Here is a 576716-nt window from a genome sequence, read left to right on the forward strand (position 1 = left end):
GCGGCTGGCCTGTGGGGCGGTTTTTGTTTTTGTTTTTGAGACGGAGTCTCACTCTGTCTTCCAGGCTGGAGCGCCAGTGGCGCGATCTCGGCTCACTGCAACCTCCGCCTCCCGGGTTCAAGCGATTCTCCTGCCTCAGCCTCCCAAGTGGCTGGGATTACAGGCGCCCGCCACTGCGCCCAGCTAATTTTTGTATTTTTTTAGTAGAGACGAGGTTTCACCATGTTGGCCAGGCTGGTCTCGAGCTCGTGACCTCAGGTGATCCGCCCGCCTCTGCCTCCCAAAATGCTTGGATTACAGGCGTGAGCCACCGCGCTCGGCCGCGGTTTTTTTTAAGTTTCCACAAGTGTGGAAACAGAAGGTGACTGTATTATTAAAAAAATTCTTGGATGACAGAAGATCCAACTCAAACAGGCTTAAGGGAAAAAAGTACTTTGGCTCGCGGTGGCTCACGCGTGTAATCCCAGCACTTTGGGAGGCCGAGGTAGGCGGATCACTTGAGGGCAGGAGTTCGAGACTAGCCTGGGTAACATGGTGAAACCCCGTCTCTACTAAAAATACAAAAATTAGTCGGGCGTAGTAGTGGGCACCTGTAGTCCCAGCTACTCAGGAGGCTAAAGCAGGAGAATCTCTTGAACCCACCAGGCGGAGGTTGCAGTGAGCTCAGATCGCACCATTGCACTCCAGCCTGGGTGACAGAACGAGACACTGTCTCAAAAAAACAAACAAACAAAAAAAACCAACCAAACAAACAAAAAAGGCAAGAAAGTAATAGTTGGTTGCCAGAAAACGTATACTGTTTTTATCCTCAAGAAAGGTAGTAAATGGCCTCTGTTGATATTGTAAAATTTTCATTTTGTGAATAATTAGAATGAGTTATCCCAAAAAGAGGATTAATCCCTCATTTTAGCAGAGCTAGTCATTCGACAAATACTTATTGGGTGTCTATTATGTGCCAGGCACTTTTGTAGGTACTTTAGATACACCAGTGAACAAAATAAAGATCCCTATCCTGTGTCGATGGGGAGTAGGGAGCAGACTATAGACATAATAAAGAAATATACTCAACCAGCATGTTAGGTTATTCCTGCTCTGGAAAATATAACAATTAGGGCCGGGTAGGGGAATTGTGAGTGTGGGATTGAAATGGGACAGATTGTAGTATTAAATAGCAGTATTTAAACAACTGTTCAGTTACAATGAGCACTAAAGGGAAGAATAAACGTAGGTTATCCTAATATATTAAATAATCAAGGTGTTGTTTCACTTAACAACCTAGAGGGGAAGTTTTTCACTGGCACTCTGACAGGCTTGTAACAAAAATAGTTTTGAATAACTTTGTAACATCCTTCAAATCACATCACAGTGGGAGCTGTCTATAGTACTTGTTCATAGGACCTTTCCACTAACCTGTTCTCTCCTATCCCCTAATAATCTCATGACTAAAGTGAGTTAAGATTGCAAGACAGTAATTCCTGTAATCCCAGCACTTTAGGAGGCTGAGGTGGGAGGATCACTTGAGTCCAGGAGTTCAAGACCATCCTGGGCAACATAGCAAGACTTCGTCTCTACAAAAAAAATTAACAATTAGCTGGGCATGGTGGTATACGCCTATAGTTCCAGCTACTCAGGAGGCTGAGGCAGGAAGATCACTTAAGCCCCAGAGTTCAAGGTTAGAGTGAGCTATGATCACACCACAGGAGTCAGCCTGGGTGACAGAGTGGGACCTTGTCTCTTAAAAAAAAAAAAGATAAGAGTGACAGTATGTATAATAGAAAGAACTAAAAAACTCAGTAGTGATATAAACAGTCTGTGCAGTCAAGGGGCTCATAGGGTAAGTAGGAACAAGTTAACAGAATTAGAATTAGGCAGAGACAAACTAGGGTGGTTGGTAACCATGATGGCAATTCAATGTGATAAGTGCTCTGAGAAAGGAATGCACAGGATGTTACAGCAGCACAAAGCAGGGGGTACAGCTGTCTCTACTCATGGGGGATTGGTTCTAGGACCTTCTATGGATACCAAAATTCATGGATGCTCAAGTCCCTTATATAAAATGGTATAATATTTGCATATAACGTATACACATCCTCTCATATACGCAAAATCATCTCTAAATTACTTATAACACCTAATATGATGTCTACGCATCACTTCATTCACGTGGATTCAATGGCATGCAGCAAATTCAAGTTTGCTTTTTTCCTGAATTTGAGGTTGGTTGAATTCATAGATGCAGTACCCAGGGATATGGAGGGCCAACTATATTTAACTCTACTCAAGGGTCCCCAGAGGAGGCTATCCGTTGAAAATACAGGGCTGGGGCTTGAAGTCAAAGTGGCCAGTTAACAGGGCCAGAAAGTAGGAAGGACATTCAAGAGCACTGTAGGCAAAAAAATAGATAAAAAATAAAATAAATAAATAAACCTGAGCTAGTGATGACACGGCAATTAGGGAAATGTAAGCAATTGGTATGACCTTAGTGCAAGTTAGGAACACGGCAATGATGAGAAGGTGAACGGAAGGCAGAGGCCGGGTTGTAATCATAAACTTTGCTAAGGAATTTGGACTTTACTGTGAAGGCTCTAAAGAAGAATTTTTTTTTTCTGATTACAAACGTAATACATGATTATGAAATGGAACTTGGAAAACAGAAGAATATAAGAAATCATACTACATACAATTCATACATTTTAAAAAGTTTTTTCATTAAAAAAATTCGCCATTCATACTATAAATTAGAATTTATATCCAACTATTTTCACCTAACCTATAAGCCTTCCCATATTTAATTAGTAGTCTCCGAAAACATAACTTAATCATTTGTCCACATTATAATTTCTTATCTGGTCCCGTATTATTGGACATACAGGTTGTTTCCATTTTTCCACTATAATCAGTAATACTGGCACTTCTGTGCACAAAACTTTTTCCACATTTCAGATAATTTCCTTCTCTGATATTATTTTTAAGCCGCTTTATTCATACTGCTATTGTTTCAATCTGTATGTTTGCCTTCAATATGTTTCTCTTATCCCACTTACCCTCATATTTTAAAAAAGTTCTTTATTAATTCAAAAGACAAAACTTTTCATCAATGAGATTGAATATTCTTATGTTCGTTAGCTGTTTCTATTTCTTTCGTGAATTAGTCATGTATCTTGCCTTTTATCCATTTGTATAAGCCCTTTATTTTTCCTCAGTTTTCTTGCCTTCTAATTTTATAACTTTTAGGACACGAAAGCACTTTAAATTTTTATAAATTCAAATGATCAATATTTAATTTTTTTCCATATTTTAGGATGATTCTGATCATGAGATCTGGTCAATATTCTTGTTTGTTTTATTTAATGTTTTAATCAACTTGGAATTTATTTAGGAATATGGTATAATGCAAGGATCTTAAAATTAATTAATTTTTTTATATAGCTAACTATTGTCCTGGCCCATTATTTCCCTATTACTTTATGACATCACCTCAATTTATTAAAAATTTTTAACATAATAGTATTTGTTTCCAGTGCACAGTTTTGCATTCATCTGTCCTTTCATCAGTACCATAATACTCTAATGATCCTAATTGTATAATATTTTGTAATCCAGGGGTTTTGCTTTGTCGTCCAGGTCTGGGCTCACTGCAACCTCTGCCTCCCAGTTTCAGGCAATTGTCTTGGCTCAGCTTTTCGAGTAGCTGGGACTACAGGAGCGCACCATCACAGCAGGCTAATTTTTGTATTTTTGTAGAGACAGGGTTTTGCCATGTTGGCCAGGCTGACCTTGAACTCCTGACCTCAGGTGATCCACCCACGTTGGCATCCCAAAATGCTGGGATTACTGGCGTGAGCCCGGCCTATTTCTAATGAATTTTATAATAATTTGTATGATTATTCCACTTTCCCCTAAACCTTATGTTTAATAAAAAACTAATGCTGGTTATCATAACAAACACAAGTAATGTAATACAAGAGTAAACAAAATATATAATGTTAGAGTCCTTCGGCCCACCCCGATCTTTCTTTCCAGACTTAGCCACTATAGCCCAGATATTTCTTCTTGCATATATATTCTGAATTCTTCCAAATTTCTTTACTTTTCCAGTGATGGAAAGGGAGGAAGCACCCTCCTTTTCAATCCCCATGAATGCAATCTGTTCCCTTAACCTGTATAACTCCAGAAATTCTAGTCCCCTCTCTCAATATTTCTAAGTACCGAGGAGTGTTCTCTTTTCCACGAGGTCGTCATCACTCTTGTTGCCACCTCTTGTTCCAGACTGCTCTAGTGTTCTCTATCAACCACCTCAACTCATAACCACTTCTCTAGGCCACAGCCCCAGATCCTTCTGCTTTGACCCGAAACACAGACATAGTGCCTCCCTTTATCCCCCAGTCACAGCTAAGACATGGCTGGCATGTTTAACAGACTTTTAAAAGGATTGGCCGGGCGCGGTGGCTTACCCCTGTAATCCTAGTGCTTTGGGAGGCTGAGGCGGGTGGATCCCCTGAGGTCTGGGTTCGAGACCAGCCTGACCAACATGGAGAAAACCCATCTCTACTAAAAATCCAAAATTAGCCGGGAGTGGTGGCGCATGCCTGTAATTCCAGCTACTCGGGAGGCTGAGGCAGGGGAATTGCTTGAACCCAGGAGGCAGAGGTTGCAGTGAGCCGAGATCGCACCATTGCACTCCAGCCTGGGCAACAAGGGTGAAACTCCATCTCAAAAAAATAAATAAGTAAAAGGATTTAGCCTGAGAAGATACAGACAGAAAACTTTTAACTTGATATGAGATAAACTTGCTCCTCTGGTCCCCCAATAGAGTTCCCTACTGGCTATCTCTTGCCTTAAGCCTTACCCCAGCCCTTTAATGACACTTCCAAGCGCCTTCTTATCCCTTCCACATGAGGGTCACTTCTTGCTGGTTCTCTTTTCTCTAGTACAGGGCCCAATTCGATCAGCCAAGGAAATAAAAATTGCCCTTGAACATCTCTTAAATAGCCTAAAATATATAGTATGTATGTTTTTGTAATTCTGTAAAAGTATTTTTTTATTCCTCTAATTCTTATTTACTTATTTGATAGTGATGAGCTCTCACTATGCTGTCCAGGCTGGTCTCGAACTCCTGACCTCAAGCAGTCCTTCCACCTCAGCCTCCCAAAGTGCTGGGATTACAGGCGTAAGCCACTGTGCCTGGCCTTCTAATTCTTTATCATTAAAGTTTCTCTTCAGGCTTTAGTTGTTCACTTTCTTCCTCAAGGAAACCATCTTGCCTGGTCACTTTATCGACAAATTTCACTTTTTTTTTTTTTTTTTTTTTTGGTGAATAGTTGGGAAACCTTAAAATCATTCAGATGTTCTTTTCAGGACTCCTGGCACTCTGCCTTGGGTAGGTACACACTGCCCTAGTAATGTGTGCTATTTAAATGATTGCTTCTCTTTCTTTTTTAAGCCAATAGTTGAATTCTTTTAAATTAAATGCCTGTGATGTGACTACCAGATAATCTTTGCAGAAGACAACCTTTACACTAGCAGACAGAGTGATCAACATTTCAGTCTGAAAGCACCTTGACTCGGGCTTCTCCAAGAAGAGTAGGAAAATAGACACTGCCAAACTGTCCTTCAAAAATGTGCTCAAGGAGGAGAGCTGGTGTAACAGGAACAGAGTGAGTGGTGAGGAGAATAATCGGGGATGATGTAGTCCCTAGCAAGAATACGATGTAAATCATGACAAGGATTTGGGCTTTTACTCTGAAATGAAAGGGGAGTAGTTACATGGTGGGGTTTTGTTTTGTTTTGTTTTTTGAGACAGGGTCTTGCTCTGTCACCTGGGCTGGAGTGCAGTGGTGCGATCTCGGCTAACTGCAACCTCTGCCTCCTGGGTTCAAGCAATTCTCCTGTCTCAGCCTCCAGAATAGCTAGGATTACAGGCGTGTGCCACCATGGCTGGCCATTTTGTATTTTTAATAGAGATTGGATTCTACCATGTTGGCCAGGCTGGTCTTGAACTCCTGACCTCAAGTGATCCACCGGCCCAGCTCCCAAAGTTCTGGGATTATAGGTATGAGCCACCGCACCCAGCCTACATGGTGGGTTTTAAGCAAAGGAGTGACATGATCTGACTTACGTGTTAGCAGGAACACTCACACTGCTGTGTGGTGAATAGACTGGCTGGGGGTGGGGAAAATCTACCGTGTGGAGTAGCAGAGGAGATGATGAGTATCATTCAAGTCTTGAGACAAACTGCAGTAGCAAGAGCCAACCAGAAGATGGAAGAGGGATCCTGGGTGCTTCCATATGGAGTTGATCTATCTGAGGGTGCAGAGGCCAACTCTAAGATGCTGTGGTGCATCTCCCCAATTCAGAATGGAAAATGTTGATTGCAAAGGAGCCTCAGTTGAATCTCTCTCTCTGGGAATTGCCCTTGGCTGAAGGTGGCTGCCTCACCCAAGGGTACAGCTCCCTCCTAAGAGACAACCTGCATCCAATGACTAGTTAAGGAACGGTGTAAAGATGTGGGTAACTCTGAAGAGCCATCCCGTGGCCTCTGTTGCAACTGCATCACAGTCCAACTTCTCCCTCCGCCCAGTTCTGCTTTCCTCACTCCCTTACCGGCATTCCCAAGAGCAGTCCCCAGTAAACCTGTACACAACCCGTGTTTCAGAGTATGTTTCCATGGGAACCTGACCTAAGACAGCGATTCTGTAAAATGACATAAAAGATGATGTCATTTCTCTACCTAAAACCCTGCCAATGGCTCCCCAGTTCTCTCACAGGGAAACCAGAGTCCTTACAGTGGCCTGCAGGCCGTTGTCATCTGTAGGCCATTGTCACCAGCAGGCCGTTGTCATCTGCAGACCTGAACCCCTCTAACCTCATCCTCTATTCCCCTCCTTCTCATTCAGTTCGCTCCAGAACCATCCTGGCCTCCTTTCCATCCCTTGAATAGGACAGGTACACTCTTTCCTCGGGATCTTTGCACTTTGTTTCTTCGCTCTTCTTCCAGATATTTTCATAGCTTACTCCTTCTTCTTCTTCAAGGCAACTAAAATGTTGCCTTTTCCATGAGGCCTTCCCTGTCTCTTATATTAAAAAACCCTGCTCCACCACTCCCAATCTCTATTACTCTATTCTGTATCACTTATCACTCTTTTTTTGTTGTTGTTTTGTTTTGAGACAGTCTCACTCTGTTGCCCAGGCTGGAGTGCAGTGGTGTGATTTCAGCTCACTGCAACCTCCACTTCCCGGGTTCAAGTGATTCTCCTGCCTCAGCCTCCTGAGTAGTTGGGATTACAGGTGCATACTACCACACCCAGCTAATTTTTGTATTTTTAGTAGAGGTGAGGTTTCACCATGTTGGTCAGGCTGGTCTCAAACTCCTGACCTTGTGATCCACCTGCCTCGGCCTCCCAAAGTGCTGGGATTACAGGCGTGAGCCACTGCGACCTGCCGTGTGTCACTTATCACTCTTAAACATACTGTTCAATTTACTTATTTATTTTGTTTGTGGTTTATTGTCTTACTGTCTACACAGGGCAGAAACTTTCCCTCCCATTTCGTTCCCTGATGTATCCCAGAACCTGGAGAAGTCACTGGCATTTTGTAGGTGCTCCATAAATATTTACTGAACGAACAGTGAATGAATGAGTGAATGAATGAATTTGGGAATCTTTAGCAAGTTGATTGCAGTAGAACTCACAAGGTGAGATTACCCAGGCATAGTCTGTAGAGCGATGATGAAGGGAGACACCAACATTTAGGTGTGAGCAGAGGAAGAGAAAATTATAAAGGACATTGACAAGAACCCAGACTATAGGAGGAAAACAGGAGGATGTGTCACCCAAGACAAGATGTAAGATGGCAGAGGGAGGGCAGACAACAGCGTACAACCTGACCAACATGGTGAAACACTGTCTCTAAAAAAAACAAAAACAAAGATTAGCCAGGCGTGGTGGCGCATGCCTGTTGACAACATATGAAGCAAGATCAAGGCAGAAATGTGTCTGCTGATTTGAGAGAGGGCAGGTAACTAGCAGTTTCAAGGAATAGGTAGGGCAGAAGGGAGAGTACTGTGAGTTGAGGAGTGAATGAGAATAATGAAGTGGAAATGGTGTGTGCATTACTATTTTGAGAAGTTTGGTCATGAAGATCAGAACGAGAAAGAATGGGAGCTGGGAAGAGGGCTCCAATTGAAGAAGTGTGTGTCTGCATTTAGATGGGAGAGATAAGCCTGACTTGAGTATTTTAAATGATGTATGGAAACAGCCAGTAACAACCATATAATTTGTAATCCAAATCAGGGTTTTGAGAGAAAAAGGGGGCAGGACAAATGCTAAAATGGATAAATGTCAAGACAACAGGAACTATCTGCAAACCAGACCATATGGTCTCCTTGTCCATGCCTCAAGTTTTCCATGCAAGTCATTTATCCTTACACTTAGCGGGCTATTTTTTTTCTGACGGTAGGTGGCAGTAAAGAGCTTGCCTCTTTTTGCCTCTTTGGTTTGGTTTTGTTTTTGAGAAAAATTTAATTAGAGATTTTGGATGGCAACTAAGATTGGTAAAGGTTAGCTCCACGGGCTTAAACTCAACATAGGAGATTTCAACTTAGATTTTACTTTGGGAAAATTCATATACGTTTTTATGAAAAAGAATATCTCTTGGTTCTCAAAGAAAAAATAATTTTTGGGTAATTATAAAATATGTTGCATTTTCACACTGAGCCATTTTATCTTTAAAACGATGAACTTCTGTCTTCTTCCTAATACAGAATAATTTCCATTAGTTTTATCACTTCTTTTTTTTTGAGACAGAGTATCGCTCTGTTGCCCAGCCTAGAGTGCAATGGCACAATCTCAGCTCACTGCAACCTCTGCCTCCTAGGTTCAAGAGATTCTCCTGCCTCAGCCTCCCTAGTGGAATTACAGGCACCTGCCACCACGCTTGGCTAATTTTTGTTGTTTTTTTTTTTTAATAGAGATGGGGTTTCACCACGTTGGCCAGGCTGGTCTCGAACTCCTGACCTCAAATGATCTGCCCACCTCGGCCTCCCAAAGTGCTCGGATTACAGGTGTGAGCCACTGTGCCTGGACTATCACTTCAGTTTTAACACATGCATTGCTATATGCACACATTTCTTATTTGTGTATATAAATTTTCAGTCAAGTCTAGCTTCAATAGACTTTGGGGGACCTTGCTATTGAAGATTATAAACATTTTAAAAAACTATAGGCCAGGCGCCATGGCTCACGCCTGTAATCCCAGCACTTTAGGAGGCTGAGGCAGGCGAATCACTTGAGGTCAGGAGTTCGAGACCAGCCTGGCCAACATGGTGAAATGCCATCTCTAAAAAAGTAACAAAAATTAGCCTGGCATGGTGGCGCACACCTGTAATCCCAGCTACTCAGGAGGCTGAGGCAGGAGACTCACTTGAACCTTGGGAGGCAGAGGTTGCAGTGAACCGAGATCACATCACTACACTCCAGCCTGCTGGGCAACAGAGTGGGACTCTATCTCAAAAACAAAACAAAACAAACAAACAAAAACCTATGACACATAACAGCAACTTTCTTTTATCAAAGATAGGACTAGAGATGTCCAAAGATAAGAAGTTTAAGAGTTCGGAATGGTAAAGTGAATGAGCACACCTTATTTAGGGAATCTTGGCAGAATCTAATGTCATAAAATTTGAAATTCAGAAATCTTTGTCAGAGAAAAGACAGAATCAAAATATTATCTGCAGATCCAGCAAACGAATTTGAGTTCAAAACTCAGATTTGCATTTATTAGCTGTGTGGCCTTGAGCATGGCAAGCGCTTTACCTCTAGGTCTCAGATTCCTAATCTGTGAAATGAGACTCACAGGATATACTTCAGTGGATTGTTTTGAATATTAAATGAGAAAACATATTGGTAAAATTTATACATGTTATTTTCATTCTTTTCCCTAAACATGAATATGAAGACATCCAGATTAAAATGTGGCGTATGCAACCTCAACCTTTGGAAAATATATCCCAAATGATTAAGGAAAAATATTAATTTTAAGAATTGCTTTAAAACAACAAAACCAAAAAAGCCTTGGACATACCTTAATTCAGAATTCTTCAACTTTCTGTCTCAGAGCCAATATTCTAGGCGCTGCTTGACACAGACAGCAGTTTTCCTACAAGGGAATTTGGGGACAAGAGGAGGTTCTTTGCATGGTTAGATAAGTGCTAGAATTCAGATTCCTTCTCCTGAGAGTCCTCTGCCTTTTTCATTTAATGAACTCGGTTACTTTCTTTATTTCCTCTTTCTATCCTCATTAGCATAAAGCAAACGCTAAAAGCAATCCACAATATCAATCATATCAAATATCATGGAATGTGGCCTCAGTCCTGGAAGAGGTCTACTCCATATAGGTGACTTGGTACATTACAGTAGATTATAGTAGCTGAAAAGTATCCTTTGGCCAGCTTTTGTCAAAACTAGAGTCACTAATGAGATCACAAATGAGAAGCATTCATTGTCTCTATAAGACTTCCTAAAATGCCCTTATTATTAAGGGAAGTCCTGGATTTCTGCCAGGATCACAGACTAATTTGTTCATTAGCTGGTTGATTCCTTGGTTCTTGTACATTTCAATGACTAAAGTTTGAGTGAGTTTGAGAAATATAAAGAGAGGAGTATGGGGAGGAGAGCTGGCGGGAGGTGGGTGCTGGAAATGATTAAGACCACTGGAAGGGAAAAAAATGGGGTATGATATCACCATGGAAACGAAGTTTACCTATTACAAGAATTTGTCCAAGTTGGATAGCATTCATTCATTCATTCTTTCAACAAACATTTACTCCGTGTCGATGCATGCCTGGAACCATCAAGGTTACAAATGAGAACAAAATCAGCTTGGTTCTTGTCTTCACGGAGCTTTCATTCTAGTGGGGGAAGGTACACAAAGAACAAACACAAGTAGGTTTCCCTCTGAAAAGAATAACTGGCAGGTTTGCAGGCATTACCACCTAATTTCTTTTTAAAAAGAAACCTAAAGACTTCTTTGGGTGTCCAAAGATCTAAAATTTTACAAGTTCAGAATGGCAAAGTGAAAGAGGACACATTATTCAGGCAATCTTGGCAGTATCTAATGTCATAACATTTAAAAATCAGAAATCTTTGTAAGAGGAAAATCAGAACCAAATTACTCTCTGTAGGTCCAGCAGACAAATTTGAGTTCAAAACCCAGATTTGCATTTTTATAATTATTTACTTTAGTAAATTACTTACAATTTACTAAAATTATAAATAATTATAGTAAAACAAAAAAATTAACAATGAGCTAGCCTCCCAGTGTTGCTCAGGAGACCTCACTGCTAAATAAGTAATCACTGCTATTCCTTCCTCTCCAGCAGGCTCCATCAACTTGTTCTACATTCAGAGACTGCTCTTGGGCCTTCCCATACGTGGCTCACATTTGAAACTCCTGCCCCTGCTGCCTTAATGCATCTGACTGGCAGCCACACAGCCCCTCCATGTGGCTCAGTTTCAGTGGGTAGAGAGGGAAATGCCAATTTGTTTGCATTGTGCCCCAGGGGCTGATTACAGTAAAGGCTGTCACACAGAGCTCTTGCACACCTAACAGGAGACTTGATGACAATGAAACCAAGAATGACCAGTGACTGTGTGTAAAATGAATTAAGGTGAGGTGTATTGAAAGCAAAGAGGTCAATTCAAAGGAGCAGAAATAATCCAGCCAGTAATCAAGGAAGAAAGCAGCCATGTCACGGGGAAGAAAAACCTCTTGGGACACTCAGTATATTCAACACGATGAAGTAATTCGCCCTGTGACATGGACAAAAGGAGCTTTCCAGACTGGAATGGGCAGTAGGATTCCATAAAGTGAATCATGTTTAAAAGAGACACTCTTAAAAAATGAAATAGGTGGCCATAATCCCAGCACCTTGGGAGGCTGAGGAAGGTGGATCACGAGGTCAGGAGTTCGAGACCAGCCTGGCCAACATAGTGAATCCCCGTCTCTACTAAAAATACAAAAACTTAGCCGGGCGTGGTGGTGGGCGCCTGTAATCCCAGCTACTCAGGAGGCTGAGGCAGGAGAATCACTTGAACCAGGGAGGCAGAGGTTGCAGTGAGCTGAGATCGCGCCATTACACTCTAGCCTGGGCAACAGTGGGAGACTCCGTCTTAAAAGAAAAATAAATAAATAAACAAATAAATAGTTGTTCTAATGAGTAAAATTTAAAAATCCTAAGTAAAATTTGGTCTCTTTCTTGTTAGTCCTTAATTGTCTTCAATCACCCGAGTCCTACTTTGAGGATATACTAAATCCCTTTCAAGGACAGATTCTAGACTTTTCCACTTTGGCTCATCTGAAAGCTTTCTAAAAGGATTGGTCCTTAATGTTTCTTTTCACAACTTAATAGCGTGATTTGAGTTTATGCACACAGAAACAGATTTATTCGTATCCTCCTCTCCTCTGATTTTTAAATCTTGTTCCCCTTGTTCATTCTGTATGTTGAGATGTGATCTTGCTTTTAGGAGATCAAAGAAAAAGAAAAACAAGTTTCTCTCACATGTTTGTCTTCTCTTTAACAATCCACATTGTTTTTATATTGGCCCAAGATACACCATTAAAATTTCTGCAAAGCTTTTAGACTTTGCAGAGATGTTTTAGACTGTGTGCAGAGAAGTCTTGTGCCAAATTGCAGAGCCTGTTTTTTTTTTGTTGTTGTTGTTGTTGTTGTTTTTTGTTTTTTTTTTGTTTTTTGAGACGGAGTCTTGCTCTGTTGCCCAGGCTGGAGTGCAGTGGTGTGATCTTGGCTCACTGCAAGCTCCACCTCCCGGGTTCACACCATTCTCCTGCCTCAGCCTCCCAAGTAGCTAGGACTATAGGGGCGCACCACCACGCCTGGCTAATTTTTTGTATTTTTAGTAGAGACGGGATTTCACCGTGTTAGCCAGGATGGTCTCGACCTCCTGACCTCGTGATCCACCCACCTCAGCCTCCCAAAGTGCTGGGATTACAGGCGTGAGCCACCGTGCCCGGCCCAGAGCCTATTTTATGAGAAATTAATTTCAAATGCTAGCAGAGAGGACAGCATTATGTTTTCAAAATGATGCTACATTAATTCAGCAAGAAAAGCTTGGAGCCATTCTGAGTCAGAGGACAGGATATTTTAATCTTAAAAGATAAAAGGGCAATTCCAAATAGCTGATTATGCATAGGGTTCATTATTCATATTGATATAAGTATTATGGGGCATTTCCTCTGTGATGACAGGGCTAGATTCTACTCATACACACTAATAAATAGTTTTTCCTCCTGGTTTATACACAACAAGGTGAATGTCTCTTTCCCCTGATGAACTAGTGTTTGGAAACAAAAACTATAATTATCTTCAGTGGAGATGGTAATTGGATACCCCAGAGAATTAGTCTGAGCTTTATAAGGTACTCAGCAGTGAAAATGGGGTTTTGCAAAAAGCCAGAAGGCTTGCTTTGGAATCCTAACTCTGTCACTTACTAAAATTTTGACTTTAGATAAGCTATCTAATTTCCCTGAGCCTTAGCTTCCTTGTCTGCAGAATGTGAAAAATAATGACTACCCCATAGGATAAAAAAAAAAAAAAATTAAATCTAACGCCATATGTGAAAGTACTCAGCATTAGTCAGTCCTTAGAAAATGTTAGTCTCAGCCTGGCATGGTGGCTCACGCCTGTAATCCCAGCACTTTGGGAGGCTGAGGCAGACAGATCACGAGTCAGGAGTTTGAGACCAACCTGGCCAACATGGTGAAACCCCGTCTCTACTAAAAATACAAAAAAATTCGCCAGGCGTGGTGGCACTCGCCTGTAATCCCAGCTACTCAGGAGGCTGAGGCAGGAGAATTGCTTGAACTTGGGAGGCGGAGGTTGCAGTGAGCCGAGATCACGCCATTGCACTCTAGCCTCGGTGACAGAGCAAGACTCCATCTCGAGAAAATGTTAGTCTCCCCTTTCCTCTGTGAGCAGGAGGAAGGAAGAACATAAAGAGGGTTATTAGCTACTGCTGTGTCACAAACCACATGAAAACTCAGGGCCAACACTCAGCACTGATTTTTTTTTTTTTGAGACAGAGTCTCACTGTGCTGCCCAGGTTGGAGCGTGGAGTTCGGTGGTATGATCATAGCTCACTGCACACTTGAACTTCTGGATTTAAGTGATGCTCCCCCTTCAGCCTCCTGATTAGCTAAGACTACGGGCACGCCACCATGCCAGCCTAGTGTTTTTGTTTGTTTGTTTTAGAGACGCGGTTTCCTATGTTGCCCAGGCTGGTCTGGAACTCCTGGCCTCAAACAATCCTCCTACTTCGGCCTCACAAAGCACTGGGATTATAGGTGTGGTGCACCTCCAGCAGGAGGTATCTGGACCCATTCACCATCATGAAAATGGCACAGGAAAGACCCTCCTCCATGATTCAATCATCTCCCACCGGGCCCTTCCCACACCACGTGGGAATTATGGGAGCTACAAGGTGAGATTTGGGTGGGGACGTAGAGCCAAACCATATCATTGACCTGCTGGCACCATCAAATATTTCTGCATGATGAAATTTCAGCTCACTTTTAAGTATCTATGCCTACAATCATCATGGGACTCTTTCTTTCTTTTTTTTTTTTTTTGAGACGGAGTCTTTCTCTGTCCCCCAGTCTGGAGTGCAGTGGTGCAATCTCGGCTCACTGCAAGCTCCACCTCCCGGGTTTACGCCATTCTCCTGCCTCAGCCTTCTGAGTAGCTGGGATTACAGGCGCCCGCCACCACGCCCGGCTAATTTTTTGTATTTTTAGTAGAGACGGGGTTTCACCGTGTTAGCCAGGATGGTCTCGATCTCCTGACCTCGTGATCCGCCTGCCTCGGCCTCCCAAAGTGCTGGGATTACAGGCTTGAGCCACCGCGCCCGGCCGGACTCCTTCTAACTATACATTGTACATCACATACAACACCTGCATCATTCTCTGCCACACATATCTGCTGAGATTTGCATTATGGCTGAATTAGCAGAAATTTACATGCCAACAGGGCATCGATATTTTTCATCTGCTGTTTTCTACATGTAGGACAAGACTTATATTACAGGTCCTACACTTTCCTAGAAACCAGAAACATCGGTATTATGTTGACTATTTACAGTAACAGCAACAACATTTATAGGTTGTGTCCTACCATGAGGACAAATATCTTTTTGAGGGGCAACAATAATTACAAATCTATTGCCAGCTGTTCCATACACTGGCACCAGCCTGGTGCAATAAACGGAGGAGGCTTTTCAGTTGACAAAGCCACCGTCACACCATTCTTTACCTTCCACTTCATCTTATCTTTCATTATCATGGACCTAGTAGCCATCTACCCTCTATTTCTTCCCGAGACAGGATCCAACAACCTGTCAGGAGTTTCATCAGATTCTGGCAAAATTCCATTCCATCCCTACTACACAATCAAAGACATTTTGGGTCTAATTCTCCTTCTACTATTACTACTTATATTAGTTCTTTTTCACCTGACCTACTAGGAGACCCAGGTAATGACACTGTGGCAAACCCCCTCAACACACCACCCCACATTAAACCAGAATGAGACTTTTTATTTGCCTATGCAATTCTATGCTCTATTCCCAATAAACTAGGAGGGGTACTAGCCCTAGTTTTCTCTATTGTTATCCCAGCTATTGCTCCAATATCTAAACAGCAAAGCATAATATTCTGGCCATCAAGCAAATACCTATTCTCAGCATCATGCACTCTACCCATGTAACAGACCTGCATATGTACCCCGGAATCTAAAAAGTTGAAATTATAAAAAGTAAAAACATATACATACATATATGTATACATGTACCTACACCTGTGCAAAAAATATGTAGTATTGGCTGGGCATGGTGGTTTGCGCCTGTCTGTAATTCCAGCACTCCAGGAGGCTGAGGCAGGCGGATCACTTGAGGTCAGGACTTCAAGACTGGACTGGCCAACATGGCGAAACCCTGTCTCCACAAAAAATACAAAAATTTGTGGGGCATGGTGGTGGGAGCTTGTAGTCCCAGCCACTCGGGAGGCTGAGGCAGGAGAATCACTTAACCCGGGAGGTGGAAGTTGCAGTGAGCCAAGATCGTGCCACTGCACTCCAGCCTGGGCAACGGAGTGAGACTCTGTCAAAAAAAAAAAAAAAAAAAAATATATATATATATATATATATATATTATATATATAGTATTATTTTGTTTTTAAAATTCACCCGAATAGCATGCTTTATATATATTGTTCTACATACTTGGTCTTCTTGCTCAACATTATATTTTTGATACTTGTCCTGTTTGGTATATGTAGACCTAATGGGTTCCTTTTAACTACCGTCTAATGTGAGATTGCACCATTGGATGAATGGGCCACAGTTGATTTTTGCATTTTCCTACTGATGAACATGTATATAATATCTTTTATCCTCTAGGCTCAATTTAAGTGCTTTACGAATTCTCATTCATGTGTCTTTATAGCAGGTAGTAGTTTTGCCCTCCTTATTTTACAGATGAGGAAACTGAGACACAGAGAAGCTAAGTTACCCACTCAAGATCACACAGCTAGTACGCTGGTAAGTGACCTAGACAGGTCACACACCTGTCACATCAGAATCTGTGTCCTAAACCTGGGCTTGCTGCCTCTTTGAGGTATTTCCATTGTTCACTATAACAGTCCTGTTTATTCTCATGTCCACCGCCATGTGTACACGAAAGTTTCTTTCCAGTTATCCCTAGAAACAGGATTGCTGGGTTCACATACTATCTTTCATCATGGCGAGTTTTTTCTGTTTTGCTTTGTTTTTTTGAGATGGAGTCTGGCACTGTTACCCAGGCTGGAGTGCAGTGGCACAATCTCAGCTCACTGCAACCTCCGCCTCCCTGGTTCAAGCGATTCTCTTGCGTCAGCCTCCCGAGTAGCTGGGACTACAGGCGTGTGCCACCACGCCCAGCTAATTTTTTGTATTTTTAGTAGAGACGGGGTTCCACCATGTTGGCCAGGCTGGTCTCGAACTCCTGACTTCGGGCGATCTGCCCGCCTCGGCCTCCCAAAGTGCTAGGATTACAGGCGTGAGCCGCGGCGCCCGGGCTGCATACTTATTTGTATGTCCACCGCCATGTGCACATGAAGGTTTCTTTCCAGTTATACCTAGAAGCAGGATTGCTGGGTTCACATACTATCTTTCATCATGGTGAGTTTTTGCAGTGTGAACTAGAGTGGGGAATAAAGTGTCATAGGAACAATTCTGCGGCTTTGAAGGAATTCAGAGCAGTTAAATAGTTACTTCGATGTTTTATCCAGCTTTTAACTTTAGGCTCTTTTCTGTCGTAGTAATCATCTGAGATGAGGTTAATAGAATATGAAACTACTTTGAGAGAAGACAGAAGACAGAATGGCCACGTCACATAAGTAACTCTTCTGAATGGTTCATCTCAGTGTACTTCATTTATTTATTTTTTTTTGTTTTGTTTTTTGAGACGGAGTCTCACTCTGTTGCCCAGGCAGGAGTGCAGTGGTGCAATTTCGGCTCACTGCAACCTCCACTTCCTGGGTTCAAGTGCGTCTCCTGCCTCAGCCTCCTGAGTAACTGAATTACAGATGTGGGCCACCAGGCCTGGGGCTAATTTTTGTATTTGTAGTGGAGACAGGGGTTTCACCATGTTAGCCAGGCTGGTCTTGAAATCCTGACCTCAAGTGATCTGCCCCCCTTAGCCTCCCACACTGCTAGGATTATGGGCGTGAACTGTCGTGCCTGGGCACAAATGTACTTTAATACAGCTGCATGTTGCGGTGTCATCTATTCTAGAATTGAACATTTTCTCTGTATAATTTCAGCCCATTTATCTAACTCATTAGTCTGCTAAAGCACTGAGCATCATGAAAAGTGAAAAGCAGATTCTGTATGATGGCCTAACTCAACAATTCCAAACACATTTTTGCATTATTACAAGCTTTTGGTTTTATAAACTTGCAGTATATTTGATGTAGGTCTTTATATGTTTGTGTAAGTCAGCTATAAATGCTGAGATACACTTAATATCTTACCATCATGTCATTCTCTTTCAGATATAAACTATAGCAACCTCACTTGGAAAAGGATAAACACACTTGTTGTTGTAGTAATCGAGGCCACTCATTAAATTTTAAAAAGTTACATTATAGATGAGATATCCCCAATGCCTTACCCATCAAATGGAAATAGAATTGAAGGGCTTTTGGTTAATTCTTCCTGAAGACCTTTTTGCTTTGGCTTAGTCTAAAATAGCAAAAACATAAACTAAAACACACCCCTCAGAATTGGTAAGATCCATGCTGCTCTTTCCCCATCATTGGTCCATTTCTGGAGGTTCTTCAGGGACACACGAAAGAAAGAACCTGTTTGTGTGTCTGGTTTAAAGGAATCCTGCCTACATGGCCTTGCGTTTGAAGGCTGGTTCTCAGCTCACCGGCTGAGCAGTTCTAATCATATCTCTGTGAGCCGTTGTTTCCTCACTGTAAAATGGGGATAGCACCCACCTCATTGATTAACTCGTTCATGTATATTGATTCAACATCTACTGAGTACCTCAAGTCCCTATTCTTAAGTTGTTCACAGCCCAGCAGGGGAAATAGATACATTTAATGATATGGAAGAAATCTTAATTTTTAGCAGGTTGCAAGAGGCAGTTTTGTTGGATAAATGCTTTGATATTCCCTTTCTGAAGCTAGGGCTCCATTACTTGTTAAGTAATTGGTTCATTGTGCTGAAAGAAGCCAACTTGCTGCCCTGTGTGAATTACGAAAAGGAACGCATGTGTTCCTGGGAGGCGGGGAGGGAGGGCAGAAGGGATCTGGCCCTGCAGTGGGGTGGGGTGGAAGAGCACCCTCAGTTGGTGGGGGCAGACATGTCCAAGGGAACTTATAAAACTGTGGGTGATATAAAACCCTCTTCCATCACCCCTGTAAAGTCTCCAGCAAAATCTACATTGGCCACTAGCGCTTTAGGTGTAAATAAGATTCTGGAGAATTCAAAGGCAGCCAGACATCATAATCATACATTATGCAAAAGTGTTTTCCAAACTGCAGGTCAGGATTTTTCGGTGCATGTGAAAGCAATTTGGTGCGCCATGCCCCAGCATAGAAAACTTCAGGGCACCTTGCACATAGTAGAGGTAATGATGCTTTCTGAAACTTTTGTATGTAGGTCCTCAGTTGTGGAATAAAATGTTTTTCTTTTTGCGGGTCATGGTCAAAAAGAGAGAATCTCAGTATTACACTGTGCTGATTACAATAGTAATTTTTTTTTTTTTCAGACAGAACCTGTCTCCTGTCGCCCAGGCTGGAGTGCAGTGGTGCTATCTCAGCTCACTACAACCTCTGACTCCTGGGTTCAAGCGATTCTCCTGCCTCAGCATCCCGAGTAGCTGGGACTACAGGCACCTGACACCGTGCCCAGCTAATTTTTGTATTTTTAGTAGAGATGGGGTTTCACCATGTTGGCCAGGCTGGTCTCGAACTCCTGACCTCAGGTGATCTGCCCACCTCGGCCTCCCAAAGTGCTGGGATTACAGGCGTGAGCCACCCCATCCAACCTACAACAGTAATCTCGATGGCTCACTCTGCTCTCACAGGTCCCTAGAATCCTTATAAAAGGGGTCTTGGTTCAACAGCTCCCTGGGTTGAAGACTAGCTTCTACTTCCTGTTTTCTCCATTCTCTGTTTTGAAGTCCTTTGGATCTTCCTTTTGCATCCTTGCAGAGCGTCTTTGGGCTCCTATCTTGGCCCAGCCCGCCTTGCTCAGAGGGTTGCCTTTGATCAGACCAGAACTCCACTCCACTTCTGCCAGCTCGAACTCCCACGTGGGAGGCAGGAAATAGCACTCTCTTGTTCTTGCATGTATCAAGTCCTTTGCCTGCTCTCTGCTCCTACGCTCTTTGGCCTGGCTAATTCCTACTTATTTTTCAGGTCTTAGCAGAAATGGAACATTTACAATGAAGCTAATGAAGCTTAAGCTTCAGGGTCTGTGCCAAACCCTGACACCCAATTTTGTAATCTGATATTCATTTTCTTAGGGTTGGATTTCATGAGGCCTCATGAAACCTGAATCCACTTCTGGATCTCAGTTTAGAAAACCTCACCTCCTAACTCTTTGCAGTGTGGATGCTGATCTCCTATACATGCCCTTGGGTCCCCTACACCCACTGCCAGGACAGCCCTGACCACACTCCCCCACAGGCTTGCCAGTCTTCACCCCGAAACTCACATAAAGGAATTATGCCTGTCCTTGCTGGTGAGTGCCAAGGTGCCCTCATAGTAGACAATAAATAAAAATGCGGTAAACGTCTGAACTTCATAAGTTGATTTGGGGAAACAATGCTTTTTATGCTTCCCAAAGTATTCCATAAAACTGCTGACAGGGGCCGGGCGTGGCGGCTCACGCCTGTAAACCCAGCATTTTGGGAGGCCGAGGCAGGCGGATCACTTGAGGTCAGAAGTTCAAGACCAGCCTGGCCAACATGGCGAAACCCCATCTCTACTAAAAATACAAAAATTAGCTGGGTGTGGTGGTGCACGCCTGTAATCCCAGGTACTCGGGAAGCTGAGGCAGGAGAATTGCTTGAACTCCAGAGGTGGAGGTTGCAGTGAGCCGAGATCATGCCACTGCACTCCAGCCTGGGCAACAGAGCAAGACCCTGTCTCAAAACAAAACAAAACAAAACACCAAACCAAAACAAAAAATCCTGTTGATAAGAGTGAAGAGGAATGAGGATTACCCAAGAAGAAAGTTCCAGAACACTGACTTCCCCTGCCCTGGCCTGTGTTTGCGGAGTGCTGCTGTTCCTGATTGTGCTCCATTTCTGAGAGGTTAAAGGAATTTGTGTCAATTCCACCAAGTAAAGATAGCTTAATTGTCTGCCCCACCACCTAAGGATCTCTCCGGAACAGGCATTTTTATTAGAAAATCAGAAACAGGCCAGGCGCGGTGGCTCATGCCTATAATCCCAGCACTTTGGGAGGCCAAGGCAGGTGGATCACTTTTGGTAAGGAGTTCAAGACCAGTCTGGCCAACATGGTGAAACCCCATCTCCACTAAAAATACAAAAATTAGCTGGGGGTGGTGGTGCGTGCCTGTAATCCCAGATACTCGGGATGCTGAGGCAGGAGAATCGCTTGAACTCGGGAGGTGGAGGTTGCAGTGAGCCAAGATTGCACCACTGCACTCCAGCCTGGGCGACAGAGTGAGACTCCATCTCAAAAAACAAACAAACAAACAAACAAACACCAGAAACAAAAGACATAGCATCTCCTAAAACTTAAGAGCTGTCAAATTTGTCAATTTTTCTTTTGCTTAGAGTTCATGATATTACATGATTTGTCTTTTCCTTTCCTTTTCTTACTGAAGCCTTCAGTTAAAGCAGTCCGACTCTGATCTAGCCCTGACCCAGTTACTCTTGCTCAGGTGCAGCCCTGGGAGCGCTGGGGTCCCCTTTCTGTTCTTTTTCCCCTCGTGGATTATTCTTCCTAAAAACAGATGACAGTGGTTGAGAACACAGGCTCTGAATCAGGCTTTCTGAGTTCAAATCACAGTTTCCTCCATTTACGGATTGTGTGACTGGGAACTTGAGCAAGTGAGTTGATTCGCTAGCAAATCAAGTCAACGTCCGGAATGTTGCAAGCCTGCAGATATTACCTTGGTAGCTTGAAAGTGGCTTTGGTTGGGAGTATTTACTGATTAGCTTGAAATTGACTTTGATTGGCAGTATTTACTAATTGTGTGATGAGGAACTTGAGCAAGTGACTTGTTTGGCTAGGGAATCAAACCAACATCAGGAATGTTGCAAGCCTGCTGATGTTACATTTGTAGCTTGAAATTGGCTTTGATTGGAAGCATTTACACCATGGAAATCGGCAAATGCTGCAAATCAGTGCCTGCCCCTTTCCCCCACCTGGGCATTACTATTTACCAGCACATCAAGCTCAGTTTCCTCATCTATGAAATGGGAGCAATAATAGTACCTACCTTGTGGAGAATTTTGTGACAATTCATTGTGCATGGTAAATACTTCGTGCTTGTGAGCTGCTCTTAGTATTTCTCTCATTTTACAAGGTCCAGTGCCTTTTTGTTTCACGTGCCCCATTCTGACACAGCTTCAAACACAGGACCAGCCAGATTTAGCACATGCCTTGGCAATAAACTTATTTTTTGAGAGGTAGTCTCGCTCTGTTGCCCAGGCTGGAGTGCAGTGGCACAATCTCAGCTCACCGCAACCTCCGCCTCCCAGGTTCAAGTGATTCTCCTGCCTCAGCCTCCCAAGTAGCTTGGATTACAGGCACCTGCCACGAAGCCCAGCTAATTTTTGTATTTTTAGTGGAGATGGGGTTTCACCATGTTGGCCAGGCTGGTCTCAAACTCCTGACCTCAGGTGATCTGCCCACCTCGGCCTTCCAAAGTACTGGGATTACAGGCATGAGCCAGTAATAAACTTTAAAAATAATTACTTGGCTAGATTACTTAGTCTTCAAACAACCAGCTCATAACTGATAGGAAATGTGTGGTCTTATGTTGTTTATAAGGCAGACACTGGTGACACATATGTTATAAATTTAGAATTCTTCTAAATCTAGCAGTAATCTAGATTACTTGTGTTATATATATTTCATTTGGCTGGGTGTTAGAAAGAATTTCTTCTTTGAGATTTCTATTATTTTTTCTCCCAAGTAAGGCAAAGACTGTAAGGATAGTTTATTATAGCATTTGGTGGTTCAGTAAACAAACATGCTCTAAAAAATCTAAATAGCTGTGTTGAAGTAAAACATATGTCCCAAATTCACATGAATTATATGCAAGTTAACACTTTGGTGAGCAAATAAACTCTTGGTAATATAATGCTGTCATCTGAGTGCTAAAAATATAATATATATTATAAATATCTGACTCAATCTGATCATGAATGAATTAATTACATATGTGTATTTAAAGATACTGTCAAAGCTTAAGCTCAATATTCTCTTAAATGAGTTTATTTACTCTCAATAGGTTTGGGGGCCTTTATTTACTGAAAAAATAGATTCACGATTATTGGAATATGTGTATTTTTTTGAATTTTTATTTTTGAGACAAGGTCTTTGAATTAATCACTTATGTGTATTTAAATATAATGGCAAAGCTTAAGCTCAATATTCTCTTAAATGAGTTCATTTACTCTCAATAGGTTTGGGGGCCTTTATTTACTAATAAAATAGATTCATGATTATTGGAATATGTGTATTTTTTTGAATTTTTATTTTTTTGAGACAAGGTCTTGCTCTAGTGCCCAGGCTGGAGTGTAGTGGCCCAATCATGGCTCACTGCAGCCTCAGACTCCTGGGCTCAAGTGATCCTCCCACCTCAGCCTCCCAAGTAGCTGGGACTATAAGCACATGCCATCATGCCTGGTTATTTTTTCCTTTTCTGAGACGGTGTCTAACTCAGTCGCCGGGGCTGGAGTGCAGTGGCACAATCTCAGCTCACTGCAACTTTCACCTCCTGGGTTCAAGTGAGTCTCCTGCCTCAGCCTCCCAACTAGCTGGGATTACAGGTGGGTGCCACCATGCCTGGCTGATTTTTGTGTTTTTAGTAGAGATGGGGTTTCACCCTGTTGGCCAGGCTGGTCTTGAACTCCAGACCTCAAGTGATCCACCCACCTCCACCTCCCAAACTGCTGGGGTTATAGGTGTGAGCCACCGAGCCGGGCCTGTGGCTATTAAAAAAAAAATTTTTTTTTTTTGTGAAGATGGTGTCTCCTTTTGTTGCCCAGGCTGTTCTTGAACTCTTGGGCTCAAGTGATCCTCCTGTCTTGGCTTCCCAAAGTGCTGGAGTTACAGGTATGAGCCACTGCACCTGGTCAGAATATGCATGTCTTTTTTTTTTGAGACGGAGTATCGCTCTATCACCCAGGCTGGAGTGCAGTGGCGCGATCTCGGCTCACTGCAAGCTCCGCCTCCCAGGTTCACGCCATTCTCCTGCCTCAGCCTCTCCGAGTAGCTGGGACTACAGGCGCCCGCCACCACGCCCGGCTAATTTTTTTGTATTTTTAGTAGAGACGGGGTTTCACCGTGGTCTCGATCTCCTGACCTCGTGATCCGCCCGCCTCGGCCTCCCAAAGTGCAGAATATGCATGTCTTAATCTAACTTTTTCAGCATTTAAATGACAGGAAGTGAAATTATTATTAATGCACAATTGATCACAAAACCATCACAGGTTCTGCAGCCAGGATGAGTTTATATGAGAAATCTTCATCCAAGATGCTTAGAAGTTTATCTCTTCAAAGGATTGCCCTCTTCAGAAACAAGTAATAGCCTGCTTTGATGATGTTTACAAAATAGCACATGTCGACATTTAAGAAGACAATGGTTTTCAAAGGAACTGGAAACTCCTTTCCTGGATGGAGAAGGTGGAACTCTATGGCCACTGAGACTCCTTCTCCCTCAAGATGCTCTGATGTCAACAAGTACCTTCTTTGCCTCTGGGAATTCTCTCCCTTGGAGTAGTAAACCTATTCCAGGCCTTTCTCTATCACTGGAATTGCGTCTGGTCTCAGCAACAAGTTTCAGGAAAATTAACATACATAGGTCCCCATTCTTTCTCAGGCAGAGGGACATCCCCAGAGGATGCAGGACTACTATCATGAGAGTGGACTGGTGGCATTTTTTTTTTTTTTGAGACAGAGTCTTATTCTGTTGCCCAGGCTGGAGTCCCGTGGCACCATCTTGGCTCATTGCAACCTCCGCTTCCCAGGTTTAAATGATTCTCCTTCCTCAGCCTCCCAAGTAGCTGGGATTACAGGCACACGCCACAACACCCGGCTAATTTTTGTATTTTTGTATTTTAGATGGGGTTTCACCACATTGGCCAAGCTGGTCTCAAACTCCTGACCTCAGGTAATCTGCCCACCTCGGCCTCCCAAAGTGCTAGGATTACAGGCGTGAGCCACCGTGCCTGGCCGAACTGGTGGCTCTATAAGAAGAGCTTCTCCCACTCTTCCCCGCTCCCGATCCTTCGGCATGCCAGAGTTGGGCTTCCAGAGTCTCGTGTGGTCAGTAACCTTGTTACTCATCCAACTTGTGCTCAAGCAACCTTGGCCCCACTGGAAAGGTTTGTCTTCACCACTGCTGATGAGGTCAATCTAGGTGGGAGGCAGTGGCCGTCACCCTGGCTAAGCATCTGCAATGTCCTTCTGACCACAGCCCACCACCTCGCCTGCTCATGAGGCTTCTGCCCTGGACCTCCCAGGCCTGAGCTCTCCTGCCCATTGTGTGTTCTGGTTTGCAGGATTAGGCTTCTGCTATGGTCTCTGCTACGATTTGCATATTTGTCTCCTTAAGAACTCATGTTGAAACTTGATCCCCAGTGTGGGACTATTGAGAGGTGGGGCCTTGTCAAGGTGATTAGGTCATGAGGGTGCTACCCTTGAGAATAGATTAATCCATTAATCAATTAATTAATAATTAATAAATTAATGGATTAATGGGTTATGAGAGTGGGACTGGTGGCTTTATAAGAAGAGAAGAGATACCTGAGCTAACACACTCAGCCACTCGCCATGTGATGCCCTGAGCTGTCTCAGGACTCTGGAGAGAGTCCCCACCAGCAAGAAGGCCCTCACCAGATGCAGCCCCTCAACCTTGGACTTCCCAGCTTCTGGAACAGTAAGAAATAAATATAATTTCTTATAAGTAACCTAGTTCCAGATATTCTGTTATAAGCAACAGAAAATGTACTAAAACCACTATTAATAAAACAGCCTCTACTGCAAATTCTTTTCTGGAAAGTGCTAGTTCTCCAGACTCAATATAGGAACCCAGATTTTGCTCTAGCCAGCAGGCCCGTCATGGGGCTGGGGCCTGGCCCTGTGAGCCTTCCCAGTGGCTTTGTCCCAGCTACCCGAATGTGTGTTTTCATGCTCTCCCATCTCCATGTCTTCTGTCCCCAGGATGACTGCCAACCTGCCAGGATTCTCCAGCATCACCCACCAAAGTGCCCTCAAACTCCTCTGTCATCCTCCCCAGCTGCTCACTGTTTTCATTTGAACCCTGAGTATCAACTATTTTCCCACCTCCTCCAAGCAGGGAGCATAGCAAAGTGGCTAAGAACCTGTGCCCTGGCACTGGACAGCCTGGTTCCAGCTTCACCTGTTATGACTTATGTGACTTTGGCAAGTCACTTGATCTCTCACGCCTCACTTTGCCATCCTTAAAAATGGGTTTAATCCTAGTGCTCACAGGTTTGTCATGAGCATATATAAAGTGATATTTGCAAAGTACGTAGAAGACGAATTGGCACCTGGTAAGCTCTATATAAGGATCTGATCATTGTGTTAGTTTGCTAGGGCTGCCATAACAAAGTACTGTAGACAGGGTGGTTTAAACAACAGAAATGGATTTCCTTACAGTTCTGGAGGCTGGAGGTCTGGGATCAAGGTGCCCACAGGGTTGGTTCCTTTTGAGGTCTCTCTCTCCTTGGCTTGTAGACGGCTGTCGTCTCTTCGTGTCCTCAAATGGTCTTCCCTGTGTGTGTGTCTGTGTCCTCATCTCCTCTTCTTATGAGGATGGCAGTCATATTGGATTAAAGTCCACCCTAATGACCTCATTTTTACTTTATTATCCCTTTAAACGCCCTATTTTCAAACACAGTAGCCTCCCTTTATCTGTGGGGATACATTCCAAGACCCCCAGTGGATGCCTGAAACCATTGATAGTACCAAACCATATATAATGTGTGCATATATATGTATATATGTGTGTATAATACATATATACATGTATATATACATATATATCTACTATGGTTTTTTCTATACATGCATAGCTATGATAAGAGATTAACAACAGTAGCTAATAATAAAATAGAACAATTTTAACAATATGCCAGCATCACTACTCTTGTGCTTCGGGGCCCTTATGAAGTAAAATAAGAATTATCTGGACACAAGCATTGTAATACCACAACAGTCAATCTGATAACCAAGACGGCTCCTAAATGACTAACAGCATGGGGTATCTACAGAGTGGCTATGCTGGATTAAGGGATGATTCACATCCTGGTGGGACCGAGTGGGACGGCATGAGATTTAATCATACTACTCAGAATGGAATGCAATTTAAAATGTATGAATTGTTTATTTCTGGAACTTTCCATTTAATATTTTTGGACTGCAGTTGACCATGGGTAATGGAAACTATAGAATGTGAAACTGCAGACAGGGGGGAACTACTATATGGTTATATTATGAGGTATTTACTTCAACATATGAATTTGGAAAGGAGGCACAATTCAGCCCAAAACAATAACTAAATGAATAATTTGTGCCTGGACACTGCCAAGCTCCTGCAGCCTTTGTTATAGACTGAATGTTTGTGTCTCCCTGAAACTCATCTCTTGAAACCCTACCCCCTAAAATTCGATGGGGCCTTTGGGAGTGATTAGGATTAGATGAGGTCAGGAAGGCAGCATTAGTGCCCTTGTAAGAGTCCCGAGGCGGTTTGCTCCCCTCTGCTCTGGGCCGCATGAGAACATAGTGAGAGGAGGGCCAGCCACAGCCCAGGAGAGGCCTCACGAGAAGCTATGCTGGCGCCCTCATCTCAGACTTCCAGCTGCCAGAACTGGGAGAAATACATTTCTGCTGTGCATAAGCTACTCAGTTGGCCAGGCGCAGTGGCTCATGCCTGTAATCACAGCACTTTGGGAGGCCGAGGCGGGAGGATCAGAAGGTCAGGAGTCTGAGACCAGCCTGACCAACGTGGCGAAACCCCGTCTCTACTAAAAATACAAAAATTAGCCGGGCATGGTGGCTTGCACCTGTAATTCCAGCTACTTGGGAGGCTGAGGCAGGCGATCGCTTGAACCTGGGAGGCAGAGGTTGTAGTGAGCCAAGATCACGCCACTGCACTCCATCCTGGGTGACAGAGTGAGACTCCATCTCAAAAAAAAAAAAATCTACTCAGTCTTTGGCATTTGTTTTTTATAGCAGTGTATACTGGCTAAGGCCATGCCCTTTTGACTATTTCTGGCTGGCCTCATGATGGCTGTCTAGAGTGATTTCTCCCCAGCGTTAGCCTGGGACAGCAGCTGGACATCTTTCACCAGCCCCACCAGAGTGACAGCAGCCGGCTCTCCCCCTTTCCCTTCTAGGTCCCTGCATGACCTGGCCTTGTAGAGGAGGGGCCCAGCCTTAGGTATCTTGGTCCAGTGCTTACTTATTCAAAATTGGCAGAGGTGAAAACCGGAATATAGCAGAGAAATCAGCTCACCACAAAAAGACAGCACTACTTGTTAGTATAGTTGAGGCTTGAACAACACAGGCTTAAACTGTGTGGGTCCACTTATATGTGGATTTTCCTCCACCTCTGCCACCCCGGAGACAGCAAAGCCAACTCCTCCTCTTCCTCCTCCTCCTCAGCCTACTCAACTTGAAGATGAAGATGAGGATGAAGACTTTTATGATGATCCACTTTCACTTAATGAATAGTAAATATATTTTATCTTCTTTATGACCTTCCTTCCTTCCTTCCTTCCTTCTTTCCTTCCTTCCTTCCCTTCTCTTTTCCTTTCCTTTCCTTTCCCTTCCCTTCCTTTCCTTTTGTCTCTTTCTTTCCTTCCTTCCTTTCTTTTCCTTCCTTCCTTCCTCCCTTCCTCTCTCTCTCTCTCCCTCTCTTTCTCCTTTCTCTCTCTCTCCCTTTCTTTTCTTTCCTTCTTTCTTCCTTTCCTCTGTCACCCAGACTGGAGTGTAGTGGCACAACCTAGTTCACTGCAGCCCCCAACTCCTGAGCTCAAGCTATCCTCCCATCTCAGCCTCCCAAAGTCCTAGGATTACAGGCATGAGCCACCATGCCTGGCTCTCTTTCTTACAGTTTTCTCAATAAAATTTATTTTCTCTGGCTTATTTTATTGTAAGAATACAGTATATGATATACATGTCATAAAAAAATATGTATTAATTGACTGTTTATATTCTTGGTGAGACTTCTGGTCAACACTAGGCTATCAGTAGTTAAGTTTTTGGAGAGTCAAAAGTTGTATGTGGCCGGGCACGGTGGCTCACACCTGTAATCCCAGGACTGGGAGGCCGAGGCAGGCGGATCACCTGAGGTCCGGAATTCGAGACCAGCCTGACCAACATGGCAAAACTCTGTCTCTACTAAAAATACAAAAATTAGCTGGGCATGGTGGCGTGTGCCTGTAATCCCAGCTACTCGGGAGGCTGAGACAGGAGAATTGCTTGAACCCAGAAGGCGGAGGTTGCAGTGAGCCGAGATCGAGCCACTGCACTCCAGCCTGGATGACAGAGCAAGACTCCGTCTTGAAAAGAAAAAAAAAGTTACAAGTGAATTTTTGACTGCTGGGAGGAGGGAAAGGGGTTGGTGCTCCTAATCCCTGCATTGTTCAAGGGTCATTGTGGTTAGAAACAAAGTCAAGTCCCAACCACCAGAGAGATATTTAATGGTTAATACTGGGTTAATACTGTGGCCCCTTCCTAGACCCTGAATGTTTTACCAAATAAGTACTTCGATCTCCAAAATGACTTTTACCCAGGCTGGAGTGCAGTAGCGTGTTCTTGGCTCACTGCAACCTCTGCCTCCTGGTTCAAGCGATTCTTCTGCCTCAGCCTCCCAAGTAGCTTGGATTATAGGTGCGCACCACCATGTCCAGCTAATTTTTGTATTTTTAGTAGAGACGGGGTTTCGCCATGTTGGCCAGGCTGGTCTTGAACTCCTGACCTCCTCCTGCCTCAACTTCCCAAAGAGCTGGGATTACAGGTGTGCGTCATCGTGCCCCGTCCTTCGAATGGCTTATCATCACCTCTTAAAATAGCAATTTTGAAGTTTGAGAGCTTTCATTACAGCCTTGACCTCCCCTTCTGGTGCTGATTATGGGAAAGTCTTCCCGGCATATCATGAGTTATTTTCTTCATAATTCAGTTCCTGGAGTGAGGGGGTCTTAGCTTGTAGTCCTGTATAAAAAGACTGTGATGTTGATGTGTTATGAAACTGGAGTGTGATGGGCACCCAGTTACTAGCTGGTAAGTGTTACTGTCTCTCCTTCCCTCCATGCATCTTCGGTAAATGACCAAGTCTTATCTGAAATTCTGAGTCTTTGTGTGGTCTCGTTCCCACAATAATTATGGACAGGGTAAATACAGTTAATGCCTATTTACTGAGCATGTGTTATGTCCCAGGCATGTGTTAAATACATATGTTATTTCACGAATCATCAAGAGCTGCCTGTGAAATAGGTGTTATTATCCTCATTTTACTAGATGAAGAAATGAGAGCTTTGGACAGTGGCAAAGCCAGTAGGCGTCAGAGCCAGGATTTCAACCCAAGCATCTCTGATTCCAAAGCCCAGGCTCTTTGCCATTATGATTTTTGGTTTTTGGCCTCCTAAATACCTCCTGGTTCAATTTTTACTTATCTGTCAAGCAAGGTGTCTTCTTTCCTCTTGGGTTTTCTTCTTCCTATGTAATTTTTTTTGTTTTGTTTTTTTGAGACAGAGTCTCACTCTGTATCTTAGGCTGGAGTGCAGTGGAAAGATCTCGGCTCGCTGCAACCTCCGCCTCCGAGGTTCAAGTGATTCTCCTGCCTCAGCCTCCCAAGTAGCTGGAACTACAGACGCGCACCACCATGCACAGCTAATTTTTGTACTCTTAGTAGAGACAGGGTTTCACCGTGTTGTCCAGGCTGGTCTCGAACTCCAGACCTCAGGTGATCTGCCCGCCTCGGCCTCCCAAAGTGCTGGGACTACAGGTGTGAGCCACTGCGCCCGGCCATAATTTTTAACTAAAGGAAGCTGTGCCAGTGTGGATCTGCACTTCCAAATGTTACACACCAGTAAGGGCTAAGAGGAAACAACTAATTATTTCATCAGGAGAAAGGTATTAGAAAAGCAGCATCAAAGGCCAGGCACAGTGGTTCATGTCTATAATCTTAGCACTTTGGGAGGCCAAGGCAGGAGGATCGCTTGAGCCCAGGAGTTTGAGACCAGCCTGGGCAACATCGCGAGACCTCGTCTCTACAAAAAATAGAAAACTTAGGCATGGTGGCGTGTGCCTGTAGTCCCAGCTATTCGGGAAGCTGAGGTGGGAGGATTGCCTGAGACCAGGAGGTATAGGCTGCAGTGAGCCACGATCATGCCACTGCATTGCAGCCTGGGTGACACAGCGAGACCCCATCTCAAAAACACAAAACAAAGCAAAAAGAAATAAATAAAGAAGAGTGGCATCAGCTGCATAGCACTGGATTTATCGAAACCAATGAATTCCTTTATTTTGCCCCAGGGATTGGTTTATATGTAAAATCAAATTGAATGAAGTCTAATTTAACTGAAAAAGAAAAGATGAAATAAAATGTACTAAATAATGAGAATTTTACCAAATGATTTGGAAAGAACAGCCAGAGAATGAACACTTGTACGCACACCTGGCCATGGTAATCATAGGTCTCTTTTCTCACGGAAACACTTCAGATACTCCCTACTCCTAATAACAGGCCTTATGTGTGAACTAAACGGACCATGTTACCTTCGTGTTTCGTGGGACAATGTTTCTTTCCTCTTCAAGCTATTCTTTCACTTCTTAGCAGCAGTGGCCCTCCCCTGGCCTTAATTACTGCAATTAAACCAGTACACAGCTACACCGTGTGAAGCTGCATTTATAGAATGCAGGTGCTTTTTGATTTTTAAATGGCAAGAAAGTATAACAATACTGTGAAGTCAATAGTGTGCACACTCCAGCCTGGGACACAGAGCAAGACCCTGTCTCAAAAAAAAAAAAAAAAAGTGTGCTTTCATGGTTTACTAGTAGCTCCTTTTTTTTTTTCTTTTCTTGAGACAGAGTCTCACTCTGTTGCCCAGGCTGCAGTGCACACCGTGAGTAATTAATAATTTTTATTAGCGAGTGTGTTTTGCGGGTATTGACCATTAGTGTTCTTCTGGTTGAAGGACAATGATGATTTTTCATGTCATTAGTCATTGTTATAGTCCATGTGGGAATAATGGCATATTTTATATTTTTATTAAGTGTCCTTTTGGTTATAGGGTTTGTAGGTTTCTCTTTGAAACCTTCTCCTATTTATGGGGACCTAGAGCTAATTATTAGTGGTGCTGTAGGTTGTGGTATTGTATTGGTTTTTGGTGGGGCTTTTGTGGGGTTGACGGTCTTTTTGATTTACTTGGGTGGCATGATGGTTGTTTTTGGCTATACCACGGCGATGGCTGCTGAGAAATATCCTGAAACATGCGGGTCAAATATTGACATCTGAGGGGCTTTACTATTATGACTATTAATGGGGTTGCTGTCGGTTTGGTGAATAGTTGAGCATGATGGGGTGGGGGTCATGATTGATTTTAACAGCGTAGAGAGTTGGATGATTTTTGAGGGGGAGGGGGAGGGGTTGTTGCATGAGGATCCTTTGAGTGTGGCTGCCTTATATAGTTATGGGTGTTGAATAGTGGTAGTTGCTGGTTGATCATTATTTGTTAGTATTTACGTTGCGATTGAAATTACTCGGGGTAATAGATTAGATAATTAGGAGTAGGGTTAAAATGGATGGGTTAAAAAAAGAGAGAAAGTAGAGTTTAATTAGGCCTTTTTGAGTAGATATGGTAATGGCGGCTGAAATTTGGGTTTGTGAAATGGTCTTTGGTATAGACTGTTCTAGTCAAATTAGGTCTAGTAGTAGTGAAGCCAGATTTTGGCTTGTGGATAGGTTTGAGTTGGGGGTTGTATGGTGAATTGTGACTGAATAAAATCCTAGTATATTGGAGAAGTTGAATGTCTGTAGTGGGTATTTTCGTTTGAGGTTATTAGTTATGAGATTAAGCTCCATTGCTAGTAAGAAGCCTAAGGCGGTCACACCTAGGGCTGTGAGCTTCAGGTGGAGTGGTATGGTTGTTTGGGGGGATGACTCAGGAATAATACTGCCGGTGATGAGGAATCTGGCGAAGATGCTGCTGATTGTTAGGTGTTTAATTGGGTTAATTAGGAAGGGGTTATTTTCATTAATAATAACCAGAGTCATGAAGCAAGACTACCCTATTAGAGCGAAGAAAATAATACGGGTACTGTAGACAGCTGTCAAGGAGGTGGCAATAAGCATACTAGAAAGGGCTCAGGCATTGGTGTATGATGTGTTTGCGGGTTCAGTGATGAGGTCTTTGGAATAAAAGCCTGTGAGGAAAGGCACACCTGTAAGTGTGAGACTGCCGATAAAAAGGAAGGAGGAAGTGAGGGGTAGAGTCTTGAATAGCCCTCCTATTTTTCAGATGTCTTGTTCATCACTGAGGTTACGGATGAGGGACCCTGAACATATAAATAATATAGGTTTGAAAAAGGCATGGGTGCAGATGTGAAGGAATGCTAGATGCGGCTGATTAATGCCAACTGTGACTATTATAAGGCCTAACTGGCTTGAGGTGGAGAATGCTATGATTTTTTTTTTATATCATTTTGTGTTACAGCACAGATGGCTGTGAATAATGTAGTAACAGCCCCCAGACATAATGTAAAGGTTTGGATTGATAGGTTATTTTCTATTAAAGGGTAGAAGCAGATGAGCAGGAATACTCCTGCTACAACTACAGTGCTGGAGTGGAGCAGGGCTGAGACTGGGGCTGGGCCTTCTATGGCGGATGGGAGTCAGGGATGGAGGCCGAATTGAGCTGACTTTCCTGCTGCTGCTAAGAGAAGGCTAATTAATGGAAGGGAGTCGGGGGTAGGGTCTAGAATAAATGTTTATTGAAATTCTTGTGTTGGAGGACAGGAGGAATCATGCTATAGCTGAAATAAAGCCAATATTGCCGATGCAGTTGTACAGAACTGTTTGGCTGCTGTATTAGCATCTGCTCAGCCGTACCATCAGCCGATTGCTAAGAAAGACATTGTTCCTACGCCTTCTCATCCAATAAAGAGCTGAAAGAGGTTGTTGGCGGTAACCAGAATTAATATGGTGATGAGGAAAATAAGTAAGTATTTGAACAATTGATTAATGTTAGGATCTGAGTTTATATATCATATTGAGAATTCTATAATAGATCAGGTAATGAATAGTGAGTGTTACTGGGATAAATACCGTGGAGAATTAGTCTAGCTTGAAGCTTAGTGAGAGTTTGAGAGTTTGGATTGTCATTCAGTGTCAGTTTGAGATAATGACTTCTTGGTCTGTGCATATCAACATCGTTGTAGGAATGAGGCTAATAATGAAGGCGCATGCGATAGATGTTTTTACGTAATTTGGGTGTGAAACTTTTTTGCGGGGGTTGGCTAAGGTAATGGTAATCGGTAAGATTAAGGGGATTAGGGATGTTATAGCAGTGGAAGAATACATGTTTGTTGCTTTTATTTGGAGTTGCACCAATGTTTTTGGCTCCTAAGACCAACAGATGACTCTAATCCTTTAAAAGTTGAGAAAGCCATGTTGTTAAGCATGGGGGCACGAGTTAGCAGTTCTTGCATACTTTCTCAATAGGTAAGAAGTTGCAGGCTTCTATTATTAGATCTGCAATCTGATGTTTTGGTTAAACTATAGCTACAGCATGCAAACCCCATAATAATTTTAGGGTTTAAAGATAATAGGAAGATAGACGCAAGATGTATAAGTATTAATGTGTTCTCTCATGTAAAGGAAGGTTTAGTACTGTTAATATACTATGCAAGTGTCCCTCGTTGTGTTGTGATTAGCATATTTAGGGAGTAAAGGGCTGTAATTAGTATATTAAGTCCTATAAGCATAATAGTGATATTAGATCAGGAGAATGAGGCCATAGTCACAAAGAGTTCTACTAGATTAATGGTACAGGGTAAGGCAAGGTTAGTAAGATTTGCTAGAAGTCATCAAGAGGCTATTAGCAGAAGCAGTGTTTGAAGGCGTTCGGTAAGTAATAGGGTTCACCTATGGGCCCGCTTGTAGTTTGAATTTGCTAGGCAGAATAGTAAGGCTGAAGTGAGTCCATGAGCAATTATAAGGGTGACTGCACCTGGTAAGCTTCAAGGGGTCTGAATGAGGATAGCCATGATAACAAGTGCTATGTGGCTTACAGAGGAGTAGGCAATACGTGATTTTAGATCAGTTTGTCATAGACAAATAGAGCTTGTCATAACTATCCCTCACAGGGACAGTATGAGGAAAGGGTATGCTATATGTTCTGTTAGGGGACTGAGGAGAAGAGTAAGTCGTATTATACTGTAGCCACCTAGCTTTAGGAGTCCTGCTCCAGGTACTATTGAGCCCGTGATAGGGGCTTCTACGTGGGCTTTGGGGAGTCATAGGTGAAATCTGTATAGAGGTATTTTTACTATAAAAGCTATGATACGTGCTAGTCATGTAGGATTGTTGGATCAGGAGGTTAGTGACTCTTGGGTAGTAAGTATTATTACTAGCATGTTTAGTGAACCTGAGGTATTTTGAGTATAAACAAGTGTTAACAAGTAGAGGAAGGGATCCTACTAGTGTGTAAAATAGAAGTATGAGCTTGCATTGAGGCGTTCTGGTTGGTTGCCTCCGTGGGTGATGATAATTAGGGTAGGAACTAGTGTGGCTTCAAAGGGGATATAAAATATAATTAGTTCTGTGGCTGTGAATGCTCTGATTAAAAAAGTCAGTAGGGAAATCAATATAGAAATATAGGGCTTTTTTCATGGGGGCGATTCATTGGACAGGTGATATTGGCTTCTAGCAAAAACTGTAAGAGGCAGTAGACAGGCTATTAAGATTAGAAGGGGTGACATCAGCGGGTCAGAAGAGAAAATTAATGAGAGGTTGGATGGGCTATCGTTGAACTGGTTAAAAAATAGTAGGCTGACGAGGCTGATGAGTAGGCTGTGAATAACCATGTTGATTCAGATTATAGAATTTTTAGAGAATCATGTCATTGGTAACAGTATAATTGTTGGAATAATAATTTTTAGCATTGAAGTAAATTTAGATTTCGTACATAATCCAGGCCATATGTGTTGGAGATTGAAACTAGTAAGGCAAAGCCCACTGCGGCTTCACAGGGAGCAAATACTAGGAGAATGATGGGGATTATGGGTGCTAGAGTGAAATGTATGCTTAAAGCTATAAGAGTGTTTATGATAACTATTGATAGTATTATGCCTTCTAGGCATAACAGGGATGATAGTAGGTGGGATCGATAGACTAATATCCCTAGCAGTGATATGGTGTATGCTGATAAGGGCATTTGGTAAACATGGTCTATCATAATCTAATGAGTAAAAATCATTTATTTTGACTTAAACTATTTACCAATTCATCTCAGTCTAATCCTTTTTGGGCTCACTCATAAGTCAAACCTAGGATTAAAATGGTAATTAGTATAAGGGCTGTGCTGATTATTAGTGTCAGGTTGGTTGTTTGAAGGGCTCATGGCAGGGGTAGTAGTAGAGTGATCTCTGAGTCGAAAAGGAGGAATGTGATGGCTACAAGAAGAATTTTATGGAAAAGAGGAGGCAGGCGGAGGCTATTGGGTCAAATCTGCATTCACGGGGGCTGGATTTTTCTATATAAGTATTACGCTGTGGGAGCAATGCGATTGTTATTAGTAATAGGGCCAGTAAGGTGTTGGTTACTAGGGCTAGTGTCGGGTTGATTACTCTTTTTTGGATATTATTGAAACTCATTGATTGGAAATCAATGGTACCGTTTATACTAAAAGAGTAGGATCCTCATCAGTAGACAGAGATGTATAAGAATAGTCATACTACATCTACGAAGTGTCAATATCACACGGTGGCTTCAAAGTCAAAGTGGTGGCTGGATGTAAAGTGGAATTTTAATTGGCGGAGGAGGCAGATAGTGAGAAATGTTGATCCAATGATAACGTGACGTCCGCGAAAGCCTGTGGCTGTAAAGAACGTTGAGCCGTAGATTGCATCAGAGAGAGTAAAGAGATTGTGCAGTGAGCACAATCTCAGCTCACTGCAACCTCCGCCTCCCGGGTTCAAGCAATTCTCCTGCCTCAGCCTCCCAAGTAGGTGGGATTACAAGCACACACCACCATGCTGGCTAATTTTTGTATTTTTCTTAGAGATAGGGTTTTGCCATATTGGCCAGGCTGGTCTGGAACTCCTGACCTCAAGTGATCTGCCTGCCTTGGCCTCCCAAAGTGCTGGGATTACAGGTGTGAGCCACTGTGCCTGGCCCTGCATTTTTTCTTTAAATGAGGTATGGAGGAGATGAGAGCCTTTTGGTTCTTTTTTTTTTTTTTTTTTTTTTTTTTGAGGCTTTTTTGAGTTTCACTCTTGTTGCCCAGGCTGGAGTGCAATGGCGTGATCTTGGCTCACCGCAACCTCCGCCTTCCGGATTCAAGCGATTCTTGTGCCTCAGCCTCCTGAGTAGTTGGGATTACAGGCATGTGCCACCACGCCCAGGTAATTTTGTATTTTTAGTAGAGACAGGGATTCTCCATGTTGGCCAGGCTGGTCTCGAATTCCCAACCTCAGGTGATCCACCTGCCTCTGCCTCCCGAAGTGCTGGTATTACAGGCGTGAGCCACTGTGCCTGGCTGAGAATTTTGGTTCTTAAATGCCTCAGTCTGACAACAGGCAGGGTAGTGGTGTTGTCAGGTGGACTGATTCAAATTCAAATTCAGTCACTTAGTAGTCGTCTAACATCCGGCAAGTTACTTAATTTGAATTCAGCTTCTTTTCTTTTCTCTGTTTCTCTTTGAGACAGCATCTTTCTCTGCTGCCCAGGCTAGAGTGCAGTGGCACGATCTCAGCTCACTGCAGCTTTGACCTCCCGATCCCATGTGATCCTACTGCCTCAGCCTCCTGAGAAGCTGTAACTACAGACATGCATTACCATGCCTGGCTAATTTTTAAATTTCTTGTAGAGATGGGGGTCTTGCTGTGTTGACCAGGCTGGTCTTGAACTTCTGAGCTCCAGCAATCTGCCAACCTCAGCCTCCTAAAGCGCTGAGATTACAGGTGTGAGACACTGCACCCAGCCTAAACTCAGCTTCCTCATATTTATATGAGGAACCTACATCTACCAAATGGGGATAAAGAATATCACAATGCAATTTGTAAGAATTTAAAAAGTTAACTCCTGGCTGGGCACAGTGGCTTACGCCTGTAATCCTAGCACTTTGGGAGGCCGAAACAGGCAGATCACCTGAGGTCAGGAGTTCGAGACCGGCCTGGCCAACATGGTGAAACCCCATCTTTACTAAAAATACAAAAATTAGCTGGACATGGTGGTGTGTGCCTGTAATCCCAGCTACTTGGGAGGCTGAGGCAGGAGAATCGCTTGAACCCGGAGGGTGGAGGTTGCAACAAGCCGAGATTGTGCCGCTGCACTCCAGCCTGGGTGACAGAGCAAGACTCTGTCTCAAAAAAAAAAAAAAGTTAACTCCTTTGCTCAAGACCTGGCACATATTCGCACTCAGCAAATATTGGTTCCCCCGCCCCCTTTCCTTGGTTACTATTTCAGTCTTCTAAGGGTTCATTCACACCCCTAAGGAGAAGCACTTAATGTCAAGAAAGGACTAGTAGTAACTTTCATGCATTTATTCAGATAATACCTTCTGATTGCTATCATGTGCCAGATGATATGTTAGGTGCTGGGAATGAGTAAAACCACATAAACCAAATGGTATCCAAGACAGGTCTCAATCAATTTAGAAAGTTTACTGTGCTAGGGTTAAGGACACACCCATGACACAGCCTCAGGAGCTCCTGATGACATATGCCCAAGGTGGTCGGGGCACAGCTTGATTTTATATATTTTAGGGAGACACGAGATACCAATCAATATATGTCAGATGTACATTGGTTCAGTCCGGAAAGGCGAGACAACTCAAAGTGGGGATGGGCCTTCCAGGTCCTAGGTAGATAAGAGACAAACTGTTGCATGCTTTTGAGTTTCTACACTTGATCTTAGCCAAAAGGCCGAGAAGCGATGCATGCTTTTGAGTTTCTGATTAGCCTTCACTGAATAAACAGTTTGCAGCAGGGGTCTCTAAGCCCTAGTCTGAGGACCAGTATGGGTCTATGGCCTGTTAGGAAGCAGGAAGTAAGCAGCCAGTGAGCATTACCGCCTGAGCTCCACCTCCTGCCAGATCTGTGGTGGCATTAGATTCTCATAGGAGGGTGAACCCTATTGTGAACGGTGCACGGGAGGGATCTAGGTTGCTCCTTATGAGAAGCTAACTAATGCCTGATGATCCAAGGTGGAACAGTTTCATCTGAAACCATCCCCCCCGCCCCACATCCGTGGAAAAACTGTCTTCCACAAAACCAACCCCTGGTGCCAAAAAGGTTGGGTCTGCGGATTTACAGGAATAGTCGCTTATGCCTTAGTCTGGCTTAGTGAAACAAAAGGGCAGAGCAAGCAAATCAGATGTGCATTTGTCTCACATGAGCAGAGGGATGCCTTTGACTTCTGCCTGTCCTTTGTCTGCAAGGAATTTCCTTGTGGGCAAATTGTGTGGGAGTGCAGGGCTTGCCGGGGTGGTGGTGGGGGGGGGTAGGGGGTGTATGTAGCTATCTTATTTAGGAATACAGTGGGAGGCAGGTTCGCCTGAGGCAGTTCCCAGCTTGACCCTTCCCTCTGGCTTAGTGATTTCGGGGAGATTTCTTTTCCTTTCACATCTAGAACCCTGGCCCTCAGAGGGTTTATGGCATGGTGGGGGAGACAGATCTTCCTTGAGTCATCACTTACACAAATGTAAAACTGCAAACATGACAAGGTCCTCAAAGGAGAGCCTCACAGTGAATAAGAACCTAGAGATAGATTTGACCTCGTCAGAGACGTCAGAGAAGGCTTGAATCTTCAGTGATGCTTGAGTCAAGATCTACCAAATAAGTCCATCTGGCAAAGAGAGAAGGGAAGAGTGTGCCGGGCAGAGGAAGCTGCAGGTGCAAAGGCCCTGTGGCAGCAGGGAGCGTGGCTAGTAGGTGGGCTTGAATCATGACCAGCGTGGATGGAGCACAGGGTTTTCAGGAGGAGTGAGGTGTGAAAGTGATGCTGGAGAGTAAGCAGGAGTCAGGGCAGGCAGGGCCTTGGAGGCCACCCTGGGTCACTAGGGAATCTTTGAAGTAAGTGGCCACAATACCAGCATGCGGTTAATGATTGTATGTGGGTTTGAACATTTACAAGTTAGTAAATTATGTATAGCTGAAACTGAATCAAGTTGTGAGGGTTTTCCTAGAAACCAGATGGAATGCAGGATGGTACTAGTGTGTCCCTGTTTTGTCCACACATTAACAAAAGCATTAAAACTGGGCAGACGCCCAGCTCATCCTCCACCTCTGATGCTCTGGGCCTACATCCTGGGGACGGTGGAGCAGTGTGCCACCCAGGAGATGTGGCTGGAAGCTGAGGGGTAGAGGGCATCCTCTTATCTTTCATAAAAACAGCCCATGGCAGCGCACGGTGGCTCTCACCTGTAATCCCAGTGCTTGGGAGGCAGAGGTGGGAGGACTGCTTGAGCGCAGGAGTTCAAGACTAACCCAGGCAACAGAGTGAGACCCTGTCTCTACAAAAAAATTAAAAAAAATTAGCCTGGCATGGTGGCATGCACCTGTAGTCCCAGCTACTCAAGAGGCTGAGGCTGGAGGATCGCTTGAGCCCAGGAGCTTGAGGCTGCAGTAAGCTGTGATGGCGTCACTGCACTCTGGCCTGCACAACAGTGAGATTCCATCTCAAGAAAAAAACAAAAAGCAAAAAAACCTGCCCATGATCTGGTGTCTTACCCCCTGAAGAGCTGAGGAGATGTAAGTGTGAATAATTCTGTCTAATGGATTGCTATCATCCATGTTCTTCTCAGTGTTACAGAACAGGGGTCCCAATCCAGACCCCAAGAGAGGGTTCTTGGATCTCACGCAAGAGAGAATTCAGGGCGAGTCCGCAGTGCAAAGTGAAAGCAAGTTTATTAAGAAAGTAAAGGAATAAGAGAATGGCCACTCCATAGACAGAGCAGCCCTGAGGGCTGCTGGTTGCCCATTTTTATGGTTATTTCTTGAGTATATGCTAAACAAGGGGTGGATTATTCATGCCTCCCCTTTTTAGACCATATAGGGTGACTTCCTGATGTTGCCACCGCATTTGTAAACTGTCATGGCGCTGATGGCAGTGTAGCACTGAGGACAACCAGAGAGGTCACTCTTGTGGCCGTCTTGCCTTTGCTAGGATTTAGCCAGCTTCTTTACTGAGACCTGTTTTATCAGCAAGGTCTTTACGACCTGTATTTTGTGCTGACCTCCTATCTCATCAGACCTCCTATCTCATTAGAATGCCTTAACCATCAGGGAATGCAGCCCAGTAGGTTTCAGCCTCATTTTACCCAGCCCCTATTCAAGATGGAGTTGCTTTGGTTCACACACCTCTGACATCAGATCAATGTTGCTTGTTATTACTCTTATTATTTTCATCTCAAATCTGAAGAATCACCAGAACAAACTTCCTTCTGCCCTTTGGTTTGCTCCCTCCCCTGGCTCCCAGCAGCAGGGGGTGCTGCTGGCAATTCGCAGATTTGTAGTTGAGTTCCACGGGAGCTGGAGCTCAGGATCAGAGGCCAGCCCTTCTGACTCACGTCGTGGGGTCCCCAGTGTGAAGCTGCTCTGTGACCGCCCTGGAACTCAACATGTCAGAGCTGCCACAGGGAGATGGCAGAGGCTGCTTGGTAGCTGAGAACAAGGGAGACGCCCTGGGAGATGCTCAGAAACGATCCGTGGTTCAGAAGCAGGGCCAGAGCCCCCAGGGATGTGGGCAGAGTGGAAGGAGCAAGGCGTGGCTATCGGTATTCTGGCCCCAGTGTATTAATACCTACGGGCTGGGTGACCTGGGCATCTGAGCTTGCATTCACAGGTGTCATAGAAGAGCCCCTGGGGCCTGTGCTGAGGCTCCCTCCCCAACGGTGGTGTCTGATGATAGGGTTTTGCAGCAGGCCATCTCCTCCATCCATTCCTGATGGTCAGAAGGCAGGAGAGCCTGAGAGGACATCTCTGCCATCAAGTGGGAACTCCCAGTGGGATTCCTCACTGTCTTCCCAAAAGACACAAATTCCACAGCATTTGAGCATCTTGTTCACAGGGCCCTACCTGCGTGGTGCTGACGGCCTATTCTCCATCCAGATAGCTGAGGATCGTAGTTTGTATTTTAAAACGACGTCAAGCATGCTCTTAAAATGCCCCACTAGCGATGTTAGTTATCATTAATGTAATGTTAATGATATCTAAAGAGGAGTAAAAATTTGAGCAAAGTGCCAAAAAAAAGTAGGATTCTTGATTGCTAGTCACAAAGCCCAACTTTTTATTGAAGTATAACATACACACAGAAAAGTGCCCAAATCAAAAGTGTACAGCTCCAAGAATGTTCACAAATGGAATGCACCCAGGTAACCGGCAACCAGATCAAGAAACAGAACACCCCAGAAGCACCACCTCATGCCCCCCTTCTGGTTACTGTCTTCTTAGGACCGATCTCTACTTGCAACTGCATGGATGAGTTTTGCTGGGTTTTAAACTTTATATAAATGGAATCCTATGGTGCGTTTTTGCTTTCTCTCGTTCAACGCTAGGGTTGGTGAATACACTCCAAGTTGGGGGTGGGGTTGCAGCTCATTCCCATTGCAGTCTGGGATTCCATCGTGTGAATATACCCTAATGTGCTTATCCAGCCAACACAGGCATTTGGGTGCTTTCCTGTTCGGGGTTATTATGAAGAGTGTTTTTGTGAAGATTTAGAGCGTGTCTCTGGATGAACACATGTACACATTTCTGTTGGGTATACACCTAGGGGTGGAATTGTTAGGTCATATACATTTACATCCAACTCAGGCTATTTCATGAAAGAATAAAGAATGTACTGGATGGAGTTTGCTGGCTCAAAGAATTGACAGAAAACTAGAAGGGAGGTCTGTAGGAAGATAGGTGGAGGCGGAGACAGCTCAGCGAGTCCAAGGAGTAGAGCAGAAATGACATTCCCAGGACCCTGCCATCCCTGGACATTGCTACCAGTGGACACACCATCCCTGCAGCCTGCCAGCCCTACCTACCTGCCTTGCTGTATGACTACCAACCACGGACCACGGTGGCTTCCTTGAAATGAGTCTCAGCATCCCTTCATTTCCGTGTCACATTCTCCAGGCTCATAGCCCCAAGCAAGGGTCCAGGTAATCCACCCCAGGTCAATGACCACTTCCCAACTGGTATGGGGCTGGAAGCGGGGTATGCCTGAGAGACAGGGAATACCTCCCTTCTTCAGCTTCCACGGTGGGTACTGCATACCACTAAGTTTATATCTGAGGCATATGTCCCTGCTATAGGAAGGGAGGGGAGATGCTGGACAGTTAAGCTGAAAAACAAAAACGGGGGCTGTCCCCACAGCTGCACTCCACAATGCAAGCAGGCCTATTCCATTCATCTTCCACTGACAGAGTGGGGGAGCTCAGTGACATGTCTGTGGATCTCACAGCTCATGTGCAGAAATCTGCACCTAAGAAGAGGGAACTAGGCCAGGCGCGGTGGCTCACGCCTGTAATCTCAGCACTTTGGGAGGCCAAGGTGGGCGGATCACTTGAGGTCTGGGGTTCGAGACCAGCGTGGCCAACATGGCGAAACTCCGTCTCTACTAAAAATACAAAAATTAGCCGGGTGTGGTGGCGGGCGCCTGCAATCCCAGCTCCTCGTGAGGCTGAGGCACAAGAATCGCTTGAATCCGGGAGGCGGAGGTTGCAGTGAGCCAAGATTGCGCTATTGCACTCCAGCCTGGACGACAGAGAGAGACTCTGTCTCAAAAACAAAAACAAAAAAAGAAGAGGCAGCTGGATTCAGGATCACTCTAGGAAGGGTGACCCATCCCCAAATGCCATAGGTCTGGAAGAGGTGCAGTAAAAGGACAGAAAAGCATCTCACAGGGGAAGGTAAGGAAGAGAGGAGGAAAAGGAAAAGTAGAGAGAACAAAAGGGAGGCTGAATCTGGAGGGACGGGATGTGTAAAAACAACAGGGAGAAGGTTTGGTGGAAGAGGAAAGCAGCATTTATTTGACCTGATTTTGATGCTCTCTGTACTGCCCCACTTTCTCAGCTTCTCTGATGTGCCTTTATGACTTGTGCTTTGCTTCATCGGGTTAATGATGTTGATGTGAACCACAGAATAAAGAGATCCTGGTCATAACTGCACTATCAAAGGATCTGAGGTCTTCGCGTCACATCCAGCATACAATTCTGCTCTAGTTTGAGCATCTTAACAACACGGGTATTATTAGTGAGCTGATCATGAAACTAAGAATGAGTTTTAACAAAAGAAGCAAGGAACAAAAATGTCCTAAATCCATTTACGTGGGCAGCAAGTCATTAATTGATCTGGAAATTATATTTGCCTCTTTGCAGGCAATTTTATGCATCCAACGGAACCATGGTCTCTTTGAAGTCATCCATTCTTTCCTATATTATACCATGGCATTTAGTACATTTATTTGTTTTAAATGATAATCAGAGCTTTCATCTATGTAGCATCTCTGTTTCCTCCCAGACAGAAAGGCAGGATAATTACCATTAAACCCAATTTGCAGGTTAGAACATTTCAGGCACAAATGGCCTGTTCTCTATCACATAGCAAGTCTCTGTCAGAACTAGGGAGAGAGGCAGTTCCCAAATAAACAGAATAGAACAAACTTACACAAAGAGCTCTGCTCCCACTGTGTATTCTCCTCTTTCATCGGGGTCATATGAGTTGGGTTTAGGTAGGGCCTTCAGGTTGATCTTAGACAATCCAAGAGCTAATTCATCGATGTCTAGCCTTTCCTTGGGGCATCCATGAATCACCTTCCTTAAACTGCCAGAATACGGCTTCCTCCTGGAGAATGTGGGAAGTGAAGTGTGCCACAGGTTGCTGCAACAAAGTTGTGGACCATGGGTTGGTGCAACAAAGGTGTTTGCTTCACGGTGTGCAGTTAAGATAGTCTGTGGGTCTCCCTACCTGCAAACAGGTAGACCTGGAAGGTAGCACTGTTCAGGGGGCTAAGGGAACGCTGGGGCCGGGCTGCCTGCCCTCAAATCCCAGTTTTTCTGCTTACCATGTGTAACCTTGGGCAAACTACATAAACTCTTTGTGCCTCAGTTTCCCCTCACTCTAAAACAGACATATGGCTGGGTGCACTGGCTCACACCTGTAATCCCAGTGCTTTGGGAGGCCAAGGTGGGCAGATCACTTGAGGCCAGGAGTTGGAGACCAGCCTGGCCGACACGGTGAAACCCCATCTCTACTAAAAATACAAAAAATTAGCTGGGTTTGGTGGCGGGTGCCTATGATCCCAGCTACTCAGGGGGCTGAGGCAGGAGAATCGCTGGAACCCAGGAGGTGGAGGTCGCAGTGAGCTGAGGTCACGCCATTGCATTCCAGCCTCCGTCTCAAAACAACAGCAACAACAACAACAACAACAACAACAACAACAAGAAAACCATTCCAGTCCTGTGGGTTGTTGTCTTTTTACTAGGATGATGGAAATGCAGGAAATACAGAACCTCTGCAGCTGCTTTCTCCAGGAAAGGAGATGAAAACGTTATGTTTCAGTTGGTCAAAATGCTCTAATTTGATACTGAATATTGCAAATAAGGGATATTTAGGCATAGTTTTCTTTAAATAAATTATCCACTGAAATGTATTAATATGATATAAATTTGGAAATTGATGTTTGAAAATTTTAAACTCTTAAGTCCAGACTTATTTTTACATGGCACATTTGTTATTTGGCTATGAAAATTTTGATTTTCTTTGCCAATAATGAAAATAACATGAAAATGAAAAGGAAAAAAATGCAATTGAATGCCACGAAGAAAACAGATGAAAACATAAGACAAGCCCCGGCCACCGCTGGCTGGGGAGGGATGGGTGTTGGTCTCACTCCCTAAGGCTTAGAGCATGCATGGTCTCTACAGGGGACTTTGAAGGTCAGAAAAGGAGGCGTTTTCATCACACACGGAGTTAGAGAATGGTACAAAAGAACTTCTTCTCACGAAAGGGGTTTTCTGACGCAGGCACTGGAATGATGAGAGGGTCTTCCCGCACGTGAGCTTCACAGTAGGCCAGGAGGTCTGCAGCTGCCTGGGAGACCTGTGAGGGCACAGAGCACAGGCGCTCGGTTAAAGGCCTGTCCGCAGAGGCAGTCCAGGGAAGAGGTGTCCACGTACAGCAGGGACAAGCCCTAGGGTAGGCTGTATTGTGTGCACAGCCTATGACAAGGTCATGCCCAGGCTGGAGGGAGGGTTTGTGCAAACCTAGGAGACTGATTCGAAGCGTGTCTCCAAGAAGGGGAGGCTGCCCTCACATGGTAGGTCAGCATGGAGACAGGACTGAGGGCCGGCAGGAGGCCCAGACAGCCTTGTTATATTCTCGAGTAGGTGAGGAGTAGAGGTTCCAGGACAGTGGTCTCACAATGCCTTTGCTAAATCGTTTCTGGAAGAATAAAGCAGAAGGCAGCCCCTGGCCAAGCCAGTGTGATCATATTTATTATCATTATTAGTTGTTTTATTGCAATCCACTCTTGTGACCAACACAGAGAGACACTTCATCCTCCTCAACAGAACTTGTATTTAGCTATGTTTTATAAGCACACGTCTTATTTTTATTTACTTTTCATTTTTAGTTATTTTTTTTGAGGCAGAGTCTCGCTCTGTTGCCCAGGCTAGAGTGTGGTGGCATGATCTCCGCTCACTGCAACCTCCATCTCCCGGGTTCAAGTGATTCTCCTGCCTCAGTCTCCCAAGTAGCTGAGATTACAGGCATCCACCATGCCCAGCTAATTTTTGTATTTTTAGTAGAGATGGGGTTTCAGTATGTTGGCCAGGCTGGTCTCAAACTCCTGACCTCAGGTGATCTGCCCACCTCGGCTTCCCATAGTGCTGGGATTACAGGCATGAGCCACCATGCCCGGCCAGCACACGTGTTTTAACTTGGGGTGGCCACTCCCCTGCGGAGAGAGGTGCTCCTGACCAGAAAGTTCTTTCCCTTCCATTTCTTTCCAGGCTTATCTGAAGCCTGCTGGCGCATGGCAGTTGTGCATCAAACTGTCCCCAAGCTCAAGCCCAGAGGAAGAGCAAGCTAGGAGAGGGCGGGGTGCGGACAAGCATTTGCTAAGAGGGAGAGGCAGTTACTAGCTTATTTTGTTCATGGTCTGTGTCATGCGCTTGGCAAATAAATGGCCTGTGCATTAACTCATCCTGCCAATTAGGCTGTTCTGCCTGCGAGTGTTTATTAGAGGATTACCGGCAGGGGTAAATACATAGCAGTCAAATGAAATCCTTTTAGTACATTCAATGTCTAAATCTTCCCCAGAATGATAAAAATGTTCCACAGATGAAGGAAAAAAATGTTCAGAAGCCTCCAGCTACACAGGCCATACACATTCCCTTCTGGGTTTTAAAAATTGGCTCATCTTTCAACATTTTACAGAGATTCTTCTGATTTTCGGTCCAGACCTAACCGCTTTAGCAATGGCTAGAAATAATTCCAGAAGAGATATACAATGAATCAACTAAACACATCACTCAAATAAATCAACTTGAAGTTTAGCAGATGAGTCAATCTAAATCCTGACAAAGCCTACATCTGTTAAGAATGTGGCGTGGAGAAATGAGTTCCCGTGAACATCAGGACTCAGGTAAGTAGCTCAACCTTTCTGAGCTTCACTTCCCTCATTTGTAAAATTCAGGAGTGTTGGAGAGCTCTAAGGTCCCAATTTACCCTAAAACGTCTATGATTCTACCTTTAATAGCATGGTCGGTATTTAAGATCCTAAAAACGTGTATGTTGAGTTGAATAGGAGTGTTTGAAGTTTGCAGTGGTTTACAGGACGCCCATATAGGAATTTCCCAGACGGGTGAGGCCCAGGGGCAAACTGAGCCTGTCGGGGGCCTCTGAAGCCATCACAAGGAGCTAGAGCACAGGCTTAGGGAAACGGACTCTGAGGCCCACAGGGCTGCGATGGACACACAAGAGAATGGAATCACATGGTGAGTGCTGCAACTCAAAGCCGTTGGGCTTGGGAGATTGAGCCCTCCCTTGCTGCCACCTTCTAAGGAAAGCCAAGTGCCCTCCCCAACTGCTGGAGTCATGACCTCCTTAGTTTCCACTCCTGGCTTCTCACCATGCCCAGAGATGCAGAAGCTGCTGAGGTCTGGGGTCTCCCTCATGGCCACCATGTTAGGACAGCCACTAAATTCATCCAGTGGCCCCTCTGGCAACCCCTGGGCAGTGGTCTTCACTGCTGCCTGGGCAGCGCACACAAGGGCTGCAGTGTTGGAACAACCACATTCCTCCTCTAGGAGCCACTGTCCTCTGGGTTTGCTGTCTAGGCCCCTGACTCCAGTGAGCTCTTCTGGGAGTTCTGTTTAAGAATGGCTCGGCTGGACGCAGTGGCTCACACCTGTAATCCCGGCACTTTGGGAGGCCAAGGCGGGTGGATCGCCTGAGGTCAGGAGTTCAAGACCAGCCTGGCGAACATGGTGAAACCCCATCTCTACAAAAAATACAAAAAATTAGCTGGGCATGGTGGCGGGTGCCTGTAATCCCAGCTACTCAGGAGGCTGAGGCAGGAGAATCACTTGAACCCAGGAGTTGGAAGTTGCAATGAGCTGAGATTGTACCACTGCACTCCAGTCTGGGCAACAAGAGTGAAACTCCATCTCAAAAAAAAAAAAAAAAAAGAATGTCTCGTCTGACTATCATGCCCTCTCCAGTTTTCTAGTTTTCACTTTTCCCATCTACTTCATTTTTTTTGGACATGCTCCAGTTTCATCTGAATTCTCTACAATCCTCGTTATGTCATTCAGGAAGGAAGTATTCACTATCTACCCTTTAGCTAATTCAGAGGATGCAAGGGAAAGAACGAGGCAAGAGTTTTGCCCTCTAGAGGATCTCACTGTGATCTCAAACATGATGAAGTCACTATAGTAATCCATGTGTGATGAAATGTCACAAAAGAACACCTGCACGCCACTGTGGATCCATGATGAGAGGCCGGGAGACGGGGCATCTGACAACCTGTCCAGTCCCACACAATAGTGGACACCTTGGTGAATCTGCCCCCTTTCTTCAGAGGGCAATCACTGGACTTCTGGGCCCAGAAACACGATTTCCTGGCACACTCAGAATAGATCATCTCTTGTGGCTGACCCATATTAAACAAGCTCAGGAGGCAGCTGGATAAAACCATAATACAAATAGAAGCTAACATTTACATTTACTGAGTGCTTCTCAGGTGCCAGTACTGTGCTACATGCATCAGATGTACTATGTCATTTAATTCTTCTGATAAGTACGATTCTAGCCTGGGCAACATAACAAGACTCTACCACAAAATGAAAAAATTAGCCAGGCATGATGGTGCACACCTGCAGTCCCAGCTACTTGGGAGGCTGAGGCAGGGACATCGCTTGAGTCCGGGAGTTCAAGGCTGCAGTGAGCTGTGATTGCATCACTGCACACCAGCCTGGGTGGCAGAGCAAGACCCTGTCTCTAAAAAAAAAAAAAAAAAAAAAAAAGTACAATTCTTCATTTATAATTGACAAATAAAAATGGAATACATTTATGGTGTACAACATGATGTTTTGATACCTGTATACATTATAGAATGGCTAAATCAAGGTAACTGACACATCCATTACCTCACATAATTTTTTTTTTGTGGTTAAAAACATAAAATTTACTCTTTTAGCAATTTTCTTTTTTCTTTTGAGATGGAGTCTCACTCTGTCATCCAGACTGTAGTGCAGTAGGGCGATCTCAGCTCACTGTAACCTCCGCCTCCTGGGTTCAAACAGTTTTCCTGCCTCAGCCTTCTAGTAGCTGAGATTACAGGCTCCTGCCACCATGCCTGGCTAATTTTTAAATTTTTGGTAGAGATGGGGTTTCACCATGTTGGCCAGGCTGATCTCGAACTCCTGAACTCAGGTGATCTGCCCGCCTTGGCCTCTCAAAGTGCTGGGATTAGAGGCATGAGCCACTGAGTCTGCCAAACAATTTTCAAGTATACATAAGTACTATTCTTAAAGCCACTTTATAGATGAGGAAACTGAGGCACAAAGGTTAAGAAGGTCACTCATCTATTAAGAGAGGAAACCAGGGCCGGGCACGGTGGCTCACAACTGTAATCCCAGCACTTTGGGAGGCCGAGGCAGGCAGATCACAAGATCAGGAGCTCAGGAGCATCCTGGCCAACATGGTGAAACCCTGTCTCTACTAAAAATACAAAATATAGCTGGGCGTGGTGGCCCATGCCTGTAATCCCAGCTACTCGGGAGGCTGAGGCAGGAGAATCGCTTGAACCAGGGAGTCAGAGGTTGCAGTGAGCCGAGATCTCACCACTGCACTCCAGCCTGGAGACAGAGTGAGACTCTGTCTCGAAAAAGAAAAAAAAAGAGACAGCCAGAGTTTGAAGCTAAGCTATACTGTACTACAGCCGTCCCCAACCTTTTTGGCACCAGGGAGTGGTTTCGTGGAAGACAGTTTCTCCACGAACTGGGGGTGGGGGGATGGTTTCAGGATGATTCAAGTGCATTCGATTTATTGTACACTTTATTTCTGTTACTATTACATTGTAATACATAATGAAATAATTATATACAATTCACCATAATGCAGAATCAATGGGAGGCCTGAGCTTGTTTTTCTGCAACTAGATGGTCCCATTTGGAGGTGATAGGAGACAGTGACAGATAATCAGACACAGGATTCTCATAAGGAGCTTGCAACCTAGATCCCTCACACGTGCAGTTCACAATTGGGTTTGTGCTCCTCTAAGAATCTAATGCCGCTGCTGATCTGACGGGAGGCAGAGCTCAAGCAGTAATGCAAGCAATGGGGAGCACCTGTAAATGCAGATGAAGCTTCGCTTGCTCACCCAGTGCTCACCTCCTGCTACGCGGCCCGGTTCCTCACAGGCCACAGACTGGTACTGGTCCATGGCCCGGGGGTTGGGGACCTCTTTTATACTACACAGAATCTACACTCAACACAGAATCTATAATCTACACTGTATACAGAATCTATACTCAGCCACTATACTACAGCAGCTGCTTTGTTCATTGACAATGAGACCCGTAATTCTCAAGTGGCCTGGAACTTTCTCACCTGCCCAGCAAGTGCACAAGAGGAGAGATCCTTGTGGATCAACTACCTGGCAGCTCACGGGACCAGAAGAAGGAGAGTCTCCCACCTAGAGTGTCTTAGGTCATTTAATTTAACCTAGAGACAGGAGGTGTCCTCAGCTGGGACTCACCCCCTTTCCCCCAGCCCTGAGAAGTGCGGGATGGACACGGCCACTGTGGTCTCCAAGACACCCTTCCTCTAGGCTGTGACCTGCCAATCCCCTTCTGTCTACACATACGATCCAGCTAGTCAGAAGTTGGCTGGCTAAACTGTCACGACAGCTTTTCTCCCCTTGATCAGTTTACCTGTCCAGGTGTTTATCAACATCCATCATGGGCCAGTTCGATTCTTTTCATTCTCTGGGAACAACCTCAAGGGGGCGCCTCACTGGGGAAGCTGCACTGTCAACCAGTACATCCTGTACATCATGGCCAAGCATTAAAGGAGTGGGCTCAAAAAATGTTGGGGCTGTGGGGGACAGCTCAGTCGGGGAGAGGTCAGGTTGGGCCCACGTTCCACTCCATAGCAGAGTAACTTCTTCCCTTACAGCCCAGAGTCTGCAACACCCTAACAATTATGCTATTAATGGTCTGGCCTTGCCAGGTCTAAGCAGGTCTCATCTAGGAATTTTTCTCTCACCTCCCAAAGGTGATACTGTACTTGATGCCACAATTTTTCTTGCAAGAAAACGAGTTGTTCTTAGATTGCCTCCTTTTGTTGCTTTAAGATCACAGTTGCATTTGCTGAGTTATAACTACACCCCTCTGGCTTGCTGAGTCCTGTCTGTGCACCCATATAATAGGAATGCACACACAATGAAGCTAGTATTAGCGCCGAGCAAGAAGTGCTCAGTTTAAGCCCGAATATGTGGATCTGGGTTGGTTCCATGCAACGTTAATTTCCTAAGTGCACTCAGAATTACTGAAATGTAACACTGTGAAGAATGACCCACTTACACACAGCTGCATCTAATAGAGCATAAGTCATCTTACAGCAAAATAGTCAAGGGAGTTTTCCACCTTCGTCACCCCCTCTTTTCACATACTGTCCAGAGTCCTATATAACCTGTATAACCAAAGTATCTTGGGTAACCTCTGAAGTTTATTGTTAATGTGATCTGAAAAGATAAATATAGGTAATGACTGTCTTAATGAGCCTGACATATGAAAGGTGGTGTCCCAACACATAGCTCGGTATCCAGGTATTAATTAACCTAAGCCTGCTCCTTTCGCTGAGAGGGAGAGTTTTCTTAATCAGCCCTAGATTGACGTTTATGGTTGGAGGTTTCCTTCAACACGTACCAAATAGGGGTTGCAGACACCGCCAGATCCCATTAAACATCTGCCATCTTTGGAACATAAAGTAGACAATTTGCTTTCAAAGAGAAAATCTTATTCTGGTAGAAAATTAAAAATTCCTTTACTGTGTATCCTTTCTCATCAAGCCTGAATTCGGCTTTCCCTCAAGTTCGCTGTGATGAAATGCCTGGAGCATCTCTGCGCCTCTCCGTCTTAGTATTGAACTGTTAGAGTTACAAGACAACAGATGTTGAAAAGAATCGGTAGCTTGGGAACAACTGCGGAATTTTACCATCACATTTCAGAGTAAAAGAGGTGATTAAAGCAGCCCAAGTTAGCACATAATCCTGTTAGTTGCACTATAATTACAAGCTTCAATTATGGGAGAAAATGCCGCAATTACTACAGTCACATTCCATGACAAGACAGATGACATAATTATTATTCTGGCTGTGACACCCGCTGCATTTATCCTTTGCATCTGAAGTAGACAGACCCACACCTATTTCTAAGCAATCCTGGTCTATTTAACAGTACTACTGGGAATCAAAAGCATCTTGGTTGGCTTTGCCTGTTTCTCCTTCTACTCCAAGAAAACAAAGCAGGATTACAGTTAATGGCACAGCCAGGTTGCAGCCAGCATGGTGTAATGCTATATTTTACAAGGTCTATAATGGTATATTTTTACAAGGTGGAATTTGGTGCACACTCTACTAGAAGATATCATATACTGCTTATCCTCAGCGGGATCCTGGGGACATTACAGGTATATACCTCACCTCTAAATTCTCAGCAAGCACTGCAGGGTGAACTCTTGTGCTTTTTTTTTTTTTTTTTCTCCTAACATTGGGAAGTATTTGAGACCCACACACCAGTTCCTAAGGGCAATCTCTAGATACTTTCATATTATGGCTTTCAGTGGATCCCAGTAACTATTCTGTACTATTCCTGGTCAATGTGGGCAATTTTTACTTGTTGGTGGATGGCCTGTATGGGGAGGGGCTTCCACCCAGTGGGTGGGTCCTAGGCCACAGGCAACATCAAGCTGAGAGTGGGTTAGGTTATACCTGAAGGTGGAAACCAGAGAGAGGAGGGTAGGCGATATGTGTGAATAAAAGAATAATTCAACGGAGTCCGTCTCTGAATCCTTAAGTCAAATGTCCGTAGCAGTGGACTAGCCACTGTTAACTACTTCCAGGATAGGCTTTTTGTCCACATCAAAAGTTGATTGCACATTGGGAGCTAAATCTAAGATGCTTGAAAGACAGTTGTAGTATCACCAAATTAACTTAAGTAAGAGTAAGAGCTGTTCTGACAACTCTTCAGCATAGGAATATCAAAGCCCTCACTTGTTTAGAATATGATTGATCTAGATCCACCCTGGACCTTGACTTAACCAAGCCCCTTTCAACAGGTCAGTGTTTGTCCCATCTGACTATCTCTCAGTTTTGATATTTCCCAAATTTCCAAAAAGAAATCCATAATTCCATCATTTTGCAAGTTTGCCATGCTGGATAAGATGGACACTCCAGGCACTCAGCTTTGACTCCTATAAACGAGAATGGCAACACCTGCTGGTTTGTGGCTAAATGGATGCCATCATGTATTGCTGTGGTTTGAAAGTGCTGTCTCCCAAAAGTATGTTCTGGAAACAATGTGACCATGTTAGGAGGTGAGGCCTGATGAGAAGTTATTAGGTGATGAGGGCTCTGTTCTCATGAATGGATTAATGCTATTATCATGGGAATGGGCTCCTTATAAAAGGATGGGTTTGGCCCCTTTTTTCTCTCTCTGCCTCTCTCCTTGCCCTTCCACCATCTGCCGTGGGGTGACACGGCAAGTAGCCCCTCACCAGAGGTAGCTCCTTCCCCACCCCCAGAACTATGAGTTAATAAATTTCTGTGCATCATAAATTACCCAGTCTGTGGTACTCTGTTATAGCAGTACAAGCCAACTGAAACATAAGCACACGGAGTTATTAATCCATTATTCATTTGGCTACTTTCTAGTAGGACAGAGAAGATATTTGAGAAACAGACACGAGGAAGTTTCTCAGAAATTATTAGGGTATTAGATGCCCACAATGGCCCTGACCAGATCATCCCCATGAATAGAAGAGATCCTTTTCTTTTCTAAGTGCAACTTTCATTTTCTTCTTCTACTACTCATGTTCTACTCTTTCATTTAATCCAAAGAGTTTTCCCCTTTTATCTGATCCCAGTTCTAGAATTGCTCATCCTAATAACGTTTCCTCAATATGGCCAGATTTTTGGATTTTAGCCATTCTAATAGGTGTGTAGCGGTATCTTATTAATTTGTAATCTCTAATGACATATGATGTTGAACATGTTCTCATATGCTTATTTTCCATTTGTATGTCATCTTTGGTGACATGTCTGATCAGAAATGTTGCCTTTTTTTTTTCTTTTGAGACGGAGTCTCGCTCTGTCACCAGGATGGAGTACAGTGGCACGATCTTGGCTCACTGCAAGCTCCGCCTCATAGGTTCGCGCCATTCTCCTGCCTCAGCCTCCCGAGTAGCTGGGACTACAGGCGTCTGCCACCACATCCGGCTAATTTTTTGTATTTTTAGTACAGACGGGGTTTCACCGTGTTAGCCAGCATGGTCTTGATCTCTTAACCTCGTGATCCACCCGCCTCGGCCTCCCAAAGTGCTGGGATTACAGGTGTGAGCCACTGCGCCTGGCCATTTTGCCCATTTTTTAATGTGGTTGGTTGTTTTCTCATTGTTGTGTTTTAAGGGTTCTTTCTCTCTTGCTCTCTTGTGCTCTCTCTCTCTGTATTATATATTTTATATATACAATATAGAATTATATATATACAATATAAAATATATATTATATATATATATTTTTTATTTTTTCTAGACGAGTCTTGCTCTGGGGTTCAAGCAGTCTCCCACCTCAGCCTCCTGAGTAGCTAGGACTACAGGCACCCGCCACCATACCTGGCTAATTTTTGTATTTTTAGTAGAGATGGGGTTTCACCATATTGGCCAGGCTGGTTTCGAACTCCTGACCTCAGGTGATCTGCCCGGCTCATCCTCCCAACATGCTGGAATTACAGGCGAGAGCCACTGCACTTGGCCCTTTATATATTTTGGATACAAGTCTTTTATCAGGTATGTGTTTGGCAGGTATTTTCTCCCAGCATGTGGCTTGTGTTCATTCCCTTAACAGTGCTTTTCACTGAAGTCTTAAATTTTACTGTAGTCTAGCTTGGCTACTTTTTCTTTCATGGATTGTGCTTTTGCTGTTGTATCTAAAAACTCATTGCCAAACCCAAGGTCACTTAGATTTCCTATGTTATCTTCTAGAAGTTCTGTAGTGTTCTCTTTTATATTTATGTCTATAATTTATTTTGAGTTAATTTTTATTAAATGTAAAAGGCCTGAGTCTAGATCCATCTTCTGCATGTGGATGTTCAGTTGTTCTTATGGTATTTGTTGAAAAGACTATCTTTGCTTCATGGTGTTGGCTTTGGACCTTTGTCAAAGATCAGCTGGCTATATTTACATGGGTCTATTTTGGGGCTCTCTATTCTGTTCCACTGACCTACATGTCTACTCTTTCACCAATACCACATTGTCTTAATTACTGTAGTTTTATAGTAAGTCTTTCAGTCAGGTAGTGTCCGTTCTCCAACTTTGTTCTTCTTCAGTATTTTATAGGCTATTCTGGGTCTTTTGGCTTTCCATATAAACTTTAAAATCATTTTGTCAATATCCACAAGATAAAATCTGCTGGGATTTTGGGGGTGGAGCGCAGTGGCTCATGCCTGTAATCTCAGCACTTTGGGAGGTCGAGGCAGGTGGAACACTGGAGGTCAGTTCAAAACCAGCCTGGCCAATATGGTGAAACCCCATCTCTACTAAAAATACAAAAATTAGCTGCTGGGCATGGTGGGCCTGTAATCCCAACTACTCAGGAGGCTGAGGCAGGAGAGTTGCTTGAACCTGGGAGGCGGAGGTTGCAGAGAGCCAAGATGGCACCACTGCACACTCCAGCCTGGGCAACAGAGCAAGACTCTGTCTCAAAAAAAAAAAAAATGAAGAAAATTTGCTGGGATTTTGATTGGGATCACATTGACTCTATAGATCAAGTTGGGAAAAACTGCTATTTTAACTATATTGAGTCTTCTTACCCATAAACATGGACTATCTTTCCACTTATTTAGATGTTTGATTTTTTTTCCTCAGTGTTTTATATAGTTTTCCTCATACAGATCTTATGCATATTGAATATATCTGGTATATTTTTGCCCATCTTTTTACATTCAACCTGAGTCACTTTATTTTAGGTCTATGTCTAATGCAAAATATATTCTTTTTAAAGGTTAAATCTGATAATCTAAATTAGTTTTCCCACTTAACACTTACTATTAAGATAGATATATTTGGTTTTGTTTCTGCTGTCTTACTTTGTTTTCTGAAACTTTTACGTTCTCTTTTGTTTTCTAGTTTATGTTCCATGGTCTTTATTTCTTGTCCTCCAGTAATTAAGAAGTGTAGGCTGGGCACGATGGCTCACACCTGTAATCCCAGCACTTTGGGAGGCCGAGGTGGGCGGATCACTTGAGGTCAGGAGTTTGAGACCAGCCTGGCCAACATAGTGAAACCCCATCTCTACTAAAATTACAAAAATTAGCCAGGCATAGTGGTGCACACCTGTAGTCCCAGCTACTTGGGATTGCTTGAATCACGGAGGCAGAGGTTGCAGTGAGCAGAAATCGCCCCACTGCATTCCAGCCTGGGTGACAGAGTGAAACTCTGTCTCAAAAAAAAAAAAAAGAAAAAAAGCTTGTTTTATCTTTATAGTCTTAATATGTTTATAATGTTAATCAATTTCAGAAATGAAGTTATATTGATTGATTCACATCTATGAAATATGAGGAAATTGGCTATACTGGGCAGTTATCATGCATGTTTTCCCCCAGCAACTGAACCCCTTCTCTGGTTGGAGGAATTATCTACTTTATGAGTCCTCGTGTGGGGAAACAATTATTTCTCTTAATAGATCTGAAAACGTTAAATATTCACCTTCCCAGAATCTCTTGCAACTTGGCATATGTGACTTTGTTTCTGTCTATCTGACACACATGTGCCAGACTTTGATGAATGATCTGAGGGGAAAGACATTAGGAGCTTTTGTTCTGGTGGCAGTGGCCCTGGCTAGAAGGTTGAGTTCCTGGCTCAGAGTGACAGTGGTACAAACTGTAGCATGTAGTGCTGGGTGGTGATTGCAGCAGTTCCCTCCTGAGACCGTTCTGCAGTGTGGTTTTGAGTGCTGTTCCCAGAAGATGAATCTTAAGCCCGCTTCTCTAGACTTTCCAGCAATTTTATAAGCTATTCAAAATCCCTTTAATAAGTTCCTTTTATAATCAACCTAGATGCTTATCAACAGTGGACTGGATAAGAAAATGTAGTATATATATACACCATGAAATATGATGCAGCTATAAAAATGAATGAAATTGTGTCCTTTGCAGCAATATGAATACAGCTGGTGGCCATTATCCTAATTGAATTAATGCGAGAACAGAAAACCAAATACCACATGTTCTCATTTATAATAGGGAGCTAAACATTGAGTACACATGGTCACAAAGATGGGAACAAGAGATACCAGGAATGAGGGACACACTACTTGAGGGGTGATGGGGGGAGGAAGGTAAGGGCTGAAAAACTACCTATTGGGTACTATGCTGACTACCTGGGGGATGAAATCACTGGTACACCAAACCCTACTGACATCCAATTTACCCACATAACAAACTTGCACATGTACCCCTCGAACCTAAAATTAAAGTTGAAACTAACCAACTAACTAAATTCCTTTTGTATTTACTCAGCCAGGGTAAGCTTCTGTTATTTGTAATAAAGACCCTTGGACTGACAGGTTGCCATATTTGTACTCTCCTCTCTTCTCCCTCCCCTATTTTAATGTAAGTATTTTCTAGGATTGTCATAGTCTACTACTGACAAATATTTATTTTTACATCATATAGATTTCTGAGAAGAATGATAAAAATTACATTTTTAAAGAGTGGTCATCATAGTTATTATTATTTTTTTTAGACAGAGTCTCACTCTGTTGCCCAGGCTGGAGTGCAGTGGCACAATCTCAGCTCACTGCAACCCCTGCTTCCTGGGTTCAAGTGATTCTCCTGCCTCAGCCCCCCGAGTAGCTGGGACCACAGGCATGCGCCACCACGTCCGGCTTATTTTTAGTAAAGAGTATTTTTAGTAGAGATAGGGTTTCACCATGTTGGCCAGGATGGTCTTGATCTCTTGACCTGTGATCCGCCCACCTTGGCCTCCCAAAGTGCTGGGATTACAGGCGTGAGCCACCGCACCCAGCCAGTTATTCTTAATTCTAAGTTTACATTGATTGAATAACCCTGCAACTTCTTTCCTACTAAGAGGTGACAGTGTGCTGGCAGTCCTCACAGCCCTCGCTCGCTCTCGGCGCCTCCTCTGCCTGGGCTCCCACTTTGGCGGCACTTGAGGAGCCCTTCAGCCTGCTGCTGTACTGTGGGAGCCCCTTTCTGGGCTGGCCAAGGCTAGAGCCGGCTCCCTCAGCTTGCGGGGAGGTGTGGAGGGAGAGGCGCGGGTGGGAACCGGCGCTGTGCACCGTGCTTGCGGGCCAGCGTGAGTTCCGGGTGGGCATGGGCTCAGCGGGCCCCACACTCAGAGCTGCCGGCCGGCCCTGCCGGACCTGGGCAGTGAGGGGCTTAGCACCTGGGCCAGTGGCTGCGGAGGGTGTGCTGGGTCCCCCAGCAGTGCCAGCCCACCGGCTCTGTGCTCAATTTCTTCCTGAGCCTTAGCTGCCTTCTGGTGGGACAGGGCTTCAGACCTGCAGCCTGCCATGCCTGCCCCCCCCGCCACCTGTGGGCTCCTGTGCAGCCCAAGCCTCCCCTGAGGAGTGCCACCCCCTGCTCCACGGTGCCCAGTCCCATCGACCACCCAAGGGCTGAGGAGTGCGGGTGCATGGCATGGGACTGGCAGGCAGCTCCACCTGCAGCCCCCGTGCGGGATCCATTGGGTGAAGCCAGCTGGGCTCCTGAGTCTAGTGGAGACGTGGAGAACCTTTATGTCTAGCTAAGGGATTGTAAATACACCAATCGGCACTCTGTAGCTAGCTCAAGGTTTGTAAACACACCAATCAGCACCCTGTGTCTAGCTCAGGGTTTGTGAATGCACCAATTGACACTCTGTATCTAGCTACTCTGGTGGGGACTTGGAGAACCTTTGTGTCCACACTCTGAATCTAGCTAATCTGGTGGGGATGTGGAGAACCTTTGTGTCTAGCTCAGGGATTGTAAACGCACCAATCAGCGCCCTGTCAAAACAGACCACTCGGCTTTACCAATCAGCAGGATGTGGGTGGGGCCAGATAAGAGAATAAAAGCAGGCTGCCTGAGCCAGCAGTGGCAACCCCCTGGGGGTCCCCTTCCACACTGTGGAAGCTTTGTTCCTTCGCTCTTTGCAATAAATCTTGCTGCTGCTCACTCTTTGGGTCCACACTGCCTTTATGAGCTGTAACACTCACCGCGAAGGTCTGCAGCTTCACTCCTGAAGCCAACGAGACCACAAACCCACCAGGAGGAATGAACAACTCGAGACGCGCTGCCTTAAGAGCTTAACACTCACTGCGAAGGTCTGCAGCTTCACTCCTGAGCCAGTGAGACCACGAACCCACCAGAAGGAAGAAACTGCGAACACATCCGAACATCAGAAGTAACAAACTCCAGACATGCCGCCTTTAAGAAACTGTAACACTCACTGCAAGCGTCCACGGCTTCATTCTTGAAGTCAGTGAGACCAAAAACCCACCAATTCCGGACACACTACCATGCCATCCCCGTGTGGAAGTTATTTCAATTCAGTCAGCTGGCTGGATCCCATGTTACAGACATGTATGTGCAGAGTCCAGAGGAGGCAGGAGACCACTCGGGCCATGGTGCTGGCAATAATCCTGAACAGGAAGGTCATCTCTGAGCAAGTCAGAGGCTAAAGAAACAGTGTGGCAATTGGCCCAGTGCAGTGGCATGCTTGTAATCCTAGCACTTTGGGAGGCCGAGGTGGGCGGATCACCTGAGGTCAGGAGTTCGAAACCAGCCTGGCCAACATGGTGAAACCCCGTCTCTACTAAAAATACAAAAAATTAGCTGGGCGTGGTGGTGCACGCCTGTAGTCCCAGCTACTCGGGAGGCTGAGGCAGGAGAATCGCTTGAACCAGGGAGGCGGAGGTTGCAGTGAGCCGAGATCGTGCCACTGCACCCCAGCCTGGGCTTGTGACAGAGTGAGACTCTGTTTCAAAAAACAAACAACAACAACAAAACACAATGTGGCAGTGACTAGAAGAACCCCAAAGGTCCTGGGAATAAAGAACAACCACAACGGGCTGGTGCAAGCTCCTCGTCAGGCTCCCAAGGTGAGAGAATTGCTTCAGCTCAGGAGTTTGAGACCAGTCTGGCAAACATAGCGAGACCCCCATCTCTACTAAATTTTTTTTTTTTAATTAGCTGGACATGATGGTATGTGCCTACTTAGGTTTGCTTAGGTTTGACAGCCTCTCACGGTGGAACTTTTGAAATACGAGGCAGTAGACTGCCCAGTCGTTCTTATGGAGCTCGACATCGGCCTCACAGGTGACCTAGTGTTCTTTATGGGGCAGCTACTGATGTTTGTGCATTCCATGAGCTGACACAGAGGGACAGGGGCCCCTTTTACCATTTGGTACCTTCAGTCAGTGGAGTAAGAAAGTTGTCTGATACCCAAATCTGAAGGCTGTTAAGAATGAGAATTGAGAATCTGACTCTATCACACTGATAAAGAATTGAGCAGAATTCTAGGACTGAATATTGACCCAGAAACTATAACTTGGCAGAGAGCATCTGGATCCCAGCGATAGATTTTGAAGGCAGATCACCTTTGGAGAGTGGTGACTCGCACTGATGTCTCCATGGTGAGTGAAATCGTGAGTGTTCTGTCTTTCAACAGTGCTCTAAACAGGGGTCCCCAACCCCCTGCTAGGGACCAGTACCAGTCCACGGCCTGTTAGGAAACGGGTTGCACAGCAGGAGGTGAGCGGCAAGTGAGCGAGCAAGCATTACTGCCTGAGCTCCGCCTCCTGTCAGATCAGCGGAGGCCTTAGATTCCCAAAGGAGCGTGAACCCTATTGTCAACTGTGCACGCAAGGAATCTAGCTTGCATGCTTCTTATGAGAATCTAATGCCTGATGATCTGTCACTGTCTCCCAACACCTGTCCTGTCTAGTTGCAGGAAAACAAGCTTAGGGCTTCCACTGATTCTACATTATGGTGAGTATGTAATAATAATAGCAATAAAGTGCATAATAAATGTAATGCTTGAATCATCCCCAAACCGTCCCCCACCGCCTGTGGAAAAACTGTCTCCCATGAAACCAGTTCCTAGTGCCAAAAAGGTTGGGGACTGCTGCTCTAAAAGATAGGAGAGACTGAGGAAAATGGCGGTGCTATCTAATGAGAACGGGGATGCTACCAGTGCTGAAGATGTGGGCATGAGTGGTGCCTTGACAAGTGCTATGAAGGATGCATCAGGCCCAATCTCATACAGACTCAGAGGGAATGCTAATATTCATCTGATGGACATGAAGCCCTCTAGCACAGCAGGTCCAACAGCACAAACACTTGTTGGTTCTGAATGCTCTATAGCGATGGAAGCTGGATTTGGAGACAACTTTGTCTTGAAAGCATTTTTTAAAAAAATTATTATTATTATTATTGAAATAAAGTCTTGCTCCGTTGCTCTGGCTGGAGTGCAGTGGTGAGATCATAACTCAAAGCAGCCTCTATCTTCTGGGCTCAAGTGATCCTCCTGCCTCAACCTCCTGAGCAGACACATACCACCATGTCCAGCTAATTAAAAAAAAAAAATTTAGTAGAGATGCGGTCTCACTATGTTTCCCAGACTGGTCTCAAACTCCTGAGCTCAAGCAATTCTCCCACCTTGGCCTCCCAAAGTGCCAGGATTACAGATGTGAGCCACTGCACCCAGCATAAAAAAATGTTTAATTATAGGACTATATGTTTATACAAATATGTGTACATATATACACATATGTGTATTTCTATAAAACACACGACATAAAATGCATCATCTTAACTATTTTTAAGTATACAGTTCAGTAGTATTAAGTATTTTCACATTCTTGTGCAACTATCAGTACCATCCCTCTCCAGAACTTGCAAAACTGAAACTGCTTCCATTAAACAACCCTCCATTCTCTCCTTCCCCCAGCCCCTGGAGACCACCATTCTCCTGTCTGTTTCTATGAATTTGACTACTCTAGGTACCTCATATAGGTGGAATACAATATTTTGTCTTTTTGTGCCTGGCTTATTTCTCTTAGCATAGTGTCCTCAAGGTTCATTCATGTTGTCCCACATGTCTGAGTTTCCTTCCTGTTTAAGGCTGAATAATACTCTGTTTTAAGTATACACTACATTTTGTTTATCCATTTATCTGTTGATAGACATTTAGGTAGCTTCTATGCCTTGGCTATTTTGAATAAGCTGCTATTAATATGGATATACAGATCTCTCTTCAAGACCCTACTTCCAATTCTTTTGAGTCTATTCATAGGTGATACATGGATTGTCTCACCTGATCCCATTTCTGTAATATTGATTTGGGCCCTGTGGAATCCTGATAAGTAAGCAACAATGAGGAAGGGGTCCCAAGTTGGGGAGAACAATTGTTCTGAGAGATGGCTAACCACAAACAGCCCCTTGCACAACATCCTGTTCCCTCACTCTGCACGTAGCCCCAGCAGCAGGACTGTAACTGCACAAACCCCCTCCAGCATGACCCTATAAAGCTTCCTTCCAGCCTCTGCCTTTTTGAAGACAGTCCCTTTTCTGCTGTGCTGCCCATTGCTTCCTTGCAACATACTTTCCTTCTAATAAATCTGCTTTTTTTTTTATTTTCTTAAACCTATGACTGCCTTGGCAGATTCCTTTAGCACTCATGATCCCGGCCCTAGTCATCACACCTGCAACAGGCCCTGCATCAAAACAGGTGACTGAGCTGTTCCAAGTACATCAAGCCCATCCTTCAGTGCCTTCAATGCCTCCTATGACTCAGATTGTGTGTGGATCCAGCCATGTGCAAGACCCTCAGCCCCTGCTCGGGAGGACCTTTTGACTGAGCAGGCATTTTCTCAGAAGCTTTCTTATGGTCTTAATGTATATCATCATGTGTAAATTAACATAATTATGCACATCTGTATCTCCTTTAGTGAAATTCAATGGAATAAAATGAAATAAGTTTGCTAATGAAAAGCAGCACATATTTGCATTACATTTAAACTTCTGCATAATTGAGAATATATCTATGTTGCCATGGACATAAATGGCCACTTGGTTGGGTAGAGAATTCATTGTAGATGCTGTTTCTCCTTGGGCTGACATCTTCAGAACTGTGGGGAAGTGTTGCCCAGACTGATATTTTCCTCCTTTGTGGATGAGGCACTGAAGTGTAATGATAGCACCCAAGGTTCTGGGTTTGTATCCTTCCTTCATCAAATGATAACTCTGGACCTCTTTTCTTTTCTTTTTCTTTCTTTTCTGTTTTCTTCTCTTTTCTTTTTTTTCTTTTCTCTTTTTTGAGATGGAGTCTTGCTGTGTTGTCCAGGCTGGAGTGCAGTGGCATGATCCCGGCTCACTGAAACCTTCTCCTCCTAGGTTCAAGCAATTCTCCTGCCTCAGCCTTCCAAGTAGCTGGGACTACAAGTGCTTGCCACCATGCCCGGCTAATTTTTGTATTTTTAGTAGAGATGGAGTTTCACCATGTTGGCCAGGCTGGTCTTAAACTTCTGACCTCAAGTGATCCTCCTGCCTTGGCTTCCCAAAGTGCTGGGACAACAGGTGTGAGCCACTGCACCTGGCCTGGGCCTGTTTTCTTGTCTGTGAAATGGGGTACTCACAGCACCAACATCTCAGGGCTGGTGTGAAAATTCAAGCACCTAACACATATTAAGAATGTACCCAGGCTGGGTGTGGTGGCTCACGCCTGTAATCCTAGCACTCTGGGAGGCCAAGGCGGGTAGATTGTTTGAGCTCAGGAGTTAGAGAACAGCCTGGGAAACATGGCAAAACCTAGTCCCAGCTACTTGGGAGGCTGAAGCGGGAGGACTGCTTGAGCCAGGGAGGCGGAGGCTGCAGTGAGCCAAGATCATGACACTGCACTCCAGCCTGGGTGACAGAGCGAGACCCTGTCTCAAAAAAAAAAAAAAAAAAAAAAAAAAGAATGTAATCAAAGTTAGGGGTATATGTCCTAAGTGACTGCTGCTTCTGCCTATATTCTCTCTTTTTTTTTTTTTTTTTTTAGATGCTCTTGTTGCCCAGGCTGGAGTGCAATGGCACGATCTTGGCTCACTAGATTCCTCATGACCTCCTTCCTTGTTTACTGAAGCAGTGTTTGAACACCTCCCAGGTTCAAGCGATTCTCCCACCTCAGCCTCCCAAGTAGCTGGGATTAAAGGCACCCGCCACTATGCCCAGCTAATTTTTGTATTTTTAGTAGAGACAGGGTTTCACCATGTTGGCCAGGCTGGTCTCGAACTCCTGACCTCAGGTGATCCGCCCGCCTCAGCCTCCCAAAGTGCTGGGATTATGGGTGTGAGCCACCGTGCCTGGCCTCTTCTGCCTATATTCTTAATAGGCTGTTTATTATTAGTATTGTTTTTGTTTTGCTTTTTGCTATTAACTTATTTGTTGATGGGGAGGTCACTCTTTCCTTCTGAGATTAAGACCCTCAGCAGTATTTGTGTCTCAGTGTCGATCATTTCTCTCACACTCTTTTCTGGAATATGGCAAGCAGTTCGGACCTGCAGATTCAGGTCTTCCTTTATTTAATGAAGCCGTTTTATGTTATATCCTTAAGAGTATTTTCTATTCCATTTATTCTCTCTGCCAGGAATATTCGCATACAAATGTGAGAATGCCCTTGTCAGTCTGGATTTCTATCAGCTTCTAATTGCTTCGGTCTGACACTCCATCTGTTTCTTTTGTTTCCTGTGCACCTTTCTGAAGCCTGTCTCCAGGTCATCACTGCGGTTTTCCACAGCACGTGTGACACTGTCTGCTCTTTCCAGTGGTGCTCCCACCTCCCTCCAATTCTTTCCTTAGCTTTTCCACCTCCCTTTCCAACTCATTAGTTTCATCTCTTCTGTTTGTTTTTTGAGACGGAGTTTCACTCTGTCACTTAGGCTGGAGTGCAATGGTGCGATCTTGGCCCACTGCAACCTCTGTCTCCCAGGTTCAAGCGATTCTCCTGCCTCACCTTCCCGAGTAGCTGGGATTACAGGTGCCCGCCATCATGCCCAGCTAATTTTTGTATTTTTAGTAGAGATGGGGTTTCACTATGTTGGTCAGGCTGGTCTCGAACTCCTGACCTCAGGTGATCCGCCCCCCTCGGCCTCCCAAAGTGCTGGGATTACAGGCATGAGCACCGTACCCGGTCTAAATAAATTTTTAAAAGACAGGGTCTCACTCTGTCACCCAGGCTCGAGTACAGTGGCACAATCTCGGCTCTCTGCAACCTCAACCTCCCAGGTTTAGGTGATCCTCCCACATCAGCCTCTAGCTAGGTACATGCCACCACACCCAGCTAATTTTATATATATATATATGTGTGTGTGTGTGTGTGTGTATATATATGAATGTATATATATATGTGTATATATGTGTATATATGTATGTATATATGTGTGTGTATATATGTATGTATATATGTGTATATATGTGTGTGTGTATATATATGAATGTATATATATATGTGTATATATGTATGTATATATGTGTGTATATATGTATGTATATATATGTGTATATATATGTGTGTGTGTGTATATATATATATACTTTTTTTTTTTTTTTTTAAAGAGATAGGGTTTTGCCATGTTGCCTAGGCTGGTTTCGAGCTCCTGTGCTCAGGCAAACCTCCTGTCTTGGCCTCCCAAAGTGCTGGAATTACAGGTGTGAGTCACTGTGCTGGCCTTAAAATATTCTACAATACTACAATAGAAAATTGGGTAAAGGGTAGGAATAGCCAATTAGCAAAAGAAGAATTTAACATACAAAATTAGTTTAACCCCAGTAACAGTCGATGAAATATATATTAAAATAACGAGGCATCAGCAATCAAGAGATGGTATGACATAAAGGTTGAGAGCGAAGGCTCTGGAGACACACTCCCTGGTTTCCCATCCCTGGGCTCTCACCACTTTTCAGCTGCTGAATTTTAGGCAAGTTAATGAATCTTTATAGACCTCAGTTTCCTCTTTTATATAATGGAGTACCCACTTCATTGGACTGCTATGAGAATTGAATGAATTTAATGTGACTTGTTCAGAACAACACATATTAAGCACTCAGTAAATGTTGGCTACTATTATTATTATCTGTTAAATTGATATGGCATAATGAGTGGTGTTTTGGGGGAGAATGTGGGAAAACAGACATACATTACTGATAAAAATATAAATTGGTATCCCTTTCTATAGGGAGATTTGATATTGACTCAAACACTGTCTTGTGTATACAGTCACGTGTTGCTTAATGACGGGGATATGTTCTGAGAAATGCCTTGTTAGATGATTTCATCAGTGTAGGAACATCACAGAGTGTACTTCCACAAACCTAGATGGTCTATCCTATTACACAATAGGGTATAGCCTATAGATTACAGGGTATAGCCTATTGCTCCTAGGCTACAAACTTTTTAAATGTTAATTAATTAATTATTTTGAGACAGGGTCTCACTCTCTCATCCAGGCTGGAGTGCAGTGGCATGATCAGGGCTCACTGCAGCCTTAACTCCTGGGCTCAAGCGATCCTCCTGCCTCAGCCTCCCAAGTAGCTGGGACTACAGGCGTGCACCACATCCAGCTTACTTTCTTGAATTTTTAGTAGAGACAGGGTCTCACTATGTTGCCCAGCCTGGTTTCAAACTCCTGAGCTCAAGTGATCCTCCTGCCTTGGCCTCCCAAAGTGCTAGGATTACAGGAATGTGACTGTACTGAATACTGTAGGCAACTGTCACACAATGATAAGTATCTGTGTATCTAAACATCTAAACATAGAAAAGGTATGGTAAAAATACAGTACTAGATATCTTTTTTTTTTTTTTTGAGATGGAGTCTCACTCTGTTGCCCAGGCTGGAGTGCAGTGGCACCATCTCGGCTCACTGTAACCTCTGCCTCCCGGGTTCATGCGATTCTCTTGCCTCAGTCTCCCCCCAGGTAGCTGGGGTTACAGGTGCTTGCCACCGCGCCTGGCTAGTTTTTGTATTCTTAGTAGAGGTGGGGTTTCACCATCTTGGCCAGGCTGGTCTCGAACTCCTGACCTCAGGTGATCCACCCGCCTTGGCCTCCCAAAGTGCTGGGATTACAGGCATGAGCCACCGTGCTTTTTTTTTTTTTTTGAGACAGAGTCTAGCTCTGTCGCCCAGGCTGGAGTGCAGTGGTATGTTCTCAGCTCACTGCAACCTCTGCCTCCTGGGTTCAAGCAATTCTCATGCCTCAGCCCCCTGAGAAGCTGGGACTACAGGTGCGCCACCATGCCCAGCTAATTTTTGTATGTTTAGTAGAGACAGGGTTTCACCATGTTGCCCAGGCTGGTCTTGAACTCCTGACCTCAAGTGATCTGCCCACCTCGGCCTCCCAAAGTGCTGGGATTACAGGTGTGAGCCACTGTGCCAGGTCAAAAAATATACAGTACTAGAATCTTATGGGACCACTGTCATATATGCAGTCTGTCGACTAAAACGTTTTTTATGTAGTGCCTGACAGTATATATTTCTTTTTTGGCCAAGAAATTTTCAGTCCCTAGGAATTTATCTTAAATAAATAATCAGACATGAAAATTTTATCTACCAGTGTGCTTGCTGCAGTGCTTCCTTAAAAATAGGACACATGACACATGCACACGTATGTTAATTGTGGCACTATTCACAATAGCAAAGACTTGGAACCAACCCAAATGTCCATCAATGATAGACTGGATTAAGAAAATGTGGCACATATACACCATGGAATACTATGCAGCCATAAAAAGGATGAGTTCATGTCCTTTGTAGGGACATGGATAAAGCTGGAAACCATCATTCTCAGCAAACGATCGCAAGGACAGAAAACCAAATACCTCATGTTCTCATTCATAGGTGGGAATTGAACAACGAGAATGCTTGGACACAGGATGGGGAACATCACACACCGGGGCCTGTCGTGGGGTGGGGGGAGGGGGAAGGGATAGCATTAGGAGATATACCTAATGTAAATGACAAGTTAATGGGTGCAGCACACCAAATATGGCACATGTATACATACGTAACAGACCTGCACGTTGTGCACATGTACCCTAGAACTTAAAGTACGATGAAAAAAAAAAATGGGACTCATGGCCGGGCACGGTGGCTCACATCTGTAATCCCAAGACTTTGGGAGGCCGAGGCGGGCAGATCACGAGGTCAGGAGATTGAGACCATCCTGGGTAACACAGTGAAACCCCGTCTCTACTAAAAATACAAAAAAATGAGCTGGGCATGGTGGCATGAGCCCATAATCCCAGCTACTCGGGAGGCCGAGGCAGGAGAATCACTTGAACCCAGGAGGCGGAGGTTGCAGTGAGCCGAGATTGTGCCACTGCACTCCAGCCTGGGTGACAAAGTGAGACTCCATCTCAAAAAAAAAAAAAAAGGAAAAATAAAAAAAGACTCACAATTGGAAATAACTGAAATGTCTAAGGATAGGAGACCGGTTAAATAAGTTATTGTACATCGGGGGAAAATAGATATTAAAAATGACATTTTAGGAGAATATTTCCTGGCCTTGTTATATGATCACAATATACTGTTCAGTGATAAATCAGGTTACAAAAAAGCAATAAATGTACATTATGGCCCCAGTTTTATAATAAATGTAAAACAAATATAGATGGAAAAACATCAAAAGGTAGTGGTTATAGATCATTCCAATTATCCTCTTTATACTTGTCAGCATTTTTCAAAAATTTTAAAAATAAACAAGTACCTAATCTCAGCACTTTGAGAGGCCAAGATGGGAAGATAACTTGAGGTCAGGAGTTCAAGGCTAGCCTGGACATGGTGAAACCCCGTCTCTACTAGAAATACAAAAATTGGCTGGGCATGGTGGCACAGAATTGTAATTCTAGCTACTCAGGAGGCTGAGACAGGAGAATCGCTTGAACCCTGGAGGCAGAGACTGCAGTGAGCTGGGGTCGAACCACTGCACTCCAGCCTGGGCAACAGAGAGCGACTCCATCTCAAAACACAGCAACAACAACAACAAAAAAGTACCATTTTAATGAAGAGTAGTAGTATTATTTTCAAAACAAGCATAAAAGGCCCCTGAAAAGGATACGACTTTTTCACATTCTCACTTCAGCCAATCAGATGTTCTGCTTCTTTGTTGGAAGCACTTTAAGTAAGCTCCATGCTTAGATATACGTTCGACTCACTCTCATTTATTTACGGTTTGAAAGAAATTATCAATGGAATAAGGAAAGTATATACAAGAAATATCTCGAAGACTTGTAAATTCAACTTTCGTGTTCTTGCATTTCCTATTTTTTTGATTATTTGTTCCCCTTTCTTTTAAGCACCAAATTATACCCTTTTAAAAAATAGCTCTTTCTCTTTTTCTGTTTTCTCCAAATTTTTCTTAGTTTTTATGAAGGAAGATTGTTAATAACTGCCAGTATCCGTCACAACACAATCCTTTCTTTCTTTTCTTTTTTGAGATGGAGTCTCACGCTGTTGCCCAGGCTGGAGTGCAGTGGCGTGATCTCAGCTCACTGCAACCTCCACCTCCTGGGTTCAAGTGATTCTCCTGCCTCAGCCTCCCGAGTAGCTGGGATTACAAGTGCACACCACCACACCCGGCTAATTTTTATATTTTTAGTAGAGATGGGATTTCACCACCTTGGCCAGGCTGGTCTCGAACTCCTGACCTCAAGTGATCCACCCACCTCAGACTCCCAAAGTGGTGGAATTATAGGCGCGATCCACTGTGCCTCGCCACGATCTCCTTTCTTTGATGTCAGTATCTTTCTGCACTATCTCACTGTAGATACAGAGGGTCCCAGATGTATGATAGTCTGGCTGAGTGATTTTTTCTAATTTACAGTGGCAGAAAGCAATACGCATTCAGTACGCTCCTCCACTTACCATGGGGTCACATCCACATAAACCCATCGTAAGTTGAAAATATCATTAAGTTGAACTTTCAATTTATAATAGGTTTATTGAGAGGTAGCCCCATTGTAAGTCAAGGACCATCTGTAGCCAGTTCTCCTGCATTTCTTGGGCTTCAACTTTTAGTGCATCCATCACCTGAAATTCCTCTCTTCCTGCACTCATGTTTCCAGTAGTCTATAGAACGCAGGCCCAACAATATATTGATCTGTCTACACTCAGCAAATAAAGCCTGTGCTCACAAAATTAATCTCAGCCTAAGGGCAGCCCTTGTAGGAATTGTGAGCACACCCACCCCACGGATGTTGAAATTATCTCCCAGGGCAAATGAGACTGGGCAGAATGTTCCTTGGCCAGTTTTCCCTGTCCATTCTATCAGTTGCTTCTAGTCCCTGGCTAGGAGTTGGGCTTGCTCAAGGATGTCTGTCCACACCCCAGAGCCTCTCGAGTCACAGACATAGGATTGACCCAATGTCAGCAATTTCCCTTTCCTCTGGGGCAGGAGAATCAGGGCACCCTGAGGGATGGCACGTGGAAGGCAGCGTGGAAGCCGCCTGAGAGCCTGTGTCCTGGCTCTGCCTGGGAGCACTGCACTTCACCCTTGGGAGAACGCCTTCTCAGTGGCTGAACTCTGCATTGTGGCTATGCAGGCTGGCTTCAGGCACTGTTTTCTCCAGTGAGGCCTCTTACACTCTGCTCAGCTCAGACCTGCCATAACCGCTTGTCAGATTTTCTCTATTTCGTGACCAATGTCATATGTGTACTTTTTTTTTTTTGAGACGGAGTCTCACTCTGTTGCTAGGCTGGAGTGCAGTGGCGTGATCTGGGCTCACTGAAACCTCTGCCTCCTCAATTCAAGCAATTCCCCTTCCTCAGCCTCCCAAGTAGCTGGGACTACAGGCGCACGCCACCATGCTGGGCTAATTTTTTTTTTTTTGTATTTTAGTAGAGAGGGGTTTCACCATGTTGGCCAGGCTGATCTCGGTCTCCTGACCTCAAGATCTGCCGGCCTTGGCTTCCCAAAGTGTTGGGATTACTGGTGTGAGCCACCACACCAGACCATATACGTACTTTTCTAACAGAGTTTTAGATTGTTGAACTTCTGATGGGTGAGAAATGAATAAGGCTATGATGGTATTCTTTCCCTTAGAACCCATATCGTTTCCAAAATTCATCTTTCATGTGCTCTTTCTTTCTTTTTTAGAAACCTGGGTATTATTTTCCAAGCTTTGTGCTTTTTGTGAGGCTATACGGCTTCTATGGTGAATCCTCCTCATGCCTGCGACAACCTGGAGGACATTACTTGTTTTTAGCTGCTGATAAGAGTTTGCAAAGAACACACATCTTTGTTGGGAAATGCTTTGATATGCCTCTAGGCAAGATGGAGAAGAGTCACATGGAGTGGGGGTGGTAATTTGGGAGAAGGGCCAAGTAGCAGGGGATTCTCGATAAACATTAAATGAATAGAGGTAGGAAGGAGGTCTCTGAAACACACTGTGTGTGGGTTTAAGGTCTTGCTGTGGGCTTTGTGGTGTAATGCCTCAATCTATATCCCCTACTAAAAAAAAAGTCTATATTTGCACTTGTGCTTTTGTGCAAATGGGGACAAACAGAACTTCAAGACAATAATCAATATTTCAGCTACGTTTTTCCTCCATGAATCGTGCAAAGCTCTCTGAATTGGCGCTATTACTCTTTCTTACTTCTGCAACCCCAGAACTGCTTAATGCAGTTATATTTTCCTTTCTCTTCCCAGTGACAGATCTCCCCTTATTTTCCCGGGCGGCAAATGCCTTCTTTTCCTTCCTTCCTTCCTCCTTAGAAACTCTCCTGAGCACAATAAGCTACAGAGCCCGGTGGTGGGCCCTATGATTGGCTACATACCATGCCATCCCGGGGGCTCTCTTTTGGTTTCCTGCTGGTACCTGCCCTCGCCTGGGATGTCCTCTCTGGGTTCCCATCTGCCGTGCTCTCACTTGGGAGCTAGCTCTGTGGGCCTGGAAGTTGCCATGATTCCTCCCATAGACCCTCCAGCTGGTTCCCTTGCAGCCTGCCCCCTCATCGTGTGCACATTCACCTGCTCGGCATTCTCAACATGCAGTCAGTATGGGCCTGGCCTTTTCTTCTTCCTTGGAAAATCCATCTCAGTGTTTTCTTTTTTTTTTTTTTAGACGGGGTCTTGCTCTGTCGCCCAGGATGGAGTGCACTGGCGCAATCTTGGCTCACTGCAACCTCTGCCTCCTGGGTTCGAGCGATTCTCCTGCCTCAGCCTCCCAAGTAGCTGGGGCTACAGGCACGTGCCACCATGCCCGGCTAAGTTTTGTATTTTTAGTAGAGATGGGGTTTCACTGTGTTGGTCAGGCTGGTCTCAAACTCCTGAACTCGTGATCCGCCTGCCTCGGCCTCCCAAAGTGCTGGGATTACAGGCGTGAGCCACCGTGCCCGGCCCATCTCAGTGTTGTCATCTGGCCCTGGTGTTTCTGACATGGTGTGTGTGAGTTCAGTGGATTCTAGAAACTGCTCCTCTCCTCCTTCCCCAGGGCTGCCCTCTGTCATTTCCTGTCCAGGCTCCCTCTTTCCTTCCTCCTCTCTGGCAGTAAACTCATACCCATCCCAGAAAGGCCACTGCCTTTCCCTGGTGACTTCCTCTTTCTTTCCTCCTCAAGGTCCTTGACGAGGTCATCTGGAGTGTCCTTGACAGCTCCCCTTTCTTTCCATATTCTTATAGTCTGGCTGATACCAAGATGCACCTTTTTTTTTTTTTTTGTCAAGTCTTGCATCACACAGATTTTTATGCAAAGCCACACTGTGCCCTGAAACCAGAGATGTCTAGGGCTGAAAACCATGTGTGAGCTTCACACTCATTAGGGTGACTATTATTAAAAAAACAGACATCACTAGATCATCAGGGAAATACAAATTAAAGCTACAGCAAGATATCACATCAAACCTGTTAGGATGGCAATTATCAAAAATACACAAGATAACAAGTGTTGCTGAGTTTGGAGAAGAGGGAACCCTGGTATGCCATTGGTGGAAATTAAATTAGTACGGCCATTTTGGAAAACAGTGTGGATGCTTTTCAAAAATTAAAAATAGAACTATCACATGATCCAGCAATCCCACTACTAGGTATATAACCCGAGGAGATGAAATCAGTATGTCAAAGAAAGATCTGTGCTTCTGTGTTCATTGCAGTATTAGTCAAAATAGCCAAGTTATGGAATCAACCTAAGTATCTATCAATGAATGAATGGATAAAGCAAATGTGGTATGTTTACACAATGGAATACTACTGAGCCCTAAAAAAGAAGGAAATCTTGTTACTTGAGAAAATATGGGTAACCCTGAAGGATATTATATTAAATGAAAGAAGCCATGCACAGGACAAATACTGCAGGATCTCACTTATATGTGGAGTGTAAAAAAGTCAAACTTGGCCGGGCGCGGTAGCTCATGCCTGTAATCCCAGCACTTTGGGAGGCCGAGGCAGGCAGATCACAAGGTCAGGAGATCGGGACCATCCTGGCTAACACGGTGAAACCCCGTCTCTACTAAAAATACAAAAAATTAGCTGGACGTGGTGGCGGGCGCCTGTAGTCCCAGCTACTCAAGAGGCTGAGGCAGGAGAATGGTGTGAACCTGGGAGGCAGAGCTTGCAGTGAGCTGAGATCACACCACTGCACTCCAGCCTGGGCGACAAAGTGAGGCTCTGTCTCAAAAAAAAAAAAAAGTCAAACTTATAGAAATAGAGAGTAAAACGGTGGCTGCCTGAGGCTGTGGAGTGGTGAGATTAGAGAGATGTTGGCAAAAGGACACAAAGTTTCAGGGCTGGCTGTGGTGGCTTAGGCCTGTAATACCAGCACTTTGGGAGGCCGAGGCAGGCGGATCACCTGAGACCAGGAGTTTGAGACCAGCCTGGCCAACATGGCGAAACACCATCTCTACTAATAATACAAAAATTAGCTGGACGTAGTGGTGTACACTTGTAATCTCAGCTACTCAGGAGGCTGAGGCAGGAGAATTGCTTGAATCCGGGAGGAAGGGGTTGCAGTGAGATCGCGCCATTGCACTCCAGCCTGGGTGACAGAGCAAGACTCTATCACCAAAAAAAAAAAAAAAAAATTCAATTAGAAAAAATAAAGAGGTTTATTTCATATCATGGTGACTACAATTAATAACAATGTATTGTATACTTGAAAATTGCTAAGAGAATAGGTTTTAAGTGTCCTCACCACAAAAAACTAAGTATGTGAGAGAATACATACGTTAAATGGCTTGACTTAGCCATTCGACAATGTATGCCTATGTCAAAACTTCATGTTGTACACCATAAATATACACCATCCCCCCTTGGTACTGTCATCGTGATAGTGAGTGACTTTAATTTTTACTTGTCAATTAAAGTAAATACGTTAATTAAAAAACAACCAGAAAACAAGTGCTGGTCATGATGTGGAGAAACGGGAATTCCAGTGCACCGCTGGTGACGATGTGAAGTGATGAAGCCTCTGTGTAAGCAGTGTGACAGTTCCTCCAAAGGTTGAACATAAGGCTGGGCATGGTGGCTCATGCCTGTAATCCCAGCACTTAGGGAGGCTGAGGCAGGCATATTACCTGAGGTCAGGAGTTCGAGACCAGCCTGACCAACATATAGTAAAACCCTGTCTCTAATAAAAACAAAAATTAGCTGGGTGCAGTGGTGCATGCCTGTAATCCCAGCTACTTGGGAAGCTGAGGCAGGAGAACCACTTGAACTCAGGAGGCAGAGGTTGCAGTGAGATGAGATCATGCCACTGCACTCCAGCCTGGGCGACAGAGTGAGACTTCGTCTCTCAAAAAAAAAAAAAAAAAAGTAAAAAGGTTGAACATAGAATTACCATATGATCCAGCAATTCCACTTGTGGGTACCCAAAAGAACCAAAGTAAAGACTCCAACAGATACTTGCACACCCATGCTCATAACAGCATTATTTACAATAGTCCAAAGGTGGAGATAACCCAAGTGTCCATCAATGGATGAATGGATAAACAAAATGTGGTCTATCCATGCAATGGAATACAACTCAGCCCTGAAAAGGAATGATGTTCTGATACAGGCTACAACATAGATGGATCTTGAGGACAATAAGTTAAGTGAAATAAGACAGGAACAAAAGGACAAATACTGTATGATCCCACTTATATGAGACATCTAGTGTAGTCAAATTCATAGAGGAAAAAAGTAGAATGGTGGTCACCAGGGATGGGCAGGGCGAATGGGGAGTTGGCACTGAACGCGTACAGAGTTTCTGTGTGGGAAGATGGGAAAGTTCTGGAGATGGATGGTGGTGATGGTTGCACAATATTGTGAATGTACCTAATACTGCTGAATTGAATTGTATTTTTAAAAATGGTTAAAATGATAAATTGTATGTTATATATATTTTACACACAACTAAAAAAATTAATGTTCAAGGTTGTCCAAGCAAGAAAAAAACAAAAACCACCCATGTGTGCTCACGCATCTTTGGCACAGATGCAGTTCCTAGGTTCAGCTCTCTCCTCAGGCGGCCATGGCATTCTCTTTCAATGACAACATTCTGTTTCCACCAACTCTGTTTCTGAACCAAATCTGACACAGCTGTCACTGGCCTACTCCCTGGAATTACCACAGGATCTGAATTAGCCTCCGTCAGGCCCTCTGAGGAATCTGCTCACGCTTCCATTGCAGTCAGCACAGCAACATGGCGGCCTATCCCGTTTTTTTTTTTTTTTTTTTTGAGATGGGGTCTTGCTCTGTTGCCCAGGCTGAAGTGCAGTGGCACAATCTTGGTTCACTGCAACCTCCACCCCCTGGGTTTAAATGATTCTTCTGCCTCAGCCTCCCGAGTACCTGGGATTACGGGCACACGCCACCAGACCCAGCTAATTTTTGTATTTTTTAGTAGAGATGGGTTTTCACCACGTTGGCTAGGTTAGTCTCGACCTCCTGACCTCCGGTGATTCGCCTACCTCGGCCTTCCAAAGTGCTGGGATTACAGGCGTAAGCCACCACGTCTGGGCTGCCTATCCCTTTGATTGAATACCACCTGAGTAACTGATATGGTTTGGATCTGTGTCCCTGCCCAAATCTCACGTTGAATTGTAATCCCCAGTGTTGAAGGTGGGGCCTGGTGGGAAGTCAATGGACATGGGGGTGGTTTCTCATGAAGGGTTTAAAACCATCCCCCTTGGTACTGTCGTCGTAATAGTGAGTGAATTCTCAAGAGATCTGGTTGTTTAAAAGTGTGTAGCACCTTGGGAGGCCGAGGCAGGTGGATCACGAGGTCAGGAGATTGAGACCATCCTGGCTAACACAGTGAAACCCCATCTCTACTAAAAATACAAAAAATTAGCCAGATGTGGTGGTGGGCGCCTATAGTCCCAGCTACTCGGGAGGCTGAGGCAGGAGAATGGCATGAACCCAGGAGGCAGAGCTTGCAGTGAGCCAAGATCGGGCCACTGCACTGCAGCCTGGGCAATACAACAAGACTCCATCGCAAAAAAAAAAAAAAAAAAAAAAGTGTGTAGCGCCTCCCCCTTCTCTCTCTTTCTCCTGCTATGTAACATGTGCCTGCTCACCCTTCACCTTCTGCCATGATTGTCAGTTTCCTGAGGCCTCCCCACCCTCAGCCCTGAGAAGCCAAGCAGATGCCAGCATCATGCTTGCTGGACCACCTGTGGAACCATGGCCAATTAAACCTCTTTATAAATTACCCAGTCTCAGGGATTTCTTTACAGCAACGTGAGAATGAACTCATACAGTAACTCATTTATCTTTGACTCTCCTCCTTCTTTTAGTGACAGTGTGTGTGCCTAAGTGACTCTTGAAGAAGCCTTCATTCATGAGGACACCCGGTCCTCACAGGGGCTCTTGGGGCGGTGTTTGTGGCAGGTGAAGATGCTATTGCAGAATTTATCTTCCTTGCCAGAAGAGAACGCCCGGGCAAAGCCGAACTGCCTTATAGCCCAAACTGGGGCCCACTGTCTTTTCAGGCCTCTGGCCATGGGGCTTGACAGTTGGATTCTAACCTCTCTCTCCCTAGTGCCTCCCATGTTTACTCTCCATGTTCTGTTGATTTTCTTGGTGTGTTTGCCTCCCTGATCCCATCTTTGCTGTCTGCTCCACACTGTACCCGATTTCTGCCCCTCCTTGCCTTTCTTGACTACTCAGAGCTTCGACTACCTTCCACCTCTGACAACTCCATCTATTGCTGACAGGTTGGTTCACCTCAAACACCTGTCACCTCATGGCTCCGGCTTCTGCACCTGTGTGCATGGCGCCCTCCTCCCACAGCTCTCTTCCCCTCACAACCTGCAGCTCCTCCAGCTGCCCAGCTGCTCCACATGAGCCGTGATTAGCTCACACTGGCCTTTCCTCCACCACTACCAGCTCAGAGCCAGCCACAGCTCACAACTCTGAGAAGTCTTCCCTGAGCCATATGGAGGAGACCATCGCCTTCACATTTCTCTCCCAGGACCCTTCAAGTGTAGATTAGGTGCTCAGCAACGCCTTTCACTGCAGTCCTCATCCTTTTCCTGTCTGCACTTCTGGAGCACGGGATGCCTGCAGCTTTCATTTGAAACCCCTTTCTATGCTATTGGGACCCGCTGTGTCTTAGAATTGTTTTCTGGGTGCTAACCTTGCTCCCTCCTCTAGCCTAGAGACCAAGGACTGACATGTAATTTGCAGTTGGTATCGATATGTATGAGATGTAGATGCTCTAGTAACACGGGTCCGGTGATACTGACTTACATCATGCTGGATTCCTTCCTTGCTTCATATACCCTCATGTAACTTTCTGTGCATATTTTCTGCCTCCTTGGAGAGGTTGTACTCCCAGAGCTCCAGGGGAAAACAGTAACTGTCCACACAGGCGAGTACTGGTGCTATCCAGCCATATACTAGCATGAGAGGAGGGGTCAGGGAGGCTCTGTCCATAGAAGGCTTCAGGAGTCACCCGTTGCCACGGATTCTGTGTTTTTTGAATCCCAGATGCCCAGGTGAGACCCCTGATTTGTGTTCCCCAAGACTACAGACACATGGAGCTTCCTGGCATCAGGTTCCAGACACCAAAGTTGGGGTTCCTTTCAACTCTATTACAGTTAACGAGCACCACACTCACGGATTCGTTCAGAGCCACAGGCTTTGCCTGGCCTCCTGCTCACCTCTGACTGGCATCTGGAGACGAGGTGGCTTTACCTTGCTGCAGTCCTCCCAGCGTGGAGAGACCGCACTCATCAGTGAAATGAATACAATGGGAGATGTCTGGAGCCTTTCTTCATTTTCCCCAAAGGAATATTTGACAAACCCAGGCATGGTTCAGAGCTCCACCCTCAACAATAAACCTGTCAAAATATCCGATGCTGTTGAACCTCAAAGGCACTGTATCACAGCAGAAAAGTGATTGATCTCATTGCTAAACTCTCTTGCTTATTGGCATGACAACGGAGCTAAATAGAGCTGAGATGAATTATGAATCTATTTTTGGAGACTCCTTATGGAATTCATGCACACTGTGTATTTTGCATCCTTTGAATCCTTGGGCACACTTAGAACTGTGAAGCAAACACTGATTTGTAAATGTTACAGCTGCCAAGGTTGGCTGGATGCTCTGCTGGGTGACGTGTTAACTCTCACAAGGCTGCTTTGGAAGCAGGAGGAATGTTTTGAGCTGAGCTTCGGGCGGAGGATGGGGCTGGCGCATGCATGCTTACCTTGACCCTGTCCATACAGGCTTCCATCTTCAGCTGCTCCACAGCTTTCCTGGCTTGGGAGATGCTAGTGGTGCTGTTATTAGACATGCCCTCTTTCATTCTACTGCCCCTAGAAGTGACCAAAGTAAAAGGGTTAGAAGAGCTGCTTTTCCAAGTGTAGGGGAACCCCACCTCCCACCACCTACAGCTTCTCTGTCCAAGCCAGGGAGCATCTGGGTGCATGGACAGCATTTGGTAGAAAACCCTCCTGGGATAAGAGAAAGGAATGCCTCATTCGAGTAAGAGGAGCAAGACATGATGCTTTTGTTTGGAAAAACTTTCTCAGTCCCTGGGACAGTGAGAAGAGAGCAGAAGGTTCCAGAATGACTTCTCCATCACCCCCACCGCTGCCACTACCATCACCACCACGACCATAAGTAATGCTTGGACATTTGTGTAGTGCTTTGTGAGTCATCACTTTCACACACGTTTGCTCATTTATTCCTCTAGCAGCCCATACAGTTGGTGGGACAATATTAATTTCTATTTTGCAAAGGAAGAAAGTGCAAAAATCAGAGAAATTAAACCAATAGCCAAAGTCCTACAGCCAACATTTGTGGATCCAGAACTCAAACTCAAAGCTTTGAAGCCCAGCTGAGTGTCTCAAATGGCCTCTCCTAACAATCTATGGCTAAAAACACACATTTCTAATGAATAAAATTGCTTTATTAATTTTAATTTGTTGTCCTTCCAAAAAGTTTACAGACTTTGTGTTGGGAGTTTGTTTTCAACAGTAAACACACACACACACACACACTCTCTCTCTCTCCCCCCATCCCAAGCATAGATTTGTTTTCTAGAGGGAGGCAGAAGAAATTCTCCCTAACCCAACACACATTGATGCCCTGTGACTAAGACCACTGTAGTGCTACCTGTTTCACAGAAAGCATGTGCTACACACATCACAGTTGCCTCGTCTAATGAGAATCTGCTTCAAAGGAAGCCTAACAACTAAAGCCTGAGAGCTAGGGACAGGTCACTGTGAGCAGAAACACAAGAGACACTGGCTCCCAAAGGTACAGATGAGGTGGGAAGGAGCCCTGGCCACCATCTTTTATTCGTCTGCTTTTGTTTATATTTTATTTCAGTTTTAGGTTTTTTCCCACCTCACAATTGTTGGACTTTATCGTATTAATTTACTTGAGTATGTAAAGCATCGACCATACTTTCAAAGTTAAAATGATGCAAATTGATATTCACACAGGTGTCACTTTCACTGCCCATTCCAATCCTTTTCTCCCCTCCCACCTACCTCCTATGAGCAACCAATCACACTGGACTCCGGTCTATTCTTTCCTATGCTTCTTTTTTCTCCTTCCTTTCTTCCTTCCTTCCTCTCTGCCTTCCTTCCTTCTCATCACGTTGGACTCCAGTTTATTCTTTCCTATGCTTCTTTTTTCTTCTTCCTTTCCTTTCCTTTCCCCTTCCCCTACTCCTTCCTTCCTTCCTTCCTTCCTTCCTTCCTTCCTTCCTCTTTTTTGAGATAGGGTCTCACTCTGTCATCCAAGCTGTAATGCAGTGGCGCAATCACAGCTCACTGCAGCCTCGAACTCCTGGGCTCAAGCGATTCTCCTGCCTCAGCCTCCTGAGTAGCTGAGACTACAGGTGTGTGCTGCCATGCCTGGCTAATTAAAAACATTTTTTTTGTAGAGACTGGGCCTCACTATGTTTCCCAGGCTGGTCCTGTGTTTATTTTCATAGAAAGTAAGCAGTTACATATATATTTTCTTATTTCTCCTTTCTTACACAAAAAGATAACATGTGTGTGCTTTTGAACTTTGTTTTTATATTTAACAACACATTTTAGAAAGCACCACATATTAGTTCATTGATATGCAAAAAAGATCATACTCATTCTTTATTATAACTACATAGTACAGTACTCCATTGTGGGGATATACTGTATATTTTTCAATCCATATATTTATGGGCATTTACATATTCTCATATTATTGTGGGTATGTCTTCAAGGTACATTTCTGGAATTACTGGGTCAAAGGTAAATGCATATTTACTTCTGTGATATATTGCCAAATTCTGTAAGGTAACATTTTGATAATTTTTGCATCAAGATCCTTAAGTAATTTTGGAATTCAGTACTATTCTTAAGTAATAAATTAAGTCATTTAATGCTACCTTCATCTGGTTTAAATATCAATGCTATACTTGCTTCATACAAAACATTTAGAACTTTTAAGAAATTTTCTATTTGGCCAGTAGGTTAGTGTGCGGGACCCACTCTGTCTGTGGGTTTTATCACATATGAACTAATTCTCTGGCTCAGATAAGGCATAATGGCAACTGCATTTCTCCAAAGGCAATTTTTGAAAAGTAAAATATTCTTATTAGAAGACAGATCAGCCAAGCAAATCAGAGTTTAATAGATGTGTGTCCTTATCTTGGTTTGGAACTTTAACTCAACAACAAGGGAAGGAGAATCACGAGAAGTTGGGAGCTTTGAAATCCGTGGAACGTCCCCCCATCCCCCACTCTGCAGCACCGTGCACGCGCTCCTGCACATGTATAGGTGTGTCCTTGGGTGTGTCTGTGTGTGCCCACGTGCCTGCCGGTGCAGGCCTTGTGCCAGTCTGTGTGTGCGTGGCCATCTCTCCATGGGTGTGTGTGCTGATGTGTGTCTGCGTTGCTGTGTGTCTACACAAAATGAGGGAGGAGACACAGTCTAGTTCCCAACCCCTCCCAGCTGATGCAATGAAAAAAGGACCCTGATATGATTTGGATGTTTGTTCCCTCCAAATCTCACGATGAAATGTGATTCCCAATGTTGGAGGTGGGTCCTGGTGGGAGGTACTGGATCATAGGGCCAGATCCCTCAGCAAGGGCTTAGCGCCACCCTTTGGCGATGAGTGAAAGTCACTCTGAGTTCATACAAGACCTGGTTGTTTAAAAGTGTGTGTTGCCTTCCTGCTGTCTCTCTTGCCCCCACTCTTGCTATGTGATAGCCTGGCTCCCCCTTCACCTTCTGCATGAGTGGAAGCTTCCTGAGGCCTCACCAGGAACAGATGCTGGCTGCCATGCTTCCTGTACCACCTGCAGGACCATAAGCCAATTAAACCTCTTTCCTTTAGAAATTACCCAGTGTCAAGTATTCCTTTATAGCAACACAAAACAGCCTACTACAGACCCTACAGCGACTGCCTTCAAATCTTGATCCTGCTCTCCCCATTCTAGACTCCATCCCTCTCTCCCCTGGTCTTTGACTTGGGCATTTAGGAGTTGGGGGAGGTTCAGGCGACAAGGAGGTAGAGAGTCTGGGATCAGTAGGGGTGAAGCCAAGAGGACACGGAGCAGGGTAAAGGGAGGAGGGGAGGGCTCTGCACTGTGTATGAGGGAGTGTGTGGGTGAGCAGGAGTGTGTGAGTGGGGTGGTGAGTGAGCGTGTGTGTGAGTGTGTGGGGTTGTGTGACAGTATGTGTGAGGGTGTGGGTGAGTGTGTGTATGAGGGTGTGGGATGGGGTGTGATGACAGTGTGAGCATGTGTGAGGGTGTGGGTTGGGGTGTGTGTGTGTGAGGGTGAGGGGTGGGGTGGAGTGTGTGTGTGAGGGTGGGTGAGCGTGTGTGACGGTATAGGGTGGGGGGTGAGTGTGAGCATGTGTGATAGTGTGTGGGTGAGGGAGTGGGGGTGTGTGAATGTGCAGTGGGTGTGTATGTGTGGGTGTGTCAGGGTGTGGGTTGCGGTTGTGTGGGAGGGTGTGGGGTGGCGGTGTGAGTGTGGGAGGGCGTGGGGTGGGGAGTGTGAATGTTGGGTGGATGTGTGTGTAGTGTGGGTGTGTGTGGGGGTGTGTGTCAGGGTGTGGGGTGGGGGTGAGCGTGAGTGTGGGAGGGTGTGGGGAGGGGTGTGTGAATGTGGGGTGGATGTGTGAGAGTGTGGGTGTGTGTGGGGGTGTCAGGGTGTGGGGTGGGGGTGAGCGTGAGTGTGGGGTGGCGGTGAGAGTGTGGGAGAGTGTGGGGTGGCGGTGAGCGTGTGGGAAGGTGTGGGGTGGGGGAGTGAGTGTGGGAGAGTATGGGGTGGGGGTGACAGTGTGGGAGAGTGTTGGGTGTGGGGTGTGTGTGAGGGTGAGGGTGTGTGTGAGGGTGAGGGTGTGTGTGAGGGTGTGTGTGTGAGGGTGAGGGTGTGTGTGTGTGTGTGAGGGTGTGTGTGAGGGTGTGTGTGTGAGGGTGAGGGTGTGTGTGAGGGTGTGTGTGAGGGTGTGTGTGAGGGTGTGTGTGTGAGGGTGAGGGTGTGTGTGTGAGGGTGAGGGTGTGTGTGTGTGTGTGAGGGTGAGGGTGTGTGTGAGGGTGTGTGTGTGAGGGTGAGGGTGTGTGTGAGGGTGTGTGTGTGAGGGTGAGGGTGTGTGTGTGAGGGTGAGGGTGTGTGTGTGAGGGTGAGGGTGTGTGTGTGAGGGTGAGGGTGTGTGTGTGAGGGTGTGTGTGAGGGTGAGGGTGTGTGTGTGAGGGTGAGGGTGTGTGTGTGAGGGTGAGGGTGTGTGTGAGGGTGAGGGTGTGTGTGAGGGTGAGGGTGTGTGTGAGGGTGTGTGTGAGGGTGTGTGTGTGAGGGTGAGGGTGTGTGTGAGGGTGTGTGTGTGAGGGTGAGGGTGTGTGTGTGAGGGTGAGGGTGTGTGTGAGGGTGAGGGTGTGTGTGAGGGCGAGGGTGTGTGTGTGAGGGTGAGGGTGTGTGTGTGAGAGTGAGGGTGTGTGTGTGAGGGTGAGGGTGTGTGTGTGAGGGTGAGGGTGTGTGTGAGGGTGAGGGTGTGTGTGAGGGTGAGGGTGTGTGTGAGGGTGAGGGTGTGTGTGAGGGTGTGTGTATGAGGGTGAGGGTGTGTGTGTGAGGGTGAGGGTGTGTGTGTGAGGGTGTGTGAGGGTGTGTGTGTGAGGGTGAGGGTGTGTGTGAGGGTGTGTGTGTGAGGGTGTGTGTGTGAGGGTGTGTGTGTGAGGGTGAGGGTGTGTGTGAGGGTGAGGGTGTGTGTGTGAGGGTGAGGGTGTGTGAGGGTGAGGGTGTGTGTGAATACAGGCATGTCTGAAAGCATGTGGGGTGAATGTGTGTGTGAGTGTATGGAGTGTGAGTGTGGGGTATGTGTGTTTATGTCTGGAGTGAGTGTGAGTGTGTGGGTATAAGTGTGTGTGAGAGTCCTTGATGACGTGTGTGCACGTGTGCACAGGTGGGGCATGTGGCGGGAGGGGACAGCTAACGTTACCGGCGGAAGCAGCAGAGCCGACCCTCGGCCCCGTCAGGCCCCTGCACCTGCCCCCCACTCTCTCCCTCCCAGGCCCTGTTTAGACGGCACTGATCCCCCGGCCCTTCCTCATTCTTCCGCTGTTCAACAAGAAGGGCTCGTTTTCCACACGCCCAAACCTCCGCAGAGGAGAGTTCCGGCTGGAGGCTTCCTGTGGGAAGGTCCCGCCAGCGCGCTGTACTTTCCTTGTGTCCAGGAGATAAAATAAGCGGGTGGGTGACCCTCTGGGGGTTCCATCCCTCCATGGCCTCCCTCTCAGGCCCTCCATGTGTGTCCGCCCTCCAGCCCATGTCTGCCACCCACAGCCCAGGCCCCTGGACCTGGCCCCTAGCGGGGGCTGTGCTCTCGGACCCCAGCCTCTCCCTGGGCCCCTTCTCTGCTGCTTCCTCCTCCCCTGGCTCCATACTTAGCCTCAAGAGCATGACCCAAGGCTGCCACCACTGTCTCCCAAGAGCCGTCTGCTTCTCTGGCCCTTTCCTCTGTCCCTAAAACCTGCTTCGGTATGGACCCAACTCCTCCCCTCTCCACACTCACTGAGCGGCTGCTCAGTGCTGCTGGAGAGACCCCCGCACTAAACTCTGCCCATCAGACATCCACAATCCAGCCTTTGCGAGGCCCTCAGAGCTACCTGGCAATAGGACCCCTTGCCCCAAATCATCTCCCCCTCCCTTCATCCTCCTCTTCCAGTCTTCATCACTTCCTCATCACCTCTGACCTCTCCTCCTCAGCACAGGACCTCAGCCCCTCTGTCTACACAGAATGGCCATTAGGGCAGAACCCTCCTTAATGTTCCTCACCCCACCTTCTCCACTCCACCCCCAAATCCATCCTCGCCTCCACTCAGGGCAGCAGCTCTTCCTCCACAGCAGAGCCTGTAGGACGCCACCCACAGCTGCCCCTGACTCGCTGCCCTGCCGGCAGGGCCCTCCTTCCTCTCCAGAGGCTGACAACGGCAGACTCACTTTCTCGCCTCCTTTGCTGTAAGGCCAGAGCACGCATGTCAGGAACATGGCTGTGCTTTGGTCAAGGATAGGCTGAGGTAAACATCCAGAATGACTCAGCAAGTTTAGAGCGCAGGCGTATAACTCCACTTGTTATCACAGCCATATAGCCATAACATGGGAAGGCTCGTCATTTGGCTCTAAGCCACTATTGTTTGTAAAAGGTATTATTGCCCTGCTGACACTGTACAGGCACACTGGCGCCCAGAGAAAGACCAAAGCTGTACATTTTGCAGGCGGACGGGGGGAGCCAGCGCACAGCACGGTTCAGCTTGTAACCAGAGAGAGAAAGAATTAAGCTGCTGACCCTGAAGGCAGGGGAGAGTCGGCCATGCAGCTATGTGTGGGAGCTGGCTGCTGAGAGGAGCCACAGAGCCAGAGCAGACAGCTGAGTCAAGGTGGACAGTGTGAGAGCTGGTGTGAGTCCGCTGCTGCTGAGAGACCTGCTGAATAAAACTACATTTCACCTGCTCATGGCCCCGCGAGTGTTCCTTCAGCTATCTGTGCCATCTGCCCACTCCCCTCGAACCTCAGCATGGGCTGGAACCTGACCCCAAGCAGGGCATTTGGTATAGTCGTGAACCTGACAATGTGACCTTGTCCTCCTCAATGGGACACTAGGGGAAATCTGCAGGGACTCATAGGGAGGGCTTTCCTCCCCGATGGAGGGACAAGGGAAGAAAGCTCTGTCTTTGGTCACCTTGATTGAGTTGTGTTTGCAGCTGCTAGAGCCATAAAACCGCTGGGGAATCAACCAAGGACAGGGTCAGGAGGCTAGTGGAGAAAATGACCTGGATCCTTGAGCTGGGTGGGTCCTTGGAGGTCTATTGCTGATCCTGGAAATGAGATGTACTCCTCATGGCTCAGGCCATATTTGTTGGGTCATCTATCACTTGCAGCTGAAGGCATCTTCTCAGCCAAGGCTAACACTTCACAGGTGGGTAGACCGCTCCCCTCCCCGAGGGATCCGCCCTACACTCACCCCTCCGTCCTGTAATGTCCACGTCTCTGGCACTCTTCCTCCTTAGAATATGCAAATATATTTATGCAATTTGCGCCTGACCATCTTAAAACAAGCAACAACATCAAGTCTTCCCTCCCTGCAATCTTCTGCATTCTTGCTTAAGAAGGTGGAGAGGCTGGGCGTGGTGGCTCATGCCTGTAATTCCAGCACTTTGGGAGGCCGAGGAGGGCGGATCACCTGAGGTTAGGAGTTCGAGACCAGCCTGACCAATATGGTGAAACCCCTTCTCTACTAAAAATACAAAAATTAGCCAGGCGTGGTGGTGTGTGCCTGTAGTCCCAGCTACTTGGGAGGCCGAGTCAGGAGTATTGCTTGAACCTGGAAGGCAGAGGTTGCAGTGAGCCAAGATTGTGCCACTGCACTCCAGCCTGGGTGACAGAGTGAGACTCCATCTCAAAAAAGAAGAAGGTGGAGAGGTAACCACAGATTCCCATGAGAGGCCCCTCAGTAACTAAAGGAAGAGATTCTAATGGAAGGATGAAAAGCCCTCTTTTGGGAGCACTGGATAAACAGGCCTGCTCCACGGTCTCTGCTCTGCTGCCCTCGGCTCACCCTGATTCTGTTTCTAGGACAGTCACTCTTGTTGCCCTCAGTGATCCTTAACCGATTTCATGCGTGCGTGTTTGTGTTTTCTCTCTCCAAGGGGCTGCTCTGGCTTCTCCCAGCACTGTGGCCCTGCACACCTGGACGTCCGTATTTTACAATCTCCCAGGCTGATTCTGGCCCGTACCAAAGGCAGAGCACCACTGCTGGCTGTGAGCCGCTTCTACTTCGTGATTCCTTAGTGTCCACCAAATTACCTTGCATGGGACACATAGGGTGTCTCATATACCTTAGGGGCTGTCTCAACTAGTCCTTTTTGAATTTTAACGTGCATATGAATCACCTGAGGATTTTAAAATGCAGATTTTGATCGAGTGGCTCTGGGGTAGGGGCTGAGATCCTGCGCTTCTAACAAGCTTCGTGAGGCTGCTGGTCCACGGACCACACTTTGAGTAGCAAGGCTCTGAATCACCGACTGTTGGTATTGCAGGGGAACATGGAAGTCCAGTTCCAATCCTCTTATTTTTCAGATAAGGAAATATATTCAAGGAGGTTAGATAACATAATTTCCCAGAGCTCCTCAGCAGGACAGGAAGGAAGCACTGCTCTGCCACTGCTCCCGGCTCATTATCCATCGTGGCCTAGTGGCACTTAGGATTTCATCCCCCACACTTGGTCTGTCCTGCTCTCCTGGAACAGACTCATCCCCTGGGTGATCCTAACCTTGCTTAACCTGGGAATGAGATGGCGGGAAGAAGCCCCTTCCCTGAGGTAGGTAAGAAACTCAGGAAACCCCTGGTAGGGGAGAAGGAAATGGCTTTTGCCAATGGTGCTCAAGACAGCCACATGCTTTGAAGACAGAGCCCGATGAGAAGGCTTCGGAGGCCCTGCTTCCCCTGCCTGGCCAGGTACCCTTTAGGCTCCACCTGAATAACGCCCCTGCCTTTCTGAGACTGTCTGGATGCTGTACTTCCATGGGGACTCAGGTATGTCTCCCTGCACAGACATTCATGTGCCTGCACATCCCACCTGGACCCAAGAAGAAGAATCAAGTAGGGACAGAGAGGAGCTGCAACAAATCTCCACACGCACACTGGCTACCGGCGACACTGACTGGGCTCTCGGCTTTCCAGAAGATGAGGCAAGGGGGAAAAGGGACCATTTGCTTAGGGGTGGCCCCTGGGGCCACGTGCTCACACAGCTCTTTCTTCCTAGGTACACAGGAATGTGCTTATGCACACAGGTTGCACCAGGGGTTTCTTGAGATGCAGCAGGGAACCCGTTGTAGGGGTCTCTGGGACCCCCAGCAGGGAAATAAACGAAAATCTTGAGTTCCTTCAAGGGAAATTCCAAACTAGCACCAAGTTAGCCCTGAGAAGTAAATAAGTGACTTGATAAGCAAGAAGGTAATAGCAGCTTAAAACATGCTGCTATATATAAAGACACATGCACACGTATGTTTATTGCGGCACTATTCACAATAGCAAAGACTTGGAACCAACCCAAATGTCCAACAGCGATAGACTGGATTAACAAAATGGCACATATACACCATGGAATACTACGCAGCCATAAAAAATGATGAGTTCATGTCCTTTGGAGGAACATGGATGAAACTGGAAACTATCATTCTCAGCAAACTATCGCAAGGACAAAAAACCAAACACCTCATGTTCTCACTCATAGGTGGGAATTGAACAATGAGAACACATGGACACAGGAAGGGGAACATTACACTCCGGGGACTGTTGTGGGGTAGGGGGAGGGGGGAGGGATAGCATTAGGAGATATACCTAACGCTAAATGAGTTAATGGGTGCAGCACACCAACATGGTACATATATATATGTAACAAACCTGCACATTGTGCACATGTACCCTAAAACTTAAAGTATAATAATAAAAAAAATAAAGAATTTTGCAAAACCTAAAAAAAAAAAATAGCCAAGGAAGCTAGAATTATGAGATGTTTGGTTTCCCTATAGAAACTAAAGATAACATCTTAGCATATGTCTCTGAGTTGTTTTTCAGAAAACCCGGCCCCCCACGGAATGAATCTGCTGGCACAGAGACCTCGGATGAGGGGGAACTGAGGACTCAACTCTGACGGCCGCTTTTGGTTCTAAATTTCTTCCTGGGCCAGGTGCAGTGACTCACACTTGTAATCCCAGCACTTTGGGAGGCCGAGGCAGGTGGATCACTTGAGATCAGGAGTTTGAGGCCAGCCTGGCCAACATGATGAAACCCCGTCTCTACTAAAAATACAAAAAAAAATTAGCCAGGCGTGGTGGCACGCGCCTGTAATCCCAGCTACTCAGGAAGCTGAGGCAGGAGAATCACTTGAACCCTGGAGGCACAGGTTGCAGTGAGCCAAGATCATGCCACTGCACTCCAGCCTGGGTGACAGAATGAGACTCTTATCTCTAAATAAATAAATTAAATAATTTATTCCTGAGGGTCCTGGAGGTAGTCCTGCCCACAAGCCAGAGCTAACATTCTTTTTTGCTGACCCCAACATTTTAAACAAAACTTCTTTTCCTTAACTGATTGCAAACAGAAGATCTTTAAATCTATCCACGACCTGTAAGCCCTGGCTTCAAGATACCCGCCCTTTTCGGTCAAAACCACTGTGCAACCGCCATGTGTCGATTTTACAATCTTACCTGTAACTTCTTTCGTGAAATGTACCCCCGACTTTAAAAACCCTTACCTGCAAGCTACTGGCCAGGATTTGAGCAGGAGCTGCCGGGTCCTCCTTGCTTGGTGCCCAGCAATTAAACACTCTCTCTTTCACTGCAAAACCTCGTGTGGATATCTGGTCTTACCACGCTGGGCAAGCAGACTCCGGTTTGCTCTGTAACTTTTTTTTTTTTTGAGATGGAGTCTTGCTCTTTTACCCAGGCTGGGAGTGCAGTGGCACAATCTCTGCTCACTGCAACCTCCACCTCCAGGGTTCAAGCGATTCTCCTGCCTCAGCCTCCTGAGTAGTTGGGTTTACAGGTGCGTACCAGCACGCCCGGCTAATTTTTGTATTTTTAGTAGAGATGGGGTTTCACCATGTTGGCCAGGCTGGTCTCGAACTCCTGACCTCAGGTGATCCACCAGTCTTGGCCTCCCAAAGTGCTGGAATTACAGGCATGAGCCCCTGCATCCGACCATGCTCTGTAATATTCTGATGGGCTGCATCTTGCAGCACACAACTCAGTAAATGCAAAATTGAGGCTGGGAGACCAATGCAAGGCGGTTCCATCCCCAGTGCTTCTGATCTGACTTGACTCAGGGCACAGTATTTAGAATTTCTGGAAGACAAATGTCATTGTGCCTTTGCAGCCATCCTCCCTAACTACGACTCCTGTCCATGAGCAGTTGATAAGTATCTGTAGGCAGAATACTGCATCCAGCCTTCCCGGACAATGCCCAAAAGACAGCTGTGTCCGGAATTGGTGGGTTCTTGGTCTCACCGACTTCAAGAATGAAGCCGCGGACCCTCGCCGTGAGTGTTACAGTTCTTAATTCTTAAAGGCGGCGTGTCCGGAGTTTGTTACTTCTGATGTTGGATGTGTTCTGCGTTTCTTCCTTCTGATGGGTTCATGGTCTCGCTGGCTCAGGAGTGAAGCTGCAGACCTTCACGGTGAGTGTTACAGCTCTTAAGGTGGCGCGTCTGGAGTTGGTCGTTCCTCCCCGTGGGTTTGTGGTCTCCCTGGCTCAGGAGTGAAGCTGCAGACCTTCACGGTGAGTGTTACAGCTCTTAAGGTGGCGCGTCTGGAGTTGTTCGTTCCTCCCGGTGGGTTTGTGGTCTCCCTAGCTCAGGAGTGAAGCTGCAGACCTTCACGGTGAGTGTTACAGCTCTTAAGGCGGCGCCTCTGGAGTTGTTCCTTCCTCGCCATGGGTTTGTGGTCTCGCTGGCCTCAGGAGTGAAGCTGCAGACCTCCGCAGCGACTGTTACAGCTCATAAAGGCAGTGCGGACCCAAAGAGTGAGCAACAGCAGAATTTATTGCAAAGAGCAAAAGAACAAAGCTTCCACAGTATCAATGGAGACCCAAGCGCGTTGCCACTGCTGGCGTGGGCAGCCTGCTTTTATTCTCTTATCTGGCCCCACCCACATCCTGCTGATTGGTCCATTTTACAGAGAGCCGATTGGTCTGTTTTACAGAGAGCTGATTGGTCTGTTTTGACAGGGTGCTGATTGGTGCGTTCACAATCCCTGAGCTAGACACAAAAGTTCTCCACGTCCCCACTAGATTAGCTAGATACAGAGTGTCCACACAAAGATTCTCCAAGTCCCCACCAGAGTAGCTAGAGACAGAGTGTTAATTGGTGCATTCACAAACCCTGAGCTAGACACAGGGTGCTGATTGGTGTGTTTACAAACCTTGAGCTAGCTACAGAGTGCCAGTTGGTGTATTTACAATCCCTTAGCTAGACATAAAGGTTCTCCAAGTCCCCACCAGGCTCAGGAGCCCAGCTGGCTTCACCCAGTGGATCCCATACCAGGACTGCAGGTGGAGCTGCCTGCCAGTCCCATGCCATGTGCCCACACTCCTCAGCCCTTGGGTGGTTGATGGGACCGGGCGCCGTGGAGCAGGGGGGCTGCGATCGTCTGGGAGGCTTGGGTGGTGCAGGAGCCCATGGTGGTGGGGAGGCTCAGGCATGGTGGGCTGCAGGTCCCGAGCCCTGCCCTGGGGGGAGGCAGCTAAGGCCTGGTGAGAAGTCAAGCACAGCAGCTGCTGGCCCAGGTGCTAAGCCCCTCACTACCCGGGGTTTGCCGGTCGGCCGCTCCGAGTGCGGGGCCACTGAGCCCACGCCCACCTGGAACTCACGCTGGCCTGCAAGCACCACGTGCAGCCCCGGTTCCCGCCCCCGCCTCTCCCTCCACACCTCCCCGCAAGCTGAGGAAGCCAGCTCCGGCCTTGGCCAGCCCAGGAAGGGGCTCCCAAAGTGCAGCGGCAGGCTGAAGGGCTCCTCGAGTGCCACCAAAGTGGGAGCCCAGGCAGAGGAGGCGCCGAGAGCAAGCGAGGGCTGTGAGGGCTGCCAGCACACTGTCACCTATCGCAGCTATCCCTGAGCCTGAAGGGACCCAGCAGCTTAAACTGAGGGTGGGGAGGAAGTGAGTGGTCGACCTCCTTTCATCCTTGCTGAACAAGGAAGCTCACCGTAATAGCATCTCTTTTCCCACAGGGAAGCACACAGCACGGTTCCCCAGCCAAGGCCCAGCAGCCCTTGGGGATGGCTCAGTTCTTCTCCCCTGCTCCCCCAACAGGGGCACATCCACTCACATAGGGGATAACAGGAGGTGGCAAAAGGTTTCTAAGGGCCCCGTGTCTGCCATGGAGGGTGGGAGAAGGGGACAGGACAGTGATGATCGCTAGAAGAAAATGATGCTGTGAGGACCTGGCCACCATCAAGGATCCTGAGAACTGAGTCTCACCCTGGCCCACACACATGCTCCTGGCAAAGACATCTGCTGTCCCCCTGGCCCTGTGCAGGGTAAGTCACTCTCCTTACCTGCTGAGAGGCAGCCGTGTGACAAGCCTGGGCAAGGGACAGAGGCTGGCGGCAGCAGCAGCGGTTAGTCGTCAGATGAGAGGCGAATTCAGAGCTGCTGCTTTGAGGTCACCTGAAAGCACAACCAGAGACGTGTCTAGAGGTGTGGGGACTCCCTGGCATTGCTTCCAGCATCCCCATCCACCCTGTCCAATGGTTCCCCTCTCCTCAAGCTCAGCAGCCTTCCCCAAAAGCCTGGGGACTCCATATCAGACCTTGGAGAGATGGGGAGCTCGAGGCAGACAGAGAACCCTCAGATCTGACCCAGAGCAGACTGGAAGCACAACTTCAGGGCCACAGGCCACCCTGGGCCTCACCAGACTGCTCCCCTGGCCCCCGCAAACCTTCATGCCCAGTCGCTCTGCCCTCCAACACAAGCAGGCCCAGCTCCAGCCAAACCTATGCCAAATGGAAACAGGTCACGTGTTTTCTTCTTATAAAAATATACACCTGGGGCCAGGCACGGTGGCTCATGCCTGTAATCCCAGCACTTTGGGAGGCCGAGGCGGGCGGATCACGAGGTCAGGAGATCAAGACCATCTTGGCTAAATGGGTGAAACCCCATCTCCACTAAAAAATAAAAAAATTAGCCAGGCGTGATGGTGGGCGCCTGTAGTCCCAGCTATTGGGAGGCTGAGGCAGGAGAATGGTGTGAACCCGGGAGGTGGAGCTTGCAGTGAGCCAAGATCGCGCCACTGCACTCCAGCCTGGGCGACAGAGAGACTCCGTCTCAAAGAAAAAAAAAAAAAAGATATATATATATATATATATATACACACACACACACACACACACACACCTGGCCGGGCACAGGGGCTCATGCCTGTAATCCCAGCATTTTGGGAGGCCGAGGTGGGCATATCAATTGAGGTGGGGAGTTCGAGACCAGCCTGACAAACATGGAGAAACCCCGTCTCTACTAAAAATACAAAATTAGCCAGGTGTGGTGGCACATGCCTGTAATCCCAGCTAGTTGGGAAGCTGAGGCGGGAGAATCATTTGAACCCGGGAGGCAGAGGTTGCGGTGAGCCAAGATCACGCCATTGCACTCCAGCCTGGGCAACAAGAGCAAAAAACAAACAAAACAAAACAAAAAACCACCTATTATCAAAAAATGTGCAGATAAAGAAAATTACAACAAAGAAAATAAAGACCAGTGATAATGCCTTTTCCCAGAGATAACTATGGTTAGCCTGTTGATGTATAATATACTTACATGCATAACAAATTTGATTTCAACCAAAGGACATTTAGCACAGAAGAGATCAGACAACTAGAAAGCTTTCTTTTTTTATATTTATTTTTTGAGATAGGGTTTCGCTTTGTTGCCCAGGCTGGAGTGCAGTGGCACAATCACAGCTCACTGTAGCCTTGAACTGGGCTCAAACGAGCCTGCCACCTGAGCCTCCTGTGTAGCTGGGACTACAGGCCTCCACTACCATGCCTGGCTAATTTTTACTTTTTTTTTTTTTTATTTTGTAGAAACGGAGTTTCACTATGTTGCCCAGGCTGATCTTGAACTCCTAGGCTCAAGGGATCCTCCCACCTACGGCCTCCCAAAGTGCTGGGATTACAGCCATGAGCCACTGTGCCTGGCCTTTGAAAGGCTTCTTACAGCCCATTCAAGACTCATAGCCCTGTTGGCCTCCCCTTTGCAGCCATCCTCCCTAACTGTGACTTCTCCAGGACAGTCTCTCCAGGATGGCTGACTCTGGGGTAATGAGTTCATTCCCCAAGGGTTTTCCGAATGCTCTGCCCTACAGCATCCATCTCCGAGGGATCCTAACGAACTGGAGCAAAGCTAAAGGCCCGACAAGAATAAGCTGACGGACCTGTTTGCTCCCCTGGCTAAAATGGAATCCAAATTCATTCTGGCCTCAACTTCAGGGGAGATGGTTTGAAGTTGTGCTTGGTGCATTTTTCTCAGCCTGTGCTATGGTCTGAATGTTTATGTCCACCCGCACCCAGTTCCTATATTGAAATCCAAAGCCCCAAGGTGATGCTGTTAAGAGGTGGGACCTCTGAGAGGTGGTTAAGTCACGAGGCTGGAGCTCTTATGAATGGGACTCATGATCCTTTAAAGAGCTCTGATAGAGATCCAGGAATGCTTTATGTTTTAGTTTTTTTTTTTTTAATTTGTTTGCTTTGTGTGTGTGTGTGTGTGTTGTGTGTGTATTTTTTTTTCAGATGGAGTCTCACTCTGTTGCCCAGGCTGGAGTGCAATGGTGCGATCTCAGCTCACTGCGAACTCCGCCTCCTAGATTCAAGTGATTCTCCTGCCTCAGCCTCCCAAGTAGGTGGGATAACAGGTGCCCACCACCACACCTGGCTAATTTTTTTTCTATTTTTGTAGAGACAGAGTTTCACCATGTTGGCCAGGCTAATCTTGAACTCCTGACCTAAGGTGATCCACTCACCCCGCAAAGTGCTGGGATTACAGGTGTGAACCCCTGCACCCGGACTTGGTTTTGTATTTTAATATAACAGTGCTTCTTATACTTTTCCACCACATTCTGGGGAAAACAGAACCACTGAGGCAACTGGCTTCCCTGACTCTGGCTACCTAAGGCCCCACCCAGAGGGCTGAGGTGCTAGATCAAGGCAGAGCACCTGTAGGCTGCACCCCACACTCCCCAGCCCACTATGGGGAAGCTGTTCTCTACCATCGGCTCCCCAAATTTGGTTGGGATCAAAATCCTCTGGGAATGTAAGGAGACTAAGGCCCTGCTCTACCCGCCTCCATGACCTTAGAGTTCTGTCTTAGCTCTCTTGGAGATTCTGATAAAACCACTGCTCTATAGGCAACCAGAGCTTCTCAGACTTTGCTGTACATCTGAACCACTGGGGGGACTTTCAAGGATCCTGATTCCAGCTGGGTGCAGTGACTCATGTCTGTAATCCCAGTGCTTTGGGAGTCTGCGGCAGGAGGATTGTTTGAGCCCAGGAGTTCAAGACCAGCCTGGGCAGCACCGTAAGACCCCATCTCTACAAAAAATTTAAAAATTATCTGGTGTGGTGGCACACGCCTGTGATCCCAGCTATTCAGGAGGCTGAGGCAGGAGCCTGGAATTTTGAGGTTGCAGTGAGCTATAATCATGCTACTGCACTCCAGCCTGGGCAACAGAGACGCTTTCTCAAAAAAACCCAAAAATATAAAATTAAAAAAATAAAGATCTTGATGCCCAAGTCAAACCCCAGGCCCTTTAAGCCACAATCTCTGGGGGGAGGACTGAGGCATCAGTGGATGTTGAAGCTTCCCAGGTGATTTTTTTTTTTTTTTTTTTTTTTTGAGACAGGCTCATTCTGTTGCCCAGGCTGGAGTGCAGTGGTGTGATCTCGGCTCACTGCAACCTCCGACTCCCAGGTTCAAGTGACTCTCCTGCCTCAGCCTCCCAAGTACCTGGGATTACAGGTGCATGCCACCATGCCTAGCTTAATTTTTGTATTTTTAGTAGAGATGGGATTTCACCATGTTGGTCAGGCTGGTCTTGAACCCCTGACCTCAAGTGATCTGCCTGCCTTGGCCTCCCAAAGTGCTGGGATTACAGGCGTGAGCCACCGCACCCAGCCTTCCCAGGTGACTTTAATGTGCAACCGCATTTGAGACACAATGCTCGAGTCTGCATCTAGCTGGAGCGTCCCATACTTGGTGTGTATGTCGTGAAACCCAGATCTCAGGCTCTCACTCAGCAGGACTGGCTGGGGCCTCAGGGAGGCTGCATGCTGCTACTCACAGCCTGGTGGGAGACATCAGCTTCGGTATCCCCGGGAACTCATTAGCAATGCAGAATCTCAGGTCCTACCCAAACGTACGAAGTCAAATCTGCAGGGTTTTGTTGTTGTTGTTGTTGTTTGTTTTTTGTTTTTTTTGAGACAGAGTCTCGCTCTGTTGCCCAGGCTGGAGTGCAGTGATGCGATCTTGGCTCACTGCAACCGCAGCCTCCCGGGACCAAGTGATTCTCCTGCCTCAGCCTCCCGAGTAGCTGGGATTACAGGCGTGAGCCAACATGCCTGGCTAATTTTTGTATTTTTAGTAGAGACGGGGTTTCACCATGTTGGCCAGGCTGATAACAAACTCTGAACTCAAGTGATCCACCTGCCTGGGCCTCCCAAAGTGCTGGGATTACATGTGTGAGGCATTGCGCCCAGCCGAATCTGCGTTTTAACCCAGGTGATTCAGGTTTACGTTAGAGTTTGAAAAGTTCTGAGCTAGACCAGCAGGGCCCAGTCCTGCCTTATGCAGGGTCCAAGATGAAGAGCCTGGCTGAAGACACATGAGTCAGTCGCAACAGTGGTGGACAGCAGAGTTGCTGTTCTCCTGACCCTGAATGTTATTCACAGCCCCACCAGCTTTTTAGATTACTCTTTTAGATGACTTACTAAGTGTAGAAGCTCTTTGAGAGGCCACACATCAGAAAAAACACTATCAATTTCTCCTTGTCCTCCTGGCATTTGCATAGCATCTTCCATCCAATGCTTGAAACGTATTTCAGATGTCAACCCACCAGCCTACCCCAGGAAGTGGTTTTAGACACCTTACCTGTATCATTGCTATTTCTCAAAATAGCACAGGTTGTTGGAGCTGATGGGAATTTAGCTCTTGACTGGATTCCTTTATCTGGTTGCAGAAGAAAGCTTTTTTTTTTTTTCAGACAGGCAGAGTCTCACTCTGTCGCCCAGGCTGGAGTGCAATGGCACGATCTTGGCATACCACAACCTTCACCTCCTGGGTTCAAGAAATTGTCCTGCCTCAGTCACTCAAGTAGCTGGGATTACAGGCATGTGCCACCATGCCCAGCTAATTTTTATATTTTTAGTAGATATGGAGATTCAACATGTTGGCCAGGCTGGTCTTGAACCCCTGACTTCAAGTGAGCTGCCCACCTTGGCCTCCCAAAGTGTTGGGATTACAGGCGTGGGCCATGGCGCCTGGCTTGTGTGCGTGTGTGTGTGTGTGTGTGTGTAAGAGGGTCTTGCTCTGTCACCCAGGCCGGAGTGCAGTGGTGCAATCATAGCTCACTGCCGCCTTAATCTCCTGGGCTCAAGTGATCCTCCACCCTCAGCGTGTGGAGTAGTTAGGACTACACCCAGCTAATTTTTAAACTTTTTGTAGAGACAGGATCTCACTGTATTGCCCGGGCTGGTTTTGAACTCCTGGCTCAAAGGATCCTCCCACCTTGGCATCCCAAAGCACTGGGATCACAGGCATGAGCCACCACTCCTGGCTGAAAGCTACTTTTTAATAGCACTAAATTTTACCATGATGTTTTCAAAAGCTTTTCTTCCCTCTCAAAAGAAGAAAATATATTCATCTTTGAACAAATGGCTGTGTTTCATTGTGAGGTAGTGGGAAGGCCCACTGGCTGGCCATGAGCTAACTGGGAGCCCCTCAAGGTCAGAGGCCTTGTTTTTTTTAGCTTCTGTGCCCCCATTGCCAAGATAGGGCGGGCACGCTGTAGCCCGTCCATATAAACGTGACTCTCGTATGCATGAAAGAATAAACTGAGGCTTCGACAGTGACTTTAATTCCCCATGGCTACTGCTGTTTCAGTTCTTAAATGGAGCTAAATTAGCTCTAGGTGGTGAAGGATAATGACCCAGAGTCATGCAGATGTACTGATGGCTCCAACAACTTCCTTACTTTGACAAATAGTGATGATACAGGGAAGGTGTCTAAAACCCCTTGTTAGGGTATGGGGTAGGTTGGTGGGCTGACGTCTGAAATACATTCCAAGCAATGGATGAAAGACGGGGCTACTAGAATTAATTAAATCATCTAAAAGAGGAGCCCCCTAGTGGTGCTTGGCTTTGAGGCACAGGCGTGAGGTCTCTGCTCTCACAGACCTTACTGTCTGGTGAGGGGTGCAATGGACTGCTGGAATCACCATGCTGATTGATGAATATTCTTATGAGGGAGGGCCCGGCTCTCAGTGTATAACCAAAGAACTTGACCTGGACTGTAGCATCTACGTTGCTTTCTATGATAGATTCTGAAGCCGTAAGATGGAATGAGACTTGCCCGCCCTCAAAGAGCTCAGGTGCTGAGGGGAAGATGTATAAATAAGCAATGATCATATTGTCATGGGTGTACGTGGGCTGGCTGTCCACAGAATCCGTGCTCCCCTTCCTCTCACAGGAATGTCATGGTGGCAGGGCAGGTGGCCCCTGGATAGATATTCCCCAGGGTCACTTGCAGCTACGTGTGGCTTTGTGACTCACGTCTTGCCAATGGAGATGCGGATGATGAATGAGTGGAAATGATGGGTGCCGCTTCTAGGCCTGGGCTTTCAAATATCATTTGGGGACCTCTGAGCTCTTTCCCATCACACGTGGATGTGTCCGCAGCTTAAGTTCAACAAGGGCAGGCGAGGACAGTGGCCTGAGTGGTGCCTCCAGGTGTGGTCCCTGGACCGGAGGCATCACTGTCCCCTGGGAGCCTGTCAGAAATGCAAATGCTTGGGCCCACTCAGACCTACTGAATAGAAGCTCTGGGGCCAGGCGCGGTGGCACATGCCTGGAATCCTGGCACTTTGGGAGGCCGAGGCGGGTGGATCACCTGAGGTCAGGAGTTTGAGACCAGCCTGGCCAACATAGTGAAATGCTGTCTCTACTAAAAATACAAAAATTAGCCAGGCATGGTGGTGGGTGCCTATAATCCCAGCTACTCAAGAGGCTGAGGCAGGAGAATCACGAACCCACGAGGCGGAGGTTGCAGTGAGCTGAGACCGCGCCATTGCACTCTAGCCTGGTCGACAGAGCGAGACTCTGTCTCAACAACAACAACAAAAAAGAAGCTCTGGGCGTGGGCAGGGACTTAACAAGGCCTCCAGGTGGTTCTGATGCTCAAGAGAATCTGAGAAACACAGTCCTGGGGGATGAGAGAGAAACAAAATGGAAAGAGCCCATGTCCCCAAATTTCCCCTGGAGTTCAGCGGCCGCGTTAGCCTCGCTTCTTACTTCTGGGCTTGTATGAGAAAGTGAAATACATTTCCACACTCTTTAAGTCAGTATGCTTCTGGGTCTCTTTGTCACAGCAGCTTTGCACCTTGCTAACCGATACAGTATTTCAACAGAAGTTAGTATACCGGACGGCTGCCTTGAAAATGCTTTTAAACCTGAGACAAAAGTACCCATTTAAGAGCTTCTATTTGGGAAACTCAATACAACGAGGTGCTCAGGTCTAACAAGGATTCCATCTAGTGAAACTGTGTTTATTTCTAGGGTCTAACATTTTACCCTAAAATTCTGTTAGATACTAGGCCCACAAGATAGCACTGCTTTTGCACCAACGTTCAGGCTGGGTTCTCCTAACATTCAGCATGAACATTGATAAGATTTCCCCCTTTCAGCTGTAAGATAAATTGGCTTTGAATTGTCACAAGAATTTCACTGAGTTGACATCTTGGCATTCCCCCAAGAATGGAGGTCACGTTCGCTTCCACACAGGGATCTAAAAGGGAAGGGAGGGCCGGGCATGGTGGCTCACGCCTGTAATCCCAGCACTTTGAGAGGTGGGCAAATCACTTGAAGTCAGGAGTTCCAGATCAGCCTGGCCAACATAGTGAAACCCTGTCTCTACTAAAAATACAAAAATTAGCCAGGTGTGGTGGCAGGTGCCTGTAGTCCCAGCTACTCGGGAGGCTGAGGCAGGAGAATCGCTTGAGTCCGGAGAATCACTTGAATCCGGGAGTTGGAGATTGTAGTGAGCAGAGATCGTGCCACTTGCACTCCAGCCTGGGCAACAGAGTGAGACTCTGTTTCAATAATAATAATAATAATAAAAGGCAGGGGAAGTCCTAACTCACCTGGACGTCGTAATCGCTGTGGCAGCAAAGGGCACAGCCTTTCTATCTGTACACATGGATGTGTAAGGTGGCATTTTAGCACCACATGACCAATCCTGCTGTTTCTCAGTCATCCTAGGCTGGAGCTGAATGTACTGACCCCTGAAGGGAGTGCAGGGAATGAGGTGCCCTCCCACCCAGACACCCAGGGATCTATGTCTGCAGTAGGAACACGGTCCCCCTCGCAGGGGCATGACTCTTCCCCACTCCGACTTCAACCACGTTGCAAATTAAATACTGTGATAGGCAAGGCAAGTTTGATTCATTTTACAGTATGGGCCTCAATTACTCAATTTACATCTTGAGTGCCTGATAGCATCTGGCTGATCTAATAACACCTAATCACATAGATGCTAAACAAGTCCAGGGATTCGAAGCTTTGGGCACGGCATGGGTTGTAATGGACTTGAGAGACAACCACAGTTTCTTAGGAAGAGCACGCAGGGTCTGAACAACGCTGGGGCCTGCTGGTCACCTGTCACCTTATCTGGTCCTTATTAAGGTCAAGAAAATTAGAGAAGGTTGGCAGACCAGCGGTTATACTTAAGGACATTTGACAAATTAGTGCAGAATAAACAACAAAAAGAGAAACTAGATCCACCTTCCATGGGACCCTTCACGCTAACCACTCCCTCACCTAGCTGGCCACCCAGACACTCCCTGACCATTGCTTCGGCCTTGCAGGTAGAAACCAAAACTCTTAATCAACAGAACAAGATGTTAGAAGTCTACTCGTGGCCTGAGGCTTTTACATCAGCCCTCACTGACTGCAATGTTAATTCTTTCTGACTGCTGGGTTATTCAAGTTACTCAAACTGGACCACGATGTTGACCGGCATGTATGGAGGAACACAAACCCGTGTCCGGTGTATTTGTACAGTCTATAAACCTTACAGTCTAGAATGAATTCATTTTCATTCGAGTCTTATCACAGCTCTACTAAAGTGGGCAGATCACCACACAGGGGATGAAAAGGTAGTTGAGCGATGGCGTGGCTGGGCCATATCTCAGCTTCCTAGAGCTGCAGGAACAAATTACTAAAAACCGTGTGGTTCTAAGCAAAAAAAATTTATTCTCTCACAGCTCCGGAGGCTGGAAGTCCAAAATCAAGGTGTTGGCAGGGTCACGCTCCCTCTGAAGGCTCTAGGGGAAAATCCTTCTTCCTCATCTTTTCCTATCATCTGGTGACCTCTGATAACACTCAGCGTTCATACCTTGATTTGTAGACATCACTCCAATCTCTGCCCCCATCTTCACATAACCCACTTCTCTTGTGTCTCACTGTGTCATCTTCGTTCCTTATAAAGACACCAGCCATTGGTCTTAGGTACCATTATAATCCAGTATGACCTCAATTTAATCATATCTGCAAAGACCCACCTTCCAAATAAAGTCATATTCTGAAGTTCTGGGTATATATGAATTCTGGGGGTAAACTCTGAACTCAGTATAGTCAGGAACCCAGAAATGTGGCTACAAGTCTGTGCTCACTACTACAAAGAATCAGATTTTGTTGTTGTTGTTCCATAATACCTACAAGAAATGCCTCTCTGAGAATTGTATGGCGTTTCATGGCTATGGGAGAGGAATATATCTCAGGGTGATAGGAGCATGAACTGAGAAGCAGAATTTATAACCTATACTCACCTCAATTTTTTCATTTGTAAAATGAGAAAATTGAGATCCAGCCAGCTAAGTCATTTGTCCAAAGCCATTAAATAGCTAATAAGTAGCAAAAATAAGGTAAGAACCCCATATCATTCATTCATTCATTCAACACATACTATGTCAGGCATCTTACTGAAGAAATGAGGAAGTGGGTGGAGGTGGAATATGATTCCTGCCTTTTTTTTTTTTTTTAATGGAGTCTCACTGTGTTGCCCAGGCTGGAGTGCAGTGGCACGATCCCGGCTCACTACAACCTCCGCCTCCCAGGTTCAAGCGATTCTCTTGCCTTAGCCTCCCAAGTAGCTGGGATTACAGGCATGCGCCACCACGCCCAGCTAATATTTGTATTTTTAGTCGAGATGGCTAGGCTGGTCTCGAATTCCTGACCTCAGGTGGTCTGCCCACCTTGGCCTCCCAAAGTGCTGAGATTACAGGTGTGAGCCACCGTGCCTGGCCCATGATTCCTGCCTTCTATTTATGTGGAGACAAAACTAACAGCAGCAAACTCAACGATCAAATCAAGGTGCTACCACAGAGGTCAGTAAAGGGTAGAGAGGCCAAGAAGGAGATGATCGATTCAGGTAAGGAGAAGGTTAGGAAGGGCTTTATACTTAATTTGAGCCTGGGAAGATGAATGGGACCCATTAGGCACTGTGATCAGAGAGGGGGAGTTCCAGGCAGAAGTCCCACGCAAGTGTGGTGTTGCAGCATGGGTAAAGATGGAGCAACTGAGAACCAGCCTGGCACTTTCAGGAAACCCTGGGTGGTCCCTTATTCCTGGAGCCCAGGAGGTCAGGGAGCAGACCAGGAAGGGCCTTGAGTGCCACAGTAAGAGTGTGGGACTGGTATCATGTAGGCAGGTGTCATCAAATGAAGGGTTATTTAACAGAGAAGTAAAAAGATTGCTGTTACATTTTATTTTTTTGATTGAGAGTTGGGGGTCTCACTGTGTTGCCCAGGCTGGTCTTGAACTCTTGGGCTTAAGTGATCCTCCGGCCTCAGCCTCCCAAGTAGCTGGGATTATAGGTGTACCACCATGCTCTGCTGTTACATTCTAGAAAGATCACTTCAACCTAGTGTGGAGAATGGATCAGAGGTGAACAAGATAAACAAGCAGACTGAGGTGGGCAGATCATGAAGTCAGGAGTTCGAGACCAGCCTGGCCTGAACATAGTGAAACCCTGTCTCTACTTAAAAATACAAAAAATTAGCCAGGCATGGTGGCATGCACCTGTAACCCCAGCTACTCGGGAGGCTGAGGAAGGAGAATCGCTTGAATTTGGGAGGCAGAGGTTGCAGTGAGCTGAGATCATGCCACTGAACTTCAGCCTGGGTGACAGAGCGAGACTCTGTCTAAAAAAAAAAAAAAAATCAAGCAGACCAATGAGGAAACCACGTGAGTCTAGATACCAGCTCTGGAAGGGAAATGGGGTGGAGAGCCAGGTGGTGAGGGTGGAAGAGACAGGGGATGTGGTTAGGATCTGGATGTTGGGGCGGAGGGAAAGGAAGGCATACCTGGGCTGACCACCAGGGACATGGTGCTGTGCTGTTCAGCACACTTAGGAAAAGAGCAAGTGGAATGGGGTGCAGAGTTCACATAGGGCCAGGCTGAACTTAGGAGGCCTTTGGGAAACTAAGAAGCGCATGGCCAGCAGACAGGAGGACTGAGGACTGATAGAGATGGAATTCACAGGGAGTTTGGGCTGAAGACGGAGCTGAGCAACTCATGACTTGCAGGGGCAGCGGAAGTCCTGGCTGTGGGAGGCTCATGGGCAAGGGGGAGCATGGGTCAGAAGGCTGGGCCACGTGCAAAATCTTGGCCCAAAGCAGCATGAGGAGGAGAGCAGAGGAAGGAAGCCCCATGCTCACTTCTCCAGTAGCTTCCTCTCTCCCTCCCTCCCTCCCTTCCTTCCCTCTCTCTCTCTCCTTCCTTCCCTCTCTCTCTCTCCTTCCTTCCTTTCTTTTCTCTTTCCTTCTTTTTTTGAGACGGAGTCTCACTCCATCACCCAGGCTGGAGTGCAGTGGCAAGATCTCGGCTCATTGCAACCTCCACCTTCTGGATTGATGCAATTCTCCTGCCTCAGCCTCCCAAGTAGCTGGGATTACAGGCACGTACCACCATGCCTAGCTAATTTATTTTATTTTTTTGTATTTTTAGTAGAAATGGGGTTTCACCATGTTGGCCAAGCTAGTCTTGAACTCCTGACCTCAAATGATCCCCCCCGCCTCAGCCTCCCACAGTGCTGGGATGACAGGCATGAGCCACCGTGCCCAGCCCTGAAGGTTTCTTTCTATGTTCTTCAATCTGCACTTTTCAGATTTGGGGAAGTAAAAGATTACTTAATGCCAATAAAACTAATAAATTATTCTTTCCAGACCAAATATTAAAATGGTGCTAAATGGAGAAGTGACAGATGAGCTATGGTGTCACCACCGACATCAGATTTCGCAGCACGGATGACAGTGTGTTGTTCAATGAGGTTGCTGGCCATCGCCACTGGGTGCAACGTGGGACCTACTCTCGGGAGGCAGCCGCCTACAGCGGAAACCACGCAGACAAGTGGTTCTGTGAATTATCTGAAGCAAATGCATTGTACTTCACAGACTCTGTAGTAGAAAACCACCAGCGTGAATTTAGTGGGTCACGTGCTTTGATCAGGGAGAATGAGTTCGCGGGCAGTTCATCCATCCACGCCTCCCAGCCTGACTCTCTTTCATGCCATCCCATCAGCATGGTTTTTCAGTCATCTTGCTAGGGTTAGGGTGCAGCCTCCAACTTCAGAGCAGAGCCACAAGGCAGCTGTCATGAGGCCAGCCTCCCTGCCTCTCTCCTGGAGGGTTTCTCCTGCCCAGCACAGGACCCCAGCCTCCTCCCCTCACTTTGGTCCATTCTGATGTGGGACTTCGAGGCTGTCCAAGAAAGATGAGGTGACTCCATCCTCTGGGACCAGCTGAAGGAAATGCTGTTTCTTTCTTTTTCTTTTTTTTTTTTTGAGACGGAATCTCGCTCTGTCACCCAGGCTGCAGTGCAGTGGCACGATCTTGGCTCACTGCAACCTCTGCCTCCCGGGCTCAGGCGATTCTCCTGCCTCAGCCTCCTGAGTTGCTGGGACCACAGGCGCATGACACCATGCCCAGCTAATTTTTGTATTTTTACTAGAAACAGGGTTTGACCATGTTGGCCAGGATGGTCTCGAACTCCTGACCTCATGATCCACCCACCTCGGCCTCCCAAAGTGCTGGGATTACAGGTGTGAGCCACCGTGCCTGGCCAGGAAATGCTGTTTCTAAAGGCTGCTGCCAGCTGCTGCCAACTATGTTTTATCGCTTACCATTTCCTTTTTAAAAAATACCAAATTCACATTGAAATGCTTGAATTAAAAAAGTATTGAGGTTAAATTCACTTACAATAAAATTAATCATTTTAAAATGAACAACTCAGTGACATTTAGTACATTCACAATGTTGTGCAACCACCAACACTATTTAGTTCCAAAGCACTTCCACACCTTCAGAATAAAACCTCATTCCATTAAGCAGTTCTCTCTACTTCCCGCTCCTCCCAGATCCTAGCAACCAACACTCTCTACTTTCTGTCTCTACAGATTTACCCATTCTGGACATTTCACATAAATAAAATCACAAAATATGCAGTCTTTTGTGACTGGATTCTTCCTTTGTTTTCTTTTTTACTTAGTTTTTTATTTATTTATTTATTTTGAGACAGAGTCTCACTCTCTCGCCCAGGCTGAAGTGCAGTGGTGCGATCTTGGCTCGCTGCAACCTCCGCCTCCCAGGTTCAAGTAATTCTCCTGCCTCAGCCTCCTGAGTAGCTGGGATTACAGGTGCCCGCCATCATGCCCAGCTAATTTTTGTATTTTTAGTAGAGACGGGGTTTTGCCATGTTGACCAGGCTGATCTCGAACTCCTGACCTGAGGTGATCCACCCACCTCGGCCTCCTAAAGTGCTGGGATTACAGGTATGAGCCACTGTGTCTGGCCCCTCCATTTTTTTGTTGTTGTTGTTGTTAAATAGAGACAGGGGTCTCACATTGCTGTCTAGGCTTGTCTCAAACACCCGGCTCCAAGCGATCTTCTTACCTTGGCCTCTCCCAAAGTGCTGGGATTATAGGCATGAGCCACCGCACCTGGCCAGCTTTTTTCACTTAGCGTAATGTTTTCAGGATTCACGTATGTTGTAGCATGTATCAGCATTGTCATTCCCTTTTATGGCTGAAGAGTATTCCGTGATGCAGGTGCATCACATTTAGTTTATCCGCCCATCTGCTGATAGACATTTGGGCTGTTTCCATCTTTTGGCTATGGTGAATAGTGCCGCCACGAACATGTATTTGAGTTCCTATTTTGAACCATTTTACATTCTCATCAGCAATAGGTCCAATTTCTTCACATCCTTGGCAACATATGTTATTTTCCACTTTTTGGGTTATAGCCATCCTCGTGGGTGTGAAGCGGTACCCTCTCTTGGTTGTGATTTGCATTTGCCTAATGACTAATGATGTGGAGCATCTTTTCATATGCTTGTTGGCATCATTTACTTTAAAAAAAAGTCTTAACATTAAATGTTTTGAATTTTATAACAATTCAAGTTTTCAGAAAGGTTGCAAGTATAATATAAAGAAAAGTTTCCTGGCTGGGCGCAGTGGTTCACACCTGTAATCCTAGCACTTTGAGAGGCCAAGGCAGGCAGATCACTTGAGCTCAGGAGTTAGAGACTAGCCTGGACAACATGGTGAAACCCCATCTCTACAAAAAAATTAGCCGGGTGTGGTGGCACACACTTGTAGTCCCAGCTACTCAGGAGGCTGAGGCATGAGAATTGCTTGAACCCAGGAGGCGGAGGCTACAGTGAGCCGAGATCACGTCATTGCACTCCAGCCTGAATGACAGGGCGAGACCTTGTCTCAAAAAACAAAAAGTTTCTTGAACCACTTGAATGGGAGATGTCAACCTAACTCCCTGTCAGCTCTGAATACTTTTTATTTCCTACACAGAAAGACATTCTCTTACGTAACCATGATACAGCCATCAAAGTCAGGAAACTATTATTGATACGTTACCGTCATCTAATCCTCTAACCCTATTCAGGTTTCATCAAATGTACCAGTAATGCCCTGCATAGTAGCAGAATTCAGCTGAGAATCACACGCCACATGTAGTTCTTATGTCTCTTTAGCCCCCTTCAGCCCTTCCTTGACTTTGATGACCCACAGCACCTTCCAAGATGGCGGCTGTTATTTTGTAGAACACCGCTCAATTTGGGCTTCTTTTCTGTCTCCTCATTAGATGCAGGTATTATCCTTTGCCAGGAACATCACAGAAGACAAACTGCATTCTTCTCATTGCATCCTATCCAGTAGCCCAAGATGTCACCTTGTCTCATTAATGATGTTTGTTGTCATCACGTGATTAAGGTGGTGTCTGCCAAGTTTCTTCACTGTAGAGTTACTTTTTATTTTTGTAATGAATAGCAATTTGTGGAAAGATACCTTGAAACTGTCTAAACTTGTTCCTTATCAAACTTTCAATATATTCAATTATTGGCTGCTATTAGGAGGCACTCAGGGTTTTCTGTTTTATTCAGTAGGCTACAATTCATTACTATCAGTATTTATTTTGATGTATAAATTGTCCTGGATTTGGCCAGTGGGAGCCCCTTCAAGCTGGTTCCTGTGTCTTTCTGGAATGTCTTTATCATTTTTGATTAATTTCTGACTTTCCTACTGTTGCCTATTCAAGGTGCTAGAATAAGGCTCCTGTTTCAAATTCCTACCAAACTGCTGATTTCCTCTTTCTCTCACCCTGGCCATGTCTCTGTCAAGATAAAAAAAGCACTGCAAGAGGCTGGGCGTGGTGGCTCACGCCTGTAATCCCAATGCTTTGGGAGGCTGAGGAGGGCAGATCGCCTGAGGTCAGGAGTTCAAGACCAGCCTGGCTAACATGGCAAAAACCCATCTCTACTAAAAAAAAAATACAAAAATTAGCCAGGCATGGTGGCCCATGCCTGTAGTCCCAACTATTCAGGAGCCTGAGGCAGAAGAATCACTTGAACCTGGGAGATGGAGGTTGCAGTGAGCTGAAATAGCACCACTGCACTCCAGCCCGGGCGACAGAGCAAGACTTCGTCTCAAAAAAAAAAAAAAAAAAGCACTGCAAGACAGGTAAAATGTAGTTACCCACAGGGCAGAGATTCTCTGTCTCTCTCTCTTTTTTTTTGTTTCTTGAAACAGGGTTTCACTCTGTCACCCAGGCTAGAGTGAAGAGGAACAATCATGGCTCACTGTAGCCTCGACTTCCTGGGCTTAAGTGACCCTCCCACCTCAGCCTCCTGAGTAGCTGGGACTACAGGTGTGTGCCACCATGCTGGACTAATTTTTATTATTTTTTATTTTTTTTGTAGGACAGGGTCTTGCTATGTTGCCCTGGGAGGTCTGAAACTCCTGGGCTTAAGCAGTCCTCCCGCTTGACCTACCAATGTGCTGGGATTATAGGTGTGAGCCATTGCGTCCTCCCTGGACAGAGATTCTTGAATATGTAGTGCCCAGCACCAGCAGGAAGTCAGTGAGTAGATTTGTTCATTGGTTGGATGTATATCTGTGACTTAGGGTCCATAAAGATCTTTTGAAGAACTGGGCACTAATCCCAACTTCACATTAGACAATGTTGCCAAGCAGGTGGGTTTTTTTTTTTAGCATATTTGAGAAGGGGGAAAGAGCCCACTAACTTTCTGGGCAAATTTGGGCAAATTACCAACCATTCTGGGTCTCAGTTTCAACTGTTAACAGGGTTGCCTGAGCATTGCCAGTATATATGAAGAGGTGATAAAAAGATGAAGTATTGGCCAGGTGTGGCGGCTCTTGCCTATAATCCCAGTCTTTGGGAGGTTGGGATGGGAGGATCGCTTGAGTCCAGGAGTTCAAGAGCAGCCTAGGCAACACAGTATGACCTCATCTCTACAAAAAATAAATACAGTTAGCCAGGTATGGTGGCGCATGCTTGCAGTCCCAGATACTCAGGAGGCTGAGGCATGAGAATCGCTTGAGCCCGGGAGGTTGAGGTTACAGTGAGCTGAGATTGTGCCACTGCACTCCAGCCTGGGCAACAGAGTGAGACTTTGTCTCAAAAAAAAAAAAAAAGAGGGAGAAAGAAAAAGAAAACAATGAAGTATTTACAAATATAAGGGTTGGCTCCTCATTGGTTATCAGATGGAAGACAGCCCCTCTTTAGCCCAGGACAACGTCGAAGATTGACTAGACATTCAGACTCACAAGACGATGACAGAACGTGCTCCGATCTATTCAGAAGGACAGGGACAGAGGCCCTGGCTTGCCAGCAGAACAATGCCAGGCTGCCTTGCGTGAGGAGTCCTGGAGAAGTTCTCACAGCAGAGTATGCAACATCCAGGAGTTATCTTAGCCCCATGTGATGGTCATGGTGCAAGCAGACGGGGCCTTCACAGGGAGGTGCGGGGTCTGCGTGGGAAGACACCCACCACAGGGCAGTATCTCGGGGATGTGCCTTTCACAAGCGTCACTGTCTTGGTTCACCTGGGCTGCTATAACAAAATACCATAAATTGGGTAGATTTTTATGAGATAGGGTCTCACTGTCACCCAGGCTGGAGTGCAGTGGCACAATCATGACTCATTGCATCCTTGACCTCCCAGGCTCAAGTGATCCTCCTGCCCCAGCCTCCCAAATATCTGGAACTACAGGTGCACGCCACTACGCCTCGCTAATTTTTGTATTTTTAGTAAAGATGGGGTTTTGCTATGTTACCCAGGCCGGTCTTGAACCCCTGGGCTCAAGTGATCCACCCACCTTGGCCTCCCAAAGTGCTGGGATCACAGGCATGAGCCATCATGCCCGTCCTGGGTAGCTTTTAAACCACAAAAATTTATTCTCATAGTTCCCTGAGCTTAGAAATTCAGGCTTAGGGTGCCAGCATGGTCAGGTTGTGACGAGAGCCCTTTTCTGGGCAGCAGACTGTTCACCTCCCACTGTGTCCTCACATGAGGGAAGGGGCAAACAAGCTCCTCAGGCTTCTTTTATAAGGGCACAAGCCCCATTCATGAGGGCTCTGCCCCATGATCTAATCACCTCCTAAATCCCCAGTACTACTGCATTGGGGATTAGATTTCAACACAGAATTTTTTTTTGGAGCGGGGCGGGGGGAGGGGGGGGGTGGTCACGAACATTCAGACCATAGCAGTCACCAAAATCCTGAGAAGTTCAAAGCATGGTGTCTACATCAGATATTTAAATTCCATTCCTGGCTACTCCCAGTCCATATGTAATTCACCAGTCAGGGGCCATTTTTACCATAAGCAATGTTGCCTGGCAATGTAGTTGACATACAGCATCTTAACTGGTTTACAGGGTGAGGCAGGCAGAATAATGGCTTCCCAAAGTTATCTGTGTCTTCCTCCCCAGAACCTGTGAACATGATAATGGGGGTTTTAGGTTGCAGATGCAATTAATTAAGGTTGCTAACTAGCTGCCCTTAAGACAGGCAGGTTATCATGGATTATCCTAGTGGACCCTATGCAATCACAAGGGGCCTTGTAAGTGAAAGAGGGAGGCAGGAGAGTCGGTGTCAGAGAAGGCTTATTTGGTGACCATGAAGCTGCTGTACCTGGCCTTCCATAGCTGCCTCCTGCTGGCCCTGCTCAGCTTACAGTGAACTGCTCCTGAGTATCGTGCTTCACCCACAGGCATGCACGCTAGCAGTGCTACCTCTTTCCTGTGGGATAAACACAGCAGCTGAACCTGGATGTGGCAATGGGCTGGAAGCAGCCTCACCCTGCTCAACTACTTGGATGTGGGAGTGAGGCGGGATAAGGTCACTGAGCCCATGCAGGGGCAGAGGAACCTCTCGATGTGCTTTAGTTCTGGAGACCTCTTTGCTGCCCACAATTTCAGTGGCAGTCATGGATTAGGAGGAGTGAGCTCCAGGAGTTCTGCTGCCATTCTCCAGGAGCTAGATTCCTGGCCTGCACCTCTGTGGACCAGGAGAACGAGAGAACGCATAGACCAAACAGGGGAGGATGAGCACAATTGAAGGGTGGGGATATGGTCTCCTCTGTGTGACCATTATCATGGATTATCCTGGTGGAGCCACTGTTATCACAAGGGACCCTGTAAGTGAAAGGGGGAGCAGGAGAGTCAGTGTCAGAGTCAGAGAGAGATCTGAGGATGCTACACTGCTGGCTTTGAAGGTGGAAGGGGGCCACAAGCGAAGGGCAGTGTGCAGCCTCTAGAAGCTGGAAAAGGCAAGAAAAAGGATTCTCTGTCATGCTGTTCAATGTTGGGATGCCCATCTAGTGCAACCGAAGTGTGGGGACACGATCTCCTCTATGTGACTGTCATCTCCCTCTGCTCCCTCGTGGGCACCATCGTGGTGCCTTCAAGAAGGCCTTTTACAGAAGGAGGCTGCTGCTCCACGTCATCGCTCTGGCGATTGGAATCCTCTAGTCCAATGTGCTCTCCTAGCTCATTCCTGGGGCTTTTGATTTCAACCCTCTGGAAGATGATTATGTCTCCAAGCCTGCAGTGGCATTTGGGGGCTTTTATTTTTTATTTTTCAGAGATCTTGAAGATGTTTCTCAAACAGGAAAATGAACATCACATAGACATAGTAGCCATTATGCCTCTGAGAGGCTTCCTTCCAAGAAGCACCAGGAGGAGGGGGGTGATGGAGAAGCTGCAGAATGGGGACCTGGACCACATGACCCCTCAGCACTGCAACAGTGAACTGGATGGCAAGCGGTCCATGATAGACGGGAAGGTCGTGGTGGGCTCACTCTCTGTGCTGGTCCTGCAGGCTCCCCAGAGTGCCTGCTGGAGCTGAAAGGTGTCCACTACTTTATCAGCACTCTGGCCTGGGTGATCACCCCCAGCAGCAGCCTCCACAATGTCCTCGGCAGCCTGGCCATTGGCGCCTCCTTCACCATGTGTGTGGTCCAAGGTCTCAGCACCTGGTGGCCGTCTTCCATGAGGAGTTCCCACATGACTTTGTCATCCTGCTTAGCGCTGGGAGGACCATTCAGCACTGTCTTCTTCAACCCCCTTCCGCCTGCTGCTATGTGGGTCTGGCCTTTGGCATCCTGGCCAGCAGCCACTTCTCTGCCAGCTGGATTTTTGTGCTGGTTGGAGGAATGTTCTTGAATACTGCTGTGGCTGATATGTTCCCTGAGACGAATGAGGTCTGCCAAGAGGATGGAAGGAAGGGCAGCAACTCCATCCCCTTTGTCATTCAGAACCTGGGCCTGTTGGCCAGATTCACCGTCATGCTGGTCCTCATGGTGTATTCAGGACAGATCCAGATTGGGTAGGGCCCTGCCAGGAGCCTGTGGGATGGGAAGTCGGGCCCTGGGCCGCCTGATCCCTGGCCTGAGGACTTGCCATCCACGAAGCACCATGGAAGAGGTTGTTCCATTACAAACTTATGCAGACTGTATTCCTGCCTTCAGATGTCAGCGGTGTTTAAAATGCTCTATCCTAGGAAGAAGCGTCCCTGGTAACCAGTCTCCAGGTAGTACCTCTCACCCTCTCTTCACCTCCTTTTCTATCTGTGACTCTGGAACCTGAATGCAGCTTGCAAGACAAGCCTAACTTTTTCTCTGATTACCCTGGCTTCTTTCCCTTGGAACCAGTGCTGAAAGATTTGTGTGTGTGTGCGTGTGTGTGTGTGTGTGTGTTTTGAGATGGAGATTTGCTCTGTCACCCAGGCCGGAGTGCAGTGGCACAATGACAGCTCACTGAAACCTCCACCTTCCAGGTTCAAGCGATTCTCCTGCCTCAGCCTCCCCAGTAGCTGGGATTACAGGCACCCAACAACCACACCTGGCTAATTTTTGTATTTTTTTTTTTTTTAGTAGAGACGTATTTTCACCATGTTGGCCAGGCTGGTCTCGAACTCCTGACCTCAGGTGATCCATTTGTCTCAGCCTCCCAAAGTGCTGCCATTACAGGCGTGAGCCACTGTGCCCTGCCCAGTGCCGAAAGATTTTGAATCCTTTACCTGACAATGCAAAAATACAGCCAGTGGTTTTAACTTGGTTAGAAATATCAAGAGATGAATCCATAGTTTGGGGCCCATGACATTGGCTGGGCATCCTGGACCTCCAGCTGGCCAGTTTTGAAACAGGTTCACCTCTTCTTACAGAGAAGATGCAGGAATCCCTCCCATTTTTTCAAAGTCTGCTCAGTTGCCTATTACTTCTCTCAGAGAGAAGCGGAAGTGAGAACAGATGACAGGGTGAGAGGGGAGGCAGGGATCATCCGGAGTGGGAGAGGAAGTGGGATGGATGCTCTGGGTCTTGTCATGATGCTCATCTGTTCCTAGCGGAATGCCGGGTATTGATTTGGGGGCAGCACCTGGTATTTCCTGGCTGTCCAGGTGAGCTAATGTGGACGTAATGTAGCTTCCTGGATGTCCTCTTTCAGGTCAACACTGACAGAATGGAGGGTCAGAGAGTCTACAAGGAAACAGTATGTTTTGCTGTGATTCCCACTTCCCTTCCCCACTCCTATCTTCAAAGAGACTTGCAGGCCGGGTGCAGTGGCTCACGCCTGTAATCCCAGCACTTTGGGAGGCTGAGGTGGGCGGATCACCTGAGGCCAGGAGTTCAAGACCAGCCTGACCAACACAGTGAAACCGCATCTCTGCTAAAAATACAAAAACTAGCCAGGTGTGTTGGCGTGCACCTGTAGTTCCAGCTATTTGGGAGGCTGAGGCATGAGAATCGCTTGAATCTGTGAGGTGGAGGTTGCAGTGAGCTGAGATCGTGCCACCGCACTCTACCCTGGGCAACAGAGTGAGACTCTGCCTCTATCTAAAAAAAAAGAAAGAAAAGACTTGGGAGCTGCCTCCCTAAAAGCACATTCTGAGCATATTTCAGACGTCTCTGTTAGAAGGGAGACTGCACAAACCATCCTCCCCTAGTGGAGATATCTGCACAGTGGCAAGCTGACTGTAGAATTGGAATGCAGTTTATGCTCTGCTTAAACAAGGGTAATCAGAAATGGAATCAGTGCAAGCAAAATTTAGGATTTGCTACTTCCATAAAAAAAGCATGAATAACAGGGGTCTCTGAAATGTAAGGTCACAAACTTAGTTTGGGGCACTGCAGATGTTTGCAGAATGGCAGCCCTAATGATAATGCTACAGATGGGCTTTCAACCACCTGTCTAGTTACCGCTTCCTCCCTCACACACACAAAAAAAGTGGAATCCTACGTCGAATTGAGTATGAATTGCTCTGATTCTGCTCAGAAAATGGACGGATATACTTGTCTGTAAAACCGTGGGCCAGCCTCAGGCACGCTGGAGCTCTTGCCTCAGAACTCTGGCTTCAAGGAAAGCTAATCTGCAGGGCTCACTGGGTGAATCGATTTATTATATCACATGGATAATGTGAGATCCTTTAGCCAATTTGGGGAGCCAGACTCTCCAGAAGCCTTTCTCAGTGGTGCCCGCAGTTGCAGCCCAGGGGCTGTGTTCACAAACTGATTCGTGTGCATGATTCACAAGAGTACTGCTTCATTGCCATTGCCTACATTTTTAATCTTTTTCTTTTTTTTTTTTTTTTTTGAGACAGAGGCAGTTTTTGCTCTTGTTGCCTAGGCTAGAGTGCAATTGCATGATCTTGGCTCACTGCAACCTCCGCCTCCTGGGTTCAAGCAATTCTCCTGCCTCAGCCTCCTGAGTAGCTGAGATTACAGGCACGTGCCACCCCACCTGGCTAATTTTTTGTATTTTTAGTAGAGATGGGGTTTCACCATGTTGGCCAGGCTGGTCTCGAACTCCTGAGTCCAAGTGATCCTCCCACCTTGGCTTCCCAAAGTGTTGGGATTACAGGCGTGAGCCACTGCACGCCACCAATGAGTTTTTAATCTTCTTAGACAGAAAAACTGTCCACTCTTAGTCATTAAAAGCAGCATCAGCTGGGTGTGGTGAGTCACACCTGTAATCCCAGCACTTTGGGAGGCTGAGGTGGGAGGATCACTTGGGCTCAGGAGTTCAAGACCACCCTGGGCAACATTGCAAACGCTGTCTCTAAAAAAAAAAAAAAAAAAATACAAAAATTAATTAGCTGGGTGTGGTGGTGTGGGCCTGTAGTCCCAGCTACTTGCAGGGCTGAGGTGGGAGGATCACTTGAGCCCGGGAGGTGGAGGCGGCAGTGAGCCAAGATTGCGCCACTGCACTCGGGTCTGGGTGACAGAGCAAGACTGTCTCAGGGAAAAAAACAAAAAAGCATCAGTTTTGTTTTCCCTTCTTGGGAGACATCCCTCAAACCAGGGATATTCTTGAAATGAGCATGAGCAAGGAAACTGCTGGTGATATTATAAGTTTCTCTCCTTATCTTGCCTGTTGACTTCAATAGATTTGAGAATAGGCTGAAGAGGGAGGAAAACTTCAGTGATTGAGATTCTAGATGAAACATCAGGACTGACTCCTGATAGGATTATGGTCCAGGTTAACCAAAAACCAATTCCTTGAATGTTGGAATCTAACTTTTTATATTATCCTTATTATTGTTATAAAAACAACTCTTCATCTTTTCTGTTTTATTTTTCTCAAACTGCTTTCAGGAGCTACCAGAAAATAACTCAAAGTTTATGACTCTGGAAGATTTTGCTTTCCCTAACTCATACTGATGTATTAAATGTATAATTTTAGCATTCCCTATAGATCTTGTTATACCTTAAAAATAATAGCCTTTGTTTTGGAGAAGAATACTAAGTTAGAGTTAGCAGGTTTCTTGTTTAGGAGAGGAGCTCAAAAATATAACCTTTAACAAATTGAAAAGTAAAATATGAAATAATAGGGTGCTTTCTCTTTTGTGCACAGCTATATTAAGAAATTTCCTTTCATAGACAGCTACCTCAAAGGGAAATCCTTTTAAAACTTTTGTTGGAGGTTGGGCGTGGTGGCTCAAGCCTGTAATCCCAGCACTTTGGGAGGCTGAGGTGGGTGGATCACCTGAGGTCGGGAGTTCGAGACCAGCCTGACCAACATGGAGAAACCCTGTCTCTACTAAAAATATAAAAAATTAGCCGGGCGTGGTGGTGCACGTCTGTAATCCCAGCTACGGGGGTGGCTGAGGCAGGAGAATTGCTTGAACCCGGTAGGTGGAGGTTGCGGTGAGCTGAGATCATGCCATTGCACTCCAGCCTGGGCGACAAGAGTGAAACTCTGTTTCAAAAAACAAAATAAAACAACACAAAACTCTTTGGGTGCAGAGGTCAGTCCTAGTCGGAACTTAGTGGGGCTGGAGACAGTCATATCATCTGCTGATTATAAGTTGCCATTAGCAACAGCTTTGCCTCGTGAGTTGGACTTCTGGGTGCTGAATGTGCTGTTTTTTTGTTTTTTTTTTTTTGAGAAGGAGTCTCGCTCCGTTGCCCAGGCTGGAGTGCAGTGGCGCGATCTCGGCTCACTGCAAGCTCCGCCTCCCGGGTTCATGCCATTCTCCTGCCTCAGCCTCCCACGTAGCTGGGACTACAGGCGCCTGCCACCACGCCCGGCTAATTTTTTCTATTTTTTGTAGAGACGGGGTTTCACCATGTTAGCCAGGATGGTCTCGATCTCCTGACCTCGTGATCCACCCGCCTCGGCCTCCCGAAGTGCTGGGATTACAGGCATAAGCCACCGCGCCCGGCCGAATGTGCTGTTTTAAGCATTTGTACATGTAGAAGTCTAACGAGGAGCCAGTTTTTCTAAAGACTTTTCACCCCTGGCATTAGTAGCTTCAACCTCTTTCTGGATGGACCAGCCCCTATTAATATTAGCAAGGAAAGTACATGTCACATGCAGGAACAGTAAGCCAGCACCAGATGTCTACTCCTTCTCATCTAGTCACCGGCATGCAGGCTGCCCCTGACCTTGCTCCTACAGGTATTTTATGTCTAGTGTCAATTTTGGGGGCTATTCCTCATTGGTCCGTCACCTTGGGTTTAAAAAAGGAGGCTCTGTTTGGGTCGCCTAAGATCTGGTCTTAGTAAGCCCTCTTCTGACGAGATGGTAATATGCTGGAGATTAGCTAAAAAAAAAAAAAAAAAGTCTAATTTTTTTTCTTTTTTCTTTTTTTTGAGACAGAGTCTTGCTCTGTCACCCAGGCTGGAGTGCAGTGGCTCAATCTTGGCTCACTGCAGCCTCTGCCTCCCGGGTTTAAGCGATGCTCCCACCTCAGCCTTCTGAGTAGCTGGGACTACAGGTGTGCACCACCATGCCTGGCTAATTATTTTTGTATTTCTAGTAGAGAAGGGGTTTCACCATTTTGGCCAGGCTGGTCTCAAACTCCTGACCTCAAGTGATCTGCCTGCCTCAGTCCCCCAACGTACTGGGATTATAGGTGTGAGCCACTGCACTAAGCAAAAAAAAGTTGTCTGATATTTGTGTGAGAGGTTAGGATTTTATTGTTCATATTTCCCTTTACAGTTTACAGTTCTGCAATTTCACTGCAGTATTTTACTTTTTTTTTTTTTTTTGGAGACAGGGCCTTGCTCTGTCACCCAGGCTGGAGTGCAGTGGCATGATCATGGCTCACTGCAGCCTCGACCTCCTGGGCTTAAGTGTACCTCCTGCCTCAGCCTCCTGAATAGCTGGGACTGCAGGCGTGCACCACTACGTCTGGCTAATTTTTGTATTTTTAGTAGAGATCAGGTGTTGCCATGTTGCCCAGGCTGGTCTCGAACTCCAAGGTTCAAGTGATCCTCCCACCTTGGCCTCCCAGAGTGCTGGGATTACAGGCATGAGCGTCTGCACCCAGCCTCCAGCACATTGTTTTAAAAAATAACTCAGCTGTTACGAAAAGAAATTCGAAAATAAAATTAACTTATGTGGACTGAAAATGATTTGTAAGATTCTATAAATAAAGCTATATTCTATAAAAATGAAATGAAATAAAATCAGCATTTAATGGTATGAATTTCCCTTTAATCACTGAGTCCCACACATTTTCATATCAATTCAAAATATTTTCTAATTTTTCTTTTGATTTCCTTTTCGAACCATGGGCTATTTAGAAGTGTGTTGTTAGATCAGGTGAGGTTAGATTCTGATCTCAGCTTAATTTTTAGTCTTTGCAACTCCGAGACGTTGAGTAGTGGTATGAATCCTAATTCTGTTCTCAAAGCTTTTGCTATGCTACTTTGGTTCTGTCCTAAGCATATGCAGCTAAGGGGTGAGGCTGGAACTTTTGTGGTTCATAAAAAGAGTTAGATGAGGCTGGGCGTGGTAGCTCATGCCTGTAATCCCAGCATTTTGGGAGGCTCAGGTGGGCAGATCACTTGAGGCCAGGAGTTTGAGACCAGCTGGGCCAACATGGTGAAACCCCATCTCTACTAAAAATACAAAAATTCGGCCAGGCACGGTGGCTCACCTGAGGTCAGGTGGCTCACCCAACACTTTGGGAGGCCGAGGCGGGTGGATCACCTGAGGTCAGCAGTTCGAGACCAGCCTGGCCAACATGGTGAAACCCCGTCTCTACTAAAAATACAAAAATTAGTCGGGTGTGGTGGTGGGCCCCAGCTACTCAGGAGGCTGAGGCAGAAGAATTGCTTGAACCTGGGAGGCGGAGGTTGCAGTGAGCCAAGATTGCACCATTGCACTCTAGCCTGGTGACTGAGTGAGACTCCATCTCAAAAAAAAAAAAAAAAAAAAAAAAATTAGCTGGGTGTGGTGGTGCATGCCTGTAATCCCAGCTACTCGGGAGGCTGAGGCAGGAGAATCGCTTGAACCCAGGAAGCAGAGGTTGCAGTGAGCCGAGATCGCGCCACTGCACTCCACCCTGGGCAACAGAGCGAGGCTCCGTTTCAAGAAAAAAAAAATAAAAGAATGAGATGATCCACTTCTCCCACTCTCTCCTCTCCAGGGTTTCTGCCACACCCTCCAGTTCAAAAGCGCACCTTTTCCTGTTTCCCTGACCAGAAAGACAGGGTTTATCTTGGAGATTTAGCCTGCATGCAGCCACCACTGTGCAATTCTGAACTGGGGCCCGTTCTTGGGGCAAAGCTGTGAGAGAAAGGAGAAAAAAAAAGGATCACAGGGTTCCCTTTCCCCAGTTCATCTGGCCAGCCATGTGGGGTTTCCATCAGAACATTCGCTACCCGCACGGCCACCGCTGCAGCCCTGCTCTTGGGCCCACTCAGTGCAAAGCCACAAGAATAAGGAGAAAACAAATGTAAAGGACACTCTCATCCACACAGGTCACTTCGCGGCTTCTGCCTGTCCTCTGCAATCCACATGCTCTTGTGTGATTCGTGAGTCCTCAGGGAGTTGCTTTTTATATTTTTCCAGCGTTTTTGCTGCAGTCTGCAGGAGAGATGGATCTTGTGGGCTTGTTCCATCCTAGGCTCTCCGTATGCCACTCTGCTGAGAATGCTCTTCCTTTCTTGTCTGGTGAGCACCTATTCCACTCCCATACCTTGCATCAGCTGTCCTGACCTCCGGGGGATCTTTCCTGACCTCCAGGGGATCTTTCCTGACCATTTCACCTTTTAAATTCAGAGCGGGGGGTGCCTCTGCCACAGCAGCGCCCATCATCGTGCTGTCTGTCTCCCCAGCAACCAGCAGCTGGGGTAGGAGAAAGACCTCCTCTTCCATGCACATCTCTGTATTCCCAGCTTGCAAAAAGCTGATGGAAGAATGATTATTTCTATTATCTATCTGATTCTCTACTAAAGAGACAAAATGGACATCTAAAAATCACAATAACACAAAAACTCCACAATGTTTAAATGCTGTGGGCCAAAGGTGGAGGGTCCTCTGAGCCTTTGCCTGGCCAGAGCACAGGTGAAAAGCACACGCCTAAAGAGCGTGGCTCTAGTAGTCCCTTCAAAGATCATCTAGTACTTCAGTCTGTGTGGCTAATTCCTTTTTTGTTTTTTTTTTTTTTTGAGACAGAGTCTCGCTCTGTTGCCCAGGCTGGAGTGCAGTGGTGTGATCTTGGCTCACTGCAACCTCTGCCTCCTGGGTGCAAGCAATTCTCCTGCCTCAGCCTCCCGAGTAGCTGGGATTACAGCCATGCACCACCACGCCTGGCTACTTTTTGTATTTTTGTTTTTAGTAGAGATGGGGGTTTCACCATGTTGCCCAGGCTGGTCTCAAACTCCTGACCTCAAGTGACCCACCCACCTCAACCTCCCAAAGTGTGAGCCCCCGCGCCCGGCTGCCAATTCCATTTTGACATGATATTGTTTCAATAGAAAGGCTATTTTTACAAAGTGGAAAGTGACGGTTGGAGGAAAATGATAATTTTGAGTTTTCCATTTCATTTTTTAACTGAAGAAAAGACAAAAGCTGTCATATTCCAGCTCCTAGCATTATTCAAGAAGAATGAATTTTCTATAAACATTCCTCGGGCAAACCATTCATTTTCACATTCCTGAAGAATTAACTTTTTTAAAAAACAGGATGTCTTTGTTCCAGAGTATCAAGGTTTTGCTTTGCATTGTGTGTAATTTTGCTTCTCATTTCATTTGCTTCCTATGAGATTTTTTTTAGCACTAAGACAGATCAAAGAAGGTTTCCGTGTTGTCTTTGGCTCCACTACCATTTCCTCTCCCAGCTCCTCAGCCAACTGGTTATTTGCTTGGCCAGTAGCGCTATTTGCAAACAGGCTCCTGAACACTGGGAGAAGATGGTTGCTGGTAAATTGCAGCTTGTGGGAATATCTGCAACACACAGCTGACTTTCTGGAACGTGGGGAACAGCTGACCTCAAATGTAGGTTCAAGGAGGAACCAGAGCCTGCTGAGGACCCACACTGAGGTGCTGGTGGATGCGGGCCGCTGCCAAGCTGATGAGGAAGGGTTTACAAGAAGCAGGTCAGGGCCCCAGCATGGCAAAGGGGCTCTGGGGCTTTGCGGGAGGGAACGAAGATTGATGTCTTTTGCAGGCCAACCCTGTGACCCACACAAAGCCACAAGAATGATATCCCTTTCCCTTGCTTTCTCCTCTTGCCCTGGGACAGTACTTTTCTTCCCCATTTTCCTAGCCTTCTTTTGCAAACTTCCTGGCATTTAAAAAAAAATAAACTTTATTTTTTAGAGCAGTTTTAGGTTCATAGCAAAGGTGAGCAGAAAGTACAGAGTTCCCATATAACTCCTGTCCCCAAACAGGCACAGCCTCCCCCCATGAACATCCTGCACCAGAGTGGTCCATTTGTGACCATCAACGACCCAACACTGACACATCATTATCACCTAAAGTCCATAGTTTACAATAGGGCTCACTCTTGGCACTGCACATTCTATGGGCTTTGACAGATGTCTAATGACAGGTGCTCACTATTATGGTGTCACACAGAGGAGTTTCCTGCTCCACCTATTCAACCCTCCCCAACCCCAAATTCAGAGCGGGGGGTGCCTCCGCAACAGCGACCACTGACCTTTATACTGCCTCCATACTTCTGCCTTTTCCAGGATGTCATATGGTGGGAATCATAGTATGCAGCCTCTTCAGACTGCTTTCACTCAGCAATACGTATGTAAGTCTCCTCTATGTTATGTCATGACTTGATAGCTCATTTCTTTTTTAGTCCTGAATACTATTCCATTTTCTGGATGTTTCACAGCTTATTTATCCATTCACCTACTGAAGAACATCTTGGTTGCTTCCGAGTTTGGGCAATTATGAATAAAGCTGCTATAAACATCTGTGTGCAGGTTTTCGTGTGAACATAAGTTTTCAACTCAGGAAAATTCCAAGGAGTGCAATTGCTGGAGCATATGGGAAGAGGAGGTGTCGTTTTGTAAGGAACTGCCAAACTGTCTTCCAAAGTGGCTGTTGCATTTTGCATTCCCAACAGCAATGAACAAGAGTGTCTGTTTCTCCAGATCCTGGCCCGCTTTGTGTATTCTCAGGGTTGTAGATTTTGGCCATTCTAAATGGCGTGTAGTGGTTTCTCCTCCTTTTCATTTGCATTTCCCTAATGACATATGATGTTGAGTTTCTCTTCAAATGCCATCTTTGTATCTTTGGTGAGATGCCTTTTCAAAACTTTTGCTCATCTTTAATAGGATTTTGTTTTGTTTTGTTTTCTGTTGAGTTTTAAGAGTTCTTTTATATTCTGAGTAACAGCATTTATCTGATGTCTTGCAAATGTTTTCTCCCTATCTGTGGCTTGTCTGCTCATTCTCTTGACTTTCCCAAGCTTTTCAAAGCTCATAGAGAGGGCCTGGACTAGAGGGAGGCTAGTGAGGGACCTAGAACACAGAATTTAAAGAGGTGATCTATGTCAGGGCCTTACAAGTGCGATGCGACACGGCCGAGTGCCTCTTTAAATTCTCACCTAATTCTGGTCCTGCTCATGTGGTCAGACCTCAGCTGCACTAATGCACCGTCTACTGAGCAAACTCGTCACTCTCTGATAGGACCTTTTCCGTGACCATTGCTGCCAAGACAGCAGCTTCATAAAGAACACCAGGCCAGGCACGGTGGCTCATGCTTGTGATCCCAGCACTTTGGGAGGCCAAGGCAGTCGGATCACCTGAGGTCAGGAGTTAGGGACCAGCCTGGCCAACATGGTGAAACCCTGTCTCTACTAAAAGTACAAAAATTAGCTGGGCATGGTGGCGCATGCCTGTAATCCCAGCTACTCAGGAGGCTGAGGCAGGAGAATGGCTTGAACCCAGGAGGTAGAGTTTGCAGTGAACCGAGACTGCACCACTGCACTCCAGCCTGGGTGACAGAGTGAGACTATATCTCAAAAAAAAAAAAAAGAACTTAGAACCCAAATTAGAGACTGTCTTTGGGACTGGGAGACTTTCTCATGACAAACAAGAGGAAGAGAAATGCACTATCGCTACTCACAGACCTGAGGGAGGCTCTGTCACTTTGCAACTTGACTTTCTGAAAGCTGCCTTATCCCTCCTAGCCTGGGGTTTTCACACCTGTGGAATAGGTAAAACGCACTTACCCCATGACACAGTTTTTTTTTGTTGTTTTTTTTTTTGAGACAGAGCCTCGCTCTGTCTCCCAGGCTAGAGTGCAGTGGCCCAATCTCAGCTCACGACAACCTCTGCCTCCTGGGTTCAAGCAATTCTCCTGCCTCAGCCTCCCGAGTAGCTGGGACTACAGGCGTCTGCCACCACGCCCAGCTAATTTTTGTATTTTTAGTAGATAGGGGGTTTCACCATATTGGCCAGGCTGGTCTCAAACTCCTGACCTTGTAATCTGCCCGCCTCAGCCTCCCAAAGTGCTGGGATTACAGGCGTGAGCCACCGCGCCCGGCCGACATAGTTTTAGATGAAATGAGATCATGTGAGTGAAGGGTTTGGAAAACTGTCTGGTACAGCACAGGAGGCTGTAAGGAAGTGGTAGCTCTGACCACCACCGATGCACGCAGGAACCAGCTGCGGCAGTGAATTTGTGCTTCGGACTTGTGCTGCAGACCATTTACAATGGCCTCTCTCCAGGACACTGTTGGAAACTGCAAGGCTTCTGGGTATGTTAACTTCATCAGAGACGAAGACTGGAGTATACTGAACTCTTTGAAAGGAAAACCAAGTTCCTTAGTTTCAACCACGAGACTGTGGTATCAACCAATACTTCCCCATTCAAGGAAGGGGGTGATGGGTTAAAAAACAGACATGGGGCCGGGCGCGGTGGCTCAAGCCTGTAATCTCAGCACTTTGGGAGGCTGAAGTGGGAGGATCACCTGAGGTCAGGAGTTTGATACCAGCCTGACGGACATGAAGAAACCCCGTCTCTACTACAAATACAAAATTAGCTGGGCGTGGTGGCACACACCTGTAATCCTAGCTACTCAGGAGGCTGAGGCAGGAGAATGGCTTGAACCTGGGAAGTGGAGGTTGCAGTGAGCCAAGATTGCGCCATCGCACTCCAGCCTGGGCAACAAGAGCGAAACTCTGTCTCAACAACAACAACAACAACAACAAAAAACCAGACATGGCCCAAGAGTCTTTCTGGCTTTTGTTTCCAAAAGCCTAAACCCCAGAGGTGAGAAAGAATTCAGAGTATAGGAGGAGAATGTCTTGGCCAGAAGCAGGAGGAAGGAGAGCATTGCCCCCAGGACCAGAGAGTGACCCTCTCTGCAAGCTGGGGTGGTTGGGAGCCACGAAGCCTTGTTAGGAGATGGGGGGGGGGGTTACAAGACCCTACAACAAAATGGCCATTGGGTGCCCTGAAGTGGAGGAGGTCATGGACAGTCTTGTGGAGAGTTTTGTGCCCCTAGGCAGGACCCAAGACCACCAACAGCAACCAGCCTAAAGGGTCCCCACCCAGATGATGGTGTCCTACGGGTCACCCAGCAGACAGATACCTAGTCCTGTGTAAGTTCTGGGGAAACACTGAGGCAACCCCAAGCAGGCCAAACAGGCAGAATGCATGCTTCGATTTGAGTTTTAAAAAATTTAGAAAAGTCACGTTTCCCCACATATCCAAATGTGTGGATTGAGACTTGCATCAGCCCTTTTCACTTTGATCCGCAGGTGCTGGGCGGTGGCTCTTTTTAAGGACAGCTTCCCTGCAGCAAGCCCAGCCTCCTTTCTCTGTGTGGCTCCTCTCATGGTTTGCCATTTCCTTCACTTTTGCATTTGTAGAGTCTTCGGCTTCCTTTGGTTCTGAGCAGGACCCGGGAGACGGACATGCATTTCCTCTCTGACAAAACTGGCACTTGTTCTCCTTGGAAGCGATAAAGTCAAACACTTGCTTGCTTTTTTTTTTTTTGCTTTTTTGTTTGTTTGTTTTTAGAGATGGGGTCTCACTCTGTTGCCTAGGTTGGAGTGCAACGGTGCAATCACAGCTCACTACAGCCTCAAACTCTTGGGCTCAAGAGATCCTCCCGCTTCAGCCTCCTGGGTAGCTGAGACCCTAGGCACGTGCCACCATGACCCGCCAATTAAAAAAAATATTTAAGACGGGGCTTGCTTTGTTGCCCAGGCTGGTCTTAAACACCTGGCTTCAAGCCATCCTCCCACCTTGGCCTCCCAAAGTGCTGGGATTACAGGTGTGAGTCACCACACCAAGTTGGGATAACTCTTCTGAAATGTCAAATGCAATTACAAGAAGCAAAAAAAATTGGTCCCAACTTCTACCGTATGGTGTGAAAAATTAAAGAATTTCAATGCAGTTGCCTTTACTCTTGGGGACCTAGGCCTCTTCCACTTGCATGCTTTTGCTTCCACTATTTTATTTACTTTACCCCTCCCTTGACTCAGCACCCAACGCTTCTTGTGAAAAGCCATCTCTGCCCTTCTTCAAGAGTTCATTCTGAGGCTACCAGCCTCTCAAATTTTTCTTTTTTCTTTTTTTTAAGATGGAGTCTTGCTCAGTTGCCCAGGCTGGAGTGCAGTGGCACGATATCAGCTCACTGCAACCTCCACCTCTTGGGTTCAAGCGATTCTTCTGCCTCAGCGTCCCGAGTAGCTGGGACTAGCATGCCACCATGCCCGGCTAATTTTTGTATTTTTAGTAGAGACGGGGTTTCATCATGTTGGCTAGGCTGGTCTCAAACTCCTGACCTCAGATAATCGGCCCGCCTCAGCCTCCCAAAGTGCTGGGATTACAGGCATGAGCCACCGTGCCCAGCTGAAAGCTTTCTTGAGCCGGCCAGCCACCTTGGCCCCTGGACCTGAGCACTCCCCTTCATTTCTATGACACTTCTGGGTTTTTACTGTCTTTATCACATTGTTCACCTCTACTTATCTTTTATCATGTTGGTGGACAATGAGTTATTTCCAATATTTTCTTTTGTACAATGATGTTATGAGCATGTCTCTTGCACAAGAATTTTTCCAGGGTAGATACTACAATAGGATTGATTAGAGTTGGTGAGTAGAGATGCCACACATCTTCACTTTTACCCTTCCCTGTAAATAAGAGTAGCCTCCATTCCCCATAACTTCACATACACTAAACACACACTCACGAAAGAGGCTGGTCATCTTTATTCAAGATATTCAAGAATTCTCTTGTGGGACTGTTTCAGAAAGGTCCCCAAATTGTCAGCACCTTAAAGCTGCCAGATACACATCTTCAAATGCTGTAAGTACTTGAATATTTGCTGCTGAAAACAGCAGCCTATGACTCAACTACTTGAATAATCAAGACCAACAGCCTGATGATGCCACGCTCTCATCACTTATCAGATGCCATCATCAAGGCCAAGCAGCAAAAGCTGGGTGTTTTGTTTGTCCCGGGAATTCTGATTAGAGTACACAGTTTGCAAAGTGCCAGCCAGCACAGCCTGAGACAGCAATTCAAGGCCCCTGGAGAAGGGTCGCCTGTCATACACAAGGCCTGTCTGATGGCTCAAGCTGCCCCAGGAATGACCAGAAAGTCACCATGGGAGTGTGGACGCAGCTCAGAATGACCTAGACGCATGGCCTGTAGACTCGAGGGTCACGGGCTGTGGAAGAAGAACTCTTCTGAAATACTACTGTAGGTGGTGTTAGAACAAAATTAATTGGGTGGCCAAAGGCTGAGATGGCTGTTTTGCCTAGGATTCTGACCTAAGCAAACTAAACCCAACTCAATGTCAACAGTAAAATGAAACGTGAGCCTAACCAATCACCAGCTAATTTCTAATGAGAGACTCTCTGTTTTTTTTTTTTTTTAGACAGAGTCTTGTTCTGTCACCCCGGCTGGAGTGCAGTGGCGTGATCTCGGCTCACTGCAAGCTCTGCCTTCCAGGTTCAAGCGATTCTCCTGCCTCAGCCTCCTAAGTAGCTGGAATTACAGGCACGCACTGCCACACCCAGCTAATTTTTGTATTTTTAATAGAGATGGGGTTTCACCATGTTGGCCAGGCTGGTCTCCAGCTCCTGACCTTAGGTGATCCGCCCTCCTTGGCCTCCCAAAGTGCTGGGATTACAGGTGTGAGCCACTGCGCCCAGCTGAGACTCTCCACTTTAACTGATCAAATATTTTTTCTTTGTCCTGCTTCCAAGAACACCTTATAAATGTTTACCCCTCACACCCCCTCCTTGGAGCCCTGAACCTCTTGCAGTTTGATGCTCTCCAACTAATGAATCACCCTCTGCTCGGATAAACTCTCTAAAATGGTAATGTGCCTAGGCTGATCTTTCCACACTGGTTACACGCTGCTCTATCAGCTGAGAACCTCTGGGAAGCATCGTCCTGGAGCATGCAGCACTGAGGGCTGTTGGGCATTGATGCTCTGAGAGGAGGCCCGGTGCCTGGACCCTAACATGGCTTCTGCATTAACACTGTTTGCATGCCCAGCATAGCTTACTTTTTTCCTTTCTTTTTTTTTTTTTTTTTTTTCAGATGGAGTCTCACTCTGTTGCTCAGGCTAGAGTGCAGTTGTGCTATTTTGGCTCACTGCAGCCTCCTCCTGGGTTCAAGCGATTCTCCTGCCTCTGCCTCCCGAGTAGCTGGGACTATAGGCGCCCGCCACCACGCCCGGCCAATTTTTGTATTTTTAGTAGAGATGGGGTTTCACCATGTTGGCCAGGCTGGTCTCGAACTCCTGACCTCAGGTGATCCACCTGCCTTGGCCTCCCAAAGTGCTGGGATTACAGGCATGAGCCACCGCGCCTGGCCAATTTTTTCTAATTCCTATGAGTGGCAATACGTGGATGAGTTCTCAGTTAACCAAAAGATAGCAAGAATACTTCCTTCTGTGCACACCTCAAACAGCAGAGTTTAAGTGAAGCCTGGGAGGGCCTGGGAGGTCACCAGCAGAGGGCTGTGTGCTGAGGCTTGCTGCTTCCCAGCTGAACAGCACCTCATGCAGGGCAAGGCTTAGTTGACATGTTTTTCTTTCTTTTTTTAAGAGACAGGGTCTTGCTCTGTCAACCAGGCTGGGGTGCAGTGGCACCATCATGGCTCACTGCAGCCTTAAACTCCTCCTGGGCTCAAGTCATCCTCCTGCCTCCTTCACGAGGAGTTGGCATTACAGGCACATACCACCATGCCCAGCTAGTTATTTTATTTTTTGTAGAGACAGGGTCTCACTAGATTGCTTAGGCTGTTCTCCAACTCCTGGGCTCAAGCGATCTTCCCACCCTGGCCTCCCAAAGTGCTGGGATTACAGGCATGAGCCACTGCACCCGGCTGACAAGTTTTTCATCTGTGTGCAAAGACTGAATACCTAGGCTGCAAAATGAGCTCCCAGAAATGAATTAGGAAATTCTGCCTTACAAGTACAAACAGAGAAGTGATTCTGGAGATGTGGTTTAACCAACTGGAAAAAGTATTTTTCAGACAGGAGGAGTGGATGAGGAGCCAGGAGACTTGCCTTTAATCCTATTTCTATTTTTAAAAATTATTTGTATGACTTTGAACAAGGTTTTTTCTCTTTGCGTTTTAGTCTTCCCTTTTGTAACTGTCATCTTCCTGCCCCAAAATGATTAGAATTAAGTAAAATGCCTCAGCTGGGAACAAAGCCAAGATGACGACTTGGCACATTCCTAGAATATTAGACATTGTCATCGGCCTTTGTTGAGATTAAGTGACAACTTAATGGCTCGATTCTGAAAAAACAAAAGCAAAAAGAAAAAGAAAAAACGTAGTCACGTAGTTTTCATTCTAGATTAGAAGCATGGATGAAACCGAATGACTATTCAAAGACAATTGTTTTTAAAAGAGGAAGGAAGAACTAATCTTGAAGGCTGTCACCCACGGACACTGCTGATCATCTGTTCCATACATTCAAAGGATCTCTCTACGGTGTTTATTCAGACTTTGAAGACAGGCTGATGTCTGCTGCTCAAGTACGCCATGCATGGAAGACAGTATATTGGCAGCAGTGAAAAAAAAAAAAAAAAAAAAAAAGGACTCATTTAAAAAGCCTGGAAATAATCTGGATACTTTCCAGGAAAAACGATGTAGAGTCTGACGCAGTTGTTGTTGTTTTAATGAGTGACAGCCTGCTGCTGGTCCCTGCGATATGGTTGTTCATGGAGATTTGTCCCTGGGCAGTAGAGCTGGTGGTATGAATGGCAGGCTGGGGACGGAGACAAGCAGGGATAAGTTCCACTTCTTCCCAGCAGCCAAAAAAGCCACAGATGACAAAGATCTGCCCTCTGTGACAGCACCCCTTCACCTGAAATGACAGAACTTCTCATGTACCATATGGCGGGACAGTGCTGGGAAGCCTCTGAGCAAGACAGTCTGCCAGGGAGGCTGGCTCTGGTTATTTCTCTTTCCACTTTATTTTAAAATTTAAACAATTTTTATTTTTGAGACAGGGTCTGGTTCTGTTGCCCATGCTGGAGTGCAGTGGTGCAATCATAGCTCAATGCAGCCTTGAACTCCTGGGCTCAAGTGATTCTCTTGCCTCAGCCTCTCAAGCCGCTGGGACTACAGGTGCATGCCACTGTGCCCAGCTAATTTTTACAATTTTTTGTAGAGACAGAAGTTCACTTTGTTGCCCAGGCCAGCCTCAAACCCTTGGCCTCTTGCAATCATCCCACCTCGGCCTCCCAAAGTGCTGGGATTATAGGCATAAGCCACTGTGCCCAGCTAATTTTTACAATTTTTTGTAGAGACAGAAGTTCACTTTGTTGCCCAGGCCAGCCTCAAACCCTTGGCCTCTTGCAATCATCCCACCTCGGCCTCCCAAAGTGCTGGGATTATAGGCATAAGCCACTGCGCTCAGCCTATTTCTCCTCTCAACCAGAAGTCACCTGGTGGTGGGTGAAGAAGCACCTGGATGGGAAAAGTCCAACCAGGATAAGGCCATAAAAAGCAAGACAAATGTACACATGGCCCAGCTCATAGACAGTCTTTATAAGCAAATAGGAAGGATAAAAAGATGAGTATCCAAATGTGAGAAGCAGAAAAATAAAGCTCTGGTCCTAGGAAAGGTTCATGGTGGGAGATGGGAAGACTCAAAATCAGAGAGAGCTGAGAATGGGGTCCTACGGGATGGCACAGTTAGTTCCACTGGTCACTAACTAGTCCCCACTCCTCCAGGGAGGGTGAGGGATCAGCTAGTCTCAAAGTTACCCTCCACCCCTGCACCAGGAAGACTCACTCTCTGTAAAGCTTCCCAGTCAATGCCCTTGTGTCACGGGTGGTTACTGTCTGGGGCCAGTGGCACGGGCAGTAAAAAGAATTTACCAAGACAGTCATAGGTAAAGAAACACAGATTTATTAGCAAAAGCATGGAAATACGTTGCAAGAAAGCAATAGGCCAGTTAGCAAGAGAGGAGCTGACTGGAGGAGACAAAGGCTTGCTGGGGGTTTTATAGGATGGAGCTTGTTCTGTGTGCTGGAGAGGGCTAAGTGCAGTATTGATAACGTCAAGGTGGCTGTAAACTAACTTGCATTTTTCTATCAACCGAGGGTCTGGTGATATCCGGGTGCAGGAAGATCATGAGTTATTTGCGCAGATGGGCTACGTGTCCTAGACCATGAAGAAACGCAGATTTATAGCTTATCTGTATTTTCTTTCTGCTTTCCCTTGCTCCCACCAGCCTGGCTCCTTGTTCCTAATTAGGACCCCACAGTAAGGCTGCCTTCCTTTGCTGGCTGGACGCAGTGGCTTACGCCTGTAATCCCAGCACTTTGGGAGGCCGAGGCGGGTGGATCACCTGAGGTTGGGAGTTTGAGATCAGCCTGACCAACATGGAGAAACCCCATTTCTACTAAAAAATACAAAATTAGCCAGGCGTGGTGGTGCATGCCTGTAGTCCCAGCTACTCGGGAGGCTGAGGCAGGAGAATAGCTTGAACCCGGGAGGCGGAGGTTGCAGTGAGCCGAGATGGTGCCATTGCACTCCAGCCTGGGTGACAAGAGCGAAACTCTGTCTCAAAAAACAAAAAACAAAACAAAACAAAAAAAGAAATACTTCCTTTGCTGAAGTCAGCAGCTGATAGAGGAAGGCAATACAAAGCCGGGTATGGACAGTGAATAAATTTAGAAAATGTAACAGAACATGGCATTCTTAATGAACCATGGAGCACCAGAAATGGGAGGATTTTGCAAACCATGGTTCCAACGGTTTTAAAGCACAAAGTTTAAACATTTATAAATTAGGTCCCTTCTAAAATCAATCAGACAAATGCAGTCTCTTACAGCCTCATATGGTTTGGATATTTGGATATCCAAATCTCATATTAAAATGTGATTCCTTTGGGAGGCCAAGGCAGGTGGATCACCTGAGGTCAGGAGTTCGAGACCAGCCTGACCAACATGGAGAAACCCTGTCTCTACTAAAAATACAAAGTTATTCAGGTGTGGTGGTATGCGACTGTAATCCCAGCTACTTGGGGGGCTGAGGCAGGAGAATCGCTTAAGCCCAGGAGGTGGAGGTTGCAGTGAGCCAAGATTGCACCACTGCACTCCAGCCTGGGCAACAAGAGCAAAACTCCATCTCAGGGGAAAAAAAAATGTGATTCCTGATGTATGGAGGTGGGGCCTGGTGGGAGGTGTTTGAGTCATGGGGGTGGAGCCCCCATGAATGGCTTGGTGCCCTCCCATAGTAACAAATGAGTTTTCCCTTTATTAGTTCACAGCAGAGCTGGCTGTTTAAAATCAGCCGGGCACCTCTTCCCATCTCTCTTGCTCCCTCTCGCCATGTGACACGACTGCTCCTCCTTCACCTTCTGCCATGAGTAAAACCCTCCTGAGGCCTCCCCAGAAGCAGATGCTGGTGCCATGCTTGTACAACCTGCAGAACTGTCAGCTAAATAAACCTCTTTTCTTTATCAATCACTTAGCCTCAGGTATTTCTTTATGGCAACACAAAACCGACTAATACATAGCTGTATTTTCAATATCTGTTGCCACAGAAGATACAACATGACAAAGCTGTGATTAATTCAGTAACACACTTAAATTCATTTTTATTAATCCCAAAGGCATCTATGCACACTTGCAAATTAATCAGCAGTATACAAACACATGGTAGTCGCAACTGCTCCACAGTTTTCCCGGGTTGTGCATCTGTATTCAGAGACCCCTTGCAGTGGCTCTGAAGCCCCAGCTTCCACCTCGAGGAAGCTGAAGGGCAGAAGACGGAAGGTAACTTAACCTCCTTAAGCAACCTGTTAGTGTTTGAGAACCTGGTATTGCTGCACTGCCAAGGGACACCCAGGTAATGGCCAGGAACCTTCCTCTTGATGGACAGGTAAGCCCAGACTAGTGTAGGGAGGAACTGGCTCTCTCTCTGTAGAGGGAGAATATCCTGAGAGACAGGGCTGGGCTGTTTTCACCGTGCTTCCTTGTACCTGCTCCTCCTCTGACCAGCCAGAGTTACCTGCACTGCCTCAAGGAGAATGAGGATGATTAAATAGAAGTGCAAAGAGGAATTTTGCTTTTTACTTCCAAAGCGGATTCGGAAAGCCTTCCTCAGGAACAAGTTTTAGACGCTAAAGCCTTTGATTTATTTGAGGAAGGCTCTTTGGGGTCTCAGAAAAGGGGAACCCCAAAGGCACCAGATCCTGCGGTGAGGCCTGGGGCAAGGTCTAGGGGAGCCCTGTGTAGAGGAAAGCGGCTGGTGCTGAGCAGCAGGCCTGCATTCCCTCGTCTTTGTCACATGGGGAGCAGTGCCTGCAGCAAGCCGTGGCCACGCAGGGGCACGGTGCCCACGCTGAGACCTCCCATCAGAGACCTGCACATCTCCATGGTCCTCTAGCAGGGCACTTGTCTGTGCCCTGAGATGTTGTTGAGCCTCAATGAAATTGCTCCATACAACAATCTCATGTTAAGACCAGAGATGCGATGAACCCCCAAAGCAGGGTGGGATCCCCGATACCGACAGGCGATGGCAGGCGGATGCCCCAGCGTTGTACTTCTGTACCTGGGAGGGACACGTCGGAACTGGATTCTGGGACCCTATTTCCTTGTAAGTGCATTCTAGATCTTTCCCTGCTACCCCAGCTGTACCTCTTACCCCTAGGGCAAGAGGATGCCCTAGGAACGGTGTGGAGTTCGGGTGGAAGCCCCGGGTGCCATCCTTTCTCTGCTAGGCACCTTGTCCTGATGGTGATTCTCCTTTGAACCACAGTCTCCTCATTCAAGAATGGGGATAAAGATCCTTGCCTTCCCACTGCACTCCAGCCTGGGCAACAGAGCGAGACTCTGTCTCAAAAAAAAAAAAAAGATCCCTGCCTCCTGGCATTTCTGTAAAGATCAAGTGGACAGGGTACATGAATGCTTTTAGCAAACTGCAAAATATTAATCAAATGCTAGTGATTGCTCCTTTGAAAATCCAAGCACAGCCTGCAAAATACTTGGAATATAAATTGAGCAGACATATCGGGAGTAGTTTCAGGTTATGCTTATGTGTCCTTTATTTAAAAAAACAATGCTTACAACACCACCTAAAAATTCCTCTGACCACTTCTTTCAGTCAAACGCTGGAAGATGGGGGATGCTTTATATTAAAGAATTAGAATGAGGCTGGGTGCGGTGGCTCACACTTGTAATCCCAGCACTTTGGGAGGCCAAGGTGGGGTGGATCACTTGGGGCCAGGAGTTCAAGACCAGCCTGGGCAACATGGCGAAACCCCTTCTCTACGAAAAATACAAAAATTAGCCGGGCGTGGTGGTGCGTGCCTGCAATACCAGCTACTAGGGGAGGCTGAAGCATGAGAATCGCTTGAACCTGGGAGGTGGAGGTTGCAGTGAGCCGAGATTGCGCCACTGCACTCCAGCCTGGGAGACAGAGCAAGACCTTGTCTCAAAAAAATAAAAAAAAAAATTAGAATGAGGAAAACAATGATGAGGTGGAAACAGATGTTTGAACATAGGAGAATTTTCGATGCATAAGGATGCTGCGGGCACTTAACCAGATGTCTGCCCTTCACTACCTGGCCGGGGTGGCACTTTTAAACCATCTGATAATGGAGAGAGGCAGTGCAGTCTGTATGGGCACACAGCTCACTCTGCGGCTGAAGCCACATGTGGGCGCTCTGGGCCCAAGGAGCTGACCTCTGCTCTTGTGGCACTCCCAGTCTGGCACAGACGTGAGGAGTCCAACGAAAAAGACCCCCGGCCAACGGCCTGCAAAGCCACTTCCCTCTACCTGGCCAAGAAGAGCTTCCCTGACCCTGGCTCCCGCCTGCGCATCTGGCCAGCTTCATCTTCCAATGCTCCTGGTCTCCCGATAAGCCCCAGCTGCTGGACTGCTGTTTTTAAATCCCTTCCAGGCAGGAGGAACAGAGGAAAGGTGAGTAGGCAGGTGCAGGCCCTGGAGCCCGAATCTGCTCCTTTCTAGCTCCGGAAATTTGGGCAATTCCCTTCACCTTCCGCTTTCTTCCCTTCAAAATAGAGGAATGGCTGTATTGGTTTCCTATTGCAGCTACAACACATTACCATACATTTATGGCTTAAAACAATGCAGTTTTATTATTTTACAGTTCTGGAGTTCAAAAGTCTGAAATGGGTCTCAATGGACTAAAATCAAGGTGCCAGGAGGGCTGTGGGTGGAAGCTCTGGGGAGAGTTCGTATTTCTGCCTTTTCCAGTGTCTACAGCCATCTGCAATCCTTAGCTTGTGGCTCCTCCTGCATTTTTTTTTTAACATTTTACTTTAAGTTCTGGGATACATGTGCAGAACATGCAGGTGTGTTACACAGGTATACATGTGCCACGGTGGTTTGCTGCACCTATCAACCCATCATCTAGGTTTTAAGCCCCATATGCATTAGGTATTTGTCCTAATGCTCTCCCTCCCCTTGCCTCTCACCCCCCAACAGGCCTTGGTGTGTGATGTTCCCCTCCCTGTGTCCATGTGTTCTCATTGTTCAACTCCCATTTATGAGTGAGAACATGCGATGTTTGGTTTTCTCTTCCTGTGTTAGCTTTCTGAGAATGATGGTTTCCAGCTTCATCCATGTCCCTGCAAAGGACATGAACTCATTATTTTTTATGGCTGCATAGTAATCCATGGTGTATATTGCCACATTTTCTTTATCCAGTCTATCACTGACGGGCATTTGTGTTGGTTCCAAGTCTTTGCTATTGTAAATAGTGCTGCAATAAACATAAGTGTGTGTGTGTCTTTAGAGTAGAATTATTTATAAGCCTTTGGGTATATACCCAGTAACGGGTCCTCCTGCATTTTTAAAGCCAGCCCAGCAGCGTCCCCCACCTTCTCTCTCAGATGCTCCTATCTTCCTCTTACAAGAACCTTTGTGACGACATTGGGCCTGCCAGGTATTCCAGGATCACCTCCCCATCTTAGGATCTTCCCCTTAATCACACCTGCAAAATCTTTTTTGCTGTGTAAGATTCACAGATTCACAAGTTCCAAGGATTAGAGGGTGGCCATCTTTGGGGACCATGATTCTACCTACCACAGTAGTCGTCAGGAATAAGTAGCTCATACAACATAAGACACTAAGAGCCTGGGCTGCAGGAAGCACTTAATTAATGTGAGCCAGAATCACTCTCCCTTGGTGAAACAGAGCCCCCAGCCTGGAAGGCTTTCACCCTGCACTGGCTGTGCCCCGATGGTTCCATCTGGCCAAATCATGAGACCTCCTTCCAGAGGTTTTCCCTGTCCTTCTGGGCCAGGCTTGGTGTTTTGCTGTGTTGAGGTGGGAGCTGTTCTTAATTCCATGTTGTATGCTTCTTTTTTTTTTTTTTTGAGACAGAGTCTTACTCTGTCGCCCAGGCTGGAGTGCAGTGGCACGATCTTGGCTCACTGCACGTCTGCCTCCTAGATTCAAGCGATTCTCCTGCCTCACACCCAGCTAATTTTTGTATTTTTAGTAGAGACGGGGTTTCACCCATGTTGGCCAGGCTGGTCTCGAACTCCCAATCTCAGGTGATCTGCCCGCCTTGGCCTCCCAAAGCGCTGGGATATCAGACGTGAGCCACCGTGCCCGGCCCTGTGTTGTGTTATAATCGTCTGTCTCCCTCACTGGATTGTAAATGCCTCAGGAGCAGGGATGGCCTCTGACTTATTTTGCATTCCTACCCCGAGGATATGGCACACGGCAGCTGTCAAATGTCTCCTGGATGGCTCATGGGTGAAGATAGGTCTGTGTCCTTTGGGGTGCCCAGAACCTCAGAGCTGCCGTTGCTGCTGTGGGAGGGGAGCAGTGAGGGGGAATCTCTAGGTGGGGGTCTTGTGCTCTGGGCAGAGGCAGTTCTTCAGGGTGGTAGCTGGTTTCTCCCCAGAGCAGGCTGTCTCTCACCCCAGGCAGGGAAGGACAGATCCATGCATTCAGCCTGGGGAGGAGACCTGGTGTTGCAGGCATATCATGCTTACGGTGGTCAAACCCTCATAGTCCCAAGAGGAGCAGGAGAGGCTGGCACAGGACACAAGAGCCTGGGGATGCTTAGGCAGGTTGGGGGGAATCAGATGTCAGGAAGGAGGACCCACAGAAATCATCTGGTTCAATGCATCTCAAGTCTGGTGGCTGCAAAACTCAAAGACCAATTCCTGGACCCTAGCCCAGACCCACTACGTCAGAATGTCCAGGGGCTGAGGCCCAAGAAGGGATATTTTAAAAACTGCCCAAAATGCACGCAGCCAGGTTTGAGAATCACTGCTGAATCTACCTTAGGCTTTATAAACAGACTGTGCTACAAGTAAATGGTTCTCAAAACAGGTGTGTAAAACAGAAGGAAGGATACACGCATCATTCAACAGACTCACCATGAACCTGCCAGACCACACATCAAGGCGAATACATAAGACAGTCCTTGCCAAGCTGCGTCTTTGAGCCGGCCTGAATCCCAGCAGGGTGGAGTTGAGGGCGGCCTCTCTGCTTCATTTAGCCCACCAGACCTTCGGACCTGAGGGTCTCTGATCCAGCCTCTCGGGGCCACCACCCCCTGCAGGGCTCCAGGAAGGGTCAAACTGCCCGGGGGGCCAGAGCTCTCCCTCCCTTTTGTTACTACTTGGCGCCTGGCAGGTCAGAGGTCACTGGGCCCAGCAGCCCCAGTCCCTGGATGGGTGGAGCACCCACAAAACAGCCAGGCTGTGAAGAGGCCCACTTTGGAGTGAGAAAGGGCTACTTCTTGTGTGTCATTTTGCAAAAAGAATCTCTGTCTCTTCCTCTACCTTGAGTTACACTACCAAATGCTCCTTTTGGTTAATGTAGCTTTCTTATATGCTAGGGGTGAGAGGAGGGGAAAGCCACCTTATTCTGTCAGGAAGGCGGTTGGGCATAAATTAATCTGTAGGCCGAGTGCAGTGGCTGATGCCTGTAATTATGCACTTTGGGAGGCCGAAGTGGGAGGATCACTTGAGGCCAGGAGTTCCAGATCAGCCTGGGCAACATAGTGAGACCCCATCTCTACAAAAAATTTTTAAAAGAATTTAGCCGGGCACGGTGGTGGGCAACTGTAGCCCCAGCTACTTAGGAGACTGAAGTGGAAGGCTCACTTGAACTGGGGAGCTCAAGATTGCAATGAAATACGATCACATCACTGCACTCCAGCCTGGGCAACAGAGACCCTGCCTCTAAAACTAACTAAATAAATAATCGGCTGGGCACGGTGGCTCACGCCTGTAATCCCAGCACTTTGGGAGGCCGAGGCAGGCGGATCACCTGAGGTCAGGAGTTCTAGACCAGCCTGGCCAACATGGTGAAACCCTGTCTCTACTAAAAATACAAAAAATTAGCTGGTGTGGTGGCAGGCACCTGTAATCCCAGCTGCTAGGGAGGCTGAAGCAGGAGAATGGCTTGAACCTGGGAGGCACAGGTTGCAGTGAGCCGAGATGATGCCACTGCACTCCAACTTGGGTGACAGAGCAAGACTCCACCTAAAAATATAAATAAGTAAATAATCTGTGAATCCACCAACACTTTCACCTGCTGGCTCCACGTGCATCAGATGAGATCATTTGGGAGGTCACCTTAACCTCGGATCAACATAGCAGGTCCTCCCACAAGCAACCTATTTAAAATGCGAGCCACCCCCTTCCCCGGAATTCCCTACCTCCCAGCCTTGTTTTATTTTTCTCTCATGCACTTACTATATCTTAAATGCTTATTTATTCATGTACTTGTTTAAACTGCTTTTGATTTTCTGACTTCTTATCATTGGTCTGATTCCCCCATCATAACAGAACTTCTATGAGGGCGGGGATTTTTCGCTTGCCCGGCAACTGCCTGCATTTTCGTAGCCCTAGAGCTTCGAAAGTACAGTGCGGCAAAGCAACGTAATAGAGTAAGAACTGTGCGGAAAAGGAGAGAAAACCAGACCGCAGGAGCATTTCACAGCTAACCACAGAGGTCCGAGGAGAACGCAGGGTGGAAGAACCCGAGGGAGGCCCAGCAGGGGCGGGGTGAGCCTTGGCCCCCGTCCCGTGCAGGTGTCTCGGGTAAGCTGCCACGGTTACTGTGAAGCAGGCCAGGGCCAGCCCTCCTGCCTCGAGGCCACTGGCTCTTGCGGGTGGAAAAAGAGTGACTGGGGGCAACTGAGCAAAACATAGAACAGAACCTCCCTCTCGAATAGAAACCCATGCACGGAAGGATGATACACTGCGATTCCCCGACGTGGGCCTGCAGCAATAGACGGGTGCTAACAGCGTCCAAGTCAATCCGTAAGCATCAGGGGGACAAAGAAATCATAAACAAGAGGCAGAACGCAACTGCTCCAATGCAGAGAGAATGAGTCATCCAGGAAGGCAAGGTGGTGGCGGGTTGGCTGTGGTTTTGCAGAAGCTGGCTGGAGGGGCTGGAGGAGCAGGGGGCCGGGGAGAAGGCAGGGTTGGGAAGGGGTCTCTTTTAAGGGAATCCAGTGCATGAAAGTCTGTACGAAAGGGTGTGCCTCTTACAGAAGGATATTTGTTTTGTCCTAAACTTGCTGTGTGTTCTTTGAGGTGCGGGCCTCCCTGCTTTGTCATCACACCTTGGATCACCCCGGGCAATCTCGCCCCTGTCGCCTCACCTGGGTCCAGCCAGACCTGTGCTCTGCTCTGCACGTACACGCCCCCTGGATGTCACCTCCTGACTTGGCAAGTCGTACACCCTCTCTCTACTTGCCCAGCTTCATTCACAAAACCAAGTCACATTACCCCTCGTCCATCCATGCTCAGTCTGGAAACTCTGGACAGTCTGGGCAGCTTCTCCCTGACCCTCCGTTTCTGATCAGACGGCCGCCCTGACTGATGCTGGGGCCGGGGCACCCTTGGGCGTTATCCAGTCTCCCTGTCCTCCCTCTCCTGCCCCATGCCTCCGACCTTCCCCACATGGAGTCACAGCCAGAGGGCCAAGGCGGGGCCTGCTGCTTCCTGCTTCTGCCTGACAATGGCCCTGGATTCCCCATTCTTCATGGTCAGTCCCACCTTCACACCCTGGCTCTGATCAACCTTTCTGCTCTCTCCACTCCTCTTTCATGACCCTGGGCCCCTGCTGGCCCCCCTGCCTGGAAAGCCCTTTCTCATTTGTCTGGCTTGAAAAACCTGCCTCAGCTCACCAGGGCCAGCTCAAGACACCCTCTGCTGTCACACCCTTTCTGCACTGCTATCAGGAAGAACTAACGCTCTCCCTGTCTGTGCACTAACCCAGGGTAGGTGGGCTGTTTTCACACATGCACCCCCCTCTAGGTTCTGACTCCTCTGGAATGCATGACCATATCTTATTTGTTTCTCTGTCACCAATGCCTGAACTATCTGATGCATATATTTATTGCAGGTGCTTATCACACATGCAGTCAATGAACACCTCACAAATGCATGGTTCACATACAGTCTTTGATGAACACATCTATCGCATCCAGCAATATATCTATATTGGAAAAGTCCTTCCATAGCATCCAGTAATGAAAAGGAATGTGGCGGGGAGCAGTAATGGACGGTAAAACTAAAAACACCAGGAAGATCACAGTGAGATCAGCAGAGCCCTAGAATGGCAAATCCATGACAAAGAAAATTTCTGTTGAATAAAAACGTGCCTGCGTCCAGGCCAGCAATTGGCTTCTCACAGACACTATTGACTGCAACAAACTCTAGCATAAGGAGAGGGTCTAATGAGAAACTTGTTCAGAGGATGCTGACCCATCCATCAGTGAGCACAGCGAACCCGAAAAGGCGGGGACATGGCAGAGCAGGGGCTGCAGCCATACTTGCTGCAGTGTTGACAGAGCACACACAGAAAGGTCTGCCCGAGAGAGTCCCAAAAGGCACAATTCTACAAGATCAACCAAGTGGAGGGGACTGGCAGTGAAACGCCAAACTCCTACTGAAAGGTTGATGGGTGCAGCCTTCCAGAGACAGGGATGGGTGGCGGGAACCTGGGCACCCAGAGGTCCAGATCAGCAAAAGAGGCCAGTGACTCTGTCTCTATCAGATAAAATGCAGCCGCAGTGGGAGGGAGCGTGTGAGACTGACAAAGGCCTCGCCCTGGATCTACACCTCACCCTGTTCCAGAGAGAATTCAGTGGCCAGCAACACTGCCAGTTCCCCTTTATTTCCCTCGAGGTCAACATTTTGGAATTCTCTACTCACATCTACTGAGCGACCCTCCTTGGCCACCTTCACACACCCACACTCCAGGCCCACCACTGCCCTTGGGCATGAGCAAGCCTGACGGCGTCTCTCATCCCGGTAACACCTTCTTCCCCGCACACACCATCAAACACATGCATGCCGTAGACTGAAGTCATCGGGTCTCCTTAACCAGGCTGCAGCCCCCTAGTACCCTGCCACGCGGCCCCACAGCTGAAGGGGGGATAAACAAGCACCTTCAGACTAGAGCAGCTTCTGAGTGATACGCAAAGTTAACTGGGGCACAGAGAAAACAGAATTTTCTCAAGATTGCTGAAGGAAAACTAAAACCGAATGAGGACTGACTCATGCTCGTTTAGTCGGCCACAGGCTAGGGGCAGCGGAAAGGCCCTGCTGGAAATTTCCATCCAGGGTCTGTGCAGGGCGGGTACCCCAGAACCGCGGGGCAGGGCCGATGGCTCCCCGGATGGGGCTGGAGAGACAGCCAGGAGGAGGACGCCAGTTGTTGGGTGTAGCTGGACCTTCCTGTAGACACGGAGCCATAGGAAGACAGAGACCACTGATGAGGAAGGGGAGATGCAGCAGCAGACACTCCGTCCACATGGGCCCTGGGCTGCCAGAGACCCCAGGGCCCACCTGGACGCGTGGGTGTTAAAGGGTAACACATAGCCCTTTCCAAGGTGTGTTGATGACTTGGCTCAGCCTGCAAAGCCAGGCTGCCTGTACTGCTGCCTGACCTCTGGCCTCTGGCCTCCAAGAGCCTGACCCTCTGGGAAGACAGAGTCCCAGCATGGGGCATGACCACCCCATCTGCTCTTCCTGTTCATCAGTGTCTGGACCTGAGCCACTGAGTCCTGCTGGGCCATCGTGGAGAAGAACCTGCTGTCAGCCCTCAGCAGCCTCCCTGCCCTGCCCTGCCTCCCACCCCAATCTCAACAGCCTCTTGCTCTTTTCTTCCTGCCATCTAAGCTCATTTCTCCTCTTTGGGCCTTCATACATGGACACTGCTTTGCTAGAAATCTCTCAGTTTTACCTCTCTGTGTAGTGGGACACCAGAAGAAACAAGCTTGAGTTTGGGTGCTGGAATTTGGGGGAACACGTAAACACTTTTTCTGCTGTAGTTGTAGAGGTGCTTGAATAAGAATGTTCAGGCTGGGCGCGGTGGCTCACGCCTGTAATCCCAGAACTCTGGGAGGCCGAGGCGGGCAGATCACCTGAGGTCAGGAGTTCGAGACCAGCCTGACCACTGTGGAGAAACCCCGTCTCTACTAAAAATACAAAATTAGCCAGGCGCGGTGGCTCATGCCTGTAATCCCAGCTACTCGGGAGGCCAAGGCAGGAGAATCACTTGAGCCCAGGAGGCGGAGGTTGCAGTGAGCCAAAATCGTGCCATTGCTCTCCAGCCTGGGAGATAAGAGTGAAACTCCGTCTCAAAAAAAAAAAAAAAAAAAAAAAGAATGTTTAAAAGAGTTAAAAATGTTTTCCTTCTTCCTATTTTATCGCCCTGCCTCTCTTTCTTTGTTGGAGCCCATAGGGAGGGGACAGAAGACAAGGCCTTACAGCTGTCCATTAGGCAGGGGCACCGGGAAGAGGTCCAGGCACTGACGAGAAAGGCATAAAGGCACAGTTAGTGCCAGCTCATATGATTGATCGTGGCTGTTGTCCCGCCTCGTGCACAGGGAGTGCTGGGGGAGAAACAATCTCTCTGGCCCAAAGGGATATTTAGAGTGCTTCTTCTATCTCTAGGGCCTTCCATGGCCTCAGAGCACGTGTGTCACACCACAGAAAGCCAACCGGCAACTCAGAGAGAAATGGTTTCAGAAATCTAAGAAGCAAGAGAAACAAATCCTCCTGGGAAAGGAGCTCATGTGCAGTGCCTGGGTGTGGGTCTCTCTACAGTTCTCCACTTTCTTCTCTTCCACACGTCTTTGTCGCTTTCACTTGTCATTTGTGTATACTTTTCCTACATCTGTTAAAAAAGGTTCCCACCACCCACCAAACCTGCTGCCAGAACACTCCTGGACAGAGAGGACACAAGCAGTCACTGCTGTTTTTTGCAAATTAGAAACTTGGCAGGTATCCTGTGAGTATCAAAGGGGATCATCCACAAGACATGTCCAGCCCAAGCATTGCCCTTCTTTCCTCTTGTCGCCCACTAACTTGGGCTCCTTGCCCTATCTGATCCTTGGAGACTGGGCCTTTGGTGGCCCACAAACCTCAGGGCCATGGAGACGAACAGTTCCTCCATAGCTCCCTATACTTCCTCACTCCTGGGCACCCAGGACTCACTCCCCAATGAGCACGGCGTCTTCCACACAGCCGCCTTTCCCTTATCTGCATGGCACCTGTCATTCTGTCTGCGAATTTCCAGCAGGGAACCTGATTGCCCACCAGCCACCATTCAGCCTAACAAAAACTCCTTGGCAATTACAGGAATTTGGAACGCTCCAGCAAGCTCACTGAACTGATCTCTTTTTAAGCACCCACTGTTTTCTCTGCGTAATTTTTTCCTTTTAGCAGCTTTTCTCGCCTCTATTTCTTAACATTTCCTAAAATGAAAATTTCATTTGTGTTTTTACTTTTGATCATTTATTAACGGTCTTTGGCTTATTCTTTAGAGGTTTTTAACCAGCTTCTTTCAGTCTTTCAGTAGTATTACCCTGCAATCTCCTTTTCTTTCCTGATACCCATTTAGCTTTTCTGACTTTCAATTAAAATATCCTTGCTATCCACTGTTGATATCCACTGTTTATAACCTTGCTATCCACTGTTTATGTAGTACTTATACCTCTATTAAAGGAGTTAAATTTTGGTTTCTGGTTTTAAAAAAGAAACAATCTCTCCACCTGAATAATACAAGTCTCTATGCCTGAGTATATCTAGAATGAATAAAAATACCAAATTTTAAAAAAGGAAAACCAGCAAGATTAGATAGCAGTATATCCTCAAAAGGTGTTTCAAGAACAAAAACCAGGTAATATTTTAAAGTCACTGCTTCAAAATTCCATGAAGAAAGGGGCAATCTTCTGACATACATTATTAGGCATTCTCCCCTCTCCAAGCAGAAACTGAGACAAACTAGGAAAAATGTGATAGTGAAATAGTGACATGCAGCTATAAATAAAACAACAAATTGTTGGGTACAGACCTTAGTCTTTGCTTTCTGCATAAGCAGTAGTTTTGTGGTAGGCGTGGGTTTGGGCGTGTAGGTCTGGGGGGAAGGAGCATTGTACACATTTTACAGTGTTCCTGCCCTCCTGAGACAGCTGCGGCTCTCGCTTCCCCAGGGGTCAGGGTCCATGTTCCCACCTCATGTTGTTTATTTATTTTGAGGCCGGAGTGCAGTGGCACCATCTCAGCTCACTGCAACCGCTGCCTCCCAGGTTCAAGCGATTCTCATGCCCCAGCCTCCCAAGTAGCCGGGATTACAGGCGTGCACCACCACGCCCGCCTAATTTTTTGCATTTTTAGTAGATACGGGGTTTCACCATGTTGGCCAGGCTGGTATCGGACTCCCGACCTCAAGTGATCCGCCCGCCTCGGCCTCTGAAAGTGCTGGGATTACAGGCGATGTTCCCACCTGATGTTCTACCATTTCAAACAATGCACTGAATATTGGGGGACTTCAGGGACTGTCACTTTTGCTTTAAAAACTGTAAAGTGAATCTAGGAAAAGCTTTTTTTTTTTCTGGTTTCTCCACCATCAGTTTGCATGAGAAATGCCAATCATGGGACTGCTGGGAATGACCCCTTAGCTGCGCTGTTTCTGAGCCAGCCCTACATCCTCCACTGGCTTCCTTGGGCAATTTTATTTTAAGGCCTATGAGGAATGGAGTTGTGCATGGAGGTGGGGGCCAACAGGAAGTCCATTGTCCTAAATAGTCCTTTCAGCCTAACCCCATGGTGAGGCTGCTCATTAACAGGCAAGGCATCGCTGTAAACCTTGCATTTGCGTTAACACCTACTATTTATTAAGTGCCACAGCCATCTCTCATCATGACCAGTCACTGAGCAAACCCTACATTTCAAAAACAATCCAGTTTACAGGTACTCTGTCTGTTTCTCCGGGCTGGAAAAGGCTTTCCATTTATCAACTTAGTTGTCCCCCCAGTCGCCTCTTGCAGGGAACAGGGCCAGATCAGATGGCGGCTGGTTCCCCTCCCCCGCCTCATACAAAAATGAGGAAAAGGAGTTGCGGGAGGAATCGAGAAGCCGGCCGCAGAGCCCAGGTCCCCCATGGCTACTGTGAGGCATTCGCCGCTGCAAATCTCCTGTCCTCTGTGGGAAGCGGCACACCTCACTCATGAGCAGACGACAGGACTGGCACGTTTTCATGGAGAACACGGGCGCAGCCTAGGCGGCCTTTGGCTCCGGCTGAGGGGCACGGGCCAGGTGCCAGCATTTGACAGTCCTGGGAGGCGACGGGCATTGGAAAGACGCGGCAGCCGCGGGGCCGGGGAGACGGTGGGAGGCCCGGCGTCTATCATCCACTTTATTACTTGATCAAACTTTAACATTTTTGGGTTTCCTAACACCTTAGCCCCAAATACTCGAAGCAAATCTTAAATTAAGGAGTCTTTCCCCACCACGCTCTGTCCTTCTCCCCACCTCAGCCTCCCGCCGTTTCGCGTTATTTCCAAGGCAATTTAAAAAATCAAGCCAAACAAAGCTCCCCGGTTGCTGCCGGGCGCGCGCGGCGAGCGAAGCACATTTCAGTTCAGCACCAGCCTCGGGGACAGACGCCATCAAGGAGGGGAGGAAAACCACCCTCAGCTGCGGTGGCTCCAGCGTCACCCCGAGTGCTCCCGAGGCGGCGTCCGGGCTGCTGGAGAGCCAGGAGGGCTTCCTCACGCACTCGCCAGAAACATTTCCCCAAAGAAAACGCCCAACCAGCCACGCCATCTCCTGCCACTGAGGTCCTTTTCCACGGGGGACGTCCCCGCTGGGAGAACAGCAAATGCTCTGTGACCTACAAATGGAAGAGGGGACCCCCGAGCCCCCGCCTGCCTCATGCCGGAGGGACCGGGCGCCCCCAGCCCCGGGAGCCCCTGGACGCGCTCCGAGGGGGCTGTCCACACCCGCGCGCGGGCTTCCCCGGGGCCCGGCGGGAGGTCCCAGGAGAGGAGGCCGAGGGAACCACAGGTCTTTGTGTCGCGTGCAGCAGCTGGCGGCGTGAGGACCACGCCGGCGCCAGAGCTGTCTCCCTAGGTCCGGAGACTTTCACCCCGAGTTTCCCTTCCGCGTCCGGCTGCACCGGGGCTGGGCTCTCCCCGCGGACACCCAGGGCTCCGGCCAGGCGCCCACTTACCCTGAGCGGGATCACGTGCGGGCTTCGTCTGCAGCGCAGTGTTCGCGGGGGGCGGCCAGGCCGAGCGGCATCGCTCCGCATCGGGGCGCGGGCCGGGCTCGGGTGCAAACGCGCGCCTCGTGCCCCTCCCGCCGCCCGCGGGGTCTCCGCGTCCCGTCACCGGCCCCGCCCCGCGCCGCGCCTCCCGCCCTGCAGGGCCCGACCGCGCGGGCCTGGGGGTGCAGGCAGAACCTCCCCCGGCCCTGGACGCTGGGGGCTTCTGCTCGGCCCCCTGTACCAGGGGGGCCCAGGCTGGGGAAGGGGGAGCCGGCGACTCCGCGACCCTTGCCCCCGTTCCACGCTGGCCGCGCCCACTCCGCCGCGGGGTCTCGCCCGGGAAATCCCGCCCGCTGCCACCGACGTCACTGCTGCGTCACCGGGGCTCCCGCGCTCCCTGCCCCCGCCCCAGCCCGGGCCCGCGCCCCCCGCCCGCTACTCGGGCCCACGCCCCCTGCCCCAGCAAAGGGCCGCGCCCCCGCCCCGCCCCGCCCGCCCGGAGCCCGCGTGGCCGGGGGACCACTGGAGGGGCCTTGGGATGCGGGGCCGGGGCCGCTGGAGGGGGTGAGGGACGGGGCCGTGGGGGAAATCACTGGAGGGGTCTGGGGGACCGGGCCGTGGGGTAATCACTGGAGGGGTGTGGGGGGCGGGGCCTGGGGGTAAATCACTGGGGGGGGGCGGTCTGGGGGACTGAGCCGTGGGGGAATCACTGGAGGGGTCTAGGGGGCATGGCCGGGGGGAAATCACTGGAGGGGCCTGGGGGGCGGGGCCGGGGAAATCACTGGAGGGATCTGCGGGGCGGGGCCGGGGGGGAAATTACTGGAGGGATCTGCGGGGCGGGGCCGGGGGGGAAATCTCTGGAAGGGTCTGGGGGCGGGGTCGGGGTTCGCCGGAGGGGTCTGGGGACCGGGCCGTGGTCAGCGCGGGCTCCCTGAAGCCTCAGGTACCGCCCTCGCCTGAGGTGAGCTCCAGCGCCTGGGCCGTTGGGGCGCGGGCGGCTTCCCACCCTGCACCACAGGACGCCTCGCAAGCCTCCGGCCAAGGCGGGGAACGGCGGAGAAACGCGAAATACCTGTGCGAATTCGCGCGGCCGCGTCGCCACTAACCGGGCCAAGGCTGACCCGACGTTGCTGAGTGACGGGGACCAGGGGCCGGCGAGGCCCCCACTCCGCGGGGAGCGAGGCCGGGAGGGCGGAGGGCGCGTGCTGGAGGCGGGGGTGCCCTTCGCTCCCCGGTTCTAGGAGCGACTGCTCTCCAGGCCTCGTCCCTGTGGCACCGCAGGCTTTTGCGCTGGAGATTTTAAAATATCTTAGTGATCACAGCCCTCGTCCTTTCAGGGAAAAAACAGTTTAAGCGCCGTCCATTTTCCGATTTGGTAAAATAATACGAAACCTTGGGAATAGAGAAGCAACGAAAACATTTCACGCAGTGTTGGCAAGATTTGTAGAAAAGGAGGCCAATATTAATTCCCTTTGTGAAAACAACATAACATCATGATGAACGATTAGGAAATAGTTCAGGAAGATCTGGGCGCCTCATCCTCATCCGCCGTCCACGAGCGGTCCCTGCCACAAAGGACACAGGGCGCGCTTGTTGCTCAGATCCCTGGCCCCACTGGTTGGACCTTGCCCTACACACACGTGTACCTTCTCGGAGCCCAAGGGCCAGATTGGATGCGAACGCGGAAATCACACAGGCCCGGAAACACGGGGCCAGCAAACACATTGATTTTTACAAAGCTCCCAAGTGCCCATTTAAGGCACAAAATTAAACCTTGGCAAAACGACTAAGCCAGTTAATGTCCACCTCACAGACTTTTAAAAGTGGGAAAGATACACGAGTACTGCATTGAAAATTCAAGCAAATCCAAACCTGAGCTCATTGTTTTCACCCCAAAATCTATTTCTCCTGCATTTCCTGCCCACCTCCCGCCCCCGACTGGTTGGCTAAGGCAGAATCCTAGGTTTCCTTTTATCCCAAATCCCAATCTCAATTAATCAATCACAAGGGAAATCAGTGTCTACACTTTCAAGCGCGTCGTTTCCTTATTTTATCTTTCGAATTGCTACACTATCATTCAAGATAGGATCATGCCAATTTTTTTTTTCTTTTTTTTTTTTTTTGAGACGGAGTCTCGCTCTGTCGCCCAGGCTGGAGTGCAGTGGCGCAGTCTCGGCTCACTGCAAGCTCCGCCTCCCAGGTTCACGCCATTCTCCTGCCTCAGCCTCTCCGAGTAGCTGGGACTACAGGCGCCCGCCACCACGCCCGGCTAATTTTTTGTATTTTTAGTAGAGACGGGGTTTCACTGTGGTCTCGATCTCCTGACCTCGTGATCCGCCCGCCTCGGCCTCCCAAAATGCTGGGATTACAAGCGTGAGCCACCGCGCCTGGCCGGATCATGCCAATTTTAAACAGGAGGAAGAGGTCAGTCAACCAGTGGTTGCAGAGTGGATCCCAAGACCAGTAGAATTAGCGTGTCACCTGGGAATCTTTTAGAGACGCAGACTCCCAGGCCCCACTCAGACCTAAGGAATCAGAAACTCGGGAGGGGGGGCCCAGCAACCAGTGATTCCCCAAACCCTCCAGGTAATTCTGATTCCGCTCGTCTCTGGACATCACCCAGGATTGCTGCAGTAGTGTAAAGTCTGGCACCAGGACCCTGGGTATCAGTTTTCCTTCTTCTTATTTATTTATTTGCGGAGGGGGAGGGAGTCTCGCTCTGTCGCCCAGGCTGGAGTGCAGTGGCGCGATCTCGGCTCACTACAACCTCCTCCTCCCGGGTTCAAGCGATTCTCCTGCCTCAGCCTCCAGAGTAGCTGGGACTACAGGCGTACGCCACCACGCCCAGCTAATTTTTGTATTTTTAGTAGAGATGGGGTTTCACCATGTTGGCCAGGATAGTCTCGATCTCTTGACCTCATGATCTGCCCGCGTCAGCCTCCCAAGGTTTTTCTTCATTCCTAGTCATATCCTTTGTTCTGAAGTCTTGTTTGTATCTATATAACCACTGCAGATTTCTTACTATTAGTGTTTGCATGATATAAGTTTATATCCTTTTAATTTTTAAATCTATCTGTATCTTTTTTTTTTTTTTTTTTTTTTTGAGACAGACTCTCTCTCTTGTCGCCCAGGCTGGAGTGCAGAGGTGCCATCTCAGCTTACTGCAACCTCCGCCTCCCAGGTTCAAGTGATTCTCCTGCCTCAGCCCCCTGAGCAGCTGGGATTACAGGCGTCCACCACTACACCCAGCTAATTTTTGCCTTTTTACTAGAGACCAGATTTCACCATGTTGTCCAGGCTGGTCTCAGACTCCTGACCTCAGGTGATCCTCCCACCTTGGCCTCCCAAAGTGCTGGGATTACAGGCGTGAGTCACTACGCCCGGCCTGTATCTTTATTCTTAAAAGTAGGATTCTCCATCTTTGTAGGCAGCACAGAGTTGGATCTGCTTTTTAAAATTCAGCTTGACAATTTGTCAGCTTGACAACTAATAGTAAAAAATCTGCAGTGGTTATATAGATAAAAACAAAGAAGACTTCAGAACAAAGAATATAACTAGGGATAAAGAAGGAAAACCTTGGGAGGCTGAGGCGGGAGGATCACGAGGTCAAGAGATCAAGACTATCCTGGCCAACGTGGTGAAACCCCATCTCTACTTTTAACTGGAATGTTTAGTTCATTTACTTCTTATGTAATTATCATGTGGTTGGGTTTAAAACTGCCAACTTGCTATTTGTTTTCTGTTTGTCCTATTCTTCATTCCTTTTTTCCTGCCTGAGTATACTTTAGTATTCCATTTTATCTCAAGTATTGACCTTCATTTTCCTCCTCTTTCTTTGTTCTAGGGTTTATAAAATGCATCTTTAATTTACCGTCGACTACCTTCAAATAACATCATACCACTTCTTCTTCACTATTAGATTCTTTATAGTGTGTGCTTCCATTTCCCCTCTTCCATCGTTTGTATTATTTTTGTTATATCTCCCTTTTACATAGGTAATAAACCCCACAGAACATTATTTTACTTTAAGCTGTCAATTTTCTTTTGAAACATTTAGAAATGATTTTGAAAAGTCTTTTATCATTTCTGATGCTCTTCATTTATTTGTGAAGATCCAGATTTCTATCTGATATCATTTCCTTCTGCCTGCAGAACATCTTTTAACCTTTTTTTGGTAATACAGATTGGCTGGTGATTGTCTGTTTTTGTTTTTCTGAATATAAGTATTTTGCCTTTGTTTTTGGAGGATTTTTTTTAGATTGACATCTTGAAGAAGTTTAAAGATATCATTCATTGTGCTTGCATACTTTCTCTGAAGAAATCTTCAGGCCAGGCGCATTGGCTCATGCCTGTAATCCCAGCACTTTGGGAGGCCGAGGTGGGTGGATCATCTGAGGTCAGGAGTTCGAGACCAGCCTGGCCAACATGATGAAACCACATCTTTACTAAAAAATACAAAAAATTAGCTGAGCGTGGTGGCGGGCACCTGTAATCCCAGCTACTCGGGAGGCTGAGGCAGGAGAATCACTTGAACCCAAGAGGCAGAGGTTGCAGTGAGCTGAGATTGCACTACTGCACTCCAGCCTGGGCAACAAGAGTGAGACTCTGTCTCAAAAAAAAAAGAAAAAGAATAAGAAAAAAAAAGAAATCTGCAGATCTTTATCCTGTTCCTGGATCTGTAATGCGTCTCTTTTTCTATGGCTGATTGTGAAGTTTTCTATCACTGGTTTTCAATAGCTGCGATTATGATGTGCCTTGATGTGGTTTTCTTTGTGTTTATGCTGCTTGGTGTTCATTAGATTTCGTGGATCTGTAGGTTTATAACTTTTATCAAAATATTTCAAATTAAAAAATTTTCACCCATTGTCTTGCTCTTCTCCTTCTGGGACTCCAATCACAGATATGATAGACCATTTAATATTGTACCATAAGTCACTGAAGCACTGTTCATTAGGAATTTCTTTATTCTCTGTTCCAGTTTGGACAGTTTCTGCTGCGATGTCAAGTTCACTGATCCTTACTTTTGAAGTGTCTAATCTGCTGTTAAGCCTAGCCAGTAAAATTTTCTTTATTCGCATGCTTGGTGTGACAGAAAAATCATTTCAGATATAATATGTTTATTTCTAGAAGTTCCATTTAGTTTTTTTAATTTTCCATTTTTTTCTCATTAGATTTATGGTTTCCTTTTTAAACCTTTGTGCTGAGACCAGCTCAGTCAGGGAGACCCTAACCCAGAGGTGCTAGAGGAATTGAAGACACACACATAGAAATATAGAGGTGTGAAGTGGGAAATCAGGGGTCTCACAACCTTCAGAGCTGAGAGCCCCGAACAGAGATTTACCCACATATTTATTAACAGCAAGCCAGTCGTTAGCATTGTTTCTATAGATATTTGATTAACTAAAAGTATCCCTTATGGGAAACAAGGGGATGGGCTGAATTAAAGGAATAGGTTGGGCTAGTTAACTGCAGCAGGAGCATGTCCTAAAGGCACATATTGCTCATGCTATTGTTTGTGGCTTAAGAATGCCTTTAAGCGGTTTTCCATCCTGGGTGGGCCAGGTGTTCCTTACCCTCATTCCCATAAACATGCAACCTTCCAGCATGGGCGTTAGGGCCATTACGAACATGTTACAGTGCTGCAGAGATTTTGTTTATGGCCAGTTTTGGGGCCAGTTTAGGCCAGATTTTGGGGGGCCTGCTCCCAACACCTTTGCATATATTGAGCACATTTAATAGCTATTTTAATATGCTTGTGTGTGAATTCTATCATTTCCTTCCTTCTTGTTCTATCAACAGTTTTCACCTATTTTGGGTCACATTTCCTATTTCTTTGTATATCTCATAATTTTTGATTGGATGCTAGACATTGTAAATATATGCTGTTGTGTGCCTAGATTTGTTTTTTGTTTTTTTGTTTTTTTTTTTTTTGAGACAGAGTCTCACCCTGTCGCCCAGTCTGGAGTGCAGTGGCGCAATCTCAGCTCACTGCAACCTCCGCTTCCCGGGTTCAAGCGATTCTTCTGCCTCAGCCTCCCAAGTAGCTGGAACTACAGGAGTGCACCATCACACCCAGCTAATTTTTGTATTTCTAGGAGATGCTCTCTTCTTTTAAAGAATAGGGACTTTGTTTTGGAAGGTAGTTATTTACAGATGTTTGATCCTTTTGATGGTTGTCTTAAAGGCTCATAGCCATTATTACAGGACTAGTTTATTCTAGGACTAGTTTAGCCTTCCTACTAGGGTGTGACTCTTCTGGGGTCGCAATTGAATGCCTGTGTGTTCAATGAACTCTTCCCCTTTGGTGGGTTGGAACTCAGATGTATCCAAATCCCCTGTTGAGCTCCAAGAATTGCTCCGCTTACAGCTGCCTGTACATTCTTTGCTCAGACCCATGGAGCTTTGTGTTATGCACACATAGCTTAGTATTCAGCCAGAGCCTCATTGGGACCCACAGGCATTACCCTGTAAGTGAAGATAATCAAGGGTGGGCTTCATTTTTGTGAAAGACGTTATCCAAAGACAAAGAAAAGCAACCACGACTTGGTGGTTTATCTGGGGTTGGAAAGTTTTCCTAAAACTATTAAGAAAAGAAACAATGAGACATAGTATCTGTCCATCCGGCCTGTGATGCTTGCTTCCTTTCTTCCTTCGTTTCTTCCAAGTATGTACCTAATCTACTCTATTCCAATGACACTGTACGTTGCTCCAAACATTAAAAAAAAATCCTCTTTTGGAATTACTTGCAGAATCACAATGTTTTTTCAGTACCTCGTAACTATAACTTGTTTTTGACTAAAACAGTTGTAGTTTTCAGATTCAGCTGTGATGATTTCTGTTTGTTTTCAGTCTGGATCTCTTTGTTGCTGGGCAGCAACCTACTGTATGGTACTCTGTGCCACAAATTCCAGTTTCTCAGCCTCCCCCAAACTCTGGTCTCCATTTCCTCATCTCAGCGTGATTTCTGTACTCTTCTTTGGATCTCCTTCTGCACTGTAGCTACCTTTTAAGTACAGAAAACCAAGGCAACAATAAGATTTACTCAGTTCATTTCCCTTCTTTCAGGCGTCATATCTTGTGCTGTCTGCTTTCCACACTGAAAGTCATTGCCTCATAGATCATCTCGTTTCCCAGTTGTTTTTGATAGCAGGGTAAGTCTGATCTCAGTTTTCCCCAAGTGGACAGAGGCAGAAGTTCCCATTACAGTTTAACCCTCATTTCCCTCGATCCCCTCTTCCACCTCTTTCCCTGACACACTGAGCACTTCCACTCCCTGCCTTCTTATACCTTGGAGTCTTGGTTTCCTTCTACCTTAGCCCAAATCTGGTAAATTTTTGTCTTCAAGATTTTGTTTTATATATATATGTATATATGTTTTTCTTTTTTTTTTGAGACAGAGTTTCACTCTTGTTGTCCAGGCTGGAGTGCAATGGTGTGAGCTCGGCTCACCACAACCTCCGCTTCCCAGGTTCAAGTGATTCTCCTGCCTCAGCCTCCCAAGTAGCTGGGATTACAGGCATGCGCCACCAGGCCCAGCTAAATTTTGTATTTTTAGTAGAGATGGGGTTTCTCCATGTTGGTCAGGCTGGTGTTGAAATCCCGACCTCAGGTGATCCACCTGCTTCGGCCTCCCAAAGTGCTGGGATTACAGGCATGAGCCACCGCACCTGGCCAAGATTTTCCTATATCTTTAACATCTTTGGGAAACCTAATCTGACTGCTCCCCGCTTCCCATTTGAGTCACCCTGATATGTAGATGCTTCTATTATAAAAGTTACTTGGTTGTGTCACAGTTCTCTTTTTACATTTCCTTTCTTTTTTTTTTTTTTTTTTTTGAGACAGAGTCTTGCTGTCGCCCAGGCTGGAGTGCAGTGGCGCGATCTCGGCTCACTGCAGGCTCCGCCCCCCGGGGTTCACGCCTTTCTCCTGCCTCAGCCTCCTGAGTAGCTGGGACTACAGGCGCCTGCCACCTCGCCCAGCTAATTTTTTGTATTTTCAGTAGAGACAAGGTTTCACTGTGTTAGCCAGGATGGTCTCGATCTCCTGACCTCCCAATCCGCCCACCTCGGCCTCCCAAAGTGCTGGGATTACAGGCGTGAGTCACCGTGCCCGGCCACATTTCCTTTCTCATCGAGTTCTTTTGAGAGCAGATTCTCTGTCATAAATCTTTGTATCTGGTACGTTGTAGAAGCCAAAAAATGTTAAAAGAATGAGCAACCATGCTCCATGTTTAATGGGATATCAAAGAAAACCATGTACTCATTGATTTGCTTAAATTTAAACTTTTTTAAAGATTTGGCAAAGGTAGTTTGGTGTATGAGTGGCCTCACTTAGGAAGGAAATTACTAAAAGAACAGCGTTAGCTTTTGAATGTTATTCCTCGATAAAAAGTTCCCAAGCATCAATAGCAGGATAATAAAAACTGCAAAATATTGTCTAATATGGAGCGATTTACTGCATAGAGAAAATATAAGGATTACCAGATTGAAAGAGAGACAGGTTGCTTCTGGCACAATTTGTCCCTGAATGATAATGAAACTGTTGGTCTTAAATAGGGCTCTAAATAAGCCTTTTTCAGTGGATCTAAAAGGAGCTCTTGTCATTTCTGACAGGACATGTGTACACAACTCTGTCACTTTTACTCGTTTTAATATTTGTACAAGAACTATCCCGAGATAAATAAGGAAGAACTGTAATCTACTAAAACGGAGGACAAGAAAAGAGTTAAGAGACCCTTTAGGGGAGTCAAATAAGTTCACTGCAAGGAAAGTGTGTAAGTGAAGATAATCTAGTGTGGGCTTCATTTTTGTGAAAGACATTATCCAAACACAGATAAAAGCAAGCAGGACTTGGTAGTTTATTTGGGGTTGGGAAGTTTTTCTAAAAATGATCAAGAAGGCTGGGCGCGGTGGCTCACACCTATATCCCAGCACTTTGGGAGGCCAAGGCAGGCAGATCACCTGAGGTCAGAAGTTCGAAACCAGCCTGACCAATATGGTGAAACCCTATCTCTACTAAAAATACAAAAATTATCCAGGCATGGTGGCATGCACCTGTAATCCCAGCTACTTGGGAGGCTGAGGCAGGAGAATCTCTCGAACCCGGGAGGTGGAGGTTGCAGTGAGCCAAGATCACACCACTGCACTCCAGGCTGGGCAAGAGAGCAAGACTCAGTCTCAAACAAACAAACAATGAAACAAAAAATCAAGAAAAGAAACAGTAAGACATGGTACCTGTCCATCTGTCCTGTGACGCTTGCTTGCTTTCTTCCTTCGTTTCTCCCAAGTACCTAATCTACCCTACTCCAGTGATACTATGCATTGCTCAAAATCTTAAAAAAATTCCTCTTTTGGAATTACTTGCAGAATCACACATTTTTTTCAGTACCTTGTAATTGTAACTTGTTTTTGACGAAAACAGTTCTATTTCTCAGATTCAGCTCTGATGATTTTTGTTTTCGAAACTCATAGATGTTCACAAGAGAAAGATTGTCCAACACTAAGTATATTCCGAATAATTGGTTGTAATAACTGAGGAAATTTAAAGTTCAGGAGGGCACAGTGGCAGAGGCTACCAGTTAAACACAAAGCAATGAGCAGCACCATTGAGCACATGTATCCATGAGGCGGGGCTGAGGCTGGCTTTGAAATGCCTGCAGCAGGGAACAGAGAATAATGCTTGGGTCTAAAAATGCACATGGTGGAAAGGGTGGTGGAAAACAGCTGTTCTTCTAGTCTCCACCTCAGGCTGTGAGACATTTTACCTCCTAACCCTGTCTCCAGACCATTGTAGAAAATAAAATAGAATGTCTAATTCATATCCACGTAGGAGCACACGTAAGTAGCTTTTACTTGGTTGTAATAAACTACTACTGTGCAGAAAATTGTGTATAGAAACTACATAATGAAGTTACCTAATTACTCATTTGTATTTAGATTATATCAACCACTCTGAAAATTATAGCTTAATTTTTACTAAAAGTCTCAGAAAAGACAGTCTTTTTTATTTACTCTTGGAACTGGATTCCAAGGACTTTTACAGCTATTTTAATAAAATTAAAATCTGAGAATGAAACACCAGTTCATTATCATCAGTCCTCAGAAGTTTTGATAAGACCAGTTTAATTTACTTTGGCAATGAGCCAAACTGCCACGAGACAATCTTTTTCAAATTCATCTCTCATTAACTTCCTTCATGAAGGAAGAAACGAGCTCAGCTCTTGACCAGGAATATTGTAGCCTAGTCTCAAATGATCTTCTAGTCATTTTGGCTTCAAAGGACACACTGTATTATTTAATTTCTCTCCAACAGCTGAGTTGCAACCCAGTGTCCCCAAAGTGGCAAGACACAGTTTTCTGTTGTCACATGACACGATATAGGTGGCACCTCTTTCTCAACTCAATGCACATATACGTGTATATGTTTGGTATCGGCAAATGTAGTTGCCTTAATTGTGCAGTTGAAAACGACTGGGGGAAATCCTGCATGCAGCATGAAGCTTTTGCAATACTCCACAATACCAGTTTGTGCTCAACTTAAAAGCTCTTTTGCTACCTTTGACCTCAATTGTGAATTGTTCTCTCCAGTGGCAGTTGTTTTGTTTCCTCCGCATCTACCCTCCACCTGCTGATGCTTTTCAGTTGGTCTTTCTGGTTCAAGGTTTTAAGCTTGTTAGGTTTTAAAGTGCTTTGGCTTCATAGTACGTGGAGTGTTATCCTGAGAAGGAGTACAATGAAAAAATAATATAGCTGTCCAAGATGTGAGACAGTTTGGGACAAATTGGGGACACCTGAAGGGTAATTAGCAAAGAGAGAGGGACTGCAACACGGATAATCCAAGAACTCCCACTGTTCTGCAATTATTGATAAAAAAATGTTCACTCGTTGAGTTTGTTTGCTCCCTACTCATTTTTATAAACGTTGGCCTTGCCAGGTGCAGTGGCTCACGCCTGTAATCCCAGCACTTTGGGAGGCCGAGGCAGATGGATCACCTGAGGTCAGGTGTTTGAGACCAGCCTGGCCAACATGGTGAAACCTCGTCTCTACTAAAAATACAAAATTAGTTGGGCATGGTGGCGGGAGCCTGTATTCCCAGCCACTGGGGAGGCTGAGGCAGGAGAATCACTTGAACCTGGGAGGCGGAGGTTGCAGTGAGCCGAGATTGCACCCTTGCACTCCAGCCTGGAAAACAAAAGTAAAACTCTTGAAATGTCTAACCTTGTTTTTACTTCAACTCGTTACTTTGAATTTTGTCCTGCTTGTCTCTTTAAATCATCTAGCCTTGCTTCTCATGTAAGTAAGACTCTCTCTAGCTAGGAAAGCCGGACAAACTCCAATTGACCCCTTAATTTACAAGACACTAGGGCTCCTCACCCAACCCCCTTTCGTGAGGAGTTGGCCTGGGTAAACATCCTCAGCATTTCAAAGGAGCCCAATTAACTGGTAAGGTACCAACACCAACCATGTATGAAGTTCCCAGGAATTTTCTCCAAGAGATAACAACATAAAACCTTGAGTTTGTGTCCAGCATAAACCCTATATCTAATTATAATGAAAGATTCAGAACCTTGTACCTGGTACCGTTGCTCTTCTTGTAACCATTTGTCTTTTAAGTTGTTTATCACCCTGTAACCATTTTGATTCTTTTGATTCTTGCATGTTTTTTCTTCTGTAGAATTACTACATTTGAGTCCCCCTACCCTTCCTAAACCTAGGTATAAAAGTGAATCGAACCCCTTCCTCGTGGCCGAGAGAATTTTGAGTATTGGCTGTCTCTTTGGCCACCGGCTTAATAAAGGACTCTTAATTCGTCTCGAAGTGTGGCGTTTTCTTAACTTGCCTGGGTACAACACTCTCAAAAACAAACAACAACAACAAAAAAGTTGGCCTTGCAGCTTTTTTTTTTTTGCTTTTCCCCTCAGAACATAAACAAGTCATCCAAAATAGTGAGAAGCAGGTCACCAGGCATGAGCTCTCTTTTTTTTTTTTTTTTTTTTAGAGAGGGAGTCTGGCTCTGTCGCCCAGGCTGGAGTGCAGTGGTGCGATCTCGGCTCACTGCAAGCTCCGCCTCCTGGGTTCAAGCGATTCTCCTGCCTCAGCCTCCCCAGTAGCTGGGATTACAGGCGCCCGCCACCATGCCCGCCTAAATTTTGTGTTTTTTAGTAGAGACGGGGTTTCACAATGTTGGCCAGGCTGGTCTGGAGCCCCTGAGCTCATGATCCGCCCATCTCAGCCTCCCAGAGCGCTGGGATTACAGGCGTAAGCCACCGCACCCGCCTGCATGAGCTCTTTCGAGCTGGAAATAATCCCCCTCCCCTCCCTTCCCCACCCAGCCTCTAGCCTCGGGCTTGCACAAAACTGGCATTCAGTGAGCATTGTGGAAACGGTGAGTCCAACTGAGACTTGCAGGTAAAGAGGGGACATCTGGGTTGGCAGGTTTACACCGACAAAATGCTACTGCTCAGTTCTCTTTGGGACAGACACCTAGGAACAGGAATGCTGTAGTCTTGAGAATCTTAAAATACCACAGATGCAAAGCAGAAAGAAGAGCAGCATTCGGGCCGTTGGACTGCTGTTGTTGACGTCACCCACCGTTTTCATTCCCACCCCCACCCACCAAGAAGCTGAGACGTGGACAGGATGCTCTTTCCTTCCCTGGGCCTTTGCTGATGTTAAACTGCCCCAGTTATTGAACATATATTATCTGGAACACATCTGCCCCTATTTTCACCAGATTTCTAATCATTCATTAGGTTTCAACAAAAATGTCAATTTTTCTTTTTTGAGATGGAGTCTTGCTCTGTTGCCCAGGCTGGAGTGCAGTGTCAAAATCTCAGTCACTGCAACCTCTGCCTCCCAGGTTCGAGCAATTCTCCTGCCTCAGCCTCCCAAGTAGCTGGGACTACAGGCGACCACCACCATGCCTTGCTAATTTTTGTATTTTGAGTAGAGACGGGGTTTCATCATGTTGGCCAGGCTGGTCTCCAACTCCTGACCTCGAGTGATCTGCCTACCTCGCCCTGCCAAAGTGCTGGGATTACAGGCATGAGCCACCGCACCTGGCCAAAAATTTCAATTTTTCAAGAGGCTTTCTAGATCACCTCAATCTAAAGAAAGTCCTTCCTCTTACATTCTTTCAGAGTACCCTATATTTTACCTAACACTTACCATGGTTTGTAACTACACGTTGTGTGTTATATATGGTGGTTTCTCCACCAGCCTGTAACCTCCAGGAGCGCAGGGGACCACTGTGCTTTGTGCAGCACAATATCCTCAGCACTTGGTACAGTACCTGGCACCTGGCAAGGGCTCAATATAGATCTGCTATGGGGTCGGGGATGGGCAGATGGTTTTTTCTTTAAAATGAGCGGTTTGATCTCGGGACTAATGTCCACACCATTTAAGGGTAGTAAAGGTTGAAACATAAAATTTTAGTACAAAAACCACAATAAGAAATGAAAGTTAGGCCGGGCGCGGTGGCTCACGCCTGTAATCCCAGCACTTTGGGAGGCCAAGGCAGGTGGATCACGAGGTCAGGAGATTGAGACCATCCTGGCTAACACGGTGAAGCTCCCGTCTCTACTAAAAATACAAAAAAAAAAAACTAGCTGGGCGTCGTGGCACACTCCTGCAGTCCCAGCTACTTGGGAGTCTGAGACAGGAGAATCGCTTGAACCTGAGAGGCGGAGGTTGCAGTGAGCTGAGATCGCGCCACTGCACTCCAGCCTGGGCAACAGAGCTAAACTCCATCTCAAAAAAAAAAAAAAAAATGAAAGTTATCTTTTTCTAGTGATATAAATGCATAGTGGAGCTAAAGACAGAACCTATGTGGGTTACAAAAAAAGCCATCGATTTGAGATCTGCTCATAATATTTAAATAGCTTAAAGAAGAGGTGTTTAAATCTATTTTTACGAAATTTATTTCCAAATCGAAGTGGCAGTGTATATAAAGGTAACAGAGCTTGTGATAATTTACAGAAATGTTTGCTACAACATGCACTTATGAAGTATTTCAAACATATACACATTAGGTTTCATGCTGAATAAATAATCCCCCCAAATTAATTTTTATTTTTACATAAAAATATAATATTGCACTCTTAACAAGACCAGTTATTTTGCATATTTTCTCTTTAGATAAATGATGAAATTCGGTTTTTAAAAAAAGACTGAGTAGCAACCCTATTCTAATAGGGGACTAATTTAAAGTTCTCAGTAAAAAAATGAAAGCTAGACAATAGCTGCAATTTTTTGTTAACAAAGCAAATCACTTCAACGTGAATAGAAGTAATCTCATCTCTGCACCTCCATGGACCTCAGGATTAACAGCTGGCCTGAGCACACGGTGATGTAGATGCAGCCTAGGTATCATTACATGTATATGCAGTTTCAGGTTAAAGCATACATGGCCACTTGCTTTCTCGAAAATCTATCTTGACAGCAGAGACTTTGGAATTATATTTTACATGGTTTTTAAGCAGAATGTTTTAGAAAGTCTGGAAGTTACAAAAGTAGTACTGTAAACACCATATGAATTAAATTTCCATAACAAATGCACAAGTTATTCTTAGGCAGGGATACATATTTTTATCCCATGGTAACATATTACTGAGCTTATCTGACAGTGTTTTCAAAGCCAATAAAGCAGCACCCCAAGTAAAAATATACAGACAGCCATCATATGGGAGAGACAGACGGCTCCAAGATGGTTAGGAGTTCTGTCTTGATGGTATGTAAGTTTGCTGTGGAATACATGAGATTTTATTATTCTTCCTAGAATTCTCAGATGGTATAGGTTAGTAGAAACAGAATGAAATGGTTTCCTAAAAGAATTATCCTGCCTCCTGTTTAAAATAAAGCAAGCTTTTATAATTCTGTTTTGGGGAAGAAAATTCTTCCTGCAGATTAGATTAAATGCCTTATTTAGGCTGTATTCTTAATACCCATGCAAACTTCTTGTATACTGGAGGCTTTCTATTGCAAATTGGTACAGATTCAATGCTCTGTAAATAGCAGACTTTAAGACTTACCATTGTGTTTAAACCTCAGTGACTCAACTAAGGATAGTCAATATCTAGCGCTACAGATTTTAAGTAAAATTTTTATGAAGAAACAGAATGTGTCTGAAATCCAAGATACCTGTATTCTTGTTTGTGGCTGTCAAAAAAATTCTGGTTCTCCTTTGAGCTAAGAAGGCAACAGGCAAAAACTGCCTAATTTTGAGATTCATTTGTAGTTTATTTTAGTATTCAGATATTCCATAAAATATTTGGTACAGAGGCACCTACTGAATAATTTGCTTCTCAAAGAAAGCAATTATCAAGTCCTAAAAATTATCTTTTTTTCTTTCCTCTTTTGGAGCACGTGTGTGTGGTGGGAGGAGTATTTCATGGCAGAAAACTTTTAAAATATAATTTGTGTGTTTTATATAAACAATTAGCCAACCAATTTAAATTCTACTGGTCCTTTTGGAATCATAGAAAAAGGGGAGACCTTAATATTTTCTTTGGAATACCTTGGTGGGAAAAATTTTAAGAATATCATTTTAGGCCGGGCGCGGTGGCTCACGCTTGTAATCCCAGCACTTTGGGAGGCCGAGGCGGGCGGATCACAAGGTCAGGAGATCGAGACCACGGTGAAACACCGTCTCTACTAAAAAATACAAAAAATTAGCCGGGCGTGGTGGCGGGCGCCTGTAGTCCCAGCTACTTGGAGAGGCTGAGGCAGGAGAATGGCGTGAACCCGGGAGGCGGAGCTTGCAGTGAGCCGAGATTGCGCCACTGCACTCCAGCCTGGGCAAAAGAGCAAGACTCCGTCTCAAAAAAAAAAAAAAAAAAAAGAATATCATTTTAATGTACCATGCAAGGCTTAAAACTTGTTGGCTAGTGCATATTCACACAATCTTCCAGATTATCACTAAAATAGAACAGAACTTTCCTCTTAGGATCATGTGAATCTTCAGAATTTTGTGCAGATGAATAGACTTTATCATTATTTGGATGGTTTGTTCAGTCATCCATTTCTTTAGGTTCAACCTCCTAAAACTGGTGAAGTCAACAAATCTAGTTTGGAGTTAAAGTGCTTTGGAGAACGTGAAGTTCATTCGCATTCACCCGGCTGCATAGCTGCTAAGGAAGGAATAGAACATTGGCTGTTTCACGCGCTGCTGGTCCTTCCGACACCAGGCAATCACAGTCCCATCACTGTTTGCTGTGTACAAATGGTGGCCATCACAAGAAAATGTAAGGCTGTAAAAAAAAAAAAAATTCCCATTTGTACATTATATTTCTTAAAATTGTATTAGCATATTGGTCATCATACTGAAGTTAGTGTAAAGAAGTTATCTTCAGTGGCGCAGAGAGACATAAATTAAATGACCGCCTACAACTCATTGGTTTTGACTGTAATTCTAACATAGTCACCCTGCTGACAAGTTTGAGATGCTCATAAATGAGGTGATATAGAATAAAATCAGGATCACAAAGCTCAGTACATTCTATTCTTCTTTGCATATCTTCTTTTGCCTCCACGTTTATGCTTTATTACATAAACAACAAATATTTGGGTGTACAAAACTTTAAAAAATATAACAGTACTATATTTTCTCCTTATAAAGATAAATAAGTATTTTATGGCTATATATTATTTCCCTGAAAGAGAAAAGGAAAAAAATGTAACATTAGTAATTAATTTAGGTTCCTTAAACTTTAAATTTAGTACACTGAAAATACTTTTAATTTAATAAAGTAAAATTTGAATCACTTTATTTAAAGTCAAATTTGTTAACTAAGCAAAGAGTTAACTGATTATTTATCTATTTTGTCAAGCACCCCTGCAGCTATCAATCACCATTATGGTCTTGTCAAATATGAAAGGAAAAAATACAGTCTCTATGATTCCAGAGACAAACTACAAGCATGTCTTTCCATTAGACTCTGAGTCACTGACTCGGATTTTAAGCTCCATGAAGACAAGGAGTGTGGTCTCTCTTGCTGCTGGGTCATGGACAACCCGCTGTGTGTTAAGAGGTTGGCTTTTCATGATGACTTCAATTGCACATTTCTTTTTTTTTTTTTTTTTTGAGACGGAGTCTCGCTCTGTCGCCCAGGCTGGAGTGCAGTGGCCCGATCTCGGCTCACTGCAAGCTCAGCCTCCAGGGTTCACGCCATTCTCCTGCCTCAGCCTCTCCAAGTAGCTGGGACTACAGGCACCCGCCACCACGCCCGGCTAATTTTTTGTATTTTTTTAGTAGAGACGGTGTTTCACCGTGGTCTCGATCTCCTGACCTCGTGATCCGCCCGCCTCGGCCTCCCAAAGTGCTGGGATTACAAGCGTGAGCCACCGCGCCCAGCTCAATTGCACATTTCTTTAAGTCTGTGTGCTTAAATACCTCTCTACGAAAAATACAATCACAAATTATATTCTGAAGCATAAGGTGGGGAGAAGATCTTACCTAATGATGGGCTTATTTGATTTGGGAAATGTAATTTCTCTCACGGGCTTTAAGTCCCACGTGCTCCATAACCTAGAGGGGAAAAAAAAATCTAATTATGCAAACTAAAATTACTCTCCCTAAAAAGCCCTCCATATTTGTTTATTTGTTAAAAATCATTTGGAAGGAAATGTAACAAACAATTAACAGTAGTTCCCTCTAGGAAGTTTGCAGGGAGTAGATGTGGGAATAAGAGAACTTTTAACTTTGTATACTTCCATACTGTTAATCTTTTATAGTTAACATAAAACTTCAAAACTGTATTAAAGCTATCTTTATTATTTAGAAATAAAACAGGAATAACTAAAGAACCTACATCCCAAGGTGAGTTTAAATCTCTAAATACTGAATATTAATATGCCTAGATATTAAAAATTAATTTCTGAAACTCCTGTGTCCTTATGAATGAAATCAAAAAAAGAGAATCCAAATTCCTCTTACCTTACAATTCCATTTTCTAATCCCCCAGCAATTACATTGATAGATATTCCCTCAGGCTGGTTGGAGAAAGCCACAGAACAGATGATCTCTCTGCAGTGGACATGTCCAACGAGATCCCCGTTCACCGTCCAGAGTCTGAGGTCACTGCCTCCACCAGCTAAAACACCCAAATCATCCTGCAGGTTACCAGAATGTGGCTGTCTCAGAGCCCACCACATTTGGCCCCAGAAGGGCAACCCTGAAGGGCAAGCTCATTTGTTTATTGATGGAGTTTGTAGACAACCCATGACTGAAGACTGTATAAATGAAATTACTATACAACTTGCACAGATTTTTCTTTTTCGTTTTCTTTTGAGACAGAGTCTAACTCTGTCGCCCAGGCTGGAGTGCAGTGATGTGATCCTGGCTCACTGTAACTGCCTCCCGAGTTCAAGAGATTCTTCTGCCTCAGCCTTCCAAGTAGCTGGGAGAACAGGTGCACGCCACCACATCCGGCTAATTTTTATATTTTTAGTATAAATGGGTTTTTGCCATGTTGGCTAGGCTGGTCTTGAACTCCAGACCTCAAGTGATCAGCCCACCTCGGCCTCCCAAAGTGCTGGGATTACAGGCGTGAGCCACCGCACCAGGCCAAGTTGCATAGATCTTTATGTATTAATCAAGAGAAAATAACCAGTGAAAAAATAAAAAGAAGCAATCTATGATGTACAGTAACAAGGTAAAATAATCATCTTTGTGTAATTGTAATATTTCAGCATATGAACCACCAAATATGAGTTATGACTGAAAATACTTGGAAAGCTAAAGTCTCCAAAAAGTGAAGGAAATATTCTGTGAAACCATCTATAAGAAGTGACTTGGCCAGGCATGGTGCCTCATGCCTGTAATCCCAGCACTTTGGGAGGCTGAGGCGGGTGGATCACCTGAAGTCAGGAGTTCGAGACCTGCCTAGCCAACATGGTGAAACCCCATCTCTACTAAAAATACAAAAAAATTAGCCAGGGGTGGTGGCGGGCGCCTGTAGTCCCAGCTACTCGGGAGGCTGAGGCAGAAGAATCACTTGAACCCAGGAGGTGGAGGTTGCAGTGAGCCGAGATAGCACCACTGCACTCCAGCCTGGGCGACAGAGACTCTGTCTCAAAAAAAAAAAAAAAAAAGTGACTTATGTGACTTGAAGAGAAAAAAAAAGGTGTAGTAAAAATTACCTGAGTTAGAAAAAGTATTCTTCAGGACGTCTAAGATTAAATCTTATAAAGCAATACCTTATTAAACTATTTTCTTTTCAAAGATTACAGAGTAACCAAAAGTTTTTCTTTTAGTTTTCTGGGGTTGGGGGAAGCATAATTGCCTGCCATGCTTTATAAACAGGATGGTTTGGGGGCTGATGATATGTCCAGCCTTCTCTGGGGAAATATTCTCATACTGATAAAGCGGTTAGGAGGCACGATAAAGTTTGATGGCACAGTCTCACTACATTTAATTTTATCTTTTCATTAACATATAAGTAGAGGCTTTGCTTCTGTCTTTTATTAAGACAATGAAAATATTTCATATTTTATAGCAAAGAAACATATAAACAATGTTTCTTTATTTAAAAATATGCCAAAGACCGTCAAATACCACAGATCAAAATGCCCAGTGTGTTGCAGCATTATTCACAATAGCCAAGAAGAGGAAACAACCTAAATGTCTATCAACAGATGAACGCATAAACAAAATGTAGTATGTACACGCACACACAATTTTCTTTAGCCGTAAAAAGGAATGAAGCATGCGAAAACATGGATGAACCCTGAAAACATCATGCTAAGTGAAATAAGCCAGACACAAACAGACAGGTACTGTATGATTCCATTTACACAAAATATCTACAATGGGCAAATTCAGAGAGATAGAAAGTAAAATAGAGGTTACCAGGGGCTGGAAGCTGAGGGAGGAGGAATGGGGAAATAGTGGTGATGGTTGCACAACACTGTTAATTAATGCCACCGAATTGAATACTTAAAAAATGGCTGGAATGGCAAATTTTATGTTAAATATACATTGAGACACACATGCATGCGCACACACACACACACACACACAAATGCCCAGTGTTCTACTAAGTTTTCCCATTGTAGAACATTGATTATGATATATCTAAATATAGCATCAAGATGCAGGAGACTCAGTATGCTAAAGAAATAGAATTATAGACAATATTTTCCATGAGTAGGCTACATTTCAACCTTTCTTCTGAATTAAATGTTGGCTAAAATATTTTTTAAAAAGATAAAATAATTAGATAAGTACTAGTAAGGCTAGAAGGCTCATTGAAGTCACTGGAAACATAGCCATAGAAGATATTGAGGCAGGGATTTCTCGCTGTAACCCATAGCTACCACTACCGCATGGCTTAATCCTTCAAAATAAAAAATCTAAATGTGGGCCTGGACTCTCAAGTATGGCCAAATAATTATCCTAGCAGCTCACTCAGTATCTTGGGCTACTACAAAACCAAATAACAACTCATCTGCCTACTTCTGTAAGTATCAAAATTTGACACTGTTACCCAATACCAGATTGCTTGCATGTATAATTTAACACATCAACTAAAAGTCAGAAACTTAGGCATTCCTGAAAAGCATCTCTATCCTTCGTATACATAGTCATGGAAATCAAAATAAATTAAAGAACCACCCCACTCTGAATCTTAGAATATTTTACTAACTCTATCTTGCCATTGGCAACAGAGGACCAGGCTATGGATGTCTCACCTTAGTTCAAAGGCATATATTTTGACCAAGTGATAGAATGGTAAACACACACACACACACCCCAGAAATCACTGATTACATTTTCACAGTTTAATACATTTCACACCTTATCACTATAAAAACCATATCCCATCATAAGAACTGAGAAATCATGATCAGGAGGAATGAGCTTGACAATATAACTTTTGAGAAGATGTTACACATACAGCACAGACACATAATATAGTTGTCCCTAGGCATCAGAGAGGGATTGGTTCTAGGACCCCCGAGGATATCAAAATCCATGGATACTCAAGTCCTTGATATAAAATGGTATAGTATTTGCATATAACCTATGCACATCCTCCTGTATTCTTTTTTTTTTTCTTTTGAGATGGAGTCTTGCTCTGTTGCCCAGGCTGGAGTGCAGTGGTACAATCTCAGCTCACTGCAACCTCCGCCTCCTTCAAGTGATTCTCCTGCCTCAGCCTCCTGGGTAGCTGGGACTACAGGCGAGTGCCACCATGTCTGGCTGAATTTTTGAATTTTTAGTAGAGACGGGGTTTCACTGTGTTAGCCAGGATGGTTTTGATCTGATCTCGTGATCTACCCACCTTGGCCTCCCAAAGAGCAGGGATTACAGGCATAGCCACCATGCCCGGCCTCCTCCTGTATTCTTTAAATCACCTCTAGATTATTTGTAATACCAAATACAATATAAATGCTATATAAATAGTTTTTTTTTTTTTTTTTTTTTTTGAGACGGAGTCTTGCTGTGTCACCCAGGCTGGAGTGCAGTGGCGCGATCTCGGCTCACTGCAAGCTCCGCCTCCCGGGTTCAGGCCATTCTCCTGCCTCAGCCTCCCGAGGAGCTGGGACTACAGGCGCCCGCCAACACGCCCGGCTAATTTTTTGTATTTTTAGTAGAGACAGGGTTTCACCGTGTTAGCCAGGATGGTCTCGATCTCCTGACCTCGTGATCCGCCCGCCTCGGCCTCCCAAAGTGCTGGGATTACAGGCTTGAGCCACCGCGCCCGGCCAAATAGTTGTTATACTGTGTTGTTTAGATAATAATAAGAAAAAAGTCTGTACATACTAAGTACAGATGCAACCATCAATTTTCCTCCCCTGATATTCTCAGTCTGAGGTTGGCTGAATCCACGGATGTGAAACCCACAGATACAAAGGGTTGACTGTATGTATATACACACATAGACATATATATATATATATATATATATATATATATATATATATATATTTAATTTTAAGATTACTTGGATGGTATCCAATAAATAGTCAAAATTTTTGATAGGTTAAATCTGATAACTTTCTTTCCTTCTTGGCCTATAAGAAAATAGGAGGATGAACTCTAGTCTGGGTCACTAGAGATAAATTTGACCTCTCTTTAAAAAAGTAATTTAGGCTGGGCGCGGTGGCTCACGGCTGTAATCCCAGCACTTTGGGAGGCTGAGGCGGGCGGATCATGAGGTCAGGAGATCGAGACCATCCTGGCTAACACAGTGAAACCCCATCTCTATTAAAAATACAAAAAATTAGCCAGGCATGGTGGCGGGCGCCTGTAGTCCCAGCTACTCAGGAGGCTGAGGCAGGAGAATGGCATGAACCTGGGAGGCGGAGCTTGCAGTGAGCCGAGATCACGCCACTGCATTCCAGCCTGGGTGACAGAGTGACACTCCGTCTCAAAAAAAAAAAAAGTAATTTAAAAAATTATGTTCTCTATATACCAAGTGCTCTTTATGACTTCTTTTATATATGTATCAAGAGACCTTAAAAAAAGTTGACAAGGCCTTTTTGTTCAAACTGGAAAAAGTTTTACCCATTACTCTATTATATTGTGTGCTACCCAGGGACACCTGAATACCCTACTAGTGAGTTGGTAATTGCAGAAAAAGTAATTTTGTTTCTCATTCCCATATGACTAGCTGATATAATATCACAGATATAAATCACTACTGGCAGCAGGAAAGTAATTAACTTTACAAAATTCAACTCCCTCAGGATCAGTCCTAACTTTCAAACACTGCCAAAATAAGAAAGTAGAGAACTCCATATAAATAATCATTATATTATTTCCCCAGCATTCTTCTTGATATGACACACTAAAAGCTGCTAATGCACAAATCAAGGAAATACAAAATCATCAATCATTTGCACACACTTGTACTACCAAAGTCAACTCTTTAAGATCTTTTCCCTTAGTTATAATCATTAGGAAATAAAAATGTTTTCATGATATTATTTTATGACTGGGGGCTAAGACTAGCAAAAATTCTTTCATATCTGAAATCTAATCATGACTGAAGATATTACTTCTCTTGAACACAAGAATAAATGAATGTTTTGTAGAAACAACAATAACAAAACCCTAACAGGTATCTGTGATATAATGAAAAATAAGTATTTGGTCTTTGTCCCTAGTTCCTGGGACAGAGTCCCTAAAGCCCTTGGAATTTACTGTCTTCTGTATGCTAATGAGATGACTCTCAGTGGGGAGGACTACATAGCTTCAGCCTAGGGGCTGGCCACCAGAAAAATCAACCACATGATTGAGGACTGAAACTTCCAGATACCCCCCAACTCTCATGCCCACCACCTCCTGGTGAGGCAGGAGAATAGGGTCTGGAGGCAGGGAACCTAAGGCCGTTTCACACTCACTTCCTAGAACTAAATTGAAAGGAAAACCCTAACTTTTCACACCTAAAGAATAAAACGACCAGAGGCTACTCCCTTTGCAAAACCCCCACATTTTGTGCTGGCAGATGGGAAATTGGCTGTCTGCAACCAATCAAACTGATTGTGGGTGGAGTCTTCATTTGCAACTTTGTAACTTCACCTTAGCCTCTGATTAGTTGCAAACAGCAATCAGATGCTTCCACAGGAGTGTGACCTTTGTAACTCCATTTCAGCCTCTGATTGGTGGTTTTAGGCAACCCATCAGACTGATTGTGGGATACCACTTCATTCACATGAGGTGAGCATAAAGTGGCCAATGGGAAACCTCTGGAGGGTATTTGTACCCAAGAAGATTCTATCTATATCCAGGCCCTTGAGCCGCTGCTTGGGTCCACTTCCACACTGCCGAGTGTACTTTCATTTTCAATAAATTCCTGCTTTTGTTCTTTCGTTGCTTCATTCTTTCTTTGCTTTGCTGGGCATTTTGTCCAATTCTTTGTTCAAAACACCAAGAACCTGGACAAATTGCAGTCAAGACCCTAACCATGACTTTGGATAAGATCACCTAGTACAGCTAGAGAAGAGAAGGTAGCAAAAGACAGAGACCTAAGGTATGCCATCATTAAGAAGTAGATGAAAAGAAGAGGAACCAGCAAAAGACTGAGAAGGACCCACCAGTGACCTAGAAGAAAAATCAGGAGACTAGTATTCTGAAAGCCACCAGAAGAAAGTGTTTCACAAAAGGGAGGTAGTATTGAATGGTGTGGAATGTTGCCTGTATACCTAGAAAAAAGCAACTTTGGCTGCTTTTTAAGTGAATGTGATAGAGTTTGTACTGCAAATAACTTTCCATATTGCTTTTCAAATCATGATATTTTAGTTCTTAAGATCATGTAGAACTTTCCATTGTGAAAAGGGATTTGATTATTTTTATCACTAAAGAAACTTTTCTAAACTTAATTAAAAAAAAACAACCACCTAACCAAATTAATCTAGAAACTTGGTTACCATGGACTAAGTGTCTTCCCATTACCCTATTAAGAGCCTGAACTGCTCACTAGAAAGATATCGGCTTATCCCCTTATAAAATGCTTTATAGGTTGCCTTATTTAAATTCCACTAATGACCTCCCAACATTTGAGACAAAGGATCAGTTTCTTAGAAGCTATGTATTTAGTCTGTCTTCCAGCCTTTACTCCCTCAAGACTCAAAGCTTCCTAGCACAAACTCCACCCCTCAAATTCCCAGTTCACTGACACCAACCCGGAGACCACATCCTTATCATAAGTTGGAAAGAGGGAAAGCTCAAGCCTCTTGAGGTCTGGGAAGGACCTTACCTGGTGCTCTTAACAACTGAAACAGTAATCTGAACTGCTGAAAAAGGGTAGACCCATTATACCCGAGTCAAGAAAGCATTGCCCTCTTCAAAGCCATGGACCGCTGTCCCAGGGCCAACTCCCACCAAAGTAATGTTAAAAAGAAAAGTCTAATCAGTCTGTCTCTTTTTTTTCTCTTCTCTTTCCCTTAACCACCGCTTCCATTTTATTATTAACGTAACTAAGTCAAGCTCATCCCAAAATATTACTTTTAATGCTTGTTATACCCTGCAGGAACCTTCAACACCAAAGAGAAATAGCGTCAGAAAAATACCTCTGCCCCTCCAGGGAAGCCGCTACCGCCCCCTTACCCCGCCTATGGTGGGGGGATCAGCACTCTCTCCCCAATTTATGTTCTCAATGGGCATATGTTGTTTAGACCACCAAAAATCAAGGTTAGGCTGGGCGCGGTGGCTCACGCTTGTAATCCCAGCACTTTGGGAGGCCGAGGCGGGCGGATCACGAGGTCAGGAGATCGAGACCACGGTGAAACCCCGTCTCTACTAAAAAATACAAAAAAAAAAAAAATTAGCCGGGCGCGGTGGCGGGCGCCTGTAGTCCCAGCTACTCGGAGGCTGAGGCAGGAGAATGGCGTGAACCCGGGAGGCGGAGCTTGCAGTGAGCCGAGATTGCGCCACTGCACTCCAGCCCGGGCGACAGAGCGAGACTCTGTCTCAAAAAAAAAAAAAAAAAAAAAAAAAAAAAATCAAGGTTAGACATCCTCAGATGATTGCGCTGCCCTAAAGCCTTACCTCCATTTCACCAAAAGAGTCATCGCCCCCCACAACTGTCACACCCACCAGTGCAACCCACTACTCATCTCTATTACTATCCCTACCTCTAGCAACTCTAACCCCACCTTAGGCGCTTCTATGGTCTAGGAGAAAATGTCATTAGAAAGGACTCTATAGGCTTCTTTGAAATGCGCTTTGTTTCTTCCCTGCTATCCTCTATTGTTACCCCTTCCCCAAGCCCATCCAATCAAACCATCTCCCATTGACAAAACCAAAGTAGTTGTAATAAAAGTCACGGATTTAAAACAAACTTTAGTCATAAAAACTGGGTACCAAGATATAAATGCTTGGCTGAAATGGATTAAATATTCCGCTCACACCTTAAATAAAAGCGATTGTTGTGCTTGTGCAACAGGAAGAGCAGAGACCCACATTGTCTGCTTTCCACTTGGATGGTCCTCTGACCAACAGAACATGAACTGCATAGTAGCTCTCTTCCAAGACCTCACAGCCTGGGGCAGTAAGGCATGCCAATCTCTCTTGTTACTATTCCCAGAAGTTAAAGGCTCTGTGGGTCAGCCCTTGAGAGCTATTTGGCCTCCAATTAACAATGTCAATTTTACCTTGTGTCTCTCAGGACAGGGGGAATATTTAGCATTCCTTAGAAGCCTAACAGGATGCAGTGAATCTGAGCCTTTTCAAAAGTTAACCAGCCAGTCTGCCCTTGTTCATCCCCAAGCGGATGTATGGTAGTATTGTAGTGGACCACTATTAAGTACTCTGCCAAGTAAGTAGAGTGGCATTTGTGCTCTAATCCAATTAGCCATCCCTTTCACCTTGGCATTTCATCAACCAAATAGAAAGAACAATCATAAAAAAAAAAAAAAAAGTGCCCCCCTCGGGTCTTTTGATCCTCACATATATATAAATGCTATCAAAGTTCCACAAGAGGTGCTAAATGAATTTAAAGCCAGGAATCAAATAGCTGCAGGATTTGAATCTATATTGTTCTCATGGGTAACTGCAAGCAAAAATGTAGACTGGATAAATTACCTTTATTATAATCAACAACGGTTTGCTAACTATACTAGGGATGCCATTAAAGGAATAGCTGAACAATTAGGTCCTACCAGTCAGATGGCTTAGGAAAATAGAATAGCCCTTAACATAATATTGGCCAAAAGGGCGGGGTCTGTGTCATGATTGGAGTCCAATGTTGTACTTTTATCCCTAACAACACAGCTCCCAATAGAACAATCACAAAAGCCCTACAGGGCCTTACCACCCTAGCAAATAGTCGAAAATTCATAGAAAAATGGTTTAGAAAATAGAAAGGACTCATAACATCAATCTTTATCCCCCTTGCAATTGTTATCAGCGTACTCATTCTTGTAAGTTGCTGCATCATACCTTGTATTCGTGGATTAAGGCAAATGCTTATAGAAAAAGCCCTTACCAAAACCTCTCGATTCTCCCCTGCCCTACTCAAATTTAAGTTCCTACTCTTAACCAAAAGGAACTACAAAGCCAAGAGATGTTACAAAAATTTAAGAAATCTGAAGAGGAAGAACAATAAAATCAAAAGGGGGAAGTGTCAGAAATAGTAAGTTCCAAGCTCCCTCGGTCTTTCTTGCTCTGTACACAGCCCCCACCCTTGCTTAATTTGTAACTAGCAAACCTCTATATGCCCAGACATGCCCAGACTTGATCTGTAAACTACCCTTCCTGCCTTAGCAACAGTCTCTTCCTCTCCTCCTCTCGCAAATTGCATGTTTACCATAGTTAGAAAAGTTTGTCTTAGCCAATTGAGTTAGATTGTGCAGTCTGACTCCAGCCAATGGGGAAAGGACACAGCAACAGGAGCTGCGTTAGGTATAAAAATCTTATCTCCTTTTTTTGGTGTGCTCTTGATTGGTTGGTTGGACGCAGGCAGCACCTTTCTGCAGAAGTAAATGTGCCTTCCTGAGAAATTTTCTAAGTGCTAGTTTTTCTTTATGTCACCAAGCACTTGTTTCTAACAACTGTGTGCCAGAAAGTGGTGCACCCTAACTCCACAACCCTGACTCCAGGAGGACAGACACTCTAGCACTCAGGACACTTCCAGATCTGGTCCTGTGCACCTCTTCAGCCGGTGTTCATTTCTATCCTTTATAATAAATGATAGTTGTTAAGTATAAATAGTGTTTTACTGAGTTCTGTGAGTCATTCTAGCAAATTATTGAACCTAAGGGTGAGGCTCATGGCAGCCTCCAAATTTGCAAACTTCCAGTGTCAAAACTGAACTGCATGGTTGGACACCCAGTTGATGTCAGAGAATTGCTTGGTGTCTGGAAAAACACCATACATTTTGTGTTAGAAAAAAAGAAACAATGTAAAAAATGCAAGCAAAGGATAGAAAACTACCCACTATAGGTATGTCCAACACTGAATGGACAGAAAGAAGCAAACAGTTTTTCAAAGGATCCTTTGCATCTTAAGACCCTTAAAAATAGAAATGCAAACAGAAAATTCATGAATTTTCCAACTGTTCTTTTCTGCTGGATGCATTGGTTTCTTAACATGTATATATGAAACAACAACAACAGAAGACTCTTGATTAGGTGATATATTTTTGTCATGTAATTTTTAAGGCAAATTATACTTCCATTTACTATTCTATACTATTGCTCTCTCTCTGAACCTGGAAGACATATATTCAAGCTGGTCATCTGCTGAGGCTTTTCATTTAGTCAGGAGTGTTAAATAAAATTTACAGGAGGCCAATGTTTTAGACTGAGCTCCTGTACTAGGCCCTAACATACCAGATCAAACAAGAATGGAGTAGTCAGTTGTGTGAGGTGACACATAATCAAACTGAACTTGGAAATGGGCTAGTTTTCCAAAAAACAGGAGATTCACAGCAGTCAATGATAGGGGATCACTCAAGTTGAGCTGGTATGATAAGGAAGTTCCTTCTGCTTTAATCCTCTAAGGAAAGTAACTGTGGAATGATCAATCTGAGTTTTGTTCCTTGTTTCTGCTTTCTTCAGCTTTTTCTGCCTATGAAGACTACCTCCTCTGCTCAGCTCACGGGGGTACCTTTCTATTTCATAGATGGAATGCTGCCTGATTCATGAATCATTAATAAAAGCTAATTCAATTTTTCAACTCAATTTGTTAAAATTTTGTTCTTTCACCGGAGGAAGGTAACAAAGTTAATAGTTACAAAGCAGAAGCAAAAAAGGGGAGAAAAGTCAAAACCAAGAAAACTGAAAAAATTACATAACAATAATTTGCTTAAATTAACATGTACTCAAATGCAATTTTACATGTATCAGGAAAATAGTTAAATGATGACAATACTAACTTCTGCATAAGCTGAGGCCTAAATTGATGAACTGAGTCTTGGACCATATTGTATTTCTATACATGTACATGCTGTTACCAAAGTATTTAGATCTGGCAGGGACCTGAGAGAATGGCTTGACTTACGAGGTAACCACTGGCCGAATGCGCTGTTAGAGCACCAGCCAGCCCTGTGCTTTGGGTTGGAGCAAGCTCACCTGAATCACACACAGTAGCAATGTCACCTGAGGTTTCACTGGCAGAGACAGCCGTGACAGGGCTTTTGTGTCCTGCCAGACTTTGTACATAGCATAACCTGAAAGACAAAAGACATGAATTTGTATATGATCATTAAATATAATTACATTCTCTTATTTTGTAATTCTTTTTCTCAGTCTATGTACCTATTGTACATAAGGCATACATGTTTTCCTATCTGATTGTATGACTTCAATAAAATATAATAGGTAATCTTACTACCTTTAAGCATGTGTTTCATGGTTAAAATGATTATAACGTAAAGATATTATTTTGGTTTATCTATTTCATATAGTAAAAATGGATATATTAAAAATGCTATGTTTGATTTGGAGACCGTCTTCTGTACCTGTTTAAATCCCATATGATGCAGGTTCCGTCTCTGCTCACACTTATCAGTATACTGTATGGTTTGCAAACAAATAAGCTGGTTATCTCTTCTGTGTGACCATAGAGATGTATCTGAGTCTCCATTTCTATTTCTGATGGCTGAAATTTTAAAATTAAGTATAAGATAAAAACCACAACAAAAAGTATTCTAGTATAGTATCTCAAAAATAAAACAACCAAAGTGACTCAAATGGTCTTCTCAAACATGTCATTCTTCAGTCCTATTCAGAGTAAAACAAATAAAGAAATTAAAAAATTTTTAATTCCTCATAATTTCAATTTACCTGCTTTTCATTTTTGTCTATTCTCGTCCAATCTTTGTTCAAATATACATGTATTTTTATAGTTGTAATACTGCCACATAAAAATTTCCTATTTTATATTTTACATACTCTCCTATAAGCATTTTCCAATTTTGACGCTGTCTTCAAAATAATTTTTAATGGTGTTATAATATTCCGTACAGTTAGTACACCATAATTTACAAGTATACTTCATTGACAGACATTTAAAATTGTTTCTATTTTTTTCAAATTATAGATAATACCATAAATTCTTCATGTATAAAAGGTTTTTAGCAGATTAGAGGGCAGACCTTTGGGAAATAAATAATTAAAGTTTTTTAAGAAGAAATGCTTCTATAAAAAAAAATTCTGGGCGCAGTGGCTCACGCCTGTAATCCCAGCACTTTGGGAGGCCGAGGCGGGTGGATCATGAGGTCAGGAGTTTGAGACAAGCCTGGCCAACATGGTGAAACCCTGTCTCTGCTAAAATTTCCAAAATTTTTCTAGTGGGTTCATGAATATTAATAATTTTATAGCTCTTGACAGTGTACTTTCAGAAGGTGTCATACAAATTGGTGATGTTACCAATGGTAATGGGCCCTAATGCTACTGATACTCAGCAGTTATGGCTTGACTTTCTAAATCAAAGCTTGCAAACTGGTGCTCTGAGGGCCACACTGGCTCACGGATACTAGATGTCCACACAGGGTTTGACTGTTGCTTTGTTAGGTTAACTATTATCACAAAGCATTTCAATATTTCCCCTTCAAAAATATAGAAAAGTAGAAAGAAAGTATAACAAAGAGCTATATACTGACTACCCAGTTAAACAAATCTTAACATTTTAAATATTAAACACTGTACATATAATTTGTGTACTGTTCTACATCCTATTTCTTCTCTCTTGTCAGAAGTTACTACTATCCTAAATTTTGTATTTATGTTCCTATGTAAGTTTTTATACTTCTATTATGTCACTATAGCCATAAACAACATACTGTATAGTACATATACGTATTATATTGTATTTCATGTTTATGAATTCTAAATATATGGTATTATTTTTTAGATATCTTCTGCATCTTGCCTTTTCTCAAAAACACCATCGTTTTTGAAATATATCTGTGTTGATATATTAGGTATAGCTATCTATCTTAGCTGCTATGTAGTCCAGTTACATATTTTTATATACATAAAAATACATATTTTACACTTAAAGAATCAAAAGACCAGGCAATACCAGGTTCACATTATTCCTTGGAACAACTGGCTTGAGCTGTGTAGCAACTGCCTGTTTAGCTAGGGCGTGTGACCTTCACCTGAAAACGATCACAGCGACCAGATCAGCTTTTAACAAGAGCAAGAGTCGTAGGCCTGGATCCCTGGGCCCTCCCTTTAGAGCCATTCTGGCTCTCAGATTGTGATCCTCTCCACAGGCAGGAGTCTGCAGAGCCACTGGGATATGCCCATAACCCATTTCAGATCATGCTTCGAGGTATGTAGGACCAAGGAATTCCCTGCTCTAAAGGACCTGAGACCCTTCCTTTTCTGCTTGGGTTCCGCAGCACTGAGTTTGTGATTCCACCCCACTCTAAATCTTTGAAAATTTCCTAAGTTTCAAGTGGCAATCAAGGTTGCTTTAAATGATATTTATTTTATTATAACTTTTAACTTTTTTCATAAATTTATTTTCTTAGCTGTATTTTTTTGTGCCTAGTTTTGTGTATTTGTCACTACATTAAAACATTTATTTGTAAGAATTCCTCTATTTGTGGAACAGAATACAAATGCAAGTAACTTCCTTGTTTCTGCCAGATGACACCAACCACCACACCAGCCTGGGGCCACCTTAATGCAAAGTGAAGTCTTTGAGGATCCTAGACAAACCAGGGAATTCCAGCCCAGGATATAACTCCATGCAAGGGTTCTCCCATGCAACTCATTTTCATTCTGAGAGTGCAGCCTGTTAGGGACCAGCCTTTTGGAGGCGGGATCTCTTGGCACTCCCCAGCTTGCTTAGTTCCTGGGTGCTGTTTTCCATTTCTTCCACAGAGGCTGTCCAAGGACAGTGTCAGTGTTTCAGGATTGATAGTGTCCTCAGGGCTAAAGCTCCTTCCCGCTTATTTACCTCTCTGGCTTGGTAGTTTCTTACTAGCTTGTCAGATATTCAATGCTTTTAAGGCTCTCTCTCTCTATACATAAATAAATAAATACACACACACACACATACACACACACAAGACTGAATAAAAATATATTTTATCATATGTTTACATTATATTAAAATATATACTTATAAGGTATATTAAAACATGGATATATTTTATAAAGATACATTTTTGTATATATATTTTATCCACTCTTCATTGTTTCAGGAGAGGATTATTCTGAACAACTTTTTTAAGAAACAGGAAATCTCTTGTTGGCCAATGGCCATGATCATAGTTTTATTTGTTTTTGTTTTTTGAGACAGGGTCTCACTCTGTCACCCAGGCTGCAGTGTAGTGGTGTGATTATAGCTCACTGTAGCCTCAAACTCCTGAGCTTAAGTGATCCTTCCATTTCAGCCACCTGAATAACAGAACTATAGGTATGCACTACCATGCCAAACTACTTTTTAAATTTTTTTTTTGTGGAGATAGGGTCTTGCTATGCTGCCCAGGCTGGTCTCAAACTCTTGGCTTCAAGTGGTCCTCCCACCTGGGAAGGCCTCCCAAAGTGCTAGGATTATAGGCATGAACAACTGTGACTGGCCCATAGATATTTTTAATAAGGACACACAAGTGATTTTCTTTTTTTTCTTTTTCTTTTTTTCTTTTTTTTTTTTTGAGATGAAGTCTCGCTCTTGTTGCCCAGGCTGGAGTGCAGTGGTGCAACCTTGGCCCACTGCAACCTCCACCTCCCGGGTTCATGTGATTCTCCTGCCTCAGCTTCCCGAGTAGCTGGGATTACAGGCACCTGCCACCACGCCCGGCTAATTTTTGTATTTTTAGTAGAGAAGAGGTTTCCCCATGTTGGCCAGGCTGGTCTCGAACGCCGGACCTCAGGCGATCCACCTGCCTCTGCCTCCCAAAGTGCTGGGATTATAGGCGTGAGCCACTGCGCCCAGCCTACAAGTGATTTTCGTATTACAGAGAGAGAGAGGTAATGTGGAAGGCAACCCATACATTTATTCATCCAACAAACATTGCTGAGTGTCCCCTACTGTGTGCCTGTTACTGAACCAGGAGCTGGGGATACAGAGTTCCCCTCCGGGAGCTCCATGGCAGTAAGGAGCGAGGGCTACCAAAGACGATTTTCACAAAGAACTCTGGGGATGCACAGATAAGTCGCTTCCTCAGACTGGGGACAGGGAGTGAAAGCAGGATTCCCTGGGAGACGGCATATGAACTGAAGTTTTGAAGAACTGGCAGAATTTACTCAAAGAAAAATGGCTGTCAAAGAGCACTCTGGGCTAAGAAGACAGCATGTGTGAGGTAAAGAAGATATGAGAGAAAGTGGCACTGCCAATGTTACTGGGAGCAGGGTAGGCAGGGAGCAGGAAGAAATGGGGTGGTGAGGTAGAGGGGGCGGTGAGGCACAGAGGGGTCAGAGCACGGAACCTGGTGTGTGATGCCTAGCAACCTACATTTTATCCCCCAAGCAATAAACGGTCACTGAAGTGTCTGGGGCAGGACTAATGTGATGCGGTCGGCATTTTGGGAAGGCCATCATAGAGCCTACAGGGAGACTCAACTTCCAGGGACATGAGACTGGCGGCCAGGACACCAGTGAGAAGGTCAACATAGGGACCCAGGCAAGATGCAAAGGGCTGAGCTGGGGCAATGGTCAGGGGGAAATCTGGAGGGACAGGTTTGACTCATTTCTATTTATCCCGCCAAGAATTGCTGTGATTCTTTAATCCAAAATTCAAGTTTTAATTGTGGGAAAATCTCAGTCATCATCTCTTCACACTGGGCCTTTCTTCCCTCTCTCATCCTGTAACGACTCACCACATTTGGATGCTTTCATTCTAGCCCTCATATCCCTTCTTTCCTCATTTTTTTCTTTATCTTTCTATTTTATATTCTGTGTAATTTTTTTCAGTTCATTAATTCTGTAATCTGCTGCTTAACTAGCTGTTCCAATGAATCGGCTGTGACACGTTGGGCAGGTTACAAGAAGGATTAACTGTGTGTTTCAGTAGTCTCATGTAAAAATGGAGATAATGACAAAACCTACATCAAAGGGTTATTACGAAGATTTAATGTGTGGCTCACGTCTGTAATCCCAGCACTTTGGGAGGCTGAGGCAGGAGGATTGTTGAGCCCAGGAGCTCGAGAACAGCCTGGGCAACATAGTGGGAGCCTGTCTCTAGAAAAAAAATTAGGAAGTCGTAGGGCATGGTGGTGTGTGTCTGTAGCCCCAGCTATTGGTGGGGGTTTGGGATGGGGCTGAGGTGGGAGGATCACTTGAGTCTGGGAGGTTGAGGCTGCAGTAAGTCGTGATTGTGCCACTGTACTCCAGAATGGGCAACAGGGGAAGACCCTGTATGCCCAAGAAGAAAGTGGAGAAAGAGAAGAGCAACAAGGAAAGGGAAGGTGCCTTAGCTCAACAGGCTGCTGGCAGAGGAAGCCCCAGAGAAGCATGTGGCGGACAAGCAGTGAGAAGCATGCTGTGCAGCCTCAGGAAGCCCACAGCAGGCACTACTGATGCAGGAGAGGCCACGAGCCAGGTGGGAGATAAGGAAAGAAAGTATCAGACAACCTGGGGCTGGAACACAATGCACAGCTCTTAGAATAAGATCATCCTCACATCTGTTTTACGCTTAGGGCCAATAGTTAAAACCATAGAAATGTAGTCAGATGAAAGAATATAGAGAAAAATACAGATGCTTGAGTCAAAAACCAATACATCAGAAATTGTAAAGAGCTTAGAACAATGCCTAATACAAAGTAAGCACTCAGTAAATATTAACTATTATTTTTATTATGTCATTTCTAGAAGTTCTATTTTATTTTTTTCCATACATACTTTGTTTTTCTTCAGTGTCCCAATTTTAAACAGAACAACTATCTCCAATTCACTGAGTACAGATTAGTGAGTTACTCCAACATCAAAACTAAAATGGGTTAGTGTTCTACTTGATAAGTTACAAGTTTGGTCTCCTTGGGCCAATATTTTCCTAAAGTTTTAGGTCATTCTCCTACTGACCACAGGCAATCCCATTCATTATTGTAAAAAATATGTCAGAAGAAACAGAGTACAGATTTATTGACCTATTCTCCACCTTTTACTCTGTGAAATGAGTAACAGTTATGGGTAAACACAACACAGGGCTCCTAATAGTAGTATTTGATAATTTTTTAATAAACTCTGCACTTTGAAATGACTGCAAAGGCTAATATTACTAGACAATTCACTGATGGGTCAGAAAATAATTTCCAGTAGGTGGAGCAGGTCTCTTGTGCTGGCGCCTTTTTTTAAATTGTTCTTGAACGAAGCAATACTACCTTGTATAAGCTGCATACATATTCTTCTACCACCCTCAAGTTAGAGAACAGATATACAGGTGTTCATTTATACGAAGATGATGTGGACACGTTACTTACTTAGTGACAGAATTACCCGACAGCAACTATTTTAAAATCAGTTATCACATTTAGAAGATATTCTCCTCTAACATTTAAATGGCTTATAGGTTACAATCCCATATAACGAGTCAACTTATTCATCATTACCTAGAATGCATTTTAGAAGACTTCATCTTGGGTGCTTCAACAGAAACTTATGGTGCTCAAAGTTAGATATGCTTACTAGCTAAGGAAGGTATTTCATAAGATCCCCTTGAAAGTATTTTCAAGGATTTGGCCACATCCTATGTGGCACTTGGTTGGGGGGGCCCATCTTTTGTCTGTGTTAAAGACAATCCAAAGGAGGACATGAACACTTTTAAAACCATGGCATTCAGTGGGTCAGGAAAGCCGAAGAACAGAAACCAGTGAACATGAGGTGTCTCCTGCTAACCTCGCAAGCTCAGGGTCAGAACCACAACCTTAGAGATGCCAGAATAGCAACATGATCCCTGGGAAAAGGCAACAACAATGTCTACAAATACCCAAGTAATCTCCCATCAAAACAAACTGATAAAACTACACTACTAAGTTAGATTTTTTGGCACTGTTCAATAGTAACTATTAGTCTCATGATTTGATTACCTAATACTTAGGTGGAAAAAAATCCTATAAAAATTAGCTCAAAAATTTGCTTTAAGGCAAATATATAACTGAGGAAAGCTAAGCAACATAAGCCTTCACAAGTGTGTCATGACCTCAAAACTAAAAGAAGTGTATGTCTTGCAGTATTTAAATTGTAATAGCTATGCTCTTGATCTGCTTCCTCAAAGCTATCCTGTGCACAAATACTCCTATAGTGACAGCTTAACCTTTTTTTTAAAACCTGTACTGCACACTGTGTTAGTGCACAATTAAAAATGGAGAAGTAGGGAAAACTTAGAACAAGGCTGTTCAAAGTGTTGGCAAAAGCAAAAGGAAATAAAAAGCAAAAGATAAAGCCAGGTTTTAAAAAAGGTGTCCATGTCATGGTGCAAAATGATCCAAGTGCATAAGCTGACAACTGCCCTAGCAGCAGGGTTTAGAATAGATTTGTAGGGGAAGTCAGAAAGGGGAGCTCAGAAGATTAAAGGCAATGGCAGCGTGAATATTACAGATGTTATAAAATTAACATTCATTTTAAGCCTTTGGGAATCAAAAGGTGATAAAAGGAGACATTCAAAAAGTTATTACACTTATATTCTCTGCTTTTAACCTTTTTAAAAAACAATTTCAGTCAGGTCTCACTCTGCCGCCCAGGCTGGAGTGCAGTGGTGTGATCACAGCTTACTGCTGTGATCTTGACCTTCTGGGCTCAAGTGATACTCCCACCTCAGCCTCCCTTGTAGCTGGGACCACAGGCGCGCACCACCATGCCTGACCAATTTTTTTATTTTTGTTTTTTTTTTGTAGAAACAAGGTCTTGCTATGTTGCCCAGGCTGGTCTCAAATTTCTGGGCTCAAGCGATCTTCTTGTCTTGGCCTCCCAAAGTGCTGGGGCCACAGGCATGAGCCACCACACCCTGCTTATATTCTTTAGCATTCTTTTTATCATGGCATGTAAGAACCTCGTCACTGGCCTCAATCTTTTCCTGCCCTGCTTTTGTCATTCTTCCCCAACACGTTACACTCTAAACTACACAGAATAGTATTTGCCACCCCCCAAAATCCCCATGCCTTTGATTCCAGGCTCTTGTGTAAACTATTTCCTCTGCCTGAAATGTTCTTTCCACTTTCCTTCACTTAGAGTAGATTGATCCTTTAGGATCCAGCTCAAGTGTAACTTATCAGGCTCCCTGATGTCTGGATGTCCTTCTTTTGTGGTCCTCTATCCTGGGTGTGAGCCTTTCTTAGAGCATACACTCTACTGTTCTGGCTCCTTAACCTGCCCTTCTTTGCTTCCTGCCTGGATCACTGTGGTGGCCTTCTTGCTGATGTCCTGGCTCCCGGTCTCATGCCCTTGGAAGTGTTTATCCTTGCAGGCTCTACAGTGGTCTCCCTAAAATGCTGACTGGATCATATAACTCCTGTTTACACCATTTTAATGGCTCCTTAGACTAAGAGACAGAAACAAAATATGGTCACATTTATACCTCAGGGACCATGCAAAGAAACTTAATAAGAGTTCAAAAGGGAATAAACTTGGAAAAAAAAGTAAGAACCTGGCTGGGCGTGGTGGCTCACACTTATAATCCCAGCACTTTGGGAGGCCGAGGTGGGTGAATCACCTGAGGTCAGGAGGTCGGGACCAGTCTGACAAACATGGCGAAACCCCATCTCTACTAAAAATACAAAAATTAGCCGGGTGTGGTGGTGGGCGCCTGTAATCCCAACTACTCAGGAGGCTGAGGCAGAAGAATCGCTTGAACCCGGGAGGTGGAGGTTGCATTGAGCCAAGATCACACCATTGCACTCCGGCCTGGGCGACAGAGTGAGACTGTCTCAAAACAAAACAAAAACAAAAACAAAAAAAAAAAAGAAAAGGAAGAACCTGGGAGTCACCCTATGCTAGAAATACAGGTTTCACTCAGTACAACAGATTTAATACTATAAAGAAAATTATAATGGAAAAAAATGCACAGTGAAAATTCTGGATCAGAATGATGATTACTGAGTTATGAACCTAAACTTGCCACATATTCTCAACTGCACCACAGGCAGTTGATTCAAGAAACAAAAATAGGCTGGGCGTGATGGCTCATGCCTATAATCGCAGCACTTTGGGAGGCTGAGGTGGGAGGATCACTTGAAGCCAGGAGTTCGAGACCAGCCTGGCCAACATGGCAAAACCCCATCTTTACTAAAATTACAAAAATTGGCTGGGCGTGGTGGCGCAGCTACTCGGGAGGCTGAGGCATGAGAATTGATTGAGCCCGGGAGGAGGAGGTTGCAATGAGCTGAGATTGTGCCATTGCACTCCAGCTTAGGCAGCAAAGGGAGGCTCTGTCTCAAAAAACAAACAAAACTAAAACAAAACAAAACAACCCCCCAAAAACACTAAATTAAAAGAAGCATTGCATAATCTGTCTTATTTTTTCCCCCGTTTTATGATTCAACTCCAAAATCCTGGGAGTTCAGTGAATGGCTGAAAAATAATAAAATTTCTTCCAGTAAGTGGTACAAATCCAGACAGACTACTTAGATTTTGTTGTCATTTAGTTTACCCAGAGGGTATGGGAATGTTGGACATTAGGGTTTCTAAGCTTTCAAACTGATAGACTCTTACGGTATATTCCTAAGCATTCAGGTTGATATCGCAAATACAGGTAAGCACCCAAATGTCATTTAAAAGCCTAAATACAAAACAGATCATAACTCAAAATACTGTCTCTGAAAAAAAATAGGACTACTACAATTGTTTTCAAGATTTTTCATGATTCTAATAAACCCTAAAGAATTTTAAGACCTAATGTAGGGAGAAGATTAGGGTATAAACATTTTAAGTTAATCTTATGCAAAATGAATTATACTTCATAAAGGTTTTCTTCCCCTCATTGACAAAGTCCCATACGACCCACACAGAAAGCCCAGACCCTACCGTGCTGCTTGTCAATCTGTTTGTGTAGGCTGTGATGACACCGCATTTGCTTCCAGTAAACAGCTGGCAACTGTCAGGCACCCAAGCACAACTAGTCACCTTTGAAAAAGGACAAATCAAAGATTACCATGTTTTAAAAGAATGAAAAATACTTCTACTTTTCTGACAACTATTTTTTTTTTAAATCTCAAAAATGTTGGGTAAACATTTCTTGAAACAGAAATGTGTCAGATATAGTAATATTCCGTAACTTTGAGCCAAATGTCTAAATGTTGTTTCCAAATTAAAATATATTATAATGCATAGTCTATGTGTATACATGCCTGTGTGTGGATGTATGTGTATATATGTATATATATTTAGATAAATTTAACAAAATGATTCAGGATTGATTAAATCCAAGGTTGAGTGTGAATGTGTGTGAACTTCACACACTTATTTGCTTTTTGCTTTTATTTTCCTTGTTTTATGTCTTTGGTGGGGAAACAGGTACATATAAATAGAGGTATTGCTTCTAATAGTTCTAAAGATTGTTAAGCAGGGGAAGAAAGAAAGATAAATGTGAATGTAAAAGATGGGATTATGCCTTTGGTACAAAATCCCTCAGTCCTAACCATGGAGGCACCATTCAGGTTTGAGTCAATTTTCTATGTGGCCTGACAGGTCCTCTTTTCCATGCTAGCTGACCCCAACCCCGAGCACCATGTCCACAGCAACTGTCCCCAACTGCTCTCCTATCCCACCTCCCCCACACTCACTTCACTAAGCAGATGGAGACCCCCAGCTGCACACCTCTTCCTCTTCTCTCCTCTGCACCTCAACATGTTTCCCTGTCTTCTGATACAGAAAAAGAAATGTCTCTGCTTTCAAGGTCAGCCTTGCCTCATCCCCAGGCTTCCTCAGAAACCTTGTTTTCTTTTTCTTACAGTTTCAAGCTGCCTCTTGCTGGCTTCCTCCCTTGCACTACAAGTGTGTTCACGTCTCTGCTACCTTAGAAAATGACTTTCTCTGATCTTTATTCTTCTTAACTCCCATTATACCATAAGGATTCATTGGATCCAATTTTATGTTTTCAGTTTCTTTCTTGAGTAGTTCTATTTGTAAGGATTGATACTTCATAAATTTTATTCTTTCTTGGAGGTCTTCCAAAGAACAAACAGAAAATGCGCTTTTAAAAAATACACAGAATAAAACTCATTCTGTCTTGGAATTACCATATGGATCCAGTGAATCAACCTAAGTTACATTATAAGATCTTAATAACTAACTTGTTTTTCTATATCCTGAAACATTTAGCGATTTCATCATTCTAAAAATTATTTCACTACTCATCAATTTTCCTAAATATGCAAAAAACAAACAAACAAACAAACAAACAAGGAAATGGGACAATGATGGAATCTCCCAAGAAGATAATGTAATATGTGAACTAAATTGTCATCTTTTGGTTTTCTTATTGCATTGTCCAAAGTATAGTGTCATCTTTCAAGAAAGTATAAAATAAGGCTGGAGACACCACTTCTATAGTCTACTTTTGGCTTTCATTGAACACGGTGGAGAATTCAGAATTTTTCATTTTCTACCAAGAAAGCTGATGGAGGAAGATGTTTCACAATTACGAGACTAATCACAACACGAAGGCACACAGCCGTCAGGACTCTAGACTCTAGTGATGATGATGAAATTGATCATATAAGTGAAATCTCAGAGCGCGAGTCTTTATATAATAATATCCTGGCTGGGCGCAGTGGCTCATGCCTGTAATCCAGCACTTTGGGAGGCCGAGGCGGACGGATCACGAGGTCAGGAGATCAAGACCATCCTGGCTAACATGGTGAAACCCCGTCTCTACTAAAAATACAAAAAATTAGCTGGGCGTGGTGGCACGCACCTGTAGTCCCAGGTACTAGGGAGGCTGAGGCAGGAGAATCGCTTGAACCCAGGAGGGGGAGGTTGCAGTGCGCTGAGATCACGCCACTGCACTCCAGCCTGGCAGCAGAGTGAGACTCCATCTCAAATAATAATAATAATAATAATAATAATAATAATAATAATATCCTAGCTGAATTTTCTCAAATCAAAGAATGGGTGAACAAAAATATATCTTTAGAAATGTATCTCTAGATGAAAATGCACTATATAGTATTCTCATCCAGTTAGTCATTTGACTCAAAGTATCACACAATGTTATCACATCTTGTTTTGCTAATAGGACTTGTGATAGTGTTCTTTCATCTTTATTTTCATCTATTATGATATAAATAATTTTGCAATGTTTAAATTCTTTTATATACATGAAATATTATTCAGCCTTTAAAAAGATGGAAGTCCTGTTATTTGTGATAACACAATTGACCCTGGGGGACATCGTATTAAGTAAAATCTGCCAGGCACAGAAAGACAAATACTGTATGATCCTGCTCATATGTAGAATCTAAAAAAAGCTGAACTATACAGAGTAGAGTAGCAGTAGCCAGGGGCTGAGAGTGCTGGTAATGTGTGTGGAATGGAGAGATGGCAGTCAAAGGGTACAGGTTTCAGTTGTGCAGGATGATTACATTCTGGAGATCTAATGTAGAGGATGGTGACTACTGTTAATAACATTGTGTTGTATTCTTGAAATTTGCTAAGATAGTAGATCTTAAATATTCTCATCACACACATAAAAAATGCTAACTACGTGAGGTGACGAATGTGTTAATTAGCCTGACCTTAGTAATAATTTCACAATGTATGTATACATGTATTAAAACATCACACTGTATACCTTAAATATATACAATTTTATTTGTCAATTTTATCCCAGTAAAGCTAGAAAAAAATAAAAATAAGAATTTTAAACAACTCTATTCAAGCTTTGGATCTGCTAAACTACAGTCAATTTACTTGGCAAAAATGATTTGACTAAATGCTTGTCTTTGTACTGGTGAAAATATATTAGTGAATTGGAAAGCTTCTTTAAAGTTATTTGTTCATCTTTGTCCTCTATTCACAGCACATCAATCTAATGTAACAGTACCCAACTCTTAAATAGAAAGAATGCCTAGTAATGAAAGGTGTAAAGAATTTGACTGAAAGCTTATATCTTTAACATTGCGTTGAAAACATTCAGTTAATACTGATGATAATTTCATTTGTTTTTCTTCACTTTTCATTGGAAAGTCAAGATGTTTGTAAATCCAGATTATTGATGATAGCAATGAGTTAAATCTGCTCATAAATTTGTGTCAGTGTATTTTGACAGGTAGAATGTATTGTATATCTAACTCCCCCTGTATATATTTCTCTGTTTTTCCCAATTTATAATAATCCCAAAAAGGGTGCAGTAAGGGATATACTGATTCTATAATATGTTTTTGTGTTTTCATTTATTTTGTAGACTCATTTCCAATTTAGTTATACTACCAGCTTTGCCATGATTTATGGTTATAACTTGTTTGTGTTTGGATATATATATATTTCTATCTGCATAAAAAGGCTGATTAATGCAGCCTGATATGTTTCAAAACTAAAAAAAAAAAATCTTATTAAAGTTCCTAGTAAAGTTGTTTTTCACTGTCTCTTTATTCTTACTTCTGTCAGTTTCCTGGTAAGCTATATAACAAATAGTGGCAATATTTTGGTCAGGGATATTGAGGGTTATACAAACAAGGCATTGCTCCTCTTGCTTTCACTGCTAAAAATTCCCCTAAGTAGCTTCCTCCATTTCTAAAGAGCTCAGGGAATGGGATACATTTTAGGACACATGATAAGGTGTTATGTAGGTAATGGAAATCAGAGGATGGTAAGAGAACTTCCCATGGAAAGAGAGTCAAAAAAGAAGGCTGTCCATACAATTTAGAGTCTGGAACAGTTGCAGCAGCAGTACTGTATATTTACATGGTATTTTACAGTTTACAAATTTCTTTCACAAACACTGGAAACATTTTACAGCAGCTTTCTGAGAAAGAAGTGTGGGTACTATTATCTTGGTTGTAATGAGGAGGAAAGAAACTCAAGTTTGGAGAGGTTAAGTTACTAGTCAAAGGCTGCAGTTAGTATATAACGAAGCTGGGACACTAACAAAGATCACAGGGCTTTAGGGCCAATGTTCTTTCTACTATACATGATGCCTGAATATCCAGTCCATTTAGGAAAAATCAGGTATAAAAGATCACTATGGTTACAGAAAATGACCTAATGACAAAGGTGAGTGAACACTGAGAAGAAGGCAATGCTGATTTGGTTCAAACACTATGCCCTTCACTGATGTTGAGAAGGAGATTATGATAATATTCTCCCAATGAGAAAATGGGTAGAAAACAAATTTGGGGGACACAAATAGTGGTAGTTAGGAAGTCTGTAAGTACTATAAACATCAGCTTCTTTTTTTTTTTTTTTTTGAGACGGAGTTTTGCTCTGGTTGCTGAGGCTGGAGTGCAATGGCATGATCTCAGCTCACTACAACCTCTGCCTCCCGGGTTCAAGTGATTCTCCTGCCTCAGCCTCCTGAGTAGCTGGGATTTACAGGTGCCTGTCACCATGCGCGGCTAATTTTTGTATTTTTCGTAGAGACAGGGTTTCACCATGTTGGCCAGGCTGGTCTCGAACTCCTGACCTCAGGTGATCCCCACGCCTTGGCCTCCCAAAGTGCTAGGATTACAGGCATGAGTCACCATGCCCAGCCTAACATCAGCTTCTTGACTGGACAAATTGCAGGATATTAAAAACTGGCTGCTTGGCTGGGCACAGTGGCTCACGCATGTAATCCCAGCACTTTGGGAGGCTGAGGCGGAAGAATCACCTAAGGTCAGGAGTTCGAGACCAACCTGGCTAACGTGGTGAAACCCCATCCCTACTAAAAATAGAAAAATTAGCCAAGCGTGGTGGCACATGCCTGTAGTCCTAGCTACTTGGGAAGCTCAGGCAGGAGAATCGCTTGAATCCGGGAGGCAGAGGTTGCAGTGAGCGCAGATCACACCACTGCACTCCAGCCTGGGCGATGGAGCGAGACTTTATCTCAAAACCAACCAACCAACCAACCAACCTAGCTGCTATCAGTCTGACTCTCTTTTTTTTTTGAGATGGAGTCTCGCTTTTGTCACCTAGGCTGGAATGCAATGGTGTGATCTTGGCTCACTGCAACCTCTGCCTCCTGGGTTCAAGCGATTCTCCTGCCTCAGCCTCCTGAGTAGCTGGGATTACAGGAATGTGTCACCATGCCTGGCTAATTTTTTTTGTATTTTTAGTAGAGATGGGGTTTCCCCATGTTGGCGAGGCTGGTCTTGAACTCCTGACCTCAGGCGATCTGCCCGCTTCAGCCACCCAAAGTGCTGGGATTACAGGCGTGAGCCACTGTGCCCGGCCAGTCTGACTCATTTTTATGCATTTACTATTATAAAGATTCCACAAAAACGTTTACACGGGCCAGGCACAGTGGCTCACTGTAATCCCAGCACTTTGGGAGGCCAAGGCGGGTGAATCATTTGAGCCCAGGAGTTTGAGGCCAGCCTGGGCAACATGGAGAAACCCTGTCTCCACAGATAATATAAAAATTATCCAGGCATGGTGGCGCGTACCTGTAGTCCCAGCTACTTGGGAAGCTGAGGGAGGAGGATCACTTGAGTCTGGGAGGTGGAGGTTGCAGTCAGCTGAGAGTGTGCTATTGCACTCCAGCCTAGGCAACAGAGCGACACTCTAAAATTAAAAAAAAAAGTTGGCCAGGTGCGGTGGCTCACACCTGTAATCCCAGCACTTTGGGAGGCCAAGGCGGGCAGATCACAAGGTCAGGAGATCGAGACTATCCTGGCTAACACGGTGAAATCCCGTCTCTACTAAAAGAATACAAAAAGTCAGCCAGGTGTGGTGGCAGGCACCTGTAGTCCCAGCTACTTGGGAGGCTGAGGCAGGAGAATGGCGTGAACCCAGGAGGCGGAGCTTGCAGTGAGCCAAGATGTGCCACTGTGCTCCAGCCTGGGTGACAGAGTGAGACTCTGTCTCAAAAAAATAAATAAAATAAAATAAAATAAAATAAAATAAAATAAAATAAAATAAAATGTTTACCTGGTACTGTTGTGAACTTTGAATGAAGTTTACTGGAGGCTCACTCTGTTTACTCTTCAACCTTAAAATATTGTCAGCATATCCCCAGCTCAGGATGGCTGACCACTGAATGTCCGTACTGTTCATGCTTCTCACACCTCAAGGAGAAGGAGAAAGAAAAGTGTCAGATTGTCACTGCTCGATTGTTACATGACAGCCCAAAACTGGCAGATTAAAGGGTGAAGTTTACACAGCAGAACATATCATCTGGTGCAAAACCATCTTTAAATCTCTAAAATGGAACAATTTTTTAGTTTTATTCCTTTAATGCTAACAGGGTTCTCAGGGTGGGATGATATTTTTTCACTTGTGTTGTTTTGGCTGGGATTTATTTGACTCAGAACTAAAATTTCTGTTAAGAAATTATTATAAAAGACAGTAATAGTGAAGCTTACACTATTCATGTTCTGAGACACCTTTTCTTTTAAAAATAAATATGAACTAGATATTATTTAACTTTCTAGATACCCAGGATAGACAACTGTTAGTAGCAGGAAGATAACACTGCTAGAGTGGAAGCAACACCTAGCCTGAGAAGGGATCATTTAATCCTGTCAACTGCAGGACTGTGTATGGTAGACCTTCATTCAAGGAGGCTCTGTTCTTCTCTTCTTTTTTATTTTTCATTTTTTTTTGGAGACAGAGTCTTGCTCTATCACCCAGGCTGGAGTGCAGTGGTGCAATCTCGGCTCACTGCAACCTCCACCTCCTGGGTTCAAGTGATTCTCGTGCCTCAGCCTCCCCAGCAGCTGGGGCTACAGGTGCTTGCCACCACGCCCGGCTGATTTTTTTTTGTATTTTTAGTAGAGACGGGGTTTCACCATGTTGGCCAGGCTGGTCTCGAACTCCTGACCTCAAGTGATGTGCCCGCCTCGGCCTCCGAAAGTGCTGGGATTACAGGCTTGAGCCACTGCACCCAGCCCTCTCTCTTTTTTACAACATAGTATTATGTTCTCTTGGCATAAAAATTTGGAAATTTTGACATCATTTCCCAGTACTATTAATTATCTATGCTTTGTTGGTATGCTGAATATAGCTAAATGCAGCATAGATGCTGTAAATGGTACTGCCCTTGAAACTTGCAATGTTTTAAGTTCCTAAAGGAGAGACAACGTGCTTTATTTATTCCAGTACCTAGCAGAATACCCAGCATGTCGATAAGTATAACAAATAAATATTTCTTGAATGAATCAACAGCATATTAAAAATAGGCAATTCACAGCTTTTTGTTTTGTTGAGTAAAATAAGAAATGTTGACAACATTTTGTAACAAAAGAATTGGAATATACTCACTAAATAGAAACTCCTCTAAATATAAGCTGCTAGGGAAAGGAACCACATATCATGAATCAAGTCCTCTCATAATCTACCATAATGCCTGATATGCAGCAAGTGCTCCATAAACCAAGGTTTCTCATTCCAGTACCACAAGAGGCATCATCTTTTTTTTCCTTTCCTTTCAGAAAAAGAAACTTCTCCTTTACCTATTAGGACAGTATATCTTAAACAGGATCTACTAAAATTGAATCTAAAATTGATTTTCAGCATGTATAAGCTTGGACTCAAGCCCCAGAGATTCTGATGCAGTGTGTCTCTTGTGTTAACAAGTGACCTAACTTTCATCTGTAAGCTACAACATTGTTCAGTCAATGCCTCTCTAGAACGTCTATGTGGACTGTTGCTTGCTGGTCTAGTGTTGAGTGTATGTAGTAAACACTGACCTCTCCCAGACCCTAGGGTATTGACAGGCCAATAAGCATTTATTAAGCACTTAGAATGAACCAGGCACTGTGCTAATCATCCCCACACATTCTTGTATTGAATCCTTACAGAAAATTACCCTGTGAGGTAAATTATTTTGTTATTCCTACTTTATAGATAAAAAGTCAGGATTTGCAAAGCACAAAGTTAACTTCCCCAAGGCCACAGAGCTAGTAAGCAGCAGGGCAAGGATGCAAAACTCAGGAACTGTGCCTGTCGAGGCCATGGAGGAAACTGTTCTATTAAACTACTGCTCTGGACATACCCAGGTTCTGACAAATTCCAAATACACTGTGTGAAGAAATTAAGTGTAATTTGAATGAACATAGCTATTAAGGGCACACTAAGGGTTCATGACTGTAGTGGCACAAATAAGATAGGCTTAGAATATGTTTGACATGTTTAAGTCCCATAATGCTAAATGATAATACCTGCTCTTTCTCTTTTGCTCAACAGAGATAAATTTTACTGAACTCTAATTTTTTTTTTTTTTTTGAGATGGAGTCTCGCTCTGCCCCCCAGGCTGGAGTGCAGTGGTGCGATCTCGGCTCACTGCAAGCTCCGCCTCCCAGGTTCACGCCATTCTCCTGCCTCAGCCTCCCGAGTAGCTGGGACTACAGGTGCCCGCCACCACGCCCGGCTAATTTTTTTTGTATTTTTAGTAGAGACAGGGTTTCACCGTGTTAACCAGGATGGTCTCAATCTCCTGACTTCATGATCCGCCCACCTCGGCCTCCCAAAGGGCTGGGATTACAGGCTTGAGCCACCGCACCCGGCCTACTGCACTCTAATTTTTTAAAGGTAAATAATTCACACATGTTGGTACTTTCGTATTATTAGTAAATTACTTGTAAATTGCCTCATAACTAATTGTAACATACTAGTAAGAATAAACCATTGATATCACAATAATTATGATTAAACAGTTCTACCCTATCCTATTAACTCACTAAACATAGATAAATGGCATGCATCCTCTCTTATTTCTAACAACTATAAAAACAATCATTCATTTCATGACAGAAATAAGAGTGAGCCTAAAAGAACTACGGCCTAGCTAGCATACCTAATTTCTTTAAGTGACTGATGTTTTCTCTGGGTGCTGGCACCTTTGTATTGCAGGTCGGGTGGAAAGCTATATATGGCTGCCAAGAAGCACAGTGCACAGAAGGTAATGGTAATTGCCAGAAGTGCTGGCTGCTAACAGGCATCTAGTCCACACACTGGCTTTTAGGCAAGTTTGCATATAACCTGATAGAAACAGATGAGTGCTCTAGGTCATTCATTTTGGTGCCCCACGTCCATAGTAAGTAGGAAGAGTTCTTTTGTTTCTAGTGAAATGGCTAATTTGGAATGGCTGAGGGACTGCTCAAATGCAAAATGTCCCTAGTTTTCCGGTGTCTAGTTGACATTTAGAAACATGAAGAGGCCTCTACTGCATAGCACTTTCCTACATGTTGCTTTTAGTGAGTCAGTATGTGGGGAGTCAGAAAAGGATTGGTTTTCAGGAATACGTGTCTTTAAAACCTATTTTCAAGGCTATCTCGACATCCTTGTTGTGTTTGTTGCTTAAACCCATGACTATATCTTCTGAGGTGGTAGATTTGTTTGTCAAATACGTCTGTCTATTCTGGGGCTCAACAGCCTCAAAGTGTACATTTCTGTCAAATCGATAACATCTTCATTTTGTGAACATAACCATCTATTCTTGTCCCCTTCAAGTTCCTCCTCTCATTTCAAATGGCACTGCATTTAACTCTGTTTTTTCATGTAGCATGTTTTCATTCCTACTTTGCACTAAATAACCACAAATTTGAGCTGAGTTTTTCCATCAAGGACTCAAAGTAGCAGCACAGATGAGCTAGAAATACTCAAATCTCATGAAAGATATATCCAGAATGATCTTCATTACATTTTATTTTACCTTGTTCCTTGCTGTATGTCATCAGGAGACAGAAATTCCGTGACAAACCACAGATTGCTCTGGTGGGCAGAGCCTGGAGAGAGCCAAATCTTTCTCCGTGGGGCTGGCTGAAGCAGACCACAGGTACTGCAGCACTGGGGGAACCCACATATTCCCCCCATTTCAAGCCTTTTATCCATGACAAAGGACTCTAAAACGAAGAAAAATAAAAAGTATGGCTTTTTAAAAGGTGGTAAGTATAGAATTACTTCTAATTTAAGCTCTAAACAAAGTAAGAGAAAGTAATATGGATTATAAGCTCTGTAAGGGCAATAATTATTTTACACATTTTTTTTTTTACTTCCCCATGCTTAGTGTATAGAAATATTTGTCCCTTATTTGAGTTTTACTCTGTGGTTCTGGCCTAATTTGCATGAAAATATGTGGTTAATAATTCAAAATTCCTTGAAATTTGAGCAGAGAAAACAATTTAGTATATTTCTTATTTCTAGTTGAAATACCTCAACTAAAGTTGATACTTACTGGAGGACTGTAATTTGGTAGTATGACAAGCCATATGTACATATGGCAATAGAAATCAAGACCACATATAGCAAAGGAACCTCACTCAGCTATGAGCTCCTTGAAGAGAGGGAACACCTCTGATTCATCTATGTGCCTGGAACATAGCAGGTTCTCATCTCAAATAGATATGTGATGAGTGAAAGGGAAAGTGTTTATCTATGGAACATATTGAGAGGATCAGAGAATCCTAGCCAGTACTAGAGAAGAAAAGAGATGAGAAAGAATTGTCAGTGAAAAATAAAAGGTAGAGCTTGAAGAACAATAGGATTTGGGGGAAGAAAGGTGAGTGAAGACTCTAGAGAGATACCCATTTGGCTACCCATGAAGAGTAATGAAAAGGTTTCCTCCACTTCAAGCAAAAACAATTATTATAAAGTTTCAAAATCAAGAAGAAAAGACATGATGCCCTTTTAAAGAGTTTCCCCAAATAGTTCTATTCTTTTTGTTCTCCTTATGACTGTTTTATCCTCTACTGAACTCTTCTTTTTTAATGGATTCCCTCCTTTTATACATTTAAGAGTTTAACCCATTATTTTACTTTCAACTCTTCAGAGGAAATGCTACATAAAATAAAAATAATGTATTAAGCAATTTTCAGTCATTTCTGTAAAAAACCTAATGATTTTTAGTGAAACTTGCTTATGTCATTTTCCAAATAGATGAAAAAAAAGGCATCATTGACCTATATACTATCTTTTAAAAAAATCGTGCCACGTTAGGAGCTCTAATAATTCTGTCAGACTATTTAGGGGACATGTTAAATGATATCACAGTGGTCTAGAAAATGAGTATCTCTGGAAAAGCTTAAGAGCTTCAAGAATGCTCATGTGGGAACAGAGACGTTAGGGTCAGGCATTTTGAAAACAAGCTTCTAAAATTTTGTCTAACAGTGTTTCTTTGTGGCTCCCCTGTGGGATCCAAATCTATCAGTATTAAAGTTGAGAAAGGCCGGGCGTGGTGGCTCAAGCCTGTAATCCCAGCACTTTGGGAGGCCGAGGTGGGCGGATCACGAAGTCAGGAGATCGAGACCATTCTGGTTAACACAGTGAAACCCTGTCTCTACTAAAAATACAAAAAAATTAGCTGGGCGTGGTGGTGGGCGCCTGTAGTCCCAGCTACTCGGGAGGCTGAGGCAGGAGAATGGCGTGAACCTGGGAGGCGGAGCTTGCAGTGAGCCGAGATCGCACCACTGCACTCCAGTCTGGGCAACAAAGCGAGACTCTGTCTCAAAAAAACAAACAAACAAAAAAACAAATAAAGTTGAGAAAAATATGTGTGCTAAATTTTAGTTATAATTTATCATTCACAATTCCTTGCCAGGAATTCATATAAAAGGAACTTCCTTTTACATGAGTTGCAGAGTTTAAACTTCTAGTTTTTCAATGACACAGAAAGATACAATGGCAACTGTTTTATATCATAGTATATTTATTATCATTATTCTTCTAATTTTTTTTTTTACTTCAAGTTCTGGGATACATGTGCAGAACGTGCAGGTTTGTTACATAGGTATACATGTGCCATGGTGGTTTGCTGCACCTATCAACCCATCATCTAGGTTTTGTCCTGATGCTGTCTCTCCCATCCCCACCAACTCCACCGTACGGCCCCAGGGTATGTTTTTCCCCTCCCTGTGTCCATGTGTTCTCATTGTTCAACTCCCATTTATGAGTGAGAACACGTGGTGTCTGGTTTTCTGTTCTTGTGTTAGTTTGCTGAGGATGATGGCTTCCAGCTTCATCCATGTCCCCGAAATGACATGATCTCATTCTTTTTTATGGCTGCATAGTATTTCATGGTATATATTTTCTTTATCTAGTCTATCATTGATGGGCATTTGTGTTGGTTCCATGTCTTTGCTATAGTAAACAGTGCTGCAATAAACATACGTGTGCATGTATCTTTAGAGTAGAATGATTTATATTCCTTTGAGTATATACCCAGTAATGGGATTGCTGAGTCAAATGGTACTTCTGGTTCTAGATCCTTGAGGAATTGCCACACTGTCTTTCACAAGGGTTGAACTAATTTACATTCCCACTAATGGTGTAAAAGCGTTCCTATTTCTCCACAGCCTCACCAGCATCTATTGTTTCTTGACTTTTTAATAATCACCATTCTGATTGGTGTGAGATGGTATCTCCTTGTGGTTTTGATTTGCATTTCTCTAATGATCAGTGATCTTGAGCTTTTTTTCAACAGTAACCAAAACAGTATGATACTGGTACCAACACAGACATATAGACCAATGGAAGAGAACAGAGACTGAAGAAATAACACCACACATCTACAACCATCTGATCTTCAACAAACCTGATTAAGAACAAGCAATGGGGAAAGGATTCCCTATTTAATAAGTGGTGCTGGGAAAACTGGCTAGCCATATGCAGAAAACTGAAACTGAACCCCTTCCTTACACCTTATACAAAAATTAACTCAAGATGAATTAAAGACAAATGTAAAACCCAAAACCATAAAAACCTTAGAAGAAAATCTAGGCAATACCATTCAGGACATAGGTGTGGGCAAAGATTTCATGACAAAAAGGCCAAAAGCAATTGCAACAAGAGCCAAAATTGACAACTGGGATCTAATAAAAGAGCTTCTGCACGTCAAAAGAGACTACCATCAGAGTGAACAAGCAACCTACAGAATGGGAGAAAATTTTTGCAATCTACCCATCTGACAAAGGTCTAATATCCAGAATCTATAAGCAACTGGTACAAATTTACAAGAAAAAAACAAATGACCTCATGAAAAAGTGGGCAAAGGATATGAACAGCCACTTCTCATAGAATATTTAAAGAGGAGTGCTTTATTGAAATGCTTTTTATACAGCTCTGATTGTTTTGAACTTCAATAGTGAACTGAAGTTCACACAAGCATATCTGGGTCATCCAGATGACCCCCTTATAAATGAGTACTGTTGCTTGGTTTCAAGGCTTGTGTTTGCATTTTGTGTAGATGTCAAGTGAAGGCCCACGGAGTCAAGAAGCAGTATGGTGTCGAAGGTTTCACCATGGTTCAAATAAAGAAAAGCAGTGGCATAAATGTCATTACACATCACACAGAAATGCAGCAAACCAAACCTTAAAGAATTTGCATCAGAGAAGACATTAATTTAAAAAATAGTGTCTATTATATGCCCAGGACCTTCCTAGGAACTGGGGACACAGTAGTGAACAAGACAGACAAAGTCCTTGTGTTTATGGAGTTACGTTCTATTTGGGATGGGAGTATAGACAAATACATAAACAAATACATATATAGTATGTCAGGTGATGGAAGTGCTATACACCAAAACAAAGAAGGGGAAGGGATCTGAGGATGACGGACAGCTGTTTTAGACATAATTAGACTTAGATATAATCAGAGCTTATGGAAAGCATTTAAATGGGGGTCAGGGAAGACTCTGAGGAAGAGATGTCTGAGCAGAGACTTGAATGAGATGAGGGAGCAAACGGGATATATCTGGGGAGTGGTTATTCCAGGTGGAGCAAAGAGTCATCACAAAGGTCCTGAGGTGGGAATGAAGCAGGTTGGTACCATGTTCCCACTGCGAGCAGACATACTGCTCTGATACAACTTTAACAGCTAACGAGCAGTAAGTATAGTATTAAATTAAATGGCATTTATTAATTTTCAGGGATGTATTGTAAAATTATGTTGACATGTTAAAGTGACAGATTGGGCTGGGTGTGGTGGCTCACATCTGTAATTCCAGCACTTTGGGAGGCCGAGGTGGGCAGATCATGAGGCCAGGAGTTCGAAACCAGCCTGGCCAATATGGTGAAACCCCGTCTCTACTAAAAATACAAAAATTAGCTGAGTGTGGTGGTTGGCGCCTGTAATCCCAGCTACTCGGGAGGCTGAGGCAGGAGAACTGTTTGAACCCGGGAGGCAGAGGTTGCAGTGAGCCGAGATTTTGCCACTGCACTCCAGCCTGGGTGACAGAGCGAGACTCATCTCAATCAATCAATCAATCAATCAATCAAGTGACAGACTGTAGTTAAAAATAGTGACCCTGGTAATTACAGTGACTAAAGTGATTTGTGAAGCTTCAAAAACAGAAAACAAAAAATAGGGTTTTCTATTATGAAACTCAACACTTGTAATTTAGTTTTAGCAAAACAACATTGTCTACCATATTAATGCTTTAAAATTGAATTTCACTGGTGGAATAAGTTTTGTTTGTATTTAACATAAACATTTGACATATGTGAGCTATGAGCGCAAATAATTTATATCCAGTGTTCTGTCTTACATAAAGTAATATTACAAGGAATAATAGTCAAAACAAGGTAGAGGTGTGTAAAAACCTTTTCCTCTTAAAATAGGTCACAGATTACTGCACTTTGAGATACACTGAGTTATTTCATCTTTAAGGTCCTTTACAACATCTTTCCCTTACCTTTTCATTTTCTGTGATTTCCTTCTGCAAACCCTTATAGTGCTTACAATTCACATTCTACTGTCTTATGCAGTTTTTATAACGAAGAATTTAGTTGAAGATTAAAATCCACTTTAGCTTTAAGGCTTGCTTGTTTGACTTTTCTATTTTGAAGTAAAAATTATACCTACTTCCTATTTTTGGAGGCAATACTTTTTATCATTACAACCTGGCGGGGGGGGCAAAGAAATATGTAAAGTTCCTCCTTAAGTATAAACCAAAACATCTGCATCACTGGTCAATCCTTTTGATTGTAGATGATAACCAAGACCATGGTATGCATGTGTACACTGGCATACCAATGCTCAAACTATTCTCTAGTCCTTCTCTTCTTGTTTGAAAAATCCTATTATGTCACTACCCTGCGAGGCTTTCCCTGGGAATAACAATTCTCTCTGCTTCCTGAGGGAGGTTACTGTCTGAAACGATCAATTCTTTTTTCCTCTGAGCTCCCCAAAGCACTCTCTCATATCGCTAACACAGAATTTACCTCGCACAGGATTCTGCTTTCGCTGCTGCACCTGTCTTGCACTGATTGGCACACAGCTTTAGGCCAGGACCATGCTATTCATTACTGTGTCCCTGGCACCTGGGAGAGTGCCTGGCATCACAAGAGTCTAATCAGGTTTTGCTGCATTCGATTGAAATCCAAATGACATACCGGATAGGTGATTTCTTTGACCTGTTCTCGGGTCTCCCTGAAAGCAAACTGCACTAGCAACCCCACAGCAGCTGGAAGCTCTCCTTCAATATTGAGCTTGGCTCCAGGTCTGCTCACATGGGCCGTGTGGAACAGCTGACGGGGAGTCTGCCCGTAGGTTTTTATCATGGTTTCTAGCGCTCGTCTCTGAACTGGATCTTCAACTGCAGAGACATCCATTCCAAAATATGTCTGCAGAGTGAAAGAGTAAAGGAACAAGACATATGTAGTAAAAAGAAAGACTTGACAATAATATAATACCAAAGGGAAAAACAATACTTTGTTTTATATTCTAGGTTATGGAAAAAATGCTTTTGTTCAGGTTAACAATCACTCATGGTCTCACTGAGATCAGAAGTATCAATGTTTCTGAATAGGTGAACAAAAACAACGTATCTTGACTGACGGTTATAATTAGTTATGTTTATAAAATTAGCTTTTAATTTAAGATCTGAGAATATCATATATGACTCGATACTAAATTATTGAAGAAGTTGCTTATCCAAAGCAATATATAGGAAAAGGCAAAAATGATGTTAAAATACAATGCTGGTAGATATTAGAGAGCATTATTTAGATTCTAATCAATATTGTAGATAAAACCAAAAGAACGGCAATGAAAATTCAAAGCTCTTAAATGTAAAGGGTATTATTGTACTAATAAAATTATTGCACTAAGAAGCATATTTTTCTTAGTGTCATTATCCCGTAGACTCAGATGGAGAGCAATGCGCATTTACTTCTTTATTTCTAAAGCTGGCGATCAGTAATTGAGTACAGATCAGCCAAATTTTGTACATATCCACTTGGATGGCTTAGCTTTTAGTATAATATTTAATCAGTCATAGTGGCTTTCATTACATATCTAGACATAACATTTCTATAAATGCCAAAATAAAATTCCAAAGATATTTCAGAAGTTAAGTCATCTTCAACTCAATTCTCCTCACCACAACTTCCTGCACCAGCCATCAAATCCTTTTTTTAAAAAAAACTTTAGGTTCAGCAGTACATGTGCAGGTTTGTTATTTGAGTAAACTTGAGTCACAGGGGTTTGTTGTACAGATGATTTCATCACCCAGGTACTAAGCCTAGTACCCAGTAGTTATTTTTTCTGATCCTCTCCCTCCTCCTATCCCTCACCCTAAAATAGGCACCAGTGTCTGTTGTTCCCCATTTTGTGTCCGTGAGTTCTCATCATTCAGCTTCCACTTACAAGTGAGAACATGTGGTATTTGGTTTTCTGTTCCTGCATTAGTTTGCTAAGGGTAATGGCCTCCAGCTCCATACATGTTCCAACAAAGGACATGATCTTGTTCTTTTTTATGGCTGCAAAGTATTCCATGGTGTATATATACCACATTTTCTTTATCCAATCTGTCATTGATGGCCATTTAGGTTGATTCCATGTCTTTGCTATTGTGACTAGTGCTGCAATGAACATTCATGTACATGTGCCTTTACAGTAGAATGATTTATATTCTTTTGGGTATATACCTAGTAAAGGGATTGCTGGGTTGAATAGTAGTTCTGTTTCTAGCTCTCTGAGGAATCACCACACTGCTTTCCACAGTGGTTGAATTAATTTACATTCCCTTCAACAGTGTATAAGTGTTTCCTTTTCTCCACAACCTTGCCAGCATCTGTTATTTTTTGACTTTTTAGTAATATCCATTCTGAATGGTGTGAGAGAGCATCTCACTGTGGTTTTGATTTGCATTTTTCTATTGATCAGTGATATTGAGCTTTTTTTCATATGCTTGTTGGTCACACATATGTCTTCTTTTGAAATGTGTCTGTTTATGTCCTTTGCCCACTTTTTAATGAGGTTGTTTTTTTCTTATACATTTAAGTTCCTTATAGATGCCAGATATTAGACCTTTGTCAGATGAACAGTTTGCAAATATTTTCTCCCATTCTGTAGGTTGTCTGTTTACTCTATTGATAGTTTTTTTTTCTGTGCAGAAGCTCTTAAGTTAGATCCCACTTGTCAATTTTTGCTCTTGTTGTGAATACTTTTTATAAACATTTATCTAAGCAAGGCCATTTGCAATGGCTACTTAATGTACTCAAAAAATCAAATAAGGATTGATACACTCCTGTAGCTAGAACTGTTTTAAAATTTATTTTAAAATAGTGCTTTTCAACATTCTGTGGTATTCATTTCTAAGTGAACCCCATGTATTAGTGAATGGTCATTAAGGTCAACAGGCATCTCTACATGCCTTTTTAAAAAGTTAACATTTATTTATACTTAATTGTGTTAGTAGACATTATCCTACATGAATTTCCTTCCTCATTTACGAGGTTGGTTTTATTATTCACATTTTACAAGTTTGTACATTTTGGTACAGAGAGGTCAAGATATTTGCTCTAAGGTCACACAAGTGGCAGAGTCACAGAGTGAGGATCTGAACTCAATCCTTAATTCAGAGACTTTGCACTTAATCACCATACTTTGTTTTGCCCCATTAAATAAGTTTTATTAAATTCTTAACGATGGCATAAAGTTTATCCTTCTAAAAGTTACTAAAGTCCCAAAGAATTAGTGAAAAAAAAATTTCAGTCAGATGAGAATTACCATGTATATTTCAGTCTTCAGATACTTTTTTGTTTTAAAAAAATTGAGACAGGGTCTTGCTCTGTCACCCAGGCTGGAATGCAGTGGCAAGATCATGGCTCACTGCAGACTTGAACTCCTGGGTTCAAGTGATCCTCCTGCCTCAGCCTTTTGAGTAGCTGAGATTACAGGAGTGTTCCACCATGCCCAGCTAATTTTTAAATTTTTTGTAGAGACAGGTTCTCACCATGTTGCTCAGGCTGGTCTCAAACTCCTGGCCTCAAGTGATCCCCTTGCCTCAGTCTCCCAGAGCATTTGGGTTATAGGCATTAGCCACTGTGCCTGGCCCAGAGATACTTTTAATGTAAATTTTATGTAAGAATAACTGAAAAGATGGTTCAGGATTATAAATAAAAAGGGTATAATGAAGTTAATGTTAAGATTCCTAATTGCTCTTTTTATCTTTTTTTTATACATGGTCTCACTCTGTCACCCATGCTGGAGTACAGTGGCATGATCTTGGCTCACTGCAACCTCCACCTCCCAGGTTCAAGCAATTCTCCTCCCTCAGTCTCCCGAGTAGCTGGGATTACAAGCATGAGCCACTACCGCCCAGCTAATTTTTGTATTTTTAGTAAAGACAGGGTTTTGCCATGTTGGCCAGGCTGGTCTTGAACTCCTGATCTCAAATAATCCACACACCTCGGCCTCCCAAAGTGCTGGGATTACAGGCATGAGCCACCATGCCTGGCCTCCTAATTGCTTTTAAAGTTGCATTTTAGAATCAAATGAAGCTCAAAAATCAGACCTGAAGCCTGGCATTTATTTTATACTTGATGGAGTTTAGGACACACAACCCCAAAATATGGTACCCTGGCGTACAGAAGGAATCTGAGGAACAGCATGTGCAGGAAGGACTTTTTGGCCTTCCCCTGAAGCAGGTCCTAAGATTCTCACTTAGGAGTTACCCTCCCTATGCCTGTAGTAAAGAAGCACCCTCATTTCAGAAGACAAAGGGACACAGAGGAATCTGAACAAACAGGTCCTGCTTTCCCCTGGTTAATTACACTTAGCTCCTACTCCTTTGTCCTATCATTTTTCTTCATGACATTCCATTTTTCATCAAACCAGGCATAGAAACATTCAGGTTTAACTACTTGGGGTCTTATTTCCATGTGAAGCCTCTCGTGCCACATAAAACTTGGATTAAATAAATTTATATGCTTTGCTCTTGTTAATCTGGGTTTTTGTTTTTGTTATTTTGCAGAGGCTCCAGCCAGTGAACCTGAGGAAAAGAAGGTATTTTTCTTCCCTTACATATTAATATTATACGTAAAGTTGTTATTCACCAAACTACATTATTCTCCTTTTTTAGAATGAACTTTTCCATAGCATTTATCTTCTATTAGAATAATCAGGAAGCCTATCTTATTCTCTTTTTTAGATTATAAATCTCTTAAGAAATTTAATTTTACATGACTTCAGATGTACTCAAAATAATTATAGAACAAAATAAACTAATGAGCTTATTTTAAAGCTACTTTTGGGGAATGGACTACTGGCCTAAATAAGCTCAGATATGGAGTGGTCTACTGTAGGTTCTGTGTGTACATTTTACCTGTATTTGTTACAAACTCTTGTAGATTTGCTACAGTCGACACAGAAAATTACAGTTAGTGGGAGATCCTTCAGATATTTCCTTTTAAAAGGAAGTATCTTTCTTTTCAGAATCTGCTTTTTCACCTCCCACTCCTCGAGGGATTTCCTTTCAGCGGCCTCATTTGGACTCTACTACTACATCCAGGCAGGCCAATCTACCTTGGAGAGGAAAGTTGGCTTTCCTCCTAACCCCCTTTACCCTATTTGAGTCTTATTTACTTTTGCATCCCCAGAGCCTAGCAAAATAAATGTTTCCTGAAGAGGTAAGATTTTTTTTTTTTTTTTCTAAAGTTAGTCTAGCCAACAACATCAAAAAGTATACTTGAAAATGTAGGCCAGACGTGGTGGCTCACAACTGTAATCCCAGCACTTTGGGAGGCCGAGGTGGTGGAGGAGTTTGAGACCAGCCTGGCCAAGATGGTGAAACCCTGTCTCACTAAAAATACAAAAATTAGCTAGGCGCAGTGGTGGGCGCCTGTAATCCCAACTACTTGGGAGGCTGAGGCAGGAGAATTGCTTGAACCTAGGAGGCGGAGGTTGCAGTGAGCTGAGATCACGCCACTGCACTCTAGCCTGGGTGACAGAGCAAGGCTCCATCTCAAAAATAAATAAATAAATAAAAAGTAAAAATGTAACAATTCTACTTCTAGGAATTTATCTTAAGGAAGTAAAGATGTATAATAACCATAGACACATTAATTTTAATAGCAAACAAATCCTAACTAAATATCCAACAATAGAAGACTGCTAAATAAATTATTCTATAGCTATACTTAAGAATATAGGTTGAGTATCCCTTATACAAACATTTGGAACCAGAATTGTTTTGGATTTCAGGGTTTTTTTGGGAGGGGATTTTGGAATATTAGCATTATTTACTTAGCAGTTCAGTATTCTCAATCCAAAAATCTGAAATCTGATATGGTCCAATGAGCATTTCTTTCAATTATCATGTTGGCACTCAAAAAGTTTCTGATTTTGAAGCATTTTGAATTTTGGATTTTTGGATTAAGAATGCTCTACCTATAGAAAGTAGCCATTAAAAATAATGTAGAATGATACCTAATGACTTGAATAAATTTAAGATTATCTTATTTAGGGAGAAGAAAAGGTTACCAAATAGCATTATTATTACATAAATGGAATGGTACATATGTATAGATAGAAGTCTAAAGATGCTTTCACTATTTCTGGATGGTGATATTAAAGTGGACTTTAAAATTTCTCCCTGTTGCTAGTCTGTATTTTACACATTTTTTAACAAAGTACAAGTACTTTTTCTGTAATAAGAAAACATGGTGCCATTTTAAAGTAGAACATGTATGTGTAGGATAGTGTGCAGAAAAGAGTTAACATAGCAAGATTGACTGCTATCTCTGGAAAGCCCTGTTTGCAAAGTTGGTCCTTGGCTGTTGTCTGGGAACTTGGATTTCAGGAGATGTCCTACCATTCCCTAACTGATAAGAGTGGCTTACTGTGCCTAAACTGTACAAACAATGCAGTTTATACAGAACACCTGCTTTCCTTCTGAGAGGCTGGAATTTCAGTATGTGTGAGGCAGAGGGTGCCTACGTTGCCAATCTCAATAAAAATCTTGCACACCGAGTCTCTAATGAGATTCCCTGGCAGACAACATTTCACATGTGTCATTATGACTCGTTGCTGGAGGAGGCTGAGTATGCTTTTTGTGCTTTACCAGGGGTAGATTCTTGGATGTTTGTGCCTGCTTTCTCCCAGACTTTGCCCCATGCTGATTCTACTTTGTATCATTTACTGTAATAAACCTGAGCTGGAAGGATGACTATATGCTGAATCCTCAAGTCCACCTAGGGAATCATCAAACCTGGGGATTGTTTTGGGGCACCTCTTAAAAAGATAGTATCTTTTTTTTTTTTTGAGACGGAGTCTCACTCTGTCGCCCAGGCTGGAGTGCAGTGGCGTGACCTCGGCTCACTGCAAGCTCCGCCTCCCGGGTTCACGCCATTCTCCTGCCTCAGCCTCCCGAGTAGCTGGGACTACAGGCGCCCACCACCATGCCCAGCTAATTTTTTGTATTTTTAGTAGAGACAGGGTTTCACCGTGTTAGCCAGGATGGTCTCGATCTCCTGACCTCGTGATCCGCCCGTCTCAGCCTCCCAAAGTGCTGGGATTACAGGCGTGAGCCACCGCGCCCGGCCAGTATCTTGTTTTTAAAGAGAGGAAATATAAAACCTGAAAAATCTTAGGTGACGGTTTAATGCTACTACCAATTCTCTTTGATAACTTGGGTGTTTTAAAGGAACAGCGGAACAACTAACCTTAAAATATTCAGGTTCTATCTTATATAAATACAGACTGTTTTAAAAGAGTCACTTACAGCAGGATGAAAAACATTGATCGCTTGAACAGAAGCCTTCCCCTTTTGCTTATATCCAAACACCAAGTCAATCCACTGACAGATGTTCTGCGACACGTAGTCAGACTCTAGAGCCTGCCGATGGATGAGGATAAAAAGACGAGGATCATTACGTGCCCAAGGGGGAAGGTTGACGTGATTAACCCGTTCACCATTCTGACGCACACCAAAATCAAAACCTAAAAGAGAAGATTAATATTAATATTTAACTCCCCCAAAGCAGGTTTCATTCAGCCACAGAGCAGGTCTTAAGAGTTCACAAAAATAGCTGTTTGTGTGCTACAACCAAAAAAGGGAATAGCAAGGAGGATTTACATTTTAAATAAGAAACACCACTGCTCATCTACTTATTTACCTACTAATAGGGCTATGTAAGCTAATGCTATCATAATTAAATTTGAGATCTTTCAACTTTATCCTTCTACCACTTTATAACATATTGAAGAAAAGGAGAAAACCATTGCCTACTAATTCCAATATTCTCACTATTCACATCTTCAAGGGCATTAAGTACTTAAATATCTATTCAATTGTAAACCTGAATTAGAATCAAACTAAGGCTTTGTAGAAGCATTTCTAACTATTGGTATTAACATTTTAATAAAGATTATATTTAGTAAATATTAGTATTCTATAGTTTAAAAACTCAACTAATATAAAGTATACACATTCTTAGAATGAATTGCCATAGTCTATTAATTTTATAAGTCTATAGGTCTGTTCTGACCTCCTTTCTACTAAGCATTCCTGTAGATAACAAAATCATCCCAACGCTGGAAATAAGAGGGTTCTACTGTGATGTAAATGAGCTAATATCTAATTGTCTCAACAGTATAAACAAAAATCTCAGAAGGGTTTATTTAAAAAAATTATCCTAGAGGAAATGTTACCTTTAAACAGAAATGGCTTTTTGTGCTACATTTTCTAGTTTGCTGAACACCATAATAAAAATTAAAAATGACCTTTTAAAGGCTGATTAAGTTCCACATAAAATTAAGTTGCTGTCTGTCTGCTTTTGGTCTTGTAAAAACAGTTAAAAGGATCTTCACCAAAATACTTGGGAAGTATTTTGAAATGATATGATATGGAATATAAATCAAGGGTTTATATAAATTCATATGGGATGGGGATGCGAGCATCTCAGAAAGCTCAGCAGTCATCGTACAGTGCAGCTGCATGGTTGATTTAGGATGGACTGGCTGAGCACCTGCAGAACTCTATGTGTGTGGCTTCAGAAGTGGCAGCAGCAGGAACTTATTTATTTAACAGAGAATGAGGCATCTGGGAATGGGCTGGGGATGGGGTGTGCATGGGCATTTGTACAAACTCAATCTTTCCCAACTTTCAGGTGTTCTGAGGGAACATCACAGAGGCAGATACTCCTGACCCAAAGCAGACAACTGACATACGAGAGTCCGAGAGGAACACTGATAGGAAGTGATATGATATACACTGTAAAAAATTGTATTTTCCAAAAATGGCTATAACGGCATTTCCTGTCTTGCATGCCTTTCTAGAATCTTGCTACCCTCCACCACAAGGCAAAGTCTATCTTCCTTTCTTTTGAATCTGGGAAGACACTTGTGACTGCCTCAATGAATAGGAAGAATACAGTGGAAGTGATGCTGCGTGGCTGCTAAGAATAGGCTGGAAAAGGCCATGCAGCCTCTGTTCGTCTCCCTCTTGGAACACTTGTCTTTGGAACCCTGAGTTGCCAAGTAGGACATCCAGGGCTGCCGTGCTGTGGGGAAGCCCAAAACTAACCCACACAGAGAGACCACATGAAAAAACACTGACACTGCATGAAGAGACAGTGATGTACTCCAGCTGCCTAAGGCTTCATCCCCTGCCTGTTCCAGCTCCAGAAAACCTGAAGGCAACAGCATGAGACACCCTGAGCTAAAACCACCTAGCTGAGCTGTTTCTGAATTTCTGACCTATTTTTTATTTCTGACCAATAAAAAATAATTTTATTATCTGTGATTGATAATAAATTTATTATTGTTTCAAGCCACTAAGTGTTGAGATTATTTGTTATACAGCCATAGATAGCTAGAACATACATATAAGAGACCATGGACAGAGAAAACCAGGAGTAGATTTAAACAGGAGTCCTAAATGAAAAGCTTCAAGGCAGGTATCCCAAATTGCAGGTGCTGATGTTTGACTGAGGCATTTCTCACTTGAGCAACACTATGAAATAAGCTCCAGGGTGGCATGAATCTACTGATGATTCAATAATCAATCAAACAACCTCAGAGACACAGATACTATACAACAAAATTCTAACGTAATTTGCCCAACACCAACTTCTCAAAGCTATTTCATATGCTCTTAAGGATCACATAAAATTATAGAATTAAGTAACGTAAGAAAATGACCCAAAGATACCCCTTAAGGGTTAGCTGCTCTTCTATTTAAGAATAGCTAAGGTTGGCAGCCAAGACTGTTGGTTGGCATCATAGAAAATTTGATTTTATACTCCAGTATTCCTTTTGGTTATTAGATAATTCTGGGCAGAGTATTTTATTTTTATTTTGGTCATTCCTCATAAAATAATTGAAATTTCAGTTAATTTACATTTTGCTTTCAATAAAGTCATATCTCTTATTTTTAAAGTAATTAGCACATTATAACTTTTGTATTCAGAAAAAAGAATAAAGCAATTTCTATAATCATATTAAAATACATGTTTACAAATAATTTTAATAGTTAAAAGTTACAGTTTTCCAAACATATTTAGTCCTATAAAATATTTAAAATCCTCAAGCTTATTTGAAAATAGAATTATATACTTAATAAAAAACATTTTCTCTTATTTGGGGACTCAAAAATTTTTAGGACTTAAAAAAGCTATTTTCATTTTTGGAAAATTACAAAATAACCACAAGCCCTCAGAAATATAAATTAGAAATAATTTATTGCTATACCTTCACGGTTAACTAGGAACTCTGGAAGATAGAAAAACTCTGGGATAAGTTCTTTCACGTCAGTCATAGATTCGAAAGATGAGAGTCGCCAAGTTGTGTTCGTAGAATGAAAAGTTCTGTCTGGAATGTCAAAACTTTGATCTATAAAAAAATACAAATAATACGATTAAGACAGAGAGACCTAATTCTATTTGAGGCCTATCATAATTAATTTACTTTTGCCACTTCAAAAAGATTAAAATAATGCTCATTTTGTTTGCCCATAATTCAAAAGAAGTTATTCATGTTCTTGAAAATAAATATTTCTATAAACTTGAGATCATATTACATTTTTCATCTGTATTATGATTTTGTAATACATATTATCAGTTTATATCATTTATGTGTTTAATTATCATCTATCTATTAAAGTAGAATGAAAGTTCCACAAAAACAGGGCCCTGGGATATCACGCACACCTTGCACATAATGGGTACTCAATAATGGTCTATTTATTGAATGAATGAATAATGAAGAAGGAAAATTTAAGTTCAAGTAGGCAAACAGTTTTTTCCCCATCAGGAAGCATGATTCCTTCACTTTGAATTGTTAAGGCTACTTTTTCTCCTTTCTTTTCTTGTTTTTTTTTTTTTTTTTTTTTTTTTTGGGGGGGGTGGGGGGCGTACGTTACGGTGCGTTGTTTTTTGTTGTTCTAACTCTGAGCTAAAGAATTGAGTAAAATTTCCTATGAATGAAAATAAAACTAAGCATAGTCACTCTTTTGTTCATTTTTTTTCCAGGGTAGACTATTAATAATAAAGAATTAAGTTTGGACTCTCTTTTCTGCCAACAATGATCAGACTTTCTAGCCATAGGGAAAGGCCTAGAATATTAAATGATATCCAAAAGCTGGCCCCTGAGAACAGTAGCAGTTTACATGTTTCTTAGGAACCATATTGCATCATCTAAAACTCCTCTGAACTTGCTGAAATTTGAACACATCTTTTCATTTGGAGACTGCCACAAACACATCGCAGCATCAGGTTTCTTCTCCCAGCCTTAGTTGCTCTGCTGAGCAACATCTTCTGTCACTTGTATTACTTTCTCATCTATTCTGTTGAGTCAACTGGCATTGGCTGGCCACTAAAAACATCTGGGAAGAAATAAGGTTTAGAAACATTTACTTTTTCTCAGAAAGTAAGGAGGGCCATTTAAAGAAATACCTACTAACTTAGTAGAAAAAGTTATCAATCAAAATGGAATTCAGAAATATTAAGGTAATTCTCAAAAACAAACAAAAAAACTAAACAGAAAAATTAAGGTAATTTTGTAAGGCTATGGTGAGGTCCAAGTATCTAGAGCTAAGACTAAGGAAATACGGAACAAGAGTAGCACATTGGGTAGGTTCTGTTCAGATTTTAAGATTCTCTGTATTTTCCTACATTTTATTAAACAGTACTACTACAAATTTCCATTATCTAGAATATGCATATATTAAACTTGTGGTTCTCAACCAGTAGCACTTTTGCCCTCCAGGGGTTATTTGGCAATGTCTAGCAACATTTTTGATTCTTACAACTGGGGGATGGGGTGTGGGTGGTGGTGGTACCACTGGCACTAGTAGGGAGAGAACAGGGATACTGCTAAATGTCCTACAATGCACAGGGCAGCTCCCATGACAAACGAATTATGCAGCTCGAAATGACTACAGTGCCAAGGTGGAGAATCCCTGTATTAAACCAAAGCCAAGAAATAAATTCAAAAGCCAACAGATATCACTTGAAACTAATGAGATGAAAGTGAGTGGAGACTGAGGTAGTCCTAGGTTTTAAACAAAATATATTCATAAATACATAATGAAGAAAACATAATATATGAATACATTTATAATAGTAACATGAATAAAAATATTGATAAATTTTAGTTGATTGGTAGTTTTATATTAATGGATTCTTGGGCTACATTAAATGAAATGTAGTCTTGGATGGAGGGAGGTAATAGTTCTGTTAAACACTGTAGGGGCCCAAACCACATCTGAAATATTCTTTTTTATTTTGACTGCCTTTTTCTTTTCGTCAAGAGCATTCACAAATCAGAACATGTCCAGAAAGATCTTCAGAATAGTGACAGGCTTGGAAACCACAGCAAACATGGATGGCTTAAACATTGGTTTTAAAAACTCTTTATTTAGTACAAAACTGTCCTATTTATTTTTTGGTATTCCTTGCAGCAGCTGGGATAGGACCATGGATCCAGGAGGCCCTCAATCTGCTGTCAAATTAACCAAGGATAATTAGCCAGGGGAAAAACAAGACAGAGAAAGGGGACAGGCCAACCGTTTTCAAATATTTGAACAGCTGTCATATAGAACATTTGTTCTGTTTACTTACAGAGAGACAAACATAGGAAAGCCCCTTTTATAGACCAATAAGAGTGAATACAAATTCATTCCTCCAATAGGTTGTACATGAGTAAAAAGCATGAAGTAGTTCAAGAATGGTTGAGTAAAAGAATGGATAATGATCCCTCAAAGTATTCTGGATTCCATGAGAAACAGCTATAGAACTAATACCATAGTTCTCATTAGAAACTATAGGTGAGTGTGTCCCAATCAGCATAAAAATACAAATTCACTCCTACCTAAGTCATGTTCAGGCCTCCAGTCTGTCACTTAAAACGCTGAGGTAGAAGATTATTAACTAGAAAGCTACCACAGTGAAGTTGCTGGTGTGCCTCTTTTATTAACTAGTTATAATAAACCTCAATAATGTACTTGCCTTTATAATAAACTACAATAATGTACATAGGCTCCGAAGGTAACTTACTGGATTTGAAATAAGTATTAGGTAGAATGTCTTTAAAAAGTGAACTGCGTAAACTTTAAAAGGGTAAATTTTATGGTTTGTGAATTGTATCTTAATTTTTAAAAAGTGAACTGAATTTTTATAAACTTAGACATTTAATTTGAAGCTAAAATTTGAGACATTAGCAAGATGATTTGGCTCACTACGGCTTTTTTGAGGAGCATTTTGGGCAAGGAATAAATAGAATTCTTTTTCCTGTAGTTTGATTAGTCTTAATAGTTCTTGAAAAGTCAGTCCTAAGTTGTTGCTGTTGTTGTTGTTGTTGTTTTTCTGATGACCCAACATGACTTTTTAGGCAGTTATTAAAAAAATTCTTACCTTGATAGGCTAAAAACATTTTAGTGAAAGGAGGCATCCTGACCAGGAAGTGAAGCACAGTGCCGCTGTTGGAATAGTGGGAGCCATAGTGATAGGGCTGCACGGGAGGCATGGGGTCATCTTCTCTGGCTCCTTTGCGGTACTCTTCCTCCAAGTACTGAAAGAAACAGTGAATCCAGAGAATTCATGATTGTGGGCTCCAGGTAACGCTACAGAAGTGCTGGATGTTTTTTTTCTCTCCTTCTCTGCTACACCTTTGAGGCCATTCTCCATGGCTGGCCCTCCCACTCCTGCCCCGGAGACTTCAGCCTCCTTGAGTGTCTGGGAGTCTTCTCCTTGGTGCCTCACTAAGACCCAAATACTCAGAAGCATTTCTCATCTCCACCTTCACTCTTTCATTCCCTCATAGAAAACCTACCTAACTTTGAGCACTCCACCTCCTAACTAATAGCTCATAATGTCTAAGCGGATCAAGCACCCAACAAATGAGAGGTGCTTCTGTCACTAGAGATGTCTTCATTTCAAAAGAGTTTCAAGATGTAATGCTATGCTGTCTAGAGAACTGCTTCTCTAGAAGTAGAAATGCAATAGAAATGTAAAAACTATGTCACATTATTGGTAATAATATAACATTTTAAGTCTGTTTTACAGTGCAGTTATCAGAGATAAAAAAAAGAACATGGTGATTTTTCACTACTCCTATCTTCCCATCATAAAGTAGGAAGTTCAACCAAACATTTAATATCTGTCACTATACTTGTCTCCCATAGCTTCTGTCTGGTTCTGATAACAAAGTCAGGTATAGTGAATTTTCTTTTTTTTTTTTTTTTTTTTTTTTTTGAGACGGAGTCTTTCTCTTTCCCCCAGGCTGGAGTGCACTGGCGCGATCTCGGCTCACTGCAAGCTCTGCCTCCCGGGTTCACGCCATTCTCCTGCCTCAGCCTCCCGAGTAGCTGGGATTACAGGCGCCCGCCACCACGCCCGGCTAATTTTTTGTATTTTTAGTAGAGACGGGGTTTCACCGTGTTAGCCAGGATGGTCTCGATCTCCTGACCTCGTGATCCGCCCGCCTCGGCCTCCCAAAGTGCTGGGATTACAGGCTTGAGCCACTGCGCCCGGCCCGGTATAGTGAATTTTCAAGAGTTACTTCTTGAGTTCCACAGCAATGACGCATTTTCAACTGCTGAAGAATCAAGTAGTGACAGTCATAAGATGCTTAGAGGGATGTTTCAGGAACTGTGGCATAAAATAATGTGATGAATATGAAAAAAGTGTTTCAGTTGCTCCTGTCTTGATACTCATGAAGAATGTAATGTGTAGCTATTGTGATTTTTGAATTTCCAATAGAATTTCATTAATATTAATTTCACAGAAAAAGGTAATTCATTTTCTTTTTAAAATGTTAAAATCTGATAAATTTTTGTTTAATAAACCAATGCATAATTTCCTGAATATGACTAATGGTTATGGGTACATTATAAATATATTAACACTATTATATAAATAATACTAGGGGATACGAATAGCAGGTCCCTGGAAATCTTTGTGATTTTTATAAGGAATGTGACTACTATATGCTGGAATAAACAATGAGTTATTGGCTTTCAATTTATGCCAAAATAAATGTATTCTTTTTCTGGGCAAAGTGTTCTCAGAAAATCAGGATAGAAGATATTTCATTTCACATAATGATTTCTAGTTGTCTGTCAATCCTAGTACAAGAAGGTAAAAAATCCGTAGTATAAATTTAAAATTAGGTAAAACACAAGTCTGTAAAACAAAACACAATTTTCTTTAATAAAGTATGAATAAAAACAAAAGCTACCTTGTATGTGTCCACATAACGATCTTCTTTTTCTTTATACTGAACAGCTATAGGTTTAGAGAGATTTCTGCAAGAAAAGGATAATTTCAAAAATTAAATATTTTGATACTGTCAAGATTAAGCTCCCTAGATGTCTGCATCTTGTAAGTAGGTAAGTGGTCAACAAAATGCTCCGCCCTTATTTCTCTGCTTAAACATATTGTTTTGCAACTAACAGTCACCATTCAAAATTATGATTTCAGAAATTAAGGTGGAATTTTCCCCACAGAGCCAGGCCAGTATTAGGAATTCCTGACTTACAAGTAGCCTAAAAAAGAAGGGCTACTATCCTTCTTTCCCTTACTTCTGCAGCTTCCTCTAGAATCGTAACTGATGTTGTTCGTGGGAGCAGATTCCTAGACCAAGCCCTGAAAGTTAGTGTCCCATTTTCCAGACTCTACATCCAGTTGGGCAGTGTAGAACGAAGGACAGTTTCGACAGAACTTAGGAACAGAGGAAGATGCTGTGTAATTATTAGCCTAGTTAGTAAAAACTGAAGAAACAACACGTGCTTAAAATGACCAAGCTGAGATTTGGAGACTGAGAACTGAAATAAATATTTTGCTACCTAGTTAGTAGATGGGGAGTGATACCATTGCACACAGTGTAGAGTATGTATGCATGCGTACAAATGTGTCAGTGCTGGTGTTCACATTCTGTGAACACCACATGACACCATTCCTTGAAGCAGGAGAATGAATTCTCATCCCTCCAGGAATGAATCCTCAGTTTTACAAGCTACAGAATCATGTGGTGTCCCTGTGTGGCACTTGAAGGAGCAAAAGAAAAAACTCTGATGAAGAAGGGCAGGCTCTTTTGGCTGAGGAACCGTCTGGTCTGGCACAGGCATGGGACCACCTGGATTTCAACCTGCAGCACCATAACTAGACCAACAGCAAGATTTGCCTATATTTCAGTGAGTCAAACCAGGTCTGCTTAACCACATGTTGTTACATCTTTTTTTTTTAATATAAATTACTATTCTCCAGGAATGTTGAAATTAGTTGTATTAAATGCATTAATTTTGTCTTTGAGATTTTTCTAATCATAAAAACTTTGTTAAAAAGCGAAAACAATTTATAGAATAGATACAAATTAACATCTAAAAATAGAGCAAAATCACTTAAGATGGCTGCCTACATTTTTTTTTTTTTTTTTTTTGAGACAGAGTTTCTCACTCTGTTGCCCAGGCTGGAATGAAGTGGCGTGATCTCAGCTCACTGCAACCTCTGCCTCCCGGGTTCAAGCCATTCTCTTGCCTCAGCCTCCCAAGTAGCTGGGACTACAGGCATGCACCACCATGCCTGGCTAATTTTTGTATTTTTATTAGAGATGGGGTTTCACCATGTTGGCCACGCTGGTCTCAAACTCCTGACCTCAGGTGATCCACCCACCTTGGCCTCCCAAAGTGCTGGGATTACAGGCGTGAGCCACCACGTCTGGCCTGCAATTTTTTATAGATAGTATAAATAGGGTTTTTTTTTTTTTTTTTGGACACAAGTTATGTTAATGGTTGTAGTTGAAAAATACAAAACTACAGTTGAGCAAACAATAAACTAAAAATTAGCCACAATACTATTACCCCAGGCAAAACATGTTGGTCTATACACACCCAGATGTTCTTCTGTTTATCTGTGCAAGCAAGCATATTCACATTTTTTTTTTTGAGACAGAGTTTCACTCTGTCACCCAAACATGATCTCAGCTCACTGCAACCTCCGCCTCCCAAGTTCAAGTGATTTTCATGCCTCAGCTTCCCGAGTAGTTGGTCTCGAACTCCTGACCTCAGGTGATCTGCCTGCCTTGGCCTCCCAAAGTGCTGGGATTACAGATGTGAGCCACTGCGCCCAGCTTAAATCTGATTTCTTGAGAACTGTCTGAACTAGGCCCACTCTTTGGCACTTACAGCTGAAATACTCTAGTATACTAAGTGAAATATTTGGAGTCCATTTTTCTTTAAACTAAACATCAGAATATTTTTTCAAACTAAACAAACAAAACATTCCCTCATCAACTAGGACTATTTGGTTACTCTAAAATACAGTTCATTCAGGAAAGGCAGAATAAATGCTGAATTCTGTTCCTTTAATTGCCAAATTTCAAAGTAAGGAATTGGTGCCTTATTACCTCTAATGGGACCAATGAATTTTGTTTCACTTTGTTTCTTTGTCCTTTTAAAAAGTATCACTATGACCTTATGTTTCTTTTTATTTCCACGTGTTTCAACTAATTGCAGTCATTATTCTTTTTATTCTCAAACTCTCCTATCTTTGGCAGTGAGAGGCACTTCAAGTTGGCTTTTGAGTCCTTTTTTATTTTTATTTTTTGAGATGGAGTTTCACTCTTGTTACTCAGGCTGGGGTGCAGTGGTGCAATCTCAGCTCATTGCAACCTCCCCATCCTGGGTTCAAGCAATTCTCCTGCCTCAGCTTCCCAAGTAGCTGGAATTACAGGTGTGTGCCACCACACCCGGCAAATTTTGTATTTTTAATAGAGTTAGGGTTTCACCGTGTTGGCCAGGCTGGTGTCGAACTTCAGGCCTCAAGCCATCAGCCCGCCTTGGCCTCCCAAAGTGGTGGGATTACAGAAGTGAGCCACCACGCCTGGCCAACTTCTGAGTCCTTTTGACAAGACCATATTAGTTTCCTCGCTTTCTGACACAACAAAACATCCTAGGCTCACCTTGTCTATTTTCTTCTAATAAATTTAGAAGATATGAGAGAATGGGAAATCAACATTTTGGAACCTCTAGTGAAATAATTGATTCAAGCAATAATCATCAATGGATGAAACCACTAGGTACAAATTCAATGGGAGCCTGAGCCCACAGATCAAACTGAGCATCATTAGAGTGGAATATCATAGGCTTCCTGATATGATACAATATAAAGCTCACTCCTCTCAACCATGCAGAATGATAAAAAAAAAAAAAGGAATATATATATAAAGCTCACATCACCACCTATAAAGGATTCTTGCCAAAAAAAGAGTTGAACCTGAACCGAAGCAAGACTTTTGCAGTCTCTAGGAAATATAGGGGTTATGGGAACAAACTAAATGATGTCATGGGAAGCAATCAGAAAATACAGAATGTGAAGCCTCCAACAAAATAAATGACCTGGTTTTTCCAACAAGTCAATGTCAGGAGAAAATAAAGAGAAAAAATACACGTAAAAAATAATGGCTGGCTGGGTGTGGTGGCTCACGCCTGTCATCTGAGCACTTTGGGAGGCCAAGGCGGGTGGATCACAAGGTCAAGAGATTGAGACCATCCTGGCCAACATGGTGAAACCCCGTCTCTACTAAAAATACAAAAATTATTTGGGCGTGGTGGCACGCGCCGGCAGTCCCAGCTACTCGGAGGCTGAGGCAGGAGAATCACTTGAACCCGGGAGGCAGAGGTTGCAGAGTGAGCCGAGATTGCGCTACTGCGCTCCAGCCTGGTAACAGAGCGAGACTCTGTCTCAAAAAAAAAAACGCTATTCTAGGTATATGTTCAGAGATATAGCAACCAAATATGGCAATGGACCTGATTCAAGACAACCAACTATAAAAAGCTATCTTTGAGAGAATCAGGGGACATTTGGAAATGGACTAGATATTACATGGTATCATGGAATTATTGCAGTTTTCTTACACGTGATAATAGCACTGTGGTTGAGATGTTCTATTTTTTAAAGAGATGCATACTGTAGAACAAAGAAGTGACATAACAAGATGTCTGTGATTTGCCTTAAATAAGAAAAAAAGATAATGTAAGTTTGGCAAAAATCTTCATAATTCACAATTGTTGAACCGGGGTGATAGGTATTTGGGTTCTTATATAATTCTTCTATTTTGTGCATGTTTGAAATTTTTCATAACGAAAACTTTAATAAAGAAATACAACATATGGATGGATGAACCCTAAGGGTGATGATTCTTTTAACTTACCTGTATATCAACGGATCATTGAGGTCAAGTGTCTCACTAACGTAGTCAGCAAGTATAAATGGGAACACAGGATACTGCATGAGATCATTGAAGGATCGGCCAGCATGTTTGTTTAAGTGAGTCAAATATTCAAAATTAGTAATTTGCCCAGTATACCATAAATTTATCAGAGCGGTGATGTTGCCATATTCCAGAAGATTAGGGAGGTTATTTGTGAGTATATTGTGGTATACATCATCACGAACCTAAAAGGGAAGGAGAAAAAAAAAACCCAGATATTATTTTTAGTCTTATTGGCACTTTTCTCCAAAGAACCCATGACATTATAGACATGTTACAAATCTCATGTCCTCCAAAAAAATATTTTTTTCTCAGTAACATTAATGGGTAGAGAACTGAGATTCAAGTCCAGGTCATCCTCCAGAGGCTGGGCTCTTCACCACTATGCTTCACTGCTGGAGAAATATGTTAATAAAAAACTTCTAAGAAAAAGTTTGTATAGAAAAGTCACTTAAGACACAGATACTAAAAGAAAAAAAATAAGGAATAAAGAAGAGTTTTCTTCTAAATAAATGCAATATGGTGTAGTAGAAACAGCACGTTCTTCTGAATTGGACAGATCTGGTCTATTTTCCTGCTAACCTTCTGTGCTACAGTTACCATGTCTATAATATGGCAGTGATAATATTTCTCTCATAAGAATTAAATAAAGTATCCTATGTAAATAGGATATTTGATTTTCACTACTGATTGAAAACATATATAAACTTTTTTTAGAGATTCACAATAGTTTTGTCACAGAAAAGGGGTATTGGTTCTTTTAAAGCAATTAAATAACGATTGCTAATAAATGAAAAAAACAGACAAGATGAGCTTTGCTAAAAACAGATATGAAATACCCATTCTAAGCAGGTATATGCTTCAGACATAGGAAGAAGAGCCACAGATATGGATAATAAGAGAGTGAACTTAATGAGGAAATGTACTGGTAGTTATGGAATAGGCAAAACCACAAAGAATAGAACATCCTAAGCCTGTAGCCTAAATCTGAAGGTTGCCAATTGTTGGCGCTAAGGTCCACGGAAGGGAATTTATGACAGACTATAAGCCAAGCCCTGGAAGGAAAAGGAGGCATTCATTTATTCAACAAATATGAATTGAATACCTACATACCAGTAGTGTTCAAAATTCTGAAGAACTGGGACTTAACAAAGCAAAGACTTGGCATTCTACTGGGGAGAGGCAGAAAATGCTGGATGCTAATACATCCTATAGAGAAAAACAGACCAAAGTGAAGGAGGTAAGATGCTTGGTGGAGAGGGAGGGGTGGCTATTTTATAGAGTCAGGGAGGGCCTCTCTGATAAGAAGATATTTGATCAGGAAACTTGAAAAAGTGACAAAGCAAATCATTTGGATTTCTAAGGAGAAAAACATTCCAGGCAACAGTGAATGCAAAGTCCCCGAGGCACTGGTGTGCCTGACATTCAAGGCATGGATGGAGTAGACAGAGTGAGGGATAGAATGGCAGACAATGATGTCAGAGAGGTAACAAGGTACGAGATTAACCAGGGCTTTATCAGGTTATTGGAAGGATGTTACCTTTAACTGAATGTGACATGAAAGTGATTGAAGGATTCTGAGCAGAGAAAAGATATGATCCAACATACTTTAGCTGCTGTGTTGAGAACAATCTGAAGTGGGGCTAAGGGGCTTTCTATAGAGGAGGGCAGAGAAATGGTAGTGAAGGGACTGGAGGTCAAGAAAGGGTTTGTCAAAGTCATTGTAGCTGAAAGTCACTACAGCACCGAGCAAGTTTTTTTTTTTTTTTTTTTTTTTAGATGGAGTCTCACTCTGTTGCCCAGGCTGGAGTGTAATGGCATGATCTTGGCTCACTGCAACCTCTGCCTCCCAGGTTCAAATGATTCTCCTGCCTCAGCCTCCCAAGTAGCTGGGACTACAGGCATGTGCCACCATGGCCCGCTAATTTTTGTATTTTTAGTAGAGACGGGGTTTCACCATGTTGGCCAGGCTGGTCTTGAACTCCTGACCTCATGATCTGCCTGCCTCCGCCTCCCAAAATGCTGGGATTACAGGCATGAGCCACTGTGCCCGGCCCTGAGCAAGTTTAAACTACTTCGTTTCAGTCATTTTGGGGAATCAGAATTTAACACAATTTTGGAGGTCAAAAATGATCATCATATAACCAAGGCTTTACTTTAATTAGGACTAAGAAATATGGCAATTTTTATTTGATTTTAGAAACAGTATGGATGCAGGAAGGCCAGTTAGGAGGCTACTGTAAATGATTCTGGCAAGAAATGACAGTGGCTTAAACCAGGATGGTAGCAGTGGAAGCAGTCAGACTCTTGATGTATTCTGAGGACAGAGCCAACAAAACCTATTAATAGAGTGTATGCAGGGTATGAGAGAAGAACAAGAGTCTTGGATAATCTCAAGAGTTTTGGCCTGGGCATTGGAAAGATGGAGTTGTCATTTACTGAGATAGAGAAAACTGGAAGGAAATTTTGGGAGGAAGATTAGAAGTTCAGTTTTGTACAGGTTAAGTTTGAGATGCCAATTAGTGACTTCTAAATGGAGACACCAGTTGGAAGTTAAATATGTGAGTGTGACATTCAGGGGAGAGGTTTGGGTAGTGACACAAATGTGTAAGTTGTTAGAATACAGATGGTATTTTAAAGTCATAAGACTGGATGAGAAGAGAAGAGGTCTGAGGAAGGAGCCCTGCAACACACCAAGGAGGCGTCTGCAACCAAGACTGAGAAGCAATGGCTGGTAAGGTATAAGAACTAAGAGAAAATGGTAACCCAGAAGCCCAGGGAGGAAGGTTTTATTTAAGGAGAGAAAAATCAGCTGGGTCAAACGCTGCCAATAGGTCAAGTAAAATGGGGACAAAGAAAGATTACGACATTACAGGTTTAGCAATATAGAGGTTACCGATGACCCTGACGAGAGTGGTGAGAAGAAGAAAGTCTGTCTGAAGCATTTCAAAAGAAAACTGGAGGCAGCAAGCATATGCAACTTTCCCCAACAGTTTTTCTATAAAGGAGAGCAGAGAAATCGTGGCCGAAGAGATTAGAGGTCAAGAGAGTTTGTCAAAGATGGACTCTGCTACAGCACTGAGCAAGTTTAAATTACTCCTTTCAGTCATTTTGGTGAATCAGAATTTACCTCATTTTGGAGGTCAAAGACAATCCTCACATAACAAAGGCTTCACTTTAAATAGGACTAAGAAACATGGCAATTTTTATTCGATTTCAGTAAACCTTCATGTAATCAGTGTGAGTATAGTTTCACTGGCCCATGAGCACTTAAACAATATATATCAATTAATAAGGGTGAATTTACCTTGGTGTTATCAAATGCCAACAGGAGTGTTCTGCCATTTGTTAGAAAGATTTCTACAGCATTATCTCTCAATTGCCACCAACGCTTGTGAACTTCTTTAATTTCTTCATATGTCCAGGAAAATGATGCTGGTTCCAACTCTCCCTGAAGGCTCTAAGACAAAGAAATAGGCAAAAGTATTTGTTTTACCAGAAATATAAATAATTATTTTAATTTTAGATTTTAAAAAGCATCAAAATAAAACAAAATCTTTTTGTGGCAGATGGCAGATAAGATTACCTGAAAACTCTCCCAATGCAAAACGCCTCAAAATGATTGATAAAATTTAGAAATAAAAAAAAAATTAATAGGCTTTATTTTTTAGACTAGTTTTAGGTTTACAGAAAATTGAGCAGATAATACAGAATTCTCATGTATCCTCCCCTCCCTTGGCCCTGCCCTCACAGTTTCTCTATTATTAAAGCTTGCATTTGGTGTGGGACATTAATTACAATTGATGAACCAATATTGCTACAATTTTTCTTACCTAAAGTCCACAGTTTATATTCACTCTTTGTGTTGTACATTCCATGGGTTTTGACAAATGTATAATGACATGTATCTACCAGCACAATATCATGCAAAAACCCTCGGTACTCCACCTACTCATCCCTCCTTTCCTCTCCCCAACCTCTGGCAACCACTAATTTGTTTACTGTCTCTATAGTTTTGCCTTTTCCAAAATGTCATATAGTTTGAATCATACAGTATATAGCCTTTTCAGGTTGGCTTCTTTTACTAAGCAAATATCCTTTTAAATACATAGCTGAGCTTGCAATAAAACAAGGGAAATGATATCCCCAGAAGTAAAAAATGTAGAGGAACTGGAAAATCAGCACTAAGCAGGGAGTGATACTCTGGTTGCTCTGTTGTATGTGTCTGCATACGCATGCATGTATGCACATACCCCAGTTTCAGAAACGAATTGACGTAGGTTCACAGCAACTTGAGGACAGAAGATGAGGCCCTGGGCCCCTAGAATCAGGGTGTGGAATTGAGATTGCTTCAGAAAGCTAAAACCTAGGAAGGGATTTGTTCCTAATGAAAGATTAGACAAACAAATGTGCCCATCAATAAAGGGGAATAGGCCGGGTGCGGTGGCTCATGCCTGTAATCCCAGCACTTTGGGAGGCGGAGGCAGGCAGATCACTTGAGGTCAGGAGTTCAAGACCAGCTTGGCCAACATGGTGAAACCCCATCTCTACTAAAAATACAAAAATTAGTCGGGAGTGGTGGCAGGCACCTGTAGTTCCAGCTACTCGGGAGGCTGAGGCAGGAGAATCACTTGAACCCAGGAGGCAGAGGTTTTGGTGAGATGAGATCACGCCACTGCACTCCAGCCTAGGTGACAGAGTGAGACTCTGTCTTAAAAAAAATAAAAAAAATAAAAATAAAAATAAAGAGGATTAACCAGGACGCAAGCTTGTCTCTTTTGGCCTGGAGCCTAGAGCATAGAAAAAAAGTCTCTCTCTGAGAATTCATAACTGTGGGCCTGCCATCATACAGATTTAGGTTAAATCCACGTCTGGATGGCCTGGAAATGCCCGAGCTGTGAAACAGTTCTCATGCTTCCAAGTCATCCAGCAAAGGGAAAGCAGAGTCTCTGGAGGAGCATTCCTGGAACTAATGGGGCATTCCTGCAAATAAAGCCCCACTCACTAAATGTAAGCTGACAGATCAACACATACCAAATTGACAGATCAACACATACCAACACATACCAACACATTTCCCTGCCCGGTGGTCAACAGAAGAAAAGAAGATGAGAAAAGAATCACTGGAAGGTTGAATCTGCTTGAGAGTATTAATCCTAGTGTACTCAGACAAACCCCCACATTCTGAAATGAAGAAGTAGGGACCACAGGGCCTACACATCCTACTATCACTAGGTCCCTCCCAAAGTACAAAATCAAGAAAAACTTAAAAAAAATGCATCTAAATCTTTTGTAAATTGTAACTAAAAACATAAATTATGTTATTTAATGCTTTTAATAGAGAAATAATGAAAAGTTTCTACTAAAGTTTAAAACTAGCTAGAATTTATCTCCTCAAATCAACCTGCATCCTAGTTTTCTTTTTTTTTAATCAGTTTTTTTCCTTTTTAAAAAATTGCATTTACTTACTCTTCTGAGTTGACTAACAGGAAGCTCAGAGCAAATTTAGGACTCAATTGCCAAGAACTATTTTATCCCAGGCTCTTTATCTTTCCAAAACCTTAATTTTTTTTCTTAGATTCAAATTATCCTACTCTGTGTGTTTTACTATTGTTCTTGGTCCAAAATAATTTTTATAAGTAGAGGCAGGGAATACATTATGAATAAAATAAAATGTCTTAATGAAAATGTAATATTTTCATACTTAAAACTGAATTCTTCCTTTGTTTAGTTTCAACATTCATTCAACATATATTAATTAACCATCTATGCACAAGGTACTCTGCTAAGTGCTCTGCATGAAATAAATCTGTACGGGTCAAAAAGGGGGCATGAAATATTTGTATACACATTTGCACACACAACGCAAGATACCAAATGTTATGTAAGAAGAACCAACATTACAAAAGTACATAGGAAAGAAGGATCGTTCAATCTATTAAGAAGCAAGGGCATTTTTAGATTTTTAAAAAAAATTTTCCTCTTTATTTAAATATGAAACACATTTATAGCATGCAAGTTGACTTAAAATTAAATGGTGTCTTCCCAGACCAAGTATTTGTGAATGTATCCTCAAGCACTGAAAATAAACCAACATATTCGACAGGTGGACTCAGACTCTTCTGTCACCTCATGTCAAATGGAGTTAAACACAAATTGAGTAGAATTTTTAAGGGGAAAAACTCATCTTTTGGACATACAAAAAAGTTGTCCATACATCAACTATTAAATTCCTTGGCTGATAAAAGGATACATCTTGAAAAATAACATAACTATATTTTACTATCTGGGACAAACCCTGTGGTAATTGCTATATAAATGAGAAAAGAATGCTGTTCATATTTCTGACTACTTTAAACACGTTCATGACTTTTTTTTACATTATTTATTTTATAACCAAACTTCATGTTTTCACTCATTACTTTCTTTCTTTTTTTTTTTTTTTTGAGACAGAGTCTCGCTCTGTTGCCCAGGCTGGAGTGCAGTGGTGTGATCTCGGCTCACTGTAACCTCCACCTCCCGGGTTCAAGCGATTCTCCTGCCTCAGCCTCCCAAGTAGCTGGGATTATAGGCGCCACCACCACAACTGGCTAATTTTTTTGTATTTTTAGTAGAGACGGGGTTTCACCATGTTGGCCAGGCTGGTCTCGAACTCCTGACCTCAGGTGATCCACTCGCCTCAGCTTCCCAAAGTGCTGGGATTACAGGCATGAGCCACTGCGCCCAGCCTAATTTATCTAAAATAAAATATATATTAATAATTAAACCACACATAATCTCATTTAGTATATCCTTAGGAATTCCTGGCTTTAGAACTTTTCTGAAACAAAAAGCTTATTTCTCCTATTACAGGAATCTCAAAAAATATTTTAATGGCATAAAAGATAATTCAAATAAAAAGCTTTATTATACAAAAAATATGTCTTTATTTTCCGATTATCAGTCTGTCTAGAATAACAATTATCATTATTAAGCTATGTGAATATCAGAATTACTTAAGTTATTCAATTATTTAATATTTTTCCTTTCTTTCTGAAGGCAAAGGTACTTGATAGTGAACTGGGAGTGGCAAGGAGTAGATATTTGTTGCAATGGAGGACAGTAATAAGAAGGAATGAACATAAATTGATATAATAGGAGCATTTAGAATATGTCTTATATTAACTACTATGAGACTTGGGCCATAAGCCAGAGGAGATGGTACAGTCTTCTTTTTAAAATTATATTTAAAAAAATGTTTGGAACTCAGACCAATCTATACATAGAGTGACAAAGAATGAAATCTAATAGTTCTTCCTTCTCTCTAGTTATACTGAATTGATACATTTTTGGAATCTGTCTAGATTTATGTAAATACAGACTTAAGCCTCTACTCACCGAACTTTCAATTGTATCAGAAGCATTATCTTCCACAAAATACATTCCACATTTACCTGCAGAAAGTAATTGGATATAAGGGTTTTAAAATGTATGTGCACACTACCATTCATGGTTTAATGCATGGTCTCCGGAGTCCTTTGGTCTGAATTTGAATCTCACTACCTTGACACAGTTCCTGGCACTCAATAAATATTTTTGAATAGTATCCATGAAGTCTTGGGCAAGTTGCTTTACCTCTTTGTGTCTTAATTTCTTTATTAAAAAAAAAAAAGATTGCAGGGAGCTCTATTTCACAGAGCTACTATGGGAATTAAATTAGAATATATGCAAAATGCATATGTGCTCAGTGCTAAATAAATGTTGGCTATTTATTATTACCATTATTCTTACATTACTAGCATATCGATTTGCTTTATTTTGTTACACACTAATTAAAGTCAAGTGGTAAGCCAAATTATCTAGCAAAAGAGAAATCCTTAATTATTTTGCAGACTGAGATACTCAATAGGGTAGAGTAGGCCCTAAACATAGCCTCCAACATTTTCCTGTTTCATAGGCTGGCTGTTGCTAACCCATGTCCCTACATTGCATTTTAAAATGTTGGGAACTTCTCTGAGGTTCTGCCCCCTGCATGCTCATCACCCTTGAGTACTGAGTGGACCTTGAAGTAGTGGCATGGCTAGCTCAGAGAAAGGTACTATCTCCATCCTTGTGATGGTGGGGCTCAGTCCCAGCAGGCTTGAAGCTCCATATCTTGGACCTTGGAGGCTGTAGCTTACAACATTCATTCTCAAATTTGAAGGTACATCAAATCACTGGAGGGCTCATCAGAACATAGACTGGGCCCCACCCTCAGAATTTCAGATTCATCAAGTCTGGACTGAGGCGTGAGAATGTGCAATTCTAAGAAGCTCCCATGAGATGCTGATGCTACTGATTCAGGGTTCTCACACTTTGAGAACCTAGCCTACAGCATACAGATTGGTTCTTTAAGGGAACAGAGATCAAGTGGTATAATTGTTTTCCTTCATATTTTGAGAATAAAATTTCCAAACAAATATAACTATATAGGTATCCACGGACTAACAATCTTGGCCTTTCTCTCAGAAGCACAATAGAGAATATAAATTATGGACAATCTTAAAGTAGACATATTTTTTATGGACAGTTATATCTGATAAAATAGTAGGTAAGTATATCAATAATTTTTCACTTTAAAAAATCTAAATTGGCATATAATAAAAGAAATGGTTAAATATAAAATTGCATATTCATGAAGAAACAATTTTATAAAAACTAAAATGCTATTCACATGCTTTTCAGAACACAAGATATCATTTCTTCACATTCATGAGTCATATGCAATTACATATAATGTTAAGGCAAATTAGCCTATATGATACTACAGAAAGTTTATCCAATTTAATGGCATGTTGTCAAAAAACACTTTAAATAATCTAAGAATAAAATAAGGCCGGGTGAATATGTGCAAAATTCTTCAAAATTTGACTTACCTAGTAACAATTCACCAGCTGTCTCTCTAGATGGTGCAACACTGATACATCTTCGATTTACTCTGTCAAAACATATTTAAAATTACTATGACTAAATGTTTTGACTAATTTCAGGGAGTATATGCTTTATTTTACCTAGTAAAAGATTTCTGCAAAGCAGACTAGATAGAGTTCCAATAGCATGAGGTATCTTGTCGAAACCCACATGAAAATATTAGCTCCTTTTTTAGCATTCTATTAGAAAAGAAATAACTGAAATGCCCAGAAAAAGCTAATAATCCCTATAACCTTAGACAGAATATAGAAATTAAGTTATTTAAAAGAGATATCAATATTTTATATTTTCTAGTAAACAAGCAAACATTGTTTCACGCCTCTGATACTTCAAATACATTTTTTGTGTGTGCTCTATTTATTTTTGTATTATTTATTTGTTATGTACCATTATTGTATTATTTACATTATTATGAAGGTAATTTATCAAATACATTTTTAAAAAAGCCTAGTATTCTAGGAAAAACACAGGATTTGGAATCAGAAAGTTCCTTTGTGTTCTCAGCCAATTATCTTCTTTGTGTCTCTGTTTTTCATCTATGAAATGGGTATAATAACAACCACAATAACTGCAATGATAATACTATCAATAGTTAATATATAATAACATACTTAATACTCAACAATGCTATGATACCTATTATTATTTCTTCATTTAATAGATGAGGTAACTGAGACAGAGGGGTTAGGTAACTTGCCTAAGATTAAAGAGCTAGTAAGAGCAGGAACTGGAATCTGAGTCTTTAATCACTACATTATATTGCCTCTTGATGATACCACCAGCAGCTCTATCTATATTAATAGATAGAGATGTTAAACAGTCAATTACAAAATATGTGTGTGTGTATACATATATATGTGTGTGTGTGTGCGTGTGTGTTTGTGTGTGTGTATGTATACTAACAAGGGCCAGAACATGATGACTGAAATCCCATGAACCCTTGCTATCAGAAATGTCATTTCCTTTTGGATTTTGGCCATATAACCTTGTCCTCCCTTGAGCCTTTCCTGTTTAGGATTTTTCTGAAAATGATGGCATTATATAAAATAAATATTACATAAACACTACAATAAGCTGTTGTATATTCATGAAAGAGTGAAGGTCTATTGATTCAAAATTACCTTATAGATTCACTTGCAGCTTTGTCTTTGACAGTAGAAGAGAAAGAAGAATGAGTTTTGTCTTCAAATAGGTAAGAGAGTGGTGGTTTGACAACATCTGTTGAGGAGAAAAGTAAATATTATCTTTATCTAATGACCACAGTTCTCTGCTATGTTTACATGTTGAGTCAAGAAGCCACTATTACCTTCTGATTTTTGTCTATCCCTAAGGAGATACTTATTTGGAATAGTTAAATAACATCTCTGTAAACGTCTCCTCTCTCGATTTGGCCCTTCTGTGGGATCCAACTGCCATGAGGTTGGATAGTAGATGGGGTCATACCATACTGCTCTGCAAGTAAAAAGATTAAAAGGTGTTTTAAGTGACCATCCAGGACTTGTAGCTATAAAAAAAATCATTATAGAGATTGAATAAGTAAGTCACAACTGATCCGTTAATTTAAAAACTCCAAATGTTTATATATTTGATCAGGGAATGCATATACAAGTACAAATAATAAAATCTAAGTGTCTTTTTGCTCCTGAATCTCAGTCTCCCAGTTCCTCGCCTGAAGGCAAGCTCTGCTTCCAGTTTCTTTCAACTATTAAATTTTTTAAAAGATATGTAATGACTACTATGAACACTTTAGCAACATAATATAACATGCTGGATTTAATATGGTTAGGTAAATTTTTTTTTTCCAAATTAATTTTTTACATTTCCCATTTTGCCTAATTTTTCTTTTTTTTTTTGAGACGGAGTCTGGCTGTGTCGCCCAGGCTGGAGTGCAGCGGCACGATCTTGGCTCACTATAACTTCTGCCTCCCCAGCTCAAGTGATTCTCCTTCCTCAGCCTCCCAGGTAGCTGGGATTACAGGCTCCCACCATACCTGGCTAATTTTTGTATTTTTTTAGTACAGATGGGGTTTCATCATGTCAGCCAGGCTTGTCTCAAACTCCTAGCCTCAAGTGATCCACCCACCTGGGCCTCCCAAAGTGTTGAGATTACAGGCATGAGCCACCTCACCTGGCCTCATTTTGCCTACTCTCTAATGAAAGAAATAAAATCAGTTTCTTTCTGTGGTATGAATCACGTTTTTAAAAAGATTTTCAAATAAATTTTATCTGGCTGGGCACGGTGGCTCACGCTTGTAATCCCAGCACTTTGGGAGGCCGAGGCGGGCGGATCACGAGGTCAGGAGATCGAGACCACAGTGAAACCCCGTCTCTACTAAAAATACAAAAAGAAAATTAGCCGGGCGTGGTGGTGGGTGCCTGTAGTCCCAGCTACTCGGAGAGGCTGAGGCAGGAGAATGGTGTGAACCCGGGAGGCGGAGCTTGCAGTGAGCGGAGATTGCGCCACTGCACTCCAGCCTGGGCGACAGAGCGAGACTCCGTCTCAAAAAAAAATAATAAAATAAATTTTATCTTAGATGAAATAAGACAGGAAAAACATATTAAATGCATTTTTAGAAATAAATAAGAGAAAAAATACCCTTATTCATACCCTACACATACCAAAATACTGATAGTGGTTGTCCTTTTTTTTTAAAACGTGCATCTGTTTTTAATTTGTAGTTATGATCATTATGATCATTTTTCTATAACTTGCCTTATTTTACTGAAACAGTATCATCTTTATCTCATCATTTTGAATGGCTGCCCAATACAGAGGTAGATGCATTGTAATGTATTTAACCATAGTACTGTTAATAAATAACTTGTTTCTAATTCATTCACTAGCATAAATAATGCAGAGATGAAAACTTTTATGTTTACTTTCTTTTTCTTTTTCTTTTTTGACAGGGTCTCACTCTGTTGCCCAGGCCAGAGTGCAGTGGCATGTTCATAGCTCACTGTAGCCTTGAACTCCCGGGCTCAAGTGATCCTCCCACCTCAGCCTCCCAAAGTACTAGACTACAGGTGTGAGCCACTGTGCCCGGCCTGCCTTCCATATTTTGAATATTTTCCTTAGGATAGAATCACTAAAACAGGATAACTGAAGCTAGAAGTAAAATGTTTTTAGGATGATTAATACATATTGTCAAAATGTACAATGCCACCAAAGTTCTGAGAAAGGACAGCTAATATCCTGCTGTGAATATTGGCAGCCAAAATTTTTGTTAACATAAAAAGTAAAATGTGGTATCTAGAGGTTCCAGAAAACCAAATTAGCCTCTAGCAATATTGAGTATTTTCCCATGTGTTTGGTAATTCATTTGTCTTATGTGAGGAATGTGTTCATGCCTTTTGCTCATTCAAACTTCTGGGATCATAATATTTTACTTTAGAATCTGTGTAAGTTTTTCAAACAATAAAAATAATTCTTTATTTGCTGAAAATATATTTCCAGGCTTTTTTGTTGTTGTCATGGTTGTTAAATACACTGGAAAAAATTAAGGTTAAAATCCATTGATTTATTTGCAGTTTCTTCTATTGCATTTGAGCTTAGAAAGTCATCTATCCTTCAAAGAGTTGACAAATATCCTATTATCTTCTACTTTATAAACTTTTTGAGTAATTATTTTATCCATATGGAATTTACTTTAGTGTCTAATGTTCAGTGTATTTTAGTACATCAAAGTCATATGAATAAGTTATCTTAACTAAATTTAGAGAATAATACCTTAATTTCCCTCTTTTTGTTATTTGTAATACATATTTTAAATTAGTTAGAAAAATATATTTTTCTCAACCATCCTGTTTCAGTGATTTCTCTGTTCTTTTACAAAGACCATATTTTAAAATTAAGCCAATTTTACTATCTAGATGAGCTACTGCCCCCTCTCATTACTTTTCTTCCTCAAGAATTAAAAAAAAAAACTCATATGATTATTCTTTAAGATGAAAAAAATCACAAATGATTAAACAAAAAATTGTTTAATGAAATGATTTTATGAGTCTGAATTCTGGAATATAAATTCAGTTTAACATCAATATCTTAAATCTTCATGGAAGTCAATTTTAACTGACCTCCCGCAGCTTACCTATCATGTGTCAGTTGCTGAATAAGTTCCTGCCAATGTCTGCTGGCACTCAAATCTACTTTATACATTCCTCTGATATGCTGGATCACCTTTTTTCTCTCAATTCCTTGGGAGAGAGACACTGCCTGGGTGATATCTGCAGCTATTTTAGATATATCCTTTGATTTTGAATCCAGACGCTGAAAGAGACTAAACAAATAATAAGATTGTCCATAGTTAAGCATACATGGAACGTATTTATCAGAACATGATACTTTAAAACTAAAAGTATATGTGAAATCTAATGGATTCCTAAAATACATGCCTTTGGAACATATAAAATCTTACCTTTGTTGATTATTGTTAACTGTTTTCTGCCAAGCAGCTTTATTCACTCCTTCTTCAGTTTCATATTTCTTTTGTTCCTAAAAGATTTAGATAATAATATACTATATAAAATTTATTATTTCTCACCTAACATTAGCACAGAGCCCAACAAACTAATTTTAAAACCCAGTTAACAAAGGAAAAACAATTGTCCCTAAGAGACCAGAATATTAAAATAAATGAACCATCTAAACTATGTTATAATGTTATAATTCTGTGTCTATATAATTTAGGTCACATAAGTTAGAGTAGAATGGTTAACCAGGGTTGCTAAACCTGATGAGTTTACATAGTTGCTTGCCTCCTTACTCTGCTTTTTCATTAAAGAACCTCTAACTCAAGGTATGCTTCAGCTTGCTTGTCACTTTAAAAATCTTTCCTTCACTGAAGGCTACTGATAATGGATACTGATGACCACAGAGAACAAAATGCTCCTTAAAATAAGCCTATTTTTTCTCACATAGAAAAAAGCAATACATTATATAGGAAAAATAAAATAAAATAATCATTTCAAGTTCATCATCAATGATACTCTGCTCTTGAAAAAGTAGTGTCAATCATTCTTTACCTATGATGGAATCTCCTAAGAAAGTACTATGGTTTCATTGACTCACCTCTTTGATCATTTTAATAAGGTCTGCTTTTGTTGATGCACTAGGAGGGATGCACTTGTGACCACATAACTTCAAAGCATTCATAAGCAGTTCTGCTGTGTCTAGCTCTTCTTCAGTCAATTCATCTTGGTGATTATGTATCAACTCTGACAAATACAAAACTAACTTGGCTCCATGCTTTAAAAAAAGTAATAATTTTTTTAGTCATTTAGAATTTTAATTCTTACATTTAAATTACTTAGTAGTAATTAAATTATATTGCTAGATTTATTTGGTTGCATCTGATTTGAATAAAGCACCTACAAAAGACATTCTGAGGATAAGTACAGAAATCTGATTATGCACTGAGTATTTGATGACAGAGGAATAATGCTAATTTTGTTAGATGTAATAATGTTATGTTACATAGGAAAATATTTTAAAAAAAGAATTGAGGTAAAATATCATAATTTCTATATATATGTTAAAATAGTTCAGAAAAAGAAGAAATGATGTCAGTATAATAAAAATAGTAACAATTGTTAAATCCAGGTGATGGTTCCATGGTATTTATTACATTATTCTTTCTAGTCTCTGTATGTTTGAAATTTTTTCTTATAAAATATATTTTAAAAAGCAAGCAAACTAGCCAGCTAGCTTTTGGGGAAAGAATTTTGGAAAGAACTTGCCAAAGGAATACAGGAAAGGAACTGGGATAAAGGAAGATAATTTTTAGTTTTTCTCACAGAAAAACTGAACTAGAAAGGAAAGCTTCCTTTAGACCTTAAAACTTATTTACTCTTCTTCCTTTGGTGAAATTTCTAGAACTAAAACCTATCTTTAGCTTGTAAGCATTCACTACTCCCTAGAACAAAAGGTGAAAAACTCTCAAACCCTACGCAGACAATTCTATGTATATATCCATGGAAGAGTTGTTTTAGCCAATGTTTTATTAACAGGCCCTAAAACCTAAATTTACAGTGTTACTTAAGATAATGACAATTGTCCTTTGCAGCACAAACCTAAACCAAATGTTCATTCATGATTTTTTAAGTGGCCCTTACATGCTGTAGATATTACACCTGATTCTACTATGTACAGTATGTATTATTTAAACAATAATTTTGCCAACAAGTTAAACATATATATTTTACTTTAAAAATCAGCATTGACACAAATATCACTGTATTTAGTTTTATGACATTTTAAACTGTGAATAGTATTAAATGTCAGCAAATGGATCTGGAAATGATTACATTTTGGGTGATATTTAAATTAACATGCTGAATCACATCGTGTCATTTCCCAAAAGCAAAAGATGAACATATGCAATGGTGAAAATAGTACAGCTCATTTTAATGCAACATTTTAAATTAGTCAGACAGCTGCTACCTGACCAAAAGAGAAAAATGAACAGAAGCTCTGTGAGTAAAAGGCCCAAAGAGTTGGCAAATAAATAAAAATGGTAAATGACTAAAAGACTTTCCTAAGTGTGTCTTAAAGGTAATGTTCTTGATATAACTTTAAAAATATTTCAGTTTAGTATTCAATGACATTCAAAAATTATCTTGAAAAACTATCAGAAATGTTTTTATTCATTGTGACTATCTAAAGAAACACATCATTTTCTTAAACACTGAAGTTGTTTCTAATATCTCATTTTAATACCCTCTGATCACTTACTGATTATCATTTCAGGGACTATAAAAGGTGTCACTGGGAATAGATAACAAAAAAATCTTATTTTCAGCCCTTAAAAAACTGATTTAAGGAATTGAATCTGTTAAAGATGAATCCTCAGAAAATAATAAAGTGCTAAAATATGTAAAATATTTCTTTTCAAAGAAGGTTCTAAGAAGGAAGAGTTCTGAGTGGACTACAGAAAGGGAGAAAGGTTTTGAAGAAGGTATAGAGTAATCTGGGTCATGGCCAAATGAATGGATAGAATGGGGATATAGATAGACAAAGGAGAGAGAGGTGTTCTGTGCTGGTGGACAATATGAATAAAACAGCATGACAGAAAAATAAACAGGATGTGAAGAGGTTGCAAGACACAACGATACGATTATCTTGAAAAGAAGAGGGTCAGCAGGCTGGAGGGTTAATCAGAATCAAGTTGTGATGGCAGAAAAGAAGTCTGGGGCTTAAAAAACCCAGGCACATTCCAAATGAAATACAAATTAAATGTATGCAGCTGTGAAAAGGCATAAAGAAGATCACTCTATACTACTATCTAATAATGATCTCTAGGATATACTAAGTGAAGAAAGTAAGGTGCAGAAGAGTGTGTATACTTTGCTATCTTTCTTTGTGTTATGAAGTAGGGGAGAGAATATTTACATGTGTAAATACATGTATACGTAAATTTGCTTGTATCTTCAACAGAAAAAAAAAGTAAGTTACCTACACAGAGAGGGAAAGAATAAGAGCGGAGGAAAGGGATAAAAGCTAGAACCTCTCTGAATGTGCTGTTTCACAATGTTGTTTTTAGAACAATGTAGACATTTCACATGATTAAAAACAAAATTAAGCAAAAACAAAAACCCAAAGGAATCCCAAAAAACTATAAAACAAACTGGAAAAAAAAAAGCCTACCTACCTACCTAACTGGTTGAAGTTGGCAGCCTGACCAAATAAAGAAAACTATTTTAAGTGCTTTTATAATACAGTATTTTCACTGTATAACCATAATAGTATGCTAAGAACAAAAAGAACCACAAAGACATCTTCAACTGCACTCAGAAGGATTGTTATTAGTGATCACGTTGGTCATCTTATTTTGAAAATGTTATATATGTAGAAAGACAAAGCAAATAAGTGATTATGTTAGTGTTAGGAATCAAGATATCAGCATTAGTAAGAAATACAACTAAAAAAATCCAAGAAAAAGTGAAAGTATCAGTATAAACTCATGACTTGTCTTTCTAAAAAAATACGTATTTCCTAGCTTTGTCCACTAAAAAAGCCTGAGAAGAAATGACAACCCAGTAGAAATAAACATACTTAGTCCTTAGATTTGTAGTCTCTAAATACTATCATCTTCTTAAAAGGATATAAGGGCTTCTTGGGAGGGAAGTTGGGTTCTAGGTTTGGGGAAGGAATTGCATAAGGTGGGCCTAGGACATTCTTCTGTGCCAGAAAACAAGGAAGTTTAATCATATTAACTTGTTAAAATGAAAAAGGCCATGTCGACACAACAACTTGAATCTACAGAGGTGTTAATTTTAATATCAAACTGAATAATGACTGCAATAGACTAAAACACATAACATTTATTTTAAAATACCTGAGCTCCTAATGACACTCCAAAAATAAAAACAAATACAAAAATTAGAGGCCACTAGGGGCATGAATTCATCATTCTAAAAATTAATAAACAGGGAAGGAAACAGCATTTATCCTGCTTTTCCTTGACTGACTGTATTTAAAGGTAGCCAAGGTGCTGGAGCCGCTGCCGACGAGTCTGGATCTCATTGCCGCGTGCCCCGACGCCTGCCGGACGTGCATTCCCAATTCCTTTTGTTTCCAAGTCCAATATACTCTCAAGTATACTCTCAATGATACTCTCAAGGATCAGCTTATTCATAATCTTCTAAAGGAAGAACAGATCCCCCAGAATAAGATTACAGTTGTTGGGGTTGGTGCTCTTGGCATGGCCTGTGCCATCGGTATCTTAATGAAGGACTTGGTAGGTGAACTTGCTCTTGTTGATGTCATGGAAGACAAATTGAAGGGCGAGATGATGGATCTCCAACATGGCAGCCTTTTCCTTAGAACACCAAAGATTATCTCTGGCAAAGACTATACTGTAACTGTAAACTCCAAGCTGGTCATTATCACGGCTGAGGCACATGAGCAAGAGGGAGAAAGCCATCTTAATTTGGTCCAGTGTCATGTGAACATCTTTAAATTAATCATTCCTAATGTTGTAAAATACAGCTCGAACTGCAAGTTGCTTACTGTTTCAAATCCAGTGGATATCTTTGACCTATAGTGGCTTGGAAGATAATGGCTTACCCAAAAACCATGTTATTGGAAGTGGTTGCAATCTGGACTCAGCCCAATTCCGTTACCCAATGGGGGAAAGGCTGGGAGTTCACACATTAAGCTGTCATGGGTGAGTCCTTGGGGAACATGGAGATTCTAGTGTGCCTATATGGAGTAGAGCAAATGTTACTGGTGTCTCCCTCAAGACTGTGCACCCAGATTTAGGGACTGATATAGATAAGGAACAGTGGAAAGAGGTTTACAAGCAGGTGGTTGAGAGTGCTTACCAGGTGATCAAACTCAAAGGCTACATATCCTGGGCCACTGGACTCTCTGTGGCAGATTTGGCAGAAAGTATAATGAAGAAGCTTAGGCGGGTGCACCCAATTTCCACCATGATTGGTGGAATAAAGGATGATGTCTTCCTTATCGTTCCGTGCATCTTGGGAGAGAATGGAATCTCAGACCATGTGAAGGTGACTCTGACTCCTGAGGAAGGGGCCCATTTGAAGAAGAGTGCAGATCCACTTTGGGGGATACAAAAGGAGCTGCAATTTTAAAGTCTTCTGATGTCATACCATTTCACTGTCTAGGCTACAATAGGATTTTAGTTGGAGGTTGTGCATATTGTCCTTTTTATCTGATCTGTGATTAAAACAGTGATGTTAAGATGGACTGGGAAAAACATCAATTCCTAAAGTTAGAAATAGGAATGGTTTGTAAAATCCTACAGCTATATTCTGTAGGTACTATATCCTACAGGTAGCTATATCCTGTAGTACCATTCTCTAGGATGGATGGTACTAATCTTGTGTAGTCCTAAACTGGTTTGTGTGAAACAGTTCTGCCACCTCTAAGGCACCACCGCCAATGCTGCACATGCTGCAGTTGGCCCTTGAGCCAGATGGATGTTTACTGTATGTTATATAAATAACTTCCTGGCTCCTTCACTGAACATGTCTAGTCCAACATTTTTTCCCAATCAGACACATCCTGGTTCCATTGTATAAATCCAATATTGCATGTATGGTGCATAATTGTTCCAAAGGATCTTATTTTGTGAACTATATATCTCAGTAGTGTACATTACCATATTATGTAAAGAGATCTACATATAAACAATGCAACCAACTATCCAAGTGTTCCACTAAAACCCACAATAAACCTTGAACAGTGAAAAAAAATAGAAAAAAAAAAAAAGGTAGTCAAATAGTTGACAAGGGAAAGTTCTTCCCTATAGGAAAGTCAGAGCTCATAGATGCTGATGGAATAAGAGACTTAGAGAAATCACTACTTTGTAACTCTTTAATGAAAAAGTGGATCTTGGCAATTATCACCAGTGGCTGCTAAAACTATTAGGTTAAAGATAATATCCTCAGTCTTCATGGGTGAATAAACAACTGGCCTTGGTGATGAAATGGATTGAGAGAGAAGAAAAAGTCAATGACAACCACAGTTAAAAATTTCAAGCTGAAATTCAATAATGATACCACTGACAGACATAAAGTAGTGGGGAAGGGAAGATGGTATGAGAGAAAGTGGACTGTTAACACCACAGTTGAATTTTGATGGATAGCAACTTTGCTGAGTATAAAGGAAAGAAAAAAACACCATTTCAAATTCTCCACAGAAGGAAAATACAGGCTAAATATGCTTCTGTCTTGGGAAAAGGAAGACAGTACCCTCAGTGTACTTGAAAGTGTCTTAATACTGGAAAAAGCACCTAAAAGTATCCCTTCCAGATAGTTTTGACTCCTAACATGATATGAGTTTTCCATGTATTAAAGGGGATATCTATCCTTTTTAATATATCCTCTCTCATCTCTATTGAGGTATAACTTACAGATAATGAAGCATACATATATTAAGTGTTTCTATGAGTTTTGACAATTGCATACATCCATTTAACCACTACTCAAAATAGGATCTAATTTTTTTTTTTTTTTTTTTTTTTTTTTTTTTTTTTTTTTGAGACAGAGTCTCGCTCTGTCGCCCAGGCTGGAGTGCAGTGGCGCCCTCTCGGCTCACTGCAAGCTCCGCCTCCCGGGTTCACGCCATTCTCCTGCCTCAGCCTCTCCGAGTAGCGGGGACTACAGGCGCCCGCCACTACGCCCGGCTAATTTTTTTGTATTTTTAGTAGAGACGGGGTTTCACCGTGGTCTCGATCTCCTGACCTCGTGATCCGCCCGCCTCGGCCTCCCAAAGTGCTGGGATTACAAGCGTGAGCCACCGCGCCCGGCCTAGGATCTAATTTTTATCACCCCAAAAAGTTCCCTTAAACCTCTTTGTAGTCAATTCCCTTTCTCACCATCCCCCTTCCACAGAGACAACTACTGTCCTGAATTCTATTGTCATATCTTGGTTTTGCTTGTTCCTTCAGATGAATAGAATCACAGATTGTACTCCTTTGTGTTTGGCTGTCCCTTTCCCCACTCAATGTTTCTGAGATTCACCCATAATGGTAGGTGTACCAGTAGTCTGTTCCTTTTTAGAGCTGTATAATAGTCTATACAGTGCTGTAGAATAGTCTATACAGATTTCTCTCTACAGGTATACAGAAATCACAATGTGTTTGTACATTCTTCTGTTGATAAGCATTTGAGTATTTGCAGTTTTTGGCCATTATGAAAAAAGGCTGCCATAGATAAACAAGCCTTTTTATGAACATGTGTTTTAATTTCTCTTTCAGGTAAATATCTAAAAATGGAGTAACATGGCCATAAGTTAAATGTATGTTTAATTTTATAAGAAACTGTTAAACAGCCCTCCAATATGGTTTAATGTACCTTTTAAACTTTCCAACTACCACTCTTGAAGTGATAAACTTTATACACTCTGAAATTCTTTTAGGTATTTTGGGTTTGATTATTCCAAATGATTAATAATTTTTTTCTATTTTAACTGACCACATATAGTTTTGAGATATGTTATACATACTGTTGTTTGAGCTATTCAATATAGATGTTTCACAGGTAATATAACACTTTTTTAAAAAGCCTCCAAACAAACCTTAAATAAAACACTTCAAGATGTATTAACACATTACAAAGTATCTGACAGAAACTCTGAAACAGAACTTCTTAATTTAGGCACTAGAAAAAAGATTGGGAAATAAACACAAGGTTAAATTGAGCCTGTGTAAAAGCACCTGAGGAAAGACCTTAGGTTAAAATTGCTTGGTAAGAAAATTATATTTATAAATTAGGCATGAACATTCAGTTTAATTTCAGTTCTTGTTTTATTCAGACTTTATATTTCACCAAACGTTTTACTTATCTTATCAAAGCTGAGATACTTACTTGTAGGGATGGGCTCAGACAGTCTCGTAGTATTTCCTGATGATTTGGTTCATGAACTATTTCAAAAATTTGCTTTCTCTCTTGTGCAGTGTGGGCTGGCGACAAAATATGCACTAGTAGTCTCCCAAGCTGCATTCGGAAGGTCTCCTTACAAGACCACAGAATTTTAGTCCATTGCTGCTTGGAACCACTGGCTTTACTTGAACCCTAAAATCAATCAAGATAGGAACGAACTAGGATCAGACTGCTTAAGCAATACCATGCTAGCCTCAACACAGCCCTAAAGAAGACTATGGAACATGTTTTATTCCAGATTGGTTTTAATAGTCAAAATTAGAAAGAGATATACATATCCATACACATAGGAGTTTAAAAGAGATGGGCATACAACGTTCATAGCAGCATCACTCAAAATAGCCAAAAGGTGGAAACAGTCTGAACGTCCATCAGTGGATGAACAGACAAACAAAATGTGGTATATACATACAATGGAATATTATTCATCCTTAAAGAGGAAGGAAATTCTGACACATGCTACAACATGGATGACCCTTGAGGACATTATGCTAAATAAAATAAGCCATATACAAAAGGACAAATATTGTAGGCTTCTATTTGTATGAGATATCTAGAACAGTCAAACTCACACAGACAGAAAGTAGAATAGTGATTACTGGGTAATGGGGAAAGGGGTGGTAAAAGTTATTATTCATTGGGTACAGAGTTTCATTTGGGATAATTAAAAAGTTCCGGCTGGGTGTGGTGGCTCACACCTGTAATTCCAGCACTTTGGGAGGCCGAGGCAGGTGGATCACCTGAAGTCAGGAGTTCAAGATCAGCCTGGACAACATGGTAAAACCCTGTCTCTACTAAAAATACAAAAATTAGCTGGGTGTGGTGGCGGGTGCCTGTAATCCCAGCTACTTGGGAGGGTGAGGTACGAGAATCGCTTGAACCTGGGAGGTGGAGGCTGCAGTGAGCCGAGACTGGGCCACTGCACTCCAGCTGGGGAGACAGACTGAGACTCCATCTCAGAAAAAAAAAAAGTTCCTAGAGATGGATGGTGGCAATGGCTGCACAACAATATGAATATACTTAGTGCCACTGAATTGTATCCTTAAAAATGGTTAAAATGGTAAATTTTATGTTATGTATATCTTACCACAGTTTAAAACAAGAGATGGATAAAGAAGCTAAAGTTCTAAGCCATGAAAAAATTACCAAAGGCTCAAAAATTATAAATTAAAAAAAGGATCAAAGAACAATGATAAATAAACCTACACTGATTTTGCAATAAAAAAGAGAAAGGATTAATAATAAAGACTTGAATTGTGCTATATTATTGAGTATAATAGTCACAAATTAAGCACCGCATATAGCAGTACCCCCTTACCTGTAGTTTTGCTTTCCACAGTCAACCATGGTCTGAAAATAGTTAAGTACTGTATAATAAGATATTTACTCATTTTAAAAAGAGAGAGACTACATTTACATAACTTTTATTAAAGTATATTGTTATAACTCTTCTGTTTTATTATTATTGGTAATCTCTTACTATGCTTAATTCATAAATTAGACTTTATCATAGGTATGTATGTATGTAAAAAAACATAGTATATACAGGTTTCAGTACCATCTGTGGTGTCAGGCATTCACCAGGGGTCCTGGAATGTATCCCCCGAAGATAAGGGGAAACTACTTTATGGGTTTACCATAGACTATTCCCTAACAATTAACCAATTGTTTTAACTATGGTCCCACTAAGCCTAGCCAAATGCTGATCAAATCACCTGTATCTGGTTTAAAACTGGAAGCAGTACATTCAGAATTCATTCTGAGTTTTAGAAACAGCTCCTCTCTAATTACGTCTAGTCCTAAGAGCCCTGTTTGAGTGACTGAGTTATAAGTGAAACCGTACTTGGTTTTTCTGTTCAGAGCTAAAACACCAAAATCTAGTTTAGATTTAGAGATTGGCATGTCATGATTTGTGAGTTCTGCTAGAATTAGATTGGCTTTTGCTATCTCTGGAGTAAACTGACTGATTCGTTCCATTGTGACAACTGTAAGTCACCCACAGAAACCCAAGTGAGATGATAATAAATGAACCCTGACACTTATCAGTATTCTCTATATAATCTTAAAGCTGTTAGATACACTTAGGCCAAGATCTAAAATTCATAATAATTCAGAAAAATGAGAGTAAGTAGCCATAAATACAGTACTTTAAAAACAAACAGTTCATGTAAACTCTCATAGTAGTCATCAATGATGATGATCTACTCTTTTCTGATGCTGATCTTACTAAACAACACTAGAAAATGTCTTCTAGGGTTACAGGCTTAAGAAGCAATGCTGCATGAGTTGAGTCATTTTGGAAAGGGTGAATTAGCAATATATATTATTCTATAATTGAAAATTCAAGTTGTCCGAGTTTTAAAAAGCTCTCTGAAAGAGCACAAAGAAATACGATTTTGAAAATGTATAATACAGTCAACATAAAACTTCTATTTCCTTCGTGTGAATGAACATTTCCCATGTAATTAATTTACTTACAATAGATACTTTGAATCCTTCTACCAGATATGTAAAAATTTCTTTCTGAAATGGATTGAAAACAGAAGACTGTTCATGATGAGTATTTTCCTCAGAAATTTCGGTCTGGAAAACTGAGGTCTTGCTTTGAGTTACATTTTCTGGAGTTCTCAAAATGTCAATAATGTCTGAATTAAATTCTTTGAATTGAAAAAAAGAATACAAAATTAGTCATATCACTGCTATCTAGCCATTATAAATAGTAATAATACTGGTAAAAATATTGTATTTAATTACTAATTATCACAATTTAAATGTGTATCAGGTGTATTCGATGTAGTAGATACAATGTAGTAGAAAGTGAATTCACATAAAATAACATAGAAATTTGAAAATGCATGTCATACAATTCCAAATTAAATATTTAATTGACTAATGAAGCTAAGTTAAACTGCAAAATGATTAAGACCATGAGATTATTATACAAATCAAACATAAAGATCATGTCATATTTACATGAGTGGATCTACAGAGCTGTTTCTCTGCATGTGCTATCCATTTACATGCTGTATATGTGATAATCATGCTTCAATTTCAGAGTTTAGTCTGGGAGTCTGTTGCACAGAATGTACATTAGAAAAGTTAAAAAAAAAATGCTGGCGACGATGGCTCACGCCTGTAATCCCCACACTGTGGGAGGTGAAAGCACACAGATCACCTGAGTCAAGAAGTTTGAGATCAGCCTGGGCAACATGGTGGAATCCCATCTCTACAAAAAAATACAAAAATTAGCCAGGCATGGGGTGCACACCTGTAGTCCCAGCTACTCAGGAGGCTGAGATGGGAGGATTGCTTGAGCCCAGGAGGTAGAGGTTGCAGTGAGCTGAGATCATACCACTAGCCTTGGTGACAGACTGAGAACCCATCTCGAAAAAAAAAAAGAGAGAAAAGTAAAAAAAGCTAAAAAAATAACTTGAGTTATCATGTTTTTCTAGTGATTAACAATTACCAGTTTCTTTTTCCTGTCTTCCTGGGGTTACCTGAACATTTTTTTAGAATTCCATTTTGACTTATCTATGGTGTTTTTTAAAAAACAATCTTCAGCTTTATTGGAATATAACTGACAAATAGAAATGGTATATAATTAAGGTGTTTTGATATATGAATACATTGTCAAATAATCACCATAATCAAGGTAGTTAACATATCTATCACCTCACATAGTTACCATTTTTTTGTGTGTGTGGTGAGAACATTATTTATAGTGTTTTGGAGTGCATTTCTTTGAATAGCTTTTTTTTAGTGGCTGCTCTAAGTATTACATTTTAAGTATGTACATATATATTCATTAGCCAATATAGAAATGCAAATTAAAACCACAATGAGATATCACTACACATCTGTCACAATGGCTACAATAAAAAATAGTGACAACAACAAACACTAGGTAAGGATGTGAAAAAACTTGGACCACTCATACCCTGTTGATGGGAATGTAAAATTACCGCCACTCTGGAAAAGTCTGGCAGTTTCTTAAAAAACTACACATGTAATTACCGTATGACCCAGTAACTGTGCTCCTGGGGACTTACTCCAGAAAAATAAAGACTTATATTCTCACAAAACCTGCACATAAATGCTTACAGAAGCTTTATTTGTAATAGCCAAAAACTGGAAACAACCCAGATTCATATATCCATACCACAAATATTACTCAGCAAAAAAAAAAAAGGAACTATTGATATATGCAACAACCAGAATGACTCTCCAGAGTATTACACTGAGTGAAAAAACTAATTCCAAAAGGCTACATACTGTATGCTTCCATTTATATAACATTCTTGATGAAACAAAAATATACAAATGGAGGACAGATTAGCGGTTATGGGGCTGAGGGGCTGGGGGTGAGAGGAAAGTGGGTGAGGAAAGTGGGTGTAGCTAAGAAAAGGGCAATGTGAGAGATCCTTGTGGTGCTGGAAATGTTGCTGACTGTATCGATGTTACTCACCTGGTGGTGATATACTACAGTTCTGCAAGATTCATGGGGGAAACTGGGTAAAGGGTATACAGGGTCTCTCTCTGTATTATTTCTTAACTGCATGTGAATCTACAACGATCTCAAAAGATCATACTGGAAGTGCCATATGGTTTTAAATTGGCCAATCTGGGCTAGCATTGAACACATTGAAAGTGGACTTTTATTCAAGACTTATCAGTTCCAAATAAGAAACTCTTAATAATATGGATGTTAAGAACTGAAAAATAATGCTGCTTAAACATCTGAAAACTAACCAGTTTCCTCTTAGATTACTTCTCTTTCATTTTAAAATCTGAGGAAAAACAAACTAATCCTATAGTCTTACCTTGATAAATAATCCTGTTGACTGCTAAAACAGTGAGCCTCTGTAGTCTCTGTGCAAGTTCCGTTTCAGTTGCTTGGCTAGGGCTCTCCTGGCTCATTCTCCGCTGCATCATCACATGAAGCTCATCATTTGCCACTGAACGCATTTTCATCAGAAGCGATTCAGTTTGAGCAAGGGGAAATTTTCGAGGACCTTTAAAAGTATATAAATTAAAACATCAAATCCCAGTGTTAATTAGGATCAAGGAAACTATTTTTGCTGAAACTTTTTGATTACCAGACCATGAAAACAACCTTATTTACTACAAAGTCAATTTATACAAAGGAAAGAGTGATTAAGAGAAAATGATGTCCCTCTTTGAAGAAGTGCAACAGTACTTTTGGTTTCAAAGTCCTAAATAACAATGTTGAAGCTAGTGACATAGCTTAGTAAAACAGATGTCATTTGGCAAAGTTCGAGTTAAAAAGTATTAAATGGGCTTAACTAGTTCAGAACATTTTGATAAAATAGTTTCAAATACTGTTTCACTTCTTTGTATTCCAAAATCAAGTTTTAATGCACATCATTTTTTAGTAAGAATATTACTATTTCTGGATAATTACTATTGTTGAATTTCATAAAGTAGTTTTAAAAATTGTGTATAGTGACAAAGTAGAAATCAGTCAATGAAAGTGAAGAGATCAGAAAGGTGAATATAATTCCAGTGATTTGTTATTAAAATGATTTAGAACAGATGCATCATTTGACATTCAATGCTACAAAAGCATTTCCTGAGAAAGGTTTCCTCAGACTGAACAGAGAGGAGTGGCATTTCTGCACCATTACTGCACCTGCTCCGGGAGGTACAACACAGGTAGTGCATCCAGGAGAAAACTGGGGGGATGAGTCTTGATTTAATGGACTGAAGGAGAAGGGCATCGGAAGTTGACCATAAGAACCAAAATGATGTCTTGGTAGATGAGGAATAATGGAACCCTTCATTGGAATTGAACCTTTGTTTTAAATTATGAAAACATATATCAATTTCTATAAATAACCTCTATAAAAATTGCTTACATATGACTAAATTATAACAGGTTTTAATGACTTATCCTGTAAGACATTTAAATATTTTAATGCTATTTTAGATTGCGCAGTATTTTGGGTAATTAGTATTCTTAATCAGTTAATATATTTTGGTAGTCACTTTTGAGGCAAATAAAAAGAAAATACAAAAATTCATATCCTGTATATATTCAAGAGTTAACTGTCAAACAGTATACTTAGTTTAAGCAGATTATTCCTAATGTCTACATCTGACAGCTTTCATGCTGTATGTGCAGCTGATGATTGTAATTCAGAGGTATGATAATACACTGAATAAGGAAATGTTAAGTAAGTCTTCTTTAGTACTAGGTATTAATACTAGAAAAAGTGGGAGGGTATTTTTCAGCACTCCTGCTATGAAGCCACATAGAGCTAGTGTGCCCTTAAGCACATTTCTTTCTAAACCTCAGTTTTCTCATGCATAAGATGTGGATTAGAAAGAAAAAAGAGCTTACTTCACAGGTAGATATTTATCACTATCTAACATTATATTAAATATATTTGTTTATATGCTTATTGATCATTTTCCCCAGTACAGGTTCCATGAAGACTGGTAAAATAGCAACTGGTACATGGTTGGTACTCAAGAAATATTTGATATTTGATGGCTGAATAAACAGATAAAGAAAGAGTTGTTTTGTTGGTAAAATAAAATAATGAATGTAAAACGTAATGCCTGTCTCATTCTCACAAATAATAAAACACTTTTAATGGTTAGTATTATTATTGGTTGAAATATAAAGTTCATTTGTATGTGAATTACTAATATAACTGTGTGTGTGTGTGAGTGTATGACAATTTAAATATTTGTCTAGCATTCTAAATAATATCCTAATGCTGACTACTTCTACATTCATTCATTAAGGGTGATGTGTAAAGTTTTTCATATTAATAAGCAGACAAGTAAAAAAATACATTTAAAAATATATATTGCTACCTTATTTATAATAGCAAAAACCAAGCAAAAAAATCTTTGTTTATCTGTAAAAGTTACAGAAGATTATCCACATCAAAATAATAGATTATTTTGCAATCATTAAAAATAAAAGAATATTTATGTTTCTTAATATGGAAAAATATAATGACTAGAAATAGAAATCAATTTATAAACAGTAGGTAGAGCATGATACCATTTAGGTAAAATTACATATAAAGATATGTATAGATATAGATATCTAGACCAAAAACAGATATAGAGGTTAAGGAATCAGAGCTTTGTTCACTGGGCAGCAGGCAACTTGGGACTGCTGAGAAGAAGAATGGTAAACCTGAGTGAGGTTGTAAGATTAATCTGACAATAAAATAGTATCTAACTCCTCTAGCAATGCAAGAACTTAAGGTCTAGATGTAATGACAGTACTGCTGAAGAAACTTTGGTTCCAAGTCATGGATATCCTGGGGTTCAGGGCTTGAGTAAATCTGTCTATTATCAGAGTCTGGTGTGTGGCCATAATGGAAGCTGCAGCTGCTGGCAGTACCCACAACTCCTGCTGAAGGTGGAGGGTAGTGGCAGTGGGGCTGGAGGTGTCACTCATCTCAGTAGTTTTCAACAAATGCTAAATGAATCTATTTAGGAATCCCCCCTACCACACTTAAACATTTATCAGTAAAGAGAATGGCTTAAGTCTTTGAAGGAACAATTCATTACCTAATTGATAGACATGACAGAAATAGAAATCCCTCTATGTCACTTTAGTATCATGGACAAATGGACTTGAATTAGTTTTTGTAACCACACTGCTCAGAAACAGAAGAGCTTCAGTATTCTGCAGTTTTTGTACCTGTAGCATACAAAGCCAATATACTTTTGATGATACTTTTAAGTAATAGTGAAGAAATAAAAAGCACAATCTTCCCCAAGTATATGTGTAAAAAAACAACTTAGAAACAATTACAAAGCAACAACCGAACACATATAAAGTGGTATTTTGCAAACTAGATTCACAAAGATAGAATTTCAATAAGGGTAGTATTTAAAACAGGAAGGATTCTTGACAGAGACTTCAGAGAGAGAGAGATGGGTCCTAAGCGATATGATAGACCTGGAATGAGTAGATGTGGTGCAGGACACAAAGGAGTGAGTATAGGGGTGCATGTGCCAGCACTCCCTAGTTCTAGGATGCAGTGCGTCTTAAGATGAGGAAGCTGGACTGGATGACTTTTAAGGTCTTTTATTAAGCTAAAAACTTGTAGGATTCTGTAAGTATCCTATAGCTCACAGCAATCACATTTACTTAGCGTGAAAAAGACAAGTCCAAGTATAATAAGAAGCTACAGAAGTCAGAAAAAAGGACAGCCATCTAGTGAAAAGACTAAAAGTTCATTATCTGTTTTAAAATGACTCTAAAAAAAAAAAAATAACAAACTTGAAGCTATGTAGGGCTCTAAGGCTCAAGGTGACAAAATGCTAGTATCTAAAGAGAGAGATTAAAGACTGCTAGAGAAATCATTGACCAAATGGGAAATAGCAAGAGGACTATTGTGTTAGCCCAGGCACAAGGTGATAATTAACTAAAACGAGAGATCTAGGGATGGAAGCAGAGGAGGAACAGATATGAGAATGAGAAGTATCAATACAAAAGAAACAGCAGGGGTAGTAAAGGTATACTTTCTGATATCAATAAAGGGCAAATTCCATCTAAGCAGTCACTGACTATATAAGGAGTCCTGCACAGGAAAGGTGTCCAGCAATCATGTTTTGGCATACAGGAAGCTGAGCAGTAATGCTAGAACTGATAAAGAATCTGTTTCCTAATTTATTGAGAGTTTTGGCCAGAGCAATCAGGCAGGAGAAGGAAATAAAGGGTATTCAATTAGGAAAAGAGGAAGTCAAATTGTCCCTGTTTGCAGATGACATGACTGTATATCTAGAAAACCCCATTGTCTCAGCCCAAAATCTCCTTAAGCTGATTAGCAACTTCAGCAAAGTCTCAGGATACAAAATTAATGTACAAAAATCACAAGCATTCTTGTACACCAATCACAGACAAACAGAGAGCCAAATCATGAGTGAACTCCCATTCACAATTGCTTCAAAGAGAATAAAATACCTAGGAATCCAACTTACAAGGGATGTGAAGGACCTCTTCAAGGAGAACTACAAACCACTGTTCAATGAAATAAAAGAGGATACAAACAAATGGAAGAACATTCCATGCTCATGGGTTGGAAGAATCAATATCGTGAAAATGGCCATACTGCCCAAGGTAATTTATAGATTCAATGCCATCCCCATCAAGCTACCAATGACTTTCTTCACAGAATTGGAAAAAACTACTTTAAAGTTCATATGGAACCAAAAAAGAGCCCGCATCGCCAAGCCAATCCTAAGCCAAAAGAACAAAGCTGGAGGCATCACGCTACCTGACTTTAAACTCTACTACAAGGCTACAGTAACCAAAACAGCATGGTACTGGTACCACAACAGAGACATAGATCAATGGAACAGAACAGAGCCCTCAGAAATGATGCCGCATAGCTACAACTATCTGATCTTTGACAAACCTGACAAAAACAAGAAATGGGGAAAGGATTCCCTATTTAATAAATGGTGCTGGGAAAACTGGCTAGCCATATGTAGAAAGCTGAAACTGGATCCCTTCCTTACACCTTATACAAAAATTAATTCAAGATGGATTAAAGACTTATATATTAGACCTAAAACCATTAAAATCCTACAAGAAAACCTAGGCAATACCATTCAGGACATAGGCGTGGGCAAGGACTTCATGTCTAAAACACCAAAAGCGATGGCAACAAAAGCCAAAATCGACAAATGGGATCTCATTAAACTAAAGAGCTTCTGCACAGCAAAAGAAACTATCATCAGAGTGAACAGGCAACCTACACAATGGGAGAAAATTCTCGCAACCTACTCATCTGACAAAGGGCTAATATCCAGAATCTACAATGAACTCAAACAAATTTACAAGAAAAAAACAAACAACCCCATCAAAAAGTGGGCAGAGGACATGAACAGACACTTCTCAAAAGAAGACATTTATGCAGCCAAAAAACACATGAAGAAATGCTCCTCATCACTGGCCATCAGAGAAATGCAAATCAAAACCACAGTGAGATACCATCTCACACCAGTTAGAATGGCCATCATTAAAAAATCAGGAAACAACAGGTGCTGGAGAGGATGTGGAGAAACAGGAACACTTTTACACTGTTGGTGGGACTGTAAACTAGTTCAACCATTGTGGAAGTCAGTGTGGCGATTCCTCAGGGATCTAGAACTAGAAATACCATTTGACCCAGCCATCCCATTACTGGGTATATACCCAAAGGACTATAAATCATGCTGCTATAAAGACACATGCACACGTATGTTTATTGCGGCACTATTCACAATAGCAAAGAGTTGGAACCAACCCAAATGTCCAACAACGATAGACTGGATTAAGAAAATGTGGCACATATACACCATGGAATACTATGCAGCCATAAAAAATGATGAGTTCGTGTCCTTTGTAGGGACATGGATGAAACTGGAAAACATCATTCTCAGTAAACTATCGCAAGGACAAAAAACCAAACACCGCATGTTCTCACTCATAGGTGGGAATTGAACAATGAGAACTCATGGACACAGGAAGGGGAACATCACACTCCGGGGACTGTTGTGGGGTGGGGGGAGGGGGGAGGGACAGCATTAGGAGATACACCTAATGCTAAATGACGAGTTAATGGGTGCAGGAAATCAACATGGCACATGGATACATATGTAACAAACCTGCACATTGTGCACATGTACCCTAAAACCCTAAAGTATAATAAAAAAAAAAAAAATCTTGAAAAAAAAAAATAAAAATAAAAATAGAATTACCATAAAAAAAAAAAAAAGAATCTGTTTCTACTCAGGACAAAAGAGATGTACAACTGGGAGGGCAGCTCAAGAAGAGACAGTGCATTCAGATATTAAATAAGAAGAATGTAGAGGGTAGTTAAGTTTAGTTACATAGATGTTTTAGAAGTTTTATTTATGTAAGTTTGATTTAGTGTAATTTAAACATACTACTGCAAAACAACGGGTACTTGGTAGCTTTTCTTTACAAGTGAGTTTTTCACATGGTTTAAAATTTTTGCATAGCATTGAACACAGAAGTAGCTTAACACAGGTGAAAGAAAGATTTGAACTTAAGTGAATTTAAGACAGTAAGAGTGATTAAACTTCAAACAATTTACCAAATACTCTGGAGATGGGGTGTGTGTGTGTGCATGTGTACATACATATTTATCCACTATGTATACATACGTATGTGTGTATATCCTGTGTATGTGGTGTTCATGTTACCTTTCTGGGTAAAGATCATAGCAGATTTTGTAGAAAAAATAAGGAAGCCTAACAATATTGATGTTTATTATTTGATGACATGTACTAATTTATACCAAGCCCTGACATCATGTGCATTTTAACTATGTGCAAGCCATCATCATCTGCCCTGACTACTGTAATAGCCTCCTACCTGGACTCCCCACTACCTCTCTTCTCCTCTTCCTCTTCTCTAACCCATTTTCTACACAGAAGACAGAGAGATCTTTATAACAGAAAGCTGTTTGTAGCATGCCACCTACTTAAAACCTTTGATGACTTCCCGTTAGGATAAAATCTAAGCTCCTTAACAAAGCCTATATGATTAAAAAATGACTTTGGCCCACACCATACTGTACAACCTCTTCTGGTGTCCCACTCTTATCAAGTGACACATTCTAGCTAAAGGGCTTTCTTTATTTCTCTGAACAAGCTCAGCTTTTCCCTGCCTTGGAAGCTTCACATAAGCCATCCATTCTGCCTGTAATACTCTTTCTCTGACTCTCTACCTTGCTAACTCCTTTCTCATCCTTTACATCTATATTGAAATCTCACTTTCTCAGAGACCTCCCTAACTCCTGATGTAGATTGCCCTGTTATAATCTCTATTCCTACCCTCCACATTTCCCTACTATTTTACGATCTCTGCAGGGGCAGAATCTGTGTCTGTTTTTTTCATCATTGTATCTCCAATATTTAGCACAATGCTCAGCACATGGTAGGCAGGTGCTCAAGAAATAACTGAATGAGAAAAGCACTAAAAGTAAGGAGCAGAATAGTTTCCTTCAGGAAAAAATCTTTCTTAAATTTTATGTAAAACAAGAAATATTTTAAAAATGTGAATGGCATAAGAACATAGAAAAGTCAAGCTAGCCTCAATTTATGGTTATTAAAATATGATTTCAATACTCGCCAGCAATGCTTTTCCGCTTTTGAACTATTGCATGATGGGGAGCAGAAGGTGACTGGAGTGAATCTGTGAGGTTTTCAGAGTCATGATTTGCGGTGGTCCTTATAAATTCCATAGCAGCCTGGAGAACTCTAAGCTGTAGTGCAACAGCCATATCTAAAAACAGAAGATACTAGAATGTTTTCAAGCTATGTGGTTACTAATTTTTTAATTGAACTGATTTTATGTATCATGACAATAATGTTTTGTTAGATATAAATTTTTAAATTTTGATCAGCATGGGGGTGATGGTAGTAGACATTTTAAAATTCTTGTTAAAAGCAATTTTAAAGCAAATTTACAAATGGTCACTAAAAAACCTTCAATGGAAAAATACTAGCTCATAATTTCATTTTAAAAATTGTTTCAAAGAACAGGCTTTTTTTCTATATAAGGCAAAAGTTTAACCAGCAATTATCACATTTTTTGTTTCATATTCACTTTAATAATTACCATTAAAGAAAACTAAAGGGTATTACTATGCAACATATGCTTTTAAATTTTACTTGGTAAGAAAAATCAGTGACATCTTTCACTTATGTATTGCCAACTCTAACTACACGGGGGAATCACTTTTTCTATTTTTGCCACTTTTTCAAGCCTTTTTAGGCTTCTTTTTAAAAACTGATAGATATTATCACAAAATTAATGTTAAACTTTTAGTATAAGAGTTTCTAAGAAGAAAGACTGTGCTCAAATAACAGATTTGTCTATTATACAACTCCCTCTTCAAATTCATAAAAATTAAATCTTACTTTGTGTCCTCTTGTTTTTGCTATTTTGAAGATATCCAAGCATTACAATAAGGTCTTCGATAACCCTAAAATATTGTGAGCCCGAGGAACTGCAAGCATGAATTGTAACTGCTATGAAAAGTTGCTGTATATCACAAGCAAGCAATTTATATTCACTCACAGGAATGCTAAAGATAACAACAAAAGAAGAAAACAGAACATTTATAAGAAAAAGAACAAATAATTTAAGACACAGCTAACTGATTTAAATGGTTTAAATTCCTGTTCGACCAGCTTGCACTCATTCATGCAGTCATTCAATATTTATTCATGCTTATTCTATGGCAAGTAATATGTAGTGTGTATGCTAGAAATAGAAATAAGATACACTTCGACACCTGTCAAAAATACATAGTTTTACAGAGAACCGGACAAGTAAACAGATTACTATAAATAGTAAATGGTTGTAAGTGTAACACTAGAGATTAATACAAGATACTATAAGAACACATAGGCAGTTTCTAGTCCACACTAAGGATGAAGATTGTGTGGGTATGAACGGGAACATTCTGCGAAGACTTTTCAGAGAAGGTGAATTTGCCTAAATTAATTAACCTCTCTGAATCTCACTTGTATAAATTAGAGTTACTTTTAGGACTAAAAGAGGTAATAGATTTGTATTTATATTATTTATAAATACCCAATAAATATGAATTAGTTACTTCTGGTCTTCAATCTTAACCTTGATAATCTACCTCAATGTACGATATTAGGCCTACAATGCTTCTCTCCATCTGGGTTTTCCAAATCAAGCAAGGGTTAGAAACTAACTTGGGCCAGTTAACAAAGTAGCATACAGGGACATTCAGTAAATACAATTTCTTGCTTTTTTTTTTCTTTCTGTTATCATTATTTTTTTTTACTTTTATTTTAGGTTCAGAGGTACACAGAAAGGCTTCTTGCATAGGTAAACTCGTGTATTAAAGTAAACTAATACTAAAGTTTTCCTGTTCTGAAGTATTTATCAGATGTAATTTTAAATAATAATTTTAAACTTACTTCTTTTCTAATCCATTCAGGGCTGCTACTGTATTACATAACACATAGAGCAGACCATTATCGAGCAACATATCTGCTACCTTAGAACAAGAATTTAAAATTTGGAGAAGAAGTAAAAGAGCATTATGCAAGAGTATGTTGTCATATAGAGAGGTCTCTATTAGTCCCAGAATAGGAATGACAGACCACTTCTGAAACAATCCCATGTTTCTCACATCTTCCAGATCAAATCTATAATAAATAATACAGTTAAGAGCACATTAGAAACAATCACAAAATAAGAAAATATGACAGCAACTATGGGTCATTTTGCTAACTTGATTTTGAAGTCATAAAAACAAGTTGGGGGAGTAAGGATTCTTAACCTGTTTTATTTAAGATGATAGAGTCCCTCCAATAATAGGGTAAAAGCTGTTGCTAGAAGTCCATCCCAAGATAAATATACGAACATTCAAGTGAAATATGCATACAATTTCTTGGTTTTAACTGATTTATTTTAATTCATCCATGAGCCCCTTATGTCCAAAGAAACTATGTTTGGGGGCTTCAAGTGCACAGGAAAATTATTATTATTATTTTACATAGTATTTGAAAGACAGTGAGCTAGTAAAAAGCGGTCTAGCAAAAGGGAATGATTCTCGAGTTCTTATCCCAATACAACTTGCCTCTGGGATGGAATGAAATTAGCTAAGTATTTTGTGCCTCGTTTTCCTTATCTGTCAAAAATATGTGGTGATCTATGTCCTCTTTTCTTCTCAAGGCTATTGTGAGAATCAAATAAGGTAATGCAGAATTGTTTTGTGAAAGCCACAAGTTGTATGTAAATGAAAAGTAGCATTGAAACTACCATAACAATTTAGTAAATTCTTTAAGGTCTGAATTTGTCTATCACAATAAGGAGACACACATTTCTCTCTATTCTATCATAAGCAGAAATTACAGTTTAATTTCTGCCAAACTTTTGGTTTGGGAGAAAAATATTCTTTTATTTTTACACTTATTTGCTAATCCATCAGCATTCTACCAGGGTCAAAACTCAGCAATCCGTGTATCCAGGAATTCTAGGTGAGGGATTTACTCCTCTCCCAGATAACTTGAAGGCTCTGAGGAGAGTAAGGAGTTCCTATATGGATCCTTTATGTAATCTGTCACTGAGAATACATGAGCTATCTTTCTTTTTTTCTTTTCTTTTCTTTTTTGAGATGGAGTTTCACTCTTGCTGCCCAGGCTGAAGTGCAATTGCACAATCCTGGTTCACGGTAACCTCTGCCTTCCCGGTTCAAGTGATTCTCCTGCCTCAGCCTCCCAAGTAGATGGGATTACATGAATGTGCCACCACGCCCAGCTAATTTTGTATTTTTAGTACAGACAGTTTCATCATGTTGGTCAGGCTTGAACTCCTGACCTCAGGTGATCCACCTGCCTCTGCCTCCCAAAGTGTTGGGATTACAGGCTTGAGCCACCACGCCCAGCCTCACCTGTCTTTTCAGTTAATCTTCTCATGTTAACACTATCTGCCAAATCTTAGCTATCACTTTCATCTGATGCAGCTTTTATTTGTTTCTAGTTTCTAACTAGTGAATGAACTATGAAGGATGAAGTTATATTAGAAAGAATATCATATGGCAAATAATACATTGATTTACCTGGAAAATTACTTTTAGCAGATTTTTTCTAAAGGTGACCAAAAGATTTTGTTAAGAGTGAGTTCACTAAATTTTACATTTAAGACAAAAGATCTTGCCGGGTGTGGTGGCCCACACCTATAATCCCAACACTTTGGGAGGCCAAGGCAGGAGGATGGCTTGAGGTCAGGAGTTTGAGACCAGCCTGGGAAACACCGCAAGACCCATCTCCACTAAAAGTAAAAAAAATTAGCCAAGTGTGGTGGTGTGTGCCTGTAATCCTAGCTACTCAAGAGGCTAAGGTAGGAGGATCCCTTGAATCTAGGAGTTCAAGGCTGCAATGAGCTGAGGCATGACTGTGTCTCTCTGCACTCCAGCCTGGGTGACAGAGTGAGACATTGTCTCAAAAAAAAAAAAAAAAAAAAAAAGCCAGGCATAGTGGCTCACGCCTGTAATCCCTGCACTTTGGGAGGCCAAGGCAGGCAGATCACGAGGTCAGGAGTTTGAGAACAGCCTGGCCAACATGGTGAAACCCCCATCTCTACTAAAGACACAAAAAATTAGCCGGGCATGGTGGTGCGTGCCTGTAATCCCAGCTACTCGGGAGGTTGAGGCAGGAGAATCACTTCCACCTGGGAGGCGGAAGTTACAGTGAGCCGAGATTGCACCATTGCACTCCAGCCTGGGCAATAGGGCGAGACTCCCTCTCGAAAAGAAAAGAAAAGAAGAAAGACAAAAGATTCCCAATTATACTGGAGGGAAGAACACACTTACTCTTCATCAAGGCCAATATGTCGACCAAAGAACATTTCGATGAAACATTCTAACAATTCTTGAGTTCCTCGATGAAGATACAACTGGTTGGCTAGCAAGGAAAATCCACGATTCTTCAGAAATTTATCTTTTTGTTCCTTAGATGCTCTAGCAAAATATGCATCTAATAGCTAAACAAAAAATTTAAGTCAATTTAGATAATGCATTAAAATTAAATATAATATATACAAATCAGTGTAACACAACTGTATTTGTAAATTATTAAGTTCATATGTACAGAAGAACACAGAAAGCTCAAAAAAATGCCACCACCACAGCAAAGCAAAAATGAATTTGTCTTTGGCTACTGTGGAATGCTAATGATGACTCTATGTTGGAGATCTTAATGTTTCTCTCATGGGGAAACTGGCATTTTTAGCTGAGCATGGACACCTGGTAGACTGGCAGCCTTAGCTGAGTATAAGTAGAATATTTGTACCTAATGCTGAGGGGGAAAAAATGCGTAAGCTATGCTCTCTCTGCAAATCTATATCTATATCTATATCTATATCTATATCTATATCTATATCTATCTATCCTAGACCTCTACTTCTAGGCTTCTTGACAGATTATTTATCCTGAGCACGGGCCTGAATTTCCACCCTTCTCTAGCATCTTAAATGCAACACGTGTAATACCAAATTAATCCTTCCGCCTCTTTCTCCCCTTCAATGACTCTCTCACAGTAGTGATAGACTCCTTTCCCCCAGATACACATCTATTTATTCCCCTACTAAAAAAGCTTTCTAACTTTACAGCATAACACAAAGTATACTTTTTCCATGAATCCTTCCGTTTCCCCTTTGCTCAATTCTTTATTAATACTGCCACTGCAGCACTCATCACAGAATTCCTTACGTTTTACTTAGTTAAGTATGAAACTCTCCCTTCTAGACTGTGAAATTCTTGAATGTAGGGGCTTATATTATTTACCTTTATATACTATATTGCAACTAGCTCAGGGACTTACACATGAAATGGGAGCTCAATACTAGGTTGTATTGCAAGTGATTAAACAATACCTACATCCAAGCAAACTAAAGAAAAATGAGAATCTTTATAAGATTATTTTAATATTGGGTTGTTTTCTAATGGAAACTATTCATATCAAGCATTTACTCATTCAATAATATACTTAGTACCTATTACACAAGATGCCCACCCTCATGAAGCTTATATTTGTGAGAAATTTAAAAAACAAGTACACAGATTAAAAAGATAATTACAAGACATAAATAGGATGCTATGACAGAATAAATAATAAGATTGGAGGGAAGTTATTTGGATAAGATAATCAGTGAAGGTCTTTTTGAAAAGGTGTCATCTAAGCTGAGACCTGAAGTAAATGTCTAAAATTTGATAGTACACTGAAGAAGAGATTTCCAATGAACCACATATTCCTTGTAATTTTTACAAAAGAGATTTACTAAGTGTTCAGATATGGGGATTTATTGGTAGATTTAAAAAACATATTGATATGAACCAATATATGGAGGGGGACTTAAAACTGGATGATGCAAAAATATGACCATGTAACCAAAAACCCCTGTATCCCTAAAGTTATCAAAATAAAAAAATTTAAAAAATATATATGAGTAATAAGTAACAAACTATATTAGTTCATTATTCTAAAATATAAAAGAAAGATTTAGGTCTACTTTAATGTATATACTCAAAATTTTAAATTACATATATTTTTCTGAATTAAAATAACATATCTAGTATTTGCCCTTACTTTAATTACACCTTGTTGTATAGCTGGTGATGGGTGGTTAACGAGGACCAAAAGTGTATCTGCTTGAATAAGCTTGTCCATCACATCTTCAAGCATAACATCAGGCAGGATAAGAAGAACCCCACTTAGGAGTTCATATAATCCACAGCATATAGGTACCAAACAGTCTTCAGTTACACTAAAACAGAGACCAAAAAAGTCTTACTAACATGACGAGAAAAGTGCATGATGATTACCTCAGGAACTGTGACAAGTAGTAGCATTTTTTAACAGGTGAAACAAATGTTCACAATGTTTAAGAAATGTTTCCTAATTTAACTGTGATTAACAAATTTACCATCACTTTTTATCATTGATTTTTTTGGGTATATAGTTTACTAACACTATTCGATTGTACATCTCTGATGTCTAATACAGTAGTCACTGTCACTTATGCTATTTATTTAAAGTTAAACTAAAAATTCAGTTCCTCAGTTGCATCAGCCACATTTCAAGTGCTCAATAGGCATATGTGGCTAGTGCTGACTGTATTAGACAGCATGAATAAAACATGTCCATCATTGCAGAAAGTTTCACTGGACATTACTACTTGAGATGCTATTGGAAATGTTTTTTTTTTCCACCAAGGAAGAAACAGCTTTATTAGGAGTCTAGGCATGTCAGAAAAACCCAGTTCACTCACAGAGAAGAGGGGCAAATATTGGTACAGGGGAAGAATCTAGCATTACAGAATATCCTCTCAAGAACCAAGCGTGAGGCCGGGCGTGGTGGCTCACGCTTGTAATCCCAGCACTTTGGGAGGCCGAGGCGGGCGGATCACGAGGTCAGGAGATCGAGACCACGGTGAAACCCCATCTCTACTAAAAATACAAAAAATTAGCCGGGCGTGGTGGCGGGCGCCTGTAGTCCCAGCTACTCGGAGAGGCTGAGGCAGGAGAATGGCGTGAACCCGGGAGGCGGAGCTTGCAGTGAGCCGAGATTGAGCCACTGCACTCCAGCCTGGGTGAAAAAGCAAGACTCCGTCTCAAAAAAAAAAAAAAGAACCAAGCGTGAAAATAAAACCTCCATCTAAATATCCTAACAAATGCTGCTGGGTTTAGCCCAGGTGAAACTTCTGGAAGCTCCTGGTGAAATGAGGTTTTTTTTTCATAAAGGGAATGCTCTCTAGCACTGCTGCATCTGAGCTCCATATAAAGTTATGGGTCTGCGATAGCAGAAGTAGAGGAAAAGATAAGGGGGATATCTCATCACCAAAGCAAGGTCATCTGTGTCCAGGTGACAGAGGAACCTTAAGTTTTTGGAGAGAGAACAAACTGGGGTAGCAGAAGGAAAATCGCTGAAGAAATACAACGTCTAGGCAATGTCTGTCATAACATGGAGGACTCTGTGCAGTCTGGTGACAGCCTGTCCTGGGAAACACTGGTATTTCTTTCTGAGGCCATTTTAGCTCTGACTTCATCCAGAGAAGAACTGCCAATGTTTGGCACCAAGACCTGCATTATAATTACCTGAGTGGAATGGGGCAGCCACCCTATGACACCTGTTCCTCTTCCCTTCTGGAGCCGTCACTTGTCTCTGATCAAGTGAGATGTTACCCAGGACAGGCCTAGTCTAGAAATCACTCCCACCTTCACATGAGCACCAAGTGGACAGAATCATTCTCATGAGTCAAAGCTTTGGATAAATCCTATTGTTTCTCTGTCCTGAAGAATTTTTCCTTAATAACTATAAGGAATCAAACCACAATATATTTTTTTAAGTGCTACTTATGGTTTAGATTTTGGTTAAATATGGAATTCAATATTATCTAGTATTAAAATAAGGAAAAATATATCTTTCTGTTTGTTATTATTATGTATATAAAGAAATAAACTTTTCTGTTTGTTGTATTATAAGAAGTGGCATAATGAAGACATTTTCAGAGGGGTAGAGAGTCTTTAAAGAATAGTAAAATAAAGGTGGGAGGAGTGTACAAAAACACATAAGTACCTGTGAGCACTTGCAGTTCGGCTGTAATTTGGCTCATAACCAAGAGAATAGGCAAAGGTTTCCCAATCATCAGTGTTTCTATCAACAAGACTTGGCCAACGGCCAACAGCTGCAGATCCATTCTGTGAAGGAAAGGCTAGCCCAAGGCTTGCAATAGTGCTGTGGCTTCGCTGGAAAGAGGCCAATCCCTTTAGGTAATCAGGTCGGCGTGGGCAGGACTCATCCCCAGGACTGTCATCTTCTAATCTGGGTTCTGCTCCCAACTCTTTATGATCTGCTTTGACCACTGGAAATCCCAGCACTCCCTTTGGGACATCACTGACAGAGACTTGGGCTGAGAGGACAGCTTCCATTTCACAAACAGTTTTTGCAGACTCACAGCTACTGATGAATGCATCCTCTTTGCCTTTTTTTAGTGTGTCGGAACTCCCCAAAGAATTTTGTTTCTTTGATTGGGTGGCAACATAAGTATCTGCAATATTTTGTAACCTGTCGATACTACAACCCAAACTTCCAGTCAGTTTTTGTGATTGCATTAGTAGTGAAGAAGTAGGGAATGCTGGTAGGCTTCTAGAACGCAGCATATGGGCGGCCATCTGTTGTGGAATAATATTAGAGGAATTCTCTCCTGGTAGGAGTAGATACAAAAATACTACTTAAAAATCTATTAAGTGGGACCACCTCTCTTTTGCATTATAAATCGCAACCACAGCAAAAGCCCATTTATCTAGCACTGTTAAAATCCATATAGGTTAATTTTACAAGTCACTAATGCTTAAAATTCCTTTACTTTTTCTTAAAAGACAGGGTCTTGCTCTCTTACCCTGACTGAAGGGCAGTGGCACAATCACATCTTACTGCAGCCTCTAACTCCTGGACTCAAGACAGCCTCCCACCTCAGACTCCAAGCAGCTGGGACTATAGGCATGCACCCCACACCCGGCTTAATGCTTAAAATTCGTAAATGCCAAAACTATTTTTATTTTAACCATTTTTTATTAATATCTTCCCAAAACATACGTCTTTTCCTGTCTTCTTAACAAAATACAGTATTGACTGAATGATTCAAAGTCATTAGGATTAATGGTTCTACTTTGCTGAATTTAAGTGAATTAAGTGAAACTCAATTTACCTCAGGCTAGCAGTTACCAGGATGTAGTGGAAAGAGTGTGGGCTTTGCAACTAGATATAATTGGATTCAAATGATAGTGAGGTGGTCCAAGGTAAATCACTTAATTGTACTACAGTTTCTACAAATGTAAAACGAGGGTTCAGAATATCTACTTTGCAGGGTAGCTTTAAAGACTGAGAATATATTTGTGATGCACCTAGCATAGAGCTCAACATATAATAGGTGCTCAAAAAATGGTAGTACTTGTTGTTACTAGCCTAAACGGCCCTAGACAGTTCTCTCTCTCCTCCATTTTTGCAGTCACTTCTTGCTGCTATTAGTGAGAAGTAATAGTTTCTTTTCTTGTCACAGCTCTCTAATTTACTGCTTCTAATATTCTACGTAGGAAGACACCAGAAAAATTATTCTCATTGTAGTGCATGGGATATAAGTGCATGCCATTCAAGGTGTGGTTTGTGGACTGGTAGCATGGGCATCAATACCACCTGTGGGATTCTTAGAAATTCACATTCTCAGGCTCCACCCTAGATCTACTGATACAGAATGTATAAGGGAGGAGCCCAGGAATCAGTGTCAACAGCTCTCCAGGTGATTCTTTTGCAGGTTAAAATTTGAGACCATGAACACAGAGTAAACAGGCATTAAATGAACTGCTTTAGAGCATAGACTTTGTGGCAATAAAATAGCTCCATAGCTCAGGATTTTTTTCTAAGTTATTTCTGGATTTTGGCTAGAGGGCTAAAGTTGCCAAAAGATTCTCTTCAAAATATCTGGAAAAAATGGGGGTATGATTGTATTTGAAAGTGTTTCAACATAACAGATGATTTAAAAAACAAATATGTCCTGTAAAATTCCAAATAAAACTAATTCAAAAAGGCCAGGTGCAGTGGCTTCAGCCTGTAATCCCAGCAATCTGGGAGGCCAAGGTGGGTGGATCATTTGAGCCCAAGAGTTCAAGACCAGCCTGGGCAAAAAGGCAAAACCCTATCTCATTTATTTTAAAAACATTTTTTTTAAAAAAGAAAAGAAAAACTAATAAAAACATAGCCTTAAAATATTATTATAAAAGGGCATAAAAAGTGCTAGAGAATAACTGAAACACTTTGGGAGGAAAACAAAACTAGAGACTAATACCTATATATCTAGTTCTATCTATCTCTATTACTATCTCACCTGCACTATTTAATAATTAGGATTGAAGCTAAAGACAAGACTAGGTTGGACTGACAATAAGAGCAATGTCCCAGTATGGAAAAGGACGGTAGTCAGGAAAGGAAAAGATGTATGGTCAGTTTGCAACTAGAAAACCTGCACCTATTCTTTTTTTCTATAAAGTAGCGATGAGACTCCGTTAAGAGTAAATTAGGAAGATAGAAAAGTACTGTAGGCTTAAAGACTTGAATATACTTACTATGGAAATACAAGAGGGTATTGATTCTAAACATACCTAAAAATTACAGGGCAGCATTTAAAGCTCTGCTACAACTTTCAGCAGTATGACAATGGTTAGACTGAGGCCAGGTTAGCATTTTTCAGTTCAAGAATACCAATAGGCCAAGGAGACAAGGAAACTGAGATAGTTTCCAACTGAATAACTGCTGAAGTTATTGGCTAATGTGACCTAGGCTGGATAGGGAGAGCGAGACAAGGGGAACTTTCAAGTGTGATTAAAAAAAAACAAACAAACAAAAAACGGAAAGATGGGAGGCTGTCAATTAGAGAGGATGAATGCATCCCCTTTGCCTTTTTTCAGCATGTCAGAACTCCCCGAAAGGATTCTGTTTCTCTGGTTGGCTGGAGGGCTAATGATACACAAAGATTCTGTTCAAATGAGAACACATGGACACAGGAAGGGGAACATCACACACTGGGGACTGTTGTGGGGTGGGGGGAGCGGGGAGGGATAGCATTAGGAGATATACCTAATGCTAAATGACGAGTTAATGGGTGCAGCACACCAACATGGCACATGTATACATATGTAATAAGCCTGCACGTTGTGCACATGTATCCTAAAACTTAAAGTATAACTATAATAAAAAGATTCTGTTCAAAAGACATGGAAAAGAAATGGAGCCATGATTGTACAGTATTTGAAAATGTCAGAGTGATGCATGTGATTGAAAAATAGATCATATGGATAGAACAAAGTGGGATACTGTAGTTTCACAGGCGCTTGAAAGCATTCTTGATGATGATAAAGTCCAAGACAGATGCATGCAGAGCGGTAAGACAAAGTAGAGAAAAGGTACCCTGAGTCATAAAATGTGAAGCTGGAGTACCGGGTGGCCATTTATCTGGCAAGTGAAGTCGTCTAGAATGATGGTTTTAGGTAGACAGAAGAGAATAAAAGTTTTTAAAAAGCTTCTGAAGAAAATGGTAAAATAAATCAAAAGCTTGATGAAAGACAAATGACTATGATAAGAGAAGTCAGAGAATGCCAGAACAAGATAGCATGAGCCTCATCCATTTTCTCAATTCTCTTGAGGACCTGTGCTGGGTGTCTCTTGTTAGATTGACTGAGGTTGTACTACATATACTTCTAAAATATGTACAATTTAATTATCTAAGAATATTCAGAACTAAAATGAGAAGGTCATAATTCCATTATTGCTGTTTTTACCTTCATATGGTGAAGCAGTGAAACCAGATGGGCTTATTACCATAAATCCAGGGCTCACAAGGGACCTTCCTCCACTGCTGGAATGCCTCAGATGCATGATTGACCGTACTTTCTCCTGAAAGATCTTGCCATCTAGAATCCAAATTTTTTTTGAAACAGCAAAATTTTTAAAAAGGATAAAACAAAAATATAACTTTAAAAGCAGATCATTAAATTCAAATTTAGACAAAAAGATGTTTAAAGAGAAAAATATATAGCATACTTTATACTAAGGCACATGATATGTGAATACTTACTCTTCACAATTTTTTAGTACAGATTTTGCTGTTGTTTATTATTTCTGGCCACATTAACTTCTATTTTCTTAATTCCAACTGTACTTAATAGTTATTTCTATGGTTTAACATGTAACTATTCACTTTTTATATGTTATTATCATCTCTCAAGGGAGATTGTTCATCTGTTCATTCCTTGAGGAAAGGACTGTGTCTTTTTATATATCCCCTTCAGTGTCTAATATTTGTAAAAACTAATCATTACTGAGCTTCATACTTATAAATTCGACTGCTTGGTTTCTTAAATGAATCACAAATGCAACAAATCTAAATCTGAATCATCTTTTTGCCCTAAATTTACTCCTTCTGTTTTGTTCTTTGGGAAGTTCCCAGGTGGTAACCTGGAGCCACCCTTGACCACTACCTTTCCTTTATCCATGGCAAATCAGTCACCAGGTTCTACCGGCTTTTTCTCTTTTTTTTGAGACAGTCTTGCTCTGTCGCCCAGGCTGGAGTGTGGTGGTGTGATCTTTGCTCACTGCAACCTCGGCCTCCCTAGTTCAAGCAATTCTCATGCCTCAGCCTCCCGAGTAGCTGGGATTACATGCATGTGCCACCACACCCAGCTAACTCTTTTTTTCTTTTTTTTTTTTTAAGGAGAGACGAGGTTTCGCTATGTTGGCCAGGTTGGAGTTGAACTCCTGGCCTCAAGTGATCCACCCACCTTGGCCTCTCAAAGTGCTGGGATTACAGGCATGAACCACCATGCCCAGCATGACTTCATTTTTTGTTTCTTGACCTCTTCTCTTCCCTACCATAGTGCTATAATGCAGGCTTCATCATCTCTCAACTGGATTACTATCACAGATTTCTAAATGGTATCTTTGATGAACATCTCGTTACTCTCAAATCCTCACAGCTACCAGAATTCGCTCTCTCTGGAATGTCAACTCCTACTTAAAACCTTCCAGTGGCTTTCTATGCCTCCTTACCACCTTAGATAAAACCCAAGCTTCTTGTCCACAAGAATTACCACTATTTGTCCCTAGGCCCCTCCCCAGCCTTGTTTCATAAATTACATTTCAGCAACACCACTTTCTCCTAGTTCCCTGTGAAGCTGTTTCCTTTGCCTGGAAGACCCTTCTCTTTGACTCCTACTCATCCTTTAAGATTCATGGCAGGCATCACTTCCTCTGGGAAATCCCCCTCAGTCTTCATATGCTCTATGCTACCAGAAAACAAAAATGTTGACTTCCTTATCACTGTGCTTTCCATGTGGCATGATATAATCGTTTCTTTATCCTCTTTCCCTCAACTAGGCTGTAAACATCTTAAGAGAGGGGACCATATTTTACCCTTCTTTGTAACTAACCCACTCTCAGAATCTTCATCCACAGTCCTTTTTCCATGAAATGTGCTAAGCCTACCACAAAGTCATGCTGTCTAATTTCATTTGGACATTTACTGCTGCTCATTTTATTCATTTACTACATTTCTTTTTTTTTTTTTGAGATGGAGGTTTGCTCTTGTCGCCCAGGCTGGAGTGCAATGGCACGTTCTCAGCTAACTGCAACCTCCGCTTCCTGGGTTCAAGCCATTCTCCTGCCTCAGCCTCCCAAGTAGCTGGGATTACAGGCATGTGCCACCATGCCAGGCTAATTTTTTTTAATTTTTAGTAGAGATGGGGTTTCGCCATGTTGGTCAGGCAGGTCTTGAACTCCTGACCTCAGGTGATCTGCCTGCCTTGGCTTCCCAAAGTGCTGGGATTACAGGAGTGAGCCACCGCACCTGGCCCCATTTACTACATCTCTTAAAATGGCTATTGTACAACCAGTTTTCCAATGTAAATTTATGACTCAGCTTTCTTGTAGGTACATTCTTGCTTTCTTTCTTACCACATTACATTTCCCTGGTTCTTAAAAAAACTGATTATTCCATCTTTATCTTTTACTGATTCTTCGTTCTTGTCCTACCCTCCAACTAGTAATATTACCAGCAGTTCTTTCCTTAGCTTTCTCTTTCCTTCTCTCGCTCTACTTTTCTTCAGTGGTCTCATCTGTTCTTAGAGCTTCACCTCACTTCTATGTTGACAGCTCCTTATAACCTACCCTTCCTTCTTCATGCTGTAACCCTCATTCCCAATTGCCTACTAGAAAATTATATTATAAATAACTGCAGGGCACCTCAAATACAACATACATTATACAACCAAAGCCATTAGCCTTTTTCCTTAACACCTCCAGAGTCATTCCATCCTAAACTTCCCACGTCTCAATTTATCCCTCCTTTCCAGTTCCACTGTTACTATGCCCAGATTCTGTTATCCTGTCTCTCATGGACTACTATAATTGGCCTTACTGCCCCTAGTTCCTTATTCCTGAATCCTACTGCAATAATTTACTTATATCATAGCCTTTGCTCAAAACAAACAAAACCCTTTCAATGACCTATAACTAGAATACAAGTTCAAATTCTCTGGCCTTACATTCAAGGACCCATTTGATATGACTTTAGGGTAAAAATTAGTGAATGGTGGTCTTAAACTGTATTTATGGCATTATTTCTCACTATTCCTTTACAGATCCCCTATACATAGGTAAAACTCATTAGTCCTTATTTTTTCTTTCCTTTTTTCCTCCCTTTAAAGTCATTGTCTTTACCTGGAACACTAACTCTCCAATCTACCTATCAAATTCTACTCAAAATCTTCAATGTCCACATCAGATGTCATGTAACCTATTAAATATTCTCTCCACAGTGTTCGGATGAAACCCTCTGTCCTCTGAAATCTCATTAGTTCTTCTTTTGTGTCTCTTCGATACTTACCAAATACACATTTTTTTACTGTAGTTATTTGAGTCTATGTCTCCTTTCTCCACTTGGCATTTAGACTCCTTGAGGGCAGAGGCCATGTCTAGTTCATTCTATAACTCTCTGCCCTATCCCAACCCCAATATGTAATTAGAGCAGCACAGAGGCCATTCAAATATCAAACAAATGTGAATCAAGTGGGAAGAATAAAACAAAAGTGGAAATAGCCATGATCTAACAAAAATGATTATACCTACCTATGTGCAAAGAAAAGTAGAAGTTCGTGGGATTGTGACAAACGTAAGTATTAGTAGGAGGGTGAACTGCTAAAAGGAAATTGAAGATAATTGTCAATAATTCCAAATCTGGAGGAGATCCAAGGACTTCTGCTATAATTTTCACAAATGATCTACAAACCTCTCGGGGCATGTGTGTGAGTTGCCCCTCTTTGTGTTCCTGAAAAAATAAAAAAAACTCTCTTTAAAGAATTGTCAACTTAACTAAGATTTTTCATTTAGGCAAAATATTCTTTTTAAGATAGAATTCTCTTGGTTTACCACTGTAGTCTGATCATATTTACCATTACCATAACAACTCATTAAATTGAGTTATTTCCTAATTCAAGCAATCTTGTTGTTAAAAATTCATTAACACAGATGGCAACTTAATTCTAGCCCATGTATCTTAATTAACCAAGGCAAACTTATACTACAATTCTCCCAAGCATGGTCTCAAAAGCCAGACTTCCTAGGTTTGCATTCTGGTTTCTCTACTCACTAGCCACGCGATCTTAGGTACGTTACTTAACATCTGCATGCTTCACTTTCTTTGTCTCTGTGACTAATACTAGTGCTACTTTACAGGGTTGTCATAAGGACTAAATAACATAAACTCTTAGAATAGTGCCTTGCATATAGGTAATATAGGTAACAGTACCTTGCATTTACATGGGGTAAGCCCCATATAAATGTTAGTGATAAACTACAATCACTACTGTTACTACTGCTACTATCTTTTCTTCTTCTTTTACTACTACTAATATTAGTAATATTAGTATAGGATTGGGACAGAAAACTTTTGATATACAAAACTCGTTACACTAATACAATATGCTCCAGTTTACGAAGCTCTTTTTCACAACAGCTCTATGAGAGGTTTTAGCCCTCATTTCTAGAATATGAGGCACAAAGAGGTTATTTGACTAGTGTAAACCACACATAAAATATGTAGGTGGTACAATTATAACTCAAACTCAGGCCTCTGAACTCTTTCTACTGCACCATTTACTGTCTGGAATAATGAGACTTGGCAAATGCCAAGTAATTACTAAAAATAAAGCTGTATATAAATAAATTGCTTATATCCTCCAATTCCATGTCCCCAGTGGGTAGCAGCTGGCCTCCAGATTAAGGGTATGGGAGGTAAACTTCCTCATCTTCCCTCTTCCTATGTCCCAATATGTATCTCTACATCCACTCTTCATTTACTCTTGTGTATTACTGAACTGGAGTACTTAAAATGTAGATGTTAATTTTGAAACAATTTAGTTTAACTACCTCAGATTTAAGAAGAGAACACTGAGTCTACAGAAGAAAACACGAAACTCCTTTGCCAAGATCTCATAGCTGTCAAGTGGCAAAGACTAAGACAGGAACATAGATCTCCTGACTTCCAATTCAGAACTATTTCTGCCATGACCATCTGCATTTCTTCTAAACCATACTCCATGTATCTTCTTAACTTTCTTGGTTGCAGCATCAGTTATTCATTCCGAAGTCCAGCCCAGGTTACTTCTACCTTGCCCTCTCCACTGACTCTTTATCAATAGTCACTGGTATTCTATTTTACTATTTTTTTAATCCCTTAACTTTACCTTATGTGAACATTCTGTTTCTGTCTTTGCTTTTGCTGCTGGACTTTTTAATAATCATTTATTCTCACTGCCTTCAATGATCCACCACACATGCTGTCCAAAGTCCCTGAAATCTGGCTCTTGCCTTATCCATGCTATTGAACTCTTATAAGTCATTAAGAATTTCTGAGTCAATGGCCCTTTATCTGCCTACATTTTCTCTGAACTTTCTATATCATTTGGTTCAAGGTATCACCTCCTTCTCTACATGTTCTTCCCCCTCTGCCCCTCTGCCGACCTCTGGCTTTCACTTTACTGAGTTTCCTCTTAGCTTTTCAATTACTCTTTCTATATCTCTTTCAATAGCCCCTTTTTCTTGTTTCACATCCTGAAAATGGGTATCTCCTGAGGTGTAAACCTCAGTCCTCTGATTCTCTCACTACATTTCTCTGTCTTGGAGTGCTTCTCTATCCCGATGGCTTCACTATTACCAGTTCACTGTTGCTGAATGTCCTGCTGTAATTTCAAATGTAGATATAAAAATTACAAAACTTACAAGGTTGCTTCTTTTTTTTTTCTGATGAAATTATTGTTTTTCTGGTCTCCTGGCTTGAAATTTTATGTTATATTTGACTCCTCCTGAAGCTCCATTTAAACAGAATCAAGTCCTATGAATTCTATCCTTATAATCTCTCCCATATTTGCTCCCTACCTAAACACTCCCATTTTAATCACCAGGGTTCAGGTTCTTTATGCTGTACTCACGAATGAATGAAATTGCCTTACATCCAATATACTACCAATTTATTAATCTTCCTAAAGTGCACAAACACTCTGAGGTATCTTAAAGGCAAAGACTAAGTTCATTTCTTTATAAACTTCCCACAATACCTGACATAAAGCTATGTTTAATAAATAGCTGTTAATTTGATAAGTGGGCTCTTTGAACAAACAAGGGTAAAGAACTATACACGTAAGGAAAAAAATTTGTACCTCGATTTTTTTCTAGCATTTTTGTAAATAATACAAAAGTGAAAAAATATATGGAAAAAATCTCAAAGTTTATAAGTGCCACTTTTCTGACATGCAAAGACTGAATATCATATTGTCATATGAACTTAATGAAAATTGGCCAATACATTTCAAAATGGATATGCAAAGGAAAAAATTTTGAGGAAAACTGATGTATAAATGATGCATAAAACACTCAGTAAGCAAGGGGCCTGAAGGATCAATCAACATATTCTATTCCCTACAACAATGGTCTAATTTACCACAGGGGCCAAGAAAGGCAATAAAATGTTTTTGTGTTTTTGGAATTCATTCATTTAACAAATATTTATCAGATGCCCAGGTGTGTCAAGTACTGAGATTACAGTGTGATTTAAAACAAAACAAAAACCATATCCTTGCTTTCAGGAGGCTTACAGAGGGAAATAAGCCATAATTCCATAAATAACTAACAAACTGTATGCACATAGTGTATAAAGGGAAAAAGACTAATTTATATGGAAAGGGCAGGGAAGGTATCTCTCAGGAAGTAAGTCTTAAGTTGCCACGTGGAGGATAAGTAGGAGCTGGCCAGATGAAAAGAATGGGATCAATAATTGTTAAAGCAAAAAGAATACCATGTACTCTGAGACAGAAAAAAGTCTTACTTGTTTAAGGAAGGGAAAGAAATCCAGGGAGGCTGAGTACCATAAGATGAAGCTAGAATGGTAGCCAGATCATATAAGCCTTCTCATATTAACACTTCTTACAGATGTTGTCACAGATTTTGAATTTTAGCCCAACTATAATGAAAAGCCCTTAGCGCCACTGAAGCAAAGGGACTCAAAATATAAAATATTACTGATCTCATGGAATATCTGTACTTACCTAACTTGACAAAGTTCTAATAGATGCCTCAGACATTAAAAAAAAAACTTGGAAAATTGTCTAATATACCAACCAAGCAGATATTTATCGATGCCTTTTATCTGCTTGGTTGGTATATTAGATGATATCAATAAAGGCAGAGAAAAAAATTAACTAAAAGGGCCACAGCATAGACATTACAATGTAACTGATAAAATTAGTGTCACTTTTTAATAAAAATTTTGGATACAGTTTAAAATGCTAATTCTAGCACATAAAATAGACCTTTAGCAAGTTTATACTTATTAAAGCAATACACATTTATAAATATTTATTTAAGGAATATGGAACAAGTTAAAATTCATTAACTATTCTTGCTGTTCAAGGCAGTACAAAACTATTATTCTATCCCAACACAAAGAAACATTTAAGAAATTTCGTAATTGTACTTTTGTAATTGAGTTAGGAATTATGACAGTGTGATGATCAAGCTGCAAGATGCAGCAGTTGAAAAACTCCTGTACTATTTATTGAAAGAAGAGAATCTGGAGAGAAGATGGAAAAAAAAAAAAAAGAAGTCCCACTGAAAGTGCCACAAAAATTCGATGTTCATAGTATTCTTAAACAACTGTGGAATATTTTTCCAAAAGTAAAGTTACATGAAAAGTACCTGCAAAACCTGACAAGTCAGTAGAAAGTGATGAACCACTTGAGCTTTCAATAACTGCTTAATATTAAACATCTGCTGGTGGTGATCTGCTCTGATGAGGACTTCTAGAGCTGCTAGCAAAGTTTCCCAAACACCTTGCTGAGGAGATAAACACACACCAATAAGCACATACTTACTGAAAAATATGGAGCATGCTTTTTGGAAGACACACAACACGCAACAATTTAACACTGTGTATATATTCAGTATCAAAGATTACATGTCTGCAAAAAGCCAATGTTAAAATTTATTCCCTATTATTTTTTGTTGCCAATAGGCTATTCCTAAATAGCTATGTTGAATGCAATATTGTATTAGGTGCTTTCCTACATTACCCTTTCTGTGGCATTAAATGTATTTTCAAAAGATGAATTATCAAGAGAGATTATTCAAATTAGAGAAGCATACACATTACCAACATTAGTGTTTTTAAATAATTTATGTTCAAAGAGTGTTGTTAAAAATGTATACATTTCAATACCAATCTGCATATGCAGCATTTAACCAAAAAATTTTAGAGCAAATCACACTAAATTGAAGTGTCATGGACAATGTGAAAATTTTGCATTTTTAGATTAATTTACTTTCAAGTTCAAATAATAGAATTATCTGCATGATTACAAACTATGCACTTCAAAGTGTAGCTAGTATCCTTTGACAGTGCCTTAAAATGCTTCTCCCATATTGAATCAATCTTAATTTGTCCATAATACTAGAGGAAAAAAGAGATCTTACACTGATAACTAATATTGAAAGATAACCTTCCCTTCATCTTATTATCCTAACTGACCTTTCAATAAAGCTTTTAACAAAAAGCAAAATTAACTGGCTTGGGTTGCAGAGCCTATTTCTCCTGCCATTATCTGGCAATAATGAACCAAGATATTGATAGACTTAATCATACTCTTCCACCCAGGGTCTCTCTCTTTATAAGATAGAGCCAAGATATTCTAAAAGAAAAAGCCACCTGAAAACCGGCAGACAAGGCAGCCAAAGTATGAAAACATGATTCAAATCTGAAAAGCAGTACCAAGATAAAATAGTGCCAATGTAAACAAACAAATAGCAACAACAAAAAAAGAAAAACCAGACTTAGTTCAAATATAATTAATTACGTAAGAAAACCTTATTTCAGATCCATAGAAGTAATATGTGTCTTACCACTTTCAAATTCAATTTAAAAACGTTTCTTTTAAAATCAAACAACTCCAAATTTGCCTGCTCTTTTGAAGTACTAAATAAACTTTGTCCAACTTTGTCCAAGTTAGGTTTTCCAACCTGCAACTGAGCATATTCTTTATTATACATTTATACTGCTTTTGACCCAATTTGTTTACATATGCTATCCCTGTAATTATTTGCTTTCTCCCTGCAATATTACACATATTTTAATCTATCTTATCTATCTTCTTTATTTTTAGATCTGAAAGTATGTATTTATTCAGAGTGAGAAAAGGTATCACAACAAATTACAAAATTTAAAAAACTGAAAGTACCATGAATACCACAAAATCCAGAAACATGGCAATAGTTAGTTGGCTGTTGGACATGCCTTTCAAAATACTTTTCTCTGTTTTGCGGCTGCATATTCTTGAATTGCCTCTTCATGTAACAACAACTTTGTAATATAATTTTCTATAGGAAGAATAGAAAATTCTCTTTCCTCTAGCATATTTGAACTAAATTTATTTTTATTACTAATAGATTAGAAAAGGTTTTTTAGTTTAGTTTTTTTTTTTTTTTGTCAGGCGTGGGGGCTCACGCCTATATCCCAGCACTTTGGGAGGCCAAGGCAGGAGGACTGCTTGAGCCCAGGAGTTTGAGATCAGCCTGGGCAATATAGTGAGACTTCATCTCTACAAAAAAAAATTAAACATTAGCCAGGCATGGTGGTGCACACATGTAGTCCTAGCTACTTGGGAGGCTGAGGTAGGAGGACCACTTGAACCTGAGAGGCAGAGGTTACAGTGAGCCAAGATGGCGCCACTGCATTTTAGCCTGGGTCACAGAGTGAGATCCTGTTTCAAAAAAAAAAAAAGGAGTCTTTTTTCAACCTCATAACTCATTATTGGTAATGTGTAAATTTTTAGGGACTGTTGGCAAGTTGGGAATAACCATTTTTAAGAAATTCTAAAGGTATATATATTCTGAATTGCTCTATAAATAATATTTGTTGATAATCTTGTTATATTCTAATTAGTTCTAGACAATCTAGTTTTTTTTTGCAAAAATCACCAATACCTACTAGAACCCTGCCACACTTAGAGCAAACAGTCTACACTAGAACTAAGAAGGCTGTATGAGCCTATACCATTAAGATTGCTTAAAACTAGGGCAGAAAGGAAACAACCCTATACTCATTCCCTGACTAGGTCCTTGTGAAGACAAGCCCAGCCATTCTAGGTGCTGAGATGCAGTGCCTACATCTAAGATCAATCTATGTTTCTTAATTTGTACTTATGATGAAGCCTTGCCCTATATACCATGGTCCTATCTCTAACTCCTGGCCAGCATGGCTCCCCTAGTTAGAAGATTTCCCTCTCCTGGACCTGACTCCCCTGACTCTTAGCAGTCTCCCCTTTCAGAGTTTATGGTAAATGCAAGCCTTCAACTGATCCAAATAAGCCCATATGCTCCTGCCTGACTGCAGTATTCTTAGCCAGCCCAAGTTTGATTTTGACTCTCCAGCTCAGCATTCCCCATGGCTGTTCAAAACTTTGCATGGGAAATAAGTGCCAGATTTCCATTTATAATTAACATTACATTGAAGTAATAAATTATTTATTTCAGAATAATGATTAGATAAATATTTAAGAGAATATGCTGGCTGGGGGTGGTGGCTCATGCCTATAATCCCAGCATTTTGGGAAGCCGAGGCAGGCAGATCACTTGAGCTCAGGAGTTCAAGACCAGCCTGAGCAACATGTGTGAAACCCTGTCTACACCCAAAATACAAAAACTTAGCCAGGCATGGTGGCACACATCTGTGGTCCCAGCTACTTGGGAGGCTGAGGTAGGAGTATCATCTGAGCCTGGGGGTGGAGGTTGCAGTGAGCCAAGGTCACGCCACTGCACTCCGGCCTGGGCGAAAGAGTAAAACTCCGTTTCAAAAAAAGACAAAAACAAAAGCAAACAAACCAAAAAACGAGTATATGCTTCTATTCACGGTAGCTAAAATGTGGAAACAATCCAAGTGTCTCTAAACTGATGAATGGATAAGCAAAATGTGATAAATATATAGAATGGAATATTATTCATTCTTAAAAAGGAAATTTGGACATATGCTACAACATAGATGAGCCTTGAAGACATTAAGCTAAGTGAAATAAGCTAATCACAAAAAGACAAATACTATATGATCCTACTTATATGAGATCCTTAGATTAGTCAAAAGTAGAATGGTGGTTTCCAGGGGCTACAGGAAGAGGGAGAACATTTGTTTAAAGGGTACAAAGTTTTGGTTTTACAAAACAAAAAAGATTTACAGAGATGGATGGTGGTGATGGTTGGACAACACCGTAAATACACTTAATGCCACTGAACCGAAACTTAGAAAGGCTTAAGATAGTAAATTTTGTGTTATATGCATTTTACCACAATAAAAAATGGAAAAAAAGTACATATTACATGCCTCTGCTTTATTCCATATCTTCCAGTCAAGCAATAGTTCCTCTAACAGCTTAACATCTTGGATTATAGCATTAGAGTCTACATCCAACTTAAACTCTCCATTCTCGTTCATATAAATAATATCTTCACCACAGCATCCTTCAAGAAGGGTCTATAGAAAATTAGCATTAATATAAGATGCATTAGTAATTGGTTAATCAAAAAGTTCAACAGAAACATTAAGCTTTCAACTTTAGCAATCATTAAATTCGAAGGAAAGCTAGTAAATAATGCAACACTGCACAAAGTATCTTTAACTTGTTTTGTAAAACAATTCAGATAAACAGAAAATCCTAAACTTACAAACATTTTTAAGTGAGTACTCAGGTTCAAACAAGGGGTGAAACAAACAGCACTCAATTTTTATGTTTTAAGTTGAATTAATCTGCTATTAGGCTTTAAAACATTTTCAAAAAAGTAGTAAGGGTTCATGCCACAAATGTATGGATCTTGCAGTTTAAAGAAGTAGGGGTGGGGGCAAGGGTAGAGCAATCATCTTTTGCCTTAGTACCAGAAGTCTCAGAGAGAAATATTTCCACAATGTTACCAAATGCTTTTATCTAGAAATGTATTTAAATATATGATGATAGTGGGATCATAATAAAAATGAGCATGAATATCTGTGACTTGAAAAACTAACTCTGTAGCAGCAGTGCCTAATGGAACGGTATGCCTCTAGGTGCCTACAGAACTGGGTTCTCTGCCATATGGGTGGGAGCTAAAGCAAAGATCTTATCAATCTACGGAATGAGGGGACAGCATGGGAGACATCTACGGCCCACCCAGGTCTAAAATTCAATGACTTTATTTTTTTCTTACTTTTAAAAAATGCTTTAAAGAAAAGAAAAATGTAATTATTTAAATGATGAAAAGAACTAGAAGAGTATCTTAATTTGATTAACTATACACTAATAAGTTTCCTCCATTTTCTTCAGGAATAACTGAAACACAAAACTATTACTGGAAGACTTTGATGACGAGATGAGTATCACTGCATATGAAACTATAAGAATAAATTTTATGAATACATACCTTCAAAATGTAAAACCCAACAATGCATTTTTGTTTGATCAACACCTGATGAATCATAGAAAGTCCATTACAATTTTCTAATTCATGTACTCTTTGTTGGTTGTATTTAATTAATGAGAGTATAACTTGCAGTGCTAATGCTTGAGTTTCTTCACAGCTACTGAGTTCAACAACCTAAAAAAAAAATGGGTGGATATAGTTTTCTCCCAATTTGCTGAGAGTAAAAATTTAACATGTATAATCTTCCATTATGTAACATCAATCCATTAGTTTCTACAAAGTATTTTTTAATGCTCATACTCTACCTATTTAAGGATTGTGAATAAACAAAACTGAGAGTAAGGCATAAATTCCATGTTCTATAGTCTCTTATATATACTATAGTATACAATGACACAAACAACCTTAGTGGTCAGTAGCATTTTATAACTAGTGATCTGAAGTGTCATACGTTTTTGATAAATTAGTCAATAGGCTCTGCATTATGTGGTAAGGGAGATAAAAAGAAGTAAAATACATGATACTTGTTCCCAATGGGGTCTACTGTCCTGTCAAAGAGATAAGATGTATCCATAAAAACCACATGTTGTGCCTCGTACGTCAATTTACTTCAACCAACACTTTCTGACAACTACTATATACATAAGAAACACACACTTATTATCATGCTAAAGACCAAAGAAGAATGAGACAATAGGTATGCCAGGAGAGCACAGAGACCATTCTGACCCCTCTCTGCTTGGTTTCAGGGAAGGCTACACAGACAGAAGATGGCCTAGGAAGAGAGCCAAATCCTGGAAAGCAGGAATAAAGGGGTGGCTGCGGGCAGGGCACAGCCAGGGAAAGGGTAAAGGCCTAAACTGGAAGTTCAGGGTACATCTAGGAAGCTGCAGGTTGCCTCTTTGGCTGGATTGTAGAGACCAGGCTCACAAGGCAGGTTATGCATGTAAGATTTTAAGGACAATGAATTTTATTTTTTGTAGGGGAGGAAGGATACTGAACAAGGTTTTTAAGTTTTAGACTTAGAAACATACTTTAAAAGTCTTATTGGCAAGATACTAAACATATAAAGATAAAAATGTAAACATTTTATCTAAGATCCAATCTCTATGTAACAATAACAAAATTATATTCAATACCTTGATGAAAGAGAATAAACAAGGATATACGTTTTGAAACTATACAATGGTACAAAAGATCACAAAATATTGGTGAGGAGTTAAAGGGTTTTTAATTTTAAAACACTAGGAGATAATCTATTCAACCAGACACTAGATAAAAAAAACTATGAAAAAGGAAGAGGTGTAGAAGAAAAGACAGATTACAGAGTATGGTGGATCAAATGCTAACAAAATATTTGTAAGAACCCTAACAACAACAAATGCTGATATGCTTCTTATTGCAAAATTAATCAAAGATGCTTCCATTAAAGGAAGTTAGGTAGGGAGACTATGAAAACTTGATAATGTTGCAAAAGTTATACTTCGGGATAAAATGAAGACGGCATTCGAGGAGGAAGGAAGATCAAAGCTGCTTTAATTAAACAGGGATGTGGACCCAGAGGAAGTAGAAATGATTTTTACCAAAGTGAGACTATTTGTGTTCCCTAATATAGGTTTCAGCAATCCCTGAAATAGTCTATAATTACTGTCTACTTTGCATAGGACAGATAATTAAATGATTCATTCTAAAATGGTACTTATGGCCTGAGTCAAACTTCGTATTTCTCCTCTTTGAAAAAACTCCAAACCCAAACAAATTAAAGTTTTTTTTTTTTAAAAACGTATTTGTTGATCCTTAGTTTTTTCATATGCATTGGAAACATTTAAGGAATAAAAACTTCATAAATTTTATTTTAAAAAATATCCTCCTCTCAATTTAAAATCTTGTACATTTAACATTTAATTGTACTAATTACATTTTTGGTTAACAGAAAACTTCTAAAATATTCATAAATTAGAAGAAACCTTAATCATCTATGGCAGAAAGCTTAGCAACATTTAATATGTAATTTTTTTATCTTAAAAGTTTAATAAATTGAGTGTAGCTTTTTCGTGTGGTCCAAAAGAAATCCTTTAATTTGTCAATAATAAATAAGTCATTTCTCTTTAGACAAAACTATAACCAGTGCTTCTTACCCTAGCAAAGAGAAAAACAAATATACCAGTTCCACCAATTTCGTGCAGAATGCCTTGAATAGTTTTATATTCAGTAGGTTGGAGATTCTTTAGATGATGAGGTTGTAATAAGATGCTCTGAACTTCTTTTGAGCTGAAGGGTCTTTGAGAGAGTTGGGTTTTCATTTGACCTTTAAGTCTAATCACTGGCTCATAGATGGTGTACTGAGCAGGACAGTAAGTTGTATAAACAACTGAAAGACTTTCCTGAAACACAAATATTTTCATTCAGTAATGACACCAAGTTTAAAATGCAAGCTATGAACTAGCAAGTAAGTATTTCAAAGTGAAAACACACTCAACTGATCCTTTTCTTTGTTTAAAAAACAACAGCTACTACACTAAACAGATAAACATTAGAAGCAAGACTGTTTCCCACAAAGCAAATGTTGATCAGTGATTTATTTAGCAGTGATCAATTGTATAGACCACATCAAGGTTGAGAAGGATTCCAGCTTTGTTCGGTTTAGAATATATATTAAGTTACACTATTACTACTAATATCAACTAAGTCTTAAACCACACTTATTACATACCAGGCACTATTCTAAGCACTTAAAAATATTGGGAACCCTGGGTCAGGTCAATTTATTTGAAATTTTTGCTTTGCATTTGCTCATTGGCTGACTATTCATTTAAAAGCAACTCTAAACTAGATCTTTCTACTGGAATAAAATTCCAGATTGTCAACAGTCAGCACACCTAACTAAAATAAAATAGAATTTCAAATATTTCTCCCATGCAAAGGATAGTTTCCATCAGTGTGTGGCTCCCTGTCAAGATTCTCTAAACTATTTTAAAAGTTAAAGTTAATTTTAAATGCAGATGTATTTTTTTTTTAGAGACAGTGTCTTGCTCTGGCACCCAGGCTGGAGTGCAGTGGCATGACCATAGCTCACTGTAGCCTTGAACTCCTAGGCTCAAGGGATCCTCCCACCTCAGTCTCCCAAGCAGCTAGGACTATAGGCACCTGCCACCACACCCAGTTAACCCAGTTAAATTTTTTTTTTTTTTGGTAGAGACATGGTCTTGTTATGTTGCCCAGGCTAGTCTCAAACCCTTGACCTAAAGTGATCCTGCTGCCTGTGCCTCCCAGAATGCTGGGATTATAGGCACGAACCTTGGTGTCTGGCCCATAACATACTTTAAAGTGGTTTTAATGGTAGTAGATGCCAAACCCAAGCTCAGGGAAATCATATAGATTCAGTGTCTTCTCTCAGAACTGGATGGGGGCCTTGTGCTTTGATTATTATTATTATTTATTTATTTATTTCCGAGACGGAGTCTTGCTCTGTCACCCAGGCTGGAGTACAGTGGCGCGATCTCAGCTCACTGCAACCTCCGCCTCCCAGGTTCAAGCAATTTTCCTGCTTTGGCCTCCTGAGTAGCTGGGATTACAGGTACATGCCACCACGCCCAGCTAATTTTATATTTTTAGTAGAGACAGGGTTTCACCATGTTGGCCAGGCTGGTCTCGAACTGGCTGGTCTTGAACTTCTGACCTCGTGATCTGCCCACCTCAGCCTCCCAAAGTGCTGGGATTACAAGCATGAGCCACCGTGCCTGGCCTGTGCTTTATTTATGACCCACAGCAATCAGACATACCACCCAGCATATCTGTGCATCAGCTAAACCAATTATACTGTCTGTTGTGTATGATTATGCTGGAAAAGCAAAGTTTCAAACCTGTAGTAGTTTCAATCAGAAATCTGACGCTGCACCCTGACATGAGGGTACCATTTCTTTTCTTTTTTTTTCTTTTTTTTTTTTTTTTTTTGGAGACAGAGTTTGACTCTTGTTGCCCAGGCTGGAGTGCAATGGTGCATTCTCGGCTCGCTGCAATCTCCACCTCCTAGGTTCAAGCGATTCTCCTGCCTCAGCCTCCTGAGTAGCTGGGATTACAGGCACCTGCCACCATGCCCGGCTAGTTTTTGTATTTTTAGTAGAGACAGGGTTTCACCATGTTGGCCAGGCTGGTCTCAAACTCCCGACCTCAGGTGATCCACCCGCGTCGGCCTCCCAAAGTGCTGGGATTACAGGCATGAGCCACCGTGCCTGGCCGAGCGTACCACTTCTCCCTAACCATTGTTTCACAAGCTTATAACTCCCAAATTTCTAAATCGGGCTTAAACAATTTGCTCTCTAAAAATAGTTTTCACATGAAAACCTCAGAATTTTCATTCATGATAATTTATGTTGAGTTTTGTAACTTGTATGACCTATATACTGTTCAGGAAAAATAAAAGGATTAGGGAAATTTTTCTATGAAAACAAATGGATTAACCAAAAACTACTGAGTTAAAGTTGTTACTTGAACGAACATCTGTGTGAGCTCCTCAGTCTCCCTAAGGCAGAGGTTCTCAAAGTGTGATCCTCAACCAGCATCAGCATCACCTAGGAACTTCTTAAAAATGTAAATTCCAGGGTCACACTTCAGACCTACTGAATCAGAAGCTCTAGCCCAGCAATCTATATTTTAACAAGCCCTCTGGATGATTCTGGTGCACTCAGGTTTGAGGAACCATTTCCCTAAAGGATGTTTTCTTAATGGTGGGACATTTAGGATAGGATCATTCTTTGTTGTATAATAGTGTTCATGTACTGTAGAACATTTAGCATCCCTGGCCCTTACTACCCAATAATTATTGACAACCAAATCTACCCTCCCCGCAACTCGACAACAACAACAAAATACATTCCAAAACAGTAGTCTCCTTCAAGTAAGAAATATCTGTATTTCTCATAAGAAGCAAGAGAAAGAGGAACCCAGTTTAATGGCCAGATCTACTAGATTTTAGTAGATTTTCTAAGACTATGAAGGCTCAGTTTTCTAGTTGTTGTAACGAAAAATCCTCACCACTAGCTCCTAAATTATATACTGGTAGAACAAAATATTAGAATAATATATAAAAATCAATAGAATCCCATATAAGCAGAATTATCAATACTTTGAAAGCAAAATTCCTAATTGTACTGATATTAAATAATACGTTTTTTAGGCCAGGCATGGTGGCTCATGCCTGTAATCTCACCATTTGGGAGACTGAGATGGGAAGATTGCTTGAGGCCAGGAGTTTGAGACCAGTCTGGGCAACATAGCGAGATTCCATCTCTACAAAAATTTAAAATTAGCCTGGTGTGGTGGTGCATGACTGTAGACCCGGCCACTTGGGACGCTGAGGTGGGAGGATCATTTGAGCCCAGGAGTTCAAGGCTGCGGTGAGCTATGATCATACCACTGCACCCAAGCCTGGGTGACACAGTGAAATCCTGTCTCTTAAAAAAAAAAATAAAAAAATAAAAAAGAGTAGGTTTTCTAAGACCTGAATATATGTAACTAAAACTAACATTATAAATGGATATTATTTATTTATAAGTATGGAAAGAAAATATAACGAACAACATTCTTTAGGAGTATGTCAAACTAACAAGCGTTATTTTCACTGTATCATAAACATTTTTCCTGAATAATTAGTAGGTATAAAATAAACTAAACTGACAAACCTTTTATAGAAATATAATTTCAAGGAAAAGAAGATATAAATATAAAACCTGAAACAAATTTTGAAAGATCAAAGTGTTTCAATTTTTTTCTGAAAAAAACATAATTCTAAGAAAAGAAAATGATAAGGAACCACATGAAAATCTTTAGAAATCTAATTCATAACTATACATTTCAATAAATATACCTAAATGCATTTACTATAAAATTAAAACTTATAAAATTAAAACTTACAATTAAGAGACCAATATCCACATCTTTCTTGGTCATAAAAAGTTCTCTGATTTGTTCACATCGCAAAATTTCTTTATTAATATATTTGGAGTAGTCATTCACTGGCTTGCCATACTTACATGGCATTACAGATGTATGGTTGGGTCCACAAGCATACAGATAAAAGGCCTCTTGTGAACCAACCTTAGCTCCTGAATAGCAGAAAAATAAAGTTAGTTATTTAAAACACTCTAACCAGAATTTTTCATAAAAAGCAAGAAACCAGGAATTATTTTTTGTAGCCAGATTCTTTCAGTTGTTCACTATATTTTATAAAATTGATAAAGCCTCAATTTCCAAATTGGTGTAATGAGAAAATAACCTATGCCAACTATGATGGAAGATGAATTAATGTATATAAAGTTAATTGTGAAGCTTTTAATTAAATCATAACATTTCTATTTGCTCCTTAGCCAGAAAACAGGTTTTCTGTTTTATTTTACTTTGTTGTTGTATTTTTTAAATAATGGAAGCTATAACTTGGTAAATTCCATTTCTAACTAAAATTTGAATCAATATATTTATTCCTTCCTATTTAGTCAATAAACACTGTCTGAATGCTATTATGTGTCAGGTTTAAGGACATATTTTTTTAAAATCCTATATTTCATTTTTCCCTAAAATTTGATATTTGTATAAGATATAATAGAATTATAAAGGAGACAACCAAGGTAAGTTTACTAGTCATGATGCTACATTATCCAGTATAAAAAAACGCTAATTTAATATGAGCTTCTCTTTTTTGAGGATGGGGGAAATACATTTTTATATTAAATGTATATATCAATTGTAAGACACAACTAGATTACAAAAATGTTAAAATATTTTAAAAGTATATCTTAGAATCTTGGAAATACAGTACTTACTAAACACAAGTAAAGGAACAGAGATGGATATTTTAGCCAGGTTAATTTACTTAGTTTAATATTTGTTAACCGAGAAAAAAAACTGGAAATGTTTCAAAGGAAAAAATGTCACTCTGTTGCCCAGGCTGAAGTGCAGTGGTGCAATCATAGCTCACTCACCATTGAAGAGAAGCAAATTTCCCAGGTCCCATTTTCCAGCCAACTGCAAAAACTCTTCTTGGGATGACAAACAATGGCCAATCATGCAAAATGTTTTATTGCTATCAGATGACAAACTTGTTTTTCTTGGAAGCATAAAATCCAAAGTAACATCAGGCTTCCTATATTAAAAACAAAGTGAAAGCAATGACTTTAGGAAGTACTAGTACTAAGTATTTTTAAAGCATGAATTTTTAACAATGGGGAATTCTTTTTTTTTTTTTTTTTTTCCTGGAGACGGAGTCTCGCTCTGTCGCCCAGGCTGGACTGCAGTGGCACGATCTCGGCTCACTGCAAGCTCCGCCTCCTGGGTTCACACCATTCTCCTGCCTCAGCCTCCCATAGTAGCTGGGATTACAGGTGCCCGCCACCAGGCCTGGTTAATTTTTTGTATTTTTTTTTTAGTAGAGACGGGGTTTCACTGTGTTAGCCAGGATGGTCTCGATCTCCTGACCTCATGATCCACCCGCCTGGGCCTCCCAAAGTGCTGGGATTACAGGCGTGAGCCACAGCGCCTGGCCTACAATGGGGAATTCTTGAACAATTTTCTTGGGTCATTATCAGCTGGCAACGGGGCAAGAGAGGAGGGCTAATTGTTTGTCTCTTGGCTAAAGGTGCTGCAGAAAGAGGGGAGCCAAAGAGAGATACCTGATGATCCCACGGCACGCCATGGGAAATGTGATGAGACATTTGCTGCAAGTTTTCTTTGCCATTTGACTTCTGTATAGGCACCTTCCTGGTTTACAGATACGAACTAACCACCTCCCCTTAATTTTGCCAACAAGTCTCCCATCTTGACAAACAATTCCAAAAACTGGAATCCATGACATTCCAAAAATGTTATGTCATCTATGAGGCCTTTGAAAACTAATCAGTAAAAACATAACTTCTTCAAAATTTCTGTCTAGCCACTGAAATGCCAATGCTTTCTGCGTTTTCTGTTTTCTTAATGTTAAGTGATTATGCAGCTTTTGATTAGTCTCTTTTGCTTCACGGATAATGGTGAAGGAAGAAAAGACAGAGTACTGGAAAAGGCAAAATAAGGCTTTCTCACAGAAAGACACACAAAGCAGGGAGGACTTCATCAACTAGTGAAACCACAGAGCTCTACCCCTAGTTTAGGAATGTTTTAAACTCCATTTTAAGATAATGAACGTAATCTATAAAGGCAAAGTCTAAATAAAATTTGTAAGATGAAGACAGGGTAAGCTAACATGGGTAGCTCTTAATGAGAAATTCAACTTTGTATATATTTATTTTAAAAGTTTTGCCTAAGGCTCTGTTTCACATATAACATATAAACTTAACTATTTTAATGGTTTTTTTTTTTAATAAAGGAAAGATTTGGGATACGTTCAATGACATACTTCTCCTTGACCAAATAAATGGCTGTGATTGAAACTCTATCGCCATCTAGTGGCATTATGACTTAAAATAGTTTTAAATTTTTTATTTTAAAAAATAGTTTTTCAATGAGAACATATGGACACAGGGAGGGGAACATCACACACCCAGGCCTGTCGGCGGGTGTTGGGGCAAGGGGAGGGAGAGTATCAGGACAAATACCTAATGCACGTGGGGCTTAAAACCTAGATGACGAGTTGATAGGTGCAGCAAACCACCATGGCACATGTATACCTATGTAACAAACCTGCACGTGCTACACATGTATCCCAGAACTAAAGTAAAATAAAAATATAATAATAAAATAAAAATAAAAGTGTTTTTAAGGGTGAAAGAAAATCTATTGCAGGATGAATGCAAAATGAATTAAACAAATATTAAGTATCTACTATGTGCCATATATTTCTGCCATATTTGTAAGCTGTTAATAAAAACTAATGGAAAGTATTAACTCATTTTCAGTATTGTTACCTTATTTTAAAAGGCCTCTTCAAATATATTCTTTTAGAAATTCTTTTTTTTAACTGAGACAGGGTCTCGCTCTGTCACCCACGCTGAAGTACAGGGGTGCAATCATGGCTCACTGTAGCCTTGACTTACTGGGCTCAGGTGATCCTCCTGCCTCAGCCTCCCGAATAGCTGGGACTACAGCTATGCATCACCATGCCAAGCTAATTTTTTTATTTTTCGTAGAGACAGGGTTTTTCCATGTTGCCCAGGTTGGTCTTGAATTCCCGGGCTCAAGCAATCCTTCTGCCTCAGCCTATCAAAGTGCTGGGATTACAGGCATGAAGCACCATGCCTGGCCTAGAAATTACTCTATAGTTTATAAGCTGATGAAGATACTAGAGCACCAAGTTTAAGTCAACAGAACAAAATATTTGTCCTTGGTCACTTGCTCTGTTAACCAATGAAATTAACTTGTGCCAAATGGCAAACAATTCTCTCTAAGGAATGTAGCTGTAAGTTGGTGGGTAAAAAAACAGAGTGATATGTGAATCAAGTGACCATGCTTACTAATTTCAGACTGTCCACAATAAAAATCTAATCTCTCATTCTGAACATGTCTAATAGTTAGTTTATGGTTCCTCTGTCAGTTGACATAATTCAGAAAAAGGCTGCAGGGGCAGTAAAGCATAGGGTTTTAAAGCATGGGCCCTCCCTAGGGTCAGAGTCTAGGTTAAACTTTCAGCTCTACCCCTTACTTGTGACATGAGTTTGGGCAAGTCACTGTAGGTCTCAGTTGCCTCATATGTAAAATTGGGATAATAATATACCTACTTCTTAGTATTATTGGGAGGATTAAATCAGGTAATCTGTATAAAGTGCCTAATACAGTGCCTGGCACATGTTGAGAGCTGAAGAAATTGAGTGGAGAGTGTCTAGGAGGAGAAAGGGGCTCTCTACTTACAACTCCAGCCCCAGCTCCATCTGATTTAACTACAGGTTCTGGAAACAAATTTGCTGATTGGCTACAGCTGCCATGGCAGGTATGACGCTCGAGAACGTCACAGACAGTATTTTATTTGGAACATGGAACATGGAAATTAGACTTCAATTACGTATTTTTACATTTTTTTAAATAAATACAACAAAACTGAACTCTCAATTGCTGCAGCCTCCTGCAGTGATGCCCTGTCCTCCACCTAAAACTGTCCTCTTCCCACCTGCACAGGGCAAGTTCCATCTCCTCTTTCAGGTCTCAGCTTTAACACCTTGTTCTTAGATAGGCCTTCCCTGATCCACCCGTTGTAAGTGTCAAACTCGGTATTTTCTGTCTCAGGGTTTTAAAGCATGGGCCTCACAGTATTTGTCCTCATTTGTAAATATTCATTTAATTGTGTTTGCTTGTTTTCTGATTCCTCATCAGACTGTGAACTCTAGGAAGGCAGGGAATGTGTCTATCTTGTTTACCACTGTCCCCCAGGCCTAATTAATATATCAAGTGCTCAAAACACTGTAATTCCTCAATAAATGTGATGAATGAACAAATGAATGAATAAAAATAGGTTAGTCTGTGTTAAGGGTATATGTTATTTCCATGGTCTAATCTACTTTGAGGGATTTTTGAGAGAATTAGATGATGTATATAAAGCACCTAGCAAAAGGTCTGCAACATAATAAGTATGCACTATATTATGTTCCTTTTGATTAAATCTAGACTTCTCAGCTTGGCATTTAAAGCCTGTTAAGTAGTCTCACCATGTCCATTCATTTTTATTTCTCATTATTCAACTTAAACTCATCCAACCAGCTTAATCCTCTACCATGCTACATTACAGTTTCGAATTCTCTATCTTCTTTCACGCTACTTCATTCAATACAATACTTCCCAATGCTTACAAATCGAAGATACGTTATAGTTCTACAAATCGAAGATACCTTATAGTTCCTACAGGCTAAAATTTTACATTAAGATATTCCACAAGATGTTTCTTATTAACTTGGCTCACAATTCTCCTATGTGGTAAAAATCGTACAGTACTCTCCCTGAATCTATCACTTGGTATATTTCTAGCACTCTATCTGAATCTATCACCTTATACATAGGCTAGTCATTCTAATTTCTTTTGAAAGCCTAATTTAATTTAGGTATTAGCCTTATTAGCCACTTAATTTAAATAATTACCATGGCTTCAGTGTTATAATATATGGGCTTGCAGGATGAAATTATAGATTCTGTTCTTTGATATATAGTTATACATAAATGTCTAAATTTCTAGGTATCTTCATGCTCCCCAAACCCAAATATTAATTTTCAACAGTCACTTCTACAGGAGGTTTATTTTGCAAGAAAATGACCAATAGGAAAAAAAAGTCCAACTCTGACAGATTTGTAAGTTAAAGTATAGTAAATTTTTCAGAGAAATGCAAATCAAAACCACAATGAGATACCATCTCACACCAGTTAGAACGGCGATCATTAAAAAGTCAGGAAACAACAGGTGCTGGAGAGGATGTGGAGAAATAGGAACACTTTTACACCATTGGTGGGACTGTAAACTAGTTCAACCATTGTGGAAGACAGTGTGGCGATTCCTCAAGGATCTAGAACTAGAACTACCATTTGACCCAGCCATCCCAAAGGATTATAAATCATGCTGCTATAAAGACACATGCACATGTATGTTTATTGCAGCACTATTCACAATAGCAAAGACTTGGAACCAACCCAAATGTCCATCAATGATAGACTGGATTAAGAAAATGTGGCACATATACACCATGGAATACTATGCCACCATAAAAAAGGATGAGTTCATTTCCTTTGTAAGGACATGGATGAAGCTGGAAACCATCATTCTCAGCAAATGATCGCAAGGACAAAAAGTCAAACACCACATGTTTGCAGTCATAGGTGGGAATTGAACAATGAGAACACTTGGACACAGGAAGGAGAACATCACACACTGGGGCCTGTCGTGGGGTGGGGGGAGGGGGGAGGGATAGCATTAGGAGATATACCTAATGTAAATGATGAGTTAATGGGTGCAGCACACCAACATGGCCCATGTATACATATGTAACAAAACTGCACGTTGTGCACATGTACCCTAGAACTTAAAGTATAATAATAATAAAAAAAGAAACAACAAAAAATAAAGTATAGTAAATTTTATTATAGTAAAAACCTAGAATTTTCTGTAATCTGTTTCAGAAGCTATAACAGACTAATGAAACATAACGTTGTAACTGAGATTGAGCTGCATTTTCTCAAAATGCTTCCTACCTCTGTCCAGAGACCCATATGGAGATTTTCCCATGAATCCTCCTTTTCCCTTGGGGCTGCTGTAAGTAGGTGAGTACTAAATGTTGCCATTTGCTTGGGAGGAAAATATTCTCCTGTGATTCAACCTGTGCTAGTAAAACAGCTTTCATGTCATCATTTGAATCCATGCACACACTACAGAAAAAGAGAAAAGGCATAGGCTGAAAACATGAAAATTCTGACCTCAGTGTTTAACCCATATATAGTAACTATAATTCTAAATATTTAATTAAGATTAAAAATCAGTTCTATTTTTTTTAAAGTGCTTGAAAAGTCAGTAGGTCTTCATTTTATACCATAAGCTACTTAGTTATTCTATCATTACCTCGATTCATGAATTAAAATAGATTAGGCTCATTGGCTGGTAGTCATAATTTAGGCAATAATTTTCAGAATTCAGTTTGTAAAAAAATATATATTATTACTATTTATATAGTCATTGCCCATTTAGAAATTACAATGTATTATTTGGTTCATAGAAAAATTAATATAAATGTATAAATACCAGACTGTATTGGAAGTCTAATCTACTTTGTGGGACTACTGAAAGAGTGAGGAGATAATGTACATAAGGCACCTAGTAATGTTTGTAACGTTTACAAAGTATATATTCCTAAATAACAAACTGGTTTGTTTAGACTTGAGTTTTAGACAAATAATATCATACTATTCATACTCAATACAAATAAAAGACCTGTATCTACACTACTAAATAAAGGAGATAGTATAAAAGGACAAGATAACAAGGAGAACCCAAGCTTATTAGGTAATGGCTATTAAATATATAATCTACATGGAAAACTTATGTCTGTTAATAACATCTTAAGACCACTACAATCTGATAGAATATTTCCATAGCATAAGACTTCAGTATTTGATCTAAAATCAGAGAATTAATGTATTTTATTCATTTATTTTTTATTTTTATTTATTTGTTTATTTTTGAGACAGAGTCTCACTCTGTCACCCAGGCTGGAGTGCAGTGGCATGATCCGGGCTCACTGCAACCTCTGCCTCCCAGGTTCAAGCGATTCTCCTGCTTCAGCCTCCCAAGTAGCTGGGACTACAGGCATGCACCATCATGCCTGGCTAATTTTTGTGGTTTTTTGTTTTTTTGTTTTTATTTTTATTTTTTGTAGAGATTGGGTTTCACTATGTTGGCCAGGCTGGTCTCAAACTCCTGACCTCAGGTGATCTGCCTGCCTTGGCCTCCCAAAGTGCTGGCATTACAGGCGTGAGCCACCACACCCAGCCGAGAATTAATATATTTTAGACTTTATGGATTTTTGGATAGAATAATACACTATTACAAAAGTGGTATTAATAACTGTTAGAACGTATAATTTTTAAATGAGACTTTTTGTTTTGCTATGATGAACTTTTATTAGCAGATTTCACATTAATGTCTCTTACATAAATTATTTAAATACATTATCTATTCATGGGAGGCTGAGGATAATCAATACCGAAAGATAAAAGTGGCATTGTGGGGATCAGCCCACACTTGGATCATCAACGCTTTGGATCCCAGTGAAATTATATGAATACATCCTTCTTCTATGAGTCTTTCACCAGGATTTATGTACTCTGCACCTTCTGGTCTGTCGCTCTCTATGAGAAAAAGATGTTAGAATGATCAGTAAAATGGTTCATAACAATTGAATAGAAAAGTGAATTTAGAAGAATACAAAGCAAATTTGTTCATTTGTGGTAGGTTATCTACCCAGAATGTCTGAGCCTGACCTGTTCTAAAAAACCATATTTCTAGAGTATAGATGTTAACTCCAAAAAAGCACAAGGGATGAAAAATGGTAATTCAGTACTTTAAAAGTTATTAGATGTTTAAAAATGTATAATGACTGAGGACAATTGTGGGCATAACCAGACTGCTATGTGACAACCTATTACAATGTGTACCAAGCTTCTTTTATCAACTATGACTTCACTGACCCTGGTCCAGGCAGCACACATCATTGTCCATGCTCACACTACCAAAAATCATTCTAGAATTATCACAATATGGCATGATTTAAAAAAAATTTCATATTACAAATTTTAAGGAAAAACTCTAGTGTTTGAATATATTCATAATTTATATTCCCTGGTGAGTAGTCTTTGAATATAATTGCTAAGTGATTCTGAAACTCTAATGTTTCTTTAAGGCAAGCTAGGGTAAATGCTTACAGGTTTGGGCTACCTGGTTATTCATCTTGACTCCTCTTCCTCATCTTTGAAAACCCAGCACTACCTGAAGATGTATGATTATCTACTTGTCATTATAATACATGTGACTTTATGTAAAATTGTGTTATGATATATCAAAATACAAAATACATGTCCAAAGGCTCAGACTTTTAAAGAACACTACTGCTTATTAGATTGCATACATATTAGTTGCTATTTTTCAACAGGTAAAACCATGACCGATGTTAAAAAAATGCTCCCTGTAGCGATGACAATAGTTTTAAAAAAGAAGAGTTAAGGTCACTGGTTATTTTGAGGCTACTGACCAAGATATATTATATATAGAGAACTCATATCTGATGTGAAATTTTAAAAATGTTCCATACCAAATATGAACTTCTACAAATAAAAGAGTAGGACAAAACCAGTGTGTACCTAGGAATTACAGAGTAGTAACATTACAAATATTTAACTTAATGCTCACAACCATCTTATAAGGTAAATATATATAGGGTGACAGAGCTGAGGCGCTGAGAGGTTAATTTGCCCAAAGGCACCAGTTAGTTTAGAGGTAAAAGGTATGATATCGCAGCAAAATATTCCTTATCTCTCTTCAAAAATTTTTATATATGTCTACTATTTTTAAGTGTTTATACAAAATCATCTTTCTATGTTTTCTAATATATCATTAAAATAAAAAATTAAGAAAAAACTTTCCAATATTTACTTTTCTCAGGTCACTATGTATATTTATTCATTTTATAAGAGACTGTTTACATTGAGATTGCCTCCATTAAAACATGAGAAAGCAATCTGCATAGCTTATAGTATAGTGGCAATGTTAAGGCTCTGGAATTAAAAACAGGTGGGTTTCAATTCCTTTCCATCACTTACCAGCTATATAACTTGGTCACGCTACTTAACTTCCTCTAAAAATACAGATAGTATGAGCACTTACTAACTTGTTAAGATTAAAAATGTATATAGAAACAGCTGAGCAAAGTGACACATATACAGAAAGCACTCAATGCACATTAGATAGCATCATAATAAATATTATCACACGTAGAGCTATCAGTTCTTAGGTGGCAAAATTCAATCCACAACAGAAAACTCTAGTGAAGGCATAGTGTCCTAAAACAGAGGTTCCACTGGATGAGAAAGATTTATGGAATGAAGAGCTATTGAGGCCTGCATCTCCATGTACATATAAAACCCTAAACATCTGTCTCATCCAGTCATTTTATTCATTCCATAGGCCCTAAGAATTATCCTACCTACTTCACTTTCCATCACCATAAACTGCTTTTCAATGAACAGTTTTTTTTCTGCCCTAGTCATATGAGAAACAAGGTGCAGTATAACAGCAATTCTTCAGTTAAAGAAGGAACTGGAATGAAATTTATTCTAATGTTGGAGAATGGCTGATGCATTTAAACATTCTGTGACAGGAATTAGGGGAGGGCCACTGAGGTAAGACATGGCATGAGAAGGAGAACTTGAAATAAAAGAGAGAAAGAAGTTCGCAACTAGCCTGACCAACAGGGAGAAACCGCTGTCTCTACTAAAAATACAAAATTAGCCGGGTGTGGTGGCTCACACCTGCAGTTCTAGCACTTTGGGAAGCTGAGGTGGGCAGATCATCTGAGGTCAGGAGTTCGAGACCAGCCTGGCCAACATGGTGAAACCCCATCGCAACTAAAAATATAAAATTAGCCAGGTGTGGTTGCTGGCGCCTGAATCCCAGCTACTCCGGAGGCTGAGGCAGGAGAATCGCTTGAACCCGGGAGGCGGAGGTTGCGGTGAGCCGAGATCACGCCATTGCACTCTAGCCTGGGCAACAAGAGTGAAACTCTGTCTCAAAAAAAAAAAGAGAGAGAGAAATAAAATGAAATGGGGACTGTCTAATAGGGGCTGGGAAACAACAGAAAGAAAAGCAGCTATAGGGTTTTATCCTTTTATAACATCAGGAGCCACCCTAATCCAGTAATGGGACCAGGAAAGAAGTCCCATAAGGAACTCTAGGGGCTGATGACCCCAGAAAAAGTTGTATATGTGGTGTCCCCTTCACCCCTATAAAAAACGAAAGTTTCTGTAATGGAGATTCAAGGCTATATGACAACTCATGCTTTGATAAGTCAGGACCTACCACCACTAAGTAAGGCATTTAAGGTGAAGAACATGTTAAGAGTGTTAAGAACACTACCACATTTTTATGGCTCAAGGAAAATTATAGTCTGAAAACAATCTTTGTGTACAAATCAGATAATCCTGTCATCATACCTGTACCATCAAAACTGCTATCTGGCAAAATTAATGACTTGTTTCTTTTCTTTATCTTCTTTCCTTTTTCTGTGGTACTCTCAGCTTCATGGATACACTCCACATTAAACCACAGTGAAACACTGAAACCTTCTGATAGGTGTGGCCAGCAGTTTTGCCCCAGCAACGGCAGGTGGACTGGGGCTATGTGCCAAGATGAAAGCAGCCGATGGGGAAAACTCTCTCTATCAGCCTCTTTCTTGCTCCGTGAAACTCGTGCTCTTCTCAATAAACCCATGGCCTTGCTGTTTAAAATCCCAGGATACTTTTGTGATGAAACACCGTTGCTTAAATTTGGAGTGTGCAGTAAAGGGAAGGTTAGATATTGTGAAGGGCTCATAGTAGTATCACTTTCAATAATTTTCAGAATACCCAGAAGAAGAATTTTCTAGAGAAAAAGAAAAACAAATGAAACTTTCTAATCACGTAATAAAGTACATAATAATCTTGAAATTTGGGTTATAAATGAAAACACAAACATACCCACACATATCAGCATTCCTATTTAAATACTTTCCTATCTCCCACATCTTTAAAATTTTCATTTTTTCATAGCTGAGATAAAATATGAAACAGATTTCATTCTTTTTTTTTTTTTTTCAAGACAGAGTCTCACTCTGTTGCCCAGGCTGGAGTGCAGTGGCACGATCTCGGCTCACTGCAACCTCCGCCTCCCAGGTTCAGGCGATTCTCCTGCCTCAGCCTCCGGAGTAGCTGGGATTACAGGCACCCACCACCACCCCCAGCTAATTTTTGTATTTTTAGTAGAGACGAGGTTTCATCATGTTGGCCAGGATAGTCTTGCACTCCTGACCTCAGGTGATCCACCCACCTCGGCCTCCCAAAGTGCTGGGATTACAGGCGTGAGTCACCATGCCCAGCCTTCATTCTTAAAATATGTAATCTTTTGTGGTTAATTTGTTTCATGTTTAGTTTGTTTTTTTTTTTTTTGAGATGCAGTTTAGCTCTTGTTGCCCAGGCTGGAGTGCAATGGCGTGATCTCAGCTCACTGCAACCTCTGCCTCCTGGGTTCAAGCGATTCTCCTGCCTCAGCCTCCTGAGTAGCTGGGATTACAGGTGCATGCCACCACACCCAGCTAATTTTTGTATTTTTAGTAGAGACGGGGTTTCATCACATTGGTCAGGCTGGTCTCGAACTCCTGACCTCAGGTGATCTGCCCACCTAGGCCTCCCAAAGTGCTGGGATTACAGGCATGAGCCATGGCGCCCTGCCTTAAATTTTTTTTTTTTTTTTTAATTTTTGTGGATACATAGTAGGTACATATATTTATGGGGTACCGAGATTTTTTGATACATATTCAGATTTAATAGTTATGATTTGGTTTTAAATTTTAAATTATATATAATACTTATATCAATAATCATTTCTACCAAAGAAAAATGTTTATTTCTAAGTAAACTATGGTTCTTCTCCCAATTACTTTTAAATCAGGGAAAGAAGCAGAGACATTACAAATTCTCCAGATTTCTGACTTTAGAGCATGACTGGCTTCGTAAAACTGAGTGTTCAATTACTTTCCAGTTTATTTCACATGATTTTTTCATATCAAGTAAATTTTCTTTCATCTGTGTTTGGCAAACTGAAACAAGGTTTTAAGCTTTTATTTATAGTACAAGTTTTTGGTTAAACTGAAATGTAGAATTTATAGAAAATATAAGAGGAAATGCCCATTTAATTAAAGGCAAGAACAATGACTAAGGAGAGAAAACGAAAAAATAAAAAAGATTAATCTAGTACAATGTCCTATTCATGCTTAAAATAACACCTGATGTTGATTATGATAACGACAAATATACTCAGAAGAAGTAATAAAAAAAGCATTCCACAAATATAGCAGCCAGTTTTCAATGATCTACACTAGTGATTTTTAACCCATGTTCCACAGAGCTCCCTCAGGAACCTTGGGACTGGAGCAGGGTGATAAAGTGGGCAGGGCTCTGGAACATCCAATCCCATTACAAAGTAGCTCCAAAGTTTTCTGTCTTATTTGCTTATGCTTCTAGTCAAGGTTTCATTATAAAAATGGGTTTCCTAGCAGATAATAGTTTAAATGACACTAAGCCACACCAATGGAAAGGGGAAGCATAGACAATAATTGAAGGGTATAGTGGATAATAACCTTTTGAAAAGGATAATCCCTAAGATGGTTATAACTATTCATAATTAAGTTCTCTTTGGTAATTAAAATTACTCAGCTTTTCTGAAGCACAAAAACTGGGGATGGGGTGGGTAAAGAAAATATAATCTCAGCGATATGTCTGGTTAATCAAAATTGAAGTGAAATGGTTAAAATATATGCATATAATTGAGTATTTCACACATAATAACGTGAAATTGCCTGCACCGTCACATCAAAAGAAAGAGCTTAGTAACATTTCTAAATAATTAAAAATACATCCTATTAAAATTATAAGTGAAAGAATTTATCAGTGAAAAATGTAAAAATTATAGCATATTTACTGTACAAGGAGATTTCTCCAGAAATATTCTTAAAAGAAGGGTTAGCTCTTCTGAACACGTTCTTGAACTCATCAAAGATACCAAAAGATCCACCAATACTCTCTGGCATGCTAAATTAAAGAAAGGGGGAAAAAAATTAAAGCTAGTACACAATTAGAGGAACAAATGAGCAATTTCACCAAAAGAGGTAAAATACTATTATCACTTTTTGAATGGATTATAAAAAATCTAGTATAGGAATCACAAAATTTGCGGAAGAAATAGCAATATAACTAAATGTAAATCAACCAACCAACCATCAAAAACAACAAAAACCACTTTTCTTTTTATTATTTTTATTATTATTATTATTATTATTTTAGACAGAGTCTCGCCCTGTCACCCAGGCTGGAGTGCAATGGCACAATCTCGGCTCACTGCAACCTCCACCTCCCAGGTTCAAGCAATTCTCCTGCCTCAGCCTCCCGAGGAGCTGGGACTACAGGCACGTGTCACCATGCCCAGCTAATTTTTGTATTTTTAGTAGAGATGGGGTTTCACCATGTTAGCCAGGCTGGTCTCAAACTCCTGACCTCAGGTGATCCACCCTCCTCGGCCTCCCAAATTTCAGGGATTACAGGTGTGAGCCACCATGCCTGGCCAGCATGAGCTCACTTTTCTTGAATATTAATTAGCTACAAGTAAACTAAGGGCATTCTTGAAAGAAGCATAAATCAATATAATATTTGTTAAGCTAATACTTCTGTATCATAAAATAGTCTGCTATCTTATCTTGAAAATGTTTAAATTATATCTATCACTATTTAAGTACAAAATTCGATGACAAGTAGTGGAAATATTAAAGATGATTTAAATACTTAAATACCACAAGCTATTTAGTTTGAACATTTTCTTTATTCCATGATAGGTTTAGCATAAAACATAAACGGTGATACACAAATTCATAGAATTCTTTAGAGCTAAATAGTAACTAATATTTGTAGAGCAAATTATAGTGTTCAAAGTATTTTTACATGCTTTATTTCAGCTGATCCTCACCAAAAACAAAAAGCCCTAGAAAATAAATATTATCTCCACTTTGACCTGAAAGAAATAATCTTGATTTAAAACCTGAGATAAGTTTTAAAAGACTGGTAGTTTTGGAAGACCTAGAGTTTAGAGAATAGAAGCCATATTTAAGCAACATATTTTGTAGAAGTAATGAGCTGACACAGTAGCAAAATATTGCATACATCTGGAGAGACTACTTGCAATGAGACTATAAAATAGCATGGACTTTATCCTGTACATAACATGAATCCATTAAAGGTTTTTAAGTAGGAAAATAATATGATCAAAGTGTGTGTGCTTACTTTTTTTTTTCCAGTTCAAAACTGACAGGTTCCAGTTAAAAATGGGGGAATGGATATATACACTTGCTTCTGTGTACTACTGAAAACTCATAGCATTAAAGTACAGAATTATAAGAAGGAAGAAACCCGTAACAGCAAAAATATGTGGGGGCAGTGGGCATTGGGGCACATCTAGTAAGAGATTTAAAAATATTTCTTGAAGATGGAAAAGTAGATGGAAAAAAGAGAAAGCTGCAACCTAGAATTCCTTTGAATTACAAAGAGGTTCAGAGCAGTAAGAAGCCGAGCTGTCCATCTAAGGTCTAGAGAGAAAGTGAGAGTACGGCTAACAATACAGGGATTAATGAAAGGTCTGTCTGTGAATATCCACCTCTCTCCTGTTTCTCAGTAGAGAGCACAGATAGTTCAGTATTCACTTTTAGGTCCCAAACATGATAACTCTTCTCTAAAGAAACAAAATGGATTACCAGGCAAAAGCTCAGGTGTACATAGGCTTTTAGCATCATGGCTACTGAGTGTAACTGTACAGTCTGCAGACTGAACAAACTGCCTAACCAAAGGGAAAAGTAGAGACTAAAATAAAGTCTGAATGCTGTATGCCAAGCCATGCATCCTGGTTTTGGGCTGTGATGCCTGGATCAAGAAAGGGATGCCTTTTTTCCCAGTGCAAAGACATTATACACCAGTCAAGCCCTATATGTGAAAGATGCATTTTTCTAAGGTATGCAAACTGCCATGTAGGGTAATAGTATCCCTAATGGTCCCCCAAAATAAAGCTCTCTTCATTAGGGTGTTTGGGAAGACCCTAATCATCCAATGGCACATTCACACAGAGCTCTTCAACATACTACCCACTCAGGAAAGAGGCCAAAATAGAAAACAAATTCACTTTCACAATATTAGAGGAAATCTCCAACAGTTTTATTAAATATAAATGGGCTAAAAAGGTTCATAAAAATATTAGAGAATTAGCAACCTAAAGCAGTAAAAACAATACTTAAAAAACAAAAAAACTGACAAAACTGACCCCAGAGGAAAAAGAGATAATTTGGGGACAGAAGAAACTTTAAGATGTTTATTACTATAATCAAATATATACAAGGAGATATTATATCCTTATATGAAAAAAATAACCAGAAAACAATAAAAAAAGAGCTCTGAAATATTGAAATTACCGAAATAAAAAATTAAATAAAAGGTTGGGATTGAAAAAATGTCTCAAAATGTAGCATAAAAACAGTGATGTAGTCAATATGACAGGAAAGATTATCTTATCTTTGCCAGATCAATTGGGAAGGCTCAAGATTACAATCAGAATACAAGAAAAAAAGAGGAGGGAATATGGAGAGGAGAAAATTATTTTTTAAAATAATAAATCTTTATGATCCTGTATTAGATCTAATATATGACATTAAAAGCAAAGCAATGAAAGATAGAATAGACAAATAGGACTTCATAAAAATCTTTTAAAACATGCTTCAAAGTAAACCATCAAGAAAGTTAAGAGACAGCACAAAGAATGGGAGAAAATATTTGCAAACCACATATCTGATGAGGAACTTGCATCTAGAATACATAAAAAAACCTCTTACTATTCAATAATCAAAACATGAATCACCAGTATAAAAATGGTTGAAGGATTTGGATAGGCATTTCTCTGAAGAAATCCAAAGAAAATATGCAAATAGCTAAAAAGCACACCGCTATGGTGTAAATATCTGTCCCCTCCAAAACTCAAGTTGAAATTTGGTTGCCATTGTGGTAGTGTTAAGAGATGGGATCTTTGGGAGGTGACTGGGTCATGAGGAGTCTGCCCTCATGGGTGCGATTCATGCCCTTATGAAAGGGAGAGTTCAGCCCCCTTTTGCCTCTCTTCCTTTCTGCATTTTGCCATGTGAGGATGCAGCAAGAAGGCCCTTGCCAGATGCTGGCACTTTGATCTTGGACTTTCAGTCTCCAGAACTGTGAGAAAATAAATTTCTGTTCATTATAAATCATTCAAGTCTGTGGTATTCCATTATAGTAGCACAAAAGGGACTAAGGCACACACAAAGGTATACTTAATACATTAGCCTTCAGGGAAATACAAATCAAAACCACAATGAGATACCACTTCATATCCACTAGGATAGATATAATTAAAAAGGCATATAATAACAAGTGCTGGCAAGAATATGAAGAAATTAGAACCCTTATACACTGATGGTAAGAATGTAAAATGGTATAGCCATTTTGGACAACAGTCTGTCAATTTCTCAAATGATTAAACACAGAGTTACCATATGATCCAAAATAAATGACTCAAGAGAAATGAAAACATATGTTCACACAAAAAATTGTACCTGAGTGTTCATAGCAGCGTTATTCATAGTAGCAAAAAAGGAGAACAACCCAAATGCCCATCAATTGATGAATGGATAAATCAAATGCAGTATATCCATACAATGGAATGTTATTTCAGCCAAAAAAGAAAAGAAGCAGGGAAGGGGAAAAGTAACTTTATAATGGAGAGACATGACAAACACTACTTAATGCAAGTGATCAAGGTCAACATCAACAATTATAAATCATGTTGACAATATGTATCCTTGATATGATTTAATGACAATGGCACTTTGCTTCTATGATCTTCCTCTCAAAAGCCCATACTCTTAGTGTAGTCATGACTTTTGACAAAGGTGCCAAAACCATTCAATGGGGGAGGGACAGTCTCTTCAACAAATGATGCTGAGAAAACTGGATATTCACACGTGAAATAATAATAATAAACTTGGGTCCTTACCTAACATCGTATACAAAATTTAACTCAAAATGAATTCAGGATCTAAATGTAAAACTATATATCCCTAAGAATAAAACTTATGGGGAACACTCCATAATATTGGATTTGTCAATGATTTCTTAGATATGACACCAAAGGTACAGCCAACTAAATAAAAAAATAGATAAATCGGATTTCAAAACGAAAAACTTTTGTGCATCAAAGGATACTATCAACAGAGTAAAAACACAACCCACAGAATGGGAGAAAATATTAACCTATCACATATCTGATAAGAAATCAATATCCAGAATATATAGAGAACTCTTAAACCTCAACAACAAAAAAAGAAACAACCCAATTCAAACATAAGCAGAGGGCTTGAATAGACATTTCTTCAAACAAGATATACAAATGGCCAATAAGTACATGAAAAGAGGTTCAACATCACTAATCATCAGGGAAATACAAATCAAAATCACAAGATAGCACAATGAGAAAAATGTCAAACAAATTCTGATACAGGGACATTCTGACCAGTACCCCTCAGAACTGTCAAGGCCAACAAAAACAAGGCAAGTCTGAGAAACTGTTACAGTCAAGAGGTACCTAAGAAGACATGACAACTAACTATTATGTAGTATTATCCTGGATAAAATCCTTGAACAGAAAAAGGACATTAGGTAAAAATTTAAGAAATCTGAATTATGGACTTTAGTTAATAATAACGTATCAATATAAGTTCATTCATTATAATACATATATCATAAAAATTAGATGTTAATAATAGGGGAAACTGGCAGGGAGGGGTGTAATGGGAGAACTCTCTATAATATCTGTTCAATTTCTCTGTAAATCTGAAGCTGTTCTAAAAAATAAAGTCTATTAATAAAAACTGAAGGAGAATTGCTTAACCTGGGAGGTGGACGTTGCAGTGAGCTGAGATCATACCACTGCACTCCAGCCTGGGCAACAAGGGCAAAACCCTGTCTAAAAAAAAAAAACCAAAACAAACAAACAAACAACCCCCCAAAAAAAACACTGAAAAAAGGAATCTATGCAAAGTAAAAAATTTAAAAAATGATTAGAAAGAGAACTAAAGTGCTGAAACATGCTACAACATGAATGAAAGCTGAAAGCATCATGCTATGTGAAAGAAACCAGTCACAAAAGACCACATATTCCATTTACATGAAAAATATCCAGAAAAGGAAGTAGATGAGTGATTGCCAGGGGCAGGAGAATCCATGCAGGGGAGGGTTAAGGTGCAATAGGCAATAAATGCTAAAGGGTACAGGGTTTCTTTTGGGGGTGATGAAAATGTTCTAAAATTAATTGTGGTGATGGTTGCACAGCTCTGTAAATAAACTGCCTACTACAAAACACTGAACTATACACTTTAAGTAGGTGAATGTTATGGTATGGGAATTATATCCCAATAAAGCTGTCATTAAATAATGGAACATAATTTCTCAGAGTTAAAAACACATATTCAGATCACAAGGATTCACTAAGTGCCTAGCATAATAATAAAAATACACCCATATACTAAATAAGTAAATGAAGGAGAAGAGAAAGCTTTTCCTTACAGTACAATCTCAGTTAATAAATGAAGGAATGATGGAAACAGAAAATCACTATTTGGCAGATACCACAGAATTAACTGTTTCAGTCAAGAATCATCATACTTTCATATTTTTTTCATAATACTAAAATTAGTGGATGAAAGAATGAGAAAAAATACATTTACATAGTCTCAAGTTATCTCCCCACAAGATACTTATTAATTATAAAGGGAAAATAGTAACTTTACAATAGAGAAACTTGGCAAACACCTCCTTAACCACATGATCAAAGTTAACATCACCAGTAGTAAGATCCAGATATCATAAGTCCTTTTGATATGATGCACTCAGAAGGACCCAATATCACTTCTGAGTATTCCTGCCAAAAACGTATAACCTGAATTTAATCATGAGAAAACATCATACAAACCAAAATTAACGTCTCGTGTAGGCTAGCCTTAATTCTCCAACTAAAATTTAGATTTCTTGTGATTAGCAATCATTAAGAATTTCTCAAATGTCTGAGGAAGTACCAAGTACAGAGTAATCAATATCAGATATGGCAACAACATGGCATTAGACTGGGTTACAGTCCCCACAATGCCACTTCTTTGTATATGATCCTAAACAACTCAACCCTTTGGAATCTAGATTTTCCTCTCTATAAACATACTTGCACTCTGTCTATTTCGTTGTGTGGATCTGAGGAACAAATGAGATAATGCATATAAAGACACTTTTTTGAAATCACAGAGCACTATGTCAATGGAAGCCTTTTTTTTTTTTTTTTTTTTGAGACAGGGTCTTGCTCTGTCACCCAGACTGGAGTGCAGTAGCACGATCATGGCTCACTGCAGCCTTGGCCTCCGGGGCCTAAATGATCCTCCCACCTCAGCCTCCCAAGTAGCTAGGACCACAGGCATGTGCCACCACACCTGGCTAATTTTTATAGAGACGGGTCTCTCTATATTGCCCAGGCTGGTCTTGAACTCCCAGGCTCAAGTGATCCACCTGCCACCTCAGCCTCCCAAAGTGCCAAGATCACAGGCATGAGCCACCACACCCGGCCAGAAGCCATTATTATCAACTTTTCACATAAAATAATTTCAGAGCTATTGTTTAAAACAGTTTCAACTTACCTTGAAAATCAGAATCAGCCTGTGTTAAAATACTCAAGAACCCTCCTAAAAGATTTTTCACAGTTCCCTGAAGATTAAAAAAAAACACAAAATTAAATTACTTACCTCACAGAAGCATGAAACAACTGTAATGTCATAATAAATTATATGATAGGGTATCTACTATATATATATATATATGTATTTAAAAATGACTAAAAAGACTACTATGTGTAGGATTATACTAATTTTCATTTTCTTTTTATACTGATTTTTCAAAACAGCGAGCATATATTAAAATTAAATGCATTTTAAAAAATATTACCCATTCTCAGAAATAGATGAGGATTTACTACTGGCTAGCAAAGGACATTAATTTTTTATGCTACTTTAGAAAACTATGGAATTAGAAGATTTTGGAATACCACTTGTAGGTATTCACCTGCGGTACCAGAAAAGATAAGTAATCATCTCAAATAACTTTCAGAAAAGTTGGGTTATACATAAGGAGATGTTATTGGGTGATGAGTCTGAAAAATATTGATCACATTTAACTAAATGAATTTTTTTACCTGTTGCATGAGCAGAAAAACATTCTTTTCTTTCTGCCTAATAATTTTCAAAAAACTCTCAAATACATGGGCAAGCACATCAAGTTTGGCTTTACTAGCAGAAAGCAAATTTAATTCCAGCATACAAATCTCAGGATATATTATTTCCCCTTGAGTGAGGTTTTCGAGTAAGTCATTTGGACTGCTTGATGCACTGAAACCTTCTGTTTCAGACTTTAAGTCTACCCCTGAAAAGAGAAAAACAATAGGTTATTTTTATTCCCTAAACACTAAATATGACTAACTTTATTAATCATTTAGAAGATCTAGTGGCAAAAGTACTATTCAGAGGATGCTTACAAAACCTTTTCCAATCTTTTCCTATAACACAACTTTTGACAATGATATGGATATTTTGAAGATTAATGAGTTGCCTTAAAAGCAATTTTCATCTTCAATAGAACTACAAATTTTACAAATAAGAATTTTTACAGACATATGATAGAGATTTAACACATCCCATGGACACAACTTTAAAAAAAAAAAAACCTATTCAAACTTTCTGACCCCCCAAATACCTAAATCACAGAGCAGTTCAATTTGCCTACCCAAATCTTTGTGAAAATAGTAGGCTTGACTAGTGGTTGGATGAATTATCAATTTTGCCTTCTTCGCAAGTGAGAAACAGACTCTGTCTTATTGAATATTGCATTTTGGAAAATTTGACTTATATGATCTTTTAAGACTGCTGTGCTCTTAATAAAATGTTGATACAGTTAAGAAATTTATAAATTTCTACCTAGACCAGAATTCTTTAAGTTGAGATCTACTTAGCAAACATAAAAAACGAGGAAATCCAAAATTATAAAGTCAAATCTGTACTATGGCAAGCTGTACTATAAAAAAAAAGTAATAAACCAATATTTTTTCAAAAAGCACCAGTCATGGGTCCATCAAGCCCTTTAAGTAAGATATCAGTGATAATTCCCATTCACTAGATGAGAGCGAGAAAACTGACTGTGAGGAAGATATACTACTGAGAACTCAGTGAAGACTAGCAGTGGCTGGGTGAGGTGGCTCACGCCTGTAATCCCAGCACTTTGGGAGGCCGAGGCAGGTGGATCATGAGGTCAGGAGTTCGAGACTAGCCTGGGCAACATGTGAAACCCCATCTCTACTAAAAATATAACAATTAGCTGGGCACGGTGGCGGGCTCCTGAAATCCTAGCTACTTGGGAGGCGGAGGCAGGAGAATGGCTTGAACCTGGGAGGTGGAGGTTGCAGTGAGTCGAGATCACGCCACTGCACTCTAGCCTGGGTGACAGAGCAAGACTCCATCTCGAAAAAAAACAAAAACTAGCAGTACTAGGACACTCACAAGGCCAGCATATAAAAAGATGGAGTCTTGCCAGAAGTCTCTTGGCTCTAATCAACCCATCTTTTCCATGCTACTCATTTTAAATCCAAAGACAAGGGAGGAAAGGATCATAGGCAATATAGTTCCATCCTAAAGACAAACTGAGCTGTGGTAAACTAAGAAGAAATCTATGCTTGGCTGTCACAGGCAGGTGTCTTCATTCCTTGTATTATGTATTCTTCATAACAAACTGCCTGAATGCTCTTCCTGCCAGTGTTTGTCTGCCTAGCTTGATTTCATTTAGTCCTCAATGTAAACGTTGCCTCTTCAGAAAGGACTTCCCTCACCACCCAGTTACTATTATGACATCACCCAGTTTATCGATTTCTATTTTATTATCTACTTCTAGTATTTATTGTTTTTCACACTAGAATATACATGAAACTGGGGACTTTGTCCTTCACTCCATGTTCTTAAGCACTCAGACCATGTGTGTGATACCAAACTATATCATATTGTTGCATATATGAATGCCAGACTGTTGGGAAGATCAATAAAATGATTATGCAACACATTTGTTAAACTGTAAGGCAATACAAAATTATAAAGTGGTATTATTATGAACCATTTTGCTATTTAATGATCTGGCTTGCAGATCGAATTACAAGCACTTCAATGATATTTTACCATCATCCTGGGTTTCGCCATCTTCAGGATTGCTTTCACTATCTGCTTCGTAACCTTCTTCTTCAACTAAAAGTTTAAAACTACAACACTGAGAATCCTCAGCTTCTTCTGAAAAATCACCAGGCTGGGATGACAATTCTTCTGCAGATTGATGACTCTATAAATCAGTGTAATTCAAAGGTTGTAACATTTGCTTGTTTTTAGTAATAGAATACTTATTACTCAAAAGTCATGTTAAGGACAGTTTCAACATTTTCTTGAAGAAAAAAACTTAGTAAACAATATGAATCATTATAAATTATGAAATTCACTCAGCAAAATTTCCCAGATCCTTTCAGACAACTTAATACCTCAAAAAAGGGGTTTCTAACAAAGTAAGTTATAGGTCATTTCAGTTTAATAAATAAATCTATGTAAGAAATTTCATTCTAGTTATACAATTGGAAATGACTAAAAACCACAATGTGGTAAAATTTTACTTCACACAATTTAATACTAATATATATTATTGGTGCACATTTGTTAATAAAAAAGATTTTTTCATAAGGATTTTTATAAATGCCTCATAAATTAGGTAACTAGAGCAGACAAGACATTTTTTTCAAAGGGATTAATTAAAAGATCTCAGAATGCAACTGTCTACATAACAAGCATCTCAGAAGTCAAGAGTTCCAGTACTAACTTCCTGTGCAAGAAAGAAATTTTCCTTCTCTTATAAAAATTCCACTAATACCTTCATTTTAGAAAACGTTTTCACTTAAAGAAGCTCAGAATACTTCATCATTGTAACAACAATAAAAGGTAGAATAAAGTAGGTATTTTAACATTTTACAGTTAATCAATTAATTCAGTAATATGATGAACTTATTCATAGCTATTTCAGCATGTTTTTAAGTTATGGCAAATAGTAACATAAAATGTTATTTCAAAACCTTATAAAACATTATATATATGGCTAGATCAAGGAGTTAAAAGAGAAGTTATGTAAAAAATAAAGGACAGATGGCAATTAAAGGTAAAATAAACATAAAATGAGAGGGAAACAAGCCAATTATGCACCACATAATTTTAGGAAAGAAAATTACAATAGTTGTTTCAGGAAAAAATGTTAAACAACTAAAAACACTGTGACTGCTATTTTTTTGTAAGTACTAGTCATTTTTATGTTGAATGATTTAAAATTAATGTGAGTAGAGAGTTCTGGAAATATTAGCTGTACCACCAAAGAACCAGATAGGATAGGTAAATCATCACCATCCCTGAATTAGCATTTAATAAACTATCAGGTATATGTAAAATATACCAAATCAAGTAACATATTTCTGTTCTAACTGGAAGTAATTCTCAGTAAATTTCCAGATTAGATAAGGAAAAGCATATCATATTGCTCTCCTGTTATGTGTAAGACGGGGCAATGACAAAACACTGTCTATCCCATCATATATCCATCACGAGGAGATAAGATCCACTGAACTCATCTGACCAAGTCCTAGTCCATATGCTCTAATGACATTCATCAGCGTCCTAGTCTCATCCCACACTTCCACCTCTGCTGGTCATACCCAAAGAACACAACTATATGTTGTTATTCATACCTTCTCAGTCATAGCATCATTATGTTCAAAATCTGCTGAATAATTCCCGAGGGCAACTCGAAGCAGGGCATCAAATAAAGGCTTTGCTAGTTGTGTTTCAATCACCTTTGACTGGGAAAGATGGTCCCTCATTTCAAATAATATATTTTCCACAGACAAGTTCTAAGGTAAAATAAAAAAGACTAAGAATATTAATAACCATTAAAAAAACTAAATGATGAAAAAATAAATAATAAATTAATATTTACCTAAGTATAAAGCTAATCCATTTATTTGCAGTTGATATGAAAGCAAAATGACTATATAAATATCTAGCTCTATATAAACATCCTGTTAAAATTAACAACATTTTTATTGATAAAATAGTTCATGTTATTTGGTTTTCATTGCAGCATGGTAAAGAATGGCAAGAAATTATGCTAAGCAAAGAAGTCAAAGCAAGACCGAAGAGTTTTGTGTGCTGTGTTAAAGCATGTGAATTTCAATTGTGGAAATTTAGTGTGGAAGCATCAGGATTTTTTGGAGATAAGGCAACATGGAGGCTGGAACTGAAGTAGGAAGAGCCTGTTGGCTGACTGAACAGTTAGGTGTAAGTTAGTGAGAACAGAAGAGGTCTGCCATATTCCAGGTCCCTAGATTCCTTTTTAGTTGAGAAATGATCTCAGGAGAAAATTTGTAAGAATGTGAGGTAAAGCAGAAGAGGTTAGGGAAGAATCTGGACAAAGATGTGGTTTTAGGAGAAGTCTAGTCCCAGCCTCATTTCCTGGGAAGCTCTGGAGCCTGAAGTGCCCCACAATGATTGTCCCCACTTCTTAAAGCCACATCTATCAGCATTAGCTATGAGCATCCTTCCCAGGCATCTCCCATCGGTCAAGGGCAATTCCTGGAAGATGGATGCTGATGCGCAGATGGTGAATGGGTGATCAGTTTGGTAAAGGAGATCTGGGCAGGGCAGCCAACAGCATCACACAAAGATTTAGATCTTTCAACTTTGAAACACAATATCCATTATTATTCATCTGACACTTATAAAATGTGTGTGTATGTATGTGTATATATATATATAAAACATAATATATATGTGTGTGCATATATATGTATATATATTACATAAGAGCTGGACTAAGGACAAGGTATTACCTGATTAGGTAACTCCAATTCCATCTTCTGTTGACTAGTTCTGGCACCATGAAGACAAATGGCCAGAAGGGCTTCCAAAAGTCGTATACTCTGAAGTGAGGTCTCACTTTCTGGACTTGTAAATATCTTTGCTTCCTCGGGAGCGGCTTCAGTAGCTGAAACTTGTTCCACATTTATGGAAGAAATATGCTGTAACTCTAATTTACCTAAACTGTCAGCACTCTTTTTTAGACTATCTAGTTCTGATGGTATGGGGTCACTTTTTATAGTCAAAGATAATAAATCTTCCTTCACAGTTATCTCAGGTTGAGAAATTCTGTTTAAATCCTGGTTTTCATTTACATTTGTATCTCCCTCCTTTTTTCCTTGCTCCTCTTTGCGACTTCTGAACAGTTTCTGTATTATCATAAATATTAACTTATGACATACTCGGAAACCACCAAGCCTATAAAACTGTTCCTGGAAGACTGAACTCAACATGTATATCCAACGACACATAGACCAAATGTCTGCTGCTTGGTGCATATATTCAGGAGAAGGCAAGACAAGGCTCTCGAGAGATAAACATGGCAGCATAAGACTTAAGGGCTCGCTGGCTGTGCTGTCATAGCCAGAAGTATCTTCTGAGTCATTGGCCGACTCCCTATCAGACTCTGCTTCTTTACTTATGCATAAAAACGCCACACAGAGGAATAGGTTTATTGTGTTGATATGAACATCTTGGTTAACAGTCTTCCGTCTCTTTGGATAAGCTTCTTTGAGGCCAGCATAAAATTTGCTGAGACTCTGAGGAGAATCTGAATAAGCTTGCTGATGATGAAAAGAAGTACCCACATGTACAGAGGACAACTCCTTCTGTTCAGTGTCTATCCCATCAATACCTGGAACTGAGGCATCTTTCTGTTGCTCCCCTAGGCTGATTATCAGAGTTTCAAATGCTTTTAGAGAATGACTTCGAATACCATTTAAGTAATTTAATTCGATTATTTGACTTACTCCATTACAACTCAAAAACAAATCTCTTATTACCCTGTAAAAGAAAAAAAGCATGTAAAAAGGTTTAAATAAAGAAACATCATTTATAAATAGGTACATATAGTATTTAATATATCACTATCGCATGTGGGGTATACTAACCACTACCTAATTTTATTCATCAATTATCAGGCTAAAGTTCTTAGTTAAATATAATTAGGACCTCAAGTTACTTTCTAATTACTCTGATATCCTTCTTCAAACATTTGTATATATGGCTCCAGCAGTATCTAAAAAGAAAAGATTACCTGTCCCACATTAAATGAAGCAATTCAGGGAAGAAAATTTTTCTCCAAATGGCAAATTCTATATACATTCTGAACACCACAGCCACCACCTCACTTGAGGTGGACACCCTGAGGGCAGGCAAGCATGTGTTTGTTCGTTAGTTTGTCTGCCTGACGGTTCATTTGGGAATTTTTGTTTACTTTAAATCTATACCTTATGAAGGGTAAGAATCACACTACAGAGCTGAAAATCTTCAGAAGGCTCAGCATCACATGAATTTCCCTTCTAATTGGGCTAGTTGAACAGAGCCAATGGTACAAATACTATAAAAGGTTTTCAACTCTGTCTCCGGTGAGACTTGTGTCTAGATCACTGGAATCCTAGTAATAACTTTAATATAAGCCAGCTAGGTGATTCTCAGCCCTTTCATCACAAAGATCCAGGTTGTCCACAAATATGCCAAAGAGTTACAAAACTTTCAAATCCGTCAGTTCTATTTATACAGTGCCAAAATGTCAGAAAAATTTTTAAATGACTGTAAGGCATTGATTTAACATCAATAATAGTTTTAAAGTAGTTGTACTAAGATTGACCAAAAAATGCCACACATGAAGATATTAATGATAGGTTATTTCTGTATAAGTTTCTAAAATGGTATATGCACTAATTTGAAAGGCCAGTCTACCTATTCATTTATAAAACTATTTTTAAATGCACCAGATTTGGCAATCACAAAGTCTGGAAAACTCACTGATAGGATTAAAAGTAATTTTAATCTTCTTGTTTTTGTTTATCTATATTTTCTAATTTTTCTACATATATTGCAGAAGTTATAAATGTAAATATAATATTTTAAAATTAATAATCCCATTAGTGCCTCTGCCTCAATAATCGTTTTATGTATTATTTTACATGTAATACATATTTTACATAGTTGTAAATAAGTGAACACTATTTTAATTGTTTATATTTTACCCATAAGATACTATAATCATTTTCTCATATTCCAATATGATCTTGGTAAACATTTTCAATGGCCAATAATATTCTATCAAGGAAATATAAAGTAATTAAACTTGCTCTGCTCTTGGATATCTGTGTTTCATCTACGTGTTTCTCAGAAGTATATCTAAAACTTTTCTTTTTGTTGAGAAATTAAAATCAATGGCTCTATCCTCTTCTCTATAAACAGCTCAGTAAAAAATGCATACATACATAAACAAATGGTTAAAACAAATCTGACATGGAAGGAGAACATTTTTTGTTCACAAATTGAAATTAAATCCTAGGAAAGAATAAAGAGTAAATACGATCACACTACTGCCAAGGCCCTGGAGATATCAGTGTTAGAAGTTTAAATGCATACACTTTATCACTCACTTGAAAGCATCCAATGAAAAAGATCTAGACATGTGCAACAACCCCCAACGCCCCCACCCCAACACACACATACAAACCTGGATTTAAGCAGGATAGGCAGAGTTTTTACATAAACCTGAAGCACGTCCTGAGGCAAGCACTGGTTATGATGGCTACATACATGACTTTGAGCTGAAGTAATGCTTAGGTGTTGACAATGATGTGCTAATTCAACTCCTCTTTGGAGCACAGGATTAAATATGTAATTATATAGTTTCCACTGAACAACTATATTGCCTTTCTGGATTAAATTGCAAATGTGATTTGCAATCTGTATACTATGTAATCTGTCTTCTTCAAAAACAAAGTTCTGATAAGCCTTTAAAGCATCCCATTTCCACAACAAATCTTCAGATCCACTGCTGGGCAGGATCCCTTGAAATCTGTAAGAAGGACTGGATAAACATAAGTTTCCCTGCAGTGTCTCTTCTAATTGGGCTAGTTGGTCAGAGTCAACAGTACAAATATTACAAGCTGCTTTTTTAATTTTTGGTGATATCTCTGCTCCTCCTAACTGATCCAAAATAAGTTTGTTAAGGATATTCAATATATGCTGCTGAAAATTTTTCAGTGCTGGCAATTTAAAAGCATGGAGCAAAGGAATGATTACAGATTTGGGATCCATACAACAGCATATTCCAATGTTATGAATACCCGATAGGATCTGGACACAAGTGCTGCTCAAGGAAGCCTGCTGTAGTAAGCGCAAGCACTGATGGGCACACACTGCAATGCAACAGCACCGCTCAGGATAATAAACATCTCCATCTGCAGTCTCTTCAAATGGGTTTTTGGAAACCTGGTTTTTAAAAGCCGAAACCAGAAGACCTGAGAGATCTCGGTGATGATGCATAAAATGAGAATATTCACATCGTCTGTGCCTTTTTCTTGTACACATCGAATGATGAAGTTGCTCTGATTTCACTTTTTTGACAGTGCTCATTATTTTCATCACACTATTTATTAGGGCTTTCAAATGCTCTGAGGCCTCGGGAGGAACTCCATTTCTTAAAACCAGCCATTCCATTTGAAGAACTGCTGTTTCAAATAAATTAAATCCATGATGCTGAATGAATTCTTGAACCAAATCCATGGCTTGACTGAAGTAGAAGGGATTTGAAGCTGCACTTTGAAGACAACAGATCAGAATCTGAAGAACTCCTTCCAAAAGCTCAGGTAAAAGAAGGGCTCTATGACGATACTTTGAAAACACAAAATCTTCCTGAACCTCCTGCAGTGTTTTCTTTTGTCTTGGTGCAAAAGGGTCAGGCTGCTTTTCTAGGCATATTCTAATTTTTAAAGCTGCTCTAAGCAACTCGGTTAAATTTTTCCTAAGATTTTCTGGCATCATCTCTGCAGTACTAACATCTACTGACAGAAGATGCAACACTGTTCGAAAGAGCATCCTTTGAATCAAAGCCACTGGTTCTTCAGTCCAACCTGCAGAAACTACTCGACTCTCCAAGTTGTCACTCAGACTACAGCAGTCCCCAAAGCCTGCTAGGAATTCAGTTAGTGTGGGCACTACACTGGCTGCTAAAGGAGAACTATGATTCAAGGTAATGTCAAACTTACAAACTTTTTCTAATAAAGATAACAAAACATGACATAAGTCAAACGGAGAATTGTTCATGTTACTGATAACAGACAAGGCAGCTGGCTCACTTAAAATGTCAGTGTTTGACTCCTGTCTCGGAATAATCTCTCTGGAATTTCCCAAAGCCATAGCATCTGGAGGAGTCTGTTCTTCTTTGGTTGCTAAGTGGTCAAGTTTAGCTATAGGGTGGTCTTGTTTAGGAAACGATGTTACAAAATGCTGCAGCAGATGGGGCCTTCTATGCTTATTCATTGCTATGCCTTTTTCATCTGAATTGGCTTCTGAATCTGAGGTGGAGAGCTGTGTCTTTCTTGCATCTCTTATAGAATAGCGATGGGTAATTTTACGCTGTCGTCTGCTTTTTCGAAAAACATTTACTTTTGCAGAAACCTGACTAGACAGGACACTTCCTTCTAAATGTAATTTTTCCTGAGTGGATCTTTGTGAACTTGAGTTCTTTTCTTTGGTCAGGATTATATCTGCTGAGAGCGGTAGATTAAAATCTAATGGAATGAAAAAAGAAGACTTAGAATATCTCAGCATGTTTTAAAACTCAATTTTAAGGTGACAGCCCTCTTATTTATCTTAAATCCACTAAAGGAGTTTATCCTCAATGTATTTTGCTGCAGGGCTGATTTCCTTCATTTATGTCATATCTCTGGGTTACCTCCTCTCACACTTATCCTTACTCTAAACACTAGCTGACATTAGTTCAAAGGATACAAATTGATTTTTAAAACAACAAAACAGAGGCACACCTATACTTACTCTAAACACTAGCTGACATTACTTCAAAGGATACAAACTGATTTTTAAAACAACAAAAGAGAGGCTGGGTGAGGTGGCTTATGCCTGTAATCCCAGCACTTTGGGAGACTGAGGCAGGTGGGATCACTTGAGGTCAAGAGTTTGAGACCAGCCTGGCCAACACAGTGAAACCCCGTCCCTAGTAAAAATACAAAAATTAGTCAGATGTGGTGGTGCACGCCTGTAATCCCAGCTACTTGGGAGCCTGAGGCAGGAGAATCGCTTGAACCTGGGAGGCAGACATTGCAATGAGATGAGATCGTGCCACTGCACTCCAGCCCAGGTGACAGAGTGAGACTCTGTCTCAAAACAACAACAAACAAAAGAGAACAGAGTTAAGAAAGTAAATCTGATTTAAAACTATATATTATATTCTAACTTCAACATGAGATGCTATAGATTATCTGGTATTTAGTGCTATTGTTCATACTATTTACAAATCTCTTTCCATAGTACCACTAATTAAGATATAAGGATGTATTATATTCTCAAAAATAGTATTCATAGACCTGATATAACTTAACAACTTTAAGATTTTTCTAAAATTATTTCAAAATCATACACTATATGCCAAATGTTCTCCAAAACTGAGGTTTAAAGAATTCTTTATTCAAATTATTTCTCAAATGTTTCAGCACTGAACTAGGCACCAGGTATAGACATCATTATTTCATCCCCAGTGCCTAGATAGGGCCTGGCATATGGTCAACACTCGGTAACTACTTCTTAGGGGAAATGAATGAATTCTCCCTTTAACTAAAAAGATAATTAAATCAGTCTTTCTCTTTGCAGTATGTAGTAAGAGCTATATAAAAAAGTAGCTGTAATTTAGAGTGAATAAATTAAAATCTGTAAATAAAAAATCTGTGCTTTACTAAGACAGGGAAAGCAAACCAGATGGGAAGAGGAGAAATTAAAAGGAGTCTGACAAATTCCACCCAAGCAAAAGATGCAGACAATGAAGACAACTTCCCCCAAAGAGCATTAATCAGATTTCTTAAATGATTAACAATTTGTGAATTCTGCAAACTCAGAAAAAAATAAAAGCAGAGAGTTAGTGAATCAATAAATAAACAGAAAAACCGTATTACAAGACCTTAGATACCTCCTTAAAAAAAGCCCCATAAAATTCACTAAAAATACAGGAATTAAAATACAATAATTTTTTTTTAACCTGAGAGATCTTCAAACATCTCACAAGTCACATATCACAAGAAAGGGTCAAGAGGAAAACTATTAATCTCTCCAATGAAACATTTAAAGTTTCATGTACTTTATAGTCATATGATTTCTTCAAAATCATAAATTAAAAAAATCTATTGACCTTACATACAATAATTCTACCCAAGCTTGAAACAAAATATTACATCAAATGTATCCTTTAGGCTGGGCACGGTAGCTCAGGCCTGTAATCCCAGCACTTCGGGAGGCTGTGGTGGGCAGATTACTTGAGGTCAGGAGTTTGAGACCAGCCTGGCCAACATAGTGAAATCCCATCTGTACGTACTAAAATGCAAAAATTAGTCTGGCATGGTGGTGCACACCTGTAATCCCATCTACTCAGGAGGCTGAGGCACAAGAATTGCTTGAACTCAGGAGGCTGAGGTTGCAGTGAGCCGAGATCACCACTGCCCTCCAACCTGGGCGACAGAGTGAGACTCTGTCTATAAAAAAAAAAAAAAAAAAAAAAAAAAAAATTATACTTTAAAGGCAACGCTAGAAAAACTAAGCTAAAACAAATATTACAAAAGTCACTTATAGAATACTGGTAATAGAAAGCAGTCTTTAAAATAAGCAAAGAAACTTTAATTTCTTTATTCAGACTTTTCACTTCCAACTTTTCACTATCCATTTTTCTGATGTTATGCTGCACACCTAGACTCACTCCTTCTGATAAGTTTCTGCTTCTTCATACATTTTCTAATCATCAGTACATTCAAGTACTTCCCCCAAGAAGCACCGTGGTTTTTGTGTTATTGAAAGGAAAATGTGTTTGCCTAAATAATTTTTCATATTTAGTATGAATAAATCACAATAACATATACTGTTCTGAATCAGAATCAAACACTCAGGCAGAAGTAACTTTCCTATGAAATTTTGATAACACAAGTGATATGATAAAGGGAAAAAGCATACCTGTTGCTTTTTCTTCTTGGACAGGTATCTTCCATACCAGTGGAAGGAGAGACAGAAGAAGAGTCAGGAGTTCTTCTCTACATGTCAATGCCTATGTCAGTAACAAAAGAATCCTTCATGTTCTAAGGCAGTAAGACACATCAGTTCCTAATATCTTGTCTTAAACTGAACCAAAAAATCCTTTTTCTTGAAAGGATGCATTTGAAAAGCTAAGAATCAAATTAACCTATCTTCAATCCAGTTAAAGCTGTGATACTTTTAAGTTTATAAGCCTTTCTAATGATAGAAGAATCTAAGAGTATTTGACAGTATTTAGCACACTCTTGCTGATATTTCTAAAAATAGCTGTTATTACCACCATGCACATTGCAAGAATTCCTCACCTATGAAGAAACAGATTTGCTAGGTGAAAATGAAAAGTTAAGCCCTATTAATTAGCAAAGCAATGCTACAAAGTTACTAAAAAATGTGAAGCCTTCATGCAGTTAAATGTAAAACTCAGAGACAATTTTAAAAAGAGAAATTGACATTATTAATAAATAATATATAAGGAGAGAAAGACTTATTAGTGAATGTAATCCAATAAATATTTATTGACTGCACACTATGTCCACAAAAATACTGTCTTACCCTTTCTGGAGGATATGGTCCAAGCCCTGGAGAAGGTCCCCTCATTTGGTCCATAAAATACATACACATAAACAGTTAAAGAACAGCAGAAGGCATGTAGTATGAGTAAGTATCCAGGGGTGGTACAAGCATTCAGTTTAGGAGTTCGGAAAAAGGACCAGTCATTATCAGAAGTATGGAAGGAGAATGGGAGCTAGAGAGCTAGACCTGGGACACCTGGAACATGGGTAGTAAAGGATTTAACGACAAATCAAGTTTGAGTTCTTGCCTTATACCAGTCGGTGGGAGAGGGGGTCGCATGATGACACAATCGGATTTGCTGAACAGAATTAGGTGGAAGGGGAAGCAGTATTAGAGGCAGGGAAACAATAATCCAGATGAGAGAGATGATGACTTTCTGAAATACTCCAACAACAGAAGGGAAAAGGAGACATACTTGAAGAACTGTAAGGTAGAACTAAAATAACTTGCAGTTGATTATCTATGGCACATAAGGGAGAAAAAAAAAAGATCTAAAAGGACCTACAGGTTTCTGGTTTCAGCAACTAGGTAGTTGATAATGTATTCACCAAGACAGGAAATGTACAAGTGGTATTAGGTTGGGATAAAGGTGATGGATTCACTTTTTAGACATATGGAGTCTGAGATGTCTATGGGCTATCCTAATGGCTTTTTAGTAGACAGTAAATGTATATAGATCTGGAACTTAAAAAAATATGAAGTAAATAACAAGATTTAGGAGTAATTGGGGTGGAAGGCAAGAACATAAGTGAGTTTTCCCAGGGCGAGAATATAGAATGACAATAGAAGACCACCAAAAATGAAACTCTGGACTTTAAAGACTTAAAGATGGGCAATGCTAAAGAAAAGCCTGGAAAGGCTTCTACTGAAAAGTAGCCCCCAGAAAGAGAAGTACAACCAGAGAAACCAAGGAAGAGACCAGTTCAGAAAAGAAAGGAGTCAGCAGGGCCAAAGCTGTTGCCCTTTCACTGTGTGACATGATGGCCGAAAAGCATTTAGCAACTGGAATGCCCCTTAACTGATGGCTTTAATGGAGTGATTTGGGTACAACTCCAATTACAATAGGCTGAAGAGTCAAAGGAAGTGAGAAAGTAAAGACAGGACATTTGGACTATTCCTTCTGGTGTCCTGGTTGTGAAAAGGCTCAGAATTCCTCAAAAAAGGCGTTTAGTAAAATCTAAACCCCTTTTTAGGCATAGAAAACCCTTCATGGCAATGATTCCTGTTGACCTGTCCAGTTTCAGCTCCCTCCGCCACACATGAGCCCTCCCCCACACATGAGCCCTCCCCATACATCTAGCTGGTAAGGGTTTCCCCTGAAAACTACTGGTCTCTGTGCTCCCAATAGGTCTTCCTCACATACACTGTTTCTGCAGTTCTCCATCCCCATCCTCCCATCTGCCAAACTGCAACTCATTCTCTAGGTTTTTAGTCCCTCTGTGGGGAGACTTCTCTAACACCCTACCTGTTTCCCTTAGTAAACTTAGCTTTCATGTTGCTGATTTGCTTCCATTCCAGCAAACACTCTGCTGAAGTGTTACTGTCTGAATGCCCATTTTCCTCTTCTATCCATTAAATAAATATTTCTTGATCCCCCTACTAAACAGGGCAGGCACTGTGTCAGGTACTTCAAATGCTGTGGTGAACACAATATCCATATCCTCATGAAGCCTACTTCCTAGCACAGGAGACAGAAAATAATGGGTAAAAATAAGAAAACTTCAGATATAATGCTGTGCTATGAAGGAAATTATCTAGGAAAGAGATTACAGAGTGACAAAAAGGGTAACATTTTAGACAGGCTATTTAGGATGGGCTATTTGAGCAGATACTTAATTGATGAGAAGAAGGAATCCATGCAAAGATTTGGAGGAAAAGGGCTCCTAGCAAGTATATGAAGTGTTGGGAATGGGTTTGGCTTTTTCATAGAAAGCAAGAAAGCTCGAAAGCTCCTAGATCTGATAAATAACTTCAGCAAAGTCTTAGGCTACAAAATCAATGTACACAAATCAGTGGCATTTCTATACACTGACAACACGCAAGCTGAGGGGCAAACCAAGAACACAATCTCATTCACAATAGTCACAAAAAGAATAAAATACCTAGGAATACAGCTAACCAGGAAGGTGAAAGATTTCTACAATGAGAATTATAAAACATTGCTGAAAGAAATCAGAGATGACACAAACAAATGGAGAAACATTCCACATTCATGAATAGAAAGAAACAATATTGTTAAAATGGGGCCGGGCGAGGTGGCTCACACCTGTAATCCCAACGCTTTGGGAGGCTGAGGTGGGTGGATCACAAGGTCAAGAGATCGAGACCATCCTGGCCAACTGGTGAAACCCCATCTCTACTAAAAATACAAAAATTAGTTGGGCGTGGGGGTGCCTGACTGTATTCTTAGCTACTCAGGAGGCTGAGGCAGAAGAATCACTTGAACCCGGGAGGAGGAGAAAGCAGTGAGCCAAGATCACGCCACTGCACTCCAGCCTGGCAACAAAGTGAGACTCCAGCTCAAAAAAAAAAAAAAAGGCTGGGCGTGGTGGCTCACACCTGTAATGCCAGCACTTTGGGAGGCCAAGGCAGGTAGATCACAAGGTCAGGCGATCAAGACTATCCTGGCAAACACAGTAAAACTCCAACTCTACTAAAAATACAAAAAATTAGCCAGGCATGATGCCATGCGCCTGTAGTCCCAGCTACTCAGGAGCTGAGGCAGGAGAATCACTTGAACCTGGGAGGCGGAGGTTGCAGTGAGCCGAGATCACACCACTGCACTCCAGCCTGGGTGACAGAGAGAGACTCCATCAAAAAAAAAAAAAAAAAAAAAAAAGCCATACTGCCCAAAGCAATTTACAGATTCAATGCTATTCCAAACTACCAATGACATTCTTCAAAGAATTAGAAAAAGCTATTCTAAAATTCATATGGAATAAGAAAAGACTCTGAATAGCCAAAGCAATCCTATACAAAACGAGCAAAGCTAGAGGCATCACATTACTTGACTTCAAACAACTCTATGAGGCTATAGTAACTAAAACAGCATGGTACTGGTACAAAAACAGACACAGAGACCAATGGAACAGAACAGAGAGCCCAGAAATAAAGCTGCACACCTACAACCATCTGGAATATAACCTAAGAAACACCACCCTGGACATAGGCCCTGGCAAAGGTTTCATGACGAAGGATGCCAAAAGCAATCACGACGAAAACAAAAACTGACAAATGGGACTTAATTAAACTAAAGAGCTTCTGCACAGCAAAGGAAACTATCAACAGAGTAAACAGACAGCCTACAGAGTGGGAGAAAATATTTGCAAACCATGTATCTGACAAAGGTCTAATATACAGAATCTATAATGAACTTCAACAACTTTATAAGAAAAAGACAAACGACCCTATTAAGAAGTGGCCAAAGGACACGAACAGACACTTTTCAAAAGAAGACATACACGCGCCAACAAGCATATGAAAAAATGCTCAACATCACTACCCATTAGAGAAATGCAAATCAAAACCACAATGAGATACCATCTCACACCAGTCAGGATGGCTATTAAAAATGAAAAAAAGAAAAAAAAAAACATGCTGGTGAGGTTGTGGAGAAAAGAGAACACTCATACAACGCTGATGGGAACATAAGTTAGTTCAGCTATTGTGGAAAGCAATTTGGCAATTTCTCAAAGAACTTAAAACAGAACTACCATTCAACCCAGCAATCCCATTATTGGGTATATACCCAAAGGAATATAAATCATTCTACCATAAAGACAAACGTGTGCTTATGTTCACCACAGCACTATTCATAATAACAAATCAACCTAAATACCCATCAATGATAGACTGGATAAAGAAAATGTGGCACATATACATTATGAAATACTGTGCAGCCACAAAAAAGAACGAGATCATGTCCTTTGTAGCAATATGGATGGAGGCTGAGGTCATTATCCTAGGTGAACTAATAGAAACAGAAAACCAAATACTGCATGTTCTCACTTTATAAGTGGGAGCTAAACCTTGGGTACACATGGACACAAAGAAGGGAACAGACATTGGGGCCTCTTTCAGGATGGAGGGTGGGAGAAGGGTGAGGATCAAAAAACTATCAACTGGGTACCATACTTATCACCTGGGTGATGAAATAGTCTGCACACCAAACCCCATGACATGCAATCTACCTATATAACAAACCTGCACATGCACCCCTGAACCTAAAATAAAAGTTAAAAAAACATATTTGTTACCACAAAAATGATCTATTCATTAAGAGTTTGAAGGAATCCACTGGCAATAGAATTGTCCCTTAAGCGCTTGAAGGAGAAAATATGTAAGTTTTACAATATTTTCTGTGATGATTTTTTGAGATTTATACACATGTCAATTTTGCGATGTACATTTTTCCAGAAATTTGTCATTTCATGATTATTTTTGTCACTTCATGATTATAATTAACTTTAATCATTTCATGATTATTTTAACAGGAATTATATATTACAATCTTTTTTAAAAACAGAAAGAAGGAGAGTGGCTGAAACATACATAGCAAGAGGGAGAGGGCTAGGAGACAAGGCTGGAGGGTGTAGGTTGGACAGGTAGGCAGTGTCAGATCTAATGGGCCTTTGTGGACCACACAAAGGAGTTCAGGTTTATCTCTAAATATGATGGGAAACTTTCCCAAACATACTTCTCAGTCTTCTCTCAGGGCATGGACTCTAGGGCTCAGGCCCTAGTCCTCAGCAAACACCCCCTTTTCTGCCACCCAACACCTAACATGGAGTTGGGTATTCAATAACCATTCACTGCATGAATGACTTTAAATTTTAGATGCAAAATAAAACATATAAAAGGGCCCCATTTCCATGTGCTTTACTTCCAAATAATAAAACTAAAGATGTATAGATAACATTTCCATGTATAGCTCATACTCAGTATACCTCAACATTTTTAAAGATGCCAATAAAAATATACATGGTCTTTAAAAAAAAAAAAAGATACACCAATTTTTGGCACATCTTTCCGGTAGAGTCCTCCTAATCTGAGTCTTCATCTTTGGCAGGTGAACTAATAGCATTCTAATGGAGCTTGCAGAAACCTCAAGGGTCTGAGAAAGTGCTACGGACACACTGTACTGATAATTCAGCCCTTGCTCCACATACTGGCAAATCACCACTGCTGCGTGAATAGGCATTCCTGACTCCTGGCAGAGCTCTGCATGACACAAGGTCCTTCCCACTCAGCTGAGGACTTCTCAACTACCTTCAAGGCTCAGACCCAGCAACACCTCTTCTGTGGAGCTTCTCCTCCCACAGGAACCCAAGATTGCTGTTCTCCCCCTCAAGAGAAAGGAAGAACATTCCTGTTGCCCCCATTTCACCAAGTGAGTTAGTTCTTGCAAACCATGGGCCTTGAAAGAATGAGAACGAGGAGAGTGCAGATGTTTGGGTTTTGGCCCCTCTGCTGGAATTGTAGTCCTGAAGAGGGCATCCCGCACCACCCTGATGCCCAATATAGCACTGAGGGAAATGAGTCTTTGCTTCACATTTGATTACCACAATTTCAAACACAATTCATCATTGGGGAAGTTCTCTTCAATCCTCCAGGTGTATTACTTCTTTATTAGTATCTGGGTATCATTTATTCCCAGATTTATCCTTTCTGGTCCCAAAGAAACCACATTTGTAATTATGTCCTTTTAGAAGTGATATAATCCTTTACTCTTAATTTGTGGGCACCCTGGCAAATCAGAACTTGCAGCCCTCTATTTCAAACCAAGAGCTTATCTCCCAAGTTTTATCTCTCATGGTCCTTTGTACATACAGTAGTCACAGAATCCAGGGGAATGAGGTGTTCCCTCATGATATCCAAGTGGGAAGTTCCCAGTGTGCCATATTAGACAATATATGCCATGAACAGGTCCATTCCCTGCTATTTCTAGACCACCCAATCAAGAGAAATCAGCCAATAACAATAACATACCACTTATATTTAATACTTTTTTTTTTTTTTTTTGAGATGGAGTCTCGCTGTGTTGCCCAGGCTGGAGTGCAGTGGCGTGATCTCGGCTCACTGCAAGCTCCACCTCCCGGGTTCACACCATTCTCCTGCCTCAGCCTCCTGAGTAGCTAGGACTACAGGCACCTGCCACCACACCCGGCTAATTTTTTCATAATTTTAGTAGAGACGGGGTTTCACCGTGTTAGCCAGGATGGTCTCAATCTCCTGACCTCGTGATCCGCCCGCCTCAGCCTCCCAAAGTGCTGGGATTACAGGCATGAGCCACCGCGCCCGGCCAATACTTACATTTTTATGTCTTCCTTTTTACAGGGAAAATAACTGCGTTACACCTTTATAAAATTCCCCATAGAAACAACAAACAGTAAAATAACTTTCATTGAGGTAATTTTTCCATTCAAGAAACATATTTCCGGTACCAACAAGGTGCCAGGCACTGGCCCTTTTCATAACTATTGTTTAGACTGGGTTTTAAACTAATTGCCTATCCTAGCCATTCAGAAGAAGAAGTGGTGGGATGGGAGAAAATGGGCAAGTGAGTCAAAGGGGAAAGGGCTAAGATCACAAACCGGACTGATGTCTAGGAAGCTGCACAGGCAGATGGTCACCAGATGGCTAGGGTTCAAGGACTTCTGGATGACATGACAAAGAACTTGGACTCTATCCAGAATGTGATGGAAAGCTAATAGGTATTTCTTTTCTTTTCTTTTTTTTTTTTTTTTTTGAGACAAGGTTTCACTCTGTTACCCAGGCTGGAGTTCAGTGGCACAATCATGGCTCACTGTAACCTCCACTGCCCAGGCTCAGGTGATCCTCCCGCCCCAGCCTCCCAAGTAGCTGGGACTACAGGCACATGCCACCACACGAGTTAATTTTTGTATTTTTTTGTAGAGATGGGGTTTTGCCATGTTGCCTAGGCTGGTCTTGAACTCCTGGGCTCAAGCAATCTGTCTGCCTTGGCCTCCCAAAGTGCTAGGATTACAGGGGTGAACCACCACACCCAGCCTAATAGGTATTTTTGATATTACATTAAATCTGTATTTTGACATGCTAATTAAATTTGATTTTCCATGCATAAGCAGGAATATATGTGTATGGACTATTTAAGCCCTTTATTTCTTCTATCAGAATTTTATGATTATTTCTAATATATGTGTATATACACATATATGAAGGTTTCTACATTAGTACTACAAATAGGATCTTTCTCTTTCCTTTTCTTTTCTAGCTGTATAGCTGCAGCTAAAAACAAACATCTTTGCCTTATACTCCACAACTTTGTTGAATAGTTTTCTGGATGAGTTCTTGGATTTTTCCGTACACATTATTTTAAAAAATAGTATTTTTATTTCTCCATCTTTCCTACATTAGCTTTCATATTCCACTTTACCACTACATGTATTTAAAACATAATATCAAATGGAAATAGTAATAAAGAATTATGCTCGTATTGGTCCCACGTAGAACTTCTTATTAAAAATATTATTGACGTCTGGGCATGGTGGCTCACGCCTACAATCCCGGCTCTTTGGGAGGCCAAGGAGGGTGACTGCTTGAGCTCAGGAGCTCGAAAACGGTCTGGGCAACACGGTGAAACCCCATCTGTACAAAAAATACAAAAATTAGCTGGGCATAGTGATGCATGCCTGTAATCCCGGCTATTTGGGAGGCTGAGGTGGGAGGATTGCTTGAGCCTGGGAGGCAGAGGTTGCAGAGAGCTGAGATCGTGTCAATGCACTCCAGCCTGCGCGACAGTCTTTTTTTCTGAGACCCTGTCTCAAAAAAGAAAAAAAAAAATTGGTTCTTCTAATCTTTGTATATGAAAGAAATCCTCTATTCTAAGCTTAATTTGTTTTTAGACCTTTTATCAAATGTTTTTGATGAGTCAGGATAGTTATGTTATACGTACTGTTTTTCCCAGTGATAAACATGCTAACAGTTTTTCTTGAATTAGACCAGGAATTGCAACCTTTTTATGTAAAGAACCAGATAGTAAATATTTTAGACTTGGTGAGTCATATACGGTCTCTGTCGCATATTCTTCTGTTTAACAACCCTTTAAAAATGCAAAAACTATTCTTAGCTTGTACATTGTACAAAAACAAGTCAATGGCAACAGGATCGGCCTGTAGGCTGTAGTTTGCTCAGCCAGCTCCCATTCTGCCCCCACCTCCCCTTTAGGCAAACAGTGGTTATTAAATGGCCATAATACTCTTTGTTAAGACTCCAGAAAGACTTAGGTGGTAACTAGTAGACCCTATCACCTAGACAAAAGTACTACTAAGAATCTTCAGGGCATTGTTCTGTACAAAGCAGAGAGGGCTGTCTCAAAGACTATTATAGATGTGGCTTTTGAGGCATGGAGTGAACCCCACTAAGATTCACAGGAAACTCACAACATTTTAAAGAAAGTTGGTTATTAAAAGATACTAACAGCTTGGCCTAAAAGGGATAGGATAGACACAGTTCAAAACGAAAAAAGGCCTCAGGGCCCCCACTCTTTAACAGGCAGGAATTAGGGTGAGAAAGCTATATATTATGGGCTTTCTGTTATAGAAAAGAGAACATACCTCATAGGGTGGAACCAAGAGTCCTGGAGAGACATGGATTAGGGAATCACTCCCACAGAAGAAAAATATCTTCCCAGACCCTAGAACAGGGGCCATGACAACATGTGCTGACTGGATTTCAGGACTGCTACGGCCGAGAGATCGCTATGTTCCTCTCCTGTCCCTCTTCTTATTACAATTAACTTACTCCTATCTCATTATTGTATATAGGGCATATGCGGAGCAGATAACCTGTCTAATTCATAAGTTTCTCAATCAAGAAGAGCTGCAACAAAATTACTATATATGAAAGCCTCATGTGTATCCAGAACTGATGCATACCATGAGATCATCAATTCAAGACTGAGGTCATGATGGAATAATATATACTTCAAGAGGCGTAGAGGGAAGTGAGTGTAGGAGGAATAATAATAATTTTAGTCAGAGAAGAGACCATGGTAGGTTAAACACAGCTACAAATCAATTGCAGTTCCTCCTATCAAGTGATAGAGCTATTTCCCCATCCCTAAATCTGAGCTGACCTTGTGACTAGCTTTGACCAATAGAATGTGATCAACATGTTGTTGTGACTTCTTGCAGCTTCTGCACCCTCTTGGAATGTTTCCATTATCATGTAAATAAGCTGAGTCTAGCCTACCGAAAGATGAGAAGCCATGTGGATGAGAACTGAGGCAGTCTGGCCAACAGCCCCACCCAATAGCCCTCAGTTAATCTGCTAACTGACTGCAAACTCAGATGTAAGACCAGCTGATACCTCAAGGAGCCAAAGTGGCTATTCCAGCTGAGCCATGCCAGAACTGCCGACTCAACAGAATCACGAGCAAATAAATCATTGTTTTATGCCACTAAGTTTTGGAACATGGTCTGTTACACTACAATCAACTGATATATTCATTGCTTCAATCAGTCTGGGTGGATAATTGGGGGATTAATTAAAAGGGGAATCATTCAATGAATTTTCTACTCTCTATGGATAGCACCACTGTCGAGTGGTTAAGATTTCCACTGCGATCACACTCTCACTACTCCAAGAAGTAGGAATGCCAACATCCCCTACATCCTCTCATTCCTGTCAGACCAATCATGCATAGATAGAACTAGGTTTGTGTGTGAACAGAAACTGTAGAACTAGATACAGTAAATTAATGCTCATTTATTATTACCTTTACTACATTTAAAAGTTTGCATTATTCTCCCATTGAAACAACTCTTGCCAATTTTACCATTAACTCACTTGTCAAATCTGAAGAATAATTCTCATTGCCTATTCCCTTGCTTTAAAATTTCCCCAATGTTTTCAGAATAAAATTAAGACTTCTTAACATGGTATACAAGGCTTGCCATGTCATGGCCTCTGCCCTTCAGGTCTCCCCACTAGCCAATCCCCGTTTTACCAAAAGCAAAGCAAAGTTCAGCTTCGCAGTAACTTCACTAAACTACTTGTAGTTCATTGAATGTGCTGTGTTTTCTCTAGTCCCCATGTTTTTTCATGTGCAATTCTCTGGTCTAGTGTTTCCTGCCTCTTTACATTGCCGATTCCTACTTAGGGATGTCAATATCTAAGAAGCAGTTCCTGATGACCCCTCTCCACTACATTCACCAAATACTTTTTATACTGTTTTGTCATCATTTATTTATCTATCTCTTCAAAAGCGAAGAGCTCCTGGTAAAGACGGTCGCTGTCACTTCATCTCCGCATCTAGCAGAGGTGCTGGGCCATAGTAGGTACTTAATGGTCTGCTGAGTAAAGCAGTGAATAAACTGTAGCCACACTTCTAAAGGTCTGATATTTTTCTGTTTATTTTATATATCACTACAGGTAGGCCATTTCAGCAGTACTATACATTAAAGAGATAATACTACAAAAATGTAGGAAGAATAAAGTACTCTCCTACATAGAAAATAGCCAAAGATTTTTAAAAACCTATTATAATGTTTGAATTATATTTTGTTCATAAATGTACAACCCCCTTTGGTAAAACTCCACATTTTACTCAGCAACATAAGTAACAACTTTATAAAACATCCACAGAGTGCAGTAGGTATGGAAATTATGTATCACTGAAATTTTAAAAAGTAGTATTTATAACACATGGTCATGTATCTAGTCCAATTTTGATATATATGTTGGCAATAGGGCATAGAAGAAACCAGAAGCCATTATTTTCAAATATTACACAGAGAAAATTTTTATATTGGAAGGATCCCTTAAGTCATCCAGCTGAATGTCCTTACGTTACTGATGAGGGTACTGTGCTCTGGAGCAATTAAGTGACTAACTAAAGTCACTCATCTAGTTGATATGGGTGCTGAGATTAAAAGCAAAGATAGGCTGGGCATGGTGGTGTGGTAGAAATATTCAACTTTGTCATCTTTAACCATTAAAAAGAATGTTTTTGATATTTAAAAAGAGTATTTTTCCCTAAGAATAAGTAGATTAAAATTTGTGTATAATAAATTATGAACAAAATGGAGTTTATTCCAGGAATGCAAACATTTAAAAACTACCGCCGGGCACAGTGACTCACACCTGTAATCCCAGCACTTTGGGTGGCTGAGGCGGGTGGATCATGAGGTCAGGAGTTCAAGACCAGCCTGGCCAAGATGGTGAAACCCCGTCTCTACTAAAACTACAAAAATTAGCCAGGTGTGGTGGCAGGCGCCTATAATCCCAGCTACTAGGGAGGCTGGGGCAGGAGAATCACTTAAACCTGGATGTCAGAGGTTGCAGTGAGCCAAGGTTGCGCCACTGCACTCCAGCCTGGGCGACAGAGTTGAGACTCCGTCTCAAAAACAACAACAACAACAACAACAACAACAACAACTATCAAGATAACTCCCCTACATTACAGAATAAAAAAGAAAAATCATATGATAGTTTCAACAGATGCAGAAAAGGCATTTGACAAAATTCAACATCCATTCAGTATAAAAACTCTCAACAAATTGGGAATGGAAGAAAATTCCCTCATTCTGATAAAAGGTGTCTAAGAAAAACTGAGAGTTCATATCACATTTAATGGTGAAATACCTCATGCTTCTCCTTAGGTCAGACACTAAACCAGGATGTCCACTTTCACTACTTCCATCTGTACTAGAAGCCAGTGCAAAAGTCAAGAAAGCAAAATAAAAGGCATACAGATTGGGAAAAAAGTAAAATTGTCATTCACAGATGACATTATTATTTACATACAAAATCCTAGGGAATCTACGCAAAGTTTCAAGATCTAATGAATGAATTTAGCAAAGGCACAGGACACAAGGTCAACATACGAAAAGCAATTGTATTTCTATGAGCAACAAACAACAGGAAAATAAAAAATTTAAATACCATTTATAATAGCATAAAAAAGGAATAAAATATTAGAATAAATTTAACCAAACAACAGGCAGGACCTCTACAATGAAAACCACTCAACAGTGCAGAGAAACAAACTAAAGAAGACATAAATAGAGTTTGATATCATGTTCATGCATTGAAAAACTCAACATTGTTAAGTGTCAATTCTCTGTAAACTGATTTATAGATTCAATGCCATCTCAAGTGAAATCCTAGTGTGCATTTTGTGAAATAACAAGTTGATTCTAAAATTTATATGAAAATATGAAGGATCTAGAATGGCCAAACTTTCTTTAAAAACAAGAACAAAATTAGACAACTTACAACATCTAATTTGCAAACTTATTTTTATAAAAGCTACAGTAATCTAGACAGGGCACTGATAAAAGACTACAGGAAAGATCAGTGGAACACAATGCAGTCTAGAAAGACCCATAAATATAGAAAAAGAAAAGGTGCTCAACATCATTAATTGCCAGAAAAATGCAAATTAAACCTACAATGAGAAACTACTTCATATTCACTTAGAATGACTAACACTAAAAAGACTGGCAATATCAAATATTAGAGAGGATATAGAACTGGAATTCTCATACACTGCTGGTAAGAATGAAACATGGTGCAACTACTTTGCAAAAACAGTTGGGCAGTTTCTTACAAAATTAAACAAACGTTATCCTTTGCCCACAAATTGTATGCCTACATATTTACCCAGGAGAAATGAAAATATATCCAAGGACTTTTATAGGAATGTTCAAAGCAGCTTTATTCATAATAGCCAAATGCATACAGCTCAAAAGATTAAACAGCAGGTGAATGGTTAAACAAATTACAGTACACCCTTACAATGAAATACTAATCAGAAATTAAAAAGTAGTGAACTACTGAATTATGCAACAACATGGATGAATTTCAGAGACATGAGACTACATACTACATGATTCCAAAGCTACATTTAGATGCTAAAAGTCACAACAGTGGTGGTCTTGCAGTGAGTGAAGGGGAGGGACGGACTGAAAAAAAGGCATGACAAAACTTTCTAAGGTGGCGGAAATATTCTAAACAATGATCTGGGTGGTGACGACACAGGTGTAAATATTTGGATTTTGTTTTGTTTTTTTAAGACAGGGTTTCACTCTGTCACCCAGGCCAGAGTGCGGTGGCACGACCATGGCTCACTGCAGCCTTGATCCCCTCAGGCTCAAGCAATCCTCTCACCTCAGCCTCCTGAGTACTGGGACTATAGGCACACACCACCACACCTGGCTAATTTTTGTATTTTTTTGTAGAGATGGGGTTTTGCCATGTTGCCCAGGCTGGTCTCAAACTCCAGGCCTCAAGTAATCCACCTACCTTGGCCTCCCAAAGGATTGGGACTACTGATGTGAGGTGTATTTGTCACTATTCATCTAACTACATACACATTATCTGTGCATTTACTGTATATAAATTATACCTCAATACAAAGTCTATTTAGTTCTTTATATTAAATGTCTATTAATAAGCTGGGTGCAGTGGCTCATACCTGTAATCCTAGCACTTTGGGAGGCCATGGTGGGCAAATCACTTGGGGCCAGAAGTTTGAGACCAGCCTGGCCAACATCGCAAAACCCTGTTTCTACTAAAAATATTTTAAAAAATTAGCCCGGGCGTGGTGGCGCATGTCTGTAATCCCAGCTACTTAGGTAGCTGAGACATGACAACCTCTAGAACCCTGGAGGCTGAGGTTACAGTGAGCCATGATTGTGCCACTGCACTCCAGCCTGGGTGAAAAAGTGACACTCTGTCTCAAAAATAAATAAATATTAATAAAGCAAAAGGACTACAGTTGGTGGGAAAGGGCTTAAATCACCCCAGAGTACTCAGGAAGTGCTCCTATTCATGAGAAGCACAGATAGAAAAACTAAATTTCCTCCTAAAACATACAATTGTGTGTCTAGTGTTATGATTTCATCTTAAATGATAAAATCTCATTCAATTAATTCCCCTTAAAAACTCAAACATTCTTTCTCCATTTCCTAATTGAAAGAACTAAATGTTGATAAAGGCCTATGTTTTAAATGGCTATTTATTTTCACTCCAAAGGCACATCTACTATTCCTACTATTATTGCTACAGATATTCCAAAAAGTGACTAGGTGGAAAGAAGGGATTAAAAAATACCACCACAGGAAAAAAATATTTAACTTATGACCTAAATAATTTTAGTCATTTAATACCTTAAAATATATCTTATGACTTAAAAGAGAAAGTATTCTCTTTACCATATATACAAAGAAAATATCATATTTGGAATCCAATAGATTTGGATCCAGTATACATAAAGAACTGCTACAACTGATGATAAATAAATAACCTGACCTTAAAAATGGTACAAAACTTTTAAACAGACATTCATAAAAGAAGATATACAAATGGCCAATAAGCAAATGAAAAAATGCTCAACATCATTAGTTGTTAGAGGAATGTGAACTAAAACTACAATAAGATACTACTTCATATTCTTTTAGAATGGCTAACACTACAGACTAGCAAAATATTCCCAAAAGAGAAACTATTGCTGCTGTTATGACATGAATTATTTCAGTCATTTAGTAATACATTAAAAGACATTTCATGACATAAAAGAGAAAGCATAAAATCTGGAGAGATAGAAAGTAGATTAGTGTTTGTTTAGGGGTAGGAGAATGGAAGGGATAGGGGAACGATAGCTAAAGGGTATGGAGTTTCTTTTGGAGGTGATGAAAATATTCCAAAATTAACTGTGGTGACAGATGCACTTATCTGTGACTACATTAAAAGCCACTGAATTGTACACATAAAATGGGTGAATTTTAAGATATCTGAATTATATCTCAATAATGTTATTTTTAATAATGCTGTTATTAAGATTTTGATTGGGATTAAATTGGGATCTACAGATTTGGAGAAAACATGTATGTTTATAATATTGATTCTTTCAATACATGAACATTATATAATGCTCCAATTATTTGGGTCTTCTTTAGTTTCTCTCAATAATGTTTTATAGAATTCCATGCAGAAGTACTGTACATATTTTATTAGAGTCATTCCTCTATATTTACTATTACTGATGCTATTTATATGGTATATTTTAAAAATGACAAAGCATTGAATTTTTTTATTGTGGGGAAGAAGAAGAACAGAGCATGGTGTACATATTAAATAATCAAAATTTCAAAATAAATCACTATACATGGTCTAACATGATTTTTTCTGATTTTAAATTTTATTTACAGAAAAGTCATACAAATATATAAAAATAAAATTATATTAAATCACTCATTTAACAAATCACATTCATGAAAAGGAATAAAAATACATAAACTTGGCTGGGTGCAGTGGCTCACACCTGTAATCCCAGCACTTTGGGAGGCCAACGGGGGTAGACTGCTTGAGGTCAGGAGTTTAAGACCAGCTGGCCAACACGGTGAAACCCCATCTCTACTGAAAATACAAAAATTCGCTGGGTGTGGTGGTGCACACTTGTAGTCCCAGCTACTTAGGTGGCTGACACACGAGAATCACTTGAACCCGGAGGCGGAGGCTGCAGTGAGCTGAGATCGCACCACTGCATTCCAGCCTGGGCGACAGAGCGAGACTCTGTGTCTCAAAAAAAACCATAAACCTACAAATGTCCTGAAAAATTCCATGACAAGTACATGCTTCCTAATTTGTATTTGCGGTGTTCCTTAGCTTACAGTGAAAACAGAGGTACTGTTTTAGTCTCCATATTTCCTCAATATATGTATTTATTAGCAAAATGTTTTCATAGCAAAGAAATTTTATTTAATGATGGCCAATTTTACATCTAAAGCTGGTAATATTCAAAGTGTTAAAAAAACCATCATATTGGTGTTACACTTTATTATTTTTTTAACTAACTATATTAATTAGTTCCCTGAAAGCAGATTGTAGAGTTTTACATTCACAAAATAATTATTCATTTTCTACTAAAATGAAATAAAGATATAAATCACATTTGGCCTTAAAATTAATTTATGTGAGTACTTAATGTTTTCTGGATCTGTTTTCTCATCTGTAAAAGAAGGTTAGATGAAAACATCTAGTCTCAACTGGTTTTAAAACTGTTAATTTTATAATAAGAAAACAGCAAAACCATATGGTCATACCATACTTTAAGCCAAAAACGTTTGAAAAATTAGATGTATACAAGCTAAAGGACTCAGTAATTATTAGTTCTCATAAAAGGACTCTGCTTTCACTCCAGAATTAGCAGCCTCCAAAAATTTTTCAAAAACATACTTGATATTTATTGAAAATGAAAATTCATCATGTTTCTGACATAAGATACAGGGATATAAGATTATGTCTTATATTTCTACTAAGAACCATAGTTATCTCACTGATATTATGATAAAAAGCATAGTATATATGAAACCATTTAGTTCTTAGGCAATTCATAATTCTAAGATATTTCAGATGTTTTGAAAGTATTCAAATAAACAATATGGTTATAAATAGGTCCACTTTTTTTTTAGTGGAATAATGTGAAAGACTGGACTTTATCTCAAGGAGGCTTCAGAAACTATGTAATCCAAAACCATGTAGCTATAGTTAACTATCATATATTGATGAAAATAAGTATTTGATATAAAAATGTTACCTGATCAATTATAGAATTTAGCTTGGTAAGTAACAGAAATCCTCGACCATGGACAAGGTACTGTCCAAGGGTTGCCATGTGCGTCTCCTCCTCTTCTTCCTCCCTGGCCTCCACCCTCTGGACCACTGCATTGCAAAGCCGGTTGACATCAGTCAGAAATTCACGTGCCAATGAGTTACTGTCGGTGCTCATGACCGAGCTATAAAATAAATATTACAAAAAAAAAGATTAGGAAAACAAATACAAATTTACTTTTAAAACTATGTGTTTTTGTTGTTTGTTTCTAACTGAAGATTGGCTTAAAATTACTGGGAATTGGTACTTAACCCTATAATATTTTCAGGCATAGTTCTGACCTAGTCAGGTGCTTCTTAGATAATTCCTGCCATGGCAGAAATGAATCCCAGGTTTGAAATACCTGAGCATAGCTGAGAATGGGTAAGTAACAGCACCTGGACAGAAGACATTTTCTCTTTTTAAGAGAGAAGACTTTCTTTCTTAAATACAATAAAAATAAATCCATTACTTATAAAATGTTCTTGGTTTACATATTTTATAATAAATTGGTATTTTAAAAATATAACCCATTTTTCACTTGATAGAGCCCACCAATCACTGACCCATCCTCCCCAAACACCAAAGTTCAGTTAATAAAAAGGATTTCCAATCAGGTGAATAAAAGCTGAATAATTCTAACAGCTAAAGTTATGCCACTTCACTTCTTATGACGTATTTAAATCAAATAAAGGGTAATGTGACATTTTAAGATTAAGGAAAATAAGGTACAGCAAACAGAATGGGGGAACATAAATACAGAGAAAAATGTACAAATTTCCAGAAGGGAAAAACCATGAACAACAAAATCCCCAAGGAGTTTCAAAATAGTTTCATCTCTGGGCTAAAAGTAATTTTGAGGTATCCAGTAACCTTTAAAAGATGTTTAACATAGAGATGTTAAGTTAAATAAGACATGTATTGCCTTACCTCCCTTCACCCACTTCAAGGGGAAGCCCTCCCCACAGTCCCTGCTGAGAGGGCAGTGCATATATGACTATGCCTCTTGCCAAGAGGCACAGTCAGGCTCTGGGCCCCACTTCAGCTACAATCCATGCTCATCACAAGATGTGACTTGTATAGTGTGGGCTGCAAAGAGGACCTGGACTAATCAGGTTTTCTTTCTCTCTCGGGAATTTAAACTAAAGGGATATAGTTGATGTGCTGAAAGGTCACACAGAGATGGGGCTGTGGTAGTCATTATGAGGTAGCTGAGGGTCAGAAGCCAACTAGGTAAAAATGAACCAACGGGATACAAAGAGAAGTAGATAAACATGAAAGGGAAATACCAGAGAAATTCCTAATACTACCTTAGTTCCTGTTCATTCTGGGACCTCATAGTTTAATTCTTTGATTCCCATCAGAATTCTAGGTATTACAGTAACTCTCTTTTAGTATAACAAATGTCAATATTTTTAATATTTTTGAATATTAGAAAGGCAGAAAAATATAAAGTACATCTCTCATTCTAAAATGCGGCAATAACCTCTATTATATATTAATATTGGTTCTTTATATGCTTTCAGAAAGTAAAATTATTCAATAATCCAATAACCTAATTTATGTTCATATTTATCCAACTTTAATATATTTCATTGAATCTGTTAATAATTTTAGGATACATAATTACTTAGTACACCACTAAAAAAGAATTAAACTATGCCACAATGCTTCTTATCACATAAAATTTCCCTACAATATCACCTTCTGGGCCATCAAGACCATTCATGACACAGCACTTAAGAGAACTGCACAAGTGTTTCTGGGATTTTCCTTCAAAGCTACTAACGTCATTCTATAAATTTATATGCTGGTGCTTTCTTGATCTTACCAGATGGTATCAGCAGAAAGTTTCAGAAAACAACCAGGAAAACATTTAAAACTCAACAGGTATAGTACCAGCAATGCACAGAAGTCTGCTGAAGCACTGACAATGTGAAAGTCTATGGTCAAGTGCACTCATGTGCAGGCCAGGTCAACTACTTCACAAGTGCTTATAAGACACCATCCATTGCAAGATACACTGCAACTTTAGAAATATTAAAAATGTGAAAAACTGAAAAATTATGGGAATAATTAAGTCTATCTTCTAGAAATTAAGATAATGGAAATCAATATAAATTTTTAGATATAAAAGTTAATGCCATATCAGTAAAAGGCATTATAATCTCAACAGAAATGTATGTTTTTTCCTGATTTAAAAATGTACCTAAAATATATACATGTTTATATGAATAGGTTAGTGTATATACATGATCTATTACTTGCTTTTATTTCATTTAGATATATTGAAAAACATTTCACATGAGCTCTCACTCTTTAATAGCTGTATGGCATACTGCTACATGTAAATACCACATATATTGCATTATATTATAGTTTACTATGTAGCCAATCTCTTATTTTTGAATAGATTGTTTCTAGCTTTTTATTATCGTAAACAAAGCTACAATTAACACCCTTATACTATTTGCACCTTTATCTTATTTCCTTGAAGTAGAAATTGCTGTTATTTCATAAGGTAGGTTTTACATATTTCTTGTTAGGTTTACTCCAAGGCACTTTATATTTTTGCCATTATTATGAATGCGATTTTGTTTTCCATTATATATTCTAGGATTTAAAACTGGTATATAAGGCCGGGCGCGGTGGCTCACGCTTGTAATCCCAGCACTTTGGGAGGCCGAGGCGGGCGGATCACGAGGTCAGGAGATCGAGATCACGATGAAACACCGTCTCTACTAAAAATACAAAAAATTAGCCGGGTGTGGTGGCGGGCGCCTGTAGTCCCAGCTACTTGGAGAGGCTGAGGCAGGAGAATGGTGTGAACCCGGGAGGCGGAGGTTGCAGTGAGCCGAGATTGCGCCACTGCACTCCAGCCTGGGCGACAGAGCGAGACTCCGTCTCAAAAAAATAAATAAATAAATAAAAAATAAAACTGGTACATAGTAGGCACATAGGAAGTGGATTTCTTTTGATATAATAATCATATATCTAAACTTCTGAGCTTTTTTATTATTTTGTTTTGAATTTCCCAGATATAATACTCTATAATCTACAAATAACAAAAATTCTGAATTATCTTATCCAATATTCATACAATTTCCATTATTCTATCTAATTGTATTAGTTTGCACTAACAGAACAACATCAGTTGTGGTGATGGGGACACTTTTGCTTTGTACATTAGGAAGTATTCACCTCTTCCTAACAGAAATATTGAATTTAACTGAATGACTTTCAGTCATTTTTAATGTCAACTGAAGAGACGATTGCACGGTATTTTCTTTAAATTTTTTCTAATATTTAAAGTACCCAGAAACAAAGAATATATAACATGAGGTTATAGCCAACAACCAGATATAAATAGTATACTGTATATATCCTTTTGTAACTTTGCTTTTTCCTCTTAATGTTATGTTCATTCCATTAAACCATCATGCAATATACCATTGTATGAATAAACCACAAACTATACATCCATCTCTACTAAGAAAAGTTTAGCTGTTTTAACTTTGGGGTTTAACGAATGTCACATAATCATATAGTTTCAAGCCTTCAAAATCATGTTGATGGTTAATATTTATTACATTATATACTTACCAGTCTTTCACCACTGCTGTAACATTTAGAGTCTATATCATTTGGGCTCATAAACTCGATGAAACAAATATTCTTAGAACAAAGCTTCACCTACAAAAAAAAAAGACAAACATATTAATCACAATAGTAAACCACAAATAATTTTAACAAAGTTGTGACATAATCAGTGGCCAGTCTTCATACATGATATATGAAACCACCAATGAAATTTTTACATCTTAGAAGCACACTAAAAAAATGCCTACTTCAAGAATTCCTCTTGAGAGGGAATCTTGGAACATAGTGATCTGAAAAAGCAACTCAATAATAGCTTCTACTTTTCCTCTTCCAGTTCTTAACTTAAAACCTCCAGGTAAATCACAAGTTAACTGCAAAGGAGAATTAGACCAGTCTTTTAACACTAGAATCTAGGAGGCAGTGGAATATCTAAATACTATCAAGAAAAAACGGTTTTCAACTCAAAGTTCCTAGGTACAGCCATTACTTTCCTGTTAGGATGAAAGGTATTTGAGGATACATAAGAACTTAGACAATACTAAAACCAAACATCAATTTATTAATCATTATCAAATTTCATATCCTTATTGAAGTTTTTAAATGAATTAATCTTTTGTGTAGAATATAATGAAGGTTATTTCTAGAAGACTAAAGGATAAATTTCTATTTCTGGGATAGCAACAGGATATTTCTCTTTAGTTACCTGCTCTCCCCTTCTCTACAGTGCTTACCAGGAAGAAGCATGAAGAATGTTTCCTTATCATAGTTATGCGGCAAACATGATATTCTGAATTACAAGTTTTAAAATCAGATTGATTTTTTAAATTATTTTTATTTAAAAAAAAATGAGACGGGGTCTTGCTGTGTTGCCCAGGCTAGTCTTGGACTCCTGAGCTCAAGTGATCTGCCCACCTTGGCCTCCCAAAGTAGTGGGATTACAGGCGTGAGCCGCTGTACCTGGCCCAGAGTGATCTTTAATTACTTCAAAATGCTCAATTCTGGAAAACTGTCTTAAGTTTATTTCAGCTTGCCAACCAGTTCTTGTACCACACATTATTCTAGGCACTTGAAGATAAACCAGGCAGAAAACAGCTGTGTTAGACAATGCAGGGCTTTGTGTGAATTAGGAAAAAACATCACTTCCTGATGGGTGCAGCTCCACAGCAGGGCACACAGCTATCAAAGCACAGGGTATATTTCAGTCTCACCCCCTCATTCCTCTGGCAGAGCACCAGAAAGCAGTATATCAACGGCTCAACCAAGAGTGGAACAGCCCTGGAATAGAGTCCTAACACACCTTCCATACCTGTTCCTGCTGCCTCCTAAGCTAATCAGTACCATGCAATTTTTTTTTTTTTTTTTTTGAGAGGAGTTTCACCCAGGCTTGAGTGCAGTGGCGCGATCTCGGGTCACTGCAACCTCTGCCGCCTGGGTTCAAGCGATTTTCCTGCCTCAGCCTCCCGAGTAGGTGGGATTACAGGTGCCCACCATTATGCCCAGCTAATTTTTGTATTTGTAATGGGGGGGGCGGATTTTGCCACATTGGCCAGGCTGGTCTCAAACTCCCGACCTCAGGTGATCCACCCGCCTCGGCCTCCCAAAGTGCTAGGATTACAAATGTGAGCCACCGTGCCCGGCCCATGCAGATATTCTTAACTTTAAAATTATGGAAGGGGAAAAAATCAAATAAAATTATGGAAGGGAAATTACTAGTCAAACTGTGAGCCTAAAGATAGTATTATATTAGTTTCTCTGACCACTACCACCCTCCAGCTTGGACTACCACAAGGCTGATGGCTCTGCCATCTATCTTGCAATGCTAAAATGATTCCAGCTAACTCAGTGCGGCCGTAAGAAGTGAAAGCTGGCAGCTGGTCAGCTAGATCTGTCTGTTTCTCTTATTGAGGGACATTTTCTAGGCCAAGCTGAGGGATTTCTCTAATGCTCTTAAACTGGCATGGCTTCTTTATCTCTGTATTTTACAAAGCCTCACTTGAATATCTATGCAGTTTCATTTTATCCAAGATCATAATTCTAACCACTAGCACAGTCACATGTGTCCTCCTTGAGTCTGCCAGCACGCTTCATACACACGTGTATTCTAATTTTTATCATCCTGTATCATTCTAGGTGTCCAGAACGTCTGGAAGTATAGATACATTTTTAATAATGATGCCCTTAGCCCATTATATATTTGCCTCTGTTTCCAAACTACATAGACACACCCTGTAGTTACTTATCTATGACTGTTTTACCCTCTAGGTCACAAGTTACTTAAGGCCAGCGACCCTGTCTTATTACTTTTTGCCTTTTATAGCTATAATGCCCAATTTTAAATCTAACTTTATTACTATAATTTCAATTTCTAATACAACAATTGTTATAATGTCATAACAAAGAAAACTTGCCCCAACGATATTCTTAGAATTTTTATATCCTTAGCATTTACCATAAATGAAAAACATAGTAACGAATGCCTATAATCATATAAATGACCTTCTCAGAAAAATAATGTTTCACTTTTTCTCATATAGCGACTGGTAAAATTTAAAATATGAACAAGCAAAAACAAAAGATACATACACAAACACTGATTTAATGTATTAGCTACATCTCATTTTATGTCATCAGAAGTTTCATCAATATGTCATTTATTTCAACAAATGTTATTGAACATTTACTGTATGTGAGCTACTAATTTATGCACTGAGTTTAGAGCAGAATCAAAATCCTTACCATCATGTATTATAGTGAGGTAGAGACAGATGAAAAGCAAACATACACTATAATGTCAGGTCATGTTAATTCGATGAAAAAGTAAAACAAAGTAAGGGTATAGAGTGATAGGAATGCTCTTTCAGATAGGATGGACAAGGAAGGTCTGAAGCAGTAATATTTGAGCAAAAACTTGAATGGAATAAGTAAATGGACCATGTGGGTATCTGGGAAATGTGTGTTCCAAGCCACTGAGATAAATGTATGCTGGATGCACTGGATATTGAGTGCAAGAGGAAAAGAGGTAAAAAATAATTGCAAAGAAAAAGTGAGAAAAGTCAACCCATTCTTCCTTCTCAGGAACTAAAGTAAGCATGGAAAGAGGAAATAGAAGTGTTCCCCTGAAACCATTTCTCCCCAAGAATGGAAGTCCCTCCCAATGCCCACCCAAAAAAGACTATAAGGTTTTTTAGCCTGTGTGAAGAATAGTACTGTTTACTGATAGGTAAGACTGACATCAGAACAGTTGGGAGGGAAAATAACATTCAGTTTTAGCTATGTTAGGTGTGATAGGTTTCTTAGAAATTAAGTAATCAAGTAGGCAGCTGAAGATCAAAACAGGCAGGGAAGCTGGAACTAGTGAATCAATTTGGGAATCATCAGGATATCATCAATAAATTTTTAAAGCCATGGGACTAGACAGATGAAATAACCCAGAGCAGTGCTGTTCACCAGAGCTGAGATGATGAGCCTGTTCTATAATTTCTGCCACACAATATAGCAGACAAAAGCCACAGGTGGCTAGGGGCTACTATAATGAACAGTGGGGATCTAGAGAATGAGTGTAAGGGAGCAGAGAAGAGGTTTCACGAGTGAGCCCTGGCTGAGTCAAGGGAGAGGGTAAGTAACCAATACAGGAGACTGAGAAGGAACAGCAAGTGAGGCAGGAGAAAAATCAGGTGAGTGGTATCTCCCAGAAACCAGGTGAAGAAAGCTTGAAACAGAAAAGAGTAACCAATGCTATCAAAAATTCTGAGAGAAAGCTGGCAGGTGCAGTGGCTCAAGCCTGTAATCAGAGCACTTTGGGAGGGTGATGTAGGCTAATCACTTGAGGCCAGGAGTTCAAGACCAGCCTGGGCAACATGGCGAAATCCCATTTCTACTAAAAATACAAAAATTAGCCGGCATGGTGGTGCACACCTGTAATCCTAGCTACTTGGGAGGATGAGGTATAAGAACTGCTTGAACCTGAAAGGCAGAGGTTGCAGTGAGTTGAGATTGAGCCACCACATACCAGCCTGGGTAAGAGTGAGACCCTGTTTCAAAAAAAAAAAAAGAAAAAAAAAAAAAGAGAATTCTGAGAAGATGAAGACTGGGAATTGACTGCTGGATTTAGCAACATGGAAGTTATGACAATCTTTTCAAAGAATGGTCTTGGTGGGGTGGAAAAGAGTGGTGAGGAAATGAAGGCAAGCAATTTAGACAGCTCTTTTGAGAAGTTCTGCCACAAAGCATGCAAGGGAATGGGTGATGGCTTGAGGGAGACATGAGATAAGTGAGGTTAAAAAAAAACCTGATTAATATTATAGCTTGTTTCTAAGCTGAAACATAGTATGTTTCTCTAACAGAGAAAGGAAAATAGATGAAAAACTAGAATGAGAAGAGAGAATTCTACGAACAATGAGTAGGCAAAACGAAGAAGACCAACGTACAAGTGGAAGGAACAGTGGCAGTTCATCTAATTGAATAAGAAGAATGTCAGAGAATATGAGTATAGATGTAGGAAGATTAGTATATTCGGCAATAGGAGGACCAAGAAGTTTTTTTCAGGTGCTTCTATTTTCTTGGTGCAATAAACAGCAAGATTGCCAGCTGAGAGTGAGAAGTGGGAAGGAGGTGTTAAACTGATGAGGGTAACAGGGTCAAAAAACAGCAGCCCATAAGAGACTTCCTGCCAGGCTGCCAATGAGTAACTAAATCAAGATTGAGTTCCATTGTTCAATAACTATACCCATACTATAATCCAATTCTCCTTCATGTTCCCAAGTATAGAATGGTAGACTGTCAGATACTCTACGGGAATCTAGATATATTACAGCTGCGGCATTCTCCTAATCTGTAAATGTAGAATCTATAGGTAGAAACTGGGTTATCTGGAATGAATTCTTAGAGAGCCCACATAGCCTTTATTGCTCATCTTTTCTTTAAGTATAATATTTGAAAATCTTTAAAAATGATCTCTAGAGTCTTTTGTGGAAGTAACATCAAGTTTACAAAATCTATGGAATCTACATTCTTTTTAATTTTAGAACATTATTCCTCCACAGACTTCTATAAGTTTTCATATTTCACCATAATTACTCAAAGATTATTAGTTCAGCAACGACATTAACAAATGTTCTCAGAATCTGACCGTGAGATGTGAATTCATTTTAGAGCATCCAGAGTTCTGATACAATCTCCTCCCTAATCTTGGGCTTCAATTTTCTCCTCTTATTTTCCTCACTTCTACCCTTATTAGTCTGTGTGTAGATCATTCTCCATGTCAGAGAAGAGAAGAAGGCTAAGAAATTTCATTTGTTCTCTGTATCTGATTATTGGGTCCATTTGTTGGTAAGAATCTATTATTTATTTGTCATATTCATTCTCTCTCTCTCCCCCTACTGCCCCACCCCCCACCCCCACGCCCTTTCTTTCTTTTTGTAGAGACAGGGTCTCACCATGTTGTCCAGGCTGGTCTCCAACTCCTGGGCTCAAGTGAACCTCCCGCCTTGGCTTCCCAAAGTGTTGGGAGTACAGGCGTAAGCCACTGCACCTGGCCTCATTTTCGTTCTCTACATATAAAATGTAAATGGTCAGCCCAACCTTTTTCAAAATCTTAGCTCATTATACTACCAGGACTGTGTTCCTATTCTATAGATTTTATATGTGTCGGTGTGTGTATGTAGGTGTATATATCTATATATCTATATCTATATATATATCTAGATATAGATATATATCTAGATATATAATAATTATTATTTTTTTGAGACAGAATCTCCCTCTGTTGTCCAGGCTGCAGTGCAGTGGCATGATCTCGGCTCACTGCAACCTCCGCCTCCCAGGTTCAAGTTGGCCAGGCTGATCTCAAACTCCTGACCTCAGGTGATCCGCCCACCTCCACCCTCCCAAAGTGCTGGGATTACAGGCGTGATCCACTGCACCCAACCATTTGGTTTCGTATCCTTCTTTCTTTCTTGTGCACATTATTTAAAAATCAGTTCATGCTGGGCACAGTGGCTCATGCATGTAATCTCAGCACTTTGGGAGGCCAAGGTGAGTGGATCACCTGAGATTAGGAGTTCGAGACCAGCCTGGCCAACACGGAGAACCCCCCCGCCATCTCTACTAAAAATACAAAAATTAGCCGTGTGCAGTGGCACATGCCTATAGTCCCAGCAACTTGGGAGAATCGCTTGAACCTGGGAGAGGAGGTTGCAGTGAGCTGAGATCGCGCCACTGCACACCAGCCTGGGCGACAGAGCGAGACTCTGTCTCAAAAAATAAAATAAAACGAAATAAAATAAAATAAAATAAAAAATAAATAAATAAAATAAATCATCAGTTCATGTGGCCACTTTCCCTCTCCCTTTCCTTCACATATTATTTCCAATTGTTTAGTAGAGATACTGCCTATTATCACCTTACAACTACTTTCCCTTCAAGAGACTATCTCTGGCATCTTACCTACCTTTTCTTTGAATTTTAAGAACTCTGTACCCCAATTCTCTATATTCCAGCTTTGTTCCATATTCCTCTTCCTGCTTATTAGTCTGCCAGCTATCATTTACAAAACAACCACTTTGTATCAGACACTAAGAACATAAAGTAATTCCAGTCTCTGCCCTCAAGAAGATTACATTATGGTGGCAAAGGCAAATCAATATATAGGGTACTATGTACCGCTAAGGGGCACTTAACCCAATTTGAGTGGCCAGGGAAGCTTCATGAAGAATAAATTGAAGTTGTACAGGTAAAGGGAGAAAAGAAGGGAAGAAAAGCATTAGAGATGGAAACAGCAGCTCAAGTTAAGTCACGAGGAAATTACAGTAAGTTTGGTGTCACAACTACAAAATGAGAAACAGGAAAAGTGAGGAGGGAGTGGCTGGCAAAGACCAGATGGTGAAAGGCTTTGTACACTATGCTAAGAACCTTGGGCTTTAATCTACTGGCTAGTGAGTCTTATCAGAATCACCTATAGAGTTTGTCTAGGCCCCATCATCAGAGAACCTAATCTGCTAAACCCACAGCAAGACCTAAACATCGGTATTTTTCACAAGCTTCATAGGTGATTCTAATGAACAGTCGGGGCTGAGACTCACTGCTATAGGTGACAGGAAGCCCATGAATTATTTTGAACATGTGAGTGGCATGGTCAATCTTGAACACATAGGTCATTCTAGTGGCAATGTGGAAGACACATTTTATGGAGAAAACTCTAGCTGCATGAAAACCAATTTGGAGACTGGCGTAATACTCCAAGCAAATGGTAACGATATTTTTTTCTAAAGCAACAGTAGAAGAATATAATTTTATTAAATATCCAGGAGTTAAAACGAGCACAATTTTGGTGATTAATTGGATGGAGAAGTGAGTGGTAAGGGAGGGATCAGGACAACTCTCTGAATACTGGCTTGGTTAACTGGATAAATGGTACTGCCACCTGCGAAGAACATAGAAGAAAAACTGAGGCATGTGTGCAGAGTCTGCTGTCAGGGCAAAACCACTCCACACCAGGTGAGCTGAGTCCTCTGTCTATTAGGCCAGTGACCAACTTCTTCACAGTGACTACTGAGACTAAATCCACCATGCCTTTCATTCCAATTTCAGCAATGCTCAAAATGTATACCTTCTCAACAACTATCCTTAACTCCATCTCACGGTTTCCAATACCAGACCGAATAAGGAAATAGCAAGTATGGACTCTCTTGAGAAGGCAGGATTAGAAAAGAAAAACCGTAAATAGAGAGGAGCTGGAGAAAGAGGCATAGGTCAAGGAAGATTTTTTTTCCAAGTATTTTTTTGTTTTGTTTTGTTTTAATTTTATTATTATTATTATTATTATACTTTAAGTTTTAGGGTACATGTGCACAATGTGCAGGTTTGTTACATATGTATCCACGTGCCATGTTGGTGTGCTGCACCCATTAACTCGTCATTTAGCATTAGGTATATCTCCTAATGCTGTCCCTCCCCACTCCCCCCACCCAACAACAGTCCCCGGAGTGTGATGTTCCCCTTCCTGTGTCCATGTGTTCTCATTGTTCAATTCCCACCTATGAGTGAGAACATGCGGTGTTTGGTTTTTTGTCCTTGCAATAGTTTACTGAGAATGATGGTTTCCAGTTTCATCCATGTCCCTACAAAGGAGTATTTTTTTTTTTAAAGAATTGGAAGAACCGTATTTTTAGGCTATAAGAAATAAGAGGTGGTGCGGTGTGGCCAGCCATCTCCTATCAGCTCTGATTGTGTGTACTTCTTCCCAGCATCACTGGCACCATGTTGGTAGCTTAAAATCATCGTGGTGAGAGTATTTACATCATGGAAATGGGCAAATGCTACACGTTAGGGTCTTTTTTGTTTCTTTCTCTAGGAGAGCCACTTTACTAGCATACCACTGCAGCCAGCACAAGGGAAGATACTGAAGACAGGGGCAAGAGAACGAATGAATGAAGGACAAAATTCATAGAGAAAATAAGTGTGGATTGGATCAAGGGCATAGGTGAAGAGGTTAGGCTGGGGCGGGGAAGCAGGAGGGGACACATCATCCTCTGAGGCTGAGGGAAAGGAGGTAAGGAGAGTTGCAGATATAGAAAACAGGTGGAAGGCCAGAAACTGAGGGAGCTCAAGAATGACTGCCTCAATTTTTTCATTCAAGTAATAGGCAAAGTTGTCTGCTTAAAGAAGAGAGTCTAGAGATTGGGGGCTAAAGGCTAAGTAATTTAGAATAATTATAGGAAGAATAGTCAAATGGGGGAAAGTAGTGATGACAGACAAAAGAATTTACTGGTTGGCTACTAGCTTAGCAGAGGTGGAAAACCATGAATTTCTGGTGGTATGGATTTTTTCAGATATTTCAGATTCACCAGCAGGATTCAGCTGCTTGGGTCTAATAGTAGACAATGCAGATTGTTATCACTGATCTGGAAATGGGAGTTTTGGTGGGTGGAGGCAGCAGAAGCATAAGTGAAAGGGACCCAAGGGTATGGGTGGAAGAATAGTCCTTATGGCCAAAAATGAGACACAGACTGGGTAGGAAAAAGAAAGAGGCCAGGAAAATAAATGTTGATAGACAAGGAGAAAATCCAGGCAATCAAGGAAGTGTGGATCTCGACCAGACTGAAGAGTACACAATGTGGGAATGAAGATGTTAGAATTTTTAGATTTCTGAAACAAGCAGTGCCAGATAACAACATCCACAGTGTGGCCCTGCAAGCAGATGTCTAAAGTGAAGTGAAAGCTAAGGTCCTTGCAGTTAAGTAACCATGAAGCTAGTATTTTTGGACAACAGATCATTGTAAGTTCTTAAAATGAAAGCCCTATAATGACAGAGATTTTGTCTGTTGTATTCACTGCTAAATCTCTAGCACCTAGAACAGAACACAGCTAACAGCAGGCATTCGATTCTACTCATTTGTTGAATGAATGGCATGGCCTCTCTCTCAGGATTTTCATTAGGTTAATTTGTCTAATTAAGCCCCTCAGAGTCAAATTAGGTCAAAGATAGACTCAAGAGTACTGGCTCCCTGGATTATTTCCTTTACCTTCTGGAAATGAAATGGTCACTAAAGTCAGTCAACAGTGGCTCTGCTTTCATTGAATGAGACTTCCTGCAAACATCTGGATAGTTAACTTTGATATCTTAGCTCTGTTCTGGTTCTGTGATTAATTTCCACAACTTATTATCCACCTAAAAGATTACAGAATTAAGCTATCACCCTCAGTCTTGTGGATTTTCACGCATTTATCTTCCTGACATAGAAAACTACTACACCCGCCCCTCACACCAAGTCATGACCACATATATTCTTCACTTTTAGGGCAGCTCCTCATATAATGGCATTTTTAGATGCCTTGTCATGTCTGTGTTCTAGGCAATGCTACGAAGGACATTACATGTACCACTGAAAATAAAATCTCAAGCTCAACAACAGGGCAAGAAATGGTCCCTAGGTGGCTGAGTTTCCTTTTCAATAAATATCAAATGGCCAGTGGCCACAGTGATAAGAAGGGGAAGGGGTCCATTGTGCTACAGTTCCCTTTTTCACAAATTCATTAATCCCAATATTTATTTCTTAAGTAAATATTTTAATAGACATTTATTAATATGCTCCAGCTCATTCTATTTTCACTATTTACGAATCTGTTCTGAATAGTGGGATATACATACAGTAGGCATCATGACAGTAGTGAAATAGGACCCAGAAACCGCAGATCAGGAATCTAGCAATTACTAGCTAGTCACACAGAGCTGTGTGAAGTTTGGCTGCCTCTTCCATAAACTACCCCACAGAGTTGCTATGTGGAGCCTAAGAAATTATATAACCTCAGTAAACACTGTTGACAAATTTTATAGCTCTATGTAAATGCTCAGTACTAGCTGCACACCTTATGACAGACAGTGCCATCTGAAGGAAGAAAAAGATCACTGCAAGCTTTCCTCAGATCAGAGTGAGGAAAATGATGTTCTGTTTCATAATGCTGTTTCCAAGGAAGCACTGAAAAAAAAAAATAGGGAGTCCCTGTATTTTCTGCTTTTTCCCTGTCTTGTGGCTTCCACAAGAAAAAAAAAGAAGTAAAAGGAAAAAACAACAAAAAAGGTTATAATAATGATATTTATTCTTATAGCTTGATGAGAAAGCATACATTTTCCTCATCAAACAGTAACACCCAAAAGACTTGATTGTTAGTCTTTCACCAAATGCCAAAAAATCCTGGAAAATTCCCTTTTAAAGTAACACTATGTGCTTGCCTAATTTTCTTAATTCAATAGTATTAGAGAAACTGCCATTGGAAAGACTTTTTTTCAAAAATGTTATGTGCCAAAGAGGAGACTGTGATAAATCAGGATTATTGTAAGAATTAGGCAAAATAATGTACAGAATAATGTGCCCAATAAATTCTGTTAAATCAAAATCTGCCATGATTTGAAGCAGCCTTCTTGAAAATAAAGGTTAGTTTATATGGATTTAACTATTCTAAATCCCATCTCTCCAGAGTTTAATATATATTGATGATAGATTGATTAGCAACTTTCTCAAAGATCTCATATAGTCTTTACAACACACCAGTAAAAATAAAAAATCTTTATGAGAAAAAAAGATAACACCATTTATACCATTTCATAAATGACATGAATAAAGGAATAAACATGAATAACTTAGAATCATATGTTGTCATAATGGCAGAAATTTTAGATATCATATTCTCTAACCCCACATTCTACAGTTGACAAAAACTGAGGCCTACAGGTCGAAGGTCACAGAAATGATTAGTCACTGGACTCCCCTATCCCAGTTGTCTTGGAGTTACATATGTTTTTGGGGGTAATTAACTAGAACTGAAATAAGCAAGTTTAGAAGATACATAGCCTTTCTTCTTCTGTCAGGTCAATTGGAAATTAGACAATAGGCAAAGGCATTTCCCTAATACTAAATACTACCTCTAAATGGTATCCAGAGCCTTTACTCAAGTCCACTGGATTGTAATACATACACCTGGAAACAAGATTTTTAAACCTCTCTCTACAGACTTTTTAGACTATAACACAGAACTATATGTCTGAAATGCAGGACACTGGTGAGGGGAAGGGGACCAAAGAGGGGGAGGGGTAACTGCATTTGTTCAGATTAATATAATTCTCTTTAAAGAATAAGCGAGTTAAAGCATATCAGTTGAACTGTAAAATATTTAAGCAAGAAAATATCTGTTAATCTAAGCTTTACTGTGTAACTTTTTAGTCAATACTAGATGTATTAAGCAATAACCATCAGAATGATTCCTAACTAAAGAGAGGAGCTCCTGGGATCATGGCGATGGGAGGCAGGACTAGATTGCAGCTCTGGACAGAGCGGCATGCGGGGACTCGCATTGTGAATTTTAGTTCCAGATCCACTGCAAGAACAAACCAGCAATCCCGAGAGGACCCACAGACCCTCTGAAGGAAGAGGATTGCTCCTGCAGACCCCAGGAGACCCCCAAATACTGTGAGTGCCCCAACTGTGCAAGTAGGAAAGGGAGACTCTCCTCTCCCGAACACACACCCCCACTGGAGAAGCTGAAGGTCTGTTTGCTGGAGAAGTTTCTGACCTTACCTGGAGCTGAATCAAGTTAGAGAGCCAAGCCTAGCGAATTACAGAGGTAGAGAATGCAGCAGAAAGGCCCTGGGAGCTCCCTGGGTCCTTAAGTAGCCCATTCCTGCCTGGCACCACAAGGATCCATTGGGAGGGTGGCCAGAGGAGCAGGGGGTAAAACCCCATAGGGAAAGGAATTCTGTAGCCTAACTTTCTAACAATTTGAACGCGGTGAGAAGCCTACTGGCCAGAAGTCGGAGGAGGGTGCAAATCCACCTCGCAGACTTCACAGGTGGAGGGAAGAACTAAAGCCCTTTTCTTTGGCAGGTGGATAGCCTCGGGGAAGTTTTCAAGCCCATCTAGCCCTCAGCCTGGAAACAGACTCCCGGCTGTTAGGGGGGACACGGTAGGCGTGAGAGTGGCCCTTCAGTTTGCGTGGGAGCTGGGTGAGGGCTGTGACTGCTGGCTTTCCCCCACTTCCCTGACAACCTTCATGACTCAGCAGAGGCAGCCATAATCCTCCTAAGTACACAACTCCAGTAAACTGGGAATCTCACCCCCAATTCCCCACAGCAGCCGCAGCACGACCCAAGCAAGGAGCGGCTGAGCTCAGACACACCTAGCCCCATCCCCACCTGATGGTCCTTCCCTATCCACCCTGGTAGCAAAAGACAAAGGGCATTTAATCTTGGGAGTTCTAGGGCCCTGCCCACAGCGTATCTTTCTCTGTACTAAAGCTGATGCTTTCTGGAAAGCGCCACCTCCTGGCAGGAGGCCAACCAGCACAAAAATAGAGCATTAAAACATGGCCAACCAGCACAAAAATAGAGCATTAAACCACCAAAGCTAAGGACCCTCACGGAGTCCATTGCACCCTCCACCACCTGCACCAGAACAGGCGCTGGTATCCATGGCTGAGACCCATAGGTGGTTCACATCACAGGACTCTGTGCAGACAACTCCCCATACCAGTAGACTCGCTGAGTGGCTAGACCCAGAAGAGAGACAACAATCACTGCAGTTTGGCTCTCAGGAATCCACATCCACAGGAAAAGGAGGAGCACACAACATCAAGGGAACACCCCGTGGGACAAAAGAATCTGAACAACAGTCTTCAGCCCTAGACCTTCCCTCTGACAGAGCCTACCCAAATGAGAAGGAAACAGAAAACAAACCCTGGTAATTTGACAAAACACGGCTCTTCAACACCCCCCCAAAATTTCTCTAGTTCACCAGCAATAGATCCAAACCAAGAAGAAATCCCTGATTTACCTGACAAAGAATTCAGGAAGTTAGATATTAAGCTAATGAGGGAGGGACCAGAGAAAGGTGAAGCCCAGTGCAAGGAAATCCAAAAAATGATACAAGAAATGAAGGCAGAAATATTCAAAGAAATAGATAGCATAAAGAAAAAAAAAATAAAAAATTCAGGAAACTTTGGACACACTTAGAAATGCAAAATGCTCTGGAAAGTCTCAGCAATAGAACTAAACAAGTAGAAGAAAGAAATTCAGTACTCGAAGACAAGGTCTTCGAATTAACCCAATCCAACAAAGACAAAGAAAAAAGAATACGAAAATATGAACAAAGCCTCCAAGAAGTCTGGGATTATGTTAAATGACCACACCTAAGAATAATCAGTGTTCCTGAGGAAGAAGAGAATTCTAAAAGCTTGGAAAACATATTTGGGGGAATAATTGAGGAAAACTTCCCTGGCCTTGCTAGAGACATAGACATCCAAATACGGAAGCATAAAGATCACCTGGGAAATTCATCACAAAAAGATCTTTGCACAGGCACATTGTCAACAGGTTATCCAAAGTTAAGATGAAGGAAAGAATTTTAAGAGCTGTGAAACAGAAGTACCATGTAGCCTATAAAAGAAAACCTATCAGATTAACAGCAGATTTCTCAGCAGAAACCCTATAAGGTAGAAGGGATTGGGGCCCTATCTTCAGACTCCTCAAACAAAACAATTATCAGCCAAGAATTTTGTATCCAGCAAAATTAAGCATCATATATGAAGGAAAGATACAGTCTTTTTCAGACAAACAAATGCTGAGAGAATTCGCCATCACCAAGCCACCACTAGAAGAACTGCTAAAAGGAGCTCCAAGTCTTGAAACAAATCCTGGAAACACATCAAAACGAACCTCTTTAAAGCATAAATACACAGGGCCTATAAAACAAAAATGCAAGTTAAAAAGCAAAAACAAAACAACAACAACAAAAAAAGTACACAGGCAACAAGGAGCATGATGAATGCAACCATACCGCACATTTCAATGCTAACATTGAATGTAAATGGCCTAAATGCTCCACTTAAAAGATACAGAACCACAGAATGGATAAGAATTCACCAACCAACTATCTATTGCCTTCAGGATACTCACCTAACACATAAGGACTCACATACGGTAAAGGGGTGGGAAAAGGCATTTCATGCAAATGGACACTGAAAGCCAGCAGGGTATTCTTATATCAGACAAAACAAACTTTAAAGCAACAGCAGTTAAGAGACAAAGAGGGACATTATATAATGGTAAAAGGCCTTGTCCAACAGGAATATATCACAATCCTAAACATATATGCACCTAACACTGGAGCTCCCAAATTTATAAAACAATTACTAATAGACCTAAGAAATGAGATAGCAACACAATAATAGTGGGGGACTTCAATACTCCAATGACCAGACAGGTCATCAACACAGGTCAATAAAGAAACAATGAATTTAAACTATACCTTGGAACAAATGGACTTGACAGATATATACAGACATTTCATCCAACAACTGCAGAATATACATTCTATTCAACAGCACATGGAACTTTCTCCAAGATAGATCATATGACAGGCAACAAAACGAGTCTCAATAAATTTAAGAAAATTGAAATTATATCAAGCACTCTCTCAGACCACAGCGGCATAAAACTGGAAATCAACTCCAAAAGGAAGCTTCAAAACCATGCAAATACATGGAAATTAAATAACCTGCTCCTGAATGAGCATTGGGTCAAAAACCAAATCAAGATAGAAATTTAAAAAATTCTTCGAACTGAATGACAATAATGACGCAACCTATCAAAACCTCTGCGATAGAGCAAAGGTGGTGGTAAGAGGAAAGTTCACAGTCCTAAATGCCTACATCAAAAAGTCTGAAAGAGCACAATCTAAGGTCACACCTCAAGGAACTAGAGAAACTAGAACAAAGCAAACCTAAACCCAGCAGAAGAAAGGAAATAACCAAGATCAGAGCAGAACTAAATGAAATTGAAACAAAAAAAATACAAAAGATAAATGAAACAAAAAGCTGGTTCTTTGAAAAGATAAATAAAATTTATATACCATCAGCAAGATTAACCAAGAAAAGAAGACAGAAAATCCAAATAACCTCATTAAGAAATGAAACAGGAGATACTACAACTGACACCACTGAAATACAAAAGATCATTCAAGGCTGCTATGAATACATTTACAGACATAAACTAGAAAGTCTAGAAGAGATGGATACATTCCTGGAAAAATACAACCCTCCTAGCTTAAATCAGGAAGAATTAGATACCCTGAACAGAACCAGTGAGATTAAAATGGTAATTTAATAATTACCACTAAAAAAAAAGTCCAGGACCAGACAGATTCATGGCAGAATTCTACCAGACATTTAAAGAATTGGTACCAATCCTTTTGACACTATTCCACAAGATAGAGAAAGAGGGAACCCTCCCTAATTCATTATATGAAGCCAGCATCACCTTAATACCAAAACCAGGAAAGGACATAACCAAAAAAGAAAACTACAGACCAATATCCTTGATGAACACAGATGCTAAAATCCTTAACAAAATACTAGCTAACTGAATCCAAGAACATATCAAAAAGATAATCCACCATGATCAAGTGGGTTTCATACCAGGGATGCAGGGATGGTTTAACATACGTAAGTCAATAAATGTGATACACCACATAAACAGGATTAAAAACAAAAATCATCTCAATAGATGCAGAAAAAGCATTCAACAAAATCCAGCATCCTTTATGATTAAAATTCTCAGCAAAATCGGCATACGAGGGTCATACCCTAATGTAATAAAAGCCCTCTATGACAAACCCACAGCCAACATAATACTGAATGGGGAAAAGTTGAAAGCATTCCCTCTGAGAATAAAACAAGACAAGGATGCCCACTTTCACCATTCCTCTTTAATATAGTACTGGAAGTCCTAGCCAGAGCAATCGGACAAGAGAAAGAAATAAAGAGCATCAAAATCAGTAAAGAGGATGTCGAACTTTCACTGTTTGCTGATGATATGATTGTTTACCTTGAAAACCCTAAGGACTCCTCTAGAAAGCTCACGGAACTGATAAAAGAATTCAACAAAGTTTCTGGATACAAGATTAATGTACACGAATCAGTAGCTCTTCTATACACCAACAGCGACTAAGTGGAGAATCAAATAAAAGAACTCAACTCCTTTTACAATAGCTCCAAAAAAAAAAAAAAAAATTAGGAATACACCTAACAAAGGAATTGAAAGACTTCTACAAGGAAAACTACAAAACACTGCTCAAAGAAATCACAGATGACACAAACAAATGGAAACACATCCCATGCTCATGGATGGGTAGAATCAATATTGTGAAAATGACTATACTGCCAAAAGCAATCTACAAATTCAATGCAATCCCCATCAAAATACCACTATCATTCTTCACAGAATTAGAAAAAAAAAATCTAAAATTCATACAGAACCAAAAAAGAGCCTGCATAGCTAAAGCAAGACTAAGGGAAAAGAACAAATCTGGAGGCATCACATTATCTGATTTCAAACTATACTATAAGGCCATAGTCACCAAAATTGTGTGGTACTGGTATAAAAATAGGCACATAGACCAATGGAACACAATAGAGAACCCAGAAATAAACCCAAATACCTACAGCCAACTGATCTTTGACAAAGCAAACAAAAACATAAAGTGGGGAAAGGACATTCTTTTCAACAAATGGTGCTGGAATAATTGGCTAGCCGCATGTAGGAGAATGAAACTGGATCCTCATCTCTCACCTTACACAAACATCAACTACACATGTACTAAGGACTTAAACTTAAGACCTGAAACTATAAAAATTCTAGAAGATAACATTGGAAAAACCCTTCTAGACATTGGCTTAGGCAAGGATTTCATGACCGAGAACCCAAAAGTAAATGCAATAACAACAAAGATAAATAGCTGGGACCTAATTAAACTAAAGAGCTTTTACATGGCAAAAGGAACAGTCAGCAGAGTAAACAACTCACAAAATTGGGAGAAAATCTTCAAAATCTATACATCTGACAAAGGACTAATATCCAGAGTCTACAATAAACTCAAACAAATCAGTAGGAAAAAAACAATCCCATCAAAAAGTGGGCTAAGGACATGAATAGACAGTTCTCAAAAGAAGATATATAAATGGCCAACAAACACATGAAAAAATGCTCAACATCACTAATGATCAGGGAAATGCAAATCAAAACCACAATGTGATACTATCTCACTCCTGCAAGAATGGGCATAATCAAAAAATCAAAAAACAGTAGATGTTGGCATGGATGTGGTGAACAGGGAACACTTCTGCACTGCTGGTGGGAATGTAAACTAGTACGGCCTCTATGGAAAACAATGTGGAGATTCCTTAAAGAACTAAAAGTAGAACTAACATTGGATCCAGCAATCCCACTACTGGGTATCTACTCAGAGAAAAAGAAGTCATTATTCGAAAAAGATACTTACACACGTTTATAGCGGCAAAATTCACAATTGCAAAATTGTAGAACCAACCCAAATGCCCATCAATCAACAAGTAGATAAAGAAACTGTGGTATGTAAGTATGTGTGTGTGTGTGTGTGTGTGTGTGTGTGTGTATGATGGAATACAACGCAGCCATAAAAAGGAATGAATTAACAGCATCTGCAGTGACCTGGATGAGACTGCAGACTATTATTCTAAGTGAAGTAACTTGGGAATGGAAAACAAAACATCATATGTTCTCACTGATATGTGGGAGCTAAGCTATGACGACACAAAGGCATAGAATGATACAATGGACTTTGAGGACTTGGGGGGAAGAGTGGGAGGGGGGCGAGGGATTAAAAGACTACAAATATGGTACAGTGTATACTGCCTGGGTGATAGGTACACCAAAATCTCACAAGTCACCACTAAATAACTTATTCATGTAACCAAATACCACCTGTACCCCAATAACTTATGGAAAAATTAAAAATAATAAAAATAAAAAATGTTTATTGGCAAAAAAAGAATGATTCCTAACGACAAAACAGAAAGTTCATTAGGAATATTGTTTTTATATATTTACTTTTATTACTATAAAAACCTTTATAATCTATTTTATAGTGGATAATAAATACACTCTCGAGAATACTGAAGCAAAATCTGGTACTAAATATGGGAAATTAAAATATTTAATGGGCTTTGTGTGATCAAATTCCTCTTGGAATTTCAAATGCAGATCAGGGAAAGAAATGACACTTAAAGTTCTAAATTAAATAACTGAATAAGAAAATTCATGAAAACCACTTTAACAATAATATAAATGGTTTCACAAACTGAAATCTTCCATAAGACAAATAATGATCCCATATTTATTGACTACTCACCATACTTGGTGGTATGTTCAACGTTCATTGAATCTATTAACTTTAAAAGAAATGATAGCAGTTGTTTAGAGCCCAGGCCCTTCTTGACAAATACTGAACTTGCTTCTCTGAATAGTGCATTAAGGAGCATCTGACTAGAAGTCAAGATGTCATGTATTCTTAGGAAGTAAAGATTGTGGTCTCCAGTTCCGTAGATACTAACATTTGGACAGCTTCAGGAAGGAAATGCTGTTAAGGCTTTTAACTACAGACCCTACAGAATCTTAGTAACAACTCATGCATGCCTCAATGGGAAAATGAATTCAGAGTTCCAACTTGAATTGCTAGCAATATATTTTGCCCCATTCTCCCCCAGCCCCCTGCCTATCAGGGAGGGAGAAGAGATTCCTGTATCTCCAAGCTATTTGTGGTAGCTCCAACGATCTGGGGAAAGGGCTCCAAAAAGTAGGATAGCAGCACATAAGGCAAACAGTAAGCCAGTTACACGTGTTGAGGTAATCTCAGCACTTTGCCGGACCTTTTTCCCGGGGAAGTCTCACAATGCAACACTCAAGTATACTGTAGTTTATTTTGTCTGTAAGGGCAAATCTTATGCATTCTAAACATTCTAAACAACCATCTTAGAAATGAGCCTCTGGAACACAGTCATATGTAAGATGTAATTGCCATACTCAAAACAAATTTTTTCAACTAATACTGAGGTGACAAGTTGACTGACAATAAAGGAAAACTGCCAGAGTTTGCATTTAATAAATTATTTTAAAATGAGAAACCATTCTACAATCAACTTTCAGAGAGTTAAACGATCTCTGGGTTAATGACCATATCACCTCCCTCAAAATTTTACAGATAAACTAAGGCAGACAGCGGTTAAGAGATTTCCCAAAAGTCAGAGGACTTAACAGCTAGGTCTGCAGAGTCCTATCCAATATTTTTCCTAATATTGCATACAATTTTTGACAGACTACTCACAACCAAACTATATCTTTCAGAATTCTACCTTTCACAGCATTTTAGTTATTAGGTCTGGCACAACTTGCAACTGTAATTAGACAGTTTTCTGTGTGGACAGGACAGAAAACTGACTAATTACAGCTGTACTTAGTGCCAACTCCCAAGCACACCTCCAAGCACCACAAACTTCTTGCCCCCCACAAACTTCTCAAGATGTTTTACAGCTTTGTTATCTTTTTCCATGTTTCTACATTGTACATTTATACCAAAAAGTAAATGACTTGGAAAAAAATGTTGCTCCTCTTGAAAAGAAGTATTTACATTTTAACAAGAAGTAACACCTTCAGCTCTAAAGAGTATCAGAAATTTCAGCATCAGAAGGTTAAGAATTGGCTCTGAACTAGATGTTCTATATTTAAAATGTGGGAATATAATAATCCTTAACTAGTGAATATGGAAATAAATGGTTGTGCTGTTCCTATATTTATTCTGTATTATGCATTTAGGCTAAGTTAAAGTAGAAAAATGTATTTAATGAAATATTTCCAATTTATGTAGAATTGTGTAAAGAAAACTAAAAAAAAAAAAAAAACATGTATAACAGCAGTAGAGCAGTAGTTCTGGGGGAAGAATGGAAATCTAAGACAGCAATGGCCCAGAAAAGTGTACATATTATTTTTTCGTATTTCAGGGTGTCAATAAACAACATTGCCTATTTCTCTACCCCTCTCCCCAAGCCCATGAAATCTTGGTTAACATGCCATTCCAGCTGCCTTGAAACCTGGGGCGCTGACCTAGGGAGGAGAGGTTATTCTGGCTCCTTGTGGGACAAAGCTGGCCAGGAAATAAAGGAAACTCAGGCATAGGGCAGCCAGGCAAAATTTTAATAGAAATTCAGAGGAAGTCACACTAAAACGCACCAAACTTAAGCCTTTCAACAAGTAGTTCATTTTTCCTAAAAACAAACAAATTCAGCAACCAGGTATCTCAGGAAGAACCTGTGTTTGGCCCTGAGCACCGTAAAAGGGTAGAAATTCTGAGATATTATAGTTATAGAGAGAGATGGCATTTAAAGGAACTATGAAGGTTCATCCAGGTAAATCATCTCCCCGGCTTTCTATCCCTGTTAGAAGGAATGTGCTAGATGTTTTACACTGACTACTACATCCCTCCTCAAAACAGACCTTTGGATTTTTATAGCATGATGATAATGATAATCTAGCTAACACTTACAATGATTAATTACTACACATCAGGCACTACTGTAAGCACTCTAGGTAAGTAGAGTAGTTAGTTTAATCCTCCTAACAATCTCCTAAGTAACATTATTATCCCTAGTTGACACATATTGGAAACTGAAGCACAGTAAGGTTAGGTCATTGCTCAAAGTCACAGAGTTACTAAGTGTCAGGGCCAGGATTCAGACTCGTGCAATCCCTTTGTATTCTATATACAAATTTCTATTCTCCAAAGCAAACATTGACTTCTCTCTCCAAAAAGCCAGCTCTCCCTTCTTCATTCCTCTTTCAGTTAATGGCCTCTACCCAGTGACTGAGGTGAGAAACCAGAATAGCACTTTATCTAGCGCCTAGTCAATTCTTCCTCTTGACCGCTTACTGGTTCACCTCTGCATCTGCTGCTCTATGACCTTGGGTACTCGACTTCCTCTTTCTAAGCCTCAGTTTCTCATCTATACAACTGAGTTCATAAGAGTACCTGCAGTTATTGTGAATATCAACATTAAATGAGATAACTCATGTAAAATGCATAGCACAGTGCCCGGCAGATTGAAGGAAAATCAATAATTATTAGATATTATCATCATCACCTTGAATCTGGTCCTTCCCTTCTCATCTTACACCTAAGCATCCTTAGATCTTCAACTCCTCTCTTACTTGCAATACTAACAAATTCCTACTTGATCACACTGTCTGGTCTATTTTTTATCTAATCTAAATATACAACCACTAAAAGTGTTACTCATATCCCTTGGAATGACAAATGTCACTCCAATTCATAGGGAAGAAGATCCCAACTGCTTATTATCAAAGTATGCAATACCTGCTACAATTTAGCTTTTCCAAACTCCCAACACATAACACGTTGTCCCACCCTGCAATTCCTTCAAAGGGTATACGCTTTCTCAACTAATTTTTTTATCATGTTGCTATGGAAATTCCCATTAATTCCCAATTAATTACTTTTCCACATGCCTCTGTCTTATTACTCATCACACTGTACTGTATTGTTTCTTTTAAAACTAGATTATACTTTTCTTAAGAAAGGAAACCAGATCTTATTTGATCAGAAAAATATGAGCATCTAACACAGTACCACAGATAGAAGAGTTCAATAAATAAACACCAATTCATTTAATACTAACTTTGATAGAAAACATTTTAATATTCAAATACCTTTAGGAAATGTTCCCCCAGGTAAGGCTCTGAGAAATAGACACATTTACAAAAGCCATTCTCTATTCCACAATAAGCATTTAAGGCACTACCGAAACATCTTAAAAACCTTACCAAACATTTTTCATATTAAAACCAAAAACCTTCAGCAATAAAATTTTGGATGCTTATTCATACTATGTTAAAGATAATTCAAAGCATACAGTTTAAAAGTTCTTGAAAATCAATTATAAGCATGATAGTTTTCCATACCTCCTGAGGAATGCTAAAAACACAGCTTGGAGCCTTATCCTAAATGTGAAATGAAAATAATAAAAATAATTTATGTAGCTGTACTATAATAATAAACTTTTTTCATATATATTTTGCATAAGGTTAAAGATTCTGCAAAATAAGTTTTAGAAGATTCTGCAAAACAAGTTTTAGACATACTGAACACAGATATTTATAAGCTTTAAATATACCTTGCATGTATAGATAGCACTTTTCCTCTTATTTCATAATTCTTAAGACACACAAAAAATTAGCTTCCCTTCAAAAGAAAGAAAAAATAATAATTGAGGCAGTCAATTACAGAAAAATGTGTTTACTGTTATAAAACATTTCACACCAAGAAAGATAACCACAAGTTCAAATTGAGATCTGGTGGCTGAAGCTATTGTTCTATAACCATGTGTGGAGATGGATAGTTAGGGGAGCAGGGCACAGAATAGAAATAAGAAAGGAATATATATAAATATTTTCTGAGCAAAGGCATTTCAAATTCCACCCACATAATTTTTTTCCCTACCACATTGGGTAGTTTCTATCATACTGGGTAGTTTCTATCACTGTGGTCTAAATGTAGACTTGCGTAAAGAAAAAGGGTTAAAGGGTTAAAATAAGCAAATTACATATTGAAAACCAAACACTATGGATTTCTATGATGCACAGGCATCTTTTGGTTATGAGATCACTTTCTTAAAATACATTAAAATTTTCAAAAGGTTGGTAGTATAACAGAAAGAATAGTAGACTAAAAGTCAAGAGATTCTCAGTTTTCTGTTTTGCCTTGTTCTCTTTAGGATCTCAGGCAAGGTGCTTAACCTTTCTGATGCCCATTATTCTTACAGATATTTAAAAAACAAAAACTAGATGATCTCTAAATGCCTCTTTGGGTTGTGAACTTACAACATTCAGAATATGTAGTATCAAGATTAATTTAAGATTAAAATTATACATCTTGAATGTTTCCTTAAACTGTGCATAATCAGGTTTTATCAAAACTGCCTTACTGGGTTCTGTTTTTTAAAAAATAAGGTGAAGAGAAAATAAATATATTTTTCAGTAATGTAGAGCAAATGACTTTAGAAACATTCTCCAAAATGTTTAAATAAGGCTAATAGAGAAATATTTCAAGAATAATTATCAGTATTACTGTCTTTGGAAGCATCATTAAGCAGAAATTCAAGAAATGGCAAAAGATTTTAATCTTGAACAAGCTCTAAGTCATAATGCAGTCAAAGTATAACGAAGTCTAGACACTTAAATATGAAAAGTAGGGTAAGAGTGAGCTAATGGATATAAGCAGCTCTTAAAAGTTACACAGGATACACTGATTTTTTTTTTTTTTTTTTTTGAGATGGAATCTCACTCTTGTCGCCCAGGCTGGAATGCAGTGGTGCGATCTCGGCTCACTGCAGCCTCCACCTCCTAGGTTCAAGGGATTCTCGTGCCTCAGCCTCCTCAGTAGCTGGGATTACAGGTGTGTGTCACCACACCTAGCTAATTTTTTGTATTTTTAGTAGAGATGGGGTTTCACCATGTTGGCCAGGTTGGTCTTGAACAATAAGCATAAACCAGAGCCATCTTAGGCAAATCAAGATGTTTGGTCATACCAGTGATAAGTAACCAGAGAAGCTATCACCTTAGAAATGTTTGTGGATGTTGAGAATAAGTGAATTGAGCCCTCAGCTAGATGGGCATGAGTGGAGATTACTAGCCTAAGATGATTTTCTCTAGTCACATGATATTGCCCTGAAATATCATGGGCTATTTCTTCTGGGTACATCTTCCTATATAAGGATCTTGGGATTGGAAGAAAGTTCTAGATTCATCTCTAGATGAACATTCAGAAGTCATTAACATATAGGTGGTATATGAAAGCTTAGAAATAGATGAGATCATCAAAGGAAAGCACAAAGAAAGAGAAGTGAGGAGGAGGAGAGAATCCAGAGGCTCACCAACATGAAGGAACTGGCAAAGAAGAATCCAGCCAAGGAGACTGAGAAGGAGTGGTTAGAGGGGTAGGAGGAAAACCAAAAAAGAGGGGTGTGTGTCTGTGTGTGTGTGCGCACGTGTGCACACAGGTGTATATATACACACACACACACACAAACATGTATATATACACACAGAAACATATGTAAATACACACACACACACATATATAAAATTTCACAAGCCAAGAGAGAAGAGAGGGTTAAGAAATGAATGGTTAATATTTTCATATGCATCACATTGGGGGCCAGGAAGACAATTCACTATTCTCCTAGTTTCCCAAGATGACTTGTGAGTCATTGTTATTCGATTTTATCCACTTTTAAGATTACATTATAGCTATATTTATAGTTGTCACCTACTGACCTTTGAGTCAGCCATCTCCATTTACTGAGAATTTTGTCATATGACTATCTTCCTTTCCACACAGAAGCTATATATTCTGGGGACTTCATTATCCATAAGAACAATTAATCCCAACACACAAGACTTAAAGCTCTTTGTCTTCTTCTTCAATGACTCCTACTTTGCAGAAGGCTAGCATGGTTTAGTAGTCAGGCATAAGTGCTTCAAAGCTAGGACTCAGAAAGACTCAGGTACTTCCCAGCTGTGAGTCTTGGGAAAAGTTACTTAATCTCACTGAGCTCCAGTTTCCTCATCTGTAAAATGTTGATACTAGTATATGAAACATAAGCATGATAACCTATGGAAAATATTTACTATAGTGACTACTACACAGTGTTCAATGAATAGTAGCTTTTATTAATATTAATATTGTTATAATTAGCACTATTAATCTTGGCTATCCACCCATCATTGGTCATTCTTTGGCCCTTATCATCACCTGAAATTGCTAACTCCAGAATCTTAAATTGAGAATTCTCACACCATATGTGCCAATTTTTCCATCTCTAGTACTCTTTTATTTCCATTAATCCTGCCCTTGACTAATTTAGATTCTTCATCCTCTTCATTATCCACATTTACCAGCCTTGTCTTGGCTTGGCTTTGTTCCTTAATAAGCAGGATTCCTATGGCTCAACCCTTCAATTAGCAGCCTCATTACCACTCTCTATTCCTTGACTTCCCACTACCCCCTACTCAAGTTTTCAATCACACCTTCCCTTCCAATCTCAATCCAGGTTCAGTCTACTTGTTTTCTGCATTGTTATGAGGGTGGGGAAGGGGAGTGGTCCAGGTTCAGTCTATTTGTTTTCTGCATTGTTATGGGGGGCAGGGAAGGGGAGTGGGAGCAGGTAGGCTGCTGGAGAACACTGCTTAAGCATCCTGTTGGCCTCTGTACATTTGTGATTTCAAGCCTTGGAAGGGTATTAATCATGATTCAGCAAAGAGGTCACATGCCCCTAGTTAAGTCCCTTTTCCAATTTCAATAGTAACTTTTCTTTTCCCCTCAAGCATACTCCAAACCATGTTCTTCCTTCTCAATCTCAGCAGATAATCTTGTTTCACAGAGAAAAAGAGATGCCATCCTGGATACTAACTTATATCTATATCTACCCCATTTCCTTTTCATTTTTAAACAGGAAGATACATCATTCCTCTTCTTCAGGGTAACTCTTTCATTTGTCCTCCTGGACCTGACTCTTCCATTTCCTCTCATTACATTTGATCAGTTAGCTTCTATCTTTTGTGACTTCAATTTTCTTCCTCTTCAATAGTCCCTTTCCCTCAATCCACTGAAGCGTCCTTGGCTTCTCCATCCTTAAAACAAACAAACCTTCCCAATGATCACATCCACTTCCTCAAGCTCCTACCCACTAACCTCCCTTCATTACCAAAAGTATTTGAAAGAATATATTTAACTGAATAAATGAAAATTGTTTTATTGGGTTTAGGCTTCTCTCCTGAACACCAGGCCTTTTTAAAATATATATATATATATTTATATCTGACTCAGTTTCAGCAAAGGAAATAAAACAGCTAATTCCACCAAACTGAAGAAAACTGATGGATTTCACATCTCCAAATCCACTCCTCCACCCGTATTTTTTAAATTATGAGTAATTATCTGCATCACCATTCACCCTCAGACAATCTAGAATCCTTAAAGCCTGCTTTGATTCCTCCCTCTCCTTTATCCATAACTACACAAGGCCTTTCTAAAATCTCTCATATCTGTCCCCTTTGTGCCTTCCTGGGATTATTACTGTTGAGGTCTTTCTCATCTTACACTAATTGAAAGGGATGTTGTGAAGGTTAAATAAAATAAATGGGAATGCACTCTGTAAGTTATAAAGTACTATACAAAGATTATCATACAAATACTATTACATCTTTGGCAATATAAGCATGAAGTTAGCTTAATATGACTTGTTCTTAAATTCTGAGTCTTAGTCATCAGTGCTTTCTTTTCTAATTACAAATCACTAAGCACTTGGCAAGCTGGTCTATAGTTTTTCTAGGAATCAGTCAGTGTCAAGATTTTCAATATATAGTTTCTGGACTTTACCTTCCTCTCCTCCCATTTTTAAATGTAAAATATGCAATTCTTCAGGTTTCTGGCAAAAATCTTCTATCCTCTTTTTTAAAAAAAAACTTTATTTTTTAGAAGAGTTTTAGGTTCACAGCAAAACAGAGAAGGAATTACAGTGTTTCCATGTACACCCTGCTCTCTCACACATGTACAGCCTCCCCACCTATGGACAGCCCCCCTAAACTGGCACATTTGTTATAATCAATGAACCTACACTGACAGGTCATTATCACCCAAAGTCCACAGTTTACATTAGGATTCACTCTTGATGTTGTATATTCTATGGGTTTCGACAAATGTATAATAACATGTAGCCACCACTGTACTATCTACAGAACAGTCTCACTGCCCTAAAAATCTTCTGTGCTCTGCATATTCATCCCTCCTTCTCTTTACCACTAATCTTTTTACTGTCTCCATAGTTTTGCCTTTCCCAGAATGCCATACACTTGTAATCATAAAGTATGCAGACTTTTCAGGTTGCCTTTTTTCACTTAGTGATATGCACTGAAGATTTCTGCATGTCTTTTCATGGTCAAGCCACTTTTAAACACAACTTTACAGGTATAACTGACATGTAACAAACCACATATTTAAAGTGCATAATTTGATACATTTCAACATATGTGTACACCCACGAAACCATCATCAAATCAAGATAGTAAACATATCTAGTACCCCCTGAAGTTTCCTAGTACGCTGCTGTTCTCCCTCTTTCCTGCCCCTTCCCTCTGTAACTTATGTCCAGGCCAGCACTGGTCTGCTTTCTTCCATTACAGATTAATAGGCATTTTCTAGAATTTTATAGATGGAACAATGCAGTATGTACTTTTTTTTTCTTTTTGGTCTGGATTTTTTTCATGCTGTGTGATTATTTTGCGATTTATCCATGTTGTTGTGTGATCTAAAGTTCATTCCTTGTTATTGCTAAGTAGTAATCTGTTACACAAACATTGCTTTTTAAAGATGAGTGGCAGTAGTTTTATAAACATTTCTAATATGTGTAGTACTCTATCCTATTGTTCATTTATTTCTTCCATTCAGTTAAAATAGTGAAAAGCTCTCTTATGTCCTCATCCATTTTATGTTTTAATTTCAAAAATCATATTTGAATGGAACAATGACTAGCCTTTTGAAAATTATTTGATTCCTTTCTTAAGATGATCAATTTTAAGCATTAATCTTTCATGTTATTAGGTAAGATTTTTGTTTTTCAGCAGTTAGACCTGGAAAGCCTTCAACATTTCCAAACGTATTGGACCTCTCTCATTACTGTAAACAAAGTTGGGGGATTAAGAGTTACAAAGCCAAACACTGGTGAGACACACAGCAAAATAAAACAATATCAAAGACAATACAGTGTCTTCAAAGACTCCAAGATCAGTTTATAATTAGTTATTAATCTGACAGATTTTTATACATTTTTAAGATATATTTAGGTTGAAAATCCATTTTAAAAAATTAGATTATTTCCTGGTTCTTAAAGTGTAGACCTTAAATTCCAGAAGACTGATATATACATATATATGTTTTGTTTGTTTGTTCTGTTTAGAGATGACATGTTGCTGTGTTGCCCATGCTGGACTCGAACCAGGCTCAAGCAATCCTCCCACCTCAGTCTTCCAAGTAACTGGGACTATAGGCACAAGCCATGGCTCCTGGCTTCAGAGACTGATAGACTTTTTATCCGAGTTTTATAGGGAAAATTCTATTGCTACAAATACTATATAATTTGATTTAAAAGATCTTCATTTAACATGTGATGGCCCATTTATTTCAAGCCATCTTTACTGAAACAAAAGAATTAGGCTAATCCCTGCATATTACTAACTTACCAGTGTTAAACGAAATTTATAGGAAGTCATTGGTTTAGACTGAGCTCCTCCTGCACTAGGGACAACAGATCAAATCAAAATGGAGTCACTCATGCTAAAGTTCCACTTCACCAAGCCAAAACTAAGTTGTTTATCTGACCTTCCAAGCAATCAGGAGAGACAGAGTTAGTAGTCAAATCCCAAACAGGCCAGCTGATATGATATGATATATGATATGATATGACAGACATAAGGAAGTCCCATCTGCTTTAACCCTAATAAGAAAAATAACTTTAAATGACCAATTTGCTTTTTCTTTTCTGCTTCTGTTTTCCTCACCCCTTTTCAGTCTATACGGTAGTACCCCTTTATCCACAGATTCATTTTCCAAGGTTTCAGTTATCTGAGGTCAACCGCGGTCTGAAAATATTAAATGGAAAATTCCAGAAATAATTCAAAATTTCAAATTGCACCCCGTTCTGAGTAGCATGATGAAATCTCATCCTGTTCTATAGTGTATATAGGATTCAGTACTATCCACCATTTCAAGCTTCCACTGGGGATCTTAGAACATATCTCCCCAAGGCCGGGTGCAGTGGCTCATGCCTGTAATCCCAGCACTTTGGGAGGCCCAGATGGACAGATCACTTGAGGTCAGGAGTTCGAGACCAGCCTGTGCAACATAGTGAAACCCCATCTCTACTAAAATTACAAAAATTAGCCGGGCATGGTGGCAGGCACCTGTAGTCCCAGCTACTCGGGAGGCTGAGGCAGGAGAATCACTTGAACCTAGGAGCCGGAGTTTGCAGTGAGCTGAGATCACCCCACTGCACTCTGGCCTGGGCAACACAGCAAGACTCCATCTCAAAACAAACAAACAAACACACACACACACACACACACACACACACACACACACACATATCCCTTCAAGATAAAGTCAGACTACCATAAAACCAACCACTTCTGCTCGGCTCATCAGAACACTTGTTCGATTTTATAGCATGAGGTGTTGCCTGATTCTACAATGGCAAAGGTGAAGTAGGATCTTTAAGCTAAATTTGTTGTAATTTTGTCTTTTGACATTACAAAGTATTAAAAATGAGTCATTTCCTTTGTAATTTTGCAAATGGCCAAGTAAAGCCCCACTTGATAACATTTTAGGGCTTAAAAAAAATCTTGAACTTGGCCCGGCAGGGCGGCTCATGCCTGTAATCCAGGCACACTGGGGGGCTGAGGAGGGCAGATCACGAGGTCAGGAGATTGAGACCATCCAGGCTAACACAGTGAAACCCTACCTCTACTAAAAACACAAAAAATTAGCCGGGCATGGTGGCACACACCTGTAGTCCCAGCTACTCTGGAGGCTGAGGCAGGAGAACTGGCTGAACCTGGGAGGTGGAGGTTGCAGTGAACCAAGATCCCGCTTCTACACTCCAGCCTGGGTGACACAGAGAGACTCTGTCCCCAGGGAAATCTTTAGTAAAAGGCGAAAGATTTATACAATTTGAAGAGAAACCAGAGAATGACTCTGTCTTAAAAAAAAAAAAAAAAAAATCTTGAACTTAAGCCGGCAACAAGATAATTCAGGAAAAGATTAATCAGATGAAGGTGTTCAAGTTAAATACAGCAACAGACCAAAAAGGTACTCTGAAATTCTGGACTATATGGCTCTCTCTACAACTGAAGCTAACAAACACACTATGTGAGTGCAATCAAACAAAAATAAAACTACAATTGGGAAAAGAATGACTAGGTTGGTCCAAAAGAACTAAGAAGAAAATAATCATGAAATCAAAGTTGGCAGTTTATGGGTGAAATGTTTAATCCCCTGGTATAGTCAAGGTAACATAAAAAGTGTCTTCAAAACAAAGTCACTTGCGTTTACTACTAATAATCTCAGCTTTGACAAAAATTCTTTGCTTGGCCAAACTTACTTAGGCTTTTGAATTTTCTGTGAGGCCCATCTGTGCACTTCCTTGTAAAATCCAGTATTAGCAAAGAACTCTGCTAAGTCTGTTTAGCATAACATCCTGGATATCTAATCATCCTAAATATCTGATCAGGTTCCTCATCCTCCACCATTCCCCAGGTAATGTCTGATCACCCTGGCCTGTCTTCAGCAAGAATCCCGTTAGGTCGGCTTAGCCAGAATCCCCCTTATCCCTGATGTCTCCTTTTAGCAATTTTCCATGCACGATCCCCACACTGCTGCTTGGCTATAAATCCCCATTTTCCCATGCTGTATTCGGAGTTGAGCCCAGTCTCCCTCCCCTACTGCAGGGCCCCACTGCAGAGGTCTCTATACCTATTGAGATGGTTCTGAATAAAGTCTTACTTACCATTCTTAGACAAGTATCATTGAATAATTTTTTTCTTTAAAAACGTGGATGTCTAATTGTATTGTCTTCTTACAACTCCCACCCTTCTCCCCACCAAACCTACTCCTCTCGTAAACCTAATCTTAGTACACAAGTACCCCATCTTTCTACTTGTTCGGAACTAAATTTTGGTGTCTTTTACATCTCTACCCTCAATTTATCCTGAAATCAATGACCTCTCACCACCTCCACCAATTCCACTCTGGTCCAAGCTACATTCTCTCTGGCCTGGATTAGGGCAACAGTTCCGAAATGGTATCCCAGCTTCTGCTCCTGCTCAACCCTTCCCCTACAACAAAGTCTATTCTCCATCCAGAGCCCAGAATGATCATTTTTAAAAGGCAAGCCTGGGGCCGAGTGCAGTGGCTCATGCCTACAATCCCAGAATGTTGACACGCCAAGGTGGATGGATCACTTGAGCCCAGGAGTTTGAGACCAGCCTGAGCAACATGGCAAAACCCCATCTTTACAAAAAATTAGCCAGGCATGGTGGGTGATGTGTGCCTGAAGTCCCAGTTACTTTAGAGGCTGAGGTGAGAGGATCACCTGAGCCTGGGAAGTCGAGGCTGCAGTAGGTTGTGATTGTGCCACTGCACTCCAGCCTGGGAGACAAAGTGAGATCCTGACTCAAAACTAAAAATAAAAGGTAAGGTTCTTTACTCAAAGAGTGGACTCCCCTTTTCACTGTGAGTAGAAACTCAAGTCCTTAAAAGGGCCTACAAGGCCTTATACAGTCTAATCTCCCACCACACTAACCTCTTTGACTTTATTGCTACTCCTCTTTGCTTTCTCCACCACAGCCAAATCAGCTTCTCTGCTGTCCTCAAACATGCCCAGCACACAGGGCTTCTGCAAGCCCTTCTGCCTTCCTCTCTGCTAGCACATCCTTCCCTCAGAGAGGTGCATGGATTACCCCTCACTTACTTCTGGTCTTGGCTCAAATGATATCTTTTCTAGGAAGCTTTCCCTGGCTGCCTCTAGTTAAAATTGCAAACCTCTCTCGGTTCCCTGCCCTCCCTCTTCCCTGCTTTTTCTCTGTAGTACTTAACACCATCTGACACAGCACATATTTTATTTGTTTATTATCTGAGGTCCCCACTAGAATATAAGCTCCATGAAGGAGCAGATATTTATGTTTTCTTAGAAAAGTATCTGACACGCAGTAGATGCTCAATAAATATTTACTAAATACATATATATAATTATATAGTTCGTGAAGTATTTTCATGTAAATTAAATTACAGCAGTTCATTTTTCCTTATGCCCTCTCTTCTCCAAATTCTCCAATCTTTGTAGTAACAATATGGATGACAGCAAAGAGCTATCAGAAAAAGAGTTGTTGGCTACTTAACAAAGCTCTTTAAAACAGATACCCCATATTAATCAACTACATCTATAAATTGAAAGCTTAAAGTCAACATCTTTATCAGCATAGGGAATCTAGGCGTGGAATTTTAAAGTAATAGCGCAGAAGAGCCAAGAATCATCAGGAAGAAAAGTCTAATTCGGTTTGTCCTATCAATCTGTTAAACAAACAATAGGATAATGCAACCTGCATTTGATCTTCAAGGAAACACTGGCCCAAATTCAACACGAACGCATTCAACACAAGATTCGACTCCCTTAAAATTTTCTATCTGCTTAAAACAAACCCCATTAACTATCAAGTGCCGTCGCTGGGTGTGTATGGTCTGCTAAGCAGATCGGGGATGTTTCGTTATGTTTTGTTTAACCAGATAAGAATTAGCGTTAAGGAAACGTTTCTTAAAGCCTCTGTATCCCCTGGACCATTAAGCAACCCCTTCGTTGGGCTTTACACTGTGGTACCGGGGTCTTCTTGGGTAATTTCCCAGTTTATTTAACCCATCGGAAGCGAAGGGGCATCTCGGTCAGGCTCCAGTGACGCCGGAGACAGACGGCAGATGTCTCAGGGGATACCCTGGAAAGGGAGGCTCTCGCCCAGTCAAAGGGTGTCACGGACAGGAGGAAAGAGCGGACCGAGGCGCACGGTGTAGGTGACAGGTGGGCGAGCGCCGCAGGGCAAGAGCGCGCGGAGTGACCGTCTGGGTGGTGGCGAGGAAACCGTCAACTCCCATCGTCAACCTGACAGCTTGGGCCCAGCTGGGCTGAGTAGTGTGCAGCGGCACAGGATCAAAAAATAAAATAAAGGTAGCAACACACCGCCGTCAGCCTGCTCGACCTCGCCCCCCGCGCGCTGCGAAATAAAGTTAGTGCCCAGTGGCCGCTGCAATGGCCAAGAGGGGCCCAGCCGAGCTCCCGCCCGCGGCTCAGCGGCTGTCAAAGGCGGCCCGGCGCCGCGAGGAGAAGTCCCAGAGCCCAGAAGCCAGAGAGGACGCCCCGAGCTGGCGCGTCAGGCCGAGTGCCCTCGCGCCCTCAGCCCAGCGGCCCCGGCCCTCAACCCAGGCTGACTGCCACCAGCCCCAAACCGCCTCCCCTCCAGGCCACGCAGAGGGGCCGGGACCCGGAACCTTCTGCCGGCAGCGTCGGCGCCCGGCGGCCGCCTTTACCTGTTCTGAGGCAGCTGCGGCCGCCGCGCACTCCCCTTCTCCCGGAGAACCCCGAGCCGACGCCGCTGCCGCTGCAGCCGCCGCCGCCGCCGCCGCCGCGCACTCCCCACCCCCGCCCGCTCAGGTAACCCAGGAAACCGAGAACACCACCCCCTCCCTCCCCTCGTCCGGACCCAGACCCGCTCGTCTGCGCGTGCGCTCTTGGCTCCGCCTCGCGCGTGTAAGCCCCGCCTCCTCCGGGAGGGCAGCGCCTGCGTCGCAGGCGTGACGCGTGGAACCGCCAAGCCAATAGGGAAGGCAGGGGGGCGGGGCGACCCGCGGGGCTGCGCCCGGGGCCCGGTCTCGGTTTCTCAGTGCCCGAGGGTCGTACCCTGGGTCCGCACCTCCTCCCGGGGCTCTGCGTAGTGGGCTGCGTGAGACCCTGGGGCGTGCGAGCACCGTTTGAGAAGCACCAAACACAAGCGCATCGTCCGCCTCTTCCATTCAACACAGACTGTCAACCTGTCCCATTGTGTAGGTCTAGAGGATGAAGATAGAGGAAATAACGGGAAGGAGTCAGGAGAGGGAGAAAGGGTTACCCACAAGGCACCCCTAGCCTTTCTCTGGGACCTGGAAAAAGCCATATTGTAATGGTTACCGTCGGCTTCTTTCAAGAAACAAAAAGAGTTTTGCAAAGCCACTGCAGAAGTAATTCAGTGCAGTGGTGTATTTTCCAACCGACTCCTGTTCAAACACGGTTTGTATACAGTGTGCACTGTCAGTGTCATATGCCCTAATAGACCAGTCCCTCCAGAGGGTGGGAGCTGTAGGTAAAATCCAGGATGTTTTGGCTGCATCCCCGGCTCTGGGCCCAGCACGCTGCTGGCAGACTGCAGCGGGAGGCAGTTTGGCATTTCAAGGGCCACCCTCCTCACCTCCTAGTCACTGAGATAGCAACGCCAGGGGTACTGGAAAAAAGCCTGAACTGTAATCGTTCGGTAGTTTTCAAGTTCTACCAAACAATACAAACTATTAATAAGCAGATAATCTACAAATTGACAGGAATTGCTGTAGAATCAACAACTCCCATAATTTTTTGCACAGGAATTATGAAATAGAAATAATTCACGATATTATGTCCCAAGCCTATATACCAAATGTTACTGCCAATTCCTCAAACTCCCATCTGACCCAATGACAAGCAAAGCGCCTTAAGTTGACCACTGATGTGGTTTAGAGGGTGCTCTTGGGGAAAATTCCCCACTCTAAAATATGTCTTCTCTGACGTCTGATGTTTAACCATTAGCAGGTCATATCTTTAGGCGAAGATTGCCCACTTCCTCTGGCAGGTAGTCTTTTATTTTTATTTTTTATCTTTTTTTTTTTTTTTGAGACAGATTCTCGCTCTGTCGCCCAGGCTGGAGGGCAGTGGTGGGATCTCGGCTCACTGAACCCTAACAAGTGCAGGAAATAAATGTCTCAGGGAACTTATCACTCATTTAACCAGTATATAATGAGCCCCTACAATGCACTAAGTATTGTGCTGGGTGCATGTGCCTGAACTGAAACAAAAAGAGGAAGCCAAACTTAACCTGTTTCGTAATTTTACCTAAAGCTGTGTCTACTCTTATTTATACATCAACTTTCACCCACTAATCTTAAAAACACTCCCCTTTTTTAATGGACAAAAGAAGTCAAAGAAATATTAAGTAACAAGCCAGTTTCTGTTAACCTTGAGTAGAAAATAATAGATTATCATGATTTCATTAAAGCAAAGAAAATGAGACAGACTTTAGATGATAATGGTATACAATTGGCCCTCAAAGTATTGTTTGTAAAAGGCACTAAGTAATGTCATTTGTGGCTATTTTTTTTTCGGTACCAGTATTTTTTATTTTATTTTATTTTCGAGATGGAGCTTCACTGTTTTTTCCCTGACTGGAGTGCAGTGGTGCAGTCTCGGCTCACTGCAACCTCCACCTCCCGGGTTCAAGTGATTCTCCTGCCTCAGCCTCCCAAGTAGCTGGGATTACAGGAATGTGCTACCATGCCGGGCTAATTTTGTATTTTTAGTAGAGACAGAGTTTCATCATGTTGGTCAGGCTGGTCTCGAACTCCTGACCTCAGGTGATCCACCCACCTCTACCTCCCAAAGTGCTGGGATTACAGGCGTGAGACACCGCGCCTGGCCTCGGTTCCGGTATTTTAACTAAGCTACTGCGGTATGTATTTTATTCAATAGTATCTTAGAACATCGATACTAAATATACATATCAAATAAAACTTAGTTTAAAAGATTTCCTAGGTACACACACAAAATGTGTAGTGAAGAACATGAAAAAGAAGAAAAAAGTAAAGTAATAAGTATATAGAAGAAAGCTCTACTTAACGCATGTATAACATGCTGGAAAACTTTTTCATCAGGAAAGTCTTCAGCTAATTTGACTCCAGAATTATAATCTTCAATGAGATTGTAACATCCCAGCTTAAAACAACAGTCAATGTAAATGTGCATAATTTCACATTTAATTATTCTCCAAAACACCTTTAAAAGTTATTTGTGACTAAATGGATATATAAATCAAATCATGTCACATCTCTGCTCAAAAATCTGCATTGGCTCTCCACTTCTCTCAGATAAAAGCCAAAGTCCTTACAATGGCCTACAGAGCTCTACACCATCTGGCTCCTCGTAACTTCATCTCTTTCTACTCTCCCATCACTACCTACATACCTGCTTCTTTACTGTTTACCAAACATGCCAGATACAGTCCTGCTTTAAGGGCTTTGCAGTGACTGGCCCCTCTGCTTGAAATTTGTTTTCTCCACATGGCTGCAGTTGTAACTCCTTTATCTCCTCCATGTGTTTGCTCAAATTTCACCTCTCAATGAGGTCTACCCTCAATACTGCCCTTAAACTAGGCAAGAGGGCCTCTGCCTTGGACCCCACACATGAATGGACCTCATCTCACAAATGTTCCCTAAAATAACTGTATTAAAAAACATGTATGTTCTCTGTCCCTTCTTGGTGGGGGGTGGGGGGGTGGGTGGCACTGTTGAGAGTTGACACAGTTGTTAAATCAAGTGTAGCCTAAAGCTGCCTCCTTGCATATTTTAAGTTCAGCTTAAAGGTTTTTCTGTACATCATGAGCTATAACAAATGAAGGTGTAAACAGGCCGTAGCCCACCCCTGTGTCAATCCCTGAGTTTTGGCCAATTAAATGTAGCCAACTGTTCGAACTGTGTTCTAATAAGGCAAACGCTGAGCTGCAACCAATCCAGTTGTTTCTGTACCTCACTTCCATTTTCCTTTTTCTGTCCATAAATCTCCCACCGTGTGGCTGCACGGGAGTCTCTGAGCCTACCTTGGCTCAAAAGGCTGCCTGATCCACGAATCGTTCGTTGCTCAATTAAACTCCTTTAAATTTAATTTGGCTGAAGTGTTTCTTTTATCACAGTGTAACCTGTAACTCTAAACATCATCTCTTTCATAGCACCCATCAGCTTGTAACATACTACATAATTTGTCTATTTCTTATGCTTATTTTCATTGTCACCCGTGTTCAGACTATGGGTTCCACAGGGCAACAATCTTTGTTCTATTTCTGATGTATCCCAAGGACCGGAACAGTGCCTGGCACTTAGTAGGCACTCAGCAAATATTTGGATAAATCGTTAAATTAAGAAAATTTTGTTGAAAATTCAAATAAATGTCCAAACAGTAAGTTAACCATAATTTTGGAGCTGGACAATCTTAATGCCTACTACAATGCACAGGAACAGAAATGGTACAGGTACAAAGTGGTAGAGGAATACAAGACTGAGATTTCAGCAACAGCAAGAAGGTCAAAATTATACAAATGAATAAAATTATGCATTTGACTAAAGACCTGCATCAATTTAATTTTGAGTGTCACTTTAATTTTGAAGTGCTTTACCTTATTAGGGTGCATATACATCTTTTAAAATTGTGTGTCTTGGTAGCCACCTTGAAAGTTTATTGAAGAGGTCAATTCATAATTAATGTCTTCATTAAGTTGTTACCAACATCCACTTCATTTTGCAAAAGTTATCAGATTTGGTTTTAGTATGATTCTTTCATGTAGTTTTCTCTACTAAATCACCAATAGCATTTGAAATCCCCAAAAGTATTGTCAGAGGTGTCCTAACTAGAGCGACTCCATCTTGAATAAAGGCCGGATAAAGGCAAACCTGCTGTGTTACATTCCCAAGGGGTTGGGCACTGTTGGTCACAAGACATTTATGGTTGAGGGAATGAGTTAATGATGCTAATAACTAATTAAAGACCCGGAATTTATGGAAATGTCCTAGTACTTTAAGAACAAAAAGCATTCTTAGTTTAAGACTAGGTTTTGCTTTAAAGATAATATAATATACTCATTAATTCTTGCTGAAATCAATAGTAACATAGGAAAATAACAATACTAATAGCATGTGACAAGCTGATCACAAGTCTTTGTAATAAAGTACACTATTCTTAACAACCTATAGAAGCAAGCACTACGTTTAAGGTAGTGAGTTCCTCCTTTTACTTTCTGAGAACACTCTACTCTGTAATTGAGTAGTCTCTAATAAACTATCTTAACTTCACTATACGCTGCAGCTCGCCCTGAGTTCTTTCCTGTGCAAGATCCAAGAACCTGCTCTCGGGGTCTGGGACAAGATCGCTTTTCTGGTGACAGTATCTATACTTTACTCAAAAACTCTCATGTCCTTGCATTAAGAGATTTATACATGTTGGGGAGGAAAAGTTTCCTCAACCCTCCTAGGGTTCCTGGCTGGATCTGAAATAAAACAAAAGACAGATTAACAGGAAAAAATATACAAATTTATTTAATCAAAGTTTTACGTAACGTGGGGCCAAGCACAGTGGCTCACGCCTGTAATCCCAGCACTTTGGGAAGCTGAGGGGGGTGGATCACCTGAAGTCAGGAGTTCGTGACCAGCCTGGCCAATGCGGCGAAACCCAGTCTCTACTAAAAATACAAAAACTAGCCAGGCATAGTGGCACATGCATGTAGTCTTAGCTACTCAGGAGGCTGAAGCAGGAGAATTGCTTGAACCTGGGAGACAGAGATTGCAGTGAGCCAAGATTGCACCACTGCACTCCAGCCCAGGCGACGGAGTGACATTCTGTCTCAAAAAAAAAAAAGAAAGTTTTATGTAACATGGAAGACTTCAGAAATGAAGACCGGAAGGCCCAGGGAAAACTGCCCATTTTTCTGCTTAGATTCAATGAAGAGTGGACAGCACTGTAGAAATGTGATTGGACAAAAGGGTTTGATCTCATGGTAATAGACCGAGGGGGGATCCAGCAATGCCTGTCTGTTCCGATTCTTCTTGGCATCTGTATGCAGCATTCCTTCTTCCCAGATACAGGGCAGGATGCCTCTGGAATGAAGGTCTTATGACCTAGAATCATCCAACAGGGGAGGTCAGAGAATTTTTTATGGCCAGCTTCTATTCAGAAAGTTGGGCAGAAAGAGTGGCTCACACCTGTAATCCCAGCTCTTTGAGAGGTGGGCAGTTCACTTGAGTTCAGGAGTTTGAGACCAGCCTGGCCAACATGGTGCAACCCCATCTCTACTAAAAATACAAAAAATTAGCCAGGTGTGGTGGTGCACGCCTGTAGTCTCAGCTACTCAGGAGGCTTAGGCAGGAGAATCGCTTGAACCTGGGAGGCAGAGGTTGCAGTGAGCCAAGATCCCACCACCGCACTCCCGCCTGGGTGACAGAGCGAGACTCTGTCTCAAAAAGCAAAAAGAAAGTTGGGAAGAAAAATAATAATATTTCCAGGTTTATGACTTGCTTTGTGGTGGAGGAGTTCTACTTTCTATGGCTTGCCTTAGAGTTTCCACGGCCTATCTTGAAGGAGAAAGAGAAGCAGGAGAAAGGAGGGCGAGAGAAGGTGAAACAGATCTTGCTTCTGAGGCTCTCTTGGTTTCCTGCAGTTCATTCAAAGTACTCAGCATGCCAAGGCACCAAACTTTGGGGTATTGTGTTGAGTCCTGACATAAACATCAGAAACTATTTCCTTGAGATGACCTTTCCAACCAACTAAAAGTGTTAAAGCAACTGAAATTTCCCCTCTCCTGTGGAAACCTCAGGCCGAATGTGTCTTAGTGTTCTACTTTCATATGTAGAAAAGCCTGTACTTGTGGGCAACAGTGTCATTAATTCTCATACAAGTTTTTTTTTCCATTTAATAATTCTGTTTTTCTGCTTACAACAGAAAATATATGCTATAGTAATAAACTCAAACACTAGACAAATACAAATATACAATGTAGGAAATGGAAGTATTCCATGATCTCACCCTAGAAATAATCATTAGTAATTGACAGACATGCGCACAGGTGTTTTAGTAGACACACAAACACACAGAGTTGTGGTTATTATTGCATTATTATTACTATCACCATCACTATGGACCCAAAAAGAGAGATTTGGGTCCATTCTTGAGCATAATTCTTAGCCTAGTGATTTACTTGCCATTACTTAACAGCCAATATTTTCTATCTTAATTCCCAATATATTCCTGCGGTCTACAAATTTCAGATCAACTTTCACCTGAAACCACACTAGCTGTTTAGTTTGGAAGAGGAAACTAAATCTGTCCTACACAATAGACAGGCTAAGAAGTACAAGGAAATTAAGAAACATTATCATTTGAAATACAGGTTTCCTATTCATTCCTGTTTATAAAGCCAAGAGCCCAGTTTATCTGAGCAGATTAAAAATTACAAGGACTCGCTAAAACTCGTGGTCACTCATTCAGAAGGAAATAGAAAAACACAACTAATATAAGTTCTCAGCAGATGCATAGAACAGAATATTACTTGAGCACTTCAAAGCAACAGTTGAAAAGGGTGAGTCAGGGTCAAGGTAAGGAACAGGTAAAGATACATATGTGTGTTTCACTGCCTTCTCGAAAAATGGTACTACATAAAAAGATTCTGAATATGTACACTTTACCATTCTATAAACACCACAATTTTGCACCATTTCAAAAAAATGTTTCCAACTCTACCTAGTCCCACACACAGAATCCACTACAGTAGTAAGATTGCAGGATTGATCTGTTATTTCAGACCTTCATTCAGTTATTGGGTATTTTCTGTATACTTGCAATGTTCAAGGCTTTGGAATGAAAGACATTCTGGGTCTGCTTGGACTCCAGACAAGTAAACAAGCAATTATAGTGGAGGGAGATGAAGGTTATGGCAACATTGCGCGTAAGATTCTCTGGAGCAGCGCGGAGGGACACCCAACCCCCATGCCGGGATCATAAAAAGCTTCTTGGAAAGGCAGCCTCTAAACTTGAGACTTAAACACTCAGCAGACTTTGAGCAGGCCAGTTTTTCCTAATGTTTTAAGCACCTCCAGTCTAGGATAAATTTTTTAAAATAAGAGTAATGCAGAAAACATTTTTTTCATAAAGCTAATTTTATCCAAAGGACTGTCCTTTACTCTGAAACTAAGCCCTTCCTACTTTTGGAGAATTTAAATAATCTTCCTTTTATGATACAGAAATAACAGTTTGGATGTCTCAAATAGCCTTTCTGGACCAATCAGTTGACAATAAAGAGTTGGAAATTTGATTGGTCCCTGAAAGGGTTTGTTGTTTTGTTGGTGGTGTTGATATGGTTGTTATTTGTATGTGCGTGCATGTGCATAGATGTGTGTGCATAAAATCCACGTGTCCAGAAACAACTGATAGCTGAGCTAGGACGGACAGCAAGGGTGTTCCAAGCCCAGGCTCCTCCTCCAACCAGCAGCATCAGCATTACCTGGGAGCTTGAGAGAAATACACAATCTCAGGCCATGCCGCAGACTTACTGAGTCAGGCTTAGCATTTTAACACGCTCCCCGGGTGATTTATATACACATTAAAGTGCATTTTGTTCCCTCCATTCCTAGAATAGAGGGAACAGCGGGTGTAAAGACTGGTGGGAAAGATCACGGTGGTTTGAAGATCTTTTCCAAAGTGAAGGAGTCCAGGCCACAATTCAGGGAGGCTGAGAATGATGCTGGGAAGGTAGGCAGGAGGGTGGGGGAAGATGATTTGTGTTTTCCTTCTGCTCCCACTGTAGCTGCATAGATCACTGTTCCCTATTTCCTCCTGTCATTTTTTTTTTTTTTTTATTATACTTTAGGGTTTTAGGGTACATGTGCACAATGTGCAGGTTTGTTACATATGTATCCATGTGCCATGTTGATTTCCTGCACCCATTAACTCGTCATTTAGTATTAGGTGTATCTCCTAATGCTGTCCCTCCCCCCCCTCCCCACCCCACAACAGTCCCCGGAGCGTGATGTTCCCCTTCCTGTGTCCATGAGTTCTCATTGTTCAATTCCCACCTATGAGTGAGAACATGCGGTGTTTGGTTTTTTGTCCTTGCGATAGTTTACTGAGAATGATGTTTTCCAGTTTCATCCATGTCCCTACAAAGGACACGAACTCATCATTTTTTATGGCTGCATAGTATTCCATGGTGTATATGTGCCACATTTTCTTAATCCAGTCTATCGTTGTTGGACATTTGGGTTGGTTCCAACTCTTTGCTATTGTGAATAGTGCCGCAATAAACATACGTGTGCATGTGTCTTTATAGCAGCATGATTTATAGTCCTTTGGGTATATACCCAGTAATGGGATGGCTGGGTCAAATGGTATTTCTAGTTCTAGATCCCTGAGGAATCGCCACACTGACTTCCACAATGGTTGAACTAGTTTACAGTCCCACCAACAGTGTAAAAGTGTTCCTATTTCTCCACATCCTCTCCAGCACCTGTTGTTTCCTGCTTTTTTAATGATGGCCATTCTAACTGGTGTGAGATGGTATCTCACTGTGGTTTTGATTTGCATTTCTCTGATGGCCAGTGATGAGGAGCATTTCTTCATGTGTTTTTTGGCTGCATAAATGTCTTCTTTTGAGAAGTGTCTGTTCATGTCCTCTGCCCACTTTTTGATGGGGTTGTTTTTTTCTTGTAAATTTGTTTGAGTTCATTGTAGATTCTGGATATTAGCCCTTTGTCAGATGAGTAGGTTGCAAGAATTTTCTCCCATTGTGTAGGTTGCCTGTTCACTCTGATGATAGTTTCTTTTGCTGTGCAGAAGCTCTTTAGTTTAATGAGATCCCATTTGTCGATTTTGGCTTTTGTTGCCAATGCTTTTGGTGTTTTAGACATGAAGTCCTTGCCCACGCCTATGTCCTGAATGGTATCACCTTATACAAAAATTAATTCAAGATGGATTAAAGACTTATATGTTAGACCTAAAACCATTAAAATCCTCCTGTCATTTTTAACTATGGCATGTTCCGTGTTGCTTACAATGCCCAATCACTTATTGAAAAACCTCAAAATGGCCGGGCACGGTGGCTCACGCTTGTAATCCCAGCACTTTGGGAGGCCGAGGTGGGCGGATCACGAGGTCAGGAGATCGAGACCACGGTGAAACCCCGTCTCTACTAAAAAATACAAAAAATTAGCCGGGCGTGGTGGCGGGCGCCTGTAGTCCCAGCTACTAGGAGAGGCTGAGGCAGGAGAATGGCGTGAACCCAGGAGGCGGAGCTTGCAGTGAGCTGAGATCGCGCCACTGCACTCCAGCCTGGGTGACAGAGCGAGACTCCGTCTCAAAAAAAATAAATAAATAAAATAAAAAATAAAAAAAAGAAAAACCTCAAAGCACATGTTAAATATCCTTGGGCAAATATCTTGGGGCTATTGTGTGGCAATTAGTGGGATGCTGATTAAGCATTTCATAACTATAATAACACGTTATTCTGACACTCCAGAGTGGATGGTGGAGAGTCTGTTTTAATAAGGACCAGACACCAAAGGATAAAAACTTACCCTAAGCCAGGGGGCAGCTACATCATGCTGATGGAAGGAGTCTTGCCCCACACAACTGCTTGGTTGTCTAAATTAGTCCTCATCCTACACCTGCATAAGAACTGTGCTGCAGCCTGGGCAACAAGGCGAGACCCTATCTCTACAAAAGTAAAAAATTAGCCAGGCATGATGGCACACGCCTGTGGTCCCAGCTACTTGGAAGGCTGAGGCAGGAGGATGGCTTGAGCTCAGGAGTTTGAGGCTTGCAGTGAGGTATGGTACTCAAGCCTGGGCGACAGAGCGAGACTCTGTTTCAAACAAACAAACAAACAAACAAAAACAAACAAACTGCATTGAATGTACTAAAGGCATGATCTTTCCCTATTTATGAGTTAGAACTTAAATTAAAATATGCTTTTTCTAGGCCGGGCATAGTGACTCATGCTTGTAATCTCAGCACTTTGGGAGGCTGAGGCGGGTGGTTCACTAGAGCCCAGTAGTTTGAGACCAGCCTGGCCAACATGGTGAAAGCCCATCTCTACTAAAAATACAAAAATTAGCCAGGCATGGTGGCAGCACCTGTAGTCCCAGCTACTCAGGAGACTCAGGTGAGAGGATCACTTGAACCTGGGAGGGAGAGGTTGCAGTGAGCAGAGATCACGTCACCACACTCCATCCTGGGTAACAGAGTGGGACTCTATCTCAAAAAAAAAAAAAAGGAAATACATTTTCTTTTTTATCTGCTAAAAGGGAAAGAACATCCCACGTGGCCAAAAAAACAAAACACAATCCAATATAGTTTTCCCTCCCTCTCCTGCTTCCCACAGTATTTCTATTGTTATTTTCTTAAAAAAAAAAATGGTTTGTCTTCTCAAATACACTTTGAGTTTATTAAGTTGTGGGAACTGCATTTTGACTTTTTGTGTTCCCAAGTACCCAAGATAGTAGTTGCTCAATTAATTTTTTGGATAAACGAGGAAGCTGATGACACAGAAGAATACAAATAGTTGAATGAATCCTCTATGATCTGTAGCCACATGGCCAACAGTTGCTAGAGCTTATTCTCATACTTGGGAAGATTTTATTTAAATTCTGATTTTTTGTTCCTGGCAGATCGGAATATTTGACATCTGTGTGCACTATGATGTGACATCCTGTTTGTTAGTAAAGTGCTGTTTTCTGCAAAGAGAAACTAAACTTGTAAAAATGACATAATCATTTGCCTAGCTCACTGCATAAGCGAATTTGAGAGGCACAGGCCTGTCATATATTTGGAATCAGAACTGAATATTAGTGTAGCACGGTCCACTCTAAGCCTAAGCTATGTTTATGACTAGAATTTAGATGGTGCGAGTTATACGGGTCCTGGTGGGGCAGCCCCAGGCATTGGTTCAGATGAGTGACTGAAGAGCTCTCATTCAGACCTTCCCAGGTACAAAAGCTTACCTGATAAAAAAAAGTTGGGTTGCAGAATGGAACAGGTGATTGTAAGCATGGCAGAGGGTCTGGCATCCAGATTTGCTCCTTACCTGTTTCCTAGATATTTCTATGTCCAGTCCTGGACAAAAGCATCTGAGATTTAAAACAGAAAGGCTTGTTTTCCCTAAAATGTCTGTGGGATCCCTGGTCGAAGTCAGCACTGATATGTTATCCATATAACCAGGTGGTTGTACCAGAGAAAAGAGAATGGCCCTGTCCCGCTATCCAGAGGGGCCAGCATCACACACCAGCCATGACAGACAGAGGTCACTCACTCTATCCGGTGTTTGCTGGAGCCTCTGATGGAAGAAAAATCCTTCTCCCTGCCCAGATTGTGCTGACATCAGAGGAGGAAATATAGGAATCATGGGAACACAGAATTCATTTTGTAAACAGTTCACTTATGGTCAACTTTGTTGTTGTTGTTGTTTTTGGAGATGGGGTTTTGCTCTTGTTGCCCAGGCTGGAGTGCAATGACACGATCTCCCTCACCGCAACCTCCGCCTCCCGGGTTCAAGCAATTCTGCCTCAGCCTCCTGAGTAGCTGGGATTACAGGCATGCACTACCACACCCGGCTACTTTTGTATTTTTAGTAGACATGGGGTTTCTCCACGTTGGTCAGGCTGGTCTCGAACTCCTAAGCTCAGGTGATCCGCCTGCCTTGGCCTCCCAAAGTGCTGGGATTACAGGTGTGAGCCACTGCGCCCAGTCGGTCAACTTTTTTTTTTAAACGTTTCTATTCCGTGAGTACAGTTCTGAGACAATTGCGTCGCTTAGCAGTGTAGATGTAGCCCAGGTGGGTCATCTTATGGAAAATAAAATGTGTGATCTATTCTGAAGTATCTCACAATATCTGCCACCAAAAAAAAAAAAAAAAATAAATCTAAAACACACATTGATATTGGAGCAAATGCAGACATTAGGTTGGAAAACCAATCACTGAAATATAATATCAAGAAGACAGGGCAACAGGGTGTTACTAGATTCTAGAAATCTAACTGAGGAAGACAGTTAACTCAGATAAGAGGTATCAAAGCACGTCTGTGAATTGGAAAGGGCCTCAAATATGCAATGCATTTAAACATGTCTGGGCCCACTTAATAATGTAATCTTTGTATCTTTATAGTTTTAAAAATCATCCTGTCATTTCACACGTGTGGACAAGATAGGGTAGCTTAATCAGCAGAGCCCCAAGGGAACATCCCTGGAGCAGGTGAGCTCGGCCTTCAGCTGGAGGGGAACTCCAGGCCAGGAGGCAGTCTTGGCAAGCTGCATTCCCACCCTGAGTGATGAGGGAGTGGCTTGTGGCAGAGCAACTCTGGCTCTGCAGGTGGACTCTGTGACCAGTGTGCAAGCTGCCATTGACCTCAGCTTCTCCTGAATTCTATATGATTTCAAGAAGAGACTCTCCCTTCTATCCCACTCTCCCTGATTCCACCCCCTTGGACACATGTTCCCTAATAGTCAGATGCTAGCAACCTGAAGTAAAAATAATGATGGCCGCCCTGCTTCCGCCATTGTGGCTCCTACTGCCCAAGTTCCTCCTCCAGACATAAAAGCACCAGCCAAGATTTTGAGGTCACCAAATCACAGTAATAGCTGACCAGGAAATGTATTGTAAAGCACCATCACAGGACCTCTCACCCAGCAGGATAACCTCTTTTGACTTGTTTCCTGCCAAACCCATAGCACCATTTTTGGAACTTAGCTGCTGACTGATAATTAGGTCTAATAGGAGAGCAAGGGTTTCCTGATGGGATACAGACAATACCATATTTACTGGCAGCTGTGCCTTTGCTAATTTTTGGAAACCTGGCTTTTAACCCGTGCTTGCCACCCACCATGCTGGGTTCAGGCAATCTAATGAACACAGTTCTTCACACATTAGTATTTAAAATTTTTTTTTTTTTTTTTTTTTTACAGATTTAGGGGTGCAAGTGCAATTGTATTACATGGATATATTGAGTAGTGGTGAGGTCTCGGCTGTTAGTGTACCCATCACCTGAATAGTGAACATTGTACGCAATAGGTAACACATTTTTTAAGAGACAGGGTCTTGTTCTATAGCCCCGTCTGGAGTTCTGTGTGCAATCATAGCTCGCTGTAACCTCAAACCCCTGGGCTCAAGCAATCCTCCTACCTCAGCCTCCCAAACACTGGGATTACAGGTGTGAACCACCACTACCAGCATTCTTCACACACTGAAGACAACTATGAGGTGAGTATCCTACCCACTTGTGGCTGACTCTTAATACACAGAAATAATATTAGAGCATTTGTCACTGGGGAGAATACATTTGCAGGTATGGGGGTGAATTCTGACCAATTGAAGGCAGGCATATAATAGATGTCTGAAAGCAAGACAGATCTTTGGCCACTGGGGACTGGTTTTGCAAAAGCAGGGAGCATATGGCGGGAATGGTCGCCTGTTAACAATATTCACCTCAAGAACTGCTGAGTGGCACCCCAGGTGCTACCTGTGTTAACTGGCTCTCTAACCAGACACCTGACAACATGTGTGGAGGACACTGTTTGAAGGGAAAGAGAACAGGGAAAAATATTTTCCTCCAGATGCATAGTCTGTTCCTTTAACACCATTCATCATACTCATCTTTTCCCCTCTAATTAGAAATGCCACTTTTATTACATACTAACTGCCTTTCAGCTTTCCAGGCTGTTTCTGAGCATTCTAAAACAGAGAAATATGGAACCATAAACTGAAAGCTCTGAGGATGGATCTAACTTTCTTTCTTTTCCTTTTTTTTTTTTTTTTTTGAGAGTCTCGCTCTGTCACCCAGGCTGGAGTGCAGTGGCACAATTTTGGCTCACTGCAACCTCTGCCTCCCAGTTTCAAGTCATTCTCCTGCCTTAGCCTCCCAAATAGCTGGGATTATGGGCATGTGCCACCATGCCCGACTAATTTATGTACTTTTAGTAGAGACGGGGTTTCACCATGTTAGCCGGGGTGATCTCGAACTCCTGACCTCAGGTGATCTGCCCACCTCAGCCTCCCAAAGTGCTGGGGTTACAGGTGTGAGCCACCATGCCCAGACTGAGAATGGATCTAAGTTTCTCAGAAGACCGAACTCTTGTCTCGTTTTTTCTTAGCGTTATCGGCAACTATATGCATAGCACTGTACCTTTTATGTCTTGTATTTACAAGTCATTGGTTAGGGCATCTGAATTCTGTAATTGTCTCAAACATGTTTCTTTTTGTATTGACCACTTCCTCAATTTCAGAGAAGAAGGAAGGCTATATCTCACTCAATATTAGTTTAGCAATATATGTGAAAAAAACTCAGCAGTCTTGCCTTATACTGCCTTCCCTTGTGGAGAATCAATAGCATAGACATTCTGAAAACATGGATGGTAAGAATGGAGGTTGTAAGATGTACAAGTAAGTTGATTGGTCAGTTATTCTAAGTCAAGGATCCTGTGTTGATTTATTACTCGGTAAAAGTGTCATCATTTGACACCATCATAACAGTGACTATAAACACATCTTTGCCACACCTAATGTGTACATATAGCAAACCAGAAAGGACCATGGGAAGTGGGTTAGGGTATTTATACTAATGCTATAACTGATACTGCCTAGATGGAATGTACACATACCATGTAGGACTTACTGTCTGTTTTTACCAAGAGTGTTTTTTCTATTCTTGGTTCAGGGCTTTCCTTCTCTGTGCCTATTCCTTATTTATGGAAAACTGTCTCCTCAATTGTGATGTTTTAAAATCCCACCAGAACCTATCTTATCATCCTTAAATGTCCCTAGGATTCTGCTTCATCTTCAAAGATTTTTCTTACGCAAATGGGAAGATCAAGTATTGCTGCATTTTTTCCTTTAAAGAATTCCATTTCGCAGCCGGGCATGGTGGCTCACATCTGTAATCCCAGCATTTTCGGAGGCTGAGGTGGGCGGATCGCCAGAGGTCAGGAGTTCAAGACCAGCCTGACCAACATGGTGAAACCCCATCTCTACTAAAAATACAAAAATTAGCTGGGCGTGGTGGAGGGTGCATGTAATCCCAGCTACTTGGGAGGCTGAGGCAGGAGAATCACTTAAACCCGGGAGGTGGAGGTTGCAGTGAGCTGAGATTGCACCACTGCACTCCAGCCTGGGTGACAGAGCGAGACCCTGTCTCAGGAAAAAAAAAAAATAAATTCAATTTAGCTTTCTTTGAGAGAGGATCATGAGTCCAATTTACTGCCATTTGAGTCTGCTATAAAAGGAAAGGATCCCTAGCATTACATGGGGTGCTGGTCATTATGATAATTCAGATGATCCCCCTTTTTTGAGGTTACCAGAATGCTTTCACTTGGGTTGCCTTATTATCATGAATATAAAGGGGTGCTTGTTATTTTACTGAGGGTAAAATCAGCCTAGGAAATTAAGTGACTTGCTATATGTGATATGCAGGGCAGGGCTGGAACTGGGGTTCCTAACTCCAAATTCCTAAGCAGGTCATAACAAAGTGGTAACTACAAAACTTACCAACTGGTTTTCTTAAAAGGATTTTCTCCTTAGAAGTATTTTGCCAGAGTTTAATTTTAGATTGCAAGTGTTATTCACACTGTCACGTTTCAACAGGTTTGCAAGTTCTTCTGTGTGGAAAACATACTTTTACCGCAGGGAAGAGTCAGATGTTCTTTGCAGAGTCTTTGCTGTGCTTTAATTACCTAAAATTACTCCTTGGGAGTTTGCATATAGCTACATTACCACATTGAAGATACATATTTAACATGCACGATCGGCTTTGAGGAAAAATAATAGGGGTTTGAATTACCACACCATCCAACAATTCCACTTCTGATACATATCAAAGAGTGAAAGCAGGATCTCAAAGAGATATTGGTACACCCATGTTCATAGCAGCATTATTCATAAAAGCCAAAGGGGAAGCAATGCAAATGTCCATTGATAGATGAATAAAGAAAATGTGACATATTATATATATCACTCTGTGTGTGTGTATATATATTTACATATACGTACATATATATATATATCTATATGCAGTGGAATATTACTCAACCTTAAAAAGAAAAGAAATTCTGACACATGCTACAACATGGATGAATCTTGAAGGCATGATGCTAAGTGAAAAAAGCCTATCACAAAAGGACAAATCCTATATATAACATAAATAGAATAGTCAAAATCGCATAGATAGAAAATAGAATGGTGGTTGCCAGAAGCTGGGGGATAGAAGGAAATGAGGAGTTAGTGTTTAATGGGTACAAAATTTCAGCTGGGGAAGTTTAAAATGTCCTGGAAATGGATAGTGGTGGTGGTTACACAAGAATGTGAATGTACTTAATGCCACTAAACTGTACATTTAAAGTGGGTAAAATGATAAATTTTATGTTATGTATATTTAAACACACACACATACACACACACACTGTCTCTCTCTCTCACACACAAACACACACACACACGAATAGGAGGCAGAATACTTAACCCAGATCTGGAGGAAGGAGGATGGGGAAGGCTTCACAAAGGAGGTGGCTTTGTCTTGAAAAGAGAGGAAGAGTTTGGCAGGCAGGACAAGAGAAAGATATTCCAGGCTGAGGGAATAGCACAGGAAGTAAGGAGGTAATTCCAAGGTCATATTAGGAGAACAGCAGGTAATCCAGTTGATGACAGTCCTGGACTCTTGCAGGCGATGAAGCTGCAATGGCAGAGGGAGCCGATCTTGAAAGCTCCTGTGTGCCATGCAGAAGCTTTGGACTTTATTCCATAGGTACTGGGCAGCTACTGGAGTCCATTAAGCTGGATATATGACCAAGCTTGCATTTCAGAAAGAGAATGTGGGCAGTTGCATGAAGAGAGTATTGGAGGTGAAAGGGACTAGAGGCAGAGTCAATGGTGAGGAGACTCTTGCAGTAGCCCAAGAGAAAGATGATGAGGGCTCCAGCTGAGGGTATTGGAAATGGAGAGAGGTGTTAAGAGTGTGTGGGAACCTACGAGAGGTGGTGAGTGGAAGCTAAGGATGTGAGATAGCCTTAGCACGGAGGCCGAAGGGTTAGGGAGGGCTAGCAGTGAGGAGTGAGAAGGAGAGAAAGAATAAGTCCATGTTGGATATGTTCAGTTTCATGTGCCTTGTCTAAAAACATCCCACATGAGTCCATCTGCACACATGTATTGAGTGAGTCCTTATAACTACACCATGACCCAGACAAATAATCTCAATTTTGCTGGCACCCGAGAATCAGATTGGAATCTCTCCAATGAATGTCTTTGGCTCACCCCACTCCAGAAAAGTATCTGTATTCTCCCTCCTCAGATACTCTTCCCTGCGGTTTCTCAACAGTCCTGGCCACTCTCTGAGCAAGCAGTCTGCAGGGGCCAGCTGCTGGAGGCAACAGGCCTGCCAGGAATTCATCCACCAGTCACCTTTCTCGGTGGTACTTAAAGCTCTCAGTCGGCACCCAGCCTGCCCTCCTAAGCTGCCCATGCTCTCGGCTGGCACTGAAAAGTCTCAGAAACACTTTAACCTACCTGAACAGTGATTGCCTTTTTTAGATGAGCAAGGAACTCTTTGTTGCAGGCTAATTAGCAACCATCTTCCCAGGTAGCTGCAACGAAACTGGTTTCTTCCATGCTGTTAAGCAAGCTGGGTCTCTTGTTTGCAGTTAGATCCTGGCTTCTGTTCAGCTGACTTAGGGTAGGATTATTCCCCTGGCATTGAGGAACACACACGGTTGAGTCAAACAGCCCAAACCCCATTAGATGGCAAGGGAAAATACTGCTGTACTCTGATGTCACCCGAGGAAGACACGGGAACAGATGGTGAAGGCAAAAGCTTCATGAACCACGGAAACCTCAGAATACAACTTTCCCATGTAAGAATGAATAAACACTGAAAGAGGCCAAAACCCCAAACACTCTGGTATGAGGACTGCTCTTCTCAAAGCCGAAAGGTCGTTGGGATGGCTTCTTAGAAGCCCTTGCGTTGCTTTTTCATTTGGTAACGGGGCTAGGAAATCTCTGTGTCACCAGGAAGGCGAGTGGCCCTCTCTCCCTCTGGCTCTTTGGCAGGTGGCCACGCTTGTATCACATGGGGAATTTGGCAAATCAAGTCCGATTCTTTTGCAGTGTAGCTGCAGCAAGGATTTCCAGTTAGTGATTTTGTGGTGGCTCCTGTGAGTCATAATTCCCTGATTCTTCTGCAGAGAGGGCAGACCTAAGTTTGTCCTTGTGAGGACCATCATTACTCTTGGCTTGAGAAGTCTGCAGTCCTTGGAGGACATAGAACTAAACCCCCAAATCTGAGTTCTTTTTTCAGAGACAAGGTTTCGCTGTGTCATCCAGGCCAGAATGCAGTGGCACAATCATAGCTCACTGCAGCCTCGACCTCCTGGGCTCAAGAGATCCTCCTGCATCAGCCTCCCAAGTAGCTGGGACTACAGGCACGAGCCACCATGCCCAGCTAATTTTTTAATGTTGCCCAGGCTGGTCTTGAACTCCTGGCCTCAGGCAATCCTCTTTCCTCAGTCTCCCAAAGCCATGGTTTACAGACATGAATCACTGCACCTGGCCTGGAATATGAATTTGAAGCATGGATACTGCCACTAGCCTTCTGGTGGCAAACTTTCACCAAACTCATAGTGTCTTTTTTTTTTTTTTTGCCCTTCCTTTGTGCTAAAATATGCCTTTTTTTTTCCTCCTCCTGTTGTTACCTTTCAAATATTTTAATTAAAAACTACTGTCATCTTTTTAATATGCCTATTATGGATTTCTTAATTAATATTTTTATTTAGAAACTTTTGTACATATATATATATAAACAATGTCATTTTTTTTTTTTTTTCATTTGAGACAGGGTCTTGCTCTGAAGCTCAGGCCAGGGCACAATTGTGTGACCTTAGCTCACTGCAGCATCAAACGCCTGGGCTCAAGTGATCCTCCTGCCTCAGCCTCCCGAGTAGCTGGGATTACAGGCAAACACCACCATGCCTAGCTAATTATTTTTATTTTTTAGTGGCAGGGGCTTGCTATTTCACCCAGGCTGGTCTTGAACCCCCAGGCTCAAGCAATCCTCCCACGTTGGCCTCCCAACTAGCACTTTGCCAAGTTGCTCTTTTTAAATTAGCAATTATGCCACGTCCTGGGCTAGTATTTCATCAGTGTTATTGTATGCAATCCTCACAACAATTCTTCCAGATAGGTACTTTAATTCCCATTTTACTGATAAGGAATCTAAGACGTGTTCAGTGTTTCACTGCTTTTAAATGGTGGCACCAGTGCTTGAACCCAGGCCCGTTTAACATCCAATTCCATCCTTCTAAACTACGAACTAGACTGTTCTTTGCATGTGTGTTACATATATGTATATATAGACTACATAGTAGGCGGGCAATAAATATTTGTTGAATGACTATTCTGTAGTGTATGTATGTGCTCAGAACTATCAGGTTTATTACTGTCCTTAGAAATTGATGCTAATCATGTGATCTTCTGGATCAGAGTATAGCTAAAAAGATTCATATCATAACATCAGGTGGAGCCTAGAACAATGAGTATTAAAGTGAGTGCTTAGGTAATATGGTAATATCTATTACAAGCACCCACTTGTAATAGGTATTACTTATAACAGGTTGTGGCTGAACCCTAAAGCACCTGGCAGAGTCTTTATAATTAGTTCCTCAACAAATATTTATAAATGTATTCTAGTATATTATGTACCATGTAGGTATTGAGTTCTTGATAAATATTTCTCCAATACATCATTATTGCAGTCCCTTTTTATCACTGTTTAGGCCATGTCGATGAATTCCCCCAGCTGCACTCAGTGTAATGAGTGTGGGTTTGACTGTATTTACTATTCTCATATCAGCTGAGTTTAACTCACACCCAGCAGAGATGTTAAGGGTCAAAGGTACTGAGAGAAAGTTCTTTATCTATCCAACATGAAAACTGGCTGAATGCTGTGGATAATAAAGTCACTGTGAATGTATACCTTTAGGAGAAAAAGGCCTTGTTTCCTTTGAAATGTTGGTTAGCTCTGTTTCATGCGGTAACACATATTATTAAAAAGCCCCTGAAGCATTTTGAAGAGCTGTGAAGGCTTTACCTAAGTGTTACTTGCATTTCTCATGGTACTTCCTGCCTCATTTAATTCTACTAATGTTGTTAGATCACCTATCATAACTTGATGTACTGAATTAATATTTCCTCTTCAAGATGTTTTGGAAAAAAAATATATCTTGGCCTTATTATGAACTTAGAGGCCCTTGTTAATGAACAGGATGCAAATGATTCATTTGGAAGACAGAAATCCTTTCTGGGTGGCTACCGTTTACTTAAACATTCTTCTGATGTGCAGAGTGATTCTAACTGGCTTGAGAAAGTTGATACTGATTCCAAAACTAGGGTAATTTAAGATAAAAAATACACTAGGGGCTCTGTAAATGGGGTGAATATAACAAATTGCCTGAGATGAGCTGATTATCTAGGCTCTGAATTTGGCCTAGATTACTGGTAATCAAGGCAAAAAGAAAAATTAGATGGATAATATAGGTCTGACTGCCCCCACCATGTTTATTTGATAAAGAAACATTTATATGCCAGGCGCGGTGGCTCATGCCTGTAATCCCAGCACTTTGGGACCGAGGCGGGCAGATCACCTGAGGTTGGGAGTTCGAGACCAGCCTGACCGACATGGAGAAACCCCCGTCTCTACTAAAAATACAAAATTAGCCGGATGTGGTGGCGCATGCCTATAATTCCAGCTACTCTGGAGGCTGAGGCAGGAGAATTGCTTGAACCCGGGAGGCGGAGGTTGCGGTGAGTGGAGATCGTGCCATTGCACTCCAGCCTGGGCAACAAGAGTGAAACTCCATCTCGAAAAAAAAAAAAAAAGAAATATTTATAAATTTACCCAAATTTTACTTGGCATTCTATTCAAGGAGGAAAAAAGCATTTGTCTCCTAAAGAGTTACTGTATTCCTTTAAAAATATCCACAGGCAAACATAGCAACTCATTAAAAATTATAGCCTACTCACAGGTTGTCTGCCATTCTTATTAGAGAAGAGAGAATGGCATATTAAAAATATGTCAGAAGTTATGGGAAGTTGTGAAGTGTAAGACAGACTTCAAGTTGTGATCCTTCACAAGGCTTCATTCTATGCTAGGCTGTTTGGGAGAGTTCAGAAATCAGCTGAATATGAAACATATAAGAGCAACTATCCAGCTGAGGTGGTACATACCGCACTACTTTATGGAGAGGACTGAAAAAGTCAATTAAGCTCCTAAAATTCCTTCGTCATTGCTAAGCAGCATTGACAAGCTAAGATATGAAGTTGGGAGACGGACTAAATACACAGGATGGCAGAATAAGACTAGACAAATCTTGAAGGGTTAAAGAAATGAGATCATTCTAACAATGCATTTAGTAGAGGTTAGTGCCATGTCGGGCCCTGCCGTTGAGTCGAAAACATCAATGGTTTGAGTAAAGCATAGGTGGGAGGTATTTTGCAGCACTTGTGGGAAAAGGTGTTCAGGGTTTTAGTCGAAAGCAAGCTCCATGTGAGGCCACATTGTGATGGTTGCAGTCCTTCATCCACCTTTTACCTACCTATCAAAAAATAAAGGAAACAGTGGGCTGGATGGTTTGTCCTTGGGGTAAATCCTCTCTCTGGTTGGGGCTGCTGTTGTCCAGGTAAATACCTTTGCAAGCCAACATGCTTCCCATTTAACCCTGGGTTTTACCAATCCCAGCTGTCTCACAGAGGCCTGACTTGCACCTGTCTGTTCTCCGCCCTGCCCAAGCAGTCATTTGACGCCCTGATTTAGAATAAAGGAAGTGATAAACTCTCTCTAGGCCATGCTGCTTGGACTTTGCCAGGGGTATTTCATTCCACTTAGAATACCACTCTTATAAGTATTGTACAGAAATTAACTCATTCAGAGAGTACCTAGGATAAGGAGTCTTAAAACTGAGTCATAGGAGGAACAGTTAAAAAACAGCAGGCTGGCCATGGTGGCTCATGCCAGTAACCTCAGCACTTGGAAGGCTGAAGCAGGAGAATCACTTGAGGCCTTGAGTTTGAGACCAGCCTGGGCAACATAGCAAGACCTCGTCTCTACCAAAAAAAAAAAAAAAAAAAATTAAAGCACAAAGCTTTCTCTAGAAGACAAAAGACAGAGAGACAAGAAAGCTGTCTTCCGACGCCTGAGGGCTGTCACAAAGCAGACAGATTCACGGTATCTCTGTGGCCACGAGAGGTAAAGGCAGCACAGGGAGACCTCAGAGCGTTTCAGCCATAGAAGGAAGCCGCACAGAAGCGAGTCTGTAGGTGTTAGAAGGCAGCTGTGCTACATTAACTTTCAGATCCCTCCAACCTGCCATCCTTGAGGTTCTTACGAATGTTGAAGTAATCTCGATTCTCGGAACTACCATCCCTCCTCCTCACCACCCCCGACACCCCAGAACCCTTTCTTGCTATAAAAAGCCCATTCCTTAGAAAGTTAAACATAGAATTACCATGTGATCCAGTAATTCCACTTCTGGGTATGTACTCAAAAGAATCAAAAGTAGAATCTCAAATAGATACTTGTACAGTAATGTCTAAAGTAGCATTATTCACAGTAGTCAAAAGGTGGAAGTAACCCCAGTGTCCCTCAACGGATTAATATAACAAAATGTGAGGTATCCATATCATAGAATATTATCCAACCTTAAAAAGAGAAGAGATTCTGAGACATGCTGCAACATGAATAAACACTGAGGACGTTATGATAAGTAGAACATGCCTGTCACAAAAGGACGAATATTGTATGATTATACTTATATGAGGTACCTGGAGTAGTCAAATTAATACAGACAGGAAGTAGAATGGTGGTTGCCAGGGTCTGCCAGGAGAGGGGGATGGGGAGTTGTTTAGTGGGTACAAAGTTTCTGTTTGGGAAGATGAAAAAGTCTGGAGATGGATAGTGGTGAGGTTTGCACAAGAATGTGAATATACTTAATGACACTGAACTGTACACTTAAAAATGGTTACATTGTGGCCAGGCGTGGTGGCTCACACCTGTAATCCCAGCACTTTGGGAGGCCAAGGCAGGTGGATCACCTGAGGTCAGGAGTTTGAGACCAGCCTGACCAACATGGTAAAACCCCGTCTCTATTAAAAATACAAAAATTAGCTGGGCATGGTGTGTGCCTGTAATCCCAGCTACTCGGGAGGCTGAGACAGGAGAATTGCTTTCACCTGGGAGGCAGAGGTTGCAGTGAGCTGAGATTGCACCATTGCACTCCAGCCTGGGCAACACAGCGAGACTCCATCTCACAAAACAACAACAAAAGGTTGGGCGCGGTGGCTCACGCCTGTAATCCCAACACTTTGGGAGGCCGAGGCGGGTGGATCACCTGAGGTCAGGAGTTCAAGACCAGACTGGCTAACATCGTGAAACCCCGTCTCTACTAAAAATACAACCATTAGACAGGCATGGTCGTGGGCACCTGTAATCCCAGTTACTCGGTAGGCTGAGATGGGAGAATCACTTGATCCTAGGAGGCAGAGGTTGCAGTGAGCCAAAATTGCTCCATTGCACTCCAGCCTGAGTGAAAGGGCAAAACTCTGGCTCAAAACAGAAAAGAAACAAACAACAACAAAAAAAAAAAAATAAAAAAAAAAAAGATGGGGTGGTTCCCCTCCAGTGGCTCACACCTGTAATCCCAGCACTTTGGAAGGCCGAGGCAGGCAGAATGCTTGAGCCCAGGAGTTTGACACCAGCCTGGGCAACTTGGTGAAACCCTGTTTTTACAAAAAAGTACAAAAATTAGCCTGGTGTGGTAGCCCATGCCTGCAGTTCCAGCTACTTGGGAGGCTGAGGTGGGAGGATCACCTGAGCCTGGGGAGGTCGAAGCTGCAGTGAGCCGTGATGGCACACTGCTGCACTCCATCCTGGGCAACAGAGTGAGACCTTGTTTCAAAAAAATAAATAAAAGGCTGGACGTGGTGGTTCAGGCCTGTGATCCCAGCACTTTGGGAGGCCAAGGTGGGAGGATCACCTGAGGTCAGGAGTTCGAGACCAGCCTGGCTAGCATGATGAAACCCTGTCACATACAGTATGTGTGACCTGCACATACTGTTCTTTTGCAGGGAAAACAGACCCTGTATTTTTGGGATTCCTGAAAGGTGACCAGGTGAGAGCAAAGCCCAACTTCCTGGGGAAAAGCTCTCAGCGCAGTGAATGCTACATTCAGAGGTTTCAGAGGTAGGAAGACTCTGGATGTGAACTACCTTGTGTTTTTTTTTGTTTGTTTGTTTTTCTAAAATTACCAAAAAAGAGGAATATCCACAGAAGCAGAAGTAGGAATGGGGAAGGAGGGGACAAGTTTAGACTAAGCTCTTCTGTAACCTCACTTCTGCTTTTGAAGTCTCACAGCTCTATAAGGTAAGATTACTTGTGTTAGCGCTTAAGTCAATATTTGAGGTGACAAGTTCATGTTTTCTCTGCTAATTTACCTAATTTCTTCCGAAATTCCTATGAAGTATACTGGATTGTGAAATTAGTTTCTGCAGAGACACCTGAATCATGTCTCAAAGAAGGGTCATTATCTTAGGGTGCAATATCATGATTTTATAACATAAAGCTAAGTCATGCAGTCCTACTGTCTTGGAAAAAAAAAACCTTTCACAGTTTTAGTAACAATTAGGATTATCATTGTTTATGTTTCCAAGTAGAAACAAAGTTTCTCATTTTATGTAGTTATGTGTGCTCCAAAGAGTCATGGACTGGGAGCCTGAAGACCTGAATTTTGCTCCAGTTCTACGGTAACCGTCTATTTGATAGTGGGCCTCAATTTCCTCATCTGTGAATGAGAAGTGACACTCCTTTATTGCTAAGAGGCTGCAATCATTGATATTCATTAAGCTGGAGAGGAAAGTGGGTGTATGCAAATATAAAATCCACATGATATGTAAGCATATACTACATATGCAATGTAATCATGAAGGCATTATGATTAATAGTATTAAATGAGAAATGTTGATATCATAGTATTAGCAGAAGAAATTCTCTCTGGAGATAATTAATATTGAAGCTGGATGAATATTTATGGGACATTTGCCTTCCCAATTTTTCACAGTGATTTTCAGGAAAGAAGTTTAGACAACTTTCCCTGGTAACTTTGTCTCAATGTCTAAATGGCCTAATGGTGAGCAAAACATTCCTTTCATTTAAGCCACTGCTACCTCATGAACAACACATTGATCAAGAAACAGAACATGACCAGACTCTTAGAAGCTCTCTTCATAAAATCAGATCGAATCTACTTTGCTGTGTCTGGCTTCTTTCACTCCAGATTATGTTTATATACATTGAGTGCACATGGACACAAAGAAGGGAGCAACAAACACGGGGCCTACTTGAGGGTGGAGGATGGGAGAGGTATAAGGATCAAAAAACTACCTATTTAGTACGATGTTTATTACCTGGGTGATGAAATAATCTGTATACCAAACCTCCGTGACTCGCAATTTACCTATATAGCAAATCTGCACCTGAGCCCCTGAACCTAGAATAAAAGTTAAAATATAGGCCAGTACGGTGGCTCACACTGCAGTCCCAGCACTTTGGGAGACCGAGGTGGGTGGATTACCTGAGGTCAGGAGTTTGAGAACAGCCTGACTAACATGGTGAAACCCCGTCTCCACTAAAAATACAAAAATTAGCTGGGTGTGGTGGTGCGTGCCTGTAGTCCCAGCTACTCTGGAGGCTGACGCAGAAGAATTGCTTGAACCCGGGAGGCGGAGGTTGCAGTGAGCCAAGATGGCGCCATTGCACTCTAGTGTGGGCAACAAGAGTGAAACTCTGCCTCAAAAAAAAAAAAAAAGTTAAAAAAAAGTGTGTGTGTGTGTGTGTGTGTGTGTATCTACATGTATATGTCTATATAAATATAACTTTTAAAAAACGATTATGTTGGCTGGGTGCAGTGGCTCATGCCTGTAATCTCAGCACTTTGGGAGGCTGAGGTGGGCGGATCACCTGAGGTCAGGAGTTCAAGACCAGACTGACCAACATGGAGAAAACCTGTCTCTACTAAAAATACAAAATTAGCCAGGCGTGGTGGCATCTTATATTCACAATCTGATGAATGATTACAAACTGAACACACTCATGAATAACCACACAGGGGGGCCGGGCGAGGTGGCTCACGCCTGTAATCCCAGCACTTTGGGAGGCTGAGGTGGGAGGTCAGGAGATCCAGACCATCCTGGCTAACATGGTGAAACCCTGTCTCTACTAAAAATACAAAAAATTAGCCGGGCATGGTGGTGGGCGCCTGTAGTCCCAGCTACTTGGGAGGCTGAGGCAGGAGAATGGCGTGAACCTGGAAGGCGGAGCTTGCAGTGAGCTGAGATCGCGCCACTGCACTCCAGCCTGGGCGACAGAGTGAGACTCTGTCTCAAAAAAAAAAAAAAAAAAAAAAAAAGAAAAACCACACAGGGGAAGGATACTGAACCCAGTCTGAGGGAGAGGAGGAGGAGAGCAGGCTTCCTGGAGAGGTGCCATCTGATCTGAGTGAGCCAGATAAAGAGGACAAAGGCATTAGCAGAAGAGGGAACAGTATCAGCCCAGGCCTGGATGGAGAGCAGCATTCTGTGGGCAAGACAACAGTCAGCAGTTTAGTGTGGTTAGAAAATAAAGTGCAAGTCAGAAAGTGCTGAAAAATAAGTCAGCGAGATGGGCTGGTGCCTGTTCAGGGAAGCTGCTGGAAGTTAAGGTCAGTAGCTTGGACATTTCTACAGAAAGAGATCACTGAACATTTTAGCCAGGAATGGGGTGGGAGGTGTTGGATTTGGGGAGGACGTGTTTGGAGGCAGGGAGATCTGGTGAGATATGATCAGGATCTGCCCTAGGTCAGTGGTAATGAAGAGGGAGAGTCAGGCATAGGTTTAAGAACCTTTAAGAGGTAAAACTGGTAGGACTTGGTTATTGATTAAATGTGGAACAGATTGGAGAGAGAGAAAAAAGAGAGAGAGAGAAGTCAGTAGCTTGAGTGACCTCATTATGATGGAATCTCATCGACAAAGAGAACACCAGGGAAACAGTTTGGTGACATGGGGGACGTGAGGTGACACTTAGGTTTGGGATATATTGAGTCTGAGGTGCTTGGGGGATGTAGAAACAGCTTTGATTTTGAATTACTTATTATTACAACATAATGGCAAGATGTATGGTTTGGGGATTAGCATCTCCCTTCACTGAGCTCACTTGTATTCAGCGGTTCGTATATTTCACCATGGTAGGTGCTAGGAGTGCCCCATCCAGGTCCCTTTTACCCCCAGCTGCTGTGAGGGCTAGCTGATGACAACTCACAGCCCCTCCTTCTCCTGAGAGTCATGGCTCCCAAAATGCATTCTGGCCCAGACATACAAAAGCTCGGCCCCCAGCATCAAGGAGGCATTGCCTGTGTGGTGCACTTTGGGTTTCCCAAGCTCCCTGAAGGGATCAGCCTGAAGCTGGTCTCCAGATGACACCACATCCTTGCTTGACTTTCCCCACCCTGTGCTCTCTTGCCTCCTCACTCCCCTCCTCCTGAGAACACTGCCCCTATGAATCACTTGCTCAAGAATCCTCCTGCTTCTTGAGAACCCCACCGGAGACACGGGAGAAATTGGGCAGTTGGGAGTTGGTTGGCCACAGTTTCAGGAATCCACAGTAAAGAGGGGGCTGAAGGTGAATTTTATTCCTCTGGACAGAGCTGTTAGTGAAATGAATGATAGTGGGGTTGCCTTTATCCACAGTAGAAGGTCATTTGTGTTATTTTTATTGGTTTTTAGTTTATTAGTTTTATTAAGCCATGATTCTAAATCTCTGAGTCAAAAGCATTTGTCAAAATTCCTGCTTATGGACTATTAAAGTTCCTGAGTTTGGAAGGAGTTCTTTTTTCCTAAATTCCATGTTGCCCTTCCCTTCTTTACTCTTCATGTTTGAAATGATGTCACTGAAAGCAGGTGCTCTTTGGTGGTTGAGATGGACCCACCTGTCATCCCTAGACTGGATCCATTTTCTCCCTTGAACTCTTGTAGTATCTCTTTGCTTCTCTAAAGTAGCAGTTCTGGGCACTGTCCATGGAATTGCCCATTTCTTGCCTATTTAGTCAAAGAAGACTCAAGAACTGAGCATAATTTAGAGTTAACGTGGCCTTCTTCTTTATCTCATTGAAAAGTGCTTACAAAATATTTATTGAATGATAAAAATAAAAGATTAAATGAATGAGTGATCAATATTGCCAAACCAGGCAAGTTCCATATAAATGCAAATTGGTTTTCACTGTGCAATGTCCTTTCGCTGTATGTTTCTTTAATCTGTTTGCCCTATCGGCTCCAATTGGTGGCAAAGACTACATCTTCTATTTCCCTTTTATCCCTGCAATAGACTATAGAAATCGTATTTGATGGAATAACTAATTAGTCAGTCAACATTTATTGATCGCCAACTCTTTTAAGGGTATTTTAAAGATGGGGATTTAAAAGTAAATAAAACACAGTGGTCTTTAAGGAGCTCAGGATGGCCTGAGTATACAATTTGTTCTTAAATACAATGACTTGTTCAATGCATAACTACATTTGGTTTAATATTTGTTCCTTTGTAAACTTCTCATAGAAATAAATTCACAAATAATTAAAACATCGTTTTGCAGACCACGTGACTGAATTTTGTCAGCAAATATGGCCGGTATGCCAATCAGGCTCTGGCTGTAAGTGCAATCAATACATTACTGCTTAGCTAAAAAGGCAAAGTTGCTGGTTCAAGTCCTACTGTGTGTATCTGTAGGGGAACTAAGGTGTCCACTGTGGGATGTGTGTGAATCTGAATCTAAATTGCAGGCTGGGAAGGCTTACTTTAAACAGCATGTTTCTTTAAATTTCTGACATTAGGTTCCTTGCTCCAAGCTTTGAAATGAAATCAAAGCTGGCTTTGGCCTTGGCTTTAGCTTTGGTCTAGTAATAGCCTGATAGGTACATCTACAGTAGCTTTTTTTTTTTTTTTTTTAATAACTCTTTCCCTTTAAAGACAGAAACACTTTGAGTTTCTCGGTGTCTGTGAGGTGAGTCATGCATTTTATAGGTGCAGAAATTGAAAGAGGAGTGACTTGCGTATGGTCAGATAGCAAGTCCAAGAATACGGTGAGTCCAGCACTACAGGGCCACCCAGAACTACTTGGCCTGCTGCCCATCCTCTTGTCTCTCCATTGCACTAGGCATAAATGTCAGTAAAGAAAGCAAGTGTGGCCCATTGAGAGAAAATGTGGCATAAGCCAAGAGTTCAAAGCACTTGACGAGGTAAAGGCAGATCCAGGTTGAGGCTCCGTTCTGCCCAGTTGATGATGAAATACTGAGAGTAGATTCCTTCCTTTTCACCTGTTCCTGCCCCACTTGCCTCTGAAAGTCAGCCAGCACACTTTCCTCACCAAATGGGTGGTGGGTTCTGGGCAAAACAATGTTATAATAAAAACAGAAAAGGTAAACCATGCCATTGGCTCTGACTGCCTTAAAGGGTTTTTGTCTCTAAGCTAGAAGACATGCTTTCTTGTACTTTCCCTGTCGGGATGGAGGCATTTCACTTGTCATCCATAGAAATTCTCCTAATTCTCCTACTTTTGGGAGTGTAAATTAGTTCAACCATTGTGGAAGACAGTGTGGTGATTCCTTAAGGATCTAGAACCAGAAATACCATTTGACCCAGCAATCCTATTGCTGTGTATATACCCAAAGGATTATAAATCATTCTGCTATAAAGATACATGCACACATATGTTTATTGCAGGACTATTTATGATAGCAAAGACTTAGAACCAACCCAAATGCCCATCAATGATAGACTGGATAAAGAAAATGTGGCACATATACACCATGGAATACTATGCAGCCATAAAAAAGAATGAGTTCATGTCCTTTGCAGGGACATGGATGAAGCTGGAAGCCATCATTCTCAACAAACTAACACAGGAACAGAAAACCAAACACTGCATGAACTCACTCATAATTGGGAGTTGAAAAATAAGAACACAGGGACACAGGGAGGGGAACATCACACACCAGGGCCTGTCAGGGTGTGGGGAGGTAAGGAAAGGGAGAGCATTAGGACAAATACCTAATGCATGCGGGGCTTAAAACCCAGATGATGGGTTGATAAGTGCAGCAAATCACATGGTACATGTATACCTATGTAACAAACCCGCACATTCTGCACATGTATCCTGGAACTTAAAGTAAAATAAAAAGAAAAAAGAAATTCTCCTACTTTTTTTGGCAATAATGGCTGTTAGCAAAAGAATTCACCATCTATTGAATACCTGTTTGAGCCAGGTACCATTGGGCTTTTTTTTTTTTTTGAGATGGAGTTTCACTCTAGTTGCCCAGCCTGGAGCTCAATGGCGCAATCTCAGCTCACTGCAACCTCCGCCTCCTGGGTTCAAATGATTCTTCTGCCTCAGCCTCCAGAGTAGCTGGGATTACAGGCACCTGCCAGCATGCCTGGCTAATTTTTGTATTTTTAGTGGAGACGGAGTTTCACCAGGTTGGCCAGGCTGGTCTTGAACTCCTGACCTCAGGTGATCCACCTGCCTCAGCCTCCCAAAGTGCTGGGATTACAGGCATGAGCCACCATGCCCGGCCCCATTGGGCATTTTACTTGGTCTTTTTTAATCCTCATGACAACAGATATTTATTAAGCAACTACCAAGTGCCAGACACCATGTTGGGGGCAGGAGATAACAAAAATAAATAAGGCACAGTCTCTACTCTCTGGTGTTAAAAAGACTAGTGTGGAAGACGTAATCATAATCAAGTAACTGTAATGTGGTTTTATAAGGGCTCCAGTAAGAGGTGACCCCGGAAGGTGATGGGAGCACATAGGAGGAGAATCTAATCTGATTTTGGGGTCCCAAGAAAGTCTTCTTATAAGAAGTGATGTCCAAGCACTATTAGATGCAAGAGAATTCTTTTTTGATATAGGGTCTTGCTCTGCCATCCAGGCTGGAGGGCAGCGGTGCAATCATATCTCACTGCAGCCTCGACCTCCGGAGCTCAAGTGATCCTCCTGCCTCAGCCTCCCAAGTAGCTGGGACCACAGGTGTGCACATCGCACCCAGCTACTTTTTAAATGGTTTTTTGCAGAGATAGAGTCTCACTATGTTGCCCAGGCTGGTCTCGAACTCCTGAGCTGAAGCGATCCTCTTGCCTCAACATCCCCAAGTACTGGGATTACAGGTGTGAGCCACTGCACCCAGCCCTAGATGGGAATTGTTAGCTCCAGACTTATCTCTGAGCCTCATAGGGTTTGTGGAAGATAGAATAATGACCCCCAAAGATGTCCATATCCTAATCACCAGGACCTGTGAATATACACGGCAAAACAAAACAAAAAAAACAACAGCAAAAAAAAACAAAACAACTTTGTCATTGTGATTAAGCTAAACATCTTGAGATGGGGAGCTTATTTATACTGGGTTAGCTGGGTGGGTCCACTGTAATCACATGTAATCCCTTATAAAAGGAGTCAAGGCCAGGCGTGGTGGCTCACCCTTGTAATCCTAGCACTTTGGGAGGCCAAGGCGGGCGGATCGCCTGAGGTCAGGAGTTCGAGGTCAGTGTGACCAACATGGTGAAAACCCATCTCTACTAAAAATACAAAAATTAGCCAGGTGTGGTGGCACATGCCTGTAGTCCCAGCTACACGGGAGGCTGAGGCAAGAGAATCACTTAAACCCGGGAAGTGGAGGTTGCAGTGAGCCAAGACTGGGCCACTGCACTCCAGCCTGGGTGACAGAGCGAGACTCCATCTCAAAAAAAAAAAAAAAAAAGGAGTCAAAGCCAGGTGTGGCGGCTCATGCCTGTAATCCCAGCACTGTGGGAGGCCAAGGCAGGAGGATCACTTGAGCCCAGGCTGCAGTGAGCTATGATTGCACCGCTGCACTCCAGCTTCGGTAACAGAGTGAGACTGTTTCTAAAGAAATTTTTTTTAAGTAAATAAATAAAGAGGGAATCAAGAAGGTCAAAGTCAGTAGTGGGAGATGTGATGACAGAAGCAAGAGGTTAGAGTGACGTGAGGAAGGGACCATGAGCCCAGGAATGGACCTTCAGAAGCTGGAAAAGGCAGGAAAACAATTCATCCTTAGAGACACCTGAAGGAGCCTGCCCTGCTGACACCTTGCTGTAGCCTGCAAGACACATTTTGGACCTCTTCCACAACCGTAAGAGAATAAATTTGTGATGTTTTAAGCCACTAGGTTTGTGGTAATTTCATACAACAGCAATAGAAAACTAATACAGAGTTTAAGATATAACTTGCCCAGTGTCACAAATTAGACAATGATGAAGCCAGGATTAAAACCAAGAGTGAATAATTCCAAAGCCCAGGTGGTCTTTCCTCAGAGCTCATGTTACCTCTTGGGAAACTCTTTAGGTCTTCATTCAATATAATTTGAAGAACTCGTCTGTCAGCCTCCCTTCTCTCTTGCCTGAGGCACAAATACATGCTCACGGAGACGGTAAGTGGCATTAGCTGCAAAAATGCTGGAACGCAAGAGGACGAACATCTGCAGATCAATGAATGTTTGTTTTCTGAATAGTATTGTGGAAAAGGAACTGGATTAAATGTTAAGAGACTTGGTTCTAGTCCTAGTACTGGTATTAACTGGCTCTGAGACTGGAGCAAAGCCCTTAATATTTCTAAGCCTCTTTTTTGCTCATCTGCAAAATGAGGGCTTAAGCTAGATAGTTTTTGATATTCTTTTAGTTTCAACTTTCTACAATTCCTCAAGACTATCAGTATGTCCTGCCTCTTCTCTCCAGGACACACACTTTGAGGCCATTTAAGCCTCTAATGGGAGTTCAGTCTTAGCAACTTAGATGCCAGTTCATCTATTATTTAGCCAAGGACGAGGAAAGAGACCTCTCCTTTTCCAGTGTCAACAGAGATCATCTTAAAGTCCCTGAGTTTTAGAACCTCGAAAGATTACTTAGCAACTGGCAAAGTGGAAGAGAATGATCTGAGTTTGTAAATTCTGATATTGCATTAAAGTCTTATTTGAATGGTCCTAGATGAAAAATAGTTCCAGCTAGTTCTGGAAATGGCCGTACTCCAGGTCATCTGGTGCTTGAAAGAGGAGCTTGAAATAAGATCTGGACCATTGGCAAATGATCTTAGGTGCCACAGTATACTAGATTCAAGGCTGTTTCAGGTTGTGAGTTCAAGCCGAAAGCAATACTGAGGCTTTAGCTACGCGGGAGTGCTCCCTGTGGGTTTCAAGCAGCGTTAATGATTATACTTGCCACAGCTTGGCATATTTGAAGCATGGAAACCACAGCACAAATTTCCCTCTATCTTTCTGTGCTGGTTCTAGGTATAATTCTACCAATGCTGCTGATGTTACCCAAATTGGTTCCTTGACATTTCTCTGCTTTCTGCACGGTAGATGCCCTAGAACATTAAGGAGGCAAACATACTGATTATTAGCCGGATCAATCGACAAACAATACATAATAAACACACCCATGGCCTTAAAGGACTTTCCCTTCTTGACATCTCTCTACAGCAGGTGACACTCATCACTTTCTTCTAAAACCTGTTTCCATCCTATTCCAGGATGCTTTACCCACTTCCTCTTCTGGGCTGCCCCTGCTTACTTCTACCTCGGGCTCCTCTTCTTCCCTTTGCCTGCTCACTCTTAGTCTTCCATTTCTATACGTGGTTCTCAACTTTCCTCTGCACGTTTTCTCCCTTGACAGCCTCGTCCCATCTGAATGCTTTAACTTCCTAATGCGGACCACACTGAAGTCTATAGAGAGCTCCAAGCTGTCTCTTGAGCCTCAGTCCCACATACTGAAGACACTGGGTCACAAAGCCTGGGCTGAATCCCATCTCTGCCACTCAGAACAGCTGTGTGAATGTGGTCACGTGACTTCAGCCTCCGTTTCCTTATCCATAGAATGGGGAGAATCATAGAATCCACCTCTTAGTGTTGTAGTAAGCATTTAGATGTTAATTTTGTGAAATGATTGGTTCAGAGTATTCACTTAATAAATTATAACTTTATTTTTTATTTTTTTATTTTTTTGAGATGGAGTCTTGCTCTGTCACCCAGGCTGGAGTGCAGTGGCGCAATCTCCGCTCACTGCGGCCTCCACCTCCCGGGTTCCAGCAATTCTCCTGCCTCAGCCTCCTGGGTAGCAGGGATTACAGGCACATACCATCACACCTGGCTAATTTTTGTGTTTTTAGTAGAGATGGGGTTTCACCATATTGGCCAAGCTGCTCTCGAACTCCTGACCTCAGTGGTCTGCCCACCTTGGCCTCCCAAAATGTTAGGATTACAGGCGTGAGCCACTGTGCCTGGTCATAAATGATATCTCTAATTTTATTTGAATAATTGATCTTTAGAACTTGAAAGCTCTGCTAGCACATCAATACATTCCTCTTTTCTCCAAATAAGCAAAACCAAGCACCTCGCACAATCCATCCAGTGATCTCTACTTCTGTTAGTGGTGTCACCTACCTTCCCGTTTTCTAGACCTAAGAGTTTGAAATCAACATGGAGCCTCTTTCTTTTGCCCCCACATGTAGTCAATTGCCAAGTGCTGCCTCTCAGTTCAAATCCGGTCCCTCCTCTCCATTCTTTCCCTAGTAGCCTAATTTACATTGCTCACGGTCACAGTTCCCTAAGCAGACTCCCTTCCTCCCACAATCAATTCTGCACCTCACAGAAACATGCATCTTGGCTGTAAGCGCACACTCCCTGGTCCTAAACAAACTTCCACTGACTCACCCTTCTTGTTGAATAAAATCCAACCCCTCAATGTGGCAATTCAAGTTCTAGCAGAGTATGATGGAGGCTTGGCTCAGAGTGTGTGTTGAAGGGCTGGGCGGGTGGGGACTGCCCTCTGGATGGCATGAGTAGGCATCAGCTTGGAGTGGGAGAAACTATGAGTCACTTGGTTGTTTTCAGTAAGTGGCAGAGAGTTTAACAAGAGAATGGATAGCTACATTCTAAATCGCAAAAAACGTAAAAAATCATATGGGCATGAATAACATTGAGCCACAAATATTTATGAAGCTTCTGCTGTGTGCCAGACAAAATGGCTGGGTATTAGGACTACGACAGTGAAGATAACACAGCCCTTGCTCTCAAGGACTTACAGTGATGAGAAAGGCAGACAAATCCAGGGGCCATTATAATCCACCATGACAGCTGCTGAGCTCTTCTGTGGGAATTTGCAGGAGTGGCACCCACATATGTGGGTATTTGGAGAAAGTGGGGAAAGCTTCCAGGAGGAAATGATGTCTTAGCTGGGACAGAAGCAAGAAGGGTCAGCCAGGTAAGGGTGGACAGGTCAGGGTGGGGAGGGGGTGTTTCAAGGCCAAGCGGATGGCCTGGGACCACCAAGAGACAGAGAGAGCTTGGTGCCATTTGGCTGAGACTTACCTGGGGACAGAGGTGAGTGATGTTGAAAGATATATTTCAAAACATCATGCTGGCCTGTAATCCCAGCACTCTGGGAGGCTGAGGCGGGCGGATCACAAGGTCAGGAGATCGAGACCATCCTGGCTAACACGGTGAAACCCCGTCTGTACTAAAAATACAAAAAATTAGCCAGACGTGGTGGCGGACGCCTGTAGTCCCAGCTACTCGGGACGCTGGGGCAGGAGAATGGCATGAACCCAGGAGGCGGAGCTTGCAGTGAGCAGAGATCAGGCCACTGCACTCCAGCCAGGGTGACAGAGCGAGACTCCATCTCAAAACAAACAAACAAACAAACAAAAAACATCATGCTGTACGTGATAAATACATCCAATATTATCTGTCAATTTAAAAAAATAATAAAAGGTAAGGTTAAAGAGGTAGGCAGGGAATGGATAAGGAAGGACTGTTCTATGAGAAAAGGATTGGCTTTCACCCTGGAGATGAAGGGACTCGTGGGTTTTAAGCAGGGGAGTGAATCAGATTTTCTTTATTCTCAGAAGCTGGGGAAAAGGTTGGCGTTTTAGTTGGGAAGACGCTAAATACCCCAATAATTAGAACCCAAAAGAATTTAAGTTAGTGACAAGATAATTGTTCTTGGCTCTGTATCTCTGACCTTTGTGAGGTATAAGTAACAAGAGAAGTCATCAACTAATTTATGTGTTGTTGTCTAAATAAATGTTTCTCAGGATCGTAATTATAGGATGTCAAAGTCAGAAACGGCCTCAGTTAGTGTCTGCTTTAAAATAAAAGCATTGGTGTATTGAATGATGGGTCCTTGGTTTTTTTTTCTGGTTTGCTGCCTTAATTTAGCACCATCCATCTTCTGTGGCCCCTGAGTAACTGTAAAACCCAGGGTGGAGGCTCTGCCTGGGAGGGCACGGAGAGGGCCCTGGCCCAGCCCAACACTCCCCTGCTCAGGGCGATGAGGTCATGCTGGCTCCCACAAGACAGGCACAGCAGGTTCAGTAAGAAAGAGACGGGAATGGGCCGGAGAGGTCAGGCATCCTAGGAGGAGGGAAACTAGAGCCTCGGTGTAATAATAGATACCACCCCCTTTAGCCTAATTTTCAAAGACAGTGATACAATGACTCCTCCAGATCCAGACTCGAAAAGGCTGGCTTAATAGAATTTAGTCCTGTGCAGCAAATGTCATTAGGAAAAAAAACCATCTTGATAGCTTAGTCATTACAGTGGCTTCTGCAGCAGAATGGAACAGCTCTGGCAATGGGTATTAGTCACACACTAGAGATGACTAAGATTTGATTATTTCCCACAATGGAGGTTGAAAAAATGGCTCCCCCAACTCCCAAGTGTGTTTTAAGGTCCCTGGAAATTTCGGCATCATCACCAGTACCCTAAAACTGGTATCACTAATCTGGGGAATAACTCCAGATTGAGTTAACACTATAGAGTGGGCTTGCTTTTCAGAAAATACCTGCCTTTTTATTTCATCTGCCTGTGAGAGTTCATTGGCAAGCAATATCACATAGCGCAGTCTCTTGGGAGAGATCTTCCCGAATTCATACTCTGCAACCATTACTTAGCTATGTGTCTTTGAGCAGTTACTTAACCTCTGTTCATCTGGGTCATCATTTCTAAAATGGGAATAATAATATCTACCTTATAGATGAATATTAAAAGAGGTAATTAATATGAGGTGCTTAACAGTAAATGCATTTCAGAAAACAATTATTTTTCATTTATGGATTTCCGTTGTTGTATCGGGATAAAGTCACACCAGGGGAAAGAGGTTGACAGGGACAGACAACACTATAAATGTTAGCTATTATTATAATTCCAACCACGATTTCAAATAATCTTGTTCACTTGTCACAAAACTGATGATGACAGTTATGACACTGTCTGGGTGATTGGTGTCAATCTAGCATTTTACAGCTTCTGGGGGAATTTGTGTCTCCTGTGATTTACCTGCTCTTATCATTTGTCCAATTTTCAATTAGGGGCAAGGCATCTTTTCTAATCAGTCTCAATTGAAACCTATCTTCACACATTCATATGACAGCAACGTCAAAGGTCTTAGACCCTGAGATGGCCCTGGCTTGCAGATAGACACCATGTAGCATTTATAGCCCCTTTGCAGTTAGCTCATTAGGGTCCTGCAGGCTTTGTCTTTACACTGTCTATGTTTTCATAAGAACATGTAACACTTCTTTATCTTTTTCTTAATGCTTTAGCCATTTCCTATTTTTCCTACTTAGGCTCCCCAACTAAGGAGACATTGACCTTGAGATTTCGTATATAAACCACCATGGATCCCAGAGAGAAAACGGATAATCCAAGAAAAAAAAAAACTACACCCCAATTACTTCCACATCTTCCACTATATAGTTGTAAATTGCATTTGTTCAGTCAGCCATTTACTATCTATTCAGCACTCACAATGTGTCAGAAAAGGCGCTGGCACTTGTCCAAAGACGAAAAGACGTGGCTCTAGGCTCGAGAAGTGCACACCAACAGAGGACCTGAAGGAAGACAGACACCGCACTTGGCCAAGTGGCTGCAGGGACCAGGTGCACGCCAAGAAAAAGGAGCTGTGTGCGCTGCATGCTGCATGCATTTTCTCTTTTAATGTTTGCTTGCCTTTTTTTTCCTATTAAACTTCTGGAAGCCAGAGTCATCCATGGCGCCTTCCTGGTCTCGCAGAGCTGCAGGGCCTTGTCCACCCTGTGCCCTGCAAACAGTTCTTCCCTTGCATTCCATATACCATGAGCTGTGTAGGGCCTGGGGTAATCAGGGCACAGCTGTTTCTGCACAGCTCAAATCTTGTCGACTTCTTTTCCCTGGTGTGGTGGGTTCAAATTCAGACATCATCCTAATAGGGCAACAGAAACCTATAAATGAAAAAAAAGTTTTTCCAAAACACATTTTCAGAAAGGGTGCTAAGCACGTTATACAAACTATCTCTTTTTTTTTTTTCAAGACACCCAGGCTGGAGTGCAATGGTGTGATCTCTGCTCACTGCAACCTCCGCCTCCTGGGTTCAAGCAATTCTCCTGTCTCAGCCTCCCGAGTAGCTGAGATTACAGGTGTGTGCCACCACACCCAGCTAATTTTTTGTATTTTTAGTAGAGACGGGGTTTCACCATGTTGGCCAGGCTAGTCTCAAACTCCTGACCTCAGGTGATCCACCCGCCTTGGCCTCCCAAAATGCTGGGATTACAGGCGTGAGCCACTGCACCCCAGCCCAAGTTATCTCTTTTAATGATCATGACAAACCTATGAGGTAGATATTATTATCCTCCTAGAGATGGAAAACAGAGGCACAGAGAGGCTAAGTAACTTGCTCTAAGTCACATAGGTGATAAGTGAAGTTTCCAGATTATGAATCCAGGCAGGCCTCTTACCAGAGCCTGGCACTATATAATATTGTTTATCCATGAAATCTCACTGTTAAATAGATGAAATTTTAAAAAGAGAGATGATGAATTCACTTATTAGATTGGCAAAGATAGGGGAGCCAAATTACACTCAGGGTGAGAAGGGCCTGGGGGACGGTGTTCTCTGCCATCCGTGTAGATAAATAGATAAGGTGATGAACATCCATTCCTCCACTCCTAACAAAAGTCAGAATTTGTTCAGGTAGCCACCTATCTCCAGTTCCAGAGAGCAATTCGAGTATTTTAAAGCAGTGTTTTTCAAATTGTAGGTCATGATCCCCTGGTGAGTCATGAAGTCTATTTAACGGGTTACAGCTAGTGCTTTTCTTAAAAAATGAAATTGAGGAGAAAATGGAGTGTATGGTAGCACCTTTCATTTGGAGTTCTGGCTTCTATGAGAAAACAAATGTCTTTATTATGGAAGCCAATCTGTGTTGAGATTGTTGTTCCTTTGCAGCTGAAAGCATCCTGGCTGATTCACTGGAAGTGTGAACTGTGTGATATTTCTGGAGGGCAATCTGACTATATGTGTCAAAAATTTGACTGAACATACTCAATAACACCATTTTTAGGGATATATTTCAAGGCAGGAAATGACTGGGTGGACAGTGTACAAGGATGTTCATAGAATCAATATTTTTAATTGCAAAAAATTAGAAAACATGTAAATAATCATCAACAGAGATTCAACTATATCGTATTCTACATTTTATACAACAGAATGCTATGTAGCCAGTAAAATAAATTGTCATAATAAAAGTCTTCGTCAAATAAAAGTAATTGTCAAAATAAAAGTCTTATCAGACTTAGAAAGCAGCAAATTGGGCCAGGTGTGGTGGCTCACGTCTGTAATCCCAGCACTTTGGGAGGCTGAAGGAGGCAGATCACTTGAGGTCAGGAGTTCGAGAACAGCCTGGCCAACATGGTGAAACCCCGTTTCCACTAAAAATACAAAAATTAGCCAGGCATGATGGCACGTGCCTGTAATCCCAGCTATTCAGGAGGCTGAGGCATGAGAATCGCTTGAACCCAGAAGGCGAGAAGCAGAGGTGGCACCACTACACTCCACACTGGACAACAGAGGGAAACTGTCTCCAAAAAAAAAAAAAAAAAGCAGCAAATTGCTCATATCATGTATTAGCATAAAAAACTAGAATAGGAAATCAGTCAAGCCAATTAAAATGAAAAGTTAAGACACCTGTGATTTCTGCAATCACTAATGTATGATTGATACAGGCAACAAGCATCATTAGATGCTAAAACCACTGAGTAAGTAGGAGCAGGATGCTTATGTGGTTTCAAAAGACCACTCCGATAGTGGGAAAAAAGAATCTTTACGTGTGGCAGAGGCCACTTTAACCAAGTAGTAAAACTTTGCATTCCCAACAATGGGGCAAACTCACACAGTGAGCCCCTGATGCCAAGTCTCCACATCACTTCCATTATATCCTTGTCAGAAAGATTTAACCAGAATCTAGTCAAAAGGAAACAGACAAAGCCATATTGTAGAGCCTTCCACAAGATAATTGGCTTGGACTAAAAAAATGCCCATGTCACAAACAACAACAAAATGTGAGAGGGAATATTCTGAGCAGTGATGTACAATAGAAATGTAATTCAGGCAAAAGGTGGAATTTTAATATTTTTAAAGCCACATGAAAAAGTGACAAGACAGGTGAAACTAATTTTTAATAATGTATTTTGACCCAACGTAATCAATGTATTCTCATTTCAACATGCAATCAAAATAAAATTTGAGTATAGAATATTTGAAATTGAATATTGAATTTAAAATTTGAATATTTAAAATTTGAATACTGAGTATAAAATTTGAATATCTGTGTATTAGATAATATTACTGTATTGATGTTAAAGTTGTTGGTAATTATTATGAACTGAATGTTTGCGTTCTCCCACAACGCATTATGTTGAAGTCCTAACACCCAGTGTAGTGGTATTTGGAGATGAGACCTTTGGGAGAGAAATATATTTAGATGAGGTCGTAAGGGGCAGGACCCTTGTGATGGGATTAGTGTCCCCATAAACACAGGAAGAGATGTCAGAGCTTTCTCTCTGTCTCCACCACGTGAAGACATAGTGAGAAGACAGCTGACTGGGTGCAGTGGCTCTTGCCTGTAATCCCAGCACTTTGGGAGGCTGAGGCAGGTGGATCACTTGAGGTCATGAGTTTGAGACCAGCCTAACCAACATGGTGAAACCCCATCTGTACTAAAAATAGAAAAATTAGCTGGGTGTGGTGGTGCACATCTGTAATCCCAGCTACTCAGGAGGCTGAGGCAGGAGGATCGCTTGAACCCAGGAGGTGGAAGCTGCAGTGAGCTAAAATTGTGCCACTGCACTTGAGGTTGGGTGATGGAGCAAGACTCCATCTCAAAAAACAAACAAACAAAGAAACAAACAAAAAACGTGCTCGCTTCAGCAGCACATATACTAAAATTGGAAGGATACAGAGAAGATTAGCATGGTCCTTGCACAAGGATGACACGCCAATTCCTGAAGCGTTCCATATTTTTAAATTGTTCTACTACAAAGACACACGCACACATGCTTATTGCAGCACTGTTCACAATAGCAAAGACTTGGAACCAACCAAAATGCCCATCAATGATAGACTAAATAAAGAAAATGTGACACATTACATCATTGAATACTATGCAGCCATAAAAAAGAATGAGTTCATGTCCTTTGCAGGGACATGGATGAAGCTGGAAACCATCCATTCTCAGCAAACTAACACAAGAACAGAAAACCAAACACTGCATGTTCTCACTCATAAGTGAGAGTTGAACAATGAGAACACACGGACATAGGGAGGGGAACATCACACACCGGGGCCTGTCGGGGGTGCTAGCAGAGGGATAGCATTAGGAGAAACACCTAATGTAGATGACAGGTTGATGGGTGCAGCAAACCACCATGGCATGTGTATACCTATGTAACAAACCCGCACATTCTGCACATGTACTCCAGAACTTAAAGTATAATAATAATAATAATAATAATAATAATAAGAAGAAGAAGAAGAAGAAGAAGAGGAGGAGGAGGAGGAGAAGGAGAAGGAGAAGACAGAAGAAAGAAGAAAGAAGAAAGAAGAAAGAAGAAGAAGAAGACAACAACAGCCATCTGCAATCTGTAAGCCAGGAAGGGGGCCCTCACCAGGAACTGAATCAGCTGACACCTTGATCTTACACCTTCAACCTCTGGAATTTTGAGAAATAAGTGTGTGCTGTTGAGGTCACCCAGTCTATGGCATTTTGGCATAGCAGCCCAAGCCTACTAATATGGTATTAATAGTACTTTGTTGTATAGGAGAATGCTGTTATTCTCAAGAGACATGTGCTGAAGTACTTAAGGTCGACTCATGATATCTGCAACTTACTTTCAAATGCTAAAACAAATTATTCATAGATGATAGGTATATAAATAGAAATAGAGATAGAGATAGAGCAAGCAAAGAAGCAACTATTAATAATTGGTGAATCTAGGAAAAGGATATTTGGATGTTTACTATTCCAACTTTTTTCAGGTATGAAATTTTTATTTTATTTTGTTTTATTTATTTATTTATTTTTTGAGACAGAGTCTCACTCTGTTGCCCAAGCTGGAGTGCATGATATCGGCTCACTGCAACCTCTGCCTCCTGGGTTCAAGTGATTCTCCTGCCTCAGCCTCCCGAGTAGCTGGGGCTACAGGCACGCGCCACCACGCCCAGCTAATTTTCGTATTTTTAGTAGAGACGGGGTTTCACCATGTTGGCCAGGATGGTCTCAATCTCTGGACCTCGTGATCCGCCTGCCTCGGCCTCCCAAAGTGCTGGGATTACATAACATACCATTAACCATTATAGTGACTCATGCATGAGCCACTGCACCTGGCCGAAATTTTCTAAATAAGAAATTGGAGAGAGTAAATAGGGTAAAATGATCTGAGAGAAAAAGAATCCAAATAATAACATTTATATTATTTTATAGTTTACAGTGTATTTTCACATATATTAATGTGATCCTTTCAAATATCCATGGAGGTAGATACATCATGTGTTTTATCCTTATTTTGTAGTCTTCAAAAACATTTCCTCAGTGCCTAACCATGTGCCAGGCATGGTACATACATCATCTCTTTTACTTTCTACAAGAACTCCAGAAGGCAGATATTGGCTCTCCCATCCACGGAGGCTCTGGTGGGATCCCGAAGCTAGCAATCTGCAGAGCTGGCATCTGAATGCAGCTCTGTCCAACTCTGAGGCCTGAGCTCATCCCTCTGTTGGCATCCTGTTTGTGATTCCTGTTTTACAGATGCAGGAATGGAAACTCAGAGAAGTTAATTAACCTGTGCAGTGTTACACAGCTACTCAGGGCAAAGCCAAAATTCAAGCCAGAACTTCAGTCTCCTATTCCAAAGCTCGGACCTCCTTCCAAAGCACCTGTAATGAGCACTCTGGAAATAGGTTCAGGCTCTAACCTAGTGGCTCATGTGATAAGAAGTCTCAGCGCACAAGGGCCCTCAGCACAGGAAATTACTCAAGTTATTGGAGTGGAGCCAAGGAGAGGCCCTGAAGCTCAGAGCAGGCCTCACTCAGGAGACAATTTGTGAAAATAAAAGCAAGACCACATTGACTCATTCATCTGATGCTCTGATTAAGAAGCATGAGTTGCCACACCATGTGACGGGGAGCTATAAACTCCAGCCCTGGAGACATAATCTGGCACAGATTCCCTTGGATGGGCAAAGGGTATTCAGGCAGGACTACCATTTCCAGGAGGGGGAGACCGGGGGAAGCAGGTCAGGACTTGAGGCTCATAACCATGCTGCACTGATTTGTTTAAAAGTAAATATTATTTGGTTTTCATTTAATTTTAAACAAAATTTAAATTTTTAAATGAAAATTAAAATGTTCACTTAATTTGAGTTATTAGATTAAAAGATAGTCTGCTTTACTGAAAGTCTTAGGCTGGAGAACAACAAGTCCTTTGTGAAAATACTGAAATAAGAAGAGAACAGCAATCATAACAGGAATCTAAGGGGACTGTGAGTCTTGCACTGGCACAGCGCAGTGCGGTGGAGACTTCTAAAGTGGGCTCTATGGATAGACTCCTTCAGGGACCACCACCCGCCCTCATTCCCAACGTTGAGGAGGACACTCCAGCAGGGATCCACTAGGTGGCTGTAAAGCTAAGAAGGTGACCTCCTGGGTGTCCATCTTGAAACACAGAGCACCATTCGAACTGCCAGAGCGAGCGGACCAGCTGGCACAGATATCACAGAGCCATGCAGTGATCAGCTGCCATCTGGATCTGCCCGGGTGCAAGAAAACTGCACAGCCCTGGAAGCTTCCTCAGGGCTCCAAGAGAGCATCTGCGTGTTGGGAAGCCTCAGATGTGCTGCAAGACCTTTGCTCTGACCGTGGCAAAGCCTGTGTATGCTAGGAGTCACACTGAACTCTTTTCTTTTAATAATAACTTATCTGAGATTCTGCGCGACTGTCGCTCTAGAATCTGCATTCAGGAATGATCAGCATCAGTGCTGAGTGCCCAGGAGTGGGACGTAGATTTAGGCAGAGATGTGGGAAGCAGCCATCAGTGAAGGATGATGCTGTGATTGGTGGCTGGAACCCACAAGTAGACATCAAACTGCTAACAGGGTGGTCCTGGAGGTAGATGTCTAGGCAAGCAGCCAAGATCAGTCATCTAGAGTCCGTGCAGGTCTGACTTGAGACAGTGAATTTTGTAGAACTCCATACTCATTCTGAAGTGATTTTGTTATAGGCAGTCAGTCAGCTCTACCAGAGGCCTTCGTCCAGACTATCTGAAAGGCACCCAATGAAAGGGCTGCAAACCTCAACAGCAGAGGACTTGTGCTGAAACCCTTCCGAACGCATTCTCTAGACTGGCCAACTAATGTGTCTTCTTTGCTGTCCAGCTCGAATCTCCATTAGATTGTCTTTTTAAAAAAATCCAAGTCTTTGCCCTGCCAAGCACCAGGAAAAGCATGATTTGCACATTTGAGAGCTAACGAAAACAGTCCATCCAAGTGTCCTAGTGAATCTGCAGCCCAGATGGGCTCACGTTTCCCTGTGTACCCCAGATGCCCACTGAGCCCTGAAGTGGTTGCCCAGACCACTTACCCAGACCCCGGGCTGAAAGAAACTTGTGTGGTTTAATCTCAGAGCAGAGTCCTCTGAGCTGGAGATGCTTGATTGAGAGACTGCCAGAGGGGCCTCCCCCAGTCGACCCAAAGATATAATGCTGGTGCCACATCTTGTGACTTGCGGTATCAAAGACTGCTGCTGGCGAAAAGGAAACGATAGAGCTTCCACCCCTCACAGGAGGTCAGTGGTCACTGTAATCAGAAGAGTGCTCTGTTCCATTTCAGTGACGCAATGGTCACATTATCCTTTAAAAATAAAAAAATTCACATGCCAGGCCTAATAATATTGCCTCTCTTCTCTTTCTCATTTTTCCTCTCTTCCCTCCACCAGACTCTCCCTTACCCTTTTTTCTGTCTCTTTTGGTTGATGTGCAATTGAAATAACATACCCTTAACCATTATAAAGTGCACAATTCAGTGGTATTTAGTGCATTCGCAATGTCGTGCAATCACCACCTCTCTAGTTTCAAAACCTTTTCATCTCCCAGAATAACATCTGGTACCTATTAAGCAGTCACTCTCATTTCCCCCTCCCCCAGTCCCTGACAATCACAAATCTGCTTTTTACCTCTGTAGATTTGACTATTCTGGATATTTCATGTAAAAGGAATCATGGAACATGCGTTCTTTTTGTGTCTGGCTTCTTTCACTTAGCACATTTTCCAGGTTCATCCAAGTCATAGCATGTGTAACACTTCATCCGTTTTTGTGTCTACATGATATTCCATGGTGTGTGTAAACCACAACTTGCTTATCCATTCCTCTGTCAATGGTTGTTTCTTCCTTTTGGCCATTGTGAATAATGCTGCCATAAACATGAGTGCACAAGTTCCTGTGTAGATATGTGCTTTCATTTCTCTTGAGTAATAGAACTAGGAGTGGAAATGCTGGGCCATACGTCTCTATGTTTTCCCTATTAGCTGCACCACTTTAAATTTCCACCAGCAATGTATTAGGGTCTCTCTCTCTCTCTTTATCTCTCTCTTTTCTCTAACAAAACTAAATCAACAAAACAATTTGTTCATCCTAGACTGCTGAGTGTGCCAAGGGCATTTAAATGACCAGTCATTGTTTCACAGCAGTGATTCACAGAGTGGCCATGTTAAAAGGTAAGCCTAAGCCAAACAGGCCCCCAGCTGGTCTGCAGACTTACCCTGGAGGCCAGGAACAAGACCGTCCCTCCCTGCTGTAGAGAGAAAAGACTGCACTGAGGGTGTTCTGCTCCTGAGCTGGTTCCCCTCGTCTGCTGCTCTTCTCCCCACATGTTATCAACCACAGTTGGGCAGGTCAGCTTGGCTGGACACCCATTGAGTAAAGAGGCCCCCAACCCTCCATATGATGGGAAAATATATGGCAAAAGATGTCAGAGGTAGTTCAAGGAGCTTATTATAATGCAGAGAATTCCGAATCCACAAGCAAAGAGGTGGCATTTTATGGCTGGAAAGGACCTGGAGAGCTCAAGACTCAAAATCAAGCATAGGGTTAAAGGTGAGGAAATGGAGGCCCCTCCCAGGTCCAGTGACTTGAACCTGGCTGATCAGCAGCAGAGGAGCCAGGGTGAGAAATCCGGCCCTACTGTGATCACGGCAGCCCTGTTCCAGGCTTGTCCAATAAGACTCACGCCAGGAGCTTGTTCAAATGCAGATCCCTCAGGCCCTACCCAGACCAAAGGAACCTGAATGCCTTGGGAGGGGATCTGTGCTTTTAGTGTGTCTGTGATGAGATAAGTTTAGGAAACATGCTGAACTAAAGATGAGGCCTATTTAACAGCAACAAAGGTGCCTAATTCTTGATTTGAGTGCTGATATACCTACCCTTCATGTGAGTGAAAATTTGAAGTCAGCATTCAGGAATAATCATGTCTGTTTGGTATGTGGTTTCTGTTAGAATCTGCCTGAGGCTCCGATGATCCGGACAATCACAGTGTATGGTACACACACACACACACACACATACACCCACGGGGCAGGAGTGGGTGTTAGTGGATGGGGAGTTGCCCCACCTCTTTTAACCTAGATTTTAATAACTAATCTCACTGTTCTCTACCTTGCTCTAAAAAAACATTTTTGTGCCTTATCTAATCTTCTAACAGTTATTAAGAAAGAAGCCTGCACAGTGGGTATTTTTAAATCCCTATTTCACGGATGAATAAACTGATTATATGCGGTTCAGTGACTTGCTCCAATTCATAAAACAAGATACTTGCTCTTAGGAGTTTAACTGTATCCCCCAAAGGATATATTGAGGTCCCCCAGTACCTCAGAACGTGTCCTTATTGAGAGATAGGGTCTTTACAGAGGTAATCAAGTTAAAATGTGGTCATTAGGGTGGCCCCCTCCAGTATGTTTGGTGTCCTTATAAAAAGAGGAAATTTGGACACAGACACGTACACAGGGAGAATTCCATGTGAAGATGAAGGCAGAAATCAGAGTGATGCTCTCCAGGCCATCAAGGAATGCCAAGGATGACCAGCGAACCACCAGAGGCCAGGAGAGGGGTGTAGAACAAACCCCTCACTCCCTCAGAAGGAGCCCACCCTGCCCACACCTTGATCTTGGACTTCTGGCCTCCAGAACTGCGAGACATACGTTCCGTAATTTAAGCCACCCAGTCGGTTGTTCTCTGTCAAGGCAGCTCTAGCAAACTCATAGACTGGCCAAACTAAGAGTCACACCCAGATCTGTTCCACATCCATCGGAGACCAGTACACATTCCCACAGCACCCCAACCATCTCAGGGAGCCCCAAGTGTAGCAGGTGATGGACACATGAGCAAATGCCTGCCCAGTAGTTCCATGACGGGTCTGTGCAGAATAAACAGAGTAGGCAGGGTAAGGGGGCCAGGGGATTTTAGAGGCAGGTTCCAGCAGATGCTGTCTGGATGTGCCCTTGTGCTCAAGCCGCTTCCAGGGTTACGGTTTAGGATGTGGCACACAAGGAGGACCCTAGATCGGACTCCACACACTGCAGGAGCAGTCTCATGGGCGGTGGGAAGAGTGGCCTCAGGGAGGCAAACTTGCAGAGTCCTGACTGCGTTCTCTCTTGGACAGGTCGCATGGTCTCCCGGGGCCTCGGTTATTTCAACTATGAAATTGAGATAATACTTACCTACCTAATGCAGGGTTATGCACCCGATGCCCATGTAAGGTGCATTTATTAGCTTTATGTCTAGGTGGAGGTGGCTTGCTCTTAGACTTTCCAAATTAGGTGCAGTCTGCAGAGCTTTGGAAATATGAGGATTTCAGGGCCCCTCTCGCAGAGATTCAGATTCCGCAAGTCTGAGTTGCTACCACAGGAAATACATTGAAAAATGCTCCCCACCTGATTCTACTGGGCTGCTGGGTTTGGCAACCACTAGGTTAATGCACACTGCTGTGGAAAACAAGAATGGCCAAGGGCTTGGGTTCAAATATGAGACAAGGCAGTTTGGAGATGCTGTCATTGAACTCATATAGTACTGAGCTGAAAGTGACATCAGAGCACAGATGTCAGGTATATGTTGATGTACAAGGCTAGTTCCTTATAATGAAATTAACACTCTCAGTAAGAGTGAAATGATCCTTGTGCACACACATGCACGTATCTGCACACACACACAAATTCACATACACACATTCACCCATGCACATAAACACACATACATGAACACACATATACACGCGTGCACACACACACACACACACACACTCAAAGGTGTCCCTTTAAAGGGTTGTGCTACCAATGAGTCTAAGAATTGGTATGAGCAGGTCTAGGAAGCTCATAAGAGATAACTCAGGAGACAAGGGTGGTGCTGGAGGTGGCTGCAGTTCTGTCTTGGGGGGACTGTAACTGAGATGGCACAGGCACAGCAATAGTCAAAATAAACAGCACTGTGCAGGAGCCCAGAAAAATTCAGAGCATGGGGCACAGGGGATGCTGATGGCAGGAGAGGCACGAAAGCAGAACCCCGCAACAGAAGATACTTAGGAAGACTTGTCACCATGAAATGACATAGCAGGCCTCGTGGCTATCTGGGAGGGATAATGGGGACAGAAAAGAGGATGGGATGAAGAGCCATGAGCAGATCTGTCTGAATGGAAGTCGGGGCGGACTGAAAGTGGGTGGATAGGGTGCCTGGGTGTTGGGATATCTGATGGAGGTAGTTGATCTGGGAGTGTGAGGCTGACCTAGTTGTGCAGGGATGTGTGAAGGATGACTAGAAGAATCATTTGGATTTTTTTTTTTTTTTTTAAGAGACGGAGTCTTGCTCTTTCTCCCGGGCCGGACTGCAGTGGCGCTATCTCGGCTCACTGAAAGCTCCGCCTCCCGAGTTCATGCCATTCTCCTGCCTCAGCCTCCCGAGTAGCTGGGACTACAGGCGCCCGCCACCACGCCCGGCTAATTTTTTGTATTTTCAGTAGAGACGGGGTTTCACCATGTTAGCCAGGATAGTCTTGATCTCCTGACCTCGTGATCCGCCCGCCTCAGCCTCCCAAAGTGCTGGGATTACAGGCATGAGCCACCACGCCCGGCTTCATTTGGATATTTTAACTGGAGAGGGAGGTGGTTTAATATCAATAACAAACATGCTTAATTTCAGTATGTTTACTTTTTGCATCTGCTTACTTGCTGACTCAATAACTAGCACTCTACCACATTTACCAGGTAATGTGTAGGAACTATAGGGAAGCAGATGTTTGGCTCAGTGTACTTTTAACAAAAGCCCAAAATAACTCTCTGTATATAGAATCAGCTGACTAATCTCTTGGGGCTGAGGCCCGTCTCTGTTAAGAGTCTGGAGATCAGAGCCGAGTTGGGCTTTGAAATTTTTCTAAGTGGTGAGAAGTGGGAAAAACCAAGATTAGAGCCTGCAACCACTGAGGCGTTTGACGTTTAAGGGTCAAATTAGAGAAGCCAGGTTCAGACTTCACATCTCAAGGGTCAAGGCAGGTTAAGTCAAATGAGGCTGGAAGCAGGTGGAAAAGCCCAGGGTTGGAAGTCAGCGCCTGGAGCAGAGCAGGAAGTGAGGGCAGGGTGGGGTCTGGAGGTTGGTAATGACTGAATGTTTGTACAAACATCCTGTGTGTGGTTGATGGGTGAAGGTAGCTTTAAATGTGCTGGCAGCACAAGCTACATAATTTGTGGGGCGCAGTGTGAAATGAAAATGCAGGGCCCCCTTGCTCAAGAATTATTAAGAATTTCAAGACAGCAACAGCGGACCATTAAACCAAGTGTGGGAGCCTTCTGGGTGCAAGTCCTGTGCAACTGTACAGGTCGCTTGACCAGGAGGCCAGCCCTGTGCGCTGGCCAGTGGGGAAGAAAGGCAGTGAGCTCCTGCTGTATGTATTGAAGCAGAAGCTGCTGGCCACTAGGCAAAACAGCCCCGGGAATGCCCATTACGGCCAGTCCAATGCTAAGATTCTTTCATTTTACCAGCTAAAAACACCCTGGGATTTTGTAGATGGCATCACATGGTCCAGACCAAGCCGACCGAAAAGACAGAGCAAAGGACCCTCCAGGCTCATGTCTAACAACCCAATTACAGAGACCGCCCTGGACCCCCGCATCAAATTCTGCAGCCAGCCCTAGTCAAAGACTATCGTTCTGCTGCAATTTAAACAGGAGAGCAAGTACAGTAGCAAGAAATGGCACAAACAGTCCAGGGCAGGTGGGGAACAGGGATACGGCTCACCGCATTCATTACTTTTCTAAGCTTTCCAATACATTCTTGGCACCAAAGCTCACAGGCCACTTGTCTTTCTGGAAGGGTCTATTTCCTTTCTGTTACATACAACAACGTGGACAGGTGAAAACACGAAGAGTGACAACCCAGGGATTGGATTCAGGCTTTGATGTTGCAACACTTCTGCCTGGGAACAGATGGTGGGGGAGATACATTATTCGATTACACTCAAGAATCTAAACAATTTGCTATCCCTTTTCTTTCTGGAGAGATAAAAAAAGATGATCCAAAATGTTGAGGTTAGCAGTCCACAGGTATAGCTTAGAGGTCATACATCAGTCTTTCAGCTACCTGCATATATATATACACATATGTGTATGCCTCCGTATGCGTATATCAATATATACATATATACACATATATGTATATGTATGTATGTATGTGTATAAAACACTGGCGAGAGTTACCATGGCTATGAAGACAACTTCAGTCAGTAAATATTTGTTTTGGAGAAAAGTAGTGTGTTAAAGACATGCCGTAATGATTTCTGAGAATAATATAACTTAAATGAGGAAATTGATCCCCACGTGTCTGCCCCATGACCAAGGGTCTAAGTCACCTAAATCAGCTCACTCCTCTCCCCTAGATTTGCCAAGTCACCAAATGCATAAAGCACACTTCTCCCTCATGCACACAGGGAGAGGAATTGGGACGCTACGTGGAAGACCACCAATCAAGCATGCTAAGAGTGTGACCTTCTAGCACCTCCCTGACGAGTTTAAATTGGTAGTTGAAAGCCTCCGTTGGTGAAAACCCACCTAAAAGGAGGTTTTTCCATCAATCTGTCTTGAAGCCCTGCATTGATGGAGCTACAACCCAAAATGTTATATACAATCTAGTGGGATTTTGACTTCAAAGTAAGGATCAGGGTGTCTTTAAAGTGTTCTGGGTTGGGCGAGGTAGCTCATGCCTGTAATCCCAGCAGCACTTTGGGAGGTTGAGGTGGGCGGATCACCTGAGGTCAAGAGTTTGAGACCAGCCTGGCCAACATGGCGAAACCCTGTCTCTACTAAATATACAAAAAAATTAGCCGGTCATGGTGGTGCATGCCCGTAATCCCAGCTACTCGAGAGGCTGAGGCACAAGAACCACTTGAACCCGGGAGGCAGAAGCTGCAGTGAGCCGAGATCATACCACTGTACTCCAGCCGACTGAAAACACAGAGCAAAGGACCCTCCAGGCTCATGTCAAACAACCCAATTACAGAGACCGCCCTGGACCCCCGCATCAAATTCTGCAGCCAGCCCTAGTCAAAGACTATCATTCTGCTGCAATTTAAACAGGAGAGCAAGTACAGTAGCAAGAAATGGCACAAACAGTCCAGGGCAGGTGGGGAACAGGGATACGGCTCACCGCATTCATTACTTTTCTAAGGTTTCCAATAATTCTTGGCACCGACAGGTCGGCTTTTGGAGACCTTGTCTCCAAAAAAAAAGTCTGTTTTCTGCATGAGTCTGTCTGACAGTGCCCAGGTTAGATAAATCAGATATTGAGACGAGAGACAAACAACTGTAGAGTGTGAAAGGGCTTTGTCAGGTTTTTGCCTTGTATTAAACAAATGGTTATTTTATATATTGAAATGTTAATGATTTTTATAGCTACAGCATCAGTAATATTTCAGGACATTTAATATTTTATTTTAAAAAATATTTTTTATTTCAACAGTTTTGAGGTACAAGTGGTTTTGGATTACCTGGCTGAATTGTATAGTGGTGAAGTCTGAGATTTTAGTACACCTGTCTCCCGAGTAGTGTGCATTGTACCCAATATGTAGTTTTTAATCTTGCGCTTCCCTCCCATCCTCCCCTTTCAGAGTCTCCAAAGTCCATTATACTGCTCTGTCTGCCTTTGCATACCCATAGCTTAGCTCTCACATATAAGTGAGAACATACGGTGTTTGGTTTTCTATTCCCGAGTTACTTCACTTAGAATAATGGCCTCCAGTTCCATTCAAGTTCCTGAAAAAGACACTATTTTATTACTTTTTGTGGCTGAGTAGTATTCCATGATACACCATATTTTCTTTATCCACATATTGGTCGATGGGCACTTAGGTTGGTTCCATATATTTGCAATTGTGAATTGTGCTGCAATAAACATATGTGTGCAGGTGTCTTTCTCATATAATGACTTATTTTCCTTTAGGTAGATACCCAGTAGTGGGATTGCTGGATAGAATGGTAGATCTACTTTTAGTTCTTTAAGAAATCTCAGGCTGGGTGCGGTGGCTCATGCCTTTAATCCCAGCACTTTGGGAGGCCGAGGTGGGAGGATCACCTCAGGTTGGGAGATCAGGGACCAGCCTGACCAACATGGAGAAAACCTGTGTCTACTAAAAATACAGAATTAGCTGGGCGTGGTGGCAGGCGCCTGTAATCCCAGTTACTCAGGAGGCTGAGGCAGGAGAATCGCTTGAGCCCGGGAGGCAGAGGTTGTGGTGAGCCAAGATTGTGCCATCGCACTCCAGCCTGGGCAACAAGAGCGAAAATCCATCTCAAAAAAAAAAAAAAAAAAAGAAAGAAAAAGAAAAAAGGAAGAAAAAAAATAAATCTCCATACTGCTTTCCATATAGGTAGTACTAATTTACATTCCTACCAGCAGTGTATAAGCGTTCTCTTTTCACCACATCCATGCCAACATCTATTGTTTTTTGACTTTTTAATAATAGCCATTCTTGCAGGAGTAAGGTGGTATGTATTGTGGTTTTAATTTGCATTTCCCTGATGATTAGTATTTTTTCATAGGTTTGTTGGGCATTTGCATATCTTCTTTTGAGAAATGTCTATTCATATAATTTGCCCACTTTTTGATGGGATTATTTGTTTTTTTCTTGCTGATTTGCTTGAGTTCCTTGTAGATTCTGGATATTAGTTTTTTGTTGGATGCACAGTTTGCAAATATTTTCTTCCATTCTGTGGGCTGTCTGTTTACTCTGATAATTATTTATTTTGCTGTACAGAAGCTTTTTAGTTTAATTAGGTGCCATTTATTTATTTTTGTTTTTGTTGCATTTGCTTTTGGAGTCTTAGTCATAAACTCTTTGCCTAAGCCAATTCTCAGAAGAATTCTTCCTAGGTTATCTTCTAGAATTTTTATGGTTTCAGGTCTTAGAATTAAGTCATTGATGCATCTTGAGTTGATTTTTATATAAGGTGAGAGGAATCCAGTTTCATTCTTCTATAGATGGCTATGCAGTTTTCCCAGCACCGTTTATTAAATAGGATGTCCTTTCCCCAATTTGTGGTGGTGTTTGCTTTGTCAAAGATCATTTGGCTGTAAGTATTTGGCTTTATTTCTGGGTTCTCTATGGTCTGTGTGTTGACTGTTATACCAGTACTATGCTGTTTTTGTAACTATGGCCTTGTAGTATAATTTAAATCCAGTAACCTTATGTCTCCAGATTTGTTCTTTTTGCTTAGGATTGCTTTGGCTATTCAGGCTCTTTTTTGGTTCTATATGAATTTTAGAATTTTTTTTCTAATTCTATGAGAAATAATGTTGGTATTTGGATAGGAATTACATTGAATCTATAGATTGCTTTGGGCAATATGGTCATTGTTATGACATTGATGCTTCCAATCCATGAGCATGGGATGTGTTTCCATTTGTGCATGTCATCTATGATTTCTTTCAGCAGTATTGTGTAGTTCTCCTTGTAGAGATCTTTCACCTCCTTGATTGAGTATATTCCTAGAGCTTCTTTGTCTTTTTCGCAGCTGTTGCAAATGGAATTAAGTTCTTGATTTGATTCTCACCTTGGTGATTGTTGTGTATAGCAGTGCTACTGATTTGTGTACAATGATTTTTGTAACCTGAGACTTTACTGAATTGGTTTATCAAATCTAGGAGTCTTTTGGAGGAGTCTTTAAGGTTCTCTAGGTATATGATCATATCATAAGTGAACAGAGATAGTTTACTTCCTCTTTTCCAATTTGGATGTCCTTTATTTCCTTCTCTTGCCTGGTTGCTCTGGCTAAGGCTTCCAGTGCCACGTTGAATAGAAATGGTGAGAGTGGGCATCTTTATCTTGTTCCAGTTCTCAAGGGAAATGCTTTCAACTTTTCCCCATTCAGTATGATGTTGGCTGTGGGTCTGTCATATGTGACTTTTATTATTTCGAGGTAAGTCCCTTCTGTGCCTAGTTTGATGAGGATTTTTTATCATAAAGATGTTGATTTCATCAAATGCTTTTTCTACATCTATTGAGATAATCAAATGGTTTTTGTTTTCAATTCTGTTTATGTGATGTATCACATTTGTTGACTTGCGTATGTTAATCCATCCCTGCATCCATGGGATGAAATCCACTAGATAATAGTGGATTATCTTTTTGATGTGCTGTTGGATTTGGTTAGCTAGTATATCATTGAAGATTTTTGCATCTATATTTATCAGTGATATTGGTCTGTAGTTTTCTTTTTTTTCTGATGTCCTTTCCTGGTTTTGGGATCAGAGTGATATTGGCTTCATAAAATGAGTTAGGAAGGATTCCTTAAAAAGAGAATAAAAAGCTCAAAGTTGCTAAAGTCCATTATCACATGAGTCAGTACCATAGTTCACAGACATACAAATGTCACAGCCCAAATCATGTCTACTCAAGGAGAAGTTGTCACTGGGAATACAACATGATTAGCCTATACAGCTAGTGTTACATTTGACATCGAATGAGAATAAGAAATAAACAATGAATGCATTTTTTAGAGAAATCCTCTACACTGAAAGAGAGGATCTGAAGGGGTTAGCAAACTGTGGCCCATTGGCCAAATTTAGCTGCACACCTGTTTTAGTGTGGCCTATAAGCTGAGAATGGTTTTTATGTTTTCAATTGTTCGAAAAAAATCAAGGGAAGTATACTATGTCATGACATACAAAACTGAAATGAAATTGAAATTTCAGTGCCACTACATACACTTTTGCTGGAACATAGCCATGCCTGTTCATTTAGAGATCGTCTACAGCTGCTTTAGAGCTAGAATGTCAGAGAGGAGTAATAGTGGCAGAGACCGTATGGCCTGCAAAGCCAAATATATTTAATATGTGGCCCTGTAAGGAGAATTTTGCTGACCTCTGCTCTGGAGGATGGATAGTGCTTCCAGATGAAGCTGGACTATCCTAGGGACTCGGGGTCCAGGCTAGGACTTCTCGATAAAGCCACCCTACAGAGAGAGGTTCATCAAAGAGAGAATACAGTCCCGCACCCCAGACGAGCCTGCTCCACTGAACAGCAAGGCCAGGAGGCAAACTGCCAGGAGAAGCCAGAGAGAATGGGGGGCTGAGAGCACCTGGGACCATAGCTTCTATGAGTGACAACACCTTTCATTTGCTCTAACCGTCACCCACATTATCTGCTTCTGTAGATGCTCCTGATAAGTCAGTGTTCCAGGTATATCCAAGTCACAAGAGTGGAAGGATGGAAGCATTACTGAGTTAGACCTAGTATGTGCTGGGTGTTTAAATGTTAATCTTCCTCACGACTTTCCTATCAGGTAGGCATTATCATCTCCATCTTTCAAGTGACATTAGCTTGCTTGTTTTTTTTTTTTTTTTGAGACGGACTCACTCTGTCACCCAGGCTGGTGCACAATGGCGTGATCTCGGCTCACTGCAACCTCCACCTCCCAGGTTCAAGCCATTCTCCTGTCTCAGCCTCCTGAGTAGCTTGGACTACAGGCACACGCCACCACGCCCAGCTAATTTTTGTATTTTTAGTAGAGATGGGGTTTCACCATGGTGACCAGGATGGTCTCGATCTCTTGACCTTGTGATCCACCTGCCTTGGCCTCCCAAAGAGCTGGGATTACAGGCGTGAGCCACTGCCCCACCAGCTTGCATTTTTTTTTTCTGAGTGATTACCGTAGTCCCTGGCATTATTCTGTGAGCTTTACATAAATGGTGTCATTTAATCTTCGCAAACGAGTCTACAGAGGTCATCAGGGCGACATGGGCTAAGTAATTTGCCCAAGGTTGCTAAAAAAAGAATACATATATATACATATATATATATATATATATATTTTTTTTTTTTGTGGGGGGTGTAAACCAATTTCCTTCAAGGCCTGCTATCTGTCATATGATGTTATACCAGAGTCAGGTTGGAATTTGGTATCTTATTGTTACAAAGAGTCTGTTTTATCAGTCTTAACAGCATTAATGGTATGTTAATTCTGGTCAGCTGTGCCTAAACTCCAAAGGGAGGAGGGTAAATGGGGCATATCCAACCCTCCCTTCCCACCATGGCCTGAGCTAGTTTTTCAGGTTTGCTTGGATCCCCTTGACCAAGAGGAGGGTCCATTCAGTCATTTGTTGGGGCGGGTGGGGAGGTGTTTGAATTTTTTTTTTTTTTTTTTTTTTTTTAGTTTATAAGAGGAATAGTCACTCAGTTACTATTTTTTGAAAGACAACGACTAAAAAGACAAAATTCCTCTGATAAACGTAGTTTATCCAGAGAGAGAAATAAACACACACAGAGAATGAACTTCTTTGGCTCCAAACTGGATAAAACATTGGGAGGAATTTTTAAGATTAATATTCTATGTGTAAATACATATTCGTAATAATGTTTGATTCAGGTGGCAAACACAGGTGCTCATTCTAAAGAAAGGCATCAATGTCAAACTCAGTTTGAAAAGTTTGCCAGGGACGCAAGGCTCAGCACCTGGGGCTCATGCAACTTGTATCTGCCTAAAATGAATTACAGCTTGTCAGCAGCTACTTGGAAGAACAAAATGATCTAGAAGACCAGATGGGAAAGAGAGCAGAAGAAGTCATTCTTGTTTTGTTAAGCTTCAGGGAGTTTGACTTAGCGGGTGAAGAAAGACTGAACCCCAGGTGGCAAGAGAGAGATGGGTCCCTTCGCTCTTCTCCTAGACAACTGAACTTTTCTCACACTCTCTCTAACTCCCACCTGTAGCCTGCAGTGGAGACTAGAGATGCCCCCAACGACCTTGCTTTGAAGACTGAGATGAAGAATGAACCGTTAGAGGCATTTTTGCAGGTGTGTGAGTGCTACACCAACGCGAACAGGAACACAGTGCCAAGCTGGCAAAAGGTGTGTGTAAATAGCATCTGGGAGGAACCTGCAGTTTACAATCCTAAAGGGAAGAAAACAAAGAAAGAGATCAGAAGCCAATAAGGGGTTGGTGCAGTGGCTCACACCTGTAATCCCAGCACTTTGTGGATCACCCGAGATTAGGAGTTCCAGACCAGCCTGGCCAACATGGTGAAACCCCGTCTCTACTAAAAATACAAAAATTAGCCGGGCACGGTGGCGGGCGCCTATAGTCCCAGCTACTTGGGAGGCAGAGGCAGGAGAACGGCTTGAACCCGGGAGGCAGAGGTTGCAGTGAGCCAAGATCGCACCACTGCACTCCAGCCTGGGCAGCAGGGTGAGACTCTGTCTAAAAAAAAAAAAAAAAAAAAAAAAAAAAAAACCAATCGGGTGGCAGTTAAGAGTGCTTCAGATCTGGTGTTCATGTTAGCTGGCTGCATTGCAAAAAGATGTGAAAGCTTTTATTTTATTTTATTTTATGAATACTTATTGAACAGCTACTCTGGGCAGGCCCTACTACCAGTTTCTGGGAGAACAAGATGAATTAGGCATGGTCCCTAATTGCAAGGGGTTCACAATTTAGCATCCTGTGCAGATCTCCATGGGGATAGCCCCAGGGGTTACCCTTGTTTGCTTGTGCTTTTGAGGTAGGCATTCGAGGGTAGACACTCACAGCTGTGCGCCCCGCTCTTCCCAGGGGCCCATCCTCCCCTCGTTCCCCACCACACCGCGGGTGGGGCAGTTTTGGCTGCTCTGCAATCTCAACAGCAAAGAGTTGCTCCACCCTTTGTCCCGGCAAAACTCTGAATTGTCCCGTAATTATTGCCACACTGCAATCCGGTGCCATCTGATAAGTACAGGTTTCAAAACTGTGCTCACAATTCCTGCCAAAGCCATCCTGCCAACATCAGGCACAGACATTGGCAAACCTACTCGGCCTGGGCTGAGTTGAGCTAAAGGTGCCATGAAAATCTGGAGATGGAAACTCAGCAACCACCTAGAATAAGATCACCTGCAACACACACGTGCACACACAATCACACACACACACGAGCGAGCACACACGCTTTCTCCCTGGGGTTTTGACTCAGTTCCTTATGTGATTCTATGTCAAATTTGTAGGAAAAAGAAGCTGTCCTGAGCACAGCACGTTGAAAAATAAACACCAGCATTTCAATAGCTTTGCAGAGAAGAGATCCATAGAACAGCGTCGGGTTACATGATCAGGTGAGGTTTGTACTAGAGCATTCTGTAACCCCTGATCCTGGGGGCTGATCAGGAAGAGTCAGGTGTGGTGTGTTTAAAAAGTGAAAGCCAGCCAGGCGTGGTGGCTCATGCCTGTAATCCCAGCACTTTGGGAGGCCAAGGCGGGCGGCTCACTTGAGGTCAGGAGTTCGAGACCAGCCTGGTCAACATGGTGAAACCCCCATCTCTACTAAAAATTAAAAAAATTAGCCAGTGTGATGGTGGGGGCCTGTAATCCCAGCTACTTGGGAGGCTGAGGGAGGAGAATCGCTTGAACCCGGGAGACAGAGGTTGCAGTGAGCTGAGATCGCACCACTGCACTCCAGCCTGGGTGACAGAGCTAGACTCCATTTCAAAAAAAGAAAAAAAAAAGTGAAATCCACAGGTATCCTTTGGCAGAGGTTGCCAGTAGCCTGCCTGTAGTTTGCTTGGACATGTTCTGAACATGCAGAATGATGTGCTGGGACTAAGTTGAGTTTGGCAGTCATTTCAGGAAAGCAAAAAAGAGAAGAATGTTAATAAGTTAGTAAGTAAGAATTTCTAAGAATGGGCTCTAGTTCCAGCCTTGCAATGGAGGCTTCACATGCGCTGGCCCACAGAATCCTTACAACCACTCTGTGAAGGGCTTACTATTATGATATTATTAGTTGCATTTCACAGATGGGGAAACAGCTTCAGAGAATAAAGCAACTTGCCCAAAGGTCACATATACAGTAGATAATGGAGCTGAACTGGGAACCAGAGCTGTGTGATCCAGTGAAGGTGGCCACAGGCTGGTAGAGGCTGCCTCATGCCTGCCCACCGCCTCTTGCCACCATGCTTGCCCCTGCTGCCCCCTGGCAGTGGCAGATTTGCAGGCTGTGCTGCCCTGAGACAGCCTCATGGGGCAGAGGGAGAAGCTTGGAGGCTCACTGGCAGACCTAGTCCCAAATGCAGTGGGGAAGGAAAAGTAGATTCATTTCCTCATTCTTGGCAGCAAAATCTCCTTCCTTCCCCATTGTTTCTCGGATCTTTCTTTTTACTTTCGCTTAAATAATCCTACACTTCAATTCCTGGCCCCCTATCATCCGTGCAGACAAAGCTCCTCTTTTGTTTTATTCATTATTTTTTCCCCTGTTCCCCTTTCAAACTTCCATCTCACTTCCGTTAGGTTTACATGCTAACAGGTTTATACACATGTCCTTAGACATGTGTTTACCTGAACTATGTATAGCAGCATTTTGCATATGTGTTTTTAAGTTCCATAAGTAATATGATGCCATCAATTTTATTCTATGCCCTTCTTTCAATTGACTATGTATTTTTTTTGCCTTTGCCAAAATAAGACTTTATTTTGAAAGTCATCTGAAGGACACTCAGAAAGACAGGAGACCTTAGATTCAATGGATGTAGATTCCAAATTTGGCTTCTTGCCAGCCTCACTAATGGTCTCTGTTAGGCCGAAAAGGTGCTTTCTTTGGCCACTCCAATTTTTAGCTTCCTGGAGAAAAGATCTTTTCCCAGAAGCCATCTTCTTCGTGTGTGTGTGTGTGTGTGTGTGCGTGTGCGTGTGCGTGTGCGTGCGGAGTAGAGCTTTATTTTCAGGAAACAGTATGTTAGTTGGAGATACCTTTTTTAATCAAGGTAGTTCTAATACATTCAACAAAGTGGGGTGGCTCAGCCAGAGGTGAAGTGAAAAGCTTCTCTATTATTTGCTTAATATCCTGCTACAACCAGAAATCCCCATGTGGAAACAGTACCCAGGAATATAGTTCTATACAAAGTTGTTTTGTCTTTACATCATAAATGCTAATCATTGGTCAATTGACTATGTTTTTAAAGTCTATTCATATCCTGTTTGTAAATCTAGTTTATGACTTTTTTTTTTTTTTTTTTTTGAGACAGGGTCTCGCTCTGTCACCCAGGCTGGAGTGCAGTGGTGCCACCATGGCTCACTGCAGCCTAGACATCCTGGGCTCAGCAACCCTCCCTCATTAGCCTCCACCAAGTAGCTGGGACTGCAGGTGTGCACCACCATGCCCAGCTAGTTTTTTTATTTTTTGTAAAGATGGGGTCTCGATATGTTGCCCAGGGCCGGTCTCAAATTCCTGGCCTCAAGTGGTCCTCCCCTTCAGCCTCCCAAACTGCTGAGATTATAGGCATGAGCCACTGAGCCCAGCCTTATTTATTACGTCTGACTGTGCAAAGTATTTCCCGCCTGCCTGTCTTCCTATTACCCCTTCACTTACCGCTCCCTGATGGGTGTCTGTGTGTTGGGGGGGGGCGGGGATGATACTTGTTCATTGTCTGTTAGCACTCACTAAAATACATGTTCCATGAGAATAAGGAGTTTGTTTTATTCACTGAGATCACCGCGGCTCTTAGATTAGGAGAAGTACCAGCCCACGATAGGTTCTTGGTCAATATTGAATATGTGCCTGAGTATCTGTCCACCACATTCCACGTTATCGCTTTCTCTCACGAGGTGGTCTTTTACCGCCTGCTACCATAGATACCACATGGAGGAGAGTGGCGGGCTTGTGAGGTATATGCATATTTAATTCTCCTTTCTCCCTCCCTCCTCCACACCATTTCAGGGTTTTTTTGTTTTTTTTTTTCCAGTCTGAATTGCCCTTAGGCAGATAGAAAGAATATTTGTGTCCTTTGAGGCCCGCCCTAGTGAACTATAAACGAAATCCTTGTCAAAGAAACTTCTGCTGAAGCACTTACCCTTGAAAAGATATGCAGACCTTAGATCACACTTTTTAAATTAATTTCAATCTGACATTCAAATGTCAATTTACGGAGTCCCTGTGATTGGTGGGGAAGGGGCACAAGAAGGAGGCCCCATCCTGAAAGTCAGGGAGGAGTGCAGCAAAATGGGAGGAAGGACAGGAAGGGCGGGAGGGCTCGGGGCTGAGGGCCAGGGCGGTCAAACTCCAGGTGCCCAGCACTGGTGCCATGGAGTGTATAGCTTACCGATCTGTCTAGAAGTTGCTGAGTGCAGGTGTGTGAGGAACAGATGTTTATAGTCTCAAAGTATCTCCCCACAGATGAAAACAAACATCATGCGCCTCTCAGCAGGATGCGCTGGGGAAGACAGGACTTGTGTAGCCTTCTGTAGAAGTGCATAATCTGAATGGGATCACGAGGAGCAAATCAGACATGTCCAGATGAGGGGCATCTACACACTCTGCATTCTTCAAAAACGGCTCAGCGTGAAGGACAAAGCAAGGCTGAGGAGCTATTCCAGATTAAAGGAGACTCATGTGACCTGGCAACTGCAAGCAACATGTGATTCTGGGTTGGATCCCAGAGCAGGGAAGAACAATTCTTTAAAAGGCATTATAATGGAGTCAGTTGGGGAGATTTGAGTATGGATTGTATATTTAACCATAGTATTGTATTAGTGGTACATTTCATGAATATGATCATTTTACTGTGGTTACACGAGAGAACCTCCTTGTTCTTAGAGGTAAAGGGTCAAAATACCCACAACTTAACCCTTAAATAGGTTAGCAAAAATAATAACTATAATGATGGTATATATAGAGTAAGAGAAAGAAAAAAGAGAGGGAGATAAAGCAAATGTGTCAAAATATTAACAATCAGTGAATCCAAAGAGTATATGGAGTTCATTGTATTATTCTCGCAACTTTTCTGTAAGGTTAAAATTCTTTCAAAATAAGTTTTTAAAAAATCTGTTTGTGTTAAAGTCAGGGGTAAAACCGTGGAGACAGGTGTAGCGTAATAAAAGCAATGGCTAACACACACAGTGCTTTGCAATGTGCCAGGCAATTTATACGTATTACATTGTGTAATCATCAAAGCCACCCTATCGGGTAGGCATTATTATTGCCATCCCCATTTTACAGATGGGAAAACTTCGACTCCAACAAGTTGAGTATCTTAAATCAGCAAGATCTCACAGCCAGCAAATGGAAGAGCTGGGAATTTTGTTTTTGCTTTTGTTTTCTGAGAGAGAGGGTCTAGCTCTGTCACTTAGGCTGGAGTCCAATGGTGCCATCTTCGTTCACTGCAACCTCCATCTCCCGGGCTCAAGCTATCCTCCTGCCTCAGCCTCCTAAATAGCTGGGACTACAGGTGCATGCCACCATGCCTAATTTTTGTATTTTTTGTAGAGATGGGTTTTCACTATGTTGCCCACGCTGGTCTTGAACTCCACAGGTGCACAGCCACCGTGCCTGTGCTGCGAGCCTGTAGTCCTAGCCAGTTGGGAGGCTGGGGTGGGAGGATTGCTTGAGCTCAGGAATTCGAGGCTACAGTAAACTGTGATGACACCACTGCACTCCAGCCTGGGTGACAGAGTGAGATTCCAACACAAAATAACCCAAAATAGCCCATTCCTGGCTACCGTGACAAAAGTCTCTTGGCACTCTCTCTGTCTCATCTCCCTCTGTCTCTACATGCAACCACACACCCACTCATGGTTCTTTCATTGTGAATCCCGCAGAGGCATCACTATATACAACAGCATAGCCTCTGCCTGGCCCCGATAAGCACCCACCACTCTGAGAAGCTGCTCTGTTGGGGAAGATCTGGTTTCCATGAGTTCCTGTGACAACCGCCCCAGAGGAGAGAAGAGGAAATCTACTGTTTAAGGCAGATAGGTCCAACGGGCTATCTTGGACCCCAGTTGTTCCTTTAGGAACAGCTGAAGTTGGAAATTGTCCATGGAGGGCTGACCAGCAAGCAGTGGATGGGAAATTTAGGTCAAGGTGTTTACAAAAAGGAGAGAGCGAGGTCTGGGAAATCTGAAAACAGTTCTTGCAGCCCATCTACCCCAAACCAGTGCAAACCTGACTTAGGAACAGGTCAGAGGAAAGTGACCCAGGAATGGGGGCCTTTCTGGAGCAACTGGCTTAGTTAACTGGGAATGTTTCCAGTTTCTCTTCAGAGACTGGCTGGGATGAAGACACTGAGCTTCCTGCCCAGCCTGCTGGGCACAGGCTGACGTTGGCTGGAGAAAGGAGAGGGGCCTAAGATATCCTGCAGAGGAGACAGTTTTGAAAAGGAGGATTCAGGCAATGAAAGTCTTAGATCCCTTTAGTGTGGTTTTAAATTATTTTTAGGTGGCTACCAGTGAAATGTGAAACATCCTCTGTCACTTGAGGTAATACTATTAATTTCTATTTTATTTTATTTTGAGAAGGAGTCTCACTCTTTCATCCAGGCTGGAGTGCAGTGGCGCGATCTCGGCTCACTGCAAGCTCCGCCTCCCGGGTTCACGCCATTCTCCTGCCTCAGCCTCCCGAGGAGCTGGGACTACAGGCACCTGCCACCACGCCCGGCTAATTTTTTGTATTTTTAGTAGAGACGGGGTTTCACCATGTTAGCCAGGATGGTCTCGATCTCCCGACCTCGTGATCCGCCTGCCTTGGCCTCCCAAAGTGCTGGGATTACAGGCGTGAGCCACCGCGCCCGGCCTTTATTTTTAATTTTTCTTAGAGACAGGGTCTCATTCTGCCACCCAGGCTGGAGTGCCGTGATGTGATCATAGTTCACTGCACCTTCAACCTCCTGAGCTCAAGCCATCCTCCCACCTCAGTTACTTCAGTAGCTGGGACTACAGAAGCACCCCAGTATGTCTGGCTAGTTTTTAAATATTTTTGGCAGAGACAAGGTCTCCCTGTGTTGCCCAGGCTGCTCTCAAACTCCTGACCTCAAGAAGTCCTACCGCTTGGACTTCCCAAAGTGCTGGATTACAGGTGTGAGCCGCCTACTTACTTCAAATCTCACAGTATACGCTTAGCTGTCCATTGCCCCCATACTGGCCATGAGCTGTGACCTCGACCTGTTCTAGATTTTTAAGATGATTAAAGTGGACAATGCCTCACGTAAACACCACCACCAGAGGGAATAACCAGGGGCCCAGCTTCCTCCTGAAGGTGCATTTATATGTTTATGTCAAATGCACAATCACAACCCTCGTGTATTATTGGACTGCCTGTATTAAAAGAGAATGTTTTGCTGAGAAGGTTGAGTGCCCTGGAAGGAAGTTGCTCAATCTAAGTGGAAACCAAACCCTAGCTTTGGTTTCCTCGGGAAATTTTGCAGTAACTACTTCTCTATAATTAGTGAGCATGGGTTTGACCAAGCCCTTAGCCTAGATCCTGCTACAGCCCTATGTAGACATAGCAGTGCCCAGACCTAGAGCCATGAGACTGGCCATCTTTGCTATCGTGTAACCATGCAGGTGTTGAGTCTTAGAAGGAACCACCCAGTGTGGGAGTTTTCAGGTTTTTTTCTAAGTCTACAGTGGATTGAAGGGAAGGAGGAGGAGGAGGAGGAGGAGGAGGGGGGAGGGGAAGGCTGGGTTCCTAGCAGCTTGACTGTCATGTACTGCACACAAGCAGGTCCACATTTGAAAGGAGGTCTTATGATAAAAAAAAAAGTGAAAAGGAATTAACCACCATTGATTCCTCTAACTTTGCCATCTTATTGATAAAGAAATGAAGATCCAGAGGGGTTAAGTGACTGGCCTGAGGTCATGAGTTTATGATAAATGGCAGAAGCTTCGGACCAGGGCCCGTTCTCAGTACTGCACACCAGTCACACTGATGACAGCAGAGTGACAGGTACTGTTGATAAGCCTCTCGATGGACAGATTGACAGTCAATCAATATCTACTGATTCCTACTATATAGGCAGCTTTATACTGGCTTCTGAGAGATACTCATGGCTTCTCTCTCACAAAGAGCTTACGCTATACTGTGAGCCATGACACATGTTCAAAACATGTAAATAACAGTGCAAAACAAGTGTGGTAGAGTGTCAGGAAAAAATGCCATAGGAATCAGCAGAGGGGGAGCTTTCTACGAGGAACCCTGGTGGGGGAGGTTTCACAGGGGAGGTGAGCCTTGGAGGATGTATTTCACTCTCACAGGTGGAGGAGGGCAGCCCTTGGAGACACTGTGAGGACAGAGTGTCAGCTGCAGAAATGGCAGGTTCTGTGAGGACATAACAGGGTGTCTTGGGTGGAGGTATTTCACACTAGGAAATACTGAGCGTGAAGGCTGAATAGGGGACTTGGAATGTAGCCATTAAAAGAGGATTTTGGCCAGGTGTGGTTGCTCACTCTGGTAATCCCAGCATTTTGAGGGGCTGAGGCTGGAGGATCACATGAGTCTGGGAGTTCGAGACCAACCTGGGCAACATAGCAAGACCCTACTCTACAAAAAATTTAAAAAATTAGCCAGGCATGGTGGTGGACACCTGTGGTCCCAGCTATTTGGGAAGCTGAAGTAGACGATCTCTTGAGCCCAGGAGGTCGAGTCTGCAGTGAGCTGTGATCGTGCCACTGCTCTCAAGACTGGGTGACAGGGTGAGCCTCTATCTCTAAAACAAAAGATAGCTTTAAAAATGTATAAATAATTTAATTTTTTTAAAATGAAGGGGGAATTTAACCTTTATGCAGTTATGCTCTACAAGGTGGTTGGGGAGAACAGGGATGAGATGACACTGCCTGGGGAAGGTTAGTGTGGCTGCAAGGTGCTGGGTACATTAGACAGCAAAGAGCTGTGGGTCAAGGAGTGGATGAGCACCTAGAACTTGGTGCTAGCAGAGGGAAGAGATCGACCCACTGGCTTCCCCACCCTCATTCTCCTCCCAACTGACTTGCAAGTCACAGCACTGCAGTATCATGTCGACACTCACTGCTGGGTATGTAGCTTAGGCTTTCACCACCCCACCACCCAACCTGGTTTCATCACCACTCTTCTGGCCCTTGGTCCCACTTCCGTACCCTATTTATGGCTACCAGAATTCTCTGGCTATAAAACCAATGGTACCATGTCTTCATGCTACTTTAAGACTCAGACAACCCAATATCTGTAGGATAAGTCCGCACACCTTTGTAGGGTAGACGAGGCCCTTCAAAGCCTGGCTATGTCTACTCATGTTCCCCTCTCATCTTGCACCCTTAGCTCCAGATTGATGACCTCACAGCTCCTCCTAACAATGTGTATGACCCACTATGCGTTTCTGGAGCTGTACCTTTGCAAACAGATTTCCTTCTCTGCGGAAAGTCTTTTCCTATTTCTGTTCCTACCTTTTCTTTGGGACTCACTTCAAACATATCATCTACCACCTATCATCAAACATATCAGCTACCTTCAGGAAGCCTCCCTTCCTTGATGCTCAGATTCCTGGCACTGAGAGCCTGTTGGCTCTTCCATTGTTCCTGTTCTGTCTTCACTTGTTTTTTTATTATTTATTTATTTTTGAGACAGAGTCTCACTCTGTTGCCCAGGCTGGAGTGCAGTGGCGTGATCTCAGCTCACTGCACTCACCACCTCCTGGGTTCAAACAATTCTCCTGCCTCAGCCTCCTGAGTAGCTGGGATTATAGATGCCCGCCACCATACCCAGATCTTTTTTGTATTTTTAGTAGAGACGGGGGTCTCACCATGTTGGCCAGGCTGGTCTCGAACTCCTGACCTCAGGTGATCCGCCCACCTCGGCCTCCCAAAGTGCTGGGATTACAGGCATGAGCCACCGTGCCTGGCTCCATTTGTTTAAATATCTGCTTCCTCTGCAAGTGGTGAGCCCAGGATCTAATTCTCATTCTATGTATTCCCAGGGCTTGATGGGACTTATTGTTCATAGGAAGGAGCTTAATAGTTGTTTGATGAATGAATGAGCAAGGGAAAAAGGATAAAGAGGAGTGAAAAAATGAAGCCAGGTTTTGGGGGTATTGGCGCAAATTAAGTGGGGGATACCAGGTGGAGATGTGGCCCCATCAAGACCAACCCTGTCCCAAGAATGGCTCAGGTTTGCCTTGCTGGGGTCTTTGCCCCACCGTTACCAAACCCCCCTCCTCTGAACTGAGCTTCGGTTTCCAAGAAAGGCACCCCTGTCCTGAGTTGACTGCAGTGATCACAACTGCAGACAATCATGATTCTTTGAATCCGTATTTTGATATTCAAGCCAAGAAAGAGCATTATAGAAAGTCAGGAAGAGAAAATAAATTTAGCCATCATCCCACGACCCCGGTACAAATACTATTATTTTTCCATTTTTCTTCCAGTCTTTTTCCTTATGTCTATAGTTTTAATTACGTTTTTCCGTATGAAATATAAGCAGGAAATGGAAATTTTCTAAAGGACTTCTTTTATTTGCCTCCCACTGCTTTGCATACAATGGACACTTAATACATAATTTTAGGCAGACTGTGCCGTCTCCTGATGAAAAGCTTTTCTCAAAGGCCATGTGGTTTCTGCAATGAGCCTTCTAGAGGAAGCTGGTAATAACCTCTCTCCATCACATCCAGCCCTCTCTTTCCTGCCTGGCACACACACTTGCCTTCCTTTAAATAATGTTTTTCATTCCTCCAAACAGTCGTTTGATCAACAAACGTTTAGTGGGCGGGAACTGTCCCTAGGCCCTGGCCTGGGCCCTGTATTTACCGCCCTGTGGTGTTCATCGGCCCTCAGCCTGGTGCATCCACCCTGGTATCAACCTGATGGCCCCAGAACCTTCTGAAAACTCATGAGCTTTCCTGATGGTTTATCCCTCAGGCCTTCTCCAACTCAAACTAAGGTCTGCGTGTACCTTGGCCCCTTCTTTTGTGTTTGCTGCACCCAGAAGCAAAATAATTGTCTAGCTGTCCCAAGAACGGCCAACCGTTGAGATTGTGTCAGCGAGTCTTTGTTCAGTTCCTATAAAGGATGGCCTATTAGGTAATACATCCATTCCAGATGGAAAACAGGCCTTTCGAAAGCCTGAAATAACCTATTGCCACATCCCCCTTTGAGCCCACAAACAGTTCTTTCACTATGAAAGAACAAACTAACTAGAGCCTCAAAAATGTCTTTCCTAGCTTTAATAATTGGGGACTCTGGCCTCGGGGTCATACAAGGATGATCATACATGAGGAAAGCTCAAATGAACAGAGTTATGCCAGAGATGGCTGGCCTGGGCAAAACTGGCATTGCTCTCGGAGGGAAGCCAAGTTTTTCCAATTGTTATTCTTGTGCCGTAGGGCAGATCAGCTGGGGTGGGCCTGTGAACACTGCACTGTCACATCACAATGCTTGCAGGAAGGGGTTGCTTGAATGGAGGCAAAATGCTGCATTGACTTAGGAGGAAATCATCTTAAACCCTGAAACGTGAAGAACTATGTTTAGCTGGGAAATGATGGAGCTCTTCAGCTTCTTCATAAACTCACAAACCCAGGATGAGGCTAGAAGAAAGTCAGATTTCTTACCTGCCAGAACTCTTGCTGGGAAAGATGTCACTCAAGGTATTCCCCAACATTACCAGGCCTTCTGTAAAGCACCTTCTTCATGCTCCCGGGCCCATCACACACATGCACATACATGTACACATGTACACACACGTACATGTGCACATGTATACATGTGCTGTTATGGGCTGAATCTCATCCCCTTCCCAAATTTATATGCTGAGTCCCTAATCCCTAGTACTTCAGAATGCAACCTTATTTGGAAATGGATTCTTAAAGAGGTAATTGTATCAAAATGAGATCTTGAGGGTGAGTCCTAATCCAATCTAACTAGTGTCCTTATGCAAAGAGGAGATCAGGACATGAACACGCACAAAGAGAAGGCCGTGTGAGGACACGGAAAAGACAGCCATCTGCAAGCCCAGGAGAGAGGCCTTAGGAAAAACCAACCCTGCCAACACCACAATCTTTTAAAAAAATTATTAGTCTTTTTAGTTGAGATAAAATATACATATATAACTTACCATCCTTACCATTTCAATACCATGATCTTGGCCTTCCAGCCTCCAGACTGTAAACTAATAAATTTCTGTTGTTTAAGCCACCCTGTGTGTGATGCATCATGATGATAGCCAAGCAGACTGACATACACACTCACACAAGCTCACATATTCACGCATGTACTAATACACACCCTCACCCCAAAACACTGACACACTGATGCACTCACACACACAGATGCACTTACACTTGGTTCTCACCCTCCCATGTCACCCACACAATCCTTATCCCCCCACCCCTGACACACACATGCTCCCTGAGGCCAGACACATGGACTGTTGTGGCTCAGGACCTCGCTGAGGCCAGTTCTCTTCCTGAGCACAGCAATGGTTTACTGTCTGTTAAGCTCATTCCTCTCGCTGGAACCTTGGGTCCGTCCCTGGGGCTCATTGCCCGGAGTCTGGCTTTTTGCATCCTGACATTTCCTGAATGCTGTACTTTGTTTTCCTGTCTCCCAGCTTGGATCTCCTGACCTTGGGCTGGACCTGGATCTGGGAGGCTGACTCTATTGACCATGGGGAAGGCGCTAATAGGATTGAACCTCAGGACCGTCCTCTGCAAAATGAGGAATTTAGGCTAGCACAGTGGTTCTCAAAGTGTGGTCCCCAGACCAGCAACCTCAGCATCACCCTGGAACTAGTTAGAAATGCACATTCTCAGGTCCCAACCCAGACCTACTGAACCAGTGCCTCTGGGAGTGGATCGCAGAAATCTGTGTTTTAACACACATGCTACCTAGGAGGTTCTGATGCAGGCCAAATTTCGAAAACCGCTGAACTAGAAGATCTCTAAAATTCCTGCTAGGAGATAAACCTTTAAGACTTGCTGTAAGAATTAAGTGCCATGATTATGGTGCATATTATTTATGAAATTTATTCAATGTGCCCTGCCCTTCCTGGTCATTATCTCTACAACCTCCTTCTAAAATAAGTATCAATTAAAAGTATTTTCCAAATGAGCAAAAGGAGGCCCGGAGAGATTAAATAATTCATCGGAAACACGCAGCTGGAGATGAACGGGAGGAGGATTTGAATGGGAAGCCATCTCGGTGTGCTCTCTCTACTACCTCCCATGAGCAACCACAGTGACAAGTGAACTCAGTGAATATCATTTTCCGGTGATTCTGTGACCTTTGAGTACCCACTCCTCCTACCTTAACCAACTTTGCCAGCCTCCTTCACTGCCCTACCTGATCGACAGCCACTTCCACCTCTCTTCCTTCCCCCCTGCTCAGCCCGACACCCAGCCCTGGCTTTCTCACCTTCCTGAGACCCCCTGCGTTCCACGGTAGTGAACAGAGACACATGACAGCCATTCCGTGGATCTACAATGACCATTCTCCTGGACACAGAACCAACGTGACTACTGAAGGAAAGAGGCCAGTCCTAAGTTCAGGACCTGTGACGGCCTGGAAAAATGTACTCTGTCCCCCTACAACCTCCCGCTACAACCTCCCCCTAAAAGAAAAACTTCCTACAGGTGATGTTGAGATTGCCACAGGCTTTGGTCCTCACAGACTGCACGCAAATACCTATGGGAGAAAGAATGCTTCCATAGAGGAGCGCCGACGGGAAGGAGAGCAACTCACTGGGATGGGATGGGAGTGGGGCGACAGCACTGCCCAGAGGCATACATGCTGGCCTCTCTCTGGTTTTGTGGAGGCGGCCCTTGCTGGTACCCTAGAGTTGTCTCCCTGGCCTGCTTAGCAACGGACAGCTCCTAGGGGCCATCACCCACTGGGAGGGCAGGGCCTTTTGTCTTTTTTTTGAGACAGAGTCTCGCCCTGTCACCCAGGCTGGAGTGCAGTGGCATGATCTCGGCTCACTGCAACCTCCGCCTCCCGGGTTCAAGTGATTCTCCTGCCTCAGCCTCCTGCGTAGCTGGGATTACAGGAGTACGCCACCATGCCTGGCTGATTTTTTTATTTTTAGTAGAGATGGGGTTTCACCATGTTGGCCAGGCTGGTCTCAAACTCCTGACCTCATGATCCACCCACCTTGGCCTCCCAAAGGGCTGGGATTACAGGTGTGAGCCACTGCACCCGGCTGGATTTTTGTCTTTTTACTGTTGTATCTCCCCCCATAGTAAGTGCCTAATCAATTGAGTTGAATAAATGAATTCTTGCCCCACCTACCAGATTCTACCTCAGGGGCAGCGTCACACACACACACACATACACACACACACACACACACGCGTGTGTGCGCACTCAGGCACACATGCATGTGCTCACTCACACATGTACTCATGTTCTGGGGCTGGCACAGAGGCTAGGGGAGACTGAAGAAGTGGGGAGGGGCATCCTTGGCAGGGGAAGGGCGCTGGTAGGACAAGAGCAAAGCACAGAGGGACTGAGGGGTGGTGAGAACGGATCTTCTCACGGTTGAGGCCTGTAAAAAAAAAAGAAACCACACGGAGGCTGAAGGAAAAGTGCCCTAAATTGGAAGTCTGGCCTAAGCTCTGATGATGAATGGTTTTCAAACTTTGGAGGAGGTCTGCTTACAAAAACTATTGTTTGCACTGAGTGCAGAAAGGGCACTGATTTGGGCAAAGATGGCCCCACATGCCTGAACTTGCCTGTGAGTCTGGACTCAGACCTAGTTGGAGGGTTGCGTTGTGGGCGGGGCTAATTTTGTAGTGTCCAGAAGAGCACCAAGGGAGTTTTTGTGAACTGGACTTTCACCCTAAGCGATACTAGGTTTAGTTCCATTTCCTGTCTGGAGAGAAGTCCTTTGCAGTATTTCATTTGGGGGAAGAGTTTTGCATAATATTTCACACTGTGTTCCTTGCACAAGCTTTCATTACCCCATGACCAGGCTAGGGACTCCCCACCTTCTATGACCAGGTGAAGAGTGAAGTCTCCTACTCCAAGCTCCCTCTCTTCGCCTGGGTTTGATGCTCTGTTTCAGCGCATCATCTGCTAATTTCGTGACCAGCAGTCGGCAGAGTGGGTTCGACTCATCTTTTATTTCTGTGCTGCCCACTGTGTCCTTCTGAAAGGGCTGAGCCCTGGGTCTGGTAATTTTGGACGGTCTGCAATTTGGAATGGGTGTGTCACTACTGCCCTCTAGAACCAGGTCTTGGTTACTGATCGCAGCTCCCAGACAGGAGCCCTGCAAACAAAACCCTTGGTTAAGGCAGGCAGTCCGTCTTCTCCTTTTCAATAATAGCCTCATGTTTGAGGTTAATAAGTGGAGTTTCCTGAAAGGGCACACAATTGAGTGCTCACACTCCGCTAGCTGCTTTCCCGTGAGAACTTCCAACAGGGCTGTGGTTCGCTGTTTATAGAGAAGGGATGAAGAGCCAGGGCTGGAATGTGCATTATAAATGACAATGTAGGCCAAGCATGGTGGTTCACATCTGCAATCCCAGCACTTAGGGAGGCTGAGGTGGGAGGATTGCTTGACCCTGGGAGTTTGAGACCAGCCTGGGCAACATGGTGAAACCCTGTCTCTACTAAATATACAAAAAATTAGCTGGGGATGGTGACGCATGCCTGTAGTCCCAGCTACCTGGGAGGCTGAGGTGAGAGGGATCACCTGAGCCTGGGAGGTTGAGAGCTGCAGTGAGCTATGATCGCACCACTGCACTCCAGCCTTGGTGACAGAGTGAGACTCTTTCTCAAACAAACAAACAAAAGATGGCAATGTACAGTTGCTGGACAAACTGCCTCACTGGCATTCAACCTTGGAGAAGTGATGGATTTTTCTCAGTGTTGGCAGAGCCCTATGGTCAGCACGCTCCTCAGCCTCGTGTTTTTGTTTAAGTCCTCGTGCTCTCCTCCTTGTCCTAAAGTAGACAGGGACCAAGTTGCACAGTCTCTGCATCCTCCGTGATACCTGACACAGTGTCTGGAACAGAGAAGTTGCTCAATAGGGAATTTTCTTTTTTCTTTCTTTCTTTCTTTTTTTTTTTTGAGACGGAATCTCACACTGTCGCCCAGGCTGGAGTGCAGTGGCTCGATCTCGGCTCACTGCAACCTCTGCCTCCCAGGTTCAAGCGATTCTCCTGCCTCAGCCTCCTGAGTAGCTGGGATTACAGGCATGCGCCACCACGCCTGGCTAATTTTTGTATTTTTAGTAGAGACAGGATTTCACCATGTTGGTCAGGCTGGTCTCGAACTCCTGACCTCATGATCCGCCCTCCTCGGCCTCCCAAAGTGCTGGGATTACAGGCATGAGCCACTGTGCCCGGCCAAGAATTTTCTTTTTTTAGAGACAGGGTCTTGCTCTGTTACCCAGGCTGGAGTGCAGTGGTGGACCCATAGCTCACTGCAGCCTCGAAGTCCTGGGCTCCAGTGATCCTCCTGCTTTAGCCTCCCAAGTAGCTGGGACTACAAGCGTGTGCCACCACACTTGGCTAATAAAAAAAAAAATTTTTTTTTTTGTAGAGATGGGATCTCTCTATGTTGCCCAGGCTTGTCTCAATTCCTGGCCTTAAGTGATCCCCCCCGCCTTGGTCTCCCAAAGTGCTGGGATTACAAGTGTGAGCCACCAGTGCCTGGTCCATAGAGAACTTTACAGCGAGAGATGATTGATCTTCTCCCTGACCTTGTGAACCTTCCGACTGATGCTGTGTTTGCCAAGTAGGGAATGCGGCTCTCCACTAAGTGGCGCCTGTAAACCTATGGAGTCAGATTCTGCTGGCTCTGCACAGCGAGGACATGTGGGTGCATTCTTGTATTCTTGTAAAGTTAACAATACAATTTATGGGGAATTTAATGGCTGGAAAGTTGTATCAGCCCTCTATAAGCCCTGGGTGAATCTTTGAGTAGCAAATGAATAAAACAATATGGCAAAGGGAGTCTAATCACTAGTTAAGCCCTTGCTAAAATTGCCAACTCACTAAGAAGGTAGTCTTTTTACATTTTTAAAGGACTTGTTAAAAGGTGAGCTGATGATACATCGGGCCTGGAGGAGGACATCAGTTTCTTCTTTGCTTGTATGCAAAAGTTCTATAAAAATGAAATGCATGACCGACAACTTCTTATTTTTTCAGAGGTATTATTCTGCAGTGGTATCACTGGGGCATAGCAATGGCAGGAAGAGCTTAGGACTGAGTCCTAAACCACTAAGCTCGTAGCTAGGATGATCACAAAAAACAGGTAAAAAACATTGCCAACAATGGACTTCAACCTTGATGTCCAGCTTCTGGTCTGTATAGGGGGAGTTCCATGATCTAATCTTCCCCCGGAGTCATGCAGTCCACTGGGGAGAGATGCCCAAGGCAGCCCTTCCCTCCCCAACTCTTCAGGCTCTCTAAGTCCTCTCTCTAAGTTTGTTTTGCTTAAGCCTGTTTCCTTTCATTTACCACTTTCCCTTTCAGGCCAGGGTCAAAAGAACCTAATGTGAAAATGTTTCAGTCTTCTGATGAAGTATTCCAGAACACAGAACTCCTTATCACACAGAACATCAAGTTCCTTTAAGATATGGGTTGCTATCTCCAATTCATTTTGGGAAGAGGTGAGGTATAAAATATTTATATTAATTAAATAGAATTATCCTAAAATAACATAAGTTGGCTTACTCCTGGGCAGGAAGTCTCATTTACAAGTGAGCACACCCACCTGTTGATATCCAGGGCCATCATGTCTGCCAAGCAAAATAAACTCCTTCGTGAACAGAGAGGACCCGCGTTGTTCTCTCTGTGCCCAGTCACCAGGACAAGGTTCTTAAATCCCAAAGATCAATCAGGCTTTTTTTTTTTTTTTTTTTTTTTTTTTTCAGAGTTTTGCTTTTGTCACCCAGGCTGGAATGCAAATGGTGCGATCACAGCTCACTGTAACCTCTGCCTCCTGGGTTCAAGCGATTCTCCTGCCTCAGCCTCTCAAATAGCGGATTACAGGTGCGTGCCACCACACCCAGCTAATTTTTGTATTTTCACTAGAGACAGGGTTTCTCCATGTTGTCCAGACTGGTTTCGAACTCCTGACCTCAGGGATCCACCTGCCTCGGCCTCCCAAAGTGCTGGGATTACAGGCGTGAGCCACCGTGCCCGGCCTTGAGCCACTGTGCCCGGCCTCAGCCAGGCTTTCTTTCAGGCCCTTGGTGTCATTTCGTTTATTTAACTCTGTTCAGTGATAATGTAGATGTGATTCAGGAACCCGCCAGCCGCAGGTGGATACACTTAGACCTTTGGCCCACCTGCTTTCCCTTTTTTTATTTTGAGACAGTGTCTCACTCTGTCACCCAGGCTGGAGTGCAGTGGCACAATCATAGCTCACTGCAGCCTTGACCTCCTGGGCTCAGGCAATCCTCCTGCCTCATCCCCCTGAATAGCTGGGACTACAGGTGTGCGACATTTTTGTATTCTTTTTTTGGTAGAGATGGGGTTTTGTCATGTTGCCCAGGCTAGTCTTAAACTCCTGGCTTCAAGCAATCTGCCTGCCTCAGCCTCCCAATGTGCTGAGATTACAAGTGTGTGTCACCACTCCCAGTCTGTTTTCCTTTTAAAGAAGCCCTGGAAACAGTGGCCAACACTGCCACCACCCCTGGGTCCCCAGACTGGCTCTTGGCAGGAGTGTGAAGGCCTGATGCAGGATGGGGTGTCTTCTCAGAGACCCACACCCACGCTTACAAGGAAAAGTGGCTTCTTCTAAGATGGCTTTTGCATGGCAGGTGTTGGCCAATTAAATCCACAATTCCCACTGATGTACAATGTAGTCAATCACTTCAAAGCAGCCGATTTACAATAGCCCTTACCAGCCTCCCCAGAGCTGCCCCCACCGTCTGTCGGGGACACTGGCCACACTGGCCGATTGTCCAGCTGCCGCATGTTGCCTGCTGTGGCCCCTTGTCTGGAGCAGCCACACTTTGTTCCGTAACTCTCCTCCTGCTTCCCTCCCAACCCCAGCCATTGTGCATCGGGCCAGGGGGATGGATGGCTGACCCAAGGAGGTAAGACTTGGGGCAGAAACCAGTGGGGAGCCAGGCAGTGCAGAAGGAGAGGGAAAGAGAGCTGAGTGGCAGGAGGCAGAGTGAACCCTGCTTATTGCAGAAAGCCAGGAGACTTCTGAGCCCGTGGCCCTGAGCTCTGCTATCCTAATTTTCCTGGAGCTCCCATAATCCTTTTCTTGAGGTAACCAGAGAGGCTCTGTGCTCTTCGCATCTCCCAGGACACTGGCGACTTGGCATTTCCTTCCCTGTAAGAGCTTCTCCCAGCAGCTGTTGGATGCTTGGGTGTTAGGGGTTGAATTATGTTGCTTCCCCACCCCAAATTCCCATATTGAAGTCCCAACCCCCAGGACCTCAGAATGTGACCTTCTTTGGAGATATGGTCTTTGTAGAGCTAATCAAGTTGAAATGAGGTCTTAAGGGTGGGCCCTAATCCAATATGACTGGTACCCTATTTTAAAAGTGGGGGAAACTTGGAGGCAAACAGCATATAGGGAGAATACCATATGAAGATAAAGACGGTCCTTGACACACCAAGGAGAGAGGCCTGGAACACATTCCCTGTCATACGCTCAGGAGGAGCCGACCCTGCAGACACCTTGATTTTAGACTTCCAGCCTCAGGGCTGTGGGAGAATACATTTCTATTGTTTCAGCTGCCCAGTCAGTGGTACTTTGTTATGGCAGCCTGAGTGAACTAATATGGCTGGTGCAGTCCTCTGCATGGTCTGGGGACCCTGGGGACCAGCTCCATCCTGCATCTTCAACAATTCCAGCTCTTTTATCTCCAGCCTCAAAACCTTTGATTTTGCGTTTCATTTCACTGTGTTTTAAACATCTAAGGACAGTTGGCCGAGTGCAGTGGCTCACGCCTATAATCCCAGCCCTTTGGGAGGCCAAGACAGGTGGATTAGCTGAGGTCAGAAGTTCGAGACCAGCCTGACCAACATGGAGAAACCCCGTTTCTACTAAAAAATACAAAATTAGCCAGGCGTGGTGGCACAATCCCATAATCCCAGCTACTCGAGAGGCTGAGGCAGGAGAATCACTTGAACCTGGGAGGTGGAGGTTGCGGTGAGCCGAGATAGCGCCATTGCACTTCAGCCTGGGCGATAAGAGTGAAACTCCGCCTCAAAAAAAGAAAAAAAAAAAAAAACAAAAAAAGGACAGTTATAAGTTATATGTGCATAGTTTAAAAAGTCAGTTCAAGGGCTCTGGGTGGAGCCGAGCACAGACTTGTTCTCTCTTCCCAGAGCTTCCTCACTAAGAGCAGGGCTGGAAAGCCCCAGAGAAGGTGAAGGAGATGTCTTCAGGGGGAAGCAGGAGCTGCTGTAAACAGCCACCTGGTTTGCTAAGAGATTCGAGTGCTTTAGAATGGACTGGTAAGTCCATGGTGTTCCTATAGCCTCCTTGTCAGGGGCAATGACAGGACCAGGAGCAGACCCCGAGCTGACCAGACTGAAGAGAGTGGGGTGGAAATGACGGTCCCGCCAGACTGACCTGCTGCACCTCTCTGCTCTCGCCCCTGTGTGTCCCAGGGCACACAGAAGACCCCTGATGTGCAAATATTTGATGCTAATGATCACAGCAGCAGCGTGTTATTGTGAATATTCTGATGCGTTTATAGACCAAATAATAAGTTGGCAGGAGCTGCCCACTCTCTCTCTCTGTAACAGACTTTATTTATGTATTTATGTACATATGTATGTATTTATTTATTTATTTATTGAGACAGAGTCTCGCTCTGTCACCCAGGCTGGAGTGCAGTGGTGCGATCTTGGCTCATTGCAAGCTCCGCCTCCTGGGTTCACACCATTCTCCTGCCTCAGCCTCCCAAGTAGCTGGGACTACAGGTGCCCACCACCGCGCCCGGGTAATTTTTTGTATTTTTAGTAGAGATGGGGTTTCACCGTGTTAGCCAGGATGGTCTGGATCTCCTGACCTCGTGATCTGCCCGCCTCGGCCTCCCAAAGTGCTGGGATTACTGGTGCGAGCCACCGCGCCCAACCTATTTATTTTGAGACGGAGTCTTGCTCAGCCACCCAGACTGGAGTGCAGTGGCATGATCTCAGCTTACTGCAACCGCCATCTCCTGGGTTCAAGCGATTCTCCTGCCTCAGCCTTCCAAGTAGCTGGGATTACAGGCACCTGCCATCATGCCTGGCTAATTTTTGTATTTTAGTAGAGGTGGGGTTTCACCATGTTGGCCAGGCTGGTCTTGAACTCCTGACCTCAGGTGATCCGCCCGCCTTGGCCTCCCAAAGTGCTAGGATTATAGGCATGAGCCACTGCACCCAGCCTAGACTTTATTTTTTGAACTATTTTGTGCTGACAGAAAAAATCAAGCAGGAAGTACAGAGAGTTCTCCATATACTCCTTAGCCCCTATTATTATCTTGCATTTGTGTGGTATATATTTTCAAATCAATGAGCCCATATTGATACATTATTATTCACTAATGTCCATAGTTTACATTAGGGCTCCCCCTTGGTGTTACACAGTCTATGCGTTTAGACAAATGTATCATGGCATGTAGCCAGCATTGTAGTATCACACAGGATAGTTTCACTGCCCGAGAAATCCCCTCTGCTCCACTAGTCAGACCTTCCCCAACCCACCTTACCCCCAAAACCACAGATTGTTTTAACTGTCTCTATTGTTTTGCCTTCTCCAGTGTCATAGAGTGGAATTATATAATATGTAGCCTTTTCAGATTGGCTTCTTTCACTTAGTAATATGCATCTAAGTTTCTTCCATGTCTCTTCAGAGCTCAATAGCTCACTTCGTCTTAGCCCTGAATAACATGCCGTTGTCTGGGTGTTCCATAGTTTGTTTATCCATTCGCCTGCTTAAAGACATCTTGGTTGTCTCCAGGTTTTGGTAATTATGAATAAAGCTGCTATAAACATCTGTGTGCAGGTTTTTGTGTAGTTATAAGTTTTTAACTCATTTGAGGAAATACCAAGGAGCATGATTGCTGGATCTTATGGCAAGACTGTATTTAGCTTTGCAAGAAATGATCACCCTGTGCTCCGAAGTGGCTGCACCATGTTGCATTCCCATCAGCAATGAATGAGAGTTTCTGTGGCTCCCATCCTCACCAGCATGTTCTCAGGGTTCTTGGTTTCTCAGCATGTTTGACATTCTCAGTGTTTTGAATTTGAGCTGTTCTAATAGGTGTGCAGTTGTATCTCACTGTTGACTTAATTCATAATTTCTGAATGGCATTTGATGTTAAGCCTCTTTACCTATGCTTATTTGCCATCTGTATATCTTCTTAGGTGAGGTATCTGTTGAGATCTTTTACTCATTTTCTAATTAGGCCATCTCTTTTCTTACTGCTGAGTATAAGAGTTCTTTGCATATTTGCACATATCAGTCATCAGATATGTGTTTTGCAAATATTTTCTCCTGGCCTGTAGCTTGTCTTGTTCTCATAGGCTGCTTTGCATTTGGATGTTTTAGGAGGACCAGCGAGGACAACACCGGTGTCTCCCATGGTGTGCTTGTGTGTGTGCAGAGGAATACACTCACTGGAAAGCAGACTGAGATGTGAGGCCACATCTAGGCAATGGGAGAGAGTTTGGACTGGAGGAACATTTGTTTCGAGTGGAAATATGTCAGCCTTCATTGCTTTAGCTCCATCCTTCTATTCATCCAACCAATATTTATGAGGTGCCTGCTGTGTACCCAGTATGATTCTAGGTATCAGGAAAGCAAAGACCAGTGAGAAGAGTCCCTACCTTCAAAACACTCACAGGCCAGTTTGGGAGGTGGTCATTTCAATGCAGTGTAGAAATGTCCCAATCTCCAGTGTGGGCAACATAGGGAGACCCTGTCTCTACAAAAGTTAGAGAGAAAAAAAAACAAAAAACATATGCATAGTGGCCTGTGCCTGTAGTCCCGGTGACTCAAGGGAATGAGGTAGGAGGATTGTTTGAGCCCAGGAATTCAAGGCTGCAGTAAGCTATGATCATGCCACTGCACTCCAGCCTGGGTAACTCCAACTCAAAAACAAGCACCCCAGTGGAGGGAAGGGTGGGGTGTGGAGGGGACGGGGAAGGTTGATGGGTAAGGGGCAATAAGAGCAGAAGGGAGAAGGAGAATCAGCATGAAGATCTCACCTACTCCATGGTCTTCACTAGGGAGTGTTCCGTCTCCTGCTGAGCCATTTGCACAGGTGCCCAGGAGAATTCCATTACTAGAGGGCAAAGGGCAGGGGGCCCCCCAAACCATGCTCTCACTGTTGCAGCCACAGCTTCCTCTTTGTCACTTTCACAGGCTACCTTCATCCCCAAACAGGAACTGCTGTAAGGCCTGCAGCAGCCATGGGTGAGTGGCTCTGGAGATGGGGTAAGTGGCCTATGCACCCCAGAGGAACAGCTTGCAGCCTAGTCTTGGGGCAGCAGCTCCACTCAGCCCTGGGGAATGACAGATACAGGTGTGTTCCCTCAGGTGCATATGTGCGTGCGCTTGTGTGCAACTTCCTCCTCTGCCCTCATTCCTGCAAGTTGCATCCTCAGAAGGACGCAGTTACTCCACAGTCACTACAGTTGTGAAGTGGAACCAGACCACTTCCCATTTTCGAGGTTCTACAATTGGCAATATGGGAAAATCTTACCCCATTACCACCCAACTTGATTCTTTCAATGCAAGCTTGTCCAACCCATAGCCTGCAGGGCACACGTGACCCAGGATGACTTTGAATGTGGCCCAATGCAAATTCGTAAACTTTCTTAAAACATTGTAAGATTGTTTTGCAATACATCAGTATTGTTAGTGTTAGTGTATTTTATGTGTGGCCCAAGATGATTCTTCTTCCAATGTGGCCCAGGGAAGCCAAAAGATTGGATACTCCTGTGTAAGGGGGAAATGGATGCTTATAGTCACATATATATATATATATATATATATTTTGCACCCAGTGCAGTGGCACAATCATAGCTTGCTGCAGACTCAAACACCTGGGCTCAAGTCATTCTCCCACCTCAGCCTCTGATTAAGCCATCCTCTTACCTCAGCCTCCCTAGTAGCTAGGACTACAGATGTAAGCCACCACGCCTTGCTAATTTTTAGATTTTTTGTAGAGACAAGGTCTCACTATGTTGCCCAGGCTGGTCTCAAATTCCTGGGCTCAAATGATCCTCCTGCCTCAGCCTCCCAAAGTGCTGGGATTACAGGCATGAGCCACCACGTCCAGCTGCTTATAGTAAAATATCCTAATGACTATAGACAACAATGTAAGCTGAAAAGTCAAAGTCCTCATTAATCTGACCATGATCACTGTTATCCTCCCTGGAGAGAATCACTGTTAAGAATTTCTTGGATCGTCTTCCAGGCCTTCCCTAAGTGCAAATACACATATGTCTTTGTTTGTATAAAAATAGGCCATAAAATATACACAGTTCTGTGAGTTCCTTATTCACTTACCTCTGTATCTTGAACATATTTCCATCTCCCTTTTGTTTGCAATCAATCTCTCTTCTCTTTTTTAAGACAACCAGTTATGCCAATGAAGTGCCCTAAACTAGAGCTAGCTGGGGCCCTGTCAGCCACCTTAACAGTGAGAAGAAGCAACAGGATGAAGTGGAAACAGCGTCACACAGATGGAGCCTCGAATCCCAGCATGCTAGCCATGTGTCATCTTCACAGTTTTCCTAATGTCTGTGGCCTCAGATGCCACATCAGTAAATGGCACACCATACGTGATTTAGGCTAAGGGCCTGAATGTAATAGTTGCTTAGGAATTATAGCCCTTCTTAAATAAATGGAGAAACATTCCATGTTCATGGCTTGGAAGCCTCAATGTTATTAAGATGGCAAGTCTCCCCAGAGTGACCTGTAGATGCAACACAATCCCTATCGAAATCCCAGCAGGCTTTTCACCCCTTTTTAATAAGGACACCAGTCATATTGTATTAAGGTCCATCCTAATGACCTCATCTTAACTCAGCTACATCTGCAAACACCTTAATCCAAATATGACACTCTGAGGTACTGGGATTAGGGCTTCAAAATATCTTTTTGGGGAAACACAAGTCAACCCATAACAGATAATTAACACAAATACATGGAAAACTATCCCATATTCATGGATTGGAAGTACTAATTGTGTTTAAATGTCCACGTTACCCATCAAAATGCCAATAATGTTCTTCACAGAAGTGGGAGTAAACAATCTTAAAATTCATGTGGAAATGCAAAAGACCCTGGATAGCCAAAGCAATCTTGAGCAAAAGGAACAAAGCTGGAGGTCTCACCACAACAGATGGTTAAGGAGTTAAAATGGGACATTTGAAACTTTATATTACTACAGAGTTTAATGCAAGATTCGTGCAGATTTTTAAAAGATAAACCACAACACATCACAGGAATCTCTAGCTTTTGATATGTCCCCACGCCTTCCACAGGTACCCTCTTACACCTCCCCTCCACTGTCCCCTCCCTAAGGGGGTGCAATTCAGCTCTTTTGCCCTAAAGAGCATTTGGATGGAAAGTTTGATATGTCCTCACAGCTGAGTGCTACTATAATGTTTATTTCATGGGGGATGAGGAGGTGGGGAAGGAGGGGTGGAAACAGGCTGGGAGGAGGGGCCAGAGGGTACCTACAAAAGCTATATATTATCCTTTATTTTGCTTGACCAAAGCAACCAACAAAATGTAACTCCAGGTTTCTAAGAGCTAATTTGAGAATCCTTATTAAGATTCCTCCCCATTCTCTCAGCACCCTATCAAATACTAAGACTGGCACTATATTAATACAGGTGACATCAAAGGACTATAATCCATCTATCTTTTTGACCCTTGGCCCATTTGCCTTATTCAGAACAGCAAAGTTGTCGTTATTGGATGCCACCAAGTGCACCTGACGCTATGTCCCCAAAACCTCCTCTACAATTGCGTCCATTGGCACCACTGGTCTTGTTGGTAATCATAGTGGGAAAAGCCCCTGATGAGTTGGATGTCACTTCATTGCTAACAACCTCTTTCTCCCTCAAATTCTTGTTTACCATCAAAAGTGACTCTCTACAGCTGTGCTGACTTTGGGAAAATGCCCTGAGCTGTAGGTACTCTTAAGAGTTGTGCACTTTTCAGTATGTACACTATCCTTCAAGAGATTGTTTATTTAAAAAATGTATTTATAAATGAGATAGACTGTAATATCACTGACGACTAAACAGTGGTCATTATTTTAGAGCGTGGCAGTCAGCGCAGACTTTTTTTTTTGCATTGATTTTCCCAATGTTCTGAGATCTTGTTACTGGTGGCGAATCCATACAGGTCTGCAGCAACCTCAATTCTTGCCTCTTTAGAAGACAGAATTCAACCAAGCGACATAAGGCAGAAGGAGAGACTAAGGCAAGTTTAGAGCTGGAGTGAAAATTTCTTGAAAAGTTTTAGGATAGGAGTGAAAGAAGTTAAGTACACTTGGGAGAGGGCCAAGAGGGTGGCTTGAGAGACCAAGTGCATTGTTTGACCTTTAACTTGGGGTTTAATACTTCAGCATGCTTCCAGGGACTTGCGGTCCTTCTCCTCTGATTCTTCCCTTGGGTGGGCTGTCTGCGTGCATGGTGGCCTGCCAGATCTCGGGGCGGGGGGGCCTCATGTGCAGTGCGTTTACCAAAATTGTGCACAAGCTCACTCAAGGTGCTCTTTCCTGACCAGAAGAGTGTTTCTAGAGGAAGGTCGTATACCAGTTCAACTCCACCAATTTGCCTCTTAGCTTAGTCTACTTGCCCAATTCCTGAGATCTTATCGGGAAGCTGCTCATCACCAGTTTCAGGTATTTTCTGTCTATTGGGAGACAACATTTCCCTGGCACTTGCTACAACCAATTATTATTCTAGACAGTTAACAACTGCCTGACCATCACCAGATGGTCGCCTGACATTCCTGGTGTGTGCAGGGGGCCCTCTCCTGCCCTGCTTGTGTCTGACTAGCTACCTACTGTAACAATATCATGAAATAACTTTTGTCAAACAATTGGAACCATTTATTGTAGATGGAAATACCTATTACTGCCCACAGCTTGCCACAGATGGGTGTATGTGTTTGAAACTCAGAGAGGATGTTTTACCTAATGACGTATAAAACCTTCTACTCACATTGCCTAATGATATGGTTTCATAGTCTAAGATTTTCAATGAGTTTAAAAAGCTGATGCATTTTATTTTGTCTTCCATGAATCCTTGCTTCTCTAGCATATAGATTTTTTTTTTAGCTCATGTAAGAACTGGGGTCGGGTGCAGTGGCTCACGCCTGTAATCCAAGCACTTTGGGAGGCCGAGATGGACGGATCACCTGAGGTCAGGAGTTTGAAACCAGCCTGGCCAACATGGTGAAACCCCGTCTCTACTAAAAACATAAAAATTAGCCAGGCTTGGTGGTGCATACCTGTAATCCCAGCTATTCGGGAGGCCGAGGCAGGAGAATCGCTTGAACTTGGGAGGCAGAGGTTGCAGTGAGCAGAGATAGTGCCACTGCACTCCAGCCTGTGCAACAGAATGAGACTCTGTCTTGGAAAAAAAAAAAAAAAGAATTGGGGCTGGACACAGTAGCTCACGCCTGTCATCCCAGTACTTTGGAAGGCCGAGGTGGGCGGATCACTTGAGCTCAGGAATTTGAGACCAGCCTGGGCAATATGGTGAAACCCCGTCTCTACTAAAAATACAAAAATTGGGCAGGTGTGGTGGCTCACGCCTGTAATCCCAGCACTTTGGGAGGCTGAGGCGGGTGGATCACGAGGTCAGGAGTTCAAGACCAGCCTGGCCAAGATGATGAAACCCCGTCTCTACTAAAAATAGAAAAATTAGCCGGGTGTGGTGGCAGGCGGCCTATAATCCCAGCTACTCTGGAGGCTGAGGCAGAGAATTGCTTGAACATAGGAGGCGGAGGTTGCAGTGAGCCAAGATCACGCCACTGCACTCCAGCCTGGGCGACAGAGCGAGACTCGGTCTCAAAAAAAAAAAAAAAAATTAGCTGGGCATGGTGCCATGTAGCTGTGGTCCCAGCTACTCGGGAGGCTGAGGTGGGAGGATTGCTTGAGCTGGGGAGGTGGGGGTTACAATGAGTGGAGATCATGCCATAGCACTCCAGCCTGGGTGACGGAGTGAGACCCCATCTCCAAAAAAAAAAAAAAAAGAAAAGAAAAGAAAAATAATTGGGGCTTAAAACTCTGGGTCTCTGTTTTCAGTGTTCAAAAAGTCTCTGGATTCATTGATGCTAATGAGGTTGATGAACATTTCAGAACCTGTCTGTTCCTTCTGTTTTATGATTGTGACTGTGTTTTCTGGAGCTGTCAGGTAGCAGCTAGGCCACACATCTGGGTCTGGGCACCAGAAAAGGAAGGCCAGAATTGCAGGAAGACAGGAGAAGCTGCTGGCTCCTTGCTGAGAATGTTAGAGCCATGTTCTCTCCGGGTTAGAGAGCACAGGATGGACGCTGTGCTGATGGGACAGCCCTCTGCCTCTTGCCTTCCTGCAGCACAGGCAGGGATATAATCTATAATTAACGGTCATTCCTCAGGAATGGAGTTCAAGGAGCCCCTCTTTCCCGTCCCCATGTTCCCCCTTAAAGAGTGGCCCATTGTTGACAACCATATCTGAGATTGTTTAGGCAGCATCTCCAGACTTTGCACACACTATTTATTCATTTATCAGGAATGCCCACTCTTCTCTCTGCCTGGCAAACTTCTCTTTCCCTTCAAGACCCAGCTCAGGCACAACATTCCCTATCCCCTCATTAACCTCTGCACCCTGCTTTAAGCCCAACATTTGGCACAAAGCAGGTGTCCAATGAATGCATGGGATGTGCATGCACTTTCAGGAAAGAAGACATGGCATGCAGAAACAGAGTGGGCTTTGGAAACTGGAGAAAGCTTAGTTTGAATTCCAGACCTGAAATTTACCAACTGTGAGACCTTAAGTGGCTTAACCTCCCTGTGTCTCCATGTAATCATTCATGAAATGGTAACAGCAATGTTTATCCCCATAGACTTAATAAAGGTAAGATCATTTTGTGAATGTTAAAGCAGTATACAAAAGTAAGAAACAGCAAGCACTTACTGTGTTCTTGCTATATGCAATACACTTTCACTGATCTCATTTAGCTCCACAATAACAATGAGATGAATAGTAGCATTCTAATTTTGCAAAAAAGAAAAAGGAGTCAAAGAGGTAAAGGGACTGGTCCAGCAGATGGCAGGCCCAGACTCACCCTTAGGTTCCTCCCACTCCAAGTCCAATGCTCCTTGTGCACAAGGGTGGAACACATTCTGCCTGGTGCGCTACAGGAAAGAGCACAATGATCTGAGATGATGACCCCAGCAGCTCATCTACAGTTGGGTGTAGCTATAGGCTGACAATCCAACTCTCGCTTATGAATTATTCAAGCCTTAACCCCATCGGACCTCTAAACACACCAAGTATAGCTGTTGATCTCAAATGTCACAAATAGTTCTTTTCCCTCTCCTAAAGAACTTGTATCTTAAGTTCTTTTCCCTCACTTGTATCTCAGTGCCACAAAGGTGTTTCCTGCTTAAATCAGGCTACTTCCCAATAGGACTGAGTGCACTTTTTTTTTTAAGAGATGGAGTCTCTCTCTGTCCCCAGGCTGGAGTGCAGTGGCGCGATCTCGGCTCACTGCAACCTCTGCCTGCTGGGTTCAAGCGATTCTCCTGCCTCAGCCTCCTGAGTAGCTGGGACTACAGGCATGCGCCATCACGCCCAGCTAATTTTTGTATTTTTAGTAGAGATGGGGTTTCACCATATTGACCAGGATAGTCTTGATCTCTTGACCTCGTGATCTGCCCCCGTCGGCCTTCCATAGTGCTGGGATTACAGGCCTGAGCCAGCACACCTGGCCGAGTCTCGCTCTTGTCACTCAGGCTGGAGTGCAATGGCAAGATCTTGGCTCACTGCAACCTCTGCCTTTAGGGTTCAAGCAATTCTCCTGCTTCAGCCTCCCGAATAGTGGGATTTTAGGCACCTGCCACCACACTGGCTAATTTTTGTATTTTTAGTAGAGACAGGGTTTTGCCTTGTTGGCCAGGCTGCTCTTGAACTCCAGACCTCAAGTGATATGCCCACCTCGGCCTCCCAAAGTGCTGGGATTACAGGCACACACCACTACGCCCGGCCAGAAGGCAGTTATGAATCTGATCACTTGCTAAAATGTGTTCCGTGGCAGAGCAGAGACTGAGCCACAGCTTGCATCCTTCTTCTCGTTTTTCCTGTTGAGTGAATTGATGAAAGTTGTTTCTGAAGACAGAAGAGGCCATAGGTTGCTCACAGGTCATATTGAAGACCCACCTTGTGGAATCAAGAGTTGCAAGTGCTGAGGCTGTGACATTCTACCCAGAGAAAGGGATTTTTCTTGCATTTTCTATTCACATTTTCCAAATCAGAGAACAGAGTAGGGGCCAAGGAAGTGTTTGGTTTCTGGGCTTTTAATATCAGTTTTCCTGGCAAATGCCAGTTATCCATGGCTGTGTAATGAATCATCCCTAAACTTAGAGCCAAAAATAAGAGCAATCACTTTTTTACAGGTTGAGTATCCCTTATCCAAAACGCTTGGGAACAGAGGACTAGATTGCAGCTCTGACTTGGATGGACACAGCAGTGTGTGGAGGCTCACATCATGAATTTTAGCTCCAGAATGACTGCACGAACAAATCAGGAATCCTGAGAGGACCCACAGACCCAATGAAGGAAGCAGACTGCTCCTGCAGGACCCAGGAGTCACCCCAAGTACTGTGCTGGTATCCATGGCTGAGAGACCCATAGATGGTTCACATCACAGGACTCTGTGCAGACAACCCCCAGTACCAGCCTGGAGCCAGGTAGACATGCTGGGTGGCTAGACCCAGAAGAGAGACAACAATCACTGCAGTTTGGCTCTCAGGAAGCCACATCCACAGGAAAAGGAGGAGCACACTACATCAAGGGAACACCTCGTGGGACAAAAGAATCTGAACAACAGTCTTCAGCCCTAGACCTTCCCTCTGACAGAGCCTACCCAAATGAGAAGGAACCAGAAAACCAACCCTGGTAATATGACAAAACAAGGCTCTTCAACACCCCCCCAAAATTTCTCTAGTTCACCAGCAATAGATCCAAACCAAGAAGAAATCCCTGATTTACCTGACAAAGAATTCAGGAGGTTAGATATTAAGCTAATGAGGGAGGGACCAGAGAAAGGCGAAGTCCAATGCAAGGAAATCCAAAAAATGATAGAAGAAGTGAAGGGAGAAATATTCAAGGAAATAGATAGCAAAAAGAAAAAACAGTCAAAACTTCAGGAAACATTGCACACACTTACAGAAATGCAAAATGCTCTGGAAAGTCTCAGCAATAGAATTGAACAAATAGAAGAAAGAAATTCAGAGCTCAAAGATAAGGTCTTTGAATTAACCCAATCCAACAAAGATAAAGAAAAAAAGAATAAGAAAATATGAGCAAAGCCTCGAAGAAGTCGGGGATTATGTTAAATGACTAAACCTAAGAATAATCAGTGTTCCTGAGGAAGAAGAGAAATCTAAAAGTTTAAAAAACATATTTCAGGGAATAATCAAGGAAAACTTCCCTGGCCTTGCTAGAGACCTAGACATCCAAATACAAGAAGCACAAAGAGCACCTAGGAAATTCATCTCAAAAAGATCATCACCTAGGCACATTGTCATCAGGTCATCCAAAGTTAAGACGAAGGAAAGAATCTTAAGAGCTGTGAGACAGAAGCACCAGGTAGCCTATAAAAAGAAAACCCATCAGAGTAACAGCAGATTTCTCAGCAGAAACCCTACAAGCTAGAAGGGATTGGAGCCCTATCTTCAGCCTCCTCAAACAAAACAATTATCAACCAAGAATTTCGTATCCAGCGACACAAAGCATCATATATGAAGGAAAGATATAGTCGTTTTTAGACAAACAAATGCTGAGACAATTCGCCATCACCAAGCCACTACTAGAAGAACTGCTAAAAGGAGCTCTAAATCTTGTAACAAATCCTGGAAACACATCAAAACAGAACCTCTTTAAAGCATAAGTCACACAGGACCTATAAAACAAACATGCAAGTTAAAAAGCAAACGCCAAAACCAAAAAAACCTAAGTACACAGGCAACAAAGAGCATGATGAATGCAATGGTACCTCACACCTCAATAGTTACATTGGATGTAAATGGCCTAAGTGCTCCACCTAAAAGATACAGAACCACAGAATGGACAAAAACTCACCAACCGTCTGCCTGCCTTCAGGAGATTCACCTAATACATAAGGACTCAAATCTCACATAAACTTAAAGGGGTGGAAAAAGGCATTTCAGCCAGGCGTGGTGGCTCACGCCACCCAGCACTTTGGGAGGCCAAGGTGGGCGGATCATGAGGTCAGGAGTTCAAGACCAGCCTGGCCAGCATGGTGAAACCCCGTCTCTCCTAAAAATACAAAAAATTAGCTGGGCATGGTGGCACGTGCCTGTAGTCTCAGCTACTCAAGAGCCTAAGGCAGGAGAATTGCTTGAACCTGGCAGGCAGAGGTTGCGGTGAACCAAGATTGCACCACTGCACTCCAGCCTGGGCAACAGAGAGAGACTCTGTCTCAAAAAAAAAAAAACAAAAAACAAAAAAAAGAGGCAGTTCATGCAAATAAGACAACAAAAGCAAGCAGGGGTAGCTATTCTTACATCAGACAAAACAAACTTTAAAGCAACAGCAGTTAAGAGACAAAGAGGGCCGGGCGCGGTGGCTCAAGCCTGTAATCCCAGCACTTTGGGAGGCCGAGGTGGGCGTATCACGAGGTCAGGAGATCGAGACCATCCTGGCTAACATGGTGAAACCCCGTCTCTACTAAAAATACAAAAAATTAGCCGGGCGTGTTGGCAGGCACCTGTAGTCCCAGCTACTCGGGAGGCTGAGACAGGAGAATGGCGTGAACCCGGGAGGCGGAGCTTGCAGTGGGTCGAGATGGTGCCACTGCACTCCAGCCTGGGGGACACAGCAAGACTCCGTCTCAAAAAAAAAAAAAAAAAAAAAAAGAGACAAAGAGGAACATTATATACTGATAAAAGGCCTTGTCCAATAGGAAAATATCACAATCCTAAACACATATGCACCTAACACTGGAGCTCCCAAATTTATAAAACAATTACTAATAGACCTAAGAAATGAGACAAACAACAACGCAATAATAGTGGGGGACTTCAATACTCCACTGACAGCACCAGCCAGGTCAAGACAGAAAGTTAACAAAGAAACAATGGATTTAAACTATACCTTGGAACAAATGGACTTAACAGATATGTATAGAACATTTCATACAACAACTGCAGAATACACATTCTATTAAAAGCACATGGAACTTTCTCCAAGATAGATCATATGATAGGCAGCAAAGAGCCTCAATAAATTTAAGAAAACTGAAATTATATCAAACGCTCTGTCAGATCACAGTGGAATAAAACTGGAAATCAACTCCAAAAGAAACCTTCAAAACCATGCAAACACATGGAAATTAAATAACCTGCTCCTGAATGATCACTGGGGCAAAAACAAAATCAAGATGAAAATTTAAAAATTCTTCGAACTGAACGACAATAATGACACAACCAATCAAAACCTCTGGGATACAGCAAAGGCGGTCTTAAGAGGGAAGTTCATAGCCCTAAACGCCTACATCAGAAAGATTGAAAGATCACAAGCTGACATTTTAAGGCCACACCTCAAGGAACTAGAGAAACAAGAACAAAGCAAACCCAAATCCAGCAGAAGAAAGGAAATAACCAAGATCAGAGCAGAACTAAATCAAATTGAAATTCAAAACAGTCAAAAGATGCATGAAACAAAAAGCTGGTTCTTTGAAAAGATAAATAAAATTGATAGACCATTAGCAAGATTAACCAAGAAAAGAAGAGAGAAAATCCAAATAACCTCATTAAGAAACGAAACGGGAGATATTACAACTGACATCACTGAAATACGAAAGATCATTCAAGGCTACTATGAATACATTTACAGACATAAACTAGAAAGTCTAGAAGAGACAGATACATTCCTGGAAAAATACAACCCTCCTAGCTTAAATCAGGAAGAATTAGACAACCTGAACAGACCACTAACAAGCAGTGAGATTGAAATGGTAATTTAAAAATTACCAACAACAAAAAAGTCCAGGGTCAGATGGATTCCCAGCAGAATTATACCAGACATTCAAAGAAGAATTGGTACCAATCTTTTTGACAATATTGCACAAGATAGAGAAAGAGGGAACACTCCCTAATTCATTATATGAAGCCAGCATCACCCTAATACCAAAACCAGGAAAAGAGGTAACCAAAAAAGAAAACTACAGACCGACATCCTTGATGAACACAGACGCTAAACTCCTTAACAAAATACTAGCTAACCAAATCCAACAACATATCAAAAAGATAATCCACCATGATCAAGTGGATTTCATACCAGGGATGCAGGGATGGTTTAACATACGTAAGTCAATAAATGTGATACACCACATAAACAGGATTAAAAACAAAAATCACACGATCATCTCAATAGATGCAGAAAAAGCATTCAACAAAATCCAGCATCCTTTATGATTAAAATTCTCAGTAAAATCGGCATACAAGGGACATACCTTAATGTAATAAAAGCCGTCTATGACAAACCTACAGCCAACATAATACTGAATGGGGAAAAGTTGAAAGCATTCCCTCTGAGAATTAAAACAAGACAAGGATGCCCACTTTCGCCATTCCCCTTCAACATAGTACTGGAAGTCCTAGCCAGAGCAATCAGACAAGAGAAAGAAATAAACGGCATCCAAGTCAGTAAAGAGGAAGTCAAACTTTCACTGTTTGCTGCCGATATGATCGTTTACCTAGAAAACCCTAAAGACTCCTCCAGAAACCTCCTACAACTGATAAGAGAATTCAGCAAAGTTTCCGGATACAAGATTAATGTACACCAATCAGTAGCTTTTCTAACACCAACAACAACCAACCGGAGAATCAAATAAAAAAACCCAACCCCTTTTACAATAGCTGCAAAGAAATTACAATACTTAGGAATATACCTAACCAAGGAGGTGAAAGACCTCTACAAGGAAAACTACAAAACACTGCTGAAAGAAATCACAGATGGCACAAACAAATGGAAACACATCCCATGGTCATAGATGGGTACAATCAATGTTGTGAAGATGACCACACTACCAAAAGCAATTTACAAATTCAATGCAATCCCCATCAAAATACCACCATCATTCTTCACAGAATTAGAAAAAACAATCCTAAAATTCATATGGAACCAAAAAAGAGCCCACATAGCCAAAGCAAGACTAGGCAAAAAGAACAAATCTGGAGGCATCACACTACCCGATTTCAAGTTACATGGCCATAGTCACCAAAACAGCATGGTGCTGGTATGAAAATAGGCACATAGACCCATGGAACAGAATAGAGAACTCAGAAATAAACCCAAATACTTACAGCCAACTGATCTTTGAAAAAGCAAACAAAATCATAAAGTGGGGAAAGGACACCCTTTTCAACAACTGGTGCTGGGATAATTGCATAGTCACCTGCAGGCGAATGAAAGTGGATCCTCATCTCTCGTCTTATACAAAAATCCACTGAAGATGGATTAAGGACTTAAATCTAAGACCTGAAACCTTACAGATTCTAGAAGATAGCATTGAAAAAAGCCTTCTAGACATTGGCTTAGGCAAGGATTTCATGACCAAGAACCCAAAAGCAAATGCAATAGAAACAAAGATAAATAGCTGGGACTTAATTAAACTAAAGAGCTTTGCACGGCAAAAAGAACAGTCAGCAGAGTAAACAGACAACCCACAGAGTGGGAGAAAATCTTCACAATCTGGACATCTGACAAAGCACCAATATCCAGAATCTACAATGAACTCAAACAATATCAGCAAGAAATAAACAAACAATCCCATCAAAAAGTGGGCTAAGGACATGAATAGACAATTCTCAAAAGAAGATATACAAATAACCAACAAGCCTATGAAAAAATGCTGAACATCACTAATGATCAGGGAAATTCAAATCAAAACCACAATGTGATACCACCTAACTCCTGCAAGAATGGCCATAATCAAAAAATCAAAAAACGGCTGGGTGCGGTGGCTCACACCTGTAATCCCAGCACTTTGAGTGGCTGAGGCGGGTGGATCATGAGGTCGGGAGTTCAAGACCAGCCTGGCCAAGATGGTGAAATCCCATCTCAACTAAAAATACAAAAAAAAATTAGCCAGGCCTGGTGGTGGATGCCTGTAATCCCAGCTACTCGGGAGGCTGAGGCAGAGAATTGCTTGAACCCAGGAGGCAGAGGTTGCAGTGAGCCGAGATTGCACCATCACACTCCAGCCTGAGTGACAGAGTGAGACTTCATCTCAAAAAAAAAAAAAAAAAAAAAAATTAAAAAACAGTAGATGTTGGTGTGGATGAGGTGATCAGGGAACACTTCTGCACTGCTGGTGGGAATGTAAACTAGTACAGCCTCTAGGGAAAACAGTGTGGAGATTCCTTAAATAACTAAAAGTAGAACTACTATTGGATCCAGCGATCCCACTACTGGGTTATCTACCCCGAGAAAAAGTCATTATACAAAAAAGATACTTACACACACATGTTTATAGCAGCACAATTCACAATTGCAAAATTGTGGAACCAACCCAAATACCCACCAAACAACAAGTGGATAGAGAAACTGTGAGATAGATAGATAGATTAGATAGATGATAGATAGATAGATAGATAGATAGATAGATAGATAGATAGATAGATTAGATATAGTGGGAATCCTTGTCTAGATATCTATCATCTGTCTATCTGTCTGTCTGTCTGTCTGTCTAGCTATCTATCTATCTATATGATGGAATACTACTCAGCCAAAAAAAGGAATGAATTAATGGCATTCACAGTGATCTGGATGAGATTGGAGACTATTACTCTAAGTGAAGTAACTCAGGAATGGAAAACCAAACATCGTATATTCTCACTGATATCTAAGAGCTAAGCTATGAGGATGCAAAGGCATAAGAATGATGCAATGGGTTTGGGGACTTGGGAGGAAGGGTGGGAGGGCGGCGAGGGATAAAAGACTACAAATGTGGTGCAGTGTATACTGCTTGGGTGATGAGTGCACCAAAATCCCACAAATCACCACTAAGGAACTTACTCATGTAACCAAATACCACCTGTTCCCCAATTATCTATGAAAAAAACACCCAAAATGCTTGGGAACAGAAATGCTTTGGATTTTGGATTTTTAAAAAATATTGGAATATTTGTGTTATATTCACCAGTTGAGCATCCCTGATCCAAAAATCAGAAATCCAAAATGTGCCAATATTCATTTCCTTTGAGCATGACCTTCGAGCATCTTATCGGCACTCGAAGAGTTTTGAAATTTGGAGTATTTCAGATTTTATAAATTTTGGATTAGGACTGCTCAGCCCGTTTTCTCTCTCATGGTCTGAAACTGACTGGGGTCTCCTGGACCGTTCTTGTGAGATTGCTGTCAGACAGTGGCTTGGGCTGGAATCACCAGGGAGGTCTCTTTGTTTGCATGTCTAGTGATTGATGTCTGCTGTAGGCTGAGACTACAGTTGGAGCTGCCACCCCAGGCACATGGCCTCTTCATGTGGCCTGAGCTTCCTCCTATCACAGAACCAGAGAGAGAGAATCCCAAGAAGACTGGGCAGAAGCTGTTTCGCCTTGTATGACCCAGCCTCAGAACCCACATGTCATCCCTTTTGCTATAGTCATAGGCCCATCCAGATTCAAGGAGAGGGACATAGGCCCTAGTTCTTGGTGAGAGGAATGTCAATATCACATCGACACACCATTGTAAGAATGTGTGGGGTGGGAGATTGTGTTGGGGCCATTTTGGAAAATACCATCTGCCACAGGGTGGAGCCTGGACATTCTCGGCCTCGTGACTTCTTGGCTGGTACTTTTGTTCTAATTCATACTGAGAAGGAATTGACTACATGTAGATTAAAACCTTCTGTATGTCCCCAAATCCCCCAGAACAAAAAACCAACAAAAAAGCCGGGCGCGATGGCTCACGCCTGTAACCAGCACTTTGAGAGGTTGAGGTGGGCAGATCATGAGGTCAGGAGTTCAAGACCAGCCTGGCCAACATGGTGAAACCCCATCTCTACTAAAAATACAAAACTTGGCCAGGTGTGGTGGCACATGCCTGTAATCCCAGCTGCTGGAGAGGCTGAGGCAGGAGAATAGCTTGAACCCAGGAGACGGAGGTTGCAGTGAGCCGAGATTACAGTGGGCCAAGATCGCGCCACTGCACTCCAGCCCAGGAGACAGAGCAAAACTCTGTCTCAAAAAAACAAACAAACAAACAACAACAACAACAACAACAACAAAAAACCCTTGGGGAATATTATTTGCAAAATAGACAACAAAAGTTAATTAGCTTTAAAATGTAAAGGACCCTTATAAATCAGTGAGATTCTCCCAATTAGAAAAAACAACTGAGGACTAGAAGGACAATTGACAAAAGAACTTTAAGTGGCTAGTGTGCATTTCAAAAGTTTACCACAACTTAAAGAGTGTAATTTTTTTTTCTTTTAAGAGACAGAGCCTCACTATGTTGCCCAGGCTGGGCCTCAAACTCCTGGCTTCAAGCAATCCTCCCATGTTGGCCTCCCAAAGTGCTGGGATTACAGGCATGAATCACTGCAACCAGCCAATAATGTAAATTTTAATAAACAAACACCACCTATGTAATTGGCAAAAATGAAAAACTTAACTATGCAAAGGCAAAAATGTAGGGAAACGGGCCCTCTCCAACACTCCTGCTGGTGGGAGTATAAACTGGTACAAACTTTCTGCAAGGCAGTTGGGGAGTATCTATTGAAAGTCTTGAATTTTTAAATAATTGTGAGTTGAAATTTATCCTAAAGATATTAATAAGGACACTGAGGGTTGGGCGTGGTGGCTCATGCCTGTAATCCCAGCACTTTGGGAGGCTGAGGTGGGCGAATCACGAGGTCAGGAGATTGAGACAATCCTGGCTAACATGGTGAAACCCTGTCCCTACTAAAAATATAAAAAATTAGCCGGGCGTGGTGGCACACGCCTGTGGTTGCAGCTACTCAGGAAGCTAAGGCAGGAGAATCGCTTGAACCGCAGAAGTGGCGGTTGCAGTGAGCCAAGATCGGGCCACTGCACTCCAGCCTGGTCAACAGAGCGCGACTCTCAAAAAAAAAAAAAAAAAAAAAGTAGGTGGATGTTTATTGTTATTTATCACATCAAAAAACACATAGGAACACCCTAAAAGTTCATCAGTAAATGAATTGGTGAGAGTTTCTTGTCCATATAATAGAGTATGATACTATTATGTAGTTGTTCAAAGTAATGTTCATATGCACATTTGTTTAAATGGAAAACAAAAATACTGTTAAGTATAACAGGATCGCATTTTTTGTTTTTTATATATATATATATCTTACAAAAATATATGTAACAGTATTGTGTGTGTGTGTGTTTACATTTCTGGGACAAGATTGTAGTGATGAGGCTATTATTGAGTAATGAAATTACTGTTATTTTTCTTGTGCCTTTATTTTCCAACTTTCTAAATGAAAATGTGCTGAATACAAATAAATAATAATGTAAGATAAATTAAAAATAAATTTTTATTTAAGGTATTTCTTAAAAAGGGTGGTCAGGAAGGATATTTAGAGTAAACCAAATCCGGAGCTGGACTCTGCTCTGACGGCGTGACCGTTGCCGAGTTACTTCACCTCCTTAACCCTCAGTTTCCTGCCTTACTCAATGGGCACAATAAATTCTACTGCATAAGGTTATCCTGCGTTAGTTTTCCCATTTCCATCCAGCTAATAAAAGCTTCTTGCTGCACTATCTCTCCTGAGCCTTCTCCCTTCTCTGATCCCCTTAACAAAGTAGTTTGAAGCAATCATTTAGCACCACCTGTTATTACTATCGGCTTAGTGACTACACGCCCGCTTATTTGCAAAGGCCCTGAATTTTCTGGAATTAGCCTGCTATTCCGCGTTCTCCACTTAGATTCACTCAGAACCTGGTCCATGAAGAGACGTATGCACTTTTGCATACACAGAATACACTCAGGAATACTTCTGTGTATTCGTACCTCGGTGTACGATGCTGAGCCCACTGCTGGGGATCTTGTGTTATGAATGACTGTAAATGTTTATTGAGTAAGGAGGTGACTTGGGGAGGAAAAGTGCTGGGCTATTTGGTGGAAATCTGAATTTAGATGAAGAGGCTTGACCATAATTGGGAAGTTCTTTTGGTAGCAGGTTAGGCAACTCACCAATATGAAGAAAGCTCTTGAGTGGGACGATGGGAAGGCCTGAGCGTGGCTTCTTCTGGGGAAGTTATCTGGGTAGCCAGGCCTGGGACACTCCCCGCGCTCCGCCCCCACTTCTCTCTTCCGCCAAAAACAGGCATTGAGAGGCTCTTACTGCCCTCACGTGGCCTCTTCTGGAACTGTCTTTGAGAAGACCCGCCCAGATTTAAACTGAATCACGGGCGCTGGAGAGCACACAGGCAGGCTTGCCAGTTAAGCTCATCTGTCTCCACGTAAGCTTCCAGCTACCAGGAAGCCGCTCTTCGAGCCTGTTTTCAAGACTTTTTGGCCCTTCCATCTCTTAAGTCCATGTTGTCTGAGCAAAGACCCTTTCTCCGTTGTAAGGAATTCTAAATCCTTCGGGCTGCAGCTTTCAGCAGCGCCTGACATCCTGGTGGAAGAGAAAAAAGGGAAAAACAGCAGCCCGACTTGAGAACCAGATCTGGGCAGTGACGCTGTTGCGGAGGGCTCTGGGTCGCGTCTTCTCCGCTTTCCAGACCTGTGGTCTTCAAATGTGCTGGATAGAACACTCCCTAAAAGAATTTTTGCAAAGTCCTGTTTTTCCCTGTTAAATCAAGTTTAGCCTAAAGCTACTCACATATTTTAAGTTCTGCCTAAAGGTTTCTCTGTGCCTAGTGAACTATAACCTAAAGGGAAGTGTAAACAGTCCGTCTCCCCCTTCACCCTCTCCTCTACTGCTTTCTGTTTCTGCCTTATCTCTCTGACTCTTCTGCCTGCCTCCTGTTTTTAAGGGCCTGCCTGGATAACCCAGGACAATTTCCCTGTTTTAACGTCAGCTACTTAGTCATCTAAATTCCATCTGCAAAGTCTCTTCAGAGCAGTGCTAAATTAGAATCTTGAAATCTTTAGAATTCAGCCAGCCACAGCAAGGATCAGCATTTTGCCAACCAGGAGTATCCAGGAGTTTTTGTTTTTAATTACAGTGATTTTTAAAAAAACAGCTGATTTATTTATTTGACAGGGTCTTGCCCTGTGGCCCAGGCTGGAGTGCAGCGGCATGATCATAGCTCACTGTAACCTCAAACTCCTGGGCTCAAGCACTCCTCCTGCCTCAGCCTCCCGAGTAGCTAGGACTACAGGCACTTGCCACTACACCCGGCTAATTTTTAAAAGATTTCGTAGAGATGGGGGTCTCAAATTACTGGCCTCAAGTTGTCCTCCTGCCTCAGCCTCCTAAAGTGCTGAGATTACAGATGTGAGCCACTGTGCCCACCCAAAACAGCTTTATTGAGATATAATTCACATGCTATGTAATTCACTCAAAGTATACCTGCAATGGTTTTGGGTATATTACATTATTAATTTTAAAAATTGTAAAATATGTATATATCATGAAATTTGCCATGTTAATAATTTTTTTTTTTTTTTTTTTTGAGACAGAATCTTGCTCTGTTGCCAGGCTGGAGTGCAGTGGCACAATCTCGGCTCGCTGCAACCTTCGCCTCCTGGGTTCAAGCGATTCCTCTACCTCAGCCTCCCGAGTAGCTGGGACTACAGGTGCGTGCCACCACACCTGGCTAATTTTTTACATTTTAGTAGAGATGGGGTTTCACCATGTTGACCAGGATGGTCTTGATCTCCTGACCTTGTGATCTGCCCGCCTCGGCCTCCCAAAATGCTGGGATTACAGGCGTGAGCTGCTGCGCCCGGCCATTAATAATTTTTAAGTGTACAAGTCACTGACATTTATTACATTCACAATATTGTGCAACCATCACCACTGTCTATTTCCAATACTTTTCATTTTCCCAAATAAGAATTCTGTAGCTATTGAGCAATAATTCTCCATTCCACCTCCCCACAGCCCCCAGTAACCTTTGATCTACTTTCAGTCTCCATGAATTGGTCCATTCTAGATACCTCATACAAATGGAAGCATATATATTGCTTGATAGTTTGTGTCTGGCTTATTTCCCACAGCATAATGTCCTGATGGTTCATCTATGTTGTAGCATGTATCAGGATTTCATTTGTTAGGCTCAGTGATACTCCATTTTATGTACATAACGTATTTTGTTTATCCATTCATCTGTTGATGGACACTTGGCTTGTTTCCATCTTTTGGCTGCAGTGAATGATATTGCAATGAACAGTAACACACAAGCATCTGTTCTAGCCCTTGTTTTCTATTATTTTGGGTATAGTCCTAGGAGTGGAACTGCTGGATCATATAGTAATTCTATATTCAACTTTTTGAGGAACCACCAAGCTGTCTTTTTTCATTCCCATCGGCAATGGACAAAGTTTCCAGATGCTCTCCAGTACTTGTTTTGTTTTTTTTTTTTTGTTTTGATAAAAGCCATCCTAATGCTGTAAACTGGTGTCAAATTGTGGTTTTTATTTGCATTTACCTAATGACTAATGATATTGAGCATCTTTTCATATGCTTATTGGCCATTTGTATATCTTCTTCATGTAAATATTTATTCAAATCCTTTACTCATTTTTAAATTGTTTGCTTTTGTTGTTGTTGAAATGTAGTTATATTCTGAATATTAATTCCTTATCACATATAGAGTTTGCAAATATTTTCTCCCATTCCATGGGTCGTCTTTTTACTCTCTTGATAGTATTAATTTTGACGAAGTCCAGCTTACCTGTTTTTTTCTTTTGTTGCTGGTGCTTTCGATATCCTATCCAAGAAATGTTTGACAAACCCAGTATCATGAAAATTTTTCCCTATATGCTAGCCCCTCAAGGATCAAAAGCAACAATCAGTAATCAGAACCCACAACCTTGGTTTTTGGAAAACTGGGTCTTTATTGTCCAACCTGGCTCCAGCAAGCCACACTAAGTACCTGAGCTGCTGTCCCCACAACTGACTGCCCTGGGGCTGATCAAGGTGGGTGGTAGTCACCAGTAAGTGAAGAGCTGAAATTGATCAAAACTTGCCAGCCTCCTCATCAAGCTTTCTCCTGGGTGCTGCAAGTGTTCCCTAAGATCTGAATTCCAAAATAGTTGCATCAGACAGCTCTCGCCAGTTCAATTGTTTTAATGGAGGGATAGATTCCAGGAGCTTCTTATCTCCACCATGGAGCATGATATCATCTTTGAGTAATCAGATTTTATGGCCAGCATAAAACACTGGAAATTTTAGCCCTAACATATATAAGTTGTCTCTTTCAAGAAATGCACACTGGCAGGCTGTATACTGGCTCCATTGATGGTGCCAATTCCCTTCTCTGCAACAACTGAGCTCTGGACACCTCATTCCTGCAACTTCTGAGCCCCCTTCACTCTGTCCAAGTCAGAGGCCATTCTCATCCCACCCAGGGGCCAGCATGAGTGGCACTGCCTGTTGGTGGCAGCTTAGAACAGACCAGGGGTCTCACTCCATAGCCAGTGCCAGGAAAGCATCTTTCTTCCTTCTGGAGGTAAAAAAAGAATTAAAACATAGCTTATCTCCAGAGCTGAATCAGAAAACTTTTTTCTGTTGCCTGCTTGTAGAATATATTTTCTCAATGAAAACGATATCCAAAAGGGTGGCTTGAAATCTATAATATATTTTTTATTTTTATTTTTTAAGTTTTTGAGATAGGGTCTCACTCTGTTGCCCAGGTTGGAGTGCAGTGGCACGATCATAGCTCACTGCAGCCTTGGCCTCCCAGATTCCTCCCACCTCAGCCTCCTGAGTAGTTGGGACTACAGGTGTGTGCCACCATGCCCAGCTAATTTTTTTTTTTTTTTTGATGTTTTGCAGAGATGGACTCTCCCTGTATTGCCCAAACTGGTCTCAAACTCCTGCCCTCAAGTGATCCACCCACCTTGGCCTCCTAAAGTGTTGGGATTACAGGTGTGAGACACTGCACTCAGCCTACTCATTTTTAGGTAAATTACAACCCCTAAGTTTTTTTGTGGTTGAGAAACATACTAGCTCTCATAATACTGGGGTAAGAGTTTCTGGGTTCCACAGGTTTTGCAGATTATTAAGTGGCTGTCTATCTGTCTATCGTGAATCAGCCTCCCAAAATTAAATCTCTTCATTCAAAAAAGATAGAGGAAGATTTTCTTTTTAACAAAAGAGTTTATTTTCCACACTATTTGTACAGCTGTAAACTCAAGGAATCATCCAATACTTGTACAAATCTGGGAGAACAGTTAATAAGCACCTTCAGTGGTTTCCACAGTTTAAGAATTTACCATTAAAAAATTTTAGGATAAATCTAATAAAATGAATAAAATAGTTATAAAAATCATACAAAATCATGATGAACATTTGATATAGAGGGTTTAATATGAAACGATAAATACGAAAAGAAAGTGAGACTAATTTATGGATTTGGGCTATGTAAAAGACCTACATGGTCCTCGAATCTTGTGATTCTTGGGGCTATATTTGCCTCTCAAGACAAACTCCAATTATTCAAGGAAGACTTTCTTTCAATTCAGGTTCCAATGTACTGCAGAAGCAAGTGAGGACAAAGTCAGGAGAAGGTGGGGCGGAGAGGCTGAGTGTACTGGGGTTTGAGGAAAAGAGGAGAGACTCTTTTCCCCAAAGAGAGTATCAGGCAATTTCTTCCATGTTCTCAAGTATAAGTGGTCTTTGGCAAAATGTACCATTTTCTTTTTGGAGTTACTTAAGAGTTTTACTTATTGCTGTTCTTAAATTCCTTCCCCTACCACTTCCTCTTGGGCTTTTTTATTTCTCTTGTTGATCAATCTCTTTTTTGTGATACTTTTCATTGAATCTTCTCGACTCCTTTAGCCCATCCTTTACTGACTCAAACTCCTTATGCTGAACTTTTCAATCCAAAATTTCTATTGTTTTAGGACTCTGGGAAGCAGTTGATAAAAAGATAACATGAGCTACTGATACGGTCAGGAGATGTTTTCTAAACAAATTGTAGAAATATAAACATGAAATGTGGCAATGATCCCTTTAATTAGATCATTGAGCAATAAAGGATATGAACCATTAGTATAAATATTCAATTCAGTCTTTCCGGATTGTGCTGTTAGATGAGAATACATCCAAAAAGGGCCACAGATCGAGGGAGAAACCAAGGAGGGGTGAGGTCATGGTTGAGTGTAAATTGGTTCTGTCATGTGGAGGCCAGAGGTGAGGGACTGTGGTGGGACACCATCTGGGGCCAGCCCCATCCTGTACCTCAGATAGGTCTCCATGAAAAGGAGGGACATTGGTGCCAGCAGTGGGGCTAAAGACCAGCACAGCAACAGAGACTAGAACCTTGGATGCAAGTATTTTGGGCAAAGAGGAATAATTAGTAATCTTTGGTATAATTTAAGGCACATCAAAACAATCCCCTATTCTCAAATATCTGACCTACACCTTGAAATTCCTACCATTGGACATTCTTTTGATTTAAGCCTTTAACTAACAAATGCCAATATCCTACTGCTCAAATATTGACATTCTATCTGGGAGGGGCTGCTCATTATCATCCACCAAATGCCCGTAGATCTCTAGGACAGGGTAGGTTTTGATGAAAAGGCAGAGCATGAACATTATAATGGGGGTCTAAGACAAGACAATGATGGTGAGGAACTGAGGAGTAAAACTATAGGACTGTAATAAAGAAGAAATTCAGAGCACCAAAACAAAACATTAAGGAATGCTAATTCCCTCCTTAACTCCCAACTTTTCCTAGTCAGGCCCTGGCTCATAGGTCAAGGAGCTGACAGGATGGTGGGTACCTCAAAGTGAGGCTGAGTTCATAAGGCCACAGGGAAGGGTGCAACTCAAATTTGGGAGGTTCTGTTCACCACTGGGGGGCTAGTGTTGGGAAAAGGTCCTAGGACACTGGGATGGGCATGTAATCCTCACTCAGGGGTGTATAAGTCTGTCTGAGGGTTGGGGTAGGGGTGGAGGGTTCTGTCCTTGTGTAGGGGTGGAGACTTTTCTATTAGAGAAGTCCAGGGTGCATGTTTTGGGGAACAGTAAGGGAAAAGCTGTTGGGGCTCAGGCTGGGCTGGGTCTTGGCCTAGTGGCCACTCAGCCAGAGGACACTTTTCAATCTGGACCAAGTTGCTTCAAGTAGAGTGTTGCTGTGAAATACTTGGAAAGGAAATAAGGCACTCTTGTCTTCATTTCCGTTCAATACAGTCAACTCCCAAGGTGTTGTCAGGGCAACGGCAGGTCCTGCTCCCTGGGGTGGCCAAGCAGAGGTGGGTGCAGCCGCCATTGTTCACTGAGCAGTAGTTATGGCCTGGAAAAGGCAGAAATCAGTTCAATAGCCCTCTCTCTGACCTGACTCCATAGCCACTTAAGATAGTGGGCTCCTTCTTGTGTGTGATCCCCCTTTTAGTTTCCTTGAAGCCATGCTAGGAAGGCTTCAGGAGAATGGAGACACTGTGCTAGGCAGTCAGCTGAGCTGATCCATTGTTTGTTTTATCAGCATTAAACCAGACAGACACAAACACTGATTCCCAACTTGGGGGTTATGCAGATTTTCTACTAAGGCTATTAAACAGATCTCAGGGGAAGTTCTCCAGCTCTGATTATAACATGGAATTGGAATTTTAAAGTGCAAAGTTCTTTTTATGTAGCTTGCACTCCTAGCTTCACACTGACAGGAGAAGATGAGGGAAGCTGAGAAGGAAAGTGGGTGAGGGGAGAGGCCTTCAAGAGGCAGCATAGCACAGACTCCAGGGCCAGGCTGCCTGGACTCACCCCATGAGCTGTGTGACTTGGAGCAAGTTGCTTCAGTTTGCTTATTTATGAAATGAAATAATAATAGTACCTACCTCACAGGGTTGCTATGAGGATTACATGAACTAACGAATACAAAATATTTAGAACTCTAAGTGAGTTAATATATGTAAAGTTCGTAGCTCACAGTAAGTGCCACACGTATGTTTTCAATTCTTATCATTCATTATTGTTATTGCTGTTAGGCCAAATGGATGGACTTTTAAAGCAGCAGAGATCCTAACACTGTAATATCCTAACCTGACTATTTGGAACCTGAAGACCCTATACTTTTATACCCAGCCCAAAACTCAATGCTTTTCCTCATCCTGATGACTTCATGACCTAATATTTTCTGTTTATTTAACTGGTTCACCTGCTAATGAAGACCCTGGATGCAAAGGACTGGATCTCTCTTATGGCATAATCAAGGCTACTAGTGGTCATACGGGTAGCAGCCAGAGTGTGGGCTCTGAGCCTCCAGGTGCCCCCAGTACCCCAACAGTGACAGCACAGGAAAGTTACCTTGGGGACACTGAGACAGGGCCGTGGTGATGCCATACAGCCGGGTCTGCTTGTGGGGTTGGAAAGCATCCGTCTCCTTGGAAATTGCAAGATCGAGAGCAACCACGGAATTCCTACAAAGCACCAAAGGGCAGAAGGTGAAAACACATCTGATGGCTTGAACTTGTATCTAAAAGGCAGCCTCTTTGTCATTTTGAGGATAAACTGGAGGCCATAAACAGACATGATGGCCTTCTTCCTAGACATCCCTTCCTTCTCCTGGGGTGGGCCAAGCTTGCATTTCTCTGGCATTTTACAAAAGGATAAAGACCAGCTAGCTTTCCCCTCCCACTCTAAATCCCAGGCAGGAAATGAGCTTTCTAGACAGAAGCCCCTGGCCAGTTGTCTTCTTAGTTTAATCCCTCCTTTCGCAGGAAGGGGTGGTCAAGAAGAGGCCGTGGGAATATTGCAGTTTAACAACTATAATGAAGCAGGGACATGAAGTGGACATGGAGCCCACCAGCCACGTGACCCTGGGCCAGCTCCTGGGGAAAGAACAGACGTGCTGAGGAAGTCCAGGTTTAAAGACTTGAAACCACACAGTCAGGAACATGTGGATGATAAATGGCACCTCCTGTGCCCTGGGGCCTTGTCCTCCCTCCTCCTTCATGCTCGTCTCTTGGCTCCTAACAACCAGAAGGATGAGGGAGAGGAGACATCTCTAGAGGGGACATTTCTGGAGGCTCAAAAGTCAAGCCAAGAGGCCAGATGGGAAGGGCCTGGCCTCCCAGAGACAGTGGGTGGAGAGGCAGGCCCACGCAGCCCCCATGGCTACAGCTGACGTACATCTTCCAGTCTGTGAAATACAGATTCTTCCCGTAGCTCGTCACAGCGAAAGGATACTGGAGCCCTTCGAGAACCTTGCGTCTGCTGGGCTGACTGGGGTTCAGGCATTCTGCCCGATTGGTGCCTGTGTGGAGTGGAAAGAAGTCATTCATTGTTCACGCAAGAAATGGCCCCTTTGTGCAAAAAAAACAAAAGTAATGAGGGCAAGAGTGGGAGAAATTAAGCATTACGATGACAAATCCCAGAGAACACATGGGGCTTGCTCTTAAAACCTGGCAAGTTGTCTCTTCCTCCTGTGCTGCTGCTGCTGGGGAGGCACGAACCAGTGCAGAGTAATGTAAGTTGCAAATTGCTTATCGGTATCAGGGTGACTCCAGGCTCTCTGCAGTGCCACTTACAAGACGAGGGTGGCCAACTTTTTCTTAAAGCACCAGATAGTGAATTATTTCAGGTTTTGCAGGCCAAGAGGCAAAACCAAGGACAGTATGCAGGTATCTATACAATTTTGTACCCGTATATATTTAATGTACCAGTTAAAAATGTAAAAACCATTCATAGATTCTGGGTTATATAAAGACAGGTGGCTGGTTAGATTTGGCCCCAGGGCCCTAGTTTGCCCACCCCTGCCTTAGGAGATTGAGACCCGCCTTGGACAGTGTCCAGCTTTCCATCACCTGCATCCACCCAGCAGAGCTGAGATGAGAACGCATCGAAGGTCAGTCCATTGGGTAAGCCCAGGTCATCCTGCACAAGGATCCTCCGGTTCGTGCCGTCCATGTAGGAAGTTTCAATCTTGGGGTTATCTCTGTTCCAGTCTGTCCAGTAAAGGTTCCTGGAGGAGGAAAAAGGGGGGAAAGAGGAAAAGAAATAATAAGGATGCATGAGAAAAAGTTTATGAAAAGCACTTGAAAAGAATTTCAATGAAGTGATTGGCAGACATGAAAACAGAACGCCTGAAAGGATCGAGAGGTGATAAAACACATTTTCTTTTGCAAAGACACTTGGATTTGGTTCCTCATTTGAGTTTGGTGCTTCTGTTACTAACAAATTTGGTTCCCTTTAACATAACTGACATATTATATCTCAATGAAGCTGTTAGCAAAAGAAAACAAAGTAAAACGCTATAATTGGCATAAATACATGGAATTCCCTGCATGAGGCCCACATGGAGGAGAGCACAGCAGACCCAGGGGACCAGATTAGGACAAGAAGCAGTTGTTGGCAGGGGCTGTGGTCAAAGCACCTGCCTTCAAGGAGGTGGCTGAGTGGCCACAGAATAGGAGATGTGGTCTCAAAGGGAAGGAATCAGTGTCAAGGAGCTAAGAGCCTGTTGTGTAAGAGGTAGAGCTTGCAGTAAGAAGGAAAAGCATGGATGTGCCGAAGAAACACGCAGGAAGGGAACTCCAGGGTATTCAGGCTGGGTCTGCCCCAGAAAGCAGCCTCAGGGGTCCATTTATGCCTCCCTGCTACTCTTCTGGAGTTGATATAACCTGAGTGTTGATCCACATTGAAGCCATATGGAAAATATCCAATTTCTGAGCATGCCAACTTGTAAAGTATCTCAGCAAAAGATTTGAAAGCGGGACATGGTATCAAGTCCGCACTGTAATAAATGTTCGGCATTGTACCATGGATATCTACAAGTCACCAACCGTAGACTCTTTCGTCCTGTACTCATTAATTTCAGGAGAGCGATGCTGGAGTTAAAGCCTCACATCTGAGAATCTCTAAAAGGGCAGATGCAAATCAAAGAGATGCACACACATATTTACACAAAGATACCCTCTCACGGAATCCGTTACAATGCCTCTGGGATTCACCAGGTCGTTCTCAAAGAGCACCCGGCGCTGCGAGCCGTCCAGCTTCGCCACTTCTATTCGATCCAGGTTAGAGTCTGTCCAGAAGATGTTGCGGCCAAGGTGATCAACAGCAATACCTTCTGGACTTCCAAGATCTAGAAGGGAACACAGAGCTCCTCTAATTTTTTTTGTTTTCTAAGCAGGTGAGATGAGGTTTTTCTGAATACTCAATGTTATTTCACATGGTGTCCAATCCCTGCACTTTAAGAAACCAAATGGAAATGTTAAATGCTTGTTGTTTATAAGATAAACAACACTCAAAGTGACAAATTCAAAAATGCCATTTACTCACTCTGTGGGTATCCATCATGCTGCATGTTGGGAACCAGGACAGTAACAATGACTCAGCCGAGGCCCAGTTTTGCATGAGCCCACAGCCAACCACAGTTGAGACTGAGTTCCAGGTCCTATGGGAGCCTGGAGGAGGAACCCCAGCCTGGGGAGAACAGGGAGGGGTTCCTGGGGGAGGTGACATTGCTTGAAGCTGGCATCTGAAGGACCAATAGCACTTTGTCAGACAAGGATCCTGGATGAGGGCTTTTTAGGTAGCAGGACTGGCACATAGGTATAAAGGAAGGCTGGACGTTGGCTTGAAGTGAACAGGATGTCATTGTATGTGGCTGGAGACTATGAGGGTGGGGGAGTGGTCAGAGATGAAGGTAGGAGGCCGTGTTAATGAACTTAGAACTTAGGCAGAGGGGAGGCAGTGGAAGATCTTAAGATGGGGAATGGAAAATAGTTCTATCTTGTTCATTAGTTATGGGGGATAAATGTCATTTCACAGAAATAATACTTTCAAGAAAGCATAGCTGTTATTACTTTCATACAAGTATAAGGGGTACAAAGAAGGGGTGTCAGTGATTAAAAATCACACCCCAGTCTTTACTGGGTTATAGCAATGGATTTTCAAGCCAGGAGTTGCCACTGGGTAACATGAACCTTCACTGCAAACCCTCAGCACCCATCTAACTTTACTGGAAGCTGAAGACTTCATTTGGTGTTTTATTATATAGTTTTTTAAAATTAATAATAACAATTTGTGTTTTATTGATATCACTTAGGACTCTTTCCCTTCTACTGATTAAAGGAATGAAGGTCATTTAGTATGACTGGAGTATAAGTAGGAAGTAGAACGGGCTACCCTACCTGAGGGATCTGGGGTGTGAGGAAACCATTCCAATACTGTGTGTTTTTTTGTTTGTTTGTTTGTTTGTTTTTTTGACAGGGTCTCATTCTGTTGCTCAGGCTGGAGTGCAGTGGTGCCATCTCGGCTCCCTGCAAACCTCCACCTCCTGAGTTCAAACGATTCTTTTGCCTCAGCCTCCTGAGTAGCTGGGATTACAGGTGCGCACCACCATGCCCGGCTAATTTTTGTATTTTTAGTAGAGACAGGGTTTCACCATGTTGGCCAGGCTGGTCTCAAACTCCTAACCTCAAGCGATCCCCCGCCTTGGCCTCCCAAAGTGTTGGGATTATAAGCATGAGCCACCACATCTGGCTCCAATACTGTGTTCTTTTATCAACATACAAGCAATGCAGACCCTCAGCCCCCTCTGCATTAGCCTTCGCCAGAGCCCTAATATGGTGGTGACCTTGGATGCTGGACACATCAGAGCCCCCAGAAAGCAAGCCCACCAGAGGAAGTTTATTGAGAATTAGAAACCCCACTTGAACAAGGTCTTTATTATCTAAACCCAAAGTAGAGATTTATAAAATATTAAAATATTTCCCATGTCCCTAGATGAACAGGGACAGTGAGACTGACCTCCAAAGGTCCCTTCTGGCTTTCAGATAGAGCCAGAATAAGTCATTCTGGAGTATATTTGGCGTGAGCACATCCTGTGTGAGAGACAAGAGCCACTCAGATACACGCAAAGAAAACAGAGGATACAAGCTGCTGTGTGAGAGTGTCTTTGCGAGGCACCTTGAGGAAGCTCCATGAGCTCCATGCATATCGTCTCCTTAGAACCAGCCCTGCCGGGCGCGGTGGCTCACGCTTGTAATCCCAGCACTTTGGGAGGCCAAGGCGGGTGGATCACGAGGTCAGGATATCGAGACCACGGTGAAACCCCGTCTCTATTAAAAATACAAAAAATTAGCCTGGCGTGGTGGTGGGCGCCTGTAGTCCCAGCTACTCGGAGAGGCTGAGGCAGGAGAATGGCGTGAACCCAGGAGGCAGAGCTTGCAGTGAGCCGAGATCGCGCCACTGCACTCCAGCCTGGGTAACAGAGCGAGACTCCGTCTCAAAAAAAAAAAAAAAAAAAAAAAAGAACCAGCCCTGGTCCCAGTCTCAAACCCAAGAGCAACCAACCCTCCTCTCCCTCAACCCAAAATACTTCTTTATGAGCTACTCTTCCAAGAGAAGGGTCTGGAAAATCTTATCCTTCAATGTGCAGTCCGAGGAAGAAGTATTCCTTACTGCTTACCTCAAATACTTTTTAAAGATACTTGGTTGGGACTGTAACTTAAGGAAAGAAAGAAAAGCCTGGGATCTGGGCTGCTATGAAATAAGGAAGAAAAGAAAATGATACCTAACTGTCACTGTCACTCACTAGAGAAGGACCAACCTGTACCATGCTAAGGAGATAACTGGAAGCTTCTTTCTCTCTTAAAACAAAAAAAGAAAATTATTCCCAGTGATCTTTCTTCTACAAAGATCATATTTTGGTTTAATTCTGTGTTTTCACAGTAACGAGGCTTTTGCTTGGAATGCTTCTTACTGTGCTTACAGCGTTCTTGGATGGTTATGAGCTCCAAAAGCAACAGGAAATAGCAAACAATGACCTATTCCCCTCTTCCACTGGGTTTTAAAATGAAATCGTGGATAATAACAATAACATTTTTAACACACAGAGATAGGCATTTTCAAACTGTTTTTCACTAAACCAAAGCATGAAAACTGGAAGACATAATTTAAATAGCCTACTGGCTTCCAGAAAAGGATTCAGGGTCTATGTCCAAAGCCAGACATAGTTAATTTAACCTCAGCTTCATTCCTGCTGCATCATCTCTACTGAAGGCAACAAAGAAGGGAAAAAACGCTTCAGGAGTTGTTCCACAGGCGCAGGAAATCTTCTAGAATATCAATTGTGAGGGAAACATTCCATTGAAAATAGAAAAAACTACATTCAGTGCCAAGTAAAAAGAAATACAAAATGAGGCTGCTCTATTTTAAAGATGTATCTTTGATGTGAATATTTTGCAAAGAACGCAAGATGACTCCACAGAACAAATATCATCAGCATGACAATGCCATATGAGCAAAAATATTCCCAAGTCAGTTGATGAGTCACTGAATTAAGCAACATATAATACTTGACCATTTCGGCACAGTGGAATTTTTAGAGGCCTTTGGATTTTTGTTGTAATGGTCTTTGAACTAGATAAATCATACCCATGTAAAATAGTCTTGATTTGTTGAACGTAGGCATGAAAAACAATGCACAGAGTCGTTGGTTGAGATTGGCATCCTTAATGAGGAATTTCCTCAATTGAGGAATTGAGGTTGAACACTGAAAAGTAGATTGTGCCTGCAGGGCGCGGTGGCTCCCAGCACTTTGGGAGGCCGAGGCGGGCAGATCACGAGGTCAGGAGATGGAGATCATCCTGGCTAACACGGTGAAACCCCGTCTTTACTAAAAATACAAAAAATTAGCCAGGCATGATGGCAGGCGCTTGTAGTCCCAGCTACTTGGGAGGCTGAGGCAGGAGAATGGCATGAACCCAGGAGGCAGAGCTTTCAGTGAGCCGAGATAGCACCACTGCACTGCAGCCTGGGCGACAGAGTGAGACTCTGACTCAAAAAAAAAAAAAAAAAAAAGTAGATTGTGCCTAAACCTCACGCACTTTATCATAGTAATGCAACAAAAGACTGAGAAATGTTTATGAAAGCTTGGCTTCATTTGCTGTTCTTCTCTGGCATACGTGGACACTTTGGCTGCTAGAAGCAAAACCAGAAAGGAAAAATGATATTTGCTTGCTTACCTTGTCTAATGATGGTGGTTGGCTCTCCGCCATGTAGACTAGCTCTCCCAATGGAAGGCTCAGTGATGTCCGTCCAGTAAACCATCTTGTCCACACAGTCAAAGGCCAGTCCAATGATGACTTTAGCCTGGAAGTGAAGACCAGTGGTTAGAATGGTCCATCTACAAGCATCCGATAGTGAGAATCTTTTTGCGTGCCTACAGGCATTTGGATATCTTCTGTAATGAAGTGTCAAGTGTTTTGCTCATTTAAAAATTATTATTATTGAGTCGTAGGAGTTGTTTGTATATTTCAGATAAAGCTCTTGTCATATACATATACACGCACATCTATATGTGTAGGAATTTGTGTGTGTGTATGTATATATGCATAAATATGTATTTTTTGAGACAGGGTCTCTGTTGCCCAGGCTGGAGTGTAGTGGCGTGATTACTGCTCACTTCAGCCTCAACCTCCTGAACTCAAGTCATCCTCGCCCTCAGACTCTCAAGTAGCTGGGACTACAGGCATGTGCCACCATGCCTAGCTAATTTCTTAAATTTTTTAGTAGCAACAGGGTCTCACTGTCTTGCCCACTCTGGTCTCAAACTCCTGGCTCAAGCAAGCCATCTGACACAGCCTCCCAAAGTGCTGGGATTACCAGCACCAGCCACTGCACCCACCTGTTGTTTCTTCTCAGTATGTAGTTTGCCCTTTCATTTTCTTAATAGTGTTTGGAAGAGCAAAGGCTTTTAATGTTTAGTAAGTCTAATTTATTATTTTTTCCTTTTATGGCTAATGCTTTTTGAATACTAAGAAATCTTTGCCTACTTGAAGGTGATAAAGAAAAAGAAATAAAAGGCATACATATTGAAGAAGTAAAATTACTCTATTCTAAGATAATATGGTTATTTATGTAGAAAGTCATGGGGAATCTATAAAACTACTATAACCAAAAGTGAATCTAGCAAGGGTGCAAGATACAAAGTCAATATAAAATTATTTTTCTATATACTAGCAAAACATAGAAAATAAACCTTAATAATTGTGACAGCATCAAAAAAACAGAAAATATATAAGGATAAACATTTTTAAATATGCCAGATTCCACACTGAATGCTATAAAACATTGCAGCATGAAACTATAAAAGACCCAAATAAATGAAGGGATAAATAAGGTTAAATGTAAACAATTACATTTAAATTGTAGCTGGGACTACATTAAATTGTAGCTGGGACTACAAACATGTGCCAGCACACCTAGTTAATTTTTCTATTTTTTGTAGAGACAGGGTCTCACTATGTTGCCCAGGCTGGTCTCGAACTCCTGAGCTCAACTGATCCAGCTGCCTGGGCCTCCCAAAGTCCTGAGATTACAGACGTAAGCCAGTGCACCCAGACAACGCTGTGCACTTTTAAGATATTCACTCTCTTAAACCATCACAACCAAATGCTCAGGCCCCAACTGTGGGTACCGCCTTCACAGCATCCCATGCTTATCAACTTCTCTGGCCTTCCATGGTACTAAGGAAAGAGAACATTTCCTTCAGCAAACATGCTCATCAACTTCTCTGGCCCTCCATGGCATTAAGGAAAGAAAACATTTCCTTCAGCAAACACACCCAGAGTCCTTTTCCACACATTGGTTCTTACAAAAGTGAGACAGAAAAGGACCGGAGGAGGCAAAGTTGAGTAACGTTTTACATGTGATTTGAGTTTCACGAAAATCTACTGGGCTATAGTTCGGTTTGAAAAGCCACTGAGATTTAGCTCTGAGTAAGCCAGCCCCTCCTCAGAAGAGGCAAATCAATTACACGCCAGTCACTCATTAATGAGTATTTATTAGGTGCTCATTATGTATGACGAACTATGGTGATATTTAGACAAAACTCCAACCTAGAAAGAACACTGAGTTACTTAACTTATCTAAAGCAACCACCTCAAAACAAGCCATCTGCCCATGGGTTGATTTGGCAAAGCCTTGTCGAGATCTTTTGCAAATTAAAATATTTTAAAACTATAGGCATTCATACTTACGTAAAATTTAGCCTTTGGGAGAAACCAGGTGACAGGTACACAGGACCTCTCTGTATACCTTTCCAACTTCCTGTGGCTCTGATTACTTCAAAATAAAAACTTAAAAACAAAACAGAAGCACAAACTTTTCCCTTGATCAGACAGTGAGGAGTTCCTTTCTTTAGATGCCCATGAGAGGCTCAGGGAGAAGCTGCTGGGCTGTATGATCTCAGCATGTGGTGAGGTTAGATTCTGTCAATAGCCTGGAAACTATTGAAACACTGAATTGTTCAGTTACAAGAAACCCTGGGAGTGGGTGCTTGGTCGTGGACACAGTACTAGGCATTACGAAGCCAGAGAAGGATTCAGGAGGGAGGGTCTCAGGACCAAGGAAGTGGTGGACCAGGATGATCTTTTACTGGGAAAATCAGGAGGATGAGCACATACTTCCTCCTCAAGGGGTCAAGTCAAAAAGGACAGTGACCCTTACCTCACACCACATACAAAAATTAACTCAAATGAATCAAAGACCTAAATGTAAGAGCAAACTTATAAAACTCTTAGAAGAAAACCAGGGGGAAAGCCTCATGACATTGGATTTGGCAACAATTTATTGGATATGATAACAAAAGCACAGGCAACAAAAGAAAAAAAAGGTAAATTGGACTACATCAAAATTAAAAATTTCTGTGCGTCATAGGACACAATCAAGAGAGTGAAAAGACAACCCATGGAATGGGAGAAAATATTGTGAACCATGTATCTTTTAAAGAGTTAATATCCAGAATATATAAAGAATTCCCACAACTCAACAACAATGAAAGAACCGATCAAAAAATAGGCAAAAGGATTTAAGTAGACATTTCTCCAAAGAAGATATACAAGTGGTCAATAAGTACGTGAAAAGATGTTCAATGTTATAAATTATTAGGAAAATGCAAATCAAAACCACTTCACACCTGTTATGACTATCATTAAAAACAAAAACAGCCAACAAGTTTTGGTAAGGAAATAGAGGAATTTAAATTAAACATAGAATTACCGTATGATCCGGCAATTCCACTTTGGTATATGTATCGAAAATAAGTTAAAGCAGGGACTCGAACAGATATTTGTATACCCGTGTTCATAGCAGCATTATTTGCAAAAGCCAGAAGGTGGAAGCAATTGCCGATAGATGAATAAATAAACAAAATATGGCAGATCCATACAATGAGATTTCAGCCTTAAGAAAGAAGGAAATTATGACACATGCTACAATATGGATGAACCTGAGGACATTATGCTAAGTGAAATATGCCAGACACAAATGACAAATACTGTATGATTCTGCTTCTAGGAGGTACCTAGAAAAGTCAAAAGTATAAGGGCAGTAAGTAGAATGGTGGCTGCCAGGGGCTAGGACATGAGTGGTGGGAGAATGGGGAGGTATTATTTAATAGCTTCAGTTTGGGATGATGAAAAAGTTCGGAGATGAATGGAGGTGATAGTTGCATAACATTGTTTATATACTTAATACCACTTTCAACAGTTTTTTTAAAAGACGATGAATGTTTATCCTGTTGTTTCAGCATTCCCCCTTCCACCACCTAGCCCACTTAAATTATCTGCTTTTTTTTTGAGACAAGAGTCTCGTTCTGTCGCCCAGGATCTCAGCTCACTGCAAACTTTTCCTCCCAGGTTCAAGCAATTCTTGTGCCTTAGCCTCCCAAGTAGCTGGGATTACAGGCATGCGCCACCATGCCCAAATAATTTTTGTATTTTTAGTAGAGATGGGGTTTCTCCATGTTGCCCAGGCTGTAAATTATCTGCTTTTTATTGCCTCACATAACATTTAGCCTCTCCCCTTGGTCCTGGGAAAGAATGTCTTTCACAGGGAATTTAACCCATTCCTATTACCTGAGAGCATGTGCTGGAGATGGAAATGACACAGATGATCTTCAAGGGGTTTACATTTTCAGCAAGGCAATAGATGAATACCACGATCATGCATGCATTTGTTCGGCAAATATTTTTTTGAGTGCTTCCTATATGCCAAGCAGTTTTGGGTCTAGAAATACCACATGAAACCAATACCTCCATGAAAGAAATGAACAGTTCCTGTCTTGTGGTGCTGCTATTTTAATAGGAAGATACATGTCAGATACACAACACAAATATGGGTATTTAATGCATCACATAGTGCCAAGAGCTCTGATGAAATACAAAGCAGCATAAAGAGCTAGAGAGCAGTGGTGGCTGCTGTCTGGATGAGGGGATCAAGACAGGCCTCTCTGAGAGATGATGTTTTGGCAGAAATTTGCACGAAGTGAGGCAGTGAACTGTGCAATTGTCAGGCAGGGGAAACTGCAAGTGCAAAGGCCCTGAGACATAAATGTGCCTGGTACATTCAAGAACCAGCCAGAGGGCCAGAGGGTTGAAGCCGGTAAGTGAGGTGAGAGTGGTAGGGAACAGGGTGGGAGAGGGAGCCAGAGGCCAGATCCTGTAGGGCTTTGAGGGCCATGCAAAGGACTGGATTTTATTCTGAGTGAAGAGGGAGCCCATTTGAGGGCTTTGTGCAGGAAAAGGACATGAATCTCATAAAGACTTCTTTGCCAGTGGCTTTTGAAAAGTATTTCGATTTTGGATACTTTTTTGCTGATGTTTCCTCCCTGGTCCCAAAGAAGGGATGTGGCTGTGTGTGTGGCATCTATGAAATGGAGATCAATTCAGGAAGAGTAAATAGAAAAAGAAGAAAACACAATGGGTAGAGAAAGGAGGAAGATAAGAAAAACTGAAAGCTGGGCCTGTGGCAGACAAGATGGCCCAAGTAGCAGCTTTACCAAGAATTTTCAAGCAGACTTTGTGCCCCCAGTGAGGAATGATAGGGCTTTCTGCTGGACTTTCTTTTACAAGAGCAAATGATCTCAGACCCTCCCTCTCCTTCACTCCTCATGGGACCCTCACAGCCCCTCCCACTGCTCCAGCAACTCTGACTCAGCCTTGTAGTGGAAGCCTGCAGGTCTCAGGTTTGGTTTCTTGGCAGGGGTCAGGATCAGATAAAACAGAAAGGCTTTTCTGAATTGCCCAACCGCTATCTAATGGGAAAAGAAGTCCCTAAATCACAAAATGCATCTTTGAAGCTTTGAAAGCCTCTAAAAACTCCAATGCTTGTTGTTACGTCAGGGCAGATATGAGGCTCTTAAATTGAGCAGCTGCTGAAAGATGAATCACTATGAATTTGGCAGGGGAATGAGAAGATCACAAGCAGCTCAGCAATACAGTGGCCCCATCTAGAGATGGTCACCCAGGGCCATGTGGAATGAGCACCCATGGTTCCAGGGGTTGAGGCTGGGGTTCTGGTCTGACCTCATCCTGCTTGTTTCTCCAGGTCACTGAAGCAGGAGCTGTCACCAGGTACAATCAGCCAGCACTCACCGGGACATGAAGGAAAGCCTTCGCTTCTGTCTTCCTCATGGTATTTCCCTCCAGGGGCAGGCGCTCAATCTTCCCAGTCTGGGCAAAGAGTAAATGGGTCCCGGGGGGCAAGGGGATCACGGCGGTAGGCACTGCGGGTCCTTGGTGAATCGGGGGAGCCACTGTACTCAGACCTGCATGGCAGAAGGGGTCAGTGAGTGAGGCCCATGTGCACCAGGAACGCACAGATGCATACACACACCCACACACATGCACACACAATACACACACCCACACATCAGGTCACATCACCTTCATGGCACCACAAACTGCCACAGCCACACAATGCCCATTTTATAGTTGAAAGCACCAGAAGTAGAAAGCCCTCAGTCAATCAAAGGGCACTGATGAAGAAGGTAATACATAGCATTAAAGGTCATGTGAAAACAAAATGGCTTGGCCTCCCTCTTTTTCTTTTTTTTTTTTTTTGAGATGGAGTCTTGCTCTGTCACCCAGGCTGGAGTGCAGTGGCGCGATCTTGGCTCACTCCAACCTCTGCCTGCCTGGTTCAAGCGATTCTTGTGCCTCAGCCTCCTGAGTAGCTGGGATTACAAGCACGCGCCACCATACCCAGTTAATTTTTGTATTTTTAGTAGAGACGGGGTTTCACCATGTTGGCCAGGCTGGTCTCGAACTCCTGACCTCAAGTGATCTGCCCACCTAGGTCTCCCAACGTGCTGGGATTACAGGTGTGAGCCACTGTGCCTGGCCGGCCTCCCTCTTAATAGAAAAGCTTTGGCTACTCATGCTGTGCTGCGGGCACTGGCGCTAGAGGAAGGAACCAAATAAGAGCAGCACCAGCAGCACCCGCAGCAGCACAACAGCGAAAACAGCATCCCTGAACGCCCTGCCCACAGGGAGCCAGGTTCCAGTGCAAACTATTGAGCTTTTTCATGCTGGAGGAGCCTAGCAGAATGAGTTGCCCCATACGGTGCACTCTGTCCCGGTGCCACAGGGATGGGAGAGCCTGGGGCCTGACAAGCAAGAACATGACATTTATGGGCTTCCAAGAACAAAATCATGGCCAGGGGCTCCTTTTCCCTCCGAATCAGGCTTGCCTTCCCATCTGCTGACCTCAACCTCTGGCCCGGCTCCTTGATTTACTTGATAAGACAATGTCCCAGGAGGGACACACAGCTGTGCTGTGGAGTAAGGAGGGCTAAGAGGGCTGATCGGGTGTCCGGAGACCTGAGCCCTGTCCTGGCCCCGCCCACTCACTGCCTGTGTGCTCAGGGCATGCATCTTCCAGGGCCTGGTCTCCTGCTCTCTACAATGAGAGCTGGACAAGGTTGTCTCCAAGGTCACTTTCTCTTGTCTATCTTGCCTATTTCACCCAATCAGTGACATAAACCAATCTGGTCAACCTCTTTCATATCTCTGAAATCCATCTGTTTCTCACCTGGATTCATCATAAGTAGTGCAACAGCCTTCACCTCCCCCCGCCAGGGACTGTCAAGCCTGCCTCTCAGCTTCTACCCACTGAGCCAGTGATATTCTAAAACTAAACCCTGCTTCACATGGGCGCCTGCTCCAAACCTACCCCAGGCTCCTCGTTGCCCTCACGACCAATACGCAGGCTTAGAAACGTGGCTCACATGGTGTTGCTTCTGGAAAGCCTCACCCATGAGCCTACCGCCCCACACAAGCCAGGATTCCTCTTCGGCTCCTGGTTGCTGTCTGCTTCTCCTAAAGCTCATCTCCCTACACGGTTCCTGTTTATTCACTGTCCTTTCCGCTTCTTGGGGGCCCAGCACCGTGACTTTCCTCTGGATATCCTAGCACCCACCACAGCATTGGCCCCTCAGTGAATGTTGGCTGCGTGAATGAGTGAAGTTTCTGAGTAATTATTTTACTGTTTCTTAGCAGCTTTGGGGAAATATTTGATAGGAGATCAATCTATGATTATTAGCTAAATTGGGAGTGGAGATTCAAAGATTCATTATATTCGCTTTTGGTAATTTGTGACAATAACCAATTTCTACATTTGCAACAGAAGCAGAATTTTAGAGCTGGGAATCACTCTCGGGATTATTTTGCCTCATGTTTAGGTTGAGACTGAGGACACTGAGGCTGGGGAAGGTGTCTGTCCAGAGTCACACAGCCACCAGGCTGGGCCTTACACAGGGTCCCTGGCCCCTAGGACAGCAGCTTCCCACTGCCTCCGGTGATGGTCTTAGAGCCAGCTCATGCAGAAAGCTCTGTGGCTGTTTGCTCCTTGGATTGGAAAATCAACCCAAGTAACTAAAGGCCCCAGGGCACGATTGAAGGGGGCAAGGGTTGCAAGGGTCTGAACAGGTCCTACTGCCTAGGACACAGAGCCCTGGGGAAGGGTTCAGGTTGGTCCCCACCATCCCTGCCATGTCCCAGTGCAGGAGCATTCCACCTCCACGCCTCCCTCAGCAGAGGGTTCTTCTGGAAGCCCCAGAGCACACACAGCCGCTCTGCTACCATTAAGGGTACTGCTGTGGCAGGCCCCACTGGGTATTTACACCCTGCACGTGTGTGTTGGGTGGGGAAAGAGAAAGAAGAGGGTAAGAGAACAGAGACGGTGAGGAGGAGAAGAAGCATGGGCAGGAGCAGGGTAAGTGAGAGGGAAGAGGAGTGCAGCAGGGAGGGGTGGGGCTGGAGCCAGTGGAACAGTTTAAGCTTTAGGGCCAGCAGAAGAGCCAAGTGCGTGTTCAGCAATTCCGGTCACCCGAGGTCCTTCTCAGGCACACGCCCAAGCACGACCTGCACCCACTTACACGGGGGCGTCATCCCGGGCCTGGTCCTGGTGCCCTCCACCTCGCGGCCGTCGCGATCCACGCACCAGCAGTAGCCGGTGCTGCCGTGGCACTGGGTGGGCGCGTAGTGCCCGTGCGCATCGCACTCAGGAACGAACAGCCCCGGAGGAATGGGTCGCTGTGGGTCTGCCACCCCCGCCGCCCCGAGAATGTGTTCTCGCTCGTGCTGGCACCGGGTTTTCTCCACCTCTATCAGAGAAACAGGCAACAAGAAAGCTGTCAGGTGCGTCATCCGTCAGGTGCGTCATCCGTCAGTGCTCCCTGGCGGGGCTGCAGGAGTCCCCACAGCTCGCTCAGAACCACGAGGGCTGCCTGTGTATCACTGGGTTTTGTTTCATCAGTTATTCAAAATGCAGAAACATCATTATTATTGAATAGGTTTAATGTCAAGAAAATGATATTTACATCTCCTTTTTACTCCTAGGTAGTTCCTTTTAAAACACTTTTTAAAAATTGAGGCAAAAAGAATTGAAGCAAACTGATAGAACATAAAGTGAACCTTTTTTTTTTTGCTTTTTTGAGATGGTGTTTCGCTCCTGTTGCTCAGGCTGGAGTGCAGTGGCACCATCTCAGCTCACTGCAACCTCTGCCTCCCGGGTTCAAGTGATTCTCCTGCCTCAGCCTCCAGAGTAGCTGGGATTACAGGCGCACACCACCATACCCAGCTAATTTTGTATTTTTAGTAGAGACAGGGTTTCACCATGTTGGCCAGGCTGGTCTGGAACTCCTGGCCTCATGTGATCCGCCCACCTCAGCCTCCCAAACTGCTAGGATTACAGGCATGAGCCACTGTGCCCCGCCGAGTGAACCATTTTTAAGTAAACAATTCAATGGTATTTAGTGCATTCACCATGCTAAGTAACTACCAACCTCTACCTAGTTCTGAAACATTTTCATCACCCCAAAAGGAAGCCCATATGCATTAAGCAGTTGATCCCCGTTTCCCCCTTCTTCCCAGTCCCTGGCAACCATCAATCTGCAGTCTGTCTCTGCAGACCTACCTATCCTGGATATTTCGTATACACAGAATCATACAACATGTGACATTTGTGTCTGGCGTCTTTCACTTAGCAGAATGTTCTCAAGCTTTATCCAAGTGGTAGCATGTATTAGAACCTGCTTCATATTCATGGCTGAATAATATTGCATTGTAGGGACAGATCATATTTCGCTTATCCATTGATGAACATCACTGGGTTTTATTTTAAGAAATTTTTTTGTTCGTTTTTTTCTAAATGAGTCATTTTTATCATCTCAAGCTTCTTTTTTTTTTTGAGACGGAGTGTCGCCCTGTTGCCCAGACTGGAGTACAGTTGCATGATCTCGACTCACTGCGAACTATGCCTCCCAAGTTCAAGCGAGTCTCCTGCCCTAGGCTCCCACATAGCTGGGATTACAGGCAAGCACCACCACATCTGGCTGATTTTTATATTTTTAGTAGAGACGGGGTTTCACCATGTTGGCCGTGCTGGCATCTCAAGCTTCTTGATAACCAACAAGTCAAGGCCAAAGATTTCAGGGACCAGATACCACCACGTGCATTTACCAACATTTGTATGTTTTCCTTTATTTATGTCCTGCTTTTTGGCATGGAAATCGACCTCTAAACGGTATAACTCAGATCTTAAGACAGGGAAATACAGTGAACACTCCATATCCACGGGTTCAACATCTGTGGATTCAACCAACCACAGATTGAAAATATTTGTAAAAATAAAAAGGACGGTTGTGTTTGTACTGAACATGAACAGATTTCTTTTTTGTCATCATTTCCTAAACAACACAATATAACAACTTCTTACATGGCGTTCACATTGTACTAGGTATTATAAGTGATCTAGAGATGATTTAAAGTCCATGGGAGGGTGTGCATAGGTTATATGCAAATACTACACCATTTTATATCAGGGACTTGAGTACCTGCGGATTGGTATCTTCAGGAACCAATGCCCCGTGGATACTGAGGGACAACTGTACTTCTAAAGCTGTGGAATTGCTAACAATCAGCTATGGCCTGGAATAAACAACTTCCAAGCCGTAGTGGGTTCCACACTGGTTAGAGTTCAGTCACCAGTCCAGAGTTGTAGCCTCTGCAGTATCGACCACACAAAGCAATGTCCAGACACCGGGAGGTACCCATTCTCCACGTCACTGTCTGCTAAGAGCTATACTTCATCCATGTCTTGTTGCCTCTCCCTCCCAGGCCTTTCCACATGCTATTCTTTTTGTGACTCTCCTTCTCCCTGTCTAGTTAATCCTTCAGAAATCAGCTTAGGCACCTAACTCCCTTCAGGAAGCCTGTTCAGCTCCCCAAGGCTGAGTCCAATCCCCTCTGTGAGCTCCCAGGGTGATCTGGGCTTGCCCACACCATACCTCTATCTCCCTGACAAAAATCTCCTTAACATTTAGTCAAGAAGCATCTACTTCGTCAGGCACAGTGGCTAACATCTGTAATTCCGGCACTTTGGGAGGCCAAGGAGGGAGGATCACTTGAGCCCTGGAGCTCAAGAACAGCCTGGGCAACACAGCAAGACCCATCTCTACAAAAAATAAAAAACTTCTCTGGCTGTGGTGGCATGCACCGGTGGTCCCAGCTACCTGGGAGGGTGGGGCAGGAGGATCTCTAGAGCCCAGGAGTTTGAGGCTGCGGTGAGCCATGTTCACACCACTACACTCCAGTCTGGGTGACAGAGCAAGACCCTGTCCCCACCACCAAAAAAAAACGAAAACCCAAAAAACCAAGAAGTACCTACTTGACTGTGCTGGGGTATGCACACAGGAATAACCCATAGCACCTGCCCTCAGGGAGCTTACAGTCTGGAGGGAAGCCAACAACTGAACACACATTTACAATTCAGTGAGTGGCTGCCTTGACAGAGGAGCCCAGGAGACAGCAGCTACGCAGAAGAGATCGTCCACAAGGCCTGGAGAGCCAAGGAATGCCTAGGTGCTTTTTAAAAAATATATAATTTGTATTTCTCTTTTTAATTCTGTCCATTTTCACTCCATGTATTTTTTTTTTTTTTTTGAGACAGGATTTCACTCTGTCACCCAGGCTGGAGTGCAGTGGTGCAATCTCAGCTCATTGAAACCTTCACCTCCCAGGCTCGAGCAATCCTCACACCTCAGCCTCCTGAGTAGGTGGAACTACAGGCATGTATCACCACATTTGGCTAATTTTTTTGTATTTTTAGTAGAGATGGGGTCTCACTAGGTTGCCCAGACTGGTCTCGAACTACTGAGCTCAAGTGATCCATCCATCTTGACCTCCCAAAGTACTGGGATTACAGGTGTGAGCCACCACGCTTGGCCACTTTATGTATTTTTTTAAGTGGCAGGGTCTTGCTATGTTGCCCAGGCTGGCCTCCAACTCCTGGACTCAAGTCATCTTCCTGCCTCAGTCTTCTGTGCTTTTTTTTTTTTTTTTTGAGATGGAGTTTTGCTCTTGTTGCCCAGGCTGGAGTGCAGTGGCGTGATCTCGGCTCACTGCAAACTCTGCCTCCTGGGTTCAAGCGATTCTCCTACCTCAGCCTCCTGAGTAGCTGGGATTACAGGTGCTTGCCACCATGCCCAGCTAATTTTGTATTTTTAGTAGAGATGGGGTTTCACCATGTTGGTCAGGCTGGTCTTGAACTCCTGACTTCAGGTGATCTGCTCGCCTTAGCCTCCCAAAGTGCTGGGACTGTAGGCATGAGCCACCATGCCTGGCCTCCTCTGTGCTTTTTTTTGATGAGTAGAAGATTATACTTGAATAGGTCTAGGGTTGGGTTCAACTGACTTTTCCTGTTAAGAGGAAGAATAAATATTTTCAGCTTTGTGGGCCATGAGGTCTCTGTCACAACTATGCAACTTTCATGGTTGTAGCATGAAAGCAATCATGTTTCATACATCAATGAATGAGTGTGGCTTTCCCAATAAAACTTTATTTACAAAAACAAACAGTGGGCCAGATTTGGCCTATGGGGACTGTAGTTACCAACCCCCGCTCTAGGGCATTACTGGTTATGTTAAGGGGAAATATATACTTATTTGTATATATGTTTACATATGTGTACATTAATTAATATATACTAAAATGTTAATAATAAAAATATACTGTAATCACATAGACTGGAATATTATATATTTCTCAGAATTTTGCACCTGGGAATGTTTTTGGTTCCCAGTTCCATTACTTTTTTTTTTTTTTTTTTTAAGTCAGAGTCTCACTTTGTCTTCCACAGGCTGGAGTGAAGTGGCCTGATCTCAGCTCACTGCAATCTCTGCCTCCTGGGTTCAAGCAATTCTCCTGTCTCAGCCTCCCGAGTAGCTGAGACTACAGGTGCCCATCACCATGTCTGGCTAATTTTGAATTTTTTTGGTAGAGACGGGGTTTCACTATGTTGGCCAGGCTGGTCTCGAACTCCTGACCTCAGGTGATCCACCTGCCTTGGCCTCCCAAAGTGCTGGGATTACAGGTATGAGCTACCACGCCTGGCCTCAGTTCCATTACTTCTGGTGTCACCTTGCACGTGTCAATGATACAGATTAAGCTGTGCCTCCTGCAGCAGTGGAACAGGGATGGCAGTAATAACAGATCTCATAGGACTGTCTGAGGAGTCAGTGGGAGGTGACGAGACAAGGCACACAGAGACATTTCGAGCTCTGCACCCAGATGTTCATTTGCGACTGGATGCCTGCGAGGCAGACACAGTGACATTCCACAAGTGTGTTGCCAGTGGATATTTGAAGTACCTTCGTCTGTGTTGCCAGTTCTCACGTTGGCTTGCTTAACGTGGTTGCTCCCTTGGTGAGAAGCAGTTAGCATGCCAGGAAAGTATTTGTAGAACCCGGCAAGAGAAAACCATGCATGCTTTTCTTTTGTCCCAGAGGCTAATTAATATAAAAAACAAAACAAAACATTTGAAGTAGGAAGCACCAAACCAAGATACAAGCAAGCCATCTGGTTAGAATAAAAAATGTCTAGCTGGGCGTGGTGGCTCACACCTGTAATCCCAGCACTTTGGGAGGCTGAGGCGGGTGGATCACCTGAGGTCAGGAGTTTGAGACCAGCCTGGCCAACATGGAGAAACCCCGTTCTGTACTAAAAGTACAAAAATTAACTGGGTATGGTGGTGGGCACCTGTAATCCCAGCTACGCGGGAGGCTGAGGCTGGAGAATCGTTTGAACCCGGGAGGCAGAGGTTGCAGTGAGCCGAGATCGTGCCATTGCACTCCAGCCTGGGCGACAAGAGCAAAACTCCGTCTCAAAAAAAAAAAAAAATCTGGTTTTGTTCACTCTTGAATGTAAAACGTGTTTACTTCCACAAAATTTTATGTTGGCTAGGGTTTTAGAGTTTTCATATAAGCTGTTTCCATACACAGATATATTTCATTTGATTCTCATTGCAATCCTACACGATAAGTAACTGCAGTTTTTACACCAAATGAGGAAACTGAAACTCAGAGAAGTTGAGACTCCTTCAGGCCACAGCACTGGTTGGTGGCTCGGTTCTAACGAGAACCTAGGTCTCTGGGTTTCTGGTCTAGCCCCGCCTTTCTGGTCTGGCATCTGGCGTCCACATTGCCATGCTTAGACGACTCCCTCACATTGAACCTGTTATGACAACAACGATGTGCACACATCACCTTAGCACATTCACCAAAATTACCTGTGCATCCACAGACCCATTTTCCTACCAATCACATCTGCATATGGTGGTGCTTTTCCAGTTAGAAAACAAACTGGTATTCTGTGTGCTGTCAACCAAACAAAACTTTTCAGGCAGTAAGCGCTGTTCCACTTTATGTGGCTGACGGAGTTGTGTTAACAAAGTATTTGGCCAGCACACAAAATCTCAAGGGATCTAGAATTTACAGTGGAACTTTGAAGTACTGTATCTTGAACTTGTAAAAAGGAGAGGGAACCTCAACTGTACTCAGGAAACAGAATCTCAAGTGTGTTTATAAAAAGCTGTGATCTTGGTGGACTTCCTGGGCCAGCAGACAGTGGGAGCGGCCCAGGGGCTCTAGGGAGAGACCCCTGCTGAGTCTCCCAGGCCCCCATGGGAAACTTTTTCCATGAAAGGCCTGGTGGATGGGGTGGGGGTAGTGGGGATGCTAAAGACTCATTTCCTGAGCTTGTTTCTGGTTGATAAGTTGATGACTCAGACAAGCGTCTTCTTACTCATCTAGTTCAAGCTGCTAGGGAAGAAAGCATTCAAGACCTGATACTCATCTGAGGAATGGCAGAAAGTCTGGAGTGACTTTTCTCAAGGTTGGGGGACAAAGAGAATGAGAGGAAAATGAAACAGAGTGTAAACCAAAAATAAAATTCCAAGTCCCCCAACCATCGGAGTGGACCCCTCCTCTCAGTCAAGGGCATTCCAAAGTAAACCTATGAAACTACTTCAGGCCATGAGAGGAAGGGGAGGGTTGGCCATGTCTCATTACCATTAACATCAACGTGGATCTTAAGACTGAAAGAACAGGCCGGGCGCTGTGGCTCTCACTTGTAATCCCAGCACTTTGGGAGGCCGAGGTGGGTGGATCACTTGAGGTCAGGAGTTTGAGACCAGCCTGGCCAACATGGTGAGACCCCATCTCTACTAAAAATACAAAAATTAGCTGGGCGTGGTGATGGGCGCCTGTAATCCCAGCTACTTGGGAGGCTGAGGCACGAGAATCGCTTAAACCCAGGGGATGGAGGTTGCATTGAGCTGAGATTGCGCCACTGCACTCCAACGTGGGCAACAGAGCGAGACTCTATCTCAATTAAAACAACAACAACAACAACAACAACAAAACTTGACAGAACAGACTCTTTAAGTCTGACAAGAAACATCTACAATCTGTTCTTTCTGAAGCCGGCTACTTGGAGGCTTCATCTGCATGATTAAACCTTGGTCTCCACAAGCCCTTATCATAACCCAGAAATTCCTTTCTATCGGTTCCAGGTTTTCAGATAATAACTCAACCAATTGACAATCAGAAAATCTTTGAATCTGCCTATGAACTGGAAGCTCTCCCTCCTACACTCGGCTCCCAGTTGTCCCACCTTTCTGGACCAAACCAACATACATCTTACCTGTATTGATTGATGTTTTATGTCTCCCTAAGATCTATAAAACCAAGCTGTAGCCTGACCACCCTGGGCACATGACATCAGGACCTCCTGAGGCTGTGTCACAGGCATGTCCTTAACTTGGGCAAAATAAATTGTTAAATTGATTGAGACCTGTCTCAGATACTTTTTGGTTTACAAAAAGGAGAACTAAGAAGAAAGTACATTCTTGACCTTGGATTTGCATTCCATTCCCTTGCTTGATTAAATTGGTTTCTCTGTGTTCATTCAAATAAATGACCATTGTAGCCTCTCATATACTCAATAGGGTGGAGAGAGGGGAGGTGCTCACAGATGTCAAGACTCTCTGGGAAGAGACGACATGCAACCGCGGGAGAACCCATGGGCTACTCAGAATGGAACTTATTTGGGAAGATGCTGTTTATTCAGCATCTTCCTGCACAGAGTCCACTCCCCACTGCAGGGGCAGCTACTCCCAGGGCCTACACGGGTTCTGGGCATGCACCTCTGGGACACACATCTCTGGACAAGGTCACTCGGGTGCAGTGAACAGTCCCTGGTCTTTGCTGGCTTTGAGATTTATTTACTTTTATTTTTTATTTTTGAGACAGAATCTCACTATCACCCGGCCTGGAGTGAAGTGGTGCAATCTTGGCTCACTGCAACCTCTGCCTCCCGGGTTCAAGTGATTCTCCTGCCTCAGCCTCCCGAGTAGCTGGGATTACAGGTGCCTGCCACTGCGCCCAGCTAATTTTCTGTATTTTTAGTAAAGACGGGGTTTCACCATGTTTGGCCAGGCTGGTCTCAAACTCCTGACCTCGTGATTCGCCCGCCTCGGCCTCCCAAAGTGCTGGGATTACAGGCATGAGGCACCGCGCCCAGCCTGGCTTTGAGATTTGCTGGCTTATAGCCCCATCTCATTCACTGCCAAATAGACACTTGTTAGTCCAAGCAAGACTGCCAAATCTCCAAGAAGGGGAATTTACAAGTCAAGGGGGCAATGTCCATCTGACATGGTCTTCATCCTCATGTTCCTAGGGGCTACTAAGAACAACACTACTAATAATAGTGATAGCAATAACAATAATGGTGATGACAGCTTTCTTTACTTATGAACTCTCTTCATGTCCCTTCCCAACATTTACCCCCATTCTCACAGGGCTGGAGAGGAAGATGAATGGCCAGGGAGGGGCACTGAGCTCGCAGTTGGGAAAAGGCAGACAAAGAAGGGAAACAGAAAGGTCGTAACGAGCATGGAAGAGAGCTCGCACTCCTCCTCTGTGTGCAGTCTCTTCTGTCGCGGTGTGAAACTGCATTGTTGAGTTTCATCACACCTGTTTCCTGGAGCAGCTCTTGGCTCCTGGCTGCCTTCCTCTCCCGAAATTCTACCACTGCAGGCTTTTAAAATCACTGCAGTCATCATACTCTTCAGGTCAAGAGCCCCATGGACACGTGAAGCACTTACTCACTAGTGTTATAAGCATTTAGTGAAAGCTGCCACCAGCCAAGCGCCCTGCAAGGGCTAAATAGGAGACTCCTTGATTGTACAGGCTAGTGCAAAAGATGAGGACGCTGGTCAGTGGCACAGTGGGAGAAGCGGCTGGCCGTGGTCTGGACAGGCTGCTATGGGACAGAGAGGAAGAGCACCACACCTGCCTTGGTCAAGGGCTTGGCTGACATTAAAGACAATAAATCAGGCTGGGCGCGGTGGCTCACGCCTGTAATCCCAGCACTCTGGGAAGCTGAGGCAGGCAGATCACCTGAGGCAAGGAGTTCGAGACCAGTCTGGCTAACATGGTGAGACCCCATATCTACTAAAAGCACAAAAATTAGCCAGGTGCAGTGGCACATGCCTGTAATCCCAGCTACTCGGGAGGTTGAAGCAGGAGAATCGCTTGAACCCGGGAGGCGGAGGTTGCAGTGAGCCGAGATGGCACTACTGTACTCCAGTCTGAGCAACAGAGCGAGACTGTGTCTAAAAAAAAGAAAAAACAAACAAAAAATGACGATAAATCTGCAGTGTCTCTAATACACCCAGCCACAGCAGCCTAGGCGCAGTGGCTGAACTGACTTAAGACAAGAGCTTTGCAGGCTGAGAGTGCAGACGGATAGGAAGTCAAGAAATTCCAGGTATTGGTGAGGACGGTTGACTTTGTGCTTCCTGGGGTTAGGTTAGAGAGGACTTCAAGAAAAAGAAGGGATGGAGGAACCACAGGCTTAGCGATGACTCCGCACTTTGGAAACGAGGCCACGTGAGAGTCACAAGGGAAGGAGGTGGCGGTCAGATGCGGCCACAGGCATCAAGACCGGGAGCTTGTCAAGCCTTTGGGTGGCCTGATTTGGACCCTCCTCAACCTCAACTCCCCCATTTGCCTGACTGACCCTCCCCCTTATTATTCCTCCCTGCCTCCAGTTCAAATCTCACCCGTCCTTCAAGGCTGAGTGCAAATCCTTCCTCTCTCACTTTCCCCAGCTTTTCTAGCCCACCTGCATCTCTGCTTCCCGCTGCTAGTTATCACTAGTTATCACTCCTAGTGAATAAGTAGTAGTTATCACTACTAGTGAATGGTAGTTATTCACTACTAATTTCAAGTATTCCCTTTTCCTGCCCAGTTACAGTGCAGACTCCTCCAGGGTGGAGACATTTTACTGTTCATGTGTCAAACACAGTGACAGGCACATAAGAGATGCTTAAGAAATATTTAACTCTTGGTCCTGGCTATGCTACTAGTTAGTTGGATGCCTTGGACAAATTATCTAGTCTCTCTAACCCCCATATCTTCATGCATTCAATGGGGCTAATAGTACCAGCAGTGACGTGCACCAGCTGGAAATGCAGAAAACTCCGAGGTGTGTTGTCCTGGATACCAGATGAAGGAAGTGTTTCAGGAAGGAGGGTGAGACCAACTGTGCCAAGTGCTATCAAGAAATGAAGCCTCAGGCCAGGCACGATGGCTCACGCCTGTAATCCCAGAACTTTGGGAGGCAGAGGTGGGCAGATCACTTGAGGCCAGGATTTCGAGACAAGCCTGGCCAACATGGTGAAACCCCGTCTTTACTAAAAATACAAAAATTAGCCTGGCGTGGTGGCAAGCACCTGTAATCCCAGCTACTCAGGAGGCTGAGGTGGGAGGATTGCTTGAACCTGGGAGGTGGAGGCTGCAGTGAGCTGAGATGGAGCCACTGCACTCCAGCCTGGGCAACAGAGTGAGATCCTGTCCCAAACAACAACAACAACAACAGCAACAACAACAACAACAACAACGACAGCCAAGCGTGGTGGCACACACCTGTAATCCCAGCTACTCAGGAGACTGAGGCACAAGAATCGCTTGAACCCAGGAGGCGGATGTTGCAGTGAGCAGAGATCGCGCCACTGCACTCCAGCCTGAATGACAGAGTGAGACTCTGTCTCAAAAAAAAAAAAGAAAAAGAAAAAGAAATGAGGTCTCAGATGTAACAAAGGGAGGGTTGTTGCTGCTTTTATGAGAGCAGTTTGGGTGTTGTGGTGGGGAAGGAAGCTGACTGCAGTGATTAGAGAGAGAATGAGAGACTCTGGAAGAATGCAGGAGCTTACCTTTTAGAGTCCAATTCCAGATGGATTAACCAGATAACAAAATCCATAGCCCATGGGTAGCATTTACAAAGCAACACGGTGATGAGGAAGGGTGAAGGGACACACCACCAACTTGTCGTCTTTGTGTGGAAGACAGCAGAGGAAAGGGGCAGAGCATCTCACAGTGTGGGAACAAGCAAGCCCCAGCACTAACAGGCACTCTAGAAGGCACTGCAGGCCAATGTAAAAACAGCAGCCAAACTGGGAGGGATTTTCTTACTTCAAGTTAAAGACTAAACCAGGCGTGGTGGCTCATGCCTATAATCCCAGCACTTTGAGAGGCCAAGGCGAGTGGATCACGAGGTCAGGAGATCGAGACCATCCTGGCCAACACGGTGAAACCCCGTCTCTACTAAAAATACAAAAAATTAGCTGGGCGTGGTGGCAGGCGCCTGTAGTCCCAGCTACTTGGGAGGCTGAGGCAGGAGAATGGCGTGAACCCGGGAGGTGGAGCTTGCAGTGAGCCGAGATTATGCCACTGCACTCCAGCCTGGGTGACAGAGCAAGACTCTGTCTCAAAAAAAAAAATAAAATAAAAAAATAAAGACTAAAGGGGCTGGAAGAGCTAGACCCTAGGAAATTGACCAGGCTGTCAGGGCATCACGCTGGGAAGACGGTGCTGAGAGTGGGATCAAACTTAAGCAGGATGGAGCCCGACACGGTGGCTCACACCTGTAATCCCAGCACTTTGGGAGGCTGAGGTGGGCAAATCAGTGAGGTTGGGAGTTCGAGACCAGCCTGGCCAACATGGTGAAACCCCGTCTCTACTAAAAATACAAAATAAGCTGGGCGTTGTGGCGTGCACCTGTAGTCACAGCTACTTGGGAGGCTGAGGCAGGAGAATCGTTTGAACCTGGGAGGCAGAAGTTGCAGTGAGCTGAGATCGCATCATTGCACTCCAGCCTGGGTAACACTGTCTCAAGAAAACAAAAAACAAACAAACAAACAAAAAAATGTAAGCAGAGACCAGGGAAGAGAAGGCCCAGATATAGGCGGGGGATGGGGAGAGAGCCAGGAAATCTCAAAACAAATTGTAATACTTTTTTTTTGTTTTGTTTTTTGAAGATGCAAGAGTGTTTTGTTCTGCTGAAAGCATATTTACTGGCAGTCTAAACACAAGAACCTGAACAACTGCTTTTGGAAAGCATAAATAACACACGATCATAATTTTGTAAGATACAGCTCTCAAGATATTTGAACCAATTGTCTGTTTTTTCTGATTGCAAAATGATTCATATGCCATACACTTTGACATAAAATTTCATTTACTAAAAAGATTTCTTCTAATTTACCTTACATTTTGCTATTTTTAAAACAATACTGGGCAAAAATTATGTGCTGTATAAGTGTTAGCTATTATTACTTTAGTATTATCTCTTCCACTAGATAAAAATTTCACTTTTTTAAACTATTGTTTGATGTTGTAGTTATCTATTCATATTATTTTAGGGAGGCATTCTTTAGTGAAGACACGTCAGAAAGGAAAAGTAAAAAACAGCTTACCTGAATTTTAAAACGAACAAAAATCAACTAACTTCTGTACAGAGCATAGTAGCTAATTATCCAGCCTGCACTTTCTAATAGTAATAATATTACTAATAGTAATAATATCATCATAAAAGTGCACAGTGCCCTCACTGGTCAAAGTTCTTTAACTAAAGTAACAGGAACCACTCTGACTTAACCTAAACCCAAAGGAAGAATTTATTATGAAAATATAGTTATGTCATGTGAATCAAAAAAGGGACTGGAACCAGAAATAGACAACTGTCAGGAACTAAGAGCTCCTCTCTCCTTGTAACTCACTTGCTTTATTTTTCTCTTGGGAGACTGACTGTCCTCTGCTTCTCCACCCATATACCGAATAAAGCTACCTCTCTACTTCCAAATTACAAATACAGTTTTAGCTGTTATTTCGTTGCAATGAATAGAATTAGACTATCACCATTTTGCTCCCCCCATTAGAAATGAGTGGACCCAGGTAATAAGCATGAATTCCAACTAATAAATGAGAAAGTAATGATGAAATTAGAATATCACCATTTGTCACCCCCTAGAAATTAATGGATCTAGGCAGTAATCATCAATAGCTCCTAATATCACAAAAAATGAGACAAGCAGACATGCACTCCCAATGAAAGATCACACCACCACCTATTGTCTTGCCCAAAGGATTGAACCTAAGTCTGATCAAGCCTCTGACAATTTGCAGGCAATTTAGAGGACAAAGGAGCGTGTAGTGCTGTACAATGAGTGTGCAATCAGCAAGATCCAGACTGTGGGAAACTACAGATCTAAAGGGATGGGTTCTACAACAGACCAAATGCAAGGAAAAGAAAGGGATGGAGAAGAAAACTACAGATAGAAAAATGAGCAGCACCAAACCTACAATGACTAGGAATGCACTCAAGTGTGCTAAAACTATTAGAAATGCAAGGAAGAGATCATTACAAATGTCAGGTTAGTGGTTGCTTTTGAGGAGAGAGGGGAGGCTATGACTGGGGCAGGTGGGGCTCCTGGGGCTGCTGGAAAACTCTACTTCAAGATCTGAGTGGCAGTGACAACCAGGCTCACCTTAGAGTAACTCCTTGAACTACATATTGCTTTCTCTGACTTTCTGCATCTATGTTTTATTTTTACAATATAAAGATAGGAAAAAAAATGGAAGATGAGAGAGGAGGAAGTGGAGGCAGCAATTCCAGATAACCTTGATGAAGAGTTAAACTATAAAGGGAAGGAGGGCGAGGGGATGGCAGTGAGAGAGGGATGCAGGGTTGAGGGAAAGCTTCATTTTGTTTATTATTTTTAAATTTTTTTGGAGAAAGGGTCTAGCTCTGTCACCCCAGGCTGGAGTGCAGGGGCACGATCATAGCTCACTGCAGCCTTGAACTCCCAGGCTCAAGTGATGCTCTTGCCTCGGCCTTGTGAATAGCTGGAACTACAGGTGTGTGCTAATTTTTAAATGCCATGCCTCGAAGTTTTAAATTTTTTGATAGAGATGGGGTCTTGCTATGTTGTCCAGGGTGTTCTTAAACTCCTGGACCAGGTTTTACATTTCTAGCCTGAGGCATTTTATGCCTCTCTTTGATCCTCTGATAAACTCACCTATGTTACAAAAACCTAGCCAGTTACATTCCCTCAGATGTTGTCCAGCCAAGGTCAGGGTCAGTGGCTATGGTGGCCGACCTCCGAGACGGCCCTCATTCTCCCCACCGCCTGCTCTTCCATACTTGGGTAGACCCCTGTCACACTGCAAGAGGGATGGCCCGAGACTGATGGTATCAACAGAAGCGATACTTGTCACTTCTAAGATTCGTTTATAAAAGATTGTGGCTTCCATCTTGGTCAGTCTCTCTTTCTCTCTCTCTCTCCTTTGACTTGCTGTGGAGGGAGCCAGCTACTAGGTCTTGAAGACGCTTAGCCATCCCTGTAGACAGACCCATGTTGTGAGGAACTGAGGCCTGCTGACAACCATGCGGGTCCTTCAGCAGGGATCCTTCTTTGCCACCACAGAAGACCACAGCCCCGACTAATGTCTCAGCAACAACCTCATGAGAGTCCCTGGGTCCAGGGACCACCCAGGAAAGCTGCTTCTGAACTCCCGACCCACAGAAACTGTGAGAAAATAAATGTTTATTGCTTTAAGTGGCTAACTTTGGGGGTGATTTGTTATGCAACAATAGAGAACTAATATGGTGGCTTTCTAACTTTCTAACCATGACCCACAGAAAGAAATACATTTTATTCAGCATCCCAGTACACCAGCCCATGCACACTTAGAGACACATACACATGTGCACACACACACGCACACATGCTGGCATGCACTCACCCACACACATACACAAATATACATACGAGTATTGCTTCATGAAACAATACTTACTGCTACTACATATATTCTCCTCACTCTGATATTTTCTAGATTATTGTTTGCTATTTCAACATTCCATTTAAAAGAAAGTGAGAACAGCAAGCCACTAAACTAACTTTACAATCCATACACAGGGTGTGGAGCAGCGTGCAGAAGACAGAGAGGAACAAATCGCAATTTCTTGTAGTTTGTCTGTCATCAGTTGACATTGCAGTAGCCATGATCTTAACTGGCTCACCTTCAAAGCCAGTTAGTTTTCTTTTGGAAACTAGCCCCTTCTGTATACAGCAAGTACCAAATGAGTGCTGTATAATCCCTGTCCTTCACTATGATCGGCACCAGGAGACCAGATGACACTATGCATTATTTTTCTCCGTGTAATGTTTCATAAAGTATTTATTTATTTATTTATTTATTATTTAGAGATGGAGTCTTTCTCTGTCACCCAGGCTGGAGTGCAGTGGTGCGATCTTGACTTACTGTGACCTCCGCCTCCTGGGCTCAAGCTATTCTCCTGCCTCAACCTCCTGAGTAACTAGGATTACAGGCATGTGCCATCATGCCCAGCTAATTTTTTTTTTTTTTTTTTTTGAGACGGGGTTTTGCTCTTATTGCCCAGGCTGGAATGTAATGGCGTGATCTCGGATCAACGCAACCTCTGCCCCCCAGGTTCAAGTGATTCTCCTGCCTCAGGCTCCCAAGTAGCTGGGATTACAGGCATGCACCACCACACCCAGCTAATTTTGTATTTTTAGTATAGACGGGGTTTCTCCATGTTGGTCAGGCTGGTCTTGAACTCCTGACCTCAGGTGATCTACCCACTTTGGCCTCCCAAAATGCTAGGATTACAGGCATTAGCCACTGCGTCCAGTCTTCATAAAGTATTTTAGTCATACAAAATTTAGAATAATATGATGAAAATATCTGTATTCATATTCTGACTGAAAAATAAAACATTAGAAACACAAATGCAGCTCTTGTGCTGCAGTCTGAATGTTTATGTCCCCTCCCAAATTCATATACTGAAATCCTAACTCCCAAGGTGATGGCATTGGGAGTGAGGCCACCAGGAGGTGACTAGGTCATGAAAGGGGGGCCCTAATGAATGGCCTTAGTGGTGCCCTTATAATAGCGTCCCCAAAGAGACCTCTTGCCCTTTCTACCATATAAGGACTTTGCAGAAAGATGTCTGGCCGTCTGTGAACTAGGAAGTGAGCCTTCGCCAGACACTCAACTTGTCAGCATGTCAATCTCAGATTTTCCAGCCTTCAGAACTATGAGAAACAAGTTTCTGTTGTTTATAAACTCCCAGTCTATGGTATTTTTCCAGAGCAGCCCCAAAGAGACTAAGACACACCATGTATCCCTCCTCAATCCCAATTCCCTCTCTCCCATTATAGAGGTAACCTCTGCCCTGAACTTTTCACTTCTCATCCATTATGCATGTTGTAGCTTTCTTATGTATGTACATAACATAACACATGTAGGTATATTTTCACATAGGCTTATGTTTTATACACATGGGGCCATGCTATACATATCCTTTTATAATTTCTTTTGCTCAACATTACATTTTTGAGACTTACCCCTGAACTCTAGGTCATTCATTTTAACTGCTTTATGTCATTTCATTGTATGGATTATACCAACAGTCATCTGTTTGTTCCTCTTGTTTGCAGTCATTTATATTTTTTTCTATTACAAACAATACTCAATGAACATTCTTACACATTTCTAGTGCACACTCTCTCCAGTATATAACCAACTGTTAAACTTCTTAAGGGAACGAGATCCAATATGGAAACAATCCTGGCAAGCAGCCCTTGCTGGTTTTAACTTTGTCCCATGTTTAGATTCCAGCCTACACGCCTGGATCTGTTTCTGTTTAGTCAACAGAGTTTTCAAGAGGGGACAAAAAGTCAGGTTAAAAAGACAAAAAAACAAAATTGGAAACATCTGCTTCTCTTTAAACTGGAGATGTGAAGCAAGCCTGAGGAAATAATGAATATTAGTCATTTTTAATAGTAGCTGGAACGTCTTGACTCAAATGATCACAAACTCTTCTCTATGTAATCTGCCCATTAAAATCTATGAGTAGTGGTATTTGTTCCCATAATTTCAGGAACAAAAGGTTGCCTGGCCTGAGTTTATTGAAGCCAGGAGTCAGCAACTTTTTCTGTCAAGAGCCCACGTAGTAGGCTATTTATACTTTTTTTTTTTTTTTTTTGGGGGGACAGAATCTCACTCTGTCACCCAGGCTGGGGTGTAGTGTGATGTTGGCTCACTGCAGCCTTGATCTCCCTGGCTCAATCTTCCCACCTCAGCCCCCCGAGGAGCTAGGACTACAGGTGTGACACACCACACCCAGCTAATTTTTGTATTTTTTGTAGAAACAGGGTCTAGCTATGTTGCCCAGGCTTGTCTCTCAAATTCCTGGACTCAAGTTATCTGTCCACCTCGACCTCCCAAAATGCTAGGATTACAGGTGAGAGCCATGGCACCCAGACTATTTATGCTTTTTAGGCTTTGCAGAGCTTACAGTCTCTATCACAACTACTGAACTCGGCCTTCGTAACATGAAAGCAGCCATAGACTATACATAAGCATGGCTGTGTTCCAATAAAACTTTATTTACAAAAACAGACAGCCAGATTTGGCCCATGGGCCGTAGTTTGCTAAGCCCCATTTTAAGCAGAAGAAAATAATTTAGACTAACAATATGTGCTACTATACATCAAAATTTAAATCTTAATCTGATATTTTCTCTTTTTTGATAGACAACTACTCTAAAAACTGGTTTTAGTGAGAGTGAAGATAAACAAATATTTTCAAATGCTGTTGTAGGAATGGAGCTGGTGCATTCATTTATTTCTTCAACAGCTATAAATAGCTGTGAGCCCCACCATACACCAAACACTCCACTGGGTGCTGGAAACATACAAAAAAATAAAGTATACCTGCACCACCCTCAATGAGCTCACAGGTCCTCAATGTGCTCACGGGCTAGTGAAGGGGATGGTTATTTAAACAGTTTTTAACTGCTTAAAAAGCGATGAGATGAAAATGTTTACTTATCTCTAATTGAAAACATTTATAGTGGCATGAATATATCTGACCAACAACAGCAGCAGTAATTAAAAATAAATAACACAACTGGTTAACTCCAGTCTAAGGTGTCAAATATATTCTTTTTTTTTCTTTTATTTTTGAGGCAGTCCCACTCTGTCACCCAGGATGGACTATAGTGGCTCAGTTGTAGCTCACTGCAACCTCTGCCTCCCAGGTTCAAGCGATTCTCATGCCTCAGCCTCCGGAGTAGCTGGGATTACAGGCACATGCCACTACGCCTGACTAATTTTTGTATTTTTAGTAGAGAGGGGGTTTCGCCATGTTGGCCAGACTCATCTCGAACTCCTGACGTCAAGTGATCCACCTCAGCCTCCTAAAGTACTGGGATTACAGGCAATGTTCCCACGTGATGTTCTACTGTTTCAAAGAATGCTCTACGTTGCAGTCCATGCTCTGATCTCCCACCTCAACCACCCTTAGAACTCTCCATGGAGCCTCCTACTTTCCCACCTCACCTTCTCTCCCAGGGCCATGTGCTCTGGATTCATGGATAGGGCAATGGGCTACCGACTCCAGATGTCCCACCACCTTACCTCCGGGCATGCAACGGAAGCCGTCTCCCTGATAACCAGGTTTGCACTGGCACGTGAAAGAGCCTGGAGTGTTGTAGCAGAAGGCGTCAGGGTGACATCGGCTTGGCTGGCATTCATCCACATCTGTAAAACAGCCACCAGGCCCAGGGACAATGAGATTTCTTCTGGAATTCGTAGTTTACCCAATAATTTAAGCCACTTACTCGTATCTATGGGAACCTGCTTCTGATCTGGGAACGGTAATTCAAAACTCACTAAACATTAACTATCAAGTCGCTAACTCCCCAATTTCTATCTGTTTCACTTACAAATGTGTTTCACTTTGGCAACAATGTTTTCATGAAAAATGTTTTTGGCCAGGCACCGTGGCTGACCCCTGTAATCCCAGCACTTTGGGAGGCAGAGGTGGGCAGATCACCTGAGGTCAGGAGCTCGAGACCAGCCTGGCCAACATGGTGAAACCCTGTTTCTACTAAAAATACAAAAAATTAGCTGGGTATGGAGATGTGTGCCTGTAATCCCAGCTTCTCTGGAGGCTGAGGCAGGAGAATTGCTTGAACCCGGGAGGCGGAGGTTGCAGTGAGCTGAAATCACGCTGATGCACTCCAGCCTGGGCAACAAGAGCAAAATGCCATCTCAAAAAAAAAAAAAAAAGAAAGAAAAAAAGAAAAACAAAAAGAAAGAATGTTTTCATCAACCTTACAACAGAGGAAAAGATAGGATCTATTTGTATTATAAAATTATCCCTTCTGTCATAAATGAGAGCTCTAAAACTGTCTGAGTGTTTACTAACAGATTATTAACTGCTTGACAGAAAACCCTCAGTGAAAAGAAAACATTCACATGTTTAGTAATAAAGAGAAAGTATCTCAGAAATTCTGTCTTAGTTGGGACTTCTTAGAAATACTCTATGGTATAATGTTAAGTAATTGTACAAACCAAGAGACTCAGGGTACTCTATTGATGGGCTATCTTACCTAAAATTACCTGTAAGAGCACCCTGGCAGCCAAGAAGCTCAAGTCTGAAGGATTCTATTGAGTCATTTATTCTTTGACTCCGCAATCATTTATTCAATCAGAGAACTTTGCTTTTTTGAAGGAGAAGGTTAGAAAAAGCCAGTTGAATGACTATATATTAATATATCTTATTAAATAAAAGGATAGACTTTAAGCTCCATGCATGACCTCCATGTAAAAGGACAGTTTGTCTCTTCATGAAAGACAGAAAATATCCCCGGTTCCTAGCAGAGAGCAGGTGTCTAATTGTCACCTGAATGAACTAGTCACCTAGAACAAAACAGTCACCAATGAGAATAGCCCCCAAAAGAAAATACATAGCTCAGACTACTAGAGAGATATAAAAAGCAACGCATTTACTCAGTGGAGATGACAGAAGAATTCTTTCTTCTATTTGGGAGTGAGTTGGTGATTGGCAGATGACAGGTACCACCTAGGAAACTTTCTCAGGTTACACGCAGGGGAAGATCAGAGCAACCACACACCTTCGCAGGCTTGGCCATCCCCAGAAAAGCCTGGCAAACAGGAACAGGTGTAGGAGGAGCCTCCTGTGTAGATACACCGGGCCCGCTGGGGTATGTCGCAGTTATGAAGGCCAGTTTCACAGTAGTTGATGGGGCGCTGGTCCATGACAGCTTCAGAACAAAAGGTTGATGCTCAGTCTTAGGAAGTAAGTCCCCTGAGCAGGCCACATGCCCCTCCCAGCTCTATAAAGAGGGACCATGCCTGGACCCTAGACCTCTGGGCATGTCCACAGCTTCACCCGCACCCCACTCCTCACTGGGCTGGTACCACTGCCTTCACCATTTCCTCCCACCTGGGTTCTGCCTCTGATGGGTCTTGGCTGACTGACACCACGGTTTGTCATTCCACCTGGCTTGACTCTGGACCCCCAGTTTCACTCTGGGGGTCTGTCTCAGGCCACTCTCCAAACTAGATCCCCATCACAGGTCCCCAGGACCCAACTTTCCCTTCATCTGGATGCAGATGCCACACTTCTGATGGGAACTCTGTTGAGACTGCTTGGAGGAAAGGAGCTGAGACTTCCACGTGGTGTCTTCAGCCTTGGCCCAACCTGTACAGGTGGAACATTCACTACAAATGCCCAAGTCAGTCACCCACTTGCCACCAAGGAAGGACAAATAAATGTTTCTAAGGCAGGGAGATAGGTATGGTTGGAAGACTGTGAGCTTTTGGAGTAGGCAGCCTTGGTATATACCAGGTACCATGGGTCAACCACATGGCCTTAGATAAACTGCCTTATGTTCTTCCCCCCACCCCCCCAACTCTCTCTCTCTCTCTCTTTCTCTGTCTGTCTGCACTTAAGGTAGGACAAACTGAAATCAATCTTAGGAAGACTCATGGAGGAGAAACATGAGTCCTCCTTCATCTGGGATAATCCAACTACCCAAAGCCTGCTGGGAGGGAATGATTTGTGTTCTGACATTGTGAGGACGGGACTCTGTCCTGGCTCTGAGTTCTTTTAGAAAATCAGAAGCAAAATGCAATGGTGCCTTAGGAACCCCAGAGTAACTGAACCAGCTGAAAATCACCCTGTAGACCTCAACCTTTGCCTTCCATCTTGAGGCAACAGCACAAGATGGGGCATTATCAGCTAGCCTCTGTGACACTCACCTACTCCTCAGCCCTCCTTCCATGAGTTCTATCATCAGGACCCTTAAGAGAATCACAGTCCCATCTACTGGCCTCTCTGTGCTTGGCATACTGGAAGTTAACTGCTACAGCTTTTTGCCTAAGCCTGGGCCCTGCTCTTGCCTCCAGAGAAGAGCTGATGCGTGCCATCATGCCCTGCACCAAGATGCCCAGGGGAGGTGAAGTAGGACCTCAAGTTCACCACACTCCATATGCCAGCCCAGTGTCACAGGGCTCTGTCCATTCAGAGGGGTGTCTACATCTTCACATCAAGGTGACTTATGGGCAAGCTGAGGCCCACCTTTCCTTCACAAAAACATGTTTTGCACATTTCAATTAACTGCAAAAGTTGGTTCCCAGTGGAAAAGAGAGTCATGAGTTTACAGAAAATGCCACAGATGGAAGTCCACAAACATCCCTTCCCCGATAATGGATACCAGTCCTCATGAAAAGAGAATTCCCCCTGGCCAGCCCACATGCCCTGCCTGTGCCCCCAGCCCCTCGCAGTTGGCAGAGCACACCTTGCCCCGTTTATTTCTTCACCTTGCCCCATTCTGACCTGCAGGGTAACCTTCCCAGCGCAGGCTTCCGACCTAGAACACTGTTTCAACAAGGAATTCCAAGAGAGATGGAATGACCACTCAATTACTCAGTGACAAGCCAGAGTTATTTCTTTGAATGCGTGCAGGCAGACTTGGTTCACAGTGAGCCTTCTCTCTACACAGTGAGTCTCAAAGGAGCCAATTAAAAGGGGTGAAGATGTTCTCCCTCAAATATGTAGGCCGGGCGTGGTGGCTTACACCTGTAATCCCAGCACTTTGGGAGGCCAAGGCAGGCAGATCACCTGATGACAGGAGTTCGAGACCAGCCTGGCCAACATGGTGAAACCCTGTCTCTACTAAAAATACAAAAATTAGCTGGGAGTGGTGGTGCATGCCTGTAATTCCAGCTACTTGGGAGGCTGAGGCAGGAGAATCGCTTGAACCCAGGAGGCAGAGGTTGCAGTGAGCCAAGATCATGCCATTGCACTCCAGCCTGGGCGACAAGAGCAAAACTCTGTCTCAAAAAAAAAAAAAAAAAAGGGAGGCTAAAGGTCAGGGGAGAGGACAAGAACCTGCCCGCAGCTGGCCTGTGTCCTCCTTGACAGCTCCTGAGGCACCTCCAAGAGCTCCATGGGTCACAGGAAACCAATGATCCAGTTTAATCACCTCATTTTACAGACGAGGAACTGAGCCCGAGAGAGGCTGTCTTCCTCAAAAGTAAATGTCTGAAGCAGACATTTGCCCAGCACCTGTCTTGTACCCCACCCTACCCTACCCCTTCAGTGAGTGTGGACATCAGGAATGACTGGATCCGGAAACCCAGGTCACCATGCTCCACACAGGTGTCCCAGGGTGGATCTCAGTTACTGTGCACATCATCACCCAAGGGATCAAGTATCCACTGCTCAAGCTTGAGCTGAAGTGTAATGTAAATGGTATGGCCGTTAAAATTAAACTTTTGAATCTCCTTAGCCTCAAAAAGCAAAGAAAGAAATCAGGCCAAATACATAGAAACTGATGTTCTCTACTGAGGAAAAAAAAAAAAAGAAGTAACTTTAGCAGAGTGAAAATCTCAACTGTGCAGAGGGGACTGGCCTCCCTGAGCTCACAGATGTTTGGGTCACACTCAAAATATGAGAACTGCCTGTTCCCTCCCACCCTCAAGACACCACCTCACCCCAGGACCTTGGCTGCCTTACCCAAGCTTTGAGACAGAGCAAAAAGAAAACATTCTAGGGTTTAGTGAACAGTGAGGAAGAGGCAAGAAGATGGTTTGCTGACATGGTACAAGAGGAATCTGTTTTAAATTGGGAAGACATGTTGAGTTCAGATGCCCGTTTGACGTGGCACCCTCCAGACCTGGGAACAAGAATCTTGAATGACCAGGTCAAAGTGCAGCAGGAGGAAAAAGAGGAAGAATTTAAACAATCTGGCTGTTTGTGGCTGGCCCATCCTCATCATCACCAAAATCATCATTCAGCAACAGCATAATTAGCCTAATTAATAGCTGCAACTTACTTCAATAAGGCTAAGAAATTATGCTGCTGCTCGTGGTTGGTAAAATTAAAATCCATAAATAGAATGACCCCAGTTGGAATTTTAGGTGTAACTCAGGTAGAATTCAATCTAAGATAGGTAGTGATACAAAAGTACCTATAAGGTGGGCCCTCAATATGAACCCCAAGGCTACTAATTACTCGAAGAAACATGTCTAATAGCTTTATAGTTCTTAAAACCATAATGAAAATGATTAAAAGAAGTTTATAAGAGGCAAATGTAATGCAAAAGCTGGCAACAGGTGAGGCGATGGTATTACTAGTGTAGGCAATAATGTTGCTTACTCATTATACTTGTGACTCTCCAGATAGTTGGAGGGCAGGGGCTAAGTCTGATTCATCTTTATAAATTGCCCTTCCCGGCACCTTCCAACTTGACCAGACTCATTTTACCTGGGACCAGACCTTTTGCACAAGAGCTAATGCACACCATGTGAATAATGTTTTGAAAAGTTACCTGGAGAACTTACCCACACACGTTCCCTCATCTGAAAACTGGTAGCCCTCCACACACTCGCAGCGGAAGGTTCCTGGGTGATTATTGCAGATTGCGTGGCTCCCACACACTGAGGGTTGTTCTGAACATTCATCAATATCTGCAGCAAAATTTTTTTTAATGCAGGCTTTTTTTAAACCTCTTCAAACATTACTGACTATAATAAAATAGCATTTTCACCTAAGAATAGATCAATTTTAGAACAAAATATTCTTTTTTATTTCTGAGATGGAGTCTTGCTCTGTCACCCAGAGCTGGGGTGCAATGGCATGATCTCGGTTCACTGCAACCTCTGCCTCCAGGGTTCAAGTGATTCTCCTGCCTCAGCCTCCCCAGTAACTGGGATTACAGGTGTGCGCCACCACGCCTGGCCAATTTTTGTATTTTTAGTACAGACGAGGTTTCGGCATGTTGGCCAGACTGGTCTCAAACTCCTGACCTCGTGATCCACCCGCCTCGGCCTCCCAAAGTGCTGAGATTACAGGCGTGAGCCACTGCCCCAGCCTAAAATAAATTTTCTATGTATCAAAAATAGTGTTAAACACAATTTTTGTCTGTGCATAACTGGAGAGAGTGATCCCCACGCCCTTCTCTTAAGGAAACGTGTGCTTCCCCCACCTCTCCTGGAGTTAATTGCTGAGCCTGGGTTCCCTGAACATGAGTCTGTCCCATTAGATTGCCAAATACATGTTACAAGGACACAGAGACACATCTCTGGACTCTGAATACTGACAGTCTCTGAATATTAAATACTAAACTTGGGAGTATATTTAAATATGCTATTATTTGAAAATATTACTTTCTCCATTACTGTTACAAAGGAAAGTTGGACAATTTACAGCTTAATTGTGAATTTTTGAATATTATGTAGGACTTAATGGACTAAAAGGGAAGTCATTCACTCATGAGATTGTAAATGAACAAAAAGAGTGATGTCCTTTTATATGACAATACTACAGCCACCATCATGGGGTAATGTGGAGCAAACAAACATAGGCTTTGGAGTTGGACATAGCTAGGTTCAAATCCTGCTTCCTTTAGCTACTAACTTGTGTGGTCTTGGGCAAGTTATCCAACTACTCAGCCTCAGTTCCCCCTTTGGTAAATAAGTATACTACTACTCATCTTGAGGGTACTTCTGCAGATTACGGAAAATGGATGGAGGCCAGAGAAGCATCCAGCAATGTTCCAGACACCCAGCTATGATTATACTAACTAGAGATTCATCCAACACCGCAGCCATGGTGATGAATTCGGCTAACTCTGGGAACACGCCCCTCAGATGGCCGCCAGGCTTTGGGGGCCAGGCTATGGCTACCACTTGTGTAAGGCTGGTGGGCCCAGGCAAGAAACTCAGCTAACCTGTCATTCCCCCTGGTTATGTGGCCACTGATGGGTTGAAATGAACAGTTACACAAGGTCCTTCCCACGTCAACCTCATACTCAGAGTGTAGACAGCTACTTCTGGCATTTCTAAAACCCTGAAATGTGCATGAGGAGGGCCTCCCAAAGTGCTGGGATTACAGGCGTGAGCCACAGCCCCTAGCCTAAAACAAATTTAGACATGTTTTAGACCTAAAACAAATAAGACACGTTTCTCATAGTGGCCGAGACCACACAACTCTTCTCCCCCTCATAAATCTCATGCTTTCATATGAATCTTTGACACGTGGGAGTCAAAGCCTCCTATGTCCACCTCCCATGTCCAGTCTAGCCAGGCCTTTGCTGGTGAGACAAACGTCCTACTGGCCTATTGGTCAACGTTGCACAAGACAAGCATTGTTGCCACATCAGCCCCATAGTTTGTCCTGTACCCAGGCAAATACCCAAACCAAATGCTATTCAACTTTTAGAGATTATACTGATATGTGTGTGTTCTGTGACGTGTTTAAGACACAAGGTCTCAGGACTGAACCAGGCACAGCTGGAAGGTTCTGGAACAAAGCCCCTCCCAAAGCAGGCTGTTATGCAAGCTGGAGCTGGGGAGGCTGTGGGGGAGGAGTGCACCCAGCACGTTTGGACTTCACAGCTCCATCCATCAGCTGCCGCTGCAACATGGGAGAAAAAAGGGGCTTCCTGTATCCACTGCCTCTGTGCTGCAACTCTCAGATGACACTCCCAGCACAGATGTCTGGAAACATTGTACACATTGCAGGGCTCAGTGACTTAGACTGCATTGCCAAAGCACGAGAGCACAGAGCAGCAGTTTTCAATCAAGAAGACAGCAAAATCACAGGGGATCTTCTTCAAGCTCTGTTCCTCCCTGGGAACATTTACGCAAGGGGAAGCTGTGTTTTGAAAAAAGCTTCTATGTGATCAGGCTCTTCTCTCTCGCCCTACCTGAAAAGCTATTGACAAATAGGACCTCAGGGCTGCTGGGATGACGGAGGGAATGGTTCCCTAGCACAACCTCCGCCTCCATGCCGGCTTACACATACACGCCAGACTAGACAACACCCTTTCTTAAGGGACAAGACCCTAGCAATTTCCGAGCTAACAGTCCACGGTCTTTGCAGTTTGGAAATTCTTCCTAATGTATAATTTAAATCTTCCCTTCTAGGACCAGGCACGGTGGCTCAGGCATGTAACCCCAGCACTCGGGGAGGCTGAGGCAGGCAGATCACCTGAGGTTAGGAGTTCGAGACCAGCCTGACCAACATGGTGAAACCCCATCTCTACTAAAAATACAAAAATTAGCCAGGTGGCATGTGCCTGTAATCCCAGCAACCCGAGAGGCTGAGGCAGAGACTTGCTTGAACCCAGGGGGCGGAGGTTGTAATGAGCCGAAATTGTGCCATTGCACTCCTGCCTGGGTGACAGAGCAAGATTCTGTCTTAAAAGAAAAAAAAAAAAAACTTCTTTTCTATGAATTGAAGCCAGGTCCTTAACCCTTTCTTCAGTGGAAATTGTAAACTGGCAATAACTGTCTCTCATAACATACCATGGTATCTGCTAGAAAATGATGATTCTTATTATTTAACATCTGGTCAACCTCTTCTCTGGAAAGAGATTTCCTTTCACAGGACCACTTTCTAACTCAGTAGGAAAATCCTGGATCATTCTTGTCATTGCTGCCTCCTTTTCGACTTTTTTCAGTGGCTACTTTTCACATATTTTCAACAACTCTAAGTTTCTCCAATTTTTCCCTTTTATAAAGGCCAGGCTCTTAGAGGAGAAGAGTCTCATTACCAATTTGCTAAATGCCTTCTACATACTCAGCGATTACTCAATGAGAGATGAGCCAAAACTATCTCTATGGGCTCTAAACTGAGAAACAGTGGGAGCCATCCTGCCATGGACCAGAGTGAATCACAGAGCTCTGTGAAATCCTCTCCAAATTACTGTGGAGGTTCACTGTGCGACATCTCACCAAAATCACCCTTGTTTGGGGTGTCATATACCATTATATCAGCGCTGCACACACTGAGTCACAAAGGCTCATCCTCATTCTCCTCTAACGCACTTCCCAAGTCAAAATAACACATGAAGTGATCTGCTTAATGCAATTTCCTATTTTAAGCCTCATGTCTCGATGCATTAACACTTTAAGGCATGTTCTAGTGACCCAGAACAATAAGTGTCCTGACTAGGAATACCCGCATTCCACGGAGGTAATAAGTCAGAACAACCACTCACCACAGGACAAAAGCAAGTCTACATGTGACCACCTGTCTTCCTGGACGAGGATATCGGGGGATTTTCTAGGATGGTGCAGATTACATAAAGGATGGCTGGTTGTGCTTTCTGAAGTGAAGCACTCCCACCGTGGCAAGCTCAGGCACCAAGAGCAGAATTAGCCACGAGGTCACAGTTCAACAGCAGCAGACTGGGTTACTTCCACACTTTATTACTATCCAGGAGGCTTATGAAGTTGAAGCACGGCTGCTTAATGAGGAGGCGTGGATCGGTGAAGGAGTCCCATCCCCACACACCAGCCGTCTCACAGCCTGGGAGGGCTCCCGTTCACACACACACACAGCATCATGCTGCTTTGAACTGGCTGGAGCCAATTCAGCCATTCAAGGCTGTCAGGCTCTTTGCAGGAAATACTGGGAAACGGATGATTGTAGGTGAGTAGGCACTATGTCCCCTTCCTAGTGATACATTACCAGGAAGGTGAGTCTCAGACTGAATTCTACCACATATACAAAGCTATCAGCAAGCTGGCCAAACATACAGCCTGCACTATGCGCACAAGTTCCCGCCCTCCAGTATTTCAGACACCCTGACAGGCACCTTGCCTGAAAGGTTCACTATGAAGCCAACACCGCAAGGCCCTGACAGCAGGATCTTCTAACCTTCATGTTACATCAGCACACCAAATCTGCCATTAGCTGCGGCTGCTGGATTCCAGACCTCAGGCATGATTCCCAAATTCTGAGACTGCTGGGCTTGCCAGATTCTTATACCTCGGTCAAGCAGGGGTAGAGGGAGCTGTTCATTTTTCTGGCCAACTATATGTGAACACACTGTTCATCCCACCAGGAAGCTTACTGCTAGCATTCCTCGTGCTCATTAGTGAGCCCTCTCACTAATTGCAGACTTAAATAGCACTGCTTGAAACACTTGGCATTCTTGCCCTTAGTAGTGGACTGACTTCCCCTTGGCAGTAGATTACAATTTAGTAACAAACAAATATCAAGCTGCCTACATGAAAGTATTTGAACTTAAGTTATAAATAATAAAATAACTGCAACTAGAAGATGGAGCAATACGGATGCTTGAGTCAGAGACTTGTGTTCAAATACCATTTGTCATGGCTCACTTTAATAAGCCTCAGTTTTCTCGTCTACAAGAAAAGAGGGTTGCGAGGCCAAGGCAAGTGGATCGCTTGAGCCCAGGAGTTTGAGACCAGCCTGGGCAACATGGAAAAACCCCATCTCTACAAAAAATACAAAATTAGCCAGGCATGGTGGCACACCTGTAGTCCCAGCTATTTGGGAGGCTGAGGTGGGAGGATCACCTGAGCCCAGGAGGTTGAGGCTGGAGTGAGCCAACATCGTGCCACTGCACTTCAGCCTGGGCAACAGAGTGAGACCCTGTCTCAGAAACAATACAAATAAAATAAAATAAATAAATAAATAGAAGAATGAAACTCACAGCCATTAGGATGGCCCCTATTTTTTTTTTTGGAGACGGAGTCTCACTCTGTCACCCAGGCTGGAATGCAGTGGTGTGATCTCGGCTCACTGAAATCTCTGCCTCCCAGGCTCAAGCAATTCTCCTGCCTCAGCCTCCCAAGTAGCTGGGACTACAGACACCTGCCACCACGCCCGGCTAATTTTTGCATTTTAGTAGAGATGGGGTTTCACCATGTTGGCCAGGCTGGTCTCAAACTCCTGACCTCATGATCCATCCACCTCGGCCTCCCAAAGTGCTGGGATTACAGGTGTGAGCCACCACGCCTGGCCTCCTATTTTAAAAAACACAGAAAACAAGTGTTTTCAAGGAGATGGAGAAATTGAAATGCTTGTGCACTGTAGGTGGGAACATAAAATGTTGCAGCCACTATGGAAAACATCGTGGTGGTTCCTCAAAAAATTAAAGATGGAAAGGCTAGGCATGGCAGCTCATGCCTGTAATCCCAGCACTTTGGGAGGCTGAGGCAGGTGCATCACTTGAGGTCAGGAGTTCCAGACCAGCCTGGCCAACATGGTGAAAGCCCTCTTTACTAAAAATACAAAAATTAGCCTGGCATGGTGGTAAGCACCTGTAGTCCCAGCTACTCAAGAGACAAGTAGGTGAATCACTTGAGCCCAGGAGGCAGAGGCTGCAGTGAGCCAAGATCACGCCACTGCACTCCAGCCTGAGTGACAGAGCAAGACGCCATCTCAAAAAGAAAAAAAAAATTAAAGATAGAATTATCATATGATTCAGCAATCCCACTTTTGAATATATACCCAAAAGAACAGAAAGCAGGAACTTCAATAGATATTTGCACACCCACGTTCATAACAGCATTATTTGCAATAGCCAGAGGGTGGAAGCAACCCATGCGTCCACTGATGGATGGATAAACAAAATGTGATATGTACATGCAATGGAATATTATCTAACCTTAAAAAGGAAAAAAAATTCTGACACATGTGACAACATAGGTGAGGCTTGAGGACACTGTGCTATGTGAAATAAGCCAATCACAGAAGAACAAATACAATATGATTCCACATATGCAATCGTTAGAATAATCAAATGCATACAGACAGGAAGTGGAATGGTGATTGCCAAGGACTGAAGGAAGGGGGAAATGGGAGCTGTTGTTTAATGGGTACAGAGTCCGTTTTGCAAGCTGGAGAGTTCTGGAGATGGACAGTGGTGATGGTTACACAATAAAATGAATGCATGCAATGCCACTGAACCGTACACTTAAAAAGTGTTAAAATGGTATATTTTATGTTATGTATATTTTACCGCAATCAAACAATTTAAAAAAAAAAAATTTTTTTTTTTTTAAATCCATCTCGTTAGGTTGTTGGAGAATTAAATGAGATGATGTTTGTGAAGCACTTAGTTCAAACAGCGCCTGGGTAAATTATAGCTATCGTTATATTACTGGTGTTATCATTAACAGCTGTGACTTACACCTCCCTTTAAACCTGTGCATTCTTAAGACGGAGTGGAGTGTGGCCTTAGGAATCCTACTCTGCTGCTTAATCAGACGAAAGAATGGGCCAGTACTCCCGAGTTTACCCATGGGAGCAGTGAATGTGAAGCATAAATAATTCAGGCCTGGCATGTCCACCAGTATTTATCTCATCCATGCTTCCTTGCTGCACCCAGTTCTCTGGTTTACAGAACCTGGATGCCTCCTCCTTGCCTGATTTCCCAGCCCCAACAAGTCAGAATCAAAGGCTGTACCATAGCAGGTCCGCCCGTCTCCTCGGAAGCCAATGGAGCACTCGCAGGTGAACTGTGTCCTGGGACCAGGGCGACAGGCCGCGTTGGTGTCACACCCATGAGTGCCGATGTAGCAGGGATTCTGAAGAGCATCAGGGGAGCCTTCTGTGAGGACAGAGACATTGGAACCAAGTGAGTCTCCAGGAGCTCTTGCAGGTTTCCTCCTTCCACAGAAAGTCAACCACAACTGGTGAGCAAGAAGGTGATCACAGAAGAGCAGAGTGGAATGGGACACCAGCCCATTCCTGTGTTGCCCTGGGGCAGGACCAGCATGGCCCCCTCCCTGTTTTTGTAAATAAAGCTTTATTAGCAACCAGCAACATCCATTTGTTTATGTATGGTCTGTGGCTGCATTTGTGCTACCACAGCAGAGCTGACATGTCGTGATAGAGACTGTATAGCCAGCAAAACCTAAAATATCTACTATGTGGTCCTTCACCAAAAATGCACTGACTCCTGATGCCTGGAGCCACAGTTGCTATAGGAGGGAGAACGCCTATCTTCTTTCTGCTTCATAAAGTTAAAGTGAGGACAAATTAATTAGCTGGAGAAATGATTTGGATATGGAGGAAGAATCAAAGACAACTGAAAAAAGGGAAAGATTTTAAGGCCCAGACAAGACCCCAATTACACAGGACCCCTGAGGCTTAAAGATATGGACAAACGTGAAGTCTGACACTGGTATGTCACAAAAGCTCCCTAAACCTCCGCTCCTTCCCGACAGCTGGGAACGCCCACAGACCAGACCACGGTACCAGTGATGTGTAGTCACAGGGCAAGCATTTCTTTTAGGCTGCCTCCCTAATTTTATTTTATTTCCTCAGGCACTAACCACACAATTTCTTTTTCTTTTTTTTTTTCAGATGGAGTCTCGCTCTGTCGCCCAGGCTGGAGTGCAGTGGCGCAATCTCGGCTCACTGCAAGCTCCGCCTCCCGGGTTCACGCCATTCTCCTGCCTCAGCCTCTCCGAGTAGCTGGGACTACAGGCGCCCGCCACCACGCCCGGCTAATTTTTTTTGTATTTTTAGTAGAGACGGGGTTTCACCGTGGTCTCGATCTCCTGACCTTATGATCCGCCCGCCTCGGCCTCCCAAAGTGCTGGGATTACAAGCGTGAGCCACCGCGCTCGGCCTTCTTTTTTTTTTTGAGACAGCCCTGCTCTGTTGCCCAGGCTGGAGGGCAGTGATGTGATCTTGGTTCACTGCAACCTCCGCCTCCCAGGTTCAAGCGATTTTCCTGCTTCAGCCTCCCGGAGTAGCTGGGATTACAGCCACACACCACCACGCCTGGCTAAATTTTGTGTTTTTAGTGGAGACAGGGTTTCTCCATGTTGGCCAGGCTGGTCTCAAAGTCCTGGCCTCAGGTGATCCGCCCACCTTGGCCTCCCAAAGTGGTGGGATTACAGGCATGAGCTACCATGCTTGGCCCTACAATTTCTTTTTGCCATTGCGCCTGGCCCTACAATTTCTTTCTTTCTTTCTTTCTTTCTTTCTTTCTTTCTTTCTTTCTTTCTTTCTTTCTTTCTTTCTTTCTTTCTTTCTTTCTCTTTCTTTCTTTCTTTTCTTTCTTTCTTTCTTTCTTTCTTTCTTTCTTTCTTTCTTTCTTTCTTTCTTTCCTTCTTGTCTGTCTTTCTTTCTTTCTTTCTTTCCTTCTTTCTTTTCTTTCTTCTTTCTTTCTTTCTTTCTTTCTTTCTTTCTTTCCTTTTTTTTTGAGACAAGTGGTGGGATTACAGGCATGAGCCACCATGCTCGGCCCTACAATTTCTTTTTGCCATTGCACCTGGCCCTACAATTTCTTAATTTCTTTCTTTCTTTCTTTCTTTCTTTCTCTCTCTCTCTCTTTCTTTCTTTTCTTTCTTTCTTTCTCTTTTTTTTTTTGAGACAGAGTCTCACTATGTCACCCAGGCTGGAGTGCAGTGGCGCGATCTCAGCTGACTGCAACCTCTGCCTCCTGGGTTCAAGCGATTCTCTTGCCTCAGTCTCCCAAGTAGTAGCTGGGATTGCAGGCACGTGCCATCATGCCTGGCTAATTTTTGTATTTTTAGTAGATACGGGGTTTCACCAGGTTGACCAGGCTGGTCTCAAACTCCTGACCTCAAGTGATCCACCTGCCTCAGCCTCCCAAAGTGCTGGGATTACAGGCATGAGCCACTGCACCTGGCCTACAATTTCTTTCAAGGTTGAATATTAAAGGGTTTTAAAAGCCCTGCCCACACCAGCAGTAGCCTTAAGAGGGCCCACTCTGTAAGGCACCTCAACAGGTTAGCATTCTGCACTTTACTCTAAATAGAATCGTGAATAGGCCTTTGGTTAGAAGAACAGACAGGCAGCTTTTCCAAGAATCAAAAATAACAAGACATTCTTTTTTTCCTGCCAGAAGATACTTTAGCATAATTTTCTTCTATAGACTGAGAGTAAGAGACCAAAAACCATGTCAAAGAGTGGGGTTTTAAAAATGCATGAGCACCCGTGCGCAGCATGAGCTGTGTCCCCTTACCCCTCACAGGCCCGATGGAGTTGCTGAGAGCATAGCGCAAGATCCTCTCCTCCTGGTTGTACAGGACGAACACGCTGTCCACCGAGAGCTGCTGGGTGCTGGGCAGGGCTGGCCGGGAGTCATCATGGATGCATTCCTGGAAGGTGATGGTCTGGCGCCACTGGTAAGTGTAGATGAGTGAAGGAGATGCCCCATCTCGCTCGGGCTCAATCACTGTGTACTCCCGGGTGGAGGAGGAAGTGATCACTGCAGAGTGGGAAGGATGGAGGGGACAAGGCAGGGAGACAAAGGGAAGATGGTTAAGGATGCAAGAAGCTGAATCAAGGGCTTTAAAGGCACCAGTGGCATTCCCTGCCCATAAGGCTACCAGACGACAGATCAGACAGAACAGCCTAAATAAGACCATTTGTTTGTATTGAGACTCATTCTGTGAAATACCTGGATTTCCCATATGATCATTGGTATTATTCGTATTATGTAAATTTGTTGCTTTTCTCATCAAGTGGTTCTCTGTAAGTTTTGAAGACTCCCAGAACTAGAGATGAAGGTCAGGTGCAGAGGACACACACCTGGAAAGAGACGCCCCTGAATTCACACTTAGTACCACTTACAAGCTGTGTGGCCACCGGCTGATGACTCAACATCTTTGGTCTCAGTTTCTCATACAAAATAGGTCAAGGTGAGGATCAGACCAGGTAATGTACGTACAGTTTCTGGAATCAAGCAGACTAATAGTAAGATAAACTACCATTTACTGAGCATTTACTCTGTCACAACGTGCTAACTGCTTTATATAGGTTATCTCAATTACGATTCAGTAAATGGTGATTTCTTTTTCTTTTTTTTTTTTTTTTTTGACACAGGGTCTCACCTTGTCACCCAGGCTGGAGTGCAATGGCACGATCATGGCTCACTGCAACCTCTGTCCCCTGGGTTCAAGCAATTCTCCCACCTCAACCTCCCGAGTAGCTGGGACTACAGGAATGTGCTATCACGCTCAGCTCATTTTTTTGAATTTTAAGTAGAGCCGGGGTTTCACCATGTTGGCCAGGCTGGTCTTGAACTCCTGACCTCAAGTGACCTGCCTGCCTCGGCCTCCCGAAGTGCTGGGATTACAGGCGTGAGGCACTACATCTGGCCAATAAATGGTGATTTCTACATACCGGTCTAGACCAAGCTGTTCTGCAATACCAAACAAATGAGATATCAAATGAGTTTCAGTAGCCAGGTTTGGAAAAATTACTAAAGCACCGTGAGCAAGCCTGAACAGAGGAGAGGAGGGACAGTCCTCCCCACTCAGAAGAGGGCCTGCTATGGCCCATAGGACAAAACCCTCAACTTCCTGTTTTTTTAAAAAAAAAAGCATAAAAGACTCTTTATATCTTTGTGCTCTGCTGCAGTTTGCTCCATAATAGAAGCATAAAAGCCAGAGGATAAATAAAAGATCAGTGTAAGCTGCCTCCTGTCCAGCTCCCACATGCCAGAAAGGCCATTCAGCCTCAAGCTGGCTGCAACTGTGGTCCTGTTGCTCATTCCTCCTCTTCTTCACTGTCTCCCAGCTCCCCAGGAGAACTCAACCAAGCCACAAAACTCCAGTAATTGCTTCAACCTTTCTGAACAGCAATTTAATGAGAGCCTTTAAAAAGGTGGCCAGGCACGATGGCTCATGCCTGTAATCACAGCACTTTGGGAGGCCGAGGCGGGAGGATCATTGGAGGTCAGGAGTTCGAGACCAGCCTGGGCAACATGGAGAAACCCTGTCTCTACTAAAAATATAAAAGTTAGCCATGCCTGGTGGTGGGCGCCTATAATCCCAGCTATTTCAGAGGTGGAGGCAGAAGAATCACTTGAACCTGGGAAGCAGAGGTTGCAGTGAGCTGAGATCACACCGCTGCATCACAGCCTGGGTGACAGAGCAAGACCCCATCTCAAAACAACAACAACCAAAAAACAAACAAAAAAAAACCCAAAGGGGTTCTTAACCTGGGGTTTAATGACCCACATATGAGTTCACGTTCATGAATATTATTCAGTGGGTCTCTACATGAGCAAGACACCGTCTCAAAAATAAAATAAAATTAAATTAAAAAAATAAAAAATTCCTATTGTTTGACTCAGCATTTCTATTTCTAGGAATTGAGTCTTAGAAAAGAATCAGAAATTTGGCCAAGATTTATGATTAAGACAATCATTTCAACTCATAATAAGAGGGGAAAACGGAAGCAACCCAAGCTTTAGAAAGTAGAATGGTTTGAATTAATAGCCATCCAGTAGAATCATACAGATCCTTAAGAAGTGTTTTGAAAGACTGCTTAATGAGACTACTAAACATTCATGATTTGACATTAACTGTAAAGGTGAAGATATAACAATGTGGTATGATTGCAATTTTATTTAAATAAAAACTATAAGCCTGGGTAACATGGCAAAACCCCATCTGTACAAAAACTTAAAAATTAGCCAGGCATGGTAGTGTGCCTGTAGTCACAGCTACTCAGGACGCTGAGGTGGGAGGCTCACTTGAGCCCAGGAGGTTGAGGCTGCGGTGAGCTGAGACCGCGCCACTGCCCTCCAGCTTGGGCAACAGAGTGAGAGTTTGTCTCAAAACAAACAACAACAACAAAAACTATACATATCACTGTGTATCCACGTTAAATTTCTCAATTTTGATAACTGTACTGTGGCCTTGTAAAAGAATGTCCTTGTTCTTAGGAAAAACAAATGAAGTGTTTAAAGAATGATCTATCATGATATATACAACTTATTCTCAAATGGTCAGTATACATATATATATATATGGAGAGTCAGAGAGAGAGAGAGAATGGTAAAGTGAATGTGGCAAAATGTTAACAATTGGTGAAGCTAGATAAATAGTATGTGAACATTTTTTGGGCTATTTTCAGTTTTCACGTTAAGTTTGAAATTATTTAAAACCAGGCACCAAATGGGGAATAAATGTAGTTTTTAATAGTACATATAGATGTGGCCGGGCGCAGTGGCTCACACCTGTAATCCCAGCACTTACGGAGGCTGAGCCAGGCGGATCACTTGAGGTCAGGAGTTCCAGATCAGCCTGGCCAACATAGTGAAAGCCTATCTCTACTAAAACTACAAAAATTAGCCAGGTGTGGTGGCATGTGCCTGTAGTCTCAGCTACTAGGGAAGCTGAGGCAGGAGGATTGCTCGAGCCCAGGAGGCAGAGGTTGTAGTGAGCTGAGATCGCACCACTGCACTCCAGCCTGGGCAACAGGAGTGAAACCCTGTCTCAAAAAAAAAAAAAAAAGTACAAATAGATGTATAATAAAATTATATTAGTTTATCATGAAATTATATATTGGGATATTTCACATACATGTAAATAGATAGATGCTGGAGAAAAAGCTGAAAGGAAATACACTTAAATGTCATAATAATTATGTCCAGGTTTTACAACTCTAACTCATGCATATTGTCTTTTTTGCACAAAATTCTCTACAAGGAGTAGTGCGTCCTATATCTATAACTGAGAGGAAGGTGACTGTAAGGCCCGGTGTATTCCCCTCTCCAGATCCCAGAGACAGCCCCAGTTCATGGCTGCCGTGGTGGGTCAAGAGCACGAGGCTAGTGGCCGGTACGGGGCTGGCCCTGGGACACGGCTGGGGCTCACCTGAGGTGGAGTAGTGGTACAGCTCCGTGTAGGGCTCAATGTGCACGGAGGAGCCGAACGGAATCTGCGGCACGCGGCCCTCCAGCTCCGTGTCGATGGTCAGGTGCCCATGCTCATCGATGCCGCTGAACCGCTGCTTAATGACCAGATTGCCCGGGTGCCCCACGAAGGTCACCTCAGCCTGGCGAGTGAACTCACCCCCTGAAAAACAAGATGAGACTGTTACTTTGCTGACTGGGGAGCGCTCCCTTCTGCCCACCCCAGGCTTACAGTGTGGAGCGGGGTTGGTGCGAACCCTCCTGCGGGTGCTTTGGTTTGGCTGGTAGAACATAGAGCTGGTGACACTGAAGACAGAGCTCAGACATCCCTGTGGCCCAAATGAGCCACACACAAGGGAGAGAAGAGGCTTCCTAGCCACAGCCCAGCATCTGTTGGGTTGGCTCAAGGGTTGTGCTGGAAATAGCGGAGGACAGGGGTTTCACTCCCAGCTGTGCTAGGCTCTGACTGGGTGAACTTGAGTAACCTATTTAACTCCTGTGAACCTCCATTTCCTGATGATTAAAAAAAGGATGCAATCTATGTTCTACAAATTGTCAAGTGCTCCATAATGACAGTTACGGTGATGAATATTGAAAATAGCTACGTCCCAGTTGGATGGGTGAGTTGCTCATGGCAGACCATTCCCAGTACCAGAAACCACCCTAGGATCACCTGCTACCATGACGGCTTCAGAACTCCTCTTGGTCTGTGCAAGGCGGCAGACCCAGACAGGCAAGAAAAGTACTTCTCCCTTTTCCACAGTGACCTGCCCCGTGACAGCAGGGGTTGACAAACTATGGCCTCAGGGCTAAATCTTGCCAGCTGCCTATTTTTCTATAACCCTTGAGCTCAGAAAGGTCTTTACATTTTTTAATGGTTAAAAAAAAAATCAAAAGAACAGTATTTCATGGTATGTGAAAATTATATACAATTTAAATTTCAGTGCCTAGTCAAAAAGTTGTATTGGAACACAGCCACGCTCATTCATTTATATATTGTCTGTGGTTGCTTTTCACTCTACAATGGCAGAGTTGAGCTGTTGCAACAGAGGCCATATGGCCTAAAATAATTAGGCATAGCTTAAAATATTTACTATCTGGCCCTTTGCCAAAAAAGTTTGACAACCTCAGCTTTATAGTTAAACCAGTCCCAGGCAAGTATCTCACTGATAACACAGGACCAGGAGAAATTCAGAAGGATCATTGTAGTAAAGAGATTTGCTGCTGTTGGGAGTTTGCAAAGACTTCCTCTCCCTCATCCCAGCTGAAGTCCATGTATATTACAAAATAGCACCAATATAAATTAACTCATAAAAAAAAACAGTGTGAAAAGCTGTGCAGGGAAGGAGTAGGGTCTGAGTTTGACTGCAGCTCAACGATATTTGCAAAGAAAAGGGCATCTGGTTTGCATGAGAGCATCAATATGGTTATAACACTCAGAATATATATGCCTGTGGACTAGGGAGAATAAACATTAGGCCAAAAAGTAGCAAATCTTTTGAGCAGTTCAATCTTTTTTTTTTTTTTTTTTTTTTTTTTGAGATGGAGTCTCACTCTGTCGCCCAGGCTGGAGTGCAGTGGCACGATCTCGGCTCACTGCAACCTCCGCCTCCTGGGTTCACGCCATTCTCCTGCCTCAGCCTCCCGAGTAGCTGGGACTGCAGGTGCCCGCCACCACGCCTGGCTAATTTTTGTATTTTTCATAGAGACGGGATTTCACTGTGTTAGCCAGGATGATCTCAATCTCCTGACCTTGTGATCCACGCGCCTCGGCCTCCCAAAGTGCTGGGATTACAGGCGTGAGCCACCGCGCCCGGCCTCGCTCCTTTTCTAACACATAGCCTCTCCTTTCTTAAGATGGCCACACTTTATGTATTTATATGCCATGACTTTTGGAGGGGTTAACAGCGTGCAGCCTGGATGGAGACCTTGCTTTCAGCAGTGTTTCCTCTAATAAAGCCTGGAGGTTGGCTCAGGCAGTGGGAGAGAAGGCAGGTCTTGGTTGTCGGAGGCAGTGGCTAAGTACCTGTGCCCCAGCACAACAAGCTCCAGGTCCTGGAAGTGACCAGCGATGAAGGACACAGACTCCTCCAACCCAGCTGTTCCCGAGAATGGGTCTCCAGCACGCAAAGCTTGGGCTGGTCTTGGCAGAGCAAGGGGAAGGTCACCACAACACAAAGGAGACATCCCTCAAGCCATCTGCCCACGCGTCCAATAAAGACTGAACCTTCCTCAATAGGGCACAGTCTCTAAAAAACTCCAAGGATATCTAGGCTTCCTAAGACTTCTGAGGATTATGTTTATGCAGCTTAATTAACTAGCTAGAAATGGCAGGTTCCTTCTCTCTGAGCAAATCCTGAGGAAATATCAAAGATCAGTTTCAGGTTGCTTTGGAATTCAGAGGCAGGCTTGATAGAATGAGGCAAACTGTGAAGTTGTGAGGTTCGACGAGCTGATACCACTTGTTCTGCCAGAAACACCTAAATCTCCACCATGAAATTGCTCCTCAATCAAAACCCAATTCTAGGCAGTCTCAGTTGCTATACATTAATGATAATATTACATGTTCATTTTACCTCATCATCTTATTTCCAAGACAGAGCTACAGGATGCCCTGTCTACAGACAAAAAGGAGCAACAACATGCTTCTAAGTTGTCTGCAGACTCAGAGTTCTCCTTCCATCCATCCCCAGGCCTCCCCCTAGGCACTACTGTGTGACCCATTAATTTTAATGTCGGATATAAATTACCGGTGATGCTGAACCCATTCTTGAATCCGTCCTGCTCCACTGCAAACATCCATCCAATGATGCCTCCAACTGGGGCCAGCGGAAGCAGAGAATATCCAACGGTCTCGGGAATGGTGCTGATGGCTGTGTAGGAGCGCCCGTGATTCATTACTACGTAAGAGTGGAGGTCAGTGTTCTCAAAGACAATGGGGGTCTGGCTGCTCCCCACAAAGATTCTTCCTTTCACCTTGCCATTGACTCGCTGGGGGGAACCTGAGCAAGAAAACAAAGAAAGAATACAGAGATCACTTCTAAGCCAGCCTTTCAAACACGAGTAATATGTAGGACCTGTACCTACTGGTGAAGAAAGCAAAGAAAAGAAACAGCACTGGGATAAGTGGCTTTGGATAAGCAAAAGTAGTTGTTCTTCCTGAGACTACCCACAACTGTATGCTGCGAGCCTTCCAAATCCCAGTGCCCCTGCCTCTCTTCCTGCGACAGCACAAAAGGTGGCTCCGCAGACAGCCACTGAGGAACTGCAGGAGTAAAAAATAGAATTTCAGGGTGATCTAGAACTAAGGGGACCATAGAATTGATCACATCTGAAAGTAAAAGGAGGCTGGGCATGATGGCTCATGCCTGTAATCCCAGCACTTTGGGAGGCCGAGGCAGGCAGATCACCTGAGGTCAGGAGTCCAAGACCAGCCTGGCCAATATGGGGAAACCCTGTCTCTACTAAAAAGACAAAAATTAGCTGGGCATGATGGTGGGTGTAGTCTCAGCTACTCAGGAGGCTGAAGTGGGAGAATCGCTTGAACCCGGGAGGCTAAGGTTGCAGTGAGCTGAGATCGTGCCACCGTACTCCAGCCTGGGTGACAGAGCGAGACTCCATCTCAAAAAAAAAAAAAAAAAAAAAGAGAGAGAGAGAGTAAAAGGAGTGTGGAATTGCTCATTTCACTGGGACAGCAAGGCTAACCTGAATGGCCCTGGGAGAATAGACATTTGCCTGCGTGATCTATAACACACTTTAGTAAACACCACGGGCTCATATACAGTCCCACCACCCAGCGTTAGCACTGACAGTCTGAGTCTTGGAGCCTCAGCCAACACAAGCCACACAGACAAGTACAGTCACCGCCCAGGCTACACAGGCATGCCCTCTGAACCAGAACCAGCTTGGCATGTTTGGTGCTGATTGTTCCCTTTAGACAATTGGGAACAATGGAATTGAGACCTACTATGACAAATTTAAAAGCCTCCTTAATACCTTGACAATAAATTGATCTGGGATACCATTTTTGCTTAAAAAATTACATTCATAATAAATGTTGGCATATACCTGGGGGAAAACTGCTAACAGTGGTTAACTCAGGGCAAACGTGGTGAACGTTCATTTCCTATACTATAAATTTTTATAATTTTTGAGTATTTATAACTTGCATATATTTATTATTGTTTAAACAGGGAAAAAAATAAGAACTAAAGAAATTAAATTGCTCTTTGTTGTATTCGAGTAAGAACATTGAAGGTTACTGTATGGCCCAGAAATTCTAATTCCTAGGTATACAGCCAAGAGAAAGGAGCACGTGTGTCCACACAAAAATGTGAACACAAATGTTCTTAGAAGCATTACTCACCAGAGCCAAAAGGGAAACAACCCAAATGTCCATTAACTGATGAATGGATAAACAAAATACGGTACCTCCATTCATTAAGGTATTATTTGGCTAGAAAAAGGCATGAGGCTGGGCCCAGTGGCTCATGCCTGTAATCCCAGCACTTTGGGAGATCAAGGCAGGTGGATCATCTGAGGTCAGGAATTTGAGACCAGCCTGGCCAACATGGTGAAACTCCGTCTCTACTAAAAATACAAAAAATTAGCTAGTCATGGCAGCGGGCATCTATAATCCCAGCTACTCAGGAGGCTGAAGCAGGAGAATCGCTTGAACACAGCAGGCAGAGGTTGCAGTGAGCTGAGATTGCACTATTGCACTCCAGCCTGGGCAATAAGGCGAAACTCCATCTCAAAAAACAAAAAAAAAAAAAAAAAAGAAAGAAAGAAAAGAAAAAGAAAAAGGCATGAAATACTGATATGGGCTAAAACGGGCATGAACCTTGAAATCATCATGCTAAGGGGAAGAAGTCAGACATAAAAGGTCACGTATTGTATGATTCTATATGTATGAAACATCCGGAATAGGAACACCTATAAAGATAGAAGGTAGACGAGGGCTTGACAGGGGCTGGGGACATTTTGAGAAATCAAGAGTGACTACTAATGGATACGGTGTTTCTTTTGGGGGTGATGAAAATGTTCTAGAATTAGATAGAGGTAATAGTTGGACAACTTTGTGAATATATTAAAACCCACCAAATTGTATACTTTAAAAAGATATGTGAATTATATCTCAGAAAAACAAAAACTGAAGGAAGAGGGAAAACAAAGGTTATGTTGCATTGTTTAGGTTTGATGTGGTATTATTTTCAGTTATTGATTGTACATATCTTATTTCTGTTCCTAGATTATGATCATCACAGGGTCAGGACTTTCACACCAGCCCCTCACAGGTTCTCGGCAGGGTTTTCTTTATGTAGTAAGTTCTCAGTGAATGTTGTTGAATAGCCCTAGGCAGGGGCTGGCACCTGGGGACCAGCTGCATTCTGATGACCTTTCGTTGGGTTCCATATGCCCAAATGGCTCAACACATTCTCTGATCAGCCAGGGCATATCCAACAGAGTCATTCTGCACGCATGTTGTGTCATTACTCTGGGGAACACTGTGAAGTTAGCTGGCCAACAGTGCAAAAAGGTATCCCAAGAACAATCCGGAAAACAAGCAAGAAAGCCAAGTTAAGAAACCAAACAAAAATGTTTCCACCAAACTTTGAGCTAGAAACATTTTTTTTTTAAGTAGCAAGAATCCAACAAATATTTAAACCACAAATCTATTCCAGGGTGTGTATATAATGTCAAAATATGTGGCTGAACAGTTTGTCATATCTGAGCTGGCTGCCAAACACAAACTGTGCAGCATTTCAAGCTCTGATATTTGGGGTAGAAAAGGCTAAGAGGTTGCTCTTTAAGAATAAGCTTTTATTGTGGATTTTGGAAGCTTCTCCTGGGGTGGAGAAGATACAAAAGCCAAGCCTGAAACAAAGAAGCAAAGGCACACCACCCCTGGGGTGATGGGATTTAGAAGAAAATCAAAAACAGTTTAGAAGTTAAAAACATCCCCTAAAATTAATAAGTAAAGCATACTCAATTTTCTTCCATTGCTGAAGGTAGTATTTTTTTAAACCTCACTTTATCTAATGGGGACACAGAAGGAAATGATTTTTTGTTTTTAGCAACTTAAAATGATAACGAATTTAACTGTAACTATGGCAGATGGGGGTCTGAAAAGCAGAAACCATTCTTCCAGTTGACTTTTATTTAGTCAAATTTTGCAAAGCAATTGAAGTTCCACATTAAACACACAAGGAAAATGACCCATGACAAGTGAGATAATTTGGTGGCATCTGCTATGGCTTGAATGTCCCCTCCAAAATTCATATTGAAACTTAATCCCCAATGTGATAGCATTTAGAAATGGAGCCTTTCAGAGCTGATTGGATCATGAGGGCTCTGCCCTGAAGAACGAGTTAATCCAGTCATGGATTAATGGATGAATGGGTTATCACCGGAATTGGACTGATGGCTTTAGAGGAAGAGGAAGGGAGACCTGAGCTAGGATGCTCAGCCCCCTGTACCACCTCTGCAGAGAGCCCCCACCAGAAACAAGGCCATCACCAAATGTGGTTCCCTGATGTTGGATTTCTCAGCCTCCATCACTGTAAGAAATAAATTTTTTTTCTTTATAAATTACTGTTTCAGGTATTCTGTTAGAAGCATCAGAAAAGTGACTAAGACCGCATCTGAAGGGAGGAATGTTTAACATGGTGGGGTTTTGCCATTTTTGTGTTAATTCTGGAATTAAAACAAACTCCAGCCTCCCAGACGGTGCAACTGAGTGAACATTACCAGGACCCCCGGATTTGCACAGAAAGGATTCTCCTGACCATCTGCAAGCATCCAAACCAGTTGATCCTTTTGAGGGCAGAGTTTAGAATGGACACTGGCCCGTAGCCGAATCCATCTGGCCACACAATGGGATTGGCACCCCAGCATTAACCATGGTGCATCTCCGATGCTCAATCGTGACCACGCTATGACTTCAGGAGCACCAGGCAAGAGAGACAGGAGGGAGAGGATGATGGAATAAACTTTACCTGCCACAGACTTTGGTCTAAGCCAGCCTTCTGTGGCCCTGCTGGGGCTTAACAACCATTAAGATAGGTCTGGCCGGGCGTGGTGGCTCACGCCTGTAATCCCAACATTTTGGGAGGCCGAGGCAGGCAGATTATTTGAGGTCAGGAGTTCAAGACCAGTCTGGCCAACATGGAGAAACCCCATCTCTACGAAAAATACAAAAATTAGCTGGGTTTGGTGGTGCACACCTATAATTCCAGCTACTCGGAGGCTGAGGCAGGAGAATCACTTGAACCCGGGAGATGAAGGCTGCAGTGAGCCAAGGTCACGCCACTGCACTCCAGCCTGGGCGACAGAGTAAGACTCTGTCTCAAGAAGAAAAAAAAAAGATAGGTCTGTCAGCAACACCACATAAAATTAGAGAGACTCTAAGAAAAAAAGACACGAAAGAGATTTCAAAGACATGGAGGAAAGTGAGGGGCATAAACAATTCTTTGTCCAGGCTGCGTAATTTTAACACTATGGCCTTTGTGGCCACACACCACACAGTTGTGAAGATGGGCTCCCAGTGACTGTCCCCTGAGATGGAGAAATAGCACAGGAAAGAAAGACTGCCATATTTGAAAAATGGGCCTTCCTGGGGGATGCCTGTAGAGAATATGAGAAAAAATGAGGGAGAGACCACGTATGGCTGCCATAAGAAAAACTCTACACACCTCCGGAGATGTGGGTAAAGCAACATGGAAAACGAGCACCAAAACAAAAACTCCGCTCCTCCTTCTCCCGCATGAAATGAACATAGAAAAGCAAATTACCTTCTGCAACACATTGCCTGCCATTGCCCGTATAGCCAGCGACACAGCTGCAGCAGAAGCCCGTGGCGTAGTCCCTGCACTCTGCGTGCACCGAGCACTGGTGTCTGTTGTTGGCACACGTCTGGCGAGAATCCGTGTTATAGCTGAAAACTGGTCCAAGAAAACAATTGCACACCTGTAAGCATTTCACGCAGCTCTAGCCCAGTGGGCTCTCTCATCTAGTCACCAGCGACTTACACCTGCATGGGCAATTCAAGGGACCAGGCTCACTACAGATGATTACAATCCCCTATAGGTAGCCACTTAAATAGTTACGTGAGCCTGGGCAACATGGTGAAACCCCATCTCCACAAAAAAATACAAAAATTAACCGAGTATGGTAGCATGCACCTGTAGTCCCAGCTATTGGAGGAGGCTGAGGTGGGAGGATCGCTTCAGCCTAGGAGGTTGGGTCTGCAGTGAGCCGTGATTGCACCACTGCACTCCAGCCTGGGCAATAGAGCCAGACCCTGTCTCAAAAAGAAAAAAAAAAAAAAGTAATGTGGCTCCCCAACTCACATCACTGAGGCAAATAGGTCTAAAAGGAGTTGAGAAATCACAAGGTGATTATTAATTATTGAAAACTGCTAGAATCCAGTGTACTTGGCATCAATATTAGATTAGTGCTATCCAATAGCAATCTTAGGATGGTGTCCATCTAAACTAGTGAGAAGAATGAGCTTCATGTTTGGGGGGACTCTTAAAAATATATACATAAAAACATATATAATATATATTACCTATGTTATATAGGTCATATATAACATAAATATATTACATATATGTAATATATATTAAATATAAATATATAACATATATATGTAAATATATATGCAAATATGTACATATACATATATGTAAATACATATGTAAATATGTACATATACATATACGTAAATATATAATATATTTACATTGTATTACATTATATAAAATACAATATATTACATTATAACAGATAAAATATATTTATATGTTATATAATAATATATAATGCAATATATACTACATATAATTATGATATAATTTTTTTACTTTTTTATCGTGGTAAGATATATATAACGTAAAATTTGCCATTTTAACAACCTTAAAATATGTACATATATTTTTATCCTCCTTCCTCTGCCTCCCAAGTAGCTGGGACTGCAGGCGGGTGCCATTGTGCCTGGCTTATATTCTTTTTAATTTTAAATCACCCCCCCACCCCACCCCAACATACACTTTTCCCTGAGGAATAATTTGGAAGCACTTTTACTCAAAAGCTGAACAAAAATAATGCCCTAGTCACACCTGGGCTAAAAAGCCTTTGACCCAAGAAAGAAAAAGAATGTCTCCCTATTTTAAATTTCCACATTCCAAGTTCATTTTATTAGAATCATGAACTAGCTCATTATATTTAATAATCCAGAGCAAATTAATTTGGAATGAAATTCAAAAGCACAAGAGGGGTAAACTTTCAGAGGGGATAATGATCCCATTCGTAATTGACTGTTATGAGTGAAGAGAAAATCAAAGTTTAAAACCAGGTAGACTCTATGAGTCCTACATACTCGGAAGGGAATTTCTGGCTTTATAAAGACAGCGTTTGGAGCCGAGCACACTTGAGCCCTGAACTGAACACGTGATGCTACTGATTACTTAAACTCCAGCTGTGGGCAGAGCTCTCAGGGGTCATTATGGCCTGTGTATATGTGAACTATTCAAATAACACCAGGAATGCACTACTGGCCACAGAAGACTGACCTTTCTCATAAACATAGGGAAATAGCGGGGGTAGAGGGACAGGAATGTGTCTGTTTTAGACACAATCTGCATTCAAACCTAGGCTTTTTTCAGTCTTAAGTAATACACTGCCCCAAGTTGTTGGGCTGGATATGGTCTCATTCAAATGTGATGGCTTAAATGAGAATTTCAGAGATACCTAGAAAGGTGGAGACAGGATGGGACTCAAAACCCAACATCTGCAAGGAAACAGACCCAACACATCTGGGGGAGATGACTCCAAAACCCACGGCAGAGTGGCATGTGCTGAGCAATGTGAGCATCACCCCAGGAACCCAGGGTGCAGTAGGAGAACCCTAAGACATGAGCCCTGTCCTTGTCCTGCCACCGAATAGCAGCTTCTCCATTTCCGTGCCTCAGAAGTAAGTGAGCACGCCAGCCAGTAAGCACCCCATCTCGTCCACGGTTTGGGATACTCGTGAGAACAAGCGTGTATGGCTACCGCTGTGAGATAAATCAGAACAAGTAAGGGCAAATAAGAACGAGTGAACAGTGTGGAATGGGCCAGACTTTTCTAAGGGTTTTATGATCATTCCTTAGTAGAAAAGCAGCAGACAGCCGCAATAAGCTTATCTAAAGGCTTGGACTATCCCATTTATTTGAGTCTTAGTGGATTCCGTATCAAACTAATGTGAAAAAAAAAAATAATGAGGACAGTTTAGTTGGCACATCTTTTTTTTTTTTTTTTTCTTGAGACAGAGTCTTGCTCTTGTCAACCAGGCTGGAGTGCAATGGTGCGATCTTGGCTCACTGCAACCTCCACCTCCCAGGTTCGAGCGATTCTCTGGCCTCAGCCTCCAGATTGGCTGGGATTACAGACGCCCACCACCACGCCCGGCTAATGTTTTGCATTTTTAGTAGAGGCAGGATTTCACCATGTTGTCCAGGCTGGTCTCGACAACTCCTGACCTCAGGTGATACTCCCGCCTTGGCCTCCCAAAGTGCTGGGATTACAGGCATGAGCCACCGTGCCCAGCCAGAACATCTTTTATAAGACAAATGAAAGCATCCAGGAGTTCCATTTTCCGTCAAAATGTAGCAAAAATCTGATATAACATAGTTGACCAGAAAATGTACTGTAAAACTTTTCTTTTTTTTTCGAGACAGAGACTCACTCTGTTGCCAGGCTGGAGTGCAGTGGCATGATCTCAGCTCACTGCAACCTCTGCCTCCCAGGTTCAAGCAATTCTCCTACCTCAGCCTCCTGAGTAGCTAGGACTACAGGCATGTGTCATCACGCCCCGCTAATTTTTGTATTTTTAGTAGAGATGGGGTTTCACCATGTTGGCCAGGATGGTCTCAATCTCTTGAGCTTGTGATCCGCCTGCCTCAGCCTCCCAAAGTGCTGGGATTACAGGTGTGAGCCACCACCCCGGCCCTATTTTTTTTTTTAAAGAGTATCTACTTATATTGTTTTTTTTGTTTTGTTTTGTTTTTTATCTTCACAAACCAGCTCTGAAACTGATGGGACCTGGGAAGAAAAATAATCAACAATTCTAATTCCAAAACCAAGAGGAAATAAATGTCAAAGATAAGCTTCATAGACAGCCAAAAGAACTTCTAAAATGTTTTTTCAGGTGGATGAATACATTTCTGATCTGAGAAATCACAAGAAAATCTGACTTTCAAAACAATTCTAATGGACGTTTTCTCTTTAAAACAGACAGAATGGAATACTAGGAAACTTGAAAGAAGACACACTCAACAGTCTCCAAAACCACGGTCCTAATCCCAAAAGATCACTGAGCATCTCTGAAGCCACTGGGCATATAACACCAAGGCTCCCCGGCTGTGAGAGTTCAGCCTCTACTTTCCCAAGCTCTTATCCTTACAAACCACCATGGAATGCTCACAACTGACATCTCCCCAGCAGTACACCTGTCTGGAAGCCCACACAAGACCATTACCAATTGCAACTTAAATGGTCTTACCAACTCCTGTTTCCTCAACTTCATCCACATCTATGACCTGAGGGTGCTGCTGGTGAAAAGTCTCCACTGCCAACTGGAAAGACCTGGTTCTCTCTGTGGGAGGTCCAAGGGGCCTTTCGGTAGCTGCCCGGCGCGGGGAGAGGACGCTGGGCACACTGTATGTGTCAGCACCTCCCCTTCTCAGAGCCTTGTAGGAGAAGGGCGTGGTGCCCACATCCTCCAGGCCCAGACGAGTCGTCGCCAGGTCATAATCTTCATCCTCATCATCATACTCTGCCCCATCTTCGGTTCCGAGGATCACGTCCGCAGGCACCACGCCATTGGTGGTGGCTGGACTCCCAATCTCAAACACCCAGACACCCTGCTGCCCAGAGTTACTACTCCTAGGAGGAAGGACAGGCTTCTTAGAAAGAGGCCAGCAACCCACAAACAGCCACCACTACCCAAGCAGAGGGAGCCCTGGGGATCTGTGTTGGTCTGCAAGCCATCACCTGCAGCTAGGACTGGAGAGTGGAAGGGCACTGGCCATCATGTCTGAGTGTCATGTGGCTGAGACAGTCTAGGGCTGTCTGGTGAGACTGTGTCCAAATGGGCACAATACTAGCACAAGCTCGGTCCCAGCCATTCCAGAGGTGTGCTCCAGGGACAGGTCAGGACTTAAAATTCAACTTACTCATCCTAATTGCTGGTTACGTGCTCTACCTTATGAGCTAAGGTGGCTTATAGGACTCACAGTGGCTTTAGGACTGAAGTCATTCATGCTGTCCACTATCTCTTTCCATGGCATGGTATGATACAATTAAAAATACATATCTGGTCTCTGTCCTCACATTCTGAAACAAGAGCTCCTACAGCCTTTGGAATTTCTGGAGTGATAAGAGTGCTTTTTGTAGGCTAATGAGTCGACTGATGGCTGGGAGCTCCTAGACAGTTTCAGGATGGGGGCTGGTGGCCAGAAAGACCAAGACATGATTAGAGGGTTGGAATGTCCAGCTTTCCCCACTGCCTCCAGGGAGGGGAGATGGGCTGGGGATTGAGTCAATCACCAACAATCAGTGATTTAATCAACCAGGCCTATGAAATAAAAACCCTAAAACGGTGGGGTTCAGAGAGCTTCTGGCTTGAACACATCAAGGTGCTGGAAGGGTGGTGTACTCAGAGAGGGCGTGGAAACCCTGCCCCCTTCCCCAAACCTTGTCCTATGCCTCTCTTCCATTTGGTTGATCCTGAGTTGTATCCTTTAGAATGAACTGGTAATAGTAAAGCATTTTTCTGTGTTATGTGAGCCATTCTAGCAAATTATCAAATCTGAGGAGCATGTCATGGAAACCCTCCATTTATAGCTGGTTTCTCAGAAGTACAGGTGGAAACAGGACTTGGGACTGGCATCTGAAGTGGGGGCAGTCCTGTGGGACTGAGCCCTTAACCTATGGGGTCTGCACTAACGCCAGTGCTAGAATTGAACTGAAGTGTAGGACACCCGGCTGGTGCGCAGAGAATTGGTTGGTGTGGGGGAAAAAAAACCCCACCCATTTGGTGTCAGAAGTGTGAATGAAAACATTGTAGACATGGTTTTTTAGAAATCTCAACTCCAGGGCCGGGTGCGGTGGCTCACGCCTATAATCCCAGCACTTTGGGAGGCCGAGGCGGGCGGATCATGAGGTCAGGAGATCAAGACCATCCTGGCTAACATGGTGAAACCCCGTCTCTACTAAAAATACAAAAAATTAGCCAGGCGTGGTGGTGGGCGCCTGTAGTCCCAGCTGCTCAGGACGCTGAAGCAGGAGAATGGCATGAACCCGGGAGGCAGAGCTTGCAGTGAGCCAAGATCGTGCCACTGCACTCCAGCCTGGGCGACAGAGCGACACTCCGTCTCAAAACAACAACAAAAACAACAAAAAAAAGAAATCCCAACTCCATTGGCTGTGGGATCTTGGACTAGTCTCAGTTTACCTTTGGTGCTTAAAGGATATGGTGAAAAGCAAATGAGATATAAAATCCAAAAGTATTTTATAATTATAAAATATAGTAGAATATTCCTAATCTCTACTTCTTCCTCCACCATTTTTGCCATTCTTCTGTGTCTGTGATTGGAAGTGCTCCTATCAGAAATTACGTGAAATGATTATATTATACAATGGACAGAGGGGACATACATTACTCAATGGAAAATACTGAGCAAAACAATGGGTTGGGGTGGGGATGATAAATCACAAAAGTCCTGCATAAATAGGACATCTAATCAATTTGTCTGCCTGGGACTCAAGTAAAGACAGTGGTGTGTGGGAGCTTATATGTACTAGCTTGTGAGAGCTGGCTGTTAAAATTTTAGGAATTTTGCAAGCCAGTTATTAAACACAGCCATTCTAAACAATTAAATCACATGCACTTCCAATTAATCAAGTTATATTTTTTAAAAGGAAAAAATATTCAAAACTCATCATATTCTAATTCTTTTGCTACTATCCATGCTCTTGAAATTAAATATATTAAACCTATTGCATCTTTATGGTGAGAATATATATAATGGTGCATATTTTCGGAACTCTTCATTGAGTGACATGATGTTAATAACTTGAAATTGGTCGTGATAGGAGTATTTACATCACAGAAATAGGCAAATGCTATAAATCAGGTCTCCTCTGCCCTCATAAAACCAGTTGTTAAGCATTTACCAGCACACCACTAAGTGAAGGGCAGAGGAATTCAAGCTAGATTTGATGATATAAAATTAAAAGGTGGTTTTAGGGGATTCACTCTTAGTTTTTAAAGAATAATGGGAGACGAAAAGTTTTAATTTTCAAAAACCAATTTGGGCTTCCCCCCTTTTGTCAAATTCTACAACATAGCCTGAGAGCACTATTTCTGTTGTAAGAATTTTCCCCCTAGTCAATGTGAAGGAAAAGGTTTTCTCAGCCTTGAGATCAAAGAAGGAGATAGGTTTGAATAACTCTTATTTCTAACTGTATTTATAGACAAAAATGGTAAAAACTGTTTTAAGGCCGGGCATGGCACCTCATGCCTGTAATCCCAGCACTTTGGGAGGCTGAGGCGGGCAGATCACCTGAGGGCGGGAGTTCAAGACCAGCCTGGCCAACATGGTGAAACCCCATCTCTACTAAAAATACAAAAATTAGCTGGGCATGGTGGCACACACCTGTAATCCCAGCTACTTGGGAAGCTGAGGCAAGAGAATCACTTGAACCTGGGAGGCAGAGGTTGCAGTGAGTCGAGATCGCGCCATTGCACTCCAACCTGGGCGACAGAGTAAGGCTCTGTCTCAAAAAAAAGAAAAAAAAAAAACTATTTCACATGAGGATGATATCTAAAAAATAGGATATCTGTTCATTCTAAAAATATATTTCCTTAAGATCCTCAGAAAAAGTATTTCATAATGTAAAAACTCTATGCAAAACTTAAATCCATAGGAACATTTTTAGTTAATGATCTATAATACACATTACATTATCCACATTAAAAAATATTAAGAGGAGAATCTACTGAAGAACAAAGAAAGCATACTTGGCCAAATTTTCAACTGATTCTCTGTCATTAGCAAATATATTATAAGCTCCATTGCTCTTCCATAAGAATCCCACTGAACCTTGACTGAATGCAACCACGGCAGGAACTTGGTTGTTTTCCTTCTTTGAGAATGTCGTATGGAACTGCAGACCATCTTCAGGATAAAGGAAAATGGCATAGGAGCTGGAATCAGAGGAGGCTAGAACAGCCTGGAACGTATTTCTCTGTGAAGATGAGTTAAAATTCAGTTACTCGGAAAAATATCTATAGATCTTAAAATGTGTTATTTGCCAGACTATCTATAAAGCATACAGTGCTGTAAAGAGATGGCAATATTCTCACCTTATTCTAAAAGAAGGACTTTTGTAGCAAGAACCAAGGACTCTGGGATAGTTCCACTGAAATATCCCTAAGGCTACGTCAACATGACATTTTCTGATTAATTCATAAATATCTTCTGCATAACTGTGGCCCTAAGGTTAACCAAAAATTATACAGATGGTACCTCCAGATGGTGGCCTAAAATCTCATGCAATTTAGGAAATTCTTACCCAAAGAATTTGTTTCCATGGCTGTTAACATATTCAACCACATTAATCATTTAAGAAACATTTATTGAACCCAAGCACCATACAGTAGAAAAAAAAAATAAAAACAAAAATATGAGATTTGGGAGAAAACAGATCTGGATCCAAATCTTTGCTCTACTCATTATTATGTGACACTGGGCGTGATACTTGAGTTCCCTAAGCCTCGATGTTTGCATCTGTAAAATGGAGATAAAACCACCTCCTTCACAGAAATGAGGAAGACTACATGAGGTCACGTATGAAACAGCAGGCACATGCCGGGCGCAGTGGGTCATGCCTGTAATCCCAGCACTTTGGGAAGGCTGACATGTGAACAAAACATTGCAAAACCTGAGGATGGATTCTGTAATCGGAACATTTGCAAAGCGCTGCAGGAGCCGTAAGAGGACGTGTCCCATGCCAGGAGGGGTGGGAGTGTGTCCCATGCCAGGAGGCTGTGGTTGGTCAAGGCCTCACGGGAGGGCCCAGTCTGAATGAACAAGCAGGAGGAAGCTGCCATCTGTAGGGGGGTCGGGGAGAGGATGTCCCAAGCAGAGAGGACAGCCTGTGCAAGATACTGCGGATAAAAAAAAGAGCAAGGGCAAGTTCAGGGAATTACATGTAATTTGGTGCAGCGGCTGCTAAGGGTATGTGGAGGTAGAACAGATTTAGGCCCAAGAGGCAGGCAAGGGCTCCATACCAATGGGTTGGGCATTTATCACCCAAGTGAAAGGGAGCAGTTGAGACATTTAACATTTAAGCTGTTTTCAAGTTTGGCACTCAGATGGATAACAGTTGGCAAGCAAAATGCGTCATGCAGGCCCCTAAAAGACTTTCCCAAAGTGTGCTCTGTGGGATGTAATGCATCCTTTTTGGAGCGGGGGAAGGGAAGAGGTATGGTCACAGGTTTGGAGATTGCTCAGTTAAACAATATTCGGCAAGGCCGGAATGGTGGCTCACGCCCTTAGTCCCAGCTACCTGGGAGGCTGAGGCAGGAGAATTGCTTGAACCCAGGGAGTGGAGATTGCAGTGAGCCAAGATGGCACCACTGCACTCCAGCCTGGGCGACAGAGTGAGACTCTGTCTCAAGAAAAAACAAACAGTATTAGGCAAGTTGCAAGTTTCCTGACTGCAGGACTTTTCAGGGTGAATCACCAAGAGGGAGATATAGTTTTAGCATTTCCCAAACTAGAAGGCCTTTTCCTCAAGGACTATCTTGTAGGACTGGTGTTTTGCGGTACACACTTTAGGAACCACCAGCCCAAAATACCTCCCATTTATATGAAGTGTTTTGGGACCTTTCAAGTTTCTCTCTTCCTCATTACCCTATAAAATTGAAGTTATGGTAGAGAGAAATTACTTTTCCAAGGGAAAATCGAGGCCTGTCTTAAAAAGTCACTAGACAGCAATGAGTTCCTGACCTACTCAAAGACCCTGCTTCCTTCAAGGGCAAGTCCGTGCTCCACAGCCTGGTCCTTCAAGCCCTCCCTGATGACTGTGCCCACAGAGAGGCCAACCCTGGGTTATGACAATACTTGGGTTTTGAACCACTCACATGGTCCAAATGATTCTTGTCTCCCCAACTAGAGTCTGGACTTTACCTTTCTATCTTTGCATCCCTCAGGAGTACTTTGTTATTTTAACCTATCGTTTCATATTAATAATTTCTCTAATCAGAAACTATCCTTCCAGCCGGTCTCAGTGGCGCAAACCTGTAATCCCAGCACTTTGGGAGGCTGAGGCGGGTGGATCATTTGAGGTCAGCAGTTCGAGACCAGCCTAGCCAATGTGGTGAAACCTTGTCTCTACTAAAAATACAAAAATCAGCCAGCGTGGTGGCCCATGCCTGTAATCCCAGCTACTCGTGAGGCTGAGGCACAAGAATTGGCTAAAGTGAGCTGAGATTGTGCCACTGCAACAGAGCAAGACTCCATCTCAAAAAAAAAAAAAAAAAGGGCCAGGCATGGTGGCTCACGCCTGTAATCCCAGCACTTTCAGAGGCTGAGAAGGGCAGATCACAAGGTCAGGAGATCAAGACCATCCTGGCTAACATGGTGAAACCCTGTCACTACTAAAAATACAAAAAACATTAGCCAGGCGTGGTGGCAGGGCCCTGTAGTCCCAGCTACTCAGGAGGCTGAGACAGGTGAAAGGCATGAACCCAGGAGGCGAAGCTTGCAGTGAGCCGAGATCGCACCACTGCACTCCAGCCTGGGCGACGGAAGAAAGAAACTATCCTTCCACTATCTGCCACCTGAGGTAAGAGCAGCCAGGGGATGCCATTTATCAACCCTATCTTTGCCATGTCTTACCAGGAATTGGCTTTCTTTATGACTACTTGTCATTGAAACGTAGAGTTATACAACCTTGCAGATAAGCTTTTGGAGGTTTCGGACCTGCAATAACCAGCCTACTAGATTTCGCTTTGGATTTCGTGTCTTTATCAGTGGTGTAAAACCCATGTCAAAGCAGCACAAAGCGTGAGACCAAAGTGTATGAAGCCAATGTGTCTGATTACCTGCACTTGGATCTGGAGGAGTGCTTACCTTGCCTTCCTGGTCCGGGTCCCTGCTGGGCCCTTGGTAGGGGGCCACGGATTCCCAAGTGACAACCACCGCACTACTAGGTTGGAAAGAGATCTCCGGGAACCCTCTGTGGACACACTCTGCTGCTCGCTGAGTGATGGAGGGGGATAAGTCTTCTCGATAATAAACCTTCCCCAGGCCATCGGTCGTGTCCAAGTCCGCCAGGAAAGGGGCAACTGCACCGAATGTTGGTGGGAAGAGCCCGGGATGGGATTCTTTGGCCGGGGGTTCACTGGTAGCAATGATGCCATTTGTGGTGACCTGTACAAAACAAAGTGGGTTAAAAGGAATATGCAGAAACGGGTCCTTTCTCAGTAAAACTGACCACCCACTCCCAGAATACTGTCACCAGTACCCATGCTATGTAAAACACAACAGAATCTGAGAAAGATACGAGCCTGAACTGCAGACCCCAGCATTCTTTTCTAGGCAAAATGGGCTGTGTGGAAAGAGAACAGGAGTCACTATTCAAATCCTAGTGAATTTACTCAAAAAAGGGAGTAATCACTCCCTACCAGGAATGCTAATTGGTGTGCGTACAAAAATGGTTAGGAGCCTGGTCATCAAAGTGAGATCCCATCTCTACACAAAAATACCAAAAATTAGCCAGGCTTGGTAGCACGGACCTGTAGTCCCAGCTACTTGGGAGGCTGAGCTGGGAGGATGGCTTAAGCCCTGGGAGGTCAAAGCTGCAGTGAGCCATGATCACGCCAGTGCACTCCAGCCTGGGTGACAGAGTGAACTCTTGTCTAAAAAAAAAATAAAATAAAATAAAGAAAAATGGTTAAGGTCCAGCCCCCGCCTTTTAAGAAACCCACAATCCAGAAGGATAAGGGAAAGGACTGACACAAAGAGATGATGACACAATAGAGTGTCAAGAAGCAAATCTGTATGGGGCATTATGGTATCGCTAATTATTTTGAATAGTTTAATGTGTCAGGATAATAGCTAATATTTATTGAATATTCACCATGTTGCAGGCATTTTACTAACATCTAATGCTCAGAAGAACCTCTTAAGACTAGGTACTACTGACCGGGCGCGGTGGCTCATGCCTGTAATCCCAGCACTTTGGGAGGCCGAGGTGGGCAGATCACGAGGTCAGGAGTTTAAGACCAGCCTGGCCAACATGGTGAAACACCGTCTCTACTAAAAATTCAAAAATTAGCTGGGCGTGGTGGCGGGCACCTGTATTCCCAGCTACTCGGGAGGCTGAGGCAGGAGAATCACTTGAACCCAGGAGGTGGAGGTTGCAGTGAGCCGAGATCGCACCATTGCGCTCCAGCCTGGGCAACAGAGCAACACTCTGTCTCAGGAAAAAAAAAAAAAAAAGACTAAGTACTACTGATATCCATATTTTTCTGATGGCGAAAATTAGGCAAATTCATCAATGTGTCCAAAGTTACCAAGTAATAAGTGGCAACACTGGGATTTGAACCCACGGAGTCTGACTCCAAAATTGGTCCTTTTCCAAAATCAGTCCTTTTAACTACTTCATGAATTGCCTTCTTGAAATCAGTTATAACTGCCTATTAAAAGATATCACTGGCCAGGTGTGGTGGCTCACGCCTGTAATCCCAGCACTTTGGGAGGCTGAGGCAGGTGGATCACCTGAGGTCAGGAGTTCGAGACCAGCCTGACCAACATGGCAAAACCCTGTCTCTAATAAAAATACAAAATTAGCCAGGCTTGGTGGCGCACACCTGTAATCCCAGCTATTCGGGAGGCTGAGGCAGGAGAATCGCTTGAGCCTGGGAGGCGGAGTTTGCAGTGAGCCAAGATTGCACATTGCGCTCCAGCCTGGGCAACAAGAGAGAAATTCCGTTTCAAAAAAAAAAAAAAGATATCACTGTTCTTACTCAGCTAAAACCCATGCTCTTTGGGAAAATGGGAAGAGGGCCCCTGAGATACTGTGGCAAACAGCCCCTTGGAGTGGGGGCACTCAGGCTCACCAATGAGGTCTAACACCCCCTCACTTTCTTGTTAGTGCACAATACACTGATGACATGGAAGACCAAGCCAGTGATAGTTTTCCTTAGATAATCTGTGAATTGAAAGAAAAAATTCCCTAGCTGGGTGTGGTGGCTCACGCCTGTAATCCCAGCACTTTGGGAAGTGGAGGTGGGTGGATCACTTGAGGCCAGGAGTTCGAGACCAGCCTGGCCCATATGGCAAAACCCCGTCTCTACTAAAAATACAAAAAAATAATTAGCTGGGCGTGGTGGCGAGTGTCTGCAGTCCCAGCTACTTGGGAGACTGAGGCAGGAGAATCACTTGAGCCCAAGAGGCGGAGGCTGCAGTGAGCCGAGATTGCACTGATGCATTCCAGCCTGGGCAACAGAGCAAGATTGTCTCAAAAAAAAAAGAAATAAGAAAAAGATTCCCTAATCAAAAGGGAGAGATTTTGCAAATGGCATTTTATTTTGCTCTTTAAGGGCTGCAGATTGGAAAAACATGAATCCAGAATAGCAACCCTCAGTTGTTAGAAGGCCAGTGGATTTTCCAGGCCACTTATTTCCCTCCTCCTCCCCCTCCTCCTTCCCCTCCCCCTCCCCTCCCTCCTCCTCCCAGAGTCTTATCCCTCAGTCACTTCACACATCATTACTAGAGGAGAGGGCAGGGGCAGAAAAAAAGAGAGGAACTAAAGACCAAACTCTCAACATGCCAAAAACTTGCTATTAATAAAAAGGTTCAATGTACAGAAACGATTGGCGCCCAGGTGAGGATTGGAACCAGAGCTCTGGGAGTGAAATGCAGACTTAACAAAACGTTCTCTTTTAACCACATGTTATGAGCTATTAACTCTTTGGGTGACATATTTTCCATCATCACCTGGCACCAGCAAGGCTTTTCTAGAAGATACTGGCAAGCTGCGGAGAAGGGAGTCAGACAAGGGGCTTCTTCCAGCCGGTCCCTTTGTCTCCCTTCCAGGGACCCAAACATCTCCCAGCACAAGCATCCCAGGGAGCTACCGTGTGGGAGCGTGGGAAACGGCTCACTCTCTCAAGCCGCCAGAAGTTGGCAGTGAGCAGTTGGAAGTGATCACAGGGAGGCCACGTCCAGATAATTTAGTTTTAAAAAGCTGTTTTCCAGTGAAATTTAAATCAGTACATTAATTTTGAAAACCCTCTCAGTGTCTTTTATTATTTGGAATCTAGGCATGGGAATATTTCTATTTTCACAAGGAATGTTTTAAGAGTCAGGTTTTTAGACAAGTGTCATGCAGCACTGCAAATGCTCTGGACAACGGTCATATAACCCTCATTAGTATTTTCATTGGAAAATTATTTTTCAGCTAATTTTACTGAACATTCAGCTCGATCGTCTGTGATAATGAAGAAAGATGACTTCAATGATAAATGTAATGTGCAGAACAGCCAGAAGTTTCACTGGATTCTTAGCTTTAAATTTCTCCCCTGTAAACTTCTTTTTCCTGGAAGTAACAGTTAATAGCAAAGCTGATGAACAATATTCCCGTCCACTTGGGTGCAAGTCTCATTTTGCAAAGTCTGTCAAATGCACGATGCTCCTATCAGCCTTGTTCCTTTTCTCCATCTTTTGAAAGTACCATTGGGCAATTCAACAGCAGAAGGGCAGGGAGCAAAAAGGGAAAGGACACAGGCACTCAGGCAGGAGGAGGCACAGACTCAGGCACAATCCCCAAGGGGACTGGGCTGGGGAGTCCTTGGGCCCATGTGACCACTGATGCCCAGGCCATCACCAATATTTGCTCAGCTGGTGAAGCCAGGAAACCTGGAAGTGGGTCCTGGTTCCTTCCTCTTTCTCACCACCCACGCTGCATGTCCTGTCTCCAACTACAGCAGGTCCTCAAATAACTTCATTGCATTCAATGTTGTTTTGGTATAACGTTGATGAGAAAAAAAAAATCTATTCCTGGCTAGAGCCACCGTCTGTGTGGAGTGTCCGTGTTCTCCCCATGTCTGCATGGCTTTTCTCTGAGTAGTCTGGTTTCCTTCCACATCCCAAAGCTATGCCAAAGTCGGGTGAACTGTGAGTGTGGGTGTATGGGAGCCCCCTTGCTATAGGACAGCATCCTGTCCAGGGTGGCTCCTGCCTGGCACACTAGCTGCTGGGATGGGCTCCGGCCACCCTCCTCTCTGAACTAGAATAAGCAGGTGGAAAATGAATGAATGAATGAATACAAATTATCACAGAATGAAAATGCATCAAGTATGAGTAATCACCCAAATGCACACCAATAAACTATGCACCAATAAATTATACACCAACGAAAGTACTCAGCAAGCTGCTGGATTTGTGATTGTTTGTTTTTGAACTTCATGGGTCAGAAAAGTTGACAATGTTGCTTTGCAAACATTTCTTCCTTGATTGAACCCACTACCACCATGACCTCCATTATTCACTGATTCATCAAAAATTGGGTAAATAATATCTTGGTTGTTTTTATTCATCTTAAATGTATGTATAGCTCACATTTATTTATTTCAGTGTTTAATACTAGAAGTGTTTTGGGCTTCATGGGAAGTTTGGTGATGTGTTTCTGACCAGAAATAAGCCATAGGAACTTAAATGTTGTTTCTGTCAATTACCCGACAGTCAAATCGGTTTAGTTATGCATTATTAGCTTAAAGCCACAGTATCCAAGAACCTATCCACAATGTTAAGTGAGAAGTTACTGTATATGGCACTTTCTCCATCTCAGCTACCACCAGCACGCCCCCGCCCAACCCCACCACCTCCTTAGTCACATGACTGGCCCTTCTTATCCTTATTCCTCAGCTGAAATAGTGCCTTCTCAGAGAGCTTCCTGGCATCCCCTCCAGTGGAAGCTCCTTCCACTCACTCCTTTCTCCCTTCCCTCACACCCCCAGCCCCTGATATGTCTTCTTCCTGCCTATTTGTAGGTTCTGGCTTCTCTACCCACTATGTGGTCATTTCTTCAGGGTCAGGGACTCCATTTGTCTTGGTCACCACGGTAGTTCCAGAGCTTGCACATGGTCTGATACATACAAGTCTCCTCACTTCTTGACTTCCTCCAACATAGCAGACAGGCAGGTTCAAAGCAGGATAAGACCTGTGCGTCCAGGTTATTTTAGCAATAAGGCCTGAGGGCGAGCTTAGTTGTAAGTGATATGAAGGGTCAGAGAACTGTGCATTACTACCATTCTTGCCAGTGGAGTAAAATGCCAATTACTAAAATAAAAAGTGCATAACTTGAATTCAGTCATGTCTCCAGATCTAACCGCCAGTTTACAGGAAATACAGGAGACAGAAGAACATGCTAATGGACACAATGGGATGCAATCAGCAAAATCCAGAATATAAAACACTAAAATGAAGAAATACCTAGTTTCTTGAACAAATAAATTTTAAAGAAAAAAAAAGAGCTGGGGGTTGGGGGAAGATCTGTAGATTTTAAAAGTTCTAAGAGACAGTTAGACAAGGTGCCTTGCTCCTATAATCCCAGTACTTTGGAAGGCAAAGGCGGGCAGATCACTGTGGTCAGGAGTTCAAGAGCAGCCTGGCCAACATGGTGAAACCCCGTCTCCAGTAAAATTACAAAAATTAGCTTGGTGTGTTAGCAAGTGCCTGTAATCCCAGCTACTTGGGAGGCTGAGGCAGGAGAATCGCTTGAACCCAGGAGGTGGAGGTTGCAATGAGCCGAGACCGCGTCATTGCCCTCCAGCCTGGGCTACAAGAGTAAAACTCCATCTCAAAACAAAAGTCCTAAGAGACACATCTACCAAATGCAATGTGTTGGCTTTGTATGGGCCCTGATTTAAACCAAACAACTGAAAAGCAAAATGAAACATTTCATGAAACCATTTGCATATTGGACAATATTAAGGAATTATCATTTCTTTTTTTTTTTTTTTTTCTTTTGAGACAGAGTCTCGCTCTGTTGCCCAGGCTGCAGTGCAGTGGCGCGATCTCGGCTCACTGCAAGCTCCGCCTCCCGGGTTCACGCCATTCTCCTGCCTCAGCCTCTCCGAGTAGCTGGGACTACAGGCGCCCGCCACCACGCCCGGCTAATTTTTTGTATTTTTAGTAGAGACGGGGTTTCACCATGGTCTCGATCTCCTGACCTTGTGATCCGCCCGCCTCGGCCTCCCAAAGTGCTGGGATTACAAGCGTGAGCCACCGCGCCCAGCCAGGAATTATCATTTCTTAAAAGTATGATCATGATTTTACTATTTTGTTTTTTTAAAGAATTTTTTTTTTTTTTTTTTTTTGAGACATAGTCTCACTCTGTCACCCAGGCTGGAGTGCAGTGGTGCGGTCTTGGCTCACTGCAATCTCTACCCCCTGGGTTCAAGAAATTCTCCTGCCTCAGCCTCCCGAGTAGCTGGGACTACAGGTGTGTGCCACCACGCCTGGCTAATTTGTGTATTTTTAGTGGAGACAGGGTTTCACCATGTTGGCCAGGCTGGTCTGGAACTCCTGAGCTCAAGCGATCCGCCCGCCTTGGTCTCCCAAAGTGCTAGGATTACAGGTGTGAGCCACTGTGCTCAGCCTAAAGAGTCTTTTCTTTTGAGGTATATTCTGAAACATTTACAGAAAGATAAAATATTTGTATGTTTATTGCGGCACTATTCACAATAGCAAAGAGTTGGAACCAACCCAAATGTCCAACAACGATAGACTGGATTAAGAAAATGTGGCACATATACACCATGGAATACTATGCAGCCATAAAAAATGATGAGTTCGTGTCCTTTGTAGGGACATGGATGAAACTGGAAAACATCATTCTCAGTAAACTATCGCAAGGACAAAAAACCAAACACCGCATGTTCTCACTCATAGGTGGGAATTGAACAATGAGAACTCATGGACACAGGAAGGGGAACATCACGCTCCGGGGACTGTTGTGGGGTGGGGGGAGGGGGGAGGGACAGCATTAGGAGATACACCTAATGCTAAATGACGAGTTAATGGGTGCAGGAAATCAACATGGCACATGGATACATATGTAACAAACCTGCACATTGTGCACATGTACCCTAAAACCCTAAAGTATAATTAAAAAAAAAAAAAAATATTTGGGATTTGCTTAAAAATAATTCAGTTTGGGGATGGGGAGGGAACATCAGGAATAAGTGAGGACATCAATGAAAGAAGATTAGTCTCAAATTGGTACTTGTTGGAGCTGGTAATGGATACAACGGAGTTCATTATATTTTTGAGTATATTTGAAATTTTTCATAATAAAAGTTTATTTTTAAAAAACGTATAACAGGTCTGGTGCGGTGGCTAATCACACCTGTAATTCTAGCCACTGGGGAGGCTGAGGCATGAGAATCACTTGAATCCAGGGGGTGGAGGTTGCAGTGAGTCAAGATTATGCCACTGCACTCCAGCCTGGGTAACAGAGTGAGACTCCATCTCAAAAAATAAAAATAGAAAAAAAAAAAACAAAACCATGTAACAAACCTGATTGATCTGAAGTTCAGCAAAGAAAGGCAAATGGCTCTAATAGATAAGCCAAGACTAACGTTCTCTGTCAGTAGGGCCTGTGGCTCATTGTCCTTGTTTTTGTTTGGTTTTGTTTTTCCAGGTTTATTGAGGTATAACTGACAAACAAAAGTGTATAAGTTTAGGGTGTACAACGTGATTTGATACAGATATATGTTGTGAAATGAATACCACAATCAAGTCGGTTAGCAAAGCTATCACAGATAGCCGTAATAGATCAACGGGACAGAACTGAGAGCCCAGAGATGAACCCACACATTTACGGTCAACTAGCGTTTGACAAGGCCACCAAGAACACACAATGAGAAAAGGTAGTCTCTCCAATAAACAGGGCTGGGAAAATTGGATATCCTCCTGCCAAAGAATGAAAATGGACCCCTATTTTATAGCACTCATAGAAATTAACTCACAATGGATTGAAGAATTAAATGTAAGACCTGAAACTATAAAACTCCTAGAAGAAAACAATAAGGAAAAAGCTCCTCGACATTGATCTTGACAATAACATTTTGGACATGACACCAAAAGCACAAGCAACAAAAGAAAAATGAAGAAGAGGGACTCCTTCGCTGTCCTTTTTGTGTTGGTGAAGATCCACTTTATTATTTTATTTGTATTGATGCATCATATTTGTACATATTTATGGGGTACATGTGGAGTATATATTTTGATACATGCATGCATACAATGTGTAATGATCAAATCAGGATAATTAGGAAATGCACCATCTCAAACATTTATCATTTCTTTGCATTGGGAACATTTCAAATCTTCCTAACTATTTTGAAATACACAATATTGGTTAACTACAGTCACTCTACTCTGCTATCAAACACTAGAACTTATTCCTTCTATCAAACTGTATGTTTGTACCCATTAACCAACCTCTTTTCATCCCATACCCTACCCTTCCCAGCCTCTGGTAACCACCATTCCACTCTCTACGTCCACCCCTCATGGTCTTTGAATTTCTTCCTTCTCCAGACTTTCCTACCACTGCCACTCCCCTCCCAGGGACACAGGAGTGTTAGTTGCACTGGGCACATTAGACCACATCAATGAGCAGAAGGTGGTGCTGGTAAAAGCAGATTTTGTAATTAAAACTAATCAAAAGTTACAGAGCCTAAGGCACCCCATACAGTGCCCTGAGTCCAGGAAAAAACAAAAAATAAAAAACAAAAAACATGAAGCCTAAGTATTGCACAGCAGTCACCAGTATCACTTTCTGTTCACTACATTTGTACTAGTTTAAAACGTACACGGGACCAGGCACGGTGGGCTCATGCCTATAATCCCAGCACTTTGGGAGGCCAAGGCAGGTGGATCACCTGAGGTCAGGAGTTTGAGACAGCCTGACCAATATGGTGAAATCCTGTCTCTACTAAAAATACAAAAACTAGCCAGGCGTGGTTGTGGGTGCCGAGTTTGAGACAGCCTGACCAATATGGTGAAGTCCTGTCTCTACTAAAAATACAAAAACTAGCCAGGCGTGGTTGTGGGTGCCTGTAATCCCAGCTACTCAGGAGGCCGAGGCAGGAGAATCACTTGAACCTGGGAGGCGGAGGTTGCAGTGAGCCGAGATTACGCCACTGCACTCCAGCCTGGGCGACAGAGAGAGAATCCGTTTCAAAAAAGTACATGGATTATGGGATCGCACTTTAGTTTTTATGAATGTTGGTGAGTAAAAGGCTAGAGGAGAAATGTGCCAGCAAAAAATTTTAGATTGCTTTTAATTCTCCAAACTCTCCATGGAGTCTCTCCTAGTTAACACTACATGCTTTTGGATCTATGATTCCCTCCTTCTTGAAAACCTCCTCAGCTGGGCGTGGTGACTCACGCCTGTAATCCCAGCACTTTGGGAGGCTGAGGTGGGTGGATCACCTGAGTTCGGGAGTTTGAGCCCAGCCTGGCCAACATGGTGAAACTCCGTCTCTAATAAAATTACAAAAATTAGCCGGGTGTGGTCGTGCACACCTGTAATCCCAGCTACTCGGGAGGCTGAGGGTGCAGTGAGCCGAAATCTCGCCACTGCACTCCAGCCTGGGCAACAGAGTAAGACTGAAAGAAAGAAGGAAAGAAAGAAAAAGAGAGAGAGAGAGAAAGGAAAGAAAAAAAAGAAAAGAAAAAGAAAAAGAAAACCTCCTCGAAAAACCTTCTTGATAATTCTCAGCTCATGTGCTTGGCAAAGTCTCATTTTCCCTTGTGAAGGCTTTCTGACCTCCCAACCAGGGTTTATCATATGTTTCTTTCTGTCTGCCCCTCTCTCTAAGTCTGCAATTGGCATCTTGACCCCTCACTTAGGGATCCTGACTCCCAATGGCAGCAGCACGTTCCTTGCTGTATTGACCATATCGCAAAACCCTCAGGGGGTGAATGCATTTCTGAGAAAGCCCATCTGAATCAGAGAGTGCTGCTGATGATAATAATGTAATACTATCATCTTAAGGTAACTTAAGGTAATCAAATATTGCCTAGGTGAGGTTCTTTGTGAATTTGCATTAAGGAGTAAAAACTTCTTTACTGAAAAACAGCTATCTCTAGCATGTTGAGCGATGTAACTATTTCCCTGAAAAACTGCTTACAATGTCAGTTCACACTGGGAAAAAGTTCCTTTAGCAAAGTTCAACTTCAGCTCACTATGCGGCTAGTAAAACTACATGCCCCTTTGCAGAACCATGTCTTCCCACTCACCCCAAGAAACACAACAAACAATACGGCTTTTCATCCAGCTGCCCTAGGGCAGAGCATGTCAATTAGATCACAAAAAAACCCAGGGTGAAAATGCCAAGCACCACATGGGTAACAGCTGGAACCACTTATGTACAATTGTTTCAACCCAACTGACAAGAAGGGGATGGACAGAGCACCTAACTTCTAATGGGAGGGTGTTTCCCATCTTAGAAAGCACTTCTTGTCTCATTTCATCTTTAACATGAACTTTCAGACAGCATGAATCACTGGAGAAAGTCTATATGCAGATGCTCAATAAATATAAAATTTATGTTAGATTTCTTATGTCCAAATACTCCCTGAAAAAGTGAAACAACAGCCATTTGGGGGGGCTTCGATGAGCCTAGTAACAGTCCCCAGGGCAGAAAGTGGCCTGCAATAGTCTGGGGGGAGCCTTCTCAAAAACATGTGTGTTTAGAGAATGCTTGAGGTAGAAACAAATAAGAAACAAACAGCGTCCTTTTACAAATACAAGTCGCTGTACTGAGAAGACAGTGAAACTTGCAAAAGCAAACTCCATGGGTGAGAGGCAGCGGGAACTTAAAATAATTTAACATAAAGAGTGGAAATGCAGCAAACATGGGCTGTCACCTAATGTTGAGGTCCTTTACTAAGGCTCTTTTTATCTTTTAAAATTTCATACGACAGGCATTTAGTACAACCATCCCTCTTTTCCCATACTTGAAACAGACAAAGAAATGACAAAAGATTTTAATTTAGCTTTAATGTCACACAGCCAGCAAGTGATGGAACCAAGATCGGAACACACATCTGCTGGAGTCCATAGCCCGTGCTCTTTCTGTTACACTTGGCTGTCTAGTTTAGAGACACTGGGGGCAAAAGTCATGCAAGTTGCAATGTTTTTTGGGATGGCTTCAAAGTTAGTGACTGGGCGGCTACAAAAAGCTGGAAAACAAAATGAGTCTAAAAAAAAAAGTAAAACACAAAAAGGAAGTCCAGAAAATAGGCAAGTCCGGGACACAATCAAGGTGGAGACGGATTAATTTCAGCCTAGAGCCCACAAGTGGACCTGGAGCCTAATCCGTTTGCAAGGTGCTTTACATTTTACAAAGCGTTTTTACTTTAGTTATCTCATTAAACCTAGTAAACATTAATATCATGTTCATTCTTCATTTGAGAAAAAATGAGTTTCAGTTTATACAACTTGCCTAAGATCAAACACTAGAAGTGCCAGAACAAAACTCCAAGTCCAAATTGCAAGTGATCCCCATTAACCCCACAGAAGAAATGACTCTGGCATGAAATAGAAATAGAAACAAAAGGATTAGTAAATAAAGCTTAGGGACAATCTAAGGATTACTGGAAAGGGGTTCTGATCCAGACCCTTAGAAAGGGTTCTTGGATCTTGCACAAGAAAGAATTCAGGGTAAGTCCATAAAGTGAAACAAGTTTATTAAGAAAGTAAAGGAATAAAGAACAGCGGCCGGGCGCGGTGGCTCACGCCTGTAATCCCAGCACTTTGGGAGGCCGAGACAGGTGGATCATGATGTCAATAGATCGAGACCATCCTGGCCAACATGGCGAAACCCCGTCTCTACTAAAAATACAAAAATTAGCTGGGCTTGGTGGCGTGTGCCTGTAGTCCCAGCTACTTGGGAGGCTGAGGTAGGAGAATCGCTTGAACCCAGGAGGCAGAGGTTGCAGTGAGCCGACATCGTGCCACTGCACTCCAGCCTGGTGACAGAGTGAGACTCAGTCTCAAAAAAAAAAAAAAAAAGAATCGTTACTCCATAGACAGAGCAGCCCCAAGGGCTGCTAGTAGCCCATTTTCATGGCTATTTCTTGATGATACGTTAAACAAGGGGTGGATTATTCATGCCTCCCCTTTTTAGACCATATAGGTTAACTTTCTGACGTTGCCATGGCATTTGTAAACTGTCATGGTGCTGGTGGGAGTGTAGTAGTGAGGATGACCAGAGGTCACTCTCATCGCCATCTTGCTTCTGATAGGTTTTGGCGGGCTTCTTTACCGCAAGCTGTTTTATCAGGAAGGTCTTCATGACCTGTTTCTTGTGCTGACCTCCTATCTCATCCTTTGACTTAGAAGGCCTTAACCATCAGGGAATGCAGTCCAGTAGGTCTCAGCCTCATTTTACCCAGCACCGGTTCAAGATGGAGTTGCTCGGTTCACATGCCTCTGACACAAGGGTAATAGAAATGAGTCAACATTTTCAACTTAATCCAGTTAATGTCCAAGTGACTTTGGATCAGTTACCCCTCTCTTCTGCAGAAAATTTCTACCTGAGATTACTTTCCAACATTTAAAAATGATTGGGGCTTTTCCGATGGTAGTGGGTTATCAGAACTTATTAGCATTAGTATCACTAAAGTTGATATACAACCCCCCAGGCTAAATTTGACTGGCAAAAAAAAAAAAATTGTTGGGTTCTTTAAATTTTAACTACGGGTTGTCTATCAAAGAAGTAGCCCTCGAGGATGCAACACCAAGGGCCTTGGGGTGTGAGACCCCCAATCTCTGGGGAGACACGTTTCTCCTTAACAACCTGAATATAGATATCAGAAGTTTACCTGTGGCAATTGGAGCCTAGTACTGTATTACACAAATTCCTTAACTTAGACATAAAAAATTACAGGAAAAGAGTTAAGCAGTTATCTGCCTTTCAGAAGGAACAGTATATCAGTGTTACCCAAAAGTCATGGTTGATGAGGAAAACCTCCTTACAGAATATGCCAGCTAATAAATGCAGAAAGAATGACAGAAACAAGCAACCAGCAAAACAAAATAAAACAGCATCCTGCAACCTTTAATTTCATTACTGTTTCAGGCAAAGATCATTAATAGATGCTAAAACCGTTAGGTGAAAGGTTGGTGGGCAAGGAAATAGATGATAAGGCCAAAGTGAGTGTTACCCCATAGGTCAGTTGCTGCTCACCTGGGGAAAAATATAACTTCACAGGCATGACCTTGCTGTAATCTCCTTAACACCAGGTATTAATCTTAGTGTGGCAAGCCAAGCAATAATCAGACATTACTTGCCTGCTAATGTTATCCAATGTGAAAAATACAGCTTCATTTATGAACTATTCTTCTCTCTTTTTTTTTTTTTTTTTGAGACAGAGTCTCAGTCTGAAAAAGCTGACTTTTTCAGAGGTTGCATTGGACTGCAACCTCCACCTCCCAGGCTCAAGAGATTCTCCTGCCTCAGCCTCCTGAGTAGCTGAGATTACAGGTGCACGCCACCACACCTGGCTGGTTTTTGTATTTTTAGTAGAAATGAGGTTCCACCATGTTGGCCAGGCTGGTCTCATTTATGAAGTATTCTTGTTGAAAGATGATGCCCTTCTCAACAATTAAAAAAAAAACAACGACTTTTTTTTTAATGACCAAAGGGTTTGAACAGGCATTTCTCCAAAGAAGAAACACAAATGGCCAATGAGTACATGAAAAGATTCTCGATGTCATTAGCCATCAGAGGGATGCAAATCAGATTCACAACACAGCACTTCACACCCACTGGGATGGCCATAAATCAAAAAGTCAGAAATAAGAAATGTTGGTGAGGATGTCGAGAAATCGGAACCCTCATATATTGTTGGTGGGAATGTCAGATGGTGCTGTTGCTTTGGAAAACACTTTGACAGTTCCTCAAAATATTAAACATAGAGTTACCATATGACCCAGGAATTCCAGTCCTAGGTATATACCCAAGAGAAATGAAACTTATATCTACACATTTGCACGTATACCTCTTCTAGAAATGCAGTTTGTCTCAAAGACACCTTTTTATGGCCGATTTGTCTTAATCAGGCTGAAACAAAGTCCTCACTTGCATTTGGTCAGCAAGCCTCTGAAGTCTCTTTTGATCCACACCAGGTCTCCCTCCTTCTTTTTCCCCACCATGCCATTTATTTGTTGATGAAAATGATAATCTTTTAAAGTTAAATCGTGTCAGCCATCTACTTAGAAATCTCTAATGGCCAGGTAAGGTGGCTCATGCCTGTAATCCCAACACTTTGGGAGGCCGAGGTGGGCAGATCACCTGAGGTCAGGAGTTAGAGACCAGCCTGACCAACATGGAGAAACCCCGCCTCTACTAAAAATACAAAATTAGCCAGGCATGGTGGTGCGCGCCTGTAATCCCAGCAACTCAGGAGGCTGAGGCAGGAGAATCTCTTGAACCTGGGAGGCGGAGGTTGTGGTGAGCCAAGATTGAGCCACTGCACTCCAGCCCAGGCAACAGAGCAAGACTCTGTCTCAAAAAAAAAAAAAAAAAAAAAGAATAACCAAAAACTGATATTTAGCATTTCCTTTAATTATGAATGCAGGCAACAAAGCAGTCACTAATAGAAGTCACAGACCTTTTCATATCATATCATAGTTGCTGTATGTGTCCCAGAATATTGCTCATGATCTTCAAAGTTCAATCGTTACCTGAATTGCCCTTGGATCCACTGCTACACCTTGTTATTTAATGTTGTTAAAAGTAAGCATATAGGCCAGGCGTGGTGGCTCATGCCTGTAATCCCAGCACTTTGGGAGGCCGAGGTGGGTGGATCACAAGATCAGGAGTTCAAGACCAGCCTGGTCAACATGGTGAAATCTCATCTATACTAAAAATACAAAAATTGGCCAGGCATGGTGGTGCGTGCCTACAGTCCCACCTACTCAGGAGGCTGAGGCAGGAGAATCGCTTGAACCTGGGAGGTGGAGGTTACAGTGAGCCGAGATCTCGCCACTGCACTCCAGCTTGGGCAACAGAGTGAGACTTCATCTCAAAAAAAAAAAAAAAGTAAGCATATATTGGGCCAGGCATGGTGGCTCACGCCTGTAATCCCAGCACTTTGGGAGGCTGAGGCGGGCAGATCATCTGAGGTCAGGAGTTCAAGACTAGCCTGGCCAACATGGTGAAACCATGTCTCTGCTTAAAATACAAAAATTAGCCAAGCGTGGTGGCAGTCATCTGTAATCCCAGCTACTCAGGAGGCTGAGGCAGGAGAATCACTTGAACCCAGGAGGTGGAGGTTGCAGTGAGCTGAGATTGTGCCACTAAACTCCAGCCTGGGGGATAGAGAGAGACTCTGTCTCAGAAAAAAAAAGAAAAAGAAAAAGAAAAAGTAAGCATATAAGCATATATAGTACATAAGAGCATAAGATGTGTGTTTTTTTAATATTTTGATCTGTATTTCAACATAATTGCCTTCCTTGGTCATCTTGTGGATTTTATTTTATGCATTTAAAACTTTATACTGCCCAGGGTGGTGGCACTCGCCTGTGGTCCCAGCTACTCAGGAGGCTGAGGCCAGAGGACAGCTTGAGCCAAGGAGTTGGAGGCTGCAGTGACCCAAGATTGCGCCACTGCACCCAGCCTGGGCAACAGAGCAAGACCTCATCTCTCTAAAAACTAAAATAAAAGCGTTATACTGAAAAGGGATCTACAGGCTTCACCAGTGTCCAAAGCGGCCAGGGCAGTCAACCAACAAGGGGGAAGGCTCTTTGTGGATCCAGACTTGAAGGGCTCATTCGTTTCAGGCAAAGCTTACAAGTTCCACGTGAGTGTTGTCTAAGGCGCAGTGTCCCCAGGCCAGATTGGGAGCACAGCCATTTCACGGGCAGGACAGGCTGCAGCCGCTGCGTTTGCAGTTCCAACCCCCTTCCCCCCGCCAACCCCCCACACTTCTGGAATGCACACAAGCCTTATATGAAATCCACATGGTGCGCGGTCGAGGAAGGCAGAGGCACGAAAGGACTTCAACAAGTTGACAGCGCCCCCAGGCCCGGCCAGTCCCAGGGAGGCTCCAGGGAGCTGTAGGTCATCTGGTCCCGCTCCTCGTTTGGGGCCTCCGTGGTGACAATGCCTGGCCACAGGAAATTGGGTCACTAGGAGCCCTATGTTTCCCGCTCTGGACTCCGGACTCTGAAACGAGCCCAACTGGAAAGCAGCATCACTGCCAAGACACATCCGGAGTCCACACACAAATACAGGAGGCTGCCGGCGAAACTCTCCCGCAGCCACAAGAGTCCTGGGGCCCGTGCGCCGGCTGCGACCCAGCTCCAGCTCTTGCCCTGTGGAGGTTCCACGCGAGAACCTGGCTCCACTTGGGACCAGCCGGGTCCTAGCCCTGAAGGGACTGGACAACCGAGGGATGCGGACTGACCTCCCTGAGGCGATGCAGCCCACAGCTGCCGGGGAGGAAGCTCCGCGGGGTCCCGGGGTGACGGGGTCACGGCCGGGGGCGCGCGGAGCCACCCAGACCCCGCGACCCGCTCTTCGGTTGGCAGGGACCGGGTCGGGGAGACCTTCGCGGACCCTGCAGAGGCGGGAGACCCTGCGCCGTGCCCGATGCGCCAGCGGCCAGCGGGTCCCAGTCCCCGTCTGCAACGCCCACGTCCGTCCGGCTCCACCGGCGCCCCCGGCCAGCCGCGCCTTGCAGCTCCTCGCCCGCCCTCCCGGGGCTCACTCACGTAGACTGAGTCGATGTCGGATCTGTCGTAGAAGCGGAGCGCCCCACTCAGCTCCAGGGCAGGGGAGACGAGGTCGTCCCCGTCCTCCAGCTCCAGGTCCCCCTGTCCGGGGCCGAAGGGGAAGAGCTCCTGGCGGCTCAGGCAGCCCCCAGGCCCCGCCAGCAGCAGCGGCAGCAGCAGCGCCCGCGTCCACGCAGCCCGCATCCGGCTGCTCGAGGCCAACATGTTCCCGAACTGCGGTCCCGCAAACCCGGTCCCGCGGCCAGGGCAGAAGAAGGCGGGGATGTAACCGGACGCCCCCGGCAGCCCCCTCGCCTCCCGCCTCCCGGCGTTCCCACCCCGGGAAATAGGGGAGGGGAGCGGAGGGGAGAGGGGAGGGCCCCGCCCCGTCCAGCAGGCGCGCCGCGGGGCAGCCCAATGGCCGCGAGGGGGAGGGCGAGGGGCGAAGCCGAACCTCCCGCCGAGGGCGCAGCCGCCTGCTATTCTCGAAACCAGCCCGACTCCCACCGAACGGCCCCTCCGGGAGGGGGAGCAGAGCGCGGGACCTGCACCGTGGTCCTCCGATTAGGGTTGGGTCGTGGAGAGCCGGCGACGTGGAAACGCTCTGGATTCAGGAACTGCGCCCACCCCATTGCCGCTCGGCCGCGTCCGGGGTCCAATTCGCTTGACCCTGGTAGGAAGACGGGGTGGCAGCTGGGAATAAGCCAAGGGACCGAGCCACCAGCACGTTCATGTGATCATCCACCCCTTCACTGCGCGTTTTTTGAGTGCCTGATCCTGTGCTCTCTACTGTGGAAGTTCGCCAGCAAACGGGGTCCCACCCTCCGAGGCAAAGTCACCAGTGTACAACACAAGCCAGTGTCAGGTGGGGACCCCAAGTCATCAAGGACATTAGGGCTGGAAAAACTGGCGGGGAAAGCTGCAGGTGGGACGGTGGGAATCAACCCGGGTCCTCTGGAAGGAATGGGATGTCATCCGGCGGCAGAGAAGGGAGGTGGAGGACCGAGCAGGATGGATTCAGGGCACCATCCCCCAGCAGAGGATTTGGGGAGGGACCGGTTGAAGCACAGCCTTGAATCACAAATTTAGGAATTTGAATTCGCTCTATCACTCGGAGAAGAAACTATTGAAAGTTCTTGACAAAGGGAGATAAGCGATTTAAGTGGTATCCTGAATAATCGGTTGATCATTAATTTGGCACTAGGGTGAAAGTAGAGACAGGTAAGTTATTAGAGGACCAAGTCTAAAACATTGAAATGAAAGAAGGAGCAAAACCTGATTATAAGATTGGCATTGAAGAGGAGAAGAAATGAAGTTAAAATTGAGTTCAAGGTTTTGCACTCAGAGGACTGGAAAACTAGTACTGCCTTTTGACGTCAGGGAAGAGGATCTGGGACAGCTGGAGTTGGATATGTTTGGTGTCAGACCTATTAACTTGGAGGGGTCAACAGGACGTTCCAGTTTCCTGTCAGCAGCTAAAAGTAACGACCTTGAACCTAGTTTATAATAATTTTTCAGAAAACAGCAAATTCTATATAAAATTTAGGGGGCGTGTGTTCTGAACCAGCAAAGACAGGAAGAAAAAGCAAAGAAAACATGGCTTCTAAGCAAAACGCTTTTGATCTACTCATGAGACCTTGTCTTTTTCTTTTGAATTCATTAGCCATTAGAGATAACATTTATTACCCATCAGAGACAACATGTGTTCTACAAGTATTCATTCATTTTGCACTCACAGTAACCCTAGGAAACAGACCTTCCCTGTTTTACAGAGAAGGGGCATAGAGGCCCAGAGAGGTTAAGTCATGTTGCTAGGGTCACGCAGCTGGGAGCCGGTAAGTGACCCTAGGTGTTCCAGCTGCAAGGACCCCACTTATAACCACTGCATTAAGTGCCCTCTGTTTACTACCTTTTACTGCAGGCTGCAGTCTGTTGTCAAATACGGTGCTTTTCCTTCAGTTCCTTCCCAATACAGCACTGTGAGCCCCCAGCCTGCTCCCCAGAAGCACTTCTGACTCGACCCTATGCCATCTGTGGTTCTGACTATTTCTGGGCTTCTGGGCCCCAGCACTGCCTGTTCCTGCTGCTACGAGATCTCTGTATGGAGATTCTTCTCTATGTTCACCCGCACGTGACACGGGCCCCACGACTTCCCCATGCCCTGTGGTTGAGGGAAACTCCAAGCTCAGTCGGCCTTTTTTGGCCTGTGCCTCCAACACTCCTCCTTCAAAAACCCCCACCCCAGCCTCTGTCACACATCAGAGCTGTCTCTGAAGCTGTAGTCTGTGCCTGGAATGCTCTTACCCTTCTCATGAATTCTATCCCTTTTTGGTACGCAGGCAGCTTCTGAAACTCCTATTGGTCCATCCATGGGACTTTCCTCCGCGAATACAGGAGGAGAGCAGTTCTCTACTTTGCTGGTTCAGCACAGCCTGAATCCAGCCTGGCTGAGGTCAAGGCTCTCCATTTACTAGCTGTATAAGCATGAGCAGGTTTCTAAGCTTCAATATCCTTGTCACTTGTATAGGATGTTCATAATGAAAATCAAAGGATTGTCGTGAGGATTAGATAAGGTGATTCATTAAATACTCCTAGCTGGGCACAAAGTAAGTATTCCGTTAATATCAAACCATCGTTATTACCTAAATGTACAGTTTTCATGATTCTTATTATGTCAACATTTACTGAGAATCTACCATGAGCCAGATTCTATACTAGAAATTCAAAATGTCAAGACCATTAAGGCACAATCCTTTCTTTGAGAAGCTCACAATCTATCAGGGAGACAAACACAACAATAACACAGTGCGATGCTTTAAGAAATACACAAACCAATAAGAGATATCGCTTGTTGAATGCTGCTTCTGCTAGATGCTTAATGTAGCATTCAATTTAATACTAATAACTGCACAAGCTAGTAGCCCTATATGGGGAAAACAAGGTTTGCAACGGTTAGATAACTTGCCCAGTTTTACACAGGTAGTGAAAGAGCTAGGATTTGAATCCCAGTTTGTCTAACACCAAAGCTATTATTCTTTCTGCCGCACCATCCTGCCCTTCTATGGAAGGAAAGGTTTCTCCCTTTATTTCCACCCACAAGATCTATTTGCTCCATTGTTTATACATAATGCCCATGATCTATTTGTGCATGCTTGTCCTTTATTTCATCAGTATCTCTCGGCCTGAGTAAGTCCAGTATATACGGTAAATTCTCTGTCATTTACTATTTATAGCTCTGCACTCGCCTCACATTGCCCAGTCCTTGTAGGACGTAATATTGATGCTGTGTCTCCTACTAGGACAGTGTGTCCCTGACACTCCTTTAGAATTAGTAGTTCCAAACACATTCATCATCGAATACTTACTTTTATATTGTGCTCTGGACATTTTCTAAGTGTATATAATAATTCAGCCTTTTTCTCTAGTCATTTCGTATGTTTTTCGGGGATAAGAGTTCTTTGGGGGTAAGCCCTATATGCTTTATTTGTTTTCCTGACTTCACAGAGCCTAGCCCGATGCTGCATACACATTAATAAAATGTGCACGGTTCTTAACCGTTTAAGAACTCAGTGATATGTTTAAGAATCATCTGATATCTGCAGTACCAACGGTACCCATAATTCTGCAATATATCAGCTTAAAAAAAAATGAAACCTTGCTCTTTTGAGACTTATACTCTTTTCTTGATGGCTGTCATCCTGATGAGGCAGAAACACAAAATTTAAGAAGCAGGTCTCAGGCTGTGTGCCTATAAGAAGCCACGGTAACTTTTTTTGTTTGTTTGTTTGATTTTTGAGATGGAGTCTCCCTCAGTCACCCAGGCTGGAATGTGGTGGCGTGATCTCGGCTCACTGCCACCTCCACCTCCCAGTTTCAAGTGATTCTCTTGCCTCAGTCTCCTGAGTATCGGGGATTACAGGCATGCCACCACGCCCAACTAATTTTTGTATTTTTAGTAGAGATGGGATTTCATCATGTTGACCAGGCTGGTCTCGAACTCCTGACCTCAGGTGATCCTCCTGCCTCAGCCTCCCAAAGTGCTGAGATTACAGTTGTAAGCCACCACGCCCGGCCCCAAGGTAACTCTTTTCTCTGATGATTCAGACAAAAGTCCAGCCAGCTTAGTGGGAAAATAGCTCAATTGGCTATTGCACTGAAGGAGGCATTTGTTCTAATCTCACTCTCCTGTGAGGATTGGAAACTGACCGTCTATGGTCATGGAGCTTTCTTTTATTTTCCAGATGTCATGTAGATGTAAATGTATTAGTGTTCCAATTCCAGGGAATTCACCTAATTCATGAATTTTTTGTTTTAATTTTATTTGAGACGGAGTCTCACTCTGTTGCCCAGCGTGGAGTGCAGTGGTGCGATCTCCACTCACTGCAAGCTCTGCCTCCTGGGTTCACGCCATTATCCTGCCTCAGTCTCAGCCTGGGACTGCAGGCGCCCGCACCACGCCCGGCTGATTTGTGTGTGTGTGTGTGTGTGTGTGTGTGTGTGTGTGTGTGTGTTTTTAGTAGAGACGGAGTTTCACCATGTTAGCCAGGATGGTCTCGATCTCCTGACCTCGTGATCCGCCCAACTCGGCCTCCCAAAGTGCTGCGATTACAGGCGTGAGCCACCGCTCCCGGCCAATTCATGAATATTTTAAACAACCCACGCTCACTTGTGATCTCAGATAAAAATGACACCCTTGGCTGGGTGCGGTGTCTCACGCCTGTAATCCCAGCACTTTGGGAGGCCGAAGCAGGCGGATCACGAGGTCAGGTAATCAAGACCATCCTGGCTAACACGGCGAAACCCCACCTCTACTAAAAAAAATACAAAAAATTAGCTGGGCGTGGTGGTGGGCGCCTGTAGTCCCAGCTAGTCGGGAAGCTGAGGCAAGAGAACGGCATGAACCCGGGAGGCGGAGCTTGCAGAGAGCCGAGATCGTGCCGCCGCACTCCAGCCTGGGCGACAGAGCGAGATTCCGTCTCAAAAAAAAAAAGAAATTAGCCGGGCGCGGTGGCGGGCGCCTGTAGTCCCAGCTACTTGGGAGGCTGAGGCAGGAGAATGGCGTGAACCCGGGAGGCGGAACTTGCATTGAGCCTAGATAGCGCCACTGCACTCCAGTCTGGGCGACAGAGCGAGACTCTGTCTCAAAAAAAAAAAAAAAAAAAAGACACCCTGACAAAGGATGAGAATGAAGCAGGATTTGGTGCTCACTTTATTCTGTTTTCAAAGGAGATTAGGATAAAAAGGACTTTGGGAAAACACAGTTATGTCCACCTATGTGTTTGGGAAGATGCCAAGCTTTTCAGGGTAAAGTTTAATTCCTATAGTTCTACATCCTGTTTTCCCATGAACGTTTTCCTGGTTCATTATCATCAGACCTCCAGCATTCACTGCAGGGGTTCCACTTGCCTTTTGTTGTTATTTTAATTTTTAATCTTGATTTGTGTAATTTTCAGCCTTACATAAAAATTACAAAAATAATACAAAAAAGTTCCATATACCCTTATATTCCCATATCCCATATACTCAGATTTTCCTTAATACTAACATTTTGCCATGTTTGCTTTCTCTCTGTCTCCCTCTCTGTCTCTGTCTCTCTCTCTCTCCACACACTCACACATGCGTGCACACACACACAGACACATCGATACATATATATACATATATTTTTATCTGGACCATTGAGGGTAAGTTGCAAACATGATACCTCTTTACCTCTGAATGCTTAAGTATATGCTTCTTTAAAACTAGAACATTCTCTCACCTAGCCATAACACAATTGCCAAAATAAGGAAATTAACATTGATATCTACTATAATCTAATTGACAGCTCTTATTTAGGGTTCACCAGATGTCAAAATAATGTCCTTTAATAACAAAAGAAAATACCAGATTATATACAAACTGCATTCAGTTGTCATGCGCTTTCAGTCTTCTTCAACTTGAAAGAGTTCCTCAGTCATTCTTGATCTTTCATGGCCTTAACTTTTTTTTTTTAGAGATAAGATCTAGCTATGCCCAGGCTGGAGTGCAGTGGCTATTCACAGGTGTGATCACAGCATGCTATAGCCTCAAACTCCTGGCCTCAAGTGATCCTCTCACCATAGCCTCTCTAGTAGCTGGGACTACAGGGACAAGTCACCGAGCCTTGCCCTTGACATTTGTTAAGAGGATAGACCAGTTATTTTGTAGGCTGTCCCTCAGTTTGGGTTTGTCTGGTGTTACCTTCATAATTAGATCAGATTTTGCATAAATTTTGGTAGCAGTAACAGAGAAGTGATATCATGTCCTTCTTAGTGCAATATATCAGGAGGAACACGTCCATTTGTCCTAATGCTGATAGCATTTACTTTGATCACCTGGTACATCTATACCTCCTAATTTCTCCACTGTGAAATTACTAGGTTTTCTTTTCTAATTAATAAATATATTGGAAACAGATAATTTGACACTACATAAATATTCTATCTTTCATTAAACTTTTACCCTCTAATTTTAACCCCATTAATAACTCTTACTAGAATCAATTGTTATTGTAATGGTTGCAAATATTTTTGTCTTCAGTTACTAAAAAAGAATTGTATTTGGTAAACTACACATACATAATATCTCCCATCCTAACCATTTTTAAGTGTACAGTTCAATAGTATTACATTCAATGTATCAAATGGTAGTACATTCATACTGTTTTGCAACCATCACCATCATCCATCTCTAGAACTCTTTTCATCTCACAAAACTGAAACTCTGTACCCATTAAGCAATACTTCCCATCCCTCCTTCCCTCAGCCTCTTAGCAACCACCATTCCACTTTCCATCTCTAAGAATTTGACTACTCTAGATGTCATATTAATGGAATAATACACTATTTGTCTTTTTGTGACTGGCTTATTTCACTTTGCATAATATCCTCAAGGTTCATCCATATCGTAGCATGTGTCAGAATTTCCTCCCTTTTTAAGGCTGAATAATATTTCATTGCATAGGCTGGATGTTGTGGCTCACACCTGTAATCTCAGCATTTTGGCAGGCCAAGGCAGGTGAAGCCTAGGAGTTCAAGACCAGCCTGGGCAACATGGTGAAACCCCATCTTTACAAAAAATACAAAAATACAAAATTTACAAAATACAAAAATTAGCCAGGCATGGTGGTGTGCACCTGTAGTCTCAGCTACTGGGGAGGTTGAGGTGGGAGGATCGCTTGAGCCTGGAAGATCAAGCCTGCAGTGAGCTGTGATCATGCCACTGCACTCCAGCCTGGGTAACAGAGCGAGATCCTGTCTCAAAAAAAAAAAAAAAATCATTGTATGTATGTAGTGCCTCATTTTGCTTATCCACTAATCTGTGTGTGGACATATGTGTTGCTTTCATGTTTGGCTATTGTGAATAATGCTGCTTTGAACATGCATGGACAAATATTTCTTCAAGACCCTGTTCACAATTATTTTGGATGTATATCCAGAAGGGGAATTGCTAGATCATACGGTAATTCTATTTTTAATTTTTTGAGGAACTGCCATACTGTTTTCTGTGGCAGCTGTACCATTTTACATTCCTACCACCAGTGTACAAGCATTCTAGTTTCTCTATATACTTTGACAACACTTACTATTTTATATTTTTTAATAGTAGCCATCTAATGGGTATGAGATGATATCTTATTGTGGTTTTGATTTGCATCTCTCTAATGATTGGGGATATTGAGCATCTTTTCAAGGGCTTATTGGCCATTCATACGTCTTGTTTGGACATATGTCTATTCATGTCTTTGCTCATTTTGAATCAGGTTGTTTGGTGTTTTTGGCAGTGGTGGTCATTTTTAAAGTTTTTAATTTGAAAAATTTCAGGCTGGCACAGTGGCTGACACCTGTAATCCCAGCATTTTGGGAGGCCGAGGAGGACGGATTACATGAGGTCAGGAGTTCGAGACCAGGCTGGCCAACGTGGCAAAACCCCGTCTTTACTTAAATATAAAAATTAGTCAGGTGTGGTGGCATGCGTCTGTAATCCCAGCTACTTGGGAGACTGAGGCGGGAGGATCACTTGAAACCGGGAAGCAGAGGTTGCAGTGAGCCAAGATCATGCCACTGCACCACAGCCTGGGCAATAGAGTAAGACTCCGTCTCAAAAAAAAAAAAAAAAAAGAAAGAAAAAGAAGGTCGGGCGCGGTGCGCGGTGGCTCACACCTGTAATCCCAGCATTTTGGGAGGCCGAGGTAGGCGGATCACAAGGTCAGGAGTTCAAGACCAGCCTGGCCAATGTAGTGAAATCCCGCCTCTACAAAAAATACAAAAAAAAATTAGCCAGGCATGTTGGCAGTTGCCTGTAGTCCCAGCTACTTGACAGGCTGAGGCAGAAGAATCACTTGAACCCGGGAGATAGAGGTTGCAGTGAGCGGAGATCGCGCCACTGCACTCCAGCATGGTTGACACAGCAAGACTCTGTCAAAAAAAAAAAAAAGAAAGGAAGAAAGAAAAAAAGAAAAAAGAAAGAAAAATAAATAAATAAAGAAAGAAAGAAAGAGAAAGAATTGATTTCAAACCCTCAGAAAATTTGGTAAAAATAAAAATACATCCAAATGCACCAATTACTGGACATAGAGGTTCAGGCCTATAATCCCAGCATTTTGGGAGGCAGAGGCAGGAGGATCACTTGAGGTCAGGAGTTCAAGGCCAGCTTGGATAACATAGTGGGACCCGTCTCTACAAAAAAAAAAAAAAAATTGTTTTAATTAGCCACAGGTGGTGACATGTGCCTTGAGTCCCAGCTACTTGGGAGGCTGAGGCAGGAGATCACTTGGGCCCAGGAGTCTGAGGCTGCAGTGAGCTCTGACTGTGCTACTGCACTTTAGCCTGGGCATGAGAGTGAGACTCTGTCTCAAAAATTAAATGAAAACCAAATGCACCAATTGTTAACATTTTGCCATATTTGCTTTACCTCTTTGAACCTCTCTGTATGTTCTTATTATTTGCATAATCATTTGAGAGTCAGTTGCAGATATCATGACCCTTCATGCCTAAATACTTGTACATAGGCCTCCTAAGAACAAAGACTTTCTCTTTATAACCACAGTGTACTAATCGTATGTAGGAAACACAATTCTATTGTCTAAATATACAATCCATATTCGAATTTTACCAATTGTCCCAATAACGTGTTTAGTTATATTTTTAAAAAGTGATCATCTAACCCAAGATCATGCACTGCATTTTGTGATTTTCTTTCTTTCCTTCCTTTCTCTTTCTTTCTTTCTTTTTTCTTTCTTTCCTTACTTCCTTTCTTTTTTCTTTTTTTTTTTTTGAGACGGAGTCTCGCTCTGTCTCCCAGGCTGGAGTGCAATGATGCAATCTTAGCTCACTGCCATGTCCACCTCCCGGGTTCAAGTGATCCTCCTGCCTCAGCTCCCAAGTAGCTGGGATTACAGGTGCACACCACCATGCCTGGCTAATTTTTGTATTTTTAGTAGAAACGGGGTTTCGCCATGTTGGCCAGGATGGTCTCGAACTCCTGACCATGTGATCTGCCTGCCTCAGCCTCCCAAAGTGCTGGGATTACAGGCGTGAGCCACTGCACCTGGCCTGTCCTGTCTCTTTAGTCTTCATTAAATTGGAATAGTTTCTTGGCCTTTCTTTCTTGTTCACGATATTGACATTTGTTAAAAGAACAGGCCAATTGTTTTGTGGGTTTCTCAATTCAGGTGTGTCTAATTGTTCTCTTATGATTAGATTAGGGTTATGCAATCTGGCAGGAATGCTACAAACTCATGGGGTGTCCTTCTCAGCGCATCTCATCAGAGATCCACAATGCTACTGTGTCCTGTTACTGCTGAAGTTAATGTTGATTGATTGATTCAAGTGGTACCTGCCAGGTTTCATTACGTGACTCTTTTAGAAAGTAAATTTACTTAGTAATATTTCCTTACATTCCAAAATTATTACTATTATTACCAACAAAGACATTATCTTTCATATTCTTAAAGTTTTAAAGCATCTACATGTTATTTAATTCCATTTTGGAATAATGGAATTTTTAATTCTGTTGATATCAAATTTTAAGTTGATACCAATTTTCTTCTAAATATTTTCTCTCCAAAATCATTTTTGAAACAGCATTTTTATAACTATGCTATATCCCAGGACAATATTACAAGAAGGTATTAGGAGGCTAATCTTTTTGTTTGTTTTGAGACGGAATTTCGCTCTTGTTGCCAGGCTGAAGTGCAATCTCAGCTCACCACAACCTCCATGGTTCAAGTTCCGCGGTTGAACTCCCAGGTTCAAGCGATTCTCCTGCCTCAGCCTCCCGAGTAGCTGGGATTACAGACATGCGCCACCACCCTCAGCTAATCTTGTATTTTTAGTAGAGACAGGTTTCTCCATATTGGTCAGGCTGGTCTTGAACTCCTGACCTCAGGTGATCCTCCCGCCTCAGCCTCCCAAAGTGCTGGGGTTACAGGTGTGAGCCACCTCGCCCAGCCAGGAGGTTAATCTTAAAAGCATATATTTATGGCTTCTCAGTACCTGTTGTTAATTGCCTTATTCTAACAATGGACTCCCATATGTTAATTTGATCAGTCTTAATAACCCATACTGATCATTTATTCATCAATTAATATTTATTGAGACCTCACTATGTACCTGGCACAGTGCTAGACATTAAAGACACACCTAAGAACAAAATGTGGTCACTGTTCTCTTGAAGATTACATTCTAATGGGGAAAGACAGACAATAAAGGAATGAATAAGCAATTACATAATGTGTCAGATGGAGATAAAAAAAAGTGCCATAGATAAAAATGAATTCACATAAGAACATACAGAGTGGAGGCTGGGCACAGTGGCTCGCGCCTGTAACCCCAGCACTTTGGGAGGCCAAGGCGGGCAGATCACCTGAGGTCGGGAGTTTGAGACCAGCCTGGCCAACAAGGCGAAACCCAGTCTCTACTAAAAATACAAAAATTAGCCAGGTGTGGTGGTGGGCACCTGTAATCCCAGCTACCTGAAGGCTCAAGGAGAATCGCTTGAACCCGGGAGGCAGATGTTGCAGTGAGCCGAGATTGCACTATGGCATTCCAGCCTGGGTGACATAGTAAGACTCTGTCTCAAAAAAAAAAAAAAAAAAAGGAGCTTATAGAGTGATGTGGTTGGGTGTGAGAGGTGCAATTTTATTTTGGTATATCAGGAAAGTTCTCTGTAATCTCTTCAATACCTTTGGGGCAGAGTCCTGGGAAGTGAGGGAGTGAACCGACTGGGTAGGTTAAAGGAACAGCCCAGGCCACATTTGGTCCTGGGGACCATAGGTGCAAAGTTCTTGAGCACGAGTGAGCTGCCAGAGGTTGGCAAGGGAGCCAGGTGGGTGGAGCAGGGCAAGTGAGGGATAGACCCCTTGTCCCCACAGGCCATAGTAAGGACTTTGGACAGCACCTGCAAGTAGTTCAATGGGCAATAGCAAAAGCAGAAAGAATCAGCCAAATTTCCAGAATACGTATTTTCATGAGTTCGTTAAATTGCTGCCTTCGGTTATGGAAAACATTGAAGATAGTACAAACCTAGCAAAATACAGCCAAGAAAGAATTCCAATGCAAGACTAAATGAGACATTACCATTGGAAAGCTAGAAATAAAAATCGCAAAATGCTATTGTCTTCTCATTGAACTTAAGTACAGTAACCTATAATCTACTGCTTGTTCTAAAAAATGCAGATTTGTTCCACCTGGATGACATACAGGCATACCTCAGAGATATTGCAGACTCAGTTCCAGACCAGTGTAATAAAGCAAATATAGCAATCAAGTGAAATTACACAAATGTGTTGGTTTCCCAGTGCATATCAAAGTTATGTTTAGCTGTAAAATCCCTGGAAGAAAACCTAAGTAATACCATCCTGGACATAGGAGCAAGCAAAGATTTAATGACAAAGATAGCAAAAGCAATCACAACAAAAGCAAAAATCAACAAATGGGATCTAATTAAACTTAAGAGCTTCTGTGCAGCAAAAGAAACTATCAACTGAGTAAACAGGCAACCTACAGAATGGGAGAAAATATTGGCAAACTATACATCTGACAAAGGTCTAATATCCAGCATCTATAAGGAACTTAAACAAATTTACAAGACAGGCGGCCGGGCACGGTGGCTCACGCTTGTAATCCCAGCACTTTGGGAGGCCGAGGCGGGCAGATCACGAGGTCAGGAGATCGAGACCACGGTGAAACCCTGTCTCTACTAAAAAATACAAAAAATTAGCCGGGCGTGGTGGCGGGCGCCTGTAGTCCTAGCTACTCGGAGAGGCTGAGGCAGGAGAATGGCGTGAACCCGGGAGGCGGAGCTTGCAGTGAGCCGAGATTGCGCCACTGCACTCCAGCCTGGGCCACAGAGCGAGACTCCGTCTCAAACAAACAAACAAACAAAAAAAACAAGACAGGCCGGGCACGTTGGCTCATGCCTGTAATCTCAGCACTTTGGGAAGCTGAGGTGGGCAGATCACCTGAGGTCAGGAGTTCAAGACCAGCCTGGCTAACATGGAGAAAACCTGTCTCTACTAAAAATACGAAAATTAGCCAGGTGCAATGGCATGCGCCTGTAATCCCAGCTACTTAGGAGGCTGAGGCAGGAGAATTGCTTGAACCCGGGAGACAGAGGTTGCAGTGAGCCGTGATTGTGCCACCGCATTCAAGACTAGGGGACAGAGTGAGACCCCATTTCAAAACACACACACACACACACACACACACACACAAATTTATAAGACAAAAACAAAGTACCCCATTAAAAAGTGGGCAAAGAACATAAAAAGACACTTTTCAAAAGAAGACATATGGGCCGGGCATGGAGGCTCATGGCTGTAATCCCAGCACTTTGGGAGGCCAAGGTGGGTGGCTCACCTGAGGTCGGGAGTTCAAGACCAGCCTGACCAACATGGAGAAACCCGTCTCTACTAAAAATACAAAAATTAGCCGGGCGTGGTGGCGCATGCCTGTAATCCCAGCTATTCGGGAAGCTGAGGCAGGAGAATTGCCTGAACCCAGGAGGCAGAGATTGCGGTGAACCGAGATCATGTCATTGCTCTCCAGTCTGGGCAACAACAGTGAAACTCTGTCTAAAAAAAAAAAAAAAAAAAAAAAAAAAAAGACATACATGTGGCCAACAATCATAAGGAAAAAATCTGAATATCACTGATCATTACAGAAATGGAAATCAAAACCACTATGAGATACCATCTCACACCAGTCAGAATGGCCATTATTAAAAAGTCAAAAAATAACAGATGCTGGCAAGGTTGAAGAGAAAAGGGAACATTTATACTCTGTTGGTGGGAATCTAAATTAGCTCGACCATTGTGGGAAGCAGTATGGCAATTCCTCAAAGAGCTAAAAGCAGAATCCCATTACTGGGTATATACCCAGGGGAATATAAATCATCCTACCATAAAGACACATGCACATGAATGTTCATAGCAGCATGATTCGCAATAGCAAAGTCATGGAATCAACCTAAATGCCCATCAATGACAGATTGGATAAAGAAAATGTGGTACATATACACCAAGGAATACTATACAGCCATAAAAAAGAACAAGATCATGTCTTTTGAAGGAAGATAGATGGAGCTGGAGACTATTATCCTTAGCAAACTAACACAGGAACAGAAAACCAAATACTGCATGTTCTCACTTATAAGTGGGAGCTAAATGATGAGAACTCATGGACACAAAGAGGGGAACAACAGACACAGGGGCCTACTTGAGGGTGGAGGGTGGGAGGAGGGATAGGAGCAGAAAAAATAACTATTGGGTGCTGGGCTAAGTACATAAGTGATGAAATAATCTATAAAACAATCCCCCATGACACAAGTTTACCTATATAACAAACCTGCACATGTACTCCCGAACCTAAAATAAAAAAATTTTTTTAAAGTTATGTTTAGGCCGGGTGTGGTGGCTCAAGCTTGTAATCCCAACGCTTCGGGAGGCTGAGGCAGGTGGATCACCTGAGGTCAGTTTCATGCGCGTCCGTGTGAAGAGACCACCAAACAGGCTGTGTGTGAGCAACATGGCTGTTTATTTCACCTGGGTGCAGGTGGGCTGAGTCTGAAAAGAGAGTCAGCAAAGGGTGGTGGATTATCATTAGTTCTTATAGGTTTTGGGATAGGCGGTGAAGTTAAGAGCAATGTTTTGCGGGCAGGGGTGGATCTCACAAAGTACATTCTCAAGGGTGGGGAGAATTACAAAGAACCTTCTTAAGGGTGGGGGAGATTACAAAGTACATTGATCAATTAGGGTGGGGCAGAAACAAATCACAATGCTGGAATGTCATCAGTTAAGGCTATTTTTACTTTTGTGGATCTTCAGTTATTTCAGGCCATCTGGATGTATACGTGTAAGTCACAGGGGATGCAATGGCTTGGCTTGGGCTCAGAGGCCTGACAGTCAGGAGTTCAAAATCAGCCTGGCCAATAGGCCAAACTCGGTCTCTACTAAAAATACAAAAATTAGCCTGGTGTGGTGGCGCCTGCCTGTAGTCCCAGCTACCTGGGAAGCTGAGGCAGAAGAATCACTTGAACCCGAGAGGAGGAGGTTGCAATGAGACTGAGCCACTGCACTCCAGCCTGGGTGATAGAGCAAGACCCTGTCTCAAAAAAAAAAAAAAAAGGTTATGTTTAGGCTGGGCCTGGTGGGTCACACCTGTAATCCCAGCACTTTGTGGGGACCAAGGTGAGAGGCTAGCTTGAGGCCAGGAGTTTGAAACCAGCCTGGGAAACAAAGTAGGACCCTATCTTTACAAAAGAAAAAAAGAGTCATGTTTATACTATACTGTAGTCTATTAAGTGCAATAGCATTATGTCTGAAAAAACTATGTACATACCAAAAATACTTCATTGTCAAAAAATGCTGGCACAGAAACCTGAAGTGTGCGCACACTATAGGAAAAATGGCACCAATAGACTTGCTCAATGGAGGCACGTCACAAGCCTTCAATTTGTAAAATACACTATATCTGTGCAGTGCTATAAAATGAATCTTAATAAAACAAGATGTGCTTATCAGGGAATAAATTGCATAATGTGAATGTCGCACTAGCTCACGTGAGACTTTGTCTTTGAAAAACACTAGATGAACAAACACAGAATACTGCACCCGGGTGAACTGAGCTGCATTGGAGTGCACAAAGCAACCCATGGGCCACCCTGGCCAGGACAATGAGCCACCCCCACCCCCACCTGGGGTCCCAACTTTCCACACTGAATTTCAGATGCTGCTCCTTCCACCCCTTCACAGGAACTCACAAGCAGCCACCTTCCCAAAGGCCACTGGGCTGTGTGGTCCTAAACTCGCCTTCTCTTTAATTTTCCCTTCTTCCTTCTCAGCCTACTTTACGTATTTCTTCTCTGTTCTCTTTCTTTTCCACCCCTTTTTTCTCTCTCTCTTTTGC

General features: G+C 42.5%; 3 protein-coding genes, 2 long non-coding RNA genes, 1 other non-coding gene and 3 pseudogenes across 13 annotated transcripts; 4 read left to right on the plus strand and 5 right to left on the minus strand.

The window, feature by feature from the left end:
• The first annotated feature begins 14270 nt into the window (after nt 1–14270).
• On the plus strand, nt 14271–25729 carry LOC134731903 (uncharacterized). Its single transcript, XR_010114616.1, has 3 exons — nt 14271–14495; nt 16544–16606; nt 24255–25729. It is a non-coding gene; the product is annotated as an uncharacterized lncRNA (long non-coding RNA).
• Nucleotides 25730–32476: 6747 nt separating this feature from the next.
• Nucleotides 32477–34372, minus strand: LOC129458291 (NADH-ubiquinone oxidoreductase chain 5-like; annotated as a pseudogene).
• A 7905-nt stretch (nt 34373–42277) lies between these two features.
• GNG4 (G protein subunit gamma 4) lies at nt 42278–147276 on the minus strand. Of its 5 annotated transcripts, none has more exons than XM_055233959.2 (4): nt 147140–147276; nt 92802–92913; nt 79460–79568; nt 42278–46104 (listed from the first exon to the last, which is right to left on the minus strand). In XM_055233959.2, exons 3-4 carry the CDS (start codon nt 79556–79558, stop codon nt 45976–45978), a joined length of 228 nt encoding a protein of 75 aa, XP_055089934.1. In that variant the 5' UTR covers nt 79559–79568; nt 92802–92913; nt 147140–147276; the 3' UTR covers nt 42278–45975. The 5 variants fall into 5 exon arrangements, with proteins under 5 accessions (XP_055089934.1, XP_055089932.1, XP_055089933.1 ...); XM_055233957.2 differs by lacking the exon at nt 147140–147276 and adding an exon at nt 146032–146381; XM_055233958.2 differs by lacking the exon at nt 147140–147276 and adding an exon at nt 107434–107456.
• A 12685-nt stretch (nt 147277–159961) lies between these two features.
• Nucleotides 159962–387753, minus strand: LYST (lysosomal trafficking regulator). 4 transcript variants are annotated; one of them, XM_055235072.2, is made up of 53 exons: nt 387206–387753; nt 335827–335916; nt 332170–332368; nt 314937–315027; nt 310435–312496; nt 307715–308744; nt 306575–306736; nt 304980–305136; nt 302957–303183; nt 302406–302472; nt 295589–295698; nt 293068–293494; nt 290067–290211; nt 288562–288735; nt 283389–283549; nt 282325–282515; nt 278550–278795; nt 276412–276585; nt 275342–275491; nt 271672–271809; nt 267550–267748; nt 264207–264338; nt 260452–261079; nt 258463–258640; nt 256689–256858; nt 254290–254520; nt 253252–253418; nt 252461–252613; nt 245145–245336; nt 242803–242981; nt 240250–240456; nt 232985–233161; nt 232332–232408; nt 232005–232193; nt 229223–229368; nt 229038–229134; nt 227862–227923; nt 226345–226400; nt 222275–222427; nt 218908–219152; nt 214936–215002; nt 213111–213267; nt 209950–210090; nt 206981–207198; nt 200367–200597; nt 194692–194881; nt 190968–191104; nt 184926–185024; nt 175472–175611; nt 175083–175180; nt 163999–164155; nt 163519–163590; nt 159962–162313 (listed from the first exon to the last, which is right to left on the minus strand). In XM_055235072.2, the coding sequence occupies exons 3-53, from the start codon at nt 332359–332361 to the stop codon at nt 162175–162177; spliced, it is 11388 nt and encodes a 3795-aa protein (XP_055091047.1). In that variant the 5' UTR covers nt 332362–332368; nt 335827–335916; nt 387206–387753; the 3' UTR covers nt 159962–162174. The 4 variants fall into 4 exon arrangements, with proteins under 4 accessions (XP_055091047.1, XP_055091046.1, XP_055091049.1 ...); XM_055235071.2 differs by lacking the exon at nt 387206–387753 and adding an exon at nt 369381–369569; XM_055235074.2 differs by lacking the exons at nt 159962–162313; nt 163519–163590; nt 163999–164155; nt 387206–387753 and adding exons at nt 168022–174021; nt 369381–369506.
• LOC134731906 (uncharacterized) lies at nt 179505–209027 on the plus strand. Its single transcript, XR_010114621.1, has 3 exons — nt 179505–179574; nt 204233–204264; nt 208537–209027. It is a non-coding gene; the product is annotated as an uncharacterized lncRNA (long non-coding RNA).
• On the plus strand, nt 236529–237617 carry LOC129458800 (L-lactate dehydrogenase A chain-like; annotated as a pseudogene).
• Nucleotides 365913–365998, minus strand: LOC129459016 (uncharacterized; annotated as a pseudogene).
• Nucleotides 387754–411011: 23258 nt separating the features above from the next.
• LOC129459019 (U6 spliceosomal RNA) lies at nt 411012–411118 on the plus strand. Its single transcript, XR_008649838.1, has one exon. It is a non-coding gene; the product is annotated as a U6 spliceosomal RNA (small nuclear RNA).
• Nucleotides 411119–471803: 60685 nt separating this feature from the next.
• On the minus strand, nt 471804–561759 carry NID1 (nidogen 1). Its single transcript, XM_055234454.2, has 20 exons — nt 561289–561759; nt 544617–544916; nt 541499–541725; nt 537977–538359; nt 534225–534374; nt 529182–529433; nt 526394–526594; nt 522748–522993; nt 520213–520356; nt 513329–513454; nt 509593–509742; nt 508091–508213; nt 489837–490064; nt 487054–487226; nt 481642–481768; nt 477581–477752; nt 476473–476630; nt 475799–475922; nt 474974–475086; nt 471804–473966 (listed from the first exon to the last, which is right to left on the minus strand). Exons 1-20 carry the CDS (start codon nt 561511–561513, stop codon nt 473845–473847), a joined length of 3744 nt encoding a protein of 1247 aa, XP_055090429.1. The 5' UTR covers nt 561514–561759; the 3' UTR covers nt 471804–473844.
• Nucleotides 561760–576716: the final 14957 nt, after the last annotated feature.

The sequence above is a fragment of the Symphalangus syndactylus genome, chromosome 19, assembly GCF_028878055.3.
Source record: "Symphalangus syndactylus isolate Jambi chromosome 19, NHGRI_mSymSyn1-v2.1_pri, whole genome shotgun sequence".
Classification (NCBI taxonomy): domain Eukaryota; kingdom Metazoa; phylum Chordata; class Mammalia; order Primates; family Hylobatidae; genus Symphalangus; species Symphalangus syndactylus.

Excerpts from the sequence above, each read along its gene's own strand:
- GNG4 (XM_055233959.2), bottom strand. The coding sequence starts at position 79,558 with ATGAAAGAGGGCATGTCTAATAACAGCACCACTAGCATCTCCCAAGCC. Across the intron at positions 46,105-79,459 it reads CCTGTATGGACAGGGTCAAG|GTCTCCCAGGCAGCTGCAGA; the intron begins GTAAGCATGCAT and ends GTGCCCTCACAG.
- LYST (XM_055235072.2), bottom strand. The coding sequence starts at position 332,361 with ATGAGCACCGACAGTAACTCATTGGCACGTGAATTTCTGACTGATGTC. Across the intron at positions 219,153-222,274 it reads TGGCATTTGATAACACCAAG|GTTCGTGATGATGTATACCA; the intron begins GTAAATTCACCC and ends CTTCCCTTTTAG. Across the intron at positions 213,268-214,935 it reads GTTATGTGGACACATACAAG|TACTTGGAGGAAGAGTACCG; the intron begins GTAGCTTTTGTT and ends TGTTTCTTTCAG.
- NID1 (XM_055234454.2), bottom strand. The coding sequence starts at position 561,513 with ATGTTGGCCTCGAGCAGCCGGATGCGGGCTGCGTGGACGCGGGCGCTG. Across the intron at positions 522,994-526,393 it reads GTACCACTACTCCACCTCAG|TGATCACTTCCTCCTCCACC; the intron begins GTGAGCCCCAGC and ends CCCACTCTGCAG. Across the intron at positions 477,753-481,641 it reads AACCACCATCATTAGACAAG|ATCTTGGAAGTCCAGAAGGT; the intron begins GTAAGCAAGCAA and ends GTTCCCTTCTAG.